Here is a 576,716-nt window from a genome sequence, read left to right as displayed (position 1 = left end):
TCCAATTGTACCTGCGTGAACACCTGGCGTAGCATGATTACCATATCGGCAATCAATAAAAAGGATCAATAAAACGCCTGTCAGGTCTTGTGGTCCGCTTTTATTGCGATCGTTGAACGGGCCTGATAACGGCTACAAGCACCAGATTATAAACTGCATGCCCGCAAATGAAGGTGCCCGACAACGCCGCATTCAATGTCTCGGCGTTTGGGTCATCGCATTGATCCGCTTTTGTTTGCTGCCTACACTAAGGACAAACAGATAGAGAGGGCACAAGGGATGTTGTTGTGCCCGCAGGAAAAAGCGTTAACGGGAAGAAACAAATCGAATTTGAGGGGCGATAATGTGCTCTTGCTTTTTGCCGCCTGAATACAAGAATAACTGAAATGATGATCAGACATGTAGGCTCTGCGTAAAAGAAAGAGCGTTGCGCGCCACCACGGCGGCAACTCAGTGGTTATGATGCACGAGTGCTGATCCGAAAGACGCGTGTTCGATCCAGGTCGCGGCAGTCACATTTCGATGGGGGCGAAATGCTAGAGGCTACTGTACTGTACAATATCAGTGCGCGTTAAAACCCCAGGTGGTGCAAGTTATCAGGAGCCTTCAACTACGGTGTCTCGCATAGCTCGAGTAGTTTTCGAACGTTAAGCCCCGTAAAACTAAACCTAAACCAGCGTTGCGGCAAAACTTCAAGATAGGATATAAACACCTAATGGCTAGACAGAGACATAAGAAGTCCCCTTGCCTATCAGGTACAAAGCTGATAGGAAAAATTAAGGGCAAAGAAAGGGAAAAGGAAAAGAAAAAAGAAGCAGAGAGTGAAACTCGACCTCTGTTCGAAAAGAAGTGCTTTTATTTTGTGACTAGACGATATTACTCGTTTCCAAGCATGTTTCAAACATTGCTGTGTATGTAAGTACGTCCCAAATAATTCTTTCACTCCGATTGTGGCAGTTGCCGAATAAATGAGAAATAAAACTGGAAAAACAGCTTTGTTTAAAGGCTAGCACTCGATCAATGCTTTCTATTTGAACACATTTTGGTTGGTTGGTTGGTTTATGGGGTTTAACGTCCCAAAGCGTCTAAGGCTATGAGAGACGCCGTAGTGGAGGGCTCCGGAAATTTCGACCACCTGGGGTTCTTTAACGTGCACTGACATCGCATAGTACACGGGCCTCTAGAATTTCTCCTCCAAAGAAATTCTAGCCGCCGCCGCCGGGATCGAACCCGCGTCTTTTAGGTCAGCAGCCGAGCACCATAACCGCTGAGCCACCGCGGCGGCAACACATTTTGTAAAATTTTCTCCATCAAGTTGGTCTGAAAACGGTTGCCAGCACACCGCTGAATAAACAAATAAAAGAAGGTGGAGCAGCAGAAACCGGAATAAATTACGAGCTCTAAAATGTAATGAATTTATTGATAGAGCAGACGCTTGTCTTATTTTGCTGATGAAACAAAATAGTTTACTTCATGAGGCGCGAGTAAACCTCAGAGTATCCAGCATTCTTGCAGCGGAAGATTAATTGACCACATGGTCTACATCGACTGTTGTCCTTTCATCGTACTGAGAGAACCTAACAGTAATCCGAAAATTCAATGGCTTCTATGTGGCCATGCAGGTAGCTATTTTTACTGATATGGGGAATTAAATTCGGCGCATGGGCTATGAGGGTCGTCGAATTGAAGTTGGTGGACAGGGTTATTTTAAACGACCTGCGGTTCTTTAACGTGCTCATCTCAAATATGTATAAGCAGCTCACGCATAAACGCATAAATGTAAAAACAGCTCATGCATGTTTGTTTACGCATTTCACTTACATCCTAAGATTTGCACTAAGCAAATGTGCCGAAGCCTCCCAATGTAGGAAGCGCAGGCGTTCGCTAAAGTTAAAGGAACTGAAGATTCTAGTGTAGCGAAGATTACGCAGAAAGGAAGATAGGGGAAGCTTGTAACTTTTTGCGCCAACTAACATGGACAAAAGTTGATTGAAGCTTCCAGCAAGAGTCGCTTCTTACTTGTCATTCATCGTTTACAGGTGAGGGGCATAAATACATTTACTGGTAGTAGGTAGGTGAGGCATAGAGAGAAACATGCTAGCCCTGATCTGTTTAACTGTGAGCTTCAACGAATGTCTCACTCATCTGTTCCGGTGTGGAAAATGAACGTGGTAATATGGAGGGTTCCGGTTAAATTTTGATTTAATTTTGGCGTGTGACTGCGGTTTCATTGTGACTAGTCGTTCTGGTCGGCTTCACTTCACACCTTAAAACCATGTGGGTCGCAAAACTTTCTTGCCTGGCAACAACGTATTGTGAAAACGGTGTACGCCCACCCGAATGCTTGGATAATGGCCGCCTCCTAGTAAATGAAAATTGTTTGTCGCTTTCGTTTTCAGCCGCTTGGTCCCGTGAAACCAGCGGGGAATTCATGTCGTCAAGCGCACCAAACTCACTGCCAGAGGGCTTTAACAAGGTGACCAAGCTGCAAAAATGAAAACTAAGCTGCGCCTGCAAAGAATGAAGCAGAGCGCGCACGCTGTGTGCCGTGTGCAGCGAGGAAGTTTGAAAACGAAGGAAATTAAGTTTTCCACATTTAATCGACGTGGTGCAGTTGCGCGCCGTAACAAGTTAACATATTATGTGCTAGTTGTCAGTTGGGTTCATTAGAGGTCCGTTATATCCCCCTGTAGGAAAATTTTACTTCGTGAAACGAAGATATCCACTACAGATTTCGACGGCAGCTTTCGAATGGAATGACACTTCCTTCGTTATATTCATTTTTTCGTTACCCGTTCCTTTACAAAGATGTTTGATTTTAGTCACGTTCTAGTGGCTTCACTGCATCCGTTCCAAGCTATGCGTGAATGTTTGTTATCGGAATTCTCAGCTGCATTTCTCAGCTGCAGAATGTCAGTTTATCTTAGAAACACTGAGAAACTCATGACGACCACCGGTGTGAAAAAGTATTTTTAAAAATTGGGTTGTTCTTTTGAGTACCTTCAGCATACATAGGTGTTTCTCCTTCAAAATTATTTAGATACCCTGTCAACCATGCAGCTTGCACTCACCAGTCGGCTCACCTTGTGTGACTATGTCGAGGTCCTAAAGCGAAAACAATCAATGAAATGTTCGCTATGCTCAATATTACTTGTCATTTTATTGCCACTTAAGTTGAGCTTCAAAAATGTGCCAAATTATTTATTTATCGAGAACACAATGCCATCAGCTTAAGTGAAAATCGACTAAATAGTCTCTGTCGGGCCACACTTAAGAAATCGGTGCTTCTGCTTCGTGAAATCAATAAACTGTCTCTGCCGTGCATCTCCGCTGCCACGCTTCCGTTCGCTACCTGAGAAGCGCACAACTCGAGGCTTGTCATGGCAGTGGCGCCATCTACTAATTGAAGATGAAGTTAGGTGGCTCGTTTATTCGTTGCTCTTTGCAACTTTGAGAGATGGGTCATTTGTTTAGCACTATTTGTAACTGAATTGCAGCGTGTGCGATAAAAAAGGCTGCTCATAACACGCGGTTTAAAAGGCGAGCTTGTAGAGCAGAAGATAGCTTTCTTTCTTGCTTTTGCGAAAAGATGTCTTCTCTCGTCCTGAGAAAGAAACGCCTCCGGTAGTTTGACGAGGTGTAAGTATGTCCTATAAAACACTTGTATAAAAATATAAACGCAGATCGACGAGGAAGAAGGCAGAATCAGTCAGAGACTGGTTTATCCACGCAATGACGAATCACGATTGGTCAGCCAATCAAGGCGACCGGTCCAAGTGATCCTCTGCGCGAGGACTTAAGAAGAGGCTTCCGGTCTTAAACATCTATGCTCATGAACACGTAACAAGGAGTCATTTGTTGGTGATTTTTTTTGTTTATGAAGTGAGAGAGACAATCAACTTTTACATCCGCTGATCGGATAAGGTAACGCAAGGGAACTCTTAACACGGCTTCTATGCTCACTGGGCTTTCTGAAATGTGAATGCTATCTCACAGTTCAGGAGCGCTCGTAGTAAAAGCAGCGACCGCATCTTTTGCTAAAATAACAAATGCAGTCACTTTTGTTGCGTCGTCTGGGCGGAAGTTGTCACAGCGACGGCGTTGCACACACAGGCGCTTTCTCCGCAATAGGAGCAGTTTGGTCGGGAACACCGTAGCTTTGACAACATTTCTTTCATTTTAAATCTGATGTTCAGGAACGTAGAACGCTTTCGTGTGTCACTTCACGGCTCTTTTTTTGTTCAAAACAACGGTAAGACGTGCGCCTAGTTTGGTATTGTGCGCTATGCTCCAGTCACCCCCCCAGATTTATTACTCCCCCTCCTCTCCCGTAGTTGTTGCTGACATCAAACACGCATCACGGCCGCCGGAAGCATGAGAATATGATATGGAAATGATGTGGCAATAACAGAACTGTCTGCAGAAACGTCCCTCAAATCACGTCACGGACCACGTGACATTATCGGCCCCATCTACGCTTCAGTGCTCACCGCTTCTCTCCAATTCGCTGCTCCAGAATCTTTTCCTTGAAACCTTGTCGTGCGCTGTAATGAGCGCCAGATTCAAGCCATTACCGACATCAAGGTAGCAATAATAATTAAAATCAGTTTTAGTAAACTTTTACGCTACTATGGGTCTGGCAAAGAGGAACAGCGAGCTGCCAGAAGGATGCGTAGAAGGTAGGAGGCAAGTCGAAACTACAATCCCAAAATGAGGGGCCACCAAACCGTGCTAGTGTTGAATAAAAGGCGTAATGGTTCTTATCTATAGCATTGCTGTAATGCCTTCCGATATTTATGTCCTGAAGTTCTGTCAAGAGAATACGTTGTCTTTTATAAACAATTTGTGAACAAAACGTAGTACGCTACTCTTCACGTGGAAAAAAGAGTACTAGTTTTTATAGAAACAGCACCTCGTGTCTGGCTGAGTGCTGTTGCTCATAATTCAGAGACAGGGAAATAGGTCAGCAGAGAAAACAAAAAGCTGAAAACATGACAACCAGAGCATATATAAAGAACCTCAGAAATAGACACTGTCATTTCTGATCAGCTATTTTATGAGCGGAAAAAAATTCTAGCCAATGAACGGGAATTAACCCGGTTCGTATCCCTCCTTTTATTCGAGACGTACTCGCAGTGAGGCAGCCATGATTTATCTCTTCGCTTTTCAGTGCCTCACGCATGGCACTCAAGTTTACTTTGACGAAATCACTGTACTTTTCTTTTGCAAGAAAAAATGACTTTCCGTGCAGCCCATTAGTGGTGCAGTTGCGGATACCATACAAATCAATGAGCGACACACAAAAAAATATTATTTATGGGTACTGCCCCTTTAAGCTCATCTGGCCGGCACGTGGCATAAAATTATCAGCTGCGCCTGCTTCTGTTTTCATTAGCGCCTGAGCAGAAACCGGAAGCATAGGTTGCGAGTAAAAGAAAATGTTGCGAAGCGAAACCAACAACCAATACAGTGACTGTTCGCGCTTTACATGCACAGTCTCTGTGGGTTCTACTAAAACTTACAGAAGGCAAATCAGCCAGACCTTATTAAAAGCACCATAAGAATGTTAAGTAATGACACTAAATGCTTAGTGCCTTTAGTTTGTTAGTGCCCTTATTTTGATTGTTTGCGCTCCAAGTCCAGATTTATTTTCGTTATGCGTAAATCACGATAATGATAACACCTACAAGCCAGCAATAAATTTTTCCTGAATATTGCTGCGAATGTTTATAGTGTTTGTTTGTTCATTCTTCAAAGATGCCGGCACACCGATTTATCGCTTCGTTTGTGATGCAAGACGCGCCTAAATTTATCTCGATTGATCGCATCCAGGCGGAGCCGATTCTACGTTGTTCCAGAGCGTTCTAATAACTTTCCAAGCTTTATCTCCAAAATTCGCTATCAGCTTTAAAAAGAGCACGCTTTTTTCTATCCCACCGCCGAGTGATTCAGTTCTTTGCGGGTGCAAGTCAGCCCAAATAAAGAGTTTCGTTTAGAAAACATTCTCACTGTTTTCCGGTTCGCCGGACTGCAGTCAACACTACGCGACAGTATAAACAGCGCGCAATGTGTCCAAAATTTCTGTATTGTAGCCTAAATGTGATATTTTACCTTGCAAATAGCGCCCTGTTGTTGGTTGACAAGGCGAGAAAGTAGCCATATTCTTCCGTGTGAGCAGCCAAGCAGATGTTGTTGATCAGAATTTGTAGTAAAATTGTCGCCTTTCTCCTCCCGAAAATGTAGTAACATTAAATGAATGATCAAAAGAAATGCAAACAGCGCAGTTCGCACGTGCTTCCCTTTTGTCTTTTTTTCGCGATTGCACCTAATTTTGAAGGAAAGCTATCGCAACAAAACATTTGCTATCTAATATCAGGTTGTTACGAACAAAGTTGAATGCCTTTCTGTGCAAGGAATGGGGACAAGAGTAGGCATTTTTTGGGTTAATCAGTTGTCGCGAACTCAATATGTGGCAAACGGTAATAAGGCTAATTTGCCTTTAAATGCGAACGTTCGGCGCTGCGCGAATGGCGTTAAAATTTTAGGCGTCTGACCCTCAATAGCCTTAACTTACTCCGTGTGGCACAGATTTGTAGCCCTTTTTAAAAGCACCCAAAAGTGGCTATTTTCGTGGGTAAATCAATATTCGCATTTAATGCCCTTCGCAAGTGTAGTCAATTGCTTACTGATTTTTTTAACCACGTTATAAACCACAGATAGGCATGAATTTGTGCGAATATTTTCTCATATTTTTCTCTTGTATACTTTTGTAGTGCTCCAACATGACCTTTTATTGAGCGGATCACGGAGCAGCGTATTCCTGCGACATTGGGTAGGGACGCGTACACATTGTTAGGTGGAATATTTATAGGTTGTAGGAGCATGGTTTCTTCATATATATTCAGATTACGATTGAACGACTGCATAGGTTTGTATTTGCCAACTTGTGTTTTTTTTAAACTAAAACAGAGCCATCTTTGCTAGAAGTGTGCAGTCTATTATTTTGAGATATTGAATTTGGCTTGGAATTGGCTACTTTCATGTCCTTTAATCTGACTTCTATTTTTTCAAGTTGGCGCTCTAAGGATACGTCCGCTGAAGGGAGAGAATCTTGGGTGACATTTACTACGAATATCAAAGCTATACCTGTAAGTCTGCCGAATTCCGCAGTGTAATCAGTCTTTTTTTCTTTGCTATAAGTTTGCGACCATGGTAGAGCTAAGATGACTGGAGACGAAATTTTGCCTGGGTTTTGCACGCTTTTAAGCAGCTTGCACACACTAATTACGGTAGTGTACAGCGCAAGCAAACAATGAATTATATTCTTTTTAACGAAAAGTTCAGGTAACTTGTCCTCGCTTTGTCCTGCCCATGTTTTCCACGCGTTTACTATTGCCTCAAGGCAGAAACGTTTTGTTTCGGAGTTTTCGCGCCTACTTTTACCTCAATCACACCGATATCACCACTTGTACAATGCATAAGTATAGTAATTTATGGTATGTTAGGTGCCTCAGCTCAGAAATTCACTTTCGGTGACTCAACTGGCTCATCATTGCTAACTACTCCCAAAACTAGGTTTGAATGGATCCGTGTCTCTATATTTACTTATTTATTTATTTCGCATACCCTCAATCGCCGAAGCATTGCAGAGGGGAGTGGGTTACAAAAAGCAAACAACAGAACATGATAGCGGCAGGTATATAGTACAAAATACAAAATAAATCATACAGCGTGAAAGGCTAAAAAAGCGAGAAAACGAACATAATTGCACTAGAAAAGTAAATCGAAAAGCAACACAAGACATGGATGACAATAACAACAACAACAAAAAAAACGGCAGAAAGGAAAAAAAAGGCACTAATAAACTCTTAGGTGACATCACAAAAATGATTGGACAATGCTTGCCTGAAAAGAGTGTGGTCTGATATGGATGCGATCTCAGCGGGAAGGTGGTTCCAGTCTTTAGATGTGTTTGGCAACAATGAATAATAAAAGGTGTTAGTGCGGCAATTAGGAAGAGAAACCTTGTTGCGATGGTCGACACGTGAGGAGCGGTAGCTAGGCGACATAATGAATTCACTATGTAGAGACTCATGGTAGAAAATTTTATGAAACAAGCAAATGCAAAAATTTTACGGCGCAAAGACAGACACGGCAAACCGACATTAGACCTCATTAACGTTATGCTGGCTGTTCGGTTATAGTTAGAAAGTACAAATCGAATAGCATTATTCTGCACCATTTCAACAGCATGAGATAAAGTGTTTTGGTTAGAATCCCAGATGGAGGCAGCATATTCGAGTTTGGGTCGGATAAGGGTTTTATAAAGAAGAAGCTTTAATGAAGTAGGGGCTTTACTGAAATTACGTCTTAAGTATCCTAAGGTGCGATTGGCGTTGCTAATAATATGGTCAGTGTGAGCTTTCCAGTTTAATATGGAAGAAATGGTTAGGCCAAGGTATTTATATGAAGGCACGGACTCAAGTGGAGTGTTGTAAAGTGTGTACACCGAGGTACATTCACCTTGTCGAGAGACACGCATTATTTTACATTTGTTAATGTTTAGTTCCATGCGCCATTTTCTGCACCAAAGAGCAATGTTACCTAAATCGGACTGAAGAATTAGTATGTCATCATCATTACGAACGTCGCGATAAATGACACAGCCGTCAGCGTATAAGTGCATGCAAGAAGAGACGCAGCTTGGCAAGTCGTTAATGTATATTAGAAATAAAAGTGGCCCTAAAACGGAGCCTTGGGGCACGCCTGATGTTACTTCGGTTAAGGAAGAATTACAATCGTTAATACAGACGTACTGGGAGCGATTAATCAAAAAATGTTCAAGCCAGTTTAGTACCGCAGGATCAAGATTCAGAGCAGACAGTTTGGTCATTAAGAGCTTATGATGCACTTTATCAAAGGCCTTGCAAAAGTCCAGAAATATGCAGTCTACTTGGGAATTCCGATCAAGTATGCTGTGTAATGAATGCGTGAAATGAAGAAGCTGAGTTTCGCATGAGAAGGAAGGGCGAAAGCCATGTTGAACAGATGTAAAAAAGGAATTGGAGTGCAAAAAAATGATAGATATGGGAATATAACATGTGCTCCAATAATTTACACGGAATACTGGTTAGTGTTATGGGTCGATAATTTAAAGGGGATGATTTGCTACCTAATTTATGAAGAGGAACCACCTTCCCGACTTTCGAGTCAATCGGCAAAATCCCTTGGTCGAGCGACTGCTGGAATAGTTTAGCAAGAAATACAGACGAGTACATTTTGGTTTGTTTCAAGAACTTAGAATTGATGCCATCACTGCCACACGAGGAGGAAACTTTTAATGAATCAATTAAATTTACAATTCCAGCAGGATCAACGACAATGGGAGGCATCGGAGGAAAATTATATTGTAAAGTAGTTTCAAGCCTACTTACAGTTGATAAGGAAAAGTTCTTGGAAAACACATTATTCAATGTACAGGCACACTCAGATGACAGGTGTTCACCGTCGTCATTGTTAAGCGAAATTGCACTATTGTAGCGGGAATTAACAATATTCCAAAATTTTCCCGGATTGTTTCTTAACATTGAAGGAAGAGTGTTATTAAAGAAAAAGTCTTTAGCGTCACGCACCGCTTTGAGGTAATGAACTTCAGCCATCCAGTACGCTTCCCAGCGATCGGCACTGTTCAGACGCTTTGCGGAACGGAAAAGTCGTTTTTTTTTGTTGGAAAGGTGTCTGAGTGTGTTCGTGTACCATGGAGCATTTGAGTTAGACCGGATATGTTTTAATGGTACATGTGCATTCGTGAGTTCCTTTATTTTATTGCAAAAGAGGTCCAAGTTTTCTTGGACACTTCGCTGGTCGAATTCTGCAAGATACGAGTCCAAATAAATGGCCAGCTTAAAGTTTATAGCATCATAATTTCCTTTTTTGTAATCACGAATTGGTTTCACCACTGAACTACCACGTTGGATGGAAATGGTGAGGTCGAAATGAAGCAGTGAGTGATTACTCAAGCCAGGTAAGTAGGTGATAGGAGATACAAAATCCGGGTGTGTACAAAGTATTAAATCCAGCGTATTACTTGACTGTGCATTGTATCTTGTGGGACACGTTACAACTTGTGTTAGATGAAAAGCTGAACAGAAATCTAGGAAATCTTGGCACTGTGAAGACGTTGATTTGAGACGGGGATAAGGACCAGACCAGATGATATTAGGAAAATTAAAATCCCCGAGAAGAACAATGGGGGCTGAGGGATAACGAGAAACCACTGAATTGATGGCGTCATAAAGATTATCAACAAAAGAAGCTGGAGCGTTCGGGGGACGGTAGCAGACACCAAGGATTATTCGCATGCTTTTGACGGTGATAGAGACCAAGACTATTTCCAAATCACAGATAGTAAAGATTGGAAAAGAGGGAATTTCATTTTATACGGCTGTCAGTGTGCCACCGCCGTGTCGAGAGTGTCGATCGCCGCGGCCACTGTATTTCTTTGGTCCCTGGAAAATTTCCGCGCTAGAAACCTTTGCGCTGAGCCACGTCTCAGTCAGAACAACGATGTCAGCGTCACTTGCGCATACAACAGAGTTTAGTTCATCGCGTTTGCTCATGACGCTACGAATGTTTGTGAAGATAACTGGGATGCATGAAATAGTAGAAAGCCCACAAGTACCGCTTATTAATTGTTAGGATTTATCAAGTTGCGTCCCAGTACTTGGTGATGATGCGCTAGAGTGTGAGCGAGTGTTGGCAGCGGGCCCATGGGCGCTCTGGTGGGCGTCAGTTGGATGTCTAGCTGTCTGTGCGTGCACGGTGTCACTTTCGCGGTCATAAACATAGAAAGTTTTGTTAACAAGCAGCCTGTCATGACGAAGTTGGAAAAAAGGGGATTCTGGAAGAGCCTTCGCAAACTCTGCAAGCTTTTTTCTTGCATACCTGGTAGTCGGGGAAAAATCTTCACTGACAGAAACGTCGGAGTCTTTTAATTTAGATCGCTCTTGAAAGACATTATCGCGAACCTTAAAATGACTGAATCTAACAATCACCGGTCTGTTCTTGCTTTCACAATACGGGCCGCCGAGTCTGTGGGCACGTTCAATTTTTTCCCCAGTGAGACCGGGGTCAATGTTTTCTGTTAATAAATTTACAATTTTTGTTTCAGTTTCATCTCATGATTCAGTGCTGTCTTGTACACCGTGAAAAATAAGATTATTACGACGAGACCTGTCCTCCAGGTCGGAAAGCCGAGACCGTATCTCATCAGTTTGCTGCAGGACGCCGTTAAACGTTTCCTTAGTATGCAGAAGACTTTGCTCAATTTTTTCGAAATTAGTGTATCTAGCCTCAACGTTTGACAAACGGGCGTCCATTTCAACAAATCTAGCTTCCATACACTGTTGTGCTCTACTTTAACATCATTTACAGCGGCAAGCAAGTCAGCTTGCCCTTGAGTAAGGATTGCAGTCTCAGGTTTTAGGTCTTTTAGATACTGTAGAATTTGTTGTTGACAACAGAACGCTTGCGCCTGTGCTGTCTCAGCGGGCACAGAATATAAAATTTTATTGACGTCATACAAATCAGTGATAATGGTAAGAGTATCCGCGTAAGCTCGCGACACACTGTTCAGAGGTCATTAACATTAGCTCAGTGAGACAGTGAAGTGAAACTGTTTATCACAGAAGGTTACCAGCATTCTGTTCTTATTTGTGGGTTGAAACTGCTGTCTATTTAAAGAGAAATCAAGGTTTTGCAAGAAAAACGAGTGCATGATATTTTATATGCCTTGGAAGAGGAGCAATGCAAAGTTACAGATAAACGGAGATTTTCATCTTGAACGCTACAAAGAGCAAAGTTTATATGGGCAAGGACGGAGAGGCCGATTAGTGGTAATGTGGCCCTCGCCTGCTACTCCACGCGGGAGAAAGGGGGTTGAATCTAGAGTTCACAGGAGGGATAGAAGGCCATAATACAACGATCTGCATAGAGTGACCATGGCAGCGAAGATGTCCACAAAAAATGTCCTCGCGAAAAGCGTGAACCACGATAATCGGCAAAGAAAGCGCACAAGTGTTGTTTATCAAGGCACACGTTATGGACCTTCCTCACCCTTTGGTTTCGTTCGCGCTTTGTGCGCGAACGAAAAATGAACATCCGGCAACTAGCTCAGCTTGCATTTCAATCAATCAATCAATCAATCATTTTGTTTCCTTAGAAAAGGAGGAGTACGGGACTAAAAGCTCGAACAGCTTGACGAAGTCCCCACCCCTTGTTAGTTGGCATGACAGCAGGATGACGGCCAGTCTTACACAAAAATGAAAAAAATATCACAAAGCAACGGGTAATACAGAATGAAACAAGACGGCAATCAATCGGAGAAGCAACAAAAGGTAATACAGATAAATGAACACACATAAGCAACATTAGTGAACAAAATTAGGCGAATAGGAAGGCATGGTTTAGTCTTGCGAATGAAGAAGTTGACAAAAACGTTTAATGCGACAGTTTCGGTTTCTGGAGGGATCAAAATTTTGTCGGTCTAGTAAGTTTAACAGCGAAGGTAATGTATAAGATAATCGTATAAGGAGATAATGTATAAGGAGTCTTGACTTCGTTGGAAAAGATCGCTAACGAAGTTTTGAATACCAGTAATCGATCCTCCTCCGCAAACCAAACTCCACGCCGGTGACAGCACCTATCATGGTCAAATGTTTAGGGGAATCCCCCAAGGTGGAGTAAATTTGTAATAAGTATTATTTGTAATAATAGCTCTCGCCCTACCATAACCTTGCCGTCCCGGTTAGCTCAGTTGGTAGAGCGACTGCTCCGGTGAAGCGGTGGTCCCGGGTTCAAACCCCGGACCAGGACGAATTTTTCTTTAACTACGAAGTTTCTGAGAAAGCTGTATAGCTTTCCTTTGTAGCCGTATGGCTGCGCTTGGGTGGATGCCATTGAGTAATTACTCCCGTATTACAAATTTACTCCACCTTGGGGGATTGCCCTAAACATTTGACCAACACTGTTCCCACTTCGAGTTATTGATCAATTCGCTCTCGCCCTACATAAGCTTGCCGTCCCGGTTAGCTCAGTTGGTAGAGCAACTGCTCCGGTGAAGCGGTGGTCCCGGGTTCGAACCCCGGACCAGGACGAATTTTTCTTTAACTACGAAGTTTCTGAGAAAGCTGTATAGCTTTCCTTTGTAGCTGTATGGCTGCGCTTGGGTGGATGCCAATGAGTAATTACTCCCTTATTAGCACCTATCATATAAGGCACATTCTAGATGAGCCTGATGCCCCTAGCGACGCGTTTTATTGCGCGACCTTCGAGTCTCTATACAGCATTAACTACCATATGTTCACTTCCACTCTGCAATCGTGGTGTTTAAAAGTTTTCCTACTAAGGAGACCTCGGGGCTACGTGACAGAATTTCTTTGAAGGCAACTGAACTCCCCGTTAGGTCTGGAAGGTCATTTTCATGTCCTACGACTACCTGAGAAGCAGTAAAGCACCATTTCTTTTATTTTTTTTTGCTACTCTGTTATCTTACAGCAAACAAAACTAAAACAAGGTTTGAGAGTACTCTAGGGAAGGCGCCTTTAGCCAGCAAGACAATGTAGCATGATAATATAGTTGAGAAGGTAGAAAGTATAAGCAGTCATGCCCAACAGACCTCGTATAAAGCATTCTTCAACAGGAACGAGTTATGAACGTAATTTTTTAATATATTGTAAGATGGCACAATAGCAATTTATATATCAACAGATCTCCCGTGAGCAGACTTGTATTTTTTGTTATTAACGTTTTGTTATCGTCAAAAATCTTCGAAATCGTGTTTCTATGGCAGTCAACTGCTCGATGCCAATTATGGAAAAACTTAACGCTACGCTTCGCAAGAATGGACCTTAAATATTTCCATAAGAGTAGCGAGCAATAATGCAATACTCAAAAATTTTTGCACTGGAATTCTGGACATGGAAGTCTCGTGACTATGTTCCGTTCTTCTAGAGATTATGCCCTAAAAAAATGAGAAATTATTTGCTTTTGATATAAACAGATGTTCTGTAACGTCATTTTGTCAATGAATAAGTTATTGCTCGAAAGAACACACATGCTTGCCTGATCATATTGCGCCCAGCACAAAGCACCTATGGTAGCGATTGACCTTCTCATTGGCCTTCAAAGATTGTTAATGAGAAATGTCAACACAGTCGTCACAATAAATGTATAAGACAGGAGCGCTGACTCGAACCCACCACAGTATATTCAACACGTGCGAATAATGCCACGCTGACCTCACTAGCTCAGTGTCTGCCTGTACTTCACCATTTGCTGCCCTTCTCTCTCCCATGCATCTTTCTGCATGTTCTGTTTTTTTTTCTTCCTTTTGGGCTAAAATAACGAATTGTTCATAGCCTTCGCGTTGCAATGAGGAAAGCGAGATCAAGAATTGAATCTACATTATTGTGTCCATGTGACCTAAACTGCATAAAGCAAACATTCCTTTGGGCAGTGAAATGCAAGTGGAACGTTCCAGTCCCCTCATGGCACGCGCGACCCCATAATGTGTTAATATTCGCCATGCGCCGAAAACTGAATGCACAGAAAGCTAACATTCCCAGGAATAGTCTAGTGCTTCTGAAGCTATCTTTAAAGACGTGCGCTTTTATATAGCAAACTTTTAGGGTTACAGATGAAAAAAGTGGTGTCCTACACAGTGCATAGGTTGGTTAATCTGACTCGTTTCGTACTACATCCCATAGATTTAACACAACAATGGCATGGTGGGCCAACACAAGTTGGATGCCACTCCTATTATTTTTCTCTTTCATGTCCACCGCTTCCTCTCCCATTCAAAGGCTTGACTATCCACTGCCTCTGAGATGCCTCCATATCGACTGTATGCTTTCTTACAACGTGGGAAGGCGGCGCGCGAGCATTAGGGCGCCTCCAAAGGCTTTCGGCGTGTTCTCGAGAGATGGCGCTGACGAGCCGTCTTCGTAGCTTCCCATTTCCCGTTCCGTCGCTCCCTATGTCCCTCCGCTTTCCGTGGTTCATTCCTACGGCGCGCTCGCTTCCCCATTCGCGTTTCGGACGTTCAGGCCGCTAGGGTACTTCAAGGCGGTGCGCGCGCTTGTGAACTCTGTCCATGTTATAACTCTAACTTTCCCTCCGTGCCCCACTGAGCGCTTGAAAAATTTTTTTCTAATCAAGTGTTTTAAGCTCGAGCACATCACTTTGCACCGCTCTTTGGATTGCTTCTGCAGCGAATTCCTTGTGGATTACAAAGAGATGGAGTTGAAAGTCACTCTGCTGGAGTCTTTTTCCGTGCGATGTTTGGTGATTTTCATGGGGATATTGCCTTCGAAGACAACTGGGAATAACTACAATGAGGTAGACCAACACAAAGGTACTGAAATGAAACGCGCAGTATTAAATAATTGTTCATTGTTTATAGCATATTTTATCTCAAGTATTTTTATTGCTTTTCAATGAAGAATTGTTAGGTATCAGAAATATTGAGGAAAAATATCGGTCATATTCCCTCGTTCAACTTTTCATTTGTCTGCCGCATCAAGTTAGGAATTACTCAAAAGTGTATATGCAGTGTAGATTCACGCTCGCCACAAGAAAACTACTAAATTCGCTTAGCATAGTTCCTTTAGCGTTCGCTGCTAGAAAGAGTTTTTAAATTGCACACACGACTTGCTTTTTTTGTTGTGGGAAATGAAGATACGCATGATGTTCACTTGTCTGTGTGTCCTATGAGACGACCGCTACTTTAAATGTTTCCTGTTAAGAAGCACTCTAATGAAAAGAAGTGTAGAGATAGCGGCTAACGTTACCTGGATACAAATTTTGCAGCAGGTGGATAGAGCTCACCAAGCAGATTAATGTATTCTTTTTTTTTCTGATCAAACAATCGCCTTTGGTTGGGTCCCACATTCATAGTGTTCTATATTAGTTTCTAAAAGAATCGGGCTTTTCTCTTCGGTGTTATGATCAAAATAATATTGTTCTCCTTTCCCTTGCAGTGATGTGAGGATCGTAGCGAAGTTCTCCAGATTTCTTGTCTCTAACTTAAGGGATTCTCCCACAAGAATGTAGTCCCACTTTCACTAAATTCGAAGTTAAGTTGAACAGATGTTGAGAATCTGGATGATATCTTTGTGCTACGCTCTGGGTTCCCTCAATGTGTAAAATAGGCGCAGAAAACTGCGCCTTATCCGCAAAAAACCTTATCAGCAGTTTCAGGAAGCTCTTGCACAACTTAAACATAGTCAAGGAACACCGTCACATGAAACAGAATAGGGGTGAGCAAGCAATACAATTCCGAAAACGAATAGAATGGGAAAGCACAGCTTTGCTAACAGAATAAATATGAAAACCGAAGTTAGAAAAAGAATTGAATACGAATCGAAGAGTGAAAAAACCAAATCGAATATAAGTGAAAAATTTTATTGTAATATGTTGTAAAATGTATAGTCATGCAAAACGCCGAAGCACCAGTGGGGACGTCCGGTAAGGTGCTGTCTTTTAGAATGTTGTTGCTAGAGCGCTCGGAAGAAGCCACACCTGTCTCCACTAAAAGGTACGCAAAATAATGTCAGTATTCGATCTGTGACTGCGATGACAAACGTACATGAAAATTATCTGTTTGTAATTGTATCAAAGTAATAAGTTGGTGCCACATCTAAGTAGGTGAAGGGGCATGTTCGATCAGCCATAGCCTTTGAGATCAGGTGTCACCGCAGGGTTTGCTAAACCAGCCAGGGCCCTTTAGCGGAGCCCAATCACGGAGGCTATGTTTAAGAATTATCAACACCACCACACGAATGGACTGTATCGGTCGCGGCCCCAGTTTTTGAAGCAGTTCTGGAAAAAAACTACGGCATGTCTCAATGGAACTTCGTGACAATTATTGAAAATTTACTTTAAAAGTTGAAAACATAATCGATTCATTTCGAAGAATTTATAACATGCACCATCCGATTCCTTTAGCGAATGGACACATTTAAAGTGCAAGCAAACAGCTGAACAATTAAAACAGCCCAAGAAAGGAGACTACTCAGGCGCTGTTTTAATGCTGTGCTGTCTCAGTTGCGCCCCTGTTTATGACCACGCACCATCTTGCCCAACAATCCGTCACACTTAAAGCTAATATTCATTGCATAACCCACGAAGAGCGTCACTGTTTCGCATTGCGACGCCTGAATCACGTGCTCTAAATCGCCAAGTCGCAGATGCTAAAATTTCAACCGAGTTTCCTTCTCGCCGTCCTTGGCCTTCGGCACCATCCACCGATCTTCATTAGTGGCCACCGGGTGATCACAAATGGTTTCAGCTACTTTTAGCCTATACTGTTTTAGACCTTAATGACAGCTATTACTAGCTCAAATCACCATGCTCTCGGTAAATTAATGCCCGAGTTCCCGCTGCACTTTTATGTTATCAGCTCATTCTACACGTATCAAAGAACAGTGTTTAGTTACGGGGTTGTTCTTTCCACAGTCATGTCTTCAGCTACGCTGTTGCGGCTCGACGTCCTGGAAGGCAAGCAGACATCGCTACCCTGTCCCATCGACATGGCGCCGCGGCGGGCTCTCTCGGCCGTCTGGTATCAATTCGCCACCACTCACCCCAGCAAACAAGAAGACCCCTCGTCTCGGAATTCCAGTGTCCACCGGGAAGCGAAGAAAGCTTACGCACTGGTTGTGCCATCTACGTCCTCCACCCCGGTGCTGGCTGGAAGCGCCGGACTAGTGGACGGCACCCACTGGAAGCAGCCGTCATGGTCGGGTAGGGCGTTCTTCTCGCTTCTCAGCGACCCACCAGCGTTGCTGCTGAACCAGCTGGAACATAATGACACCGAGAGTAAAGTCTGCAACGTCACGTACCGGGATGACGACGACAATGCCACTTTTCCCGTGACTGTCACCAAGGCTCACGTTGAGCTGTTCGTCGCAAGTGAGTATCTTTCTTTAATCAGAAGAACCAGCCTAACCATCGAAAAACCAGATCTGTTTTGTTCTATATTGTTTCGATCAATCCTTCAATTCTTCAATAAACTTGAGTCAATCCCTCATTTCAATTCAATCAATCCTTCAATCGCCCATGTACAGTGCGATGTCAGTGCACGCTAAAGAACCCCAGGTGCTAGAAATTTCCGGAGTCCTTCACTACGACTTCCGCATAGCGTGAGTCGCTTTGGAACGTAAAACCCCCCATAAACCAAACCAAGCCTTCATGCTCCGATTGCATTGAGTACGTAGCCTGGCGATATGCGCTGTCCCACTTAGAGATAACAACAGTTACGCTCTTTGAGAGGTCGTGTACAAAGGCGGTTATGGTGCAGAGAGCCAGCACAGCCAAAAAATTGTGAGTGAACAAATCTGGCCACTGGCCGCATTCAGCTCTGGGTCTCCCTTTATCAGAACAAACCGGCGCGATTTCTTCGCTGCTATGCCTTTCGGCTACGGATTGATTTAAAGGTCGCGTTTTCGAATCCTGTCCGATGCGACTGCGTTTCAATGCAGGTGGAATGCGAAACCGCCTACGTGCTGTGCGATATCAGTGCACGGTCAAGAACCCCAGATGGTCGAAATTAATCAGGACATCTCCACTGTGGCATCCGCCACAGCCTAAGCGCAGCTTTGCGATCACGTTTAACCCCAAGTACCATAGCATCTCTTCATTAGAAATTTAGTGCCAGTTGTCCTTCTTGGCGGCAAGTGTCATGGTTGTCGCAGCGCTCAAGACGGCATGTGTATATGACAAACGCGCACCTTTGGACAATGCGTTCATTACAGGAATGTAGCGGCAGTCAGTCGAAACAAGTTGCCCAAAATATAAGTCAAAATGATCAATTTGTTGTTCAAGCTTTGTGCGAGTCTTCCATGGAATCAAAAAGACATTAAACAGAGTCAGTTATTCACATTGTCTGTTTAGGAGTTGCGTGATGATCCTGACTTGGTAACTAATGCTAAAGAAACATGCACATAGAAAGAAGCGACAGGACACGGTTTCCTCACTTTTTGTGACTTTCTTTTTGCTTCTTTCTGTGTTCATGTCCTTTTAGCTTCAGTTACCCTGTCAGAATCCGTAAACCAACTAGCCCAACTAAGAGTATTAGCTGCGTGATTATCGGAAATTTCTTTCGTTGAAAGTAGCGGACTAACAGGGCAGTAAGAAGCCTTGAAGAAGTTTACTACGTGCTCGCTGTGAAATCCTGTACCCTTCTTACCCTTCGCGTTCAGCCCGAGATGACGCTGCACAATAAAAAGAGGACGTCAAAAGCATTCGCTGCATGTTAGTTTTGTTTGGGTTCTTTTATGCCCTCTAGTTCTGCAGAGAAGTCCCCAGATATCTGAAACAAAAACATAATAAATAGTTTATTTTTATTTTTACGATTTTTCCTTTTAGCCGCAATGGTGCAGCAGTCCAGGAACCTAAGGCTGAATCATCTGCTTACGGGAATCCTGCATTCTAAATGTCTCCTGTGCTGGTGTGCTTATCGCTGGAGCCCGCTACTTCCTTTTCGCATCCAATACTTGGGGCGTCCTATTCAAAAACTTTTTATTGCCCTAGGACTCAACAGTGAGCAATATGACAGCACCAATTTGTTCGGGGACTCTTGGAGGGACACCAGGGGAGGCCGCTCAAGGTTAGGGGTGAATTTATGGGCTAGTCTTAGGGAGGGGTAGGGATGAAGGCTGGATCGAGGTCCCTTAAACAGAATTCCTATCTTACAAAGTGCAGGCCTTTGCAACGCTTTTTCTCCTAACCCCAAGAAGAACAAGTTAAAAGCTCAACCATTACGAAGCCTCATACTTCTCTGATACAGTCTAATGGTAAAAAGGGATTTTGTTCGTTGCTGTGATTATTCAGTGACGTATTATAGGACATTTTTGACCGTCGCCCACTTCCGTTGTTCCTTCAAGTGGTAACGAACTTCAGCTTATCACTTCATTTTGATATGTGTTCTTACACAGCCACGGCAATAGGTTAATATACCATTGACGAAGGCTTGTGAAGCGCACATCATGTGCAGGAATCATAAAAGCAATCACATTTTCTATCTACTGCTGTGCTCGTGCTGAGCGGTCAAAGGCGAAATAAACCTGCGTATATTCCTTCTAAAGTGTAACCTCGAGAAAGAATACATTTAAATCAGTGCTGGCAAGCCTGTTACTCGTAATGAATACCCTAAGCAGTGCGATAAAATGAAGACGACGAACAAACACCGAGACTTCAGCACTGGCTTTGCAGCTGATTCTGTTGCGCCTATTTTCTATTGAATCCTCCTCGTTTTTCCGCGCTGCTTAAAATTTCCAGCGTAGAGAAGATTCGCGTTAAAACCCGTGACTAAGGCTGCGAATGTTTTCAGCATGCCTTGCTTCCCAAGTGGCTTCTTCTGGAGCACACCCGGTGGGAGGTTATTTTGGCTGAAATAAATATATTGTCACGTAGCAGTTGGTACAGGTAGCGCCGCGTCCAGACGGCAGAGGAACGACAACACCGAGATGATGCCAGCGCACACCGAGACGAGGGTAATGCCGCGTCTACAACAATAGCCGCTCGGCGGCTGTTCGGCACGCAGCTCGTGCGCCACGCTGTTCGCTGCTGAAGAAGACGAAGCTCGACGTTCCTTCCTGGCCGTCTCGGTGTGCGCTGGCATCATCTCGGTGTTGGCGTTCCTCTGCCATCTGGACGCGGCGCTACCTGTACCAACTGCTACGTGACAATATGACCGGTCCTTATGGAAAACATTTTTGAGCTTCAACATATTGACAATACACGTGCTTTGTAAAAGGTCACAAAACATTACTCCTCCGTGGTTCAATGTGTGCGGTGCTTGCATTCAGTATGGACTGTGAACATGAATTGTCACGAATAAAAGTATAAATGGTTGCTGCCCGCTTTTAAACTCGTTATTATGAAATACTGCGACCAGCAGTAAGAGGCGAAAATGAGGAAATCCTGTTTTTTTTTCTGCCGTCACGAAATCAAGGACTGTAATAGAGGCATTTCAAAATTTCAATACTTTTCCAAACACGAGTACGTCAGCTTGACCGTAATGCCTTAGTAAGAGTTTAATCGCTGACCCGACTTCGTTCGCTAGAAAATAAGCAATGGTTTCGTGTTTTAGACTTATATGTTGCCGATGTGCGACATTTTAGGCCGGCATCATAAAGGCACGCGGCCAAGTGCTATGACATTCTTGCGCTTTTGTGCGTCGTACACTGTGATTAAGCAATTTCTTACGTTCTTCGATTTCCTTCCTTTCCTGGCTATCTTAATGTTCCAAATTATTGTTATTCATGCATTTTGTTGTGCTCTTCGGCAATTTATATTTGGGGTTCTTGCTTACGTCTTTAGCAGATTCCATTCAGATTTTTTTTTTTTGCTTTCACAAAATGCCTTTTGGTAGAAAAGCCAACAGGTTGAGAGTGATGCATTGCAGACTAGTGCTTCGCGTTCTTTTAAGCTAGCCGCGGTAGACACGGGCAGACTACGGCCTCATGGCTCGGGCAGACTTGTCTGCATAGTTCTTAAAAAAGTACAGCATTCTTTGTTCCACCAGCGGATAAAAAGGGCTCAATATAGTTGAACGTGTGTTACTCTAGTTTGTTTGCCACACGAGTTATATATGGAGCCATGAAAGGAGTGCATTTATTTTGGAAACACATTTATTTATTGTTTGATGATTTTTGTTTTTTATGGCAAAATTTATGGGCTATTTTCAACCAATAAGAGCCGCACCACACGTCCCTTCCCATTACGAGAGTATATCAAGCCGTTTTGACGAAATCGATGGCCATGCTCCAAGTTTTTCGTTTCAAATGTTTCGGGATACGAACACGTGGCTTGCAAATAACTCTAGGCATTTTCTCTTCCACTGCGATGACACTTTGGCGCTTGCACATTTCTTATTTCCTTCTCTCTGAACGGCCCATGACGCATTTTCCAGGAATTCCAGACCGCTTTCACAGGATTCGCCTTGCCTCTCTTTCAATTCCCACATCACCCCACCGTTTATCCCGGCCGCGCCCTTTTTCTACGAAGAGTACTAGCCCAACCAGGCAAAGCGCTAGTTTTTTGTTGTGTTTTTTTTTGTACTTGCGTTCTTTGATCTGTTTTCCGTGGCGCTCAAATGTGGGCAATCCCGGCTCATGCACCCTCCCTCCATCTCCCTTTATCCACCTATCAGCTGCAAACTTTCTCTTGGGGCTACAAAAGCCCCTGCAAAAGTAACGACTCTGTATCACCCTCTCCTCCCCGCCGCCGTCTCTCCGGTCATTCCCCCCGTTACCCTCTCGTTCGGCGTATTTCGCTAAATCTCGAAAGCGGTGCTTTCTACCTGATACAGAGGACACATTAAAAGATTCTGACTTCACGCCCAGGTGGAGGAGATATGCTACATTATGTGGCTTAACCTTAGTTGAATAAAAAAAAAGAGCTCGCAATTGACTGATACGAACTATAGATATTACAAAAAACAGTGTCTTCATTTGGTTTAAACTCCAGATTCATTTGCTCTTGTCACAGTGATTCTGTTTATTACAGGGTGCGACAAGGCGCATAAAAATTAGATAAGAACCATTCAGTACAAGGAAAGTTTAGCAGATTCCGGTTTCACATTATTGTGGGAAATACGTTGCCATAGCCGAATGAAAATAAGGAACGGAACGGAGTTTCCCCATGAAAGGACCCCCTTCGAGCCAATGGCGAAGGTGAATTCTCATGATCCTGCTGGTGTGCGGAAATCCAGGGAGCCACGTGATAATTAGCGAGCATGGCGGGGGTGGGGGTGATTTTTCCCCTCCATCTGCCACTTCCTTGATTGTCTCACTACTAGGCTCACGAGAATAGGCCGCCGCCATTGGCTGGAAGGCGATGCTCTGACGGAGAAAAGCCGCTTTGTTCTCGACGTCTATTAGTGCTGTTGTCTTGTGTGTGCTATTTGTTGTCTCCGCTTTGTCGCGCTGCTGATGACAATCACTACGAGTAACCGACATGCCCACGCTGATTTAAATAAACTTGATTGGGCACCATTTCTTGAGATTCGGCTGCAGAGGGAATGTACGCAGAGTAATCTCTCCTTCGAACGATGAATTCGATTACTAGAGTAGATATTAGTTTCAGGATTGCTGCCCATAATGTTTTCTTTACAAGCAATACACAATGGTTTATTAATCTGTTGCCGTGTTAAAAACACCGCTCAAAACGCAGTTAAAAGCTAAATTTTGTTACGACTTGAAAGGACAAGACAAGGAGGCCATGGTATGCGGCGTCCCCTATTACGTCGCTCAGAACTCATAATTGAGAACCAAATCAGTTTGTACCATTTGAACGAATCACGGAAGCCAAAAGCTTCGTAACTGTTGTGCTTATAATTTATCTTGTGATTAGCTTCTCGTTCGGGTTGGAATAAAGCTTTTAACGAGGGTTTATTTAGTTAGGTTAGGTCAGGAAACTCACCCCCTGCCCTTCACCCCTCCCGCCACCAAGACTGGCCCATAAATTTACCCCTGGCCTTGCGCCGCCTCTCGGCTCCAGGAGTCACCCAATAATTAAAATCTGCCATAGTCCTGTGATTGTTGTGTACTGGGGCAATAGACAGTTTTTGAATAGGATGCCCGAAGTATTAAATGCTCCAAGGATTGAAATATCGGTGCCCCACGAATTTGTTTTTAGAATAGGTGTAGAATAGATATTTAGAATAGGTGTTTCCTATAGGCATAGTCGCCACTCGCAGACAACAGCTCCATTGTGGTCAAGAAGAGAAATCGTAAAAATAAAAAATAAAAATTTTTTTTTCGTATATCTCGTTATTTTGCTACAGCGCTTAATTTCCATATCACAACGGAAACAAACTTCACGTACAAAAGTTGTTTTTGGCTTTTTTTTTTGGTTGCCACGTGCCGCGTCATCACGGGTGGTACTTGCAAGGTTACTTTCGAAAATGTAACTGCCTGACCTAAAATTACTGCATAAATTAGGAAGCAGTGCGTTAATGCTATCTTTAACCTGTTTGAACCTCGCGCGCTTTTTCACATCGAACGACGCGTATTCACTAAGCGTAGCTGTTCTGCAAGGGCGGAAGTAATCGGAAAAAAAAATGGCTGAAGCTTAGCTAAGGTTAAGCCTAGTCAGATGCGAAGCATATTGATGGCTAGGCTTGGTAATACATGACTTTCCTTGGTTGACGTTCATCCCGCTCTTCATCGGTCTCTGTGGCACGCTGAAGCTTTCGCTTCTCGTTCAAATCAGCCCTGCTTCTAGGCGGCATCCCAACACCTGGCCGCCTCGTAAGTGCCCGGAGAGCGAGGCAAGCTCAGCTTTATACCGCTGCTGTAGCGTCACGTGGTCAGCTGCAGCGCCTCTGATGTTGAGCCTCCACCGCCGCGGCCGACCGCGCGAGCCAGCAGCCCATCTCTCCTCTGCTGTGACGTCATGTTGTCACATGGTGTCACGTGGTCACGCTAAAGATCAATGGTAGCTCCACCGCCGCGCTCGACGGGCTGTAGTGTAGCTCTAGCAATATGCTTCGCATAAAAATTGGCCTGCCTTAAATTTTGCGGTGCCGGCACCACGAAAAGCTGTATCCCGATGAATCAGCAGCCCATCCCTATCCTTCCCTTACTGCCCCTCCTCCGCAGCACTGCTAAGAAGAGTTTCCCGGAATATGGGAGTCGAAGAGCAGTTCTGGCTTCCACAGAGCATAGGCGTGAGTCAGCTGTGGACACTGTCACCTTGTTCTGCGAAATGGCATAGTTGGAAGAGCACCTACAGAGCACCCTTCCCCCTTTTTCAGCTGGCATCTATTGAAAAAAGGTGCACTGACAAAAAAAATCGTGTGTTTGCTTTCGAACTTGGAAATTTCGAGGAATGGGCAAAGGCCGTGACGCCTTTTGTACCATCAATTGCATGCGCGGGAAGAGGGAGGGGGGGTGACAAAGAAGGAGATCCCATCCGCTTTTTCTTTATCCTCTTCTTTTGTATCTCGTCTTTCGCTCCTCTTACCAGCTTCAACAATAGTGACGTGCCCAGACATTCCCCTTTCCCCTTCCTCTCTATCCATTCATTCTCTCTTTCATCCACACGTGAACTGGGCCGCCATGCCTATAGATATAGAGCCCGCAGTAGAGGCTACGCACTTTTCAAACAGCTGTTGCACTGCGCTGGTCACCAGTTGATTTTAAACGTGCAGTTGGCGTGAAGGCAGCCTTGAGACTCATCCTGCATTATGGCGAGCTACAACTCATCAGTTCTTCAGGTGAGTTAATTTTGCTGCATTCATTTGTCCGTATAGAAATTATCGTTTTATTACATGTATAGGTTTGTTGAAGCCTTGCCGTGCGGCCGTTCTAACATTAATGCGCTTGCTTGCATGCTGCTGTTGGAATCGCAGGTTTGTTCAGACTTTTCTGATATTCATCTCGATAAGCTTTCGTGATTTTAATCAGAGGGAACAGGGACTAGATAGATGGAGGAAATCTCGGTTCCCGCCTGATCGACTCCACGTGGAGAGCGCAATTGCCTGCAAATCGGAAAAAGAATGTTGGGGAAATTCCGTCTCGCGGACGAAAATTGACGGGTTTTGATGGAATGTACACTCTGCACAAGAGTAAATATCGTTGCGATACGAACACTATACGGATGCTTTTATCACAATTACCTGAGAGAATATGTCGGTGCGTTATGCTTGTACAATATATCCAATGGAGCAAATGCACCTCTTTCGTGATTGCCTTGTCCTATTAAATGCGCATTATACATAGGTCGTTCGTTTTCAGGTCTTATTATTCCGGAATTCGGTTTGGTTGGTTGGTTTGGTTTATGGGGTTTAACGTCCCAAAGCGACTAAGGCTATGAAAGACGCCGTAGTGGAGGGCTCCGGAAATTTCGACCACCTGGGGTTCTTTAACGTGCACTGACATCGCACAGTACACGGGCCTCTAGCATTTCTCCTCCAAAGAAATTCCAGCCGCCGCGGCCGGGATCGAACCCGCGTCTTTCAGGTCAGCAGCCGAGCACCATAACCGCTGAGCCACCGCGGCGGCTATTCCGGAATTCGGGGATATAGCTTCCGCAATATATTTCGGGCGCCAGTTCGGGTTGTTCAAAAAATAAATTCGGCAGTTCGGGCTTTTTAGTATCATTTTCAGTAGCACCAGACAGTTCTCTAAAATAGTTATTTGTCTTGCTTGACAAACGATGTGCTATTTGTTGCTCCTTCTGTCGTAAAACAAGAACACAGAAATCGAGGGCCTCAGGAAAAATTATACACAGTCTGTTCCAAAATATTTTTTTTGTGTTAATACCAAACCTCTCCCGAGCACACCCGCGTCTGAGCAAGGTTGTCGTTGTCCTGACTTTATCTATGGGAAAAGGTCCAGATAACCGCTGATAACTTTTGCTGCGCCCTCTCAGCTTTGTGAACAAATATTCCAACATCGTCTGGAAAGCTCATTTTCGAAGCGAAATCGGGTTGATCCCTGTTTTCCAGAATTTCGTTCAGGGATGCTAGGGAAGCAAAGGTACCATACGCTTAGAGGCTTGACCACACGATTATTAATAACCGCACAATCGAAGTGCGCATGGCGATCACCAGGCCGATTCAGCTGCCTTCAGTAAAACTGAACCGGTTAGGTCAAGGCACCTTGATTAAAAACAAGTGCAACAATTGTAATGGTCGCCATTTTACTGTATTGCTTTTTCGATTCCTGCCTCATCATACAGAGATGCACCCAAGATACGGATACAGTTCGCGGACCCGAGGGCAGTATTCCTCCGCGTGCTAAGCGAAAGACCATCGGCCACGAATCTTATCCGTCAACCAGAAACGAACTCCACCTCCCGAATGCCGGACAGTCATGGTAATGATGACATCTTCTCACAAGAGGTAAGTGCCTTGTATTGCTTTCAAACAGCCTTATTAACTGGTTACTCTGGTGAAACCACTAGTACGAAAGCTTCCCCTATGGCACGACGTTCTTATGGCCATTGGTACGGGACAGCGAAATGGTCCAGCACAGGAAATGGTCCAGCATGGCTGGAAATGGAGCGGCAGCTTGAAATGAAGCAGAAAGCTTTGCCGTTCGAGGAAAAGCGGAGGTCATGCAACAACTGTTGCCGCGAAACTCGATTACGCTGTGTATGGATGCATGTTGGCTCGTTTAAAGGTTATTTTACGGAGGTTCTCCAGAGGTTAATATAAAATATCCGTAGCGCTTTTAATTTGCACCCGCTCTGGATTTTTTATGTTTGTTTGCGTAAAGGGATCCCAGATAACTTTTGCATAGTCTGGAACTGGCTGTATCATTATGTTGTATGTTATTATGTTGTATGGAATTATTATTATTGTATGAGATTAAGAAAACTACTCCGTGAATACCTCAGAAAATTTTATTTTAGACGTGTTTCTGCCGGCAAAGCTTAAGCCTATTATGATGAGCCGGGGGTTCCTCCCTCAACTCGTATCGGGGTGTTTTAAAAATACACTGATCTAAAATTAACTTTTCTACTCGCATGTTTCGCTCTATGCCTTGCATGACTTCACCAAAGGAGAGCTTCAGGGATGCAATGTGAAGTAAGGAAACTCCTTTGAAAAAAATTCTTTACAAGCGTTCCCTCAGCCGGTGGCAGGAACGCCACCTCATCTTGCCTACGCCACACATCACTGTGAGTCCATAGCCTAAAAGTTACTAAAAGTGCTATTTCTTCATATTTCACTCGTGGTCGAACAAAGTGCTGTCTGCTGGAAATTCACTTGAGCACGCGCAGTAGTTGATATTCTAAGGGAGCATTTGCTTTTACGCAGTCGTCTGTCTCTTGCCCAAACTCAGTTTTTCGTGAAGCTACACAACGAATAGCCTTGGTACTACACCGTGAATTTCGCTTGTGCTATACATTTCCCTTTATTGTACACTCACAAGCGTCTGCCTGAAAGGAAGAGGCAATTATATGCGCTATGTACATATGATTTGTGCATGTTTGTCTTGAGTGAATTATGTCCCATTTGTCCTTGTGTCAGTGTGCTGCTTTATAAACTGGGCCAATTACATTTCGCATAACACGAAATTAGAACCTTGTTTGTAGCGGACATTGCGGGTATGAACATCTCTATGTAACACTTGGATAGCCATAGCCCTGTGGCTCAAAGACATTGTTAATTCTTCTTTATCGGTGGACCTCTTAATGCCTTGTAGTCGAGAAGAGATTGCTTTTGAAGGTTGAAGGTTTATTTCCGCAACTGGGTGTTGGGAGGACAGCCAGGGAAAAAGCTGTATAGACAGCTTAAGAGGTCCTGGCTTCCTCTTACAGTGCAACATTGACGGTGGCGGAGTACGACATCAAACAAAATGTAAGTAAAGTATCTTCGGTACAGAGAATGAGACATGTACGTTCAATACGGAGTACATTGTGCTTACAAAAGAAAGAAGAACTACATTAGATCAAAGAGCCTATAAAGGCAAACACAGGGAGGAGAAAACAAATGACAGCAAAATTGACAGGTGCACTCAAAGTGATAATAGGAAGAAAAAAAACTACATGAACATTTGGGGCAATTCTTTCAGAAAAATATTGGATAGATCAAGATTCTTGTGCCCGCATCCGGTTGGGGATATCGGACGGCCTCCCCTAAGGGAAACAAACTATGGACAGAAATCCAAAACTTAAGGCTCACGCTACTAAACAACCCGCAAGACCCCACGAGGATAGGCAATAGCGTCAGCGTAGACACGTCCCCAGACTTGACGCTAGGCAAAGACCCCGAGGGTGAAAGATGGTCAAACACAGGACACACCTTGGGTAGCGATCACTACATCATAGAGATTGAAACACAAACCAGGCCGATGAAGGGGAAGCTGCGCGAAACGAAGCTGACAGACTGGGACACCCTCCGAAAAGTCCGGGACAGAACCGCTCCGAGGGAGATATCGGATCTAAATCAATGGGTTGAGACACTCAAAAGAGACGTAAACAGTCACACTAGACAGACCCCAACCACCGAACATGACATCACAGACTCGAGGCTGGCCCACATGTGGGAAGCCCACGAGAGCCTCTTGAAGAGGTGGATAAAAACAGAAACACAATAGAAGGCTAAAGAAGAGAATATCGACACTCGAAAAACAGATAGAAGACTACACAAACGAGCTTCAGCGTCAACACTGGGGACAAATTTGCGATGAAATGAGTGGAAAGCTAGGGTGCAAGAACACGTGGCATCTTCTTCGCCACTTAATTACTAGACCCAGGACAAACAAAGTCGGCGGCACAAGGGCAGCTTAAACGATTGATTCACAAATACCAGGGAACAGCCGCGGACCTAATAGAGGAACTGAAAAGCAGGTACCTTAACACAGACAAAGGGGGTTCAGCTCCAGCTTACCAAGGAGCAGAGAACACACAGCTAGATGAGGACATCACGATAGCGGAGGTATGGAGAGCAATGAGTCAACTAAGAACCACGTCGGCAGCGGGGGCAGATGGGGTAACCAACAAAATGCTAAGGAACCTAGATCTAGTCTCGGTCACGGCAGTCACAGATTACCTAAATGAGATATGGAAACGAGGTAGTCTACCTTCACAATGGAAACATGCAAAAGTAATCTTTATTCCAAAACCCGGGAATAAACTTGAAGTGGGCAACCTCAGGCCGATATCGCTAACGTCCTGCCTGGGGAAGCTGATGGAACATGTCATATTAAACAGACTCCAGGAATACGCAGAGGAAAAGGAGGTATTTCCTGAAACGATGCTAGGCTTCAGGAGCAAGTTGTCCACGCAGGACGTCATGCTCCAGCTCAAAGCAGACATCATAGACCCGCCGAACAAAGGGGGCGCCAAAACTATACTGGGCCTAGACCTACATAAAGCCTTCGATAACGTCAAACACGAGGTCATACTAACTAATCTGGCGGAGATTGCCCCTGGAAAGCGGACCTACGATTACGTAAGGGACTTTCTAACCGGCAGAACCGCAGAAATAAATCTAGGAGACATCCAGTCAGAAACTATTAAGCTGGGAGACAAGGGAACTCCGCAGGGCTCAGTGCTCTCTCCTTTCTTATTCAACCTGGCGTTGAAGAACCTACCGCCGCTATTGAAGACTGTCGAAGGTAAAAACCATACGCTATATGCGGATGACATAACAATATGGACGCATACAGGAAACGATGGGGAAATAGAACAAAATCTCCAACTAGCGATCGATATTGTCCAGGATTACGCGGAATGGGCAGGACTAAAATGCTCGTCAAGCAAATCCGAAGTTCTGGTGATCCGGGGGGCTAGGAAACGCGATACCAACGCAGGAGACATTCACGTACTGGTAAATGAGACTCCGGTAGCCAGAGTTGACGAAATCAGGGTCCTAGGACTTATAATACAGGACAATAGAAAGAACACAGAGACAATAAACAGGCTTAAGTCCACAATTAACATGACAACCAGGCTCATAAGGCGAATAGCTAACAAAAGACGGGGAGTCAAAGAGAAAGATCTTTGCCGAATGGTTCAGGCTTTCGTGATAAGCAGAATAGTTTACGCCGTTCCCTACCTCAAGCTAGGGCTGGCTGAACAGAACAAAATAGATGGGATCATAAGGCAGGCATATAAAGCAGCATTGGGGCTGCCCCATTGCACTCCTACGGAAAGACTTCTTAAAGTGGGGATCTACAACACCACCACTGAACTATGCGAGGCACATATATTTGCGCAATTAAGGAGGCTTGCGACCTCACCCCCGGGGAGAAAGATCCTGAGCAACCTAGGATTACATGATAGAATTCCGGAAAGAAGCGCGCAGGCAAAATTACAGACCAAAGTTAGAAAATTACTCACTATTAAACCACTTCCAAAAAACATGCACCCTGCTTTTCACGAAGGCAGGAGGAGAGCCAGAGCAAAGGCCCTTGAAGCCAAGCTCGGAGGCTCGGAATACACAACCTATGTAGACGCGGCGGAATACGAAGGAGGCGACTCCTTTGTGGTCGTGGCCGTGAACGACTCGGATGAAACATTAACGGCCGGTTTGGTCAAAACAAAAACCTCAGGGACAGCGGTGGAGGCGGCTATCGCCATGGCAATGGCCAGCACCAAAGCAGTCACCATAATTAGCGACTCCAAGGTGGCTATCAACAATTTTGCGCGGGGTATGATCTCCCAGGAGGCAGAACGAATCCTAAGAGATAAAGACTGGGACCAAAGAGAGGTGGAACTAATATGGGTGCCGGCACACTCGGGGAACCGGGGAAACGAGTTGGCTCACAGTATAGCTCGAGGTTATGTCAGCCGAGCAGCGAGCCGGGTTGAGTCCCCAAATTTCACGAGAGATGCATTCATATCATTTCACGAATACACCAATCAGTTTAAACTGGAAAGGAGGATCTATCCGCCACCAGACAAAAAGCTCGACAAAAGCCAGGAGGTAACGTGGCGTCGGCTCCAGACGCGAGCCTTCTTTAGCCCGTCGAGACTAGCACACATGTATCCAACACAATACAACGCTACTTGCAAACAATGCGGCGAGATAGCCGGATACGACCACATTTTATGGAGCTGCAAAAAGGCGCCGCCACCGGCGGACCTACTACCAGTCCCTTCTCTAGAGCGGTGGGAGGCTATACTGGCCAGCTCAGACCCGTTGACGCAAGACCGGGCCACTGAGTGGGCTCACAAGGTCGCCAAGAGCCATGGGCTCGAAGCCACCTAGTATAATGCCCACTAGGGCTCAGTGCTGACAATAAACGTTTTCCAATCCAATGTGGCAGTACAACTGGTTCAGAAGTGTCGGTAAGGTATGCTGCAACATTTGCTTGCCATAGTTTGTGCGGAATTTCTTAACCTTCCAAGGTTCTGCTGCGCGGGTGTCATACACAGTTCTGCTTTGCTCTAGCCCAGCCAGTGTAAGCAAGGAGTCATCATTTTTCAATATGGCGAGTTTATATTTATAGCACAGCCTATAGTTATACATGGACTTCATTGGTATGACGTTGTGTCGATGGAAAAGGCTCGCAGTGTGGAAGAAATATGGCACTTTACATGCAATGCGTATAATTCGTTTTTGTAACACTGTGAGTTTGTTAATATTTTCAGCTGTTGTTGTTGCCCACACCATACATCCGTAGTTGGCTATAGAAGAGAACAAAGAGTGGTAAAGTAACATGTTGGCTGACATAGGAAAATTAAAGCAATTGCGGCGCATGATACCAACTGTTCTGGAAAGTTTCTGAACTACGTAATTGATATAGTCATTCTATGACATATCTGATGCAAAGTAAACGCCCAGAGTTTTCACAGACTGCACAAACTCTATTCTGGTATTGTTTAATTCAATTAGAGGTAGTTCAAAGTGTTTGTAACGTGGGTGAAACATGACTGCTGCCGTTTTTCTAACGTTAATTCTTAAGTGATTATCAACCGTCCAAGTATTTATTGCTTTTAAGGTTTTATTAGCTCGATTTGCAAGATCAGCAGTTGAAGTACCCGAAAAAAACAGACTAGTGTCATCTGCGTAAATTATATACTTAGCAGTGCTATCAATGCGGACAATATCATTAACGTAAAGAACAAAAAGAAACGGACCCAAAATGCTCCCTTGCGGAACGCCAGAAGCTACCGCTTTCAAATGGGAGCATTCACCGGCAATACTGACAAACTGAGACCTATGTCGTAAGTACGAGGACATCAGCATATGGGCTATGCCTCTAATACCGTAGTGATCTAATTTTTTAAGCAGCACAGAGTGATTAACAAGGTCAAACGCCTTTGAAAAATCTAAAAATAATCCAAGTATCATGTTTTTTGACTCAAAATGTTTTAGTATGAATTCTTTCTGATCAAGGAGAGCTAACTCAGTCGATCTGTTTTTACGAAAGCCATATTGAGCGTTAGTGATAATGTTAAATCTTGCAGTGAAGCAGGATAATCGTTTAAGAATAACTTTTTCGAGGCCTTTAGAAAATACAGGTAAGAAAGATTGATATCGGGCGATAGTTTGCCATTTCATTTTTGTTTCCTTTTTTATACACTACTGTCACTTTTGCCCTTTGCATAAGACGCGGAAAAGCTCCGGAAACCAAGGAGAGGTTGAAGATATGGGCGAGGCAAGGTGCAAGAATGTCGATGGTAAATTTTATGGGCTGTATCTGGAAACCTGACGCGTCTGTAGCTTTACTATTATTAAGCGATAAAAATTATGTAATTACTTCATTTACTGTAACCGGTGTTAGAAATATTGTTTTACCATTTCGGGCACTCATATAGGACAGATTTACGTCACCGCTTAATGTGTCAGCAAAGGAAAGAAAGTAGTCATTAAAGGCATCTGCTAGATCAGCACCTTTTAGTTCAATCCGTTCATGAATAATTTTTGTGGTCGGTTCGGAAGAATTAGCGAAGATAGATTTTAAAACCTTTCAAACTTTTTGAGATTGTCCAGCAGTTGAATTAAAGCGGTTATAAAGATTTGCTTTTTAGCGACGCGAAGTTGCTTTGTTACGAAGTTCCTAAATTTTTTGAACATTTTCAGCTCTTCAGGGCACCTACTTTGCAAAAACAGTCTATAAAGTTTATCTCGTTTTTTTATCAACTGCAACATGTCCTTGTCGACCCATGGTTTCTTACTTTTCTTTGATTGATAGAATTTCTTCAGTGGAAAGGAAGCATTATAAATGTCAGTAAATGTCTCAAAATTTTTCGTAAACTTCATCAGGGTCGCTTTTCTCAAGAACATGTTCCCAGTTAACAGTAGATAAGCGTTCCTTAAACTCGCATAACGTGTGCTCATTTATAACTCGATAAAAGGATGTTTGGTCTGGTTGTCGTTGAGAATTCAGAGTGAGATTGACAGATATGAATATTGGCATGTTATCACTTAGAGCATAAGCGATGGTGCCAGATTTCAAGCTTTCTGTTTTGAAGTTTCTTATGAACAGATCTAAAAGTGTTTCTGATTCTGTCGTAATCCGTGTAGGTGACATGATGACGTTTTCACAGGAGTGAACGTTAAGTAAAGTATTGAACACGATTGTTGTGTTATTGTTGGCCAGCATGTCAATGTTAAAATCGCCACCTAAAATTAACTGATATTGGTTGATGTCAACAAATTCTAGGAATGAATCAAGAAATAAAAAGAGCTCAGCAGAACTGCTACCCGGTGGACGATAGCAGACACAAAATATCCTTGTGCCAGACTTGACTGCCAGGACTTCGTAATGGGGTGTAATACAACAAAATTCAGGCAGCATTTCTGATTCCATAAGATTTGAAACTAACATTGAAACACCACCTCCCCTTCTTATGGATCGGTTCAAATAGAAACACGTGTACATCGGAATAACATAGACGTCACCTTCACAAGTAAACCACGTTTCTGAAAACATAACAACATTGAAACGAGCTTCCATTTCGCTGAAAAAACAATCAAGTTCTTCTTGCTTATTTTGACCAGATCTGAGATTAACATGAATACAAGAGCAACAATGAGAATTATCAGGCTTAATGGAACTACTGAGGTCAGAAAGCTCAACAAGATTAGTATAAAGAGACATCGAAAAAAGAGTGCCGCGTGTTACCGCAAATTACTGGCTTTATAGCTGGTCCAAATCTGCTGCACAATGGATGACAATCGCGGGATCATGTTGTTTCCTTCTAACGAACACTTTCCCATTCCGGTGCCAAGCGTACTACTGGTAATCATTTTCACCTGCCAAAGCCTTTGCATAGCGCAAGAGCTCACGGCTTTGACGCGTCATGTTTTCGCTGACTGAAACATCTGACTGAACATCTCTTAAAACTGTCCGCTTCTGAAACCACATGTCAGGAGTTGAGAGCTTTGAAAACCGTACAATGATCCCGGGCACCTTTCCTGGCTTTGAAGGAAGTCTGTGCACAACATCTACATCATTCAAAGTGAGCTCTGGCAAATTCACACATCTTGCTACGTCATTTACCTTTTCCATCAGATTCTATCATTTGTCACCGGTATGCCGTACACCTCAAGGTTCAGCTTTCTGTTTCGCCACTCAAGGTCGTTCACAGTCATTTTCAACGACACAACATCATCAGCGTCGACTCTGGTCTCAAGTGCACTAACACGTTTCTTTAAGGTACTGATCTCTTTCTCGTGTTTTACCTGTTGCTCAAGTATATCATCGTATTTTTTTTTACATTAGTTCAATAGACTTCTTCAGTTCATCGACTTGGTCAGGCAGGCCAGCAAGAGCATCAAGTTTTTGACATATGCCGGCTAAACAGCTAGCAAGGTCAGGTTGCGTGCTGGGTGTGTCAGAGCTTCCTGCGTTTGTTTTACGACAGTCTGGACATCGCCACGCTTTGCGACCTTTCTCGCCTTTTCCCTTATATGTTGACGCAGAAACACCAGAGCAATTCCCGAGATGGTAGGTGTACTCACATTCGGCGCACTTGAAGGCGAGTCCGTCACTTGGCAGACATTTGTCGCAGGAAGGACATGTCTCCAGCATGTTAGCCTTGGTATAGCTTGTGCAACATACAGGTTTAAAATCGAGAAATCTTTCTCCTAACACTATAACCGAGAGCACGGTAGGAAACAAGGCGGCAGCGAGCAACACGGCAGCAGCAGCGGTGGTGAAAGAAAAAAATGGCAAGTAGAAAAGTAGGTTTTTCACCAACCTGTAAGACGAAAACAAAGCAGATAAGGGGGCGTCCGATCACCACCGTCGCTGCTGCTCGTGTGACCCGTTTACAGCTTGGCCGGTAGAAGCGCGGTGGCGCAGAAGTCTGTGACGTCACACTTAGAGCTATCTTGAGGCCAGCGCAGCAGGGTTCGTCGCCGAAATCTGCAGATGCAAGTAATTCACGGGAGCTGAGCGTCGGTAGGCACACTGGAATGTCCGCCTTCAGGACAGAACAAGGCAGCGCACTGTAGCAGCAGGCAGTCAGGGGTAACCCACCTGTAAGACGAAAACAAAGCAGATAAGGGGGCGTCCGATCACCACCGTCGCTGCTGTTGGTGTGACCCGTTTACAGCTTGGCCGGTAGAAGCGCCACCTTGGCAGATGTCTGTGACGTCACACTTAGAGCTGTCTTGAGGCCAGTGCAGCAGGGTTCGTCGCCGAAATCTGTAAGACGAAAACAAAGCAGATAAGGGGGCGTGCGATCACCATCGTCGCTGCTGCTCATTATTCAAAACCGAGTTCTTGGAGCTCGTCTCTTAGAATGTCATTTTTCATTCCTCTCCATTGCAGACGAAATGGCCCATCGAACCGGTATTTTTGAGCGGCCAAAAGGTGGTGGATCGCTCAGTACGGGAGCCCAATGTTCACTGGCTCATCGGGACCCGCAACGTGCTGCAGTTCTCGCCGGAAAAGCTTTTCCTGGCTGTCTCCATCGCGGATCGCTACTTACAGGTGAGCAAAGCGCTTCTGTCAGTGCATTTGAATCGTGTTCACAAGCAGTGCCCAAAACGTAACTCCAGTATTAGAAAATTGAATGCCGATATATATACGAATGAATTCCGAGATGGATTAGTCGAATGACATCCTAGTGTTATGTTTCACATAAAACCTACCTGAGGCTTGCATCATACAGACTTCAAAGGCGTTTCCATGCGAATTCTACATTATTTGTCTAATTTGTAGTGCCTTTTCTCACGTAATTCTTTTCCTCAGGTATTGTAAGCACCTGTGTGTTACACTGCAGCTTTTATTGTTTGTACTCCATTATTCTTAAAGAACCGAGCTGTGATAGATTTTGCCATAATCATGGTGCTTGTTTACCGTGTGTGGCTGTGTGAAAGCACATCGCCACTGCTAGTTGGTTGTCGGAACTGTGGATGCTGCAGCTTCCGTTAGTGTCTCGCACTAAAGGCATTCACTGGCAGATAAGGTTGCAGTTGCCGAGGTGCTTTACGCTCTTATGCATTCGACAAATTGGACTATTCGATGCGTTTCGAGCTTGAATTCGAAATAGCTTACGTCCTACGTATGTACTTATATGGACGTAGTCAAGAGCGAATCGTTTATACAAACGCAAGCTGTCGCTATTAGCTCCATTTCATTTTTCATTCATAATTACAGCGCAACGACGGCACAGAACAAGAGGGGGACACAACAGCGCGGCTGTCAACTTGAGTTGACAGTCAGCGCTGTGTTGTGCCCCTCTTGTTCTGTGCCGTCGTTGCGCTGTAATTATGAATGTAGGTAACCAACTTGCTCAAAATGTTGTATTATGGAACTTCATTTTTCATATCGTCTACCCTTCGTTAGCGTGTTGTGCTTCTTGGCACGTAACTGAGGGCTTTTCACTCCATGGCACTACAGATTCAGACGCGAATTGCAGCTAGGCAAAGTGCATATGAATAAGCTTTTAGGCCTGTTTTTCTGCATTTTTGTTGACTTTAGAGTGCCGGAAGAATCTGTACATTTGTACAAGCTCTGCTGGGAGCCATGAAGGAGGACCGTCTCCTGACTGATCTGTGCTCCGGCCTCTGCTGCTTTTCTCTGTTCAGATGCGCCCCGTGAATAAGCGCCAGACGGAGCTGCTGTGGGCGGCAGCGATGTGTGTTGCGGTGCAGCGCAAGGAGCCCGAGTGCCACCTTGCCTACCGTTCCTACTTCGCGTCGATTAAAGCCATGGGAGAGACGACGAAGCGAGAGCTGTGCGCCATCGAAAAGACATTCTCCGGGCTGTCGATTGGTCCCTGGACCTGCCGTTGCCCCTGGACTTCCTGCGTCGCAACTGCAAGGCTGCTCAGGTGGGTGCCTGTCGCGCTCTCGGTTGCATTCTTGGCTTAGAGGGATCTGTGGAGGATGTTGCACATCAACTGATTGCTGCTCGCAATCTACGACGTGGCTCCACTGAGCTATAAGTTGGATAGGTGCTCGATACAGTTGAGCTGTTAGAACATACAATAATGTGTCGTACCGTCGGCACCATTATATGCACGCTGTTTTGAGACTCCGAGGGGAGGGGTGATGTTTCAGTGCTTCATGTAGAGCACACAAAGGAGCGCAGGTGATGTACAGAGGCTTAACTGCGGTCCAGTTCATGGTGATTTGCCTGCGAAAGATTAGAACCTAATTTGTTAGAGTATATTTTGGTTCAGTAAACTGATTCTAGAGGCCCGTGTATTGTGCGATATGAGAGCACGTTAAAGAACCCCAAATGGTCGAAATTTCTGAAGCCCTTAACTACGGCGTCCCTCATAGCCTGAGTCGCTTTAGGACGTTGAACTACAATTTGGTTCATTAAGGTGAAGTGATTAATATCGCGTGTCGGTATGTATTCCTCGGTTCCGCACGTCCAGTTCTCCACTCGTTATGACGCCTAAAACGGATGAAATTCATTTTAAAACTTTCCATGCAGTGGGTGAAGGTGCAGCCTTGTTTGCGGAATTGACGCAGAAAGCTTTTCACACCCTGCATTTTTATGGAAGGATTGGGCTTTGATGCCGAAGGATATCGTTTACTTGTAGTGTAGTGTGGTAATCTACCCACATTGGCCAACATTAATTTATCATCAATTTCAGTTTAAAACCTGAATTTCTACTGAATTTTTCGTGTACCAGACAAGCCGACAAGCAGCGCCGCGTTTTTGTTTTTATTTTCTTTTTGTTTTTTTCTGACCGGTTGCTTGGGAGACAAAAAGCCAAATATAAAGCTCTTGACTCTGCCACAGACATGTGCAAAGGAGTCGTTGCCTTTTTTAATCGAAGTAGAGATTGGGAATAGTAATCCCTGGCTACCACATGTTTCCTCTGCTGAACAGGCGAGCAAACAGGAGCACCTGACGGCGATGTACATCCTGGAGGTGTGCCTGGTCGACTACACCATGGCCTGGATGAAGCCCTCCAAGAAGGACGCATCTGCTCTCTACTGCGCCATGCACTTTCAAGGAAGGAAAAATCTATGGTATGCCACTGAGTCCTTACTATCTTTTAATTTTTTAGAGCCTATGAAAAGTAAAAACGCACTGTAATCAAAAGATTAAGTAATATCGTAAATAAAGACTACATTACTCTTCGTAATGCCTGAGGTACAAATTTAGGAGAGAGCTGTCGCTGGTCCAAATTAGCGAATTCTGTATGCTACCTTTCGTGAATAGAGATGCACCACTCCCCTCAATTATATTCTGTTTCGAAAAGGGAAGGGCTTGCTTGCTTTAAACAAGTTGATAGCTTGTGACTAAAACTTTTCCAAAGTTTTTTTAATATACTACTTTTTGAAGGTGTACTACTTTGACATTTCCTTCCTGTGACTAGAACATTGCTCGCGCTCCAATGAGTTTCGGTTTCGTGAAATTCCACTGTGATCATACGTTTTCTCTGTAGAAGTGGCGAGATGGGTGTGCGTTTAAGAAAGCTTCTAAACGAATAGGTGATTCATATACGTTTTGTAACTTGATTGGGCGAAAGTTGTCTTTTCTGCTTATCTGCTACATGTACGAACCAAATATACATGTGCATTCCTTGCAGGGCATCATTTGTTCCAGAATGAGAACAATCATATCGCATGTTTCTCACGAGAGAATCGCGATCGCCATCATGAGAGGGAATATGTATTCAGTGTTGCATTACAAAACAACAAATACGTATAATCCCCCGCTAATTACTAGACGGGAAGTTTTCCGCAACGTCAACACTGCAGTAGCCCTCAAATGCCCTCTTGAGGATGTATTTATTTTTCTTCGGGGGTGGGTATGACTACTAAACACAGTGCTATTTATTTCATTTCATTTCATTTATTTTCTCCTTAAGGGCCCGAGGGCATTACATAAGGGGGAGGCGAATTAACATTATGTAAAAAAATCTTGAGCGTGGAAAAATGTGAAGAGCAAAATACAAAATACAATGAAGGCAAGCAAAAACAAAAGCAAGAAGAAAAAAAATACGGTAAAAATGCAGACATACATCTAAGTCAAATAACAGCAAACAAGCAAGCGCAAGAGAAACAAAATTACGCTAAGGCGCAGAAATGCAACTAAACTAAGTAACAAAAGAGTACAAAGGGGACAGTATTCAGGATGGCTGAAGTTTTAGTTTATTACGGAATTGTTTTCTGTCTGTGCATTCGGCTATGTTTTCGGGTAAGGAATTCCATAAGACTATTGCATGAGGGAAAAATGAGCTACTCATTGCAAGGGTGCGGGTGGAAATTCGTGCTAGAGAATGGCTGTGGCTTAGACGGGACGATCTTCGTAGTGGTGTTGTTAGTAGCTCATGTCTGGACCGCGGGTGATAATAGAATGTGTGAAGAAGGCACAAACGAGATATGATGCGGCGTGATTCGAGGGACCACAAAATGCAGTTGACCAGTGGCCATGATATAGGTTCCCTGCAGCCTATAATGACCCGGATGCAAGAGTTGCTGCTGGCCGCCTGCGAGAGCGAAAAGTGGGTAGGTATCGTTTTCCATTTTTTCAGCGTAGAAGTCTAGATATACCTCGTCTATTGTCAAAGAGCGTACATGTAATCTGCGGCTCCTTTAAACGGAGTCCTCTTTCGTTGTCTGGCAAGTAGAATCCATAGCTGATAAACACAGTGAGCAGCAACTCTGGACGCAATAATTTTTCAACGGGGAAGAGTTTAAGAACGCAATTTTTTCATACACTGTAGCAATCAGTATATTCATAGTTCTCCCATTAGGAGGCTTGTATACTTTTGCTAAAAACGTTTTTGTTAGCGTCGAGAAATTTTCCTATTGGTTTTTTTATAGTAGCGACGGAAAATTTCAAAAAGGGGTAAAAAACGCAGCGGGAGAATCGACCACTGCCTAAAATATTTCCATAACAGTACCTTACAATATGCCAACTTTTCGTCCAAGAAATCTGTAGATGTTGGTAATCCAAATGTTCCATGGCATATGTTTTTTCCGTGCCCACTGATGTAAGTTTGTTATGTTGCGTGGGAGCTACTGTTCGCATTGTCGTTCTTGGAAACACATTGGAACACCGATCTTGCTGCATTTGTTTGACTCTTGTAGCAACACAGTGAACATTTCTTGTGCTCTGTTGCAGACTCCATACGAGGTCTACGAGAAGGACTGGTCTGGATCTCTCGGCTGATCATCGAACACCAAAGTCCAGCAGCTTCGCCAGATTTCAAAAGGGAGCGCTCTGAAGTTCAAGCTGCACATTCCAAGGGCTGACTTCCCCTGCATATTTTGAATGCTCTACATATTTTTGATGGCACTTTCTGTTCACCTAATATTTCACATGCATGTTTTTCGTAATAAATTATCTCACTCCATTTCCCGTGACCGCACTTTCCTGTGTCCCTGTGCAGCAGCTTCCTTCGTGAAATGGCGCTGACAGTGTAGTCGCGCAGCTGCATCTTGAATATGCCAGTCAACAGCGTTGCATACTATGATAGTTATATACGTGCTCTGCGCACAAGACCGTTTCAGGTTTGATAAGTACAAGAATATTTTGTAGCGCTGCTGCTGTCTACGCCGACCTGCCACGATTATGTGGAGCAATGTACCTCTGCTACTATATACGCTGCAGTAAGTGTAAGATACAGCTGTGCAGTGGTATGCGAAGGCTCCACGCCACGTCGAAGACGCGAATGTTAGAAAGAATGGCAGCGGATGAAGGTCGCAGAGAAATCACGAAATATGAATTTGATTGAAGGATTTGATGAAATATGGATTTGAAAAGATTTGATTCGCAACAGTTGACCTGTGTTGAACCTCAGATTTAAAGGTTGCTTAGCCTAGTGGGATTCCGTTGAACTGCCAGTACTGCGCCTCAGCACGAGCTGCTTCAAAAAGATTCGCTTCATATGACAGTCGAGTCGTCCTAGCGCCGTGGGGCTGTTCGTGTGTGCCTTCGCTCTTTTCGTCTTTGCGATGTCATTTTGAATATAAAATTACCGCTAAGCCAAACATTGCACTTCTACACTGAGCACAAAACTCACAATGACGCGGTAAGTTCTCGAACCCTTTCAAGTCGACATTTTGATGCTAGTACCTTCCTCCGTCGCTCTTTCTTCCAGTTGTCAGGCAGCTGCTATAGCTGTTGCCAGTGAGCCGCGTGAGCTCCGGCGAGTCAGGAAGCTCCGCCCCCGGGGGTGGGGCCGGCGGAGTAGCGCCAACCTTCAAGCGTGCAAGAGCGTTGAAATTAAATTACTTCTAGAAAGCGAAGAAAATGTTACTAATATCATCTCTTATTACCGAGGACCTAGAAGCTCGTCACCGTGTCTCGGCCCAGCGATATCATTGCACACTTTATTGGGCTTCGAAAGTGAGGCAGCCTAGTCGAAAGCCCGTGGAAGCTTGAGTGGACAATAGGTAACTGAAAAACATGTAATAAAATTGTCTGTTTGAAGGATAACCTTTGTACCCTTCTCCTGTGCATTCCGTGGTTTGTGTGGTTATTGAAAGCGGCCTTCGGCAGCGTGAGTCGTGTACACAGCCACTCTCCACGGTCGTCCGAAGAGATGGCGCCACCGGTGAAACCGCTGAGACAGCGGCCTGTTTCGGACTACTTCTTGTTGATTCAGCCAAGTACCCCATAAAATTATAATATAAAACAGATCTGCCGACCAAATGCCATCGCTGCGCGAAATTTCAGCTCGAACAATACACCGTTTTAGCTGTGAGGAGCATTCTACGACGCTCGTTTAATTACGGAACTGGCGGTATATAGGGGAGGACGCACATCGGACTGTTCACTGAGCGCACGCGCGGCCCGTATTCTCGCGTATTTCGCGCTGCGTATAAGTCGTTTCTGTGTATATCCTCAGCCTAAACCACTTCTCGCGTTGCCCTATTTTCGCTTGAGTCTGTAACAACACATATTAAATTAATTGATTTTCTGCGTTACCTTCAAGCGCCGTGGTGTGACAGATGGAAACGAGTATGAATTTTTCAAGGAGGGGGGGGGGGGCTCGTTGTTACGTGACTGACACAGTTGCTGGGCAAGGAATCTTCCTCTTTCATTATCAGCGTTGCTCTAATCCCGTGTCTCCTGGCGCGCAACAAGTTATGAAGAATGACTCCCTGCGACCACGGTCCTATGCGGCGGCCGCCGCCTCGAGGAAGGCACCGAGCAAGGACAACGTGGCCACAAAAACGCGGAGCACACCAGCTGTCCGGACTTGTGTTGCCGACGCGGACCCTACGAGCAGCCGCCCGAGGGAGCCCGAGCCCGCCCCCGCGACGGAGGTGCCCATGAAGGAGCAGCACGAGGGGACGCCTTCAAACGAGGTGGAGCCGTTCAGTGTACTTTTCGCGGAACGCTTGCCGCCGCCACCCGGCACAGATTCCTACAACACCGAGAGCAGCAGCGGCGACGAGTCTAGCGTGACGTCGGACGACTTGGAGGAGGTGGCGGACAAAGTCACGCCGCTTCGCCTGACAGGCGACTTGACGTGCGGGCAGGCGTCAGGGCCGACGACTCCTGACGGTGCGGACGACGCGCGTTTCCCATCACCAGCCAGCCACACCCTCCCATCAGCGACCCTGGCGTCGGCATCGGCTTCAACTGCGAGCGTCGCCAAGACCACGCAGCAACCGGTGAGCGAGGCCGCAAGCGCCGACGACCCCAAAACAATGACTTTTTCAGACCCGTCTACAAACGTGTCCACCCCCAATCATCGGAATCCGAAGGGACGGTTAACGAACGTTGTAGCAAAAAAGTGCCGCGCGCGTCAAGCGCCCCCCATGGCAGCGCTCTTTAGGTTGTATATTATGCCGTCGGTGCTCTTGGCAGTCATGGCGGTTGTGCATCTCCTCTCCCTGAATGTTCGGGGATTTCAATCCGTAGACAGACAGAGAGAGGTTATGCACTTTGCCAGGGCTAGGGGCGTCGACATCCTGTTTTTACAGGAGTGCAATTTTCGTACTTCGTTTGATGTGCTGAATTTCAACACTCGGTTTTCTGTTTTTGCTTATTTTTCCTTGACTGATTCTCATATGTGCGGTGTTGGTGTCGTTTTTGTAAACCCCTGCCTGCGCGCGGGTGCTCATTGCACTTTCGGGCTGGATGGCCGCACTCTTGCGGTCGATTTCACACTAAACCAGCGGCGGGTACGTGCGTTGGTTGTATACGCACCAGCACGGCAGTCTAGTAGTTCCAATTTTTTTGTGCGCCTCGACTCATTCCTCCTCGATCCTTACCCCACTTTTATAGTCGGTAACTTCAATTGTGTTCTTAACATTGACCGTGACGTCCGCGGACAGGGTCACGGTCGCCGTTATTCAGGTGCCACCGCGCTCCGCGATCTCGTGACTCTCAGTTCCGCTTGTCTGACGCGTGGGTACAGCTTCACTGGGATGCCTTTGGAGCGACGTGGGAGAGAGCACAGTCAGCCACTCGGATAGAGAAATTCTATTTTCCACAAGAGCTCGCTTCTTTTGTCGTCAGCTGCGAGGTTCTCGCGTTCCCTGCAGGCACGCCGGTGATTTCCGATCACCACCCCTTGTCAGTCAGGCTCGACTTTGGTGAGGACACCCCACGTACTGTTACGTGCGTATGGACACGAGCCTAGTGGCTGACCCGGACAGCGTGGCGTCGCTGCGTACGGCGTTGGCCGCATCGTGCAAGAGCTTCGTTGCAACTGATTCATGGGACACACTCAAGACTCGTTGGCAGGCAAATCTGCTGGCGGCCGGTCAAGACCGGAGACGCCGGGTAACTCATGCACTGAACTACACCCTCAAGCGCATCCATATAGTGCAGAGGGGGATCACCCTTAACCTTTGTCATGAGCGATTACCTCAGCCTACTTAAAGCACGTTACCACGTGTTGCTCTGCCAGTCATCACGGGCAGCTAGTCACGCACACCAGCTCGGGCGGCCTATATCAGACCCGGTTGTGCTACGACACGTACGCGCAGGCAAGGCAGAGGAATTCGCTCGCGCTACTGTGCCTTTCGTGACACTCCCAGACGGCACTCAAACCAAAACCACGTCCGATATCAGCACGATCTTCGCAAGCCACTTCTCGAACCTGTTCTCTACAGGCAGTTTGCTAAATCTTCAAGATGGTTATGACGGGCTTCTGCAAAGGTTTTTTGAAAACTTTCCACGAGTAGCTGAAGAGCTGCATGAAAACATTTGCGCACCAGCCACAAGCCAAGAGCTGCATGCCATCCTGCAGAGTATGAATGCAGCCTCTGCTCCCGGTCCAGACGGCATTCCAACAAGTTTTTATTCAACATTTTTTTACCAGATCCAAGGAGCGCTGCTGAAGATGGTCAACAGCTGCCTCGCGGATGGATTACGTCCGCAATCTTTCCGCGAATGCCGCATCATACTCATTCCGAAAGCGGGCGGTGACCCCTCCGACCTGCAATCATGGCGGCCCATAAGCCTCTTAAACGCAGACTACAAAATCGTCGCATCTTTACTCAACAGAAGAATGCGGACGGTTCTGCCTTACCTAATTCACCAGGCTCAAAATAGTAGCGTGCCTGACCGCTCTGTGTTTGCTGCATTGGCACTCACAAGAGACCTTCTCACATTTGCCAGCAGGACGGGCTCCACCGGGTGTTTTGTTTCGCTTGATCAGGCGAAAGCATTCGATCGGGTGGAACACTCGTATCTTTTCGGAGTCCTCGAAGCCTTCGAATTCCCGCCGCAAATTGTCAGCAGGCTGCGCTTACTTTACGCAGACCTGAACGCTCAACTCTCCGTAAACGGCCACCAGAGCGCTCCCTTCTCAGTCACCCGGGGCATAAGGCAAGGATGCCCTCTCTCCCCAACGTTCTTCGTGTTATGCCTGGATCCACTCATCCGGCGTATTAACGACAGCACGTCCATACGCGGCTTCCCTCTGCCTGGCCGGGGCCAAATCAAAGTTTCGGCCTACGCCGACGACGTGTCGCTTTTCCTCAAGGACGAGGATAGCTACGCCGCTTTTTCGCGGCTGTTTCTCCAGTATAGCGAGATATCGGGGGCCCTATTGAACAGGGTAAAAAGCAAGGCGCTAAGGTATGGCACCTTCACACCGAACCTTGCGGGTGAGGTGGAGTGGGTGCAGGGAGTGAAAGTCCTGGGAGTAGTATTCCTCGACAGCGAAAAAGTAGTCTGCGAAACCTGGACTAACCTCCGCACGAATGCTGAGAAACGCCTCTCGGTGGCGTCAACTTTCCGCCTTTCAATGGCAGAGCGCAGCTATATAGTTAAGTCCACAGTCCTAGCCGCATGTTTTTTTGTCGCCCGCGTCGCAAACCCACCGCGCACGTTTGCTCGCAGGTCAACCTCGGCCTGTGGCTCTTTCGTTTGGGCGAGCAAAACCGAACTTGTGTCACGGTTGTTCATGCGCCTTCCATCGTACATGGGTGGGTTTAGTATACCTTGCATCCGCAGCATGTGTAATGTGCTCGCCTTACGAGGAGTACGCGATCTTGTGCGCAACCCAGTCTATCCCGGGAGAACACTCCTCGCATACTTTCTGGGTACAGCGCGTAATGTGTTTTTTACACAGCACGTGGTTGGCCCTACAGCCGAGTAGCCGCCGGAATTTTTCGTTAACGTGCGTCGCACACTGGCGTCGTTGACTGCCAGCTTGCCCGACTGGATGTTGATGAACCCCGCCCTCCAGGATGTGTGAAGCACTAACGGTCGCTGAGCTGACCCGGGAACAACTCCAGAAAACTAGACGAGCGCGCTGGCGCCAACTGACCTCAGCTGCGCTTCCTGCAGACATCAGGGTCTTCATCTGGCTGAGAGGCTGGCGGGTCCTGCCCACAAGAGACCGCCTTGCGGCGTGGGGCGTGGCGCCCTCCGCCCGGTACCCGCAGTGCGGTCTCTTTGAAAAATTGTGGCACGCAATGTTAGAGTGTGTAGTGGCGCGAACCTTTTGGATACTAGTGTTACGCATGTTTTTAACCCGCCTGGAAGCGCGCACTAGTTCACCCGAAGTGTTTACAAAAAATTCAGGGGGCACTTTGACTGTCTAAAGTGGGTAGAGGCGGAAGCGTTTTCCGCACCACCTTCGCTGTTTCTGTGGCACCGGGTACTAATTACTAAGTGATGACAAATCATTAATTAATGATTAATTACTGATTAATGCCTCAATACTAATTAACTGCTAATTAATGACACTTAAGCTTCGCCTTTAGGAGTGGAACGCGACAGCGCGTTGTAGCGCTGCCAGGGAATCCACGGAACACCACCCGTTCAGCGCGATGCCTTGCCCTTTGAACGCAGAGTCGAAAGAAGACGAAAGATCACAACAGAGGTAGAAAGGGAACGCCGACTGCACTCGGAGCGAGCGGACGCATCTTATATGCGGTCTGCGATTTTCCGGCGATTTCACCAGTTTCCGGCTATTTACAGCCACCAATTTTTCACAGGACGGCCCGCCACCCATCCGGCGTCACCTGTGGGACTTTTAACCACTTTCAGGCGAGTTCCTTCAACTTTACGGCCTATTTGCGGCCACGCCCGACCGCGGGAGCTAGGCCTAACGGCTCAGCACGCCTAGTGCGTGCTCTGCTCCGACCTGCGGCGGCGACGCCCGCTTCGCCTCGACGGCGCTTCCCTGCATTTAAAGATGCAGTACACAGTCACCGGCACGGATGTTACCGCCGTGGAGCTGGCCGATGGCACTTGGACGGCGCTCGAAATGCAACGCCGCTACAGACGCCCGCCACCACCGGCAACGCCTCCGGCCACCACCCAAACGCCCGCAGCCACCACTGTCCTGTCAGACCAACGACCCCGCGGCCGTCCACCACCGCCGACTAAAAGACGACCACTTCCTCGCCTGCCAACAGAGGACTACAAAATCGTCTTCCGACCGCAAGGTACCGTCGACCTCAACGCAGTCGGCCCGGCCAAATTGGCGATGGCCATCTACAACGCCGCCAAGATCGACGGCCGCCTTGCAATCACCGCCGACCATGTCCGCGTCCACCCCACAAACAACACTGTCACCATCAGCACAGCGGACAAAGAACGGGCGTTCCTGTATGCTAAAATACAAATTTTAACCGTTGACTCCAACGCCATCCGGGTAGCCACGTACGCCCCAGCCCCCGATGACTTCGTTCGAGGAATCATATACAGAGCCTACAGTCACGAGACCGACGCTGAGATCCTCGCTGAGCTCCAAGCTCGAAACCCCGATCTCGCCGTAGTCGCCGCACGCCGCATGGGCCGCACACGACATTTCGTGGTGACTATCGCCAATGCCAAGTTACCCCGCTATGTGAGGTATCTCGGCTTCACTTTTGAGGTGTTCCCCTACAGAAGCCGTCCGGAGACTTGCTTCAACTGCCGGAAGCTAGGCCACAGGGCGGATGTGTGCCCCCACCCGCGACAACCAACCTGCCGACGCTGTGGCGCAGCCCATAACCCTCCTCCAGCTGGCCAACCGCCAACGTGCCAAGCCTCATGTATCGTCTGCAAAGGTGCCCACCCTACAGGCAGCAGAAGCTGCAAATACCGGTTCACGTCCTCCACTCGGCCCAAGTCTTCCCCGTCGGTCACTGACACCGATACCGGCTCCAACTCGGCAAACCCCGGACGCCAGTCCCGGTCCCGAGACCGCAAACGCGGCGACCACAACCTACTGCGGGACGGCTCCTTCCCTCCGCTTGGCAGCGACGGCAGCGACAGCCCTTCCAGCCGCACTCGCAGCCGTTCCACATCCGCCTCATGCAGCTCTGGGGCCAGCCCTCAAGCCCGGCCGGACACCAAAGCAGCCAAACAAGTTGCATGGAAGACTCCTGCACAAGTCACCGCTTCTCCACCAGATTCACAGGTAAGGGAGCTGGCAGACATGGTCGAGAAACTACAGCTACAATTGGCCAAAGCAAACGCTAAAATTCATAGCCTAGAATCAGCACAGGCCAACCCCAAATTGCAACCGCAGCAGGTGGCTCACGCTTCCACATCCGACCTTGTAGGTGATCCACGCATGGACACTGAGCAGTCTAAGCGCACGAAGCGTAAAGCACCTCCCCCCTCCTCACAAGCAGACATAGATGCCAAATTCGAGGCAGCTGATGCGCGAATGGCCCATTTCGAGGGCGCCCTCCTTCGACTCGCCCCCACCATTGACCGTCTAGTAGAAAGCTGCGCCACAATGGCAGCCAACATCCAAACCCTGCATGCCAGACTCGATACCCTTACGAATCTCCCGGCATCAGCAACCCCCTTGAAGTCGACAACCCCTCCTAACTACCCAGCACCCATTATTGTCGTCACATCGGAGAGTGCAACCGCGCGCTCACGTGCAGGCGGCATTCTTAAATCACCCGTCGCGCTATCACAGCGCCCCGAACCCTACGGGAAACGCGATGGCTAGCTCCCCCTTCACAGTTTGGCACTGGAACTGCAGGGGCTTCAAGGCGAAGCGGCGAGCCTTGGAGCACACCCTGCAGGCCCAGCCGCACACCCCCCACATCATCGCACTCCAGGAAACATACATGGACACGAAACTTACCAGCTACGCCGCATATAACCAACAAACGACACCAGACCACCGGCCCAACACCGCCATCCTGGTCCACCGAAATTTAGCAGCTAATCATATAGACCTTAGTTACCCCGAGGTTCCGCACACTTTCGTACAGGTCCTACCGAACAGTCGCTCACAAGCCCCGCTCCACATCCTCAACGTCTACAGCCCCCCTAGCGACAAAAGCACACGAGTGGCAACCCTTGTTCGTAAGGCCTGCGCGACTGCACAAACAGGGATGCTACTCATCTTAGGTGACTTCAACGCGCCGCATACCGAGTGGGGCTACCCCCGCAAAGCATGCGGCCGTAAGGGAGCCAAAGTGTGGGAGACAGCCCAAACACTGGGCCTGACACTACTCCTAGACCCCGACAGGCCTACTCGCATTGGAAACAGTGTCACACAGGACAGCTGCCCCGATCTCACTTTCGCCCGCAACATCCCAGACGCACGCTGGGAAAACCTCGGCATGAACATAGGTAGCGACCACTATGTTCTCAGCACAACCTTCACGGCTACACACAGCAAAGCCCCCAACCGAACAATCAGGCACACTAACTGGGACGCCTTCCGATACGTGCGCGCCAAACGCACTTCGGTCCCCATAGACGACCTGGACACATGGACAAACTCGCTGCTCGAAGACACCGCCAATGCCACCTCCACGACTACCCAGGACGAGGATGGCCCCTCTCCCGACGCCAAACTCATACACATGTGGGAGGCCCAGCGCAGTCTTAGCGCTCGCTGGCTCCGACAAAAACACAATCGACCCCTCAAGCTCCGTCTCGTTCGCCTCGAGCGAGAGATCGAAGCTTACTCCGTCAAACTGAGTAAGGAGCAATGGCATCAAACCTGCGACCGTCTTAACGGCCAGTTAGGGTGCAAAAACTCGTGGTTCTTGCTCAGACATCTACTGGACCCAAATCACACCAAATCCACATCTCACAAGAACCTCACCCGTGTAATACACGCTTTTCAGGGAACAAATGAGGAACTCCTCGCTACCCTGAAAGACAAATACATCAATACTTCCACTGAAATTCCCATCCCTTCAGGATACACGGGGCTCAGAACGCCAACATGGACGCCGACATCACGGCAGGAGAAGTCCGCGCCGCCCTCAACCAGATTAAAACCACCGCGGCCGCTAGCCACGACCACATAACCAACAAGATGCTTCGTAACCTCGAAGATCAGTCCGTCGAGGCACTCACGGACCTCTTCAACCAACACTGGCATGACGGTCGTTCCAGACACCTGGAAGCATGCCAAAGTGATTTTCATACCTAAGCCAGGCAAACGACTCGAGCTGGGCAACCTTCGGCCCATCTCGCTCACGTCCTGCCTGGGAAAGGTCATGGAACACGTCATACTCAATAGACTCCACACTCACGTAGACCAAGAGGACCTTTTCCCCCCCACTATGATCGGCTTCAGAACCGGCCTCTCCACTCAAGACATTATGTGGCAAATCCAACACGACATCCTCGATCCGAGACCCATCCGAGCTACACGAACCATCCTAAGCCTAGATGTCAGCAAGGCTTTCGACAACGTGTCACATGCTTCCATCCTGGCAAACCTCTCACAAATGAATGTAGGCACTCGCACTTACAAACTTACAACTACATCGCCGACTTTCTTCATAACCGTACAGCAGAACTTCACATTGTACACCTTCACAGCGAGAAGATCACACTAGGCACCCGAGGAACACAACAAGGAGCAGTCCTATCTCCGTTCCTTTTCAACACTACAATGAGAGGCCTCCCTCCGCTCCTGGAAGAGATACCTCACATTAAACACTCAATATATGCCGATGACATCACCCTGTGGACGAACTCTGGCTCTGACGGGGAAATCCAGAACTCCCTCCAAACCGCAATCGATAAAGTACACTCCTTTGTACAGGCGAACGGGCTCACATGCTCCTCCACGAAGTCCGAATTACTAGTCATCAGGGACAGACGAGCTCGCCTGCCCGTCCCCGACCCGCAAGAACCTATTGTGCTTCAAGTCGACACACATCCCATACCTCCGGTCCGCACCATCCGCGTTCTGGGTATGTTAATACAGAACAACACGCAAAACTCGGAGGCCATTCAGCGCCTCCGCACCACAGCCAATCAGATCAACGGCCTTATCCGCCGCATCAGCACCCGCCGCAGAGGTATGAAGGAGGATGACCTCTGTCGGCTCACTCAAGCTTTCCTCATTAGCAGGATAGTCTACTCCTACCCCTACTATCACCTCCGCCGGAAGGACGAGGAAGCTGTGAACAGCATTATACGTCCAGCGTACAAAGCGGCACTGGGGCTACCTCAGTACGCCAGCACACAGCACCTCCTCCAACTCGGCATCTACAACACGCTCACAGAACTCATAGAGGCACACAAGACCGCCCAAATCCACCGCCTCTCCCGCACTAAACACGGGCGGCTCATACTTGACCGTCTCAACATCAACCCCATAGGCGACGTCCACCCCACGACGCCCATTCTGATAGGGGTCTATAGCCGCCTAGTTATAAAACCAATCCCCAAAAACATGCTACCTGGCCGCCATGACACGCGCCGTCAGCTGAAAGCCCAAGCACTAGATGCCACATACCTTGCCGACGAACACCCAATATACGTAGATGCTGCACGGCAAAGTGCAAACACATACGTGGCTTGTGCAACCACGCCACAGTGTACTCTCGTCACCGCCGCCACAGTAGTAGCTCACTCTCCGACAGCGGCAGAAGAAACCGCCATCGCGCTGGCCATCGCTGACCCACGTACGCGCACAGTCCTCAGCGACTCCAAAAGAGCAATACAAAATTACTCGGCTGGTTTTATCTGCCACCCCGCTGCACGCATCCTTCGCGGCTGCACTCCCGACCATAAGATCAACCTGGTCTGGGTACCCGCCCACGCGGGAAACTCTGGAAACGAAGGGGTCGACCGACTAGCCCGAGGACTAACCAACCGGGCGGCCGGCCCCACGGACCCAGACGCTCTTGCCGAGGCTCCCCAGACCTTTGCCGAAATTACAAACCTCTACAGAGAGATGAGACGCCAGTTCCCGCCTCCACACCCCGACTTGAATCGAGCGCAAGCCACCTTGCTACGCAGGTTGCAGACACACTCTATCCTTAGCCATTCTAGACTTCCACTCATCACAGACGGGGAATACGACCCCGTCTGCCAAAATTGTTACCAGGGAGAAATCGCCACCCAGGCTCACATCCTCTGGGGTTGCGCGGGAAATCCGCCCCCTCGAACCTTACTGCCAGCTCCCTCCGAAGACGGATGGAACCAACTCCTCAGAAGGCCAGACAAGAGCATCCAGCTGACACTCATTTCGTGGGCCCAGGAAGTCTCCCCCACCTGGGGGCCACACCAAGCCCACCTGCCCTAAATCCCGCCAATCTATGGCAATAAAGTTGTTTCTCTCTCTCTCTCCCTTTGAACGCAACGCTTTTTGAGGAAAGGAAATGGCGCAGTAATTCTCTGTCATCTCGGTGGACACCTGAACCGCACCGTAGAGGAAGGGAGGAAGTGGGAGTGAAAGAAGATAGATAAAGAGGAGCCGTAATGAAGAAAATGAAAATTGTATTTGAGGAAAGGAAATTACGCAGTAACTTTTTTTTGACCTAAAGTGCGGTCACTGATGCCCCTAAGAGTGGAACGCGACAGCGTCTTGCAACGCTGCCAAGGAGTCCATCGAACGCCATCGCCCATTCGGTTCTACGCCTCGCTCGTCAGTAAATTGGTTTTTGAGGAAAGGAAATGTATCTGTCTCTCATTTGTCGGTGGACACCTAAACCTCGCGGGAAGGGAATGGAGGAGGATGAGAGTGAGTGAAGACACCGTATTCACTAGACGCGCCTTTGTTCATTCCAAACCATCGAGCTGGCATGGCGGAGTGGATAGCATGCTCGTCTCTCACGCCGAGGACCGGGGTTCGATTCCTGAGCTGGACCAATTTCTTAATCGGTTTTATTTATTTATATGGCCTGACTAGTAAATCTAATTAGGCTAATTGGGTTATTAAGCAATTAACTAAGCTCAGTCCCACTTAATTGGAGCATCACTATACGATCCCTTCAATTGGTTGCATGGTTACTAGCCAAAGTACAATTGGCCCCGTTTGAAATTCGCGCACTGTGACGTCACGACCGTTTCCGCCAATTGAAAAGCGTGACATTTTCTGTCGACAACTGCTGCTTACAACGATGAGACATTAAAGGCTTCCGCCTTAATATGCTATTGTGTGTTGGCATGTTCGTTTTGTGGCGGCAGCGTGGAGTGGCTTCGTTAAATGGGTGTCCGCAAAGCACCATGTTTCCAATGTTGCAGCGCCTCCGCACGCGCCTCTTTGAGCAAGAATGCGTGGACGCACTGCCCATGAGCGAGGCTGAGTTTTTGCGCAAATGGTCGACATATTCTATCGTCTTGCGCGGCGGTCGAGTGTCGGCCTCATTACTGCCCTACTGACGTGCTCAGTGCAGGGGCACTGCGCATCTGCTTGAATGATCAGGCCTTTGAGTTCAACCGCTTTGTTTTGTATTTTTGTTGCTTTCGGAAAAAATAAACATCTCTTTCCACGCCGCCGCCGAGTTATTAAGTTCTTTGCGGGCGCAAGTCAGCCCGGATAAAGAGTTTCGTTTCGAAGACGTTCTCGCTGTTTTCCTGTTCGCCGTACTGCAGTCACCACTACGTGACATCTGGTGGAGGTGCTGACCTGCTATCCAGCTATGCCCCTCACGATGGAACCTGGTGCACAGCCAACGCCCGTCGTGCTTCGCCAGCCCCGTGATCCTCCGTCTTTCCGTGAAGAACCACACGAGGATGTAGAAGACTGGCTGGACTTATACGACCGTGTGGCAGCGCTGAACACTTGGGACGACAGCGCTAAGCTTCGGAACGTTTATTTTGCATTGGACGGCCCTTCCAGAACATGGTTTGAAAACCACGAATCTTCCCTCACGACTTGGGTGACCTTCAAGAAGCAGCTACTGGCTACCTTCACTAGCATCGTACGTAAGGAAAAAGCGGAGATCTTGCTGCAGTCAAGAATTCAACGCCCAAACGAGACCGTGACTGCGTATGTGGAAGACGTGAAACGCATTTTCAGGCGCGACAACCCCGACATGACTGAAGAAAAGAAACTGTTCTTCCTGATGCGTTGCATGAAGAGCAACGTTTCGCCGGCCTGATCCACAATCCTCCACAAACCGTCGCCGAATTTGTAGCTGAAGCTTCAACCATCGAAAAGTCCCTGGAAGCCCAGACCCGTCAATACAACCAACCGTTGCTGTCGTGCTTTCGGCAAGCCTGCCAGAAGATACCCCTACCAGCGGGGATAACCTTCGAGATATAATACGCGAAATTGTTCGCGAAGAACTTCGCCGACTGCTGCCATCCCCAACACAGCCGACGCAGGAGACACTGGTGGCGTCGCTCAAGGACGTCATCCGTGAAGAAGTACATCATGCAATTGGCTCCCCGTCACCAACGACACCAACGGCAGCTGAAGCCATCACCTATGCCGCCGCACTACGCAGTCCTGCGCCCCGACGAGACCTCTCTTGCCCTCTTCGACAGCACCACTCCCACAAGAACGACGACCCCTAGCTCCCGCCCGCCCACATTACGAGCGACGCAACAATTTGAGGAAATCCGACGAGTGGAGGAGGCCCGACAACCGCCCACTATGTTTCCATTGTGGCCACGCCGGGCACATATTTCGCCACTGCCCTTACAGGCGCATCGGCCTGCGAGGTTTTGCCATCAACGCCCCACGACCGCTCCCCGGCCAGCGACCACGGAAAATTGACAACTACGTGCGTAGAGGGGATTACGTGTCTTCAAGCCGTCTTTCCCGCTCCCCGTCGCCTTTCCGCTCCCCGTCGCCGTTCACCGCACGATTTGCATCACCAAGCCGCAACTACGCCGCCGCTGTCCGAGGCAGGTCCCCTAGCCCCCCGTAGGGGAAACTAAACAAAGCAACCTGTGGAGGTCAGGTTCCTTGCCGAGGAAACGACGAAGATCCTCCAGCGACCACGCCGTATGAAGACGCCGTACCTACTACACCGACGACGCATACAACCTCGACCACGACGCAAACGGCCTTCAAAACTACGCCGCCATCAAGAAAAACTCCGCCCACACACCCCAGCCACGATTCACATACCCGACGAAGCCGTAACCCGACGCCGAGGACGACGAGTAACTCCAGAGCCAGGACATCCGACTTAGAAGTGGTTATCGACAGCCACAAAGTCACCGCTCTTGTCGACACAGGAGCCGATTATTCGGTGATGAGCGGATCATTCGCTGCGCAACTGAGGAAAGTAACGACCGCTTGGGACGGCCCAAAAATTCGCACCGCAGGGGGCCACCTCATTACGCCATGAAGTTGAAGTTGTTGAAGTTGAAGTTTATTTCTCGCTCTCAGTGGTACAAGTATTACTTACAGTACTACAGTATTACAAGTGTTACAGTGGTACAAGTACAAGTATTACTGGGAGAGAGAGGACGCAGGGAAAAAAGCTGCTCGAATGCAGCTTGAGAGGCACCCTGCGCCCACACTGCTGAGGCAACGTATTGCCTCAGTTGTTAGTTTACAAGACAGCTACAGGTGAGGCACTAGAAAACAATAAATAAAGTATCAACATGAATATAATATCTACAGTGGCACTTAAACATTAGTATCACAATCACAACAAAAAGCGTCATAAATACTCAAAAAACCAAAAGCATCACATCAACCACATGTGTACAACAGCAGAATTCACACGTGTTACAGCTTTAATCACAGTTCGGAACAAGTTGTAATTAAACGTCTTCAAAAAGATACAAAATGGTTTTTAGGCTCTTTACCGTGATGCATTTTAGCGATATGCTGTTATTTTCTAAAATGTTTAGGTATTTCGACAGAATAAAAGATAAAGATTGCATACCGTATTTGGTCCGACAAAGAGGCAGTGACCAAGGAAAATGAGAGCGGGTATCGTAGACGGTTGAATAGCGAGACATTTTTAGAAGTGAGAGAGTGGTTTCATTGTTAGTAAAAACCGCAGTTTTGTACATTGATAGCAATCTGAAAGGAAACAAAGAAGTGAACTTTAGAATGCCAAATTTAATGAGGTATGGATGTGTGTGGGTCTGCCTCGATACGTTTGCTATGAGTCTAATTGCCCGCTTTTGTACTGTTATTAGTTTGGATATGTTGTGCTGGGTAGTCGTTCCCCAAACTGTGAGACAGTAACAGTGCATCAGAACGATGCACAGCGCGAGTGGCTCTCAAGGGACATAGCTATCCCGCGACCTTCGTAGTGCTACGGCAATGTTATCGCGAAGTGATCTTGGGCATGGATTTCCTTAATGAGCATCAAGCGATCATCGACCTGCGATCCAAGATGATCACGCTTTCCAAGGACGAGGCCATCCCGTCGACGAGAACTCCGGAACATAACGTTGCGCTTAGTGTCCTGGAGGAACAAGTGAGCGTCCCACCCCGCTCAAGCGTCATTGTCACCGTAGGCGTCACGGAAGCGAGTGACACTGAAGCCATTATCGAAGGGAACATGGAGTTGCTTCTCGACCGAGGAATCGGCATCGCAAGAGGCATCGCACATTTCCACAAAGGACAAGCCGAAGTACTGCTGACTAACTTCAGCGAAGAATACCGGCACGTTAACAGAGGAACGACGATTGCATTCCTCGACGAAATATCCGACGTACGAGACTTCTTCGCGCTCTCCGACCCACCCGTAGAAGATTCGCCTGACCAAGAGAATTCGCCCACTTCCGACATAAGCCCAGCCCTGCCCCGGAACAGACACGACCAGATCCGCAATCTCCTTCGAAGCTACAGCGAGCGCTTCTCGTCATCGCCGAAGGTCCGACAAACGACGATCACCAAGCATCGCATTATAACCGACCATCACGCCCGACCTCTCCGCCAGAATCCCTACCGAGTGTAGCCGCGAGAACGACAAGCCATCAGGGACCAAGTGGAAGAAATGCTGCGCGACGACGTTATTCATCCTTCCAAGAGCCCCTGGGCTGCGCCTGTTGTTCTAGTGAGAAAGAAAGACGGTGCACTTCGATTCTGCGTTGATTACCGGCACTTGAACAACATTACAAAGAAGGACGTCTACCCTCTCTCTCAGCATCGACGACACACTGGACCGGCTCTGCAACGCCAAGTATTTCTCATCGATGGACCTCAAAAGCGGCTACTGGCAAATTGAGGTCGATCAAAGAGATCGCGAGAAGACCGCATTCATCACTCCAGATGGCCTCTTCGAGTTCAAGGTGATGCCATTTGGTCTCTGTTCCGCACCAGCCACATTTCATCGAGTAATGGATACAGTGCTCGCAGGCCTGAAGTGGCAGATTTGTCTGGTATATTTAGGTGACGTCATTGTCTTCGCTTCGAACTTTGAGGAACACCTAAAAAGGCTTCGAACAGTACTAGGCGCATTTAAATCGTCCGGGCTAGCCTTGAAAGAGAAGTGCCACTTTGCCTATGAAGAGCTGCTGTTTCTGGGCCACATTGTTAGCCCAGACCCGCAGAAAACAGCTGCTATTGCAATGTTTCCCCCACCGGCCGATAAGAGAGCTGTGCGAAGATTCCTCTGACTGTGCGCGAATTACCGACGTTTCGTCAAGAACTCTTCGCGCTTTGCCGAGCCACTGACCCACCTGACAAATACAGATGTGCCATTCAAATGGGAAGCGCCGCCTTCAAGGAACTTCAGCGCCGTTTACAGTCCCCACCGATCCTCGCGCACTTTGATGAAAACGCCGAGACTGAAATTCATACCAACGCAAGTAGTGTGGGCCTAGGCGCTGTCCTCGTTCAGAAAATTGACGGAGTGGAGAAGGTCATCGCGTACGCTAGCCGTTCACTGTCCAAAGCCGAAGGTAATTATTCGACAACTGAGAAGGAGTGCCTTGCCATGATCTGGGATACGTCGAAATTCCGCCCCTACCTGTACGGACGACCGTTCCAGGTGGTCAGCGATCACCACGCACAGTGTTGGCTCGCCAGTTTGAAGGACCTCTCCGGCCGCCTCGCTCGATGGAGCCTGCGGCTCCAAGAGTTTGATGTAACCGTCGTTTACAAGTCCGGACGCAAGCACTCTGACGCCGACTGCCTGTCATGAGCCCCTGTAGATGAACCGCCACCGGACGACGATGAGGACGCCTTCCTGGGACCAAACAGCTCCAGCTCTTTTGCACAACAGCAACGCTCGGAAGCCGACCTAAAATGCCTCATCGAATACTTGGAAGGCAAGGTTTCTTCACCTCCCGCCTTTTTCAAGCGAGGATTGTCTTCGTTCTGTTTAAAGAACGTTGTCCTCGTGAAGCAGAACTTTGCAGCGAACAAGACAACCTACCTCCTTGTTGTACCTTTAAGTCAGCGTGGAGAAGTTCTTCAGGCCTCACACGACGAACCGACAGCTGGACATCTCGGGTTTTCTCGCACCCTTCGCCACATTCAAGACAAGTATTACTGGCCCTGACTGTCTGCCGATGTCGCACATTATGTAAAAACCTGCCGAGATTGTCAGCAACGAAAGACCCCTCCAACCCCACCAGCAGGATTTCTGAACCCCATTGAACCCATCTCAAGGCCCTTTCAGCAGATCGGCATGGACTTGCTTGGCCCTTTCCCGAAATCAACATCTGGAAATAAGTGGATCTTTATAGCGACCGACTACCTGACCTGCTACGCCGTGGCAAAAGCCCTACCGAACGGAACAGCAGCAGAAGTCGCCAAAGTTTTCGTGGAGAACATTCTTCTGCGACATGGCGCCCCGATGTGCTCATCACTGACAGAGGAACAGCATTCACGGCGGAACTGACGCAAGCCATTCTCGATTACTGCCAAACCAGCCACCGGAGAACAACTGCATACCACCCGCAGACCAACGGACTTACCGAGCGCCTCAACAAAACCATCGCCGGTATGCTCGCCATGTATGTCGATGCCGAACACAAGACCTGGGACGTCATCTTGCCTTACGTAGTCTTCGCCTACAACACCGCAGTGCAGGGGACCACCCAGATGACTCCTTTTAGACTAGTCCATGACAGGAAGGCCACGACCACGCTGGACGCCATGCTGCTGAACGTTACCGAGGAAGATAACGTCGACGTCGCCGCCTACCTTCAACGTGCAGAAGCCCGAAGACTTGCCCGATTAAGGATCGAAGGCAAGCAGCGGACCGACGCCAGACGCTACAACCTACGAAAACGCAACGCGGAGTTCAAGCCAGGAGACCGAGTGTGGATTTGGACGCCCATTCGCCGCCGAGGATTGAGTGAAAAGCTTTTGCGCCGCTATTTCGGCCCGTACAAGGTTCTTCGTCGGCTGGGTGAATTGGACTACGAAGTCGTTCCTGACCAAATGACTGCATCCCAGCGACGCCGCTTACGAGCAGAAGTAGTTTATGTTGTACGCCTAAAGCCCTATGATGCACGCTAGAGGGCGCCGTGTTTCCACATTCGGTGTTTATTTTTGCACAATCCGTTTTTGATTGTTTATAGCCGTTTTTGTTCTAAATCATCGAGTCGATGCTTCTTTGAGAGGGGAGTAATGCCGAGAATCTTTGTAACGTTCGTTTGTAGTATTTGTTTGTACATGCTTCAAGGCTACCGACGCGCCGCTTTATCGCTTCGTTTGTGACGCAAGACGCGCCTAGATTTATCTCGATTGATCGCATCCGGACGGAGCCGATTGTAGTTTGCGCCAGAAGGTTCTAGTAACTTCCTAAGCTTTATCTCGAATATTCGCTATAAGCTTTAAAAAGAGCCCGGCCGACAGCGGCGGTCATTCTGTTCGACGACCGCCGAGCACGCTTGTTGCTACGCCGCCGCCGAGTGATTCAGTTCTTTGCGGGCGCAAGTCAGCCCGAATAAAGAGTTTCGTTTCGAAGACGTTCTGGCTGTTTTCCTGTTCGCCGTACAGCAATCACCACTACGGGACAATATATTTTCCTCACCTCATCAAGAGTCTCCCCGACGTTGCCAGAAGTGGCACCTTCCATTGCTATACGGTCACGTTGAGAATGCCATTTTAGTCGAATGACACCTTCAAATGGCATTCATACTAAATGGAGTTCCGCGGAGCTCTCTTTATCGGCGCCTGTTTTTCGGATATAGTGCTTTGCGTGCATACAAAGCACTTGTTTGTTATGTATGGAATAAATTTCTATAAACCTACTTTCAGAGATGCATCGCCGATAAACGGTCTTTCAGTTTCCCTTCAGAACAGCTACTGTGCATTAGGGCTCCTGAATTGACGAGGGAAATTACAAAAAAAAAATAAGATGGAGTTTGCCCGCAGCTATAGTAGCTGCTAACTTCTGAAAATATCTCACCAATGACCAACTGTCAACTGGTATACGCAGGTGCGTGCGACAGCGGAGGATGCAAGCATGAAAAAGGCGACGGAACGGTTCGCGAACTTCCGCTCGTGATTGTGGCCTCTGTGCCTCGTGTAGCAGTCCATTATTTGGCTGAGGTGCTCATGACAACACAAAGCAGTCATTCGCCAAGTTGACATGTGCCCACCTTGGAAGGTATTTCAGAGAACCTGCAATGTTACACGTGACCACTAACACACCCGGCTAAGTAGCATTTAATTCTCATGTGTAACAGAGATCTAGTGTGGCCGCTCGAAAATTCAGCAGCCATAATTTCAAGATTTCTCTGTATGTTGAGACGTACTGTTTTTTCCTTACAAATAAGTTTTCGAACGGCCTAGCGGCGCTAAGGCGGTTCGAATGCAATACGAACCCGCATGTTTCTGAAGCACCTCGTGCAGATGAAAAGCACTGGCAGTTCTGTGGAGACCACTCAACTACGCATCATTTAAATCATGGGTGTAGCACAGGTAAACTGTTCCCGCTTAAATCTTGCAGTACCCCATAATTCATGCTTTTTCTATTACCTTGCCTTCTGACATTCATGTTTCCTACGTGGCGTGGAGCCGTCAGATATCCACTGCAGAGATGTATCCTACGCTAACTAAAGGTATATAATAGCAGAGGAGCATTGCTCCTCAGATTTGCGACAGATCGGCGGAAACAAGAACAGAGTTCAAGAAAATTGCGCGTACTTATCAAACCTGGAATGGTCTCGTGTGTACAGCACGAATATCATCAACACAGCATGCACAACCTTCCACATTCACAATAGAGCTGCCTGACCTTAATGTCAGCACTACTTCACGAAGGAAGCTGCTTCACACGTACACAAGACGGTGTGGTCACTTTAATAAAAGATTTATTACGAATGATGCATGCGAAGTATGAAGAAAACAGAGAATGGCAACAATTGCAGAAATATGTAGTCTCCCATGATGTGCAGTGGTATGTGTAGCTTCAACTTCAGAAGGCCTTATTTGGAATCTGAAGAAGCTGGTCGGGTTTGGTGTTCGATATCAGCCGAGAGTGTGATACCAGTCCTTCTCGTAGATCTCGTATGGAGTCTGCAAAAGCAAACAGAAATGTTCAGTCTGTTGCCGCAGGAGACAAACAAATGCTGCAAGATCGTTGGGCCAATATTTTTCCAAGGTCGACAATAGGAACAGTAGCTAGAGGAAAAGAAAGAATATCAGTAGACGAGGCGAAAATACACGATAGTGCAACATTTGCATTACCAACCTTTCCGGCTTTCTTGGTGAAAATGTTTTTAATTTGGAAGATTGTAAGTCATTGTTGTCGAAGTATAGGCAATGGCCGATTCTTCCGTCGCTCGCCTAGAGCATTTAAAATTGCCATAGAAAACCATTGGGGGAACCATTTTCGCAACAGCGAAAACGTTACGAGCACAAAACAAAAGAATGAAAGCCTGCCGAAGGAAGCACTGCGGATGTACTGACTGTTAAAGTGAAATCTTAAAATATATGCAGTGATTGTGTTCATAAAATCTTTTGAATTGAAATGTGATTTCGGCCGCAATTGCTGGGTATGAGACTCCTTTAGTCATCGCTATCGCTCACTGTGCTTACCTGCTATGTGTCACACTTCCCAGAGAATGAAAAAGGCCGCACGTTTAAACTAGCCGCAAGTGAGATGCAGAATATGTGGCAACAGAAGAGGTATCACTAGAATTGGGCACAGAAAAGGCGGAAAACGATACCCACCCACTTTTCGCTTTCGCATGCGGCCAGCAGGAACTCTTGCATCCACGTCACTATAGGCCGCAGGGAGCCTATATCGTGGCCACTGGAGGAGTGCATCTTGTAGTCCCAACTGGAAATTAACAGCAGTGCGCTCATTAGTCACATATGATAGAATTGATTTTATTTCAGGAACAAATTATGGCTTTCCAGAAACGCCTATGTGCCTTACAATAGTACCTGTGGCAGAATTGGAGAGAAGATAACATTGCACACATAAGATATAATGCCACTTTGATTTACGTATTTGATAAGAAGCTGTAATATTACCGCGCACTTGTGCCGCAAATTCATTGTGCGATAACCTTAGAATATAAACAGAACGAATCTTATTAGAGCGCTAAAAATGCCCTGGTCACTGCACGGCAACATGAAAGTAACACAACTCTTGAATAGTATATAAAAAAACAGTTTGAAAAAGTTGTACTTAAAAACTATAAATGCGCTTAAAGAAGGTAAGATCTCACATTTTTTAAACCAATTAGCATAGCGGGGACACGGGCATTTCTCATCGTGCTAACACCTGTTGTGGCTAATGGTTTGGTGAACGAGATTTGTCTTTGTTCGAGAAAACCTTCTTGCGAATAACTAACAGATAGAATTTTGCATGTTGTGAACTCGGACCAACGATGATTCTGGTCTAAAGTTTAACTAAGACATTGTCGGCCTTAATGTAGATGCAACTTAATATACTGTTCTGGAATTTGATTACTGCACGCTTTTCCTGTTGTACCCTCTACAGAAGGAAAGACAGTAAGGTCTCAGTGGCATACCAGAGGTTTTTCCTGCCTTGAAAGTGCATGGCGCAGTACAGAGCCGATGCGGCCTTCTTGGAGGGCTTTATCCAGGCCATGGTGTAGTCGTCCAGGCACACCTCCAGGATGTACAGGGCCGTCAGATGTTCCGCTTTGCTTGCCAGTGAAGGGCAGGAAACGTGGGGCAGCCAGTCAGTTAAAAAGGCAGCAACTTCACTACACGGGTCTGTGGAGCAGACAGGACCTTATCAATGGCTATTTCTCGTCCCCTGAAACTAGTGAGAAATAAATCAACAAATATTCAATCAGGAAACCGCTCAGGCGCAGCACTCAACAGCATTAGATTATTCAGAAAAAAAATTGTTGCTTGTATGGTGCATGGACAATAAATCTTTGCCAGCAACTTTTTCTTTAAAAAAAATTTACCACCTCTACACGTAGGTTGATCTAACAAAACTATTACCCCTAGTAGTTGTTATTTTGGCAATGCCTCAAAATATACCAATCCTTTCCCAGCCTTTCGCACTTGCAGAGTTGTTCAGGTGCCTTTCTCAAGGAAGAGAAAGAACCGTGCCTTTTAGTATGCAGTCATATTTAAGAAAAAAGAATTTCAATTTTGACACATGGCTGCCGATTGCTCACATGGCACTCCAAGAGGAATTACCGAGAGTACCTGGAATTTTAAACCATGCTCGAGCATACTTCGACGTCGTGAAGGTTAATTATTATAGGAGAAAATTGCTGTTGGCCAGTATGGTTAGCTTACCACAGCCTAGCAGGTAAACGACATCGTTCGCCACCGCAGCCCCATTAGTTTTCTACACCGAAAATCGTTTCAAACTGATCAGAAGTGAAGTGAGTGGCGCGAAAAGTCTTACACTGTTTTAAGCAGCCAACAACATGCTCAGAAATAAATGTGTAGTTGGTTTTACTGAGAACAAAATCTGCATAGTTGTCCCTTTAAATGAAAGCGTGCATCTAATAAGTAATGGCTTGCTCTCGGACGAAGGCAAACCGCGATGTTAAGGACTTCACTTTACTGAACCATAATATAGTTTAATAAATTAAGTTTCGATATTTCGTCAGCTAATCGCCATAAAACGTGCCGCATGCATGCGTCTGTGGGTCATCTGCGCATCGGTCTGTGCTCTATAGGAAACATTACAACCTCACCGCTCCGCTTAGAATCTCCAAACAGCTATAGTACAATGGTGACAATGTTGTGGCACCTTAGAGTCTGTTCTGAAAGCTCGCCTGTATCCAGCACCTATCTAACTTATTGCGCGGCGAAGGCACGTCCTTGATGGCGAGCAACATGACAGGCTTATTGCCATCCACAAATTAATGAGCACACCACTCCAATACTCTGAAAGCTTCCATATTTTCTGCTATGAAAAGCAGTCATTGTGGAACACCCTCCGCAGACCACAATAAGCCAGGAATATAACCGAAAGCACGAAGTGCACATGCCTTGGCAGCCTTGCAGTTGAGACTCAGGAAGTCCAGGGGCAACGGCAAGTACAGGGACCAATCGATGGTCTGAAGAATGTCCTCTTCCATGTTGCACAGTTCCCTCTCCGTGGTTTCTCCCGTGCCTAGAGTCGATGCGAGGTAGGAACGGTAGGGAAGGTGGCACTCGGGCTCCTTGTGCTGCACCGCAACACACAGTGCTGCAGCCCACAGCAGCTCCATCTGGCGCTTATCCACGGAGCGCATCTGAATAGGGAAAAGCAGCAGAGAGCGGAGCACGGAACAGTCAAGAGACAGTCTTCACTCATAGCTCCCAGCAGAGCTTTGTACACACATACACATTCTTCCGGCACTCTTAGTCAAATAAAACTGCAGCAAAACAAGCCTAAGAACTGATTGATATGCTCTTGGCTTAGTTACAAAGCGCATCAGGATAATTAGTGCCATGGCGTCAGAAGCCCTTTGTTATCCGTCATTCACCACAACACATCACGCTAACGAAGGGTAGACGATATGGAGTTAACGAGAGCTTGTGTTCGAATAAAGTGTTCCCTTTTGAGTGTACCTTTACAAGTACAGCCTTTGTCAAAAGTTTGGAGCCCAGGGGCTTTTGTTTTGAACCACACTGCGTCGTTCTTAATGGATCTCTAGCGCTCCAAATTTCCTGGACATAAGAACATTTCTGGTACTGCCTCTTGCAATAGATAGGACTTCCATGAATGCTCCTGGAGTCCCAATATAAAGCTTGGAAGTGAACCCCCTGGGCTCCAAACTTTTGACAAAGACTGTACATATTTAAGACGACACACCTACCAGAGCATGTCTTCAGTACGATCCACGGTCTGAAGCTGCAGCATGAATAGTTCCAGCAACCAACTAGCAATGGCGACATGATATCACACAGCCACAAACGATGAACCAACTTATATCACGACTTGGTGCTTTGCGAATGAAAAAGGAAAAACAATAAAAGCTGCAGATGCCTTGTTATAAGACACACGAACTTGCAATACTTGAGAGATCGAGTTACATGGGAAATTTGACGTATAATACTTTACTTCGGTAATTCAGAAAATCAAAAAAGAATTGTGCTGCCTTAACGAATGGAAGGATAAAGAATCCACAGTGAAGTTTCAAGCTTTTCCTAGCATAATAGTTAGTAAAGATGGTTCCTATATGTCGCAAGTTTCGCGTCGATTTAAGCTGAAACGTAACTCTAGGCCATCTTTCACTTGCATCAAATACGAATTTGTTCGTACATGTACCAGACTAAGTAAAGCTGAAAGTCAGCGCTCTATTTTCTAATGCTCCACTCTTCTTTCGGGAGCTTCTTGTGAACACTATTCAAATGTAATGATAGAAGCTTTGCTTACCTGCAAGTAGCGATCCGCGAGGGAGACAGCCAGAAAAAGCGTCTCCGGCGAGAACTGCAGCATGGTGCGGGTCCCGATGAGCCAGTGAACATTGCGCTCCCGTACTGAGCGACCAACCACTTTTGGGCCGCTCAAAAATTCCCGTTTAAATTGGTCGCGTCAGCCCCCCCCCCCCCCCACTCCCCCCTTCCGGGAGCTAAATGAGCCACGGCGTTGGCCATTCCTTGAAACTTCAGTGTTCGAAAGCCCCCGTACAACTTCTTGCCAACGGGCTTTTTTCCACTTAATGCCGGATGAAAATGGGGAACGCCTTCGCTGTAGGTGTTATTCCTACTATGCCGTTTCACAAAATAAACTGGCCAAGTGCACAGCGGATTATGTGTCCACAGCTGACTCATATGCCTATGCTCTGTTTAAGCCGGAACTGCTTTAGCTACTATACTCCGGGAAAACTCCTCTTCAAAGTGCTGCAGAGGGGAGGGAAGAAAGAAAAGAAGCCAAGCTTTTGTCCCTCTGGTGTCGGGCATGGGCTGCTCATTGTTCAGGAGAGGGGTGGGTAGGGTGAAAAGGGGTAAGCGTTTTTGTGGTTTCGGCACAGCAAAATTCAAAAGGAGCAATTGTTACAGATTACTTGGGTGCTTACAGAGCTGGTACGCTTAGTGAGTTCGGGTCGTTCCCTGTCAGAACGCGCACGAGGTTCAAACAGGTCCGCGGTTTTTTTGTGTGAAATGTGAGAAAAATCAGCATTCCGTTAACACACTGCTTTCTTATTTATGCAGTTAAGTTTCTTCATGCGTGCGGAAACAAAAGTGAAAATAATTACAATTGCGAGAGTTACCCTACGCGTTGCGCCCGAGATGACGCTGTCCAAGAAAGAGACTACGTCAAAAGCATCCACTGCATGTTACGTTTCTTTCGGTTGTTTTATGCGTATCTAGTTCTGCAGAGAAGTCCCCAGAGGTATGAAACAAAAACATAATAAATTGTTCATTTTAGTTTTACGATTTTTCTTTTTAGCCGCAATGGTGCCGCAGTCCAGGAACTCAAGCCTGATGCATCTGCTTACGGGAATCCTGCATTCTAAATGTCTCCTGTGCTGGTGTCTTTATCACTGGAGCCGGCTACTTCCTTGTCGCCCCAAGAATTAGGGCTGCCTATTCAAAAACTCTCTATTGCTCTAGCACTCAACAGTGAAGGCACTATGGCAAAACCGATTTGTTCGTTGACTCTTGGAGGGACACCAGGGGAGGCAGCTCAAGGTTAGGGGTTATTTAATGGGTCAGTCTTAGGGATGGGCTGGATTGAGGTTCCTTAAACACAATTCCTGTTTTACAAAATGCAGACCCTGGCCACGTTTTTTGTCCAAACTCCAACAAGAACAAGTTAAAAGCTCAACAATTTCAAAGCCTCTTACTTCTCTGATACAATCTAACGGTAAAAAGGGGTTTTGTTCGTTGCTGTGATTATTCAGTGACGTTATACAGGATGTTTAGGACCATCGCCCACTTCCGTTGTTCCTTCAAGTTGTAACGAAGTTCAGGTTCACCGAATTTTCTGATGTTTTTACACAGTCGCGGCAATAGGCTAATATACAATTGATGAACGCTTGTGAAGCGCACATGATGCGCAGGAATCGTAAAAGCAATCACATTTTTTATCTACTCCTGTGCTCGAGCTGAACGGTCAAAGGTGAGATAAACCTGCGTTATGTTCCCTCTAGACTGTAAGCTCGAGAAAGAATCCATAGTAAAGTTCCTTTAGATCAGTACTGGCAAGTCTATTACTCGTAATGAATAGCCTCAGCAGCGCGATAAAATGAAGACGACGAACACACACTGAGACTACAGCATTGGCTCTGCAGCTGATTCTCTTGTGCCTATTTTCTTTTGAATCCTCCTCGTTTTTCCGCGCTGCTTAAAATTTCCAGCGTAGAGAAGATTCGCGTTAAAAGCTCGGGACTACTGCTACGAATGTTTTCAGCAGGCTTTGCTTCCCAAGTGGTTTTTTTTGGAGCACACCCGATGAGCGGTTATTTTGGGTGAAATAAATATATGAACCGTCCTTACGGAAAACATTTTTGATCTGCAACATCTTGACAATACACGTGCTTTGCCAAAAATCACAAAATATTATTCCTGCGTGGTTCAATGTGTGCGATGATTGCATTCAGTGTAGACTGTGAATATGAATTGTTCCGATTAAAAGTATAAATGGCTGCTGCCCGCATTTAAACGCCTTATCATGAAATACTGCGACCAGCAGTAAGAGGCGCAAATGAGGAAATCCTGTTTTTTTTTTCTGCCGTCACGAAATCAAGGACTGTAATAGAATCTTTCTGCCAAATACCTGCAGGGATAAAGACTCTCAACTGACGTTTGTGACGAGGAGTTTTTCTAACTGGAAGCAAGCTATTATAAGATTTTAGAGACATGAGGCCTCGAAGCTGCATCGTGCGGCCATTAGCGTAACCGCAGCTACCAAAGCGTGTTTGTACGTAGCATCTGCTGATGTAATTGGGAAGCAAAAGAAAATGAAAGACTGACTGAAAGCACTGATAGTGTTATTATCTTCATTACAGTACTTAGAGTGCCAAGGACTGGCAGTGCGTGGTCATGATGACGCAGAAAGTCATCTAAGGCAGCTTCTGGAACTTCGAGCCAACGACATTCCAGACCTGCAACCATGGTTATCTCGAACAAAGTACAGGTGGCCTCTCATGACATTTTACATGAAATTTTGGAAATAATGGCTAATGATGACCTTTCAACAGCTTTAGATTCTACTCAACCGCCACAGCCACATTTCAACTTTTGCCGGAGAAACTAAGGATGTGTCAACATCGTATCACCCCACCTGGTTTTTCTTTAGTATTGTATGGTGAACATAACTAATAACTGCCACTGTTATTTTTTTGTGTTTGCGTTTCATAGCTATCCACCTTCCAGTATTTACTGACTTCACAAGCCTTTCACAAATAAGGTAAGATGCTGTATCAGTGAAACCCGATACGTGCAACCTGTCAACCTCCACATGAAAGCTCTGCTCCAATGCTTAAAATCAATCAAGTAACAAAGCACTCTTCAATGCTGAAAAAGAGTCCAGAATTTTGCACTGTGTGCATAATGTGCGCTGTTAAAATTCAGTACCATTTTTTGCTCTAGGAGAAATCTACCAAGTGAAATAACATAATTTATTTCAGTATCGACAGACAAATACAGTGCCCATAACTCTACAGGGTGCTATCAAAAATGCAGTAACAGCTTCACAGCGGCCATGATACGATAAAAAGCTAAACCTCAAATGCATAAATACGAAAACTATTTGCTTTCGTCGCTCGAAGGTGAAAGCTAACTCATGCGTGCTCTTTTCGAACACCTACATAATGTCTACCACAAGTGGATTTAAGCCACAATGGTTAGCAATTACTAAGGAATCATCAGCATAACAAAACGTCCTGCTGAAGTTGCATTCCATGACCCATTGCCAAACTCGGGTAAATTCACAAAGCGCTCGTGGTCCTCTTGAGTAAATACAGGCGTCAGTGTTGAGCATAAAGACTGATGGCCGACACCTTAATTGTGAATTGCAAGTAAAACGACAAAAGTTTAGGAAAGCTTAAACTTATATTTCACATTTCTTGCATGATATTCCTGTACATTTTTTTACTGCAATCACGTGCAGTAAATATGACTTTATTCTTAATCGAATTATGAATTTTAAGCAAAAATCAATTCTATAAACATGAGAAGATATGTGGGCAGCACCGGTCTCTTGCGTTTATATTTTCGAAATAAATCGCTCCAGCAGTGCGTTAGCCAAGTATGAAACCAGTTATATGGATTACATACTACACAGGGCTGCTGCATTTTCTCGTGGTCATTAAAAACCTCGGCGAAACGGGCTTAAATTAGCATTGCAAAAAATGAAAGCTGCGCAAAGGAAACTGCGAGATGATTAATTTCTACCATACGTTTTCTATATTTAAACTCGCTAAAAATTGCGACTTATAGTACGCATGGTGCCGTGAAATGGTGAGCAAGAACACATCGGCAAATAACGACTCGTTGCCGAGATCAGTAAGTGCAAAAGAACTAATTCACATGTGTGCTCTCCAGGGCGGATAGGGGCGATACTGACTTCCTATCTGAACGCCTCATCCAGGCGTGTATTTGGTTTTGCTTGTGTATTTACTTTTGGGTGAGGTGGTCGGGGTCGGACAGATGGGTGTCTACTCGAAAGCGAGCCACACGTTTAGAGACGAATGAGAGGATATAGGAGTACATGCGGGGGCCACAGTTCAAGGAGGCGAGCTGAGAAAGGACGTGTTCGTGGCAAACAACGTCGAAGGCCTTGTGAACATCGACGGTCAAAAGTGCATGAATTTGAGTGGGTATAGGTGACAGGGAGGTTTGCTGGAGAATCAGAAACATGTCCTGTGCACAGACGCGGCGTCTGAAGGCAATCAGAGAATAAGGGAAGAACTCCCTCGCCTCGAGAAAATTAGAGAGTCGAGTCAGGGCCATTCGCTCAACGGTGTTACCAACGCAGGACGTCAGGGAGATTGGGCGGGAGGTAATAGAGAGAGGGAGGTTCGCCCGGCTTTGGAATCATAGAAATGAGGGAGGAGGTCCAGGAGCTCGGCAGGCAGCCGCTGTCCCAGGCCTCATTGTAGGTCTGAAGGTGGAATTCTTTGGCGCAATCAGGAAGGTTATGAAGTGTGGTGTATGTAATGGCATCCTCACCGGGAGCCGAGTGTGCAGCATTGGCCGCCAGAGTCGATTCGAGCTCCCGGGGAGTGAAGGAGTGGTCACTATCGGGGTTAGGTTCGTCAGAGTATACCGGGTAGGAAGATGTCAGTTTGGGCGGGAGGTAGAGAGAGGCGAGCTGATCGAAAACATCGGAGGGAGTCCCCTGGGAGGGCTTTAGCTAGAGTGGGACGAAGGGCAGGATTAGCGTACAGGAGGGATTTAAAAAGAGACCATGCGGATCGCGAGTGCAATGCAGAGTGAAGGCCATCACAAAAAGCATTCCAATGAGAGTGCTGGATGGAGGCGCGTTGGGCGACGATCTCGGCCCGCAGAGCAGTGATGCGGGAGGGAAGTTGGGCATTGTGGGGTAGAGAGCGAAAGGAGCGTTGAAGAATTTTACGACGACGCCATAAACGGAGAAAGTGAGAATCTGGGTCTGGCATGGGGTGACGAGAGCGAACGCGACGGCTACTGGACGTGAGCGCTGCAGAGATGGGCAACATCCAGTCGTCCTAGGATTGAAAGGATTCGGAAGCGAGATTAGTGCGTTAGCCGTGCCAGCCAATGTGAATAACCGGATGACATCGAGGGATGTGCTAAAGTGAGGTGGTAATATGGATGAGAAAGTGGTCACTGAGCAGAGTTTCGTCTGTCACCTGGCAGTGAAACGAAAGTGAACACCGAGAAAAAGTGAGGTCGGGTGTCCTGGGACGCTATGAGGCAGTGCTCGCTCGAGTAGGGGAACCAGGAGTATTAAGAAAGGTGAAGTGGCGTTCCTGGGCCAGCAAATGGAGGAGGAGGTCGGATTTGAGGGTTTGGGGGTATCCCCAGAATGTGCGCGGGGCATTAAAGTCACCACCAAAGACCAGATGGGAGGTAGAAGGAAGAGAGTGAAGAAACTTGCATAGGACTGAGAACTAAGAGGAAGTGGCAGGGGGGTTGTAGAAAGACAAAAGGGCGAGTCAGATGCGGGGAGAAGGATGGTAATAGACCGCAACAACAAAATATTTAAGAAGGGTGGAAGAGATGTAAAATGGCTCGACGAGCACTTCGCTGCGTTCATAAATAGACACAAGCGGTGTGACCGTAGTGGCAAATTAGGCACGGTAGCCTCGCACAGTTCGGGCCGTCCGAGTCTCCTGGAGAAGAAGAAAATGGAGCAGGGGCAGTAGATACTGATAAAGGGGGGTCTTATTATGGCACTGATGTCGGCAGTTCTCCTGCACAGTCTCGAGGTCCTTGGCAAACACCATTATGATAGTGCAGAGGTAGAAGCTCGTGAGGGTACGCGTTCCTTCTTTTTGGCCGAATGTGGTGACTCATGCACTTATTACTAAAACTCCTCCTTCTGGATTCAGCCAATGAAGCAACCAATAACTGACGTCATCCTCCCTGGAGCGCAAACGTGGGCTCCCCGTGTTAGGAAGACTCCGCCAGGTGTCTGAAGAAGTGGTTTCGCTTTTTGGACTGTTTGAGCGGAGTTCTGACTGTAAGAGGTCTTAGAACTAAAAGTAAAACAAACTCACGGCGCTCCGAGAGCTTTCTCTTCTTGGCAATGAGAAAAAGAGTCCTAGGAGCTGCGGTATTTCGCAGACTGTTATGGTGCGCAAAATGCCTTAATAGTGAAACTTACCCAGATGCAGGGGTAGTGACGTGTCGAATTATTTTGTCCCCCCAATAAGCTACCTCCCCTAAGTCTTCTATCTGAAAGTTATGGAAAGGGAAACAGTCGGCACGCCCTTATCGCCTCTATTCCCCTGAATTGCTCTACTTTAATAAATTCCCGCTGTCCGAACCGGTAGCTTCTCCACTTCCAAGAAATGATATGGAATACCACAACAACAAAAACTCAAAGCGCTTTTCAATCAAAGTTTCACAATAAAAATTCTCCCACGGTAAAGGATGAACTGTAGCGACGAAGATGTTTTGACGCGGTACCGGCAGTGCTATCGATGAGGGCGCGCTGCTGGTTAGCTCTGGAACGAACACCGGCGGGTATAGAAACGCTGTAAAGTGCCTGTTGCTTTTAAGGCCAATAAATCTCTTTGCAAGGAGAAGAAATAGGGAGTAGAAAGCTCGGAAACATTTATGGCCTACCACTCAGTTAAAAGTGGCGTCAAGACCGAAAGGTGTTTTGCATTTCTGCTCGACCAGTTTGCGTTTTTGGAATGGTTACACAGGGCATAGCGAGGTTAGTAAGTGCTGGAGCGGCAGATCATTCTGCTATGCTGCGTAGATATATATCACATGTTTTTTTAAAGAATTCCCCGCATGAATAACGCGCGGTGGGCCGTCGTGTTACAGCAGCAATATAGCAGCAGTTATTCGCGGAACAGGAGAAATGGTTTGGTTTTGGTTTTATGGGGTTTAACGTCCCAAAGCGACTGAGGCTATGAGAGACGCCGTAGTGGAGGGCTCCGGAAATTTCAACCACCTGGGGTTCTTTAACGTGCACTGACATCGCATAGTACACGGGCCTCTAGAATTTCTCCTCCAAAGAAATTCCAGCCGCCGCGGCCGGGATCGAACCCGCGTCTTTCGGGTCAGCAGCCGAGCACCATAACCGCTAAGCCACCGCGGCGGCTACAGGAGAAATTAAAAAATATGGCCATGCATGGTTTGTCCCCGGTTGCAAAACTGCCTTCCCAGGCAGTCGCATTTTTGCTATCACTACTTTTCGCTTAGCATGCCTTAGTGTCCTCGAGGGCTTGCTAGCCGTGCATATCTATGGTAGTTCTCAGTGCAACGCGGATGTTGGGTGCAGCGAAGTCTTAGTATCTTGTACGGACGAAGAATTCTCCAGGAAGCTATCCACTCTACAATAAGTTCGCCTTGAGAATGCTGACAAAATAATGTAACTTCTTGGAGAAAACTGAAGTTTCCAGCAGAACTTTTCATCCCTCGAGCTTTAAAAAAACTGCCACGGAACAGAGCAGAAAAGAACATGATGACAAGAGCGCTGTTTGCCTGATGCTTGTTACCAGATACTGATAAGGATAATAAACCACTTCTAACGTCACAGAACACAGAAACCGGCGAGAACCACAGCATTCGGCACTTCACCAGCGCAAAGTGTTATGATGGAAATACTGGAAATGTGGTTCTGGAAATGAAGATTACACCTCCTTGAGTTCTGTGCCTCGAAAGGCGCTTTCAACCAAACTCCGTGACGCGAGTATCATAGAAGCGACCTGTTGGTGTAATAATTGCAGTGAAGTCCTAGTTCCGAAACAGCCATCAAGAGGGCGGCTTTCCGTCATGGTTCGCGGTTTTTGAAGACAGCGAGTGGAAACTATTCATTAGGGTGAACTGTCGAACTTGAAAAACGGCCAGGCCTCATCTTGCCTGTTCGTTAGTGGCTCGTGAAATATACACGGCATTTATTGTTCACCTATCCACACTCTTACGAACAATGCACGTGACCAGCAAAATGTGGCGATTGACCGTAATTAAAATATTCGCACTCCTGTGCGGATATTTGGTCAAGGAAGTGGAAACGCAGGACATCATGCTGGACATAACGGCTGCTTCAAAAGCATTTCCTGCTCGAACAGTATTTATGTATTCATCGTTCGACAAGAGTCTCCTTCCCAAAAGCGTCAAGCAGTTTCCCATTGCACTGAAATTTGTCAGTGCCTCAGATTATCAAATAAGGCGTGAATTCTTAGGCTACGCACAAGGAAAGAGCTGCGGGGTTGTCCGCACAAAAGTATGGGCATTCTGGCTCGAAAAAAGAGTAGTATTTTTATCCCTTTCATGGGACAAGTTTTTAGGTCCCGCGAGATCTCTTGAAAGCGCAGTGGCAACCCGGGCGGGCAATCTATTGTTCGCTCTTGCGGAGTCACACGAAGTTGCTCTGCGTGAGTTTCCAAGTGGATTCTCCCAAGTGATAAGTGTCAGCGCCGATGACATCAACGCTCCTCAGGACCGCTTTCGGCGATGCGCGATTCGCAGAACGACTGCTGCTTCAGAATTGTTCGTCCACCAAACGTCCGAGGAAAAATTCCCCAGTGGGCACAAGTACACTGCAGTGGTGTGCACAGCCGATGCCTACAAAGTAGACATTAAGACAAAGCTAGAAGCTTTGGCGCTGATAGACGCTTACAAGACACTCAACAACACAATTGATACAATTGAAGGCGGTCGTTGGGAGGATGTAAGCAGCAAGCGCGTGGATTTCCTGGTTGTTCCCGTCGTAGCCGCTATCCTGCACACAGGAGACTGTTATGCATGCACTCTATGCTACTGCTCCGCGTTGCTTTTACACGGCAATTCACAATGCTGACGAGCTCGCCTTCATCGACCCCCTGGAATTCGCTGCTCTGTTTCCCAGTTTCCTTAATTGCTTCCGGGTTAATGCTTGCATTGTATTTTTATGTCCGGTGCGCCTTCTATCGAGCAAACTGCAGCGCCCCGACAGTACTCGCATTTTCCTATTTTTCGCCTCCACTTTTCTTGGGAAGGGCCTACCCACGTCGCTGGCAGAGTGACCACGTTTTCGCGGTCTGGCCACGGCGGCGTGGGTCCTTAACATGATGGCGCTGGCAAATTATATTCAGTCTAGTGTAATCGCTGTCCACAGCACCACAAGAACCCTCAAAAACATTAATTCTTTCTCCGAAGTGAATCAGCAGGTTAGTAAGGGTAGAGTATGTCCGTGCGTTAGCAAGGAGTGGCGCAGCATACTTACGAATCTTTTCCTGCGTGGCGTTTTAAGCTAGTTTGTCATGATACATGTTAGGGAGAATCACTGTAGCAAGGCGGCCCTATTTAAGATTGACTTGCTCCAGTGTTACCAGGGAACAAGCGATGGAACGCACGTGGCCCTCTCAATCTGCATTGACGACGAAGTGGCCGTCGCTGCGCAGTGGGGCCTCGTCCTGTGTGAAAATCCCTTGACGATTGTGCAAGCTTCTGCAGTACATGCTCTAAACCCTCACAGGTAAGAAAAGTGTTTTCCTGAGTGACGTTCGCCATTTTAACATCGCATTACATCACCCTCCTTCTTTTAGGCAATGGCGAGGTTTTCAAAGAGTTTCTAAGAATAGATATCGATAGGAAGAGGGTTATCTCCTCAGATATTTTTGCTGCGCGAGAAATGCAAGCGTTTTTACCTCATAACGTGAGTTAGTTGCATTGAAACCTAGAAATAAATTTATTGTTGGTATTTCTAGCCACTCCCACCCGCCCTCCCGCAAAAGTTGTAACGTTTTTTTTAATCGTGTAAAATTTAATGACTTTACAAGTAATCAGAGCAGACGATCAAGGCAACCGCTTCTTTGTCAACAAGAGGTGCTCCGGAGCCTGTTTACAATTTGTTTGAATTGTTGATGTTGTGATGCTCTTCCTGGTAGCCTGCTGGGATACTGAACAAGAGTCAGCGCGCTGCCTTGCAGAGAAGGCGAATGACATCTTGAAGTGCCGAACAAACATGCACGAAAGACTAGAGGCGATTGAAACAAAGCTTCAAGAAGTCTTAGGATTTGAAACCAAATGCTTATAACTCGAAACTAAGATTAGCAGCACAGAGACACAGTTATAATATAAATTTAGAAAGAGTGTTTGTGAACCTCCAAGACGTTTGGCTGGAGAACAGCCCACAGCTTCGATCCCCTCTGTTCGTATTCAAAGGTGCTCCTCGTTGATATCGTGCTCACTGCTTCGCTAATTTGATGCAGAATGTACCTTACAGGGAGCGCTGCAACAAATACTAATCTTCTGAAATAGTCAATGCTGAAATGAGAGATGGATTGCTGAGCGAAACATGCAAAAAGCGGGCCAAACATAGTGGCACGTTACGGGAGTCAGGAGCGGTTGGCCGCAAGGGGAGTTCATTGCGTTAAAATCTTCATTAACTGATCAAGGAGTCTACAGAAACATCATTTGTAAAGTGTGAGGAGTGCCTTAATTACGATCCCAAGAGAAACGTATGCTCTTTCCTGAAGAGGGAGCTGCACAACTGAACATCTCTCGATTTGAAGTGCACTAAATCTTATTGGCAGCTGTACGAGCTTGTCTGAGAAGAGCAGCTAGTTTTAAAAGCTGGAGAACGAAATAAAATTTTAGAGGCCAAGTTTGGATGGAACAACAAAATTCTACCTTTCACTAGCCGAAATTTTTCCTTGTTTCGATAAGAAAGAGTTGCACGCTGTTGTTGTTGCTGCTGCGACTAAGAGAAGATGAGAAGGAAAGTGCACGGTCCTGCCGACTGCCTCAAGCCGAGGCCCCACCACTGCCGCGTACAGATAGAGTTCAAAGATAAGAGGAAAGAGAAAAGAAAAATTCAGAGGGCACTTTGGCTGTCTAAACTATTGCAAGGAGAGAGCCTTTCCTCTGGCAGTATTCTTTTCCATTTTTTTATTTTTTTACTGATTTTTCCATTTTTGCTGCTTTTCTTTTTTTATTTCTTTTATTTGTTATGAAACTCATGCATTCACTAGATGAGCCTTTATGCATGCAGAAACCTTGTTGTTTCGCGGCAAGGTGATAGCGTCTGCACTTCAAATGCTGAAGGCCTTGGTTCGGTCGACAGCTTCGACACAGGTTTTCTTTTTAAGTGAGGCATTAAAATCTTTCGCCTCAAAAAAACCTGCGTCGCAGCAACCGCGTCCGGCGAAGCGTACGCTGGCTGAAAAAAGAGATAAGCGGCCGTAGCCGCGCTCGCTTCTGAATTCAATATACCTCACCCTTTCAATCGACCGCCCAAAGAGAGCGTGCAACGAAATTATGTACGCTGCCGCAAATATCCCACAGACGGCACCCGACGTGAAATAAAAACATTAAAGAGAAACGCCACTACTGAAGCTGCCACGAAGAGGCCGACGTTTTGTCCCACAGTTGCGGAAAGCGGTGAGTGGAAAGCAGCTTAAGCTTATTAGGTCGAACTCAAAAGCTACTGAGCCTCAAATTAATGGTCTGCAATCCTTCCATTAGTATGGTCTGCTGTTCATCGAAATTCTGTCACAAGGTTTGCCAGAAATGAATCTGAAAAGCAAAAACTGTCTGGTTGTCCTAATATTTCAAACATATATCCTCTTGCGTGCCTTTATTGTGAAGGGGATGAAAACGCAGGACCCATTGTTAACCGTAATGGCGGCGTCAAAATCGTATACTGCACGACCAGTAATGCTGCACTCATTGCTAGACACGAGTATGGTTCGCCACATCGCTAAGCAGTCTCCCATTGCACTGAAGTTTGTCAGTACTTCTGATTATCAGATACAGTGTGAATTTCAAGGCTTCGCCCGCGGAAGGGAATGCGCTGTCGATCGCAGCAACTCAATGGAATTCGGGCGTGAGAAAAGAATAGTATTTCTGCCCCCTTCATGGCGTAAGCTGCCACTGACCACCAAATCTCTGTTTGAAAGCTTGGTAGTAAACGAAGCACGCAACTTGGTGATCGTTTCGGCAGAGTCGCATAGAGAAGCGCTGCGCGAATTTCCCCGTGGACTCTGCCAAGTGGTCAGTGTGGGTGACGAGGACGTCAACGTTCCTGAGGACCGCTTTCGGCTATGTGAGATTCGAAAAACGGTCCTCCCGTCACAAGTCTTTGTCCGCAAGAAATCGGAGGGAACATTCTCCAAAGGGCAGAAATACAGAGTAATCGCGTCTATTACTGGTGGTGCGCAGGGAGACATTAAGACAAAGCCAGAAGCTTTGGCATTGGTAGACGCTTACAGGACGCTGAACAACACCATTGATGCGACTGAAGGCGCAGACTGGCGTGAAGTAAGCAACAAGCTCGTTGACTTCACTGTTGTTTCTGTCGGAGCCGATGCCCTGCAGATAGGGGAATTATTCTTATATGCACACTATGCTCCTGCTCCGCTTTGTTTTTACACGTCTCTTCGTAGGGCTGACAGGTTCACCTTCATGGACTCTTGGACTGCACTCCTTTATTTCGCTGTTTCCCTGATATCAGTGGGGTTCTGCCTTGCGTTGTATTTGAACATTCGCTGGCGCCTTCTATTAAGCAATCTGCAAAACCCCAGCAATCTGGGCTTGTTTCTGTTTTTCACCTGTACGTTTCTTAAAAGCGGCCTACCTACGTCATTGAATTGCAGTCCCTCTTTTCGCGGTCTAGCTCCTGCTGCCTGGGTCCTTGGCATGATGGTGCTGGGAAATTATGTCCAGTCTAGTATCACCTCTGTACGCAGCACAACATCAACGCTTAAAAGCATTAACTCTTTTTCAGAAATGAAGCAGCAGATTAAAAGTGGCATAGTATGTCCGTGTCTTAGCAACGAATGGCGTAACTTCTTTTCAAACTATATGCGGCTAGATTTTCTAAGGGTTCTGTCCATGATGCGAAAGTGGGAAAAATTGTGCGGAGAGGGTCCCATTCTCCAGATTGACATCTCCCAGTGCTACCAGAAAACAAGTGAAGGAACGCATGTGGCCCTCTCAGTCTGCACTGACGACGAAGTGGCAGTCGCTTCACAGTGGGGCCTCGTCCCGGGTTAACACCACTTGACGATGTTGCAAGCAACTGCAATGCACACACTCAACCCACATAGGTAAGCAAAGTTTTCTTGGCGGTGAAATTCATTGTTTTCCATTAAGAATATATTTTCTGTAGCTTTTAACAATTAGCAGATATTTGTATAGCTGCAGTAAGAACAAATAATAACCGAAACAAGAAACTACGTTGGGAAGATATTCGCCAAATATGCGCACTTTGTTTTTTTGTAACTTTCAGATTCTCGTCTCGCCGTGGGCCTCACTCCAGGCTCAACGCATGGGATGTCGCATCTTGTTAATTACATATTAATTTCTCACTTTCATCGTCAAATCAGGAATAATGAATAAAAAAACAGTTGACTCGCCTTTAAGAACTTTTCACAATTGCACGACAGTTGATTTTGACAATATATATATATATATATATATATATATATATGCATTTCGTGCGACATTAGGCTTCCCGCACAGAAGTCGAGCTATGTCAAACTATGCTAAGGATTTAGGAACGGTAAAGTGGGCTCCCAAAAACGGTTCGCACTATAGCATGAAGTCGTTTTGCGCTCTAATCGCAGGCAGTAGATTTTTTTGCGAGAACCTTTGGAAGCTACTCTGCTAAAAGAATGATTTCTCCAGCCGACTCCTTTCTGTGAAGTCCTCCCTATCGGTGTCCAGTCTCACAGTTATGAAGGCTTATGATTGACTTCATACTTTCATAGATTGAGCTGATGAAGTTGCTGTGCACGACAGCTTGTCTCAGGTCATGTTTCACACCACACGAAGGCAGCGACGCTTCCTATTCACGTATCTCAAGACCACCCGCAGTGTTACAGAGGCCTGTATCCGCACCTTTTGCAAACTGCATGGTTCGTTTCAGAAGAAACAGTAGTGCGCGTTAAAATGAAAAAGCAATAGCGACGGTGAAGAATTCACTTGATGGGATGCAGTTACAGGGGTGAGTGATAGAAGCCGCTGCATGAATTTGTTTGTGTAATTTCTGAGGTGACTGAGCGTTGTTACAGGTAAAGGCGGCTAACTTGAGATCCCGGCACAGTTGTATTGGCTTAGCATTCACTTTCAGTGTCCTGTTAGCGATACGCATATTTTTGTGAAGTCCTTCTTCCCTCCTTTAAATTCGTGTCTCAAAGCGATGCGGCGCCAGTAAAACTAAGAAACCTAATCTGAGACATCGTGTTCCGTCTACTATACGAAATTTACAGAGCCCAAATTAAAAAAAAAAAACTTTTTTCAGGCTTTAGCACCCTTCTTCACCATTCCCATTTCGAAACACACTTCTTGGAATGATTCGGTATCATACGGACAACAGATATGAACATTTCTGTAGCACATTATTGGCGAGCTTACATAAATAGTGTTCAGCGACTGGGGTAGGGTTAGGTATATCTCTTTAGAGAGTGCGGCCCTGCTTAAGGTTGAAGAATTCTAAACAGCAGTGTGCGCTTACGGAGAAAAGTGTGGTGATTTAGCTCATCAGGAGCATCCGATGAGCCAAATGTTGTTTTCAGGAAAATTGATGAGTAAAATATATCCGCGAAGCATTTTCTTTCAAGGATTTTCTTTGTTTTTGCTCAAAGCCGCCGGCATGGGTCTGTTCAATTTGCGGTATGAGAGGGCACCAGACTTAACTCGAAGGATCACAGCCATGCGCAAGCGCTCTCCATTGTTCGAGACTGTCGTAATTTTTTAGTGTTACCTCGAAGGTTATTTTCTTGCTTCATATTCAGCGCGACAGACAGCAGTGGAGATCTCGCTCTTCGACGACCGCCCAGAATGTTTGATTCTATTCCCGTCGCCTAGTTTTTCGGCTATTTTGGGCTGGAATCAGACAAATAAAGGCTTCCCTTTTAGAACCTTTCATTGTGTGCAAAACATTTGACCACCTTTACCAATACGTGGCATCTGCTAGAGCTAGTGCACCGCGAACCTGCAATTCTCAGAAAAGGGGGGGTGACGTTGCGTCATCAGCGATGGTTCTTCAAAAGCCACGTAATTATCTTGGGTTCTCTGGGCTGGCCTAGGCAGGCGCCAAGAATGGAAGGGCCAGTAAGAGCGTGTGACGGACTTCGACCGATATGAGGACCAAGGAAAACTACGCTAAGCATTCTTTGTTCGAAGTGGCCAAATTAGAACCTGATACGAGTATCACGATGCTTCCCTGCAGTCTTGGAACTCATTTAAAAACGAGGTCTTGAAATTACTCACGAAGATCGTCTGCCGAGAAAAAATTAATTCGTTGTTCCAGACGCGCATTTAACAGGCAAATGAGAGCATCGTTTCAAACGGTGATGAGCTGTGGCCTGTATATTCTGTCCCGAAGACTCTAACATGACCGAGGAGAAGTAACTGCGCTCCTAATGCGGGACATCAAGGAAAAACTTTTAGACGAGGTGGTCCGAAACCCGCCAAAGACCGCAGCCACAGATAATGTGACTACAATAAAGGAGATCCTCGAGGCCCGTGCTCTCCAATACGACTAGACGCTAGCAGCCTTCTCTACGATGCATGCGGATACTTCAACGACCAGCAATGGCAGCTTATGTGGTAACATCCACGCGGTTGTTCGGTAGGAGTTTGCACACTCGTGCCATCTTATTTGCTGTCTCACCTTGCGTCGCTCAGGGTCGCGGTTCGGAAGAAGTTCACCACGCCTCATGTGTCGCCGAAACGAGCAGCACAAAATAAGAGCTCCAGGCATGACCTGAAGCACAGTTTCGCAAAGCTTCCTCGCGCAAAGTTTCGTTAAACCTGTGTTGGGTTACTGAGTACAACGAGTCCTCCATGTCCTCGGAAATGGCAGAAATGGCACAGGTGCCAGTTCTAGGTAAGAAGTCGACAACGCACATCGAGGTTTGGATGCCCGAGGTGTCGTCGGGCGCCAGGAGGTCCAGTGAACGTTTTAAGAACTCGTCTACCGCTTTTTGCCACGAGCCGTTCTCGACGGAAATGTCCTTAAGGGATGAAGGCCTCGCCTTCCAGTGTACGCGGTTCGCTAGCCAGGGCCTCTCCCGACCAGTGACAAAACTACACTCAGCATAAAAGACACCGGTTTATTCCAGAACATGCCAAAGCGTTTACAGAGGGTCAACATGGAATGCAAACGCGGCGCAGAGCATGCGGTTAAGGCTCTCGTGGGCGCAATGCAGTTACAACAAACCTGCGCTAACACTTGAGCTTGATGAAACAAAGACACACTGAGACACAGTGAGAACGAAGCGGCAGAGATAAGGGCGTGAAGCAGCACAAAAAACCAGGCTGCTGGAAGAGCAACCACTCACGCCAAGCAGCTATGCATTCTGCGGGGACGCCGCTTCCATCATCTGTCTGCATCCCGGTAAGGTACCGACCTGTACTCCGTGTTTATACCGACAGCTCGCGCTAACCGGCCATAGCGTGACCGTGCCCCAGCAGCGATCCCCGGCCGGAATCCCCTCGCACGTTATTCTCGCCGCCCTAATTAATTAGTCGCCCCAGTGAATACATGCCACATCTCGCTAGCAACTGTTGGGTCATGCGCAGTTGCGCTGCACCTGTAGACACCAGATGACTGGAAGACAGCGCGCGGTTCAAATGTAGAAAGCGAGCCTCTGGAGCCCCGCCGGAGATATCCAGTTCTGTGTGCCGTTGTAGGAAAGTGTATGTCGCTCTCTTTCTGTTCACATCTTCAAGAAAACTGCCGAGATTTATGTTCTTAAAATGCTCAAGAGCGCGACATTTTATCGTTGACGATTTAGACTTCACAGGCTTGAAATTGTTAATAGCCTCTTGGGCTTTCGTGGATAACAGGCTTTTGGGCATTAAAACAAAGCCGCCCTCTTTACCGTATTTTATATGTTTCCAGCATCGTCCTATTTACTTCTTCTTCTGATCGCGTAGTTTTTTGCTGGGTTCTGCCGGCAACATATTTCGATCTTTGTCACAGGGTTCTGTTTTTAGAGACCTTTCAAAGGAAACAAAATGCTGAAATGATCGAACAAAACAAAGCAAAAGTAATGTCAAATGCTTGCTGATTTGGGAAATTAAAAATAAAGAAATAATGCCTGTCTCTTTCTACAGGCATTGAGTTTTACGCAGATATTTTTTTTTTGGAGCTTCGGCCTTTGCGAGGAGCAAACTTCACTGACAATCAATACTTTTATCTTTTTAGAGTCTCCGGCAATACGCCTGCAGTCGTAAACGCTGTTCCATTCTGTCTACCAAATGAGTGAGCAAGGATTTTCGGTTGTCATCGAGCAGGTCGTGCGTGGGCAGTGACTCAAGGGCATGCTGCATATCTTCGGGGCTCCAACCTAAAGGTTACACGTTACAGGTTACAACGAAACGCCGAAGGTCCCCCAACGACGCTCCCGTATTTAGTACGTCTGCGGCGCAGACAAAGACGAGCTCTACCACGAACTGACATGAGTTCATAATGAGGCCACCTTGCAGCGTAATCACAACGACCTACCTCAGGCGCGATCACATCCCCCGAAGAAGACGAGACCGAAGTCCAAGATGAGCCTTGTGGGCGATTCCTCATCGCCGGGACGCACAGGCAGTGACTCGAGGCAGGTCTTCGTAACAAAAGGTTTATTCCCACATTGCAGGGGGGTCGGGCGTCGTTGCGCAGTGGGGGTCAGATGGTCCTCGGGCAGGGCAGGTGTCGGGAGAGCCGGTGTCCAAAAAGAGAGAGGCTTGGCGGTCGCGCCTTAAGAAGGCTCCCTCGCGTAGCTTGGTTCCCCCCGCACCACCACTAGGGAGGAAAGGTTCGAGGCTACCCGCGGTGAGCGGCGCGGGATTTGAGTTGGCCCGCGAGCGGACCCTACATCTCGCCCCCCCCCCCCCCCCCCCCCCCCTCAAACGTCCCTCTCGGCTTCCGCCAGTAGGCGCTCGACGACCTCTGGGTCCGGCTCGGCGTCCATGGTTTTGTCGAAGGGGGGAGGGGAGCTAGCTGGGGGGCCGCTCACCGCTGGATGGATGGGCTCCTCACCAGCCGCCTGTGGGAGCGAGGAGCCTGGCTCCACTGGGGGCGCTGCCGGCAGCGCCCTGCAAAGCTCCTCGGCCGCCGGGGACAGCAGGTCTGGCCGGCTGGACTGGAGGATTCGGAGGGCCGCCTCCTCCGGGCTGCCCCTCAGCAGTGGCGCAGCGGGGGAAGCTGCTGCAGCCGCCAAGCACTTCTCCGCCGCCTCCTTTCGCGCTCTATGCAGCGCACCGGCCTCGTGGTGGAGCTGGTGCACAACAAGTGTGCCGCAGAGGGAACACAGGCCGGCCCGCTCCTCGTCGTTGTACACGGCCGGTGGCTCCTGGTCCCTTTCCTGCAGGGTCAGGCTGCGGAAAGACAGCGGCACTTCCTGGAGGTCGCCGTGCGAAGGTGGTGCGCCTGGTCCCGCCACCTGAACCGCGCGCAGTAAGAGACGGCCGCTCGTTTGGCGACCGTGGTCCAGGTGACCACGTGCCGCAGGACCCGGGGCCGCTTGGCTTGCCCTGCGCTTGATCGTCCCTGGCCCTCTTGCGTTGGCCTGCACCACTGGGAGGTGCTCTCCAGTAGTTGGCGGCGCGGCTAGGCTGGCGGTGGGGGCCACCGCAGCCATGTAACCGGCGCCACTCGCGCGGCTCCTACCTCCGGCTGGGTGGCGCGCCTTGATGGCGGCCACCGTTGGACGTGGTCTGCCTTCCCTTCTGGAGTCCGAGCCACGGGTGTCGGTCCGCTGGAGCTTCTTAGAAGGCATACTTGAAGGGCGAGAGCATTGCGAGTGATTATTAATTGAGAGACACGGGTGCTACCTGGCCCTCAGGTTGTAGCGTCGGTTACGAACCGTACCGCTACCTGCTCCTCCTCCCGGGGGCGAGATCGCCGCATTGCGCTGATTTCCACCGCTTCGCAGTCATCGTACTTGCGAAGGTGGAAAGCCTTGAAATCAGCGACATGCACCGGACCGGCGGTTTCGCCGTTTGTCAACAACCGCAGCTGGTAGGTGAGCTGCGTAGTCTGTGCCGTAACTTCGTACGGCCCAGTCCACTTGTGAGCTAGCGACGCGGCGAAACCGCGTGCTGTGTTACTAAGCGGGTGCGTTCTCTTGAGTACTAAGTCGCCCGTGTTGAAAACGACGAGACGGCGGCCTTTGTTGTACTGATCCGCCTACTCCATGCGAGCGACATTGAGGTTTTCGCGAGCCACGCGCTGCGCTGACTCCAGGCGCTCCCGGAGCCTTGCCGCGTACTGCGAAAGCGGAGGGGGCGCGGGCCCCACCGCGTCCAGTAGGGCATTCTCTAGCGGAAAAGCGATCTCTCTCCCAAAATTCAGGTAAGCTGGTGTAATACCCAATGACCTGTTCACGGTTGTCCTTGTAGCGAACGCCAGTTCGGACAGCCGCGCGTCCCAGTCTCTGTGCTGCTCGGTCATCGCGACCAGCATGCTCTTCAGATTTCGATTCATCCGCTCGGTTATGTTGCTCTGAGCGTGGTAGGGACTCGTTCTCCTGTGACGAATTTGAATCGCCCAACAACAGTCTACAAAAACTTTGCTTGTGAAATAAGAAGCATTGTCCGTAATCAGGTCGGAAGGGAAACCGAAACGAGTGAAAGTCTCCAACAGTTTTTCCCAAATTCGTTCCGACACAAGCTTCCTAAGTGGGAAAACCTCGACCCACTTGGAATAGTGGTCCGTTATTACAAGGATGAATTGGTTTCCGCGCGCGGACCGAGGGAGGGATCCCATGATATCGCACGCGACCACTTGCCACTGGTAGTTGCTAACTACCGCCTTCATCATGCCAGCGGGCTTGCGCGCCCGAGGCTTGGCTACCTGGCATACCGGGCATACCGGGCAGGTACGGGCGCATCCCAGCACATCCTTTCTCATGCCTGGCCAGGTCGCGACACGGCATAACTTGTGTAAGTCTTACTGCCGCTGCCATGGCCTGCCAGCGCTGAGTCGAAGTACTGAAGGAACCGTTTCCGCAACCTTCTCGGGACCAAGACTCGGAAAGGGGATGCTATCGCCTCTTCCTCGTCAAGTTGGGGTATGTAGCGGAGCAGCAACCTATCATCGCCCACCAGTTTCGCGTCGTACTTGCCCTCAGCGTTCCCGGTGCAAGCTGTGCTGCTCGCAAGCTCCTTCAGCACCCGCTGGCAAAGACCGTCTGCTTTCTGGCCCTCTATCAGCTCTCCTCTACTGACCGCTACTCCCCAAGACAGATTTCTTTCTGCCTCGCTCCTTGGCAGGCCAACCGTCGCCGCCACGAGCTGCTGTGCTTCCTTTCTCGCACAGCACCGTGCGGGACCTTTGTCCGTCTCTTCTTTCGCCAAACCGGGCGCGACACTCCCGTCCGCCCTGTCCTCCTCTCTAAAAGCGGTGACGCCACTTTCTTCAAAGCTGGGCTGCGCCTCCGAAGCGCTTCCGCCAGCCTTCCATGGTGCGCGCGATAAAGCATCGGCCACCTTGTTCAAGCTGCCCCGGCGGTGCTCAATGGCGTACGCGTAACGTTGCAACGTCAGCGCCCATCTCGCGACTCTACCTGCGGGGTTCTTGAGCCTCTTTAACCAAGACAATGCCTGGTGATCTGTCTGCACGGTGAAGACCACTCCGTTTAGGTACATGTCGAAGTTCGACAATGCGAACGTGATCGCCAGGCATTCCTTTTCGGTCACGGAGTAATTCCGCTCCGCTGATGTTAGCGTGCGACTAGCAAACGCGACAGGGCGCAGTTTTCCCTCGTGTTCCTTTTATTGGTCCTCTAAAAAAAAACAGGTAAAAAACATAAAAGAAAGAGAGAGGATGCCTGGACCAGCAATGCTTTGCCAGGCTTAACGCCAATTCAAAATAAATGAACAATAACTAAATGTTCCAAAGAAGAAAAAAAAATTAAGCGAAAAACAGAGCATTAAAAAAAACTCATAAGAAAAGAAAACAAAAGTATCGTCATAATAAGTTAGACGCAGGCAGATAGCCAAAGCACAGCGTGCAGTCCGCGGAATAAATAATAGTAATAAAAAAAAGAGAAAACCCAAGTCACTGCAATGTCATTATCACCGTAATAGTCAAAGAAAGCACTGAGCGCCGGCCACAAAATAAAAATCAGAAAAATAAAAACATAATCAAGACAAAAGAAAGAAACCGAAGCCACAGTCGCTCATTCTAGGACACAGCTCCAACAAAACAGCTCCAACACCGTAGTCACTAGCGTCTGTCTGCAAGACTAACTGCTTGTTCAGGTCGGGGAGGTGCAACTACCGGCATTTGCTCTCGCGCGAGCCAAGGCAACAAATGCGTCACTCTGTTCCTTTTCCCAGACCCACTTCGAGCCTTTGCGCAACAGCAGGTTCAGCGGCCTTGCAAGCTTCGAACAGCGCGAGATGAATTGCCTGTAGAAGGCAACCATCCCCAAAAACCTCTGCAAACTTTTCACAAGCATGGGTGAATATGTCGCTGCACCAACTGGCCCAACATTCTGCTCGACTGGGCAGAGGTAGTTCAGAATTGCCTGCAATTTGTCATCATTCAGTCTCAGTGTGCCGTCATCCACGACAAAGCCCAAGAGGTTCAGTCTCTTCGATACCAACTGCACTTTCTTTGGATTGATGGTTAGACCGGCACGTCTCATTCTATCAAGAATGGAATTCAGGTGAATGAGGTGCTCCTCGAAGAACTGTGAGAATATCACAACGTCGTCGAGGTACCCCATGGCTTAGTTGAACCTTGCATCGCCCAGCACGATGTCCATCAGTCGCATGAACATGCTCGGGGCGTTAGACATTCCAAACGGGAGTATAGTAAATTCGAAGAGCCCGCGGTGGCAGGTGAATGCGGTTTTCTCAATATCACCTCCGCCCACCTCAATCTGCAGGTATCCTCTGCTTGCATCTAGGACTTTGAAGAACCTCGCGTTCCCTAACGCGTACATCACAGCCTCGATTGACTGAAAAGGGTACGCTACCGTAGGCGTCAGTGAGTTGAGCTTACGATAATCAACACACAGCCTGACCGATCCATCATTCTTCGGTGCTAGAACCACTGGTGACGCCCAGGGACTTTCTAAGGGTCTCGCCGCACCGGTAGCAATCATCTGGTCAAGGGCACAGTCGAGAAGCTGCCGCTTATGTGCACTTAACGGCCTCGGGTTACACCTGAAAGGGCGCGCATCATCTGTTTGAATCTCGTGGTGAAGCAGGTCGGTTCTGCCGAGTTTCTCCGTGAAGCAATCCGAAAATGGAAGTAAAGTTGCCGCGAACCTTCGCTGCTGACTACTGGGTCCTGAGAAAGACGCAATATCTGCTTCTAACGGGCCACCGTCTTTCTGCATCTCGAGGGAGCTCCCCTGCCTTTCTGTCGCACAGGCGTGGACGCCCGCCTTTTGTGCACGACAGCCGGGCAAGGGTGCGCTTTCGAAGGGAATGAGGGGGGCGAGCGGGCTTTAACGATAGCCATTCTCCCCCATGTCGAGCACAATGCCTTCGCTCGTGAGAAAATCTCTCCCCAGAATTACTGGTATCAACAAGCCAGGCAGATAGACGAAGCGATGTCTCCGCTTTCTGCCATCAAAGCGCATCGTGAGACGTACTGCTCCCTTTGCTTTTTCTGCCCAGCTGCTAAACTAAACGGGGTTTCGCCCGGTCTGACACGAATGTTAGCTATCCGGCAGGCCTCGTACACCTCGTCACCGACCAGTGACAGCGTTGAGCCCGTGTCTACGAGTGCGGAGCAGCATCAACCCGCTAACTGCCCTAGCAAAAATGGGCTTGAACGTAGAACAACTCCCTGAGCTCTACAGGCGAGCGGGACAAAGGCGTCTCCGTCGCCGGCGCGCGAGTTCTTTTCCTGACTAGCGCCTTGACAACCATGACATTCTCCCGCTGACGGTGAAAGGCCGGTGCCACCAGACATCACCGCCAGCGTCTGGCGTTTCCCTGCATACGCCTAGCTTGGCAATCGCGTGCCAGGTGGCCTAGCTGGTTGCAATTCCAGCAAAGCCGGTCGTTCGCCCGCCGCGTGGACTGGGGACCCCTCGTACCACGAAGCGGTTGGGGATGACTCTCCCCTTTCTCCGCGCATTCCTGACGCTCGCTCGGCGCGCGGCCTGTGAGGCCGGCACGATGCCGCTGCTCGAACGCGTGCGGGTCAAGCGCCCGAGGGACAACAGGGGGTTCCGCCTGCCTTTCCACGGCCATTAGCTCGGCGCGCCGAGCCCTCGTCGCGTATTCTCGGCCTCCATACCATGCGCATCCCGGTTCTAGCGCTGCGGCTGGCCGGGGGGGGGGGGGGGGGGGTGGCTGATAGAGCAGTTCGGCAAGTAAATCCGCCTGCACGGTCTTGGCCTCCTGTGCTAAGGCCTCGAGGTTTGTAAAACTGCGGCCCCGCAGATACGGCTTGAAGCTTGAATGGCACTGCCTGATCACACGCGCAACATGATCTCGGTCGGTTGCCGTCGAATATGCCCTCTTGTACAGCTCCTGCTTTGCGCGTACGTACTCGAAGAGGCTTTCCTCTGGGTGTTGGGTACGCAACGCGAGCTCCTCCAGCATCCGGCGCTCATAGTCAGGCGGCAAGAACATGGCTCGGAAACGGTCTTTGAAGTCCGCCATCTACTGGAAGGTCGGCTGCCAGCGCCTCCACCGCGCCGCGCTCTCGACGAGTGCTACAGGCAGGACCTGCCCTAGCATCACGTCATTCGGGGCGCCCAGAGCCGTCTGGTAGTCTTCGAGTTGTTGTAAAAACTCGTGGAGTGATTTCGCGTCCGTGTACTCGCAAAAGGAGGGGACCTCCATATTTATCCACGGGCGCGATGCTGTAGCCGATGCTACCGATGCTGCGGCCTGGTTGGCGCCAGCCACCGAACCGAGCTGGCGGGCTAATGCGGCAAACATCTCAGTCACCTGCCCTATTACGGCTGCCGCGTCGGGAATCTCTGCCGCGTTCCTCGCCTCACTACCGGTTGCCCCGCCATCCAAAGCCGTGGCTGAAACGTGCCTTTTGGGAGGCATAGTTCGCGCAAATTGACGGGGAAAAGCCGAGGCTCTACCCTGCGCGCTACTTTTGCCAGGAAAGCCCGCGTCAACTGTCCGGGCGCACCGGCTAACGGCTCATGGCAACCGAGCGGACAAAAACATTCATATACACAACAATCTATCTACAAACGCATGAAATATACAACAGAAAACGCCAGAAAAAACTACATAAACAACTCAAAACTCCTAACAAATTTACAACACTGTACAAGTCGCTACCCTGCGAACATTCCGCCTGGCCTGCTCCTTAACCCCAGCGGTCCGGCGTGGCTCCAAACAAAGAGGGCCTGCCACGAGTCTGGCTGCACGTCCCAAAATCGGCAGAGAAATAGTCCACACAGGTGTTAATTAAAGCCGTACGCTGGGCGCCATTGTTTGTGGGCGATTCCTCTGCGCGGGGACGCACAGGCAGTGTCTCGAGGCAGGTCTTCGTAACAAAAGGTTTATTCTCATATTGCAGGGGGATCGGGCGTCGTTTGGCAGCGGGGATCAGGTGGTCCTCGGGCAGGGCAGGTGTCGGGAGAGCCGGTGTCCAAAAAGAGAGAGAGCCTTGGAGGTCGCGCCTTAAGAAGGCTCCCTCGCGTAGCCTGGTTCCCCCCACCCCACCACTCGGATGGAAAGGTTCGAGGTTACCCGCGGTGAGCGGCGCGGGATTTGAGTTGGCCCGCGAGCGGACCCTACAGCCTGCAATGCGAGTATGCGAACCGCCTTCATTGAAGTGGCTGTCAGTGGTAACACGTTAACGGCGTGAGCGGTCTCAGGAGCGGACTACTCTTTGATCATTTTAGAGTTTTCGGCACAGCTCGAGATATTTACCGCCACTTCCCACGGCCCTGAAATTTAGCGGCTGCTGGAGGCCATCTTGTTTCACCGTCAGGACAATACACAGACGGAGAATATATGTACCCTGCGAGCTTCATATTATTAGCAGCAAACGGGACAGGCCACAGTAAGAAGGCACGCCGAGCTAAATCACTCCAGCCCAAATTGCCACGTCCTCGTCGTCGTCCACTGCCGAACGTCCAAAACAACGTCGTCTTCGCGTAGCAACTATGCACCGTAACACTATCCCCCCCGCCCCTCCTCCGCCGGGCGGAAGGAAGCACAGTCCCTGGGCGTCCTAAGGTAGTGGGTTTGAATGGTAGGGCTTAAGACGGGCGACGTGTACGAGCTGTGTGGAGGGAGCCGCACGAGGAGTGTGGGGTTGCAGGGCCGCGATCTCGTAGGTCACATTGCTCAGTTGCCGCAAGACGCGGTAAGGACCCACGTAACGAGGCAGCAACTTCTCACACAGGCCCACACGGCGCGCAGGGAGCCAGACGAGTACGAGGGAGTCAGTAGGGTAATGGGCGTCACGGTGATGAAGGTCGTACCGTCGTTTTTGAGCGAGTTGTGAAGCGTCGAGGCGATCTCGAGCGATTTGTCGGGTGGCGTCAGCTCGGGCAATGGCGTCACAAGCGTAACTGCTGGTAGAAGGGTCGTGAGGCAGGAGGCTGTCGAAGGGTAGCAACGGGTCGCGGCCAAAGAGCAGGTAGAAGGGGGAGTAGCCGGTGGTATCATGGCGTGTGGAATTGTAGGCGAACGTCACGAAAGGTAAACTGACATCCCAGTCACAATGGTGGTCTGAGACATACATGGACAGCATGTCCGTCAGGGTGCGGTTAAGACGCTCAGTAAGGCCGTTGGTCTGAGGATGGTAGGCTGTCGTGTACTTGTGGCGGGTAGAGCATGAGCGCAGAAGGTCGTGGACCACTTTAGAAAGAAAGCAGGGGCCGCGATCCGTAAGCAGTTGACGAGGAGCGCCATGAATGAGGACGACGTCATGGAGAAGAAAGTCAGCGACATCGGAGGCACAGCTGGTAGGGATAGCGCGCGTGATAGCATACCGGGTAGAGTAATCGGTCGCAACGGCAATCCACTTGTTCCCGGAAGTTGATGGGGGAAAAGGACCAAGCAGGTCGAGACCAACACGGAAAAATGGGTCAGTCGCGATGTCGATGGGCTGAAGCTGGCCACTGGGTGGAAGTGGGGGCGTTTTCCGGCGCTGGCATTGATCGCAAGCAGCAATATAACCGCGGACAGAGCGGTAAAGACCAGGCCAGAAGAACCACCTGCGCACGCTGTCGTATGTGCGTGACACGCCTAGGTGCCCTGCAGTAGGAGCATCATGAAGTTGGTCAAGTACTGTGGAGCGGAGATGGGTCGGGACGACAAGCAAGAGGTGGGCGCCATCTGGGTGCATATTGCGTCGGTAGAAAGTATCATGATGCAGCACGAACATTCGTAGAGCAGGATCAGAAGGGTAGCTGCGGAGGCGGTCGACTATGAGGCGCAGAGATGGATCACGGCGCTGCTCGTCGCCAATGTTTAGAAAGTCTGATACGGACAGTACACAGTCGTCGGTATCACGGGTGTGGGAGTCAGGAGTATCGAGAGGATGGCGGGACAGACAGTCAGCGTCTTGGTGCATCTGGCCGGACTTGGAGACAACATTAAATGTGTATTCTTGCAAACGCAAGGCCCAGCGACCCAGACGGACTGTAGGGTCTTTAAGAGAAGACAGCCAACACAAAGCATGGTGATCCGTAACTATGCAGAAGGGCCTTCCAAACAAATAAGGGCGGAATTTCGTTAACGCCCAAACAAGAGCAAGGCACTCCCGCTCACTAATGGAGTAGTTACGTTCGGAAGGAGAGAGCAGGCGGCTGGCGTAAGCAATCACACGGAAGTGCTCGTATTGGCGCTGCGCAAGAATTCGTGCCAATACCATGGCCACTGGCGTCTGTGCGAAGTTCCGTAGGCGCAGATGGGTCGAAATGGGCCAGCACAGGTGGAGCCGTGAGGGCCGCAACATGTGCCGTGAAGGAGCGAGCTTGGTCAAGGCCCCAGGAGAAAGGGACATCCTTCTTCAGGAGGGTGGTAAGGGGACGGGCCGTGTCGGCGAAGTTGGGGATAAACCGGCGAAAATACGAGCAGAGCCCGAGGAAACTGCGCACATCGCTCGAGGAACGGGGACTGGGGAACTCACGAACGGCACGAACTTTGTCAGGGTCGGGCTTTACACCACACGCATCAACCAAGTGGCCGAGGACCTTAATTTGGCGCTGGCCAAAGGTGCACTTCTTGGAGTTCAATTGGAGACCAGCGCGACAGAAGACCGCAAGGACAGTAGCAAGACGGCGTATGTGGCTTTCGAACGTTGAGGAGAAAACGACAACGTCATCTTGGTAGCACAAGCACGTTGTCCATTTGATGCCACGCAGAAGTGAGTCCATCATGCGCTCGAATGCCGCAGGAGCGTTGCAGAGGCCGAAAAGCATAGCTTTGAATTGGTACAGGCGATCCGGGGTGATAAAGGCAGTCTTCTCACGATTCCTTTTGTCAACAGCGATTTGCCAGTATCCTGAACGGAGATCAATAGAAGAAAAGTAGCTGGCACCATGTAGACAGTCGAGGGCGTCATCAATTCTCGGAAGAGGATAGACGTCTTTCTTCGTTACTTCATTAAGATGACGATAGTCGGCAGAGAAGCGCCAGCTGCCATCTTTCTTTTTGACCAACACCACAGGGGATGCCCAAGGGCTGCTAGAAGGCTCGATATTGTCGTTTGCCAGCATCTTGTCCACCTCTGCTTGGATGACATGGCGCTCAGGAAGAGAGACACGATAGGGCCTTCTGTGGATAGGGCTGGCATCGCCCGTATTGATGCGATGGGTCACGACAGAAGTTTGGCCAAGAGGATGATTCCCGAAGTCGAAGACATCACTGTAGGAAGCTGAAAGGCGCAGAGAGCGTTGGCGTGGTCAGGTGGCAAATCCGCCGCGATCATTGCAAAAGTAGGGTCCGGGCGTGAAGCGGCCGATCGGGAAAGGGCATGGAGACCAACGTTAGGCTCAGCTGTTAGAGCAGAAACTGTACATTCGGCCAATGGAACCAGTTCAGCGAGTGCGATGCCACAGGGTAAAACTTGGGGAGAGAGACTGAAGTTCAAAATCGGAAGGTAGGTGCGGTTGCCGGTGATGGTCAGGACTGTCTGTGGAAGGATGACGTTACGCTGGAGGACAACGTCCTTGATTGGGTACGTGACGTAGACACCATCAGGAACGGCACGAAACGGGGACATAGGGACATAGACTGCAGCGTCACGCGGCAAGCGAGTAAATTGAGCGGCACGTAAGCGAGGCGGCTTTGTGTCGGCGCCTTCGGAGCAGAGCGGCAAGTCCAAACGAAGAAGGCCAGTGGCGAAATCAATTAGAGCCGCGTGCGTCGTTAAAAAGTCGATACCGAGGATCACATCGTGGGGGAAATGTTCGGGCTCGGTGGGCTCGGTAGCTGTGTGTCAACGCAGACTACTAATCCTCTGCTTTTCGCAATGCAGGTGCTTACCCTCGCCCTGAAACTGCTTTTCGCCGCTCTACCGTCTGCCTCCTGTTCATCAGTGTCTACGGCCGCCGTGAAGTATCATGAAGAAGACTATTTTCATCCGCCTGCCCCATCACCATTGCTACCCCATCAACTGCCCTCATCGCCGCCAGAGTACGTCATCCCGGACCAACAGTGGCCAGCCCCGTCGCCAGGAACATCAACATCTGATAATTTTATCAGGCATATAAAGCCCATGCTGTCATCGCCGCCGCTCTGTGGGCTCGGCAGCTGTGTGTCAACGCAGACTACTAATTCAGTTCAGTTCAGTTCAGTTTATTTACCTTAAAGGCCCCCTTGTATCGGGGGTATTACATAAGGGGTGGGATTTTAATGAACTGAGCAAACAAAACAGCGAATATTATTCAGCACTGAAGGTGATCGGTTACATGTTCTTGAAAAGTAGAGGATGAAGCGATGTTGACGATGTCAGGGGGTAGGCCGTTCCGGTCCTTTGCTGCTCGAAAGAAAAATGAAGCGGAAAAGGTGGCAGTATGCGATGGCGGCCGGGCAACTTGTAGGGGATGACTGGTGCGGTGAGATATGCGTGCGGCTGCTGTGATATACGGTGACCGATTGAGGGAAGAATGAAATAATATGTGATAAAGGGTGAGACTTGAAATGCGACGACGGAACGAAAGGGGCGGTAGTCCTGATAATGCTTTCAATGAAGAAATGCTGACGTCATATGAGTATGCAGAGTGGATGAATCGAGTGGCACGGTTTTGGACAGCTTCTAATGCATTAATTAAATAAGTTTGATGCGGGCTCCATATGGCAGAGGCATATTCTAATTTTGGTCTGATGAGCGATTTATATGCGAGTAATTTTACGTGTTGAGGGGCAAAGCGGAGATGGCGCTTGAGAAAACCAAGCGTTTTATTCGATGCTGAAATGATGTTGCCAATATGGGTGCGCCAAGATAAATCACAAGACAAGGTGACTCCAAGATATAAGATGATACTGAATTAATCGAGGTGTTAGAAATGGAATATTGGAAGCGATGCGGGCTATGGCGACGAGAGAAGGATAAGAGTTTGCATTTATTAGGATTTAGGGACATGAGCCAGTTGTTACACCAATTAAGTACGCTGTTAAGATCGGTTTGAAGACTAAGTTGATCACTAGAGTTATTAATAGTGCGGTAAATAACACAGTCGTCAGCAAACATTCGAATACTGCAGGAAACGTAGTCAGGTAAATCATTAATATATATTAAAAAGAGTAATGGACCGAGTACAGATCCTTGCGGAACGCCTGATGTAACCGGGAGGCTGTTAGACAGGTGGCCGTTAGCAAACACTGATTGAGAACGATTAGTGAGAAACTGCTCAATCCACTGTAGTATGTTAGGATGTAAGTTCAGCTGTGCAAGTTTCACTAATAAACGACGGTGGGGAATTTTATCAAAAGCTTTCGCAAAATCTAGAAATATGGCATCAGTCTGTTTGTTACGGTCAAGATTAGTGTGCAAGTCGTGAAGGAACAACGCTAATTGGGTTTCACAAGAGAGGCCCTTACGAAACCCATGTTGTGAAGAATGGAAGAAATCATTTGAGTCTAAGAAATTTATAATTTGAGAGTAGATGACATGTTCCATGATTTTGCAGGGTACGCTAGTTAATGAAATGGGGCGATAATTCATGGGGGAGTCTGTTACCTGATTTGTGGACTGGAACGACCTTCCCCGTTTTCCAGTCATCTGGAATGATCCCTGAAGAGAGCGATTGCGAAAAAATCAAAGATAAGTAGGCTGCACATGTTGATTTCACATTTTTAAGCAGTTTTGTATTAATCATGTCCATACCAGCTGATGATGAGAGTTTCATGTTATCAATTATGGAAGCGATACCATCTGCGAAGAATGTGATAGCTGGCATGATGGCTTCTGTGTTGAGCGATGGTAACTGTGAAGGCATGTCAAATTCACTCGTGAAAACAGATGCAAATGCGTTATTAAATATTTCTGCGCATTCATGGTCAGTAACCGCTTCGTGCAAGTCGTTAGTGAGTGTAATATCATGAGTGTGCTTAGGATTTAAAACCTGCCAGAATTGTCTAGGATTGCTGATTAGTAGCTTCGGTAAGTCAGTGTGATAAAATAAGCGCCTGGCGCTACGAACTGCAAGCAAGTATGATTTCTCAGATGCAAGGTATTTTTCCCAAGTGGCTTGATTATCAGTGTGTTTGGCTGTACGAAACAGGCGTTTCTTCTTGTTTTGTAGACGTTTTAGATGCTTAGTAAACCATGGCTTATTGCGGTTATTTTGGAAAGATACGCTGGGGATAAACATATTAGAGACCATATTTAACTTATTTTTGAATATCAACCAATTTTCGTGAACAGAGTGAGTGTCGAATGTGGATTGGTACTCTGAAAAAAACATGTTAAGGTCTTCAGTTATTGCATCGTAATTCCCTTTATCGTAAAGATTTATTGTTTTTCTGGATGGGTGCTTCTGAGCTGGGGTAAATGAAAATAGAGCATGTAAAATTTTATGGTCGCTGATTTCAGGAAGATAACTAATGGATGATAGGTACTCAGGGCTATTAATTAGTATTAGGTCAAGGGTATTTGCGGTTGCATGCGTGACGCGAGTAGGTTCCGAGACTAACTGTGTGAGGTTAAAATTTAAACAGACATCAATGAAGTTCTTGTTCTCCGTATTGCATGTTAATGAGGAAGTGCCTAAACTCTGCCAATCAATGTCCGGATAATTGAAGTCCCCGAAAAGGAGAATGCGCGCATTTGGGTATTTAACAACAAGATGATTTATAGTATCATTCAGATGTCGACAGAAGTTTGGATTTGACTGCGGGGGCCTATAACAAACGCCAAGAAGTACTGTTACAGGGGGAGTGCGAATAAGTAGCCATAATTATTCCATATCAGATGTGACGTGTGTAATAGAGCATGATATACCTCGGTGAATTGCAACAAGAACACCGCCCCCCCGTGAGTCTTTTCGATTGTTTCGGTAGACGTTGAATTTGGGTAAGTCAGTTAAAACTTCAGCGTCGGACACGTTACTGTTTAACCAAGTTTCAGTTAGTATGAGTATATTGCTCCTGGATGACGAAATTACGTTGGATATGAGTTCACGCTTTGGGAGGAAGCTGCGGATGTTAGTGAATATCACGGAAAACGAGAGAACATTTGAGGGAACATTTGAGGGTGTCGCGCGCTGGCGTTTTATTGGTGTAGGGTGAAGGGACGATTGCTACGCGAGTTGCTTTACGGTGTTAGATGAAGTGTCAAAAATATAACGGTTCGAGCCGATGTGAAGTGTTTTAAATCGCAAGGAAAATTTGGCAGACCTGGCTTTAGCAAATGCAACAAGTTGTTTTCGCGCGTGACGAGCGGCATGCGAGAAGTCCTCTCCAACACTATAAACCGTGTCTTTCAGATTTCGCCCATTTGATAGGAGGGATTCTTTAGTTTTGCTACTTGTGAATTTGACGATTATGGGACGATTTGTATCTTGTGAGTGACGACAGAGGCGATGAGCTCTTTCTATTTCGTGAGGTTCCACAGTTATTTCAAGGTTATTACGGCAAACATCAATGATTAGTTTTTCAGATTCTGCCCACGTTTCGCTATCAGTAGTGTCAGGGATACCATAGAAGATGAGATTGTTACGGCGTGATCTGTTTTCAGCGTCATCTATGCGGGTTTCTAGTTCCTGGATTATACGCGCCATGTTGCTTGTGTCTGCCTGCATCTTTTCAATGTCGTTTCGGAGGGGAAGTAGTGCTTGGTAGTGTGTTTCCAGGTCGGCCATACGATTGCTTAAATCGGTTATGGTTTTATCCGTAGTAGTGAGCTGGGATTTCAGTCCTTGTACTTCGGCTATTAGTTGGGTTTGGCCTGCGGTTAGTTTCTGGAGTTCCGCGAGTACTGCACTGTTGTCGTTAGGACCAGGGTTAGTTTCGATATCTCCTGATAACAATAGCAAAGAATGAATAACAGTGGCACACTCGGCGGCAATGGCAACACAGCACTGTGGGCTCGGGAACTGTACCAGAACATAATTGCTTGATCTTTTGGCAAATAAGGCATATGATTTACTAACCTGCATCGCAAAGATTAGCGGATTAGATGGCTGCGCTGAGGTGCAGTCACCGAGCCCACAGAACGGTGCCGGTGGCGGGGGTGCTTTTATATGGGGCGAAGCTGTTGATGTCCGTGATGATGCGGCCGTCCAAGATTCCTTTGGCGCCGGCAGCCACTGTTCCTCTGTTGTAGCAGCAGTCATCCGGGGCGGGCAGCTGACGAGCGGCAAGCGGTAGCGTTCCGGCTCGTCACTGGAGCATGGTGGTGCGCAGTCAAACGACGCACCCGAAAGAATGCTTGCCAAGGTCGGCAACAGTAGGCTGACGAACAGCTGGTTGATCGTCTGCATCGCAAAGATTAGCGGATTAGATGGCTACGCTGAGGTGCAGTCACCGAGCCCACTAATCCTCTGCTTTTCGCAATGCAGGTGCTTACCCTCGCCCTGAAACTGCTTTTCGCCGCTCTACCGTCTGCCTCCTGTTCATCAGTGTCTACGGCCGCCGTGAAGTATCATGAAGAAGACTATTTTCATCCGCCTGCCCCATCACCATTGCTACCCCATCAACTGCCTCATCGCCGCCAGAGTACGTCATCCCGGACCAACAGTGGCCAGCCCCGTCGCCAGGAACATCAACATCTGATAATTTTATCAGGCATATAAAGCCCATGCTGTCATCGCCGCCGCTCTGTGGGCTCGGTAGCTGTGTGTCAACGCAGACTACTAATCCTCTGCTTTTCGCTATGCAGGTGCTTACCCTCGCCCTGAAACTGCTTTTCGCCGCTCTACCGTCTGCCTCCTGTTCATCAGTGTCTACGGCCGCCGTGAAGTATCATGAAGAAGACTATTTTCATCCGCCTGCCCCATCACCATTGCTACCCCATCAACTGCCTCATCGCCGCCAGAGTACGTCATCCCGGACCAACAGTGGCCAGCCCCGTCGCCAGGAACATCAACATCTGATAATTTTATCAGGCATATAAAGCCCATGCTGTCATCGCCGCCGCTCTGTGGGCTCGGTAGCTGTGTGTCAACGCAGACTACTAATCCTCTGCTTTTCGCAATGCAGGTGTTTACCCTCGCCCTGAAACTGCTTTTCGCCGCTCTACCGTCTGCCTCCTGTTCATCAGTGTCTACGGCCGCCGTGAAGTATCATGAAGAAGACTATTTTCATCCGCCTGCCCCATCACCATTGCTACCCCAACAACTGCCTCATCGCCGCCAGAGTACGTCATCCCGGACCAACAGTGGCCAGCCCCGTCGCCAGGAACATCAACATCTGATAATTTTATCAGGCATATAAAGCCCATGCTGTCATCGCCGCCGCTCTGTGGGCTCGGCAGCTGTGTGTCAACGCAGACTACTGATCCTCTGCTTTTCGCTATGCAGGTGCTTACCCTCGCCCTGAAACTGCTTTTCGCCGCTCTACCGTCTGCCTCCTGTTCATCAGTGTCTACGGCCGCCGTGAAGTATCATGAAGAAGACTATTTTCATCCGCCTGCCCCATCACCATTGCTACCCCATCAACTGCCTCATCGCCGCCAGAGTACGTCATCCCGGACCAACAGTGGCCAGCCCCGTCGCCAGGAACATCAACATCTGATAATTTTATCAGGCATATAAAGCCCATGCTGTCATCGCCGCCGCTCTGTGGGCTCGGTAGCTGTGTGTCAACGCAGACTACTAATCCTCTGCTTTTCGCTATGCAGGTGCTTACCCTCGCCCTGAAACTGCTTTTCGCCGCTCTACCGTCTGCCTCCTGTTCATCAGTGTCTACGGCCGCCGTGAAGTATCATGAAGAAGACTATTTTCATCCGCCTGCCCCATCACCATTGCTACCCCATCAACTGCCTCATCGCCGCCAGAGTACGTCATCCCGGACCAACAGTGGCCAGCCCCGTCGCCAGGAACATCAACATCTGATAATTTTATCAGGCATATAAAGCCCATGCTGTCATCGCCTCCGCTCTGTGGGCTCGGTAGCTGTGTGTCAACGCAGACTACTAATCCTCTGCTTTTCGCAATGCAGGTTAGTAACAAGTTTTCCCTATTTGCTAAAAAAACCAGTAACTACTTTTTAATGCAGCTGCCGAGCCCTCAGTGCTGCTGTAGTATTGTTGCCGAGTGTTCACGTGTTCTCCGTTTTCTTTTACTATTGTCAGGCGATGTCGAATCTAACCCAGGCCCCGACCGTTACGATTGCATACTTTCCGAGCTCCAGAAACTAACTACCGGGCAAGCTAAATTAATTTCCGATCTACAGGACATTTAAGATCAACTAAAAACTACCCAAACAACCTTGACCGACTTAAACAAGCGCATGGACACCCTGGAATCACACTACGCGACACTTTCCACTATTCATTCTGAGATAGACGCCCTGAAAACTTTAAACACCAAACTTACCTGCAAGATCGACAAACTTGAAGCACGTATGGACGATGCAGAAAATCGCTCTCGCCGTAACAATCTCATATTTTACAATATTCCTGACACTAACCCCACTGAAACGTATGCAGACTCGGAAGAAACAGTCATTCGTCATTGCCCCACTCAACTAGATTTTGCCATCGAACCCAATCTAATCGAGCGTGCTCACCGCCTCGGGCGCCACTCAACTGATCGCACCAGGCCAATCATCGTTAAATTCACCTCATCGAAAACTAAAGAAAGCATCCTTTCTTTAGGAATAAACTTAAAGGCACCAACTACAGTATTGGCGAAGACTTCTCCCTTCCCGTTCGTAACGCCCGCAAACATCTTGTAGCCTTTGCCAGATCAGTATCCGATAAGTTCTCTTTGCGCTTGAAAACATTACATATTGGTCCCAAACGCTACATATTCGATGAATCATCACAAACAGTAAAAGAAGTGAAATAGCAACCATCTCAGCACCTATCGACAGATCGTTCGAAGCATGCACAGCAGGAAGCACTTTCATTGTCAGCAATCTTTACTAACGTGCGGAGTTTCATTTCAAAGCGCGACATTATTTCCCATATTGTCACTTCATCTGCTAGCAACATACTAGTCTTGACGGAAACGTGGCTAAACAGTGACATTCCTGATAGTGAAGTCCTTGCTGACTTGCCTAATTTCAGTGTTTTTCGCAAAGATCGCCCAGACCGAAGGGGAGGGGGGTACTGATTGCAACTGCTCGGGATCTATCATGCTCAGCTGTCCACCTTTCATCAGATATAGAAATATTATGGGTTTTATGCCATGCTTCACCTAAATCAGTTGTGATTGGCATTTGCTACAGGCCTCCTAGCTACCCAGACTTCCCTCGAAAACTTAATAACGCATTAAATGAAATTAAAGCTAAGCACCCTAACACCTGCACTCTCCTATTCGGAGATTTCAATTTTCCGAGCATTGACTGGCATAATCTAACCGCTACAGGTAATAAGGATGCTAATGAATTTCTAGACGTCTGCCTTAATTTTAACCTCGTTCAAACTATATCCGAACCAACCCGTGTAACTGAAGACTTCGCTAATATCCTGGACCTAATATTAACGGATAATCCTGAATGCGTTCATTCCGTCACGTATGTACCAGGCGTCAGCGATCACCACGTCATACATGCCGGCTTCACGATTAAACCGTCCTTACGCGTAACTTTTAAACGAACTATCCGACTGTACGATAAAGGAAACTACACAGCAATAAATGATGAACTTCGCGCATTTTTACCAGTATTTCAATCCAGCTTTATCAAAGATCCATCCATGATGATAACTGGTCCTTGTTTAAGAGAAAAATCGAAGATTTGGTCGACAGGTTTATTCCAAACATAAATATACGAAATAACCCTCAAAACCCATGGTTCACAAACACACTCAAACGTCTTGAAAATAAAAAGAAGCGTCTTTTCCGATCAGCCAAGTTGCTTCCTAGTCAGAACGCTTGGAACAAATATTATGCAGCCGAAAAAACTTATTGATCAACTATTCGAGAAGCCAAACGCACTTTTTTTAACTCCGATCTGCCTAAAATGTTGTCAACTAACCCCCGTAGGTTCTGGCAAATCATTAACCCCCAGCGCACACGCACTGTTTCCCTCACTGATGCTTAGGGTGCAAATGTCTCTGAAACTGAATGCGCCAACATGTTCAACACAGCCTTTTCATCCGTGTTTACTGATGAATCAGAGCCGACATTTCCTCCAAACCCCCCAATTATTCAAGATACTATGCCTCCTCTTATATTTTCTTCTGCAGGAATTTTGTCACTAATAGAAAATATTAAAATATCATCCTCTGCTGGAATTTACAATATCAACGCTAAAATACTGATTAATACCAAAGATATATGTTCATCTCTGTTGTGCTTGTTATTCGCTCAGTCACTCTTCACAGGTCAACTGCCCATAGACTTGAAAAATGGGAAGGTCGTTCCAGTCTACAAATCAGGTAACAAGAACTCTCCGCTTAATTACCGCCCCATCTCTCTAACTAGTATTCCCTGCAAAATCATGGAACACGTCATCTATACCCACATCATGGCATTCCTTGATTCGAATAAATTCTTCCATTCTGCTCAGCACGGATTTCGCCGGGGTTACTCCTGAGAGACCAAACTTGCCACATTCATTCATGACCTGCATGCTAACCTTGATTCTAATCTACAGACTGATATCATTTTTCTAGATTTTGCCAAAGCATTTGATAAAGTACCCCATAAACGCCTACTGATAAAACTTTCTCGATTAAATTTGCACCCCCATATTTTGAAGTGGATCGAAGAATTTTTGACTAATCTTTCGCAGTTTGTCTCCGTTAACAATAAGAACTCTAACTCACTCTCAGTAACGTCGGGCGTCCCACAGGGATCTGTGCTTGGCCCACTACTGTTTCTTATATACATTAATGATCTGCCTTTAAATGTAACATCTAACATACGCATGTTCGCTGACGACTGTGTACTTTATCGTGCTATTCTTACCACCGCTGACCAATCTTCTCTTCAAAATGATCTTAATGCCGTTCAGGAGTGGTGTAATAAATGGCTAATGGAACTTAACCCACGTAAGTGTAATCTTTTGTCCATTAGCCGTCGCAGTAATCCTTTAACCTTCTCTTACGTAATATCTGAAGTTCCCGTACAACTAGTTCAATCATACAAGTATCTAGGCATAACTATTTCTAGCGATCTTTCTTGGAGCCTGCATGTTACTAATATAATATCGTCAGCAAACAAGACATTAGGTTTCCTAAAGCGCCATCTTCATCATGCTCCCCATCATGTCAAGTTATTAGCTTACAAGTCATTAGTCAGGTCCAAATTAGAGTTTGCGTCGCCCATCTGGAATCCTCATCAAGCATATCTCATCAATGCCCTCGAATCTGTTCAGAATCGCGCTGCTCGTTTCATTCATTCATCCTACTCTTATGACATCAGTGTTTCGTCCTTAAAAACAGCATCCGGACTATCACCCTTATCGCTCCGCCGTCGCATTGCCAGCATGTCTTTATTTCACAAATTCTTCCACAGCCCTATGCACATCGCACCTTATATTCTTCCACCCGCACGCATATCTCATCGCACCAGCCATCGCCTACAAGTTGCCCGTCCACGATCACGCATCGTCACTTTTTTCTAATTCCTTCTTTCCTCGTGCAGCCGCAGACTGGAACGGCCTTCCGAACAACGTTGCCATCATCACTTGCCCAAGTCTTTTCACTGATAACGTAGAAACTTTCCTGTCATTGTGAATTTGTGCTTTTACTCTTGCCACCCCTTATGTAACACCCCTTTTAAGGGGCCTTTAAGGTAATAAAATGAATTGAAATGAAATGAAATGAAAACAATGAACGCGACAGGGGTTGTACGACCAGCAATGGAAACACGCTCAGTGCACAGTCGAACAACGGCAGCAGCACTTCCGTCGGCGACGCGAACGGCTGAGGAAACAACAGGTGTCACAACCTTTTTCAGACGACGGCGAAACGAGGAGCTCAGGAGAGAAATTTGGGCGCCAATGTCAATAAGAGCGTTAACTGGTGCACCGTCCACGCAGATATCGAGAAGGCTGCGGCGAGGAGCGGGGGTCAAGAGAAGATTTTCGGGCCGGGTCATCAATGCAGCATCACCTCTGGGAGCTGCATTGGTTAGTTTTCCGAGTGAGAGCCAGGTAAGGGTGGAGTGGACGGGCGTCGAAATTGAGGAGAACGAGAGCGGCGGTTCTGAGGGGAAGGCGAGCGGCTGGACCTTCGCGGGGTCGAAGTGTTGAAAGCGTGTGGAGACTAAGCACGGGAAGACGTCTGGCGTGGTGCGAAGCCGGCACGGCGATCATAATTGGAACTAGGTCGTAAGTGGAACGATGGTAAGTGGAACGATGGTGAGGTGGTAAAAACCAACGGCTGCGGCAGTGACGGGAAATGTGGCCGACACGCGAACAGGTGAACCAAATTGGGCGGTCGTCCGGTGTGCGCCAATCCGCAGGATTCCGGTAGCGGTAACGTGGGAGTATGGTCGGAGTCGGTGAAGCAGCAGCAACCAGTGGAGCGGTGTTTGGCAAACAGGGCGACGCAGACGGCAGGCCAGAATTGAGGCCCACGTTCGCAAAATCCTGGCGAACGACTGCCTGGATCAGCGCAATCGTAGAGTCGACCGGTTGAGGGGCGAAGGTGACGGGAGTCATAGCTTCCAGTTCTCTGCGTACAATTCTAGTTAAACTGGCAGGATGAGACGGTTGTCGCAGTGTTGGCAGGTCTTCGCAGGAGGATGTCGCCGCCGTGTTCGGAAGGTGATCAAAACGAGAAGCAATACGGCGTTGTTTTGCCTGCTCGAATTTCCGGCATACCTGGAGGACGGAGTCGACCGTTTCACAATCTTTACACAGAAGAAGGTTGAATCCATCATCAGCAATCCCCTTCAGGATGTGGCCCACCTTTTCGGTCTCTGGCATGGCGCTGTCTACTTTTCGGCACAGAGCGAGGACGTCCTGGATGTACGAGAGGTATGACTCCATAGACGACTGTGCTCGAGAAGCAAGGTCTTTTTTAGCACCCGGCTTGCGTCCAATTGGTTTGCCAAATAAGCCTCGGAGCTTTTCTCTGCAGTTGTCCCAAGAGGTGAGGTCTTCCTCATGCGTCTCAAACCAGACGCGCGGCGTGCCCGCCAGGTAGAAAATAACGTTAGCAAGCATGAGCGTCGCGTCCCAGCGGTTGTGCTTGTTGACTCGCTCATACATGGCGAGCCAATCCTCGACATCGACGTCATCGGTGCCACAAAAGGCGCCCGGGTCGCGAGGCTGAGCCTCGACAATGGTCGGCGCTGGTGGTGATGCTGCGGCCGGAGGTGGGTTGGACAGCATAGTGATGGCTCGAAGCTGACGACCGCTGCGGAGGCCCAGGGCAGGGTCCCGGTGTGATACCCAGCACGACCTCCATCAAATATTACGGGGGGTTAGCCCAGCAGCAAACGGGACAGGCCACAGTCAGAAGGCACGCCGAGCTAAATCACTCCAGCCCAAATTGCCACGTCCTCGTCGTCGTCCACTGCCGAACGTCCAAATCAACGTCGTCTTCGCCTAGCAACTATGCAATGTAACAATATATTCCTCTAGCACTGTTCCCGAGACGGTGTCTTTGGCATATAGCTTTGGACTGAGCACCAAGAAGCCATCGGCATTCAATCAAAGTCTGTCACGTTTTCGACGAATGAATCCCTTACTTCGAAGAGAAGAACAAAGCATTGGGTCATATTGAGTGTGCTTAATAAGAAGTGAATGTTCCAGGCTGGTGAAATATCACTTTTCTGGCAGGTACCGTGATTGCAGAGAAAACGGAGGCATTCTTTGATGGAAATACGCAATTGGTCTTAGATCAGACTGGCCATCGCTAGAGACATCGCCTGTTTGTGAAATGTACAATCTGAGGCGGTGTTGACAAAAAGGTGGAGAATACCAACACGTCCTCAGGCACGAATATCGGTTTATTAGAGCACCTATCTGACTTACAAGATGCCTTCGCCATGTCCGGGGAATCTGCCGGAGATTCGCCCAACCAAGAGAACTGGCCCGCCTTTGGCACCATCCCGGCCCTGCACCGTAACAGACAACACCAAGAACGAAGTGTTAATCAAAGTTACAGCGAAAGTTTTCCGTCTTGAACAATGGTCCCACCAGCGCCAATTAACAAACATCGCAATGTAGCAGACGAACACTGTCGAACTCTGCGCCGTAGCCCCTACCGCGTGTCGCCGCCAGAAAGCCAAGCCGTCGGAGATCAAGCGGAAGAATTGCACCATCTACAACATGATCCAGGTGTCGGAGAGCCTCTGGGAGCAATCGCTTGCTTTATTGAGAAGGAAAGGGCACGACAACGCAATGTTGCCATGCAATGTTGCCGGTCGTCGCCGACGAGGACAACCTGGAGGTAACCACCTGCCTCAGCACAGCACACCAATGCCCGAAGCTACAGTCTGCGTCGATTCCACGGAGAATGCAAACCAGGGGACTGGCTAGGTTTGTTTTCGATACCTGTTCACCGCTGTTGTCTGAGCGTGAAACTATTAAGCCGCCAATTCGGCCTATATAACATCATTCGCAGGCTATCGACTAGACTACGAAGTTATTTTAATGAAGTGAAAGCATCCCTGTGACGCTGGCCACAAGAAGTGCTAGATGTCGTGCATCAAAAGCCATTTTAGGGGCGTTTAACGTTTGTTTTGCTCTCGTATTTACAAAGTTTATTTGTGTCCACATTCCTTTCATTGCAAAGCTTCGTGTCGATGCTTGTTAGAGAGGGGAGTATGGCCACGAAGGGTTTTATTGTTTGTTTTGCTAAAATCCGACGGGCAGGCTGCTTTTACACTTTGTTTTTTATGCGAGAAGCGACCAGATTTGACTATGATCAAAGCCACGCGCAAGGGCTTTTACTTTGTTCGGGATTGTCCTTGTGACTTTTGCGACTTATTTCGAAGCATCTTTCAGAAATCAGCGTGGCCGAGAGCCGTGGAGATTGTTTTTCGACAACTGTCAAGAATTTTTGATGCTATCACCGTAGCTGAGTTTTTCGTAACTTTGCGGGCGCAATTGAAACGACTGAACAGTTGTTTTTCGAAGCCTTTAAAAGGTCGCCCAAACTGGTGGATTGTTGTCTCAACTAGGCGATCATTTTTCCTTCTTGGCTTACGCCAGAGGGATAGATTTTGTGCATCGTAAAGAAACAAGGCTTGCCTGCAGCTCAAAGAAAACATATTGTGTTTCTAGATTGCGTGATTGCTGTAGACGTTATTCATTCTTAGCAAACAGGGGCGAAAATTTGTAGAAGAAAAAAGCCGGTGTATTCGTGCAAAACATTGCAGTTTGATATGAAAGCCTGTCAAACTACCTCGTTCTGCTGCCGCCATATCAATGTGGATTCGCGGACGCATTTTTCCGCAGGTACCAGCATCGTCGCCTCGTTCTGGCCGTTGCGGAAGCAGGGCTGGCCGTCCGTCACCGACGACCAGCGGGAAACGCGCGTGCGAGCCACGACGGGAATCAGAAGGAGCCCCTTGTCTTGTACTGTGCAGTGTACCTCCTGGGCTGCGCGCTGTCATGTGGCGCTTTCGTTGGCGAGCTCTTCATGCAGTCACGTCTCAAGCGGCGCCTAGTAGTGCTGCATCGGAGGTTGCTTAACAAAGCCTAAAATATGATCTGTGCGCGTGCTAAGTGGAATAGGAATGACAGCGACGGGGAAGTGTTTTTTTTTTGTAACCTCCAACTGTCCAAGATGCCGCTACTTATGTGATGACAGCTATAGTGACATAGGACCCAGGCTTGATGTGGTCATGTTGATAGTGTTGAGAGAAGCGCGGAGAATTGTTGCTTTTTTGATTGCATGCTGTGCTGTTGTAACTGAATACCAAAAGGTTATGCTACTGTGTATATTGATTGTGGAATATGGATTGGCTTGTTGGATTGGATTATAGATTTGCTTGTTGGATTACTATAGATTGGATTGTGGATTGGCCATGGGTTAATGAAAGTGTGACACATCCTGTCCATGCCACTCATGAGCCATAAAAGGCTTTCACCTTAATATTGTTGTGCAGCGGCAAGCCGAAAAATGAGACTTGATGAACGATGGAAAAGAGATTAATGGCCGCTGGCCTAGTGCAAGCGCCGCGATCGTAAAAGGAAGACAATGATCAAAATGCGCGTGAAATGATGAGCTTGAGTTCACGGTGACGGAGAATAGTGGCCTGGCCGCGTTGTTTGTCCTGCTGCGGGGTAGTGGCTAAGTACCTGGCGGTGTTGTGTTAGCTTGCCCACTTTTTTCTGTGTGCCTGCTCCAGTTAAAGAGTTATTGGGCGCAGGACGAAGGCTTAATGTCTACTTTTTCTCCCGGCCAGAGGTTTTCCTCTTGGTCGGCCTCTCTTCCTCAGGACCAGCTCCTAATATATGTCCTTTTTTCGCAGTGGAGTAACCAGCATTCCTGTGGCTTTAGTTCCTTCTGATGGGGGCGCGACCCTTTTGAACAACCCGGAAGTGGTACAGGTGGCCCTTCAGACTACATCGCCTCACTACATGCGGATCTCAGATGTGCGGCAGTTCTGCAGGGGTAGGATATTGTGCAGGTCTCCGGTCAAGGATTGAGTCGCCAAACGTTTTGAAGTGTACAGCTTTTGTCAAAAGTTTGGAGCCCAGGGGGTTTGCTTCTGAAGCACACTGTGTGGTTCGTAATGCATCTCCAGCGCTCCAAATTTGCTGAAGGTAATAATATTTCTGGTCCTGCCTCCTCCAATGAGTAGGACTACCACCAATGTTACAGGAGTCCCATTGCGAGGCTTAGAAGCAAACCCCCTGGGCTCTAAACTTTTGACAAAGACTGTACTTCTTTCGAAAAGCACCCGGTGAGCGCATTCATTAAACCTCATCTCTCGTGCTCCAAGTGCTTAGATCGAGGTTTCGACTCTCGATTGAGCTCTTGAGAAACGCTTGAGAACCTCTCGTCTGCACGCGTCCTTGCTGTCCATCGTTGCAGCATACTGGTAGTGGGGGTAAACACATTCCTACAGAGTCCGTCACAGCCACATTTGCAGGTATAGTGTGCACGTCAGAGATCAAAGTGTGGCCACTGGTGTTTAGAGTAGATGCATTTAACTCTCGTGCCCTTCAGTATGAGAACTGCTGGGGGTTTGGCCACAGCAGCAAAGCCTGCAAATCAGGCTTACGTTGCTGTGCATGCGGCGAAAGTCATGCTAGAGAGAAATGTCCTGAACAGAAAGGAAAACGTCTGTGTGGTGGTTCCCACTCAGCTAACTTGACTGTCCTGCACGAACTCAAAATGTTGAAGTTCTAGAGGTAATAGATAAACGCCGATGCACGCGACGAGAAGCCTTTGCGGCAGTCAAACAGGCAGCTTCATGTTATTCTAGTGTGTCTTCCAAATGTCCACCCGTAATGGACGCCTCTTGGCCACAGGCAATCACAGCGGGAGTTCAAAAAGCAATGTCAAATGCAATAGAACGCATTATGGAAGTCGTATCCACGTGCAATTCCCAGGTCATAGCTACCCAGACTACCAATCTGCCGCAGCTACCCACCGCTCCGCTGTTGCCCTGTGTGGTTTGGGATGCTCCTCCACTATCTGTGGTCATCAACAGCACTCCGCAGGGCCAAAGTCAGCACGAGCGACAAACGGCTTTTGAAATATCCCTAGCTAACAGCGTTATGGATCCATCCTCTGATGAATGTGTTGAGATAGGATTTGATATCCGCGCCCGAAAACGAAGTCGGTCTTCTTTGAGTATTGAGTCCATGTGAAGGAAAAATCACGCTAGTCAAAATTCCAGGACGAATATTTTAGAAGCGGCAGTTCTGTTGCGGCACTCCCGCTAAGATAGGGTCGATAAGTGTTCTCCAATGGAATTGCCGATCTATATTCTCAGCTTCAACACAATTGAAATGTCTATGCAACCAACCTCTACCGGATTTGATTGCATTACAGGAAACATGGCTTACTACAGATTTTTACTATCGTGTCAAACATTACCGCTCGTTCCAACTTGACCACTCCTCACGAGGAGGGGAGCGGTTGTTAGTGCTGATTTCTTCAACGTTTTGTCGCAGGGCCTCCTTTTCTTTTCAGTATTCGGAGAATCAATGTTGCGGTTGATCTTAATATCCTAGGTCAACAGCCATTTACTGTACCTAATGCATATTTCCCTTCAGGTGTGCATGACACTCGGCCTCTTGACTCACTCATGTCTAGTAGCCGATCTCAGGATTTATTAGTTGGGGATTTCAATTTTCACCACGTGACGTGGGTTTTCAAACAGATTGCTTCGGCTCTAAACTATTTTATTCGGTTTTTTGAGAACAGAGTCTGCAACAATTGAGGGATCTCTACACTTGTACGTGGTCAATGCGCTCTGCGTTAGATTTAACTTTTTCCTCCCCAGGAGTCTCTGTCACATCTTGGGCGCCTGTGGACTGCGCCGCAAACAGTGATCATCTACCGATTAGTTTGAAGCTTGCGGGTAAATTAACTCTTTCCGTACGACAATAGCGCTCCTTCATAAACTACAGTCGTTTTAAAGACACCCTCAATTCAGCTCACAATTAATTTAGACCGAAACCCCGCGACATGTTCCGAATAAAAAACCTACACATCTAAGCTCAGTTTTGGAACGCGCAAGCCAAAAGTCTGAATTCATTGTCACAGGAACCAAGGATGCAGTCACCAATAATTTTTGGAATGCTTAGTGCACGCGTGCCTATAGACGGCGGAAAGCAGCCTGGAAGAAATTTGTTATAAATCAATGCTCAAAATTGGTTGGGTTATAAGTACGTCCCAGCAATATTTAAGCGCAGAGTCTTCCGCGCGAAGTTGGAGTATATTACGTCATTATGGTTTTCTTTCTCATTAAGGAAACAACGGGCTTTGTTTAATTTTTTGAGGAGAACGAAAGGGATTGCACCGGCTGTCACCATTAAATCCCTCGTTCAGTCCTCTGCTGATATCGCTAAGGCCTTAGAGGGAATTACGTGCGGCCTAGAACGATGATTTACATCTGCACTTTGTTCTCTAGCTACATTCACATGCATCTCAAGTGATTTCATTGTGGTCACTATGTCTGAGCTTCCGAAAATTGTTCTGCGCCTAACCCCAGCGGCTCCTAGAGCCAATAGGTCTTCAGGAGTTCATACTGAAATCTGCGCAAAAAAAAAAAAGACACAGAACGAGAAGGCACGCCACGGGCGCAGACCATAAACTGAATTTTTATTCACATGAAGAGGCCTATATAATTATCTTCTGCCCACAGTGAGACAAGTACAAAAATACAGCAACCGCTAAAATCTACCCAAAACACAATCACCCACTATCCCTTCGCGTGCACCGTGATGCAACCGTCAATTACTCTTCCAAAAAACTGCGCACAAACAAAACCACGACAACCTTAACGGTCGCGCTGATATCACGCCAAAGACCCATATCGCCTGCTCGCCTTAAGAAAACTGGCCAAAAAGGCTATCTCGCTATCAAGCAAGACCACAGATGGTGATGCCACACAGGAATCTGAGTCTTTCTTGATTAGGTAAGCCTCCACCATCTCCCTGCATACCTGATCGCTATGTTTGAACAAGACGCTGGTCCTGTTCAAATGAGGGAAGCATTTTTCGCAACCCTTGCAATGCACGGCGAGATTGTAGGAAGCCGCGCCCTTCAACGACCTGCGATGCTCCGCCATCCGGTCGTTCACACAACGACCCGTCTGGCCGATGTACTTTTTTCCGCACGAAAGCGGCACTTCGTAAACAACTCCAGTGTTACACTCTGTGAACCTAGTTTTCTTCCTGTGCGCTACCGAACAACGGGTTCCAGCACGACTGCCCTCAGACTCTAGGTGCACAGAGTGTAACACTGGTGTTCTTTACGAAGTGCCGTTCTCGTGCGGAAAAAAGTACATCGGCCAGACGGGTCGTTGTGTGAACGAGCGGATGGCGGAGCATCGCAGGTCGTTGAAGGGCGCGGCTTCCTCCAATCTCGCCGTGCATTGCAAGGGTTGCGAAAAATCCTACATTCATTTGAACAGGACCAGCGTCTTGTTCAAACATAGTGATCAGGTATGCAGGGAGATGGTGGAGGCTTACCTAACCAAGAAAGACTCAGATTCCTGTGTGGCATCACCATCTGTGGCCTTGCTTGATAGGGAGATAGCCTTTTTGGCCAGTTTTCTTAAGGCGAGCAGGCGATATGGGTCTTTGGCGTGATATCAGCGCGACCGTTAAGGTTGTCGTGCTCTTGTTTGTGCGCAGTTTTTTGGAAGAGTAATTGACGGTTGCATCACGGTGCACGCGAAGGGATAGTGAGTGATTGTGTTTTGGGTTGATTTTCGCGGTTGTTGTATTTTTGTGCTTGTCTCACTGTGGGCAGAAGATACTTATATAGGCCTCTTCATGTGAATAAAAATTCAGTTGATGGTCTGCGCCCGTGTCGTACCTTCTCGTTCTGTGTCTTCGTTTTTTGCGCAGATTTCAGTATGAACTCCTGAAGACCTATTGGCTCTGGTTAACCATTCCGTTAAGGGTCCTTGGATACCCCATGAGTGGCGTCTTCTGGAAATAGTTCCACTACTTAAAAAACAAGAGGAGGGTTTCACTTCAGTCAACATACGCCCGATTTCATTAACATTTAATTCAATGAAATTGGTGGAACGGGTCCTGCTTCGTTGTATTTTATTTCTGCAAATGATCTCTTCAATCCTTGTCAAATTGTTTTCAGGCCGGGCTGTTCGATTTGGTGTGCTCATACTGACCTTGAGAGCCGTATTAAATTAGCTCGGAGCACTAAACAGTTTGCCGCACTGGTCACTCTGGATATGAGTAAAGCCTACGACAGCGCCGAGTACTCGACGCTGTTACACACATTACAGGACCTTAATTTGCCAAACTATTTCGTAGCCTGGACCTATGCTTTCTTGTTAAACAGAGAATTTTATTGCTCCCGAAATGGTGTTTCTTGTAGGGAATTTCGACAGACAAGAGGTGTACCGCAAGGCTCAGTTCTTTCTCGTGTTCTGTTTAACATCTTTCTAAGCTCAATTCCATGCATCAATAATGTGACAACTTACGTGTACACTGATGGCATCGCATTTTTTGCTTCTGCAAGTGATGTTCACTCTCTTTATGAAACCTTTCGGAATTACCTCAATGTTCTTGGCAACTGGCTAGGAAGTATTCATCTCTCCCTCAATGTGATCAAATGATCCTTGTTTCTCATCCCGTAAATATCTGCGTTGCTTATAAAAACCATATAGTTCCTCAAATTCAAACTGTAAAGTATCTTGGAGTGATATACGACTCTACTCTCTCCTGGTGGGCACACATTGAGCAAGCTTCTGCAAAAGGAGTTCGGGCCATTAACATCCTGCGTAGGCTTTGCAGCGCTAGGTCAGGCATGAGGAGGCACACACTCCTGCTGATCTGTAAATTGTATGTCCGCCCAATTTAGGGGTTCGGCTGTGTTTCATTCTCAGGAGCTCCTGCCTATGAACTTCGCCCTCTTGTGCTCTTGGAGCGTCAGGCGTTGCGCCTCTGTTTGGCACTTCCAAAATATGTAGCTAATGTTGTCCTGCATCTAGAGGCGCGAATTCCATCTTTAGTAACTAGGTTTTGCCTTTTAACAGTCCAAACCTTTTTAAACTTGTGTGACTCTCCTTTTCACACCTCAAGCGCAATATTTCTTTGTCTACCTGCAGTCTTTTTAAATGCCACGTGGTCTCGTTTGCATACTCCGCAGATGTGTTTCGTGCAGTCTCTCCTTTATCCCTTAAACATTCATTCAACAGGTATTCATCCAATGTATAACATCTCTCCTTCAGTCAAGATTGCACTTTATGAAATTTTCCCATCGAATGCAAAGCTGCAGCAATTTCCTCCCCTTCATGGTTTGTTGCAGGACCACCTAAGGACCTTTCAGTTCCATATTCTTTTTGCTACCGATGCCTCGCCCTGCTGAAAAAAAGTTCTATGATGCAATAACCTCATAGATCATTCATCATAGAATATCATACAATCTGTATGATATATCATACAATTTGTATATCATACATATATCATACATATATCATACATATAATTTGTATATATCATACAATTTGTATGATATATCATACAGATTGTATGATATGTCATACAGATTGTATGATATTCTATGATGAATGATCTATGAGGTTATTGCATCATAGAACTTTTTTTCAGCAGGGAGGATCATGATAAGACTGGTGTGGGCATTTTTCCCCCTACATTTTGATGGTCCTTTTCTCTCCGTCTTCCTGACTTCACTCGAATTTATCTGGCCGAAATATTGGAAGTAATTCTAGCCTTACGTAAAGTAGATCTTACCGTTTCCCAAGTCATGGTTATGACGGACTCTCTATCTATTTGCTCTACATTATGATCACCCACTGAGTTTCGGGTATTACGCCAATTTTAGCAGCTGATCGCACTCCATCTAAATTCAGTACGGTTGTTCTGGGTACCGGGGCATATGGGCATCCAGTTAAATGAAGTTGCCGATTCCCTAACAAGGGCTTCTCGGTGCATACCAGTAATTGCTGTCCTGCCAACCTGCGCATATACAGCTGCGGTGAGGTTTCGCAGTTACAAACTATTTCTGGAATTTTCAGCCATGGCGCTCGCATCATCTCCCGAATATCAGCATCTTCTGCATTCTTGAAGTAGGCAATATTGGCGCTCGCGCAGACTGGAGGTCATTTTCACGAATTTGTGATGCCGAGTTCCTCTGCTAAATTTCTACCTTCACAGATCTGGTCTGACGGTTTCTCTACTGTGCCTTGTGCCTAGCCTCAGACAGTGGATCACTACCTGCTGTTATGCCGCTGCTTTTCTTCTTTGAGGAGGCGCCTATTAGAAATTCCGTTTCACCAACTGGGTCTGGCTGTGTCCACTGCGGCTGTTTTTCCGTTTGGCGCTTGTTCGCTTGGACGAAGCAACAAGAGTGCGCGCTGTGCTGTTCAAAATTTTCTTCCAGAAACACAGCGACTCCACTGCTGATTTTAGTTTTATTGATTTTATTTTTACAATTTATTTTATTTTTTTTATTTTCAAACATTTATTTTCTTATTTTATTTTTTCTCTCTCTCAGTCAGTGAAAAATTGAACCATTCCATGTGTTGTAATGGAATCTGAACATAAAGCCATCGTCCCGTCTTCGATCTCCCAGCTAACAGGACCCCTATCATTGCGTCGTCCAATTTGGCAGCCTATACCCTATTACTACTCCTTTTCCTCTAAAAATGCTCCTCTTTCCAGCAGTTCACCGCCTGTGTCTTGGCCACTCCTCCGTATGGGTATGTGCCATTTTATTTAAGGCCAACCAATCAATGACGGTGAAACAGAGATCACAAGGTGGTGTTGGGCTGTCCACCGCGATGAATGTTGAGCAATTGTGTCTTGGTCCACATAGCTTCCTAGCCACTGTTAGCCACGAGCTGACGACCTAGGCCCTTGAACGCGCCAAACGGCATGCGCAGTGGGACGGTGTTTTGACATATGAGCAGCATTTCACATCGGGAGGCTCGGTATGTCGGGTCGGTCACGGCATCACTTCGAGCTCGTCCTGTCGGGTGGTCGAAGGAGGGGACGTGATGGGGGGAAACAGCGAGGTCGGTTTGGGTCTGACAGGCTAAAGCACAGCTGGAAAACGCGCACCAGGAACCCGCAGCTGAACCCGCACCAGGAACCCGCACCAAATGTTACTTGGCAGCCATCCGAACAATTAGGTGCGTTGAACGATTGACAGGAGATTATTTAATGACCACGAGCCCGTCACGCGGAGGTAGTAACCGCGTGTCTGGGCAAGAGAGGACCACATCTCCGATTTCATTGAAGGTGTTAGTCACTAACCGAGATGTTAACGCGCACATGGGGAATCCAAGAGCGGTTTTGAAAAAGAGTACGAATTAAGACTTCAGCCTTGTATTGCTTAGTCCTAGTGAGGTGGAGGTCGGGAAGGATGCACTCAATGCGGCTGATAGCCAGACCTCTGACGAGTCGGATTGTGCCCTTTTCGTGCGTGCCCTTCTGTGCCCCGCTTTGCCGCGGATCAAGCGGGTGATGTTAACAGCCGAGGTGTGGAGGGTCTGAAGAATGTGGATGGGTTTGCCGTCGCGTTGAACACAGGGGCCGAGGACTCGGATAAGCGGGCGTTCCACTGCAATCCGGTCATGGATTCGAAGGTAGATAATGCCAGGCGAGTTGCTGCGGGTTCCATGTATTCCTTTCATTTCATTTTATTACCTTAAAGACCCACGAGGGGTATTACATAAGGGGTGGGTACATATATTTTGGTGAGCAAGTGTTAACACAAAGAAACATGACTGGTAACATTATTTGCAAAGTTGGATGAGCACATGATGGCAGCGATTTCGTTGGGTAGGTCGTTCCAGTCTGCTGCAGTACGGGAAAAAAATGATGCGGCAAAGGTGGTAGTACGGGCACGAGGTCTGGAAACTTGAAAAGGATGACGAGTGCGATGAGATATGCGGGCTGGAGGGACGATGTAGGGTGCGTGGCCAAGTGAATTATGGAAAAATTTATGGAACAAGCAAAGGCTGGCAATGCGGCGACGAAGCGATAAGGGCAGTAAGTCGGATTCAGCTTTCAACGCTGATACACTGATGTTGTAAGAATACGATGAATGGATTCAAATGACTTCGGTTTTTTTCTCCGGGGCCCGCTTCAGTGACGAAATCCTCGACGGTTAAAATGGCTTATTGAAGAGCATTTCCTTAACCGCGAGGGAGCCACGAGTAGACCTTAAGGTAATATCACCTGCATACAAGGTATAGCCGATGTCCTCTTCAGCAGCTAGTCCGTGCGCCAATGGGGCCATAGCGATATTCAAAAGGAGCGTGGAGAAGACAGATCTTTTCGCAGTGTCCATATTAGGAATGTAGAAGGGCTGTGATCGCATGGTGCCCATGCCGATTGTGGCGGTGCGATTGAAGAGGAAGGAGATGGTGTGCTTATAGATGCTGGTGCACAATTGATAGGAATAAGGCCGTTAAGGATGGTTGTGTGGACGATATTTTCAAATGCCCTCTTGATGTCGTTGTGAGGAGAAGGCTTTACGTGAGATGCATTGATTACTGTTTGGGGACATTACCGGCGTTTTTTCTGCTTGGAAATCTGTCTGGGTTGTTGCGAAAACTGCCACTGGGAATGCAGAAACCCTTTCGCATTCAAACCTCCCAGAGAACATAAGCACAGGTTCGTTATTTACTTGACGAATATACGATGGACCTGTGCGAAAAATCGGACGTGCCACTTCCAAAGAGCAGAAGTATATCCGGACTGCCGATTCTGCAATCACGGCGTAATGGCTGAGTGCCCCCGCCAACACACTTCGCCGCCAAACGCTTTGAAGCTCTTTCAGCGGGGTTTGGCCAAGGCTAGGAACCATCCTCCCATAAAGGCCGGAGGGAAGCGAACTAGGCCGTCGTATCGTCGTCATGACAGCGGTATCCAGCAGAAACAAACTTATCCGTATCCCGGTCACACAGACAATTCGACCACAGCCGGAGCCTTACCACGCTTTGAGCTTTGGTTGGAATCATTCAATTTTAAGCATTTGTTCACGTCCAGTCGCCAGGTGTGCTGAAGTATTTAAAACTGGACCTAACCAGACTTTCTTGCCCCTCTTTGTTTTTAGAAAAAGCGCCACAGGAAAACCGCAGCATGGCCGCCTAGATAGGGCGCGTGGCGGGCTCCGCGTCCAATCCAGGCGCCTGTTAAGCGTAGCCGCATTACAGTGTCGCTGTCTCGAGGAGGCGCGTGATGGTGCAAAACCTCTATAATGTGCCGCGTGCATTAAACTATCGGTGCTTGCGCCAAAGCTGCGGTTTCTTTCCCTATAGCCCCTCATAAAGGCGCACGTTACAACAGCGGAAAGAAAATCAAAATATACACCAACGGTCGCGCCGAGAACAAGCGTGGGCTTTAAGTCGGCGTGAAGAAACCACTAGGTCGCCGTTTGTTACATCTGAGTCTTTGGTACTGGAGTGACCAGACGAGTGTATAAAGGTTTGTTTAGCTCTACTGACTATGCACACATGACAACAGAACGAGACAAATTACGCATGCGACCCTGCAGCGGTGTAATCTATGTGTAGGACGTATTAGAGGGCAATAGCTTTTTTAGTTTGCCAATATATGAGCAGGAAGGTCGGTTTCATTCTGCCATGGTCGTTGCAAAAATTTAGAGCATATTTAAGCACGCAGAAACATTTCTTGCAAGGTGTGCCAAATGTAACCAGGCTGCATTGTTTGCTTCTAGTTCGTACAGCGGAGCCCTTACACCTTCTCTCAAGCTGAAATGGTCGTTAAAGGTAAGGACATGGGGTCTTTTTACCTTCCAACACCTTTTCATCTTTAGGAAAGTCACAGGGGCTCCATTATACAAGCTAGAAGGAAACCATGCAGCCTGGTTACCTTTGACAGAGACGGTACCTCATGGGTTAAGTGCATATTTATATTTATCACATATGAACGAGTGTAATGTTTAGAGAATAATCTGTTCTACAGTAAAAAGCCTAATTATTATTGTCAACATATCACAAAAGCTTGCCTACGAATATTATGTCACCTTGAATTCTAGGTAGGAGGTTTTGCATGGAAACCGGGAAGGTTTCGTCGTGGTTGATGACGACGAAAGCGTAGCTGGCAGGAAACTAGGCAGCAGATACAGCCGCCCGCGGGCTCTCTTACAGAGCTGTTTTCTCACCCGACCCGATCAGGAACCCGATTTTAATACGGTCTATACCTTCAATGATGCCACAGTCAAGATAGTCATAGCCTTTACCTTCGCCGATGTAAAGGCCTCAAGAAGGCGGATGAGCGGCTCCTTCTCCGCCTTCGCACCAATGCATTGCTGTGCCCGGCAGCACTACAAAATTTTGACCCCTGCTTTAACGGCAGCTGCCCGCACTGTAGAGCAGTTTCTTCGGACACGTATCACTTGCCGTGGACCTGCCCCTCCAACCGCGCTATTCCCTCCAATCCCCAACCCAACCCGGGGACTGGTAGGTGAACCTGCTCGGCTGCGACGACTTACAGGCCCAACAAGCCTTAGTCGGGCGTGCCCGGGTGGCGGCCACCGCCACTGGGTCCCAAACTATGGTTCTCCACCTGGTGCTTGTACGGATCGGTCTTTTAAGCTAGAGGCCTACGGCGTCGGTCGCTCTTTTCCATCTTTGGCCGGTAGCTGCCGCGTCCATGGGAAGTCTAGAGGGGTTAGTTATGATGGCAGCGCGCGCGCGCTTGGACCCTGTCCAAGGCTATGGGAAATGGGGAGTGGGACCGCGTACGACCTTGGCACTGTCGCAAAAGGCCGTCTCCCTTTTTCTGTTGAGGAAGGAGGAGCTCTCAAGTGGGGGAGTTATTAGCGTTGGCGACTTCTCAAACCACCCGACTGTCCAGCTAGCAGTGGGTTTCTGTTTATTAGTAGGAGTGGCAGTAAATCCGATGCCAGCGCGCCTCGACGGGTTGCAGGTGTAGCGAGATGCATGCGAAAAACCGCGCACCATGCATGTTCCAGGAAGTGCCGGGTCCGCTGAGTCGGGCTCTGCCGAGCCCTGGGCTCATCCGACTTTTATGTATTGTGCCATTCCGCTGTTATCGGTCGAAATTAGGCGAGAGCAGATTTAGCAAAATTCCGCCCAATTAATGAAATGTTTAAAACCAGCTGCAAAAAAAAGAGCTGAGAGGAGCACGCCGTGTCTCAATCTCGTCGGCTTTTAAATGGCCTTTCTTTTAAACCGTCTCTTTCTCTTACTGCTTTATTTTGGTCCCGTCTTTAATAAATCAGTTTTGTTTGCGAAGATGTAGGGGTTGCTGCCCCAACCGGCAACGTGTCGCCGGACGAGTGGAAGAAGACTCGAAGTGCTCTTCGGACTGCTAACTGCCGTGTATCCAACGTGCCGTCGTTATTCGTAACTCGGGACGAGCATCCGACCAGCCCAAACTGGCCATCCGACGTTTAAGAAAAACTTAACTGGTGACGTGACCAGGACCATCTGAGCAGCTTTCTGCAAAGCGGTTGGAGGCAGTACTTCCCGAAGATTGACGGGGTAGCATTCTGGTGAGAAGCCCCGGTGTCCAAGGTCCAACTGAGGCGATATCTTTGTCAGAGGCCCCGGAGCCAAGAATCCAGGACAGCGGCGAGGAGTGATCGGAACTAGACCGGCGATCCGAAACGCTGCGACTTCGGCGGCACCTGTGGTTGGCGACTTCGTCTGCGCAATGGGCCTGCGGTGAGGCCTGGATGCCGACCAGACATCTGCGTCTATGGACGCAATCTACCGCTGCTGCACAGCAGGTGCCATGATGTGCGGAAAGGTTAGAAAAAACAAGGCAAGTGGCTACATTCAGTTGGCGGAGTGGATATGGCTATGGGTATCGGCATAGCCAGTAGCGAGCGCAATGGCGGAGGCCAAGCGGGCCAGACAAAATGAGAGAAGTGACGCGTATATCCGAGACTTGAATCCCCAGATATCGATAGCCGAACCTGCGGCAGGAGAGGAAGAGAACTGAGGTGGAGTAACACTCAAGGAGAGCTGCGTGTGTACTGCCGGAGCCGGCACAGACAAAGCCATACGTTAATAGCGCGAAAGACGCTGGTCAAATGCTGATCGAGGTGGCAAATAAAGAGGATAAAAGCTGCGGAATTCATTCGGTTCCTATTGAGAACTGACAAGAGGCATCACAGGTTCCTGCAAACAGTCCAGCTATCGTTAGCGTCGAGGAGCCGCAAGTTGTGCAGTCAGCCAATAATGTTCAAACATACCAGCAGTCTTTAATTCCCATGGTGGAGGAGAGCTCCACGGATTTGAGTGCTAAAAATTCGACCTATAATCAGACTGTGCAGGTCCACTGCTGCGAGGCATGCCACCATGTTATTAGAGATTCTAATTTCATTGATCAGTGCAACGACATGAAATTCTCGTCTGGCCGAGATGCCCAGTGCGATCTTTTGTTGCAAAGTGATGCGTCGGATTGCCAGGTAGAGTTTGGTGAAAGCGGCGCGTACTTTAATGCAGCATGCTCAGCACTCACAGCGGAATTACAGAAGCCAGCATCACAGCATGGTAAGCAAGGGTGTTTTGAGCTGGAAACTCCAGACTCGTGCAACGCCGCGATAAGCTTAGTGGTAAATGAGCATAACCTGAGCAGTGGCGATGGCGAATTCGCCCGGTGCGCTCAGAGAGGGTAAGTTACACTGGCGCTGATAGGGGCGAACCACGATCTCCTTACGGGTACGCCCAGCTGGTGGACCGCGATCCTAGATGTCGCTGATCAGGGACCGTTCAGCTGGCCATGTCACATTCCAAGGGGCCCTCTGGGAACGAGAGCTGAGAGCCTTTGGCGGAGGCTTGCGACCCATATGCGCACACGTTCGGCGCCTTCACCGAGGCAGAAGAGGGGCGACACAACCGGAAAGCAGGACGAATGAGAGAACTGTGCTCGCCGCAACACGGAGAGTTCAAATTTACGCGACCAGACGGCGTGTTCGATCCTGGTTGATAGCGACAAACGCCTAATGGCCACCGCCTTAACCCACTCTGCCACTGCCAGATCGCGATAAGCGTAAAAATACAGTGAGGCTAGAGCACGCGATGGGGCGGTGGGTGAGAGTGGGGGAACGAGAACAGTTTACAGCTAAGAGTCTGAAAATGAATGGACAGAGCCATGCTGATGTGCTGATTTTGTCTTGTGTGATCTGTTTTCTATTGTGATGACATATCATTCGCGTCTGACGAAAAGCACCGTGTTATAATGTCGGTCTTGCCCTCGTCGGGATCATGTTGCTATGTATATGCAACTTCATGAAAACTGTGCCATCGTATGTTTTCTTCATTCCGTATTTATTGCAGTGTTGTTGCATGCACCTGTGGTCTTTATAATGAGCTTACCAGAGGATTCCATTTGCTTGTGTGCCTCTGACTGAAATGTGCAAGCTAAGGATTGCGCTTGTATCTGCATACCTGAAGGTTTCTTCCTGGGAATTTTTTTTGCAATTGCTGCTTGGACCCAGAAGCGCTCCTTTTTCAGTAATTGGTGCCGCTCCCAGTCATGGTCCGGGTTCCTTGTGTTGTTGCGCTTTCTTTATGTTGTTGAGGGCCGGGTCCCTTGTGCTTTTGCGCGCTTTGGCATGTTGCGTGTACGACAGGCGTGTCCCTCCCACATTCTCGTCGGCGAGGCGTTAAGCTAGACGCCTACGGCACCGGCGGCTCCTTTGCCCCTTTCGCCGCTAACTGCCATGTCCCTGGGAAGTCTAGAGGGGTCAAGAATAATGACAGCGCATCGCGCGCCTCGTAGGGTGTCCAAGGCCGTGGGAAATGGGGAGTGACACTGCGAACGACCTTGTTAGGGTCGCAAAGGGCCGGCGACCTTTTTCCGTTGAGGAGAAATGAATTCTCAGGTAGGGAGGGGGGGGGTGATTAGGGTCGGCGACCTCTCAAACCACCCGACTGTCCACTAAGCTATGAGATTTTGTTGACTTGCAGCAGGGACAGTAAAGCCGATGCGGGGATGCCTATACAGGTTGCAGGTGTAGCGAGATGTATATGCGGAACTGCGCACCCTGCATGTTGCCGGAAGTGCCGGGTCCTCTGAGTCGGACTCTGGCGAGCCCTGGGCTTCGCCTACTTGTATGTATAGTGCCATTGCGCAGAGCAGATTTAGTGAATCTCCACCCAATTATCGAAGAATTTAAAACCAACCGCAAACAAAGAGTTGGGAGGAGCGCACCGATTCTTAATCACTGGCGGTTTTAAACAGCCTTTCTTTTAAACCGCCTTTTTCTCTTACTGCTTGTATTTTGGTCCTGACTTTAATAAATCAGTGTTTATTGTCAAGAAGTTGGAGTTGCTGCCCCAACCGGCAACGTGTCTCCGGAGGAGTGCACGAAGATGCGAAACTTTTTTCGTACTGCTAACCGCCGTGTATAGGACCATCGACCAACATACCATCCTTATCCTCGCTTGCGACGAGCATCCGACCAACCCAAACTGGCCATCATCCGACGTTTACGAAAACCTTAACTCGGTCCCGTACGGGCTGATCAAAACATACCTCCTGTCCCTTCCTAAAAAGTGTTTTCACCACCACCATCAGCGGATCCTTATCGTAACGAGCCTGAAACCACGATAGATAACGTGGAGACTGAAAAGGTAAATTGCCTTTTTTAAAACTCTCAACTTTATAATCCCCAATCAGTTTCTGAAATGAAAGAAAAAAAACTGGGCTTGCAATCTTTTTGAGCACGTGTATACCTTGATAGAATTAATTTTTTTTTTCTGGTGTGTTTTGCAGCATGCAGTGGTGGTTTCTATGATGACGACTAACTCGCGCGAACAGATTTTCATCTGTGGGGGAAGGAACCGTCGTCAACCCAGATAGGTACCTTGCATAGCTCGATGCGCATGGCCCGCAGCCTCTACTCAAAGCCATGTGCGGCTCTCTGTTACTCGTTGTAGCTTGAAATCAATGCTGCTCCATTTCATTTCATTTCATTTCCTTAAAAGCACATGCTTGGGGTATAACATATGGGGTGGTGACTAATAAAGAAAACGTTCTTTAAACTGTACATAATTTGTTACATTTTCATTGAAGTTGGATGAGCAGGTGACTGTGGCAATGTCGCTTGGAAGGCCGTTCCAGTCTGCGGCTGTTCGGGGAAAAAAGTAATTGGCGATGGTTCCAGTGCGCGAGAGTGGTTGGTCCACATAAAAATGATGACTGGTGCGGATTGATATGCGTGCTGGGGGAGGAAGAATTTAAGGAGCGGGGAGCATGGGGCTTTTGAAGATTTGATGAAATAAAGATAAGCTGGAAGTACGACAAAGGAGTGATAAGGACGGTAAACGGATGACGTTTTTAAGGCAGAAACGCTAATGTTAAAAGCTTAGGATGCATGAATAAACTTGGCCACGCGATTTTGGACGGACTCAAGAGAATTAATGAGATAAGGTTGATCAGGATTCACATTGCTGATAAGAATTCCAACTTTGACCTAACGAAAGATTTATAGGCTAGTAACTTATCATGTTGACAAGCGTGATGAAGATGACGTTTTAGGAATCCTCGCGTTCTATTGGCAAATGATATTGTGTTATTGACATGCAAACTCCAGGCAAGATCAGTGAAAAACGTTATGCCTAAATACTTGTAGGACTGAACTGGTTCTATGGACACATCAGAGATTACGTAGGAACGAAAAAGAGGATTACGGCGGTGGTGGACACATAAAAGCTTGAACTTATGAGGGTTAAGTTCCATTACCCTATTGAACATATTGAGCGTGGATTCTGCGTAGCTATCTTTGCGTGTTTATTGCCACGCAAAATGCGACGATTGAGCGAGGTCTCAGAAAGCAAGGCAACCTCAGATAATTTGCGCAAGCCGAGCAAGGCTCGCAAACGCGACACATCCTCACATAAAGTGCGCAAGCCACCCAAGGCTCGCACAACACGAGACCTCCTCGTGTAATATGCGCATGACGGGTGAGGCTTCCAGAATGTCCGAGAGCCAAGGGTGAGTCCCAGAATGTGCAAGAGCCGAATCTGGCTCACAGAGCACAGGACAGTGTCAAATGGAGTTACCATCATGATACCGATAATACCTTGCATGGCTGCAAGGTTCCTACATCACTGCTCAACACGTTACGCTAATGCCTGCCTTAAGGCCTCCTCATCTGTCTGTCATTGCCTCATTCAGCATGCCTGTTGTGAGATAACAAGCTTTGCAGAAATGGTGCTTCGTGGGGTGGCTCTCATGTGTGTAGCATGCTTGCAAAAGGGCATAGATAAGGTCACCTTAACTGGCTTTATTAATGCCACATCCCTCATGATGGGTGCCACACAGTGGCTAAACAATTTCTTCAGTTTCTCCAAGTCCAGCAGGTTGGCGTCTTGATACAGGTTCTCACTATGCAGCACCTGCAAAAAGGTAGCAGTATATGCAAAAAAATTCAGTTAATCTGCTTTCTGGAAATTCCAGAAAAGGGCACAAGTAATTCTTCCATGAATGAGGTAATGATGATTTCGAAAAGTGTGAGGTTTGAAATACAGACACTGGAAAACCCGACTCAAACACGCAGGCTGCTCAGCATCAAACCTGCACAAAATCTAATAACCATGTCACACAGGCATTTTGAAGGCTTTCAAATGGCTATCAACTCAGTGGCACTTGAATGCAGCTAAATGGGCATGTTCAATAGCCACAGAGTCCCTAGAAGAGTGTGGACATCTATCAAGATTTTGAAGGCTTTTCAGTAGTAGAAATTTGCACTGAGACATGGAGCACTCGCAACTGTACACTACGGAATAAAATCAAAGCAATTTAATCGCTGAAAGAATGCTCAACATGAAATGTACAACTTATTTCACTGAAAAAAAAGGAGGCTGGCTACAAAACACTGCAGCAAGCATATTATCGCTGTTGCCAATAGCACAAAAGCAACGAATACCACCTTTTCAAAACATCGTGAGTGCTACAACAGCTTCCCAGCAAAATTATCAACTGTGACATTGGCGCCACAGCAGCTTGGTGCGAGAAGATGAAATATCTCTACGGCGATGAAGTATTCTGTGTAGCAGCGGCATAACTCCCGAGCTGAAGTGCAAATCTCAAAGCTCAATCTCCCACCTTAACTGTTATCTTTAAATACATATTTAAATTAATTGCAGCGTGCTGCAGAGGTAGGTGGTCAGATCATTCGAGAGGATACCAGCAAGCTATCTCAGGAGACGAAAGATCTGATGAAGAAACGCCAAAGCATGAGGACATCTAACTTCAGAGATAGAATAGGACTAGGAGAGCTATCGAAGTTATTTATAAGTGCAAGGTAGCCAACATAAGAAAGTTTAACATGGAGAAAACCTAGCATGCTCTAAAGCATGGAGGTAGCCTAAAATCAGTGAAGAGAAAAATAATCACAGGTAAAAACCAGATGTATGCGCTAAAAGACAAAAAGTGCAATGTCATAAGCAATATGAATAAGATAGTTAAAATAGCCGAAGAGTTCTACACAAATCACTACAGTAGTGAATGTAATCAGAACGTTACAAGAGAGGCAGTAGGGCACAGCAATGGGACATCCCGCCACTAACGAAGGAGGAAGTAAAGAAAGCCTCAGGAGCAATGCAAAGGGGCAAAGCAGCTGGTGAGGATGTATACGCTTGCCTCGTGACCACGAGCGTATCAAGAGGTTGGAAGAATGCGAACATTATTTTAATTCATAAGAAAGAAGACGTCAAGGACTTGAAGATTTACAGACCGATCAGCTTATTATCCATTGCCTACAAGGTATTTACTAAGGTAATCACTAATAAACTCAGGACAACCTTTGAATTCAATCAACCAAATGATCAGGCAGGCTTTCGTAAAGGATACTAACAAGAGACCACATTCATGCAATCAATCAGGTGATAGAGAAATGGGCAGAATATAACCAACCCCAATATATAGCCTTCATTGACTAGCAGACAGCATTTGACTCGATGGAACCACAGCTGTCATGCCGGCATTGTGGAATCAGGGTGGGGTGTAGAAGAGTGCTATGTGAAAATATTGGAAGATATTTATAACGACGGTACAGCTACCATCGTTCCCCATAAGGTAAGCAATAAAATTCCAATAAGGCAAGGTGTCAGGCAGGGAGACACGATCTCACCAATGCTATTCACCGCATGTTTACACGACGTGTTCCGGGGCCTTAAATGGGAACAGTTGGGGATAAGAGTTACTGGAGAATACCTAAGTAATTTGCGATTCCCTGATGACATTGCCTGGCTAAGCCACTCAGGATATGAACTGCAAAGTATGATGAATGAGTTAGGTAGGCAGAGCAGAATTGTGGGGCTAGAAATGAACATGCAGAAAGCCAAAGTAATGTTCAACAGTCTAGCAAGGGAACAGCAGTTCGCAATTTGTAGCGAGATGCTAGAAGTAGTAAGAGGATATGTATACTTAGGGCAGGTAGTGACCGCTGATCCGGATCATGAGAGGGAAAATATTAGAGGCTTATCAAGGTTAAGCCCAGTGGATGCGAAGCATGTCCTTAGCGTTTGGAGGCGTCTTGACAGCATACAAGCCCGGCGCAAAGACGCTGGCGCGGTTGCGGGCACAGAGATTGACGCGACTGCGGGCGCGCGCCGCCTCATCCCTGGCGTGACGTCACATATCACGTGATGCAGCGATGGTGGCGCCGCAGCCGCGTCGCGCGCGACGGCGCGAACCGAAGCGTGGAGGCCTCCGCCGGGCGACGTCCGACGGCGCGATATGAGGCCCCATCTGCAGCCGGTGTGACGTCATCACGTGACGTCACATCATGTGATCTCACTTCAAGGTCAATGGTGGCCACCGCCGGGAGGCGACCGACGGCGCGATATGAGGCCCCATCTGCAGCCGGTGTGACGTCATCACGTGACGTCATGTCAAGTGACCTACTTGAAGGTCACTTGAAGGTCAATGGTGGCCACCGCCGGGCGTCGCGCGAAGGCCCGAAACCTACGTTAATATGCTTCGCATAATAACTAGAAAAATAAGAATGCGGTGGAGCGCATATGGCAGCTTCTCTCAGATCGTGAAAGGCAGTTTGCAATTATCCCCCAAGAGAAGTCTAACACAGCGGTATCTTACTGGTACTCACCTATGGGGCAGAAATGTGGAGGCTAACAATGAGGGTTCAGCTTAATTCAAGGACAACGCAGCGAGCTATGGAAAGAAAAATGATAGGTGTAACGTTAAGAGACCGGAAGCGGGCGGAGTGGGTGAGGGAAAAAACGCGGGTTAATGACATCCTATTTGAAATCAAGAGGAAGAAATGGGCTCGGGCAGGGAATGTAAGGCGAAGGCAAGATAACCGTTGGTCCTTAAGGGTAACAGAGTGGATTCCATGAGAAGATAAAAGTAGCAGGGGGCGGCAGAAAATTAGGTGGGCGGATGAGATTAAGAAGCTTGCGGGGATACGGTGGCCACCACTGGCAGAAGAGAGGGTTAATTGGAGAGACATGGGAGAGGCCTTTGCCCTGCAGTGGGTAAAGTCAGGCTGATGACGATGAATTTTAACTAATGTATACAGCACTCTGAGCATTACAGTTATATGTGTCTGGCCTGCTACAGCCTAGAAGTCTTCCATTACAAAATAGGGAAGTGGATAGCACAACTACAGCACAACAGTGGCTATGAAAACAGATATGGCACATCTGCAAGTAGAAGCCCTGGAAAGTGCATGTTTCTCAGTCAGAGCCAATAACACACTGAATTCACAGATGCCATCTCTCGTGCATGTCAACAGGCTATCACAGAAGTTCAGACCAGGAAGACTATCAAGAAGGAATAGCACCCAGAGATGAGGGGCAAATGAAGTATACAGCATGAGCAATGAATCACAACTGAATTTAATGCCAGAAACCTCATTGCAATCGTAATTGCAATTGTAATCATGTAGGAAGGTTGATGCTTGCATTGCGCATGAGACTGTTTTTAGCTGAGCGGTCGGGAGCTAGGCAGTTCCTTGCATCTGCCAGACGTGGTGCCGAAAAACAAAAGCAGCATTGGAAAAATTCCCCTGTCCAGATGAACAAGTTAGAATGACCCACAAGATTGTGGAGATGAGGCAGCTCGGTGTGCAAGTTCTACTCCCTTAATATTGGGTTGATGCAACAGCCGGCCTGGACAAAGTACACCTGCCTTTAAGTCGCAATGTGCGAGATTTATTGGTGCACTATATAATTTGCACAATCTAATTTAGGTTATGAAATCAAAAATATTCACTAATACTGCCTTCCATTTACTTTGATTTACTTTGATAGAACCTTTATCTTCAATCATGTAACAAAGGAATGAGAAAAAAACACCACGAGCAAAGTTTACATTTGTTAAGCTGTGCTTGACACTGTGCTTTTTTCACTTACTAATGCCTGTCTTCCATTAATCAATGAGTGGGCAAAGGTGCTCAAGCTTATTAGGGGCCAAAAGGCCCTCACAACCTTGCACCTGGTTCCAGCATTCTTCAAAGAATGAGACAACTGGTGTATGTACAGAATGATCGCAATCCTATGTCACTTTTCTTCCAATGGACGCATTTCTTGATAGCTATTTTTGGCAAGGCTTTTGCATACAGAGGTTAAAACAGATGCCAAAACACCGGCACCTTGAAGGCCGGCTTCAAGTCACAAAAACACTTCGTTCACAAAATATATGCACGAAGGCAACAGAGCTGCAGAGGCAAGACATGTTATCCTAGCAGTAGCTGCAGTACAAGCAGCACTACTGTCAAAGATCTAAAAAAGTTGTACTGCTGTTTTTTGCCCACCTGTCTCACTGTTGCATACGTGAGTATATTTGGCAGGTCAAAATTTCTGGCGGTTATCAGCCAGGCTTCATTTTTTTTTACATATGTTCTAACATTTGCGAGCAGAAACTTTGTAAAAAAATGTAAAGGACAAAGAAATGTGATCACGGTTAAAGAATGCAGCGCGAAAAGACAAAAACAAACGAAGAAATGGACACCCACCAATCCTGTGCACTTTTTCGTTTGTCTTTGCTTTTTCGCACTGCATTCTTTAACCATGATCACTGACCAACAAGTCCAAACAGCCACTTTAGTTGATAAGAAATGTCGCCTTTCAATTGTGGTCATTCCATACTTGCACAAGTTATATTATTCTGTAAGAAATCTACTGCTATATACGAGGTCGAAGTGCCTTTCTGATGCCTACTCTGCTTATTGAGCACTTTTGTACACTTTTTAACAAATGAAAGATAGGAGCATGTAAGCGAAACGAGTCCAATGTCGAGCACGCTGCGACTAGTATAGATAGTGCTATTGGTGCTCTGTATCTAACTTGCACTCGAGGGTGTATTACCAGAACAGCTGCTGCATCAGCCAGACATGAAAGGTGTACGAACTTAGTTCGAGGAACACTGGCCTCACGTCTCGCTGCTGATTGTAAGACATTCCTCTGTATTCCGAATTTTCTAACACCACCATCATTTTTTGGCACCATGACCATATCATACAATAATTTGAGACCTACTGCATACCTAAAGAAAATATGTATGTAAGCCAAGCATCAGCCGTTCTATGCAATAAGAAGTCTAAGTGAAAAAGATTCGATGTAAATTAGAGAAAGCATTGCCATTTTTGTACTTCTGCTTCTGTGACTGCTTGCTGGATTTTTTTCTTCAGTTGAAAGCATTCTTCCATCCCTTCTCTCTATACACTATTCCTCTGCCAAATTACTGAGTAACCCAAATAGCAATTCCTAAGTAGGGAGGGGGCCTTCTACAGTGACCACACAGGGGCCTTCAAGTTCTTGCGGCAATCAAAACATCCGTTTGTAACACTGGCCCTGAATACACCATTATACTGTTGTGGCAGGCCAAAAACTTATACAATTTATGTTTCAAAACCACACAGAAATCCACAACTGCCGTTATGAAAATAGCCTAGTAATGTAACCATAAGCGTACCTGGCCAGCATGATCAGCATGGAAAGGCGCACAGCTTGTGTGCAGCTCCTAAAATGAGAGCAAATTCACATGATTAATCGCAATTTCCACAAAGATATTCTTGAAAAATCATGTTTTTGCACCTCTCAGCCTCATGCCTGCCTTTTTGCTCCTGCAGCAATGAGGCAAATGTGAGCACAGCTTGGGGTGAGCTGGTGGTATCACATTACGCACCTGACACTACGTGCATCAATACATTTGTACGAGCTTGGTAATGATAATGGTGGGTGGATGAGATTAAGAAGTTTGCGGGGATACAGTGGCCGCAACTGGCAAAGGACAGGATTAATTGGGAGACATAGGAGAGGCTTTGCCCTGTAGAGGGTGTAGTCAGGCTGCTGCTGCTGCTGATCATGATGATTATGATGACAGCCTGAGCACACCTACAAAGTAAAACTGTGAGCTCGACCCAGCAGCATTTTGCTGTGTTGAAAGAGAACAGGTACAATTGAATTGCTGCATTACCTTGTTATTATCATTAAAAAGTAGAGGGCTCTAACGACTTTCTAATTTACATCGAAACGATGGGTTACAGTGAACTTTCACGGATTACACTAAGAGGCACTGAATATCCAACACAGCTGCCCAAGAGAATATTAGGCAGCCGCACTAGCCTTCTTTTGCGCTATGCTACCTGATACCAGATTAAAATTCCAGAGCAATTTACTAATGCTCTAGCACTGGGATACGTTATGTCCCAGACTGATGCAGCTGTCTTACTAAAGGCAGAGAAGCTTTCAGTGTGGGTCACGTGTGCTGTGGCGTGAACACATGCACAGGATCATCTGCTACCATTCAAGTCCTCTGTGTACACAAATGCAGGTGCAATAGAAAACCCACATCACAAATTTGGCTAGTCTGGTTGGCCAAGCATGGGCCAGCTGATAGCACGAAGCAGCAGGTGCGACCCGTACCATCATCATCAGCCTGACTACGTCCACTGCAGGGCAAAGGACTCACCCATGTCTCCACATTAACCCTGTCCTTTGCTAGGTGTGGCCACCATATCCCCGCAAACTTCTTAATCTCATCCGCCCATCTAACTTTCTGCCGCCCCCTGCTATGCTTGCATTCTTTTGTGATCCACTCCATTACCCTTAAGGACCAGCGGTTATCTTGCCTTCGCATTACAAGCCCTGCCCAAGCCCATTTCTTCCTCTTAGTTTCAAGTAGCATGTCATTAACCCGCGTTTGTTCCGTCACACACTCCGCCCCCTTTTGGTCTCCTAATGTTAGACATCATTTTTCTATCCATAGCTCACTTTGCTGTCCTTATCGTTTGGCACGTTTTTTTTTCTTTGTAATAAGGCATAAAGTAAACATGCGCTCATCGCTTTTCTCATCATAGTCACCCTAACGCCGTCTACCCTGAACGGGCCCGCACCGAAACATATAAAATGTCATTTTTTCTTCGAACAGCCAATGACTGGAATGACCTTCCATCCGAAGTGGCGACCATCATCAATCGTGTTCTATTCAAAACTGCCATTGAAGACCATCTGTGTTCGTATTAACTTTTTTGTTTCCCCACCCCTCATGTAATGTCCCCGTGGACCCTTGAGGAAACAATAAATAAATAAATAAGTATTATACATGGATTACCACCTGGCATCCTCCTATGACCGCTAAATAATTTATAATCAAATTTCTTTCTCCTGGTGTATTTGTTTCGGTTTCAACAGCTGAATGATGGCTGTGACGTCAAAGCGAGGTTATTGGTCGCGTGAGGCATGAAAAACTGCAATACAATTGGCACTTCTGGCTCTTAAGGAATGCTGGCGTCAACACTGTAGCGAATTAAGACGATGAAGCAGCGATTATAAGTGCAGTTTTTCCACGCCTCAAGTGACCTATAACCTCTCTTTGATGTCATAGCCATAGTCAAATTGTTCACCGAAAGAGGATGGCAGAAAAATTTGATTATAAATTATTTAGCGGTCGCACGCGAATACCAGATGGTGATTCATGCATAGTTGCGTCTTCCGCATCATTATAGAGAAGAAAACATGCCACCAAGATTAATTGTCTATTCTTTTAAGCTGAACTCTTTTCATTAGCCTCCACGTATCTGTCCCAAAGGTGAGAAAGATGCAGGCTAAAGAAAAGATTTCAGCTTAAGTACCAAAGTCGCTCTAATCACACGATGAAGCGGAAAAACTCTCCACACTTGAACAGAGAACAAATAGGAATTCCAACAAAATTTTAGATTCTTGTAAGGCTATCAAGCATTTCTGAATAGTGTAAACTGCACTTTCACACATACAGTACGCATGTATGCCAAGCTCACATTCAGTAGCCCCGTTTTCCGGCTGTAATTATCACGGTCTGAGCTCAGTTACAGATTTAAAACCAGCCAAAAGATGCAACACAGGAAAAGAGAAGACAACAGGTTGGACTATCAATTCAATTTTTTGTGAAGGAAAAGAAGGCTCGCATGAAGATGCGCACACACATGGCCCACACCAGCGAAAGGCAGGAGAACAAATAACTGTCACTGATATACAAGCACATCATCTAAAAGAAAAAATTCTTTCAGTTGAAGATTGACTAATGGCTTCGCTACTGATGCAGCCGTTGCCTTGGAGATATGCATAAAATACCTTACAGATTTGTTTACCACTTCTATACACCACTGAAGTGTCACAGAAATCAGGCGTGCACACTGATGGGTCATCTTATGATTTACACTACGACATTGGCACTGTAGTGCCAGATTAGAAGCTGCCTTCCCCCTAACGAGTTAGTGCTCACTCAGAAACACATTAAAGACACCTGCACATATCCCTGAAATAGTTTCTTGCACAAGCTAGCGGAATGTGATAAACCACTTCTTGCAAGTCCTGAACCTAGTTTTATGGGATACCATACTGCTATCCCGGTTTTTAACAGCAGCGCAAAGGCCACCAACACAATGCTTGGCGCAAAAATTACATTTAAAAATTTTCCCGCCACTCGATTTGAACTCATGAAGTCTACACAAAGGACTCCATGATAACCGTTCTGAGGTGAATGGCAGTTCAGCCTAGCCTCTGGAATCTGTGCCAAAAAAAAACGGAGTCAACGCATCGCAATTTACTTCCGAAATCAGCTGGTGCTGATGACAATTGTATTTTTTGCTTTCTCTGGCTTATAACGCTCCACTTTCAGAAAAAGTGACGTCTTTGTGGTTAGAACGCGGAACAGGTCAACTTCAGTTTTCCATCAGTGTCCCTTAATGCCTCAAAGTTGAACATTAGCTCCATCCATAGAGGAGGGCTGTGCGTAAATTTCGACCACCAAAGAATCTTTAACATGCACTGATATTGCATAACACACGAGCAAATATGCATTTCGCCTTGTCGAAACGAAGCCACCGCAATTCAATCCCGCATCTTTGGGCTCAGCAGCCGAACACCAATGCAGTAGGCCACAGCAGCAGGTGAAAAACAAAAGAGAGCCCTTAATAGGCAACCTAACTTGCCAAAATCAACATAACGAGGGGTCACACAAGCAGCAGTGGACTAGGAAAATAAAAGCTACTTGTGTCGGAAAATGTCTTCAGTGCTTACCTCAAAGCCTGCTTGCTTGCTGGGCATCCTAGCACCAAGTGAAAGGCTGGCACAGCCATACTGGAGAGCTTGGAAGAGGCATTGCTTGTAAAGCTATGTGGAGCTTGCTGCAAGGTAAAAAGACACATTTAACAGCAGCACAGCGCAAAAAATGGACTAGAATCAAGCATGTAAGGCAAAATGCAAGGCACAAAAAGGAGCCGGTCGCAGAATGGAACACGACTGTTTAACCACATTTCGAAGTGGTCCAGGCAACAAGAAATTCATAACCACGGCAGTCATTCACAAGCTATCCTCAGACGAGACATCACTTGCATATCGATATCCAGCATCGTTTCTACAATACATGCCACCATTCAAAAGAACAGACCACAACAGAATGATATTTTCAGTAGAAGGCTGGTTTGCTTCAAATTCTGCATGCGTCCCTCAATTTGAAATCTGGCATGATTAGCACTGATTTCACATTCTCACAGGTATGATGAATTATAAGTGCCAATTGCAGAAAAACCACACTTTTTCCTTTAACATCAAATAAGGTATTGGAGAGGTACCTCAGCATATTTAAGTCAAAGTCAGATTTTTTTGCGCCATTGGTTATAATCATGAAACAATCAAGTTTATTCTTCGTACATATTAAAGGCTCAATTACCCTTAAATTTCACTGCAACTTCGGGATTTAGGGCAAATGGAGCTAGTGCACCTGTGTGCATTTTGCATTTGTTTGTACCATTTCAGCTCCGAGCCAAAGTATGAAAAAGCGAATGCCAAATTAGAGGCGAAAAACTTCAGAGCAATTTATTTTTATCTCACCGTTCTGCTATCCAAGGCTCGACTACACTGGCTCGGTTATAAGTACGAACGCAGCTGGATCATACGGAGCTTCGTACCTTAAATACACAATTTATAAAAGTACAAGTGAAATACAAGTGAAAGAGGAGCAAGCTCAATCCTAACGCATACAGCTGAATCGCAGTCTACGTAGTTAAACTGCTCGAGCGCTGTTACTTCAATTACAGCGTAACATGCGGCGAGAATGTAAAGCCCGGGCCGAAGATATATTGGCGGGCACATATTCCGTTCTCGGCGAGAGATTAATGGCAGTACGGCGGCAGTACGGCGCCGATATCGTGCACCCCGTGATCGGATCAGCTGTGCATATTTGCATGGCATACTGACCATGACCGTGTGACCACTGACACTACACGCGCATTCATGCCCGTGCGCCGCCAGCAAACAACCTTTCAGCGCTGCGTGCTCCCGCGATAGGCACTGCGTCTTCGCGTCTCTGTACTAGCTGTGTTGACGTGGCCAGTTGTGCGCAAAGGCTTTGAAATAATGTACAGGTTCGAAGAAAATTAACTTACTCCCAAGATGCGAGATGTCACCCGGGTAGTGGTCTCCCACTAGCTGCTCCGCCGTGGAGGAAATGAGCCCCGCCGTCAGCATAGCGTTTCCAGCGTTTACTCAGCACCTTACCACGTTTTCGTACATCGCACCAGCGAATTTCACTGCTGTCGGCACATCACATATCGGAAGAGTGACAAATGCTCATGCCACCGATGGTTCATGCCATCGGCACCACAAAGGAGGACCACGACAAACGTAACGCTGACCGCCATGCACTGCCCAGACGCTGCGTTCGTTGGCTAGCGCTTCGGCCAGTTCCGGCTGCCTTCGGCCCGTTTAGAAAGGCATCGCCTCCAGGCATTCCTCCAGGTCGTCTCTTTCGGGCTCTATGCTTTTGGGCAGTGCGATAACAAAGGACTAAAACCAAATGAAACTTTCGTTACAAAAATAATTAAGTTCTTGTGCACATATTAGCATTAAAAACTTGAGAAATTATTGACGCATGGACGCATGAATATGCGTGTCGGTACATGCGTGCGTGCGTGCGTGCGTGAGTGGGCACGGTCTAGAGCGTCAAATCCAAAGCCTATCCGACATGCTGGATGGTTTCTGAGATCACCGCCGTGAGCTTCGCTTGTTTTCACGTGCTGCTGCTGGGCGCTCTTGCGCGTCGCTGTTACTGTGCTGTAATCGCAAAAGAAGGATTACCGGTGTGTGCTGCCGGTGAGCGCGCTCTCATCCAAGAGTGGTAGCAGCTCCCAATTAAGCGATCCGTCGGGGCATATGTGTTATGGATGTCTGGTCGACAACGATAATGAGGTTAGCAGTGCGGTGCCGTCGTTTGATGAGTCGAACCTTTCGGCCTATTGCACTGCTAACTTCGTTGCAAAAATGCCTGGCTCATGAGCAGCGACAGTGGCCATTGTTTCTGTGGTGTGTTTCGATTACAAGACGGCGCCCTTCTACAGTGTGGCTTCCTTGGAAGTCGGCGATGTGCTTATTGTGCCTGCAACGCCTGTCGCTGTCAGCTCAAACTGACCGCCTGCGAGCGCTGCCTTCTTTTGCGATGTGAACGGTGACTGGACACTTACTGCCTGTGGCGGGAGCTTATAGCAAAAGCGAAGAGTGTTTTGTGTGAAGGTTTGACGAAGTGCGTGTGTCAGTCTGGACCCTTAGCAAGTCATACGAGATGCGACATGCAAAAGTGGTCCACCTGTCGCTTCAGCAGAAAGGAGTGCGGAGGCTTTTTACGTTACTTCATTCGAGAACTGCCCATGCAAATATTTCAACTCGTCTCTTGCCTAAAGAGCATAGTAAAGAAGCTAAAGCAACAAAACTGCTGCTTCCATACTGTATATTGATTCCGCACTCGTGCTAGAGGTGGGAAATATGTAGCAGTTATTGGCGGGGTTACAGCCTATGAAGCAAGTTCAGCTTCATGCAATTGCAGGTTACGATATGCGCCTTACTTGGTATTGACTTTTTCACCAGACATAGACATTTGTCAACTAAAAGAAATTTCCTTGCTATAGGATTCTGCAGCATTATGTATGCTTCTGGACACTGAATACCGGGCGCGTCACCTCTCTTGAAAGCACTCAGATTTTTGTACTTATCAGTACTTTTGAGATGAGAAAATTTTATCAGCTTCTTTTCTTTATTTTATAATTACTATACGGCATGTTGCAAAAAAAATGTTTTAAGGAAAAGTATTTCAGTTTAGAGTAGAACAGTTCAACAAAGTTTTTTTGGGCATTCTGGTAACTTCAAGATGGTATCTGATGGTTGCATACAGATGCGCAAGTCAAACCTCAAAGGACATCAAACTTAAAAGTACCGCTGAGGTTATCCTTTCATGCTTTTTATGTGTGTATAGATCACCTGGGGAAGTTCAGTATTGGATGTTGGATTTCATAGTTCTGCTACAACTTTTATCTTCCTTTGTACACATGAAACATGACTGAACTCGGTTACATTCCCCAAGCAAATACCTGACGCCTTACAAGCGTTCCTTACTGTGCACAGTTGTCCCAGTGCATTATATCCACTCATGTGCAGCACACTATTGTGTTGCTCTTGGTCTCCGAATGTGACTCTCAGCAATATGATGGAATCATAGTCCATCCAGATGGTCTTTGTGGTAGTGCAAATTTCAAAACAGATTGAAGAAGAATGAAGAGTATGCTACTTCGTCATGCAATGCTGGTGCTAATCAGGCAACATGTGTGGTATATATACTTCACACATTTGAGATTCATTGGATTTGTTCTGGAGCCATACTGGGAAATAATAAATCGATCTGTGATTTGTAACTGAAATTGAGAGAGGGCACTAATTTCTGAACTTTTGACACCAACTGTGAATTCAAAACTGTCTATTCATGTAGGCTTACATGGCCTTTTTACGTGTATTAAATTTATGCTAATGACTAAGTTTTGGAAATTGCCTCGTAACATTCCTGTTACAGCTCACAATTCGCTTTCTGCACGTCATGTTTGGTTGAACCTGATTATATCCCCAAGCTTGTTTGTTGCACCTAACAAACACTGTTGCCCTTTCAGAGTTATTCCATTGATTGACTCCTTTCGAGTGCAAGCAACAAATGGTTGTGTTGCTTCTGATTTCGAAATATGGCTGTCTGCATGACGGGCAACAACATAAGTGCTCTGGATGGCTTTCATTATTCATCTATAAGATATCTGTAACTCTCAGAATTAGTTAAAGGAATAACTGAAGGATGCTGTAAGAGTCATTAGCAGCTTGTTTTTTACATTATTTTACAGTGAACTTGCAATGTTGACAAGTTCTTGCTCAGTGTGCATGTTGACCTGTACAGGTCCCTGCAGTATCGAAGGGAACAACCATTTTGTACTAAAATATAATTTTTTGGTTATTTGTTTGCTGAAGTTAAAAATGCTTAATGGGTACTTACGCCAAGACGAAAATTATAAAACAGCAAAACGTGAGCTTATTGCTCATTATTGAGAAGTAATCATTAACTGAATGCTCGAACTTTGTTTGCTTTCACACTAAATGGGCCTTTACAGTCTCGACAAGTTACTATTAAGCAAGCAAACGCACACATGGCCACACGTAGCCTCACTGAGCTTGCTCAGTATGCACATAAGCACGCACAGCTTCGGCAAGCCCCCTCTCAGCACGCAGATGTCCACGCACAGAGAGTTGTCCACGAGAGTCCACGATTTTTTCCACACAGAACGCCCAGAATGCGCACAGGTCAACGCAAAATTTCTGCGCATTCGTGTGCAAAATGAACGTGATCGTACAAAAATCACTGTTCTCGTGCAAACTCACGGAGAGTTTTTCAATAGGGAAGTCAAGACAAGTTTACTGAACAAAAATAATACAAGCGAAATTATTAATTGAAGTTAGCAGTTCCAAGTTTTACATAACTTTTGAGTGAATTAGTAAATGACGACCTCAACTCAGGACAATACGTAGCAACACCGCATTATAAGCGGTGCGTTACAGATCAACTCATTTGACTGTTCGTCATTTAGAAGAAATTCTTGCCGACTGATAGCTATAGTAGTATCACCCAAAAATATTTCTATGCTCTACCGCTGTCCTCAGTAATATTCTTTTAATGTTATTGCTGCTCGTATGTGCAGGGAACATCGGTTTGTCGAAATCAGCAAACAGCCCATTAAGATCTAAAGCTTGAACTTAACCGTTTCTTTATGTGATAAAAGAGGAAAGACTAACCAACGATGTTAAATGTACGTCAAAACGAGTCTGGCGTGCACGGTGCATTCCCTTAGGGCGTGTTGGTGTTGTCCTCTAAGAACTTCAACGGAAATAGTAATTCCATTGCAGGGGAAAATCTCGGCACTGAAAGCAATGAAAAAACACGAAAAAAGTTTTTCTTTGCGAGTGACATAGGTTCTCCTGCATAAATGGGGATGGCACCAGTGCAAAACTTACCCAGTAGTGGCGAAAAGACAAGTACCTCAAGTGTTAAACTTTTCCTCGTTGCTTACTCCATATTAATTTCGTTTCTCTATCTGAGCAAGTTCATTATGTAATGTAGTGCTCTTGTGATGGCAAGGCGCACACCTTACCTGTACCATGCTTTGCTAACTACAACACACTTAGGTTCAATACCTGTAACCTTTGCTTGAAAACGAAAAAACAAATGTGTACACATCAGTGTGGGTATTTCAAGCAGTATAATATGCGTTCGTGACAAAATTACAGGTTACTACACACACGTAATGAACTCCGGTGTACTTTTCAATGCAGGGTCACTAAAAGTGCAGGCTCGGCGTTTGCGGAAAAAAATTGAAAAGACGGTGCGCGCCTCGTGATACGGACACTATCTAAAGAGGAAATACGCTTCTGTAATAACGGAACGATAAATGATTTTATGCCAAATTGACAAACAATGGCCCGTAAATAAGGCGAGTGGTACCCGTGAAAAAAACATATTAAGTATGTAAAGGCATAATAAACTCATTATTCTTCACTTCTCTGTTTTGGTGAAGAGGCTATGCAATGATTCTCGGCATGAAGATTTTGATAGGAGCTCTCCAACCAGAGCTGCAGCCGATAATGCGCACCCGAGCAAATACAATACAAAGTAGAAGACAAACAGTTCATGCTCATCCTTGTTGCCTGCGTCCTGTGGCACGGACGTGATGCGATGAGGAACAGCTAGTCCTTGTTCAGTGATAGCAAGCAGTAGGTGGCGGTGTTGCTCGCTGTAAGGAAAATGGCGATAAATATTCATAGGAGAAAAGAACACAGAAACTATTTCAATTCTCAGTGATAGAAAGCATGGTAACAAATGATTCACACAGTTTATGGTTTTGAATTTCTATGCTGAGTTCAGAACGGCTTCTTTTGTTGCCTGTAAAGTAGGCAGAGCTTTACAATTTTATTTCCGGCTCTGTGCCCCCCTCGTCCCGCTAGGACTGGCTGCCGGTCACAGGGAGAAAACAGGTGTCTTCTAATGTATGGGCTGCGTCGGCCCCTTCATAGGGTGCTAAAATAATTTGGAAAAATAGATAGGTATGCGCCAATGACAGTAAGCCCTGCTGATAGATCGAACAGCAGATATGAGGGCACAACTAGAAAAGCAGAAGTACTTACCACAGTGGGTTCAAAACATGCATAGCTGGTACTTGATGCACTGCGGTGAAATGCTCGCCAGGAGCCAAGTTCCACTATGCAGCCGCATACACTTCCTCCTCGTTACTCGTAGAAAATGCAACATATGAACTCGCCCATACCTTCTTGTAACAGACGGGCATATCGGCTTCATAGTTGCAACTTCTAATGCACTGTTTCACAGCATTCCAAATGATTTGAAAAAAATCCTTCAGACGACTATCTTCTAATTCGCCTTCATTGAACCCAATCCAGTCCATGCTCAAGCAAGGCCAAGCGTGGCCTGCCTCAATTCGAGACTGAATTTCCCGGAAGGAATTCACACTGCCCGAAACAATCGGAACGCTTCGGGTGGCTGTAATGCTGGACTGTATTTAATTGTCGAGAACGATCATGCCTAGGGCACAGAAAGCAGTTGCCAGGTGTCGATGTATTAAAGAGCCAGCCGCACACGTCGGAGGACTCCGTCCCAGAAGTGCGCATGAAAGCAGCAAAAAATAGCTTCCCGCGTGGAACGTGCGCTGTGTTCCAAAAAGAAGGTGACAGCGGGTAAATGTAAAGACGCCTATTGTACACGACTCCAACCAAAGCGACGCATAAGTAGGCGCATGATGTCCAGCTATCCATAAAGGTGATTCTGTTGCTTACTCTACGTCGGCTGAAAAAGCACAGCGGAACAGGGGAATATTGCGCGTATGGGTAAACGTCTCCACTTGATAAAATGCTGCTACCAGTAGGAAGGAGGAATAAGTCAATAACCTTGTATTTGAAATCTCGCCAAAGCCCTCTTTTCTCTATGTGCAACGTGTTGCTCAGGCTTCGGTATCCATCAATCAACGCCAAAGCTTCAGATATTTTCTTAACGTCTGCATGCACCTTGCCATAAATGGCCAATATAGCGCGAATCGTCTCTCCTTTTGGGAACCTGGGTATGCTTGACGAATCGCGATAAAGACCTCAGACGCACTCACTCTCCGGTAAGCCTTACACCGTTGGTAGCGGTCTTCAGTAACGTTAATGTCGCTTGCACTAACACTGATAAGTTGGCAGAGGGGAGAATCAAAATATTCGTATAGCTCACTGTTAAGGTCAGTGTCGATCACCGACCGATGTCTCACCTCCGTGAATACTAGGCTATAAATGTCCATTTTAGTCATATCCGGTGCAGGGCGGAAAAACGGTATAAATATTATCCTTTCCTGAATTCTAAGAAGTGGACGCGTTTTTGATAAACGACCACACCTGCTACGAATCCCTTCGTACTGATCTTTAAATTCACAAGCGAGGTTGTAGCTTTCACAAACTTAACCACGACGGGAAGCTGCTTCGCAGTTTGGTAAAGCCTTTCGTATCTGACGAGAAATAAAGGAGGACCGGTCAAACCGGGAAACCACGCGAAGCTTCCATGATATCAATCATGGGAGGGCATAGCTCAGACGAGGTCCAGTCAAACAGGAGGGAGTGCAGAATAAATACATATATCCACAGAAATTTCCTCTCACAACAATTAGTCATGTCTTTCCGAACCTTCCGCAAGAATGGCTAGCATATACAGCAACCACTTTAAAGGAATTCTGCACCGAACTCACGTGCTAGGTGCACATCAATATATATTATAGAAGAGCTAAAAATATCGACGAAACTTAGATCAAATATTATAAAAAGTATCTCCGGTGGAGCAAATCATGATGTGACAACGTGGCGATCTGCGCGCGCGTCTGGGAGGCCGAATGTTTGTGGTTGCATTACGCACACTCGGGAGTGATGCAAATTGGGCTGAGCAATCAAGTGCAGATATGAACATTGCAAGTAGAACTTTCGGTGGTCATTAATTCACATCTTAAAAAGAGGTCAGTTCTGCTCTCGCAGCCAGTTCACGCCAACGTATAACTGATTTCATGAAGAGCAGAGCCGAGGCGCGCGTTATGTGTTCAATATCATGGGAAGCAGTATATGCGCGATAAACCGCAACAAAGGAGAGAGTTCAACCGAGAAGCCATTCGCCCAAGTCCTGCCCCGCAAGAACTTGTCGCTAGGCGACCAGTAAGGATCAAAACAAACCAGCTTTGTTGTTTCTGCAGTGGCATGGTACCGCCGTCGCTTAGAAAATGGTAATTTACTTGAATTATGCCATGATCGAAGGTGTGGTAATCGACTGACAAAAACAGCAGGTGCGCAAAAAAAAAACAATGCGAGTGTGGAATTGCATGCAGCGCACTTCCGCCGGTGCTGCGTCCTATTGCACCGCCTCCAGTTCTTGACGAATTTGTTTTTTAATTGAAAGAATGACTAAGGCGTTTCAGGAATGCCTTAGTAGCCTGCTCCTGATTGACTTCGACGCTATGGCGTACACAAAGAACCGCAAATATTCTAGCGCACGGCACTTTTCGCATCCATTCCGATCGAAATCCGGCCCTCATGTCGTAGGTCAAAAACAGGAAATCTTTTATGCATGTGTGCCTGCATACGCTATGTGCTCTAAAAATTTAAATGTATTCAAATTAGAATAAAGTGAGCTGTTTCTTTGCACACGAGACCCATCGAATTTTTGAACCTGAAAAAAAGGGCTGTTTCCCACCTTTTATTTATTCTTTTTTAGTCTTAGGGAGCAAACATCTCTCTTGTGTCAGGAGAATTGAGAGAACAATCGTTTTTTGAATGGTATTTGTAAAGAAATCTCTGTCAATGGTTTGCTCGCTCAAGCAGATCTGTTCATTAGTGATTGTTATATTCTGTTATACCAGCTTATTCATAATCGTATGTTCAAATTTATATTGGGGGTGGAGTCATAGCCCCGGAAACAATAGTTTATGAAAACAAACTTATGAGCCAGACCAAATGCGCAGATAATGGAGAAAGACAGAATTTTTTGGTGGAGCTATTGCGTACTGCGAAAGCATTATTCAACAGTGTAAACCTCGAGGAAGGTCTTTCGATGTACGACCTGGGAGGATTGGGAGACCCTACTGAGCTCGGAGGACCCGTCCGTGCAGACCATCGCCACCGGAAAGGCTGCCAGTGTTATGAACCTTAGGAACACAAACACTTGAGTGCAGCTCCGTCGTGCAGGGACTGGCGGGGGTACTCTGAATTCCTTCAGTTTCTCTCTCTCTCTCTCTCTCTCTCAGTTTTTCTCTGTGTGTGTGGGTTCGCGATGATTCTAGATTTTGTGCTAAGTCAAATAAGCATATATATACTAAATGGCGGGCGGTCTAGCATCGCCAGGCAAGAAAAATTCAGCGGAAGCACAGTTTTTGCAAGTGTACACTACCGCCACGTACTTGAAAGCTCAACTGAGTGGTCCACTGACCCAGAGAGACGGTATACGCGTTTTCGATATTTTTATCGTCAATTCCACCTGGCGTATATAATTTACGACGGCGGCCAATGCTCGAGTGCAGCGTTTCTCCAGCAGTGTTGTAAACGCCAACCCCTGCTGCTCTTCTTACATGTTTCTCAATAGAATCAAGACGGAAAGCTTGGCTATTGGTTTGTCATCATTAATTATAAGACTAGCGCATAAAACAACGACACAGACATAGAAGCAGACAGGACGAGCGCTAAAAATCAACTGAAGATTTACTGCGACAAACGGGTACATAAAAGCACTTCGGTGGCACATGTGCACACTAAATCAGAAGGAGCACAAACTAATAAATGTGGTAAACTGCTCTGAGATACATTTCTTCTTTGCCCACTTGCCCACCTCATCTTTGCCCACATCACTTGCCCTGTTCAAAAAGGAAGAAATGTATCTCAGGAGCAGTTTGCCACATTTTGATCAGCTTGTGCTCCTTCTGACTTGGTGTGCGCATGCGCCACCGAAGTGCTTTTATGCGCCTATTTGTTGCAGTAAATGCTCAGTTGATCTTTAGCGCTCGTCCTGTCTCCGCCTATATCTGTCCTAGTGTTATGCGCTAGTGTTTTAATTAATAATGACATGTTTGTGGCGCAACGTTGTCCATTGCGACGCATGCAGCACATACCTCACGGTCACCACCACCGCGTAGCTCAAAGCGTGCTTATTCGTTTAGTGCTATTGTTTGCTGACGAATAATAACATGCGCAATACACCGCGCGAGAGTCTCTTGTTGTTTAACAAGTCGCGTGTTCGGCTGATGCGATAGCCTAGTGCTATCAAGCGGTGGCCAGCGAAGCAGATGTGATCATGCCGTCGCGGGTTCGAATTTCGTTAACGGATGCTCGATTTATTTTTGCTTTTTCTTTCGATTGGCACGAACCCAAAACATCGCGAGGTCCTGCTCGGAATTACCCAATCGGAATATTTCATCGCCACTGACAGAAATCAAATAAATATCCACGACTGGGTTTAGAACCCGCGGTGGCGCGCACTGATAAGCTTCCCTGGCCGCTGTGCGAGGGCACCACGTTATCGTCGACGCCGAACTCGCCTGAGATTAAGCTGCAACACTCTCTCGCGCTGTGCATTGCATATACACTTCTTCATTAACTAATACTACTCTCAAACTAATTATCACGATTTGAGTTATGCGGTGGTAGCGGCAGACAGATGTGCGCTGCATGCATTGGCGTGAAGCGCTGTGACAGAAATACGGCACAAAAGCAATATGCGTTGGCGTTTACAACACTGCTGCAGAAACGCGGCAGTGGACCATAGTCGGGATGACAAAATGATCAGCACTGTGATGTGCTAAGGGAGCGGCACACGCCAACGCTCAGCGCTGCGAATAGGAACATGCCGATAACAAAAGTAGCAGGCGTGTTCGCGAAGCTCAGCGTTGTGCCAGCCGCACGGCGAGATATTCCTCACTACTGTGACGTCATTGTGCTAATCTTTATCGCCCCTGGACACTGGCACTGATGATGAAAAGTTGAAGACGCGCATAACTGACTTCCTCGTCCTGTGGTTTTCAATCGCAGGTGCGCGTAGGTGGTGTCCCCCTCCAAAAACCAGCGCTTCTGCACAATATTTCGTGATTATATACGCGCTAAATAGGCAGCCGCTTTTTTTTCGTGCACAATATTCGTCAGTACGACAGTCTGGCTTCGCCTCTTCCAATTTTGGCCGCCGCGGAGGCTCAGTGGTTAGTTGTGAACTCTAACTGAATTATTCTTCTTTGTCCTAACTTAATTTGAAGTACGTGTCATTTGCATCCATTTTCGCGTGTATATTTAAGGATACAACTTCTGTCACTGCAATTCCGAATTTAGTCTGGAAATAAGATAAATGAAGAAATTAAACTGCAGCTTCTGTCCTTGAAAAAATTGTACGCAAAGAAACTCAGTTTTCAATTCAATTCAATTTATTCATTTACCATGCACACATGTAGAGGGTCAATGGGAAAAAGCCAGAAATTTTGGCTTGACATGCCCCTCGGTTCCAACATTGCAGGGCAGCAAGTAACAAGCAAATTAGCAACACAAGTTGCATCGCAAAAATGCAAGCAATTGTGGTTAAAAACGGTTGGTGCATCATTAGACAAAAACAACAATGAATGAGGCGCACAGAAAAAATGATGACAAAGAAAGGAACACAAAAATACACTTCCTAGAAAAACAGGTCTTTGGTTATTCAAATCAGGTCGACACTTTATGGAACTACAGAGATAAAGAAGCAGTGAAAGCATAATGAAATCTGAAAAGTAGCACATACATCCTATATAACTTTGCGGCATGCTCGTGATACATCAGTTTTTGCAGCATGAAACTTACTTAAAAGACATGGCAACGTGTTTGCTAGGCTATATGCACCATATATTGTGCGGCATGTTGGAACATGCCACAGTTCGCTGTGTCTGCTAGGATAAACTTGCACATTTAGCGAAAGGTGTGCCGTGTCACGCATTGCAAATTCTGGTTCATGTCCTTCTTATATCTTTCAGCCAGCCTAACACTATATACTTCAGATACTTTTACGGCACTGAACTGACCGTATAAATCGCATGTGTTTATATTAGAACACACGTTTAGTATTGCACGTATAGCATTCTTTTGTAGAACGTAAATCTTATTATTATTGGTACCTGTAGCTGTTCCCCAAACTAAGTGCGTATAGTTTAGTTGGGACATGAATAGACAATTATACAGGAGGAGTTTAACTTTGCATGGAATTAAGTGACCATGCCGGCTGTTGAAATGTACCCCTAATATATTAGTATTGTCTACAAACTCTAGCGTTTCTAAACCTAGCTAAGTTCGCTTGGTAGAATAAGGTTTTTATTGTATGGTTTGAATACAATAGCCTTAGTTACATTAATTTTCAACTCGTTATTAAGGGACCATTGATGGAGTCTGATTAGGGACCTATTTGCCTCGTTTATCAACTTTTCGCATGCGCTTCAAGAGAAGAACAGTAAGACGTCATCTGCATACAAAACAACTTCGCATGCAGGCATTGACTAACGATATCATTTATATACAAGTTAGAAAGAAGTGGTCCTAGGATACTTCCCTGAGGTACACCAGCAGTTGCATTTTTTACTGAGGATCGACAGCTATTAATACTAACAAACTGAAAGCGGTACGCAAGATATGATGCAAGAAGCGTATGAACACGACCTCTGAAGCCTTAGTCGAACAGCTTTGCTAAAATATAATATGACTGATGTAGTCGAAAGCCTGCGAAAAGTCTAAAAAAACACCAAGGGCAGGTATCTTTTCCTCGAAACAGTGTAAGATATACTCTTTTTGGCATAGTAATGATGTCTCGGTAATACTCGATAAAACTAACTGCGAATCTGTTATTTGGTGTTTGTCACAAAAGCATGGTATTCGCGTGTGGATAATTTTTTCAGTCCTTTCGAAAAGAGTGGCAGCAAGGAAATTGGACTATAAATTGAAAAGCAAAGCTTATCATTTTTCTTATACAAAGCTGTTCACTTTAGCAATTTGCATGCATCGTGGGAACGCTCCGTAGCTAAAACGTAAATTAAATATATGTGCTAAAGTTGGGGCTAGAATATCTAACACATGCTTCACAGGCCTTATCTGCAAATGATCCGCATCGTGGAATCTGCTGTTCTTCATGTTCATGAATGCAGTGAGTACTTCAGAACACGTAGATGGACTTAGATACATGGAATCGCTACTTTGCCTGATGCGAGCATCGTATGATATCTTTGGTGAACTTTGGTATTCTCGAGCGACGAAATATTAGGCAGTTTTAGGTGAGCGTTTTTACGGCCAGCGGGGCGGAGCGGGTGAGCGGATACACCAGCGGAGACGCGCGCGAGAAAACAGTTTTAGCCGTGTGGATCGCCCGTCTTCTCGAGCGGACTAGAGTCGAATTGCTCTGCTGCTCTTCCTATAGGTCACAATTCGAGATAGAGTGAAAAGAATATAAGTTAAGCCAGCTAATAATGCGCTGAAACTATTTAGTAAAGGTAGATTCTGTGTTTTTAGTTATTTATTGGGTAAATGTTTCGTTTTAGATGTACAAAAGAGGTTACCCTCTTGAATACCCATACACGCCCGCGCGCCCTTACGCTAGCTCGCGCGCTGCCTATCGCTCCGCTGGAGAGGGCTTCCCAGCGGGCGTAAGCTTCGCTCCGTAAAAACGCTGGCCGGCCCAGCGACGTGAGCATGCGCAGTGGCGCCTGCGCTCGTCCGCTCCTCTCCGCTGGCCGTAAAAACGCTCAGCTAAAACTCTCTATTGATTAAACGCCTCTGCTACTTCCTGCCCATTTACACTTCGTCCTTGAATAAGTACTTCTCGAGGAGAGCTAGTCTGCGGTGTGCGTAAAAGAACGTTGTTAATCTGGTTCCATAACTTTCGGGAAGCACCGTTGCATGATTCGAATTTCCTTAGTACGCCTTAACTTTTTGTTTAGCTTATTTCTGAGGACTTGGTGTCTTGCTAATAGTTCGGGATTACGTGTACTAATGAAGTCTTGGTACATTTGTTCGTTAGATTGTATCTTCTTGAGCAATTGTGACGTCATCCATTTCTTGCGCCCTTTCTGAGGTGCTACGTGCGCTTTGTACGGAAAATGCTCGCTGTAAAGCGCTTTAAATTTATCACGACAGCTATCATAAGTCGCTTCCACGTCTGTCATAGACAGCAGTCCGACCAGGTAATATCAGAAACAGCTTCTCAGAAAGAAGCAAGGCTTTTCAGAGACATCGCTTGATAAAAGCAAGCACGTGCTGGTCTTTTCTTCATACCTTATTTCACCCCTAGCAGTTTTGGGAAATGGTCACTAAGGTCGTAATAAAAAACAGCGCACACAACGCACTTTTCATCAAAATTAATAATAAAAATGTCAATGAGTAATTCTGCATGCATAATGACTCTTGCAGGTGTTCCAATTTTGTTAATACAGCGATTCGCGGACAGCAGCAAAATAAAATATTTTGCTGTGCTGCTATCGGAGAGCAACTTTACAATAAAATCGGTGCCTATAATGACACTAAAGCTGTTAGAGTTCACAAAATTCAAAAATATCTCAACGAAAGGAAAGAATTCTGCATTGCGGCCATCAGGAGGGCGGTAACAAACCGCAGTAATTGTACAGTCAGAATTTTAGCAAAACATTTCGTGGTCAGAAGCGTCACAACAAATTAGTTTTACTAGGCCACAATTTCTACTTTTTTTTACTAAAGCACAAACACCGCCACCACGATTTAAAGATCTGTTCATGAAGAACGAGTTGTACCCGGGCATATTAATTACTTCTTCATCACAGGAGTACCAGGTTTCCGTAATCATAAACACCTCAAACTTATCTAATTTATTAAACAGGTACTCAAGATCACCAGTTATATTCACGGCAGACCGCGCATTCACATGGAGACAACGAAAATAAGTGTTTGTTAATATTTCGTTATATTTTACTTCATTCATGCTGACTTGACTGTAAGATTCTAGAACATCGTATTGGTTGATAAGGCTGCGCACGTCTAGATTGATCAACGTTTGCGGCACCTTGACCGAGTGACCCGTGATTCCATGCTGTGCTCTACTACGTTTTCTTCGCTTTTTGGTTCTAGTTCAACGATGTCGTTGCTATCATTGTCCCAGCCGAAAAGGAAAATATTAATTACGACTTTATCGTACATCAACCTTACTTTTTCTTTCCTGTCACAATTTTCTTTGGTTCGATTCCACAGGTTTCCTCTTACCTCTCCGACATTTTGAGAAAAATCTTCGCTAATTGAATAGGCAGATCCTTTAAGTTTAGAACACTTCTTGAAAATGTTCACCTTATCACGGTAGTGTAGTAAACTAGAGATCACAGCCTATCTTTGTCTCCATTGTCTGCCTTCCATCTACCGAGTCGATGTATTCTTTCAATTCCTGACACCTATTGTTACTATAGTCTGAAGTTGTTCGTGAGATCTTCTTTTTGCTCCTTTGTGCCAAAAACCGTCAGGTTTGATCGTCGGCTTCTATTTTCTAAATCATCAATTTTTTTACACCTGTTGCTCCAATTCAGTTACTTTTTCCACAGGTGGTCGAAATTTCCGGAGCCCTTCACTACGGCGTCCCTCACAGCCTGAGTTGCTTCGGGAAGGTAAACCCCAATAAACCAAACGAAACCAAACTTTTCCACACATTCCATGACGTTTTCCTGGAGGCTTCCTATCTCTTCCAGCTTCTTTTCAATAACAGTGAGCTTCTGGTTCATTACATTTTCTCCTTTCTCTATTTCCTGAATGTCTGCCGCAATTAACTTCAATCGCTCCGAAATCGAATTATCTAATCCGGGGTTCGTCTGGATGTCGCCTCCCAGAAGCAACAAGGATCGCAGTGAAACACTTAAACTACACATCTAATTAAGCATGAGCCGTGGGCATGGCAGCAAAAGAAGACAGAAATTGTTGCTACGCAGTCATTTCCCGTAGTGTTTGCTCACCTGGATGAAGAGGACAAATGGGTTTGCAGCCCTCATCTTGGCATTGCCGCCGCGCCCACTGCCGCATGCTGTTGTTGTTGTCGCTGTGACTGAGAGAAGAATGAAAAGGAAATTGCACGGGCCTGCCTACTGGCTCCAGCCGAACCACCACCACTGCCACGTGCAGATAGAGGAGAGTTAGAAGATCAGAGGAAAGAGAAAAGGGAAAGAAAAGACGCGCGTCGCATCAACAACGGCTTCGTGGCACGCCTCTTTTGTACAGTCCGGTGTTGCTGATGCCGATGCTCCTTCCGCTTCTGTCGACGAAGAAGTGGCGCCGCTCGGCAGGTTGTGCTGGAATTCTTGGAATACGGCCGCATGACATGACGTGATGACGGGATCGATGCAAGCAGCTACAATGTCTGGTAACAATGCATAGCAGTACGGCGGTGGCTGCCTTACCAGCAGAGGCAGCAATCCGGGAAAATCTGGATGAAGAAGACAAAAGGGTCTGCAGCCCTCATTTTGGCATTTCCGCAGCACCCCAGTGAGCCTCAAAGATTCTTGCAGCAGTTGATGAGCTGTAGGGAGAAGATAACCAATTCTGTAATATATCTAAGTCAATGAACGAATGCTCTTTGAGGCCAGCATCTTCTTTGCTTTTTTCGGATAATATTTATCGCACAGCCACTCTTGTAACACGAGAGATACTAGTGGTGAAGAACACAGAAATCATCAGACAGGATCTCAAAGTATCTTCCTATACCATGAACTAGTAATAGAACACATGATCATAATTCCAGACTATTCTGAATGTGCAATACCAGTCACCTAAAGTGTACCTTGATTGAATGACCAGCGCAAAAAAAAAAACCCTACTCAATACTAAGCAAGAAACTAGGAGGGATTTCTCGAAACCCGATAAGTTAGAGGAAACCAAATTAGTTCAAAGCATTTTGTCGTGTAACACATATTGAATACGTTACTTGTAAAAACTGCATCTTGTGGAGTTTAACTTCCTGAAACCACACCTAGGCGGCGGGAAGCCGAGAGGAGGCGTCTAGATTACTTTAGAATGGCTGACCTTTTTAAAATGTAGTAACATTGAAAGTTACGCTGCTGTTTTCATATTTAGCCTCCACCGAAATACGACCGCCGTAGCTTGTATCGAGCCCCGACTTGGTAACATGTTCCTTCTTACGGCGTTTTTAAGGGCATTATTGTAATCACTGTTTCCTAGTCTAACTATGCAGAGTGGCAATGAGCAATTATGTCTAACTGCTGGCATATAACGCCTGCACAACAATCGGACACTTCCCTGACGATAGCGTCCGTGCTAGAAGCTGGGACAACTGCCAAACTCTGAGAGAGGGAGTGTCGTTCGCCTTTGGGACGTTGCTAAGATGAGTGTGTTTTGGGGATACGGCGGCGAACCCATAAGGCGGTTTTCATGCGATCAAAATGCGGAGAAGTTGGGGCTGCATCCGAAGAAAGCATTTATGGTGTAGCATGCGACATTTTGTGTTATATGGGGCTTGAATCCCATAGCCGCGACAGGGAATGGGAAGTGGTGGGCTCATTGAACCTTTAAACACATTAAAGCCGCGGAGTGCTGCCGAAGCGAAGCGAGAAGGCAAAAGTTTTTTACGCACCGAAACACATTTCGACTAAACACTACATTGATTATAAGAACCTGTAGAATTTATTTCAGAAAAGTGCGAATCTCAGAGCAACCTCAAGAAGGGTTGGCATCAACTCCATGCCCACCAGTGGCTACAAAGAGAAGTTCATTTCTAATACAGGAGTGCACTATGACGATAATGCGGTTTTTGATAACGCAAGGATGGCACGAAGCCCCAACGAACAAACCGGCAGCCGGATGTGACAGGAAGACAGATGCAACAAAAGCACGCACCTCTGTGTGTGCTCCGCTAAGAGCCAGCTGCCATCACTTGGCTGCTGCGGAAAATAGGGTATAAAACAAGTTAACACGCACAGATTCAGAAATGGATATCACTACCTACCCCATCCTTGGAAACAAGCTCTGCAGTCCTAGAAGGAAAGCGATGATAACACGATATCAACCGCCCAATACTCCTTTGCACTTTATTAGTGGGTCCTGGCATCAACCGTATACTCCAGTGTAGAGTTTCAACAGCACCTGATACTGCAAGGGAGAAGGCACCTTCTTGTGAACGCCGCACACAGCTGTCAGCTGTCGCACAGCTGCTCAGCGAGCAGTAGCGCCTACCACTAGTTGGCCGCGCTTCTTCAATGTTACCGTATTACCGTATTTCCGTAATCAATGTTACCGTATTTTAAAAACCTCAGGCGTTCTAAAGTAATCTGAAGCCTTCCTCTATGCTTCCCTCAGCCTAGGTGTGGTTTCAGGAAGTTGAACACCACAAGTTGCAGTTTTTAGAAGTAACGTGTTCAATAAGGGTTACAGGAAAATATACTTTGAACTAATATGGTATCATCTAACTTATCGGGTTTCTAGAAATCCTTCTTGATTTCTTCCTTAGTATTGAGTAAGGTTCTATTTTTTTGCGCTGCTCACTCAATAAAAGTACACTTTAAGTCACAGGTGTTACACATTTCTAATGACCTGAGGTTTTTATCATGTGTACTATTCATGGTTCATGGTGTACGAAGATATTTTTACATTCTGTTTGATAATTTCTTTGTTTTTCACTACTAGTATGTCTGGTGTTACAAGAGTGGCTGAGCAATAAATGTTAACCAAAAGGAGCAAAGAAGATGCTGGCCTCAAAATGCATTCGTTTATTGACTTAAATCAATTGCAGCATGTGCTATCTTGTCCCTTGAGCTCATCAACACTTGCAAGGATCAACGAAGCTGCTTTGGGCACATTTTTTTCAGGGACAGAAGATGCGCTCTTATTTCTTTATCTTATTTCCAGACTAAAATCGGAATTGCATTGACAAAAGTTGTATCCGTAAAACTACAACCGAAATTGGATGGAAATGACAGGTACTGAAAATTAGGTTAGGACAAAGAAGAATAATTAATTCAGAGTGCACAACTAAAATGTGCGAAGAAAGAATTAACGTAAGTACTAAGCAAACTATATTTCACACAAGAGGAAAAGCTGGGAATAAGAAACTTTGTGGGAATAGCCAGCGATTATGCTATATCTGGCATTCTCAGCCTATTAGTAAAACAGCTTCTCATAAGAGAAATGTTACTATATTGCATCATTGGAAAAAAAGTTGCAAGAGGCGAAAGTCAGGCTGTCCTACCCTTAGCAAAAACTAATACGTATGGAATATACGATGGGCTATTTAAATTTTATTTTAAACATATTTGTGTATTCATAAATGCACTAAAATATGTAGAATATACGTTCCTGATATATCATGCTTGGTATTTGAAATATATAATTAAAATATGCCAGAAATACCTCACTTAAAGCATACTTCGAGCACTTCTCAAATATGTAAAAACATTTGTACGCAGTTTTAGCAACTTGTCAATGTATGAAAAGTGTACTTTCGTAAATATGAAATTGATTCATCCAAAGAATACTAACAACTCTAACAAAGGGGCAGTCCTTTTAAACGTATGCGCAGCACACTTCTAGCTGTAGTTGAACAGTCGAGTGGTCGAAATCGCGTTTCGGGAAATGGTATATAAGTGTTGTCAATTTGCTTGAAGTGTACTTCCGTAAATATGCAATGAATTCTTCCAATGAATACTTAAATTCTAGCTAACTGGCCGTCCGCGCCTTAGCATATTTGCAGCACACTTAAAGCTGCCGTTTAACAGCCTAATGCTCGAATTCAAGTTTCGGGAAACGGCATTTTCGTGTTGGCATTGTATTTAAAGCGTACTTTCGTAAATACGCAATTAATCCGTCCAAGTATACTTAAACTCTAACAAATGGGCAGTCCGCGTAGACATATTTGCATTACACATCAAGCTACCGTGGAACAATCTAGGGCTCGAAATGATGTTTCAGGGAACAGTGAAAACCCTCCCTTTCGTGTAACTTCTTTTATGGTAGCTTCTACCAGGAAGGTAATCACCACTTATTTACACTACGTGCGGAGAACGTGATGGCATTATACTGGTAAAGGCGCCTAAGGTACTTCGGGGCCCGAATATGCCAGCGAAAAGGACGACGACCGGCAAGACCGACCGGCTCCCTTAGACGACCGTGTATCTGTTGGTTGACAGTTCAACTCCTGACCTATTCCCGACGCAAGTTGCGACTAGCAATTCGATTCTATAGATCGCCCCTAGATTCGAACGCGACCAGTAGGGCACTTCTGGGATAATTTGGGGGCCCAGTCTCTGCGCAAGAAACGCCTCACCGGGAAAGATATTGCGTCGCTGTCGGTGGGTGTATATAAGGCAAGCCAAGCATGGCGCTTGTCGGAGCATTTCTTGTTCGCTGCGGCACTTTCGTGATGATTTGCTTTGTAGGTATTTTTGCCGTTCTCATTCCGTCACGTGACCTTATTTATTTATTTATTTATTTATTTATTTATTTATTTATTTATTTATTTATTTATTTATTTATTTATTTATTTATTTATTTATTTATTTATTTATTTATTTATTTATTTATTTATTTATTTATTTATTTATTTATTTATTTATTTATTTATTTATTTATTTTTATTATCAATACCTCCAATGCCCCAGGAATGGGGTATTACATGAGGGATGGGCTGAATGTTCCCGTAATGAGAGATTATATGGCAGCCTTGAAGTGCAGCTGATCGGAGTGGTGCATGGAGTCGATTGTCAGGCTGTTCTCGTCTCGAGCAGTTTGCACGAAGAATGAGCGAAGATGAGCTGTAGTCTGTGCGGGGGGGAGGGTAGACTGCTTTGGGATGGCTGGTACGGCTTGATAAGCGATGAGCTGGCGAGATAGCGCTGAAACATCAAGTTGGCTCTGATAAAATTTATGAAAGAGGCAGAGCCTAATGATGCAACGTCTGGACTCGAGATTAGTAAGATTAGCCTTAGATTTAAGTGCAGTGACGCTGGTGTGATACGAGTAGTCCGAAAAAATAAATCTAGCTGCGCGATTCTGAACTAATTCGAGGGTGTTCGAAAGGTTAGATTGATGAGGGTCCCAGACTGAGCATGCGTACTCCAACTTCGGCCGGACAAATGTGAGGTATGTTAATGTTTTAATTGAAGCAGAAGCGAGTCGCAAGTTCCTACGGAGGTAGCCAAGAGTGCGATTACCTACGTTTGTTATGTTTGTTATGTGTGCTGACCAATTAAGTGTGTTAGAAAATGTGATGCCGAGATATTTATACGATTGAACAGATGAAATTCCAGATGCACTTATTTCATTCTTGAAGGGCTGATAGTTTTGGCGCCGATGGAAAGGAAGAAATGACGTTTTATTAGTGTTTAAGGACATTAACCAAATGTTGCACCAGGCTTCAACACATTTAGGGTCGTCTTGAAGTAAGCGAGAGTCAGAGGTGTTATGGATGGGGCGGTAGATTACGCAGTCGTCTGCAAATATCCGGATATGAGAAGTTATATTATTAGGCAGGTCGTTAATATAGATTAGAAAAAGCAAAGGCCCAACCACAGTGCCTTGGGGGACACAGGAAAGGACCGGGGAGCAAGATTACGAATGTTTATTAGCATACACAAATTGTTTCCGGTGAGCGAGAAAATGGGTTATCCAATCTAATACAAGGCGGTTAATGTTAATTTCAGGCACCTTCTGATTGATAGCTACGCGTGTACAATTTGTTCTCCAGTTGAAGCATTAACCCGTCTCATTCCGTGACGCCGACCAGTAGACCTTTTATAAGCAGAAGGGAATATATTTTTAAGGTTATAAATGTATATTTTTAGTCTATTTGTAATGTTTTTAATGTATATTTTAAGTATATTTTTAATGCATAAATATGCTAAGGGGCAGAAATGTACTTTTCACAGTATTTTAAAGAGCGTTCAGAATATTATTCCTAGTATACTTAGAAAGCATTCGTATTGCTGTTTAAGCATAGGGGCAAAAAAATGCCAAATAAATATGACATAATACAATATGTTTGAAATGCATTTTAAGTACATCCTCTTTTTCGCTAAGGGAACTGACGAATACTGTGCACGAAAAAAAAAAGCGGCTGCCGATTTAGCACCTATAAGCACGAAATATTGTGCGGAAGCGCTGTTTTATTGGAGGGGGACACAACCTACGCGTGCCTGAAATTGAGATTGAAAACCATACAACGGAGAAGCCAATTTTGAGCGGCTTCAACTTTTCATCAGCAGTGCCATTGTCCAGGGGCGATAAAGATTAGCACAATGACGTCACAGTAGTAAGGAAAATCTCGCCGTGCGGCTGGCACCACGCTGAGCCTCGCGAACACGCCTACTACTTTTGTTATCGGCATGTTCCTATTCGCAGCGCCGAGCGTTGGGTTGTGCCGCTCCCTTGGCACGTCACAGTGCTGATCATTTTTTCGTCCCGACTATGGTCCAGTGCCGCGTTTCTGCAGCAATGTTGTCGACGCCAAGGCATATTGCTTAAGTGTCGCGTTTCTATCGCAGCGCTTACCGCCAACGGATGCACTCACATCTGTCTGTCGCTACCGTTACATAGCTAAAATCGTGATAATTAGTTTGAGAGTAGTATTAGTTAATGACGAAGTGTATGTGCAATGCACAGCGCGAGAGTGTGTTGCAGCATAACCTCAGGCGTGCCGGGTTGCGACGATATCCCGGCGCTCTCGCACAGTGATCAGCGAAGCTTATCTGTGCGCGCCGCCGCGGGTTCGGAACCCAGTCGTGGATATATATTTGATTTCTTTCAGTGCGGAAGCAATATTCCGATTGGTTCATCCCGAGAAGGACCTTGCGATGCATTGGGTTTGTGGCAATTGAAGGAAAGAGTAAAAACAAATCCAGTATCCGCAAATTGGATTCGAACCCGCGACGGCATGATCAGATCTGCTTTGCTGGCCACCGCTTGATAGCACTAGGCTATCGCAGCAGCCGAACACGCGACTTGTTAAACAACAAGAGACTCTCGCGCGGTGTATTGCACATGTTTTTATTCGTCAACAAACAATAGCACTAAACGAATAAGCACGCTTTGAGCTACGCGGTGGTGGTGACCGTGAGGTATGTGCTGCATGCGTCGCAATGGGCAACGTTGAAGTTCAACTTTATTCCCTTTTAACAAGAAAAGAAGGGGCCTGGGCTAAAAGCTGTGGAAACAGCTTGACTGGTCCTGGCCTCCTTACAGTGTTGGCACAGCAGCATATTGGAGATAAAAATCAATTTACATGTTCGTGGACTAAATCCGTCTATACATAGCTAAAATATAAAACAATAGTACCACTCATAAAAGCAATAATGAGTTGAATACAAAAGAAAACACTTTCAAGTTCAATAAACCTATTTCGTACACAAGAGGCTTCTTTCGCTGTTTGACACGCCAGCTGGATCAAATCCGACAGTATGCGACCTGTTCAACAATTTCGGTATTGTGTAGTGTGTCTATATGCATGAGAAGGTGCGAGGTACTGAAACGAGATATTTTTCTTTACATCGTGTTTGTCTATTTCCAACATTTTTTCTTAAGTCGGCAAGTAAGATGATAGCACTCTCATTGTATCTGATGTAAGATTTATAAGTTATTATCCGTCTATAATCTAATCAAATAAATAGAATACAGGAAGCACATCAAATTTGAAAAAAAGCTCTTGGGTGGGATGAAAATAGTTAACGCCATCGGTATACCGTGCGGCTCCTTTTTGCAATAAATGTAATCTAGATAAGTTTGTCACTCCTGTGGCACGCCAAACTAAGGAACAATATTGTAAAAGAGGTAAGGCAAGATCATTTTATAAGAGATGTTTGATTCTTGAAGGTAAAAGATATCTTGTTCGTGCAGGGGTGCCATAAACTGATGATACTTTAGATTCAGGATAATCTATGTGGTCATTCCATGTTATGTGCCGCAAAGAAACAACTCCGAGAACTTCCGCCGAGTGTACAAGTTCAGTTTGATCTGTTCCTAGCCTTATGTTTATATCTTCTGATAATTTTTTCCCTTTCGGTAAGTAACATACTCTTTTTTTTGCGTGTGTTAATGTTCAAGCAATTTGCATTTACCCAAACATTTAAATCATTTAACGCCGTATTTGCCCCTTCTTCAATGTCTCTTTTCGTGATCCCTGATATAGAAATAGTTGTGTCACCAGCATAGGAATTGAATACTAAACACTGTGTACAATGTCCCATATCGTTAATATATATAAGAAATAAAAGTGGTCTGAGTATACTTCCCTGTGGCACGCCGGTATGAATGGTTTGTAAAAGAGATTTAGCGTTATTCATTTCTACATATTGCTTTCTGTTAGTAAGGTACGATTTAGGTAGTGCATGCGGTGTTCCGCGATCGCCGTAACTATTTAACTTTGAAAGAAGGATGTTATGAATTACCAGGTCAAATGCCTTAGAAAAATCTATGTGGATTCCTAGCACTATATGTTTCTTACTAAATGCTTCTATTATGATTTCCTTTGTGCTAGAAGTGCTGTTTTTGTTGAACGACATTTCCTAAAACCATGCTGATAGTCGAGGAGAAAGTTCTGTCGAGAAACATATGACGTAATTCTGATGTGCAATATTTTTTTTATAGCTTCGGAGAATATTGGTACTACCGAGATAGGTCGATAGTTAGAAAACAAATTTCGATCTCCAGATTTATATATTAGAACAACTCATGCAATCTGTATTGCCTGTGGAAATACACCTGTAAACATAATTAAATTATATATAAAAGTGACGAGGGGGCAAATGATAGCAAGTACGTGCTTCACAGGGAGTAGCTGTATGCCACATATATCCTCTGCTTTAATATTTTTGATGGTACTGATACAAAATAACACCTCTGCACAATCAGTAGGAGAGAGAAAAGGAGACTGACTGCTTACAAACTGAGACATGCACACGTCCATATCGTATGCAGTATTGCCACGAGAACCGTCGCAGCGATCAGCCTGCTGTATGAAAAAAAAACTATTTAAGGCATCAGCTAATCGGATGCCTTTTGGTTCTTTTCCTTAATAAATAAATATGTCAGGTATACTTGCTCGAGTGCGAGAGCTCAAAAGAGGATTCTGGATTCGCCAAATTACATTACACAGTTTTGCGCTTTCATCAGAAAATATGTTTGTAAAATATTCATTTTTTGCTGCGCCTAATCTATACGTAAACCAATTACGGTACGCCTTAAATTCAGAAAATACTTGTATGTTCTTGACTTTAACAAAATTGGCATATAAGGCATTTTTGTGTTTAATCATGTTCAGTAGTTCTCTAGTTATCCAAAGTTTCCGAGCTTCTTTTAAGGGGACAGGGTAAGCAAACATATCTGAAAAAAAAATCAATTTTTAGTTTCTTTCTACATACGAAAGACAGTTCTTTTCTGCATCATTTGATGTATCGCACTTCATTCCGTGGAATTTATAACAACCTGAAAAAGTTATCTGAAAGCAAAGTGGTCAGCGACACACCCCCTTTACAAGTGGTGTGTTTTCTGGGCATATACTGAAAACTAAAAAAACACGAAATGTTCCTAACTTTAGCTGAAAGCGAATGCTCTCAGGCAACCATCCAAGCTCTCTGGTAATCATTCAGAACCCAAACGAGTCTTTAAACAATGTCGTATGGGAGCGTGCTCCAAGAAATGTCTTCGTGGGCCTACAGACATTGAAGATTGCTACATTCTGACCTTCATTCATGGTGCCATCGCAAGAACTAAGGGTCTCGAGGCATGAGGACTAAGCCCGGCAAGCCGTCCGTTGGCAGAAGCAAGTCGATCGGCTTCGAGTTTACTTCGCTCATCGAGCTACGCAGCAAGTTGTCTGCCGCAGCAGCGCCCCGCTGCGGCCTACAAGCAGTAAGAGGGCGGTGACGAGCGGCAGGTAGGCGGTGGACGGGTGATGAAACTTCTTGTGGCGATGGTCCAAGAAACAGCTGATTGAGCAGGTTCCTCGTTTGCGGCTAGGTGCAGCACCTCGTTGCTGCTTGTTGCGGCAGACACATGTCATTATGAATTCAAACACTAGGGCATAAAACTACGACAGACATAGACGGAGACAGGCCGAGCGCTAAACATCAACTGAGGATTTACTGCGACAAACGGGTACATAAAAGCACTTCGGTGGCACATGCGCACGTTGAGTCAGAACGCGCACAAAGTGATCGAAATGTGGCAAATTGCTCCTGAGATCTGAGATGCATTTCTTCATTTTTGAACAGGGCAAGTGATGTGGGCAAGGATGATGTAGGCAAGTGGGCAAGGAAGAAATGTATCTCAGAGCAGTATACCCCATTTATTATTTTGTGCTCCTTCTGACTCAGTGTGCGCATGTGCCATCAAAGTGATTTTATGTACCCGTTTGTCGCAGTGAATCCTCAGTTGATGTTTAGCGATCGTCCTGTCTCCTCCTATGTCTGTGTCCTTGTTTTATGCGCTAGTCTTATAATTAATGATGACACACCAACTAGCCCAGCTTTCGGCCTTGATTGCATTGAGAAAAATGTCACAAGAGCAAAACGCGTTGGCGTTGACAACATTGCTGGAGAAACGCGGCACTCGAGCATTGGCCACCGGCTTATATTGTAAATGCCAGGTGGAATTGCATTGGAGACGCGCATACTGTCTCTCTCGGTCATTGGACCACTCATTTGAGCTTGCAATTGCGTGGCGGTATGGCTTCAGAGGAACTGCTCAACAACTGATGCAGTCTTATCTGAAAGACCGATTCAAATTCACGGAAATAAATAATCATAGATCGCGCCTCAGATGTATAGAATCAGGAGTTCCGCAAGGAAGTATCCTTGGGCCTATTTTGTTTCTTTACTACATCAATGATATTGTAAAACTAGAAAATAACTGCCGGTTTTTTATCTACGCCGACGACTGTACTGTGTTTTTTTCTGGGAAGTAGATGGCGGAACTAGAATCAAAGGCAAGGGTTTTTTGTTATAAACCGCAAGATTGGTGTAAAAGCAATTCGTTGATTCTAAATGAATCGAAAACAAAATGCGTGATATTTCGTGCCCGCAGCTCATTAATTGATGTCCCAAAGACTGTTAATTTAGGTCCAGACATAGTATCTGTACACAAATGTGTCAAATCACTTGGGGTGATTTTTTCAGAACACATTTCTTTAAAAGCGGAATCCATTTAAGCGCCCCTTTCACTTCGTCGTCGTATTTCTAGCCTCTGCCTCTGCCCTACGAGGAAGTGAGCACAGATTGTTAAAAAATATGCGATTATGAGAAGTTATCGTCCTTGTGTGTGTGGGCGTTGTTGCCATGTGGGAAATGCGCATGCGTTCACCTTCTTCGGGCTATATATATGCTACATGTGGCTTTCAATAAACTTAGTTGGAGTCAGCGCCCGTCCTGTCCGTCTTTCTGTGTGGTTTGTGTAGAATTTAGCGCTGTTTTTTTCTTTTCTGAACACTCTGCCTATACCATAAATTTTTTCATAGTTCGCTGCGCTGCGCTCCCTACATTGCCCCACCAGCCGGCACATCCCACCACATTCGTCATCCTTTCCAAGTGTTTCGCCCCGTGCCCGTACTGTTACCTGTGCCGCTTCTTTTTTCACCGTGTTTCTGTAGACTGGAACGACCTCTCCAATGACATCGCTACCATCTCATGCCCATCCACATTCGCCGAAGCTGTTACCAACCATTTTTCAACATAACACTTGTTCATTTGACTGTTTGTACCCACCCCTTATGTAATACCCCCAGTGGGTCCTTAAGGTATTAAAATGAAATGAAATGAAACATGTCCTGGAATGATCACATCAACTACCTTTCGTCAAAATTAAGCAAGGCTGTAGGAATGATAAACCGATGCCGGCTATTCCTTCCAACTGCAGTGAAACGTGTTATTTATTATGCTCTTTTCCATTCCCACTTGTGTTATTGTGTTTTAATTTGGGGCAACACCACTACAATGAACATGCAGATAATTTTTGTTCTTCAGAAACGAGCCCTACGCGCTGTTGCAAATGTGCCATTCTTCGAACACACAGCACCACTTTTTATTGCACATAAGATCATCAAAACACAAGACATATATATGTATAAATTACTTTCCATTTACAAAAGGGCCCTTAAAGGCACCTTAGATTTGTTTTAGACTTAGCAAAAAGTTTTTAGACTTAGCATTTTCCAGATCGGTGTACCTACGGCAACGAGCGGCTACACGTGCGGGTACAAAAGCGATATCGTCGGCGTCAATCAACTTCATCCGGATTGCAATGTTGGACAGATGACAGCATATTTATTTCCTGGCAACCTGGCTCTGCTAGCGACACCACCTGGTAGTCGCAGTGTGACGTCACCTTGGAACACCACTATAAAAGCAGCACCTCACCAGTTCGTCTTCTGTGGGCACGGTGGACGCGGATTGGCAATGACGCTAACCAGGACCCTGTTCTGCGTTCCCACAGTAGTTCTTTACGGACTGATTGTCGTGGCATTATTGTCCTGCCGTGCCCACGGAAGTGTCTTGACCTTGCCTATGAATGTCTTCTTGTGTGCAAGTTGCTTCTCAGCGGGGACATTGAAACGAACCCAGGTCCCACGCAGAAGGAAATGTTTGAAGAGTTGCTTGAGGGTCAAGCTGTTATCCGTAACGATATTTCAGAAACGAAAGTCCAAATATCTAACATCGAAACATTGATAAACAGCCTTCAACAGACGTACACTCAACTTGACAAAAGGTTATCTCAATCTGCTGCGACAGAAGAGGATCAGGTTCAAACTACTCTAAGTTTATAGAAAACGTTATTGGCATCCAGTCAAAGAAACTAACAGATCTCGAAGACAGAAATAGGCGGTCAAACGTAATTATTCATGGCATTTCTGAATGCGACGATGAAACGGAAGCGGTCCTCGAGGAAAAAGTTCTCGCCGAGGTAATGAGGGATAAGCTGCAGGTACAGTGCGAATCAATCGGCCGCATTCATAGGCTCGGCCGACAAGGAAGCAAACGACCGGTAATCATCTATCTGCAAGATTTTAACGAAAAAAAAACTTATATTTCAAAACTGCAGCAAGCTTAAAGATTCAGGTATGTCTGTACAAAACGATTACTCGCTAGCAACGCTAAAGAAACGGAAGCTCCTGTGGGAAAGCGCGAAAGATGAAAAACTGCAGGGTAAAAAAGTACACCTACTTCATGATAAACTTAAGGTCGATAAAGATTTGTTCTTTTGGGATGAGACAAAAAACATGCGCGTCAAGATTAAGAATCAACGCTCTGAGCAGCCCGAGCCTTGACGCCTTTCCAAAGAATATGACAAGCACTTGCGTATAATCAACTTAAATGCTCGTAGCGTAGTAAACAAAACAGAACCTCTCGAGATTTCTTTACTTGAACATGACCCACACATTGCCGTCATAACCGAGACGTGGCTGCGGACTGGAATAGCCGACGAGGATGTCTTCCCTAGTTGTTACCGAGTTTTTCGTAGAGATCGGCCTTTCAGGGGAGGTGGCGTTGCAGTCCTAATTAAAGGCCACATACAGGCTGTTCTCTTGGAGGAAATTCCCGGCCTTGAATGTTTGTGCTTAAATATCTCATGCTGGGGCCATAACTTCATTCTGATTGCCATTTATAGACCTCCTGATGCCTCAGCTCATTATCTGTTCAAACTGGAAGAGCACATGTCTCGGTTCCAAAGCAAATTGCTACTTATTGGTGACCTAAACCTAGCAGGCGTTAATTGGGAGCGTTTTGAATCCCTTCCTCAAAACAGCAATAATTTAAACAGTGTACTTCACATGATGTTAACGCATGACCTAATTCAAATAGTCCAGGAACCGACACGTGTGCAAGGAACTAGCAAATCTGTGTTGGATTTGGTATTTTTGCCTAGAGTATTACCGGAATACACTGTTGAAGTTATGGAAGGCATCTCTGACCACCTGCTTGTCAGTGTTCGCTTGCTCATTGTCGCTTGTACTCAATCTCATAACCCTGTGAAACGTTCTTTCAAAGACTACTCACGTGCAGATGATGCATCCATTATAGAACATTTGGAAACATGTCTCATCGATTTTAATGATACTGATTTGAACGCACTTTGGCGCCGCTTCAAAATATATGTGCCACTACTGTATAGATAAGTTTGTGCCGAGCAAACGTAAACTTGTTCATAGAAAAACGCCGTGAATGACGCGTGAAATAATCCACTTAAAGCGAAAGATAAAAAGGTTAAAGAAACGGCGCTTGCATTTAGATCATTTAAAGGATTTAAAAGAAGGGCTTGCACGCGCAGTACACTCTTCGAAAGAACACTATTTTAATACAGTGCTTCCAAATTTCATTGTAGAGGAACCAAAAAGTTTTGGAATTTTATAAGCGAAAAAAAGAAACCAATGTCGCAAATTTTGGTTGATGGTTCTGTAGTTACCGATCACGGGGATATTGCGCACCACTTCAATGACTACTTTCACAGTGTGTTTTCAAATTCCGGTGCTTGTACATCCAGTGACGCAGTGTTTGACCTCTGTGTTGTAAATTTTATTTCATACCCTGGCGTAGTTTCAATGCTACTGAATTTAAAAACTAAATCATCATGTGGTCCCGACAACCTTCCTAACGTGTACCTGAAGCGATATGCTGAATCTGTTGCAAAGTTTCTCGTTATTATATTTCGTATTTCATTACTTCATGGACGCCTACCGAGCGACTGGAAGATAGCCAGGGTTGTGCCAATACACACGAAAGGTGACCGTGCATTATTACAAAATTACCGTCCAATATCACTTGCGTCATCATGTTGTAAACTAATCGAACATATTATTGCCAACCAGATTAATGAATTTTTAGATGCGCACGCAGTCCTCTCTAATTTCCAGCACGGGTTTAGAAAAGCATACTCAACAATTACACAACTAGTGACAGTTATACACTCACTCGCTTCATGTCTTGATAAGAACGGCCAGATTGATGCAATATTTCTTGACTTCAGCAAAGCTTTCGATAGAGTTCCCCATGACAAACTGATATTAAAGCTCAGACGCATTGGCCTCCCGGAAATTTTGATCATATGGATAAGAAATTATTTAACCAATCGCTACCAATTTGTCGCAGTTAATGAGCAACAATCAGGTTGCCTTCCAGTCGGCTCTGGCGTGCCCCAAGGAAGTGTGCTGGGGCCATTATTATTTTTATTGTATATTAATGACATTAACACTGAACTTGATCCGAATGTGCAAATCAGTTTGTTTGCGGGTGATTGTGTGCTCTTTCATGAAATAACTTCAATTGACGACCAAATCCATCTTAACTCCTCTCTTGCTAAGATTTTTGAATGATGTGAAACGTGGGACATGAAACTTAACACTGATAACACCGTCTTTTTTCGCTTCTCTCGCAAAAAAGCTCTGCTTTCTTTTAACTACAGGCTAGGTTCGTCGCCTTTGCTGGAAGAGACTAAATATAAGTATTTGGGTGTCACACTTACTAACACTTTATCATGGAATTTACATATAGATAACATCTGCTCTTCCGCACTCCGCAAACTATACTTCTTAAGACATAAGCTTAAAACTTCTCCCCCTAGCGTAAAATTACTTGCTTACAATTCACTAATTAGACCGAAACTCGAATACGCATGCGTTGTCTGGGACCTGTTTACCAAATACAATATCACTCGCCTAGAAAGGGTACAGAGAAAAGCTGTAAGGTTTATTTACTCTAAATTTTCCCCGTATGACTCGCCCTCTGAAATAATGCAGGTTAATGGTATTCAATGACTTGCACATAGAAGAAAAAATTTACGTTTGGAATTTCTTTACTTGCTTTGGAAACAAGAATTAGCTATTAACCCTGCCCCATATCTGTCGCTTTCAACATCTAGGTATACACACCACCATCATCCTAATTCTCTGACGCCGTATTTTGCACGAACAGATTTATTCAAGTTTTCATTTTTTCCTCGCACAGTAACGGACTGGAATGATTCTTTATTGCCTTTCGCCACACTTTGATGCTTACTAACTTTGTTATTGTTTTGTTTGCCCTTTTACCCACCCTGCTTGGACCTGTATAAGGTTTGCAGTATTCAATAAAGAAAGAAGAAGAAGAAGAAAACCTCCTTTGAGTAATTACTGTCTTCGTAATCAGTCACGTTGGTTGGTTCCAGCATCACCAACTAATTACGGCATAATGATGACTCAACACACGTTACCAACAATACCTAATCACTGATACACTACAAATTGATATTGCAGAACTACCTCATAAACGTATTACCGAATTATTCATACAAAAGTCGTTTGTTACCATCGTTACATAATGTATTAATGTCTTATCAAAGTTTGTTTTCCAGTTATGGTATTTCTGATGTGTGCATTTTTGTTTGTTTCTCCTGTATTTAGCATGTTTATTTTTCTCACCACTATGTGCCAAACCAGTTTTTGTTTCCGCATGCAAGTGCATCGTTCGTCGCTGCTAATGGGTGATGGGTGACTGGAGCTCAGGCAAGCCGCAACGAAGCGGCTTTTTCTCCAGTCACCTTTTTTTCGCTGTACAATGTATGCGAAAATAAAGACTGATTGATTGATTGATTGTATACGGGAAGCTTGGGCCAAAGTGGGGTGTTGCCTCCGCCAAGGGGCCTGTAAGGTCCAAACGCTCGCCATCGGCTGAACCACCAGGATCCTTTTTTCGCGTGTAATAACTTGGGAAGCGAATTTCCTTCAGCCTTTATCCACCTGACAACAGGCTTCAGTTCAATTATTTTAATACCAAGCTCCTAAAAGGGCGAGTCCGCTGCATGTCCTCCCCCGAAGAAATAAGAAGACTGCTTCTCTACTGCTCTGCGTATTCGAAGAGGAGAAAGAAGGCTGGCGCTTTATATTGCTTATAATGGACATTTCTGCCGTGCAGTGTTCACACGGCCGAGGCTATCTTATGTAATCAGTTTGAAAGGCTTGAAATTGGTTATTTTCTGAGCCTCGGCATGTTCCAACCTGCAAGCTACGAAACGAGCTTGTGAACATCAAAGATCTGATTCCAGATATCAACTTTTCTGGTGTTGACGACCGGATTCAGTTGGCTGCTGCAGACAGGGTTATAATGTGAAGCCGCCATGTGTTCACATGGCGACTGAAGGGCCGCCAAAGTGACGTCCCTAATTAAGGTATGCACGAGGTGCGCTTGCTAACCATGCGCGAAAATCAAGTTATCAAAATGGCTGGGACGACGCGGCAATTTTAGCGACGAAAACGAATCCAACAACGCCGCTTTTCAAATCTTTCAATATCGAATCGATGAAAGGGCCATGCACTGCATGGCTGGAAGCACGCCGCTAATCTACACCTAATCATTACGCCACAAACTTTGCCCACAGAGAAAGAAATTTATTAAGAGTGGATACTCGGGGAGATTTGGAAGCAGGGTCCGCGTAACGGATTTGTTTTTTCCCATCCGCTTAGTGGAGCCAAAAGCGTTGGCGCGCGCATGCGAACGCGCCAGCGACCGGCGACAGGGCTGACGAGGCAGAACAAAGCCAGGAGACAGTCATCTGCGCGGCAGTTCCTGTGAGCGTGCGCCATCCTTGCAGCACGCAGAGTCCGTGTTTTTGCGTTTCTCTTGGTCTTAGGCGCATGGCTCGTACGGTTTCTGACGATGGCAAGCTCAGAAATATTTGTTCTTTTTTTACGCATCTGCTTTGGATTTCAAGCAGTTTACGCTTACCACGCCGGCTCTTGCCTTGAATTGCGCAGTTAGCGAAGGGCGCGCTCACGCCTTGTACGCTTTGCCTAGTGGTTAGTTTCGCATGGTTGCCCGTTGACGCGGAGACGCGTAGACGCGAAGTTTTCTGTGGCATCGAGCAATAGAGAACTTTTTTCGAATGATATTTGTTGAGGGTCGGGTCGGAATTCGGTGAGAATTCAAATGTCACCAGAAAAAACAGTGTGTTTAATTTTTATTTCCAGTCTAGGGCAAGTATGTTTTCATCTCTATCAGAGCAGTTCGCGGAGATTTGCATGCAACTGAAATCAAGCTTTGCAGGAAACATGGCAAGTTAAAGGCACTGTATTGTGGCCGGAATTGTTTTCATATCCTAAATTATTGCTTCGAAAAGAAACTGCAAGAGCCTCGGCACGCCATCTGTAAGCAAGAGGTCGACAGACGTTAACGACAGTAGGCAATGCAAGATGTAAGCTCAGCTCTTCACACGCCACCTGCCACCGCTGGCAGATGGCATGTTATGCAGCTAGCCCCCCTCCAGAATCTTTTTTTTGGAAGCCACCTTCGATGGTGCGTTTCGCTCTGCTCTTTAGGCAACCGGTTGTGCCGACAGCGCCATGACAGCACGCAAAGCACAAACGCCTAAGAGCAGCGCTCCAAAAAAATAATGCTTGTAATTAATTGCTCATGCGTTATGCCCACTATTAAAATGTTTCTCCCTACTTGCAAAAAATGCACTAGTAGCGAGAAATCATTGATTCTCATTTATCAGTGGCGCAAGCAGTGATGATGAAGAGTTGGAGTGCCTGCTTCGCTTTCATGAAGGTTGAACGCGGCGGTACGACTTCGATCAAGCAGACAGAGTCGACTGCCCACTAAGTCACCACAGGACATAGTTGCGCACAATGTTCATGTCAGGATAAATAAAGATGACGGCGTTTTTGGCTCCATTTCAGTGGGTAGAAAAAATTTACTCCCTTGAATAAGGGACTAAATAAAATCGTCAATGTATATAGGGTAAATAAAAATTCCTTTTTGGTGTGCCTTAGAGGACAAGCCATTTACTCCCTTTTGGGTGTTTTGTTTTGTTATCAGTGTACTTGAGGTTTGTATAGAATTATCGGAATATGAAGTTCATATGATGTTGAAAAATGTGTGGACATCCAAACGTTTTTTTGTATGAAGTCCAGAAACTTTCCAATAAAACATCCGTAGAACTTCTACAAGGCAAACATGACATCATATAGAGGCTGCAAGCTTCCATACGTGCTTCCTATATTGCACGTGCCGATTACATACACTCCATCCTGACTTCACATAATCCATGTGGAAATATATGGAACTATGGGGCTCACCATATAGAATTTTTTGCGTAGAGATAGAGAAATATGTTCAGAATAAGCAATGAGGTGTTGGCTTACAGATGTGCCAGCTTTCTCAGCCTGATGCATGATGTAAGTGCAGTGTGGGATATTGTTAGAGGCGCATTATTGCAGGTCTTAGTGCACATCTGCATTATTGGTTCTCGCTTGCGTTTCCTTCCTACTGGCCACACGTGCCGCAAAGTCTCGGGCTCCAGTGTTCTAGCTAGTGCAGAAAGCAGTTCCAAATGATTGTCTTTCTGCTCTTGGGGGCAACGAATTTGATTTTAGTGCTGCTTCCATCCAGCTAGAGTAGTGTGTCTCATCTGCCATTAAGGGCTTTGATATCGCACACGCACTGGGAACCAAGTCCTTCTCCTTTCTTTTGTCATGCAGAACACATCCTCTGTGTACCAAGTTATTTTATCCAAGCTGAGAGCTGCGCTTAAAAGAATCATTAATTCATTCATGAATTCATTTCATCATTGCTACTTTCTTAAGTATTCAGAAAACTTTCACTCAAATTCTTTGGCTGTCATTGATTTGACGCTCTGTCAGACATCTATAATTAAACACACTGCAATTATTTCCAGCAAGCCCCTTTGAGTTTTAATAACTGAAAGACTACAACATAAAAGCGGCAATTCCGTTTAACGATTATTTTGAAAACAACTTGGTGTAAGCCACTATTGCGCTGGAGGACATGGGAGAGATTCTGCCTTCTGTTAACAATAATAGATTTTCTTTGAATTATCGCATATGCTTTTTTTTAAGTTGAAGTAAGAAAAAATTATGAAAAGGCACAAGTTCTACCTCTGTTTAAAAAATCCTTCAAAATAGTGTTTTACAGCGTAAATAATGTTTACAGTAATTTATTTATTACAAGGACAATAAGCTGTACCCGCACTCATACTAAAGTTCTTGATGCCGATCCTGGATGTCACGTTGTTTTAGGTAATAAATCTGCTTCTAGCACCATGGAAGTGAACACTAATGTTCAGGAGCACAACAGCAGCTCAATAATATTGCCACGTGTCTAACGCGCCGCGCGGCCTCCGCGCTTGGTCGAAGACGACGGCGAAGCGACGGTTGGCTCTGTTTCCTGGGACCCGGCTCTAATTAAAAAAAGGGCTCTTAGTCTTGGGTTCTCCCCGACGCCTACCTGCACGGCTCCTGAGGCTACCGTGAGCCTACCTTGACGTGAGGCTACCGTGAGGCTACCTTGTCTTCGTGTCCGGACTTCCGATGTCAGCTCCTGTCCACGTACGCCAACAGCGAGCGCTGGGAGAGCGCGGAGCGTGCCCTGACCTCTCGAATTTAACTTCCAATTGAGGGTGTTGCAATGCACTTACGTCGAGGATGTGACGCGTCTTTGACATCGCGCCGATCCGGCTTTGAGGGTAGAAAATAAGCTTCGGCACCAGATGCGCGCCGTAAGGTGCTCTTAACCGGCTTCGTACTGAACCCGGCCAACACTGGCGTGGAGGCTCTGGCCGACTCTGTGCACATAGAGCAAATGCTGCAGCACAGGTCTCCTCAGTACGCCTGAACTTGCGTCTAGTGCCGACGCTGTCCACGTTGGGCCCGTACGACCAGGATCCCGGGATGAATCCGGATTCCTTTCGCGAACTCAACCGTTTCGTTCTCCGTGAGCAGCTGCGGCATCTTCAAGCAATAGTTGCCCCTCTCATAGATTCCGCCACCAGCGCCATCCGCGAAGTCCGGCAGGTAATCAGGGCAGAAGCCGCTGCAGTCGTGCCGGCGCTGCAACGGGCCCCATCCGTTCCTGTGCCGTACCCGGCTCCTGTCCAGCCAGTCACGTACGCGGACGTCATGTGTCGCCCAGCCCCATCCTGGGCCTTCGCTTTCCACCGTTCTAGTGGCCGCTGTGCACACTGCTCAACCGCTTGCTTACTGGACGGATCGGCGCCAGACACCGCGGAAGACTAATCTCTGGCGTACTCCGCATGAACGACCGCTATGCTAGCATTGTGGTGAGGCAGGGATCTCTACCCTCAGCGCCCCTATCGCGAAATGAGACTTCAGGGATTTTTTCTCGACAGCCCCCGTCCACGACCTGGAGAGCACCCTCAGGACATCGCCGAGTATGTCACCTGTCAGCGTAGATCCTTGTGTCCTCCCCGCCCCGAGTCGCGATCGCCTTCTTCATGCTGTTTTTCGCCTTCTGTGCCCCCTTATGCCTCACCACAACTTGGTTCCTCGAGCCCTCGTCGCAAAAACTAGCTGCGGCTACATTTGGAGGTGAGCCGCTGAACGCGGATTCTCCGCAAAGCTTCTACCGCAGCACCAACGGAATCGCCCTGACGTCGAACGCCGCATCGCCTAATAGTTTTCCCTACACGCCACTCGAATCTCCCTGATGCCGCAAACCCAATCACCGGCCAGCTTCCGCCGCCGCAAGAACCCAATCGCACTTCAATCGCCCCGAAGCCCCAACCCCAGTCGCCGACCACCGTCTGCCGCCGCACCGAATGAGTCAATCCCTAGAGCCGTGGTGAAGGCAGAGTCTCCTTGGAAATCCCTGTTCTTGTCCACACGAAGGAGGCCAGCGCGTTCGTCGATCGGGGCGCAGATGTCTCCATCCTTAGCGGACGGCTTGCGACGGCCCTGAAAAAAAAAATGACGCCAACATGGGGAAGGCTCTCCGACATGGTCGGAGAACATATTGTCGCAACGCTCGGTACGTGTGCGGCCCGGGTTACGGTTCGAGGCTGCACATTCGTCGCTATTTTTCTCGTTCTTTGCGAATGTTCTCACGATGTTATCCTTGGCATGGACTTTCTTCGCAAGCACGGTGCTATAATCATTGTCATCATCAGCTTGACTACGCCCACTGCAGGGCAAAGGCCTCTCGCATGTCCCTCCCATTAACCCTGTCCTTCACTAGTTGCGGCCACCGTATCCCCGTAAGCTTCTTAATCTCATCCGCCCACCTAACTTTCTGCCTTCCTCAGCTACGTTTGCCTTCTCTTGGAATCCACTCCGTTACCCTTAAGGACCAGCGGCAATCTTGCCTTCGCATTACACGCCCTCCCTGAGACCATTTCTTTCTCTTGATTTCAGCTAGGATATAATTACCCCGCGTGTGTTTCCTCACTCAATCTGCCCGATTCCGATCTGTTAACAGTTGCAGTAAGCGCCTTGTTCGTGTTGTTTCTTCTTTCGTCTTGTCCCTTTTGCGCTTTATATCATCTAGTCATGTATCAACTCGCCCATCAATCGATTCGTCTGAACTGTTAACGTCACACTTATCATTTTTCTTTCTGTAGCTCGCGGCGTTTTCCTTTGAGGACCGTTTAGGTTAAGGTGCTACAATAGACCTCCCGAATTACTTTCTGACGCTTTTTGCCGCTATGGCCACAGAAAAGTAGGTGCACCAGGGTTCTAAATCCGGTCTGCGAGTCGCCGACGATATCGTAACGGTTCAACCACGTGCTAGCATTTTCGCTTTAGTTACCTGTGATGAGCCACATACGGGACTCCGGGTTGTCCAGCCTAATGTTTACCTCGTACTCACTAAGGGGACTGGGCTGTCATCAGGCTTTGGCCTGCCTTCATGACTTTTGGGCAGATGTCTTTGCTACCAACTTCTGCAATGAGCATCGACATCTGTTCCATGACACAGACATCACTTACGTCGACCATGTACAGGAAGTGGCCGAATGCTTTACTTGCGAGGAGGGCCCACCTGGAGCTGACGGAGAAGCTGTCAACGACGTCGACATAAAACAATGCCTTCCACCCGCTGAAAAGAGGCGATTTCATTGCCACTTGCGCGCTTCACGTCGTCATCTAAATTACGACAAACGTCGATTGTTAAACACCGCATTATCACGCATGAAGAAGCTCGACCCATCCATCAGCAGCCCTATCGTGTGCCCCCTCGGGAGCGAGATGCTATCCAAACACAGGTCAAAGAGATGCTAACTGACGGCGTCATCCAACCGTCAACCAGTCCATGGCCGTCTCCTGTCGTCATCGCGAAGAAGACGGAACACTGCGATTCTGGGACGAATACAGGCGGCTTAGCAGTGTGAGCAAGACGTGTATCCGCTGCCGCGTATCGAAGACTCCCTCGACCGACTTCGCAGAGCCAAGTACTTCGCTTCGGTCGACCTTAGGAGGAGTTATTGGCAGATAGAGGTTGATGACAGGTACCGTGAAAAAACTGCTTTCATCACACAGCACGGGCTCTACGAATTTCGCGTGCTCCCATTCGGGCTCTGCTGCGCTCCTGCCACGTTCCAAACAATGATGGACACTGTCCTCAAAAAGGTTTGAAGTGGCAGACATGTCGTGTTTATCTTGATGATGTCATAATTGTTTCCGCAATGCTCATGGAACATCTGCACTGCCTCAGAACTGTCCTCAGGGCCATTCGATTCATCAACCTCTCCCTCAAACCACAAAAATATCACTTTGGGTTCACCGAATTGAAATTTCCCGGGCATGTCATTAGTTCTGACGGAATCCGTGCTCCCCCAGACGAGCTTGCTGCCGTTGCTGCATTTCCGGTCCCCGCCCATAAAAATGCAGACAGACGCCTCTTGGGCCTGTGCTTCTGCAGTAGTCGCATTATTAGAAATTTCGGCCAGCTCGCCAGCCCTCTGACGGTCTTAACTCGGGATGACACATCATTTTCTGGTGGCAGAAAACAGCAGACTGCCTTTGAGGAGCTACGACGCTGCCTCCAATCGCCGCCAATCCTGGCACATTTTGACGAAGATCCCAACATGGAGGTACACACGGAAGCAAGCAACGTCAGTCTTGGCGCCGTTCTAGTTCAGCGGCAAGACGGTGTCGACAAAGTAATTGCCCATGCCAGCCGCGCACTGTCGCGCTGAGTTAAACTACCACCGAAAAATAATGTTTGGCAGTAGTACTGGCCGCCGCTAAGTTCCGCCCATGCCTGTATTGCCGCCCATTTTGTGTCGTCACCCACCGCCACTCCCTGTGCTTGAAGAAAAATTTAAAAGACACTTGCGGCCGCCTAGCACGTTGGGTACTACGCTTGCCAAAATTCAATTTCATCGCCACCTATAAGTCAGGCTGGTAACACACCCGACGCTGATAGCCTGTCACGCGTTCCCGTCGAACCACCTCCACAAGGCACCACCGACGGCAATAACTTCCTTAGAGCGGTCAGCACATTTCAGCTCGTTTCCAGACAGCGTGCCAACGCCAAGCTGCGTCTGCTCATTGAAAACCTCGAAGACGGGCACCCTGAAATCAGACGGTACCTAGCTCGTGGGCTATCATCGGTCTGCCTCCGGAGAGGGGTGCTTTATAAAAAGAACACTACTTCTAGTCCGACAGCTTACCTCTTCGTCGTACCGTCTGATCTGTGGGATGAAGTCCTCCTTGCCTGCCACGATGACCCCACTTCGGGCCACCTTGGTGTTACACGCACATTATCCCTAATCCGGCAGAACTACTACTGTCCCCAGCTCGCTTTAGGTGTCAAGCGTTATGTCCGGACATGCCGGCAATGCCAGCGGCGGAGAAAACCCGCGCTCAACCCTCCCGGACTGCTTCAGTGCATCGAGCATCCCCAGACTCATCGGTCCTCTCCAGACCTAACATGGTGGTGCTGTACCCTGGGGCCGAGAAATAGATTGTTGGGCAGTGATCACCATCCTTTGCTTATCGGTTTGGATCCTGATTCCCAGCGCCATCGTAACAGCTGTTCTCTTGTAAGAGAGGGGGATTGGTTCAGGGCGGCACTCAAGGACTACCTTCTATCAGCTACATCTGATCTGCAGAAAGCTTTGTGTGGAGCGCTCCAACTACCTATCATTCAAGCTGGGTGGACGAATGCCGACCGCCTCCGGATCAGCACCTTCTGCGGCTCTGGGCAGCCCGTCATCCTGCGGAACTGGCGGTCACTCGAGACCCATCTTCGTCGCAACTCCGACACACTTTACATCGGCCAACAGCTGCGCATCGCCGACATGAAAAGCGCCTTTTTTGCCAGTGATGGCAGGATTGGTGCGCGTCTCTTGACTCATCGTCAACTACTGCATTGATATCGCGCACTTTTTGTCGCATGCAAATTGACAACGTTCAAAGGACCCCGAAAGTTGAGCATATCTTGCTTCGGGGCCGACACCAAGGGATTTCGCTTCAGAGGTTCTCAGGACACTATTTAAAGCTTCACACCAATCACCTGCGCCGTTCATTTACCAAAATAGTCTTCTTTCAGATAGCCTTTTTTCCTCATCCAAGGAAAGAGGACATTAAAGGTATGCAGACGCAGTTCACAACGGATGAGCTTCTTGCATCGACAGATAAAACAAAACCGCGTAAAGCACCTCGGCCGGATGGGCTTACATATGAGGTTTTCAAAAATATTGAAGGCCTGGAGTTGGAGTGGTCACTTGAAGCTCTGAACACAATTTGGGCATCCTGAGACGTCCAAGCATCATGGAAACATGCTGAGGAGGTCCCAGTTCCGATGCCCGGAAAGGGTCCTAGTAGGTTAAGCAACGTTCGCCCGATAGCGCTTACGTCCACACTATGCAAGCTACTGAAATGGATGATATTTACGCGGCTCTCATGGTGGCTGGAACGGTATAAACCGGTACCACGCATCTCAGATTGGCTTTCGCCCATACTTGGGCACTGAGGACAGATTCGACCCCCTATCAAGCATGGTGCTGCACGGAGGCAGATCTCGGAAAATATGAACACTTCTAACCATGAACGTCTACAAGGCGTATGACAACGCCAGCCACTCAGCGATCTTGGTCCCTCTACGTTCCCTCCATCTCGCTAGCCGAGTACGCAACTTTCTGGCTTCGTTCTTGGAAGACCGTTCCATCCCCATACGCATAGGCAAGGAACGTGCTGGCTATTTCACCATAAAGAGGAGTGTACCTCACGGATTTGTGCTGGCCCCGGCATTATTCACATCGCTCTGTTGCCTTCGGCATGACAACTGGCTAATATTTCAGATGTCTTTCATTTGATGTAGGCGGACAAGGTAACCGTTTGTTCAGTACACACGGACCTTATTCACCAACAAGTAGGCCTTCAGACCGCTCTGGCAGAGACCTCTCAGTGGTGCACCTAGATTGGTCTGGCGCTGTCGGTTGAAAAGACAAATTTTATGTCTATCACAAATCCATGGGGTAGACGCCATCTTTTGCTCACACCTGCACAGCTGTCCTTGAACGGCTAGCTCCTTACTACAGCCTCGTAAATGCCGGTGCTCGGCGTCGACCTGGACAGCTATGGTTCTGAAGCACCCTGGGTTCGATCTGCTCGACATAAGACCGCCAGTACGCTGCACCTCGAATTGCCCAGAAAACAGGTGTCTCATGCTTTAATATTGTCACGGAAACAAGGCAGGAGACACCGTTCGCCAGCAGCGCTAACAGAATCAGCCCTCAGGGCGCGTGAGCCAACTCTCACCTCTTTTTCTTCTGATGCCACCAGGGGCCACCTGGTGGCATTACTCCCCCTCCCGGAAAAAACGAAAGTGAATACGGAAAACCACTACGACGCCACGAGCTAACTGAAGGAAGTAGGGGAACAACAATCGAAGGGGCAAAATGACAAGGGGAAAGCGGTCCTCTGCGAAAAAAACAAAAACCGAAACAACTGTGCAAGCGCTGTCAGCGCGTGAAAAAGGGCTTCATACGCAGTACGTGCACTACTTCTGGCTGGGGTCGACGGCGCCCACTGTGCACAGAACCGTCGGGCAGAACTTCATAAGTCACATCTGTTATGCGACGCAACACTGTATGGGCCGAAGTAGCGGCATAGGAGTTTTTCCGACATGCCTGCGCGACGGACAGGGGTCCACACCCACACTTGGTCGTCCGGTTGGTACTCGACGTGGCGGTGTCACTGGTTGTAGCGGCGTACATCTGAGCCCTGTTGCCTCCTGATGTGCATGCGGGCGAGTTGGCGGGCTTCCTCCGCGTTTTGGAGAAATTCTTCGGCGTGTAGCATGAGCGCCCGATCGTCAGTAGTGCATGGAAACATGGCATCCAACATGGTGTGCACATCGCGCCCATAAACAAGGCGAAATGGCGTAAAGTGAGTGGTTTCTTGTAGTGCCGTATTGTACGCGAAAGTCATGTATGGAAGGATATCGTCCCAAGCCTTGTGCTGGACGTCGACGTACATAGCGAGCATGTCTGCTATAGTTTTGTTGAGTCTCTCGGTGAGCCCATTGGACTGCGGGTGGTAGGCAGTAGTTTTGCGCCGCCGCGGTGGCGCAGCGGTTATGGTGCTCGGCTGCTGTCCCGAAAGACGCGGGTTCGATCCCGGCCGCGGCGGCTAGAATTTCTTTAGAGGAGAAATTCTAGAGGCCCGTGTACTGTGCGATGTCAGTGCACGTTAAAGAACCCCAGGTGGTCGAAATTTCCGGAGCCCTCCACTACGGCGTCTCTCATAGCCTTAGTCGCTTTGGGACGTTAAACCCCATAAACCAACCAACCAACCAGTAGTTTTGCGATGGCTGGTATGGCTCAACTTGAATACATCGTGCATGAGCTGCGCTGTGAAAGCCGTTCCCCGATCGGTGATTACGCTGGACGGGGCGCCGTGTCGCAGAACAATGCGATGCATGAAGAACTGCGCAATTTCAGACGATGTGCCACCCGGCACCGCTTTGGTTTCGGCATAGCGTGTGAGGTAGTCTGTGGCGACAATTATCCACTTATTGCCGGCCAACGATAGGAGGAATGGGCCGAGAAGATCCATGCCGACTTGGTCAAAGGGCGTACGAGGAGGTGCAACTGGTTGGAGTAAACCCGCGGGCTTGAGGGGAGGCGACTTGCGGCGCTGGCACTGACGGCAACCTCGGACGTAGCGGCGGATGGTGGCAGCAAGTTTAGGCCAATAATAGGCCTTGCGTACTCGAGCGAGAGTGCGTGTAAACCCCAAGTGACTAGAGGTGGGCTCGTCGTGAGAGGCAAAAAGGATGTCGGCACGGAGGTCTGCCGGCACGACGAGGAGATTGGCGCGGTCGCCGTGGCTCGAGTTTTTTTTGAACAGTATGCCATTGCGCATGCAAAAAGAGGAGAGGTTCCGGGAAAACTCCCGGGGTATGGTAGCAAGGCGGCCCTCCAAATGGTCAATGATGGGTCGTAAGGTGATGTCATCTCGCTGCCTCGCCATTACGTAGGAATCGCTGACCACTCCAAGGAAACGACTGTCGTCCTCTATGCTGTCATCAGCTAGGTCGACTGGTGCGCGGGAGAGCGTGTCGGCATCTTCGTGCTTGTGTCCAGATTTATAGACTATGGTGTAGTCAAATTCCTGGAGGCGGAGGCTCCACCTTGCTAAGCGGCCCGATGGGTCCCATAGATTGGCTAACCAGCACAACGAATGGTGGTCTGTGACGACTTTGAAATGGCGGCCGTAGAGGTAGGGTCGAAACTTCATCGTGGCCCACACAACCGCGAGGCACTCCTTCTGCGAGGTAGAGTAGTTAATTTCGGCGCGAGACAAAACGCGACTCGCATACGCAATCACGCGTTCTACGCCATCTTGGTGTTGGACTAAGCAGCCCCCAGGCCGATGTTGCTGGCGTCTGTGTGGATCTCGGTGGTAGCTTCCTCATAAAAGTGAGCAAGAACAGGGCTGCTGAGCAGGCGTCGGCGTAGCTCTATGAAAGCCTCCTGTCGTTCGGTAGTCCACACGAACGGGGTATCGTCCCGCGTCAAACGGGTCAGGGGTTCGGCAAGTTGGGAGAAGGCGGCGATAAAGCGACGGTAGTAGGCGCACAGACCAAGGAAGCGTTTCAGCGCTTTCTTCGTGGTAGGAACCGGAAATTCGGCCACGGCGGCAGTTTTGTCGGGATCGGGTTGGACACCGGCGGCGCTCACAACGTGGCCTAGAAACTTCAGTTGTTCGTAGCCGAAGTGGCATTTTTCTGGCTTGAGCGTGAAATTGGCCGACCGAAGGGCATCTAATACAGTCCGCAAGCGTTTAATATGTTCGTCAAAGGTTTCCGAGAATACGACCACGTCATCCAGGTAAACTAAACAAGTTTGCCATTTGAGACCAGCGAGAACTGTGGCCATCATTCTCTGAACCGTTGCCGGCGCTCAAAAGAGGCCGAAGGGCAACACCTTGAATTCATATAGACCGTCGGGAGTAATGAAAGCTGTTTTTTCCCGTTCCCGTTCATCAACTTCAATCTGCCAGTACCCGCTCTTTAAATCAATCGAGGAAAAATATTTGCCGCGGCGAAGGCGGTCGAGCGAGTCGTCTATGCGGGACAGTGGGTATACGTCCTTTTTAGTTATGGTGTTCAATTTCCTGTAATCGACGCAAAAGCGCAGCGTTCCATCCTTCTTAACTAAAACAACAGGCGATGACCACGGACTCTGAGATGGTTGAATAATACCGTCAGTGAGCATCTCCTTCACTTGTGTTTGGATGGCCTCGCGTTCTTTAGGTGAAATACGGTACGGCTGTTGGCGTATGGGACGGGCATCTTCACTCCTGATGATACGGTGTTTCGTAATGGCTGTCTGTTGAACTGTCGAAGAAGACGCAAAGCAGGCTCTGTATTGGTGTAGTAAGGTACGGAGAGCGCGGCGTTGAACCTGGGACAACCCTGAGCTGATGTCAATGTGATCGAGAGACATGTTCGGAGATTCCACGGCTGTGCACGCAAAACATTCCGAAACATCAGCTAATTGGTCGGAAAACGCGATCGCGGTGGCGCGGAAGAGGTGCCGAAGATCGTGGGTGAAATTAGTAACCAATAATTGGGTCCTACCATTGCGTATGTGGACGAGGTTTCGGGCCGTACAAATGCCGTGTGTCAGCAACATTGAAATATTGCCTTCGGCGACTGCTGTTCCGTCACGGACCCAACGCAGTCGACAGTGAAAAAAACACTGGAGCGTGGCGGGATGAAAACACTCTCGGAGGACATGCGAAGGTCGGAGCGACATGGGCGAGTGTGGGAAGTGTCATCGGCGTTGTCTGTCGAAAAAGTAACTGTGCGCTGACGGAGATCGATGATGGCCCCATTTTCACGGAGAAAGTCAACGCCCAGGATCAGGTCACGAGAACAACCACGCAGAACCAGGCAGCTGACAACGAACGTGGAGTTGCGGATCTGGACCCGACCTGTACACTGGCCAAGCGGAGTGACGATGTGGCCGCCAGCCGTGCGGATCTGCGTGCGAGACCATGGTGTCGTGACTTTTTTGAGGAGAGCTGCCAATTTTCCGCTTAAAATGGAAAAATCAGCTCCGGTGTCCAGCAGCGCGCTAATGTTGTGGCCGTCAATAAGTACAGGTATGTCGAGTGAGAACCGGTCCTCATGTTCTGAAGCTGTGGGCGTTGATGTCGTCACGTTCCTGCCAGCCGATGTTCGCGTTGTGGGGGGGACTGTAGAGCGTCGAGTTCCAGCGACCCCGCCCCCGAAGGTCGCTGCCGTCAGTTTTCCCGGCGAGGGCTCGGCGACCGGCCTTGCGCTGGTCGTGAGAAGTTATGGCTTGCCGATGATGGTGATGGTCGGCGAGGTGACGACGATCTTGACTGCCGTCGCTCGGAGGGTGGCAGAAGCTGCAGAGACAAGTATTCTTCAATATCGCGGGGTCGTTGACCAAATGGAGGTCTGGGCGCGTCGGCGGGGAAGCCCTGCAGGCCGAGCTCACGATATGGGCACTGGCGGAATAAATGACCGGGCTCTCCACAGTGGAAGCACAAACACCTCCGGTCGGGGCCACGCCAGACGTCCGCCTTGCGCAGAGGTGGCCGATCATTCGGGAAGTACTGCGCCGGTTGCACGGAAGGTAGCGGGACGTGATGGTCAGGAACAATTGACGCAGATTCTGGGGCAGGGCGTCGCAGGGCCTCAGCGTATGTCGGCCGGTGGTCAGGAACGCATGACGCAGATGCTGGGGCAGGGCGTCGCAGGGCCTCAGCGTATATCGGCCGGTGGTCAGGAACGCATGACGCAGATGCTGGGGCAGGACGTCGCAGGGCCTCAGCGTATGTCGGCCGGTGTACAGGAACGCATGACGCAGATTCTGGGGCAGGGCGTCGCAGGGCCTCAGCGTATGTCGGCCGGTGGTCAGGAACGCATGACGCAGATGCTGGGGCAGGACGTCGCAGGGCCTCAGCGTATGTCGAGTGGTGGAAGTCATTCCGGTAGGGCTGAGGTTTGTCACCTAGCAACGGGGGTCTGATCACTTGCTGCACCTCCTCGCGGATGACACTAGCAAGAGAGCCGACCGCTGGCTGCGACGCACCGCAAATTTTCTGGACCTCTTCACGTACAATAGAGCGAATCATGTCCCGTAGGAGATCAGGGTTTTGTCCGAATGCCGGGAAGGACTCTGTCACGGAAGCAGCAAGTACTGGCCTGTCGTATACGGTGGGCCGCCTCTGAAGGACCTGCTCCATTGTAACCACCTCCTTCAAAAACTCAGCGACAGTACCGGGGGGGTTGCGTACGAGGCCAGCGAAGAGTTGCTCTTTGACTCCACGCATTAAGTGGCGGAGCTTTTTGTCTTCCGACATAGCAGGGTCAGCTCTCCGGAACAGCCGCGTCATGTCTTCAACATACAAGCTGACAGTCTCATTGGGCATCTGTATACGGGACTGCAGAGCCCGCTGAGCTCGTTCCTGACGATCCACGCTGGTGTATGTCTCGAGCAGACGACGGCGGAGCTCATGCCATGATGTCAGAACTTCTTCACGATTCTCGTACCACGTACGAGCGCCGTCTTCCAGACTGAAGAAGACATTCCGAAGTTTTGCGGCGTCGTCCCACTGATTGAAAGTTGCGACGTGTTCAAACTGCATGAGCCAGTCTTCCACGTCCTCAAGCTGACTGCCGTGGAAGGGCTTCGGCACTCGTGGATTCTGAAGGGTGTAGTAATGAGTACCTTGCATGGCAGGTCGTGGGGCAGGCGCCGAAGTAGAATCCAGTGGCCTGTGCGCAGGGGGTGGTAGTCCTAGGTTGCGGCGACTGACTCGGTGCACTGGTGTGTCGACCGGCAGAGGCGCGAGGTCCGCAGTGCGAGGAGGTGTGTGTCACATAGGCCAGAAAAGTACCCAGCACCTCCACCAAAAATATGTCACGGAACCAAGGCAGGAGACACCGTTCGCCAGCAGCGCTAACAGAATCAGCCCTCAGGGCACGTGAGCCAACTCTCACCTCTTTTTCTTCTGATGCCACCAGGGGCCACCTGGTGGCAATATAGCTCGAACATCACTGCGCTCTGTGTACAGCCTCGGCTCTTTTGTGAAGCTCAGTTTTAACGCCTTACCCTAAGAGATTGCGGCCGACTCGAAACAGTCAATAGAGAGGTCATGCGTGTTATCACTGGCTTTCTCGCTTGACCCCTATTCCCACATCATAAGCGGAAGCTCAGCTGAATGTGACTGACGAGCTCGTGGACCAGTGCCGTAATGCGCACAGCCGGAAATTGCCAGCAATTCCCGCGGCATACCCCTCGCAAATTATTTTGACCCTACTTATCCACTTCTTTAAACAACGCCTTTGGAACGTCCTCCTTGGCAGCATCCCCAGGTTACCGGCAACTGACTTCTACGTGTCACGCGCACCGCTCATCGTTCAGTGAGAGAAACAGAGCCTCCTCTCCCAGCAGACTCCATAGGCGCCCTTAAAGCTTACGTGGACGCTACCTAAAACGATCACATATTGCAGACTAATCTGCTTTGTCCAGCTCTACCTAATGCACGCCAGACATGTTCCTGTATCACAGATGCGCCCTGCTTCCCACCGTGATAGCACAGCTCGTTGCCATTCATGACGGCTTGTCCACTTTAAAAGGCCTCCTAACTACTCTACCGAACTCTCTTCTCCTCTGTACCAACTCACCACAAGCAGTAGGGGCTCTACGGCGCGCAGCCTGTCACCTAGGCATTGTTGTCGATGTGTGCACCATCGTGCAATCCTATCCATTCCCAGTCCGTGTTTTGTGGGCTCGAAGCAACACGCACCCTCTTAGGGAAGCGGACAGTGCGTCCCACGCACTGCAAGTGCCTTACCCACTTCCTCTACTAAAACCATCGGCGGAAGACGGTGTCCTGCCTAACAAGGAATTTCTTCGCCGCTCCACGCGTCCATTAATGTCACCGTGTGGATCCAAACTTCCCAGCGACTTAACTCGCTGTGAGGAGGTAGCGCTGAGGAGAATCCAGGTGGACGCCGCGCTGCTGCCAGGGCCTGCTGGACATCGCAGACCCCGCTTCTGAACTGCCCCTTCTGCCACACTTCTGCTACAGACGCAACGTTACAGCACTTTGATTCAACTTGCCCCGGACTTCGGGAGGCATGCAAGCGACACCTCGGCATTCAGGGTTTCTACCCCAACCGACCATCAGACACACGAATCTGTAATCATGGACCCCAGAACCGGGCCGTGTTGGTTTTAAGGCGATAGCCTTTAATGCCTCTTACCGTCGTTAGCAGCCGTGTCGGCAGATTTGTCCGCGTTTTGGCGTCACTACTTAAAAAGAAATTGTGTCGAGGCTGGGAATCGAACCAGGGCCTTGGACATTTGAAGGGGAGACGCTACCACTCCGCCAGGAAGGCTGAAGGTTTGAGCATGAATATTGGGGCATCTACTGAGTGCATTGGTTTTATAAACAAAATAAAAGAAATAAAAATAAAAATAAGAAAAAGGAAAAGAGAAAATAAAGATAATAAAAGAAACAAAAATAAAAAACGCAACGAAAATCAAATATGAAAAATAAAAATGAATGTGTGGGTATCATAAATTAAAAGAATAAAAAAATTAACAAAAGAAAAATAAACTGAATATAAAAAATAAGAAATGAAACAATTCCCAAAAATAAAATGAGAAAATTAAATATGAGAAAAACCTAAAAACAAAAGAAACAGTGCGCCAGGAAACGCTTTCACCTTGCAGCACTTTAGAGAGCCAAAGTGCCCGCTTAATTGTGTAGCCGCCACCGGTTTGCATATGTATATCTAACTCTCTGAGGATGCAGGGCATATTTGCCCAATGAACAAAAAAATAACATTCGACGCATTCGACATGGACCTTCAGGGGCCATTTCCCCTCTCGTCGACCAGCCACAAGTTCATCGTAGTCGCCACAGACTACTTGACCCGCTATGCTGAAACCAAGGCCCTTGCCCGAGGTATTGCAGCCAAAGTTGCCCACTTCTTTATGCACGACATCGTGCTTAGACACGGCGCCCCATCGGCCATCATTATTGACTGAGGCAAGGCTTTTACAGCCTGGCTCTTACGTGACATAGCGCTCATCTATACAGCCCATCGACCAACAACAGCGTATCATCCACAAACCAATGGTCTTACGGAACGGCTCAAGAAAACATTGCCGTAGATGATCTCGATGTACGTCGACATTTGACATAAAACCTGGGATGAGATCTTGCCGTACGTCACCTTCGCATATAATACAGCGACGCAGGAAACCACTCAGTTTACACCATTCTGTCTCATCTATGGCAGGGAGGTCCGCATGATGTTGGACGCGATGCTTCCGTACGGCGATGCAGATGTCCCTCCTGAAGCAGGCCACTCGTGTAACAAGCAAAGCAAGCCCGTCAGCTGGCCCGCTTACACCTCAAGGACCAGCAATCAGCCGATGTCCGACTCTATAACCGGCTGTACAGGGGACGTGCAGTACGAGCCGGGTGAACAGGTGACCAAATGTGGGTGTGGACACCCGTGCGCTGCAAAGGGGCCTTGGGAAAAGCTTATCTATAGGAATTTCAGCTAGTCAGAAGTCCTGCGATGCCTCAACAGCGTCAACGACGAAGTTATTACTGATGGAAATGTGATCATCGGCCCTCAGTGTCAACGGCCTGAAATCGGCCATGTAATGCGCTTAAAGCCGTACTTTTCGCGTGACTGAGTGCTGTGTTCACGCTGTGTTTCGTAAATTTATCCCTTTACCCCATGTGCAGATTTAACTCTCCCCGCATCTCAACTAGCGCAGATTGTATAGTTCACCTCATCCTTTTTTGTTTGTTGTTCCGTCTTCTCTCCCTGTACGAGGCGCTGCCTGTACGTACCCCACCAGCGCCTCCTCTCCATTCCCATCGAGACGATGTTTGCTTTCGCGGGGGTGGGGGTGGTATACTGCCATGTGCCTAACGCGCTGCGCGGCCTCCGTGCTGAGCCGATAACAATGCGCCGCGGCGGGCCTGGCTCTGTAATTTAAAGAAAAAGGCTATCAGTCTTGGGTTCCCCTCGACACCAACCTGCACAGCTCCTCAGGTCGTGATAACATCTGATTAGCTTTCTCTGAAAGTATTACCAATGCGAAAAGAAAATCTCACCTTCGCATTAACCAGGACAGTTTCATGGGTAAATATGACCGGATATAAAAAATCCAGACATGACCAAACGGTGGCCGCATTGAGATCAGAAAAGAATTTTGACAGACTTTTTTAGCAGTGAACATAATTATTACCAATAAATGACAACAAATATGCCTGCAGCATTTGCCGTCCCACCAGAACCAAAAGAACCATATAGCATTGAGAGCCCAAACATTCGAAATCAGAGTCCAATCCCCAACCCTTCAGCATCCTGGCAAGCTGTTCTTGTGGGCATCAGGCCTCAAGAGCAGGAATGGCTCATCAAGCACGCCTGCGGGATCGCGGTGGCAAACTAGGTCCTGAACTTCGTGTTCAACTCGGGAAGGAATGCACCGAAGCTTCACTACCAATACGTTTGTCCCTTTCCTAAGCGGTATCGACGCTCAAGTAAAAATCACGGATTTATTTATTGTTTTGTAATCATTCATATGTAGGCGTTTATTGTTAATATAATTTTTTCTATTAAAACCAATGGATAGCACGAATTTTTCACCATAGATGGCCAACAATGCCGCTAAATGATAGTTTAGCCCTTTCTAGTAGTAATTCCTACTCATTAGTTAAAGGGAAGCTGGAACAGCTTTTTGAGACTTCGAGGCTACTAAAGAATTCGTATTTTTGTCGCTTCTATTTAGAACATGCACAATATTTCTGCACTAGCATTTCAAATTGATGATGATGATGGTTTGAAATTGTGATGTAGTCGTCGATTAGAACCACAGTGATGTAAGCCTTTTTCTTACCGCGCTATAGAACTGTGGGTAAACTCGCCGGGCCATCTGCCCGTTGCTGTGCACTGCAGAAGGGCCCGAACGCCGAGACCGCTTTATTCGGCGATTACGCACCATTTCAAATATAAATTAAAAATAATCGATTTAAAATAGCGCAAAAAGAAAAGGTTGCAGGTAAGAGACGACACACTAGGTTGTGTGTGCCGTCTCTTCCTTGTGTCCTTGTCGTTTTTGCGCCGTTTTAAAGTTGCTTTGAAATGCTACGACAAAACTATTTCGGAGACTTTACTTGTGTGTTCCACATATTCGACCATTTTAAACCCATTGGATTCTAAAACCTCTCCAGCTCTCTTAAAACACAGAAACAAGCCATGTTCGACATTTGGGGACAAAAAAAATGAAAATTTCAAAATTCTAAGATTCTGGCAAGTAAATATTGAAATGAATGATACATTCTGTTCGTAACCCGCCGCGGTGGCTCAGTGGTTACGGCGCTCGGGTGCTGACCCGAAAGACGCGGGTTCGATCCCGGCCGCGGCGGCCGAATTTCCGTGAAGAAAATCCAGAGGCCCGTGTACTGTGCGATATCAGTGCACGTTAAAGAACCCCAGGTGGTCGAAATTTCCGGAGCCCTTCACTACGGCGTCCCTCATAGCCTTAGTTGTTTCGGGACGTTAAACCCCAATAAACCAAACATTCTGTTCGCGAGTTGAAAATCTTTCTTTTAAAGCCTTTCCATCGGTCCCATACAACAGTTAAGATTGCAATAAAAAAAAAATCAATGCCTAACGCATTTGGCGAAAGCAAAAACGGTAATACAAAAAAATGCAAGAATGTCGCAGTGTTTTTATCAGGATAAGCAAATTGCGAACTCACGGCCAGGTGCCAGTGTTTGGGCACCGCCCCTTTGCCTCTCTGTATCTCGATATAAGCACATGGCGTGCTCGTTTTCACGGGCGTTGGTCGACCAGCGGGACGCACGATCGGATGGCCGGCTGATAATAAACACGAGTTCTTGTTACACCTCGGCTACAGTGTCGTTCCCGTCCTAAGACACGACAAATGTCGTAGGGTGATCTGCGAATATACCTGGCCTGGAATATTTGGGGGCTGGGTTTTAAAAAATTCCTATGCAAAATCTACTACCCCATTCGAGCTGAAATAACGTTCACAAAGTAGCAAAACATGGTCTACGTTATCTGATATGTTATTCCAGATCGGTACTTGCCTAGATTTTCCGGGATGGACAGAAAACTGCTCTCGTCAGCGTGCACAATTTTCGCAGAAGCAAGTCCAGAAGATGCGTTGACATGGTGCGCCATCTGTCGAGCTGCGAGGCAGCAAGTGCGCCAACAGCCTTGCCGGACACCGTGTATAAGGATCTACAGACGCTTTACAGCGGGGGAGCATCGGCGCCGCCATATTTGGTCACGTGACCATACCGCCATACCTGGCCTTCGGGCCTTCTCGTTTCGACGGCTGCCGGCGCGCTGGTGTCTGGCTGCAAGACGCTTCTCCGGCTCTCGCTGTGGACAACCAGCTGCCGGACGGCACAAAATCTTCGTGTGAGTCCGCACAGAACGTGTTGGTGCTGAAAAATGTTTGCTTCAACAAATCTCGTCTACCTGTCCGCTTCAGCCTGCCCGCATCGGCTCGAATGTGTCAACAGACCATGGTCAGCCACCTGAGCGTTCATATTTATTCAGTCAATTCACCGTCTAACGCTACTGGCGGACTGCATAACTTGTCGTTGAACTGCAGATTGAAAGCGGGCTAATGCCTGAAGGCTTGCTTTTTAGAGTTCGATATTTTTGCCGAATGGAGGAATATGTGTTCACAGCAATCAAGAACGTTCGCTGCTCAGCATTGTGCACGCGACTTGCAGCCGACCGTCCGCGTGCGTGTGATCACCAGCCGATTTTCCCGGTATTCGCTTTATTCACCGTTAACATTCTGGCTTCTAAAGAAAGATGATGTTATTCAAGGACCCCTTCAGAAACTCGGAGACCTTCGACCGTGCTCTCTTGCTATACAAAACTGAAAACTGTTCCGGAGTCCAGCCTCCGCAGATGTAGCCAGCCGGAATAAGCGGAAATATACAAAGTCCTCTCGTGATAAATTTCACCGCTGTCCCATGCATTAGCGCACTTCTGTACAGCTTTGCACTGGACGACAACACTGCATGTCGAAACGCCTCCTCTGAGTACTGTTGCAAACGCTCAGTTGCCGCTTCCCCCGTGTTAGCTTTAAGTACGCACAACAGCTTAGTGAGCACTGTGCTGACACCAAGGAAGCACTTATTGCAAAGGTCTAAAAAAGCACTGATCATTCCATACATTGGGTCAGTGTTTGTCAAAGGTGAGAAAGGTGACAGGCCATTCCCGCAGGCTCTGCCATTCCCGCAGCTACTGCTGGTGCTGAAATAAACTGGCGCGCGTCGTTCGTGATATGTTTATTTTTTCGTGGAGCCGCACATTAACGTTATTTCACTTGGAAGCAGCATGAACTCTCAAGGCAGCTCCTCCAAAAACGGCGGCAATTGTGTAGCGGTTTCCTTTATGTAACAAGCGCGTCTAGTTTTTCCGACACTACACCACAGGGATATTAGCTATAGATATTAATTCAACAGTACCCGTGACATCCATGTCACAGCGGGGTTGTTTAAGAGTCACTTGACGTGCGTATACAAGCTGCGCAGCAGCGTTTCGCACTGCGCGCCGATGCTGCTAACGCCGGCTTCGAAGGCCAGAAATGGTGCACCTTCTAGTGGCGCCATCTGTAGTGGACAGAGCAAACTGCCCTCTGTAAACGGTCTATAAACTATGTTGCCGGAGATGGCGGTTGCCTCGCCGCTCGACAGATGGCGCACCTTGTCAACGCAGCGTCTCGACTCGATTCTGCGAAAGTTGTGCACGCCGCCGAGAGCAGTTTTCCGTCCATTCCGGAAAATCTAGGCAAGTACCGATGTTTAATCACTTATCTGATAACGTAGACCACATTTTGCTACTTTGTGAACGTTATTTCAGCTCGAATGGGGTAATAGATTTTACATAGGGATTTTTTTTAAAACCCGGCCCCCAAATATTCAAGACCCTGTATTGATTGTTATAGTGAAATTTTATATTATATGAAATAATTACGTTCATAAGGTCTTCCCTGCTGAAAAATGTTTCTGTCCACAGGCGTTGGGTATGGGGTGACTTCGGTTCGGAAATGATAAGCTGGTGGAAATTGCTAACGAGAGCACATGTCTATGTGTCATGTGTTCGTGCTCATACGCTCTTTAATGTGATGCTTCATCATCATCACCATCATTAGCCTCACTACACCTACTGCAGGCCGAAGGCGTTTCCCATGTGTCACCAATTCACCTTGTCCTTTGCCAGTTGCGGCAACTATAACAACATTCTGGTGATAGAAATCACTGTCGCACAGCGCATCCGGCTATGGAGGACGCAGTTGTGGAGGACTCTGGATAAGTTCGGCCACTTTATTTTCTTTAACGTGCACTGATATCACACAGTAAACACGCTTATAGAATTTAGCCTACAGTGAAATGCGACATCCGCAATCGAGGTCGAACCCTGCCTTTGGTGTCAGAAGCCGAGCATCGCAGCCACTGAAAGAACGTGTCAGCTATTTAATGAACTTGTGTGAACGCGTGATATGAAATGTCCAGGAGATATAAGTACACGAATTAATGAGCTCCTAGGCATTGTTGCCTGGACCCTTAGCGGCCGGCCCCTCTGTATTTCATTCGCTACGGAGTGCACGAGAAAAGTTTAAAGGACTCGAAGATTAATGACAAAAAATAAGGAAAATGAAACAATTTTTGACGCAAAGACGACGTTACACACTTTTTGTGGTGATGATCACCATTGCGGCAGGTTTATTCGGATAAAGTTTAGAAATACATGGGAACCACAGGCATAAAATACACCTGCTATAATTACAAGGTACTACCTAATATACGGACAACAAACAGTCATTATACTTCTTTTCGATGGTCGTGCCGAGGCGTCGGTGGTAATCGTTGATATTCTTGACGAGCTTAACACGGCTGAAGGCACCACCAGTGAGGTTGAACTTAGAACAAGGGGCGGAGTCAGCGTCATATTCAACATCGTAGATGGCCATCCCGAACATTTTGCCTCCAGACACTAGCCAGGAGCTGCAAAGCTGCAGGCATGTGCAAGAAAGAAACAAAAACACGTATTAAGCAGTGCCGAAAGATGGTGCCAGTCCTGTGTATTTTTGCTCCTGCCCAATTCATTGGCACAAACTAAAACTTAGCTGTATGTTATATTCCTCCGCAGTATGATATTTTATCGAGTCTATAGGGAGAGCAGGTAATGTGCAGAATGGTGTTTTAAAAATAAATCACAGTCAGGAAAAATAGCCATCACGACACGCCATACATCGTACATACTATCTCATCTCATGAGCACGCCGACGCTAGACCCTCCTTGTACCACCTTTCATGGGTGTATTATCAAGACGATAGCTAGGCTCTGCCACACGCTAGGTATCCTTTATTTTTCACAGTTAGCTCTTTAAGAATTCGAAGGATGTATTCCCCCATCCCGGAAGTTAATGTTAATTTTTAATCATAGAAGAAATCTGCGAGCAGCTGATCTGCGCAGAAATCTGCGAGCACCCTTCGTGCAGCAGATTTCCTTTCCTCTCGCTTTTTCACGTCAATTTATCGTTCAAATCTTCTTTAGTCGCTCCATCAGCGTTTGTGGATGGCACTGAAGCGTTGTGAAATTTTTGTATAACAGGTGCTTTGATAGGATCATTGCAATAAAAATATGCTGACACAAAATTGCTGAAAGGCGAACCCAGAAAATGATAAAATTGACGCCTTCGTCTTCGAATCAAATCAGTGTAGTGACAATTTTTATATGTTATACAGCGATATTCTACAGAAATATATAATACTCGGAATTTTTCCACATGTTTCATATTACTTAAAAGGTATATCCACAGAGGCTTTGCAAACTATTTCCATAGTCTACAGCTCGTCTTTCGAAATGCGTGTTATATTCGAAATGAGTGTTTTATTACAATGCTTAGTTATGGTTTTAAATCTCGATTTCTTTCTTTAATGATGGACATTTTCTGATCCTTATTGGTACACCCATAGTGGCGACCACAATGTTATCTCCTTTCATGCATGCTTCGAGGCCCCCCAATACCGCAAACTGCATACATGTTGACAGTAAAGCAACCGGAAATTATTTCTAGCGCCAATATTCCCACTCTTTTTAATACGAGCAAAGGGCAGCAAGCAGGCGCAAAACAGACCACATCTGGCTACCGGGCTGAGCGCACGTAGTCCCTATAGGCCCCGTTTCACAACCTGCAGTAAACTTGGCTCCCTAGGGTACATTGGATCGTGGGTTACCTCAGACATCTTTGACAAGCGATATCAGAAATAAACCCATCACTCCAGCGCCTCTGCACGCGGCCGTTCAGCCATACCGCTAGCATGCCATTGCCCTACCACCGGATCAGCGCCACTCGCCTACGCTCGACAATCCAGCTAAGCGACACATGCTCCGTCCTGAGCAACCGGTACCGGTACACAAGCCGACGACATATATTTAGGGTTATTCGTTTTCAGGTTTTATATTTTATGCGAAGCATATTACTAGAGCTACACTAAAGCCCGTCGAGCGCGGCGGTGGAGCTACCATTGACCTTTAGCGTGACCACGTTACACCACGTGACAACATGACGTCACAGCAGAGGAGAGATGGGCTGCCGGCTCGCGCGGTCGGCCGCGGTGGTGGAGGCTCCACATCAGAGGCGCTGCAGCTGACCACGTGACGCTACAGCAGCGGTATAAAGCTCAGCTTGCCTCGCTCTCCGGGCACTTACGAGGCGGCCAGGTGTTGGGATGCCGCCTAGAAGCAGGGCTGATTTCAACGAGAAGCGAAAGCTTCACCGTGCCACAGAGACCGATGAAGAGCGGGATGAACGTCAAACAAGGAAAGCCATGTATTACCAAGCCTAGCCATCAATATGCTTCGCATCTGACTAGGCTTAACCTTAGCTAAGCCTCAGCCATTTTTTTTTCAAATTCGGGGGGTAAAAATCGGGCGTTATTTTTCGGCTCGATAATAGGGGAGAAATTGGGTTTTTTGTGGAAAATCTCCGAAATTCGGCTTTTATCGGGTTAAATTTCAAAACTAATAATTTATTCCATTTGCTCTAACCGGTGGATAACAGTTAGGGCTATATTTTGGGCTGCTTTCAAGAAATTATTGCAAAATTTGGCGTTTCTTTGGAAATTAATTATTACTCGCAGTGAGAGGCAACGGTCAGTTTTGAGAAAAGAAATATTTTCACGAGGGCTGGTCATCGACGTTCTACACGTCCTTGTTAACATACATAACCATCTGCATGCGCAACATCTCGGTTTCCACCCAAGGCCTGTCAGATCTCTGCAGGTGCCTTAGCTGAGAGAACGTTCGCTCAACGTCACAGCTGCCATTAGCTAGGCACAACAGTGACAACGCTGCATTTGCTAGCCTGGGGTAACGCACAGTTGCGTCGTTCCAATAGCCCATCACCTCAACACCTTCATTTGTGGGGCTTGCTTCCAGCAAGTAGTGGTTAAACTCCTCGCGAAGCGAGCCTACATCGTCCATCACGGAAACAAAGAGAGGTCGGTAGTCATCAAACGACTGACTCAGCAGCCGCTTCTTGAACGGATCGAGTACTGCTCCCAGTTTCCACAATGTCAACTGGTTTTACTTCTTTGTCTGAGACTAGAGGCACAGCAATTCCGTGGGCGCAATTGTTTCAGAAATCGGGAAAAATCGGGTTTTACCCGATATTTTAGGAACACGTTCGGGGTGCAAAAATCGGGTAAAATCGGGTTTTAGCCGAAAACAAACAACCCTACATATATTATGTCCACGGTGCCACCTACCACGTTTAGCTCCAGGCGCTAATGAAGTGGTTACTCAGCCCGAATTCCAGGGTTGGATCCCCGCCAAGGCGGCCGCGTTTGTTAGGGCACGAAACGCATCAGGCCGGCAGGTGCTTAAGAATATCACTGCAGGTTAAAGATAACCAGGCGGTCGAATTTATTCCAGCGCCCTACACAACGGCACCATTGCTTTCTTGACTCCCTCTTTTATCCCTTCCTTTATGGCGCTGTTCGCGTGTGCACCAAGATGGGCGAAAGTTAATCCACGATTTCATTTCCTTGAACCGCCAACCAGCTCCTCCACCGTGACCCCACTGTCGGCAGATGAGCGACTCTTTAGCAGGCTAAAGTATTCGTTTCTAGAGCACTTCAGCGTGTCAGGAGTAGAAGACCATGGTCACCTTAACGCATTCCGACTTTTCCTTTCACTAAATCACTTTCTCTCTCTGCACTTCAGACTGCTGTCAACTCATCTCTGTTGCGCAGAGCCCAATCCGTCACCACATCACAGCACCTCCACTAGTGACGCCGCTGCATCACCATCGGGCTCTTCCCAGGCAGAACGGCCGCAACTTAGAGCCAACGTTCAGAAGGCTACCAATGTGTTTTTCCAAGCATCCTATCGTCAGCAGTTTCGATACATTGGAATTTTTTGTATGGTCGCTGTCAGCGCCATCCGCGCTCTCCGCCTACGCCGTGTCCATAGTAGGCTCCAGCCAAGATGCACATAGCACATAGCATTGATGCACATAGCACGGACTCCTCAACCACATCGACCTGCTCCCAGTGAGGCATCAGGCCTTTGTTTGAAAGGCATGGTCCCTTTTTCTGACGAGTCGCGCATCACCAGAGCTCGTAAGAGTGCTAGCAAGTATCGAGCGCCCCCTACCTGCAAACGATGATGGCATCATGAATGGCAATGCCACCGCTAACAGCCACGGCAGGATAAAGGAAATCGCCGTGTCTTCTCTAAGAGCTTCAATTTCACAGCGAGGACATGCCCTCGCAGGTTGCTTCCTGCAGCTCAGGTTACTGCCTAAAGGTTTGCTCTCCCAAGACATCGATGCCTTCATCATGTGGTGCAGCAACTGTTAACACAAGACGAGATTCCATCACCTTCGAATCTGCACGCCAAAGGTGCGTCTGCTTCCTTGCCATTTCTACCAAAGTAGCGCCGGCTTCGTTGTTCCAGCATACTGTTCGCATTTGCTGAGGACGGCAGCGCTCAGTGCCCATTTCTCAGGCATCGATCCCGCAGTCAATTAATAGTGTTGCACAGGCGGTGCTTCCCGGATGGCACGAAGAATCAAGAACTCTGCATACGGCCTGCTTGCCACGCTGTTCTCCGAGGGCGACCTCCCCAGCAATCTCTCCACTGACCGTTAGCCCTAATGGTTTCTACCTGGGCTTGACACACACAGCATTGTGTATACTTCGCACAAAGTTTTTCACTGAACATTCCCGTGGATATGCGGAGTCTTCCGTACCACCCAAGGAAGCGATGTCATCACTCCGAAACCACTGTGGAGTTCGTCCTTGAGGGAACAGTGGGAGAGCAACACCGTGTACCCGGATTTTATTCTTTGATCGTGTGTACAATACGGAGTCGTGCAGATAGCCGATAAACATAGATGGCGAATCCTAAAACGGCTAATACTGTGTAAGAATTGCTTCTGACAATCCAGCTTGGCGCGGGGCATGCATTAGGCGGTGAGCGCTTGTCCGCGCCGTGACTAGTGGCTGAGGACAACGGGTCCTCACGTCAGCGCCACGTTCTTTGGTAAAAGCAGTCTCTAGGCGCCTGCCGTGGTAATAAGCGAGAGCTCGGGGCCAATGCGCCTCTCTTTGTTCCAAAAAATTGAAAACTCTGCAACAAGCTGCACTGAAATCCATGTGGCCTCTAGGTGCCACTAGCGCCGCTGATTTCGCTTGACCCATGCGGAAGCTAATGACCATTCTCCCAGACGCACATCCATACCCCAATCAACTGGCTAAACTATGGTCCGGCCAAGAATAGCGCGAGCCATCCACCGACCAAGATTCATTAGGCCGATTTCACCCGCTTAGGCAAGCGGGTGGAAGCCTGAATTTCAGGACTGACATTGGCGTTAGAAAGGGCAGGCATAAGCAGTTGGCATCGGGCCAACGTTGTGGTGCTAAGTATCTGCTGAGACTTTGTGCCGAAAAAATATTTCCTGTTTTGTCATCTTATAGTACTCCGTAATCCTTTCGCCCCTTGTCAAGTTTGAGGGGTTGTCAGGGGTGTGAGGGATTGGATGAGCGTCAGAAACTTGCTGGCGGAGAGGTCAAGCAGCTGCGTTGGCCGTCTCACTCCCCGTCGTTGATAGGTGCCCTGGTATGGAGAAGTTATGGATATTTAAAGGATTTCACATTTCAAAACGTTTTGAATACGGAGTACCCACACGACCCATACGCAATTGCGCTCCGCTGCATGTGAGTTTGAGAAAAATTGTTGCCTTGCTATTCGTGGATATCGCTGGTGACGTAGCTGCCTCTTCAGCCCAGGTGATATCCTCTGCTTGGCTAACGCTGCATGCGATTTTAAGGGGGAAGCCTTTAATGTCTCATCGTTGTAAGCAGCAGTTGTCGACAGAAATGTCGCGCTTTTCAATTGGTCGAAATGGTCGTAACGTCACAGAGCGCGAATTTCAAACGGGGCCAATTATACTTTGGCTAGTAACCATGCAACCAATTGAAGGGATCGTATATTGATGCTCCAAGTAAGTGGGACAGAGCTTAGTTAATGGCTTAATTACCCAATTAGCCTAATTAACTTTTCTAGTCAGGCCATATAAATAAATAAAACCGAGTAGAAAATTGGTCGAGCTCGGGAATCGAGCCCCAGTCTTCGGAGTGCGAGACGAGCATACTATCCACTCCGCCATGCCAGCTCGATGGTTTGGAATGAACAAAGGTGCGTCTAGTGAATACGGTGTCTTCGCTCACTCCCATCCTCCTCTCTTACCTTCAGGCGAGGTTTAGGTGTCCACCGAGATGTGAGAGACAGATACATTTCAATTCCTCAAAAACCAATTTACCGACGAGCGAAGCGTAGAACCGAATGGGTGATGGTGTTCTGTGGACTCCCTGGCAGCGTTGGGAGACGCTGTCGCGTTCCACTCTTAGAGGCGAAGCTTAACATCTTAACCACACATTAGTGCCCGCACTTTAGGTCAGAAAAGTAACCCCCCCCCCCCCCCCTGAACTTTGACGGGTGTCCACCAAGATATGTGACACAGTTACTGCGTAATTTCCTTTCCTCAAATACAATTTTCATTTTCTTCATTACGGGCCATCTTTGTCTTTCTTCTTTCACTCCCACTTACTTCCTTCCTCTACGGTGCGGTTCAGGTGTCCATGGAGATGACAGAGGATTACTGCGCCATTTCCTTTCCTCAAAAATCGTTGCGTTCAAGGGGTAAGGCATCGCGCCAAACGGGTGGAGGCGTTCCGTGGACTTCCTGGCAGCGCTACAACACGCTGTCGCGTTCCACTCCTAAAGGCGAAGCATAAGCGTTATTAATTAGCAGTTAATTAGTATTCAGGCATTAATAAGTAATTAACCATTAATTAGTGATTTGCCACCATATAGTAATTAGTACTCAATTACATTTGACGCCACCAGTGCCACAGAAGCAGTCAAAGTGGTGCGGAAAACGCTTTAGCCTCTACGCACTTTAGACAGCCAAAGCGCCCCCTGAATTTTAACCCCTTAGGTGCAACTTCACCTGCTGGATTTGCCGTGGCCCCTTTTACGGGTCCAGTCGTATCAACGTAGATCATATCCTTGCTTCAATCCCAGCGCATAGAGAGGCCTCTAATAGAGGGCAGGGAGTAGCCCGACTTCCAGGAAAGCCTAACCGTCAGGTAGTAGAGCGTATTCATCGTGCGGCAGGCATAAGTGCGGCTGCAGGCAGGTTTCGTAGATACGTAGGAGTAATTGTAGATCAGGTAGCCATGCAGGAAGAAGAAACGTGAGAAACCATGCACGAGGCCGCTCCCTGCCAATCGAATGGAAAACGGCTTTGGTCACTTTTATTCCTAAAGCTGGCAAACCAATTGACACAGATAACCTCCGCCCCATCTCTCTCACCTCATGTGTGGGCAAACTAATGGAGACGATGGTGCAAGATCGGTTATCTACATATCTTGAACACACACAGGTCTTTGCGAGCACCATGTTCGGATTCCGCCCACACAGATCCGCACAGGATGTCCTCCTGCAACTCAATCGGCAAGTCCTTGACCCCCTCGAATGCCCCCATAATGACCGGGTAGTACTCGCTTTGAATCTTAAAGGGGCATTTGACAATGTAACACATGAGATCATACTCACTAACCTAAGTCACACCGACTGTGGCCTCAACACATTCCAATACATAAGCCAATTTTTAATGGATCTTCAATCCTACATTCGAATTCAAGATAGAGACCATGGTCCTTACCTACTCGGCACGCGGGGAACCCCTCAAGACGCGGTACTTTCCCCGCTGCTCTTCAATCTAGCCATGATGCACCTGCCGGCCCAGCTGAGTGGTGTCGCCGGCGTGCAGCACGTCCTGTACGCCGATGACATCACTCTGTGGGCCACGCAGGGCGGCACAGGAGACATTGAAACCAGCCTGCAAACAGCGGCGACGATAGCAGACCGCTACGCCCGCCACTGTGGTCTTCAATGTTCCCCTCAAAAATCGGAATTTGTGCACCTCCGCCCCTCACAGAAGTGCACAACTAAAATATCTCTCTCTCTTGAGAGTGGTCACATACGCGAAAGTGATGAGATACGGGTACTCGGACTCTACATCCACAAACACAGGCGGCCAGACACTACACTGGCCAAACTCCGTAAGGTGGGGGACCAGGTGGGTCGCATGGTCCGCCGGGTTTCCAACAAACGCGGAGGGTTACGAAGTAAGGATGCCTTGCGGCTGGCAAACCCCTTCGTAACTAGTCGAATTCCGACAAAAGCATTTGTTGGGCGAGTTGGTGTTTTTGATGATCCATAACTACAGCGCAACCGACAGGACAGAGATGAAGAAGGGACACCACACAGCGCTGTGTGGTGTCCCTTCTTCATCTCTGTCCTGTCGTTTGCGCTGTAGTTATGGATAGTCGAATTCTCTATTCGACTCCATATCTCCACCTACGGAAACAAGAGGAGGACGCCCTTGAGGTCATCCTTCGCAAAATTGTTAAACGTGCCCTTGACCTCCCCATCACTACTTCAAACAGCCGGCTTATGGCTCTTGGGGTGGTGAATACTTTCCGGGAGCTCCGGGAGGCGCACCTTACAAACCAGTACATGCGCTTGTCGCTAACGGAGTCGGGTCGCCGCCTTCTTGCTCGACTCCATATCAAACACACCCCTCCAATGGAAGACAGGTTTCGCATCCCGGAACTGTGGAGACGTGCCCTCCACGTGCGGCCTCTTCCAGCAAACATGTCACATGAAGACCATAATGGTCGGCGCCTGGCACGAGCGGAAGCGCTAGCCCGATATTATGGCAACAAAACAGGTGTATACTACGTGGACGCCTCCAGCCCTCACCACGGGGGATGGTACACGGCCGCGGTAGTTCACAACAGCAACACAGTTAACGGCCTAACTTTCAGAGCCCGCAGTGCAACACAAGCAGAAGAGGTCGCGATTGCTCTCGCGGCCCCACATTCCAATTCAAAATACATAATCACCGACTCGCGAGGGGCCTGTCGGAACGTCGATGAAGGCTGCACTCCCTTCCTAGCCTATCGAATATACCAAAATTGCATACGGGATACGGACCCCGCACACCGTTACCTCATATGGGCCCCTGCTCATCAGCGGTTGGCAGGAAACGAGGCAGCAGACGCAGCCGCCCGCGCGCTCTCTCACCGGGCTGTTTTCTCCTCCCCATCCGATCAGGAACCAGATTTTAATCCGATCTATACATTCAAAGATATTACAACATATTATCAAAATTGTCATCGCCTTTACCCTAGCCCATGTAAAGGCCTGAAGAAGGCGGATGAGCGGCTCCTTCTCCGCCTTCTCACCAATACATTGCTGTGCCCGGCAGCGCTAAAACATTTTGACCCCTCCTTTAGCGGCAGCTGCCCACACTGTAGTGCGGTGTCTTCTGACACCTATCACATGGTGTGGGCCTGCCCTTCCAACCCCGCTATTCCCCCCCTCCCCAACCCAACCCGGGAGGACTGGGAGGCGACCCTGCTCGGCTGCCACGACTTACAGGCCCAACAAGCCTTAGTCGGGCGCGCCCGGGCGGCGGCAACCGCCACTGGAGTCCCATACTAGGGACCTCCACCTAGTGTTTGTAAGGATCGGTCCCTTACGGGCTGATCCAAACATACCTCCTGTTCATTCGTAATAAATGTTTGCACCACCACCACCCTCAAAGGAACATTTTTTGACAACCTCCACAAATATAGCCAGCACAAGACAGACTAATATCGACATTTTTACAGTGCAGCAGTGCAACTGCCAGGGCCAGAAGCTAAAGCATGGAGCGTTCGGACAGTGCAAGTACAACGGTCAGAGACCCCCTAAATTCATATTAGAAAAGAAAGGCACCACAACGACCTACACGGCTTACGACACCGACAAACCCATCCCGGACAGCAGAGTGGCAACACTCATCTCTAAAGGAGTACACTGCGAGGGGGCTAGGAAGCTGTAGTCCCATCGCCCCCCCCCCCTCCCCCCTCCCCGAGAATGAGCGTTGTGGCCGGGCAAATAGCGTAAAGTACAGTTGGCTAAAAGATGAAACATGACAGCCTTAGCAGTCCTAAACAGCTGCGCGTACGCCGACTTGTCTTCAGCCAACAAAAGGGAAGACAACACTAATATTTTCAGGTCCAGTTCACCGGATCTGACTGGCGACAGGAATTTTCTTTAAATGTCCTGTTCCAAGTCTTCATACGGAATCATATGAATGACTATTCGATAAGCGCACCATTTTGTTTGGTGCATAGTGTTTTCTAACACATCGAACCCTCCCCGAACACCCAAATCATGCCTTCACCCGAAAGGTCCTCTATGAACGTAAATATCGAAATAAGCTTTATGTAATCCTTTTTTGAGCGTTTGAGGCTTGCATTTCGAATGAAGAGCGCCTTTAAACGCCAGTTTTAATATATTTCCCTTTTCTCTTGAAGCTAAGCAAAGGCTTGCTCCCAAAAATATGATGCACACATACTGCGCGACGTGACTGTAAGAAATAGAGTAAACTCGCTAATTCAAACTTCTAGGGACCAGAGATGTTAGTTTGAATTATCCTGTTTTAAATTATCAGAAGTGCACCTCAATAGGACACAGCACAAAATGCGGTTTGGTTCAATCGATATGTGAGCACACAAACAATATTTTGGATCTATTTTTCTGTGCGAATCTGGGCAGGGCATGCACGGTTAAGGCAAACTACCTGCTGCCCCTTAAGAGTAACAGAGTGGAAACCAAGCGAAGGCAACTCTATCAGGAGGCGGCACAAAGTTAGGAGGGCGGATGATATTAAGGCGGAAGCCTTTAATGCCTCATCGTTGTAAGCAGGAGCTGTCGACAGAAATGTCACGCTTTTCAATTGGTCGAAACGGTCGTGACGTCACAGTGCGCGAATTTCAAACGGGGCCAATTGTACTTTGGCTACTAACCATGCAACCAATTAAAGGGATCGTATAGTGATGCTCCAAGTAAGTTTGACTGAGTTTAATTAATTCCCTACTTAACCAATTAGTCAAACCTTTCTAGTCAGACCAGATAAATAAATAAAACCCAGTAAGAAATTGGCCGAGCTTGGGAATCGAACCCCGGTCTCCGGAGTGCTAGTCGAGCCAATATTTTAGGAGGTATTGGTCGAGCACGCTACCACTCCGCCATGCCAGCTCGATGGTTTGGAATGAACAAAGGTGCGTCTAGTGAATACGGTGTCTTCGTTCCCTCCCATCTTCCTCCCTTCCCGTTACGGCGAGGTTCGGATGTCCGCCAGGATATGCGAGACACATACACTTCCTTTCCTCAAAAACCAATTTACCGACGAGCAAGGCGTATTTGTCCGCGTTTCAGATTGACCCAAGTTGTCGTGACTACACCGCGCGCGAAATTTGACGGGTGTCCACCGAAATATGTGAGACAGTTACTGTGCAAATTCCTGTCCTCAAATACAATTCTCGACTAGTGTCTACTGAGATATGTGAGACAGTTAATGAGTAATTTCCTTTCCACAAATACAATTTCCATTGTGTTCATTACGGCCCCTCTTTCTTCTTTCACTCACACTTCCTCCCTTCCTGTACGGTGCGCCTCAGGTGTCCACCGAGATAACAGAGAATTACAACCCCATTTCCTTTCCTCAAAAAGCGTTGCGTTGAAAGGGCAACGCACCGCGCCGAACAGGTGGTGGCGTTCCTTGGTCTCCGTGGCAGCCCTACAACACGCTGTCGCGTTCCACTCCTAAAGGCGAAGCTTAAGCGCCCTTAATTGGCAGTTAATTAATGCACCAACAAAATGTGCAGTGAACAATCGCGCAGCAGAATGCAGCACTCAGGCTTTCGCCTTTCACCAGTTTAGCCGCTAAAGTTCCTCGTAATTTTTTAAGCAGTTTGCAAGGATATTGTGGGCGCAGCTGTTAGAATACATGTATAATTAGAGCGACATGGGAGAGGCCGTTGCCTTGCAGTAGGCGCAAGTGAGGTTGATGATGGTGATTAAATGCAAGTGAAAGGCAGTGATATATTCGTTTACTCAAGTGTAACTATAAAAAATTCCGAGAAGGTCCCAGTAACCCCAAGGTAGAGAAATCGAATGGGTACAAAAAAGTTCTATAAAAAGTTGAGCACCTCGGAAATTTCATTGATTGAAAAAAATTGGTAACGGCCTTCTGTCTCTAAGGGCAAAACTGCACGGCAATGACGATTTTTTGGAACTCCGCAAAGGTGTACTGCATGCCACTGTCGGTGTTATCAAAGCAGAAGCGCTCCAGAATAGTATGGCCTTCGGCGGCCTCACCACAAGTGGGACGAAGTAGTACAGGAACCTCCTCTCACGCGACAGTGTCCATGTAAGGAGTCTTCACCGCTGAACTCTCAACTAGTAATGAGCGCTAGTTTTATCAGTTAACAGGACCATTTGGGTAGACGCGAGGGAAACACACATACCACTGGAACCCCGACATGCCTTGTAAAGAGAAAAACAAAAGTGTGTGGGATGCTTTGCCGCTTTTTTACTATATCTTTTTGGTTTGGTGCTAGAAAGGTACGCCGCCATAGCCAGCGCTCACTACTACCCAACCTGGTACTACCCAGCCAGCTTTTCCTTGCTGCCACCAGGCGCCGCCACGTTACCTCAAACTCCAGCGCAAGAGGCCTCATAGACCTCTTGCATTGCCCAGGGGGCGCTGCGAAAAAGGTGCTAAAGAGCGCCCTCTGCCCTCGGAGCGCCGGGCGCGCTGGATAGCTGCAGTTCGACGCACTGAGTAAGTGAACCTTCGCGTTTGCTGGCTGCTTCGCCTCCCTTGATGTTTGTTTGGTTATCCGCATTGCTGAAATTCATTCTTTTTGCACATGCAGTCCGGACGGCAAACCGTGGGATGCAGTGCCGAACACCAGAATATGCAAGCTGGTTAGGTTACAGGTTAGGTCCGAACGAAGGTTAAGACTGCGGTACTAGTACGAGGCTATAACCTCTACTGGTTTTATATAAAAGAATACTCTGTTTCAATTAGAGACATTAAGTTAGTAAGTTAGTTTCATGAGTAAGTTAGTTTCATGAGCGAGGTAGAGCACGGTGGCGGCAATTGGCGAAAGACAGGGTTAATTGTAGGGACATGGAAGAGGCATTTTGCCCTAGTAGTGGGCGTATTCATGCTCATGGTGATGATGATGATGAAGTTAGTAAAAGACAAATTTTGTTTTCGAAAGGTTAAGGTTCATGAGCGAGATAGAGCACGGTGGTGGCAATTGTCGAAGGACAGGGTTAATTGGAGGGACATGGAAGAGGCATTTGCCCTAGTAGTGGGCGTATTCAGGCTCATGGTGATGATGATGATGAAGGTAGTAAAAGACAAATTTTGTTTTCAAAAGGTTAAGTTTCATGAGTGAGGTAGAGCACGGTGGCGGCAATTGGCGAAGGACAGGGTTAATTGGAGGGACATGGAAGAGGCATTTGCCCTAGTAGTGGGCGTATTCAGGCTCATGGTAATGATGATGATGAAGTTAGTAAAAGACAAATTTTCTCTTCTAAAGTTTGTTTCATGAGCGAGGTAAATCACTATGCTGTCACTGAGTCGAGGCCAAACTGATGGGCTAGGGATCATCGTTAGAATAAATTTTCCGGTATATTACACATTTTTTGGTGAAAAGACGGCTTTGGCAAGAAATGGAGTTCAGTAAAGCGTTAATAATATGAAAGAAAAGCAAGGGGCCAAGCACGCTTTCTTGTGGGACGCCAGAATGTACGGGGATGAAAGAAGAAATATGGTTATTAACAGTGGTAAACTGGAACCTGGTAGACAGGAAATCTTTAATCCATACTATAACAAAAGGGTGAACATTGAGCAGTGTAAATTTGGTTAATAACCAGTTGTGAAGTACCATGTCGAATGCTTTAGAAAAAGCAAGAAATATGTAATAAGGGAGTAACTACTCATTGCATCCACCCAATGCCAATGGGTGGATGCCAATGAGTAATTACTCCCTTATTACAAATTTACTCCACCTTGGGGGATTCCCCTAAAACATTTTTGACCAAGAAATATGTGTTGTACTTGAGTACCTGCATAACAGCTGAATGTTGGTCAGGGATGAAAAAGCAAGATGCGTTTCGCGTCAGTAGCCTTTACGGAAGCAATGCTAGCACATAAAGATGATATTCTGCTGTTGTAAATAGTTAATTACGTCCGAATGAATTATGTGCTCAAGAAGTTTGCAGACTGCGCTGGTTAATGAAATGTGTCTAGAACTGAGTGGTGATGAACAATCGCCCGACTTGAAAATGGGCACAACCATAGCTACCCACCTGTAGCGTGGAATCAAACCGGATGAAAGAGACAGAAAAACAAAATAGCGGAGGAGATGCGATGAATACGTTCACATGAATTCGCGAGTGTTTTGTTCTGAAACACAAGGTGCTCAGACGATTATCCGGTGTTAAGCTTCCTCTGTAAAGATAAGTCCGAGCATCGCTGACAAATATTTCGCACATTGTGACGTTAGATTTTTACATAATATGAGCTGAACCGTGCTCTTCATCAGTAAAAGCTGATGTGAATGCGTTATGGAGAGTCTGTGCGCATTCAGCTACAGGAGCAGTGCCTCCTTGAGCATTGGTTAAAGTTTCGTGACGATGATTCGAGGGGTTTATTGCCTGCCAGAACTAGCCAGGGTTATTAGTTAACATTGATGGTAAATCGTGAGTGAAGAAGTGGCGGCGAGCAGGTATCAACACCGGCTGATAATCCAAATCGCACGCTTTAAGCGTTTCCCGCATTAGAGTTCTTGTTTTGGTCGGCCTGTCTGTAAAGGCGCTCTTCATTTTTTTAAGCGGCGTAGGTGCTGATTAAACCAATGGGCGGTGCTAACTAGTGCATGGTATATTGATGAAGGGTATGAATCTCTTAACAACCGCAGTATGTTTATCCCTGAACAGTCTGCAGTTCACCTCCACTGAACGTGTTGAAAAATGTAGAAGAAAGTACTGAGCAAAAACTGTCAACTCAGCGTTTATTTCACCGATGTTCGCTCGGTTGTAGAACATGACTTGTTCGTTACGAGTTGCTCCTTTTGTCGTGCACGAAATTTAAGCTCTCCCGTGAATATGTAATGACCATAAAAGCCTTCTAAAAGCGTAATGTTGCAACAATGATGAGGATTATTGGTTCGGATGCGGTCAACAACAATGGAAAAAGTAGTGGATCGACACGTAGGTTCAAAACTAGGTTATGGAGTTGAAAAATGAAGGCAAGACGGGAGGAAAGCCTGCGCTGCAGGACGATTAGCTGGACCACTTAATGAGGACCTATTAACTGCTCAAAAGTTAAGATCACCTATTGATAGCGGGAATAAATTAGGAAATTGAAGAGTGACTTCTCTTTGCAGTGTACGGAATTGACTTCAGAATAAAGTTTAAATAACAGCTGCTAAACAACTAGACGGCTGTAGATAACACGACTAGTGACATTTCAAACGAACCCACACTGACCCAAGTCCCGATGTGACCTCTATAAGCACAGCAGTAACCTCTTTTTTCTAATGGCAAAAAGTACACCATCACCAGCCCTTCGGCTTATGCGGTCACAACGAAATATCTTACACTCTGAGTCGCAGAGGAAAATGCATTCTAAATGACCAGCGCAAAAAAACAGATGGCTAGAAGAGAAGAAACACAGACGACAGGACAGGCGGTGTCCTGTCGCGCAATTTTGATTGAACGTATTTCTTCTACATAGGGCTTTTTGAAGCGAAAAGCTTCACTACGAGGATTGGAGCCGAGCTTCGCGTGAGCCGGTGCACAGATTTGCAGTTCTGCGCATGCGCGAAACAGAGTGACGTCACACGCGGCGCAGGTGGCTGCAGAAGTCGCCGCCGACTCCTTCGCCTGACCTTTCGTCGCAGCCGCGCGCTACAGCGCATCTGCACCGCCTCTACCACTGCGCGAGCTTCTCCTCCTCTCCACCGTTTCACCTTTCGATGCACCCAGACATGGCTGTAGAAAGTCTGCCCAACCAAAAGTGCTAGCTTGGGAGTTGCCCGAAAAACAGCGAAGAAATGAAAAGCTCAAAGCTAAACATATGGCTGAAACGCCAGAAAACCGGGCAGAACGCCTCTCAAACCAAGTGTAACTTAAGCTTTTTGCTTGTATATTCAGGCTTAACCAGAGCTTAGCCACTGACATTTTTTTTCCATGTCGTCCACCTAAGTACAATTCTGCCATCACGCCGGTCAACCCTGTGGCTGCGACCACCTGCCAGTCGAGGGTGCTTTCCTTCTGTTAAGGCGAAAGCCTTTAATGTCTCATCGTTGTAAGCAGCAGTTGTCGACAGAGAATGTCACGCTTTTCAGTTGGTCGAAACGGTCGCGACGTCACAGTGCGCCAATTTCAAACGGGGCCAATTGTACTTTGGCTAGTAACCATGCAACCAATAGAAGGGACCATATAGTGATGCTCCAAGTAAGTGGGACTGAGCTTAGTTAATTGCTTAATTACCCAATTAGCCTAATTACCTTCTCTATTCAGGCCATATAAATAAATAAAACCTAGTAAGAAATTGGTCGAGCTCTGGAATCGAACCCCGGTCTTCGGAGTGCGAGACGAACATGCTATCCACTCCGCCATGCCAGCTCGATGGTTTGGAATGAACAAAGGCACGTCTAGTGAATACGGTGTCTTCGCTCACTGCCATCCTCCTCCCTTTCCTTCCGGCGAGGTTTAGGTGTCCACCGAGATATGAGAGAGAAATAATTTCCTTTCCTCAAAAACCAATTTACCGACGAGCGAGGCGTAGAACCGAATGGGCGATGGCGTTCTATGGACTCCCTGACAGTGTTGCAAGACGCTCTCGCGTTCCACTCTTAGAGGCGAAGCTTAACATCTTAACCACACATCAGTGACCACACTTTAGGTCAAAAAAGTGCACCCCCCCCCCCCCCCCTGAATTTTGACGGGTGTCCACCGAGATATGTGAGACAGTTACTGCGTAATTTTCTTTCCTCAAATACAATTTTCATTTCCTTCATTACGGGCCATCTTCGTCTTTCTTCTTTGACTCGCACTTCCTCCGTTCCTCTACGGTGCGGTTCAGGTGTGCACCGAGATGACAGAGATTTACTGCGCCATTTCCTTTCCTCAAAAACCGTTGCGTTGAAACGGCAAGGCATCGCGCCGAACGGGTGGTGGCGTTCCGTGGACTCCCTGGCAGCGCTACAACACGCTGTCACGTTCCACTCCTAAAGGCGAAGCTTAAGCTTAAGCTTAATTAGCAGTTAATTAGTATTCAGGCATTAATCAGTAATTAACCATTAATTAGTGATTTGTCATCACTTAGTAATTAGTACTCAATTACATGTGACGCCACCAGTGGCACAGAAGCACTGAAAGTGGTGCGGAAAACGCTTTCGCCTCTACGCACTTTAGACAGTCAAAGTGCCCCCTGAATTTTTTGAAGAAGAGGGTAGTAAAAACAGCGCCCGTCCTGTGGTATGTGTTTCCTCTCGTCTCCGTCTGTTTTCGCGCTGGTGATTTCGAATCATATGCCACCAACTCGCCTAGTGAGCGATTTAGAAGGTAATTGCAGTTGTCAGCAATCGTGCCATTTAACCAAGGCTAGGGAAGTGCGAGGATAGACGAACTGCACGAATCGATTAGTGGAGAAAGAGCCACGTTTTTAGAAGGAACACTTCTAATGTTAGTGTAGAGCAAACCAGCATTCAAATCAGTGTGGTGCTGTGCGTGGGACCGCGAGTGTGGTTTGACTGCGAATTTATGAGGACTGGAAGATGTACCTCTCTCGCTTGACATCCGCTTTGCGTGGCTCGTTTCATCATCTCAAAATAAAGCTCACTATTGATATGCAGTTTATCAAAACCCAAAGGCACCTTGTAACCTTCTTTTTTACTCATTCCGCCTACTTGAGCAGTTGTCGGCGTTTCTCGAGAACAGTTTGGGAGTAATCACATGAAATGCTGAAGTGCGTATTTTTGAGCTTGTCGAAAAGGTGCACCAGTTGCAGGGTGTCCTGTGCCAGGGTTATCAAAGAACTTGGGCTATGAGCTGATCCCAGGCCAGCCAAGCATCCTCGTTGGGGGAGAGATGTATGGAAAGCAGCTGACTCAATAGTAAAAACACAGGGTAAAAGGGAATTCTCCAAATGAGACTGATGGACTTCTCGGCCTCGCTCGGCCATTGAAATGTGGACAGGAAGCTACCGAGAATTCTCAGTCTTATCTTTTTCCGTGTTGACTATGTCACTGCTCTTTTTTGTTTGATGTTTTGTTTCTTTAAATTTCACAAGTGGAAAAAAATGACAGTCGGTTTTGGCAATTAGGCAAAATGCGGACATGTGCGCTAGCAAGACATCAATTGTCGGTTGCAGCTACGAACTACTTGGTGATACTAGGCTTCCACGCATTTACCATCTCAAGTTCTGTTTATCTACTATCTATGCATCATTCTAATCACGTTCTCCTCCTAACTCCTGCTGGTCATTCCGCTTAGCTCAGTTCGCTTAAAGGCTGCGGCGCATTATTAACGTCCCAGGTTCTCTCAAGGGTTACCACAGGCTGCACTTGGCTCGTAAGCCACCCGGTGGGTGTGTGAGCAGTGGTGCAGTGGTAAAAGGCAGGCGTTATTTTAGGTGTTGTCATCAGTGGGACGTGGGGGCTCGGGCTAAGTTGCGACCCACGTTTCCCTTGCCGAGCAGCCTCTCGCGATTAAATGGGCTGCCGCCTGACACGGAGGGCCTACGAACCGGTAGGCAGGTGAGAACCCTGCCACAAAACCTGCTTCAGACAGAGGCAAACACGCAACGACCAAATGCGGGGAGTGGCGGCTATCAGCGCTAGAGCACTAAAAATTGGCTGCCAGTTGCGGCAGTCAGCAAAATGCACTTTTAGCCTTGTAGTTGAAGCATTTGAATCATACGCGAATGCAGGCTGAACACAGTGTGCAACAACCGTGTTGTTTGAAGTTTGAAGTTTATTTCAGTATTATGAGTACTGAGGACACGCAGACAAAAAGTCATACTTGGTTTGACGAGGTCCGCGATCCCTTACAGGGCATACAGCATAACAACTTAACAAATTACATTGCACCATGAGAATGCACAGACAATAAATGCAGATCATTCTAACTGACAAAACAACCAGCAATTATAGAGGCTAACACTAAGAATATAATGAGAAGCATTTGGAGGCACTTATACAATACGTAAAGCGCGGGAATTTAACTGGGTTGGTAGTTTGTGCGACAACATTTGGTGTCCATAATTAGTGCGGGCTCTTGGCACCTGCCAGGGCACGTTCACTCGCAAAGAATGCACATGTTCTTTTGCACTCAAACCTGAAACACATTGAAGGAATGTGTCATTGTATTTAGTTGATGTTTGGTATCGTTTTAACAGCGTATCTTCATATAGTGCAGTTACAGGTTTAAGATTTAATGACGTGAAAAGGGGTGCAGTATGGGCATCGTACGGTTGATTGGCAATAAGACGCACTCCTTGTTTTTATACTTTATACAATTTGTCTACATTTGTTTGTGTTGTGGTAACCCACACCAGGTAACAATAGCTTAGCTGGGACAAAAACAAAGATTTGTAAATTAACAGTTTAATGTTTTGAGGCAGAAAAAACGTAACTTACACAAAATTTCAACTTTTCTAGATAGCTTATTCAACACAGCTTCTACTTGCTCTCTCCATGACATGTGTTGCTCAAAAAGCACACCAAGGCTCTTAATTGTGCGAACAATTTTTATATCTGTGGAACCAAGTTTTAAATGTAGGTTGCTATCAATGACACGTTGTTTCGGCAGGAAGACTTTGTTGTCACTGCATTTATGGTTAGAGTGTTTGTATTGCTCCAGGCGTGCAATTTTGCTAGTAGCCGGTTTCCTCGACTCATTAGCTCGGCCAAGGTAGTTCCTTTCAGAAATAGGCTCATATCATCGGCATAAATTACAAATTTAGAGGTATTGTCAATTTTCACGACATCATTAATATACAAGTTGAATAACAAAGGACCTAATATGCTACCTTGGGGAACACCTGCTTGGATAGATTTTATTTCAGATACCACACCATTTACTGCTACCAATTGGCAGCAATGTTGAAAATATGACGACAGAAGGTCCATGAATGTTCCTCGAAAACCATAACAGTTCAATTAAGCTAATAGAGTGGGACGGTTAAGACAATCAAATGCCTTGGAATAATCGACAAATATGCCCAAGACATCCGTATGCAATTCGAACGAGTCTAAAATATATTTTTTTTTTAGTTAGAAGGGCCGTTTCAGCGGACCATCCCGTTCTGAAACCGAACTGAGAGGTTGTAATCAACTGGTGTATATTTGCAAAACTGGTCATGCGATTGTGAAGTAACTTTTCTACACAATTCGAAAAAATTGGCCAAATGGAGATAGAACAGTAATTCGAGAAGTTATTTCTGTCACTTCCTTTAATAAGAACGGTCATTTTTGCTGCCTGGAGCTGTCTAGGAAAGGTCGCTTGTAAAAACATTAGGTTTATGATATGTTCTAGTACGAAAGAAATAATATGTGCTGCATGCTTAATTGGCGATATTTGAAGATCATCATGTCGGCACTTTTGCTGTTGCTTAATGACATGATAGTGGCACTGATTTCATGGGCAGCGGTGGGCATTAAAAATGCACTGTTATAAAGCATTTGTAAGTCATCGGTGCACTTGGCATCATGAGTACTATTTGCCAAAGAAACAAAATACTCATTGAAAGCATTAGCTAATTCTATGCCATTTAATACTTCTCCATTTATGGAAATCGAGAATGGTGGAGCATTGGTGGAACCTCTGCCGAGGGCGCTGTTGCGCGTCAGGTCTGTGAAGTGTCTCTGCATTAAATAGATTATCTAAATATTTTCTTTTGGCGTCTCGAAGAGAATTATTTAGCTTGTTTCTATGAGACATAAAAGAGCGTAAGTCGTCTATGCTTTTGGTGTTAATGAAGCGGTGGGAAAGCCTGTTTTTCTCGCGTATTGCATTCAGGTGTTCTTTTGTTATCCACGGTTTTCGTGCTTTGCATGGCGATTTAATGGTCACGTACGGAAAACATCAGTCGTATACTCCCTTGAATATGTTTAGGAACGTATCATAGGCTTCTTCAGCATCAGTAGCTCTAAAAACACCCTCCCAATTTACGCGGCTTAGCTCGTCACTGAACAGCTGCAGTGTGGTGGTATCTATTTTTCTGAAGGCTACATTTTGAGATGGTTTCTTGTTAAATTGATTACCAGTGCTACGACTAGATAGGAGAAAAATGGGCAAGTGATCGCTAATATGCGCGTTGATGATGCCTGCTGTGAGCTGATCGGTGGAAATGTTCGTGATAAATACATCAATTAGAGTCACTGTAGAAACCTGAACGCGTGTAGGTAAATATATAGCGTTAATGCAAGAACTTGCCTCCAGAATTCTACAAAGTTCTGTTAGTGTTTCTGATGTTCGCACGAAATTAATGTTTAAATCGCCTCCTAGAATCAGTGTGTAATTTTTATCATTGATCCAGTTCAAAAATGTTTCAAGGAATGTGAAAAATTCATGGATAGAACTATTGGGTGGACGGTACATTACGGAGTATACGTTAGCGCCACATTTAACTGTTAGTATTCCGTAGTCTGCTGTTGATTCGATGTCGGCTGCGCCTAAGCGTAAGGCGAGAGGCATCTACAACTTGACGCTGCCACCGTTGAGCTTCTTCTTTGGTAGTGGCTTACGTCGCAGCCGCAGCACATGGTGCACTACTGCTATCCCGCCGACCTCCCTGAACCATTCTCGTTAGCTTTGTTCGCAGCGCTCAGTTCACAGTCGCCGTCTTCAATCCTGCGCCCAGGAGCCGCGTTATGAAATGCGGGAAAATCGATGACTGGCTCGAAGAAAATATGGACAGAAATAAGGCAGGCGAACAAATTGGGGAGCTCGAGACGATGACGAGGGAGTCGGGACGGCTGCACAAGGTGGTCGCGTTGGATCAGAGATCGAAGCCTAAGTGACCAGCTTTCACTGTCTACTTGGTTGATGCGGACCCCGGTCGTAACTTAATTATTGAGGGCATAATAGTGTGGCATAATTTTGCCAGCGGTACCGAGACGACCACTATTAATATTCTGCAATAAATGGATGCAATTATTAATAACAATAATGATAATTTTTATTTTCATCCGCGTACGTTGACGGAGGGGGTGGCAATAAAAACAATTAATGTGTAAAGAGGAAGAAGAGCAGCCGCGGCAGCCGCATTGCCAGCGCACAGCGCGAGATCGCTTGGTTGGTAACCGAAGACCGGACCGGCGTTTTGGCTAGCAATCCTTAGGCTATTTCCCCGGAGATCCTGCTACAATTTGTTGGAGCTGTGCTGGGTACTTTATTCTTTATTCAGAGGTTACCCCGCAGCGACCATAGGCGTTACAGCAGGGGGGTTACAGCATTGAAAAAAATTCATCCTCGTGAGTGCAGCACACCTGCATTTCACTGAGTCGATTCCATTCGCCAATTGTTTTAACAAAAAAGGAGTTTGCGTAAGTGCCAGTCGTTGAGTGATACTCACGAATTTTGAGACTATGGTCTGTGCGCCTGGACACATAGTGAGGCTCTTTCAGATAGGTTTCTCTATTAATACCGGTTTTATTATGAAATATTGTATATAAGAGTTTAAGTCTTAGTTTTCTTCGGCGAGAGGCAAGTAGTTCCAAGTTGAGCTCATTCTTCATGGCACTTAAGCTATCCCGCCGTCAGAATCGTCCTAAGACAAAACTGGCTGCCCGGTTTTGGATTCGTTCAATGTGCTCAGTGAGCGTCTTGTTCGAAGGGTCCCAAACCGCACAGCCATACTCCAAAATAGGTCTCACGCAACTCAGATAAGCTGTGTTTTTTAAACTCACATGACAACATCGCAAATTGCGTTGTATAAAATTCAGTGCTCCACTTGCCCTAAGCACCAAGTCATCAATGTGCGCGTTCCAGGAACAATCAGATGCCAGCGTTATGCCTAAATACTTATTCGCTGCCTCTTTACGTATTAGTTCGCTGTTAATCTTGTATCGCGACACAGTTGGTTTTTCTTTCTAGTAAAACAAACATGAATGCAATTTTTGACATTTAAATTCATTTTCCAAGTGGAACACCATGATTCAATTCTTGTTAGGTCTGTTTGTAAGCATGAAATATCGTTGTCATTAACAATGTTTTTGTATACAACGCAGTCATCTGCAAATAACCGCACAGAAGATGAAATTCCATCAGAAAGGTCGTTTACTTAAACCAAGAACAAGAGTGGTCCCAAAACCGAGCCTTGAGGAACGCCCGATGTAACTTTTACTTAGCCTGAACGTTTCCCATTTAAAACAACACATTGTCGCCGCTGAAACAAATAATTTTGAATCCATTTAACTACAGAAGAGTGAATATTTAATAAATTAAGCTTGCTAACAAGGAGTGAGTGTGACTGTGTATCAAAAGCCTTGTGAAAATCTAAAAAAGCACAGTCAATTTGTCCCCCCACGTCAGCACCTGATGCTAAGTCGTGATAAAACTCGACTAACTGGGTCGTGCAAGACATCCCCTTGCGAAACCCATGCTGCTCTTCAAATAAAAATTTGTTTTGAGCTATGTGTCTCATTACGTGGTGAAACACCCTCAGGCCCAATAGCTTTACCTTCGTCAACATTTTCTAACAGCCTCTGAATACCACCTACACTAATTTCTACTGGCTGCATTGGAGGGACATTGCTCACAGGCGGTACAGTGTTTGAGTCGTGTGTCAGTAAGTATACAGATTGAAAGTAGTCATTAAGACACGTTGCCTTGTCTTCATCGTCGGAGTGGACCTGACCATTATAAACTAATTGACTGATTTCTAGTGATTCAGACCCGCATTCCCTAATATACTTCCAAAATAATCTGGGGTTTTCTTTCATGTTTTCGCTTAGTCTGGAAAAGTAATCGTCCTTTGCCTCTTTTATACTCATTTTGTATTCACTGGCTAGTTCAGAAAGTTTTGCCGCCGCGGTGGCTCAGTGGCTATGGTGCTCGGCTGCTGGCCCGAAAGACGTGGGTTCGATCCCGGCCGCGGCGGCTGAATTTCTTCGGAGGAGAAATTCGAGGCCCGTGTACTGTGCGATGTCAGTGCACGTTAAAGAACCTCAGGTGGTATAAATTTCCGGAGCCCTCCATTACGGCGTCTCTCATAGCCTTAGTCGCTTTGGGACGTTAAACCCCATAAACCAAACCAACCAAACCAAACCAGAAAGTTTTGTAAAGTGAAGAACTGATTTAGTTTTTTTTCAATACGCGAAGTGCACGCTTTCTCCTCCTAATAAGCGACATGATTTGTCCTGTCACCCATTGTTTCCTTCCTTTCTTAAGCCTTGATGATTTGGTCTGTGGTACAAACATATCTGTGAGCTGGAGTAATATATTTTTAAACATTAACAACAACTCATAAACATCACATTCTTCCCCCAAACACTCAAATACAGGCAAGCGATCAAGAAGCTTTTCAGACATACTAGGATAGTCACCTTTTTCAAAAAAATATACTGTCCTTTCAGCACATGCCTTCCGGCGGTACACTTCTGAGTTTAAATTCGCCATGACAGCAAGGTGGTCACTTATACCCGGAATCACGTTCACCGAAGTCACAAGATTAGGTGAATTGCAAAACAGTAGATCTAAAGTATGTTTATCGCGAGTTTGCCTATCTACATGTTGTAGCAGCCCAAACGTATCAGCTATATTTTCATTTCCAAGTTAATACGACCGCTAGTTCCGCTTGCGCATGAGCCATTGTGCCAAAGCAAATCGGGAAGATTGAAGTCTCCCCCGAGCAGCAAAGTCTGAGCGGAAGCCTCGGAAATTATGTCACGCAAGTATTGTAATGATTTTAAATCAGAATTTGGTGGGCGATAAACTACTGCAACCTTTAGCGCAGTGGAATCAGGCATGTCTATCCGGCACCAAACAGTCTCGATGTCGTCGTGGCCAAGATTTAACGCTGATGACGACAGACCAGTGCGAACAAGCAAGAAAACAACTCCGCCCAGGCTTTGCCTATCTTTGCGATAAACGGCAAATTCCTTCGGGAATACTTCACTGTCAGCTATATCTGGCTTCAGCCAAGGTTCTGTCCCAAAAATAATTTCAGCCTTTGCGGAGTCGATAAGTGCAGCCAATTCGTCTGTCTTGTTCACTACGCTGCGGCAGTTAACAATTAGCGCAACAAGGCCCCGGCGAACACATCTGTGGTTTTCGTTACGGTGTCATGTTCTTTTGATCGACACAACCTCTTCCTTTTCTGCATCCCATACAAGAGCCCTGTCGTTAATTATAAGCTTGCCATGGTTGAGCTTGACCTTATTTTTGTCAGTCGCTTTTGCTTTACCATATTCCCATAGTTGCTTTCGCACTTTGCGGGTTTCCGGTGGATAGTCCTGGCCTACGCTATACGGAGTATTTTTGAACTTCTTAGCATTTTTGATGATGTTCTGCTTCTCTTTTTGAGAAGCAAATCTGGCAATAAGTGGTCTTTTTCCCGTATCATTGTACCGGCCAACACGATGTGCTCTTTCGATATATTTTGATTCGATCTGTAGCTTAGTCAAAGGTCTTTTATGAAGTTCTCTGATTCTTCCCACGTCTCAGAGGGGTTATTATCGTCTATACCGTAGAAGATCAGGTTTTGCCTATGGCTTCGATCTTCAAGGTTGACTGTCTTACTTTGCAAGGCTTTCACATGTTGAGTAAGGTGCTTAATTGTATCAGCCTGGTGAGTTACTACTTTGATAATATCCTCAATCCGTTGCTGAGCTAAGTTTGTCATTTGCTTCTTTAATCGCAGCCTATTGTGTGAAAAACCTTGTTTCTATAGCATTCAATTATTTATCAAGGTTTCCTGACCTTTCTGCAGCTCTTTCAGTAATTCTATTTCAGGGTTTATGGGAGGGCCAGGGTTGACCTCCACATCACCCGCAAGCAACAACAATAAAACTAAATACAGTACACGATTTGCAAACGAATGAAAACTTTTCGGTCGCGATCTGCCGCATGTTACTCTCTGATAGCAAGCAGAAGTACACGCCGTAATGGGAGGAGCCGGCAACTCTCATATCGGTTTGGAAATATCCTTTGGAAACATAAAGCCTTTGGCCTACGTCCTGGAGCTTCGCAACAGAACCATCGCGTCAACTATGTGCACCGACGCATGCCAGTCACCTTCCTCTTAGCCTACGCCGGTCGTTTGCCCTGGCGCTCTCCGACAGCGCGAGCCAAACATTTTTAGCGGGTCCGGTGATCCCGACGTGGAGGATTAGCTTGCCTCTTACGAGCCGGTAAGCCGCAAGAACCGGTGGGATGACGCCATAACCTTAAACAACGTGATGTTTTACCTCTCGGACGTGGCCAGCCTATGGCACAGGAACCATGAAGAAGACTTGACTACTTGGACCAACTTCAAACGCGCCTTTTCAGACATTTTTGGGCACCCTGTAGTACGCAAGCTGCGCGCCAAACAGCGCCTGCGAGTGAGAGGCCAGCTTCAGGGAGAATCATTCACCAGTTATATCGAGGATGTCATCAGCCTCTGTACAAAGGTAAACTCGTCTATGTCTGAGGTGGACAGGATTAAGCATGTCCTGAAAGGCATCGAGACTGATGCATTTGGCATGCTTATCGCCCGGAACCCTACCACGGTTGCCGACGTATTCACCCTGTGTTAGAGCTGCAGTGAGCTCCGCAAGCAGCGTATTCTGGTGCCGTCACCTTCCGTGCAGCCTGACTCACTTTTCAGCCTCGCTGCAACAACTTCTCACAGCTCGCTGCTTGACTAGACCAAAGACTGTGAGTCAGGAGGTGGCTCGATAGCTGTCACTTTTTGATGGCGTTCAGGGACCTCCTTTCATCCCGGCTCCGACCCTCCAAATTGTGATTCGCGAGCAAGTGCCCGAGGCGCTACCCCCTGTTCGTCCGCCGGCTCCTGCTGCGGCGTCGCTCACATACGCCGACGCCGTCCGAAGATCAAGGGCCGAGCCGTTTGTCCCGTGCTATCCTCCGACGCCGCCGTCTGCCTTTCCAAACCCACCACGTCCTGCTCGTGTCAACCCTTCGCGCACCCGTCACAACCTTGCCATTGCTATGCATGTGGTGTCCCTGGTCACGTTGCGCGCCTCTGCCGACGCCGTGTGCTGCCACCCGTGGATGACCCCAGAACTTATGTCTACGCGGCACAGCAGCCCCCGCCACGTCCGTCGTTCGCCGAACAGCTTGATGCCTTCTATCTCCGCCCGTATTCTAGCCGCGGTTCACGATCCCCGTGGCCCCGCTCTATTTCGCCACTGCGTCCTCATACCTTTATACGCCAGGAAAACTAGTTGCCGGAGTTCCTGAGGCAAGAACTGCGCACTCGGAGGCAAGTTTAAGGCCTCATTTGTCCCCAGCTAATGTGCTTGACGTTTCTGTGGAGCGAGGGCCACACCACGTTGGCGCTTGTCGATACTGGACCTGCTGTTTCTGTGATGAATAAGAAACTGTGCCGCAAACTTCGCAAAGAGTCGACGCCGCTATCCGGATTTTCGATTCATACGGCTAATGCGCAGCGAATTTCGCCTTTGTCCAGCGGCACAGCCAGGGTCATTATTCACGGTTCTTTATATACTGTCCAATTCGTCATTCTCTCATCGTGCTCGCATGACATTATATTAGGTTGGGACTTTCTCTCCCAACATGAGACCATCATCGACTGCGCTCGTGCCGAGCTCGAATTCCTCCGTGCAGTGCTACCTCGCCTGATACGTCATCTTCGTGGGGCAAGCTATCCGTGGCGGACGACATAGAGATTCCTCCATGCTCATCTGTTCCTCTCCCTGTCTCCTGCCTCACCGCATCCGACAACGCCGTCGTCTTTACACCATCCGACGTCTTCATCTCTCGACACGTTCTGCCTCTGCCATTCGCTGTGCTCACTGTTCAAGGCGGCTTCAGCCTCATCCCGATCTCGAACCCTTTTTTGAGCCCCTGCATATTTCTCCGTGGCGAATGCCTTAGTCTTATACAGCCCATTGACTCTTTGCTCGAACCCGAACGTTGCGCCCAATCATGTTCTCTTCCTACCAATTCTCTTACTTTGCCCGCATATGCCGGAGACGACGCCTTTGCTGATTCCGTCGACGCCAGTCTTGCCACACCGCAGAGCGTCGGACTTCTCCACCTTCTGAACCAGTTTCGCTCTTCTTTCGACGTAGCTCAAAACCGACTCGGCCGCAAGTCTACCGTGACCCAGGAGATAGACACCGGAGCCCACTTGCCGCTTCGTAAACGACCGTACCGAGTTTCGGCAGCCGAACGCCAGATTATCAGCACTCAGGTGGACGACATGCTTCAGCGAGGGGTCATTCAACCATCCAGTAGTCCGTGTGCCTCACCTGTCGTTCTAGTGAAGAAAAAAGGTGGCACAATACGGTTTTCCGTCGATTATCGGTGCCTTAACAAGGTCACCCGCAAAGACGTTTACCCTCTGCCGCGAATCGATGACGCCCTTCACTGCCTCCAGGGCGCGGAATTCTTTTCATCGTTAGACCTGCGTTCGGGGAATTGACAGGTCCCTGTGGCGGAGGCTTACCGTGCCAAGACTGCTTTTGTTACACCAGAGGGCCTGCACGAGTTTACGGTCTTGCCTTTCGCCTCTATAATGCCCCAGTGACTTTCGAGTGAATGATGGACACCATTTTACGTGGCCTGAAGTGGACAACACACCTGTGCTACTTAGATAACATTGTCGTCTACGTGCCTGATTTTGAGACGCACGTTCACCGCTTGGAGCACGTGTTGACATTTTTAACTGCCACGGGGCTCCAACTTAATCTCAAAAAGTGTCCCTTTGGCGCCCGCCAATTGATAATTTTAGGTCACGCCGTCTCTAAGGATGGCGTGCTTCACGACCCAGCCAAACTTCGTGCCGTCGCTGATGTTCCTCAAGCTGTCGACTCTGAAGGAACTTCGCAGCCTTCTTGGCCTGTGTTCTAACTTCTGACGTTTCATCCGAAATTTTGCCTCTGTCATCGCGCCACTTACGAAACTTCTTCGCGGCGCCATCGACCTGTGCGGTTGGTCACCTGACTGCGACGATGCCTTTATCCCCTTACACCGGCTGCTCACAGCACCTCCCATTTTACGACACTTCGACCCCACCGCTCCCACTGAAATTCACACCGATGGCAGTGGCGTTGGCCTCAGTGCTATCCTTGCACAACGTAAACCCGGATTTCCCGAGTATGTCGTTGCTTACGTGAGCCGTGCACTGAAAAACCGGAACCTAACTACTCAGTAACCGAGAAGCAATGCTTGGCCATCGTTTGGGCGATCGGAAAGTTTCGCCCTTAGGTTTATGGCCGCCGTTTCGACATCGTCACCTACCATCATTCCCTGTGCTGGCTAGCCTCCTTGAAAGACCCTACAGGCCGCCCCGCTCGCTGGGCCCTACGCCTCCAAGAATATGATATCCGCGTCATCTATCGCTCTGGCCGAAAACATAACGACGCCGACGCTTTGTCCCGCGCTCCACTGCCGCCAGACGTTGTCTGCCACCCGCTAGTCGGTTGCGCTTCCCCGTCGTTTCCAACATATCCCATGGGCAGCGAGCAACAAAAGGACCCCTGGATATCTTCGCTTGTGCGTTTTCTCTCAAATTCTTTCTTGGCACCCGTATCTCGGGCCCAACGCCGCCAGGATGCTCACTTCGCCATTCGTGATGGTCTCCTGTACCGCCGCAACTACGTCTCTACCGGCAGGAAGTGGTTGCTTATCGTCCCTGCCCCTTTACGGTCGACATTCTGCGCCCTGTTTCACAATGACCTGCAGTCTGCTCATCCCTGTGCCTTTAAAACGTACACGCGACTCCGTATCCACTATTATTGGCGCGGTTTGTTCACCTACGTGCGCAAAGACATCCGCTCGTGCCCTGACTATTAACGTCGCAAGCCTGCTCCTCACTTCTCAGTCGGCCTGATGAAACCTCTCTTGCCCTTCCCGTCCCTTTGACCGAGTTGGGATTGATTTCTACGGCCCCTTCCTTACACTGCTGCTGTCCACCGCTGGGTTAATGTAGCCCTCGACCACCTCACGTGTTACGCCGAGACCGCGGCTCTTCCTGCTGGTACGACACCACACGTTGGCGCTTTCATCTTGCATGACTTTATTATTCGCCATGAAGCGCCCCGGGAACTGCTGAGCGACGATTGGCGCGTCTTTCTGTCTGAGGTCGTGGAATTTCTTCTCAAACAGTGCAAGATCAGTCCCCATACCACCACGGCCTACCATCCTCAGTCTAACGGTTTGGCAGAATGGTTTAACCGCACCTTGGGCAATATGCTGTTAATTTACGGGTCTTCGGACCACTCCCACTGGGGCAGGATCCTGCATTGATCACCTACGCCTACAACACCACCACGCAGACCACCACTGGTTTTTCGCCGTTTTTTCTTCTCTGCGGGCGAGAACCTTCGTCACAGCTCGACACTGTACTTCCTTACCGGCCCAACGAGTCTGAGTGCACCACCATTTCCGAGGAGTGCGGTCAGCTCGCTCGGTTGTAAACATCCGGCGAGCAGGGGCGTGAAAAATTCCGCTTCGACACAAGCCACACTGCTGACAGTTTTCTACCCGGCTCTCCCGTCTGGCTTCTCGAGCCGTCTGCCACACCCGGCCTCTCCTCCAAACTTCTCCCCAAGTACCACGGACCTTACCGCACCGTGGAGCGCAATTCCCCGGTAAACTTCATTGTCGACCCCGTGACATCCATTGTGAAAAATCTAGGTGCAAACAAACAACACACAGAGGGGACAAGCGCTGTGTCCCCTCTGTGTCGTTGTTTGTTAGCGCCTGGATTTTTCCCAATGAATGTACACCAACAAGCTCAACTTTCTGTCCCGTGACACCCGCCACTGATCAATGCCGACGTAGCCGCGAGACTGTTCATGTGTCATGCCTGAAGCCGTACTGTGACCCGTGTGTATTGTTGTCTCCCTGACTCGCCAAGATGTCTTCGCCTTCAGCCGGGGGTGATTGTAAAGAGGTAGATGAGCAGCGGCGTCAGCCGCACCACCAGCGCACGGCCCGAGATCGCTAGCTTGATGACCGAAGCTCGAACCGGCATTTTGGCTTGCTGTCTTTAGGCTATTTCCCGGGAAATCCGGCTAGAAACGATTGAAAGAGTCCCCACCCCCTTTACAACAAATGAGCAGTGGGATGCTACGGCAGTTCTGTCACGACAGCAAGCAGCTAAGTGAAGAAGGAAAAGTGAAAAGACAAAGTTCACTTAAACGTGAGCACGAAACAGCAGTCAGCTTAGGAAAAGAAGATGCACATCAAAATAACAACAGTCATTAAAACTAAAATAACACCTGTAAGACACATTGCACAAGGGAACGTTTACACATGCGTAATGAATAGACACTAAGAAAGGAAAGATTCGCGGAGAAAGAAGTTGAGGAGGTTAGAGTAGCTAATACGGTTGACATTTATATTCCCATCGATTAGTTTATTGAGCAGTAGTGGAAACTTAAATGCAACCATTTGGTGGCCGTAGTTCGTTCTCATGCGTGGTAATACAAAGTCTTGATTGCAACGGGATGAATATGTAGTTTCAAATACCTGAATCGGAGCTAAGCCCGATATAATCCGCATTTTCGCTTTTCTATGACACAGGTGCGCAGGAGTCTATAAGCATGAAAACTGAAAATGTTTATAAGCTAATTCTTGGAAAACAGCTCTTTAGTGGAGTGTCAATTTGGCAGGGTATGTACAAATCTGAGGTCCTGTTTATCAAGAATAGCTAGTTTTTCAGACTGGTGTGCGTAGCAGTGTCCCGTACTAATGGACAGTAGTTTGAATATTGGTGAAACAATGCATGACAGACCAACAGTTTTTTTTTTCGAGAGACAACTTCTGCAACGTGCTATAAAACCGGTGGCTCTGGACAAATTTAAATCTACGTATGTTACGTGGTCATCCCACAACATATTTTGGGTGAATACTATTCCAAACAACCTTAAGGACCTTACTATTTCAGTCAGTTCATTATTATAGAATAGTAGTTCGAGTTCGAGTAGCTCGAGGTCTACTAGACCATATTTGTATTTTTCATAAGACAATGTTCGCATTGCTTACTAAATTGTTGCTGGTATCACCAAATACAAGCTAATTGGTATCGTCCACGTAAATTATGAACCGAGTCGTCGTATCCACACTTATATCATTGATGTACAGATTAATAGCAGTGGTCCCAGGATACTGACTTGGAGAACCCCGCCGGAGACTTCGCTGAGCTCACCTATGTTTATTTATTTGGACATAGTGTTTTATAAATGCTAAATGTGATTTAATTAAAAGTAATGCTTTCCTCTTATTCAATATCATTGAAATTTTCGAAACAAGATACTATCATATGTTGTCAAATGATTTTCTGGAATTTAAGGAGAATCCCAATGCAAGCTTCCTATTTTCAAAGTTCTGTAATATAGTATATACTTCTTAGGGTGTAAAAGAGCGAGTTCTGTTCAACTGTGTTTCCTGAAGCCATTTTGGTAATTTGAGATTATACTGTGTTTATTTACAAAAGCTCTCTTAATCGGCGCGTTTATATCGGATGATCAACAAGATATGCCGTTTGTAATGGCAGCCGCCGTCACATTTCTCAATAGGTAACAGTTCTAGGCTACCATTTCGGGTGAACGTTCCGTTTACTAACACTGTTCTTAATATAAACCAGTACTCAGGTGGTCACTGGCTGCGATAAATGCGTAAATATGCAAGTTGAAAATATTAAAATTTCACCTTTTTTGCTAAAGTATCGATGGATTCAAAGGTCAGTGTCAGCTTCACGGTAGGATTGTAGGAGTAGATGGAATACACTTCTTCTTTGTAGATGGCCGGAACAAATCCATCGTTGCAGAGCTGCAGAAAAACAGGGTTAAGAAAATTGGTTGCTACTCGGAAGAACAGCAAGTGACTAAGAACCATTGTAATAGTCTCAGAGACCCTGCGTTCTCATTTTTTTCTTCTCTGCTGCAGTTTGTTTAATAGTAATGCACGACGAACATTAACAATGCAGCTTATTAGCCTGATATAAATCCTCTGAATCGAATCTCCATAAAGAATGCAGTTTCTTCTGGTATGAAGATTTTTTTCTTCAAGAATTAATAGTCATAATTACAGGCACAAGAACTACACTTGTCTTGAACTCCTCAAGACCTCCGTGTCGCCCGGCTAAAGTCACCGAAGTGTTTATGGAATGCATGGCAGTTCTCGCTTTCGTCAGCGCGAGCGATGCAATATCCGTAATCAGTGAAACCGCCGCCGACTCCAAAAGACGACCCCGATTTTTTACATTTTGCTCCACCCCACCTTTCGTTCCTTAGCGCATTGGCCTCTCAGCCGTATGCAGGTACTGTGACCTCACCCAAGCCTGTTTCGTGCACCATACAGTTTCTAGTCTTGCCTCATTGATCACCGACGTACGAGAGATGGGACTTCCTGTCGACCCACAGTGCCGTAATTCACGGTACTCGCGGGAAAAGTGGCTTTTCACCGCTCTGCAGAGCCTCTTAGTTGGCGTATCTTAACCTTTGTCGACGTATCTAGGCTTCTTCTCGCGGCTGATACCGATATTGCTGCGGATTGTGCTGCTCTTTCTATACTTTGCTCTGACGGCTTCACTATTTAACTATATTCTTCCCACCTTCTGGCGCCGCTACTTTTTCCTCTCTTGATCCTTTTTTTCCTTTGCCTTTCCACTTATGTCTGAAAACCATTTTCTTGCTCACCAGTCGTGCTCCTGGACTATAGCCTCGTAGTATTGCAGAATTTGATTCCCCTCTTACCTACCCGGTTCTTAACACCGCCGCTTCCTCTGACGTGCATGTGCTCAGCACGCACGACGTTGCGATCAATCCGACACCTCACGACGTTTTCGAAAGTGTCATCGAACCTAATCTTCCGCCTTGACTATATATCACTGGTTATCACCCTTCTCCAGAGTTTCAGTTCATCCTTCGACATTCCTAAAAATGCCTTGGGCCTCACGTTTCTCCTTGCGCACACCATCGACATCGGTACACACGCCCCTTACAGCGTACGCTCTTATCACATGCCGATCTCTGGGCGCCGTGTCATTCATCACCATGTGGACGACATGATTGTCATACACAGTCTGTGAGCGCCTCCAGTAGTGTTGGTGAAAAATAATGATGGTTAAATCAGGTTCTGTATCGATTACCGCGCACTCAACAAGATCACACGCAAGGACGTGTATACTATATCATGCATCGACAAACTACTGAAATGTTTACAAAGAGCTGAGATTTAAGGCGACAGTTGCCCCGCCACGGTGGCTCAGCGGTTGTGGCGCTCGGCTGCTCACCCGAAATACGCTGGTTCGAACCCGGCCGTGGCGGCCGAATTTCGATGAAGGCGAAATTCTAGAGGCCCGTGTTGTAAGGGATCGGTAGCGTACGCGGGGTCATCGGAACGCGGCTGGGGGCGTTCAAAGCGAAGCGTCTCCTTTCTTGGAACGCGGCCGCTCGCGAACGTGCCGGGAAGTACGGGTGTCCCCCACGCCCCGCGTTATGGATTCGCGCACGTGCTGGCACGAATGTATATTTGTGTTTGTTTTTATTTTATTTTGTGGTGGAGAGAATGTTCTCTGCACGTGCTGGCACGACAGTGTGTTTGTGTTTGTGGAAAGGGCGTTTTGCGCTACGGAACCTGGAGGGCTGGCCAGGCTCTTGATAAACCAATCATGTGAACATTGTTACATGATTGGAAGCCATCAAATGTAGGCCAGGCCTTTAGGTCTTTAAAACCGAGTCCGGGAGCCAGAATGGAGGTTCTGCGCTAAGGTGAGATGCTATGCATCTTCGGCTACGCCTAGTAGGGGCCTCCCCTAGTGTTAGCCAGATCCACTTTTTTATTCTTTTGTATCTTTTTGCTGCTTAATACGTCTCGAGTGCCTAAAATTGTATATACAATGTAAATAGCTGTATATAAACTTCAAGTATTCGCCTTACCCCTGCATCTCAATTGATCACGAGAGCGTCTCTGATGGGGCACCCCTGGTGCAGACATCAAGCTTCAGTCTTCAAGTTAGATAAACCGTCTCTGGCGGGGCACCTCTGGTGCAAGGAAAGAAAACCTGTGAAATTTACTGGCGCAGTCGACTAGGATCCTGCGGCCATCGGAAGACGGCGCAGGAAGAAGACTGAAGGCAGGGAAGAAGGCACGACAAGGCAACAGGTCAGCGTTCGAGACAGGACCTGCGGAGAGACGGCGGCAAGGATGCAAGGACCACGGCGGTAGTCCAGCGACGCGGGACTGCATACGGTCCAGAAAAGCAGCGCGTCGATAACTTGACGGTCACCGGCGGCAGACCTTAACGGTCACCGGCGGCAGACCTTAGTGCCTTAACTTGTATCTTTTGTAAATATATCTGTACGTAAACTTCAATTATTCGCCTTACCCCTGCGTCTCAACTCATTACGAGAGCGTCTCTGACGGGGCACCCCTGGTGCAGAGATCAAGCTTCAGTCTTCCACTTAAACAAACCGTCTCTGGCGGGGCACCCGTGGTGCAAGGAAGATAAAGAACCAGTGAAACTTTACTGGCGCAGTCGATAGGATCCTGCGGCCATCGGAAGACGGCGCAGGAAGAAGTCTGAAGGCAGGGAGAAAGGCGACAATCAGGCAACAGCAGTGTTCGTGAAAGGACCTGCGGAGAGACGGTGGCAAGGACTCAAGGACCACGGCAGTAGTCCAGCGACGCGGGACTGCGTCCGGTGAAGGAAAGCAGCGCGTCGAGAACTCGACGGTCACCGGCGTCTCGAAGCAAGGCGACAGCAGCGGGCACAGGACCAGCGGCGTGCGACAGCTCATCGCAGCGTCCGGGGAAAGTGGCGGTGGACTCCGACGCCAAGGAGCTGGCAATGCGGATCGACGCATCGAAACCGTGAGTTTCCTTGGTCGCATTGTTCACGTCCCTGTGTTCGAGCCGGTAGGACAGCTGAGGGGTAGAGAAGGCGGTATGGAGAGTTATCCAAGCCGGCCCTCACTTGATGTGAAGTATCGAGTGGAATTGGCGAAGGCGCGCTTAGCTTATTATCAGGCTGAGCTTGCAAAAGTGAATGGAGGAAAGGCGCCGCAATGCGATGAAAAACCTCCGGATTTGCAGGCGTTAGAAGCAAGCCGCCAGCAGCTAGAGCTCGAGCTGGCTAAGCTCAAAGTGTCTAGGAGAGCTAGCCAACTAGCCAGGGAGAACTGCTCCGAGTCCCGAGCAGAGAGGTCGTCTGTGCTGTAAGACAAAGGATTATGCTTGTCATGCATAGGTCAGGGAAACAGCAGTGAGGACGCTGAAAGCAATCAGCTGGTATGCGGGAACGCATCTTTGTTAGGAAAGGCCGCAAAAGATTCAGGAAGTGAAAACAGGATTCCTGAAGGACGCGGAAATATCACAGCTTTTCCGCCACCGCGGGCGGCGAGAAAAGAACAGGAGCAGCCCAATTCTCATGATCTAAGGCCAATCGAGACCAAGGTGGTGGTGGTGGAAAAAATTTATTTACAGATAAACTTCGGGAGGTGAGGTATGAGCTGACCCAAAGGGGGCCAGCCCTCACAAGTACTAGGTGGAGGTCCCTAGTTCGGGACCCCAGTGGCGTCGGCCGCTGCCCGGGCTCGTGCGACCAGGGCCCGTTGGGCCTGCAGGTCAGAGCAGCCGAGCAGGGTCGCCTCCCAGTCCTCCCGGGTTGGGTTGGGGTGAGGGGGGATAGCAGGGTTGGAGGGGCAGGCCCACACCATGTGGTAGATGTCCGAAGACTTCTCCGCACAGTGCGGACAGCTGCCAGAGAAAGAAGGGTCAAAGTGTTTTAGAGCTGCCGGGCACAGCAAAGTATTTGTATATAGGCGAAGCAGAAGCCGCTCCTCCGCCTTTGAGAGACCTTTACACGGGCGGGGATAAAGACTGTGGCCAGATTGATAAAGTAAAGAAATGTCTTTAAACGAGTAAGCTGGAGAGAATTCGAGTTCCTGATCGTCGGGGTCGGAGGGGAATAACCGGTGAGAGAGCGCGCGGGCGGCGGCGTCAGCTGCCTCATTTCCCTCAAGGCCCATGTCAGCAGGAGCCCGAACGATAGGCCGGTGAGCGGGGTCCCCGGTATAGACGCTGTTTTGGAGAATGCGGTAGGCTAGATACGGTACCCAGCCCTGCTCGACGTTCCGACATGCCCCTCGCGAGTCGGAAATAATTGTTTTTGAATTGGAATGAGATGCAGCCAAAGCAATGGCGACCTCCTCCGCATGTGTTATGTCACGGGCTCGGAAAGTAAGGCCGTTCACTGTTTTGGATTCGTGGACGACTGCGGCCGTGAACCATCCCCCATGGTGGGGGCCGGAGGCATCCACGTAGAATACGCCGGGTTTCGATCCATAGTGGCGGGCCAGGGCTTCCGCCCGCGCCAGGCGCCGGCCATTATGGTCCTCACGGTTCATGTTCGCGGGAAATGGCGCACGTGGAGGGCGCATCTCCACTGGGATGGAATACGTACGCGCTCTTCCATGAGAGTGGTGTGTTGGATGTGTAGTCGGGCAAGAAGGCGGCGACCCGACGATGTCTTCGAGAGACGTGTGTATTGGTTGGTCAAGTGAGCTTCCCGGAGCTCCCGAAATGTGTTCACCATGCCCAGCCCCAGGAGGCGCTTGTTGGAGGTGGTCACGGGGAGGTCCAGAGCCCGCTTAATAATTTTGCGGAGGATGACTTCGAGTGAATCCTCGTCTTGCTTCCGCAGGTGGAGGTATGGAGTCGAATATAGAATTCGACTGGTTACAAATGCATGCGCCATCCGCAAGTCGTCCTTACATCGTAACCCCCCGCGCTTGTTAGCAACCCGGCGGACTAAGCGGCCCACCTGGTCCCCCACCTGACGGAGTTTGGCCAATGTTGTTTCTGACCGTCTGCCTTGATGTATAAAGAGGCCCAGTACCCGGACTTCGATTTTTTCAGGGATTGGACCTGTCTCAAGAGACAATGAAATTTTGGCTGTGCACTTTGGTGAGGGGCGTATGTGCACAAATTCAGACTTTTGGGTTGAGCATTGGAGGCGTCCGATAACAAACAGGACAGCGGTGGAATTCCTGCAGGCTCTATGACTAAGATTGTGACCACTAACACGGAGCTAGTAACAGGTGAAAATCTGGCGTTGCTGCAAACACACACTGTGTCGGCCATAGGGCATGAAGTGCCCCGTAGCGTTACTGGTGGCAAGAGCACTTCATTCGAGGCAGAGAGCGGAGGTGGGCCTGCTGGGCCGACCGGGCAGAGCGCCGCGCAGTCGTCGAACACACCCGGTGTGTGTCCGGCCAGGTCATTTGAGGACCCGTAAATGAGTGGCAACTTGCCGCAAGGCAAGCTCGGGTGAAGTGACTGCGAGGGAGCTCATGGAGCCTCGGAGTTAGACAATGCCACGAAGCCGGGAAATGCCTATCAAGCAGGGAACGGCAACGTCAGTGTTTGCCCGAGCAGGAACGGGGCACATGGCTCTAAGCGAGGCGAAGTGCCAGGAGGCAGGAGCGCGGCTTTCATGTTGAAAGCCGGTACGTGGAACATTACGCTCCGTGCTGCAGGTCGCCGATTCAAGCGTAGCGAGACCGGCCGCATTGGTATGGTTAGACGAGGCAAGGGCTATGCTCTTTACGCAGCACGCGGTTCGTACCGGCGCGCCAGAGAGAGCGGGCCCTCAGGTGCGTCATGTGGTCAGGGATTTGGACCCATCGAGGACCGGGACGTGTTTGATCCTGGAGGGCACCAGCTGTTGAGTTCTTGCCCCGCTGTGGCACCAGTCAAATGAGCGGAGCGGCCATTAGGCGTTAATCGTGTCGATCGAGACACGTGTTGGCTCGAACGCACACAGGGACGCTCGGTGCGACCAAGAAGGCTCACGTGGCCGCTTACGGACCCCATATAAGTGATAATGAACGCTCCGGTTGCGAGAGTCTGTGTGCATGTGTGCTCATTCGCGAGGACGAGTGTGTGCATGCAGGTGCAACTGGTCGCCGCGCGACAACTTGGGCTTCAGTCAAGGCGCTGTATTTGATTGTGTGAAACGCGTAATTGAATGTGTGAACTTCGCTTGTTTTGTTGGTGCGCATGTGCGTTTTGCGTCAGGTTTTGTTTGCCTGTTATGACACGATATGTGACTGCTCTAGGTACGTCACCCTCGCGGCGATTTCATGAGTTGGACCGATCCCTTGTTGCTGTAATTCTAAAGGTGGCATTTGAGCCCTTTGTAGAATTTTGGGAAGGGCGTGTAAGGGATCGGTAGTGTACGCGGGGTCATCGGAACGCGGCTGGGGGCGTTCAAAGCGAAGCGTCTCCTTTCTTGGAACGCGGCCGCTCGCGAACATGCCGTGAAGTACGGGTGTCCCCCCGCCCCGCGGTACTGATTCACGCGCGTGCTGGCACGAAAGTATATTTGTGTCTGTGTTTATTTTATCTTGTGGCGGAGAGAATGTTCGACTCCACACGTCATGGCACGACCGTGCGTTTGTGTTTGTGGAAAGGGCGTTTTGCCCTACGGAAGCTGGAGGGCTGGCCATGCTCTCGGTAAACCAATGATGTGAGCAGTGCAACTTGATTGGAAGCTACAAAATGTGGGCCGGGCCTTTAAGGCTTTAAAACCGGGCCCTGGAGCCGAAAGCGGGGTTCTGCGCTAAGGTGAGATGCTACGCATCTTCGGCTTCGCCGAGTAGGGGCCTCCCCTAGTGTTAGCCAGTAACACCGTTTTGTTGTTGTGTATCTCTTTGCCGTCTCTAGTGCCTAAACTTGTATATGCAATGTAAATAGCTGTACATAGACTTCAAGTGTTCGCCTTAACCCTGCGTCTCAACTCATCACGAGAGCGCCTCTGACGGGGCACCCCTGGTGCAGAGATCAAGCTTCAGTCTTCAAGTTAGATAAACCGTCTCTGGCGGGGCACCCCTGGTGCAAGGAAAGAGAACCCGGCCACGCTGATATTTATAAGGCGGGAGAGTTATGTACAGCGGTTTGTTGCAACTCGAAGACTGAAGCTTGATCTTCGCACCAGGGGTGCCCCGTCAGAGACGGGATAGGGGTTCTGCACTAAGGTCAGGTGCTATGCATCTTCGGCTATGCCGAGTAGGTGCCTCCCCTAGTGTTAGCCAGTTCCACCCCTTTTGTTGTTTTGTATCGTTTTGCTGCTTAATATGCCTCTAGTGCCTTAACTTGTATCTATTGTAAATATATCTCTACGTAAACTTCAATTATTCGCCTTACCCCTGCGTCTCAACTCATCACGAGAGCGTCTCTGACGGGGCACCCCTGGTGCAGAGATCAAGCTTCAGTCTTCCACTTAAACAAACCGTCTCTGGTGGGGCACCCCTGGTGCAAGGAAGATAAAGAACCAGTGAAACTTTACTGGCGCAGTCGACAGGATCCTGCGGTCATCGGAAGACGGCGCAGGAAGAAGTCGGAAGGCAGGGAGAAAGGCGACAATCAGGCAACAGCAGCGTTCGTGAAAGGACCTGCGGAGAGACGGTGGCAAGGACTCAAGGACCACGGCAGTAGTCCAGCGACGCGGGACTGCGTCCGGTGAAGGAAAGCAGCGCGTCGAGAACTCGACGGTCACCGGCGTCTCGAAGCAAGGCGACAGCAGCGGGCACAGGACCAGCGGCGTGCGACAGCTCATCGCAGCGTCCGATGAAAGTGACGGTGGACTCCGACGCCAAGGAGCTGGCAATGCGGTACACACAATCCTTCAATACACACAAGGAAGATAGCGAACCTGTGAACTTTACTGGCGCAGTCGACAGGATCCTGCGGCCATCGGAAGACGGCGCAGGAAGACTCAAGGCAGGGAGAAAGGCGACGGTCAGGCAACAGCAGCGTTCGAAAAAGGACCGGTGGAGAGACGGCGGCAAGGACGCAAGGACGACGGCAGTAGTTCAGCGAAGAAAGCAGCGCGTCGAGAACTCGACGGTCACCGGCGGGTCGCAGCAAGTGACGACAGCGGTACAATATTGGTACAATATTGGTGATTGGTACACACGCCCCTTACAGCGTACGCTCTTATCACATGCCGATTTCTGGGCGCCGTGTCATTCATCACCATGTGGGCGACATGATTGTCATGCACAGTCTGTGAGCGCCTCCAGTAGTGTTGGTGAAAAATAATGATGGTTCAATCAGGTTCTGTATCGATTACCGCGCACTCAACAAGATCACGCGCAAGGACGTGTATACTCTATCATGCATCGACAAACTACTGAAATGTTTACAAAGAGCTGAGATTTAAGGCGACAGTTGCCCCACCACGGTGGCTCAGCGGTTGTGGCGCTCGGCTGCTCACCCGAAAGACGCTGGTTCGAACCCGGCCGTGGCGGCCGAATTTCGAAAAAGGCGAAATTGTAGAGGCCCGTGTACTGTGCGATGTCAGTGCACGTTAAAGAACCCCAGGTGTGGTCCAAATTTCCGGAGCCCTTCACTACGGCGTCCCTCATAGCCTGAGTCACTTTGGGACGTTAAACCCCAAAAAACCAATAAACCAATTTAAGGCGATAGCCATATTAGACCCATTAGCAACGAAACCCGGTGTCTTTGCTGGCGGTCAGCAAAACGTGTCCATAAAACTCCCCATAATGGTGGAGCAACGAAAAAGTGATTTTAATGAACTAGGGCCATATACCAAGGACTCTCAGGTCGCGAGGCGGGCACGCAACACATAGGCCACAAAAGTGCATTGAATGTAGGCTAAGAAAAGGTAAATGTAGTGTTTTCGTTTTCTTATGAGTATATGCTAATTAGTAGTTATGTTAACTGAAGGGAATAAAAAATATAAACAAAAAAGCTTTCGTCTTCAAAATAGGTAAGTAGTCTTAAATGTCCTCCGTAATATTTCTTCTCTTTGTATTCGTGCTGATATCTGAAGCTGAACGCTAAACTGCCTTCACAACATCAGATGGCTGATCCAAGCTCAACGCATGTCTATCTTTGGTTACAGGCGCGAAAAAAGACACATTACAAGGCAGAAAGACGGGCGGAAGCGCCACTCACAATGATTTATTCGAAGGCAACATGCATAAATATATACCCTCTTACATGCAAGGAAAACTGCCATTTTCAAAGGTGATATGACAGCGAAAGGGTGAAAAAATTGCTCTCAGCCTTGTACAAAGATATGAATGTGTCGCGGACGCAGATGATTCATTTTTTTGCAATAAAAAAGCTTCGATTAGTTTTCTAGCTTTTGTATCGTTATTTTTGACAAAATTCGTACACCGGAAAAATATGGCTCACAAGAGCGTGACGAGCAGGACCGTATATGCTTAGGCATATTTGGGCCTTCTTTATCTTGCTGAACGTTTCTTTAGGGTTCCCAGAAGCTTCATCGCTATTGCAGGATGACAGCATGGGCGCAGTGCACAGAAGGTGACGACTTTCTGGGAAAGCCGGCCAGCCTACTGTACGCCACATACAGGGCTTTCAATCCCTATTTCACTGCAAAAGATTTCCTGTACGTTGGCCACACAAAGCTCACAAAGCTGGCCGTGCCTAGTGTTCTCCCAGTTGTACAGTGTGTTTGACAGGAAATCTGTTCTCTGCAATGGCTGAAGCCTATTTAAAATAAGTTTCGACAGTTTAATAAGATGGTGTTCAGCCCACCGACTAACGACACTATTCCCTAAAAAATTATCACTTTTATTCTCTGGGGCTTTTACTTTTCTTGCAGCAAGATATTTCCTTCATTATTTAAGAAATGGACCTAGGCACCTTTATTGTGAAACACTTTACAGGGCTATCGCCTTCACCTGAAGTCTGCCTCTAGCTCACACAAATCAATATTGCGCTATCCTTTTTTCAAAGGTCCGAAAATTGCTTGTTTGTGGACTGGTGCTTTTTATATTATTTTTATTATTATTTATATCAACTTTGAAGATGGCAGTATTCCTTGCATGTAAGAGGGTATATATTTATGTGAAATCAAATTTTATTTTTTTAAACTATGTGCTCTGTAATTTGCAGAAAAAAATATTTCCAGGTGCGTCTTACATGACGTCTGCACCTGACTGCCGTATGACTGCAGAACCTGCATCTCGAGGTGAGAATAAGCTTCAGTCTTTTGTTTTGTGACTGGCCTTGAATACTTTTTAATATTTACTTTCTGCAGAATTCCCGCAAGAGTCTTCGAGCAGAGGCTCCTCGGTATTGGAATGCCCTGACATCCACAGTGAGTGCAGAACTCAGTTTTTTTTTTCGTAACGAAGTGACAGATGCGCAAACCTCGGCAGGCGGCAGCTCCTCCGTGACTGGTGAGGGGCCTTCTGCAGGCTTGCTGCAGGAATATTTGGCCAGTAGCTCACTCGTCACATAAGAAGCTTCTTTGATAGGTGAATTCGTGGTGTTTACTTTTCGTTCAGAGATTTTACTGCTGTAGTAACTGCTTCAGTCCGCGTGGAAGATTCTTCTGGCAGCTGTATTCAAGTGACTGAACAGGCTACAGAGTACACATTTGAGGAACAGTTCAGCAGCAGCTCCCTGAGAGAATGTCCTACGGCACATGTGAAACATGGCTTTAATATAGCTGTTTCTTATGCAACATTTTCCATTCCCAGCATGTAAATTAGGCCATCTTTAAAATAACTCTGCGTGTTCAAGAATGCAAGGTCAGTATGGGCTCTGAAAGATGCTTTAATTTAATTTGTGCTATTCTGTCGTACAAGAGGAACGGTGTAGCATTTTTATGGTAACTATGTTTTCTAGCCTACATAAATAAGAAAATGTGTATACAGCTTCTTATTAGGAACCCTAATGTGCAAGGGCTTGGGAAATGCACAAAAACATTTCGTCAGACTACAGGCACATGTGTAAGCATGTACCCTCTTCCTGCTCAGCGTTAATTTTTGTGTTGCTTAGTCATTTTAGAACGCCCGCCGCTAGCTCATGGAGGACCATGTGCACCTGCAATCGCACTGTTATACTATCAAACATTGCTCTCCGATTGACTATGCGACACTCCTTAACACCATAGAGTGGCTATGCCCACATACACTTTCAAATAGAGAGATACAATGTAATGGCGCTTGCTATATTTAAAATGAGCAGCTTTCTCTAAGCACTGTCTACGGCGCAGCTATTAAAACTTCCTATATCCATTATACCGTTGATTTATATTGGTCATAAATGTGGGCAGTGGTCGTACGAGATGGCTTGCTCTTCGAACTTATATCATTTATTTTGTTTGTTGCCGCAGTTTCGAACATACCTAAGACCAGTTCTCCACCGAAGAAGTACAAACGGACCATTAAACATCTTCTAGCCAAGATACCAACCCAGCGGAAAACTATCAGAAGACTGCAGAAACAGCGGTGCAAGGCTCCGTCATCGATCTAAGAGGCTTTTGGCATTATCCAGCCGTATGTCACTGAAGAATTTTTTAAACTTCTCAGCACATGTTCGATTGAGGCCAAAAAGGAAAGGCAAGCGGTTTCCATTGTAGTTAAAGAAATTTCACCGGCACTTCAACTTTCGTGGCCCGCAAGCATTCCGATTTCTGGCTCCACATTTTTCTCTTCTCACCCAGCGTTCATTAAGATAGCTAGCCAATGTTAAGATGATACCAGGGATCATTCCTGGAATCACTCCTTCCGTAGATGCAAGTAAGCAATCTTGGAACGAACTGTGACCCAGTTTGTTCTCTACTTTTTGATGAAATAGCAATAAAAAATATATGCTATGATGTTACACAGTACGTTGTCCACGGTTTTACAGACGTTGGTATAGACCCCACTCCAACCATTGCTGACAGGGCTATGGTTGGTCTCCTTGCTGGTGTTTCTAGAAGGTGGTTTAAGCCGGTAGCCTTTTTCTATAGGCCACACATCAACGCCATCGTCTGTCGTACACAACCTGAAGCTGTCGTTCATTTCGGAGTTTAGAAGAGTCAACATTACAGTGAAAGCTCTAATTTGTGACCACGGCACTTCGAACATCAGTCTCACTAACGGGCTAGGCATTGACAGGCCTTTTTTTCAAGTTAACAGTAGGCCAGTGTATTTCATATTTGATGTACCACATTAGATTAAAACAACAGGCAACAATGTCCAAGCACACAAGCTGCGCATTAGGAACGACATTGTTGACTGGTAGCACATTGTCAGCGTTTACGAATCCAGGCAAGGGTTGCGGTTGCTTTCAGAGTTAACAGAACGCCGCATCTTTAACAGACCTTGCGCAAATATGAAGATCAGCAGAGCAGTGCAGGTCCTCAGTGCGCCGGTCTCCATCGCAATCATCGCGATGGTGTACAAAAATGAGCTCCCTGCTTCAGCCATGGCTACGACACAGTTTTGTGACCGCATGGACAAGCTTTTTGATTCCCTGAAGAGCTCGAGTACGAAAAAAAATCTGCAAATGCTCCCCCACGCAATTAAGAAGGGACATTCTGAGTTGACTGACTTCCTTCGAGGCCAGCTTCTTTGGACTGCATCATGGAAGTTCGACGGCATACGTCAGCCGCAAAGAATTGTTGGGTGGCAGATTACAACTGGGGATGTTTATCAGCTCTGCGATGACATCTCAGAAAACTACGGCCTTTAATGCCTGCTTACGCGTAGACTCCAGCAAGAGCCCCTTCAAAACATATTTGGTCATATCAGACAGAAACAAGGTTGTAACACAAACCCCACTGTGTCACAATTTATTTCTGGTCTCAAGCATATCTGCATCAGAAAGCTGTTCAAGCTATCCGAACATGGAAATGTGGAGGACGGTGCATGTGACCTTCTTCATGAGCTCTTGCCAATCTCCCTCAATAGTGAATCTCTAGTTAGCAATTAGGAGTGTGCGCAGTCTCATGACTTTCATTCGTTGGAGGACCCTTCTGAACTCGCAAGTGACGTTAATTATCACATCATTCATGACTCTGCAGCTTATTATATGGCTGGCTTTCTGATCAAGCTGTTTGTTGGGAACTCAGGCAGCGCTTGCAGTTGTCTGCAGTTACTGAAAGTCGACAGTGAGACCCTGAACAGTCCGCACCAGTATTGAAATGTTTTGAAAGCATAACACATGCCTAGAAAAATGTTTGGCAATCTGATTGTGCCTTTGAAAGAAGCTTTAGCTTCCGTCCAGCTGCTTGAATCGCACATTCTTGTATTAATTGAGGGTAATGCACATCCCCAAAAGTCTGTGATGTTTTGTATCTCCATTTGTCGCGAGTTGGCGGTTTTCATATGTGTTCTGCTGAGTGTCACAAGAGGTTTGTGAAAAGTTTTTGCGGACTTCGTCTGTGCAGGCGTGTGCGTTTCGTTAGCCAAAGCCTAGACAAGGTTCAGTTTCAATCTTCGGCTTCTCGTGTGCAACAGGCCAAGTTTAAAGGTTAGAAAGTGCTTTGCACAAACATGTACCTTCTCCGAAGAGCCAGAACACTGCAGTGCAGTTTCTTGAAGTGATTTCTATTACCTTGTAAACATGTTACAGTGCATAACTTGTGTGATTTTTTTTTTAATCTGAAGGATTTACTGGTGAACTGTGGGTATTTGGTGCAGGTAGACGATCGCTGTGTGCGCTTCACATCAAGTCACACTTTGATAGCAAGATCACTTCGGATGTTGGAATGTTTTCAGATGGATTATAAACACCGTTGTAAACATCATACTTTAATGTGGGCACGTTTCATATCCTTACTCTTCTCACGGTCGAGCTTAGCGTCTATCTCGTAACTAGTCGTCAAACGTTTTGTAATAATCCTCAAACTTGCAGCCTGTGGTGGTGCATTGCAGGTTTCTCCCTGTTAATACTTATTGCTTATTAAAGAGAACACAGTATGCACAGCGTTTTTGAGAAGTAAAGAGCCCAAAGAGTTGGCTTTTCAACCGTGAAATAGCGTTCTTGCAGCATTAATTACGGTCCTAACTTTGCGGAGGAGTGAGAACTACAGTTCATTTTACCTTCGTAATATTTGCATTGCTGATAATGACTGTCAAGCCACAGAATACCCGAAACTTGTGATAAGGTGGTACACAAAAGAGGCAACCGCCCTGCCTACGTTTTAGCTGCGTTTATTATTCACTTTGTGCGCTAGTTGCGAAACCCTACCATTTGATGACATCAAGCTTGTTTCTTTTTTCTTCAAGCACTAGCGATGTGTTGCCTACCTGTCTTCTTTTTCTCTCAGTGTGCTTACTACCTGTCTTTTGTCTTCTGTGTTAATACTTTCAGATTTGCCTAAATTAAGGAACGGGGTTATATTTCTAACTAGCGTTTCTGTACCATGCTGGCCTCGGTTTGTGTGCAGCCTTTATGTGCTCATTCTTTATATTGCGCTGCAAAAAAGTTTCCTCCACATTCCGTCTGTTTACTAAATACTGCATGTTGATTTACCACTTGCTCCGAATAGGAGACAAGCCCGACGGACAGAAAGAGCCCTTGTTGATTTATGAATCCATAACTGCTTGTTTCATAGTTCCGTTCTCTGTACAACTTGCAGTCAAATATTTTGGGACTACGAAATTCGCACAAGGGATTAAGCATGACATTTTGTCCGCCTCCGGCCACACCCAAACTTAGGTAACGCGCAAGCAATTCGGAATCTGCACCAGTGAAACCGAAACAAAGAGTGTGTGCCAGTTCCGAAAGCCAACCGCTTGGTGCGCAAGGATCGATTATGTGGCACGTAAACAATTTGAAATTCGCTGCACAGAAACTAAAGCAAGAACTGTGGGCCAGCTGCTTCATCCAGCACCTTTAGCTTCACCAGTGACTAGGTGCCTTGAAATCGTTTCGAGGGGCACGCCGGCAATTCGCAATTCGCGCCAGTGAAACCGAAACAGGCAGTCTGGGCCTGTTTCTCTCACCAACGGCTAGGTGTGCTACAATCGATTGGGCTGCTGGGGTCTATGGGAGTGCCCTCTCTTCTGCGTACTTTCTGTACGGCCAGAACAAGCGCGCATAATTATTGCGGGGCATCGCATTTATAGCATACGCAATAGCGCGGCTTACGTACTGCGCATGAGAGGTAGTACATTTTCATGGAGTTGTTATGCAAGCCGGATGCATCCTTCCAAGGTTAGCACGCGATATTTGTTCAAGTTCATGGTGGTTCATGGCTTCACGGTGCGAGTCGAAAGGCAGTTGAGCATCTCTCTGGAAAAGAAACTGAAGCCGAAGGCATGGTACCATGGGCAGGCATTTGCTGACGCAGCCCAGCGGCTGCTGGGGTGTTGTACTATCAGCGTCAAATGAAATGCGAACAAAAGACCTGAAACGCAAGCACAAAAAATCAAGCATATTATAGGCTGGAGGTGAAATACAGGGGTTGGCTATTAAAATTTCAGAAGAGCGTCTTTTCGGCTTCGATGGGAAAATCAACTGCTCACGTAATTTGCCTCCCTAGTATAATATCTGCGATTTGTGCTGTTCGCGTTTCATTTGGCTTGTTCGCGTTTCAATTGACGCTGACAGTACTTTCAGTGATAGAAGGCTCTGGTGTCGAACTATCTCGGTTGTTCGTCGGATTTGACTAAGCCGAAACAGCATATTCGCCGTCGGTGTCATCGTCACTTGTTTCAGTGCACTGCTCGCCGGAATGAAGCAGGTGTCGCCTATTGCGCCGAAAAACACGACGACATTATGTTATGGTGTGGTAGGACCTCGGGGCGGCTTTTCCAGCCACCTTCCCTTTCTGTGACCATGTTGTGTCTCGCAGCCTCGCGACGTCTCCTTTAGCAAGTGCAGGCAACGGCTGTCCTTCGACCGTCTGGCGGTGCTTCTTCACCTCAATAGTCTTGATACTCTCAAAATCAGGGAGGTTAGAGCGAAGGTGCCTGCCTTCAAGACGTTTGCAGAGGGATTGACATGTGGCATTGATCGGTAGGCCAGAAGTGCTGACGCGCACCTTGCGTTTACTTCATTATCTGCTTGACAACTTCCACACCTTCTTCTGCAAGACTGTTAGAATGCCGGTAGTGCGGACCAGACGTTACGTGTGCGAAGTCGTACTCTTTAGCGAATGCTGCGATCTCTTCGCTTGGAAACTAGGGCCCATCATCAGTGCAATGTTCAACAGGAATACCGTACGAAGCAAACATAACGCGGAGAGCCTCAACAACACTTCTTGCACTTTTGTCTGGCAGCCTCTCGACATCTGGGAAGTTAGAAAGACCGCCACATGTGACAACATAGGAATTTCCTTAAAAAGAAAAGATGTCCACTCCGCCTCTTACTATACAGAATGTGCCACCGAGCACATTAGATAGGGTTGTATGGCTTGACCGTGACTTGATGCAGCAGCGAAATACATGCTACATGGCAGGAGATATCAAACTGGACAGTGCTCTGAACAAAGGAGGCCTGAGCTCTTAAATACAGTCGTGAGCACAGATTCCCGCCCTTTTCGACCTATCAGGAAGGGCAGCCTTTTCGGTGCTATCTTTAGGAGCATCCCTGTGGATGACTGGTCAAAACTTGTAGCTGGAGAGAACTTGTCTTTTTCTCCTTTTCATGTTCTTGTGTCTCTGGCGAGCATAGGCGCGCAAGACAAGCCACGAGTGGGATGCTGCTAGTGTTGCCTCTTTAAATTCTCATTGATCCTTTTTGGGTCCATGCAAACCATAAGTCTCCCGTCCTTCCTTTTAAGGAAAACCCAGTTGGTAGATCCGTATTCTTTTTTGAAGCCGTCGCGCTGGCTGAACGACAGAGACAGCAGTTGGCTGTGGTACCACGCTGTGTGGTTGCTTTAGGCGTCCTAAACCCTTGAAGAGGTACCTAAAGAGCTTGATTGCTGTGTATTGTTGGGACTAGGCCTCCGAGCCTGGTCAGCATGGTTGGGACTGCAGCACCTCAGCTTGCTGCCTCTGTTCCGCAGAGGTTAGCAAAGAAACGGTCGAGGCGACGGTGAGTCAAAGGACTTTTATGTACAGTATTTACAAGGGCTTTACATGATAGGTACAAGGGCTGAGAGCACAACGGGCTAGCACAAGGAAGTAGGGCGGCCCCGGGAGGACGTAGCTCTGGCGTGATGGCTGCTCTGCTGCCCGTCTGCTGCTCGGGCTCAGCGCGGCTCTGTTTCTATAGCCGCCGGTGACCGTTGCGGCAGCCAGCCGTTCAAACCCTCCAATCAGGTCACGGCACTGGCCACCGTTAAAATTGGACGAATGGACGAGAGATCTCGGCCGTTGAAGGTTTGCAGACTGGAAAGGCGGCCGGCGAAGCGTCGTAGGAGTCTGGAGCCGACAGTGAGGCGGAGGAGGAAGGGTGGGCGCCGGCGAGCCAGGATGGTTCATGCTGCAAGCCGCGACATGTCCGATGAGAATCTGGGCTTGCTTTGCGCCACGGCGCTGGTTTCCAGAGAGGCCAGCGGAATGTGGGCAAGAGCACAACACCACCACCGCCGCCAGACAATGCGCCACGAAGACGAGCTGCTTCCGCGTTGCTCGGATGCGGGGCGTGCTCGTACACCAGGCTCCTCTAAGTTCTCGTCTGGTGTTAAGGCGCAGGTAGCTCCAGGCTCCTTTCCGTGAACAGGTCCCGCTCGTCCAGACAGGATCACTGCTCTGCCGCCTTGTCGCCCAGGGGTCTGGACCAGCTTCGCTCGGTCCTTCGGAAGAGCTTGCTTCTGAGCACCGGTGGTTGATTGTTCTGCATCTTGGCTAGAACCCACCGATAACAGGCAACACACAACACGAGCAGTGCCCTCTGTCACCTGTCAAAACACCAGATTTCAAGGTCACAAAATCGTGCTAGCTATATTTCTGATCTCGCCTCCTTTTTTTGTTCCCTCTTCAACAAGAGACATATGTGGGATACAAGAACTCTTAAAATCAGAACTCGAACACAGTGTCAAACGCATGCAACACATGGAATGAGATAAATGCAAATTAGATGACTAGAGATCAGTTGGGCAGGAAAACAATCGGCTGAGGCCGCAAATGAGGACATCAATTTGGCTCCTAATTACGAGGGAACTTGACTACTGTTCGCTAAGTGACAAAATGTAAGTCACGAGGCGGTCGAAAACAGCCTTGCTTGGAACGCACAGCTTAGTGCGTCTTAACTTGCTTGTAACGGACGTCCAAACGACACTCGCTACCGTGGAAGCTAATGTCCCTGCCTCTTTCAATGTGGCTGCGCTTTTCTCTCTCTCTCTCGCTCTGTGCTTGTGCTTCCAGTTTCTACAGGAGCAACAGTACGAGAACATTTTACTTTCCCTTACTGGGGACTTATCCCGTTTCTTACGCTTCACGCTAGTCGCGACGTTCCTGAGCGAGTGCGGAACGTTTCCGGTTGGACTGTACTTTCTTTTGCTTTGTTCGCGTGGTCAAGTGAGAACTTCCACAAGTCTTTAATTTCTCGCGCATCTATTTGCCTTTCGTATCTACCCGGCTTTTTGATTGTATGCCTAATAAATGGCGTCATGTCAACTCGCGTCTTTGCATTGCCATACCTACGCTTGGTCGAGCGCTTAGGCGGTTTCTTCTTGCAAGTTATCCTCTTGCCCCTGTCACTACGGCCCCGTACAATCTTGACCGTTTTGAGCCGTACACGTGGTTTCTGTGTGCGCGCGTGTCGCTTTTCTGTGGGATCGTGGATACTCCCGCGACTGCAGCGGGAAGCGAGAGCTTTTATGAGAGTACGCGCCTTTGCGCGTCTTGCTCTCTGTGCTGGCGGCAAGATTCACCCTTGTCCCGCTTCATAATTTTTCGCCTTCCCGGCAGCGTTGTTTTGTATCTCGGTCTCCCTTGATACTCTTTCCCGCGTGAGTGCTTGTATGCTTTCCTTTTGCAGTTTATCTTACTGCCGAGATCCATGTGCCTCAACACACTTATGCTCTGCACTTTGCGCGATAGTGATGCCTCGCACATTTCTTCAGCTCTGATTCTGAAGCTAGCTTCAGGGCTAACAAGGTTATTGCTGTTGCTGCTGTCCATGTGCCAGTGAAGCTGATGCTTCTGATGGCTGCTACTCCTTTTCATGCGCTTGCCCTTTCTTTCTTTATGGCGGCACCACTCCTTTTACCTGGCTCTCATATTTTGGTGACAGCTCTCTCGTGTGCTTGCCTTTCCCCTCCTTTCGGTGGCAGCACAGTTTTTCCTCTTTGTCTATCACTCTTTGGTGATAGTTCACTTTCCTGAACTGGTGACCTCCTTTCTTTCCGGTTGCAGCTTTCTTTCTTGAGCTTTCCTTTCGTTTTCTCCTGTGGAAGCGCATGCTGCTTCCGTCGCCTAAGTTGCTGCTCTCTGACAATATCACTCTGAATGTCAGCCGATTCACGTGCGCTACCTAGGTCACGTCTGTCTCCAGCGCCTTTACTAGACTCCTCCAAACTGCGCTCTTCCTCCTCAGAGTCTCTGAGCGCAAATTTGTCCTCATCGTTCTCGGACTGACTGACGACTACCGCCGCCATATCGTCTGGAACGTTCTGTTCTCCACAGTCGTCCAGCACCTTAGTTTCTTCAGGTGCGGGCTGACCAGTCTTTTCTCCTGACATTAGTGCTGCCGCGCAGCTCTCGTAATGCTCCTGATGCGTTTCAGTCAATTGCGGTGAGGGTCGACTCTGCACTCAGTCGCGATGTTCCCACTAGTGCAGCTGCTTTCTGAAATGCGACTAAGCTCAGAGCTGTGCGAAAGCACGAGACTCGTTTTGCACCGATCGCCACAAACGCTAACGCACAACTCATCGTCCGCAAACTCTATATGCGTCCGCACCCGTTCACCCAAAGTGTCAGGTTTCTGCGTTTCTGCTGAACGCGATGCACAACAGGCTGTGTCGACCTCTTCGCTTGCGTTGGCATTGGCTTTTTAATGTCTAGCCGAATATCCTCTCTTCCATGCCCTGCAACTACTCCTGCTTTTGTCACGCTAGGAGATCCACTTTCCGATAACTCCGCGACAATCTCAATGGGCGACACCTATGTAAGTGCATCGTCAGATGGTGCGGATACCTTATCCGAAAATCGAGACGTTTCAACAGTACGCAAATGCGGGGCATCTTCCACTGTTACAGCAGCAGTTACATCTGCCACGTAGGACTACCTACCTCCGTGCCGCACTGGCAGGGCTGCTCTACAGCTACGCGCTCTACCTCTTTGTCACGATCCTCCGAACCTTCCGCATTTTCGAGCCATTCTAAAACTTCGGCTTTAAACTGGTAGGGAAAATCGAAAAACGATATGGAGGTATTCTGCTCGCGCTGGTACCTTTGGCGAAGATCCGCCGGAGAAATATTATATCTCATCAGTCAAAAGAATTTGAGCTCATTAATCAGGCGCTTTACAACGTCATAGGCTTCGCTGGAAAGAAGGGCTACCAACTTCTGTGCCCAACCATTCCGCTCAACGCGCTTTCTCTCGCAGACAGGCTCGTACTCACCAAATATTTCGCCATATCTTCGACGATCACGAAGCGCCGCGGCCTGTCTCTCGGCAGCCCAGTGTCACAACGGATAATGTTTCATTTCTCCCGAAACTCATCCGATGCGCTTCAAGCTCCAGGTCCATCAGTTTCCTAACGCGAGCACGCCGTTTTCCCAAGCTGCTTCCGTTTTTCTGCCTCTTCGCGCCAACACCTTTCTTTGGCCTCACGCTCAAAGCGTACTTTGGGCTCGCGCTCAAAGCGTCCTTTGGCCTCGAGCTCAAGGCGTTCTTTGGCCTCTTCGCGCTAACGGCGCTCTTTTGTCTCATCCCAGGCATCATTGGCTTCCTCAGCCGTTACTTTCTCTGCCCGCATGATCTCAAGAATCGCATGCTTTCGTTTTGCCGGGCCCAAGTCATGCCCAACTCTTCACAAATTTCGATGAGTTCTTTAACTTTGAAGTTCTCCGTCACGCAAAATAGCGTGTTGCAGTTCGCCCCTTTTCGGTGAATTCTCTTTCCGTTCACTACTATAGCGCTACTAGCATGACACGCGCAAGCGATTCTTTACGACAACGCCTTGTTTACTCTCTCCGCACCAGCTTTAGTCTCGAAGCACTCCTACTAGGCTCGAAACAGCAAAGCTCTGCCCAGTGCTACACACAGCCCTACTCTTCACTACAATCAGGTGTGTCGGGACTGGGAGTCCGAGCCTGGTCACCCACCACGAATGAGACTGGAGCATTTCAGCCTGCTGCCTCTGTTGCGCAGAGCTGAGCCAAGAAACGATCGAGGGGATGGTGAGTCAAAGGGCGTGTATGTACACTATGTACAAGGGCTTTACATTATTGATACAAGGGCCGAGAGCACAACGGGCTAGCACAAAGAAGTAGGGCGGCCCGGGCAGGGCGTAGCTCCGGCGTGATGGCTCTTCTGCTGCCCGTCTGCTGCTCTGGCTCAGCGCGGCTCCGTTTTTATAACCGCCCGTCACCGTTGCGGCAGCCAGCCGTTCAAACCCTCCAATCAGGTCACGGCACTGGCCACCGTTCAAATTGGACGAATGGTCAAGAGGGCTGGGCCGTTGAAGGTTTGCAGACTGGATATGGCAGCCGGCGAAGCGTCTTAGGAGTCTCGAGCCGACAGTGAGGAGGAGGAGGACGCGTCTGCGCCGGCAAGCCAGGATGATTCATGCTGCAAGCCGCGACATGCCCGAGGAGAGTCCAGGCTTGCTTTGCGGCACGGCGGGCACACGGCGCTGGTTTCCAGAGAGGCCAGCGGAATGTGAGGTCGAGCACAACAGTATTCAGCATTAGTGTTGATGGCGTCCACTTTCCGCTGCACACGGCCTGAAGCTTCGCATGCGTGAAGCCCCAGTTTTGCTGGACAGATATTTTTCACCAGGTAGAATTTTACTGTAGTTGAGGCACTTCCAACGGTCAATTTTTGAACTGCTCTTCAGAAGTTGGTTATTACGCCTCTATTTTAATCTCGCAGCGGGGAGCTTGTAGGATTAATTTCCGCAGCTTTCAGCTTGCGGTATGCTGAACATGGTAAGAGGCCTGCTTGTGCTTTGGTATCCGCCTTGAATAATGCTTCACGACCCGCAAATTGGGCTTTGATAGTCCAGTCGCCAGTATTGCAACACTCGATGCCAACGTCGAGAACGTAAAATTCTTCATTGCAGTTAGGATCGCTGACTTCAGAAGACTTCGCTTACGACCGGCCTGGCTGGAGAACAAATCGGGAAGTGATTAAGCTTTCAGACGGCGTTGAATCTTTTTTTCATAGGCAAGGCCTTGGCTATGTTCGTTTCGTTAATTGCATTCCTTGGAGCGGTACGAAATACCGTAGACTGCACTGGTCTCTTGCTCCTCTACAAAGCGGAGTCAGCATTCCCTACTGTGAGTGACTGATTCAGTGCTGTCGTCTGGCCTGGTCAAGACTTGATTTCTTTGTGCTCCTGGTTACGCTACCCTGCACACTTCTTCGGCCTTTACTAAAGTTAAGCCCTTTTCTCGCAGCATTTCTTTCACGACGTCTGGCCTTAAGCATCCCAAAGACGATCTAATCTGTCATCGCTGCATTGCAGTCCATCGAATCTGCACTGCACGGCTTGCTTCTTGAGGTCTCGAAAAAATCTTTCGAACGGCTCCTCATCTTGTTTTCTCGAGAGAAAAACATACCACTCGAGCAATTTATTGTTTTTGTGAGTGCACTATGCCTCATACTTCCCGATTAGAGCGAAGTAATCCACGTCTTCCTGCTCATCAAACTTGAACGTGTTGAAGGCGTCAAGCGCTGCATCTCCGGCAGCGCTCAACAGGTGTGCTGCTTTTGCTGCTCCGCTTCGCTGGTGGGCCTTTGACTTGATTACCTGCTGCGTGGTTGGTACTTCTTTGATGGTCCTTTAAGATGGTCGCCTTGATGAAGACCTCTAGTTTTTTTCCTTAATATGGTTCCAGTTCTGCGACAAGTTACCCGAGAACTGCAAAAGTTCCGAAGGCTTCAGCAGCTCCATCGCGCTGCCCTACTGGACACTTCTGACACCATGTATTGGATGGCAGTGACAACACTCGACAGCATGAAGGCCAGAACAAGGAGAGCGCACTTTTATTGCGAGGCAGCGTGTTCATAGCATTCGCGATAGCGCGGCTTGCACACTGCACATGTGAAGCAATTATCCATCGAGCTGTCACGCAAGCCTGATGACACCTTGATTCGAATCATAAAAAGTGTGCCTTTGCCGCCTAAACATAAACAATTTTCGGTGACGTTGTTTCTAAGGACGGCATTCTTGTCCAATTCTTCCAAACTTCGTGCACTTGCCGAATTCCCTGAACGAACTTAAGTGAACCAGCTTGGCAGCTTAATAAACCACTGCTCTTGCTTTCGCTTATTCATCTTTAATTCTATCTCTATCGTCGCCCTTTTGGCTGAGATACTCGACAGCAGCTCCGACCCATCCGCTCGGACGTCCACTTGCGCTGACTCTTTCCATACCTCCCGCGGCCCTTTGGTTACGCCTCCCCTCTGCGCCACTTGACTGCGACAACTGAAACTTACGCTGGTGCTCAGCGTTATTGGCTTCGGCACCGTTCTTACGCAACGAAGACAGGGTTCCCGCCAATATATTGTTGCGCGCGCCCATGCGACCCTCACCAAAGCTGACATCAAGTTTTGTCTTTAAGAAACGGAGATGTTTAGCCGTTATATACCCATCGACAAATTTCACTCCCACATCTACATTTGACAGTTGTATGTGGCCCACCATGCGTTATGCTGGATGTCCTTTCTGAAGCATTCTTGGAGCGGCCTCACACGCTGTGGTCTTGGTCTACAGGAAATTGCTATCAGTGTCACTTATGCTCTGTTCTCGCACGTCCGAAATGGGAGTATAATATGGCAGTTAATTTAAAAGAATAAGCTCAAAGGTCACAGAGAGAAGGTTGAAACGCTGTCGTAAACAAACTGAGTCTCTTTATCTTAGAGTCATCACGGTCTTGATAACAAAATAACCGTGAGGTATTCTATGGGTGTAGCCTCCCAGATCTCCCGCTCCTGTCTTCTCTTCCCTCTCGCGATGACTGTGGCTCTCGTAAACTGCATAGTAAACGAGAATTACTCGAGAGGCGAGGTTAATGCTTTAAAACTACACATCGCCAGACGGGGACACCAGTTAGACGGATCACATGATACCGTAAACACCAATGTCAGACAACCTGCGAAATCAGACCGCGTTAAAGAAATCTGCAACCGTTCATCAACCGACCCTAATGGAACATTCATCAGGCATCCCGAAAGGTGTGGAAAAAAAAACGCCGTACGGACAGAGCCAGGTCGAATCACAGCTGGGGTTCATAAGAACGCGCCAATGAGAATTGTGTACTTTTCTTTTATCTCTTTCGCTTGCATCCCGTATGAAGCAGCAAGTGTCAGCTTCGGTGCCAATGCAGTCGACAGCAGACGGCGCCAAGGGTCACAAGAGGAGGAGAGAGCCGTGAGTGCGGTAAAAAAATATTTTTTTTTGGGGGGGGGGGAGGGGGGATGGAAACGGCGCACTATCTGTCTCAGATATCTCGGTGGAGATCTGAACCGCGCGGTAAGGGAAGAGCGGAAGGTGGTAGTGAAAGAAGAAAGAGAGAAAGAGGTGCCGTAGTTGAGGCCTACAGAATAATTTCGGCCACCTGGGCTTTTTGCGTTCCACCTCCATTTAAACGCGGCCGCCGTGGTCGGGTTTCCCGGGTGCTCTGGCTCGTTAGGCGAGCGCCTCAACCATTGAGCCACCGCGGCGGGTTTGAGTGCGGACGCTGCTAACGTAAGCGTTGTAGGCGCTAGGCCTAGCATTTCCAGAGGGGCCGTCCCGGGTTCCAACGCAGAATGGAGCACGGTCGGATGTCTGGAGCCACTCTTGAAACAGATATCGTGAGCGGCGACTGCGCGCTTGCCTCTGCTGCTTTTCGATGGGCGACGAAGAAAGGAAAGACGCCTACTAAACCGAGTTCACTGAAGCCGATATGGCAAACGACGGCTGGGCTTGCGCCTCGCTCTGGTTTGCGAATGGCGGTTTGGCGCCGTTGTGAGTGAATCCAGAGAAGTGCTGCTTTTCCGCGCCCATGACGAGCCGAAGAGAAGTTTCTAACGCGACCCGGTTGCCCTGAAGAATATTGTTGAAGCCCTGTCGTTCACAACCGTCTCGGTACCATGGTAAGTGATTTTGCATCTTAAATAGCGCCGAACTCCAAAAACGTTCGCAGGCTTGCCTGGAGCGGTGGCGAAAACTGTTCTGCGGAATAGAGCATAACAGGAATAGAGTTTTAGAGTTACTGCATATGCTACCAAAGGTACCTGGGCAGTGTATACAGTAACTCTAGCTCGTTTTATGTGAGTATGCGCCAGCGCTTCAGCGACTGCATTGTCAGTCAATACACTGCCTGCGCTGTAAGTTCGTCTTCCTTCAACAAAGCACCACACTAGCGCTTTTTACAAGTCTGCTTACGGCAGCGCTGAAGTTCACCATGCAAGTTTACTTTAGCGCTCTCTAAAGCATGTGTCTCACTTCAGTTCGGATATGCGCAACATTTTTGACCACCACTACTTTAATGCATCGCCTCGGAATGCGGCATGCAGCGTCGCTATTAACCTAAAAGAAAATGATCACGTCGCTGATCCTAAAATGCCATGGTTGCCAACAAAAAATCTAAATTTGCTTATCGTGCGTCTCACTGCAAATGAATGCGCCTAAGATTCTGAAGGGCGTTCTTGTATTCTGGCGTCACAGATATCGCCGCTATATTTAGAATTCCAATTTGAATAATCCTTGGATTAAGCACAGCGGTTGAATCACTTTGTCACCGGAAAACGAATGAGAGAGACAAAAAAACGGCTGCCAGTTCTTGCCTTGTCTTCTGCCGTTCGCTGCGGATTAAATATTACAGGTGTAGTACAAATTTGCTCTAGCTATCTGCAAAAATATACCGGCTGGTTTAATTCAAAGGATCATGCAGTTCATTGCCTTGTTCACCTATCAGTATTGGAATAAGTAATTCGAACAAGATAAATTTGCTCATAATGATTTGTGGTATCCAACATAAATGGACATCGTTCTATCCAGCTTTTAATTTACAATGACTCCAACGTTGCATCAATTTCATCTACGAGCAGTACCTAACAGTTAAGGGTTAAGTCCCAGAGAAAGGTACCCTTTGCAAGGGGTACAGGTATTTTTCTGCCAAACTGTTTGTGGCAATAGGCAGCTACTCGAATTTTTGTGCGAAAATATGGGAATCTGACGACTACGCTTTAGGAGCAGATTTTGATTAAAGCATTGATACCACGAGCTTTGGTAAGGTTTGCGGAATTTGTTACTGATTAATTATTTTGTAAGACGGGGGTTTAGAGAAGGCACTGGGGCCTCAGGAGCAGGGCGGCAACAGTCCGTGGTCAGCCAAGGCCAGCACGCAGCATGTGCAGCAATGGCAATGCCGCCGCTAAACAGAATGTTCGTCTTCGTCTTTACAATTACCACCAGAAAGAAAAGGAGCCAACCTGGCGACTTAAGTCGCGTGCAGGATGGCTGGGTCGTAGAACGGCTATAGACGCTGAACATGAACAGTCTCACGTCCACTGCGGCGTCGATGAGAAGATGGCATGAGAGTTTCGACTGTGTAATTAACTGGAGATGTACGCTCCAGGACACGGTAGAGGCCATGGTACTTGGAAAGAAATTTTGACGACAGGGCCAGAGTATTTGTCGCAATTCAGAGCCACACTAGGGAGCCATTGGGGAAGTGTGACGTTGTTTGACTGAGAGCGTGGCGGGATTTCTCTCTGCACTGGCCGTCAGTCGTGACAGCACGGGCGATGCGACGACAGTCTTCGGCGTGCCGGGCGGCTTCAGAAAGAGGTGTATACTCGGAAGCGTCGGGTTGATAAGACAGAATGGTGTCGATAGTGGCAGAAGGGTGACGGCCGTAAAGGAGAAAGGAGGACAGACAGTAGTAGACTGCGCTGCGGTATTGTACGCATAGGTTGCCTACGGAAGGACAAGATCCCTGTTAGATTGGTTTCAAGAGACATACATGAACATCATGTCACCGATGGTACGGTTGCAGCGCTCGGTGAGACCGACGGTTTGTGGATGATACGAAGAGGTGGTGCGAGGAATTACATTGCACTTGCTAAGGAGTGTTTTCACAACATCGGACAAGAAGACGCGACCTCTGTCGCTCAGCAATTTGCGAGGGACGCCGTGCCGAAGGATGAATCGGTTTAAGATAAACGAGGCAACTTCTGACGCTGTGGCAGCCGGAAGGCCGGTGGTTTCGGCATGCCTTTTCAAATGGTCAACCTCGACGATAGCCCACCGGTTGCCGGCTGAAGTGTACGGGAGGGTACCGTATAAATCAATGCCGACGCGGTCAAATGGGCGTAGCGGGCAAGGCAGCGGCTGCAATTCTCCAACACAGTGATGAGGAAGTGGCTTGCGACGTTGACAGTTATTTGAGGATGAACGTGAGCATGCCACGCCAATAATAATTTCGTAGTCAGATGCGATAATAGATCTTGAACACTCCGACCTGACCACACTCGCGGTCAGAGTGAAAATGGGCGCAGACTTCCGAGCGAAGGTAACGAGGTATAACTAGCAATTACTTGCGGCTATCTGAGCTATAGTTGCGGCTAAAAAGGAAGTAATCACGAATTAAGAAATGCGAAGCATGGCGGCGAAGAGCACGCGAAGGCGAAGCAGCCGTAGGGCTGTTCAGGAAGTCAATGAGAGAACAGATCCACGGGTCGGCACGCTGAGCCAAGGGCATGGCGCTGATGTGAAGCATCGATGAAGAAGGGTCGAAGGTGTAAAGGCTGGAAATATTGGATGAAATTGGACAGCGGGATAGAGCATCGGCGTCTTGACGTTTACGGCCGGCACCATACACGACGCGGATATCGTATTCCTGTAGACGAAGGGCCCACCTCGCTAGGCAACCGGATAGGTCTTTCACGGAGAAAAGCCAGCACACCGCATGGTGGTCGGTCACGACTTCAGACGAGCGGCCGTAGAGGTAAGGGCGGAACTTGGTAAGAGCCCAAACTATCACCAGACACTCTTTTTCACTTTTTCAGTGACCGAGTAGTTAGATTCAGCCTTTGTGATCGTGCGGCTGGCATAGGCAATGACGTATTCGACGAAGCCCGATTTGAGTTGGGCGAGTACGGCGCCAAGGCCTGTCCCACTGGCGTCAGTATGGACCTTGGTAGGTGGGATCAGGTTGAAATGGCGCATTATCGGCGGTGCGGCGAGGATACGGCGCAAGGAATCGAAGGCGCCGTCGTACACTTGGGAAAACTGCGAAAGATCGGAACTTCCGTACAGAAGTTGTGTCAAAGGTGCACCAGTTGAAAAAAAGTTGCCCATAAACCTACGGAAGTGCGATCACAGTCCTGGGAAGCTGCGCAGTTCTTTGATAGAAGTAGGTGGGCGAAACGCAGCCACAGCACGCAAATTAGCCGGGTCCGGACGGACACCGTCTTTGGAAATAACATGGCCTAAAATAGTAAGTTGGCGTGCTACAAAATGACACTTCTTTATGTTGAGCTGGAGGCCGGCGTCAGAGAGGCAGGTCAAAACGAGCTTGAAGGGGAGAGGTGAGTGTCAAAGTCAACCGAAAACACGACGACGTCGTCGAGCTAAGAGAGGCAGGTTTTTCACTTTAGCCCATGCAGAATGGTATCCATCATCCTCTCAAAGGTGGCAGGAGCATTACAAAGACCGAAAGGCATCACAGTAAATTAGTCAGTGGTTACAAAGGCTGTTTTGGGACGATCGGCTTCTTACATGGGTACCTACAAGTAACCGGAACGCAAATCTAAAGAAGAAAATATTTGGGCACCTTGCAAGCAGTCTAGCGCCTCCTCGATGCGGGGCAGGGGATAGACGTCCTTGCACGTGATCTTGTTAAGGCGGCAGTAGTCTACACAGAAACGGATGGAGCCGTCTTTCTTTTTGACAAGCGCAACTGGCGAAGCTGAATGACGCCGCTATTGATAAATAACTTGGCGCTCGGTTGCCGACGCATGATAAGAGCGATGCCGTAGAGGACCTTGTGCACCTACGTCAATGCGATGTGTGACAGCCGAAGTTTGGCCCAGTGAGCTGTGATGACAGTCGAAGGAGGCACGGAACTGGCGGAGCAAGTGGAGAGGGTGCGTGCGCTGCGGCGGAGGAAGGTCTGGGTAGATAAAGCGGAGAAACAGTTTTGTAGGGGAAGGAGTCGGTGTAGATGAAGGTGGGCTAAGCGCAGTGAGATTGATGTGCGATGCATTGTTCGTCTCCTCACGGGTTAGAATAGACGCGATGGGTTGGACACTGCAGACATATTCGCCACGGCGCAGAACACTAGGGCAGAAAACTGGGTTACATACCCACAATACGAAGAGGCCAGCAGAAATAGTCACTGCGACGTAAGACAGGGGAAGACACTTGCGGTGAAGAAAAGTATGGGCTGACGTGAAAAGGAGAGTGTCATAACAGAGAGGGCCACAAGAGAGGCGCACAAAGACGGAAGAAGATGGAGGCAGGTCGATTCTTCGGCGCCGAGGGCTTTAACACACGTGGTGAAGAAGCCGCGTCCGGCAGGAATTGCGGCGCAGCAGAGAATCCTACTTCAGCGCGCGCAATCGATGACAGCAGCATAACGAGACAGGAAATCTCAGGCCAAAATAACGGCGCGAGAACAATAGAGAAAGACGACGTAGTCGATCGTATATAGGACGTCCAGAATTAAAACTCGAGCGGTGCAAGTTGCTGACGGCTTGATGGGCTGAACGCTGGTCGTGTGCAGCGAGAGACAGGCAATTGGCGTCTTAACTTTCTTCAAGCGGCGAAAATGTTTTGCGTTATTACTGAAATCGCGCGCCAGTGTCGACATGGGTCGTGACAAAGTCCCTCGACGAAAACTACAATAATTTTTAGCAACATAGCAGAGTGGGCAAGTTGGTAATGCATCTTAAGGAACGAAACGCCGCAAGTAAAACGAGGAACCAGTAAAAGAGATACACAAATACGCGCTCACTTACAGCTGACATTTTCATCGGAAAACCACATATAAATAATCTCTCATCGGTGCCTCACAGCCTCACGTCATCGTCACAAACTTGTAACCGCAAATTCAGCAATTTTGTTTGCTTCTTTTTAAAGCAAACAAAATTGCTGAATCATAAGCCCCTAATGGCTCCCACGTTGCTCCAACAGACATATCTCGCGCTTAGATTACGTCATCGAAGTGCTGCTGACACATGAGTCAACTTCTGCGAATGTATGAGAAGCCTCTACAACTTCCAGTTCTAGTTGCTATTTATGACGATACAGCGCAACACTGTTCTCAATGTTCGGAGAACATAATCAGGATTTGCAATGTGAAACCAATTTTTCCAAACAGGAGCCTACAAAAGAATAAGCATGTTCCAACAGGCGTTCATTGGGTTTGTTCATAGGGTTCACCACTTTGCATTGGTTCAGAACCTATCAAAGTGCATAGTGCACGTGTAGCAAGGCACATGCCCTTTCTGTAGCAACGTCTGCTCTGTGCATATCCTTTTTTTCCCTGGAAACACGAGCAAGTTGCGAACCTCTTCCACCAAGCGGTTCCAACTCGCTAAGGAGTGGTAATGGTCCTCAAGCCATGTCATAGCTCTACTGCCCGAAAAGAAAACTGCACTGACATGCTTACGTGGCACCGGAAGTTTTTTTTAGAGCGAAGCTTTTTGGCACCCATTTCTGCATTTCGGGGCATCGCCGTCGCTGTTTCCCGTTGTAACCAGCAGTGGACACATTAGTCACACTTTAGCTGCGAAACCAATCTAGCGGGATCTTGGAAAGCAGAGGGTAAAATTTGCCGATGATCACGTAACTTCTTAATGCGATATTTCAAGGCAGCTCATCAGCTGTTCGCGCTTTTCGATAGATTGAAGCAAAACATTCGAGCAAGACAAGTATGCACAATTACAGACAACTTGTTATTTTTGACACATTTTACTTCTTCAAGAAACACACCACTAACAGCTCTTGAATGTCATGCAGGAAGCTTTTCGGTCAAAAAAATATTGATATCAATTCGTCTTGCAGCACCAATGCCTGGTTTTTGCAAGGTTTTTGGTTTTTGGTTTTTGCAACACTTTTGCAAGTGTTTTGCAAGGTTATCACAGCCGTAGGAGGCGTTATGAGCGAGAGGAATGGGATGTTCTCCTGTATAAGTGGTAAGAAATTCCTGTTTCTCCTTATAAGTACATTAATGTCCCCACCTACCTTGCCACCCTGGCAAGCGGCAATTAATGGTTGATCGTGCGAGAGTTCTCTCACCTTGACAGTGCTAACGCATGCCGCCCACATCTCTTTCTTATCACCTTACGTACCTATTAGCTCGATTCAGGCATCTGCTGACGTAGGGAGCCAGTTATGCTGACTTCCTTTGCTGAAAATTATCGGAGTGTTAAACGTTTGGCACGCCAACTGCAATTACCACAATGAACTCCGCGGCCTATGGCTTTAGGGGCGCATTTCTGGCACAATGTTTTCAAAGCCTGCAGCCCACATCTCTGTTTCATCACCCCACGTACCTATAAGCACAATTCAGACGTCCACTGACCTATGAAGCCAGTTATGCGCACTCCTTTCCTTAAAATGAGTGGAGTGTAAAACGTTGTGGTGGTGAAAAACTTTATTTGTGGAAGCCTAAAAAAAACGAAAATGCAGCAGCATTGCGGACGGCCTTCAGGCTACCAGTTGTGCCGTCCAGGCTGTGCCTATTCACAACGTCCTTTGCCCAGGTTACCAGCCGAATTTGGAGATTCGACTCGGTGCTAAACTAAGCAGCCTCCCACTGCTTTGGACTGTTTCGGTGCCAAGAGGCAGGGGGAAAGTGCGCTCGGCAAGAGAGTAGGATATGAGCGTAGTCAGCTATTGGGCTGTCACATAAATGTCAGGCCGGCGAATAGTTGTGGTGAAAAACTTTAAGATTCAAAGAGAGTTTGACGGTCAAAAAACCCTGCTGTATGGTCGGTATCCTCAGTCCGGGACAGCGCACGAGGAGGCCCTGTCTCGCGCCCGCTTTACTAGAGCCCTTTGAGACTCCAGTGTGGAGCAGTTGAGGAGGGCAGTCTCCCATGCCTCTGGGGTAGGGGTGGGGGAAGGGGGAAGGTGAGGATTCTGAGTACAAGCCCACACCATGTGAAAGATATCGCAGATCTCTCCACAGTGCGGGCAGCGCCCATCTGTGTTCGGATCGAAGTGTTTTGGTATGGCAGGACAGAGAAGAGTTCCTGTCTGCAGGCGCCGCAGAGTTCGCTCCTCCGCCTTACTCAGCCCCTTGGCAAGTACTGGGTAGAGACGGTGACTGTCGCAATAATGAATTAGGATTTGGCGGAACCGCAGAAGAGGTTTATGAGCTTCTGAGCCAGGAGAGCTAGGATGAGGAGCCTGGTGTGTGAGCGCTCAGGCGGCCGCATCAGCGGCCTCATTGCCTCGTAGACCCTGGTGTCCAGGAGCTCAGATCACGTTTGTGCGAGTTGTATCGGCCGGAGCACGTCTTAGAATTTGGGAGGCAAGAGGCGATATTTCGCCTGCAAGATAATGTTCACAGGCGCGGCGAGAGTATGTGATAACCGTTCTCGATTTTTGATCGGCGGCAGCGAGAGCTATTGCGATTTCCTCCGGTCGTGTTGAATGCCGGCGAGTACTCTCCGGGGTTGAGAAGAGCAAGGCGTGTGGGGGTGAGAAAGGAAAGGTGTTGGCCTGAAGGTGGCTCCACAAGGGTTTGTAGTGTTGTAGGCACGAATTGCGCACAAAAGACACACACAGGAAAAAGCACGTGGGAGATTGAAAGAGCGCAAAGAGAGGCAGTGCTGGGAAAGAGCTTTGTGCGGAGATGGCAAAGTGAGACGAGTGAGGCGGTAGTGCGAAGCAATATCTTGGTACGTGAGGAGCGCATCGCACGTATCCATTCCCGGCGGGTGCGGGCTTGCTCGCTCGGTCGAGTCGCGAGCGATATCATTAGCCGCCTCGTTTCCAGGACGGGCCGCGTGAGCAGGCGCCAAGATGACTTGGATGCGGTGAGGGGGCACGGTGTGTGAACGCAGGATGACGATGGCCGGGGGGTGCAACCCGTCCAACCGCGTAGTTGTAGACCGCAGGCTTGGAGTCACTGAAAATCTATTCCGGGGAAGTTCTGCGTGATGGCAAGGGCAACAGTTGCGTCTTCGGCGTCTACAGAGGTGTAAGTGTACACTGAGGCAGCAAGAGTGGGTTCATTCATACTGGTGAACAGCGCAAAAAAGGCAGGACAACAACAAGACTTGTTGTTGTCCCTCCTTTTTTGCGCTGTTCACCAGTATGAATGCATACCAACTCGCCCAGATCTCAGCCTTACTAAGAGTAGGTTGACTTCTCAGTGACTGCAAGGGTGTGGGCTGGGTATCGGCTGTACGGGGCCGCATCCACATAAGCACCGACGGGTTTCCCAAGGTATTCAAGCCAGAGTACGGAGGCTCGCGCTGCTCTGTGGGAGAGGTGGTGTTCAGGATGCATATTCATAGGGAGGCGATTAACGGTTAGGGCGAAGGAGACTTGGGGTGGGATGCGCAGTGAGGTGGGAAGGGGAATAAGAGGGGAGCGCTTAAGCGTGGAGAAAAGCGCGCGACCCGGGCGGGTGCAGGAGAGACGAAGGAGCTGGGACGCACGATGGGCCTCTGTCAGCTCCGGAAGGGAGTTGTGGACGTCCATGGATAATAGCCGAGCCGTCAACGTAGACGTGGGAAAGGATAGGGCCGACGTATACGCCTGGCGAATCAGGCTGTTCACTTGAAAGGAAGAGGTAAGGAAGTCAATCGATGAAGAAGCTTAGAACAAAGGCTGGACGAAGCGGCAGAGGTCGTGGACGCCAACGTCAATGAACGCCGATGGCGTATGGCTTCAGCTCCGCGTTTCCTTGCACAACGCTGTAAGTGCCTGATGCGGGCATCTCTCTGTCTCGGCACCCCACGAACCTATAAGCGCAAATCAGGCGCCCACTAGACCAGGGTGCCAGTTTTGCCGCTTCGTTTCCTTAAAATGGCACAACGTTGTCAATGCCAACGCATGCAGCACACATCGGTCACTACCGCCACGTAGCTTAAGCACTATTGAGGTGTGTACTGCTCCAAGAGAGCAGTTATGGGCCTTACCTTTGCTTTCCATGCTCCCGCTTCATCGATTTCCCAGATTAAAGCGCGACTAATGAGTCCACTACTGGTTACAAGGGTCAACGACTACGTCGCCGTCGCCGTCGTTGTTCTCTGTTGTAACACGTCGCCGTCGTCGTTGTCCGTTGTAACCAGCAGTGGACACATTAGTCGCAACTTAAAGAGCGACTAATGTGACCACTACTGGTTCCAACGGACAACTACGATGGCGACGGCGACGCCGCGAAACGCAGAATCGGCTGCCATAGGGCTTGGCTCTAAAAATGGTAAAATGGTTTTGGAGGAAACGAAATGACGCAGTATCTGTCTCACACTTCTCGGTGTACAGCTCAATCAGAGGGAAGGCGCATAACTGCCCTCTTTGAGCGGTGGACACCTGATGCTGCTTTACGCTCCGGGGCGCTCCGTGACAGATGGGAGCCGCATGCATTGGCATTGACAACGTTGTGCCAGAAACGCCGCGCTGATGCCGTAGGCCGTTGGCGTTCGTTGTTTTAAGGCGAAAGCCTTTAATGCCTCATTGTTGTAAGCAGCAGTTGTCGACAGAAAATGTCACGCTTTTCAATTGGTCGAAACGGCCGTGACGTCACAGTGTGCGAATTTCAAACGGGGCCAATTGTACTTTGCCTAGTAACCATGCAACCAATTGAAGGGATCGTATAGTGATGCTCCAAGTAAGTGGGACTGAGCTTAGTTAATTGCTTAATTACCCAATTAGCCTAATTACCTTTTCTAGCCAGCCCATATAAATAAATAAAACGGAGTAGGAAATTGGTCGAGCTCGGGACAATTTTCATTTCCTTCATTACGGGTCATCTTTGTCTTTCTTCTTCCACTCCCACTTCCTCCCTTCCTCTACGGTGCGGTTCAGGAGTCCACCGAGATGACAGAGAATTACTGCGCCATTTCCTTTCCTCAAAAAGCGTTGCGTTCAAAGGGCAAGGCATCGCGCCGAACGGGTGGTGGCTTTCGGTTTTTGGTTTTTATTGGGGTTTAACGTCCCAAAGCGACTGAGGCTATGAGAGACGCCGTAGTGAAGGGCTCCGGAAATTTCGACCACCTGGGGTTCTTTAACGTGCACTGACATCGCACAGCACACGGGCCTCTAGAATTTCACCTTCATCGAAATTCAGCCGTCGCGGCCGGGATCGAACCCCCGTCTTTCGGGTCAGCAGCCGAGCGCCGTAACCACTGAGCCACCGCGGCGGGGCAGGGTGGTGGCTTTCCGTGGACTCCCTGGCAGCGCTACAACACGCTGTCGCGTTCCACTCCTAAAGGCGAAGCTTAAGCGTCATTAATTAGCAGTTAATTAGTATCCAGGCATTAATCAGTGATTAACCATTAATTAGTGATTTGTCATCACTTAGTAATTAGTACTCAATTACATGTGACGCCACCAGTGCCACAGAAGCAGCGAAAGTGGTTCGGAAAACGCTTTCGCCTCTACGCACTTTAGACAAAGTGCCCACTGAATTTTTTCATTGGCTTTGGCGTTGACACTTTGTGCTCCGATCATTTTAAGGAAAGCAAGTTCACCAAACTTTCTCCCTGCCTCAGTGGACGCTTGAAAGGCGCTTATAGGCACGTGGGGTGATGAGAGAGAGAGATTTGGTTTGGTTTATGGGGTTTAACGTCCCAAAGCGACTCGGGCTATGAGAGGCGCCGTAGTGAAGGACTCCGGAAATTTGGACCACCTGGGGTTCTTTAACGTGCACTGACAACGTACAGTACACGGGCCTCTAGAATTTCGCCTCCAAATAAATTCTAGCCGCCGCGGCTGGGATCGAGCCCGCGTCTTTCGGGTCAGCAGCCGAGCACCATAACCACTGAGCCATCGCGGCGGCCCATGAGAGAGATATGTGGGATGTATGAGATAGTGCTGACAAAGGTGATCCTAATCGGCCGATAAACCATTAACTGCCAAGGTGCTGGTGAAAAACTTTTTTAATGATGAGAGAGAGCTTGGTGGTCAGAAGAGCCCGATACATGGTCAGTATCTTCAGTCCGGGACACACAGGACGAGGCCTCGTCTCGCGCCCGCTTTACTAGAGCCGTTTGGGGCACCAATGTGGAGCATAGGAGGAGGGGAGTCTTCCATGCCTCTCGTGTGGGGGTGGGGGAAGGTGAGGACTCTGAGTACATGCCCACATTATTTTAAAGATATCATAGATCTCTCCACAGTGCCGGCAGCGCACATCTATGTTCAGATCAAAGTGCTTGGTGATGGCAATACAAAGAAGAGTTCCTGCCTGCAGGCGCCGCAGAGTTAACTTCTCCGCCTTACACAGCCCAGATGCCGGCTAGAAGTGGTGGCAGTCGTAGTAATGAAATAAGATTTCGCGGAACCACAGAAACGGTTTATGAGCCTCTGAGCCAGGAGAGCTAGGATGAGGAGCCCGGTGTGAGCGCTCCTGCGGCTGCATCAGCGACATCATTGTCTCATAGACCCTGGTGACCAGGAGCCCAGATTACGTTTGTGCGAGTTGTGATCGGTGGAGTCCGCCTTAGAATTTGGAAGGCAAGAGGTGATATTTCCCTTGCAAGATAGTGCTCACATGCCCGGCTAGAGTCCGTGGTACCCGTTCTCCATTTGGGATCGGCGGCTGCGAGAGCTACTGCAACTTCCTCCACTCGAGTTGAGTTGTTTATTGTTTATTGTAATACCCACAGCTCCACAAGTGGCATTACAGTGGGGGGAATAACACATCATACAAACGAAAAAAACGGTAACAAAGTGCAGCACATACAATGCAACCATGATACAACAATACAGCCTAAAAACAGCATTCACAGAGATGAAGAGAATAAATTACCTGACTTAATTAATACCACCTCTTCAGAGAGCCGGTTGCAATCTCTTATAGACCTAGGGAAAACGCATATTTGTACATCTCTGATTTACAGTTAATTTCCCTAACTTTTAATCGATGGTCACGGCGTAGCGAAATATAGTTTTGTGAATGGATGTACAGGTCACGGTTTATGCCAGTATTGGAATTGTAAATACAATGAAAAAATTTTAACCTCAAACAATATCCATGCTTTTCAAGCGTCTTCCATCCCAGCGAGTTTTTTGCACGTTAAACGTTAATGCTCCTGGTATAGTTGTTAAAGACATATCGGATACCCAAGTTTTGTACCCTCTCAAGTTTATCTATATCCGTTTTATGCCAAGGGTCCCATACTGGGCAGGCATATCCGAGAACCGAGCGAACGTTTGTCATGAAAAGTAACTCTTTTGTTTCTAAAGGGAATTGCTTGGTGTTACGCCTTAAAAACCAAGAACGCGACACGACTTTCCTGTTACATAGTCGACATATCGTCTCCAGCTTAGGTTGGAGGTTATGAACTCGCCGATATATTTGTATTCTGATAATGTGGAAAGTTGTGTCCCATTAATTGTATAAGAGAATTCATGGGGCTTTTTCTTTTTTGTGACTCGCATATAGACAGACTTTTGCAAGTTAATAAACATTCCCCATTTCTTACACCAATCAGACACCCTGTTCAAACTCCACGCAGTCATTCGGACTATCAACGACCCTCTACAATGCGCAGTCATCTGCAAACAGACGAATATGAGAAGAGATATTAGAGCAAATGTCATTCAGAAAGATAAAAAATAACAAAGGTCCGAGCACTGATTCTTGAGGTACACCAGAAGATACAATGCAGTCGCTTGATAATTTTCCATTAATAACTGCTCTTTGTTTCCTTAAGTGCAAGTAATCTTGTATCCAGTCAATCATTCTCTCATAAATGTTATACCAAGACAATTTTTCAAGCAAAAAAGAATGAGGAACAACATCAAATGCCTTCTTGAAATCCAAGAAGACGCAATCTACAGACAACCCTTCATCAAGTGCACTTTTTGGCGGCATGTCCAGAGCCGGCCCTAAAGATTTGTTCTGTTACTGCAGGTGCGCAACTACGTCCCAACAGTTTCAAGTGGTCCATCGGACGTCGGATGCTCTTTTGCACGGATGATTCGTCGGTGTGACAGCTCTGCTGAAAAAAGTGGAACTTTTCCCGTTCTTCTGACTTCGGTTTGCGACGCAAGGTGGTGCACTGATCAACAAGCGCCGTCATCGTCCCCATAAAAGCGCATCGCTTGCAAGTAGCAAGCGCAGGTGGCGGCACGTCCAGAGCCGGCACTAAAGATTTGTTCTGTTTCTGCAGGTGAGCTGGTTTTTGCTGTAGCGATTCTTCTGTACATTCCATGCCGCCAACTGCAAAACTGCCATTTGCTTGGTCTACCGCGTGTGTTCTCTTGTACGCATGTGTGATGGAGGGAAAAAATGTGCTCAATGTGGGGATGATTTTGCTGACGAGGACCGGTGCATGGAATGCTCCAACTATGCATTGTTGCATCATTTCGGTCATAAGTGCTCAGGCGTGGCTGAAGGCACATTCTCGTCGATGGGCCCAAAAAGAGAGAAAAGTGGCGATGCAAAACATGCAGATCAGCGGATTCTTCACAAGGCAGTTCTAGGCAGTTAACAGCTATTACTGAAAAGCTATCGTTGCTGGATTCCATTCGCGAGAAAGTTGAGTCTCTTTCCCTGGTTCCGTCCAAAATAGATGAGCTATTGTGCCTGAAGTCCAAGATCGAAGCAGTGAAAACAAATATGCAGGAAATACACGACTCGGTTGACTTTCTTTCAAATGAGTATGATTCCTTACTGAAAGAATCAACAACGCGAGAGAAAGAGGTCACTGCATTGTCTTCTAGAGTGATGGTGCTTGAGGATCAGGTCGATTGTCAGGAAGCTGTCATTCAAGATCTTAGAGGCGAAATAAACGCCTCTGAACAGTATAGTAGGTCCTCAAACCTCGAAATTCACGGCCTACCCCAATTTCCTAGTGAAAACGTGACTACTACTGTTACTGAACTGGCCGCCCAACTGGGCATTGACTCATTCCTGCCAGGCCATGTAGTAGCTGCGCACCGGTTGCCCAGGAAGAGCAAACCAGCGCCAGTTCTAGTGCGCTTCCTTTCGGCAGCCATGCGTGACAGCTGGCTGGCAAAGCGAAAGAATCTGGAATCTCTGGCGAAGGAAAATGCGCCCTCGGTTTTCTTTGTCGAACACTTGACGAAAAACACTTGACGAAATACAACAGAGAATTGTTCTGGGAGACAAAGACTAAGGCCAAGGAGGCCGATTTCAAGTTCGTATGGGTGAAACATGGCAAAATTTATGCCCGAAAGAAGGAGGGTGACCGAGTTGTGCGCATAATGAGCCCTCGTGAGTTGTCTAGGCTAGTCTGACCTCTTCTATTCTCCGCTTTGTCTGTTGTAATCTTTTTCCTTGATTCATGGTTTTGTGCGAACAATTTCGAGACTTTCCTTCTCTTTCTGTTTTTTTTTAAACCAGGCGAAGGCCCTTTCAGTGTTTTTCATTTAAACTTGCGCAGTATTCGCAAGCACTGGAACGAATTTTGTGTCCACGCTGGTGCAGTACGTGATTTAGCTGATGTTTTCGTCTTAACTGAAATTAATATTGGGCAAGAACACACTGGTCTGTTTCAACTCCAAGGTTATCACAGTCATTTTTTGACCCGCAAAGACGGCCGTGGTGGTGGAATTGCCATTTTTATTAAAAATGGTTGGATTTCAAATTCTCTGAACATAATCTTCACAAGTGCTGAATTGCTAGCCCTTGGTATTCACACACAAACTTTTGCCATCACATTTCTCGCTATTTATAGGCCGCCAAATTAAACTGTCAGAAAGTTTGTAGATGAACTGCGTCTACTTGCTTTTCCATCTGGTCACGTGTGCATGATAGGTGATGTTAACATTGACGTGCTGAAGAAAGAGCGGCACATTGTAGCTGATTACTTGAACACGCTTGCTGACGTTGGAATAGAATCCATTATCAACACGTGTCGAAATTTTGGGTGCATCACTTGTGTCTTCATGCATAGATCACGTCAACGTTCGCATTGAGAACGACCAGGTATTTCCGTTTATTATTGAGCAAAAGCTATCCGATCACTTCTTTGTTGGGTGTAGCTTTTTATCGTCTCAGTATGCTGCGGCTAACAAACCGGTATCACAGATAGAGGTTGTTAATAAAAGAAAGCTGGACTTGTTGTTGCAACGCTATGATTGGAAATCTGTCCTTGCGAAAGTTCCTGCCAGTCACCTGTATGAATCTTTTATTACCGTTTATGCACAGACAGTGCACTCTTGCAAAAACTTGCAAAAAAAAAAGCCGGGATGCCCGTGGATAAATGGAAATGTTCTAACCACGATAGGTGAAAAAGAACTGACCTGGGCGCATTGTCGTCGCTCCCCTAATAATCAGGATCTTCGTGAAGCTTACAAGATGGCTCGCAATAAAGTCACTGCTGTGCTTAGAGGTGCCACGCGAAAGCACTTCCAAGGTAAATTTTCTGAGTTTAGAAAATAACCCGTCCATGGCATGGTCTGTGGTTAACAAATTAAGGGGTCGTCCCCGGAAAGGCGCATACCAAACTATTGCTAAGAATTTCGGTCCACCATCTATAACGTTAGCAGACCAATTTAATTCCTTTTTCTCGTCTACTGCAACAAGTTTATCCGGTAATACGGCTAGTTATTTCATGCCAAAATTGGTGGTTGAGTCTGCCTTCCTGCCTGAGTGTACTGAAGATGATATTCGTCATATCTTATTCAACTTTAAACAGCGCAAGTCGGTTGGATTAGATGTTGTGTCTGTGGACGTCCTTCGCAGAAATTTCGAAGCCCTGAAGAATGTTCTTTTAGCAATTATAAATAACATTATAGCCACACAAGTAATACCGCCTGGCCTCAAGGAAGCGCTTGTAGTTCCTCTTTTCAAAAGCGGACAGGTTAATGTTGTCACAAACTACATTTTGATACTTTCGTGCATTGCTCTGACACTTGAAAAACATATTTTTCACGTAATGCAGAGCTTCTTTGATGCGCACAGCATACTGTCGCCTAATCAATACGGATTTACTTGCGGGCGTGGCACTAGGTTAGCATTAGATGAATTAACCGATTTCCTTAATAGTACTCTCGAAAGTAGTGCATTCGCTTGTGCATTATTTCTAGACGCATCAAAAGCTTTTGACTCCGTAAACCATGAAATATTACTTCGTAAACTTTATAGCTATGGCTTCCGAGGACCCTTCCTAACTTTCCTTGAGAGTTATTTGCACGGTCGAATCCAAGTAGTAGTTTTCGGAAATATTAAAAGCAAACATAGACAGTTGACCTCTGGAGTTCCCCAGGAGTCGATTTTAGCTCCCCTTTTATTCAACATGTACGTTAATGATCTCAGTCAAGCAATTTTTCACTGTCAGGGGTTTCAATACGCAGATGACACGCTTTTAGTATCGCGTCATACTAATTACCATCAAGCCGTGGCTGAATTATAAACTGACACTGCAAATGTTATCAGTTGGTACCGTAACAACTTAATTTCTATTAACCGAAATAAAACTAAATTAGTCTGTTTTCACGATCCGCTGAAATCTGTTTGTCATTACTCCAGTGTTTCTTCATTCTCCTCTGTGTAACAATTGCTCTTGCTCTCCTATTCCATACCTCTCAAGAGTCAATTATCTGGGTGTCCATTTCGATTCTAACATGTCCTGGAACACTCATTTGGCTAACGTTTGTTAAAGGCTGCGCAAAATAGTCTGCCTGCTATATTCTATTAAAGCACTATGCCCAATTTACATAAGGAAAACAATAGCACATGCATTGGCGTTCAGTGTGGTGCGATATGGAATTTGTTCTTTTTATTTTTGTTGAGTGTTTTGGCGCAACAAAGTGAATTCTTTACTAAAATCTATAATTCGGGCTGTGATGTATGGTGTGCACATTACTAATAATTCCAATCTTTTTTCATGCTCGCACATGCCTTCGTTCAGGCTATTATTCAAAGAAACTGTGATCCTTATGTATATATGGAACAATGAGTTCTGCCTCTCGTATGTCCCCGCCAGAGCATTACGTCCACGCGACCGCTTTACCTTGCCCACAGTACGGACAAGATATGGTAAACGTGTCCGTGCCTTTTATGTACCTGATGTGTTGAACGACCTCCCAGATAATGTTTTATCTTTCAGCACTAGGAAAGAAGTGAAATCTGCTATCTTTGATTTGTATGTGTAATTTTGTTTCTTTTTTTCCTTCCCCCCCCCCCGTCCTATCTCACTGCCTTTCCTTAGTTTCATTCTAAATTTGTGCAGTATTGATTAACTGTGCCGTTCTCTGGCTTGCTCCATTCTGCCGAGCACTGCCCCACAAGCCCATTGTTTGCTTGGGCAGGCTCGTATTTGTACTGTGTAATTTTTCAAATAAATAATTTATTATTAATATTATTATTATTATCAGATCATGAATTAGTTCAGTCACCTGTGTTACACAAGAAAGGCCTTTAGGAAAACCATGCTGCTGATTGCTTAATAAGGAATGTGTATTCATATGATTAATAATGCTAGTGAAAAACACATGTTCTAAAACTTTACAAGCAATACTCGTCAAAGAGATGGGACGATAGTTAGAAACAACATTTCGAAGGCCAGATTTGTGCACTGGAACTACATTGGCTAACTTCCAGTCAGAAGGCAGTGCACCTTCCTCGAAAGATTTTGTGTGAATGACTCTCAGATTTGCAGACAAGTCACACGCACATGCATGGACAAGAGCAGTTGGTAGATCGTCAGGACCAGGAGCACTGCCAGCACTCAGCCCTTTGAGTATTGACTCAATTCCTCTTTGATTGAACTAGACACAACGCATGTGATCCGAATTAACTCGACCAAAATTGAGCTCGACGTGCGAGGTGTTGGAAGAAGCAGAGAATACAGAAGAAAAAAACTCATTGAAGCACTCAGCTTTATCGATACTCTCGTCGATAATGGAACCTTCATGTACAAGAGATGGAATCTATACTTGATCCATGCCGTTTCTTTTCATGAACTGCCAAAATTCTTTAGGGCGCTCTTTTATGCGCAATTGAAAAGAAGAAAAAAATAAGTCTTTTGCTTGTTTAACGGCTACCTTCGCTGCGTTTGTTGTATATTTTAATTTTTCATTGTTCAGCATAGAAGGATTCCTTCTATACGCCCTGCAAGCAGCCTGTCTTTTGTATATGAACTTGCGCACAGTTTTGTTAAACCAATGCTTTGTTAAACCAAGGGCCCGAAGAGATAACCCATCGACATTCATTCCCCGGTGCATTATGGCAGCTCTGTAGAATCCCGCGGTTGACGGTCCTGCGATGTCCACATAGTAGACACGCTGTTCAGATTCATATTGCGTCTCAAGCGTGGGAACCCGCGCTTGTCGTCTGCCTTCATGGAAAGTCGTGTCCATGTTACGCGGGAGCAGAGCGACCCACATCATATGGCGCCACAGCACCGTGATGTTCTCCATCCCTTCTGGTATGCATCTGTGTTGGATGTGAAAGCGGTTGACAGGCGGCGCCCTGTAGTCGCCTGCGAGAGCCGAGTATATTCTGTCACGAGGTGGGCTTCCCGCAACTCCTGATAGGAGTTTTCCACCCCCAATGCCTTCACTTTGGCATTGGAGGTAGCCACCAGGAGGTCCAGTGCTCGATTTGTTGCCTTCCTTATGATTGCGTCAATGCGCTCGTCATCTTGTTTGGTGGTGCGTAGGTACGGCACGGCGTAGAGTATCCGACCGGTCACGAAGGCGTGTGCGAGCCGTAGCACGTCCCTGTCCCGCAGACCACTCCGCTTGTTGTAAATGTGGTGGAAAATGCACCCCACCTGTTCGCCTACGCGCTTGAGTTTGGCTGAGTCATTGAAAAAATATTATAAACAATGAGTGAAGCCAGCGTTTTTTCTTTTCATGTATTTTTGTGTGTTTGAATGTATTTGTAAAAGAGGCTTGGTGTTCTGAATATTGTTGCTCTATGTACCAATTTATGTATTTCTAATTTCATGAGCTTTTATATGTATGTAATTAATTTTTGTTATGCCTGCAATTTTCTTTGAAACTGAATTGCATGGATCCCAACTAGCTTTTAGCTAGGGATCCAGATGTTCTCACAAGGATGCCTTGTATGAATGTTGACAAATAAAATTGAATCAATCAATCAATCAACCAATACTAGAATCCGGACTAACCCTGTTATTGATGAACAGACTCAGGATCCGGAGCACTGCCACTTCTCTAATGGGACCGCCTGACAGAGATATGTGTAGAGACGTGTTGTCCTTGTGGTTTGTCCTGATATGTAGACGCTCTGATTTGGCGAGATCACACTGGACCTCACAATCGGCAGCATATGCATCGACTATGGAGGCGGCCTGGTGAAGGCGGTCCTCCATCTCCAAGGGCTCCCCTCGGTGGTCCAGATTGTAATATCGTCTGCGTAGAGCGCTTCTTTTGTGCCCTCCAGCTTAGCCAGTAGGCCGGCAGGTGCATCATGGCGATGCTGAAATGGAGCGGTGATATCACCACCCCCTGTGGTGTACCCAGCGTACCCATAGCGTACGGGGCGCATTCCTCGTCCTCAATCTGGAGGAGTGCCTCACGCGCAGAGAGAAAGCCTCTGACATGAGCGAAGAGCTTCGCCCCGCAGTTAGTGGAGTTCAAGTTAGACAGTATGGTACCATGTTTAACACTCAAACGCCCCCTTGAGATCGATGGCGAGAATGGTCTCGTCGTTTTGTTGCATATCTGTGGGTCGTATTATGTCCCTGTGTAGTTGTAGAAAGAGATCGTATGCAGACATGTGCGGGCGTAACCTGAACAAAGTGTCTGCAAAGAGGTCCTTACTCTCAGTGTGTGGAGACAGGTGACACCATACCATAATCTAAATGAGCTTTCCCACGCACGAGGTCATTGAGATGGGTCTTAAGTTGTCTGTACTCACGGCTTTACCTGCTTTGGGGATGAAATTACAAGCGATGTTTTCCTTCCGGGTGGTAGTGGCCATCCATCCCAGATCTGATTTATGTATTGTATCAAACGGAGGTAGACCGAGTGCAAGAGGTTCGCCAACAGTTTCACTAGTATGCAATCCCGATCCGTTGCCCCACCTCGGAAAGGGGCGTCTAAATCCTGATTTTGCTTGCCGGAGTACGTGTACTCGGGCGCAAACGGGCTATTTGTGCGGCAGAGATACCCTCTGACACAAAGTGTCTGAAAGTTGCACCGTCGTACCTTGGTACCCGTGCAGAGCCCGCTGGAGCTGTTTTTGCGCCTCGTATTTCGTTTCAGAAGGGTCGGTGAGGCTGCGTAAGAGACGCTAAGTCCCCTTCGAGCTCATCTGAAGCGCTGCCGAGTTGCACCGTTCTATCAAATTGGAGTCTGTGAGCTGTGCGGCATATGCCGCAACCTGCTCTGTGAGTTTTGCAATGCGAGCTCTTAGCTTGCGATTTTTCTTTTGGCTCTTCCACCATTTTGGTAAGCTCCGGCACGCCTCCCAAAGATGCACGAGGTGATTGTCCACTGCGGGGATCTCGTCGGTAGTGTGAAGTGTTTGTGTGTGTTGTTTCTGTATGTTGGAAACCTGCGTTGCCTACTTTGCATAGCCCTCGCAGAGTAGTACGGGAGGAATGTCATGAGTTCGCAGTTGCTGTCAGTTGGTTATTTTGGCCTGTCCACAATTTTCTCGGGATGACAATTTGTGCACATACGTCCCTCCCCTCGGGACAGAACTCCGCTTCGCATCAGTCCCCCCTCGGGACGGATCCGGGAGTCCAAGGAGATCCGCGTCTTTGGTCTTATAGCGCCCGGCAACGCTATAAAGCGCAGGCGCTGAGATCGTCGGTACCAGCGCGCGCTAGAAGAAAATAAAGATGGACAGCGCGTGCTCGGAGCGCACGCCCGGCATGGGCTGTTCGGAAATAGAAGCCTGCTACGCTGGTCATCTTGCTCTGGTGCTCCGCTGCGACCCCGCAAATCTTCAAAAGTGGTGACTCCGGCCTAAGACATGACCGTCCTCAGCAACCTACCGCCCTCAGGCGACCTTCCGCCTGACGTTACCTTGCGCCCACGGGACGTCGCAGTTCTCCAGCTCCGCCTACCAACATTCTGGCCCAAGTGTCCGCAGATCTGGTTCGCCCAAGTGGAAGCCATCTTCCAGCACCATGTCACCTCGGAGGCATCTCGGTTTCGTCATTTGCTTTCCGACCTGCCTCCTGAGGTGGCTCAAGAGGTAGCCGACATCATCGCTGCACCCTTGTGTGATTCCCCGTACCAGCGACAAAAGCAGGGCATTCTGAACCGCACCACTGCGTCAGAGAGTGCGCGCCTCCAGCAGCTGCTCACCTACGAAGAGCTTGGAGACCGCCGCCCCTCCCAGCTACTCAATAGCATGCGGCAGCTCCTGGAAGAAAGCAATGCAGACCCGAAAGGCGCACTGTTGCGGCAGCTCTTCCTGCAACGCTTGCCGCAGTCCACTCGCCTCGTCTTGGCTGCTACGGGCGACTTGACCCTTGACCGCCTCCCTCAGCTCGCTGATCGAGTCCACGACACGACTTCTCCTTCCGTCGCCGCCCTCTCTTCTCCACCGGAGACCTCCGTCATTTCACGGTTAGAGGCCCGGATGGATCAGCTGGCGGCTTCTATCGATGCCCGTCGGACGTCATCTCATGCCCCGCACGGCTTATCCTCAACACTGCGCCGCCGTTCGTCTTCGCCGAGTGGTCCGCAACCGTCCAGTCCTCGCCGTCCGCGTCTCTGCTGGTATTACCGAACTTTCCAGCACAACGCTCGCCACTGCACTCCACCATGCAAATGGTCGGGAAACGCTCAGCGGGATCACTGACGGCCGCGTGTGACCTCGCTCTTCAACCTGGCCGCCTTTTCGTCGTCATGGATTGCATTTCTGGCCTGCGCTTCCTCGTCGACAGTGGTGCCGAAGCCAGCGTACAACCGTCCTCCAAGGCAGACCGTGCTTCCAAGTCACATGGACCTATTCTTGGTGCGGCCAACTCAACCTCCATCGCAACGTATGGTCTGCGATCCCTCACTCTGGACATTAACCTGCGGCGCACGTTTCGATGGGTCTTTATCGTCGCCGATGTACATCAACCCATCCTCGGTTCCGCCTTCCTGACACATTTTGATCTGGACGTCAGTATGCGTCACCATCGTCTCCTCGATAGCAAGACACGCCTTTCCATCACTGGCGTTATATCAGCGGTCGCTTCCACTGGCATCCGAACTCTGCTTCCGTGATGCCCGTATGCTCAAGTCCTCGCCGACTTTCGCGAGGTCACGAAGCCTTGTAATCTCCATCAGCCACCCAAGCACGGTATAACCCACCACATTGTCACGCGTGGTCCACCTGTCGCACCTCGCCCGCGCCGCCTCTTTGGTGAGCGTCTGGCTATTGCAAAACGGGAATTCCACCACATGCTGTAGTTGGCTCTTATTCGCCCTTGATCCAGTACTTGGGCCTCACCACTGCATCTGGTGCCCACGAAATATCCGGGTGTCTGGCGTCCGTGCGGCGACTAACGGTCCACGACAGCTATCCCCTTACACACACCCAATACTTCACTGGACATCTGGATGGCTGCAAGATCTTTAGTAAAGTGGACCTTGTCAAGGCGTACCACCAAATCCCTGTTGAGCCGGCCGATATTCCTAAGACGGCCATCACTACACCCTTTGGACTGTTTGAGTACGTGCGCATGCCTTTTGGGCTACGCAACGCAGCTCAAACTTTCCAAACATTCATTGCTGAAGTGACGCGTGGTCTCCCGGCGGTATTCGCCTACATCGATGACATTCTCGTCGCGAGTCGTACTTCACAGGACCACGAGCGTCACCTCCAGGAACTCTTTCAACGCCTCCAACAGTTTGGCTTGGTCGTCAATGCCCAGAAATGTGTTTTCGGCTCTTCTGAGCTCGAGGTCTTGGGCCACCACATCTCGGCGCTGGGAATTCGTCCACTGCCTTCTCACGTCCAGGCCGTTAAGGACTTCCCAGCACCAACTAACCTACGCAAGCTCTGTGAGTTCCTGGGCCTAGTGAATTTTTCACGGCGCTTTATCCCACATTGCGCCGAGATTCTTCACCCCTTGACTGACCTTCTCCGCACGACCAATTTTTCATCCTCCGCGATTTCCTGGTCTCCCGAAGCAAAGGCCGCTTTCACGGCTGCAAAACAAGCCCTCGCCGATTCAGTCCTCCTCATCCACCCTAGGACTTCCGCGCCCACTCGCATCATGGTGGGTGCTTCCAGCGTGGCCATTTGTGTGGTTCTCCAGCAGAAGATGGACTCCGAGTGGCACCCACTGGGTTTCTTCTCTCGGAGGCTCCAGCCTGCTGAGACTCGCTACAGCGTATTTGGCCGCGAGCTGCTTGCTATCTACTCCACCATCCAGCGCTAGCGCCACTTCTTGGAGGGCCCGCCTTTTTACGTTCTCACGGACCATAAGCCTCTGGTGTTTGTGTTCCGTACGAACTCTTTGAAGTACGTCGCTCGTGAACTTCGTCAGCTGGCCTACATATCGGAGCTCACAACCGATATTCGACATATCAAAGGCACCGACAACGAGGCAGCTGATGCACTTTCACGCATTTCCACCATCGGCGTGTCTCCACCTGCTGTGGACTGGCCGTCCCTGGCCCGGGCACGGCTTGAAGACCCTGAGCTGCACGCCCTGCGTGACCACTCCCGAGCACTCCGTCTGCAGATCGCGCCTCATTCGTTTGTGCCCGGATCACTCTGGAGCGGCATATCGTCGGCTTTACCGCGACCGTTCATCCCGGAGGCCTTTCGTCGTGCCATTTTCCATTCCATTCACGACATCTGCCATCCTAGCATTCGAGCCACGCGCCGCCGCGGTGGCTCAGTGGCTATGGTGCTCGGCTGCTGGCCCGAAAGACGCGGGTTCGATCCCGGCCGCGGCGGTTGAATTTCTTTGGAGGAGAAATTCGAGGCCCGTGTACTGTGCGATGTCAGTGCACGTTAAAGAACCCCAGGTGGTCGAAATTTCCGGCGCCCTCCACTACGGCGTCTCTCATAGCCTTAGTCGCTTTGGGACGTTAAACCCCATAAACCAACCAACCATTCGAGCCACGCAGCGGCTTGTTACCCAGCGGTACGTCTGGCCGAACATTAACACCGACGTTCGCCAGTGGGCCCGCTCGTGCTTTGCTTGCCAGTCCGCCAAAGTGACACGCCATACCAAGACTCCCCCTCAGTCTTTCCTGCCGCCTGCATCACGCTTTGACCATATTCATCTTGAGCTGATTGGACCGCTTCCCCCCTCTTACGGCTACAGTATATTCTGACGATGGTCGACCGCTTCACCCGTTGGCCCGAAGCTGTGCCCATTCCGGACATTATTGCGGAAACAGTTGCCAGAGCCTTCGTTTCGACGTGGGTTTCCCGCTTCGGCTGCCCCGACATTGTTACCACGGATCGCGGCCGCCAGTTCGAATGCGCCCTCTTCACCTCGCTCACCGGGCTACTCGGCACTAAACACTGCCGCACCACATCATACCATCCCTGTGCCAACGGCATGGTCGAGCGGCTCCATCACCAGCTCAAGGCTGCCCTTACTGCGCGCCTGGATCGCGAGCACTGGGTAGACAACCTCACTATGGTGCTCCTGGGCCTACGTGCCGTCCTGCTTCGTGACCTTGGCTGTTCGGCGGCCGAACTCGTCTTCGCTACCTCCCTGCGGCTTCCCAGAGACTTGTTCGTACCTTCGGCTCCCTCGTCCCAACCCCTGCAATACCTTCACCGCCTACAGGACTGTCTCCAGCATCTGCGCCCAGTGCCGCCTCGCTCAACTGCCCATCAAGTCTTTGTGCACCCAGACCTTGCTTCCTCGACGCATGTTTTTCTCAGGGGAGACGCTGTAAAGGCGCCTTTTACCCCCTCATATGACGGCCCGTACCGCGTCCTCAACAGGACGACAAAGTCAGCGACAATCCTGCTCCATGGTCTTCTCCCTCGATCGACTCAAACCCGCGTACCTCGAGACACCTACCCAGGAGCTCCCCTCAGATGTTGCCGGCCGACCTGCACACCTGCTTGCCGCCGTGGCTACTCCATCTCTGTCCCGTCGGCGCGTACATTTCGCCGTTCCGTATAGGCGGGGGGCCCTATAGCGCCCGGCGACGCTATAAAGCGCAGGCGCTGAGATCGGCGGTACCAGCGCGCGCTAGAGGAAAATGAAGATGGACAGCGCGTGCTCGGAGCGCACGCCCGGCACGGGCTCTTCGGAACTAGAAGCCTGCCACACTGGTCATCTTGCTCTGGTGATCCGCTGCGACCCCGCAAATCTTCAACAGTCTCTTCATACACCATCAACGCAGGGTCGACACTACCCTAGCCAAACTTCGGGCGGTGGGAGACCAGGTGGGCCACATCGTCCGCCGGGTCTCCAACAAGCGGGACGGATTACGAAGCAAGGATGCACTGCGGCTTTACCATGCTTTCGTAACGAGTAGAATCCTCTACTCAACCCCCTACTTGCACCTGCGCCAATATGATGATGACCAAGTAGAGGTCATCCACCGGAAAGTCATCAAGCGAGCTCTCGACCTCTCGGTCGCCACGTCCAACTAGCGACTTCTGGCCTTGGGCGTAGTAAACACATTCCGGGAGCTTCGAGAAGCCCACTTAGTCAACCAATACACGCGTCTTGCACAGACCACGTCCGGTCGCCGCCTCTTGGACCGGCTACACATCAAACATGGCTCCCATATTGAGGAAAGGGAGAGAGTGCCAGAACCCTGCAGACGCGCCCTCCGGGTCCGAACCCTTCCCCGCAACATGTGCAGAGAAGACCATAGCGGTCGTCGCCAGTTGCGCGCGGAAGCGTTGGTGCGATACTATGGTAACCAACAACATGTCTATTACGGGGACGTTGCCGGCCCACACCACGGGCCGGCAACTGTGTTTGTGTACAACACAAACACAGTCAACGGGCTCACTTTCAAAGCCTACAACGCAACACACGCGGAGGAGATTGCCATTGCTCTGGCTCTCACTAATCCCAAATCGAAACACATCATCACCGACTCGCGAGGGGCCTGTCGGAACTATGCGTTGGGCTCGGCTCCCCCGCTTGCCTGGCGCATACTGGAATATAGCTGACGATGCGAAGATGCAACTCCACGTAACCTTATTTGGACCCCCGGTCACCAGGGACTCCAAGAAAACGATCAGGCCGATCAGGCCGCCCGCGCACTCTCTCCCCGGGCTATCTCCCTGTCCTTAGAAGCCTACCCCCAATCAGACCACCTGGCGCTTACATTCAAACACATCGCCGATTATTACAAGGAGGAGCACCGCCGCTACCCGGCCCCTTGTAAGGGACTAAATCGCGCTGACGAGCGCCTCCTCATCAAAATTATCACTAACACTGTACTGTGCCCGGCGGTACTTAAACATTTCAACACATTCTTTGATGGCACGTGCCAGTTCTGTGGTGAGTTGGCAGACACCTTCCACGTGGTTTGGGCGTGTCAGTCAAACCCATCTATCCCCCCCAACCCCACCAGAGAGGACTGGGAGGCGGCCCTGCTCGGCTGTCAGGACCTAAAGACCCAAAAGGCCTTGGTTGACCGGACGCGGGCGGCGTTGCTTGCCAATGGGGCCCCGGAATAGGGGCTCCACCTAGTATTGTTAGCGGAAAGGGACAATAGGGCCTATGCCAATCATCTCTCTGCAAAAATTTAATGCACGACAAATGTGTTTCACCACCACCACCGCCAAATTCGTGATGCGGAGAAGGCAGTGGTCACTGCCCAGGGAATCTCCCAGGTTTTACCAGGAGGCGTTTCTAGTGTTCCTAACCAGAGGTAAGTCAGGACACGTGTCACGGGTCACCGAGTGGCCCACTCGTATGCGGCAAGCCGGTCCGTGAGCAACGTAGACGAAGGGTGGAGATGAGCTTCGCCAGATTGCATCTCCTAGCCTTCTCGAACTGACAGCCCCAGTGAGGGCGGGGGTATCACTAATGGGTTCCTTGTCAGGCAATGTGAGTGCACGATAGAAAACTTCGCTCAAAGTAACGCGCGGCCTATGCGGTGGGCAGTATACGTTGAGTACATGTATTTACGGGTCGCGGCGCTTAAAAGGTAGAACCCAGACCATTGTGTATTCCTGCTCAGTCTCCAGGTGAAGATCGACCTGAATCGCCGAGTGTGTTTTATGCACCAGGATGCAAATCGAGCCCCCCCCCCCCCCCCCCATCTCTCTCTGAAACGAGCTATACCCAGAGAATTTACCATCATTACCGGGCTCTTGCAGAGCAAGAAGCGCTGGCATGTCATCGAGGCACTGCAGGTAGAGCCGGAGGTGTGACAGTATTTTCCTGGCTCTGAAACCCCTGCAGTTCCAATGAATGATTTCGATTTGTTCTAATTTGTTAGCTTCCTGAAAAATATTGCTAGCTAGAGTGATGATTTTATTTTTACGGTGCTGGGTGGCCACTCGGACCGGGGGCCGGCGCAGACCCATCGAGCGGCTGCATCAACGTCGCGGCCATGGGACCAGAACCGCTTTATTCTGCTACCTGTCGTGAAGCTGTTTTAAGTTATAGCTGCGGGGGTTCGCAGCAGACAGTATTTTTGATTTGGGAGCTGACCTAGTGTTGCAGCGCCTTAAGGACAGAGTCAGACACCTGGGCCGCAATGTCAGGAAGCATTTCATCAAATGCGGACTTGAACATGTCCCGAAAAGGACTAGCGGACCGCAATCTTGATTTGGTTCGGGAGGGCCGCCACCAGCTCGTCCAGCTGCTCGGCTGTACGCTTGTTTGTATTTGGACCCCTCACTAGCCGTAAAGGCTATGGGTCCAACCAACAGTTTGTGTACTGCAAAAAAAAACAGAAAAAAAGGGGGCCAGCGTCAACAGGGGCCGAATCGGCCACCGTGTGTGCGGTTCTCCGCGAGACGTCAGTGAGGCAACATGATACTGAGGATACGGCATCGCTAACCTCTGGCTGTGTGTTCTGCATGGCTCAGCCTGCCCGGCCTGCTTGGCTTCTTATTTTTGAATTTCATGCGCGAGAATTTGGTTTTGGCGCCTGACCTCCTCTACCTGCCGCTTTTGGGCGGATTTGGCGCGGAAGGGGCGGGGGTGGACCTAGAGACTAGCCCACTCTAACTGCTCGCCTGAGCTTGACCTTGTACCAGGGGCGGGAAATCCCCGGCTTTGAAGACCGGCGCCTGCTTGGATCCGGCACCCAAGGCCGAACCCAAGAAGGTCCAGTACGGTTTGGTTTGGTTTATGTGGTTTAACGTCCCAAAGCGACTCAGGCTATGAGAGACGCCGCAGTGAAGGACTCCGGAAATTTCGACCACCCGGTGTTCTTTAACGTGCACTGACATCGCACAGTAAACGGGCCTATGGAATTTCTCCAAAGAAATTCAGCCGCCGCGGCCGGGATCGAACCCACGTCTTTCGGGTCAGCAGCCGAGCACCATAACCACTGAGCCACCGGGGCGGCGAAGGTCCAGTACGGGTTGCTGGAGACTGCTTGGATCCGGCCTTGGGCGTCGGGGCCTCTTTCGGTCCCGGCTTCTGCTTCTGCTTTGGGGTGGGTAGAGGTCCTTGCTTGATGACCTTGCGGTACTTGCCCGCGCAGGCAGCCGGCACGGTGAATTGGCTGCCTCCGCAGATGAGGCAGAACGAGGAGCACTGGTGTTCAGCTGGATCGCCGTCAGAGGCAACAGCAACCAGAGCCCCTCAACGTTCCAGCGCCCAGGCTGCGGCCGCGGGCAGGCGTCGGTCCGGTGCCCCACCGTGCCACAGCGGGGGCAAGCAGGGATCGCCTTCTTGTAGAAGCGGTCGGGCAGACGCTCCCAACCCTACAGCATGGTCCGTAGTATCTTTCCCCACAAAGCTGACCACCGCAATCTGGGTTTTTCCCAGTTTGCGCACAGATACCACGTTGGGGTCCTCGCTGAGTTTTGTCCTCACGATTTTGGACGCCTCGTCCGGGGACGGTTATGACACCCTTGCAGAAGTGCCCGCAGAGTTTAGGGCGGCCCCGGAATAGTAGCTTGCGGCCATCAACCGGCATCATGATGTCCCGTAGCAACTTCTCCGCAGCTTCGACAGATTTACGCGTGCAGAGTAGAACGTTTTGGACTCACACAGGCCACACTGCAAATCCCACACTTGCTGCGTCCCCGAGGTGGCTGCGAACGACAGCGCCGGCTGGACCAGCTTTCAGGTCGATGGTGCCACGTGGCTTGAGCACCACGATAATTTCTTCTTTCCGGATGCGGGGCGTGTGCTGCAGCCGCTACCGGGGTTGTTTGGTTTTTTGCACAGCTACACAGGGCGCATTCTCGCCCTGCGCATGCCCACAGCGTCCAGCCACCCTTCGCTGGCCGGCGTCTGCGTTAGCGCCCTTGAAGGCTTCGTCTTTTTCCGTCCGCGCTGAACGCGAACCATGTACTGAAGATATTCTTCCTCGCTGAGAAGAACCCCCTCAATTTCCAAAGTTTCCATGTTAATGCTCCTTAGGGAGGTGATATTCTAGCCGGTAACTTGACTTGGGACCGCCATAGCCGGGCAATCCCTGAACGCGGGCGGCGCAGGCCTTGTCACAGTTAGGCATAGCACCGCTGAGGCGTGGCGAAGTCTTCAATGCATTGAAAACTGAACAAAATTCAGCGCACCTTGACAAATGTGGTGTCCACGGATGCGACTTGTGTTGTCGGAGACAATGGTGCCAATCTTATATTGGAAAAGAGTTGAGGACCGCGAATAACAGGATCATTGGCAAAGCTTACGTGGCGTGCGACCGGTCCCGCTGCCGACCACCGCGTACCAGGGTTGGTGGGAATTTTAATGTAGATATAGAGACAAACAGGAATTTCTTACCACTAATGCGGCAGAACATTGCGTTCCTCTCACTCGTAAAGGCTCCCACAGCTGTGACAACCTCGCGAAATACTTGCATACACCTCGTCTGGGAGGCGACCCTGTCCGGTTGCTGCACCCTCGAGGCCCAAAGGGCCTTAACGCAGCGCGCCCGGGCTGCGGCAAACGCCAATGGGGTACCTGTCTAGGCATCCCACCTAGTGGTTGTAAGGGCGTGACCCTTCAGGTCACGACCCCCAACACCTCTCCCTATGATTTAATAAATGTTTTCACCACCACCACCACCACCCTCGTCTTTCAGAACCAGCATTGGTGCAGTAAGACAGGCATATATATCTATTTTTCCTACCATAACGCTTCTTTCATTACATTCAAGAACTGTTAGTTGAGTGTTTCTTGAAGAAGGACTAGAGTGAAAAATATCAAGTTGTCTTTAATTGCACATGCATGTCTTGCTCGAGTTAGTTGCCTCAGTCTATCAAATAGCTGAAACAGCTGATGAGCTGCGCTCAAATTTTGCATTAGGATGTAACGTAATTGTCGGCAATTTCTTTTAGATCATCCGCTGGAAATTGTTGAGCCACTTATCCACGTCTTCCCTAGACTTTCTAGCAATGACTGGCGGCTCGCAGTATTACTATCAAGTGGGCGGTGATGCTCATGGCTGCCGTGCGTGCTCTTCCTGGGTGATTCTCATATTCAGTAGGGATGGCCGGCTAGTCTTCAGCTCCAGTGTTGTCGAGAGGATTCCCCGGTAATCAACCCTGGACCTCCGTAAGACTTTTACTTGTTCTCTTTATCCAGGCAAGTCAAGCTGAACTTAAAGCCAGTGCAAATATTCCGAGGTTGTTCTTGCGTCTCGCAAATTTATTTTATCTGCTTTTTCTACATTGTGTGTGGGTAGCGCATGAGAGTATACTTTCGTATTTTTTGTTAACTTTGTTTTTCTCTTGCTACTCGTTCTTTTTTTGAGCTCGTAGCAGGCTTTTCATACACATTATATGTGCTCACCGGCTTATAGTGCTCTCAAAAGGCGCTCAAGGGTTTAATAAATGAAAATGAGGCACCTTTTTCTTAAAATGTGCGCGTGTATTTTTGTAAAGCACTCGCACAGCAAGCTTTGACAAGACATAGAACATAGCTCAGTATTCAAGGCTTACGTCTTGACAAAACAGTCGTTAAGACAAGTGTCTATTGGCACACAGTTTCCCACAGCCTCTACTCGTACAACTTGTGATTCGGCTTCCGCTCAAACTTACACAGTTTTATTGAATCTAATGCGAAACATATTTCTTTTAATATAACACACTGCCATCGGTCAAGGTGCTTCACCTTTTTTCCCTTGTGTTAACAAGGAGAGGCAGATAGGAAGTTTGCTGCTTCAAAGCACCGGATTACACGTCAGCAGCATAAACTGAGCTAGCAGCAACGAGGTGGCGAAAATGCTTGGCTCAAACTCACAGTGCTTACGTCTAACATGTTTGGAAAACCGCTGTAGGCATAGCTTCTTATTCCCTGCTGCTGCCGATTGCTATAGCGCGCACTTCACCCCCGGAAGGAGGAAAACAGCTTATTCGCAAAGACTCTGACCCTTTTTATTGGTTGTTCTTGTGCAGCCAGTCTTCGGCTCTTCTATTCCAAAAGCTTAAGGTTTAATTTTCGGATTACATGCCTTCAAAGTTGCTGACTTCGAGGGCAGCAGCCAGAACGGATAGTAATTCAAACAGAGGGTATATGCTAAATATTGTTACGCTGCGTAGCGGCTTACTGAGGACTTGGAGGAAGAGGAGGGAGGCGCGCGCAGACTGATCTGGGCTCTGAGCTGTTTGCGGCCAGCTGTGTTCCGTCCAGCCTTATCCTGTATAAAACCAATTTCATCCGCTACATTTGGTGGAGGTGCTGGGTAAACACGTCCTGGATTCAACAGTACCCCGCCCCAGCCGCCGTGTAGCAGGTTTCCCACCTTTATCGCCTGAGGAGTTCCTTTCAATGGCTACCACGCAAGCGACTCAGACCCAGGGACTGCGAGCTAAAGAGGAGACGACCTTGAGCCATCAGCGAGATCCGCGCACATTCCACGGCGAGACCGAAGAGAACATTGAACAATGGCTCCGTCATTACGAAAGGTGCAGCAAGTACAATCGTTGGGGCGCTACCACCCGCGTCTACAACGTTATTTTCTTCCCTGCTGGCACCGCTCAGACTTGGTTCGACAGCCACGAGGAAAATGTTACGACCTGGAGCCGGTTTGTCGACGAAATCAAGAAGACTTTCAGGGATACTCTTGCGAGGAAGGAACGCGCTGAACATCAACTTTCCCAAAGAGCTCAACTACCCGGTGAAACATGCACGAAATACATCGACGAAGTATTGAAACTTTGTCGCATGGTCAACCGGCAAATGCTAGAAGAAGACAAGGTAGGGCACCTTCTCAAGGGGATTGCTGAGGACGTGCACAACTTTTCTGATTTCCCGAGACACCCTTGCTAAAGTTGCGTATGTCATAAAGCAATGACTTGCATTTCAGGCGCTTAAAGCACGCCGGATAGCACCCAAATTCTGCCGCCTCTCCAATCTGACAACCGTCCCCAGCACCGACCCGAGCCAGAAGGCATCGCTTCTATACTCAGGAGGATTGTACGCGAAGAGTTGGCTGCTCAGCGGCGACGTACAAATTTTGATGAACTTTACCAACAGGCTTCGAGGCCCATGCCATCATGGGAGCAGCGTACGCCATTGCCTGCACCAAATAACGACCCATTTTACAACTCCGGTATTGAGCAGAGCCAACAATCGACGTCGCACCCGTACTTCCAGCAGCTTCCATCCCGTCATGATGAAGTACCTCGTGGTGCGTCTCGTCGTGCGTCGTGCGTCCGTCGCCTCTCCTCGGCCGTTAAGGGATCCTGCTGTGAGCTACCAAAGCCGCCAGCCACCGGTATGTTACGGCTGCGTGTTCAGCGGACACATCTCCCGCTTTTGCCCGCGTCGCCAATTTTCTCGGCCCCCTGTGCAACGCGCACCACGCTTCAGGAATGACGCCCAGTGGGAGCAGCCGCCCGCTACCTTCTATCGGCCTCCTTCTCCCCAACGCGGTGCACGCAATAACTCCCCTATCTCCGATCGCATCATCACTCCTTCGCCGCAGCGACAAGGCCGTTCACCGTCACCACGTCGCCCCTTCGTTTCTCCGCCGCTTGGAAACTAGGCGGTGCGACTGATGGAGGTAAGGTCGCCGGACAGTCAACATCGCCAATACCTCTGCCTATAATCATGCTCAATAACAAAGTGTCAGTGACTGTAGACTATGTTGAAACGTATGCTTTAGTTGACACTGGTGTGGCTCTGTCCGTTATGAGCCTTTTATTTAAGAACCGCCTTCGACAGAAAGTTATGTTTTTGATGGACAGAATCGGTACGTTTTGTGGAGTTGGGGGTGAAACTTTAGTTCCCGTTGGCCTGTGCTACGCTTCAGCTGTGCTTGGCGACGAGTGCTACCGAACAGAATTCGTTGTGCTCAGACGTGCCACGCATGACGTGATCTTGGGTGTTGACTTTTTGCTCGAGTGTGGTGCAACACTAGACTTCAGTGCCGGTGAAATTTCTTTGGAGCAAACATTATCCCCGTATTAGTGGATAACATGTCCCAGCCTCATGAAGGAGTTCTCTCCCTGCAGGAAGATGTGCTGCTGCCTGCGATGACGGCAAAATCTCTGCCTGTGAAATCATCCCAACATTTCGTGGGCACGAACTCATTAGTAAAACACGTTTCTGGGCAAGTTGGTAACATTCTTGATTCATATTGCAGCGAAGAAGCACACACACACAGAGAAGGAACACGCAAAAAACACGGACGAACGCTGCTATTTTCTTCATCTTATCATATTGCCGCAAAAAGGTTGAATTCCGAAGCGTACAAAAAAACGGATGCATCACTAATGCAGCAATCTGCTTTTTCCTTTATTTGAAAGGCCTCCAGGAGTTCACGTGCCGTTTTATACTTGCTTCTGCCTAGGATTCGAACGCTATCGAAACGTGGCGAACATGTCCCGCATGACTGGCAGTGCCTAACCAAGTGCACATTCTCTTTGTTCTTTAAATTCCTTTGGTGCTCCCCTAGCCGGTCGTTAATACATGGCCCCGTTTGACCGATGTACACTTTTCCACATGAAAGTGGCAGCTCGTATACCACCTCAGAAGCGCATTGCACATAGGGCGTAGTGTGCTTTTTACCACACCCGCTCCTCCTTGTTTCGCTTCCGGAAATACGAGGGCACAGCTTTGACAGCTTCACCGGAGCCGAAAAAACGAGCGGCACCCCATACCTGTTCGCAACCTTCATCATGTTATGCGACACCTTGTGTAGTTGGGGGGCAACTTCCGGTCGCAGGTTTACGTTCCCCTCTTTCTTCTTGGAGTTCGCTGTGCGTGCCTGCACTTTTTTCAGGCAAGCTTCTGCTGGCCTGAAAAAAAAGCAGCGTTCGTTCGTGTTTTTTGCGTGTTTCTTCTGTGTGTGTGTGTGTGCTTCTTCGCTGCAATATGAATCACGAACTCATTAGTCGTCGAGCCAAATGTCTCGAACGGGACGAAAAAAAATATTTTGGTGCCACGCTCCGCCGTCGAGGCAGTGAATGGCGGCGCACTCATCTGGACTGTGAATGTGTCAGAGGAGCCTGTTCGCCTTCCTTCTGGTTTTGCGCTCGCAAGATCTGAGAACCATGTGACCCGCGCCATTGAAACTATTTCTGATGCCAGCAGAGCAGCGCCCGGGAATTCTTACTTTTCTGCTGAGCTTGAGTGCATGGTCAACAAACCACTCCCGTCTAGTGAACGCCATACGCTGCAAGAAATCTTGGCGCGTCATGGTCAAGTGTTCGACTTTGCCTCTAAGGGATCGGGTAGTCATTTCCCAGCTCTCGAATACAGCATAAAATTAACAAAGGAAACGCACAGAAACCTTACAGAGTCTCCCCGGCAGAGCGCAAGATCATTCAAGAACAGGTGGACGAAATGCTGAAGAAAGGAGTCATCCGTGTATCTTCCAGTCCGTGGGCCGCCACTGTGATCCTCGTTCGAAAAAAAGAACTCTTGGCGATTCTGCGTTGACTACCGTCGTCTAAATGCGCTAAAAAGAAAGACGTATACCCGTTACCTCGCACTGACGAAGCAGTCGACTCTCTCTATTCGGCGTCATATGTCTCCTCTCTTGATTTGAGATCTGGTTATTGGCAAATTGCTCTGCATCAATCCGACCGTCAGAAGACAGCATTCGTAACCCCTGATGGTTTGTAGGAATTTAATGTAATGCCATTTGAATTATTCAACGCCCCGCCACGTTCGAGCGATTTATGGACACGATCCTTCGTGGCTTAAAATGGGAACTCGACATGTGTTACCTGGATGATGTCATCATTTTCGGAAAGACCTTCCAAGAGCACAATAAAAGACTCCATATTGTTCGCGAATGCATCGGATCAGCCGGACTCCTTTTGAACTCAAAGAAGTGCCATTTTGGGGACCGGCGAACTAAAGTTCTTGGCTTCCTCGTCAACCAGGATGGTATCAAGCCGGATCCGCAGAAGGTCGCTGCACTACGAGATTTAGAGCCTCCATGCACCCTGAAAAGCCTTCGGAGCTTCCTCGGACTCTCTTCATATTTTTCTCGCTTCATTGCTGGCTTTGCGCAGATTGCCCACCCCCTAACTTTTCTGCATAAGGATTCGCAGTCTGTGTGGACCTCCGAGTGCGACTCCTTTCATCAGCTGAAATCTTCTCTCACGTCAGCGCCCCTCCAGCGGCACTTCGACCCTTATGCTCAAACGGAGATCCACACTGACGCCAGTGGCGTCTTGGGGCGGTGCTTGGGGCTGAGTACGTGATAGCCTATGCCAGCCGCACGTTAACAAAATGTGAGCGCAACTACAGTGTCACCGCATTGGAGTGCCTCGCCGTTGTGTTCGCTGTGCACTAGTGCCGACCGTATCTGTATGGACGCCACTTCACCATTGTTACGGACCATCATTCTCTCTGCTGGCTCATCGGACTTCGCGATCCATCTGGTCGTCTGGCGCACTGGGCATTCGCCTACAAGAATATAACTTTGCTGTTTGCTACAAAAGTGGGCGCCGTCATAGTGATGCAGGCTGCTTTTCACGCCACCCGTTGCCAACCTTAGCCAAAGATTAAGGCGGTTTCGAGGAGTGTTTAGCCTCGTGCGAGCCGACGTTCCCCAGTATGGCGACCTTTAGCCGAGAGCAACGTGAGGACCTTTCACTGCAGCCCCTCATAGAAGGAGCAGAAGGAGGAATAGACTCAACCCCATTTATTATCAAAGATGGTATTTTGTGCAAGAAGACCTACTCTGTCGTTGGTGCTGCCCTGCTTTTGGTCTCCCCAAAAAGTCTCCGGTCGCAAGTCTTGCACGCTATTCGCGATGACATCACATCTGGTCATCTAGGCTTTTCTCGTACCCTCCATCGAATTCGGCAGCATTTTGATTGCCCGCAAGTTTATAAGATCACCAAGCAGTACGCTGCGACATGCGAACAATGCCAACGCCTTAAGGCACGAACCACCACCACGGCCGCTCCTTTGCAGCCCATCAAACCACCCACTTCCCCTTTTCAAAACATTGGAATTGACCTGCTTGGTCCTTTCCCAAAGTCTTTAGAGGGACGCCGTTGGGTGATTGTCTGCTTGGACTATCTTACCCGATACGCCGAAACCTCTCCTCTCGCTACCGCCAAGGCTGATGTTTCGTCGTTTCTTCTCCACTCTGTTATTCTTCGCCACGGCGCACCCCGTGTTATAATAAGTGATCGTGGACGGCAATTTACTGCTGATGTCGTGGAAGAAATGGTCCGGCTCTGTGGACCAGACTACCGGCACTCTACACCGTACCACCCGCAGACCAACGGACTTACCGAACGCACCAACCGCACCCTGACAACTATGTTGTCCCTGTATGTTTCGTCTGACCATCGCAACTGGGACGCCGTGATGCCATATGTTACGTGCGCTTATAACACGGCAAATCATGAGGACACCGAGTATTCTCCCTTCTATTTGCTATATGCGCGAATTCCCCGCGTTTTCCCCGATACCGTCTTCCCGTTTTCCCTCAACGACAACGCGTCCGTTGCCCAGATACTCTGCCGTGCCGAAGAAGCCCGTCGTATAGCCCGTTTACGTACCCTGGCCTCTCAACGCCGCTCAAAAGAATACTACGACTTACATCAACGTGCAGTCACTTACTCTCCTGGAGACTTTGTCTGGCTTTGGACGCCAACCCGCAGGCGTGGATTGTACCACAAGTTTCTGTATAAGTACGATGGCCCCTTCGTCGTGTTGGACCGATTGAATGACGTGAATTACGTCATCGCCAAGGTGACGACGGATGAACGCCGTTCCCGCAAGACACAAGTCGTTCATGTGGCCCGCTTGAAGCGCTGCCAGCGTCAATCTGCCTGACTTTCTCGAGGACGGGAATCGTCTGCCCCCGGGGAAATTGTTACGCCGCGTAGCGGCTTACTGAGGACTTGGAGGAAGAAGAGGGAGGCGCGCGCAGACTGATCTGGGCTCTGGGCTGTTTGCGGCCAGCTGTGTTCCGTTCAGCCTTCACCTGTATAAAACCCATTTCATCCGCTACAATATCATTTGTGCCAGCCCTTGCCCCTTTGCTATTGCAAGCTAAACATTTTTTCTCCGCCGCAGTGCGTGCTATGTTCAGCCGTCAGCATTTTCTCTCCGCAAACATCTCCACGAAGCAACTGCTTTCCGCAGTTCCTGAACGACGAAAACGGCAATGTAACGCACCGAACCGCGAACCTTCAGGCCGGCTATCAAAACAGTTTTGGCACACTCAACAATTTAGATTCCATCGTTTCCTGTCAAGCCCAGGCAAAACTCGATACGGTAATTCACCAGAAGCTACATGCAGGAGGATATGTATGAAGCCAGCTCATGAGCCAAACACAGAGGTCTCTTGAAGGGCATTGGTTGTGCGCCTAGCTTCTGTCTAACCGCAGGAGAAAATGCTTTGCGTTACAATCACATCTTGCACCTCGGAAATTGTTCCAGTACATTGAAAAGATGTTATGAAAAAGCAGGCTAAGTAAATGTACACGCGATGAAATCGACTACATTACTTCTAAGAATCACCCAGAAAATATACTACGGTAACAAAAAGAGTGTAGTTAGGAAGTTTTCAGACTGACGGGGTGAGAACAATTTGGAATAAGTAGCCTTGCGAGGGGTGTATGAGATCAATGCTCTGAATGCGCATTCGAGCTTTTTATCGATTCCACAACACAAGAGCCTTCCACCTGTGAGTCGGTAGTCCCGTAGCACGTTGTTAGACGCAGTGTTTGCGTGAATAAAACAAGCCGACGGATTAGGTTTCTCATTTTAAGACTCAGAGATACCAGGAATTGAGCGCAAGTATGAAAAGCCCAGTGGCCAGTCTAAATATTAGCACTACGTGCGCACAAAAACAAAGTTGCATGCATAGCGGCACAGGTTTCAGAAAATACCGAAGTCAAGGCTCAACTCCCTTCCATTTGGCAGTGCTATTCTGCAGCGCGTACTAGTCTATGTTCCCACGGCGTTACCGTGACCTTGCGTGACTAACTCTGAAGAACAAGATAGAACAGCGCTACCACGCAGGTTGCATGTTACAGTTATCACAGTCAGTGCAGACTACCCAAAGGATTCAGTTAAATTCTGCGAAAGCTATTGAACAAAGAAAAATTACAGTGGAAGATGGCACTGTGGTTCAGACAACAGACACAAGTAGGTGATACTATTTTTCACTTCTTATACCAAAGTTTTCAAACCACTATATATAGCGCCGCGACACCGGACACATACGCCCTGCTGCTGGTGCGCAGGCGATTGACAAAATTCATGCACAGATGCAGCGTTGAAATAAAAGGAAAAAGGAAACAAGTAGAAAATATTTTTTATCTGTGTTCAATTTATTGTAGCGCATATTTGCTTACCATAGCTGGTGGAACGTCGGATGTGCCGCTGTCTACTTCACAAGGCTGGTACAATGAATATTCCTCTTCGTTGGTTCCAGTTACATGTGTAGGTTTATAAATACGGGACCTCATTGTTAGGGATGCGGCGGAGCTTATGTTAAATTTACTTATTTGATATGTCAGTATCGATTCGGAGCGGTCCTTCACGGGAAGAGTGAAAAAGCGAAAAATTTTCTGAAGACAGGCTTTTATTATGGAACCGATTATCACATCAAATTAAAAAGAAAACCGCAGCGCATATGCTAGATACTCTTCAATGAAAATTTGAGCCTTTTCATTGTGTTCTAAACGCGAAATGGGTTTTGTACATGACTACTTGCAATATCACACTGAAGCGACTCGGGAAAGAAAAAAAATGCAGGCGGATGGTTATCACTGTGTAAGGCGAAATTCAGGGCCATCGGTTAGGGTTTTTATATTTCACGATATATTGCGGTACAGAATGTGACAGCCACTTCATATCTGTACAGTTCTATAGCGCATTTTTCCATTTTTCACACGTGGCTTTTCGGCCAGCTTTCCTTTCCAGTACACCAATCCAGGCTCGCGTTGCCACAGATAACCCACTCCTCGGGTGGCGAATTTCTCAGAAGGTGCAGCAGATGGAGCTGATGGATCGTGCTACATTCCTCCGTTATCGTCATACTATCCATCCTCACTCTACGTAAACCACGTTACGGCTGGCTCCGTGGTAACCACACACCGCTTCCGCTTTAAGTTCTCCTCATGTCATCCTCCTTCCAGGTAACTACCTTCCAGATTGCTACCGTGGCAACCACCAATGACTTGCGCCTTTTGAGCGTCCAATTCCCTCCTGATTCCACGGTAACCGGTTTTCGGCTGAGATTCCTTAGCTCTCGTTATGCCGTCCTCATTCCACGGAAACCACCCTCCTCCGGGTTGCAATGGTAACGGATTACTGCTGCTACTAATACTACTACTAATACTACTGCTACTAACTACTAGTACTAGAACTACTTCTACCACAGCTACCACTAATACTGCTAGGAATGCTACTAACACTACTACGACGACGGCGGCGATAAACCCAGGAACGGCCGCTTGGCAGCTGCCGATTGCAAGCATCAAGTGCGTGACAGCGTCCATGCCCAACTAAGGCGATTGGATAAGGCTGGGTATCCAGGAGAAATTGTGGCATCTTTGGTGGAAACCCAGATTCGCGAGGTGAATTCTGGTGGGCGGTGCAAGCCAAGCGAAAACGCACGTACCAAACAGCGACCTGTCGCTGTGCCCTACTGGCGCCAGGTCTCACACCGCCTCAAGAAGGTCGGCGACAAGTGTGGCGTGCTTGTAGTGTTTTCGGCCCCGGAAAAGCTGGGACGAATGTGCCGCCTGGTGAATGGTGCCAAAAAGAGGCCTATGTGCAAAATTAAGCACATCAAACCTCTTGTTGAATGTGAAGTTAGTGTGGTATACAGCATCCCCCTCGCCTGTGGCAGACGGTACACCGGACAACGGGACGCTGCCTCAACGAACGCTTGCTAGAGCATCGTCGGACAGCTCACTCCTTGTCTGGCGGAGGTCACCTAGCTGACCACATTCGCCGTTGCTCACACAAGCAGGCATGCAAGGCGTTTTTACGAAGAACAAGTGTGATGCGTAAGTTTAAGACTCAAAAGAACCGAGAAATTTTTGAAGCGTTCAGCATTATCAATAATAAATAAAACTGCGTCAGCAGCCCTTCTGTGACGCTACGCAAAAGAGAAATAGATGACCTAAAGGCAAATGGGTGGATTCAGCCAGGTAGGCGATAAATAGTAGGTGCGCCGATGTGGCAAACATGAGTGGCATGGCAAAGGCGCCTTCTGCATTTTTTTTAGATTATGGGTTTATCTTGTCACGGATTACATTTCCTTGCGCCCCCTTTTGTATATTATAGCTGTTTGTGAAATAAACCGCACTTAAGTCCGGCGTTCGCCCTGTCTCGTCCACCTTCGCCCCTGTCTTTTTAGCCGCTGGAATGTCTCCCAATAGTAGTGCCGATATAAACCTAGAGGGATCACTTGACCTCATCCCTAAGTGTTTGACGAGATAGCGTCAATGGCTTGATGCCCATATGTGCGGAATTGGTCACTCTCTACACGGCAATCATGGATCGCTAGGCGCCCTAATACACATTCCTGGAGCAGCGTAGGGCGGAGAATTGATGCGCCACTGCGGCGGCCCGTCGATATTTTAACCACAGCCGCATTCGCGACTGTAAGACCCAAGTTTGTCCTCCTGAGCCAATGCTCGTGACTAATCTTCGATTTAACCGCCAACAGCAACTGTGGGATGCTTGTTCCTAGTACGATAGGCAACTTGCCAGCGGCCACGTTGGGCTAGATTGCGAAGATTTTTTTTTCTTTATTGCCTTCAAAGGCGTGGGAATACATTGCATTACAACACATGTGACTATTTACATGGCTATTTACATGGCTACAGCACTCCTCGCTTCCAGTGACCATTTTAACTTCTTCAGTTGGGATAGATTCTGGAAAAGGGATACAATTTCTTCGTCAAAACCTCGGTCTTTTAACACATCGTAAATTTTCAGGACACTATCAACAAAATATTGATACACAGATCTGGCTCCAGGATCGCAATGGCGATATGCCATGGCACTACGCCACACGGCATGCAAGCCAAGCAGAAAAATGGTGTCATATGGAGCTCCATCGTCTTCGACAGGCAGAAACCTAATGCCGTGCGGAGTGAGCTGCAAATCTTTCTTTATGGTTTCCTGCAACACGTCCCAAAAGAAGATTGCATTATTACAGTCGACAAAAACATGGTCAATTGCTTCCTCCTTCCTACACAGAAGGCAATGGGTGCCCCACGGGACGTATATGTCTCTTTCATGTAACCAGCTTTTAACAGGTAAGGTACCTGTGTGCAGCTGAAAGAAGAAAGTTTTTGCTGAAGGCGTTACCCACATTCTTCTTACCCTCTTTAACACATTTTGTCCCGGTGAGGCCCCAAAGGCCGACCGATACAAGGGAGCGAGAAAAAGGACGTGTAATAAGTCTTTCTTAAGTTGCCTTTTCTTCACAGTTGCAAAGTATTCTCTTCAAAAACGGGTGACAAGGAATCGATAAGATGCGACAACCTCACGGAGATAACGGGACACACTGTAGCGACCACCTCCGGCAGAGGAGATTAAAAAGTCTGGGAGTGCATTTGGCAACATAAACTGAACAAAACACTGGAGGAAAGGGTTTCTTCTTTCGCGGAGAAACATGAAGCGCATGACCACTTGGCTTAAAAATAAGTGAGACAGGGACAGACACCCCTCGGCGACTCGCCGAAAAAGATTCGTTCGGGAGGTTCTCTCCCAACTGGACTGCCATATAAATGTCGCAAAGATGCGAAGGAGCTTCTGTATATTCACCGGTGTACAGTACGATGTCGCATGGTCAAGTGATCTAGGTGGCAGCTATCTCGCTAAAATGGCTCGTCCGAGGCGCCTGAAACTTATACATGAAATACGCCTAGTGTTCACCAAAATAATTATGGAGTCCTTACCAGGGACGCCATCAGCCTTTTGAAGCGCTGCAAGTGCGCAGGCCATATCGTGAGGACGGATCCCCGCGTACTAGATGTGAGCTTTCAATTTTTAAGGCGGAAGCCTTTAATGCCTCATCGTTGTAAGCAGCAGTTGTCGTCAGAAATGTCACGCTTTTCAATTGGTCAAAACGGTCGTGACGTCAGAGTGCGCGACTTTTGTACGGGGCCAATTGTACTTTGGCTACTAACCATGCAATTAATTAAAGAGATCATATAGTGATGCTCCAAGTGGGACTGAGTTCAGTTAATTGCTTACGTAACCAATTAGCCTAATTAACCTTTCTAGTCATACCAGATAAATAAATAAAACCGAATAGGAAATTGCCCGATCTTGGGAATCGAACCCCGGTCTCCGGAGTGCGAGACGAGCACGCTACCACTCTGCCATGCCAGCTCGATGGTTTCAAATGAACAAAGGTGCGTCTAGTGAATACGGTATGTTCGCTAACTGCCATCCTCCTCCCTTCCCGTTACGGCGAGGTTTAGGTGTCCACCGAGATATGAGAGACATATAATTTCCTTTCCTCAAAAACCAATTTACCGACGAGAAAGGCCTAGAACCGAACGGGCCATGGCGTTCTATGGACTCTCTGGCAGCGTTGCAAGACGCTGTCGCGTTCCTCTCTTAGAGGCGAAGCTTAACATCTTAACCACACATCAGTGACACAAGCAGCAACACTGCGCATAAGTCTATCGCCTCACCGCACTTTAGGTCAGCAAAGTTCCCCCCGGAATTTTGCATCTCAAAGGGATCCCTTAGCAAAAACTAATACGTTTGGAATATACGGAGGGCTATTTAAAATGTATTTTAAACATATTTTGTATTCATGAATGCACTAAAAATATGTAGGAAATATGTTTCTGAAATTTTATGCTTGGTATTCGAAATATATTTTTAAAATGTGCCAAAAATACCTCACTTAAAGCATACTTCGAGCACTTTTCAAATACATGAAAAAATATGCATGCAGTTTTAGCATCTTGTCAGTGTATTAAAAGTGTATTTTCGGAAATATGAAATTAATTCATCGAAAGTATACTTCAATTCTAGATAACGGGCAGCCCTTGTAAACGTATATGTATGCAGTTTTAGCATCTTGTCAATGTATTAAAAGTGAACTTTCGTAAATATGAAATTAATTCATCCGAAATATATTTCAATCCTAACAAACGGGCAGTCCTTTTAAACGTCTTTGCACACTTCTAGCTGCCATGAACAGTCGAGTGCTCGAAATCGCGTTTCGGGAAATGGCATTTGCGAGTCGTCAATGTATTTGAAGTGTACTTCCGTAAATACGCAATTAATTCGTCCAAAGAACACTGAAATTCTAGCAAATTGGCAGTCCCCATTAGCATGTTTGCAGCGCACTACAAGCTGTCGTTGAACAATCTAGTGCTCAAAATCGAGTTTCGGGACATCGCATTTTGGTGCTGGCCATCTATTTAAAGTGTACTTTCGTAAATACGCAATTAATCCGTCTGAAGTATATTTAAATTCTGACAAATGGGTTGTCCGCGTAAACATATTTGCATTACACTTCAAGCTACCGTGGAACAATCTAGGGCTCGAAATGACGTTTCAGCGAAGAGTGAAAACTTTCCCTTTCTTGTCATCCTTTCGTTTATGGTAACTTCTAGCAGGAAGGTGATCACCACTTATACCCCTGCTACACGGGCGCTTCGAATGCCTTCCAGCCGAATGTCATCTAACGATGCTACACGTGTTCTGTCTAAGGGAGTGCTTGAAGATAATATTACGCCAATGAATATTAACCGCGTCAGCATGAAATTTCCCCGGGAGTGCGCCGATGAGGACGACTGCACTCATACTGTTGTTTACATCGCTTGTTTACATAACATAAAACGCAATCTGCGCTTTGGTTCTATTAAACAATCTGTTTTCTTTTTTACTGGTTGTACTCGTGATTGTTTACGCAGTGCGACAATGTGTGGGCAGCGATGATGCGATCGCACGCCTGAGAAAGCCGGGTTGTTGGCATCGCAGAGGACTGGCGCTTCTCGCTTCTTGTCCCGGCTTTCTCCGACGTGACCAGTACTTTTTTTTAAACTACTTTATCCAGAAGTATGTCTGGCGACTGTTCGCTTTAACTGAAACGGCCTAACTTGTTATCCACAAGGTAGCGACGGCGACGACTGCTGCTGGCCGTAAAGCACGGCTCGGTAGTCTGGGTCACACCGGCGATTCCCGTTCATCGTACGCGTGCCCTGCTATGTAAGCAATAGTTGATTTCAGGTCACTGTTGCCAAAACTACACCTGGTGACCATTTGCATTCGCTAAAGCTTGTGATTCGCTCTTCACAACCGCCGAAATCACAGATCCAACCCTGCGAACTCGCTGGGCCTATAGTCGTCGCGGAAGGGAACAGAGCCGTCGTCGATTGAAACTGATTTGGCAAGCGCTCATCGCTGGTGAGTGTTCAGGTATGCACACGTGAAATATAGCCGTTCGTTTCGCTCATTTAGAAGCGCGAGCATATACACACCGCCGCCTCATCACCGTGCTCTCGCTCAGCCGCCAACAAGGCTGACCGTCCGCCGACCGGATTCGTCGGTGTCGTTGGCCTGATAAACGTGTCCCTCTAGAATCATATTATAGTAAACTAGATATTTCCCTATAATTACATGCTGTTGCTCGGCGTGATATATACTGTCGTTGTCGGACTAGTGCGACCGCCGTCGTCGTCGTCGCTGTACACTGAAAACGAGCTGAGGCTTTCGAATGCGTTTCGAAAGTGTCGTGCAGCACCGCGGCAGTCCGTCGAGTCCGAATGTCATTCCTATTCTCAAATGTCATTCCACTCAATGTCATTTGAACATTTCCGTGTGAGAACGTGATAGCATTATACCAGCAAAAGCGCCTTGGGTACTTCTGGGTCCGAATAAGCCAGCGGAAAGGACCCCGTGTGGCAGGGCAGACCGGCTCCCTTACACGCCCCTGTATCTGTTGGTTGACAGTTGGACTCCTGACCTGTGCCTGACGCAAGTTTCAACTAGCAATTCCGTTCTCAATTAATCCTAGATTCGAACGCGACCAGTAGGGTACTTCTGCGATAATTTGGCAGCCCACAGAATTTGCGCAAAAAAAGGCATCACCGTGCAAAATAGTGCGTCGCTTTCGCTGGGTACATATACGGCAAGCCAAGTATAGCGCTTGTCGTAGGATTTGTTGTTTGCTATGTCACTGTCGTCTTGGTATGCTGTGTGTAGGTATCTGCCGTTCCCATTCAATCACGTGACCCTATAATATCAGACTCCTGTTGATTAATGATAAATACCCGTGTACGATTTGTTCTCCAGTTGAAGAATTAACCCGTGTCATTCCATGGAGCCGCCAGGTAGACTTTTTTTAAGCCCGAGTAAACACATTTTTAATGTATTAAATGTATATTTTTAGTATATTTCTAATGTATATTTTTATTATATTTTTAATGCATTATAAATATGCTAAGTGGGCAAAAATGTACTTTTCACGTATTTTTAAGAACGTTTAAAATATTATTCCTAGTATACTTAGAAAGCATTCGTATTGCAGTTTAAGCATAGGGACAAAAAATGCGAAATAAATATGAAATTAATACAATACGTTTGAAATGCATTTTTAGCACATCCTCTTTTTCGCTAAGGGATGACACGCTTCAAGTAGCCATATTTTTTTTCTATTTTACATTGATATTCTCAGAATCAGTTTCGGCTTCATAGAATTTACTTCCACCATGTTAGGCTTCTTTTCTGTATAGATACAGTGAGTCTCATCTCATTTTCCTCACTTCGCGTCTCAAAAGAATGAACTTTTCCGTATGGCCTTGTATTTCTATGAGAGCCGGCTGTTTCTAGGTGGTTGCTCAGTCTCGTGGGGCAGTCGCAGACGCTGTTGCGGTGAAGTGCAACGTGCTTCGGGAGACGCGTGGGGTCAGTGCGGTTGCTGGAGAACGCAACAAAAATTCGTCAGTACTGACAGCCTTCGAAATAATAAAGCTAACTAAAGCGGGTGAAAGTTACACAAAAAATTCGATGGGCTTAGCTAAGGTTAAGCCTGGATATCTCGAAGCGTGAAGCTGCGGTGATCCGCGATAAACACGCGCTTCCGGGGAACGTGAAACGATGACGCATAGCGCGCGGCAGCGTGCGACTGCTCTATGGGCAAGCGCGCCTTATATAGACGCTTTACAGCGCCTTATCATGAGGGCTGCCATCTTCGATCACATGATCAAGCCGCGATCACACGCTTCCTGACTGCTCGGCGTGCTCCTCGTCGCGACGGCTGCTGCGTCTGATGTTTCGGATATGACAGGCAGTGTATCGGTTGATAGTGTTGTAAAGGAGTGGGAAGATGACACTCTGGTTAGTCCAAAGCTTCGAAGAACATGCTAGAATCCTCATTTGATTACTATAAGCGTGATAACGTGATTGGGCTTCATGTCGCGAAGACCCGCTGAGTTCTCCGTCTGTTCGAGGCAGCGGGTGGACCGCCCTAATGCTTGTCTTTGAATACGCTGAAGGCTTTGTCCAATGTTTTTTATTATTATCTAAAACGGCAAGGTTTAATGCTCCTGCAGCACCACAGGTCATTGTAGTACTTTGTGCATGCATGCAGACGTCTTTCTAAAACGCTTGCATGCACATCGTACACATTTGTATACAACCTAGTAAGGTGCTTAGGAAACCTAAATTATTTTCTACTGGTTTTTTAAACATGGGAGGGCGACAAACAAAGAAACTCACAAATATTACCTAATCATGTAAGTAGTACAATGCACCAAGAAGCCTTCGAAAGCTGGCATGCAAAAGAAAGAAAGAAAGAAGGAAAGAAAGAAAGAAAGATCACAGCCACAGCGAAAATCAGCGCTAGACGAGGACGAAAAGAGGCGCAAGGATTCCGCGATATAATTGTTATAACGTGGACATGGCAACGCGTTCATGCTACACGAAGTTCACAATTAAGTCAGCCTCACAGATTTGGTACGCTCGAAGCTTTGGTAAAAATTTTGGCAGGCTCGATGCTCGATATGCGCAGATGAAAATGCTCGAGGTCTCGTCGGTAGTAAGTAATCGGCCGGAGTCACTTTTAGTGAGTTTCTCGCATGGACCGCGAGGAAGTGACAACCACCGATCACAGCAGCCGTAACGCAAATGCTTTATTGCGATTGTGGTCCACCAAAACCTAGCTATACTTGGAGCGAAGTTCAACACGAGCACCAAAACGGCGTGCAATACACGGACTGACGGTAACCGTTGTCCGCTTGCACTGCTGTGCACTGAATAATATGCAGTAGCGGTATGCAGGAGCGTAACTCGTCTTTAGTTTTCATAATTCGGCCTCAGGCGTTCCTTTTATGAATGACCGCACAACTGAACTTACGAGCTATGGGGCATCAGCGTGCTGCAAAGTAAATTAAGGCCGAAGTGACGGTTTCGCTGGCGGAACAGCTTGCATGTGGCTATGCTGTGCACTTACCCTAGAAGAATTTACAAGATCGAAACCTTTCTTTCTATATCGGCTATCTACCACTGGCGACCATGTTTGTTGCGTTCGCCCGTTCGGAAAGTGTGCATGGCGAACGGGAGTGAACAGGGGCAGTACATCCTTGTGCAGTTGGGTTCCGTGAAGCTCGCACACGTTCGCATCCCGCACCTTTTTCTCTCTGTCGCAATTCTCGGAATCCACAATGCAGCTCGTATTTTTTCTGCCTTTTCACATATTTGTGGGAAGAACACATTCGGCAGCCACCCACGACATTTACACTGCTGCGTCGAGGCGTACACGCAGGCGACTTATGAGGCCCGTAATGGCGCCGTGTTCCGAGCGCAACTGTGGCGCCATCTGGCTTAAAACGGAAGAACTGCGTGCTGCAAACGATCTCTACCCCGCCTTACAAATGCGCACTGCGTGCGGCTTCGGTGAAAGGTCAGAGGTTGGCGAGGAGGAGAAGCGGCGGCGCACATGCGCAGTAGCGTGCGCCGTGCATGACGTCACTCGTGCTCCGACATATGCCGGCTCACGCAAGCACGGTGTTGACTAGCTTTTCGCTTCAAAATCAGACTCGCGACCTCCCGTGAAGTTTCGTGCAATACACCTTGCTTTCTCTTTGTAACGCTAAAGCTGGCAAAAATTCCTTGTCAATGTAGGTGTAATTCCTGCTTAGTGTTGAAGGACGCCTATTCGGCGCTCCATACATATTTAACATCGATATTTTTTTAACGAGTTTTGTGCAATGGTTTACTGAGAATTGCTGCTTCCCTTTCATTTGTTCCTCACCATTCTTCTTCTCCAGACTCTCAGCGCGAAGTAAGCTAGACGCTTTTCAGCCAGTCTCGAAAGTTAATAGTCGGCTTTGATTACGGGTGTCGTCGCTTGAATTCCGGTTTGAGTCCTTCAGTACGGCAGCTAAATTCAGTTCTAACGCTAGCTACAAGCCAGGCTACACGATTGCAAATCTCGCTCTCGTCACTTTAACATTGTTTTTGCAGTTTATTCAGCGAGATATCTTTTACGCCTTCACTACCTGAACGAAAGCCATGCAGAAACATATGCACGTGCACCCATTGCTAGAAAGGAAAATTAGTCTAAACGATTCCAAGAAAAAACAGGTCACCTCACATCCAGAACTCTTCATTCGTTGTTTACTAGTGAGGGTAATTTTTTAGGCTTCTTGTTCTTTTTCCAAATTCTGAGTGATCCACCTTTTACGCGACAGTGTAATAGTTCAGTTTTGGCGAAAAGCCGGACTCGGTGTAATCGTTGTTGTAACCGAAAATACGGATAATTTGAAAAAGAGGCAACGCGAAATGTGGAGCGTTGGGTTCGAAAATTGTATAAAGTGTTAAAAATATGAGATTTGAAGCACGTTACGTGACCAAAACTTCAAAATGTCGCTAGTATATGCAAGTATATAAAGTTGTGAACGCGTCAAAGATAAAATGGTGTAGACGGGAATAAAACCTGTAGCTCATTGGATGTCACTCAGACACGGTACCATCAGGGCACATACGCACGATCGTGCGCCTTTGTTAAAACAAATGAATGAATTCATTATGCTTTGTTAAAGCATAATGAATGTGGGCATGAAAGAGAAAACAGTGTCCATGTCTGCGTCGGCAGCAGGAACAGCTGCCGGCCGTACAGCCGGAGCTAAACCTTACCGCCAATTTTTTCTGTAACTGCGGCGGGTGACTGCGTGAAGCTGCTATCACTATCAAAGTGCCACAAGCTACGCGCGACATCACTTTGACAATATTGGTATGGACGCTGGGAGGACGACGAAGTGGTTGGTAACGAAGACGACGCTGAGGTGCGCGCTTGTGTGCTGAGAGACTACTCCAAGCCGTCGGTCCCTTGCGTAGCAGGCTACTTTTGCTGTTTCTACTGCTGCTTCTAGCCGCCCCGTATCATTTGGTGGAGGTTGCTAAATTCGACCCCCGACCTCAAGCTGCCTCTCCGCCGTGGCCGCCGTCTCGCCAACATGTCTACCGAGTCCGAGCCATCTCCCTCTCCATCAACACCGCCAGCGGTCGTCGTCGCCCACCACCGCGAACCGGGCACGTTCTGCGGTACAGACGACGTTGATGTGGACGACTGGCTGGCCCTTTACGAACGCGTCAGCACGCACAACAGGTGGGATCCAAAGCTGATGCTCGCTAACGTGATATTTTACCTGACCGGCACCGCGAGAGTGTGGTTCGAAACCCACGAAGATGACTTGACCTCATGGAACATCTGTAAGCAGAAGCTCCGCGACCTCTTCGGAAAACCCATTGGCCGCCAACTCGCCGCCGTATCGTGCGCCGCGAACTGGAGGCGATGACGCCCGCTGTTTCTTCCTTGCCACTGCCGGACAACACCTTGGCCCTCATCCAAGCCGTCGTTCGCCAGGAGGTTGCGAACATCGCCGTCCCTTCTCCTCGCGTCGTGGGCAACGCTCATGCCAACCCGGACCCTCCAGTGATCGCAGCTGCCACTTACAGTCGCAGCTTCTCGCCTCGGTACCAATATCGCAATCCTGCCGAATGGCGTACCTCTGATGACAGGCCGATCTGTTTTACCTGCTCTCGCGTCGGACACATCTCCCGTCACTGCTGCAGCCGTAGGTCCCCGCCACCTCGCCCCTACTCCTTCGTCGACCGCCGCAACGACTACGGCCCGCGCCGCTTCACACCACGTCCCGATCCGCTCCGTGACGAGCCCGCTCCGTACGCTCGTGGGTCCAGCCGCTCAACTTCCCCATTAGGCCGCCGCTCCCGTTATCCTACCACACGCCGCAGCCCTTCTCCTTCGACCTCCTGCCACTTCTCGGAAAACTAGCCGATGCAGCCACCGGAGGTGACGCTGCATCATTGACCCGGCCTGAAAATCCTCTCTTGACCCCCGCTGCCCAACGTAATCTCTTGAATGCTCTCGTGGATGTTGTCCCGGTCCTTGCCCTCATTGATACTGGCGCCCAAGTGTCTGTCCTGAGCTCTTCTGTGCGCCGCCGTCTGAAGAAAGTTTTAACGGCTGCAGCCATGTCCATGGTTCGCGTCGCCGATGGCAGCGCCGCTGCCGTGATTGGAATTTGCACTGCGATAGTAAGTATTGCCGGACGTCATATACCCGTTTGGTTCACCGTCCTGACCAGGTGCCCTCAGGATACAATCCTTGGCCTTGACTTTTTAACCGCCCATTCAGCTCTTATTGACTGTTCCTAAGGCCTTCTCCCATTGGATCTGCCCCTGTGCAATGACGAATCCACCAGCTCACCTCGCCTTCAATCCACCGAGTTTGCTCGTCTCCCGCCACAAGCTGCTGTCTACATCCCGATGTCGCCTTCTTCTCCCGTCCCTGATGGAGACTACGTCGCCTGCCCTATCACCGCTGTGATTCTGAATCGTAACGTCCTTTTTCCCCACACCATTGTCCACATCACCAACAACTGCACCTGCCTCCCTGTCATCAACTTCAGCCTGTCCCTTCAGGTACTTCCGACCGGCATTTCACTTGCTGATCTGTCCCCATTGACCGATTGCCCAGTTTCTGTCCTGGCTCCTGACCAAACGACTGCCGTCTCCAATGTCCCTACATCGCAGCCCTCCCGTGAGGATTCTATTTCCCGGATGATAGCTGCCGATCTGCCCTCGGCTGATTCTACAGCTCTTCACAGCCTCTTGTCCTCCTACAGTGAAATTTTTGACTTTGCGGACCGTCCCTTGGGACAAACCTCTGTTGTCGCCCACCACATTGACACCGGCGAGGCCCGCCCTATTCACATATGACCCTATAGGGTCTCCTTCGCAGAGCGCCGTGTTATTCAGGCAGAGCTGGACAAGATGCTGGCCCGCAACATCATCGAGCCTTCCAGTAGTCCTTGGACGTCCCCTGTCGTTCTTGTTAAAAAGAAAGATCAAACCTGGCGATTCTGCGTCGATTACCGCCATCTAAATGCCGTCACAAAGAAAGACGTCTACCCTTTGCCCCGAATTGACGACGCTCTCGACTGCTTGCACGGCGCCAGTTACTTTTCCTCCATCGATCTTCGCTCAGGGTGCTCGCAGATCGCTGTCTATGAACGGGATCGGGAGAAAACCGCATTTGTCACCCCGGACGGCCTGTACCAATTAAAGTCACGCCTTTCGGCCTGTGCAATGCCCCTGCGACCTTCGAGCTCATGATGGACTCCCTCCTGCGCGGTTTTAAGTGGACGACATGCCTCTGCTACTTAGATGACGTGATTGTTTTTTCGTCCACATGCCAAAGCTACCTGCATCGCCTTTCAGCCATCCTTGCCGTCTTCCGCCGCGGTGGTCTTCAGCTGAACTCGAAGAAATGTACATTCGGCCGCCGTCAGCTCAAGGTCCTTGGCCACTTGGTCGATTCTGCTGGGATCCAACCCGACCCCGACAAAGTCCGCGCCGTGCGTTCATTTCCTACTCCGCGCTCCTCCGGTGATGTGCGCAGCTTCCTCGGCCTATGTTCCTATTTCCGCCGGTTCATCAAGGAGTTTGCGGAAATAGCCCGACCTCTTACCACGCTCATCAAGAAGGACATCCCGTTCTCTTGGGGACCCCCCCCCCCCCCCCCAAGATGACGCCTTCAGAGCCCTTATCGGTGCCCTCACTGCTCCACCTGTGTTGGCGCACTTTGATCCTTCAGCCCCTACGGAACTTCTCACCGATGCGAGCGGCCATGGCATTGGTGCCCTACTTGCTCAGCGGCAACGCAACAAGCTTCGCGTTATTGCGTACGCCAGCCGTCTCCTTTCTGTGTCGGGAATGCGGGAATGCCTCGCCCTGGTTTGGGCTATTGCAAAATTCCGCCCTGACTTGTTTGGGCACCCTTTCTCTGTTATCATGGACCACCACGCCTTATGCTGGCTTTCTTCGCTCAAAGACCCTACTGGCCTGCTGGGGCGCTGGGCTCTTCGCCTTCAAGAGTACACATTTTGTGTCGTCCACAAATCTGGCCGCTTGCACCAGGACGCAGATTGCTTGTCCCGTTACCCTGTCGATGCGCCCTCCTCCAACGAATACGAGGCTGACGCCTGCGTCTTATCCATCTCGGCCTTCCGCAACATTGCACAACAACAGCGCTTGGATTCTTCGTTACGTTTCCTCATCGACCGCCTCACTGCCAACCGCTGTGATGCGTCCCTCGCCCCGTTTGTGCTCCATGAGAACGTCCTCTACCGGCGCAGTATGCGGCCTGACGGCGCTGACCTCTTGCTCGTGGTCCCTCAACATCTGCGCAGCAGCGTCCTTGAGCAGCTTCATGACGTTCCCACGGCCGGTCATCTTGGAGTCTCCCGCACCTACGACAGCGTGCGCCGCCGCTTCTTTTGGCCCGGTCTATACCGTTCTGTCCGCCGTTATGTGGCCGCTTGCGAGCTGTGCCAACGACGGAAGACGCCCTCGGTTCTCCCTCCCGGGCACCTTCAGCCGATTCCAATCCCGTAGACCCGTTTTCCCGTGTCGGCCTCGACCTGCTCGGCCCTTTTCCGGTGTCTGCTATGGGAAACAAATGGATCGCGGTCGCGACGGACTACTCCACGCGCTGCGCTATTACTCGAGCGATCCCAACCAGCTGCTCAACTGATGTCGCTGACTTTCTCCTGCACGACGTCATACTCCACCACGGTGCTCCCCGTCACCTACTCACCGATCGCGGCCGCTGCTTTCTTTCCAAAGTGGTCGCCGAACTCCTCCTCTCCTGCACCGTCCGTCATCAATTCGCCACGGCCTACCATCCGCAGACGAACGGCCTCACTGAACGTCTGAACCGTACCCTCACCAACATGATTTCCATGTACGTCTCCGACCATCACCGTGACTGGGATATTAGCCTGCCGTTTGTTACATTCGCCTACAATTCTACGCGTCACGATACAGCCGGTTTCTCCCCTTTTTACCTTCTTTTTGGCCGCGATCCTTTGCTGCCCTTCGACAGTGTACTGCCCGCCACCGCCTCCACGAGTCCTTACGCTCGGGACGCCATCGCTCGCGCCGACGCTGCCCGTCTTGTCGCCCGCCAGCGGCTGTCGGCCTCCCAAGTCAATCAGAAACGACGTCATGACTGTCGCCGTCGTGAAGTCACCCACTCTCCTGGCACCTTTGTGTTACTCTGGGTCCCTTCCTGCCGTGTGGGCCTTTGTGAAAAACTGCTCCCCCGATATAAAGGCCCTTATCGGGTCGTACGTCTGGTGACTGCGGTGACGTACGAGATCACCCCGCTACATCCGCCATCCCCAGCCGCTGCACCCCGCACCGACATCGTCCACGTGTCCCGCCTCAAACCTTACAACTCGCCGTCTAGCAGGCCTGTGTAGTGCGCACAGGGACGGTGCTTTCGCCGCAAGGGGGGGTCATGCTACGGACGCTGGGAGGACGACGAAGTGGTTTGTAACGAAGACGACGCTGAGGTGCGCGCTTGTGTGCTGAGAGAGAGAGAGAAAACTTTTATTTAAAAAGAAGAAGGTTGCTCGAGCAACTTGGGTGGCACCCCTAGGCCAAGGCGCCACTGGCTTTAGCTGACTGACGGACTTGCTGAACCAACTTAAGTTGCTGATCCAGGGTCTCGCTGGTCAGGGCCACCTCCCACTGCTCATATGTCGGGTTGGATACAGTTAAGTGTTTTGGTTTCGTTGTATATTCCCACGATATGTGGTAGAGCGTAGGGCAAGCTCCACACCAAGGGCATGCATTCTGATATTGAGTGGGGCTAATCTTGTGTAGGATGAACAAGTTAGGGAAAGTGTTGGTCTGAATTTTCCTCCAGTCTATGGCTGCGGAGGAGTCTAGTTTTATGTGAGGGGGTGGGCATTTTCTGCGCTCCAGCCGAATATGTTCTAATCTGTCACCATAGGTGCTAGGCATGGGCGTGGGGTAGGGATGAGGATCCGCCCGGTGGGTTAAATCTCGGGCTAGATCGTTGGCTACCTCATTTCCAGCTAGTCCTTCGTGACCAGGTGTCCATGTTAGTCTGTGTGTTAGGCTGAGATTGCCAAGTAGCTGTGTTGCTCTTGAGGGAAGCCTACTCCAAGCCGTCGGTCCCTTGCGTAGCAGGCTACCTCTGCTGTTTCTACTGCTTTCTACTGCCGCCACGTATCAATACAGAAGTAAAATTGTCTTAGTTTTTTACATTTCATTCGTGTTTGTTTTTCTTTTCTTCTATCATTTGTCGCTGCTCCTGCGTCCTGAAAGCCGTAGACCGCGGGGAAAACGTCACTCCAGTGTGGCTGAGTTATGCCCATGGTACCGCTTCCCTCTATAAATGGGCCCCTCAACCATGAAGTTCTGGTGGGCTTGCAAACGAATGTCACTGAGTGCGGAAAAGGACGTTTAGTTCTACACAACAGATAAGATTTTTCGCTGCTAATTGCCGAAAAAACTATCCTTTCGCTATGAGACCAATTGGTGGGGCACGGTTTCAGCGGCTCGGCCGGACTGAAAGCCCGGCTGAGGCGTGCCTGTCCGAGGCTACTCGGCCGGACTGGCCTTACATGCGTTCTGTTATCTGCTCCTCCACCTCACGTTGTTTTCATCACAACTGATGTCAGAACCATACAAAACGAAACAAACTGAATAAATTCATGAGGCGGCATTCCTTGAAGATGAGACCAAAACATGGCCTATGCCTGTAACAGCTGTTGCTTTGAAACAAACAGTGCTGAAAGCAAGTGCACTGCGTCCGTGTCGCAAACAACTGTATATACGCGGCCCCCTAATTGCTCCCGACAAGGGCAATGCTGCGGGAAATGTTCTAACAGCGTGATTTCCGTAAGATATAAGCAACCGTTCGGCCGTCCTTCTGCCGTTGATGTGTGGCTTCACCAGCCCACTTGGCTTCCTCGCTGCTACCTTGCTCGCGCAAAGTCACGACACCCGTTCTCGTGAGACCCCATTTACCCCTGCCCAGCTTCAGCGCATCAGTTCCTTGGAATGGTTTTCGCTGCGGACTGTCCTTTGTCGTGTCTCCACCGCGGCTTGGCTCAAAGCGGCTCATTCAGTGGCTCATCTCCCTACTACCGCGTTTCTACGCAACTCCGCGACGAGCGCCTCGCGCCCACTTTTCCTCCATCCCTTGTGCATAGTACCGGCGCTCACCTCTGTGTGCCCGCATCAACCAGCATCGCTCGGCCTGTCGTGCTAGTCGGCAGTGGAAAGGACATTTGGGTGTGTGCGCCCCCTTCAGTTTCACCAGCACCCCAAGGCGCTAGTTTTCATTCCCGGACTCCTACAAACAGCTCCGTGGCCACCGATGGTTGTCTCCGTTCTTGTCTGTGCATTTAAGGGTCGCCAGACTGTGGTTCATCTTCGGGATGCGAAGTTACCGTGGCGGGTTCCAGGGGTGGCAGTGTGTGCAACTGTGTCCAGCAGCCCGGTTTCGCGGATGCCCCACGCTGCTGTCGCTACCCCTACCTTCTACTGGATCATACGTTGCCCCGCGGCTTGTCGTTGCAGCGGCGCTGTCGGCGCTGTCGCCTGTAGTGTCCGCGCAACGAGCCTCCCGTTATGCCTCAGGTGACGTGTGCACCCTGTCTTTACTCTTCCTCATTCTGCATCCCGCTGAGCGAAGGTTATTGTACCATTTTACCGTAAAGTGTGTTTTAGATGCTGCAGTATGTGTCATTGAAATGACAAACTCTTGCATAGTACAACTTCGGTGCTTTCTTAAAGGCTTCCATTGCAACAGTTAAAAAAAAAAAAGAACTCCACGGAGAGTAGACGAACCTAGAAATATACCGTCCTAAGTGAAAGAAACTGCCATAATTTCTTCACTAGCTCTGAATTGGCTGTAATATAGTTCCAAAAAACATCTCTGAAGACCTGGAAAACATTCCCTCAACACGCCATACCATTTCTACGAACTATGCTCCTTGCGGCGACAAAAACCACCCTGGAAGCAAATAATTTTGTTATTCCGTCTGACGTAATTTAGTTAGGTCTTATGAGGGAACGTGCTGGAGAACGAGTGAACTTATTGAGCCTTTTGAGCTTTTCGGTATATTTGAGTTTAGTGTGTAATCTCAGCACGTCCCTTCTAATAGGTTAATGCAATTTAATTAGGACATTTCCACTGACAACCTGACAGTTAGCTACGTCATGCATGTTCTGATATTGTAAACGATGAAGCTTTAGCCTTCGCTTCCTCTGCATGAAAGCTAATGTGTCCTTAGTGTTTTGCTTGGGCTAAGCCTTCGAAAGAATAGCCCAATTACTTGAATAAGGTACAGATATTGCGATATTAGATGGCCCACCGGAATACCGAAAAATCGCTGCAATTATTATTTTGGCGTTGCTATGTTGCGGCGCCTAAAAAAACTGACAATGCAGTAACAACACAATATCGGCGAGAACACAGTTTTTGTTGGTATTTACCTTGGTATGTATTTATCAAACATTTCGATATTTTCTTTTGTAATTTGTTTTGTTTTGACCTGTGCGATCGATATTTGCGTTATCGACACCTGCTATCAAATCTATCTAAGACACTCTAGTTTGCTTCATGGTATACGAGATAAATAAATGAAATTGAACATAACATTTGCACTGTGAATCGACTGCGCTTAGCTATAAATCAGGTAGCCGTTCTGTTGGAGCACCCCATGAATCTAGTTATTTTTATTATATGATATTATTATTTATTTCTATACGTATTCACCGCCTATTTGTATTTGCGTGCGGGGATGCAAATAACCTTGATTCGCCAAAGTACAGCGTTATTTCAAAACACATTCAACATAGCCAAACAGCACTGTAGAAGGAAAAACTTCTCAATGCGTAATCCTAAACAAAGTGCGGTGATGACGAGATTTCCTAGAAACCTCGGCCAATATTATTCGCTTGAAGTTCAAAATGAGTCCGTCTAAGCAACTACGGATTAATCTCTCAGGCTACTGTTAATTTACGCAGTGTTGTGCTACATTATCACAGTTAAGTACAAGGAACACTAGTGCACACTTCGCAACACATCTCATTCGTACGTGCGGCTCTGGTGCAGAAAAAGCGCAATTCATGCCTATACAAAAACCGTTCTCTGAAATCTGTGTTTGCCAACCCTTTGGAGAAAGTTCTGCCAATGTTGCGTGCACACTCGAAGATCAACTCTCCATCTTGAATTGATTCCAGTGGTAAATTTGATCCGCTATGTTGGCTTTTTCAATAGCTGCGATATCTTTGATTTTGTAGATTTTTTGACACACATAAAAAATATACGCGCGAAAAGAGCTGCAATCAGCAAGCGGCATCACAGCGTCCGCTCAAAAAATGCTGAGGTACCGTAATGTTAATCAAAAAAATAGAAATTTGATTCAATAAGGCTTGACCGTTTTGGTACACTGAGACAGTAAATAAGACTGCTTAAACAAAAATAAAATGTAAATTGGCGCCGGTCTGCAAGCCAGAAATTCGCAGAAAACCGTACGGTTAATCACTGAGGTTTCTTTTCTTGGTACGGCGCATTTTCGTCAATTGAAACTTGAAAATTGCTCTAAGGGCTTAGATACTGCTTATAGGTCTGTACTCTAAAATCTAAAAACAAGAAAGAATTCGTCCTTACCAAATTTGGCGTAAGGCCCAGCTGTGCAAGCGTCTGATTTTGCGGAGTAGAACCTATCGTTAAGGGCCATATGTGCCTCGTCATGTTTTTTTGTCCCTCAATGGTCATGTGGGACATGGAGATGTAGAGAGAGGGCAAGAAGATTCTCCTGCAAGTGCAAAATATCCAAATAAATCCTACCTTTATGCGAAACTTTTACAATGCAATGCAGAGACTTGTGACCATTGGCACACTCAGTTCGAAGTGAACGCTAAGTTAGGCATAAAATATGTTGTCACTGAACAGTGCCACAGTGCAGGTTAGAGCGACATATTTGCATTTCTTGTTTCATACTACTCTATATTTTAATGACAAAAACATATATAGCCCCAAACGACAGCAAATGACTAAATGCTGTTAGATCCTGCGGTTAGAAATATCATTAGATGACAGTGAAATAAGTTCCCCCGACACTAATGCAGCCATGCGCCGCCATAATAACCATGTTCATTTCAAAACTTCTAAAGAGATCTCGAACAGTTCCGGTGTGACTTAGTACTGCACTAGAAGCAACAAAGAAACTAGGAACAGTAGCTTTCTTATAACGGTTAATCATTGATGAAAAGGAGCGCGAATAAATAAACCAATAAAGCGAGGATCAGCTAAAGACTGCCAGTATCACCTCGTACCTATTACAAGAAAAAAGATCTGCTATAAAATGCTTACCGTATCTCAATGCTGATCCTGTATAGTAAAACCACCCTTCTTTATAGCTTGTTGTGCGAGCAGCAAAACATCATCTGAGCCGAGAGACATATTTCTCCGGCGCTCAAAGAGCAGTCAAAGCATCAGAATTGCAAATAGCTGAGTACTGCTGCGGAAAAGCTGATAAGCCTCAGATAATGCTTAAAGAAAGTGTACATTTGCAACGTTCGAACAACACAGCGCAATTACGCCACATATATGCTGCCGGGATTCATTGGTGATAATTATGTGGCGAAAACAACTTATTTCTTGCATGAATCAAATTGCCGATAGCTAGTGATCTCTGAAAACAAAACAGCCTTTTTATTGCCCCTCTTTTCCACGAAGTGAAGATAGCTATATTGTGCACCATCCTACATCTTTCTTCCTACCTCACTGGAAAGTCAAACCTGAAGTGCACCTGATTTGTATCGATCCAGGAAGCAAGGTTTCGAAAGGGCACGGTTGTTCCCCAGGGAGTCTTTACCATCGGGCCCTTGCATTGTCATATGATCCCAGAGTATAGAATCTCGAAGAGTGTAGATGATTTATGCACTATGGACAATGCAGTCCCGGGCGTGCCGTCACCACTGCTATTGACGATGCCTCGCATACCTCTACACTGGCATATCATAGATCATAGAATCTCGAGGACTGCAGCTAATTTGTGCATTATTAGCAATGTAGCCCAGGGCGCTCGGTCACCGTTCTTATTGAAGATGCCTCGCATAACTCTGCACTGTCATGTGATCCGCATCATAGAATCTCAAGGACTGAATCTAATTTCTCATAACTCTGCACAGTTTAACAGTACCTTTTGCTGGGCTAGTTGGTGTGACATTTTGCTCGGGGAGGTAAAAATGGCGTTAAATTTTACACAAACCACACAGAAAGAGGAACAGCACAAGCGCTGACTCCAACTATGTTTACTGAAAGCCACATGTTGCATATATATAGCCCGAAGGAAAACGAATGCCCATTTCTTACCTGGGAAAAAAAAACGCACACACGGGCGGAAATTTCTTATACTCGAGAATTTTTTAGCAATCTATGCTCGCTTCCTCTTAGGAAGAAAGAAGTGGTGCTGACGCACTTGCCACCCCTCTCTATGATAAAAAGGCTTCTTGCAGTTTGCGAGCTAGACTATGTTTACTTATAGTTAGAATTTTATTCTCGTCAAGTCGTGGTACAACGTTCTTTTTATTTTCATCAATGCAAGAGCAGCAATGGGTGGGTGGGTTTTCGGACGAATCTGATGCCTTCCCTATCGATCTTCTATGTTCCACAGCGCGCTCGCTGACGCAGCGTCCAGACTGACCGACGAACAACTTGCCATGTGTAAGGGGGATCTCGTAGACCACTCCCGTGGCACACCTTACGTAGGTTGTCGAGTGCTTCTTCTGACACCCAGGTGTTGCTTCAGCACAGCTGCTAACCTTGGGGCACATCTTGACCAATTTGCAGGGGGCAGGGAAGACCATGGGGACTCCGTACTTGTTGCCAACTCGTTTTAAATTGTGGGACACCTTGTGAATATACGGTATCACCACTGGTTTGGCTTCATCGAAACTTTCTTTCCAGCGTTGCCCGTTTGGCTTGCCCTTAAGTTTCTGCAGCAATGCCTCGGTCACGGCAGCTAAGGCGCAGGTTAGGGAACCCTTGTTTACGTAGTCTACTCACCTTAATCTGGATGCTCGCGCGCATCAAGTGCGAGCACGACTTGAGGAGTGCAGATTCCATAGAAAGGGTGGCGATAGCCCTCTTGACAGTTTTTGACTGACCGGAATCATATGGTAAAAATCTTTCTTGGTCCTGGGAAAGTAGCGCCGGCAAACACTTCTGTCCCTCAGATTAATATTAAGGTCTAAAAATTGGAGGCAGTCATGATCAGGAAGCTCAAATGTGAAAGACAGCATCTAATGTTGTACGAACGTTACTAAAATTTTCATCGCAGTCTCCTCACAGCGGCCTGTGTCATGTCGCTTTAAAATCACTTAAAAATCATCAACGGGGAGCAGGAGAGCGGGCTCTCCCTCCTGCAGGCGGACAAAGAAGGGAACTGTGTGCTCATGCCTTTAGGCCTTTACAACGAGGAAGCTTGTCAAGCAATTTCGAAGAACTTTGTGGAAATCAAGCCATCTGCCACCAGTATCAAAGGCAAGGCAGTTGACCTCTGCAAATCCATGGAGCTGCAGAGCCTGGCAAGAGCTGTTTCGAACTCCTCTGTGAATAATTTACCAATCTTCTTTGCGGTTAAGACCCATAAACCAGATTCACCGTTTAGGGCCTTAGTTAGATAGGTACTTGGCAGCAACACATCAGCCGCTTTTTGCTTAAGGACCTGAAGATTTTGGATGTTTCTGACCGTTTTTCCATGAAATATTCTTTAGATGTAGGCGGCGTGCTGGAGAGGGAAAAGGAGGTTGGTTACTCCTTCTCTATAGATGCAGATTTTTTTTACTCTGTGCCCCATAGCGACCTGTTCATTGCTGTTCGACAATGTATTTAAGCTAGCGTCACTATTTCATTTCAAATTAAGGCAGTGGTGAGTGTTGACAGTTTTATCTCTATTTTAGAGCTTTGTATTAGGCCCACCTTCATCCAGCTTGACAAACAGCGGTTCCTACAACGCGAGGGCATTTGCATGGGTTCAAGTGTCCCGCCACTTTTATGAAACATTTTTCTCGCATCCATTGACAACATTTTGGCGTCACTAACTGACGACGGAAATGTCCTAAAGATGTTTAGATATTGTGATGATTTTTTTTGTAATTTTAAAGACATGACACAGGCTGCTATGAGGAGACTGCGAACAAACTTTTAGAAACGTTTGCACAACATGGGATGGAGCTGTCTTTCACATTGGAGCTTCCTGAACAGGAATGCCTCCCGTTTTTGGACCTTAATTTTAAGCTGGAGGACAGAAGTGTTTGCTGGCACTCTCATATGATCACAGATCACAGAAACTCGAAGTTGCTAGCTAATTTGCGCATAATGAACAATGTAGTCCACGGCGCTCCGTCAATATTCCTATTGACGATGCCTCGCTGCCTCGCATAACTATGCACTGCCATATGTTCCAAGATCAGAGAATCTAGAGGACTCTACGTAATTTGTTCAGTATTGAAAATCCAGCCCAGGGCGCTCCATTACAATTCCTATTGGCGATTTCTCGCATAACTCTGCACTCTCATATGATCTCAGACCATAGAATCTCTACTGAAGCTAATTTCTGCATTATGAAGAATGCAGCCGAGGGCTGTGCATGACCACAGCTATTGACTGTGCCTCGCACGATTGCGCACTGTCATATAATCGAAGATCATGCAATCTCTAGGACTGTAGCTAATTTGTTCAATATGAACAGTGCAGCCCAGGGCGCTGTGTCGCAATTCCTATTGACAGTGCCGCGCATAACTTCGCGCTCTCATAAGATCCCAGATCAGAGAATCTCTAGGACTCTAGCTAATTTCTGCCTTATGATCAATGCAGTCCAGGACGCTCCGTGACCATTGCTGTTGATGAAGCCTCGCATAACTATGAACTGTCATATAGTCCCAGATCATAGAATCTGTATGGCTGCAGTTAATTTGTTAACTATGAACAGTGCAGTCCAGGGTGCTCCATCACTACTCCTATTGACGATGCCTCGCATAACTCTGCACTTTCATATGATCTCAGATCACAGAATCTCGAGGACTGCAGCTAATTTATGCATTATGATCAATGCAGCCAAGGGTGCTCCGTGACCATTGCTACTCACGATGCCTCGTATATTTCTCTACTGTTATACCATTCCAGATCATGGAATCTCGAGGACTGTAGCAAATTTGTGCTTGATGAGCAATGCAGCCCAGGACGCTCCGTGACCATTGCTATTGACGATGCCACGCATAATTCTGCACTCTCATATGTTCCCAGATCATAGAATCTCGAGGACTGTAGATAATGTTTGCACTATGAATAATGCAGCCCAGGGCGCCCCGTCACCATTCCTATTCACGATGCTTCGCATAACGCTGCACTCCCATATATTCCCAGATCATAAAATCTCGAGGACTGTAGCTAATTTCTGCATTATGAACAATGCACCTCTGAACACTCCATGACGATTGCTATTCACGATACCTCGCATATCTCTGCACTCTGGCATGATCCCAGATCATAGAATCTCTAGGACTGCAGCTAATGTCTGCATTCTGATCAATGCAGTCCAGGGCGCTCCGTGACCATTGCTATTGACGAAGCATCGCATAACTCTGCAGTGTCATATGATCCCAGGTCACTGAATCTCGAGAATTGTAGCTAATTTGTGCTTTATGAACAATGGAGCCTAGGACGCTCCACGACCATTTCTAATGTCGATGCCTCTCATGATTCTGCACTCTTCTTCTGCTTCTGACCCACCGACAAGCCGGGATTTTGTTTCCACGGTAGACAGAACGGCTGCTGCATCGCGTCCTTCCGGCGACGGCAATTACAGTGCACATATTTCAGCGGGCTCAACGAAGTCGGTAACGCATGCGACGGCCGTTCCTTTCGCAGTGGGCTGGAACTCGGTTCCGAAGTTGGTGAGCAAGAGTGTCGCAGAGCGATCGCGTAAGCGAACAAGCCCTCTTGGCGTGCAGATTCCTTTCTCGAGTAGAAGGCTGACGTTTCTCTCTGCCATCACCGGGCGAGTCGCTTTGCACGGCGACCATCATGCTGCAGCGCGGAGGCACCGTCACGTCATCAGCAGCAATACGCAGGGCGGGCATCCTGGAGTCATCTGGGTCGGCTCTTTCAATTGCTTGCGTCGGCGAAACGTCACGCGCGGCTCTTTTAAATTAATAACGGCGCCGTTAGCTTGTAAAAAATCCAGGCCGAGAATGACATCGCGCGAACAGTGAGGTAAGCAACAAACTCACAAACGTAAACAAATCCGTCAATTGTAACTTTCCCCGTACACCGGCCAACAGGGGTGATTAGGTGCCCAACCAGCTGTGCGAATCTCAGGCCAAGTCCACGCGGTTAAACTTTCCAGAGTTCCTTTGCTAGCTCCTTGCTCATAACCGAATAGTCCACTCCCGTATCAACCCGTATGTACTTATTTTAAACCTGTTTTCTCCTTCTTTTGCACCAAGTTTTTCACCAGCAGCCCTTCAATATATTAATATCCTGTTCTGGAATTCACAACGTCTGGCTTAGTATAGACACTACTAAAAGTCCCGGTCCGGATAATATTCCTAACATGTTTTTGAAAAGGTATTCAGAATGGTGTGCACGTCATCTTACAATAATATTTCAGTGCTCACTCGACTCGAGCAAAGTACCGCGAATTTGGAAGGCCGCTAACATTGTTCCTATTCATAAATCAGGCAACAAACAGATAATTTCTAACTATAGACCGATTTCATTGATATCTACGTGCTGTAAACTGCTGGAACATATTATTCACAAGCACATTATTGAATACTTAGCTAATAATGACATCCTTTCAAAGCATCAGCATGGTTTTCGTGCAGGGTTTTCTACTATTACTCAGTTAATTGAATTCACGCATGATATTGCCACCTCTCTTAACAATCGTGAACAGGTCGACGCCATTTTCATTGACTATTCTAAAGCCTTCGATAAGGTATGCCACCAAAAACTTATCTCCAAACTTCGCACCTTTCTTACAGGATCTTACGGTGATAAATTACTCGAATGGATTATAGATTACTTAAACCTCAGGACTCAGTTTGTTACCTACAATCAAGAAAAGTCATTACCGGTTCTTATTACCCCGGGTATTCCACAGTGTTCCGTTCTTGGACCCCTTTTGTTCATAATATATATCAATGATGTCATTCAAGTTGTTTCTAACACTTCTGTTAAGCTTCGTTTGAACGCTGATGATTGTGTTTTGTATTCCAATGTTTATAATGTTAATGGTCAGGTTCTACTAACTAATGTTTTCTCTTCTTTTTACGACTGGAGTAAAACTTGGCAAATTGAGATTAATTTCCAAAAAACGGTGACAATGACCTTTACAAATAAAGAAACAACCCTTACATTTCAAGTACGGCAATGCAGAACACATACTCGAAAGTGTCCACGAAATCAGGTACCTTGGCGTAGTATTCTCCCCGAACCTAAAATGGCATAAGCATGTTGATAATATATGCGCGAAATCATTAAAAAATCTAGGCTACCTAAGAAGAACTCTAAAGGGCGCTAGTAAAGAAAGCAAACTAACAGCTTATAAATCCCTTGTCAGGCTGCTTCTTGAATACGCGTCAGTCGTGTGGTCCCCTCACCTTGTGCATGATAAAGATAAACTTGAGTCGATACAGAAAAAAGGGATTAGATTCATTTTTAACCGGTACGATCGCAAATTTTCCCCTTCACTACATTACCATGTTTTATCACTGAATTCCCTCGAGCATCAATGAAAATGTGACCGGCTTGTAATGCTACTCAAAATAGTGCACAAATCCGTTTCTTTAGCTGCCCCCATTTCATTCCCTGGTCGTACTGCACGTGTGACCCGCCGTACAGATCCCATGAACATCTCATCATTATTCAGATCTTTCCTTGATTGCCACAAATTTTCTTTTTTCCCGCACACAGTTGAGATGTGGAATTCCCTTGATGGTGCATTGCGACAGCTTCCACCGGCGCAATTCGTAAAACAAGTGCCTTTTCATGTATTATGATTTTCTTCTTTATGTAACCACTCCTGCTATGTCTCGAACCTGAGACAGCAGTATCTGTAAATAAATAAATAAACCAATGCCGTAACTGCTAAATCGTAGATATCGACCGGTGAGTCTGAAGCTGCACCTCCTTTGTGATCGCCACGTCTCCTCGTTTGATCAACGTCGTCTGGTCGTGAACGTGATGGAGGATGTTCGGCTGTTTGCTCGTCAGCGGCCTTACCTCCGCCAGCCGCTGGGTCTAGTTTCCCCGGCGAGGACTCGGTGAGCGGCTAAAACAGCTTCTCGAAGGACGGGGACTTGGCGAACAATAGCGGATAGAGGTTGGTGGGTGGTAGTCAGGGCGAGGGAAGTCAGTATGATTTCGGCGCGTTGACAGGTGTTCCTCAATTTCGCGGGAGCGTTCGCCATTGAGCGGACAGGGGACTCTCGGGTGAAATCCACGAATTCCAGCTCGGCGATAAGGGCACCGCCGCAAGATATGGCCAGCCTCACCAGTGGTAACAAAGGGGCCGTTGGTCAGGTGCCCGCCACACGTCCGTCTTCCGCAGGGACATGCGGTGGCCACGGCTGGAAAGCAGATGGGCTTGCCCTTGAAGGGGTGAGGTCGCAGTTCTGCCGGAGTACCGACGCGTACGTCTGGCGCAGGGGCGTGGGTGTAAGGGGAGCAGGGGCAACAGGTTCAGGGACCACCTGCTGCACTTTCTCTCGGATATTTTGGGCTCCTGGCCACCAGGGCATAAGAGGTAATGAGGCCGCTGACTCGGCTGCCGAGTGCTTACTCACCAGGCTCCTCATCCCAGCTCTTCTGGCTCGGATGCTAACCAGCCGCTGCTGCGGTTGAAGGAAATAATAACGCATTATAGCGACAATCACCGCCTTTTCCCGGCCCCTGCAAAGGGGCTGAGTAAGACGGAGGAGCCAACTTTAAGGCGCCTGCAGACAGGTACTCTACTCTGTCCTGCAATCATAAAACATTACGATCCTAACACGGATGGGCGATGCCCGCACTGTGTGGAGACATGTGATATCTTCCACATGGTGTAGTAAGGTACTCAAAATCCCCACCTTCCCCCTTCCCCTACCCCTTCCAGAGAGGCATGGGAGACTGCCCTCCTCAACTGCTCCACGCTTGGGTCCTAAAGGGCTCTGGTTAGAGACGGGCTAGAGACGGGACCTCGTCACGCGGTGTCCCGGACTAGGAACGCCGAACATATAGCGGGCCAATGTGTGGCTCCCATACTTTATTTTACCAAATAAAAGTTTTCACCACCACCACCGTCACCATTCCGATTGACGATACCTCGCGCAACTCGGCACTCTCATATGATCGCATATCATAGAATCTCGAGGAGTGTAGCTAATTTATTCATTATGAAAAATGAAGCCCAGGGCGCTGCGTCACAATTCTTATTGGCGATGCCTCGCATAATTCTGCGCTCTCATACGATGGAAGATTATAGAATCTCTAGGACTGTAGCTAAATTTTGCATTATGAAGAATGCAGCCCAGGGCGCTCCGTCACCAATCCTATTCACGATGCCTCGCATAATTCTGCACTGTCATGCGATCCCAGATCATGGAATCTCGAGGACCGTTGGTAATTTTTGCATTATAATCAAGGCAGCCCGGGATGCTCTGTCACCATTCCTATTGACGATACCTCGCATAACTAAGCACTGTCATATGGTCCAAGATTATAGAATCTCGAGGACTGTAGCTAATTTGTTTATTATGAACAATGTAGCCCAGGCCGCTCCGTGATCATTCCTATTGACGATGCCTAGCTCTCTACTTCCAGGTAGCCGGAGAGCCCCTCATACACTGGGCATACGACGAGCGTCCGCAAAGTTGCGGGGAATTCAAGAGCTATTATAGATTGAGATGTAGACTGGTACCCACGCTAGATCGTGGTCTAAATAACCAAGAAATAGTCACGTGGAGGCAGCTCCAAACTATTACCCTCTTGAAGCCTATGTCGATTTTCAAAGTGCAAACAGAGCGTAGCGACAATCTACGATCGAAGATGACATCGCTTACATGCGTACGTCCAGTGCAAGTATGGTGGAACCCTATCGTCCTTGTCTCAGTGAGAAATATCTCGCTCCGAAAGACGTGAGTCTGGGAACAATAACATTTACTGACATAGGAGCGGTGGAGACCACGGCGGTGGAGGCGGATTTTATGACGGCGACGTCGTGCTGCTAGAACGTAAGTACGGATTTGAAATCACTCTGTTGTTTAAGTACTGCCGCCGTCTCGTTTTTTTTTGAACCAGCCATTTTTAGATTTCACAGCGTAGAGGGACAAAATACCACAAAATGTTCTCTCAGTTCCCTGCCGAAATGTTTTGTCCTTCATGGTAACAAGACTAAAATTAGTTTTGTTGTGTGCATTCTTTCTTTACACAAGCATATGGTGCATACATGCGAGCGCAATCAGCGACGAGCGTCCTGAGGGGAAGCGGCTCAAGGCCCTGAAAAAAACATCACGCATCGCATAGATGCTGCGGAATATGCCGTAAATAAAAGAGGATGACCAAGCAAGCATTGGAATCGCCCGAGCTACCTGTTTACAACACACATTTGCAAAGCAATATTGATTCAAATACGAAAGGCGTGAGGTGCATTCACGATACTGAGCATTGCCAATGCTCAGGACCAGGTGTTATGAGACGCCTGTCTTCTTTTGCATGCATTATCTCCTTTTAAGTAATGTGACGTACAACTTCCGCTGTATGAGATTCTCGGTAGCTCCATTTCTTCTTTTTTTTTCTCTTTCTTATTTCTGAGCGATTACCAATCCACAATCACTTTACCGATAACGACCGTCGATTACAATCTCAATTATCGATTACCTATCATCAATCCTTATCTAGCTTACAGAGCACGAGCTACTACGCCACTTCCACACATACACACTATTTGTTTCAGTACAGTGAAGCACCATAACACCCCCTTTTCATTCAGTCCAGCCGCCGCGGTGGCTTAGCGGTTATGGTGCTCGGCTGCTGACCCGAAAGACGCGGGTTCGATCCCGGCCGCGGCGGCTGGAATTTCTTTGGAGGAGAAATTCTAGAGGCCCGTGTACTGTGCGATGTCAGTGCACGTTAAAGAACCCCAGGTGGTCGAAATTTCCGGAGCTCTCCACTACGGCGTCTCTCATAGCCTCAGTCGCTTTGGGACGTTAAACCCCATAAACCATAAACCAAACCATTCAGTCCAATCTCTGACGCGTAATTAGCATATTAGTGTTTGTTTGGCCCCGCCGCGGTGGGTGGCTCAATGGTTTCTGCGCCCGGCTGCTGACCCGAAAGACGCGGGTTCGATCCCGGCCGCGGCGGCCGAATTTCGATGAACGTGAAATTCTAGAGGCCAGTGTACTGCGCGATGTCAGTGCACATTAAAGAATTCCAGGCGGTCGAAATTTCCGAAGTCGTTGACTGCGGCGGCCCTCCTAGACTGAGTCGCTTTGGGACGTTAAGCCCCCATACACCACACTAATATTTGTTTTTTTTTCATTACTGTCAGTCCTGAACACATCCGAAGCACATGTTACTATGTCACACATCCGACCACGCGTTCCATGGGTGTCCCTCAAACACACCTGTAAAACTACTCTTCGTGGCCTACGGGCAATAAAGAACCAAAAAGAACCTTCGTGGCATACGCGTTACTTGCCCACCTGGCGCAGTGGGGCATGGTTCGAACCGAAACGCCCGCTATTTTCTTTTTCTATTTACAGGAATTGGTTTTTTTTTTCGACTGACGACGGGCGGAGCCGGGATTTCACCTGAACGAGCTCCTTACGCTGTCGCTTAATACCTGTGACTGTCCAATTGACCTTTTCCCGGAATGCATCACAGCTCGCGTTTCTGGTTCGATGGGCAAACAATAGCGCGCACCGAGGTGTCTCTAACAAGGAGAAGGAATGGGGCAGGGGAGCAATCGTCCGCAGGAAAACCGGTTGAGAAGCGAAAGTGGACTGTTTTTCCTGTGGAAGAAGTTCAGATTGGGCTAATTAGTGTAGATTCATAGTGGTGGTTCAAGAGCGCAAGCACACTGTTACGTTCTACCGGTCAAAGGCCGGCAGCAACGTGATGAAAACAGGCCGATTCGCAGAGCAGAAAAGACGCCCCTTTATTTCCAGCTCGGAAATATATATAGAAGAGAGAGAAAGAAGGAAAGAAGGACCATCGACGCAGGCGCCGAGAGGCGCATGTGGTCCCGATTGTGTTATCTGCAGCATTCCTTTCTCCTAGTAGCCGTAGCGCTCCACTGGCTTTTTGGTTCTTGTGGACCGACGTAGCTCAGGAACAGACCCTCGGGAAGGTCTTGAGCCTCGTAATTCGGTGTTCCTAAGGTCGTAGCAGGAGATTCTTCGGGATTCGAAGTTTCCTTGCTTCCGTCTGTGTCTGATGAGCGTTTTCGGATCTGGTCGACATGGCGTCGAACGACTCCGTCCTCAGTTGCTACAGTGACAAGACGGGCACCACTCGTAGATTTTACTTTTCGTGGTGTCCACTTTTCTCCGACGCCGTAGTTGCGCACATAAACGGCATCTCCCGGGACGAAGTACCAACTGGCGGAATCAACCGCTAGATTTTTGGGCATTTCGTGGCTTCTAGGAGGAAAACACATGTCTAGTCTTGTACGCAAACGGTACCCAAGAAGAAGTTCGGACGGTGCAAACCCTGAAGCCTGTGGCGAATTCCTGTAGTTACAAAGAATTCTCGCCAGAGCAGTTGCAAACTCCACACCAGGCATACTCTTCAAACCGTCCTTGTAGTTCTCACGGCCCGTTCTGCGAGACCATTGCTTTGAGGGTGGTAAAGTGGGGTCCGGATATGCTCGATTCCATTTTTCTCCAGAAATACAGCAAACTCGGACTCGGTAAAGGGGGTACCGTTATCCGTAACTATGGTGCGGGGCAATCAAAACCTGCTAAACAAGGTTCGCATGCCGTCGGCAGTGGCAGTAGCGGTTGCTCTAGATACTGGAATGGCTTCTATACAATTGTTGTGAGCGTCGACGATTACCAACAGCATCTTGTTACCAATAGGCCCTGCGCAGTCGGCATGCAGCCGTGACCACCTCTCGCGCAAAATCGGCCAGCTGACGGGGTTCCGTGCAGGTGGCATGGGCTGCGCCTGCACACAGCTTCGACACTTTGAGACCATCATACAAATGTCTTGATCTAGACCGGGCCACCAAAAACTAGCCCTCGCCTTTATCTTCATGGTAGACGCACCCTGATGAGACTCGTGTAGCATCTTAAACAGTTTCTCACGCGCCGCACTTGGTATCACTACACGATAGCCCCAGTGCAACAGCCCCTTCTACACAGACAACTCATGTCGCCTTTTGCGGAATTCCACCATTTCCCGGTTGCCACCTTCCACGACGGAGGGCCATCCTTCTGTCACGTACCTGCATATTGCTTGTAAAAACCCGTCAGCTGCTTCCAGTGCTTGTATCTCTTGGTGGAAAACGGCTGGCTGGTCCCATTCGTCCACGATAAGCACCATTTCCGACAGATCTTCGGTTTCCGCTTGCGGCTCCTGCAGCGATTGAGGCAAACGACTTAAAGCGTCAGAAATTAGCATCTGTTTGCCAGGTTTGCAGACGAGCTTGTACTTGTATGCCCCGAGCAAATACGCCAAGCGCTGAATTCGGGCGGCAGCCATGACCGAAGTTTGCCGATCCTGTCTGAGAAGACCCAACAAGGGGCGGTCGTCCGTTACAAGCGTGAACTCACGTCCCAACAGGTAATCGCGGAAGCGTGTCACGCCAAACACCAGGGCTGAAGCGTCTCGCTCAATTTGGGAGTATTTTCTCTCAGCTGAGGTAAGCGTCCGTGATCAGAAACCAATTGGCCTGTATTCTCCATTTACTCGGTGGAAAAGGGCAGCTCCGACACCGTAAGGCGAAGCGTCGCATTCCAACATCAACTCCAGCTGGGGATTAAAGTACGCTAGCACTGGGGCTGAACACAAAGCTTCCTTGGCCTTCTGAAATCCCCAGTCTTCTTTTTCTTGCCAAACCCATTTTGCACCTTTTTCAAGACGGCTGTACAACGGTGCAAGCGTAGTGGAAAGATTTGGCAAAAACTTGTAAAATGTAACCAGTCCCAAAAAGGACCGCAACTCGGCAACATTTCGCGGTAAAGGGGCTAGCCTGATTGCATCCACGTGCTTCTCGAGCGGGTGTAATCCTTCAGCATCAATAAGATTGCCAAGATACGTCACTGATTGTTGACCAAGCTTGCACTTGTCGCAAAGAAGTTTGATACCGTTTTCGCGGAAACGCTGTAGCACCGCTTGCAGGTTTACGTTTTCAGCCTCGATGCTCTCGGCTACCAGGACATCGTCTAGATAAGCCTAAGTCCCTTTTAGTCCTTGCAACACCGATTCAATTTTCCGTTGAAATATCGCTGGCGCTGATGCGATGCCAAACGGTAACCTGTTGTAGCAAAAGAGCCCCTTTTGTGTGCTTATCACCGCTAATTTCCGCGAGTCTTCATCTAGCTCGACATGATTGTAAGCATCGCGAAGATCTGCACACTAAATTTTTTCCTCCACATAGGTTTGCAAAAATGTCGTCGATGAAAGGCAAAGGGTACTGCTCAACATCGCACCAATGGTTTAGAGTTACGTTGAAGTCCCTACAAATGCGCACTGTTCCGTCCTTCTTCAAAACTGGCACGATGGGCGTTGCCTATTCAGAATGAGGGACTGGCGATATTATTCCTGCTGAGACTAATCTGTCAAGCTCCTTAGACACTTTATCACGCAGCGCAAAAGGAACTTTCCTTGCCTTGAAGAACTATGGGTTTGCTCCAGCCTTGATGTGCAGTCGGGCTGGCGGGCCTTTCATGAGACCAACGCCCTCAGTGAAGAGGTCGGAGTGTTGCTGGAGCAGCGTCGGCACGTCCTCCAAGGTTTGTCTTGCACAGGAGCCTTCGAATAGACGCTCAGCACTTGAATGCGTTCGTCTGTTAATTTTTTCAGCAGATCCCGACCGCAAAGACTGGGGCCATTGCAGTCTAAAACAGTCAGACTGCACTGCAGTGTTGTACCTTCATATGAAACTGGCATTGTCAATGCACCCAGGAGCGGAAACTTTCCCAGATAGCATGAAAGCTGTACTTCAGACTTCTGTAGCTGCGGCCATCGATGAGAGTACAATTTGTAAATGCTCTTGGGAATGACGCAAACAGGGGAGCCGGTATCGATGTCCATCATTATTTCGATGCCATTCCGCATAAACGGTTTCCTGATGGGGGGTATGACAGAACGCGGAGTGGTCAAGGACCAAATTTGTGACGCGCTGCTATCACACTCATCGGTTTCTGTCGTCTGTGCCGTTACTGCTAGCATTCTACTTCGCTCATTTGCCGGACACATTTTACCTAAATGCCCTGGCCGTGCACACTTGTAACATTTGCGCTTGATTAGACGAAAAGCCTTGGTCTTATGACCATGCTTACCGCAACATTTGCATTGTTGCACGCTCTGCGACTTCGCGCGCGACTCGTATTGACCAAAGAGCTTTAGCAATCTCGCTTGTTCTTGGTCTATAACAATACCTTGCGAATCGCGCTCAGCGTTCCCTGCGGCAAGGACTAGAGCCTCGGCTTCCTCAAGAGTCAGATTTTTCGTCGCTAGCAGCTGCTTCTGCACATTCTTGGGCCGGACGCCGCACACAATACAGTCCCTTATCATTCTGTCCAGCGCAGTTAAAAAATTGCAATTGTGTGCCAACTGCCGTACTGCCACTATGAATGCATGTACAGATTCTCCTTCTTGCTGACAGCGATGGAAGAACTTGAAACTTTCAGAAATTTCATTAGGTACCGGGTCGTAGTAGCTGTTTAGGGCCTGCACAACTTCTTTGTAGGTCAGGGCGCTAGGCTTTCGCGGTGCTACCTTCCCGTTCAAAATTTCTATCGTTCTTGTTGCAAGCGCAGCTACCAGCAAGGCTCTTTTCTTAGCATCTTCTTTCACATCATTCGCTTCGAAATAGGCTTCCACCTTGACTAGGTACGCCTGCCACTTATCTTTTTCGTCTTCAAATTCCGGTAGCCTGTGTGCCATGGCTGGTGGTGGGCTCCTTCTGCTTCGCTGTCGTGCTTGGGCGTATATGCTGGCTTTCTTGCTGCAGCAGAATCCTCGTCGCCACTGTTACGTTCTACCGGCCAAAGGCCGGCAGCAACGTGATGCAAACAGGCCGATTCGCAGAGCAGAATAGACGCCCCTTTATTTCCAGCTCGGAAATATATTGAGAAAAGAAAAGAGAGAAAGAAGGAAAGTAGGACCATCGACGCATGCGCGGAGAGGCGCATGTGGTCCCGATTGTGTTATATGCAGCACACACCAAGACTAAGAAAGAGAGAGGACACACACCAGCGCTGAATCCAGCGCTGGTGTGTGTCCTGTCTCTTCCTTGGTCTATGTGTATTTGCCTGAGGGCCGAACTTGGGCTAGGGCACGTGGGTCGGGCTCTGGCTAGCGACGTGGCCCGAACATGGGTTAGCCCACGTGGGTCCCCGCTACAGTGCCGCCTAAGCCCCCCTGATGGTCCTCTCTGAGAAGCCCATTACTGCCCCTATGGGTCCCACAAAGGACTAAGGAAAGCCCCCTTAAGCGTTTTTATGCATGCAGACCATAGCGGTCCCCTGCTGGGTCTATGTAGCAAGCCCACTGGGCTGCCCCTGTGGGTCTAGCGCGATTCCGAGTTGCAAATCCGCACATATCCCACATCAGGCCCCCATGGGCTGCCCGTGTCGGCCCCACGAAGGCCCGCAATACAGAGCCCCGTTTGTGCTACTGGGGAAAGAAAAAATTACGAATGAGACGCTTGGCTATGATGGCAAGGGGGTGGTCTGTGTGAATGAGCATCTAACGCCAGCCAACAAGCAGTTACTGGGAGCCGCAATCACGCGCAAGACACAAGTATGTAGGAAATTTGTTTGGACCAGTGGGGGAAAAGTTCTTGCTCGAAAGAGCAAACTTTCCGACGCCACCTGGTTAAAAGATGTCCTACCTGCAGAAGATGACACAGCAAGTAGATGCTTTCATATGGTTACTTGACTCTATTAGGATGTACAAACTTTCATCATGGCTTATCACCCCAACTGCGCTTACTAAAATAACGGAGGTTTCAACAGCAGTTTCACCGGAGCGTACAAAAAAAAATTTATCATTCATTTAAATTTACGTAGCGTAAAGAATAAGAACAAGCAACTTAAACACTTTTTCGCCGCCGCGGTGGCTCAGTGGCTATGGTGCTCGGCTGCTGACCCGAAAGACGCGGGTTCGATCCCGGCTGCGGCGGCTGGAATTTCTTTGGAGGAGAAATTCTAGAGGCCCGTGTACTGTGCGATGTCAGTGCACGTTAAAGAACCCCAGGTGGTCGAAATTTCCGGAGCCCTTCACTACGGCGTCTCTCATAGCCTCAGTCGCTTTTGGGACGTTAAACCCCATAAACCAAACCAAACCAAACACTTTTTCTCCGCTATGTATGTAAATCTCGATGCCGTCATTATCACTGAAACTTTGATAAGATCGCAGGAAGACCATTTTCATTTGGTTGATTATGAGTACAATGGGATTCTCAGACCAGATCGCAGAGGAGGCGATATGGCTGTGTATATTAAAGATTTTTATTCCCATTCTGTTATTGATGAACTTACTACATTTTCCCCCAGTGTCGAATGTCTCACCGTCGCCCTTTGACATGTCACCGTTGTAGGCATATACACGCTGCCTGCAGACAATAAGTTGCATTTGTTTGATTTTCTTGAGCGTTTCTTTTTTCATATCTGTTCCACTAAAGTCCGTTTATTCAAATGGGTGACATAAATATAAACTTACAGGCAGATGATGTACACTCTCGTGAATACTGCAGTTCAATTTCTTCACAAGCTTCTTATCCACAAGGATAAGACCTACAACTTCTACACTATTCGATATCTGCGTTACAAATGACACATCCAGTGACATTGTGTCTGGTGTACTGTCAGTAGTCATCAGTGACCAGTTACCTGTTTTCTTTTTCATCTCTACTGTACGTAGGAAAAGCGTCCGTAATAAATAATATGAACTCTGAGACTTTAATGAAAAATTGCTCAATAGATTTAGGACTAATGTGGCGTACACCACCTTCCTCAGTAAGCTCATGCAGTGCTACAATGAAGTTTTCCCCATTCGTGTTTCAACCCATAACTGGAAAAAGTACAGGAAACTCTGGATGAATAAAACATTGCAGAAAAAAACATCCAAAAGAGAAATTAGACGTATCACGATTTCATGCAAACACGTGACTTTTTGAAGAATTCAAGAATTTAGAAATAGCCTAAATACCTAGGTTAGACGTGCGAAAACGGAGTATTATATGAAGAGATTTTCCCACATAACAGTGATGGTACAAAAATTTGACAAGAGATCGACCACATTATGGACAGGAAAAAAATTGCTGAGGTCAATGAAATCTCAACTTCCAATCGTAAGCTTTCTGGCCTTGAAATGGCAAATGGCGTGAATAGTTTTTTTTAATGTTGGAAATCCATGCAACAATGTATCGGGGTCAAATGCTTTTCACTGTTATCTCGGTAGCCGCTTACCTAACTCCGTTGTATTAACATCTGTAACAGTACACGAAGTTGACAGCTTGATTAAGAACATAAAGAAGAACGCATCCGCAAGATAAGATGATATAAAAGCTATTCCATTAAAATAAGTGTTAAGCGCAGTGCGTGAAAGTTTAGCGCATATCATCAAAACAATGTTAGAAAGTGGTGTATTCCCAAATGACCTGAAGATAGCGCATCTACGCCCTATTTATAAAGGAGGAGATAGAAATGAAATTTCCGATTACCGCCCAATCTCTGTTTTGCCGGTATTATCTAAAGTATCTGAAAGTGTCATAAACTGTAGTCTAAAAGCATTTTTTTTTTGTCAGTGTCATGTCCTAACTCCCTCTCAGTATGGATTCATGAAAGGCAAATCTACAGAACAAGCATTATTAACCGTCAAAGACATAATCATTGAAAATATTGTTACGGGGAAATACTATTTACATTTATTTACAAGCGGTAGGTGAATAGTTCCCAGCGGCGAGCAGCAGGAAGCACCAACGCCAGCAGGAAGCCCCATCAACCTCTTCTTCTTCGTGCGACCCTTTCACGCGGGACGCCACTTCGACTTCCTCTTCGTCTTAGCATGACCCCCGGCGGCATGAGCGCCGTCCCGGCGTTAGGCCGCTGATAGAGGAGGGGCGTGGTAGGGCTTGAGGCGCATAACGTGAACAATGTCGGTGGGTGGTGTACATGAAGAGGATGCAGGTGTATGAGGAGCAACTTGATACGTGGCATCGGGGACCTGACGTACAACACAATAAGGACCATGGAAGGGAAACAAAAGTTTTTCAGAGAGACCGACGCGACGGGAAGGGGACCACAGAAGAACGAGTGACCCCGGTTCGTAGGTTACATGGCGATGGCGATTATCGTACAACGACGTCTGCGCTTGTTGGGACGCTTGGAACCCAGTTCGGGCGATTTGGGGAACGTCTTCAGCTTGAGCAATGGCGTCCCGGGCGAAGGCGGTGACAGGACGGTCAGCGGATGGCACGAGTGTGTCCAATGGCAGGACGGCGTGTCTGCCGTATAAGAGAAAGAACGGAGAGTAACCAGTTGTGTTATGCCTGGATGTGTTGTAAGCGAACGTCACATAGGGCAAGGCGAGATCCCAGTCTTTGTGGCCGGGGGAGACGTACATAGACAACATGTCTGTTAATGTTCGGTTCAAACTCTCGGTTAGCCCGTTGGTCTCTGGGTGGTATGCTGTGGCAATCTTATGCTTGGTAGAACACGAACGCAGGATGTCGACGACAACTCTGGACAAGAAATAGCGTCCGCGGTCTGTGAGTAATTGACGAGGGGCACCATGTTGTAGAATAAGACTGTGCAAAAGAAAGTCAGCGGCATCGGTCGCGCAGCTCGTAGGCAATGCACGGATGATTGCATACCGAGTGGCATAGTCTGTGGCTACTGCGATCCACCTATTTCCGGAATCCGAGGTCGGGAATGGTCCGAGGAGGTCGAGCCCTACACGGTGGAACGGCTCCGCAGACACGTCTATGGGATGCAGAAGACCAGGAGGTGGTGCCGAAGGCTTCTTTCTGCGCTGACAAAGGCCGCAAGCAGGAAGCACCATCAACCTCTTCTTCTTCATTTCGACCCTTTCACGCGGGAGGCCACTTCGACTTCCACTTCCTCGTCGTCGTAGCAATATTGAACACTGTAGATACACATTCGGGCTGTTTTTAGACTTTAGCAAAGCATTTGACTGTGTTCAACATGACATCCTTCTGCGAAAGCTCTCTGCTTATGGTGTGAGAGGAATAGCTTCTAATCTGCTGCTGAGTTATTTAAGTAATAGTTTACAGTATGTCGCGGTGAATAGTACCCGTTCTGACAAATTAGTTTTGATGCAGGGTGTTCTGCAGGGATCGATATTAGGACCTATCTTGTTTATTATATACATTAATGATATCTCTCTGTTACCAAAGTCCCCCGACCTCGTAATGTATCCAGATGACACCAATGCATACATGACAGACCGTTTGCTCCACACTTTAGAATAACTGGTAAATTGTTATCTTAGAAAGTTACATACTTGGCTACAGATTAATAAACTCACTTTAAATCTTTCTACAATGAATTACATCATACCTCGACCAATTAATACTCTTGAACAGTAGGTTTTAAATGTCAGATATGAAACTACACAACTAAAACAAGTGGGTGACCAAAAATTTCTTGCTGTTTGGTTTAATGCAACTGTTTCTTGGAACACTCATATTGGCCGTCTAGTTAAAGATCTAAGTAAAGTGGGCGGATGCCTGTACAAAATCGCTGGTTTAGTGCCTGTCTCTGTCAAGAGTCCATTAAACCATGCGCTGTTTTATTCGCGACTCACATACTGCATTCTTATTTGGGGTACAACAACGCATAAAAACCTAAACCGGCTCATTGGCATACAAAAAAAAGGCTCTAATAGCAATTGAAGGATACTACGGAAACCCACAATATCTGCATACTGCACCGCTGTTCCAGAAGCACAGTTCGCTTAACGCAAATCAGATTTATCACTTTCGTTTGTTACAGTATATCCATCAGCAGAAACTAGATGTATAAATTCCTGATAACATGTTGGTAGGTTTATGGGGTTTAAAGTCCCAAAGCGACTAAGGCTATGAGAGACGCCGTAGTGGAGGGCTCCGGAAATTTCGACCACCTGGGGTTCTTTAACGTTTCTTTAACGGTTCTTTAACTAAGACATCGCGCAGTACACGGGCCTCGAATTTCTTCTCCAAAGAAATTCAACCGCCGCAGCCGGGATCGAACCCGCGTCTTTCGGGACAGCAGCCGAGCACCATAGCCACTGTGCCAACAACTCAGTAGGATACGTCCTTCGAATAAACACAAAAAGTTTATCCCTAAAGTTCGAAGAAACTATGGCAAACAAACACTAATTTACCAAGTTCCCTGTGTTCTCAATAGTTTCAAGCAGGACATTTACTTTTCTGCCAGCAATGCTACATTTATAAGAAAACATAAGTAACACGTAATTGCCAACAATGTTGAATTTTGTTCATTCTAAAACTTTCATCAGATGACTTTGTTGGTGAGCGACAGTAGGGCCCCGATCCACCCGCGTCTGCAGTTTATTATTGCATGCATAACCATTGGTCTTGCGTGTATATATAATTGTGGCTATGTTGGTCATTTGACTCTCGGTGTATAGTATGTGTTGCGGCAGCTCTTGCGTGTGTACATTTCTACACATGTATGTACTGATTATGCTGTGATGTATGTTTTGCTTTTATTATTTCTCTCGCCTTCTCTGTCAAACTATAAGGGAGCCGAGGCCTCGTCAGGCTTTTCAGCCGTTTGACTCGGCTGCCTCTTTTTGCAAAAAGAAAAAATAAAGAACAACTATAAAGCATTTGCCGACAAATCGATTCGAAGACCTCGAAAAAACGCTTCTGCGGGGTGGAATAAACCGCCCTGGTGTCCTCGTGCGGTTTTATTCTATCAGACAAATTTTGGAACGAAAATCTCCACTTCTCGCATCCAACGCTGAAGTTCACATGACGCTTGCATTTGACTTCTAACTTGCGGCTTGCCGCCGGTGTGGCAGTGATGTGATATCACGTGACTTTCGTAGATCGGACTACTCGCTCTCACCAGTTGCGTCACGTGACTAACGATGTCATTTGCTCATGCCAGAGCCGGTCACCGGGTCGAGCTCTTGGAGCATTGGAGGCGCCGGGATGCTTCTTGTGATCCCTACAGCAGAGACCGCCACGAAGCCGTTTCCGCTAGAGAGAAATCGCGAAAGCGGCCTGATTAAGGTAATCAAAGCGATGAAGAACGGTAACTGGTTCTGAAGAAGCAGCGGCACAGCCAACAAGAGTATTTCGCTCGGAAAAATGCAGCGGATGCTTCCGACGTCTCCGCGTCAACATCGGCCCCTGATTCGGTTGCCTTTGGCACCGTGCAACCTAGATCAGCCGGGTTGAGCCACAGCCATTTTTCTTGGACGCTTATGGTGCTAATGGGTCCATCCTAAGCTTAACAGCTCTACAGACGAACGGCGGCCCCCCCTTCGGCCACAATCAGTGGCAGTTGTGATGTCATCGCTGGGTGTTTTAGCAAGATGCAGGAGTCTCGAAGAAAGTCCTGGGTTCTTGCTGAACATTGCCTATTTTTTTACCGTATAAAATGCCCAAAGCTGTCTAGTGACAGTTAGTGATGTTTATATCCGCAACTGAATGACGAGCTAGCGGCAGACAAAATCTGTGCCCACACAGAGCCGGCAGTTTTCAGCACGCCGTGGCGCGCTGAGACAGCGTTTGAGCCACGCCGCCAGCACCAGAAAGGTCTTTTCTTTGGCTAGCACCGTGGTGGGAGCATAGTTATTTGTTACACTCGCCGCTGCGGGCTTTTATCCCGGAGGAAGATTGCAAGCTAGGAAGCATTCTAGGGGTATGGTCTTGCACCGCAACAAAAGCTCAGCACTGGAAGTGTGCTTTGTTCCCAGTCAAAACCAACCTCGTCGGTGCTGCGCCCAGAATAATATCAATCGACAAAACCCGCGCAGCGTACGACACCTCCCCTGAGATGTGGGTAACACGAAGACGCCCTCCACTTCTCATTCATTTTTGCCCATTGGGGCGTTGAGTCCACCACTGCTACAGTTTCCTGAATCAATGTACTTCATGTAATTGCTCGTCCTTCAAGCGAGAAATGCCCACATCCAGCCATGGACAACGGAAGAAAGGCGTTGCTGTCGCCGCAGCGGACCAAGAGTGTTGAGTCGCTCGCGTTAACACCCCAGTCACGCCGCATAGTGTTTCTCCTGTGACAACAGGCCGTTGAACTCTCCATAATGCACACTTAGTAGATAACCGCTTATAGGGAGCGCCTCAACGACAACCATCTCGTTTTGCGTTTCATTTTGCTGTAAGCATGGCAGAAAGCAGCGCATAGAGACAAGAAAGTAAATGCAAAAGACAAAATATGCAAGGCGCTGACCGGCATATCAAATACGAGAGGCAGAGTTGGTGAAAAGGAAGCAAAATTACGAGGGGCACTTAAGTCTCCTTACATGCGGAAATGCGAAATCTGTATGCGCTCCACCGCCTGCGCCATTTGCTGGTCTAGCGCCGTACATTGCGAGGAAGATTTTCAGCAGGTGCCGCGTCATAGCTCTGCGACTGCACGCCAAGCACGGCGGAAATTTCGTACTCGCGTGATTACGACATCTGTAATTAACATGCTCATAATTATTCGTGTATACCTTAGTATATACCTCGAACATACGTTTTTATGAACTGTGCATTCACTAGACGCGCCTTTAATCCACTTCAAACGCAGAAGTGTAGTGGTGGAGGTGTTTACTCCTGGTGGCACCTGCATTTTCTTTACCCTCTTAGCAGTCAAAAATTGTTTTGAATGAAGGGGTTTCTTTTTACCGTGGGGAACGGACGGCTCAATTTTGAAACAGCCAGATACAATAGTCCATGTTCTTTTTTTCCGTTGCTGGAAAGGGGTTTATTCTAGGGATGTACTGCAAAGAACAATAAATGAAGAGCTACCACTTGGTGAGCAAATTTTTTTATTTAAACACTCACAATGAGGTTGGGGTACCATTTGATCTCATAATGCTCTTGGGCGTCCACTCTGTATAACACTCGATAATGGCCAGATATCACCATGGCAAGGACGCCAGATCGGCTAGGATTCATTTTCAAGGGTGTATGGATTTGTTTGTCGCTGTGCAACAGTAGACCGCGGAACCTCTTGAGTGGCTCTCAACGGTAGAGTCGCTAGCGGGGTTGCGTGAACTTTAGATCGAAAAAAGTAGCCTTTGGCGGGTTGATTGCAAGGCCTCAATGTATACATTGATTTCATTCAGTACATTGTATATTGTGTACAAAGTGTACATTGTATATTGTCTATTCAGTGTAATGTGGTTGTTGTTTTCGTGCATTTTTGACAAAGTCACGCGTAAGTAAAAAAAAAGTGTTTTGGTGGAGCGGCAGCACCGACGTCTGACACGACGGCGGCCCGGGTTTAATTCCCACTTAGACCCAGATTTTTGGTTTACTTTTATTCTATAATCAAATACCATTCGCGGTGGACACATTATGTGGACGTATGATCTTGAACTGAGCCATCTAACGCTTCGCATTGAAAAGGAAAAAAGTAAATAAAGAAGATAGCATGATTAAGGGGCCTGTCGAACCGAGGAGCGGCACAGTGGCGCCGAAGGAAAAAAGGTATAAAGAAGAGGCCGGGAGGCTACAGAAGAAGGGCTAAGTGGCTAAGAACCTTGATTTGAAAGCGAGGAAGCGAAAAGTATACGGAAAGAGAAAGCAGCAAAGACAGGAAAAGGACCGAGAAAGCGATGCCCACTACCGAGAATGGGAGCAAAGAAACCATTTAGCTATGTTACCTTTATGTGGAGATGGTTGCTACAAAGGGCGCTGACAGGGAGGTCCTGATTTTGGTTCCCAAGAATGCATCACGAATATACCTGGGTGCGCGGTTCTTGCAGCCCCTACAGATGGAGACGTTATGGAACAAAGGACTGCACCCACATGAGACATCTCAAGCCTGCTGATATAACCTCAGAACAGGTAGTACTTACGCAACCCTTGTGCTAGCCCACCTGTGTTATGAACGTTTGAATGGCCTTGATCACAATCAGGTTCAATCGTTGTCAGCTGACCTGATTCGACGGTTTTAGTTCAATCAAGGCCGCAGGTGGAAGCGCTGCTAGCGCTAGCATTGTCAGTAGCGAGCACGCAATGTTTTGACAATGACAGTAAATTGTGCGTTCAAATTTTCATTCATCGGTTGTTGCGGGTAAAGCGCCCCTTGGGAATGCATACAAACATTACGAGGTCGATAACTTTAAAATTTCGAGGGGATTGAGCTGTCGAACGTCGGTCGTTGAAACGATCTCTGTGAAGTCTTTCCAACGACAGGGCTGTGAGATTTGGAAAGAAATTTAAAGGAAGAGACTTCCAAATAATGGAACACACAGAAACATTTGCCCATTTAGCGGAGACATACCACTCTGTTTCACGCCCTGAGTTCTTTGGTTTTTGCTTTAAAGAACCACGTTTCTGTATCTGACTACTTCAGAATGAGGCTCTGACCTCTGGTTAAGGAACATTGGTGACCTTATTTGGAACAAGAGTATTGTAACAACCACCAAGCGTTCACCCGCGAATATCGGTCAAGTCTCAGGATTATTATCAGTACACTTAAGTGCTTGTGTTAGGAAAGAGGGGAGTGCATGACTTTATTTTTGGGGTGTGCCCCCCCTTGCTAAAAGCCTGGCGAAACCATTAAGCTGTGTGCAAAAAGTTCTGATAGTTTCCGCTCTCCCTAATTTCTTGGTGCTTTGTCGCATCGAAACCGGAGTTGAGAGGTAAAAAAGTTCGTTGTTAATGAAAAGCGTAAAAGCTAACTACGCCCTATTAGGCAATTAGGGGAGGCCGCGGGAAACGACGAGAGCGAAACAAAACGCAGACAGGACTGACGCCAAATATCGCGAGTCATATGTCCTTTTTCGTTCGCCCTCTTCGTCTCGCGCGGCCTTCAGCAATCCTCCAATCAGGCCAAGAAGCCCAAACAATACCTCCTGTGAAGTAGGCCAATATGCAGCTTTAACAGCGTGCCATTAGAGGGAACATTCGAAGAGTCGATTGCACACCAGCCGCAGACAGGAGAAATGCGCTCAGTAAGCGCCGCACAAATACAAGAGGGCTGTGAAGGCAGTGGGAGAAATCTTCATGTACGAGACCTGCTAGGCTGACTTTTGTGTGCGTGCAAAAACACGTCATCGTATTATCGCGTACTGCAAGACAGGCGCAGCCTTTGGATCTCGCTAATATGAGAGCTTGTGCTGGCTTTAAAAGGCCATGGTGAACTTAGCAAAGCGCAATTAAAAGACAGGGACATAGAAGAAGTCTTCTATGTCCCTGTCTTTTAATTGCGCTTTGCTAAGTTCAACAAGTATTACCAACTCGCCCAACTTTCTGCATTGCTTAAAAGGGCACTTCCAAGGGCCCACCGCGCTCAGTTTGCAATCTGCTTGCTTGTGCCAAGTAGCAGGAATAAAAGTTCCTTTGATGCTAAGTCTACGCCGCCCGCTTCTTGGAAGCCAAACATAACACTGACCATGCTATTTTAGATGATGATCACAAGAAGGCGATGAAGATATAAACTAGATAGACTTATTGTTATTAGCAGTGACTGCATCCGCGAAGGTATACCACGTCTTTCTTTCTAGAAGGCTTACCATTGAGACCCGTTAGCAGTACTGAACTTTTTCTTGCGGCACATGTAGCACTCTCCCCGACCGGCTAATCTTCAACAGGCAGCCCTGCTAGGTAGCTCAGGCAAATTATCTGACATGGAAAAAAATGTAGAGGACCTGAATTGCGTCGTTGAAATATCAGCACTCCAACTAGTAGGCAGTAGGCGCGGCTGTGCAAGTTGAGCAATGCGATCAACAAGACACCACCTTATTTTTCGTTTTCTCACGGCTACAATGGTGTCTACTCAACCACCTCTCTGTCAAATTCCGACCTCATGTGTCTATTGGGAACTACAAGGCGTAGTTAAGAGAAGATTTGGAAAGAGCTGTGAGTGCTCCTGCAGTCGATTTGTGCTCAGCGTGAATAATAATTCACTTACTTGGCATGTGGCGTAAAATATGGGCAGGACTGCCAATATGTGTGGCAAAACAATGCGAAGACAGTGTAACAGGGACGCTGTGCAGTCTTTCTGTAGAATATTCGGTGGTAGAGTTTCTGTAAAAAAAAACATAAGGCACAAACAACTTGAACGCATGGCTTGCAAAAAGCTAGCTGCCTCTTTGGCTTCCTAGCACAATTTATTTATTTTTCCTAAAAATAAAACAGGTTCGCAAAGAAGAGACTCCAGAATAAAAAAAGAAGAACCAGGAGCGAGACAAAGAGTGAAATTGATGAACGGGTCCAATAGAACCAGCCACGATCGACTGACAACAATCCCATAACCTCTAAATGTGAACGATTGCAAGGACGGTTTCTCGATAAACGATATGCTACAGCTATACGTCACTACTTCGCGACGCGAATTTCTCCCCTCCTCCAAAGCAATGAAAGGTGCACAGCCTCTGGTGAACTGCATGTACTCCTCCTTCAAAGCAACTAAAAAATAAATCGCTGTATAGCCAACAACTTCGCAGACGAATTTTCAGTCGGTATCCGGAAACACTAACGATTCAATACCGCTTAATATTTAACTTTTCGGTCCTTTCAATTGTCGCTATGGCCACATATTCTGCTTTTGAGTAATGTGGTTGCTGCAGTTTAAGCCTTGCAGTTCTTGAGCACTTATTCTGAATTTTAGCGATTCAAATCTACTGTAATCTATACCGTTCAGCCTGCTTCGAGCTTGTGCAACTGTTGCCATTTTCACAAACTTTACCAACCACTTACAAAACATTTACTATTTTGTTTAGATATTCTCTTATTAACACCATGTAATGAAGGAGGCAATGACCACGCACATAATGCAGGATTTTGTACATAGCCTCGTCATTTACGGCCGCCCATATCTCGCGTTGAAAACAGCCGAAAATAAAAAAATTACCATCTTGATCAGGAAACCGTACACCCAGGTACTGCTGGCACCATTACAAAGCTCTACAAAAAGCCTTCCCGAGCTAGGATTCAAAACAAACTAAAAACCAAACAGAAACACATATAAAAGGCTCAATGAAAAGGCCTATTAAGCACAATATACGGCCGAGGAGTCCAAGACAACCTCAGTGTGTACTGCAGTTGTTAGCGGGTTGAGAGACAGGGTGCTTCGCAAACTCTGATAGAAGGCATAATCGTCAGCCCTGTACCAAGAAATAAGCATCCGGGCTCTACCGGAAAACGATGGTGAGAAAGCTCGAACACCCACTAATTCTGGACAACTGCATTTTCTCACGCAAGAGTTGTTCTCAGGGCTATTTTATTTCGCATATCGTGAAATTGCACCATGCCAAAGCATAACCGGCAAATCTCTCCTCGGGACGCTGGTAGTTTTGTGTGATTCATTTTCAAGAAAATAACAAGTTCTCTATGGCAGTGATTCATGGTCAGTGTGAGCGTAGGATAAACTTTAAAAGTAAGACTCTGCTCCTCATTGGAAGGGTGACCATTCTTATCAATAGGCTCATCTCGCTATCATGCATCACTCCTGAGCATCAAAATAATTCTTCTCCAAAACACCCAACTGATTTTTATGGCACGCTTACCTACACAGTTCAATCGCGGGATCCTTAACATCAACATTGTGATTCGCATCATAACATAATTGTAGATTCCCATCCCTATCGTAAAAACAGAATATTACAGTGTTCTGAGCAGTCTCACAACTAAAAGTGATGTCCAAGAAAGCTGGACTCGAAACCGTTGCTGACAATCTCCAGGGTGGTTGTTGTTCACGCTGCTGAACATAACCCTTGCCAGCACATGACCGCGGTGGTCGCCGATCAGACGCGTACAGCTCTTATAGGTGCTTCCCTCCGTATTGAAAGTGTAAAGGAAGGTGTGGTCGAGTTGCCCATTGTTCAGAATTTGGCTTCTACTTGGGATGAAGAGTTCGTGGCATAGTTCCACCGCCGGCCACCACAGTACAAAAGCTCCGAGCCATAGTTCCACCGCCAATCGCAATGGAAAGGTTTCGAGCCATCGTTCATCCGCTGGTCACCGAGGAAAGAACGCTGCGTTGCATAGTTCCTACTCCGGCCTCCGTGGGACAGAGGCTTTAGCATACAGAAAGAAAATATAAAGAGAGGACTCTGGGCTAAAAGTGGCCTCAGGAAGTACGTCACGACTAAGCAAGCACCTAGTATTCTCACCAAACGCAGGAGCACGCAAGCGTCAAAAGAAATGTTCTTGTATTCAAGCACACAACCTTCTTGTTGTTAAATAATTATATTATGCTTCAACGGTTCGGTTTTAACATATAAATTAAGATAGGGTTATTGAAAAACGTTACGGAGCTTTTTTAGTCTGCACTGTCAGTAGTCTGCAATGTAAGCTCGCGATTGTGAGGGTTAGTTGCGTCGGTGTTGCTATCTTGTGGGAAACGACTTTTCGCGTATTGGACAAGACGTGACATATGTTTTGCAACAATGCAGATTGGAAACACTGACACAAAGAGCCAGCAAAGGCTATTGTTGTGTTTTTGCATCACAGTTTAGCTGTTTAAATACGGCGGAAGGCGCGTGGCGCCCATGTGGGTGATTTGTTAACAGAAAAAACTGCTGATGATTAAGTTACTTCCTAATGCGAAATTTGACCTCAGCTCATCAGCTGTTTAAGCTTTTCGATAGAATGATCGAGGCAAAGGATTCGAGCAAGACATGTATGTACAATTACAGACAACTTCTTTTTCTTCACAGATATTCCTTCTTCAAGAAACACTGCACTAAGAGTTCTTGATTGTCATGAAGGAAGCTTTGTGAACGTAGAAATAGATGGATATAAGCTAGACTTGCTGCACCAATGCCTGGTTCTCAAAGACGAGGTCTGCGCAAGTATTTCAAATTCAAATTCTTTATTTCTGCCTTGTAAAGATACAGACAGCGGAGGCGCAGAAAAAGCTGTGAGAGACAGCTTGACTAAGCCGCAGCCCCCTTTCGCTTGGCAGCAGCTTGACAGCCAGGCTTTTAATACAAAGGCAGTTGCAAAGCGTGATAACAAGTATACAATAATGAGCAGGTACAAGAGAAAACGAAAGAACATTATACAATACTGACACAATATTCACATTGGGTGGACACAGGTATGGACAGCAAAGAAAAAAAAGAGAAAGAAAAAAAAACACACAAAACAAAAATTCTACATGCTAGCATACAAAGCACGCAAAGACCTGTTTGACGAACCGAAAAGATCAAAATTATTACATATATACGCGTTTAGCAGGGACGGAAGAGTGAACTGCAGGCGTTCTCTACCCGAGTTTAACCGTGGGGTCGGGACTTAACCGTGGGGTTTAACCGTGGGGTCGCGAGGTTGTCACAGCTGTGTGCGTGTGCGTGTGTGTGTGTGGGGGGGGGTATCTGTTGTTTCAGCCAGCGTCTTCGCCTCTGGGGACACGGTTGTTGCCACGCGCATCTCATCTTTCAGTCTTCCCTCTTATCTTTTAACTCTCCTCTATCTGTACGTAGCAGCGGTGGTGGGTCGACTCGAGCCAGTCGGCGGACACGTGCCCTTTCCTTTTCATCCTTCTCTCAATCGCAAGAACTGTGGGAGCCGTTACGTGCGAGGGGAACGGGATGTTCTCCTGAATAAGTGGTAAGAAATTCCTGCTTGTATTCATATTGTGACGAAGACGAAGCTGGCAGTGGCGCGGGACGGAGCGCCCGCGCTAGGCCAGCGGCCATTAAATCATCTCATAGCCATGGTTCACCACGTCTCATTCTTCGGTTGGCCGCCGCGTAACATTTGGTGTGAGGTGCTGGGGTCCCTTCATCGCCATCCTGGTCACGGAGCTTCGGCGTCCTGGGCCTGCCGTGGACGTCGGCCGTGAGTACCTGGTCAGCGCCGCACGGCCGTGCCCCAGCCCGCCCGACCTGAACCGACCTCGACGCTCACGCCAGCCCCGTCCCCCGCCCGGACCACACTACACGACACCCAAGACCCGACGGACCCGAGACCCGACGGACCCAAGACCCCACCGACCCAAGACCCCACTGACCCAAACGTGAAGACACCGTCCCCCTGACTCTGCCGTTCGGTGCGTCCAGAGACCTCGGCCGTCAGCTCCTGGCACCCTACGGCCCGGGTGCTTCGTGGACCAGGACTCATTCTCTCATCTTTCTCATCGTGGCGGCCAGCACTGCACCATCTTCTACATATTGTTCGATCCTTCACTCAAGACCATCGCCAATTCGCCGTCTGTTCGTCACCGATCGGGACGATCGCTCGGAGGCCCCGGGTAGTGTGACGAAGACGAAGCTGGCAGTGGCGCGGGACGGAGCGCCCGCGCTAGGCCAGCGGCCAATAAATCATCTCATAGCCATGGTTCACCACGTCTCATTCTTCGGCTGGCCGCCGCGTAACAATATCTACATTTAAGACCCGACCCACCCTGCCACCCTGGCAAGTGGCAGCGTTTCTGGAACAATGTTGGCAATGCCAAAGCATGCAGCTCACATTCTGTCACTATCGCCAAGTAGCTTAAAGCACAATTTAGGTGTCAACTGTTCCAAGGGGGCAGTTATGCACCTTCCATCCGCTTCAGGTGTCCACCGAGATGTGGGAGACAGATACCGCGCATTTTCTTTCCTCAAAAACCAATTCACCAATTTGGAAGTTTTACCCTCTGATTTCCCCCACTCTATTGGTTTCGCAGCTTTGAGAGACAGGTAGTGCGCATTTCCTTTCCCTAAAACAAATACTGAAGACAGTTTGGAAGTTCTAAAGTGTGCTTCACGAAAGCCTTGTGGACAACGCAATGCCGCTTCCGCGAACCCCGTGGCGCGGAATCACTGGGCCGCTTCGGACCCATGCGTCTCACTCACTCGGCTGCAACGAGATGTTTGGCGAAGGAGCGGCGGTATAGCTGCCACCGCCGACGCGCGCGCGCTCGTTCTACCGCTACTGTGTGACGTCACGGTTGCTATGCACAACTGCGTCCCCCACTGGAGCGCCGGTTGCTAAGGAGGGGAGAAGGTTGCGCTTTTGCTTTCTTCTTTCCAAGCTCCCGCTCTACTGCTTTCGCAGCTTAAATGGTGTCCACAGCTGGTTACAGCGGACAACAGCGACGGCAACGGCGACGCCGCGAAACGGAGAAACGGGCGCCTAAGAGCAGCGCTCTAAAATGAGGGAATGGGATGGGGTGTCGCGAGCGACCGGCGCATGATTGAATACAGCATCACCCATTGCGTGGTGCATGCACAATATTCTAACTTCCAAACATGCACAATACTCTAAACTTGTGATATGGTGGTGCATAAGGGAGGCAAACTGCCTGCAGATATTGGAGCACCCTTAATTTTTCATTTTGTGCGCCAGCTGCAAAGCATCATAAATTCAGGAAGTCCACGTTGTATATTTTTCTGCAAGCACCAGCGATGTGTTGTATACCTGTATTTGGTTAATGCTCTCGGTTAATGCTTTCATAATCGCTGGTATTAAGGAACGCCGTTATCTTTATATCAAGCCTTTCAGTACTATGTTGATCTTGGTTTGTGCGAAGCTATTCTGTACTCATTCTTTATATTTGCCTCGAATCAACCGTTTCCTCGACACTCGATGTGCTCCTTGAATACACCACGCTGAATGACCACTTACTCAGAACAGGATTCATTCATTCCATGGCAACGAGTACTCTAGGTTCAACAAGGGGAAGCTTTGGGCCAGTTGGTCAGACATGTTGGGGAGGAGGAATAACCGCAAACTTGACAGGACTGAAGATCGAGAAGAGGACAGGACGAGCGCTCGTCCTGTCCTCTTCTCGATCTTCAGTCCTGTCAAGTTTGCGGTTATTCCTCCTCCCCAACTCTAGGTTCATTTTTTGTACAACTTCAACTGAATTAATTTTGGTCCGACAAAACACGCCAAAGGGATCAAAAGAATGATTATTCACCTCTGCCCAGAGGAAAACCTCGGTAACGCGCCAGCACTTCGAAATTCGCGATAGTGAAGCCGAAAGAGTTGTCTGCCACTTGCTTTCAGCAACACGTGGATGCTCTAAAGTTCATTGGACGGCGCTAAACAATCCAAAATTCGCTCCAGTGAAGCCGAAAAAGCAAGAGTGACTAACCAACCGGTAGGTGCGCTATAATTGATTGAGGCTGCTGTGGTCTTTGCGAGTGTCCTCTCTTATTCATTCTTTGTCTCCTGCGTCGAGGCACTGATGCACCGCCCGCCTCCATGCAAAGAAGGTTTGCAGGCATAATTCTTTTGTCGACCACCTTGGAGCGAAGGCAAAGAATTAGAGTTCCTCCGCAAGTCAGCGTGGAACGAATGCTTCGCCACATACTTCCTGTGCTTTTAACGTGGAACAAAGGCTTCAAGGTGTAGTTCCACTTCCGGCCACCGTGAAATAAAGGCTTCGAAACATAGTTCAACAGCCGGCCAGTGTAGAACAAAGGCCTCCAGACATAGTTCCTCAGCAGGCCACCATGGAACAAAGCGTTCGAGGCATAGGTCCTTCACAGGCCTCCGTGTAAAGGAGGTTTCAAGGCATACTCCCAACGCCGGCCAACATGGAAGAAAGGCTTCAAGGCATAGTTCCACCAACGGCCACCATAGAAGAAAGGCTTCAGGTCAGTTCCTCCACTGGCTACCATGAAACAAAGGCTCCAAAGCATGGTGCCTCCGACGGCCACCTTTAAACTAATGCCTCGAGGAAAATATCTTCCACCAGCCGCAGTGCAAGTAAGGCTTCGGGCCACCAGCCGCAGTTCAAGAAAGGCTTTGAGGCATAGTTCCACCGGCGACCACTGCAAACGAAGTCTTCAATCATATTTCCCCTCCGGGCCACCATGGAACGAAGGCTTCGATAAATAGTTCCTCTAGCGGCCCCTGTGGTAGAAAGGATTTGAAGCAAGTTTCTCCACAGGTCACCGCAGAAGAAAGACTTCAAGGAACACTTCCTTCGTCTGCTACCGTATAAGAAAGGCTAGGAGCATAGTTGCTCCGCTGGCCGCCAATAAACAAATGCGTCGAGGCGACTTCCTCCACTAGCCGCCGTGCAAGAAAGGCTTCGAGGCATATTTCCTCTAGAGGCAATCGTGAAGAAAGGTATCAAAACATAGCTCATCTGCCGGCCACCGTAGAACAAAGGCTTCGAGGCATAGTTTCACCAACGGCCACTCAAAAAAGGCTTCTTGGCATATGTCCTCCACCGGCCACAATGAAAAGAATGCTTTGAGGCATGGTTCCTGCTCCTGCCACCGTGGAAGGAGGGCTTCGAGGCATAGATTCACCGCCAGTTACTCAATACGAAGCCTTCGACTCATAGTTCCTCTGCCGGCCACCGTGGAACAAAGGTATCCAGGCGTTGTTCCCCGGCCGCACTCTGTGGATAGGTTTGGAGGCATAGTTCCTCCGCCGGCCACTCTTGAATAAAAACTTCAACCTATAGCTCCTCTGCCGACTGCCGTAGAACAAAAGCTTCGAGGCATAGTTCAACCGCAGGCCTCTGTGAAACTAAGCTTTCTTCCTCATTATTTGCTATCGCAAAGTCTCATTGCTGTGCGTTACGGTTTTTCTCACTAACGTTCTGATGACATTGGCTACAGCGTACATTTGCGTAGAATTCGTGTAGTACAACTACCTTATTCCGATTAGATACTGATAAACGCTCTTCTTTCGTACCTGAAGAAGCTTCAATACATTCTGCTGGATTTCCATAGAAGCGTGTTCACCTTGCAGGTCAAGTGCCCCGAAATGTGAGACTCCATGGGTCCATAATTTATCAATTGCATCGAGAAATTCGGATGTCTCGGCCTCGATGAACAGTGTGTCGTTTCTGTGCAAACAATGCAAATGCATTAAATTTGGTATTCAAATCACGTATAAAAAGAAACTGCAGAAATGTGTAGCATATGACTCCGATTATCATGACAGTACAAAGAAGCACGCAAAGAGAGTAAAAAGCTCCCTTTCTCAATTTTTCAGTCGTATTTTAGAGATAAAGGCGACATTTACCTAGATAGCAACACAAAATTCGTTTCTCCTCATCATGCAACCTGTCTTTAAAAACTTTATTGGCTTGTGGTTTGCTGGAGGTCCTTGCAATGCACATTAAAATAAAAGCTTCGGTCTTCATATCTCGTCCATAGGGCTATGGATGTCTTTTGTGTTCCCTTGTGTCCCGCAGAAGGCGTACAATTCGAATTGGCAAGGCTAGGGTCCAAAATGAATGAAATTGAGCTTTTGACTAATCGCACATCGAGTCACACATGAATTAATAGTATTCTTGAGGGAGGTCATTAATTTTTGCAATAGTGGTAAGTTATATATATTTTTTCTCGCCCACTAGTTGCAGCAACTCTTTTCGGCAGTTGGTCCATATCAACACAACCTCAGCAGGACAAGCTGGAATACCCTATAGCACACAAAAGCTCCGAATCTTTCTTCATTAGAGCTTTTTTAGAAAGTTGTTTTTTGAGAGTGTGTGAAGGTATCTTTATTTCGTTAAAAAACATAAGCCGGCACTAAAATCTTGGCAAAAGGTTCTGGCTCTTTAACAGGGTGTCCAGGATAAATTTAGCCAAGGGGTAAGAAATAACATATTTGAGGTAGGCCAGGGAAACCACTTACATACAGCTACCAGCCGGCATGCGCATGCAGGCAATTTTTATATTTGTATTAATTAAGGAGTAATTACGATAATTTTTCTAAATGCCTGAATATTCACTTTAGACGGCTGATGGGAATAGCGAAGTTGGGGAAACATTCAGAAACCTTCGTTCTATTTATTTGAGATAAAGAAAGCCTCCCATGTATCATTTTCCTAGTTCGAAAGAAAGTCCGCAAAGTACAAAAAATACGTGACAAGCGCACTCGCGCGCCACGAATGTGCTGCTCTTAATCCTGGCTTCAGTGAACGAAATGAGCTGCTGGTATGGTGCGAGGACCGCACTGCTCCGGCAGGCCGTATGTCGATGGTGGCTGCGACGCCCGTGGGAGCGATGCATGGATGGAAAAAACATTATTGTTGACAAATTTAAAGTGTTCTTGACCCTTACGGGTCACTGGATGCCGTGGTTGATCCTTTGTACAGGATGCCGCACTTGACTGCTGCCATCGTGGCTCGGCGCAAAAGAAATCGTTGCGCTTCCTCGTCCTCGCTGGCCAGCAAGTGCTCCCACTGCATCACACTCGGGTTGTTTATTGTTTGCTCTAAGTGTGCCTTAGGGCAGGTCCCTGTGATGTATTGTAGTGTAGGTTTACACTAACATCACGGACATTCGTCTGCATATTGTGTAGAGAAAATCTTGGGTAGTATGTGCAGGTGTGTGTAGGTACCGGTTTGTAGTCTTCGCAGTCTACCGCCTCTTCTTTGGTAAGTATTTTGTGTGGGGCTGGGTGGCGTTTGCGTTGACCCCTGTAATGATCGAGTATATCTGAGTACGTGGGGGTAACACCGTCAAAGGTCCCCGTGGTGCAAAGTTTTGAGCCTGCTCAGTAGACGTATCCTCGAGCTAACTCATCTGCTGCCACGTTGCCCCTCATCCCCTCATGTCCGGGAACCCACACCATATTATGTTTAGTGTTTTTGTGTCTTCTCGTCGTGTGTTGAATATGATTGGTGATGCTGTCGATCCTCCCTCTTGTGTAGTTTCTGCATGCTTGTTTTGAGTCCGTCACTGCAGTGAGGTTGTGTCCTGTTGCGTTGCCGTGCCATATAGCCAGAGCAATGGCGGCTTCTTCAGATGCTTCTATGTTTGGGTTATTTATCGTTGCGCTGGTTATTTCGTCCCCTCCTTCGTCTTTTACAACGGGGATCGTTTTGCGTTGGCATCGGTACTTTGCTGCGTCCGTGTAGACTACGTTGGGATTGTCGCTGAGTTCCCTGCTGAGTGCTCGGACTCTGGCTTGCGTCTTTCAGGATGTATATTGGGATCTATGTGTCAGGGTATGGGTCTTACCGGGATGTTGTTTCTGTCTTTATTATTAGTCTGTTCCTTGTCTCTTTGTGTGCCTAGACGTAGCCGTAGTTTCTCCAGTAGGTGTGTTCCCGTTCTGGTTAGAGTTAGTCGGCCTAATTGCGCACTACGTTGCGCTTCTCGTAGGTCGCCGAAGGTTTTCGATACTCCCAGGGCCATTAGTTTTTCGTTTGGTGTGGACATTGCAAGTTTGAGGGCCGTTTTGTACGTTTTGCGTAGTATGGTGTCTATTTGTAGAGCCTCTTGCTTGTTTAGTTCGTGGTAGGGGAGGCTGTACGTTACCCTGCTCGTGACGAGGCTGTCTATGAGTCTTAGGGTGCCCTCTTCTCATCCATATCTTTTTACTGCTGACACTTCGCGCGATTCAGGCGATTCTTAATAGAGCCGATGGTTTTGCTGCATCGTCCTGTGTTTTGCTGCCACATTCAAAGTACCCTGACTTCCGTTTTGTCAGGTACTGTCTCGTTTCTGTGTTTCAGGGTGATTTGGGAGTCGTATTTTCGTGTACCTTTTTTGATTCTTACATATTCTGATTTTTCTACTTAGCACGATAATTCAGAAGGGGACTGTTCACGCAAAACGTACTCCTAGGATTAAAGGAGGATGTCTTCACTGAAATACCAAGAAATACCCTGGCCTATTGTTCAGTATGGTCGATCGCTTTTTGTAGCCGCACTTCTTTAGCTGCTAGTGACCTTGTGGTTGTCCATATTGTTATGTCATCTGCATACATTGCGTAGCTGATGTTTTCTATTTTGTCGAGTACTTCCGTGAGTCCTATCATCGCTATGTTGAATAGCAGCGGCGATATTACTGAGCCTTGCGGGGTACCCTTGTTTGGCACCGTGAAGCCCTCCGATTTTGTATTTCCGATGCCTATCGTAGCCGTTCGTTCCGTCAAAAAGGCTTTAACAATACAAAAGGCTCCGTTTCCACTGTTTATGTTATTGAGACCTTCCATGATGGTCGCATGTCCCACGTTGTCGAAGGCTCCCTTTATGTCGAGCTCTAGCACTATGTGTTTGCCGCTTCTTGGTATTTCAGTGAAGACATCCTCCTTTAATTGTAGGAGTACGTTTTGCGTGAACAGTCCCCTTCTGAATCCAAACATGGCATCAGGGTAATATCCCTTGTCCTCCATGTAGTTTGTGATCATTTCATTAATCACTCTCTCGTGTATCTTCCCTAGACAGGATGTTAAGGAGTTTACAGTGTGCTCGTTTGCGATCTACCACCGTTGTACGCATGTGTTTATTTTATTATCTTGTAATGGCTCTTAGATGAGCCACAGGCATTTTCAAGCTATTTTCTTTAGCTTTTGGCCTGTGGCTCATCCTAAAGACTGTATGCACATTTGTAAAATAAAATAAAGTTTGGTTTGGTTTGGTTAAGGAGTTTAGTCTTAGCTTTTCTATTTGAAGCCTGTTACCCGGCTTGGGTTTCATAATTAACTCTGCATATTTTGCCTTCCGCCGGCAATATTCCTTTTTCTCAGATAGCGTTTAGATACTTGGTAAGCTCGGCGATCGCAGCGTCTCCCATGGTTCTAGCGTGCGAGCGAGTGTGGAAGCCTGACATCATGGAGAAAAAAAAAACTACGAGGAAGCGTGACGTCACGCACTCAGTCTCTGCAAGCCATCCTACAGCTACAACCATAGAGACTTGTGCTACGAATATAAGCAAATCGGAACTAATGGGTGGAGTATAGCATGAGACATAAACGATCATTTGCCGTGTTTTGTATTACTAGTCACTTTACACGCAGAAACCCTCCTGAGGTAACGAAGTATCGAATAATAGACGACAAATTACTCACGAAATTCTTTTCTTTAGTTGAGGGTATAAACTGGGCCAGTGTGTACGACTGTAATGACTCTAATGAAGCATATGAGAGTCTTTACAGCAAGTTAAAGGTGTGTTATGATGTTGTGTTTCCTGTGTTAAGCACGCGAAAAATAAGGAAGGAATAAAAAACCATGGATTATTGCTGCACATTACAGAAGAGTAAGGGAAAAAAAATAGAATGTACTATACTTTTATTGCTACACGGCACTTGAACCTTTTCAAGGATTCTAAAAGGGTCCGCCATAAACTTAAGGAAAGCTAAAGAAAATTGTTATCAAAGCTTCTTTTGCCGCCATCATAAAAACGCAAAAAAATATGAGAAATAGTGACCAAACTCACGAGCAGAAAGACTGTATGACACCTTAGAACAGGTGGAGATAAATGGATATTTGATAGCAGGGCACTGCTTGGCTAACACAATGAATGACTATTTGATACAATCAGGGAAAGCCGACAACTGTACCGCAGGCAGTAGACAACCGAGAAGACACTTAAGTGTCATGCCGAATTCGCTTGTTTTCCATCATGTTTTACCGGAAGACACTGAACATTTCCTTAGTAAAATAAAAAGTGATGTTTCCGCTGGGTATGATGAAATTAAGGCCGAACCGATTAGGTATGTGTGTCAATTGTTAAAAAATGTGCTCGCATATAATATTAACTTAATGTTTGATACAGGTGTTTTTGCTGACGAATTAAAAATAGCAAAGGTTGTACCGATATACAAGTCAGGAGGCAGAAATGGTCTTACAAACTTCCGGCCAAAATCAGTATTACTTGTTTTAACAAAACCTTTCGAGTGGGCTAGTAATGATTGTATAACAAAGTTCTTACAGAAATATAGTATTATATGTAACTCCCAATTCGGCTTTCAGAAATCGAAATCCGCTGAACAAGCGCAACTACACGTTAAGGAGGAAATTATACAGGGTATTGAAAATAAGGATTATATATTAGAGCTGTTCCTTGAATTGAGAAAAGCCTTTGACTTTGTTAGTCACAGCATACTACTTCATAAGCTGGAATGCTATGGAGTACTTGCAACTTCATTCAAATTATCTAAAGATTACCTTGAGAAACGCTTCCAATTTACGAAAGTGAATAATTATTCCACTACTTGGTTAAGCGTAACAAATGCAGTAGCGCAAGGATCAATATTAGGGCATATGCTCTTTTTATTATACATCAATGACACTACTGCAATTGCCAACACTCCGGATATGGTTATGCTTGCGGACGTTACCAACCTATTTTTTTCTGCACGGACTAAACTCAAAACCGAAGGAATGAATAATCGTTATCTACACACACTTTCTGAATGGTTAAATGAAAACTGTCTACAGTTAAACACCTGTAAAACAAAATATATCATATTTTCTCCTTCAAACAAACGCGACCACACGTGATGCAAATTATGTATGAAAGAACGAGCATTCAGCAAACAACCGCTCAGAAATTCCCAAGAGTTTGGTTCCAGGACACGCTGTCATGGACATGTCACGTAAACCACTTGGCCACCGATATAGCCCATCGATCGGATGCGTTAGAAAAATTTCCACAATGATACCTTTATGGTTAAAAAAATCTCTTTATTACACTTTAATTTATCCGAAGCTTTCCGACTGTTCATTAGTTTGGGGCACCACTACTCGGCATAACTACAATAAACTGGTGGCATTACAAAAGCGAGTGTTACGTATTTTTGAAAAAAAAAATATGCAGGAGATATCTGTGAATTGCGCACTGGGGAGGTATTTGTGAAGCATGACATGATCATTGCCAATCAAATACGCTTGTATAAAATAATTCACCATATACACGCGACACACATATACAAAGATATCGGCGTAGCAGTTGATCACCGGTACGGTTTCAGGCATCACACAAGGAGACTTCCGAAAGATAAAACAGTCTACGGTAACAGTCATTGACATACCAAGCAATCAGTATTCTAAATAAACACGAAGGCTTAATGAATTTGACAGACAGCCCTGCTAAATTAGAAAGAATGAACAGAACTTTCCTTGTGGAAACCGCATGCGTTATGTAGATTGCTCCATACCGTTTTTATTATACTATGAGCTTTTTTTCTGATTTATTGTTTTTCTGTTCTTGTTTTTACGAAGTGCGTACTGCTGCAACTATTCTCACTGAATACCTGTAATGCGCTAAAAATTCTTACGAAGTTTGTCTGGACATATGAGTTTTTTCGTTAACTGTGTATATGTGTAGCATTGCTTGCATTTATTTCTTTCTATGTGAAGTGCACCTTTTTGCAACGCTGTACGAACAAATTAGGGGCTGAGATATCGTCAGGCTATATTAGCCTTTTGTCTCTGCCTTCATAGAAAATGCCTTGAAATAAAATGTTTTTGATTGATTGATTGATTGATTGATTGATTGATTGATTGATTGATTGATTGATTGATTGATTGATTGATTGATTGATTGATTGATTGATTGATTGATTGATCAGTAGCCGTCTAACACGTCATCTCTCATAGCATGGGTCACTTTGGGACGTTAATCCCCATAAGTAGTAAAACAAGCCTAAAAAACATGAATCAGAAGACAGCGCACCTCTAAATATAACCTTTTTATGCACAATTTATTTTTTGCAAACGTTCACTAGGAACAGCCGGAAATATCTTAAGAGGATGATGAAGATGAAAGGCTGATGATGATGATTACCTTAAAAGGATATGCCTCAAAACATAGAGTGTATAATAACTGCCCTTCAGCGCGACTTCTCCGTCATGTTGTTTTCAATGTGTTTATATCTTTACCACCTAGCCCCAAGCACTTTTTGGCTAACGTACGAGGTTTCAGTCTGAGAAAAGGAATAAACTAAAACGACAATATGTTTACACTCATATGCATCAAAATTTATCGCCGAAACGACACAAAAACTTGTCTATATTTTACTGATGAGGCAATGTGATTATTCAAGTGAAAAAAAAAGATTAATCTTGAATATTTTTATTTAGAGTACCAAGGTGTTCGTTAAATTAAGAAACGCATTTAAAACATCATGATTTTGGCTGTTTTGTCGCTGCAGTGAAACCACGGTGCGTCGGTTGCTGCTAATAGGCGAGCGGCCGCGCACACAAAGTTATGTGCACAGGAAATTGCACGGGGTGAGGGGGGATGTTACCCCACAATGATCATTACACGAAGAGGCGGGAGTTTCGCATTACTCTTAGAAGCAGCGAAAATTTTGTAGTTCTAAGACATGTTTTTTTTTTGCCCACTGTTTACAGCAGCAGAAATGTAAATGTCTACAGATGTTTCGCGGTAAGTGAAGCTTCGGGGATGAGTCAAGGCAGCAGTTTCTTGACTGTTATGAGGCGTCACATTATCAGTTGTTTACTGTCACTCGCCTTAAATGCCCTTCGAGAACAAACAGACGTCGATTTAAATATCCTGCCACAAAGGGCGCCTTCACAGCTATAACCTGGATGAATTGTACCGTTAGGCGTGCTTTCAGTTTCCTGATTTTTTAGCGGCAATATATCCTTATCGGCACAATATATCCCAGTGAATCTTAAACCCATCACTATATATGCTTGCATGCAGCGGTATATTAATCACTCGTACTAATAGATGAATTCTTCACATCGATGAAGGCCATCAAATTCTGCAAACCTCGTGTCCTGCTTTTTGAATCTTCTAGAGAAAAGGAATAAACCGTTGAAATAGACAATAACAATTTAATGCAATTATTTAACAGTACAAATATTTTAAAGCGATAGCATCCAATATTTTCTAGATATTTTAAAGCTGCCATAAACCACAATTGAATAAACAACGGTTTTTAACAGGCGCTGAGCCGAACAAGCAATATTATGAACAATGTTTTATTGCTTATCAATTTCTATAAAGTCTACATTACTTAGGCAGAGGGTAAAAGTATCGATTTCTTTATTCGGCATCCAAGTTCTTCTCCTCGAAGGCTTTGCGAAGTTGGCGCAGTCATATTTTCTTATCCAAGAAAGGCGATAAAAATATATATTACTTTGCAGGTAATCGTTTCTGCAATCTATCATTAAACGTTTGCAATATTTGCTTATAGCGTTTGGAAAAGAGCGCGTAAATTTAGCATGAAAACTATTCTGCTGTCACTACAAAAATCTTCTAGAAAAGCTATCAAGTCGTCAAATGCACCTTATTGCAGCGAAGAAAATTGCTAACGAAATTCCAAACCAATTCCTTGAATTTATTTTTGGCCAGTCTCAACCAAAGTAGCCAAACATTCGGTGCACGTAATGCGGTAAATGCATCTTTATGATTATGAATTTTTTGCGTTTCGGGAGGTTTCTCCTCGACAAAAACACTTATTATTTCTTTGTTTCTTATCTATCAGGCAATTACCCTTAAATTACTACGCCAATATCGGATGGTAATCCGAAACAAATTGCGTTATCTAACCTCGAATCGCCCCGTTGCGGCATGTATGTCTAGAGAGCGCCGATCCGAGTTGAGTGCCTCTTACAGATGTGTACAATAAACGTCGGCACAGAAACGAAAGGAATGTGTGCCTGTTTGAAATTTGTGACGCTTTTTGCGAGTGTACCATGATCGAATAGAATTATTATTCTTTGTCAATATCAACACGAAAGTTTAGGAATTCTCTCCTTATTACGATTTTGGAACGGGTCAAAGATGCTGAGCTTTCCCTCCCAAAATACCTTCCTTGTCACATGCCGTAGATTTTCCAAAATTTCCATTTATTAGTCTTATCAGGGCGTCTAAAAATATAAATGGGTATACCAGTGCACCATTTTTCTTTCAGATATTCAAGCACTGAATGGCGTCTGCCTTCACTTCAAGTTATAATTAATTTCTATATTAAGCAGAACTTTTTGCTGGGTTAGTTGGTTCATTGTAATAAGAGTGAAAACAGCGCGAAAGAAGCCCGAAGGCGAAACGAAGAAGGGACAGGAAAGAGCGCTGAACTGGCAACTGAATTTTTATTGAGCGAAACTCGGACAATATATAGGAAGGCAGTGACAAAGATAATCAGGTGCAGTCAACGTCACATGGTGTAAAGAGCCATAAAAGCGAAAGAAACATAACAGGGTGATTAAGAAGAACTTCTTGTTGGGCGAGTTGGTGCATACTGTTGTAGGTACGAATTGCGCACAAAAGACACACACAGGAAAACACGAGGGAGACTGAAAGAGCGCAAACTATCAACTGGTGTTTATTTGATTCAGTGCCGCTTTATAGGCAGTGTGCACACGTGCCTACAAAGAGGGGAAGGAAAGGATAAGGAGGCAAATCAACCCTGCGCGACAATCCATCAAAAACGCTCCAAAAAATTCTTTTCCGCGTTGTACAATGAAACGGAGGTGTCACTCACACATTTATCACCTCTTGCCTTGATGTGGTATGCCTCTAGAAGTTCACGGGAAACTTTGTCATTACTCCTGCCCAGAATTCTGATATTATTCAGCAGTGGCTCACAACCGGTGCATGCAATGCAATGAGCAGGCAAATTTGCTCCTTCTCTATTCCTAATTGAACGCTGATGCTCCCCTGCGCGTTCATTCACGCAGCGTCCTGTCTTCAAGTTATGTTGGGGAGGAGGGATAACCGCAAACTTGACAGGACTGAAGATCGAGAAGAGGACAGGACGAGCGGTACCGCTCGTTCTGTCCTCTTCTCGATCTTCAGTTCTCGATCTTCAGTCCTGTCAAGTTTACGATTATCCCTCCTCCCCAACATGTCTGACCAACTGGCCCAAAGCTTCCCCTTGTTGAACCTTATTTCAAGTTATAGTTTCAGTCTCCCTCGTGTTTTTCCTGTGTGTGTCTTTTGTGCGCAATTCGTACCTGCAATAACAGGGTGAACAGGCTAAAAGTCAACTGAATCAAACAAGGGATGATAAAAAAAAGAGATACACTTGTTGACTATGAACAGTGAAAGTAACAAGGTGTAAAGAGCCACAAAAAATGAAAAAACATCAATAGCGGGTAACAAGGATAAAACCGATAAAAACTGACGAAATGAAATTGTGAAAGGAATAAAAACTGGCTGGATATGACATCGTAGGGCTAAAAAAAAATTGCACAGACCTTAACAATAAAACGATGAAACCGAAAATACTGAAAGATTGAAACACACATAGTCAGCAATAAAAACTTAGCAATGTAGTTCTAAAAAGGCAAGTTCACTCCCGTACAATGATTTTGACGCGTCACTGAAACATTCCAAGCCCTTTCTTTTTATAAAGGAGGCTTCCTTTAACTCCCGGGCTACGCTGTCTCTACTTCTATATAGAAAGACAGTTTCGCTTAAACGAGGCATGCATTTGCATTCTTTGCAATGAAGCGCAACATTAGAGCCAGTGCCTTTTTCAAGTGAACGCTCGTGTTCCCTTAAACGTTCGTTCAAGCACCTTCCGGTTTGTCCACTATAAACTTTGTCGCAAGTAAGTGGAATCCGGTAGATCACCCCTTCCCTACACGTGACGAACACGTTGGCGTGCTTTACGCCACAGGTTTGCTCACTTTGTTTCTCGTTATTAATCCGATTACACAACGTAGATAGCTTGCAAGGGGCAGAAAACACTATGGAAATCATATTTATTGGCGACTTTTTTCAAATTATGTGCTACACGGTGGGAATACGGGACTACGGCTGGTCTCACCCTCTTATCACACTGAACCAACTAGCCAAGCAAAAAGTTCTGCTTGACTACCTTTCTTATACAGTGGGCCCTTCATTATGTGTTTCTTCTCCTACGGCACAATTGGATGCCCTCGTCAACAACATCACATGGTGAACCTGCCGGGCCAGGTACATCATGTTCTGCATGAAGAAGGGATTGGTACCCTGTGACCTCAACGTCCTCTTCGGTGCAGTCCGGCCTTCTTTTGGCCACGTAAAGAGGATATGTAGAATTCTACGATCTGAGCTGTGGAGGCAAGTTCGACTCTTTTATGACGGTTTGCGTGTAGCATGTTACAGCCATCATCCCGATTGGGTAGCTGAGAAGAAGTTTCGCGAATATAAACGACGTGCAGCTCAGGCTATAGAGTTCCGGTGGTGCCACATCTTGAACCACACTCCTAAGGCATCTGGCAAGAAACAAAGAAGCGGAGTCGTGAAGGTGCTGGGGCATGATCAGATTACAGATGAAGTCAACAGGGTTCTTGAGAAGGGACCGAAGTTCAGCCTCGAACCTGCGGTTAGGGCACACGAGCACCTGTCACTGAATAGGTGTATTGCTGGGAAAGCGTCTCCAGAGAATCGGGAGCGCTGCTTGCTGGACGGAGTGGATGCTCTGTCAAGAACAGTATCGAAGAAGTCCCCAAGAGACCGGTCTCGAGTCAACGCCGTCGTCACTTTCTTCTAGGTAAGACATCTGCGGTTGCTACAATTTGACAAGGAAGGAGGGTTTGTGGTGGTGCCGCCCGGAATCTACAAAGAAAAGACCCGCTGTGCGGTGGATAAGAACTTCACTCTGACGAGCCTCAAGCCCAGTAAAGGGAAATCGCGAACTGTCGCCCTCTGCAAAAACTTGGAATTGGAACAGTTGGCAAATTCTATAAGTGCAAAGAAAAGACTCTTACCATGTTTTTCACTGCTAAGACTCGTAAAGAGGAGGTTCCGTTCCGGTGTATTGTTAGTGAGCGCTCCGCTTACCAAAGGCTTATTAGCCAATACCTGTTAAAGCATTTAAACTCGCTTGTCATTGAGGATCCCTTCGGAACAAAGAACTCGAAGGAAATTATAGCGTTCTTTCAATCCTGCAAAAGAATTGGTAGCGTGTTTTCGGTAGATGCCAAGGACCTTTTCTATTCTATTCCACACAAAGGTCTGTTCTCAGCTGTTCAGTCTTGTATTGAAAAGAAAGGTGTTTTATTTCAAAATTCAGCGGGTATTTCAATGGAGAGTTTTCTATCTTTGTTGGAATTCTTAGATGAAATTCTGGATGCGTTTAAAGAACTCAGTCATGGTTTGGGATACACTAGTGAATTGCCACAGAACAACAAGTTACAGTTTTTGGACTTGGAACTCTCCTTGGAACGAGACAGATTATGTTGGATGTACAAACCTCGAAGTCAAAAAGAGCTCTTGTCCTACGAGTCGGCTCACTCAAAAACAGTGAAACGAGGCATAGCCACTTCAGGATTAGGATCTGCTCTAATGAAATCATGTGAGCATTGCATGCAAGAAAGTTTCCAACTGCAGGCCGCACGGTTACTACAGGCAGGTTTTCCGCATTCAGTGATATCGGCAGTGACTGAAGCTTCGCTTCAGAAAGTTAAATGCACGAAGAAAAATGTTACTAAGGGAAGCGACAAGCCGTATTCCCACAGTGTAGCACATAATTTAAAAAAGTCGCCAATAAATATAAGATTCCCGTAGTGTTTTCTGCCCCTTGCAAGCTAGCTACGTTGTGTAATAGGATTAATAACGAGAAACCAAGTGAGCAAACCTGTGGCGTAAACCACGCCAACATGTTCGTCAGGTATAGGGAAGGGGTGATCTACCAGATTCCACTTACTTGCGACAAAGTTTATATTGAACAAACCGGAAGGTGCTTGAACGAACGCTTAAGGGAACACGAGCGTTCACTTGAAAAAGGCACTGGCTCTAATCTCGCGCTTAATTGCAAAGAATGCAAATGCATGCCTCGTTTACGCGAAACTGTCGTTCTAGATAGAAGTAGAGACAGCGTAGCCCGGGAGTTAAAGGAAGCCTTCTTTATAAAAAGAAAGGGCTTGGAATGTGTCAGTGACGCGTCAAAATCATTGTACGGGAGTGAACATGACTTTTTAGACCTACATTGCTAAGTTTGTATTGCTGACTATGTGTGTTTCAATCTTTCAGTATTCAGTGTTTTCGGTTTCATCGTTTTATTGTTAAGGTCTGTGCAATTTTTTTTAGCCCTACGATGTCATATTCAGCCAGTTTTTATTCCTTTCACAATTTCATTTCGTCAGTTTTCATCGGTTTTATCTTTGTTACCCGCTATTGATGTTTTATCCGTTTTTATGGCTCTTTACAGCTTGTTACTTTCACTGTTCATAGTCATCAAGTGTATCTCTTTTTGTTATCATCCCTTGTTTGATTCAGTTGACTTTTAGCCTGTTCACCCTGTTATGTTTCTTTCGCTTTTATGGCTCTTTACACCATGTGACGTTGACTGCACCTGATTATCTTTGCCACTGCCTTCCTATATATTGTCCGAGTTTCGCTCAATAAAATTCAGTTGCCAGTTCAGCGCTCTTTCCTGTCCCTTCTTCGTTTCGCCTTCGGGCTTCTTTCGCGCTGTTTTCACTCTTATCACAATTCTATATTAAAGCCGGGCATACATGACATTTAAATTACCCTGTTCATGGTTATTAAGTCATTTTAGTACAGAACTCATACAAATTACCCATTTCGCTTACAGGGGAGAGAATGAAACACCCAGGGTGGTTTTGTTCATCTTTGTTGCCTGCTGGAGGAAGTGCTGGAATCCGGCTCTGTAGGGTTCAGTGACGCCATTTTTTTCTTCGTCGTAGAGAGACTCGAAGAAAAGGAAGTCGCACAGTCCGTCCTCCGGAACCAGGCTGTGGGCAGTGAACCTGCTGCTCACGGTGCACAGCAGTGGAGCAGCGAGCATTGGGTCTGAGCCTGCGAGTAGAGCAGCACTTGGTTGCCCACTGGGATTATTCACCGCAGCCAAATCACGCAAGAATAATCACTCGTTTTTAATCTGCTGAAGTCATCGCCGCGGTGCTGCGATGAGTTTCAACAAAACAGGGAACCAAAACATCCTGTACTATGGCCTTCTGCGCAGTATGAAACTACGTTTCACTAACTGGAGTACTCATGAGGAGTTCCACACTTTTAATGTAGCATCCTACTCAGACCAAAGCTTCTAAAAACCGCTTGCACTACGCAGTGCAAGAGAGATTCGGAAGTGGAACTGAGGTCGAGGAATACTGCGGTCGGAGTAAGTAAGTTTAGGGGGGTTTAATGTTACAAAGTGACTGAGGCTATGAGGGACACCCTAGTGAAAGTCTCCGGAAATTGCGACCACCTGAGATTCTTTAACGTGTATTGACATCGCACAGCACACGGGCCTCTGGAATTTCACCTCCATCGAAATTCGGCCGTTGCGGTCGCCGTAAGAAAAGCATGAATGTTCTCTTCAAGGGCTGAGACGAAGGCAGTGACTTTGTCAGTCGCCGGGCTTTTTTGCCGAAACCAATTCTTTCTGTAATAATACACATATCTATTTTCAGCAAACGATTTTATTACAACGAAACAGCGCGAAAACATGGGACTACAAAAAGGAATAGCACAGACACAGCGCTGTTGCACATATTATTGTTGTCTATGTACTGTCGTATATATTGTCGCGTTGGTAATAATCGACTGCGGGTCAAGAGCGGCGTAGCTCAGGGCGTGCGCCTCTAGAACACTTCCAGACACAGACTTCCTGCTCTTCTTGATAGGCGCTTTCGTCTGCACGAGCGGTGGCGTCATCTCCCCCCTCCTCCGAAGGCATCGGCCCGATGCCGCCACGAACGCAGGAGTGGTTTCGAGAAGAGTTAGTGCGTCCTTTTGTAGTAGGGCTTCAGGCGAACCACGTGAACCACATCGGGGCGGGGTGGCGTCGAGATTTCTGACTCTCGTGAGAAACGACTTCTTAATTCAGAGCTCCAAGGCGTCGCACAATTCGGTAAGGACCGAAATAGCGGCACAACAGCTCTTCACTTAGGCGGCGTCGTCGGACTGGCGACCAAACCCAGACAAGATCAATCGAGAGGTATTCAGAAAGCCGCCTCTGTAGGTTGTAGCGCTGTGCGTCCTGGTCCTGTTGGTCCTGAATGCGAAGCCGTCCGAGTTGGCGGGCAGTTTCGCCGCGTTGTAAGAAGGATGCAACGTCGTCAAGGAGAGCATGGCACTGAGTGTTGTCGTCCACTGACGGCCATAAACGAGGCTAAACGGCGTCATGTTGGTGGTTTTTTTGTACGGCTGTAATATACGCGAACGTTAAATAGGGCAGGACGTCGTCCCAGGTCTTATGTTCCACGTCCACGTACATGGAAGGCGTGTCTGCGAGCGTCTTGTGTAGACGCTCCGTCAGTCCGTTAGTTTGGGGATGATAAGACGCCTTCCTAGGGTGACTGGTGTGACTGAAAGCTAGCATATGGTGCAAGAACTCGCAGAAAAAGGCAGCTCCTCTGTCCGTAATCAAAATTTGTGCAGCACCATGACCTAAGACGATTTGATACGCAAAGAACTGTACTTCGAGGGCGGTGGTAATCGGAAGCGATGCTGTCTCTGCATAACGCGTTAGATAATCAGTGGCTACGATTATCCACCCTTTTTCGGAGCCTGATGTAGGGAAGGGTCCGAGCAAGTCCATGTCAACTTGTTGAAACGCTTGGGAATAGTGGTGGTGGTGGTGAAATACCTTTATACTCAAAGAGAGTTTGAAGATCAGAAAACCCTGCTTCGAAGGGGGCTTAATGAGCATGAGGAATCCGCCTGGCTTCACGGGCGGAACTTTACGGCGCTGGCAAACCCGGCAAGTGCGGCCCTAATGTGCGACGTCATGACCCAAACGAGACTATATTACTTCTCTTTAATTCTGTTTCGTGTTCTAATACCCCCAAGGTGCCCGGAAGCTGGTTAGTGATGGCAGGCGCGAATAATTTCATTGCATAGGGTCACGGGGACGACCAGCAAGTATGGTCTAGTGTTGGCACCGAAGTTCTTCTCGAAGAGAACATCGTTACGTATACAGAGAGACGACAAAGCGCGCCTGAAGGCTTTAGGAACTCTGCTGCTGGTACCTTCAATATAATGAATGACGTAGCGAAGATCGGAGTCGGCGCGTTGATGCTCGGCGAAATCGTTGGTACGTATTGCACTCAGGAATACTTCATCGTCGTCAGCAGCGTCATCCGGAGCTGGATGCACAGGAGCACGAGATAAGCAGTCTGCGTCTGCGTGTGTGGGACTGTATTTGTAAAGGACGGTAATATCGAACACTTGAAGTCGAAGGCTCCATCTAGCTAGGCACCCTCAAGGATCCTTGAGATTGGTCAGCCAGCATAGTGCGTGATGATCGATCACTACTTTGAAGGAACGGCCATAAAGTTACGGTCTGAACTTGGAAACTGCCCGCACGATGGCGACGCATTCTTTTTCAGAGGCAGAGTAGTTGGCTTCTGTCGTGGAGAGTGCGCGGCTGGCATAGGCGATGACACGTTGTTGGTGCTGGTGAATTCAACGTTACTCGCATCTGTGTGGACCCTTGTGTCAGCAAGCTAATTAAAGTTCGCCAGCACGGGGGCTGACTGCAGGCGGCGTTGAAGCTCTTGAAATGCCTTCTCCTGCGGTGGTGCCACTTGAACGGTATATGCGCTTTTTTTCAGATCAGTAAGGGGTGAAGCAATTTTAGAGAAATTCTCCGCGAAACGTCGGTACTACGCGCATAGCCCGAGGAAGCGAAGAAATTCCTTTTGGCCAGGCGGCAGCTGAAAATGGGCAAAGCCGGATGTTTTTCCGGGATCTGGAAGAACCCCTTCTTGGTTCACGACATGGCCTAAAAACTTTAACTCTTCACACGCAAAATGACATTTTTCGGCTTTAGAGCAAGGCCTGATGACGTTACGGCCTGAAATACCTCCTCGAGGCAACGAAGGTGCTCCTCGAAAGACGGCGCAAAAAAGATGATGTCGTACAGGTAGGCCAGACAAGTTTGCTACTTCAAATCCGCAAGAACGGCGTCCATGAGTCTTTGGAGAGTGGCGGGTACCGAACAAAGACCAAATGGCATCACCCGAAACTCGTACCACTCGTCTGGAGTGATCAATGCCATCTTTTCGCGGTTTTTTTTCGTCTACCTCAATTTGCCAATATCCAGACTGCAAGTCCATGGAGGAGCAATATCTGGTGTTGCATAAGCGATCCAAGGTGTCGTGAGTTCTGGGCAGCGGATACAAATCCTTTTTAGCGATGTTGTTTAACCGACGGTAGTCAACGCAGAAACGTAAGGTGCCGGCCACGGGTTCCTAGAAGGGCGAATAACGTCGTTTGCGAGCATTTCTTTCACCTATGTGCTAATGGCCTCACGTTCTTTGGTAGGCACTCAATAAAGTGACTGTCGGACTGGCGGAACATTTTCGTGTGTAATGCGATGTTTCGCAAGATGCGTCCGCGCGACGCGTGGCGAGGACACGAAGGCACCACGGTAACGACTGAGCAGTTCTCGCACTGTGTCTCGCTGCTCGAGCGGCAGGTTTGGGTCAGTGCCATACTTAACACTAGCAAGCCCATCGGGTTCAGTTGTTGAAGCTGTTGTTAAACTGCGCAAACACCTAGTTTCACTAAGAGCGTCAGTTTACGCCACAGGCACCACCTTTCGAAGGTGTTGGCATTCGTTGAGGAAGTTGGCGAAAATAACGTTGACCTTACTATCTTCAAGAAAGACAATCACCCTGGCGACGGAAAATCCTCTGTCCAGTAGCAACAGCTGCTTGCTTTCGACAACACCCTCAATTCCGTATGTGCTTTGAGCCGATGGTTACCATTACACTGGACATGGAGGCACGGTGACGTGTTCGTACAGAATGTGCAGCGCCGCTGGGAGAACACTATCCACGGCTATTGCCTTCTTGGTCGAGAACTTCAGGGACTGCGACTGCAGATCAATAACTGCACCGTTTTCGGTCAGAATGTCCATACCAAATATAACATCCCGGGAGCACTAGACTAACAGTACGAACTTTGCCAAGAATCTTTGGCCTTGCACAGTTGCTCTCGACGAGCACGTTCCCATAGGTGTAATCAAATGTCCCCTTGCAGTACGACTCTGTGGGCTGTCCCAAGCGGTTTTGACCTCTTTTACTGCCGCGGCGAATTCTCCCCTAAGTACAGAATAATCTCCTCCAGTATCCACCAGCGCGGTTACATTGGCACCGCCAACTGAAGTCTCTAAGTCGGCATTTCGTGCTGTCTTACTTTGGGGATGTCGAGGAATTCGGTCTCGGCTGCGGTGCGTTGAAGGAGTTCGGCATCGAGTAAAGGCGTCGTGGCCACGGAGGGGTGCGTCAGGACATGGGCTAGTTTTGAGGTTTGTGGGCTCAGGAATCGTCTATACGGCTGCAGAATTCGGCGCTGATTGTGAACTGTCTTGTGGCTATGGAGGATCTTGTACACTTCGTCGCTGAGCATCCGCACCTCCAGAGGCTGCTGCATCTAGTTTCCCCTAGGGGGACTCCGAGACTGGCGTCGTCTTGGAAACTGTAGCGACACGGTGATGGAGATCGAGAGAAACGGCGCTATACGGAGTCCGCTTGCGAGATGTAGTCCGCGATCTCCTGCGGTCGTTCTCATACATCGGACGAGGACAACCGACGGGGAATCCTCGAAGGCCCATCTCCTTGTATGGGCAGCGGCGCCAAACATATCCAGCCTCACCGCAATGGTATCAAAGCGGCTGATTGTCTGGCGTTCTCCAGGCATCCGTTCTGCGGCGTCCTAGCCGCTTTGGAGTGTTCGGCTGGGGAGGTGGAGATCGTGTAGCGGCGGAGGCAGGTGTGTCGTTACATGGGTTCGGCTCGGAATAAATAAAACGGCGTGCGATGCCGGCGTAGCTGAGATTCAGAGGCTGAGGCTGCACAGGGCTGGGAACTGGTAGTGGTACAAGTACCTAGAGATTGCTGCACCTCCTCACGGACAACGTAAGAAAGGGCGCAAACCTGAGGCTGTTCCTTGACCGGAAAGAGCTTCGCCAGTTCTTCCCTAACGATGCATCGAATAATCGCACGTAGAGAGTCTGCCGAATTCGCCGTGGCGTCCTCAACAGTGGCCGTGAGCATCGATGCTCTTCTACGGTCGTACTAACGGGCCCTCATGTCAAGTGACTTTTCGATGATGCTCGCCTCCTTTACGAAGCCAGCTACAGCCACTGGAGGACTTCGAACCAGTCCGGCGAACAGCTGCACCTTGACTCCTTTTCTCAGGAAGAGCCGCCGCGGTGGCTCAGTGGCTATGGCGCTCGGCTGCTGACCCAAAAGACGCGGGTTCGATCCCGGCCGCGGCGGCTAGAATTTCTTTGGAGGAGAAATTCTAGAGGTCCGTGTACTGTGCGATGTCAGTGCACGTTAAAGAACCCCAGGTGGTCGAAATTTCCGGAGCCCTTCACTACGGCGTCTCTCATAGCCTGAGTCGCTTTAGGACGTTAAACCCCATAAACCAACCTTTCCTCAGGAAGCTCACCTTCCTCTCCTCCGACGTGCTTGGGTCTGCACGTCAGAAGCGTCTCTTCATTTCCTCTACATACACCGCCACATTCTCGTTAGGCAGTTGATTTCGGACTTTAAAAGCAGGTCAGCCTTCTCCTTGCGCAAAGTGCTGTCATTGAAGACTTGGAGGAACTCTGCTTTGAATGTATCCCACGTTCGAAGGCATGATTCATTGTTTGGAATCTAGTCCCTCGCGTAGTGTTCAAGGACGAAATAAACATGCCGCATCTTGCAGTCAGCGCCCCAAGTATTGTAGATGGCCTCCCGGTCATATTGGTCCAACCAGTCTTTGGCGTCTTCGTGTGGTTGGCCGTGGAAACGGGGTGGCTCTCGCTCGTGGTGGAGGAGGACCGGTGAGGCTGTAGCTGGAGGATTCATTGTTGCAGCCCTCCGTGAAGAATGAGAAACAGGGAGCAGTCCAAATTCGTGAGGTAAGCCCTGCAACCGGCGAGTGCCCTGGTGGACTGGCGTGCCTTCGGTATTTGCCTGGGGCTTGAATTGCGACTTGAAGGGGGCGTGCGGTGCAATAACGATGTCACGTTGGTAATAAGCGGCCGAGGGTAAACAGCGGCGTAGCCAAGGGCGCGCGCTTCTAGAACACGTTCTGTTCTTCTTCTCCACATGAAAAAGGCACATGCCCACGCGGAGGGATTGGCCAAGATACGGGGCTGAATGCCAAGGAGGTATATGTGCGGGTGAAAAAGGAACCAAGTAGATTAGTAGAATGATTGAAATTACATAATATAAATCAATTGTTAAAATTTTTCAGTAAATGAAGAAATTAGATATACCAAATTAGTTAGCAGGGTAAGCGACCAGTTGCAATTATGTAATCATGAAGGTAGCCGCAAATAGTGCTTAACGAGAATCCCATGGCGCTCGCACCAAACCAGACCAGAACTAGTAGAGACAAAGGGAGTCCTAACTTCGAAAGAGGGACCTCCCAATACTGTTTTCCTTGATATGGGAACCGCCGGCAAGAGAGGCGAAAATGGTCAATTGTTTCAACTACTCCGTATGTCTTGCAAAGTTTTGTCTAGCGAAGTAAAAGTTGAAGAGGGGGATTCTGCATCCCAAAAGCGTCATGGAAACTTCACACTGCATAAGTAAAAGTTGAGGAGGGGGATTCTGCCTCCCAAAAGCGTCATGGACACTTCACACTGTCTTGACTTACATGATCGGACATTCCATGGGAACTTCAAACGTTGAAAATCTACGGTATTCACACACACGCACACACACACACGCACGCACGCACGCACACACACACACACACACACACACACACACACACACACACACACACACACGCACGCACGCACACACGCACGCACGCACGCACACACACACGCGCGCCCACGCACACGCACACACACACACACATGCACACACACGCGCACACACGCACACGCACGCACGCACGCGCACACACACGCACACACACACACACACACACACCCACGCACACACGCGCAAACACACGCACACACACACACACACACGCACACGCGCGCACACACACACACACATGCACACACACGCACACGCACGCACGCACGCGCACACACACGCACACACACACACACACGCACACACGCACACACACGCACACACACGCGCGCACACACACACACACACGCACACGCACACGCACACACACACGCACACACACACGCGCACACGCACACACACACGCACACACACACACGCACTTGCTCCTCTTTCTGACCGGCGGTTTCGTCTGCACGAGCGTTGGCGTCAATATTATGTTGCATATATTACATATATTACATTATCGTTCTGTAACTCCTGCATTTCATTAGTTTGCCTACACAGCTTGTTGCATACCTAGCTTGTTCTTTGCATTCAATGATTAGAAAACAATGATCGCTAGCTTCCATTCCTGGCGACTTCATAAGACGTGCAGGAAGTACCGAATTCAGGGAGGCGACAGCAGGTGTTGCGTGTTATCGAGCGACATCCTCGTAGCCCATCTCGTCCTATCCTAGTGGCGTGCACTTGCCCGAGGCAGGCATATCTAACGCTGGTATGCGCCACGTTAAATCTCACTTTTGCTATTTTAGAGGGTAATAGCAGAGTCCGAAGCTTCGGGCGGGCTCCTGTAGTATCCTTCAATTTCTTTTAGTGCCCTAAACCCTGCATGCAAATCACAGCAAAGTGGTGCGCTGTGGGGCTGCTTGCGGGCTATTCTAATAATCATCGGGCCTTAGTTAGCGGTTAACGCACTTCCAGGGAAGCACATAACTTCCATTTTATTTGTTGACTAAACGCAGAGGCCTTTGACTTTTTTCATCGCGCAAAGCTTTTCTTCTGCTAGCTTCCCAGCAGTACCAGTACCAATCCTTTGAAACGTCTCGCCGTGCATGCTAGCTTCCTCTTTTACGCTGCAACGTGGGCTTTGTTCTCAGGAAGTTAGCTTTTGCGCAGACAAGCTCATCACTTAAGAATTCACGATCATTTTCTGCTTGTATTGTCTCTTTAAGCAGTCCAGGTCACAGATTTTAAAGATTTTATGTCGCTAGAATTGTGCCCCGTTATCCCATATTGCCACGTATCATTGTAGTGTCCGTTCGTTCGCGCAAGGTTGCAGGAAAGGGGTGTTATCATTTGTGTTCGTGGCGCGAGAAGCGACCGGACTAATCTCGATTGATCACAGCCATGCCGAGCTGCATCTACGTGTTTCCAGATTACTCTAGATGATCTCGACCTGTTATCTCGATGTTTCCTTGCCGGCTTTAAATTGAACGATGCCGCGAGCAGCGGGGATTCGTAGTTCGACGACCGACGAGCACGTTTGTTGCTGCCCGAGCTCGTCCAGACCCAGCGAAGTATTTTCGGCGCTGGCTTGCTGAGAAGTTTTGACAAGTGCAGGCGGGCCTCGGATCCACTGCGACCCCGAGGTTGCGCAACCAGCCTCCCAGCCCAGGCGCCGTGCCTTTGCCGGTGCTCGGGCAACTACGAGACCTTCAAGCAGCAGCCCAGTCGGCCACCCGTGACGTCATGGGAGGCCCGGGACCTGCTGCCCCCCCGGTGTTCCGTGCGCCGCCCCCAAAGGCGCACTGTTTCCAGTTCGAAGTTACTTCCGACGCGACGGCTGACGACATCGTCGACGGCATCGAGTCGGTTGTCGGCCCGAAAGGGCTAGAGAGCCTCCAACACCATGGAGGCATGAAGTTCTGTGTCGCCATGGCCTCGGCTGCGGCGGCAGAGAAGATGCTAGTGGAAGGCGCCTTCAACGTGAATGGCACTTCCGTCCCAGTAGCCTGCGTGGGTCCTGCCGTGTTCCACGTGACGGCTTTTCGTGTGCCGCTGTTCGTGGGAGACGCGGCGCTGGCGGCGGCACTGAGCTCCTACGGCAAGGTGCTTGACATCACCCACCCCGTCCTCAAGGGCCGTCGTCACGTCGGCAACGGGACGCGCGTGGTCCGGATCGAGATGAAGCAGGCGGTGCCGACCTTCTTGACCGTCCAGGGCCACCGCGTCATGTTTGACTACCGAGGCGTCCGGAAGGTGTGTTCCCGCTGCGGGCAGGACGGCCACATCGGCGCGGCGTGTCGAACGCCGCGGTGCGCTCGCTGCGAGGTGTTCGGCCACGACACGGCAGGATGCGGAGCGGCTTGCAGGCGCTGCGGTGGAAGCCACGCCACAGCGGACTGCCTGCGGCCACGGTCGTATGCGGCGGCCGCCGCCTCGAGGAAGGCCCCGAGCAAAGACAGCGTGGCCGCGGAAACACGGAGCACACCAACCCTCCGGACGCCTGTTGCCGACGTGGTCCCTACGACCAGCAGCCCGAGGTAGCCCGAGCCCACCCCCGCGATGGAGGTGCCCGTGAAGGAGCAGCTCGAGGGGACGCCTTCAAACGAGGTGGAGCCGTTCGGTGCTGGTTTCGCGGAACCCTTGCCGCCGCTACCCCGCACAGCTTCCTTCAACACCGAGAGCAGCAGCGGCGATGAGTCGAGCGTGGCGTCGTGCGACCTGGTGGACGTACCGGACAAAGACACGCCGCTTCGCCTGACAGGCGACTTGACGTGCGGCCAGGTGTCAGGACCGACGACTCCTGGAGGTGCGGACGATGCGCGCTTCTCGTCACCAGCCAGCCACACCCTCCCATCGGCGACCCTGGCGTCGGCATCGGCTTCAGCTGCGAGCGTCGCCAAGACCACGCAGCAACCGGTGAGCAAGGCCACAAGCGCCGACGGCCCCGAAAACATGGACTTTTCCCGACCAGACTTCAAACGTGCCCACCCCCAATCATCGGAATCCGAAGGGACTGTTAACGAACGTTCTAGCAAAAAAGTGCCGCGCGCGCCAAGCGCCGCCCATGGCAGCGCTCTTTAGGTTGTATGCTATGCCGTCGGTGCTCTTGGCAGTCATGGCGGTTGTGCATCTCCTCTCCCTGAATGTTCGGGGATTTCAATCCGTAGACAGACAGAGAGAGGTGATGCACTTTGCCAGGGCTAGGGGCGTCGACATCCTGTTTTTACAGGAATGCAACTTCCGTACTTCACTTGATGTGCTGAATTTCACCACCCGGTATTCTGTTTTTGCTTATTTTTCATTGACTGATTTTCATATGTGCGGCGTTGGTGTCGTTTTCGTAAACCCCTGCCTGCGCGCGGGTGCTCATTGCACTTTCGGGCTGGACGGCCGCACTCTTGCGGTCGACTTCACACTAAACCAGCGGCGGGTACGTGCTTTGGTTGTATATGCGCCAGCACGGCGGACTAGTAGTTCTGATTTTTTTGAGCGCCTCGACTCATTCCTCCTTGATCCCTACCCCACTTTCATCGTCGGTGACTTTAATTGTGTACTTAACATCGACCGTGACGTCCGCGGACAGGGTCACGGTCGCCGTTATTGCGGTGCCCCCGCGCTCCGCGATCTCGTGACTCAGTTCCGCTTGTCTGACGCGTGGGTGCAGCTTCACGGGGATGCCTTTGGAGCGACGTTTGAGAGAGCACAGTCAGCGAGTCGGATAGACAAATTCTATTTTCCACCAGAGCTCGCTTCGTTTGTCGTTAGCTGCGAAGTTCTCGCGTTCCCTGCAGGCACGCCGGTGATTTCCGATCACCACCCCTTGTCAGTCAGGCTCGACTTTGGTGAGGACACCCCACGTACTGTTACGTGGCGCATGGACACGAGCCTACTGGCGGACCCGGAAAGCGTGGCGTCGCTGCGTACGGCGTTGGCAGCATCGTGCAAGAGCTTCGTTGCGACTGATTCATGGGACACGCTCAAGGCTCGTTGGCAGGCAACTCTGGTGGCGGCCGGTCAAGACCGCAGACGCCGGGTAACTCATGCACTGAATGACACCCTCAAGCGCATCCGTATAGTGCTAAGGGGAGCACCCTTAACCTTTGCCATGAGCGATTACCTGAGTCTACTTAAAGCACGTTACCTCGTGTTGCTCTGCCAGTCATCACGGGCAGCTAGTCGTGCACACCAGCTCGGGCGGCCGATATCAGACCCGGCTGTGCTACGACACGTACGCGCAGGCACGGCAGAGGAATTCGCTCCCGCTACTGTGCCTTTCGTGACACTCCCAGACGGCACCCAAAGCAAAACCACGGCCGATATCTGCACGATCTTCGCAAGCCACTTTTCGAACCTGTTCTCTACGGACAGTTGGCTACATCTTCAGGATGGTTATGACGGGCTTCTACAAAGTTTTTTTGGAAACTTGCCACGAGTAGCTGAAGAGTTGCATGAAAACCTTTGCGCACCAGCCACAAGCCAAGAGCTGCACGCCATCCTGCAGAGTATGAATGCAGCCTCTGCCCCCGGTCCAGACGGCATTCCAACAAGTTTTTATTCAAACTTTTTTTACGAGATCCAAGGAGCGCTCCTGAAGATGGTCAACGGCTTCCTCGCGGATGGGTTACGTCCAAACTCTTTCCGCGAATGTCGCATCATACTCATTCCGAAAGCGGGCGGTGACCCCTCCGACCCGCAAGCATGGCGGCCCATAAGCCTCTTAAACGCAGATTACAAAATAGTCACATCTTTACTGAACACAAGAATGCGGACGATCCTACCTCACCTAATCCACCGGGCTCAAACCAGCAGCGTCCCTGACCGCTCTGTGTTTGATGCATTGGCACTCACTAGAGACCTGTTCACATTTGCCAGCAGGACGGGCTTCAGCGGGTGCTTTGTTTCACTAGACCAGGCGAAAGCATTCGATCGGGTGGAACACTCGTATCTGTTCGGAGTCCTTGAAGCCTTCGGATTCCCTCCGCAAATTGTCAGCAGGCTGCGCTTACTTTACGCAGACCTGAATGCTCGTCTCTCTGTAAACGGCCACCAGAGCGCTCCCTTCTCAGTCACCAGGGGCATAAGGCAAGGATGCCCTCTCTCCCCAACATTCTTCGTGTTATGCCTGGATCCACTCATCCGGCGCATTAACGACAGCCCATCCATACGCGGCTTCCCTCTGCCTGGCCAGGGCCAAATCAAGGTATCGGCCTAAGCCGATGACGTGTCGCTTTTCCTCAAGGACGAGGATAGCTACGCCGCTTTTTCGCGGCTGTTTCTCGAGTACAGCGAGATATCAGGGGCCCTATTGAACAGGGGAAAAAGCAAGGCACTAAGGTTTGGCACCTTCACACCGAACCTTTCGGGCGAGGTGGAGTGGGTGCATGGAGTGAAAGTCCTGGGAGTAGTATTCCTCGCCAGCGGAGAAGTAGCCCGCGAAACCTGGACTAACCTCCGCACGAACGCTGAGAAACGCCTCTCGGTGGCGTCAACTTTCCGCCTTTCAATGGCAGAGCGCTGCTATATAGTTAAGTCCACAATCCTAGCCGCATGTTTTTTGTCGCCCGCGTCGCAAACCCACCGCGCACGTTTGCGCGCAGGCTAACCTCGGCCTGTGGCTCTTTCGTTTGGGCGGGCAAAACCGAACTTGTGTCACGAATGTTCATGCGCCTTCCATCGTACATGGGTGGGTTTGGTATACCTTGTATCCGCACCATGTGCAATGTGCTCGCCTTGCGAGGAGTACGAGATCTTGTACGCAACCCAGACTATCCCGGGAGAACACTCCTCACATACTTTCTGGGTACAGCGCGTAACGTGTTTTTTTCACAACACGTGGTTGGCCCTACAGCCGAGCAGCCCCCGGTATTTTTCGTTAATGTGCGCCGCACACTGACGTCGTTGACTGCCAGCGTGCCCGATCTGGATGTTGATGAAGCCCCGCCCTCCAGGATGTGTGAAGCACTAACGGTCGCTGCGCTGACCCGCGAACAACTCCAGAAAACGAGACGGGCACGCTGGCGCCAACTGACCTCAGCTACGCTTCCTGCAGATGTCAGGGACTTCGGCTGGCTGCGAGGCTGGCGGGTCCTGCCCACAAGAGACCGCCTTGCGGCGTGGGGCGTGGCGCCCTCCGCCCGATGCCCGCAGTGCGGTCTGCTTGAAACTTTGCAGCACGCAATGTTTGAGTGTGTAGTTGCGCGCACCTTTTGGACATTAGTGTCACGCATGTTTTTAACCCGCCTCGAAGCGCGCACTAGTTCACGCGAACTGTTCACAAATATGCTCTTGTGTGTCGGCATGTTCGTTTTGTGGCGGCAGCGTGGAGTGGCTTCCTTAAATGGGCGTCCGCAAAGAACAATGTTCCCAATGTTGCAGCGCCTGCGCACGCGCCTCTTTGAACAAGCATGCATGGACGCTCTGTCAATGAGCGAGGCTGAGTTCTTGCGCAAATGGTCGACATACTTTATCGTCCTGCGCGGCGGTCGAGTATCGACATTTTTACTGCATTACTGACGTGCTCAGTGCTGCGTCACTGAGCATGTGCTTGACTGATCAGGGCATTAAGTTCATCTGTTTTGTTTTGTATTTTCTATGTTAAAACAGAAAAAATAAACTTCTCTTTCTACGCCGCCGCCGAGTGATTCAGTTCTTTTGCGGGCGCAAGTAAGCCCAAATAAAGAGCTTCGTTTCCAAGACTGTTTGGTGTCTTCCTGACCGCTGGACTGCCGTCACTACAGCGTGACATCTGGTGGAGGTCCTGTCTTTCCTTCTATGTTCCGGACACCTCTTACAAGTCGTGACGCCAGCCCTCTGCGTCATCTGCCGCAGGACCTGAGTCCAGTCCACCGCGCAAGCCGACGCCTGCAACGGTACGCACCTGAGTTCGGGATTCTGCCGGACCCTACCCGGAAGCGAAAGCCAGCAGCAACGTCTACCATGAGCTTGCCCCAGACGATGACTCCAATCATTCTGCAGCAGCCCCGGGTACCACCAACCTTCGACGCTTCGCCTGGCGCCGATCCCGAAGAATGGCTGGAGCAGTTTGGCTGTGTGGCTGTCTTTAACAACTGGGACGATGCCATGAAATTTAGGTGTGTCTTCTTCGCCCTGGACGGACCAGCGAGAGTCTAGTTCGAGTATGAAGAAGCCAGCCTTGCGAACTGGGAAACCTTCAAGGAGCGGATTCTTAAAAACTTTCACAAACGTCGTGTGAAAGGAGAGAGCCCAGCAGCTGCTACAGACTCGCATACAACACCCAAACGAGACCGTTGCAGTGCACACTGAAGAAATGAAGCGTCTCTTCCGGAGTGCCGATGCGAGCATGAAGGAAGAAGAGAAGGTGAAGTTGCTTATGCAAGGAGTTAAAGAGAAACTCTTTGCCGGCCTCGTCCGCAACCCACCCAAAACCGTCGCGGAATTCGTAGAAGAGGCATCCACAAAGGAGACGCCCGAGCCCGCCAATATGACCGCCAGCAGCGCGTCTTCTCAGCAAGCTGCCTGGACACTGTTAACAACGATAACCTGCGAGACGTTATCCGTCAAGTTGTGCGAGAAGAGCTCCGGCGGTTGCTGCCAACGGGAACACAGCCGCAATTTCATCGCTGACTGACGTCATCCGGGACGAGGTTCAGCAGGCCTTGGGTGTGACGCCGACACCCACGCAGCCTCTGCAGCCCCCAGCCATGACTTACGCCACAGCTGTGCGCCGTCCTGCCCCTCGACGAAGGGACCCAAGCCCATATCGCCCTCAGCAAGCTGCGTTCGACCGCCGCCCACTCGCCCCAACCTGCCCGTCCTACGAGCGACGCGCGCAGCCGAGGAAATGCGACGAGTGGAGAACTCCCGACCAGCGCCGCCCACTATGCTTCCACTGCGGCGAAGCCGGTCACATTCTCCGGTACTGCCCATACAGGAGAATGGGCATCCGTGTGTTTTCTTACAACGCCCCATGACCCCTACCCGGCCAGCGACCAGCCGAAATCGAGGAGTTTTTGCGTCGGGAAGAATGCTCACCGGCCAGCTACCTATCACGTTCCCCTTCGGCATCGTCACCGCGCTTTTTATCTCCTAGCCGAGGCCACGCAGTGCGAGGACGCTCCCCCAGCCCCCGAAGGTTAAAGTGAATAAAGAAGCCTCTGGAGGTGAGGTACGTTGCTTCCGAGCGCAAGCATAAAGATCCTCCATCGACGAAAACCGAAGTCCACGCCTCAACTACGACTCGACGACAACACCGACGTCAACATCGACAACGACGACGACGACGACGCGGCCAGACTTGAAACTTCTACCGCTGCCCAGTGAAGTAACGTCGGAGTACGCCCACCGCAGCCTCACTACTCGACGAAGCCGAGATCGGACACCGAAGACAACGTACAATACGAGAAGGCGAACAAGTGACCATGAGGTTACGGTCGACGCTCACGCGGTTACTGCCTTGGTGGACACGGGAGCTGACTACTCTGTCATGAGTGGCCCACTCGCTGTCCGACTAAGGAAGGTAACAACAACCTGGGATGGCCCGCTGATCCGCACCGCAGGAGGCAACCTGATTACGCCGTCATGACGCTGCAGCGCGAGAGTTACTGTAAATGGGAGAACCTACGCGACAACCTTCCTGATCCTACAGCAATGCTCGCGAGACGTGATTTTGGTGATTGGACTTCCAGAACGAACATCGGGCAATCATCGATCTTCGATCTAAGTCGATCAAACTTTCCACGGACAAAGCCTACCTGGTGCGACGAGCGTGACTAATCATGTTGCCTTAAACGTCATCGACGAAGCATTGAGCGTGCCACCCCGATCAAGTGTTCTCGTTTGCTTAGGTACTGGAGACATCGAAAATGCCGAAGGCGTCATCGAGGGAAACACCCAGTGTCGTGTCCGGTCGCTGTGTTGAATGCAGCGAAAGACGCACACGGTACTTTAAGACTTCGTTTATTTAAAGCCGATGAGGGTGCGACCAGCGTCGACCGAGGCAGGAGCCGAACTGGCCGCCCGAAGAAAGGAGGGAGTGGAGAAGCGTCCACGGGAGGGAGTGGCTTCCCAGAACAGGAGGAGGGTGCGGGGGCGCACCGTGGGGGGGCATCCGGCGACAGCGTGCGACGAGGGGCAAGCGGTCGTTAGGAGGAGGATGCGAGTGGTCGTTAGGAGGAGGATTGAGTGGTCGTTAGGAGGAGGATGCGAACTGTCGTTAGGAGGAGGACGCGGGGGCGCACACACACAAAAGCAATAAGGGGACACAACACTTCCTTCCCCCTTAGAAAGTTGCCTGGTATCGTGCAGGGGGTCGGCGCTCACGCGTGGAGGCGCGCTGGCTTTGTGCGCTCGGGGGAGAAACACTTGTAGGCTGGCTGTTGTTCGCTGTGTCTCCTAGGTCTGTCCTGGGCGAAGTCTCTTCTTCCGGGAAGAGGTGCCAGGCTATGTGGGAAAATGGTGCACGTGTTCTCTCCGCTGGCGGACAGCTCTCAGACGGCGTCGTAAATCTACGCAGCTGGTTGAGATGTCGGCGTGCTACTGTGCCATGTATGTTGACGAGCCAAGAGCGCAGGCCTATGCGTCTGACAATTGTAGCTTCCTCCCAGCGTGGCTTTTTCAGAAACTGTCGGGCGAGGACGCGCTGCCCCTCATTAAGCGTGCCGCAGCGCGGAATTGCTTTTTCTTCCCGGAACGTCTCTGCCTTTGGCTCGGGGAGGATGGCTGTGAGCTGGGTTCGCATTTCACGCCCGAACATCATTTTCGAGGGGGTCTCGCCTGTTGTGCTCTGAACCGTCGTGTGCTGCTTGAAGAGAAAGCGCGCAAGGCGGCGCTGCAGCGAGCCTGTCTGATCTCTTTCAAGGGCGCGTTTTAGCTCGGCTACGTAGCGCTCGGCTTGTCCGTTTGTCGCTGGGTGGTAGGGGGCCGATGTAACTGATGAGATCCCGTTGTCGCGATAAAACTTGAGGATCTGCGCAGACACAAACGGTGTTCCGTTGTCCGACACTACCTTGCGCGGCAGGCCGAACGTTGCAAATAGTGATCGGAGGTTGTCAATGACTGCTGCCGAAGTCGTCTGTCCCATTTGCCTTATCTCAAGCCACTTTGTGTAGGCATCTACGACCACAAGGAAAGTGCAGCCCTCAATTGGTCCTGCAAAATCAATGTGCAATGTGTGCCATGGTGTGTCTGGCTTTTCCCATTCTGGGACAGGAGCTTTCGGCGGGGCGCTCCGGCTGCTCTGGCAAGGCTTGCATTCTCGCACCACTGTTTCGATGTCGTTGTCAATGCCAGGCCACCACATGTAGCTTCTGGCACACTTTTTCATTGCAACGATGCCCCGATGTCCGGCGTGGATGAGAGACATAGCTTGTGCGCGTAGTTCTCTCGGCATCACAACTCGGGACCCAAATATGATGCAGCCGCGATGGGTGCTCAACTCTGTAGCTCGCCTGCGGTAAGCGTCGAAGTTGTCCCCTTTGAGTTTATGCACGTTGCCTTGTTGAACAGCTGTGTAAACTAGCCGGAGAGCTGCGCACTTCTGCGTAGATGCTGCAACTGTGCCTGCTGTAAGCGGAGGTTCTGGCAGTGCTTCGAACATCAGAACGTCTCCTGGTGGAAATGGTTCGTCAACAGTTGCGTCTAGTGGCAGACGGCTTAGCGCATCGGCGTTTTGATGTTTACTGCATATCATCACGCCTAGTGGAGAAAACCAATTTCTCCCTAGAAGGCTTGATCCTGTGCCCTTCACAACAAGCAGAGGTAGCGTATGGGTCTGGCCGTTGTAGTTAACCTGCACGTTGGCAGAGCCCAATAGTGGCAGATTCTGTCCTGACCACGTTCGCAGGTGCGTGTCGTCTTGTTGCAGGGCGGGTGCGTCAGATGGCCATGAAGTTCGGAACGTGTCCTCACTGATCAGAGTACAGGCTGCGCCGGAGTCCACCTCGAACTTAATCAGCTGGTGATGTACGCTTACTTCTGTAAAAATCTTCGGTCGCGTGCCGAGATTCATGGTGTTCAGGTCGTACAACACAGATGGTGTTGCTGATGTTGTTCCATGGAGATCAGATAGCGGCGTATTCTCTGAGGCGTTGACGCTGTGATTAGGCTGGGAAGGTGACTTTATCTTGGCATGTCTCCGTTTCGTAATGCATGCTCTTTCGATATGCCCTCGCTTGTGGCAAAAATTACACGTGGCTGACTGGAATCGACATCCCTGAGGGTTGTGTTGGTCGTCACACCGCCAGCAGCGTTGTGCCTTTTTGACCGATTTTACAACAACAGAAGGCTTGCGCACCTGGTTGCTTGTCTGGTGTACCGGCTCGGTGTTCCGGCGAATCCCTCTCTGCTGGTGACCGGCGCTCTCCGCTCGAACGGCGATGTCGTAAGCTTTGCTGAATGTGAGGTCCTTCTCAGCGAACAGGCGCTGCTGCAGTGACTCGTCACTCAGTCCGCACACAAATCGGTCGCGTAACATCACGTCCAAGGGAAGCATGGTGGTGTTAGCAGAAGAAGCTGCGTCTCCCTCCTGCCCGGTAGCTGTTGTCGACAGCGTTCCAAAATTGCAGTCGGCAGCGAGCTTCTTGAGCGCGGCTACGTAGGCGCTCACAGTTTCTCCTCCCAGTTGATCTCGTCGTTGGAAGCGAGCCCGGCTGTAGACCTCGGATGGCCTTGGGTCGTAGTGCTTTTGCAGCGCTTTTACGATGTCGTCGTAAGACACTGCCGCTGGTGTGCTTGGCTGAATAAGGGCGCAGACAGTATCGTAGGTCTGCTCCCCGCACAGCGTCAGCAGGTTGGCCCTCTTCAAGGCTGGGTCTGTGATGTTGTTAGCTTCAAAGTAGAACTGAAGGCGCCCAACCCACGATGACCACGATGAGCCGTTGAATTCTGGTATCTGATTGGGAAACCCTCGCGTAGCCATGGCTTGTCAATAGCGTTGCGTAGCGCGGGTCGAATCCACTTTCTCGTCGCCACTGTCGTGTCCGGTCGCTGTGTTGAATGCAGCGAAAGACGCACACGGTACTTTAAGACTTCGTTTATTTAAAGCCGATGAGGGTGCGACCAGCGTCGACCGAGGCAGGAGCCGAACTGGCCGCCCGAAGAAAGGAGGGAGTGGAGAAGCGTCCACGGGAGGGAGTGGCTTCCCAGAACAGGAGGACGGTGCGGGGGCGCACCGTGGGGGGCATCCGGCGACAGCGTGCGACGAGGGGCAAGCGGTCGTTAGGAGGAGGATGCGAGTGGTCGTTAGGAGGAGGATTGAGTGGTCGTTAGGAGGAGGATGCGAACTGTCGTTAGGAGGAGGACGCGGGGGCGCACACACACAAAAGCAATAAGGGGACACAACACCCAGTTACTCCTGGATCGAGGATTGGGCGTCGCAAGGGGAGTCGCCGAAATCCGGAATGGCCAAGCCCAGGTGCTGCTAACCAACTTCACCGAAGAATACCGGCATCTAAACCAAGGTACGACGATCGCTTTCCTCGACGAGCTGGCAGACATCGGAGACATATTTGCGCTACCTAACAACCCGTAGAACCAACTGACCAAGGCCATCAACCCACGCTCGACATCAACCCGGCATTACCCCAGAGCAGACAAGACCAAATACGCAGTCTTCTTCAAAGGTACAGCGATTGCTTCTCATCAGCATCGAATGTGCGATGCACCCAGCTTGCCAAGCACCGCATTGTCACAGACGAACACGCCCGACCATTGTGGCAGAGCCCCTACCGCGTATCGCCGGTAGAACGCCAAGCTATCCGCAAGCAAGTTGAGGAAATGCTTCGTGACGACGTCATCCAGCCATCGAGGAGCCCCTGGGCTGCACCAGTCGTCCTAGTGAAAAAGAAAGACGGCACCCTTCGCTTTTGCGTCGATTACCGCCGCCTGAACAGCATTACGAATAAGGACGTCTACCCCCTCCCCCGCATCGACGATACACTGGACCGGCTATGCAACGCTAAGTACTTCTCATCGATGGACCTGAAGAGCGGATACTGGCAAATTGAAGTCGACGAAAGAGATCGCGAGAAGACTGCGTTCATCACGCCAGAGGGACTCTTCGAGTTCAAGGTGGTGCCATTCGGCCTCTGCTCTGCCCCAGCGACGTTCCAGCGAGTAATGGATACGGTGCTCGCAGGCTTGAAGTGGCAGATTTGCCTAGTCTACATAGATGACGTTATTTTCTTCTCCTCAAGCTTTGAAGACCACCTCAGAAGGCTTCGGATAGTGCTGGAAACGATCAAGTCTTCAGGCCTGAAACTGAAACCAGAGAAGTGCCACTTCGCCCACGAGGAGCTGTTCCTTTGTCACGCCGTAAGCAAGGATGGAGTTTGACCAGACCCCCAGAAGACGGCTGCGATCGGAGAGTTACCACAGCCTAATGACAAGAAGGCTATACGCAGATTCCTTGGATTGCGCGCTCATTACCGGCGATTCGTCAAGAACTTTTCGCCCATCGCTGAACCTTTGACCCAACTTACCAAGGCTGACGTGCCTTTCAAATGGCAGACAGGAGAAAGTTATTGCGTACGCTAGCCGTTCACTGTCGAAAGCCGAAGCCAACTATTCGACGACAGAGAAAGAATGTCTCGCCATTATTTGGGCCACGTCCAAATTTCGCCCCTACCTATACGGATGACCATTCAAGGTTGTGAGCGATCACCATGCTCTGTGCTGGCTGGCCAATTTGAAATATCCCTCCGGCCGCCTTGCTCGTTGGAGCCTGCGCCTTCAAGAATTCGACATCACCGTAGTCTACAAACCTCGCCGCAAGCATTCCGATGCAGACTGCCTATCGCGAGCCCCCGTAGACGCAGCACCGGAAGAGGAAGACGACGACGCTTTCCTAGGACCGGTAAGCGCCAGCAGTTTCGCGCAGCAGGAGCGCTCGGATCCTGAGTTGCAGAGCATAGTTGATTATTTGAAATTCAAGACCGCATGGCCTCCCCGGGGGTTCAAGCGCCAAGTGTCGTCCTTCGTCCTTCACAATAATGTCCTCCTGAAGAATAACTTCGCGCCCAACAGGACAGTGCATCTTCTTGTCGTGCCCAAAAATCTCAGGCAAGAAATTATGCAGGCATGTCATGATGAGCCGACTGCAGGGCATATCGGGATTGCTCGCACGTTGCACCGCATTCAGGAGAAATACTATTGGCCGCGGCTAGCTACCGACGTTTCCCAATACGTGAAAACGTGCTGTGAGTGTCAGCGACGCAAAACGCCTCCCAGTAGACCAGCCGGACTCCTGAAGCCCATACCACCACCAACTAAGCCCTTTCAGGAAATGGGGATTGACCTCCTCGGCCCCTTTCCGACTTAATCACCAGGTAACAAATGGATTATCGTGGCCACCGACTACATGACCCGCTACGCCGAAGAAAAAGCGTTGCCTAGTGGTACCGCAACAGAAGTTGCAAAATTTTTTGTCGAACAAATTCTCCTGCGACACGGCGCCTCCGAAGTGCTCATCACAGACAGGGGAACGGCATTTACAGCGGAGCTGACGCAAGCCATTTTTAACTACAGCCAGAGAAGCCATCGGAGGACAACTGCCTATCATCCACAAACCAACGGACTCAGAGCGTCTGAACAAGACCATCGCAGACATGCTATCCATGTACATCGACGCCGAACACAAGACGTGAGACTCCATTCTGCCCTACGGGATCTACACTTATAATACTGCCGTCCAGGAGACAACCAGGTTTACCCCATTCCAGCTGGTATACGGCCGGAAGCCCAGGACAACCCTCGACGCAAACCTCCCGCACGTTTCTGATGAAGACAACCTCGACGTCACCGCGTACCTGCATTGCGCCGAGGAAGCGTGCTTTGTATGCTAGCATGTAGGATTTTTGCTTTGTGTTTTTTTTTTCTTTCTCTTTTTTTTTCTTTGCTGCCATTACCTGTGTCTACCCAATGTGAATATTGTGTCAATATTGTATAATGTTCTTTCGTTTTCTCTTGTACCTGCTCATTATTGTATACTTGTTATCACGCTTTGCAACTGCCTTTTGTATTAAAAGCCTTGCTGTCAAGCTGCTGCCAAGCGAAAGGGGGCTGCGGCTTAGTCAAGCTGTTTCTCAGCTTTTTCTGCGCCTCCGCTGTCTGTATCTTTACAAGGCAGAAATAAAGAATTTGAATTTGAAGCCGGAAGACTTGCGCGGCTTCGCATTGAAGACTAGCAGCACATCGACGCCCGACGCTACAATCTGCACCGACGAGACACGCATTACAAGCCAGGTGATCGTGTTCGGATATGGACGCCAGTTCGCCGCGCAGATTGAGTGAAAAGTTGCTGCGACGCTACTTTGGCCCGTAAAGGGTTCTGCGTCGCATCGGTGACCTCGGCTATGAAGTCATCCCCGACGGCACGACGGCATCTTAGCGACGCCACACACGCTCGGAAGTCGTACATGTCGTACGCCTGAAGCCATATTATGAACGCTAAAGGACTCAAAGTTTTCATTCTCCGTGTTTCTTTTCATTTTAAAGCATCGAGACGATGCTTTTTTGGGAAGGGGTAATGCCACGTATTATTGTAGTGTCCGTTCGTTCGCGCAAGGTCGCAGGAAAGGGGTGTTATCTTTTGTGTTCGTGACGCGAGAAGCGATCGGACTAATCTCGATTGATCACAGCCATGCCGAGCTTCATCTACGAGTTTCCAGATTACTCTAGATGATCTCGACCTGTTATCTCGAAGTTTCCTTGCCGGCTTTAAATTGAACGATGCCGCGAGCAGCGGGGATTCGTAGTTCGACGACCGACGATCACGTTTGTTGCTTACGCCACCGCCGAGTGATTCAGTTCTTTTGCGGGCGCAAGTCAGCCTAAATAAAGAGCTTCGTTTCCATGACTGGTTGATGTCTTCCTGACCGCTGGACTGCCCTCACTACAACGTGACAGTATGAGCATCGTGCAATGATCACTTACACGTGTTTCATAAGCAGATAAACTGTTGCTCTTCAGAAAGACTTGTAACAAAATTCACTTCGATATAGCCACTAGTGGTTGCGCTTCGCAAGTCGGTTCCACTGCCATCATTCAGCGGATCTATTGAGTACTTGAAAGGGAGCTATGCGAGTTTGGATGCTTTCGCGCGTATATATGAGCTTCACAAAGTCTCATCACTCTCACTGATGTCCCAGCATATATATTAGGTGAAGGCCTCGAGAAGCTTAAGCTTGCCGTGCTTGAAGAATCAAGCATTAAATTCTACTATAGTAAACTATTGCCTAACACTGAATCCAGCACTCCGTGTTCTTCATCGTCGTAAAGCTGAACATAAGCGCAAAAAGTGACAGGTTTTAATAGTTAGTTATATTTAATTTAATAGCAAAAAAGCAAAGGATGTGATGCTTCAAAAACAGAGTTAGTGTGTTTTCTGTAAAAGGTGAAGCTTTTTATTCCTATAGTTTATTTATAACACGGACTTCCCTGAGAAACTTTAAAATACATGAGGGATCAACAGTTGCTTGCTTGATCACGTAAAAAACAGGGGTTGCTAAGGGATGCACTCCCCGTAAAAAGCACAATATTTTTTTTTTTCTTGAAGTTTTGTAAACGAAATAAAATAAGCCTTACTGTGAGTTCACCCTCACACATTTCACAGAGAAGTTTCTTTTCCTTTGTCACTGAGAAGTTGTGTGTTAGGACTGCGTGCACAAAACGTGGTCCACATAAAATACCTTTGAGAGAGCGCTCTTTGTCTACATTGCTTTCATTCTGCTGAGGTGTACTTTACAGAATGCAGTTTGTTTTTCATCCGATTTCTCTATGCAGCCTGCATAGTATTTGTGAGTTTGGTGTATAACAAGTTAAAACGATCCATGTGCGTTCTATCCATGTGTTTTTTCTCACAAATTCTTGCCTGTGCTGCGAATGCATCTGCTTTTGAAGCGAAAAGCTTCACTACGAGGGTCGGAGACGAGCTTCGCATATGCCGTGAAACCGAATGGCGAATTTTGCCCATGCGCAAAACCGAGTGACGTCACGCGCGACGCAGGTGGCCGCAGACGTCGCCGCTGGGACTCCGCCCCCTGACCTTTCGACCAAGCCGCGCGCTGCTGCTCATGCGCGCCGCCTCCTAACCGCCGCTACTACTGCGCGCTCGCCTCCTCGCCACATTTTGGCCCTTCGTTGCAGCCGCGTGTTTACCACAGTTACTACGCATGCGAAAGGAGGGCTATATAACGCGCTTGCTTACACCGTTATCGTGGTGCTCCCAGTTGATTGTGCGCGAACTGCAACAGCCAAGACGTCAAACAACGCATAAGTGCAGCTTTTCGCTTGTATATCCAGGCTTAACCAGAGCTAAGCCACTGCCAATTTTTCATAACATAAAATACCGACATGGCTAGGGACCGAGCAGAATTTAATGTTCCGGATTTTTTGTGACTTTAACTGTAATGTCTATTATTGCTATTATGGGTTCAGCAGTATTTCTAGACTGCGGTGCTTTGACTATACTCTGGAAGTTAGTGTAGATTAGTTTTTTATGTGCTCTTTTGCTATTTTTTCTACAGCTATGAAGAAGGCAATACATCTAATAGTAAAAACCAACGCGCGCTGTTACAGTCTGATCATTTTTTCACTTTTGCCTTGAACTACTGCAATTCCAACATGCGTTTCTGTTTGTGATTAATTTGTGCAAAATGCAGTGTATGTGTCGTGTTTTTCTCTCAGTGTAAATAATTCTTGTTTCATATGCTCTTGTGGCGTTTACGTTTTCTGTAAATGTGCCACTCGATCTCACATACTGCGGGGAGGCTGCACCATAGCGTCGAATGGTGTCTGTATGCAATGTTAGGCCATCTATTACAACTAACCCTTCGCATTGATCTTCAAAGCGCAGTTCTAATGACCCGATAAAAGTGGTTTATTGTAAAATAAACTTTTATGAGGGCATTTGGTGAGAATGGAATAACAAGGACATTTCGGAAGAGAACGAATTTTCAGGACATATGTGCACGTCAGTGAGATTCTTCCATCCTCTAGAGCGGGTTCCTTTCCAGCGACATCAAGGCTGGTTACCGGGAATGTTCTGCATGCTGCAAATCATAGGCATAGACAAAGATTATGAACAGGGTCTAATCGTTTCAAGTAGGATTCTCTAACTGAAATGTATACTACGCACCCGTAATCTTGCTTAGAGCGCACCAAAGAGCGATAGATTTTCAGAAGGCATGCTCTATCGGACCTGCGCCGCTTCGTAAAAGCACATTTAGGGCATTAAGGATGATAGAAGCTTTCTTTTAAGGTTGTTTATGTATGCAAAAATGTGAATTTAATTTCAAAAGTGATAGGAAAAAATTTACATTCTTATTTAATGCAGTGCAGTTTGGTTCAGGTATAAATTAAGATCCACCTGTAGGCCCCGTCCTAATGAGAACCGAACAGCTACTGCTTTTTGTGGAGCAAACTTAAAGTTTTGTCGACCCAATGACCCAGTTTATTTATTATCATTTGTAACTGCCTCTTAAATGTAGATATGCCTTAGGGACTGCATGCTAATTGAATCTCATCTACATAAACTGAATACGGGGTGGCATAGGAAAACATCGTAGCTAAAGAATTCATTTTTACAATAAAGCGTGTCGTGCTTAGAGTACACCCGGCGGTACGCTATTCTCTGTGATAAAATTCATGAACACAGTGGATCCGAGTCGGACTCAGCATGTGCCGGTAGCCAGGAAGTTGTTCAAGGAGGCCAGCATCTTACCGCGGAGACATAGGTCTGCTTGGTCACGGAGGATATCGCACGCTCACGTGATATCATAGGCTTTCTGCAGGTCCAAGAAGATCCAGATATAGTGTTGCTTGCGGATGAACATCTCCAGGATGTTGTTTTCTAGGCGAACAAGGTGATCAGTCGTTGAACATGCTTTTCTAAATCTTGATTGATACATCTCTAAAAGTAGCCGGGCTTCAAGTTCGAAAGTAAGCCAAATGTTGACGAGACTCGAAAAATTTTGCGACACACCTGGAAAGGGCTATCTGTCTGTAACTGCTAAAACTTGGTGGTTTTGCGTGTTTCAGAAAAGGTACTATAATTGTTTTTTTCTACTCCGCAGGAATTTTCCCATTAACACATATTTTATTTTAAATATTCAATAGTGCCCCGGCGGCAGCCTCAGAGAGATGGGTCACCATTGCGTAATGCAGCTTGTCTGGGCCTGGTGCGGTCTTTTCACCACGGGATATTACTGTACTTAATACCTTAATTTCAAATATCTCGTTGTAGTCCTCAAAGGGAGGGTTTTGGCTACAGAGGGAGGGTTTTGTCTTTATGCTTTGAGCTCCTCGAATGTGGTTGTGTAGTGGATGAACTTCAGACTTTATTCAAATGTTTTCACAATATACTGGCCTGTTCCTCTAATGATGTTTGTTGGCCGGAAGCTGTCAACAACAGCAACATTCATAGGGTTGGTCACCAGTGAATTTGCGGAATTGTTCCCACCTTTCCCTTGTGGTATGGAACTGTTTCTAGAGGACGCATGTTTCTGCCAGGAGGTTCTCTCTGCATTTTTGTGGATGTATCGCGCCCTAGCTTTAGCCATCTTAAAAACAAGTAAGTTGTCTGCAATAGTATACCGACGGAGAGCGCCCTAGGGCTTCTTTTTCTCTCTTTCGTCAATGTGCATTCTTGGATTTTACCATATATTGTGTTTCTTCCGTGTATGTTCTGTTGTTTTTTTTTTAATAGTATTGCGGGACAATTTTTTTCATGTAGTAGACCTTTCAATATTTTGTCTCTGCTGAGATCTTCACAAAATTCATTTCCAGAGTGGCATTTGTTCTAAAAAGTGATCAGTCCGCGAGGTGAATTTTTCAACGCCATGGTTTTCTGGGGATGGTAAAAGTAGACGATGAAAGCGTGATGGCATCACGTACGTGATCACTTCGCAGGGGGTCATTTAAACGCCCCCTTTCTGACCACTAAAAACAGATGGTGATGCGAAGCCAAGATTGAGGATGCCCATATTTCATGTGTTTGGGCAACAATATGTGGCTCGTTAAACGTTTAGTACATTATTTTGGGGGGCAAAATCTACAGTTGGGCCCAAGTGCCGCAGTGTTCACTTCTGCATCAGAGGAAGTGGGCATTAAAATCCTCCACCAGCCGGTATGGCTCCAGCAGTTTACCGATCTGGTCTTCGAGATCTTGTTTCATTTTTTGAGGTATTTGGCAAGGTATACAGAACATGTTGTTCTTGTTTTGTAGCTGATTATGCTGACCGCAATCGCCTCAAATATTGTCTTTTGTTTAATTTCTTCAGCAGCGACGCCGCTTTACGTGAAAACAGGGATGCGAGAGTCGACTTCCTGCTAGCGATCGCATTTGAAGTTTTGCAAAGCCTCAGGGTATTCGTTCCTATGTTGTGTACAAAGACTAGCATCCTGAAGACAAAGATACAAGTAGAATTGACACTAGTAGATGGGTTACGTCACTGCAATTCAGCAGTAATCCTCTACAGTTCCAGTGTACCAAAAATCTTTATCTTTTTGGATAGAAATAGAAAAGGTTTCTTTTGTTTAACGGCACATAATGAGGGGTCTGTCTTTATTTCGCTCAAGAGAGCCGCTCTTCCGCTGCAAGGAAGGCGGACTGAAGTCACTGGAGGCACTGAAGTTTCACGCAGAGGCCTCGGGCTGAGAATGGGGCACTCCCGATGGGGGAAGCCTGGCGGGCTGCCGACTTGGTGGCCGGCTCATCATTTTATTAGGGCGCCATAGCAACCTTTGCTGTGTCTGCGAGAGACGCGACAGGCCCTGCATCTGGCTTTTTGCTCGAGCGGGGCAGATGCCGCAGGTTTGGTGTGCCCTGCCCACTAACCACATCGGCGAAGTTCATTGCAGCGCTGAAGGAGAATGGGCCCTGTGTTAGTGCGTATCGTCTTCGTGCTTCTCGGAAGCTGATGTTTTTCTTGGTTTTTAGAGGTATGATTTTTTTTCTTTTTTTCCAGAATGGGCACCACCTTCAGTAGGCACGTGCTGTCCCTCACAGTTTGCATAGCGGCGCGCTGTGCCGTCACTGTTCTATGAAGCGTGGTGCTTTCAAGCCCATTTCAAGCGCGTTTTACAGCCACAGCCGCTGTGAGCCGTGGCCAAACCTACCCACAATAACTTTATGCATCCAACTTCAATGCTTTGAAGCAGTGTGCTGGTGTTGATTGTGAGGCCCAGGTGTTTTGTGTATATTTCTTCGTTGTTCTTACAATCTTGATTTCGTACACATCGGTAACATTTTAGTCGACGAGCCCCCGCAGCATTTCTTTTGCTGTGATATGGATGAAATGATTTTTCGAAATAACGCCTGAGACCCAATTGAGACATTGGTGAGCTATAACGGACACTGGCATGTCTCCAATAGATACAATGTTTGTGAGTTGCGAGTTCCGGATACTGTCACAATGATCCGGCAATAAGTCACCACTCGCAGTTTTGTATTCCTTGCATGTCTCCAAAAGATACAATGTTTGTGAGCTGCGAGTTCCGGATACTGTCACAATGATCCGGCTATACGTCACCACTCGCAGTTTTGCATTCCTTGTAGCCAGAGTATAACTCATCTGTGAAGCAGTTTGATGCAAGGAAGGAGGAAAATATGGAAGCTTCTTTTTCAGAATATTGCTTTCATTAAATGAAAAAGTCGGTTGCTTTCTTCGGATCATTTTCAGAGAGTGATCATGTGTGCAAACGGGGCAGCCATGGATTGTATATGTTATTCAGTAACGGTGCCAGCTGCCCACCATGCAGCCCAAAAACGGGCAGACCAGGAACTGTAGCGTAACCCCTGCCCATGAAAGCTGTACACCCCAACTACAACAAAATATGGCGTAAGTCAACCCTGACTTACGCCATATTTGTTGTCGCCACACAAGATTAACCCTAGCTGCCCAAGAAATCTGAAAAAGTAACCAGAACGGGGGGAGAAAGGAATGCTGAGAGAAACATGACAGAAAAATGAAAGGCTGAGGGAAGGATAGGAAAAGGCAACTGCCAATTTCCCTTTGTTGAGAGAAATCGGAGGTGCCGTGTACAGAAAGCTAGGGCCAAAGTGGTTTGTTTCCTCCGCCGGGGGGCCTAAAGGGTCAACACTCTCAACAACGGCTCAACGACTAGGATTCCCTTTTCCCCGGATGCGGCGCTGCCACGCACGGCTAAACGTGGGTTTTCGGGACCGTGGTGGTTCAATGCTCATCAATATTCCCCGGCGGAAATGTCGGATAGGACGCTCGTGAAACCGTAGTGTCGCAACTCATCATCTGTATGTTTTAGCCGCCTGTACGCAGTTGTAGTGTTTTGACGTAGTTGAAGTGAGTGGACGTTCGAAAGAATGCATTTAGCCTGATTGGCTGATGCTTTTGTTTTGCGCGCTGAAAGGCACGTCTGGCCAGGATATTACTTTGAAGGCATTATTAGTTGACGAAGATGACGAGGTGTAATGCACAGCGGGAGAGTGTATTGTAGTTTAAGAAGACACGTTATCGGCTGCGGCGATAACATAGTGTTCTCGTTCAGAGGCCAGCGAAGCTGATCTGTTCGCGCCGCCACCGGTTCGAAGATCATCGCGCCAATGCTTATTTTATCTATTTCTTAAGGCCCAGAAGATAAATTCAAGGTTACGCTTCAGCGATGTAGCGGCTTTGCAGCTTATTTCATGAGGTAGAGCTTTCCATCTAAAAAGCTGTAATACTTTCCCGAAAACATGTCAGTAAGTGCTTAACGCCACTAGGTTGATCAGAAGGGTGAAAACGGGAACCGTTCAAGTTGAAACTCCCCATCGAAGCTTTATTCTGCGAAGGCTATGAACGGAAAGTAGTGCACTTGAAAAACCTGGTGGCAGACTCCTAGTCTGTAGCGAGATCCGCTACCCTTCCACTGAATTAATGTGCACGTGCGGATGCATGTGTGTATGGACAGATAGTATGACAGCGACAGCTGAAGTTTTCAAGATAATTGCTCACGAAGAATTCCGCACGCTGTGCAATCTAAGAGGCTAATATTAAAGGGTAAAGATGGGCCGTCGCGGTGGCTCAGTGGATATGGTGCTCGGCTGCTGACCCGTAAGACTCGAGTTCGATCCTGGCCGCGGCGGTCGAATTCGGATGGAGGCGAAATTCTAGAGGCCCATGTACTGTGCGATGTAAGCGCACGTGAAAGATTGCCATGTGCCCTAATTTCCGGAGCCCTTCACTGCGGCGTCTCTCTTAGCCTGAGTTGCTTTGAGGCGTTAAAACCCCATAAACCATAAAGAGTACTGTGCCCGAATAGGACCCCCTTAAAGAGGGGTTAGAACACGCTTGAGCCTCTAGGGTTGCAAACAGCTTAGCAGTCGTCATGAATCAAATGGCTTGGTAACTGCTTCCATGGCGCTGAGTTTCGCGAATACTCTTGCAGTTTTGTGGCCTCTGAAATCCTTTTTGCAGGGAATGGGCTTTTACAAAGGCTTGTGCAGGTACATGTGGTGACATTGAAGATATTCTGAAGAACGCAAGGGCTTATTGCAACGCACTAAGATGCGGCTGCATATGTTTTTCTTTTTTTTAGGGGAACACATTTTTTTTTCAGTTACGCATCTTGGTGCTGCTCTGGTGTAGACGCACAAAAAAAAATGTATTTAGGCGGAGCCTTGTGTCGCTTAGGTGTTTTAGTCATCATCATCATCAGCCTGACTAAGCTTTCTCCAGGGCGAATGCATATGCCACGCACCTGCAGTTAACCTTGCCGTTCACCAACGGCGTCCACCGTATCCCCACGAACTTCTTAATGACCACCGCCCTGGCTCGGTGGTTTTGGCGCTCGGTTGCGGAGCCGAAATAACCAGGTTCGATACCGGCCGCGGCGGTCAAATGTGGATGGAGGCGAAATTCTAGAGGCCCGTGTACTGTGCGATGTCAGTGCAAGTTAAAGACTCCCAGGAGGCCGAAATTTCCGGAGCCCTTCACTGCGGCGTCTCTCCCAGCCTGAGTTGCTTTGGGGCGTTAAACTCCCATGCGTGCCTTCAAAGGAAGGGTGGCGCCCTTCCTGGCTCGCATCAGTTTGTAATATTGTTGCATAAATTTTTGCGAGAGCCATAACAGGTATCAGTGGAGGTGCACTTAATAATGTAAAGAGTTTTCTCGTTGGTTGTGGCTCTATAAACTCGTGGTATAAAGGTATGAATAGTCATCGTAAAGGCGGCATAGCATAGCATCATGTTTTCACTACTTGTTTACTAAGGAAGGGAAGAATTCCAACATAAAGGGCAAACGCCTGCGCCGACTGAAGTTGTCTGACGAAACTAGGGGTATCGAACGTGTCAGTAGAATTCACATAATCCCGAAAACATAATTCCGATCGGTAGCTTTTGCACCTGATCGCTTCTCTTTTATGCCTTTTATGCACTTGCTTTCTAGGTTTTTATTGTGGCACCCTTCTGATAATTCTCCTTCAACAAAATTGAAGTTGTCTACCTTATACTAGAGGTATTTCTATCGCTATGTGCTTGCTTTAAAGAGTATTCACCCCTATTGTTTCATGCCGTCTGGTAATTTGCCGTGCTTCTTTGATAATACCTCATCTTCGTCTGGGTAACCCAGTCTACGAAGCAAACGTGATGATAATGGCAATGATCATTCCCCACTGGTTCCGGCTCGTGTCTGTTTTGCGCTCTAACGCTAAACCCATGCGGCTTACGTTTCGGAAGTACTGTAGTCGTCGTTGTTGTCGCCTTCGTCACCGTCCTTGTCTTCAGCGTGGTGGAAGTTTGCGCCACCGTGGTGCTCGTTGTGGACGCTGTGGTCGCTCCCTGGGTTGTACCCCGAGAGGTCTCTGTCGTCGTCGCTGGAATGATCGTTTCCAGTGGAGTAGTGCCAACCGTTTCCAGCTGTGTTTCAGATGAGCTAGGAGAGGCAACGCTTCCAGTAGTCGGTTGAACGGGGTCAGCAGGATGTCCCTTCTCAATAGCGTTATCTGTCATAATGATACTTGTGCTTCCATCGTCACCATCAGGCCTCCCTGCGAGAAGAGAAATCAAATATTTCTCGCACTTCAGCAAAAACAGCAAGGCACAAAATAGAAATGTAGAGCTCGAACTCGTACAGCTAATCGCTCGAATAATGCAAATCCCAATTAAATAACTTTCGCACGAATGGTAGACTGTTTTCTAATCAGGTCAGGCCTTGAGTTCAGATAATGACTTGATTCATATTGCAGCGAAGAAGCACAAACACACGTAGAAGCAACACGCAAAAAACACGAACGAACGCTGCACTCACAACTTGTTTACTGCGAAAAGATTTCGAGCTTAAATCTGTTTAAGCTCGAGATCTTTTCGCAGTAAACCAGTTGTGAGTGCAGCGTTCGTCCGTGTTTTTTGCGTGTTCCTTCTACGTGTGTTTGTGCTTCTTCGCTGCAATATGAATCAAGAATGTTACCAACTTGCCCAAAAACGTGTTTTACTCAGATAATGACGACCATATTTTTGGAACGACAACATATATGGTGCCAGGACAACAAAATAGGTGTAAAATGACTAGTATAAACATAAATAGACATGATACAAATAAAGTTCTGTTTTATTCTAAAACGAAACATGTGACTCTATTTCACTATTTAAATTTATATCCGCCGTGGTGGCTCAGTGGTTACGGCGCTGGGCTCCTGGCTCGAAAGACGCGGGTTCGATCCCGGCCGCGGCGGCCGAATTTCGATACAGGCCAAATTCTAGAGGCCCGTATACTGTGCGATGTAAGTGCATGTTAAAGAACCCCAGGTGGTCGAAATTTCCGGAGTCCTTCACTACGGCGTCCCTCAGAGCCCGAGTCGCTTTGGGACGTTAAACCCCCAAAACCAACCAACCTAAATTTATGTCTTCAGTGCCTCAAGATTCCAAAGGAGCGCAAAACAGTACATTTTACAATCTCAAGCAAAGCGACATGGTATAGATGTATTGAAGCAATACCTCAAGGATTATTTTCTGCTTTGTATGCACTAGTTTTACCAGCGACGTCTACCTACATTAGGTTGTAAATCTGTACTGCCCTTTCTCGATCGCATCTGTATTACTGGGCCTTAGTCTAGGAGACAACAACACGCTTGCTACAGCACGCTTGCTACTGATAATAAAAACGAATGACAGTTTAGGACAGAAGACAGAAATTTTACATTGATAAATTTGAATGCACGCAGTCTCCTGAATAAAACTACTGAGCTAGAACCCATTATCAAGCTTCACCAGCCAGACGTCATTGCAGTAACTGAAACATGGTTGCATCCTGAAATAACTGATAGTGAGATAATGCCACCTACGTATCGAATGATACTTAAGGATCGTGACACGCTCGGTGGTGGTGTGGCGGTTATTTTTAAAGAAGGAATCGAGTTTGTTCTTATGAAGGATTGCCCTAACACGGAGAGCATCTGGTGCTGGATAAAATTTGGTGTTTCTTCTTGTGTTATTGCCGCAGTATATCGACCGCCCAGTGCCCCTATTACATTTCTTGAATCGTTACAAGAATACGTTTTAAAGTACCTGGAAACGTAAGTGTAATCATTGCCGATGATTTCATTTTGCCGAGTATATCTTGGGAGTGACTTGATGCAGGCACAACTGATGCTAAACACTGTGAGGTCATGTTAGACATTCCCTTTAATAATCATCTCACACAAATTGTCAAAAGCGCAACAAGGATTGGAGCAAGTACGGAATCAATATTGGACTTAGTTTTTGTAAGCAGCAAAATAACTGAATATGATGTGTTCATTAAGGAAGGGCTTTCTGACCATAACCTTGTCTTAGTTTCTTTCAAACGGCTTAGACCACCGAAAAAACGAAATGGCGAACTATTTCTGTTGGAGTGTGCCAACTGTGACAGGTTCCGCTACCGCCATGCGCCGACACTGCGCTGCGCCTGACGACGACGAAGTTATGCGCCGACACTACGCTGCGCCTGACGACGACGAAGTTGCCCCGCTCTCTTGGTGCTGGCTACGCCCGTCTACGCTGCCAGATCCTGCACGGCGGTTCGGTCTCTTGAGGACGCCTAATAAACGCACCCCTACAAGTGGTGGAGGTGCTGGGTTGGTCCGCCTCATGGTTTCGAAACCAGAGGTTCGCCACGTCCGTGAGATAAAAGATGACGTTACTCAGCTTGATAGTGTCATCCCACTTGTTATAGCTGCTCACTCGCTCATACGATGACAACCAGTCGTCAACATCTTGGTCGGCAGTCCCACCGAAGAGGGCAGGGTCACGCTGCCGGATGGCGCCAGAACAAATGACGGTGGTTGAACTGGCCGCCGGTGTTGGGGCAGTCTCATCTGTCATGGTTGACACAGGCGGCAGCGTACGGCTCCGGAGTTCCAGGTTGGTAGGGGACGTACCACCCTGGAACTCCGGAGCCGTACGCTGCCGCCGGTGTCAGCAGCGCCCGTCAGCAGTGCTCCGAGGTGAATGCCTCGGGCGTGTTGAAGAACTTGATTCCTGCCTTCCCTACCCTATTCTTGATACCACCGCTTCCTTCGATGTCGATGTGCTCAGCTCTTGTGATGTTAAGAATGATCCACCGCCCTCCGACGTCTTCCACCGTGCCATTGACGCCGACCTTCCACCCGCGCTACGTGATCAACTCGTCGCCCTCCTCCAGCGCTTCAGTTCTTCTTTCGATCTTCCTCGGACTGCCTTGGGCCGTACGTCTGTCGTTGCGCACACCATCGACACCGGTACACACACCCCTCTTCGCCAGCGCCCCTATCGTGTCTCGGCTTCTGAGCGCCGCGTCATTTCTGATCACGTGGACGACATGCTCCGTCGGGGTGTCATACAGCCCTCCCACAGTCCCTGGGCGTCTGCTGTTGTGTTGGTAAAAAAGAAAGATGGTTCCATCAGGTTCTGTGTTGATTACCGCCGGCTCAACAACATCACACGCAAGGACGTCTATCCCCTGCCACGAATCGATGACGCCCTGGACTGCTTGCAGGGAGCTGAGTATTTCTCCTCGCTGGATTTGAGGTCAGGCTACTGGCAGGTGCCCATGGCTGCCGCTGATCGCTCAAAAACTGCCTTCATAACACCTGACGGCTTATATGAGTTCAACGTCATGCCGTTTGGCCTTTGCAACGCCCCGGCAACTTTCGAACGCCTGATGGACACTATCCTTAGTGGACTCAAGTGGGAGAGTTGTCTTTGCTATCTCGATGACATCGTCGTCTTTTCTGCGGACTTTTCTTCTCATCTCATCCGCCTCGAGCGCGTTCTGACTTGTCTTACTGACGCTGGGCTCCAGATGAATTTGAAAAAGTGGCGCTTTGCTGCCCGACAACTCACCATTGTAGGACATGTAGTCTCTAAAGACGGCATTCTTCCGGACCCCACCAAACTTCGTGCAGTTGCCGAATTTCCGAAGCCCACCTCACTGAAGCAGCTCCGTAGCTTCGTTGGCCTTTGCTCTTACTTCCGTCGCTTCATCTTGAATTTCGCCACGATCATCGCTCCTCTGACCCAGCTACTCGCAGGCAGCTCCAACCTCTCCGCTTGGACGCCTGCTTGCGATGACGCCTTCGACACCTTGCGCCGCCTTTTGGTTTCGCCTCCTATCCTGCGCCACTTTGACCCGACTGCGCCTACTGAGATCCACACTGACGCCAGCGGTATTGGACTGGGTGCCGTTCTCACTCAACGCAAACCTGGCTTCCGTGAATATGTGGTCGCCTACGCCAGTCGGACCTTGAGCAAAGCGGAGGCCAACTATTCTGTTACCGAACGAGAATGTTTGGCCATCATTTGGGCCATTGGAAAATTTCGTCCCTATGTCTACGGTCGCCCGTTCTGTATAGTAACCGACCACCATGCCCTGTGCTGGCTGGCCTCTCTCAAAGACCCGTCAGGCCGCCTAGCTCGCTGGGCTCTGCGATTGCAGGAGTATGACATTCATGTCATTTACCGCTCTGGCCTCAAGCATAATGACGCGGACGCTCTTTCCCGCTCGCCGCTACCTAGTGATTCATCACCTGCTCCTGTGTCTGCTTACGACTTGTCCTCGCTTGCCACTGCCGACATGGCCACCGAGAAGCGGAAAGACCCTTGGATCGCCACTTTTATTAACTTCCTTTCGAGTCCTACGACTGATAATTCGTCCCGTTCCCTCTTACGTCAAGCCCGTCACTTTTCTAATCGGGACGGTCTCCTCTATCGTCGCAATTACCTGTTCGACGGACGCAAATGGCTCCTAGTGATCCCCCGCCATCTACGCACCGACATTTGCGCCGCTTTCCATGCGGACCCCCAGTGTGCCCACGGCGGCGTGTTGAAAACATATATGCGTCTGCGTCTCTGATTCTACTGGCGTGGCATGTACCGCTTTGTTCGCCACTTTGTGCGATCTTGCCCATCCTGTCAACGGCGTAAATGTCCGCCTCACACCTCGCCTGCTCCACTGCAGCCGTTACCCTGCCCTGCCCGCCCGTTTGACCGCGTTGGCATAGACCTCTACGGCCCCCTCCCTCCCACTCCCGCTGGTCACCGCTGGATTATTGTGGCCGTGGATCATCTCACACGTTATGCTGAAACGTCTCCATTACCATCTGCCTCCGCCCGCGACGTGGCTTCCTTTCTTCTAAAGAACCTGATTCTTCGCCATGGTGCTCCTCAAGAACTGCTCAGCGACCGTGGACGCGTATTCCTGTCTGACGCTCTTGAGGCCCTCCTCAAGGAATGCCGCATTATCCATCGAACCGCTTCGTCTTACCACCCTCAGACCAACGGCCTGACCGAGCGTTTCAACCGAACCCTCAGTGACATGCTGTCCATGTACGTCGACGCCAACCACTCCAACTGGGACCAAGTTCTTCCCTTCGTCACCTACGCATATAACACTGCGACACAAACCACCACTGGATTCTCTCCCTTCTTTCTTCTGTACGGCCGCGAGCCCCCCTGCACGATGGATACTCTTCTTCGCTACCGATGGATACTCTTCCACGCCACTGCCCGACGCTGCCAGGTACGCCGAAGAATGCCGCCAGCTTGCTCGCTCGTTTACCACGCAGACCCAGTGGCAGCAAAAACATGACCGCGACACTTCCGCGGCCTCTACCTCCTACCCTGCCGACTCCCTTGTGTGGCTCTGGGTGCCTCCCACAACTCCCGGCCTTTCGCGAAACCTGCTGCATCGGTATCATGGTCCCTACCGGGTTCTCGAGCAAACATCTCCGGTCAATTATATTGTTGAGCCTGTTGCACCCGCTGCGGACTTGCGTCGCCGTGGCCGCGAAACCGTCCACGTCGACCGACTGAAGCCGTACTACGACCCCTCTGTTCTTCCTTCCCCTTAAGACGCCAGGATGGCTCCTTTTCACCGGGGGGAAACTGTAGTGTGCACACTGTGACAGGTTCCGCTACCGCCATGCGCCGACACTGCGCTGCGCCTGACGACGACGAAGTTATGCGCCGACACTACGCTGCGCCTGACGACGACGAAGTTGCCCCGCTCTCTTGGTGCTGGCTACGCCCGTCTACGCTGCCAGATCCTGCACGGCGGTTCGGTCTCTTGAGGACGCCTAATAAACGCACCCCTACACTGTTAACGATTTTTCTAATGCTGATGATGTCAGCATCATAGACTACTTGGAAATGGCCTCAGATTCTTACCACGGGGAAGATGACGTCAACAGTTAGTGATAGACGTTTAAAAATATAATCAGGTACTGCCTACAAAAGTTTGTTCCGCAACGTAAAAAAAATGATAAAGAAACGTAACCCTTGGATAAATCGTGAAATAATCCAGCTAAACCGAAGGATAAAGTGGAGAAAACGCAGCAGAATAAAGAATCAAAATGAAATTTCGCACCTATCTGCGATACTTAAAGACAAGTTATTGACAGCGAAAGATAGGTATTTTTCGGAAAAGTTCACCCAATTTATGAAAACTTCCCCACAGCGTTTCTTGCGTCACCTTTCACCCTCCAAAGAAAAAATGGAGTTTATTACAGTGTATGGTTGTGTTGTTACTAATGAATCAGGTATCGCTAACAGGTGTAATGCCTATTTTTATTCTGCATTTAACCCTTCTAACACTATGCCCCAGAATTCTAGAAGTGGATTATGCTCCCCGCCGTCTGACACACACCCGCTATTAGCTTGTCCCATGAAGGAATATTTTCCCTCCTCCTTAATTTAGATACAAAAAAGTCTTCCGGTCCTGAATCTATTCCTAATGAGTTCCTAAGAAGATACGCGGAATGAATCGCAAAATATTTAATTATCATATTCAATGCATCACTGAACCAACATTCCTTGCCAAATGACTGGCTGCAGGCTAGGATAGTTCCAGTACACAAATCTGGAAGCAAGCACGTTCCCGAAAATTGCAGACCTATTTCTATCACCTGCGCCTTTTGCAAGATGATTGAGCACGTCGTGGCAAACTGCTTATCCAAATACCTTGAGGACACGAACAAACTAAATCCCAATCAACATGTTTTCAGGCGGAAGCTCTCTACTGTTACTCAACTTGTAGAAACACTGCATGATTTTTCAAAAGCTTTAAACAACAGCAATCAAGTGGATGCAGTTTGCCTAGACATGTCTAAAGCATTCGACCGTGTACCCCATTATGAACTTCTTAATAGGCTCATTGACTTAGGCATAAACAGAGATATTGTATGCTGGATTAAAGCTTACCGTACTAATAGAACGCAGTATGTGGAGGTAGACGGTGCGAAATCTGACGTCCTGGGTGTACCCTCAGGTGTCCCTCAGGGGTCTGTGCTGGGGCCCATATTATTTTTATGCTATATTAATAACATAGCAGTCTCACTTCCTCCTCAAATTACAGTCTGGCTATTTGCGGATGATTGTTTAATATACTAAATGATATCAAAACCAGAAGACCAGCTCACATTAAATTTGGCGTTGAACTCCATTAATCAATGGTGTACAGCTTCCAGAGTGAAAATTAATTACAAAAAACATCATATATCACACCTACAAACAAAACAAAAATATTTTTTCTTTTGATTATGACATAGATGGGCGAAATATAACACGTGTCCACTCCTTTAAGTATTTAGGTGTGATTATATCATCTAATCTAAGTTGGAATTTACATATTGACAACATATGTTCAAAAGCCGAAACTAAATTGTGGTACATTAGAAGAAAACTGAAACTTGCATCCACAAAAGCAAAACTAACTGCCTATCTCGTGCTGGTACGTCCGACACTGGAATATGCAAGCGTCATATGGGATCCGTATCAGTCAAATCAAACGGATAAGATTGAAAAAGTTCAAAGAAGGCCACCATGTTCATCCTATACTGATTCTATACTATATACACTGTTCTATACTGATATACTGATTCCGTGACTGACATGCTACATGAATTACAACTTTTTTCACTGTCGAAACGAAGGAAGATCGCCAGGCTAAAATTTCTTTATCTTTTGCGCAATAATCGCTTCAACTTAAACACAAGCCTCTATTTGCAACAGCGTTCGCGTCATCCTGTAAGAAGCTCTCACAGTTACCGGGTTACACCCATAATGACCCGTATTAACTGTTTTAAATATTACTTTTTCCCCAGAACAATAACTGAATGGAATTCCCTGCCTCAGGCCTTTCGGCAAATAGACAATTGCCCCAAATTTGAAAGTTGCTTGTACCGTCATTTACATGAATAGACATCCCTGTAATTTTGTTTTCTTTTCTTACGTTTTGTTTCCCTACTGCTATTTTATGGTTGTAAATATTTACCCACTAGCGTTTGTACTTAATGCCTGTATATGCAGTGCAGGACGGCTGTGTTTCGACGATTGTTGTTTTCAATTTGACTCTTTGAATTGTGTACTGTTTATACTTGTAGCTGTGTGACTTTTGTTACATATGCGTCTGTTTCCACCCTGTAACAGCTTGACGGCTGACAGTATCAATAAATAAATAAATAAAATAAATAAATAAATAAATAAATAAGGCAGTGCTGCTATTCTTGGTCTGAAGAGGAAACATAATACATTGATAAACAAGGCACCAGTGTTTATTATTCGAGAGGACTGCTTGATTGGCAACAAATATTATATATTTTTTGTCTTTTCACCTACCGCCGAATTGAAATTTCAAATAGTGCTTATGAAAATATCAACAAATTTTAATTTTACTTTTTGAGCCCACATCATAACACGTGCCTCATTAAAGGAAATGATTCCATGCTAACAAACTACTTGCTTTTTGCAGTCTTCAATTTACGGTGTAAATGTTCTAATAAATACGGGCCACCATTCTAACCTTATCAACCCTACACCCCTCTGGAAATTTTTTTCTTCATTTTTCTCTTCTGGCTTTTCTTTTAGTGCATATTTCCTGATGCGGTAACTATAATATCAGTGTAAGATGCTCGGTCTGAAAGCAGAAGAACAACCACGTGCCGCCGCTGGGATCAGAACCCACGACCTCCAAATTTTTGTGCACTGCACTACCAACTGTCCAATTCTCTGCATTCGGGGGTATTTGAGTCCACGTGTAACCTAACCTTAGGAGTGTTCATCGGCCCCACTCTCGTGTGCTTCCTGTACTGCTATGAATTAAGCATTGACCAAATCTAAATTTAAAAAAAAAGAAGCATTGTCTTCCTCTGCTTGCTTTTAGTGAATGTTGGCTTCATTCATATGTCACAAGGAGCCTCCTAATTCCCTTCCTTTCATTCGCAGTGGCACAGTCTGGCTGTATTCTCGCAGTCTTGATGCCATTGGTAGTGTAAGAGGGTTCTCACGCAGCTTCTGCCCTCTCAGATCGATCAGATCCCACGTGACACTCGCTGTAATGCAGGGCGTACTATGTGCGCCGATAATACACTAGTGTGCCGGGGGTCTACCCTCTCAAGGTTACTTTTGACGCAAAAATAAATACCACTGAGAACAGAATTTGCACAGCATCCTCCATAGCTCAATTGGAGCTCTGGAAATTAGCTTCGATTAGAGGTCGTCGGTTTGGGCCCCACCGCCTGCCTGTGATTTGAAACGAAATCTGTGCTTCATGGCCACAGCTGGAAAAGTAGAATGCTGAACCCTTCTCCTTGACCTTTAATAAATAAACAAGATAATCACTGCCGCAGCAGGGAATCGATCCCGCAGGAGCCCGAACAGACCAGCTTCGCTGGCCACTGCACGAGAGAAGTGCGCGATTACCGCAGCCGATCAAGAAGTGGATTGCGCACATTCGTCTTCCCCAACTTCCATGCGCGCCGCGAGCAGGCCTAATCAGCGTAGTCTCGATCAGAGCTTAAGCTTAGTTTAATATCGGCCACATAAATGCCGACGACCCTGCAAAGAAAAGCCATTAGCCAATCAGGCTAAACACATGCTTCCGTACGTCTTGGTTTATCTACGTTAAAGCCTCACCATTTTTATTACGCTCTGTAATCAACTACATTTCAGCGATAATGCAGTTAGACTGTTAATTTACAGTTTATCAACACCACAATTAAAAACAACACATCAACTTCATTATGCCCTTTTGTTCCAGTGATTATTGCCATTCTGGGTTTGAATATCATATCAGGCACCTAATTTCTCTTCCTTGCATAATGAATGTACCCTCAGCTTTCCCCCGCCGCGGTGGCTCAGTAGTTATGGCGCTCGGCTACTGTTCCGAGAGACGCGGGTCGATGCAGGGCAGGGCAACCTAATCCCGATGGAGGCGAAATTATAGAGGCCCGTATACTGTGCGATGTCAGTGCACATTAAAGAACTCCAGGTGGTCGAAATTTCCGGAGCCCTTCACTACGGCATCCCTCATAGCCTGAGTCGCTTCAGAACTTTAAGCACCAATAAACCAAACCAAACCAAGCGTAGCTTTGGGTTTAAAATGTATCTTAATGCGATATACTATTCATTTTCTTCGTTTTCCAGTGCGAAGAACTTTACAGTCTTTTTTTAGCAGCATGCAGTCGTGTAAAATTACGATATGCATGTACCTACTGACTTTCATCGGTATTTCTGTCCTTGTAAACCTGCCATTATATCGTTTTCTTAGGGAGTCCTTGAAACTTATGCAAGTAAAATAAAGAAACTGAAGAAAAATCAAGCGTGCATGGCAGCAGCCTGTGCTTAACATTCTTTACATTCCCCACTTGTGTAATTTAGCAGAGAGTGCAATTAACTTAGGAGGATAATTAAGAGAGAATGTAATGATTGTTGCTATTTTACTAGATCCAACTCCGGTGAGTTGTGGTAGGTTCCATAAGCGTGGACATTATAATTACAGATATGTAGCTGAGAAGTGGACGAAGCAGAAGGAGCGCGCCCCGGTATTCGAATTCGCTCCGGCTCCCACAAGGGCGGCGCAGCCTTGGCCACCAGGTGCTGAGAACAAGCTCCCAGTTCAAATACTCTGCCATAAGCTGCTAGCACCACCGTGGTATCGTAGCAAAGTGTTCGATGACGCCGATGAATGGGTGAAGACCTTCTAGCGTGTTACTCGTAGAAACGACTGGAGAGATTATGGTAAGCTGTTAGGTGATAATGCAGTTGTTAACATATCTAGTCTATTTAGTTTTTGAAAAGAAGCAGAGTTCTTGGAAAACTGGAAATTTCGATCAATTGCTCAAGACAAACGGCGAGGGCGAGCAAACACCGGAGGTCCCGAAGTCACAATTTGGGGGGTGATCGAGTGCTTCACTGGTGACTCCCCGGTGTGCGGCTTTGTCAGGTTGGGAAAATCAGCGAGAACTTTCGCATACGGCGAAACAGGGACGAGAGCACGAAGTCCGGTCGCCGCAGCGGTGGAGAGTACGCCGTCGACGAAGAGGTGCGTGCTGAGATCTACGAGGCGGTGAGCTTGCATGTCGACTGCTAGGTTGAAGAAACTGAGAAGGCCTGCGCCAAGAGTAGCTTGTCAGACGTCATCGATAATGAACATCCAGCCACGTGCGGCGCAATACCAGATTAAGCGTAAGGGATCGTTGGCCGTACGTGCGAATGGGGGAGTCATTGATCCCAGAAGAGGGCAAATGCGGGCTGGTTGGTACATGTTTTACGAATTGGAAAAACAGCGCAATCAAAGACGAGACACAAGAGAAGGTCTCGTGTTTGATTGCGCTGTTTTTCCAATTCGTAAAAGAGTCACTGATCCCTTCAAGCGGGGAGGTCTGGCCGTTGCGACAGCGATCTGCCCAATAGGCTGCTATGATGTTGACTGTGCTCCCGTGTCGACCAGGAAGCGAGCGCCAGTGTTTTGTCTGATACATAAAATAGGCGGCATGCCCGTCCATCAGCACCAATTGCCGCCATCAGTGGCCGGTCGCAGCGTTTCCCGACGAGGAGCACGGGTGGGTGCACATGCGAGCAGAGCTGCCGAAGGTACGGTGGTACCAGCATACAGCCGAGGGCAAAGTGTGGGGCCGCGCGTCAGATGGTTGGGGCTCTGAAGAACGCGAAGGTGGTGGGGAACAGAGGCGAGACAGGAAATTCAGCGACACACGGCGCGGTAAGGGCGCGAGGACACCGAGCCTCCTGGCAAGGGCATCAAGTCGACATTCGATACTGGCAAGCTGGGAGGCTGCGGTAGTAGTTGGAGGCGGACTGGTCACAGAGCTGACGTTGGGGGCCGTGAGCAGTCTGTAACACGGTCAGCGAGTTCAGCGAGCTTGTCTAATAAAACATCACCCGCAACGGTGAGGATGGGGACCATGTGTTAGGGAAGACGCTGAAGGAACAACTCCCGCATAAGGGGGCGGTGCTGAGCAGGAGCCTCCCGGAAGCCGGAGCATGCGGCGGAGGAGCTGCGAAGGGCGGCTGTCACCAAGTTCTGCAGCGCTGAGGACGTTCTGGAGTTTGCTTCGCTCGGACGCTGACTTGCGGTCGATGGTAGCCGCCTTCAACGTGTCGAAGGGTCGAGCCGAGTCCGGCGAGCTGATGACGTGTAGTGACATCAGGAGGTAGGGACGACACGAGGTGGAGGCAGTTGGTCTCCTGGGTGGTGATACGTCGCAGCTGGAAATTCCCCTCAACCTGCAGGAGCCAGGTGTGGGGGCTATTGGGTCAAACCGGCGGAAGGCTGACTGGCTGGAATGCGGCCACCGAAACACCGAGAGGCTGTGCGTTCGAGGGCGGGCCACCGCCGGTAGGAAGGGTGGAAGAGTCGGTGGAATCCATGTAGGAGGATGGGGTTGCGTGTTCGAAGCCGGGTCCCCAAATATGCTGGAGCTAAGGCGAGGAAGAACCAGCTCTGACAGCGTTGAGGTTCGAACTGCTTTTTGAATTGCGCTGCTCGCGCTGCGGCGGTCTAGCCCAACTTCCTCCTTCTTGTCCGGCGCCGCGTGTCATGGCTTGCGAGCCCAGCACGGCGTGAGGGGTGCTACAGTTCTCTTCATTATATGATACACCTCAGCCACCTTCTCATTCCTGAAGAGAAAGCTGAGGCTCTTTATTTGCTTCGTTGGGAGCCTCGAGATTATTGCCCAGCCAAGACTAGCTGCTGAGGATAACCAAACCTCTTAAAGCTTTTACTAGCAGCCATTTCTAAAATTTCTTTGGTATGTGATCACTAGGCAGAACTAACGTTTTAAGCCCTCTACACCCCTGATGATTTTACACATCTGTATAAAATTCAGCAACAAAATTTTCTTATATACCTTGTGCTTAAACGCATAATCGCCTTACTTACCTCTCTGCCATGGAACACAGCACATACACACACATGCGTAAGCTCCACAACGTCTATTGCGCGATTGGAGAGTTGATGCGGATATTGCTGGAAAACCATGACGCTTGGTTTGCATCTTGGGAGGTCTTCTGTCGCAACCTACTGGCCACTTTCTCGAACGCGGACAGCCGGGAGCAAGCAGTAAAAGAACTTGCTTTGGGGCTAGTTGGTTCATGATTGTAGTTCAGAATGGCGCAAAAGACACACACACAGGAAAAAAGGGGATGACACAAAGAGCGCCTACTACCAACTGAATTTATTTCAGAAACACCCTCTTTTATAAGGCAAGACATATCAACCACGAACCGGAAGCAGAAAAAACACATATTCATGGTTTGAATTCATATTTCGAAACACCATCGGCAGAAAAGAAAACCACAAGAACAAAAGACAGAAACTAGAACTACACGTGCCCGTCCAAGAAACCCAGCTCCTGGCGGCATAGTTTAATCGATGAAGTGCTAATGCACGTGGACCCAGCTTTTTGTATATGGTATGCTTCTATAATCTCTCTTTCAAATCGCTCCTTGCCTCTGCCGATAAACGTTGCCTGTTCCAGCATCGGTCCGCAATCTCTGCACTCCCTACAGTGATCCGGCAGGTTGCCCCTGTCATTGTTTTTAATTGTTCTTCTGTGCTCGCTAGCTCTCTCGTTGAAACACCGGCCAGTCTGGCCAATGTAGGCGGATCCACAGCTGAGCGGTATGCGATACACGACTTCGGACTTGCATTCGGTGAACCGTATCTGATGTTTGATAGCGCATCTTCGGGGTCGTCTGTTCATCATGGAGCAAACTTTTGCAAGCTTGCATGGTGCTGAAAACAACACATTTACACCATATCGACCCCCTACCTTCTTGATATTGTGCGCTATCTTATGCATGTACGGAATTACCACCACAGGCCTCTTGTCTTCCTGCTTGCTTTGCGTATCACCGCTAGAAGTGACCTTGATTTTTTGTAGCAGAGATTCACATATCGCTGTTATCATCATACACGGGTAGCCAGCGCTACCCAGTCTCACTAGCTGCTTGTCAAAGCCGGCCTGCACACAATGATCGCAGGATTTCGAGAGAGCTGCGTGTAGGCACGTGATGGCAATGCTGCGTTTGACCAGTTTGGAGTGGGCACTGCTGAACGGCATGAGGCTTTTCTTAGAACGGGGGTTGTACACCCAACACACATGGTCTTTTTTAGAGAAATCAAACAGAATGTCCAGGAACTGGATTTTGCCCTCTTGAGGCAGTTCCCAAGTAAACGTAAGGCCTTGAGAACTGTCTCTAAAAATGTTAAGAACATCAGCAACAGCATCGTCAAAGATAAAAGGAGAGGTCCCGTCAAAAAGAATAAAATAGTCATCAACAAAGCGGAAAACCCGTCTAACAGGTGTCCCATTCAACTGCGCACTAATGCGCTTGTCAATAAATGATAAAAAGATGTCGGTTAAAATAGGGGCAATAGACGAGCCAATGCATATTCCATCTCTTTGCAAATAAAACTTCTGGTTAAAATCAATGACAGTAGAGTGAAGATAAAATTCTAGCAATGACATAAAGTGGTCACTGGTTATGCCACAGGCGTTTTGAAATTCTACTTCATCAGACTCGTTTAACTTCTCACGAATAGCTGTAAAGAGGCCATCGTGAGGAACAGAGTAATAAAGGTTTTCTACATCTATTGAAAAGGCACACGATGCCTTGTCCAACCCTGCTTTCATTTCAGTCAAAACGGAGTCAGAATTCCGGATAAGGAAAGGGTCATCCACACAAAGATGCTTCAAAGAGCGTTGTAGGAAATGGGAGATATGGGATTGCCACGTTCCTCTTTCCGATACAATCACTCGCAAGGGACATTCAGGTTTATGGGTTTTCCCAGTGAAGAACACTTCTAAAACACCTTTTTTTGCTGAGTTTACGAGCCTATGCAATGATTCTAGGTGCATATCATTTAGTAATTTTAAAGCAGCTGTCTTCTGCTTATTAGAACGAAACTTGATAGCTTCGAAATTCTTTGCAATGGCTTGTTCCGATTTCTTTCGCATTATGTCGTTATGGATAACTACAAATCCTCCTTCCTTATCTGCTTCAATAACAGAAAGACTGGCCTCTTGCAACGATTGTACAATATGTTTCAACGGCGGTTGTCTACAATGGTCTGCACTCACGGATCGGATGACAGCGTCCACTCCATCGCCTATAACTCTCTCACGTTGTTGGAGGCTTGCACGTCCGGCGACTTGCCGAACCAAACCAAGGAGATGCGGTCTGGAAGCAGATGGCTGGAAAGAATATTTAGGGCCTAGCTGCAGAGTGTCCATAACATCACGGGGAAGCCTAGCATTGCCGAGCACGGTGACTTGGCAGGGAGCACTAGGTGTTTTTGGTTTCTTAGGAAGGTGAAGTCTAGCCTGTTGCCAGATGAACTCCGTTATGTTGGATGCCTGCTTCTTGAAAGCCTGTAGCTTGCGCTCAGTGCCTTGAGGGTTCCGGGCATCATGCACCAGGATTAACATCCAGTCCTGTAGCAGACGGATCTGTCTCCACTTCTCTGACTTAAAGATCTTGTAGATCCGTCTCGTGTGACCCCATGATGGTTCCACTCCACCAAAAATGGCTTGTACTTCTGGTAGAACGATGCGATGCTTGAGGCAGTAGGAAAAGATCCTGGCATGACATGTGGAAACAGCGATGAGGTTCGTGCAGGATATGACAGGCGAATGTCCGAGTGGTGAACACAGAAAAGAGCCCAGAGTAGAAGAAATGCGTTGCAAAAGAACTTGCTTTGGGGCTAGTTGGTTCATGATTGTAGTTCAGAATGGCGCAAAAGACACACACACAGGAAAAAAGGGGATGACACAAAGAGCGCCTACTACCAACTGAATTTATTTCAGAAACACCCTCTTTTATAAGGCAAGACATATCAACCACGAACCGGAAGCAGAAAAAACACATATTCGTGGTTCGTGGTTGATATGTCTTGCCTTATAAAAGAGGGTGTTTCTGAAATAAATTCAGTTGGTAGTAGGCGCTCTTTGTGTCATCCCCTTTTTTCCTGTGTGTGTGTCTTTTGCGCCATTCTGAACTACAAGCAAGCAGTAACTGCGTTACAAACACGCAACCATTGTGAAAACAAATATGTGGGCATGCATCTCGAGGGTGCGATCCGTCTGTTCAAGCGCGCGGACACCAATATTACGGAAGACAAGAAGGTTCATCACCTCGAGCGTGCTGTCAAGCACGAGAATTTTGCAGGACTTCTGCGCAGCACACCGTGGACTTTGGCAGTTCTGCTGGAGGTGGCCACACTGGATAAGCGGCTGGAACGAAGAGCCCCTCAGTACAATCGCGAAGTCAACATCTTTAGATCTGACGCCTTCTCTCTGCGCCCCGAGATAAACGCGACGGTTTTATGGGAGCTGATCCGTTCTGTCGCAGGGAGGAACAGCAGGCTAACCGGATGCATTCCGACTCGCCATCTTTTTCGCCGCTGAGTGAGGCCGTAGTAAAACTTTTAGGCGGGTTAGTGGGTTCATCAATTTAAAAAAAAAACTCGTGCGGTGAAAAGGCGAACTAAGAAAAAATCTCTGCCTCTCCCGGAACCGAGAGTAGAGTATGCATGAAATTTTTACGGGCATAAAACATTGGTTGTAGATGGTACTAGTCAAAATCTTGAAATGGGTCTAGTGTTCAACACACCACACCACACTCTTCTTGTTGCGTCGAAGGGATCGCCTGCAATAGTGCGGGCTTAGGTAGGCAGCCGCGAACCATGGTGGCCTTGTAGCTTTCGGGAGCGGCCGCATAATCATGGCGTTGTCGGCAGGGGCGAGCAGTCTTCTGCAGTGGCGTATCACTCGCAAAGCGATCGCTTTCCGCAAGACGCTTCCTATCTCTCCTTTCATCAGGCTCCATTGCTCGGCTTAAGCAGCTGTGACGGTGGCGGCCATGAAATGCAGGACGATGCAGAAGCGTACGCGGACACGACGAGACGCAGGCCTGACAAGAATGTATCTGCAGCGCGTTCGAATACTCCGCGAGCGTGTATACATCTGCCTGCCAAAGGGGGAACCTTCAGGAGCTGAAGGCCCAGCGGCCGGCCTTTTACATGCGTGAGTGTGGAACCGCAGCGCCATCCTTGGGGACGGCGCAGAAGCGCGGCCCTCTCTCTTAGAGAGTGTCGTTAAATCTCGGGCAATTTCCTCGCTGGCGTCCCAGAACCCTCCTCGCAGCGCCGCCCCTCCTCCTCCTGTTTTTCTCCATTCTCCTCTTTTTTTCTTTCACGGCTGTTGCGCTCTTCGGTCTATTCCTCCGGCGAGTCTGCCTCCGCGCACCGCCGCCGCGAATCTGCGCGTCTTCTGGACCGTGGCCTGGTCAGCGCGCCTCTCAATGTGCTGACGCATGAACACGTAGGTGGTGGCGGAAACGTTTATTGCCAATGATGTAAATCGTAGGGGCGCCTGGTTTGCCGCAAAAGTTTGCATGATGACGAAAATTGGTCTGGGTATCGGGCATGCAGCAGTATTGGGTATTAGAGCAGTCCGGGTTTGTAGTTGTCGCCAATGTGCAGCCTGCGCTATGGTGAGGGACGGAGCGGGGGGTGCGTATTCCCTTCGTTTGTCTCGGTAATACGAGAGAATATCACGGAAGAAGACCAGGTAGTGCGCGAGCCGGCCGCCCTAGAAGCTCGCCAGGAGCAGAACAGCTGTGAAAGAAAATACGAGCAGAATCGCTCTATTAAGGCGAAATCCTTTAATGCCTCATACTGTCGTGAGCAGGGAATGCTATCAAGTGCGTTCGAGTTCCGGCGAAGAAAAAAAAAACACTTTATTGAGACTGGGAATCCAACCAGGGCGTTTGGCACTTCAAAGGTAGTCGCTGCCATTGCTTGCGCAACGAACACGGTTTGAGCAAGAGTTCTAGTGAGCGCGCGGGTTTCGTGAGTGAAATAAAACAAATGAAAAAATTGCGAGTATGAAAAGAAACAAAAATATAAGAAATTAGATCATAAAACACGAAACATATTAGAGAAAAGGCACATCTAGTGAACGCACGGGTTTCGTGAGTGAAAGAAAACAAATAAAAAAATGCAAATATGAAAAGAAACAAAATAATAAAGAAATTAAACTATAAAACATGAAAAATATTAAAGAACACAGACCGCGTGGTCCAGAAAACGCGCAGATTCGCGGCGGCGGTGCGCGGAGGCAGACTCGCCGGAGGAATAGACCGAAGAGCGCAACAGCCGTGAAAGAAAAAAAGAGGAGAAGGGAGAAAAACAGGAGGAGGAGGGGCGGCGCTGCGAGGAGGGTTCTGGGACGCCAGTGAGGAAATTGCCAAATCTCGTACGGTGCCCGGATGAGTGGAATTGAGTGCCCAGATGTTGGCTCTCGGTGCCGGCGTGGCGTCACCACACTCCCGACAACGGGAGCTAAAAGCATTTCATGCTTAAGAACACGCAATGCTACATGGGAACGTGGCCCTAAAGAACAAGGTGGGAAGGAGCCTAGCTATGTATAGCAGCCTATTGAAAGATCGCCGTCCCAAGTTTCATGAGACCAGGTTTCCTGCCTGTGCACAGGGCAAAATCGAGAAATGTGGTTGAGGCTTTTTACATATATCAAAGACAGACAAGTGAGTTAGCAAGCCTTCTGTCGTGCTCTCTAGACAAGAACTACCATTTTTGATGGGATTAGTCTAGTTTTTTTTCACGTTGTTTTTCCCGCGTGTGTTACTTCTTTTAATTTTCATGTGCACTATTGTTTAATATTGCTAGTGAATTTTACCAAACGTTCTCATTCGCATAGGGTTATAGTTTTTTAAACTGTTACTGCTATTCCATGTCTTTTTTTGTTTTCAGCCGATGCCTTTTTTTCACCCTTGAAAGTGTTATCTAATTCTGGTGTCTGTTGTTGTGGCCTGCCTCATACATGTTGCTCTGCCCAGATGGCCGAGAGAGCATTATCACCTTCTCGCACACTCGTGCAGCCCAGTGGCTATAAAAGAGCGGCTGGATTCCAAGCCTGTCATTAAAGATGGAAGTTGCGCTTTTGTCCTGTCGTGTTTTTTTCTTTAAAAGTTATTTTAGGGGACGGCATTTTTTTTTCAAAGTGAGTGAGGCCGCCCATGACAATGTGCGCCTGGCAGGCCATCAACACCAAGTCTCTGAGGTTCCTCACTAGGTTGCTGTAAGGCCCGCGAACGCGTCTGTCCTAATTCATGACTCGGTGTACGACGCCACTGCCACACCAGCAGTGCGCTCGCCATATCCCTTGCGAGCCCGCTCCGCCAGCCCACCAGTGACCTTGAAAGAGTGAAGTGTGGCATGCCCCGGATCGCCGGCCCCTCTGCTATCGCTGTGTCAAGGCGGGTCATTTCTACAGGGTGTGCCCACACCCCCGCGTGAGTCTGCGTGGTTTCACACCGGATGACCCGTGCCCTCTGAACAGTAAACGACCACTTGAGACAGCATCTGATCTGTTGGCACGCCAGAATCATATCGCACCCGTTCATAGGGAGGCTCCAACTGTGTCGTGAAGCCACAACCTACAATAGACACCGTTCTCCCAGCCCACGCCGAGAAACTAATTCCAGATGCCTCTGGACGCAAGGACGCTGACGTCTGGGCATGTTAAGGTACTCCAGTGCCATCATGACGATACAACATGTCTCTGGGAGCAATTAGCGACAGCGTCAGACGCGCACCACCGATTTTTTTGTAGGTGTTGGTGGAGTGGACGTGACCAGCTTACTTGATATTGTTGTCGATTATTCAATAAACAGCCTTTCTTTCACCCTAGAATTGAAGAAACTTTTGACACGGCGCTCACGGCCCAGAATTCACACTGCCAGTGGCCACCTTATTACTTCGGACGGCAGGCGCACCGCCCGGTTCGACATCCATGATTTTCTGTACGCCAGTCAGCTCATAATCCTCCGTTAATATCCGAGGGAGTGACCTAGGCTTCGAATTTCTGCACACGAACGGTGCTGCCACTGGTCTCCATTAACCACGGGTAACGTTCTCGACAAAACGGGACGGTCATGGCATGCACTGACAAAGACGATCCGCTCATGAACGCTATGCGTCTTGTTGGTGACCACCGCTGAGCCACCCCAGTTCAGTGTGCAGCTCTGCTGAGGAATGATTTATTTCATAACTACGAGGGAATCGCAGATGGCCATCTATTTCTCCTGCTCTAGAAGTGAGTAGCCGTCGCTCGCCGGCTCGTCTAACTGTAAGTTGGTTGTGCTAGTGTTCTCCTTAGAAATTCTGTCAATGAGTTGCAGCTGCTCGCCAAGGGAAGGACTGTCGCCTTTTGTGCACGGCTTTCCTGTGTTGCGCAATGTGCGTAACTTGGACACAAGCCCTGAAGACCAGGTTGCACCATGCCTTGCCCTTCCAACCATGAAAATAAACCCAGACCTCACAGTTGTGGAGAAGAGATCCTCTTGGCGCCTCCAAACGATTTCACAGAATGCTTCGCCCCAAAATTTAAGGTCGCTCCCACTCCAGGCGCGAAGCAGCACATCATCACAGACCAGACCACATCGCCTATTAATATGGTAGTTCCCATACCGCGTTTCCGGGGCGGAACGCGATACTCTTAAATGCGAGTTGACGAAATGCTCCCCGAGGCTGGCATCCAGCCGTCAACAAGCCTCTGGCTGTCAGTAGTGTTCCTCGCAAAAAAAAGGAAGAGAACACCTCGCTGTTGAGTATAGATTACCGAAACCCTAACACAGTGACAAAAAATGGCATTCACCCACTTCCCAGGGATGATGACGCTCGCGACGGATTACGTGACGCAAGGCGCTTCCCCGTAGATCTAAAATTCGACTACTGGTAGATAGTGGTGCGCGACAGATACACTCGTAAAGGTACTTTTTATGCCCAACGGTCTAAACGAATTTGAAGTACTCCAGCTTGGTCTTTGCTCAGCGACGGCCCCGTTCTAACGCTAGATGGACACCTTTTAGTCTGGTCTATAATGGCAGTCATGGCTCGTGCACCTGGACGATGTCGGCCTTTTCTTCACTACCTTCGACCAATACTAAGAGCGGTTGCGCACGGTCCTTCGAGCGCTCAAATGCGCACAACATACGATCAAGCCTGAGCAATTCCATTTCGTCCTTCACGAATTTGGCTCCTTCGGACATCTTGTCAGCGGCAGTGGCGTTCTCTGAGTTCGCGACAAAACCAATGCCGTCTCCGGTTTCCCAAGAACAACAGACAAGAAGGCCATTCGAGAGTGGTTGCGCATCTGCTCTTAATAGCGACATCTTATCCAAGATTTCTCCAGCGCTGACTATAGACGTCCTCCCATTTTGTGGGGAAGCTACCAAGAGGTTGTTTTTAAGGAGCTCCTCCGTACCCTACAAGGTCGACCGATAGCCATAGACTTCGATGAAGCCACTGCGACGGAAATACACACCGGTGCCAGCAACGTCCACCTTGGCGCACTCCTTATGCAGTGGCAGGAAGGTACCGAATGAGTGATCGCTTAACGCGAGCCAAACTTCAAGATGTGAATACAAATGTCCAGAACTGCGAAATAATGTTTTGCGGTGCTGTGGGTCACCAGCAAGTTTCGACCATACCTATACGGACGACCCTTTCGCGCTGTCGGTGACCTCCACTGGTTATGCTGGATGGTCATTAAAGACGCGTCTGGGCAGTAGGTGACGTGGAGCCTCCGTTTACAGGATTACGATGTAACGGTCGGGTACAAACAGCGATGGAAGCACAAAGATGCGGATTGCTTGTCACGCGCGCCCGAGGTCCTGCTTTCCCCGGAAATTGCCGTAGATTCCCTGTCATTGCTGCTGTTAGCGCAACCGCGTAGGCGCAGCTTCAAGGAGCAAACGAGGAGTTAGCTCCGCTCATCGCGTACTCGAAAGACTGCAATGGTCATATTCCAGGTCACATTCTCAGGATGCGATCCTTCATTCTGCGAAGTAGACTCCTCTCTGAGCGGAAATTTCACAGCGCTAAGGAAACGCTCATTCCGACCCGATATCCTGAGCGCTTCCCATTACGAGCCATCTCTCGACCCTGCGGTAGTCAGTCGTACCTTACAAAAGATTCGGCAGGCGACCTATTAGCCCAGATTGCTTCCGTCATTAAAAATTATGTTAAAACCTGTCGCGACTGCTAACAACGTCACCCGCAATTAAAACGCAGCGAATATCAACCCCTCATAGTGCCTCTGAAGATGCTTGTCCAACAAATGGGAATGGACCTACGTGGCCCTTCCCTGAAGTCGTCTACTTCAAAACGTCAGACTGCTGTCGCGACGGATTATTTGAAGCGGCACACTGAGACAACGTCCTTTGCCAACGGAGCTGCTCTCGCATTAGCGTCGCTTTTTTCCCTCAAGATTGCCCGGCGTCATGACCCCCCTGTACTTATCATTACCGACACCATGGAGCTGATTTCACGGCCCGCTTAATACAGGCTGTGCTGAATATGACGCACACTAACCGTAGACATACGAAGGCTTACCACCCATAGAGAAGTTACTTGGTGGAACGACTTACCAGAAACTTGGCCGACATGCTTTCCGTGTGAGTTGGAGCTATATAAAACCCGAGGCCAGATTCTTCCATAAGTATACCCTACGCTACAATACGGCCCTGCAGGAGAGGACGCGGTACACACCCTTTCAGCTAATCTTCAGTCGTATAGCTAATTCTTCACTAGATGGAATGTTGCCCGTGGACCCTAAGCGTTAGTTTCTAACAAAATTAGCGCAACACAAACAAAATCACGAGAAAGAAAGACAGGACGACGCGCTACTGACGACGCGGAGTCAGTGCCAGAAGCGCGTCGTCTTGTCTTTGTTTCTCGTGATTGTTTTTTGTGTTGCGCTAACTTTTTTCAGAAACTATGCACCAACTCGCCCAGCAACAAGGTTTACTCAGTGTTGCAGTTAGCCGAACCTCAACGTCGCCGCTTTTCTTGAGCGTGCTGAAGGCGCACCTTAACTGGAGAGGCAGTTAATACACCGTCGACAAATGTAGATGCAGACCGCTAAAAAACTCGGACGGCGATATGCTACCTACGAGCCAGGGCACTATGTGTGGTATTGGACAAAATCTCGTAGCCGCGGTCCGTCTGAAAAGTTACTGCGCCGATTCTTCAGCTCTTACCGTGCTCTCCCCCGTATTAGCGACATGACTTACGAAGTTTCATCAGCAACATCAACCCCCTCAACATACAGGCCACCGCACTGAGCTCGTCTTTTGGATTAACCCTTAACACGACCACCCATAAGAATATACCTGAGGTTGGATACCGCCTGGGCCGTGTTGTGATACTCGTGTCTAACCCCCGCACGAGCTTTCTTTGCGCGCCTGGCGGAAGCACACCGCATCGAGGCGATGCTGCATAGGACGGTGCAATGACACATTGCTCATAAGTGGAGGAATCAGAAATGGTTCACCATGTAGGACACGCCCGCTCCTTCTCTCCTCTGCCCCCGATTGGCTGCTACGAATTATTCCTGACAGTATCATCTACATTTATTCAGCGTTAAAACCCTTTAGGTTAGGGCATGCATTAGGTGGGTTGGGGAAGATACAAAACATATTTGGATTCGCGAATAGTATGTGATGCTTTACAGAACCAGCAAGCAGAAAGAAAATAAATGAGTGCACGATGTTGCAATTCAAGCAATAGAAACAGATTACCATCGTAATGTGCACTTGGTATAGAATGCAACGACCGCAACAGCGAGAAAAATACAACGAAGCAATAATAAAAGCGCATTGCCGAGTACGCGCACGCATAAAAAGAGAGAACGCTCAGAAGGGCTGAAAAATAACTTTATGCACTCTCAAAAGTCAAGTAATTTGATGAAATCCGCTGTTAATGCGTTTTTGAATTTATCTGGGTCTCTTTCAGTAACTATGCCACTTCGTAGCTGCTACAGTTGCTACCGTAGCTGCAAGCTTTAGCAGTTACCATCAGTAACCAAGCGACTGGGCATCAGGCTTATACAAATACGTCAGTGAGCAAGATGTCTCTTAGAATCCGCAGAAGAACAGCTGTTATGCATAAAGTCACATCTGTTTCTACACTACGGTTTATATAGCAAAGCGACAGTGGGAGAATAACAGCACATGGCTTCTCAGTCGATTCAATTCCTAATATAAAACTTCAGTCTTCACTGCGCACATAGCGCAGACATAGCATTGTAGCTGGAACCTTCTGAAGGAACCAGCGCACAAAACACAACGGACAAGAAAAAGGTGGTACACGACGGACAGGAGCGCTGCCACCTGAAATCCTACGTCTATTTGGTGGCATCGCCCCTGCTCCCAACTATGGTATTCGGCTTTGTAAGTTGCTCAGGTCTGAGTGGCAGCACCAAGCACGTATTCACAAGGACTTTCTGCGTCTTCTTCTTATCCCGTCTTCGTCTTCACAAGGCCCAGGTGACCGTTGGCGTCACTTCTCTTGCATCATCAACAGAACTAGAGAATTCTTGTGGCAGCAGGTTTTGCCCCATCTTCGAGCACAAGTACCTAAGAAGAAATCAGCCTCAAGGAATCCGGTGCATCTTGCTGAAGGTGTTTCTCTACCAGAGGATGTTCGCCGCTTACTGAGCAAAGGGCCGAAGTTCGCCATCGAACCAAGGTTATCCGCCCCCGATTTGCTTGCCGCCGTCAGGAGTGTTTCTCGGCTTGCGCCAGGAGCGGACGCCCAGCGGTGCATTTCTGAAGGCGTTGACATGCTGGCAAGGTGTGAAGGTAAAGGCACTATGCTTCCTCTGCAAAGAACTATAGCTGTTTTGAAAGAAAAGCGCCTAGTGTTACTGGCTGCTGACAAGGAGGGCGGTTTCTGTGACCTTTTTCTTGTCCGTTGTGTTTTGTGCGCTGGTTCCTTCAGAAGTATGTATTACCAACTAGCCCAACAACAAGTGTAGCTGGAACCTGGCATAAGCAGGGTACTGCAAAAGAACCAGCGGTATATAACCTCACCCATGGCAAGCCATCTTCAAGTTTTCACAATAATTAGTTTGAATAAAACATCTGTTAAACTTTCAGGGATTTCAACCTGCGACCTCTAATGATACTTCGTGAGGCCGAGAGAAGGAATGTTTCTTCTGGAAACCCTTGCGATTTCGCGGGATAAGTAATGAGTGGTAATTTTGAAATGTCTGGATGCTAAAGGCAGCTTAAAATGACGGCAGAAGCCTTCAAACAGGTTTATAGCGAGACTTGAATATGTGCTAGTCGACATGTTCAAAATAAAATGAGAAGTATCTCCGCCCCACCTTCTGTCAGCAGGGCGATTGCGACGATTGCAGAGATGAGGAATCCGACAGCGAGGACACAACAAGAGATGATGGCGCAGAACTCCTGCTGTCGAGTATCACTGCACGTGGAAGATGAGCAAACTGCTAAATATCGAGAACAAATACATACTTGGTCCGGCCTGCCTTGCAATTTCGTACAAAGACCTCAATGCAATTATCATCACAAGTGCTCCAGTCAAGAAGAGCAAATTTTTTCTACACAATTGAGTTGCTTATAGGTGGACCCTTTATATCTTTGAAAATCACACTTTTAAAATTAGGCGGCTCTCCATGAAGCTAATTTCCACTAGGGCGACGCATAAACACGGCAACAAGCGCAGCTAAAGAGTTGAGTTGTCTTGGGTTTTATGGCACAAAGGCAGCTAAGGCCATCATGCCATCATGCGACAAACTCGAGGCTAAACAAGACCAGTACAACGGCGAAGACACAGATAAAGGTAGTTCTGCGCACTGGCCGCCTTCGACCCTCACAGCGAAGAGTAATCTTCGGAGTTTCCTCGCATTACTTCAGTCAAGATGCTCTGGCATGAGATGTTCCCGACAATTTCTCAAGCAGCTCTAGCGTGGCCAATTTCTCAGTGCAAAGCCCTTATCTCTGAATGTGCTCGAGAACAGTTTCCAGGGTCTTCCATGCAGTGCTCGAGGAGAAGCATTAGTATATTTTTTCATGCAGCGGAGGAATTTCAAGCAGTAATATGAATCGTCTTCACTGCAACAAATGCCTTACTATAGTGAAAATCGATTATTTCTCTGAACACTATGAATGAACAGCCGCAACAATACATCGCTGCCATCCTTAGTAAAAAAATATACACCGATTGCTAAACTTCCCTGTTAGCGCACAAATTCCCCGCGGTCGCAGTTTTACTGCGTGTTGTGCTGCTTTGTTTTTGTGCGTATCCCACCGCTCCAGTATAGCTTAGAGAAGCTAAACAAAGATGTGGTACGTTATGCAAACTACGAGGAGAGAAGCCATGTTTTGAAATTTTTTGGTTTTTCTTAACTGAAGTAAAAAATGATGTTGGCTAGTCGGTTCACGGTGAATGCCAGCAAACAGACAAGAGGCACAACCGCATGGTGCAGTAACCGCATGGTGCGCGGCTTGGCTTATGCCACTTAATACTTCCAAAACTAAGTTTTTGTCTTTCACTCGCAGCGCTCGCATTCCCACAACTTATTTTCTAAATAACAACTCTGTCGAAGTTCCTAGTACCTACAAGTACCTTGGAGTTCATCTGCAATCTGACTTAACATGGCATAACAACAGTAATATAACTTTAGCATCCGCCAACCGCTCACTCGGCCTACTAAAGCACAACCTCAGACAGGCTCCCCCCCACTGAAGAAACTTGCGTTCCTCACACTCATTCGTCCGAAGATTGAATATGCATCAGCCATCTGGGATCCTGAACAGCCTATCTCATAGCAAACATTGAGTCCTTGGAAAACCGCGCTGTGCGTTATATTTTTTCAGACTACTCACATACTACCAGTGTCACTGCCCTATAAAATCGTGCCGAATTAGAAGACGTCTTTCCGCCGCAAATTATCATGACTAGCTGTTTTTCATAAACTGTATCACCATCCATCGCTCCACCACGATTTTTTCCTATCACCATCAGCCTTCTTTCCACGGCTCGACCATCCGCACAAAGTTAATCGCATCGCGTGTCGTTCATCTGCATTTGCGAAGTCATTCATTCATACCACGCACTATCATAGAGTAGAACGATCTACCAGCTCACATAGCCACTGAATCTAACGCCTCCACATTTCTCGATCTCATCCGCAGCGACGTTGGCATCTGAAATATACGGTTGATTGAAATGTATGTGATTGCGTTCTGTTATGCCTTATTTTTTTCCTAAACCTATTATTATATTGCTTTCTATTAGCCTGTTTCTTTATTCTCTGGTGCTTAATTATTTTCAAATGTTATATTTCGCCTAATTATAGTTCATTTGATTTTTAACAGTGCTCCTGTTACATGTGATCCCCCCCATGTAATACCCTCGAATGAGGGCCTTTAGGAGTGTGTTGAATAAATAAATAAATAAAGTGGGACACACAAAGCGCTCTTTGTTTGCCTTTACAATACAATACAGTCTTTATTCAACATCTCAAGGATGTTTAGAGTACAGACAAAGAGCCTGATAAAGGCATGACTAGGCCCACACCCCAATACATGGTAAACAGAGGCAGCGCATGGTAAAAATAAAAACAGAAAAAAAAAGAAAAGAAAACGCAGCATTTGGATTTTCGCAACGCAATCTGCAGCTACTGCTGCAATGATAATATATATATATATATATATATAAGTGCATAAAGCAGACTAATAAGTGACAGTGAAGCATACGCCAGTCCAAGTTCTGCACACATCAATAAGACATACAGGTAATGAAATTATTACATAACATATAGAAGCGTGCACGAATCTAGACTCCCGTATAAGATAGTTGGAATATATCTGGTAAAAAATAGAGATACAGAAGTAAATGCAAAAAACAAAGGGTTCCAAAGAATAAGAAAAGCATGTTAACATTCTAATTCCATACAAATTTCTTTCGTAGGTTTTTCAATGAAGTAGATTGTATATCTGTGTTCTCGTCCTTCGAGGAATGGTTTGGTTTGGTTTGGTTTATGGGGTTTAACGTCCCAAAGCGACTAAGGCTATGAGAGACGCCGTAGTGGAGGGCTCCGGAAATTCATTTAACACTGTCGGCAGTTGGAATTTCAACATTCGATTTCCATAACCCGTACGGCATTTACTCACATTCCATTGTTCGGGCTTGCGTGTTGGGTTGGTAGGAGTGTGTTTTTCCAGTCCGGCCAGCAATTTTAATGCATTTATATTTTTATATTCTTCTAATTTATATTGTTTAGACATTCTATAGGTGTACATAGATTCTACACTAACAATGTTCAGCTGCCTGTACATGTCCTTCGTATGGCTTAAATAGGGTGCTTTACAAATTATGCGGACGGCACGTTTCTGTAGCAGCTGAAGATCATTAATATTATTTTTGCTTGTGGTTCCCCACACAAGTGCGCCGTAGTTGAGCGTGGATGAGAATAAAGATTTGTAAAGCAGAATATTAACTGCTCTTGGAAAAGTAAAACAATGACGCCGCATGAGACCAACAGTTTTCGAAAGTTTTTTGATGAGGTCATTTATGGGCTGATCCCAGGACAAATTTGCAGGAAAAATAACACCGAGCGACTTGAAACTCTGCACAACCTCTATCTCTATACCCTCAATTAGAATGGGCGGTAGTACATAAAGTTTATTTTTTGGATGAAGCATAACAGCCTTGGTTTTTCCAATATTTAACTTCAACTCATTTTTTGCTGCTCAGGTACTAACTATACGAAGTGCACGATTAGCACGACGGGACAAATCTGCACCGGAAGAGCCGGAAAGGATAACCTTGTATCGTCTGCATAAATTATGTACTTGGCCGTTGGGTGAGTGTTCAGTATGTCATTTATATATAAAACAAATAGAAAAGGACCTAGAATGCTTCCTTGCGGAACGCCTAGTTTAACCGGTTTTACGGTGGAAGAATGCCCTGTTATCACAACACACTGTGATCAGTGTTCAAGGTAGGATGAAATTAACTTAAGGGGTACAGCGCGAATACCATAACACTCCAACTTTTCAATCAGTATACGGTGACAAATATAGTCAAAGGCTTTTGTAAAGTCAAGGAAGACACCAAGGACCATGTTTTTGTTTTCAAAACTTTCCAGGATAATTTCTTTTTGCGTAAGTAGCGCTAATTCGGTGGACCTATTTTTTCTGAAGCCATATTGCGCAGGAGCTAAGATGTTACAGTGATCGGTGAAAGAAGTTAGTCGTTTGAGAATAACTTTCTCAAGTCCTTTCGAGAAAACTGGAAGTATTGAAATGGGACGGTAATCAGAAAGGTTCTTTCGGTTACCCTTTGTATATATTACGGTTACTTTGGCACACTGCATACTCCGGGGGAACACCCCTGATGAAAGGCAGATGTTGAATATATGCACCAATGTATGGGCATCTAAGTTAATTACATGTTTTACAGGCTTCACTTGAAGGCCCATTATGTCAGTGGATGTAGTAGTCATTATTTCAGTTTCCGAGACCGGCTCCAAAAACATAGCTTGTGGGCAAGAAGGTTTCATGAAAGTTGAGTAGTCTCCGCCGGACGACACTGAGACCAGAGAAAGGAAGTGGTCATTGAAAATATTTCCTAATCTCTCCCCTGATATTTCTACGCCATTATTATCTAGCTTTGTGATCGTCTCCGGAGGTGTGCCGAAAATTTGGTGCAATCTACGCCAAACCTGACCTGATTGCTGATTGGAGGAAGTTAAAATATTATAGTGGTAACGATTCTTAGCAGTACGAAGTTCATTGGTGACTTGATTTCTATACCTCTTAAAGGCTTCGAGCGCGTCCCGGCACTTGCTTTTCATAAATTTCTGGAAAAGCCGGTCACGCTTTTTAATGCGGTTTAGCAATTGTGACGTTACCCACGGTCTCCGGATTTTCTTTGACCTATGAAAACTTTTTTTCGGAAAGCAGGAATTATACAAAGATAAGAATTTGTTTAAAAAACTTGTCATAAGCTACGTCCGGGTGGTATTCAGAGAGGACGTCATTCCAGTTTACTTCTGCAATGCATTCACGAAAGCTAGATAACGTGCGCGGATTGATTTGCCAGCGGAGCGAAGGTAGCTCAGATTTCGCACTGATTTTAAAACCGTGATACACTGAGAGAAATATCGGAAGGTGATCACTCAAAGAGTAATTAATGATACCAGATTTAATACGACAAGTTTCGAAGTTAACTATAAAAAGATCAAGAAATGTTTGGGAGCCGGCTGCTAGCCGTGTGCGTGACGTTATCACATTTTGGCATGAGTGAATATTCAAAAGGGATTCAAATTTCATCTTTGTGCTATTCTCAGCCAGAAAATTAATATTGAAACCTCTACCCAATATAATGTAGAGGTTTTGAGCATTGACAAACTCTAGCAAAGAATCCATGAAAGTGAAAAATGAAGAGACGTCACCGCATGGTGGACGATAACAACTACACAATAAGTATTTGCGCGATTTTAGTACAAGCACTTCGAAGTTTAGCAGAAGTACAACAGAACTGATTAAGAACTTCGCATTCAATTTCGTTAGATATTAGCATCGATACACCGCCACCACGTTTACCTACACGATTAACCAAGTAAGATTTGTAGCCAGATAGCTTAATCACGTCCACTTCACAGTCAAACCAGGTTTCTGAAAACATAACTACATTAAATATAATATTGGCTTGGCTAAAGAAAACCTCAAGAGCGTCATCCTTATTGCTGCCAGATCGCAGATTAAAATGAATGCAGTTCAAACACTGTCGAGAATCACCCAATGCACAGCCGTCCAGCTCCGTCGTGTCAACTAAGCCGCTCATACATGAAGACATCGTGAGAGAATTAGGACAGATTTATATCTCGGCCACACGTTATCAAACGGCCAGCGCTTGAAATATGCGGAAAGACAACTTCGCGCTCTTGTGCACCATTCATACTGGAGGCGGTGCATTGGGATGGCATTCAGATTGTTCGATATCAAATGTACGCAGAAACCTGCGTTAACATATGACGACTCATTGAGAATGTTTGTGCAAGCAACATCGGCAGTGCTTTAACTTTTGAAGGTCTGCGTATAAAAAGGGGGACTTGAAACGCACGGGGGCACAAAAAAAAAGAGACGTACATTGTCAAAATAAACTGCAAACCTAGTGTACATGTTACAAAAGGGCAATAAAGGCGGGTTTTGGTTTCCGCTCGAAGCGTAATCGTTGGTGTTACGTTAGCTTCGTTGCAATCTGAAGTGAGGAGGTCTGAAAACTTCCACCCTATGCCGTTCCATTTTTTGTGAATTATTGGTACCATCACGCGTTCAACGTCCTGACAGGAAACGTTTTTAGACCTAACACCACCGCTCCAACGAACGTTAGTTTCCATGTTCTGCACCATTGGTTGCTTGTTTTGTCCTTTTTCGCAAGTCCAAGCTGATACAGGGACACTTTCACTGCATCTTTTCAAGATCGCTTTCCTGCTTGATGACCAATGCGTCAGAGTCATATGACTTTCTAGCGAAAATTTTTCCGTTACGGCACCAGACATACTTCCAGCCACAAGAACGCTTTTTGGCAGCAGCCATTCCCAAAAGAAGCTCGAGTTTAGGGCACAGGTGTTCATTACCAAACACAGGGGATTCTGAAGTGTTGCCAAGGTCGAAATTCTTAAGGCACAGCTTTCTATTTTTCGAGTAAGGAATCCCTCTTTTGGCGCTGACTGAACTGAATAACAATGCAGCTGGGCTTATTCTTGGACGGGACGCGATGACAAGCCTCAGGGCCAATGGCCACACCAGCAAGCGCACCAATATCACAAACAATGCTGGTGACGTCCTCCTCGGGTTGTCAGGCGGAAGCCTTTAATGTCCAATCGTTGTAAGCACCAGTTGTCGACAGAAATGTCATGCTTTTCAATTGTTCGAAATGGTCGTGACGTCACAGTGCGCGAATTTCAACCAATTTCAACCATGCAACCAATTGAAGGGATCGTATAGTGATGCTCCAAGTAAGTGGGACTGAGCTTAGTTAATTGCTTAATTACCCAATTAGCCTAATTAACGTTTTATGCGAAGCATACTACTTTAGCTACCACTTCAGCCCTTCACCGTGGTTATGCGCCTCCAAATCACGTGATACATGACGTCACACCATGTGACCTAATGACGTCACGACAGTAGAGAAACGGGGCCCACCTCGCGCCGTCGCTGTGGTTGTGCGCCTCCAAATTACGCGACACGATGATGCTTCGCATTCTCCAGGCTTAACCAAGTTAAGCCTCAGCCATTTTTTTTAGTCAGGCCATATGAATAAATAAAACCGAGTAGGAAATTTGTCGAGCTCGGGAATTGAATCCCGGTCTTCGGAGTGCGAGACGAGCATGCTATCCACTCCGCCATGCCAGCTTTTTTTTTGTCTTTATTGCCTGTTTTGACAGATTACAACAGATCATAAACAGATGTTCTGCGCTGCACTCTCAAACATCAAGAGGGGACATGTGTTTCACTCGCGTGAGAAAATCAAAACTGTTTCAGAGAACACAACTCTCCCATCAACTCGATAACTTCATCTCCAAAACATGGCTCCTTGTACACTTCACGTAGCTTAGATATGTTTTCTTTCAAGTAATCGCGGACAGAACGCGCATCTTCATCACAGTGTCGTACAGCCATCCTGCTTCGCCAAATACTGTGCAGGCCAAGTAGGAAAATTACATCTGGAATGAAGAAGATGATCCCGCACCGCCACCAACGACGACGAAGCGCTAGCGCCGCCCGTAGCAGGCTGGTGCTGGAGAACTGCCGCTTGTGTGCCGCTCCCTCGCCTCGCTCGTTCCTAGACTTCTTCAGCCAGGGTCTTCGTCACCGGCGCTTGAAGGGGCCAATAAACCGCTCTACATTTGGTGGAGGTTGCTGCGGTCACCTTTCCCCGTCACCGTGGAACTTCGCAATCGCACCATCCCGATGTCCAAGGCCGGTCAGCAGCCCCCCAGTCAACAGCCAGCCCCTCCGCCGGAGCCAGTCATCTGCTCCGGTGCCGTCCGGCAGCGGAACCCCGCTGTTTTCAGCGGCCACAGCGATCAAGATGTGGAAGATTGGCTGGAGTCGTATGAACGGGTGAGCCGCCATAACAACTGGGACGACCGCGTCAAACTCACAAATGTGATATTCTACCTGAGCGACGTCGCAAACCTGTGGTTCCGGAACCACGAGGCCGACATTCCCACCTGGGCCGTTCTAAAGACCACACTCGCGGAGGTTTTCGGTCGTCCCGCCGTACGGAAACTACGCGCTGAGCAAAGCCTGCGTGTCCGAGCTCAGCATACCAATCAGATTTTCACGCGCTACATTGAGGATGTAGTTGACCTTTGCAAGCGTGTTGACCCGGCTATGACCGAGGCTGACAAGATCAAGCACATCCTGAAAGGCATCGATGACGACGCCTTTCAGATGTTGTTGGCGAAGAGCCCCACCACTGTTGCCTCCGTGTACACCCTGTGCCAAGGTTTCGACGAGTTGCGGAAACAACGCCTTTGCGCTCGTCGCTCTCCCCCACCTGCCGACTCCATCTGCGGTCTGGGCATCAACAATGAATTACTCGCTACCATCAAAGACTTCGTGCGGGACGAGGTCGCCAGGCAACTCTCGCTCCTATCTCACCAATACCCGTCACCGCCCGTCCTCAGCCTGAGATCCGGCACGCCATTACGCAGGAGGTCGCCGATGCACTTCCTTGTCTTCGGCAACCGGCACCCTTGGCTCCCCAGGCCGGTCTTTTCCCAATCCAGCACACTCCTGTTGCCGCTCCATTGAGCTACGATCCTGCAGTAACCGTGCCGCCTGCGCCCGCACCCGCGCCTCTCACATATGCCGACGTTGTCCGAAGACCACCGCCGCCGCAGGCCTATGCATACGCTCCTCCTGCGGTGTCTGCGCGTGCTGCTCCTCGGCACCGTTTCGCTCCCGTTGCCTACAATCCTTGGCGCACAGCTGACAACAAAACTATCTGCTACGCCTGCGGTCGTCCCGGCCACGTCGCGCGCCTCTGTCGACGTACTGTGCCTGCGCCTTTACACCCCATGCCGGATTACCCCGCTACGGATCGCACCTTTCGCCGACCTTTCGAACCACCCTATCGGGGCACCTCACCTGATCGCGCGCCTGGTCGCCAGCCCTACGTTTCCCACCGATCGCCATCCCCTCGCCGCCGCTCCTTGTCGTCCATGAGGCGTCGCACCGTCACTGCCGATTCGGAAAACTAGCAGCCGCAGTTCCTGGGGCACGAACTGCGCTCTCATCGCCCTGTTCAAGTCCTCGCCTTTCACCGCCCAATCTTCTTGACGTGTTTGTGGACGGCGTCCCGACACTTGCGCTTGTGGACACTGGGGCCACCGTTTCTGTGATTAACGAAAACTTCTGCCGTTCGCTTCGAAAAGTTACGACCCCATCTTCTGGACTCTCCCTCCGTACAGCTAGCGCCGAGCCCGTTCATCCTTCTGCAGCTTGCACAGCCCGCGTCGTCATCACCGATGTTTTATACGTTGTCGAATTTTTAGTCCTCCGTGCAAGCTCCCATGACGTAATCCTTGGCTGGGACTTTCTATCCCGCCATAGCGCCGTCATTGACTGTGCCCGTGCGCATGTCGTCTTTTCTCCGCTCTGTGATGCACTCTTCGACGAACGTCCGATTCGCTGTGATGATAAACTTGTTGTTGCCGAGGACACCGATATTCCCCCTGAGAGTGCTGTGCTCGTCCCTGTGTGCGCCGCCTCTGTTTCTGACGCCACCGTTCTCTTCACGCCTTCCCCCCTCCTTGCCTCTCGCCGACGTCTCTCTCTTCCCTTCGCCGTCATCGACATTCACCACGGTGCTGCCGCAATCCTAGTCTCCAACACCTCATTCTCTGCGTTTCCCCTGCTTCGTGGCGAGTGCCTTGGTCATATTGAAACCGCTGACTTCATCTCTTCCGTGGACACCGATGCGCCCTCCTCCAGTCCCAACCTCGCTGCCCTCACCCCTCGTGCCGCTCCTCCCGATCACCCACTGTCTTCGGAGATTTTCGACCACTCTATTGATCCCGCCCTCGACACAGCTCAACACGCGCAGCTTCTTGTCCTGCTCAATCAGTTTCGCTCATCGTTTGACCACCACTCCTCTTCTTTGGGCCGTGCGACCACTGTCGAGCACCACATTGAAACCGGTACACATCCTCCTCTCCGCCAGCGCCCCTACCGTGTCTCACTTCCCGAGCGCCGCCTCATCGCTGAGCAAGTGGACGACATGCTACAACGCGGCGTTATTCAGCCATCTGCCAGTCCTTGGTCATCCCCAGTTGTCCTGGTGAAAAAGAAGGACGGCTCGATACGATTTTGCGTGGACTATCGCCGGCTCGACAAAATTACGCGCAAAGACGTCTACCCGCTACCCCGTATTGACGACGCCCTTGACTGCTTGCAAGGCGCCGAGTTCTTCTCATCTCTCGACCTTCGTTCCGGCTATTGGCAAGTCCCGATGTCTGCGTCCGACAGTCCTAAGACGGCATTCGTTACGCCTGACGGCCTATATGAATTCACCGTAATGCCATTCGGTCCGTGTAACGCTCCCACCACGTTCTAACGAATGATGGACAACATCTTGCGCGGCCTCAAGTGGAACATTTGTCTTTGCTATTTAGATTATGTTGTTGTGTTTTCGCCAGACTTTCCGACGCATCTCCAGCGCTTGCGTCAGATATTGAGCTGCCTCACCCGTGCTGGCCTTCAACTAAACCTCAAGAAATGTCACTTTGGCGCCCGGCAACTAACAATACTCGGCCACCTCGTATCCAAAGATGGCGTCCTACCTGATCCTGGCAAACTCCGTGCTGTTGCTGACTTTCCTAAACCGACCTCTACGAAACAGGTGCGCCGATTTTGTGGGCCTCTGCTCCGATTTTCGACGCATTGTAATTTAGCCTGTAATCGTCGCGCCCATTACGAAACTCCTCAATGGTTCCGCGGGCCTGTCTACGTGGGACTGTGCTTGCGATGGAGCTTTTGCTGCGCTCCGTCGCCTTCTTACTTCGCCCCCTATTCTTCGGCACTATGACCCCAGTGCTCCTACTGAGGTGCACACCGACGCAAGCGGAGTCGGCCTCGGTGCTGTTCTTGCCCAGCGCAAGCCCGAATTTTCTGAATACGTTGTTGAGTACGCCAGCCGTGCTCTCACCAAAGCAGAGTCGAACTACACCGTGACTGAAAAGGAGTGTCTGGCCGTAGTGTGGGCTCTCACGAAATTCCGCCCATACTTATATGGCCGCCCGTTCACCGTCGTTACTGATCACCACGCCTTGTGCTGGTTGGCCTCCCTCAAAGATCCCTCAGGACGCCTTGGCCGCTGGGCACTCCGTCTTCAGGAATTCGATATTACCGTAGTCTACCGGTCGGGCCGCAAGCACTCCGACGCCGACGCCTCGTCACGCTCGCCACTGCCCTCTCCTGCGCCCTCTTCCCCCTTATCTGATCCCCTACTCGCAGCGCTCACTACAATGGACATGCCCAATCAACAACGCCAGTATCCATGGATTTCGTCCTTGCTCGATGTCCTTCGTGCACACTCTACGTCCCCCTTCCCTCGAGCTCTTCGTAGCCAAGCTTCCCATTTTGCCATCCGCGACGATCTCCTGTACCGCCGCAACTGTCGTCCGGACGGCCGAAAGTGGCTCCTCGTGATTCCCCGACACCTTCGGTCTGAGATCTGTGCACACTACCATGCCGACCCTCAGAGCGCTCACGCTGGATCACTAAAAACCTACGAGCGACTACGGCAGCGGTACTACTGGCGAGGCATGTACAACTTTGTTCGTCGCTACGTTCGCTCCTGCACAGCCTGTTAGCAGCGGAAGTCCCCACCTCCACCCTCGACTGCCCCGTTACAGCCATTACCGTGCCCGGCTCGCCCTTTCGATCGTGTGGGCATCGACCTATATGGGCCGCTCCCCTTCACGACTGCCGGGAATCGATGGATTATAGTTGCCGTGGACCACCTCACTCGGTATGCTGAGACCGCTGCCCTACCTGCGGCTACTGCTCGCGACGTCGCCCTCTTCCTTCATCACTTCGTCCTGCGTCACGGCTCTCCGCGAGAACTTCTCAGTGACCGCGGCCGTGTTTTCTTGTGTGAAGTTGTACGCGAGCTTCTCGATGCGTGCCACTCAGTCCACCGTACCACTACTGCTTACCACCCTCAAACTAACGGCCTCACCGAACGATTCAACCGGACTCTTGGGGACATGATCGTCATGTACATTAGCTCCGACCGCTCTAATTGGGATCAAGTCCTTCCGTTCGTGACCTATGCATATAACACCGCATCCCAGGCAACCACCGGTTTTTCCCCTTTCTTTCATTTATTCGGGCGCGAGCCTTCCTGCCTCCTGGACACCATCCTTCCCTACAACCCGGACAGCTCAGAATATGCTTCCCTTTCTGACATTACCCACCATGCTGAGCAGTGCCGCCAGTTGGCTCGCTCCTTCACCGCCGAACGTCAAGGACTCCGCAAGCATGAGTCCGATCAACACACGCCCGCTGCACACTTCTCCACTGGATCATTGGTCTGGCTCTCTGTTCCGGCTGCGTCCAAATTTTCGGCAAAGCACATTGGTCCCTACCGTATCTTGGAGCGTACGTCACCTGTCAACTATATCATCGAACCGGTGACACCTTCCTTCGACCATCGCCGCCGTGGTCGTGACGTCGTTCATGTCCTTATTACAGCCCTCTCGTCGTCTCCTCGCCTTGAGTCGCCAGGATGGCTCGCTCTTTCCGCCGGGGCAGTTGGAATGAAGAAGATGATCCCGCACCGCCACCAACGACGACGAAGCGCTAGCGCCGCCCGTAGCAGGCTCGTGCTGGAGAACTGCCGCTTGTGTGCCGGTCCCTCGCCTCGCTCGTTCCTAGACTTCTTGCGCCAGGGTCTTCGTCGCCGGCGCTTGAAGTTGGCAATAAACCGCTCTACACATCATATTTATAAAGATCTGGCTCAACGTCCAGGAATCGTATCCCATACGGCGTCAAGGATAAATCTTTCTTTATTGTACGCTGGAGCACGTCCCAAAAGAGCAGCGCATCCCAGCAATCAATAAAGACGTGTTCTATTGACTCTGGTTTGCGACACAACAAGCAGTCAGCACCCCATGGTAGAAACAATCTCTTCTCCTCCATCCATGTTTTAACCGGCAACGTCCCAGTGCGTAACTTGGAGAAAAACGTCTTCACACCCGCTGGCACCACCATTTTTCGTACTCTTTTTTAAAACATTTCCTGCTTGGCCTCCACTATACAGAGATCGATAGATTGGCTCCGGGAAGACAGAGTCCAGAAAATCTTTTAACAATTTGTTACGCGCGACATTAGAATGATATTCCAAACTGAAGCGCGCATTAAGAAACCGGAAAGCAAAGACCACTTCTTTCTAAAACCTACTTGCACTGTATCTCATCCCGTCCACACTGGAAATAACATAGTTTGGCAAAGCCGAAGAAAGCCTCACTTGAATAAACGTCCGCAGAAACGGGTCGCGTTGATCTCGAGGAAACAGAAATCTTGACACCACCTGTCTCAGGTACAAGTGTGGCAAGGAAAGACCCCCTTTTCTCAAACGCAGAAAAAAAATTATCACGTTTAGTCCTCTCCCATGAGGACTGCCAAACAAAAACTGCGAAGAGACAATGAAACGTTTGAATGCTAAGTCTAGAGCATGAAAGGACCTGCAACAAATAGCACACTTTTGAAACCAGATATACATTGCATATGTTTGCGCGCGTGAATACAGACAGTTCCTTTCCCGACCATTTCTGTGCACGCGTGGAGAGTTCTTGAATTTTCTGCTTCCAAAAGTCATCGTTATCTCGATACTTGTCAAGAGGTACACCTAGGTATTTGGAAGGAACATGTGACCATTTTACACTTGCATGAAACAAAGGCGCTGATGCCCAATTCCCATGCCAAAGGCCCGCACACGTTTCCAGGTTAACAACGCTATTGGTTACATCACAAAACCTACGAACAACCGACATCGCATGTTCTATGCTGCTGTGGTCACTACAGAAAACTGCCACATCATCGGCATAAGCCAATACTTTAATTTCACATGCTTCCAGTTCGAAACCGCGAATAAAGCTGTTATTTATTACATTTCGGCAAAGTGGCTCCAGGTACAGAGCGAAAAGTAGCGGTGACATTGGGCAGCCTTGCCGCACGGATGCTCTAACGTCTGTCAGTGAGCTCTCGGTTAACAACCAGATTTGTGGTACAGTTACTATAGGCCATTTTAACCCCTTTTAAAATGAGCTCTCCAACACAGACATGTTCGAGGATTTTAAAAAGAATGTCGTGACATACACGGTCAAAGGCCTTCTCTAAATCAATTTGCAACATTGCGACTCGCCTAAAGTCAGCGTCATAGCATTCCAGTATACTCCGAGTGACATGAACATTCGTGAAGATGGCCCGCCCTTGAATTCCACATGTCTGGTGGGGGCCAACCAAGATGTCAATAACTGATTGTAAACGTTAGGCTAATACTTTCACAAAAATTTTATAATCAACATTAGTAAGCGTTATCGGCCGATAACCAGTAACTTGCTTAAGCTGAGCAGGATTGTCAGTTTTCGGTATAAGTACTGTATGTGCACGGGAAAACGACGGTGGTATAATACCAATTCTAAATGACTCTTCATAAACGCGTTGTAAAATGAGAGCAGTTTCACATTTGAACGCCTTATAAAATTCTGCTGTTATCCCGTCAGGACCTGGCGATTTGCCCAAGTGAAGCTCATCAATAGCGTATTCCAGTTCCGCTGTTGATAAGTCGGCAGACAGGATGTCAGTGTCTTCACTGGTCAGTCGGGGTAATAGACTTAAAAATTCATCCTGTAAGGCCTGGACATCCGCCGATTTGGAAGCGAACAAATCACGGTAATGCTCACTGAAAGCCTCCCTTATCGCCTTGGGATTGTCTGTCAGAATGTCTTTGTTTTCAATTTCTACGATATCTTTTCTTCTAGCGTATCTTTTTTCTGTGGTCAAATTTCGCCTACTGGGCATATCATCTGCCAGCAAGCGATCTGTTCGTGCACGAATTGCAGCTCCCCGAAACAATGTCAGATCGATAACCTTAAGCTTTGCTTTAACTTCGCTGATAAGGTCAGTGTATAGTCCCGGAGCTCTATTTTACTCTATAATTAATTCTTTCAACATCTGTTTTAGGTTCTTCTGTCCCGCTTTTTCAGCGTGCTTGATTACTACGGACCTTTCAATAGCCTTCATTTTGACATCAACTTTGAATTCCTCCCACTTTTCTGCCCAACTTTTTCCATAATTCAACCGAACTTCTTCTAAAACGTTCTTTGTTTCTAAAAGAAACGTATCGTCATTTAGTAATTTTGCATTGAGCTTCCACAAGTCCCAGCTGAATTTCGCTTGAGGTGTCACGTTCCTTCCAATGGTGAATATGACACAACAGTGATCGCTAAACGTGAACGGTTCGACTATGTAGTTATCGCAAATTGCCGCCAGCTCAAGGGAAACGTAAGCTCTATCTAGCCTAGCATGACTATGCCCTTGAAAATGTGTATAATGACGCCTTATTCCGCCCTTTGCAAACTGGGCTACGTCTTGAAGTGAATACTTTTCAATGATTTCTTTCAAGAAAACAGCACTTTCGCTTTCGGTGACTGTTGAGCCTGATCGGTCATCTGCACTGAGAACACAATTGAAATCCCCCAAAAGAATGACAAGTCTATTGCATTCGAGGTACGCACATAGTTCCTGGAAAAACAAAAGACGTTCACGGGGTTTTGTGGGTGCATACACACAGATTACTCTCAAATATTCCTCCCCGTACAACAGATCAAGGAGCACAAACCTTCCCCTCGTGCAACACACCACTGCTTGTTCCTCGATACCAAGACTGTTCTTAATTAACAGCACACAGCCCGCTGATGTACCGGGGGGACGCGCCTCAGCAGTCGGGAAGAGCGGACGTGTCTCACGTCGGCTCCGCCGAATTTTATGATCCTTTCCCGAAGCATTTGCCGAAGCGCTGCGACACCATCTGGCTACACTTCCAGAACAACGAGGAGACCACCCACCCTTGTTCAGGTGGGACCGTTTTCTCAAATCCTTCGAGAATTTGAAGACCAAGCGGATCGCGCGAGTTGCTAAACCTAAAAGTTAGGCCACGACTCAGCTGCCCGCCGCGGCTCCGCGGGCAAATTCTGCCACAAACCATGACGACCCTGATGGGATACGACCCGGAGGGGATGCAGATTGTCACCATGCCGCAGGCGAAAACCCCAGTTTTCGACAAGGTTACGGAGGGGATTATCCAACGCAAAATAGAAGAGTGGGAACGCGCATCAGCCCGTGACAACCACTCGGCACGGCAAAAAGGTCGAACGCCAGATGGACGCGTCACCGCGGCAGGGGATACGCCGCTGCAGCAGACGCCCCACACGCAAGTCAAGCGTTGGAAGCCTCCTCCGCAGCCGCGTCTGGACAAGCAAGATGCAGTGATCATAATCAAACCTAAAGGAACGCTGGATCTCAGCAAATTCAGGGGAAGCAACGCGGTCGGAAACGCCTTGCACATTGCTGCTGGTGTCGACAAGGGCTCAGCCGAGCTCAGCGTTTGGCCCATATGGGAACAGAACATCATCGTCGTCGGGGTGCGAGACGCCCAAATAATCAGAAAGATCCTGGCAATTCACGAAATTCAGCTTGGGGACAAGGCACAGGCAGTGTACTCCTACCTCCGCCCCTCCGACGACACCTGCAAAGGAGTAATACAAGTGGACCCGAGGGTTTCCAACGAAGACATCACGAACGCGCTTCGCTCCCCGGACGCACCAGTGGTGAGCGTGAGAAAATTAGGTTCCTCCAACGTGGCGGCCATCACGTTTGAAGGAAGAAATGTTCCGTTTCACGTCTTCTACTACGGTGAAGCGGTTCCAGTACGCCTATACAAGAAAACAACGCCAGCCTGCGCACTGTGCGGGAAACTTGGACACCGGGCGGATGTTTGCCCTTGCCCTTCGAAGTCTAGATGTCCGCAGTGCGGTCAGCAAGATGTTCCAAAATCCCACGACTGCCAACCCAAGTGCACGGTCTGCGAAGGTCCACATCCCATGGGGTCGAATCAGTGCAAGTACAAGTACCGAACATCACAAAAAACCAAGCCCAAGACAGGAGAAGTCAACCACCGGTCAAGATCCAGGCTTCGGAACCGGTCCGGCAGCAGAGGTCGATCGAGCAGCGGGGACCGACTGACCCACCAGGACCAGTCCAGCAACAACTCAACACCACCCGGCTCACGCTCTTCAAGCAATGGACCTGGGACTACCGATAATGTGTCGCACAACAACGGCAGTCGTCCTGCCGAGAAGACAACAGGACCCCATAACAAGGAGCAGCGCAACGGCAGCAAGGTGAGCTGGGCAGATGTAGCTGCCTCTTCCCCCGAAGCGTTGGCTTACAAACGACTTAAAGCAGAGATTGAACAACTAAAATCAGAAAATAGCACATTGAAACAGCAGTTAGTCATCGCAGTCAATCCAAACAACACATTACCTCCATCGACGCAACAGGCATGTCCGATGGAAGAAGATAAGGCAGAGCTACACCCTCCGTCTCCACACCAGTTAGATGCTAGCACCCCCGAGAGGCAAGCAACTACACCAGACGCACCCCACCAGGCACCAACTCCGCAGGCACCACCATCGCAGGCACTAAAGCAGCAATGTACAGAGCACCCCCAAACCCAGAAACGCATCACTCGCTTGGAAAAAACAATTCAAGACCTCATTGAAAATAAATTACAAATTATGATCGAGACGACAATCAAAAGTATGTTCGAATCAGTTATTAAACCCATGATGGAAAACCTCGAACCAGTTTTATTAAGGATGCAATCGCAGGAGATCAGAATTGACCGCAAACTTCAGGAATTATCAGATGTCTCTCACAACAGGGGCACAAAGCTGCAGGGTAAAATGGGAACTCGTCGTCTGCCAAGCACTCAGCCAGATCTGCAGCCTGAGGGCGCACCACATGATGAGGCACAAGTTTCTAGTGTTCAGCATGGCTCCACAACGTAGACATAAACTTACTATCCTACAGTGGAACTGCAGGGGACTAAAACGGAAGAGGGAAACATTACAGCAATACATAGACTCTCATCCCGATACGCCGCAAATAATAGCCCTGCAAGAAGTGAATATGGAGGCTAAGATCAGAGGATACTCAACGCATCAAACAAATCCCTCTACATGCATCTTGGTCCACAAATCATGCACGGCAATCACTGTAGACCTTAATCTAGACAGCGACATTGAATATACCTTCATAAAAATACTGCCACAGCACAGAAACAGCAAGAGCACCTATATACTCAATATATATAGTCGCCCCAAACAGCACCGCGTAGCCTTCAACGTGATCTTTCTTAAAGCCCTAAGAGAAGCCCAAAAAGCTCCCCTAGCTATAGTTGGCGACTTTAATGCTTCTAGCCCCCTATGGGGATACCCCAGGGAAGACACAAAAGGCAGAAAACTAGCATCCGCCATCGCTGACATGGCCCTGACCCTACTCACGGACCCGCAGCACCCGACGCGAGTCGGCACCAGCGTAACGCGGGATACTTCTCCCGACCTCACGCTCGTCCGCAATGCCCGCAACTATGAGTGGCTCAATACAGGAGAGACCCTAGGCAGCGATCACTACGTGCTGCCGACCACCTTCGAAAGCAACAAGCACAGCAAACCACGAGGGCAAGCCAGAATTACAGACTGGGAGACATTCAGAAAGGACACCAAACTAACCACATCCGAACAAATAACCAGCTACGAAGATTGGGCGGCTTCCATTCTCGACCTTAAAGAAAAGCTCGCAAAGTCTCTTGCCACCACGGAGGACCACCCAGCTGTTGACAACCACCTCCTACACCTTTGGGAAGCAAGACGTAGTCTTATAAAACGGTGGAAAAAACAAAGACACAATCGGAAACTAAGACTTCGAATAGCCAAGCTTACTATTCAAGCAGACCAATACGCATGGGACCTCGCTCGCACCAATTGGCTAACGAAGTGCGAATCCCTCAAAGGCCGCCTAGACACCAAGGCTACATGGAACCTTCTGCGATGCCTGATTGACCCTCCGAAAGCGAAGAGTGAACAACACAGAAATTTGCATCGAGCCCTACACAGCTTTCAAGGCACAGATCAGGAACTCGTGGATGAACTGACGCGTCGCTATATCTGCACCGCGCGAGACCCACAACCCTACAATAAGGAGTACCGTGGGGAACCGAACGAAGACCTAGACAGAGATTTCACTTCAGAGGAAATCATTGCAGCACTAGCAGATATGCGCCGAGGCACAGCCCCGGGACAAGATAAAATTACTGTCGGACTTCTGGCCAACCTTGGCACGGAGGCTCTGCAGCAACTCACGGATTACATAAACGAATGTTGGCGTACCGGCACCATTCCACAAGCATGGAAAACAGCCAATGTACACTTTATTCCCAAACCCGGCAAGAAAATCAGCATCGAAAACCTGCGCCCCATATCCCTCACGTCGTGCGCAGGCAAACTCATGGAAAAGGCAGTATACACCCGTCTCTCCAATTATCTTGAGGACAATGAGCTACTGCCACACACGATGTTTAGATTCCGGGCACACTTGTCCACCCATGATGTGCTTCTGCAAATCAAACGTGAAGTCATTGATCCCGCACGCACAAACAGTAACCGAGCGCTTCTAACACTTGACCTCAAGGGAGCGTTTGACAATGTCAAACACTCCACAATCCTCAACAACCTCCACAGCATGAACTGCGGACAGCGAGCCTACTCGTACATCTGCGATTTCCTTACGGACAGAACCGTCAACATCAGCACCGGCTCAAAACACACAACGCAAGTGAAGATGGGCACGAGAGGCACTCCGCAAGGGGCAGTACTATCCCCACTTCTCTTCAACATTGCACTCCTAAATCTCCCACCTCTTCTCAATCAGGTACAGGGCATACGCCACGCCCTGTACGCTGATGATATAACCATCTGGACAACCACGGGAAGTATGGGAATGATTGAAGAACAACTACAAACCGCGGCGACAACAGTTCAAAATTATGCCCGGGCGTGTGGACTAACGTGCTCACCCGAAAAATCCGAACTGATAGTCTTCCGTCAACGCAAGAATCAAGACACCATCAATATCCACGTAGACAACTCACCCATCAAGGAAGTTCAGACCATGAAGATACTGGGTCTGTACATAAATAACAACGGCAACAACCTTCTTGCCCTCCAGAAACTACGGCTCGTGAGCGAGCAAGTCGCCAGGATGATCGCCAGGATAACGACGCGCAAATCGGGGATGCGAGAAGACGATACTCTGCGACTGGTGCAGGCTTTCGTTGTAAGCCGCGTCGTCTACGTAGCGCCCTACCTCCGCCTTAAGAAGCGTGACATCAAAAACCTCGACATCATAATCAGAACTGCCCACAAGAAGTCCCTGGGACTCCCTCTTGCGACATCGACGGACCGGCTCTTGCGACTGGGTGTGCACAACACGATCGATCAGCTGATAGAGGCACACCTTACGGCGCAGGTGGTACGGCTCTCCACAACTCGAACTGGCCGACAAGTCCTGAGTGATTTAAACATCAATTGCCCCCGACATCTAGACACCAAAACCGACATCCCAGCCTCATGGAGAGGACAACTCAAGGCAGCTCCACTACCCAGGAATATGCACCCTGATTTTCACCAGTTAAGACGACAAGCACGAGCCGAAGCCATGCAAAGACACTACGGCGGGCGCGAGGGCGTGTTCTATGTCGATGCTGCGGGTCCCGAGCAGGGAATGACGGCCGTCGCGGTAGTGCACCAAAATACAACAGTCGACGGACTAGTACTGGCTAGCCAGGACATACTGGCTGCGGAAGAAGTGGCGATTGCTCTAGCTGCAACACACACTAGCTCAATATACATTCTCATAGATTCACAGACAGCGTATCGCAATTACCTCAGGGGCAGGGTCGCACCGCTAGCAGCTAAAATCGTGCAAGATAGCTACATCCGTGGCTACCAACCCACACGCAAACACTTAATATGGGTACCAGGTCACCAGGGCATCCCAGGGAACGAGAGCGCACATGCCTCAGCCCGAGCATTTCTCCCCTGGGCACCCAGTGCGGATGCCGTGGAACCTCCTACCCCACTACTAACTTACAATGACATACTTCAGCACTTAAGATTATCCCGTCGGGTCTACCCTCCGCCGGCTAAGACACTAGATAAAGGGGAGGAACAACACCTCCCAAAGCTACAGACCAACACTTACAACAACCCACGAAGACTACATGCCATAGACCCGGAGTCATTTGACTCACAATGCAAATCCTGCGGGGAGAAGGCGGACCTGTACCATATGGTATGGGCCTGCCAACGAAATCAGGCGATCACTGTTAATAACCAGCCAACGCAGGAGGGGTGGGAGGCAGGTCTGTCCAGCTCGGACGAAAAGAGTCAAAAGCAACTCATCGAAAGAGCCCGGACAGCAGCCTACGCCAATGGGGTTCCGGACTGAGAGCTCCAACCACGGCTACAACCTCCTAAACCATTTCATTAAAATATTTTCACCACCACCACCGCTGATGTACCCACTGCATGACTAGCACGCACGTTATATCGCGGCTTGAACTGCGCAACCATAGCGTCTGTCGCGCTCACACTCTCTACCTTCGTTTCTTGTACTGCAAGAATGTCCAGGTCTTTCTCATAGAGCAGACGCTTTAGTTGACATTGCTTACGTCTAGCTGCTAGTCCACGCACGTTTAAAGTGCCGCATTTTAAATTTGACGGAAGACAAGCCATGCTGAAAATCCTGAGCACAAAAAAGGTACAGGTCCCTTACCAGGCGTACGCCTTACCCTCCGAGAAGGGGCGATTAATCAGCGCTCCTTGCGCCGCGCACGGGAGACGCGGACGAAGAACGATACTCAGGCACATACTTCCCCTTGGTCCCGGTGGCTCTGAGCCACTGGCGCTCAAGGCGTTGCAACCTGACCTCGGTGGAAGGTTGTGAAGGGGATGGCAACACCGTCTTGGCACGCTTAGCCGGACCGAAGATGTCATTTTGTGATGCTCTTGCGTCCTCGACTGGCTCCGCTTCGGCGTTCATGGCAGACGCCTGGTCACTCATCGGCGGGTTCCAGCCGCGTTGCTCAAAGCTCGTTGCTCGTTCAGCGTCTTGCTTGAAGTTTCCATGTTTGCATCGAGGACGCTTCCCTGTTCCCCAGACGCACTCTTCTTTCGACAGTCATCAGGGGCCGTCGTTTCAGCTTCCTCGATGTCCATGATATCCTCTTTATCGTCACAGTCCTCTGAGGCCGCTTCTATCACATGGGCGTACGTACGTATGCAGTCGTCACGGACATGACCAAAGGCTCGACACTTAGTGCAGCGCGGCGTCTGGCAGTCGCGGCGGATATGCCCGCGTCTGCGACACCGGAGACAAACAGGCGCCCTACCGGGCACAACCACAAGGACGGAGCCCCCGTAGAATTTGAAAAGATGCGGTAGCTCCTCCGCCGTGACTCCCTCTTTAAGCACCATTCGTGCGATACGTGTTGTCGATTCCGCCGATTCAAATCCTGGAACACTCCATTCCTCATGCCGAATTTCCATCACTTCCCCAAACTCGCTCAGAGCCTTCCGAATGGTCTCACTGGGTATGTGAAATGGCACCCAGTGAATCTTCACCTTGATCTCCTTTCGACAGGGGTCAATAATGGCACAGTAACCGCCTTTCACCCTCAGGCCCCCGGCCGCAAGTACAGTGTCCTTCGCCTCCTGGGTGCGGAACCTCACTAGCCAGAGATGGCTCATCTGGTAAGCGCCAATGCCGCTCACATCCTTAAGAACGCCGGCATCTTCTAATGGTTGACGAAAGTCCTCTATTCGATACGGACGCTTCGAGGTATCACTGTGCAAGAAAACACACAAACGCATACCTTCGTCAGCCGGCAGTGACGGTAGCAGAAAGCGATAACCAGGAGGTGGTCCAGACACGGATTCATCCCGACCAACAAAGGCCGTTGCGACACCTCGCCCGGAGCGAGCCATTTCTGCGTCCGTCTAGCAGGGCAGCCAGAAGCAGACTTCCCGCCATGCCAGCTCGATGGTTTGGAATGAACAAAGGTGCGTCTAGTGAATACTGTGTCTTCGCTCACTCCCATCCTACTCCCATCCTCCTCCCTTCCCTTCTGGCGAGGTTTAGGTGTCCACCGAGATATGAGAGACAGATACATTTCCTTTCCTCAAAAACCAATTTACCGACGAGCGAGGCGTAGAACCGAAAAGGTTATGGTGTTCTGTGGACTCCCTGGCAGCGTTGCAAGACGCTGTCGCGTTCCACTCTCAGAGGCGAAGCTTAACATCTTAACCACACATCAGTGACCGCACTTTAGGTCAAAAAAGTGTCCCCCTGAATTTTGAGGGGTGTCCACCGAGATATGTGACACAGTTACTGCGTAATTTCCTTTCCTCAAATACAATTTTCATTTTCTTCATTACGGGCCATCTTTGTCTTTCTTCTTTCACTCCCACTTCCTCCCTTCCTCTACGGTGCGGTTCAGGTGTCCACCTAGATCACATAGGATTACTGCGCCATTTCCTTTCCTCAAAAAAGCGTTGCGTTCAAGGGGCAAGGCATCGCGCTGAACGGGTGGAGGCGTTCTCTGGACTTCCTGGCAGCGCTACAACACGCATCATCATCATCTGTCGAATTCCACTCCTAAAGGCGAAGCTTAAGCGTCATTAATTAGCAGTTAATTAGTATTCAGACATTAATCACTAATTAACCAATAATTAGTGATTTGTCATCACTTAGTAATTAGTACTCAATTACATGTGACGCCACCACTGCCACAGAAGTAGTCAAAGTCGTGCGGAAAACGCTTTCGCCTCTACGCACTTTAGACAGTCAAAGTGCCCCCTGAATTTTTTTCATCTAAGCCTTTAATTTCAACGTTTTTGTTTGTGCTTTTGCTTTTGTGCACAAACTTTTTGCTTTGTGCTTCTTTTCCCGCGTTGCCGCGGTTTTTTTTTTGGCCATTCCTTTAATTCTTTCGCGCTAGGCAAAGGCTCCTCTGTGCTGACGACGATTGTAGCCGTCCTGAACCAGGTAGCGTGGGGCAGCTTCTTCGTCCGCCATAGCCCCAGCATAAGTACAGCACTTTTTTATCTCTGATGCCGTGCGAACGTTATGCCGCCATGCGAACTGTTACTCCCGTCAAGCTGAAAGCCTCGTGACCGCTATAGTGTAGAGATCAGCGAACGTTCTGACCGTGTGCCATGTTTGCCTCTAACCATCTGCTGCTCCTGGTTCATGTTTATCTTAACCACCTCCTACTCCTGCGTAAGGGAACAGCAGTTCGGAATTGGTAGCGAGGTGCTAGAAGTAGTAAGAGAATATGTCTACTTAGGGCAGGTAGTCACCGCAGATCCGGATCATGAGAGGGAAGTAACTAGAAGAATAAGAATGGGGTGGAGCGCGTATGGCAGGTTCTCTCAGGTCATGAATGGTAGCTTACCAATATCCATGAAGAGAAAAGTATATAACAGCTGTATCTTACCGGTACTCACCTATGGGGCAGAAACGTGGAGGCTAACAAAGAGGGTTCAGCTTAAGTTAAGAACAACGCAGCGAGCTATGCAAAGGAAAATGATAGGTGTAACGTTAAGAGATCGGGAGAGGGCGGAGTGGGTGAGGGAACAAATGCGGGTTAATGACATCCTAGTTGAAATCAAGAGGAAGAAGTGGGCTTGGGCAAGGCATGTAATGCGAAGGCAAGATAACCGCTGGTCCTTAAGGGTAACGGAGTGGATTCCAAGAGAAAGCAAACGTAGCAGGGGACGGCGGAAAGTTAGGTGGGCGGATGAGATTAAGAAGTTTGCGGGGATACAGTGGCGGCAACTAGCAAAGGACAATGTTAATTGGAGAGACATGGGAGAGGCTTTTGGCCTGCAGTGGGTGTAGTCAGGCTGATGATGATGATGATGATGACTCCTGCGTACTACCAGTACGACTTCACGAACGCAGGGGTGTAGCACCTGCTTTGTCGTAGAATGAAAGTGTAGCTGGACTCCGAGTGGGCTTTGTAAAACTGCTGTCGGCGAAGAATGCCTGCTTCCATCACTGCTCCCATATGCAACGTGAACGGCTGCATGAACTTCAATTTCAGTATTTAATGAAATGTATCAATGATAAAAGTTTAGTTCTTGGGAGCTGGCTCAAACACAGTTCAACTGAACCTGTATTTGTGAAAAAATCTACTGCAGAGCTTACCTTGACGCAAAAAAGAAAAGAGCTGAGAACTCGATCGAAACGAAATTGGAATATTTTTGAAGTAGCTAAAAATGCCAGACGAAAATATTTACATTTGAAATGCATAGTTGTACAGCAGCTATCTTGCTGGTTGTTTAAGAATGGCATCTGTAATATACTTGAACCTTTTGCTATCAACAGAGCAGTTTGAAAAAATTATTCACCATTAACGTAACTATATCCATTGCAGAACTAAGCCATATGCCGTATCCCGGCCTTTTTTCCTCTCCTTTCCCAGACGCGCCATATCATTCCTACAAACTCCCTAAGCATGCTACGCTTCTTACCTGTCGGGATCCGCTCGTTACAATTATGAACCATCGCTTAGATTTCTTTCGCGTTATATGCCCAACCCATGAGAATTTATTCCTTGTTTTTATTAGGCCAACAGCATGCGTTTTATATAGACCCACTCCGATCTCTTTCTGTATTCTGACATTGCACCTAGCATTTACTTTTTGAAAGCTCGCTGCATTGTCGTCTACCAAGTTTCGAGTTTTTTGCTTAGCTTACGCATTTCTGTACATTGGGTAAGTAATGGAAAGATTGAGCAGTTCTATGCTTTCTCCTACGAACTTGGTAAGTTGCCTTACAACATAAACAGAATTTCAAGAATGCACACTACGCCAATCTTATTCAACTGTCAGTCCACTCTGACAAGGTATACCGCGTATTTCAGCGACCACCTTAAAAAATTTCAAAAACAGTCTTTTTCGAGCCAAAATATGGCTTTTTCGGCATAGTATAACCATTGCTGATAGACACCAGAAAACCGATGAATCGTCTTAACAAGCAAGCTCGTTAAATAATATCTAGTAATAATATTTTTAACTAACACAGTTAGGTGCCTAGTTGCAATTACACATTTGTAGCCGCTCGTTAGGAATAGCCATATCAGTTTTTATAATTTCGAAAACGCGATTGCGCTTGGCTGTGTGGCTCGACAAAATTTAGATTTTTTTACTAGTTACGAGCACTGAAGGGGTTGCTACTGCTTCCTTTCAAAAGCGCATGTACTTTCGCAAGATGCAACCAAATTTTCTTGAGCCACAGCGGCTAGGGTAATCGCGTTTTCGAAACTCTAAAGACCGATATGGCTATTAATAACGACCAACTAAAAAAGTCTGATTGCAGCCAGTTGCTTATCTGTGATAGTTATGCGTTATCAGAAAACAGTTAACTAGCTAACTACTAAAGACAATTCAACGGCATTCCGGAGTCCGCCAACACTGCAAATACTATGCCACAAAAGCCACATTTTTGCGCCAAAAAGTGTACTTTGCAAGTGAAACACCTGGTGTTTCCTTGTCACTTGCAAGCCGTCGCGGTGGCTCAGTGGTTATGGTGCCCCGCTGCTCACCCAAAAGACGCGGGCTCGATCCCGGCCGCGGCGGCTAGAATTTGTTTGGAGGAGAAATTCTAGAGGCCCGTGTACTGTGCGATGTCAGTGCACGTTAAAGAACCCCAGGTGGTCGAATTTTCCGGAGCCCTTCACTACGGCGTCTCTCATAGCCTGAGTCGCTTTGGGACGTTAAACCCCATAAACCAAACCAAACCTTATCACTTGCAATGCATTACTGCATACCATAAGTTGCTACGATGTTGTGTTGCGATTTAACTTTACTTTTATATTTTTTGCACAAATTTGAGGATATATTGTTCTACTTTCATTACCTAGGTTATCGATAGGGCTTTGAAGTTAGTATTGCCTTTTCTATCACCTTGTCTATGAAAAACATGGTGGCTGTGCAGCCAGTATACATTTATCTTTTTTTCTGCCTAAAAAATCACCATATATATACATACAAGAAATATGCACATCTGGGACATAATCAGTCTGTTTTCTTTCAATACCGTTATGAGAACAATTATGAATAAAATGGCATAACTACGAATGCAATGCAATTGTGAGGAAATGATTCCGGCTTTTAGACTTTACAGAGAAGTTTCTACCTTGGTTCTATATTAAACGAAAGCACAACCTCCCTTGGCATTTATGAGATTAGAGGGCAGTGACGGCGGTAAAGCGATCGTCGCCGGAAGCTTGGCTTTTTCATTATCCGGTTGGAAAACAGCATTTGGCTAAATATCTGCAGAATGTCCTTTTACAGTGAAAACATTTTCAGGCCCTATTATTAGCAGTTGAAGGGGAGCTATAGCTAATACCTGTGCCACCTTTTCAGTGTCAAGTGATGGCTGCTGCAGCGAGTAACTCATCCTTACCATCTGAAGGTCTGCTACCAAAGGCGATATCGCAGACCCCTTGCCTGTTTTCGGTCCTTGCTCCTCTATAATTTATTAAATTTCATGAAATAGTACTGGGCAGTGAGTGGTTACACTGTCCTTTGATTTCATTTACCAGCTTAAGTAATCTAAATATCTGCCCTGCCGGCAATCATCCGTCGAAAGTGTAGGAGGAATCTCGTCGCTTTATCAAATAAGAAAAACAAGTAATGTTTTATTTAAGGTACAAGGTCCGATAGCAGAGTAAGACGCAAAATGCTTCGCTATCAGGAACTCCTTACAGATATTTGAGCGGTGCTGTGGGGGTTGTCGAATGAGTCTCACGCGAGAAATTTTATCAAGCTAAACGGATCACTGCTTAAAACTATCATTGATATTGTTACGAGGACAGGACCAGCACAAACCACAGTTTCAGCGAAGTTCAGCTCACAGCAGAGAACTCACAAGATGGCTGTCCGAACCACCACACACGCTTCGTCTTCGTCCACCAACACACGCACACTTCGTCTTCATCGTCGGCGCGCTCCCATGAGCACGCGTCATTACCCCCTGCATCAAAGCGGCGGCCCGACGCCGGAAACGAACACGGACGGCAAAGGTAATGTTCGGTATAGATGGTGGAGGGCAGAGAACACAGAGAGCTGTTAAGCTGGTAAAGCGGCGGGTTGCAGCCTGCCATGGTAGGGCTTCATGCGCACCACGTGGACAGTCTCGGTCGGATGGCGCCGACGTGGTAAGGTGGTTGTGTCCCGCGGAACAACTTCGTATGTGACTTCACTTACACGACGAACCACCTCGTACGGACCGAAGTAGCGTCGGAGGAGCTTTTCGGAGAGTCCGCGGCGGCGCACAGGTGTCCATACCCACAGAGAATCGCCGGGTTCGTACCAAACGTATCGGTGTCGGAGGTTGTAGCGACCAGCGTCGAGTTGTTGCTGATGTCGAATCCGGCACCTTGCGAGTTGGCGGGCTTCTTCAACCCGCTGGACGAATGTGTCAACGTCAGCGTAGGGGCCGATGTCTCCTTCGTTGTGAGCAGCGGGTAGCATAGCATCCAGCATGGTAGTGACACACCGTCCGTAGACCAGCTGGAATGGTGTAAGACGGGTAGTCTCCTGTTCTGCCGTATTGTAGGCGAAGGTTCCATAAGGAAGAACTTCGTCCCACGTGCGATGCTCGACGTCGACATACATAGCAAGCATATCTGCAAGCGTCCGGTTGAGGCGTTCAGTCAATCCGTTTGTTTGGGGATGATAGGCAGTTGTCTTCCGTTGACTGGTGTGGGTAAGTTCGAAGAGAGATTGCATTAATGCCGCCGTAAAATCGGTTCCACGGTCCGTGATGACTGATGGCGCACCGTGACGCAAGACGATGGATGTCATAAAAAACTGAGCCACTTCTGCAGCACTAGCGTGGGGGAGCGCCTGTGTCTCGGCGTACCGCGTTAAGAAGTCCGTCACCACAACAATCCATTTGTTCCCAGAGGAAGACAATGGGAATGGGCCCAGCAAGTCCATGCCCACTTGTTGGAAAGGTGTTGTAGGCGATGGGATGGGCTGGAGAAGCCCTGCGGGTTTAACTGGTGGTGTCTTTCGTCGCTGGCAGTCACGGCAGGTCCTCACATATTGCTGGACTGATGAGAGCATCTTTGGCCAGTAATACTTCGCACGAATGCGGGCAAACGTCCGCGTAACACCCAAATGACCAGCCGATGGCTCGTCGTAGCAGGCGTGCAAGATTTCTGGACGGAGTTCGGATGGCACAACCAGAAGAAAGGTTTCAGTGTTATGCGTGAAGTTCCTTTTGTAAAGGACGCCATCTCGGAGACTGTAGGAACCCAAACCTTGAACGAAAAGCCGCGGAACAGCGACGTTAAGGCCCACCAGATGCTCGATGAGCGGACGCAACTCTGAGTCAGCCCGTTGACGCCGGGCCATATCGGACGACCTGACCAGAGCAAGAAACGGGAAGTCGTCCTCCGTTTCGGCCGGAGCATCGTCGGCAGGTACACGTGACAAACAATCGGCGTCATTGTGCTTACGGCCGGACTTGTACACTACCGTGATGTCGTATTCCTGGAGCCGAAGGCTCCATCTCGCAAGCCGTCCAGAAGGGTATTTGGGGTTGGCTAGCCAGCATAACGAATGATGGTCACTTACAGCTCGAAACGGGCGACCATAGAGATATGGTCGGAACTTGCTAATCGCCCACACTACCGCAAGGCATTCCTTCTCTGTGGTAGAGTAGTTTGCCTCTGCTTTCGAGAGAGAGCGGCTGGCGTACGCTATGACTTTCTCGTTGCCGTCCTGCCACTGAACGAGAATAGCGCCGAGGCCAACATTGCTGGCGTCAGTATGAATTTCAGTGGCAGCTCGTTCATCAAAATGGGCGAGTATTGGGACAGTTTGTAGGCGGCTTCGTAGCTCGTTGAAGGCAGCTTCTTGATCATCATGCCACACAAAAGATACATTGTCTCTAGTAAGCATTGTAAGGGGCTCGGCAATTGTGGAAAAGTTTTCAACGAAACGTCTGTAATAGGCACAGAGGCCCAGAAACCTACGAACGGACTTTTTGTGGGTTGGGCGCGGGAACTGTGCCACAGCGGCAGTCTTCTCCGGGTCAGGACGGACTCCGTCAGCGCTTATCACGTGATCAAGAAAACTGAGTTCTTCGCAACCGAAGTGACACTTTTGTAGCTTTATCGTCAAATCTGCCGAACGGAGCGCCTGTAACACCATTCGCAGCCGGTTGAGATGTTCCTCGAAGCTAGGAGCAAAAATGACAACATCATCAAGGTACACTAGGCATGTCTGCCATTTCAGCCCAGAACGAACGGAGTCCATCATGCGTTGGAAGCTTGCTGGCGCAGAACAGAGTCCAAAGGGTAGCACTTTGAATTCATAAAGGCCGTCAGGTGTCACGAACGCTGTCTTCTCTCTGTCCCTTTCGTCCACTTCGATCTGCCAGTAGCCATTCTTAAGGTCGAGTGAAGAAAAATATTTAGCGTCACGCAGTCGATCCAAGGCGTCGTCGATACGTGGAAGGGGGTAAACGTCACGTTTCGTGACACGATTCAACTTCCGATAATCGACGCAGAATCGCAAGGTGTTATCTTTTTTCTTCACCAATACCACAGGCGAAGCCCAGGGGCTCGTGGACGGCTGGACTACGTCGTCTGCAAGCATTTCTTGCACTTGGGATCGTATAGCCTCCCGTTCCATCGGCGACACTCTGTACGGGTGTTGGGATATGGGGCTAGTCTCCTCGTTGACGATGATGCGGTGTTTGGCTACCGGGGCGCGCCCTACCTTTGATGTCGTGGCGAAGCACTCTGCGAAATCGTGAAGGAGCTCTAACAGGCGCTGCTTCAGACCCACCGACAAGCCGGGATTAATGTCCACGGTAGACAGAACGGCTGCTGCATCGCGTCCGTCCGGCGACGGTAACTCCAGAGCACATATTTCTGCCTGCTCAACGAAGTCGGTAACGTATTCGACGGCCGTTCCTTTCGCAATGGGCTGGAACTCGGTTCCGAAGTTGGTGATCAAGAGTGTCGCAGAGCGATCCCGTAAGCGAACAAGCCCTCTTGCAGCGCAGATTCCTTTCTCGAGTAGAAGGCTGCCGTTTCTCTCTGCCATAACGTCTCGATCACCGGGCGAGTCACTGTGCACGGGGACCATCATGCTGCACCGCGGAGGCACCGTCACGTCATCAGCAGCAATACACAGGGCGGGCATCCTGGAGTCGTCTGGGTCAGCTCTTTCTATTGCTTGCGTCGGCGAAAACGTCACGCGCGGCACTTTTAAATTGATAACGGCGCCGTCAGCCTGTAAAAAGTCCAGGCGGAGAATGACATCGCGCGAACAGTGAGGTAGAACAACAAAGTCATAAACGTAAACAAATCCGTCGATTGTAACTCTCCCCGTACACCGGCCAACAGGGGTGATTAGGTGCCCACCAGCTGTGCGAATCTGAGGCCCAGTCCACGCGGTTAAAACTTTCCTCAGTTCCTTTGCTAGCTCGTTGCTCATGACCGAATAGTCCGCTCCCGTATCAACCAACGCCGTAACTGCTAAATCGTCGATATCGACCGGTAAGTCCGAAGCTGCACATCCTTTGTGATCGTCACGTGTCCTCGTTTGATAGTCGTCGTCTGGTCGGCAACGCGATGGAGGATGATCGGCTGTTCGCTCGTCAGCTGCCTTACCTCCGCAGGCCGCTGGGTCTAGTTTCCCCGGCGAGGACTCGGTGAGCGGCTGAAACGGCTTGTCGAACGACGGGGACTCGGCGAACGATAGCGGGTAGAGGTTGGTAGGCGGTAGTCAGGGCGAGGGAAATCAGTGTGATCCCGGCGCGTTGAGAGGTGCTCCTCAATTTCTCGGGGCCGTTCGCCATTGAGCGGAGAGGGGACTCGCGGATGAAATCCACGAATTCCAGCTCGGCGATAAGGGCACCACCGCAAGATCTGGCCAGCCTCCCCGCAGTGGTAACAAAGGGGCCGCTGGTCAGGTGCCCGCCACACGTCCGTCTTCCGCAGCCTCGCTTCGGCCAACACAGGGACAGGCGGGGATCGCAGCTGGAAAGCAGGTGGGCTTACGCTCCAACGGGTGAGGTCGCAGTTCTGCCGGAGTACCGACGCGTACGTCTGGCGCGGGGGCGTCGGTGTAAGGACAGCAGGGGCAACAGGTTCAGGGACCGCCTGCTGCACTTCCTCTCGGATAATTTGTGCTAACGACGGACATTGCGGCTGCGACTGGGCAGAGAGGTGCATTTTGTGCAGCTCTTCTTTGGCGATAGATCGAACCAGCTCCCGCAGGGTGTCAGCAGAGTCGCTGGCGGCTGGCGCAAAGTCGGCAGTACATACGGTGTTCACGGCGCGATTGTAGTAGCGGGCGCGTTGTTGCAGGGTCTTTTCGACGGTAGTGGCCTCTGATAGAAACTCCGAAGTGGTGTTAGGTGGGTTTCGCACAAGCCAAGCGAACAGTTCTTCTTTTATGCCGCGCATCAGGTGGCGCACTTTCTTGTCCTCGGCCATGTTTGGATCCGCCCTTCTGAACAATCGTGTCATGTCCTCATAATACATGGCGACGCTCTCATTGGGTCGCTGGTTCCTTGACTGCAGTGCCGACTCAGCTCGTTCCCGACGGTCGGCGTTCACGTAGGTCGCCAGCAACTGGCTACGGAACCGTTCCCAAGAAGGAAACGTTGTCTCGTGGTTCTCGTACCACGTCCGCACCGAGTCGTTAAGAGCGAAGCAAACATTGTGCAGCTTCCGCTCCGCATCCCAGCCGTTGTACCTGACAACGCGCTCGAACTGGTCAAGCCAGTCCTCCGCGTCCTCAAACACTTCGCCATGGAATGTCGGCGGCGTTCGCGGCTGGAGGACCAGGAAATGAGCAGCTGAGTTTCCGTTGTCAGCCATAGCTGCCGCGTCTCCGTTGTTAGCCATAGGTGCCGCTTCAGTCCTGCGCGTCGCGGCTGGAGCCCTGGTCTTAGGGGATAACGGGCCGAACTCTGGTGACTGACCTTGGAGTCGGCGGCTTGCACTGCGATGAACCGGAGTCAAATCCGTGTTCATAGACAGCCTTCGGGGCACGTAGATGTTGGAAAGTACCCCGCACCTCCATCAAAAAATGTAACGAGGACAGGACCGGCACAGACCACAGTTTCAGCGAAGTTCAGCTCAAAGCAGAGAACTCACAAGATGGCTGTCCGAACCACACACACACGCTTTTTCTTTGTCCACCGACACACGCACACTTCGTCTTCATCGTCGGCGCGCTCCCATGAGCACGCGCCAATATCACTGTGGGCTTGAAATTACCACACTAGCCTTGAAATCACGAGGCGTAGACAAAAATATTGAACTAGGTAACGTGACATGCTTGAAATATTTGCATACTGACGTATGGTTATGCATACGGACAAAACATTGTGACTAGTCGACGACAAAATGACCATCAGTTCTCTCAAAAACGACGACATTAACAGTAGGTGTACATGTGTGCTTTTCAGGCATCACGATGTGGAGTGCGTCCGGCTGTTCGCAGGTTTTCGTAAAGACATCCCTGAGATATTTGGTGAAGGTGTGGGGTGCCCTCGTCACCTGCCCCGCTACCTCAAGCACCGACTGCCGTCATGACCCGCACCCACGGCCCGGGCACGTTCTGGGGTGAGGACGACACGGATATCTAGGAATTCCAGAAGAGGGCAAATACGGGCAGGTTGGTACATGTTTTACGAATTGGAAAAACAGCGCAATCAAAGACGAGACACAAGAGAAGGACAACAGCCATCCTGGTCATTTGGCAGCGGAGGCAGTGGACCGGCAACAACGCTTATTCTTTCATCTTGAATCGCAGGTTTGAGCTGTCATTTTTGTATCTTTTATTTTGCACTGCCCTCTGCCCTGCCTCTGCTGCCGGTGACGTTTTTGATACGTGTAGTGCTTTGCGTGCTGTTTGCGACATGACAGAAATTGCTGACCTAAAGCGTGAATTCCGAAAGGAACTGAGGGAGCTAAAAAGTAGCCTAGAGTACATCAACAAAGACTACGAAGAAATGAAGCAAGAGTGTGCCGAAATAAAAAAGGAAAATGCTGCACTAAAAGCATCTCATGAATAATTGCTACAGGAGCTTGAAAATCTGAGAAAACAGGTGCACGACAACTCTGTTAGAATAACTGAACAAGATCAGTATTCTAGGATCAAGAACATTGAAATAAAGGGTGTACCGTGTGAGGATAATGAAAACCTAGAAGAGCTGCTTGCTAAAGTGGGCGACGCAGTGGGTGAGCCTATAGATAGGCAGGATATCGAGGTGTGTCATCGTGTTCCTGTTTGGAACGACGCCGAAAGCAAGAACATTGTTGCCGTTTTCAACAGCCGTGCGAAACGAAACCAAGTGATTGACAAGGCACGCAGCAAGAAACTAAATACCGAAGACCTAGGATTTTCAACCAAGGCATCGGTGTTTGTGAACGAACACCTTTGCCCTCAGCTTAAGTTTCTGCTAGGAAAGACTATCGCAAAAAAGAAGGCAATGAGCTGGCGTTTTGCATGGGCGAAAGGCGGCAAAGTTTTCGCGCGGAAAACGGAGACATCTCGTGTCATCCGGATTTCATGCGAAGCTGATTTGGAAAAGATTGTGTAAGCACATCTTGCGCTACTCAGTGCATCTTCTTTTCCCGTGCTGATGAACACACCGAAAAATATCGCTTGCCCGAAAAACAGTGCGCACCTTGCCTTTCTACATTTTAATGCGCAGTCTGCAAGGAACAAATACGATGAAGTAACAACATTTTTTGATGAATTTAGATTCAAGTTTCATATCATAATGATAACCGAAACATGGTATAAAACGCAAGAAGTGCTTTGTCTACCAGGCTACAGGAGTTTCTACCTAAACAGACCCTGCAGGCGTGGTGGGGGAGTAATGCAGTTGATATCAGAACAATTGCCATGCGTAGTGCTCCCCGACTTCACAGCTATTACTCCCGATTACGAGACTCTGACGCTCCAATGCAAGCAATCTATATTTGTCGTTACTTATAGGCCACCAGATGGGAATACTGATCAATTTCTTGCCTACTTAGAAAGGCTCCTGAATTACGCGTGTTTGAATAAACTGCACATTACCATCGGTGGTGACTGCAACATTAACATGCTTCAGCCTACTCTAAACTCGCAACGTATGTGTCTGCTTCTGGACACTTTTCATTGTTCAACCGTAATAACAGAGCCTACACGCATCACTTGTCACTCTGAAAGTCTTCTTGACATATTCATCACAAATAACCCGGAAGGCTGTATCAAAGCCGGCGTTATAACGGCAGCTCTGGGTGATCATTTGCCTATCTTTATGTTTTGTAAGCCCGGTGAGCTATGTAAAAACTTCGAAAAGCCTTGTGAATCATTTTTAGTTCAAGAAATTAATGAAACAACGCTTGAACGTTTCCGAACTGCAGTTGAGGAAATTGACTTTACATCTGCGCTTGAGTGTACTACTGCTGATGATGCCTACGACATTTTCTTGGGTTTGCTTAAACGTGCTTACACAGATTGTTTTAAGTACAAATCTGTAAAAAAGCGCAAAAAATGTCGGAAACCATGGCTCACTGACGAATGTATTAGAATGATTAGTGAAAAAAATGCGATGTATTTTCAGTTCTTGAAAACAAAAGACCCCAATGACTTCATATCATTTAAGAAATACAGAAACAGTGTAACAAAAGTGTTACGCAACTCTAAACACGCTTATTTTGAAAATCTTTTTGGTCGCGTTGCAACTCGGGGAGACGCTCTTTGGCGTGAATTACATAAACTTTTAAATCGTAATACGCACGAAAGTGGAGACCTCGAAATTAGTGTCAATAATCAAAGTTTTAAAGGAAGAGAACTAGCAAATAAGTTTAATGAATACTTTACGACTTTAGCGAACAGTAACCATGATGATAAAGCATCGTCCTACTTGGGTCTACCGAATGCCCACACTGCTTTTTTTGATCCAGTTACTCCAGATGAAGTGTATTCCATTTTTATGTCTTTGAAGAATAGCAAAGCGCGTGATATTGATGGCCTTCTTATCCGCCCCATAAAGTTTGTGCTCGAGCTCCTGGTACCTGCTCTCACACATATTTTCAATACCTGTTTGACTACTGGTGTTTTCCCACAAAAAATGCAGCTAGCCAGAGTCACTGTTCTGTTTAAGTCGGGAGACAAAAATGAGTTTTCGAATTATAGGCCTATTTCTGTGCTGCCTGTCATATCAAAAGGATTGGAAAAAGTCATCTGCAAAAGAGTTGTATCGTTCTGTGATAAGCATTCTATAATATCCATCCAGCAGTTTGGTTTCCGGCAGGGTATGTCAACAGAACTGGCCCTTCTCACACAAAAGGAATTTATTATTAAAGGTTTCGAACAACGAAAATTAACACTAGGCGGCTTTGTAGATTTCTCCAAGGCATTTGACAGAATTAACCACACAACCCTATATTCTAAGCTTGAACATTACGGATTCCGTGGACTACCTCTTGCCCTTTTACAATCATATCTGTCCGCGAGACAACAAAGCGTTTCACTAAAAGAGGAGTCGTCAGCTCTACGCAATATATCTTGTGGAGTGCCCCAAGGTAGTATATTAGGACCCATTCTTTTTACTATCTATATAAATGACATAGTAACAATAAGCAACCAGGCATTCTTTGTAGTCTATGCCGATGACACAAGTTTCTTTATTCAGTCAGAGGACATTAGTGAATTATCGTCTTTAGGTAATATTACATTTAGTAAACTGTTAGAATGGGGTAAAGTAAATTCATTAGAAATAAATACGAAAAAAACCAAGGCTGTCCTATTTCGACCTGTGCAAAAAATTCTTGATTACAGTATTTGTTTAACGATAGGCCAAGAAAAAATAGATACTGTACATGAGGTGAAAACCTTAGGTGTAGTATTTAATGAACATCTAAATTGGGATGCACATGTAACAAATGTGCTTCGCAACTTGGCCAAGGCCTGTGGTGTTCTGTGCAGACTTCGTTACATTGTCCCACCTAAGATAAAGCTAATGTTATATAATGCCTTATTTACCCCACACATCAATTACTGTAGCCTTGTTTGGGCAACGACATCAAAGGCGAACATACACCGGCTATTTTTAATGCAGAAGAAAGCAATCCGTCACATTGCAGGCTTACCGTATGATGGCCATACAACAGAGCTTTTCTCAACATATAATATAGTCCCTGCTGTACATCTGTACAATTTAAACTTAAGTATGAAGTATAAAATCTCGTTGGCAAAATCCAATACATGCTTTCTCTCGCTGTGCAATCTTAGACAATCTTTGGATGTTCCTTACAACATAAGACACAGAAACATTTGGCTAGTCCCCTTTTCGCGCACAAATAACGGTTTTAATAGATTGGAACATCGCTTGCCAGTATTATTAAACACACTTCAAGACACAGACATGGACATAAGAACATCGTCAAGACCCGCACTCGTTAAATATTTTAGGAATTTAACTGTATGAAGCAATAGATTAAGGACTGGCATTTCCATGTTGTAATTAGAGAAACATTTCTGCATAAATACATTTGTCTGTGTTTCAGATTTCATTTTTGAAGTATGTACATGTATAAATTTTTGTGTATAGAGTTATATATATATGTGTGTGTGTGTTGACTCGGTATAATGCTTTCTGGTGCACGCGCGTAAAATATTATTTGATCGTATTTTGTGCTGTGGTGCAAGAATTTCTGCAGAAACTAATCTAATCATTGTGTGTAATTTTTTGTGTGATTTTAAACCCCTGTACGCTGCCATCAAAGGGGGCAAGGGCCTTAGTCAAGCTGCTTAACTAGCAGCTTTTAGTCCTTGCCCTCACATTTTTTCTGTACCAGGATAAATGTGGAATAAATGAATGTGAATGTGAAAACACCAGCGCTGACTAACAACCAAATGGTTTATTGCTACAGGTGAGGCAGCATATAAATGAAATGGCACGAGTGAAAACACAAAATAAGCATGAGAGAAAGATACCGCACAACCACAAAACTTGACTAAAAAAAAAAAGCACGTCACTGATTAAGATACGCAAGTTCCTTTGATAGTAGATTTATCGATGGGCTGCTTATACAGGTGTTACCAAGCATTTTGATATGGCAAGCCTCCGAAATGGTTTGGTTTTATGGGGTTTAACGTCCCAAAGCGACTGAGGCTATGAGAGACGCCGTAGTGAAGGGCTCCGGAAATTTCGACCACCTGGGATTCTTTAACGTGCACTGACATCGCACAGTGCACGGGCCTCTAGAATTTCTCCTCCAAAGAAATTCCAGCCGCCGCGGCCGGGATCGAACCCGCGTCTTTCGGGTCAGCAGCCGAGCACCATAGCTACTGAGCCACCGCGGCGGCGCCTCCGAAATGAGCCTTGCGATCTCATCTTTATAACGGGCGATGATAGTGGTCCGATTGAGGTGCGCTTCGCAATCTTCACACTCAGCACAGTGCACAGCAAGATGGTTTCTGCGAGACTTGTTCTTGATATCTTTTGCATGTTCACGCAGTCTATCGTTGATGCATCGTCCCGTCTCACCGATGTAGAAACTGCCACAAGAGGTCGGGATCTTGTAAACGACACCAACACGACACTGAACAAACTTCCGCTTATGCTTCTTCTGGCAGCCTTTTTTGCTTCCATCCTCGTTAACACGCTTGCACAATCAGCTAAGTTTATTCCTGGCTGAAAAAACCAGCCTAATGCCTCCTTTGCTCACTATCTTCTTTAGATTGTGCGAAACTTTGTGCACATACGGGATGCACACTGTTCTTTTTCTTTCTGCCAGACCCGCATCGGTGCCCTTGATCTTTCCCAGACTACATTCTGCAAGCGGAGTCTCAGCAACATTTGACACCATCTTCGTGGGGTATCCTGCTACAGATAGCCTGTTCACCTGTGCGTAGAAACTGCCTTTTGTCTGATGCAGACATGATCTTTGCAGTGCGGCTCTTAGGCATGCCTTGGCGATACCGCGCTTAACAATCTTCAAGTGAGCTGACCGGAAAGGGAGAAGGCTCTTCATGGACCGCGGCGAGTATGCCCAACAAATATGGTTGTTAGAAATTGTCAGTTTCATGTCTAAAAACCTGAGCCTAGTATTAGAGGGGAGCTCTGAAGTCAATTGGAGGTCATCAAGTTCATAACAGAACACGTCAAATATCTCTGCAGCCGTTTGCTGTGCGTCATTAGTGCGATATAAAATTAGAAAGTCATCAACATATCGCATTATCTTAACAATGGGTGCGTCATCGAGCTTAGTTCGAAGACGCCTGTCATAACCTGCTAGAAGTAAATCGCTTAGTACAGGAGCGATGCTCGAGCCAATGCAGACTCCTTGTTTTTGGATAAAAAATTTACTATCGATAGCGACAAAGGTTGATTTCATTTAAAATCTTAGTAATTCTAAAAACCTGCAACGTCCATTCCACATGCGTTTTGGAATTGTGTTACGCCAAAGCGGTCGATGCAAAGGCTGACTTTCGCGGTCAGAGAGCTGTTTTTTTCACACAGCGGTCACAGAGCTGTTTTTTAGGCTGGTTTTTTCAACCAGGAATAAACTTAGCGGATTGTGCAAGCGTGTTAACGAGGATGGAAGCAAAAAAGACTGCCAGAAGAAGCATAAGCGGAAGTTTGTTCAGTGTCGTGTTGGTGTCGTTTACAAGATCCCGACCTCTTGTGGCTGTTTCTACATTGGTGAGACGGGACGATGCATCAACGATAGACTGCGTGAACATGGAAAAGATATCGAGAACAAGTCTCGCAGAAAGCATCTTGCTGTGCACTGTGCTGACTCTGAAGATTGCGAAGCGCACCTCAATCGGACCACTATCATCGCCCGTTATAAAGATGAGACCGCAAGGCTCATTTCGGAGGCTTGCCATATCAAAATGCTAGGTAACACCTGTATAAGCAGCCCATTGATAAATCTACTACCAAAGGAACTTGCGTATCTCAATCAGTGACGTGCCTTTTTTTAGTCAAGTTGTGTGGTTGTGCGGTATCTTTCTCTCATACTTATTTTCTGTTTTTACTCGTGCCATTTCATTTATATGCAGCCTCACCTGTAGCAATAAACCATTTTGTTGTTAGTCAGCGCTGGTTTTTTGTCCTTCTTGTGTCTCGTCTTTGATTGCGCTGTTTTTCCATTTCGTAAAATATCTAGGAACATCCTCAACTGGCCGGAACCGCGCGAATATTATTTGAAATCCGCTCAGAGAGTCGCACACCATGACGTGCGTGGAAACAGAACCCCGAGACGTGTTTACGAATCCTGTTAGACGGCAGCTCGCTGCTAAGGAACAACTTGCAGCTCGCGCCCAAATATGTATGGATTACTATATGGTCGATATTTAGGCGTCTGGGCCCTGTAGAGGTGAATTTAATAAGAAATAGGACGCAGATAGGTTGGGCAGATATTAAAGCATTTGTGATGGCGTTTTTAACGTTCCTGTATGTAACCACTTCTACACAGTTGATAACGTTCTACCGCTGCGCCGACTCTTCGAACGGGTCAAACAATAGATAATTGAACGGGTACGTACTTGAGCGAAGAAACGGGACACAACAAAGGAACACACACGACATATACTGAGCGCAACTTCCAACTACTTTATTTTCGTCGATGGCAGATACATTTATACCCACGCAGGGCTAACACAAGGTTAACAGGCAGATACACGCACTGTTTATGTCAGCATCCCGCTGCCAAGTGTGCTACCAGATAGGAATACGTGTAAAATTGATATTCTTCAATGCCATAATCATATAAATGGTGAACGATGAACATAAAAACCCCTTAGCAAAAGCAGTGTCAAAGTAAATAAAAACAATAAAGCGGTCAATGCGTAAAATATGCTCATCGTAGCAAAAGCAGTGTCAGTACAGTAAGCAACAACAAGAAACCGATAGGCCAGTAACAAGGTAAAATCGGTGGAGAAAGAATGAATTAAAGAAACACGAATCGAAGACTGGGCCAACAGAAAGCTACCAAGAAAACCAACGTAAGGCAAAAAAGAAAAGGAATTCACACGTGTCCACCTAAGAAAGTTTTCTCTTTGTGCAGCAGTACGACAGAAGCAGTGCTAATGCATTTGTCACCAGTGTTAGTAATATGAAGAAGGGCTTCTATTAATTGTCTCCCAACTTTAGTTGTTTCATTTGCCAGGATAGAGGTACTGCTAAACAAAAAGATGCTCGTCGCCTCACAGAGTCGAAGAAGTTAGCTTGCCAGTCAACAGAGTTTCACTGGCGCCACAGTTTCCAATCTGCAACCCAGACGGAAAACTTGGCGAGAGACAGCAGGCATGGTCAGCGTTCTAGGGGATGTGTCACTACCCGAGAACGTCAGGAAACCCTGCAAAATGATTTCAAGTTCGGCTATGAAGCAAGCACCAACAGGCCTCAACTTTTAGAACTTGTGAGGAACATGGGTGCTCGCGCTTCTGAAACAAACAAGGTGAGAGTCGTTGGTGATGGCGTCCACTGCTTCGTGCGGGTAGAAGACTCCCATTGTGAAGACGGCCAATGCGATTCAGCGCTGCGGTGTCACCGTAATCGAAGCTGACAAGGAAGGGGGAATTTGTTGTGATGCCGGAATCGCTTTGAAAACAAAGCGCAGTCAGCATTGAAGAACAATTTTAAGGCTGTGAAGTTTTGATAGAAGAAACAGAAATCGACTGCAGTGCAGATGCTACGAGAGCTTTCCCTCGAATGAGTAAAATGTGACATAGAAGAATTAAAGAAAGAGATCCTGAAGGTTTCTTTTCGGGTAAAATCCATAAACCAGAATGCCCGCTAAGGACGATATTCTCGGAAAAAGGCACTTGACGGGCTAAAGTCAGCAAGATTTTACACCTAGAACTCAAGAGCTTGCCACTAGAGGATTCCTCTCTGGTAAAAAATTCAATAGAGGCCATCGCTGTTTTTCAGAAGCTTGACTCTGCCAATGCAGCATTTTCTGTAGACGCCGAGGACCTGTATGTAATATTCTGTCCCGCATGGAGGCCTTCAAGAAGCAGATCGGGAGAAGACAGTTTGCACAAATGAAATAAGCTTTGAAAATTCCTCCGGAATCAGCGCAGACAATTTCATCACTCTCCTTCAATTATACCTGCAGTCGACAGTGATATCCTTCGATGGAATATCTTACGTGCAGAAAGATGGAATCAGCATTGGTTCTGCAGTCGCGCCAACACTCTGTGACGTATACCATTCTTCTATGGACAACCGGATCAAGGATAACCTGGCACGAATGGCAGGTCTGAAAATTCTGAGGTACGCTGACGACTTCCTTGTTATTCTAGATGCTCTGCAAGGATGGAATGTTGAAGATTTGGTGTCTGAGATTGCCAATTTGTTCACCAAAAGGCCTTAAGTTTATCTGGAAATTCCCTCAAAGCAAGTGCATCCAGTTTCAGGATATACAAATCTTCTTTGGTGATTCCGGGTGCCATCTTTGCAACAAATACAACCCGCGCACAAAGAAGAGTCCCCTTTCGTATGAGAGTGCTCATTCCAAATTGATAAAACGTGACATAGTCACGGCTCTTTTTCGAGCAGCGTTCTTCAAAAGTTCTCCACACATCATGAAAAACAGCTTCGGAAATCAGGTCGCCCACCTCGAGAAAGAAGGTTACCCCTGCGACATCAACAGCAGTATTACTGTGAGTCTTCTACAGAAGACAAAAGAAGGAGACAAGAAGCCTTCGAGCCCCGCAGTCCCCAGACAACGCATGAAGGTTGTTCCGTGATTCCATAAAATCTCCCACAACTCAAAGAATATAGGCGAGAGACATGACGTGAAGGTTCTTTTCCAAGCTACCAAATGGCTGTCTAGTATTTGCCCTGTCCTGCCCAGGAAGCATAAGTCATGCAAAAAAAAGCATGAAAAAGGTGTCTCGGTGGCGCTACCAAGGTTGTGTGGTCTAACTTAGGGTCTTGTATACATTGGACAAACGGGAAAATGCATCAACGAAAGACTGCGGGAAATTGAGAGGGCAGTACAAAACAATGAAAGACGCCGCCTGCCATAGCATGTCGCGACTCATAAATGCAAGCCTTTGTCAGCAGTACCTCGTTCCTGGCACATGCAAAAACTAAACTTAGGAGAGAATTATTAGAAGCCCCTCATACTACTAACACTGGTGACAAATGCTCTAGCACTTCTTCTGTTATACTGCTGGACAAAGAGATAACATTCTTAGATATACACGTGTGAATTCCTTTTCTTGTTTGCCTTACCTTGGTTTTCTTAGTAGTTTTCTGTTGGCCCAGCCTTCAATTCGCGTTTCTTTAAACGAGCCTTTCTCCACTGTTTCTACCTTGTTACTGGTCTTTCGGTTTCTAGTTGTTTCTTACTTAATTGACATTGCTTTTGCTACGATGAGCATATTTTAGGCATTGAAGGCTTTATTGTTTTGATTGACTTTGACACTGCTTTTGCTAAGAGATGTTTTTAAGCTATGTTCGTCGTTCACCTTTTATATGATTATGGTATTGAAGAATATCAATTTTTGCACGTATTGCTATCTGGTGGTACACTTGGCGAGGGATGCTGCCATGAACAGTGCATGTATTTACCTGTTCATCTTGTGTTTGCCCTGAGCGGCTATAAATGTATCTGCCTTCTGCGAAAATAAATTAGTTCGAAGTTGCGCTCCGTACATGTCCTGCGTGTTCCTTAGTTGTGTCCCGTCTTCTTGGTGCAAGCAAGTACCCGTTGAAAGATTAACGAACTCGCCCAAACAAGACTTTTACTTGAATAGATGATTACGCCTTTTTCACAGTCAAAATATCATTGCTGCCAGCTTCTCGTGCGAGAATATGAAAACCCTGAAATTTTAGCTGAGATTGTGCATCGTGAACTAGTGTCCCTGAGCCTATTGTCTCAACCCCGTTATTGCCGGACAATACACTTGATACTATCTCTCATTCAAGTTGATTTTCTGCCGGAGGTTGCAAACAGTGAAATGCTCTCGAACAGCTCACTATGAAACTTAAGTTCCAGACCCTACCTTCTGTGATTGCTACCGCTACGCCCTACTAACACCTCCACGACACGTTACTGATACTGCGATCCTGTAGAGGGGATCACCCTGACGATCGGCCAATGTGTTTCCGCGTACTTGCATGCCTGTCACATCTCTCGTCCTGCCGCTGTCGTTGAGATTCTCTCCTGCCTTTCAAAGTGAAAGCTCTATTACTGCATGTCTCCCAAGGCAAATCTTAACACGCGTTTGACACTGAGTCCGTAGAGAACAGGCAAACCACGTGACTCGCCAAGGAGAGGCGCACCTGTGCGCGCTTGCCGGCTCCCTAGCTGTGATACCACGTGATTGGGAGAGGGAAAGATGAGAGAGGCACTGCTGCGCGCGTTAGCCGGCTTTGCCATGCTGATACCGCGTGACTAGGTGAGGGTGTAGTAGTCACTAGAACGGCGGTTTCTCCTTCAGTTTCGCCATGGATGAGGCGTACGCGATACCGAGGGTGTCATCTCTTCGGCGTCGCCGCCAAGCCGCGTCCGATCCTCCAGACGATATAGTTCGCCGAGAAGGTGTACTGCAAAGGACGGCTAAACGAGCCGCTGAAACCCAGGAGCAACAAGAAGGTATACTTGCGAAGCAACGGAAGTATGTATAGGAGAGAAAGGCTAGACGATTAGCCGCGGAGCCTGCCGCTCCTGTGTCTTCGACGACGACTTCGTCCGTAGGACTCAAGCATTGGGATCTGAGACTGGTCTGTGTTTGTCTAAGCCCACCATCCGGCTGGTGAGAAGTCAAACTGTTCCAAACAGCTTTCGCTCTGTGTAAATACGTTAAGACAAAAATCTCATCGCTTTTTTTTCTAATGTGCTGAAACTAGTTCTAGCCCTGGACCGGGCCGTTTTTCGCTCGATGAGAGCTTTGCTGTCCCGAGAACGCTCCGTCTGATGCTCGGTCCAGCCGCTCACTTTGGCTTCAATATCGCTGCTCTCGTTCCCTCTTCCGCGTAGTAGCTTCTCATCGGCCTCCGCCAGTTGCTTCTCGGAAAGCTATCTGATGCAGCGCCCGTAGGTAACGCTACATCGATGCATCAGACTACAGATCCTCTGGTTTCCATTGCTTCCCCTCATATATTCTCTTGCATGTCGTTGTGGAGTGGTGTCACCTACCTTCCGCATTGACACTTGCGCCCATGTATATGTCTTCGGGTCATATTTTCTCTGATCCCGGAAGAAACTGATGATCCCTGTAAAGAGCTAAGTGGGTACCAACTCGCAGTTGTACATATCTGAAATTATTTTATTTTTTGCTGTACTCAACCCACTGTCTCTTGTGTAAAATTGCATGACACTAAATTCTCGATTTATCGCGTTCTCTTAAAGAGACAGTGGCAAGAGCTCTATTAATATTTTTTTATGGCAAAATCCGATAGTTCGGCATTTCATGTCTTTGTTGCCACTTAGCCGGCAGCGAAAGATGGATTTATTTCTAAGAAATTTAGATTCGAAGTTGAAACTGTTTTTTCCGCCACTCTGATTCAAACTTGGGACTTTTTTATGACGACACAGGAGTAAGTGACGTGAACCATGTTGTAAAACATGACGTGCACACGATGTAACGCAGACTCCGTGATTTCTGGCATCAGCAGCAGCCGAAATGAAAGCTACCGCCGGCCACACGTTGAGGGCATCTACCGGCTATTGCGGCCGTCGCTACCGTCGCTTCGTTTACGTTTGCACCGGCGTTTTGCCAGCGTTACGAAGGATCCCGTTCTCGAAGTCGTCAACCAAGTTCTCGCAAATAGGCACCTTTAGCATACCGTGTACCTTGTTACCGTTAGCGCAGTTCGCGAGCCAGCCTACCGCCGGTGAACAGGCGCCGATTGGTCCCGATGCTGCAGGCGTGCGCGTAGCTGCCGGGTATGTGGCGCCATCTGGCGACGTCAAGGAGATTTGCTCATGCATTGGTTGCGCGTGGGCTACCGGAACTCGGGTACCGGTAACCGGAACACGGTGCGCGGTATGCTAAAAGTGTCTAATAACTCCGGCCTGCACTTCAGCGACCTGAGCCCCAAAGAGCGTCAAGTAGTTGGAAGTTGACTGGGACAACCGGGGCGTTCTGCCGGGCGAGCGTACGAAGACTCAAGGTGCTCTTTACACTGCAAACTGCCTTGTACGATCACCAAAAATCGTGCCATCATAGTTTTTCATCGACTATGGCGATCATCTGACCAACCTTAAAAGGCTCCTTCAAAAGTTAACTAGCATTTGGAGCGGCACTTGTAGTTCCTCTGCTGTTGCGCGCTTGTTAATCGAGGCGCGTCATAAATGAAACAACGCTGGCATGCAGAGCGCATAGACGCGAGGAGTCATGATATACCGAAACTCATCTGGCCGCCTGCGGCGCCGCTAAGTATTAATTTTGTTCGCTTACAACATTCAGGTTGCCTTCTGTCGGTCTTCCTTGTGTGATAAAAGCGCACTATTGGTTTCAAAACAAAACTTACTTCAGTATTCAACCACGCAACCTTCGTTTTTCAGCCTCAGCGATTCGTGGCTCCTCATGTCCGAGTGTTGCTAGAACCATTGGTTCTAGCAACACTGTCTTGTCCTATGACGTCATCACGCTTGTACTTGCGAGTTTGGCCTGTGGCGGCTCTACCTGTACTTTCGTTCTTGCTCGTTTCTACGTTGAAAGAGCTTTGTTGTCAGTATGAGCGGCGTTTTTGTAATCAGGAGCTGGTAATTTATCGATACAAGCCAACTTTAATTTTTCCTCAGTGTTTCTTTAACAATGTGTGCTTTGTCTGATGCGCTGCGCATGCAGTCTAGAGAACAAAAAAACTTATAAAACATGCGTAAAAGGATTGCATCAACCACGCCTTTTCACGCCTTTCAAGTAACCCTTATTGAATGTTGTAGAATTTTCACATAAGCGCTAGACCGCCCCAACCTCTGTATCACTCCTCGCTACAACGATATGAATTTTATGTAGCTAAACAATCAACTGCAAAGTAACAGTTGGCGCTAAATGGTGCTGTAAATTCTTCAGTCACCAAAGAAATATTTTCATAAGTCTAAATCCTTACATTAAAGTGCGTTCAGCTGTAAAAAAAACCATGGATATCGGTGATAGGAAACACATGCGCTTGTGAATGAGATCATATGCAAATGTCTTACGAGCAGTGGCCGTGCCGTATTCGGTCTCCACTGTAAGGCAATTATTGTCATGAGTCAAACCTCAGTTAAAAGTATATCGACAATCAATGAGAGCAGCAGAAAATAATTTCTCGCTCTTAACACCACCACTGATGTAGTACTATATGAACCAGAAAAGGAGTACCAGGAGACACTACCTCGAATAAGACACAAAGTCACCTGATTTCGATTTAAGTATTCGTGCATACCTTTGTACATAGCTGGCGACCATATACTGGTGCTTACGGTCCTCTTCAACAGCACAGGCAGTGGCCGTGCTGGATAAACTCTACAAATGAACCCATCTGAACCGGTGCAACTCCCCATCAGTCGCTCATCTCCCGAAACGAGCGGCATAATTTTCCATGTAGCAGTTAAAGGGGTGAGTACGTTTAGACTGTTGCCCACTCATCGTGCACTCCCAGAAAACCTTAGAGTGTGTAGGGGTATCAGTATTGGTCGCAAAGCAGATGCCCTTGACTCGAAATGGCAAGCTCAGCCATAGACCGGCTACGAAGTGACAAGGGGTGTGGTCGTTTGGTGCCCAGCTTTCACCAGTTGCAAGTCAGAGAAGAGGTCGGAGCCAAATGTTCACAAATAAAACAAGATTACATACCAAGGGTGCGATACGGTTAATTTCTAATCACTGGTACGAGTACATGCAATGTTATTTACAATACCATGCAACTCGTGCAAAGTAATACTCGAGAGACGTCACAGAACAGAAATATTGAACCGAAAGTGAACTAACACAGGAGAGCTACAAACAAACAAAACGCAATTTGTTCACCGGGCACTGCCACAGGATCACTACGGAGCAGTCCGGCAGCCTGGTTCATGCTGCCTCGCTGGTTGGTGCATGGGGGATTGATATCGAGATGGGAGGCGTGCGATGCGCTTCTCCGAACCTTAAACAGCGGCACGGGTTGACGGATGGCACTCAACGCCCTTCATATTTAGGTGCGCGCTGCGTCAGTTCGTTCTTGGCGCCAAGCAATCATTAACTGTACAATTGCCTTCTAAATCTTGCGCCGGGTGCGCGTTGCCATTTGTCAAGCGTCAAGACTATTTATAGAAAGTTCGAGTTCTTCCTTCCAATTCGCAGCCGTCTGCTCGGGAGCGAAGAGGAGCGGGTGTCACTCAGCAAGCTGAAGGCTGTGCCCTCTCCCAGTAATGGGCAGCATTTACTCCAAACTTCTGAATTGTCTGACAGCACGCGCCCACATGCTTCCTTTGACGCCGCCCTGGCCAATGAACTGGAGAGGGCGGCAACACATAGCAGGTTAGGCGTCCTCCAGGGTGTCGTTCTCCGCTGTTGTACAACCGCTACTACGCGCGCTAGCGAGATTAATTATATTACCGAATGTGCCAAAATGCTGTGATACTGCAGTGCCTGTCCTTAAGAATATTGTGCCACAATGTTCACGAAATGCAAAAATCGCGCGCATACTCATGCGCACACAGGGCCAAATGACAACTGCCAAGATACATAAATCAGTACAATGTCTACATGTACATGACACAAGGTAATTGTCAAAATGCACTTCAATGCACGACACAACTCTGAACACTGTGACACGGTGATCCAAAGAGGGAGCATACAAATACAAGGCATGCTTGAACTTATATTGCCACATTCGGCTTACACAGCGGGCTCGGGACAGTTTCCCACAAACATTTTGTCGCGCTTTTGATCCCCTCTTGCAAGCGACTCTCGCCTTTCATCCTGTTGTGAGCTCTGCTATTCTTCTGCCTTCTGCTGGGACTTTTTTTTTTTGGTAGGCGATTCTGGCTCCCCTTTCAACTCGGACTCCTCTCTGTTTCCTTTCTTTCTTTCCTTTATTGGTGTCCATTTTTACAAAACGGAGGAGGCCGGGGTAAAAGCTTCGACAGTGCAGCTTGAGAGGCCCTTCACCCCCTTTACATGTGGAAGCGCGGAGAAGCACAACATACAAAACATAACATACACAGGTCACCTGTCCCGGAAAAACAATCATAGAAAATAAGGTGAAAAAGAACTCTTACAACACACTACATATACGGTCAAAAACACACGAAATCAAGAAAGTCTTGAAATTTGAGGGGCTCATTTTTTCAATACTGATGCCATTTTCATTAAGATAATTTAATAGGTGCGGTAAATTGTTGTCGAACATTTGTTTACTATAAGTTGTCCGGTGTGTTTTAATCTCCCACTTTTCAGAGTGACGCGTACTGTTACCGGACACGTTTAAACGCAAATCAGCGATGTCAGGTACTATATAATCACGTTTCTTTATACCAAAATAGAATTCACGCAGGAGTTGATATGTGTAAATATCTCGAATTTTTTTTACGTCATATCTCTGGAAGAGTGGGATGCATTGCATCCCACTGCATATCCAGTGTGGGATGCATTGGCAATGATGCGTAAAGCCTTTTTCTGCATGATGGAAATATTCTTAAGATTTGATGGAGCCGTTCTACCCTATACCCAAAAGTCATAATTAATGTGCGAGGCAAACAGCGCATTATAGAGTAGTAGTTTAACAGAAGAAGGAAATATATATCTATTGTGATTTAACATACCAACTGTAGTGCTGAGCTTCTTCAAGACTAACTCTGTGTGGTCGTCACATTGTAAGTGGTTAGAGAAGGTTACACCGAGAATTTTAAATGTATTCACGACCTCAGTATGCACAGACTCGTACATTATACTATGGTTCTCTGGGATTTCTGTACCCTGGGTACGGAAAGTTATTCCTTTCGTTTTGTTCCAGTTTAAGTGCAGACAGTTGTTTTGAGACCAAACAGAAAGACTTTCAAGAAGGTAATTTGCGCTTCTAATTAAATCTATGTAACTGGAAGACGATAGAAAAATACTAGTGTCCTCAGCATACATTACAAATTTTGCTTCTTTGTAAATGTATGCCAAGTCATTAATATTCAGATTGAAAAGTAACGGCTCGAGAATCCTTCCCTGTGGTACACCTGAAATTATTTCCCTGGTTTGCGACCTGACTTCATTTATTCAGACAAACTGGTGCCTGCCTTGTAGATAAGAGGATAGTAACGCAAGAGGTGTGCCCCTGATACCAAACCATTCTAGTTTACTGATCAGGATACTATGAATGATGTTTTTAAAAGCCTGCGTGTAATCAACAAATACACCAACAATAAGCAATTTATTTTCGAAGTTTCTTAATAAGTACTCTTTCTGAGCTGCAAGTGCCAGTTCTGTTGACTTATTGTTTTGATAGCCATATTTTAAGAGCTGATGTTTGCTACCAAATGATAACAGCCGAGTGAGGATGATTTTCTCTAGTCCCTTTGAAAAACCTGGGAGGGTCGATACTGGGTGGTAGTTTTTTATGTTCTGCCTGTAACCTTTCTTAAAAATGGCTGTTACTCTTGCAGTTTTCTTTTTGTTGGGTAAAACACCACAAGGGTAAAACACCACAAGATATGCACAAGTTGTAAATGTACACCAAAATGGGAGCGATTTCACGCGCTGCATACTTAATAGGGCATATTTGCAGGACATGCACGTCGCCGCTACGCGAATTTTTAAAGCTTAAGTAAACGGAACACACCTGAGGGAGATCACTTGGCGCGAAAAAAACTGAAGCGCTATTTCTCGGCACTAGGATATCATTGGCGAAGCTTGGATTTGAGACTGAGTCTTTCACTGTAAAGTAATGGTTAAACGCATCAGCTAATTCCTGGTATTTCACTAGGCGTCCATTTAATAAAATTCCTCTCGGTGGGTCTTCCTTTCGTTTCCGTCCCGTAAGGGCATTTATCTCTTTCCAGAGTTTATCACTTTGCCCACTGCAAGACATGAACTCCCGAACGTAATAAGCGTTTCTTGCTTATCTTAATTCTTTAGTTAATTTGTTTCTGAAGGACTTAAACGATTTAAGATGTTGTGGGTCTGGAGTTTTTAAGAATTTCCCATACATGCAGTCTCGTTTTCTGATTTTTCCTAAAAGCCGTTTGGTTAGCCATGGTTTTCGGATATTTTTATTCATTTTCCTCTCTTTATACATGAAGCACTTCTTATATACGCCTATAAACTTAGTAATGAAAATATCATAGGCGCTCTATGGTGTAGTCTGCGGATAAACTGAATCCCAACTCATTCATCGTATCTGCGTTTGAAATGCTTTTGACAGTTTTCAGTTATGGTTTGCCAGGTTATGCGTGTTTTCTCCACATTCCATGTACTTTCTTGCACTCAGGCAGACTTTCTACTCAGACTTCGACCCCTTCCTCTTTACCCGTGGCTAGCGTGTCTTTTGCGAACAATGTAACGCCAGTTCGCTCATGAGGGTTCCACTTCGTGTCTTCTTTCTTCTCGAGGAGTGCTGGTCTTTGCACTTGCACTGCCACACTGAGTCCGCACTGAAAGCCGTCCTGTTCCTCTCCGCTTCTTCACTTTGCTGCGATGCCGTTGTACCTCACTCAGTTGTCTTCAGCTTCGTTCTCTTTCTGTCCAGTTCCTTCTTTAATTCTCTCCTGGGTCTCACCTGTTCGGCTTCACCTGCTTTGGTGATGTTGGATTCGCTTCTCCTTTCGTTTGCTCCTCTCCACATTCTTCTTTTTGAGCGTGCTCTCCTGGGGTACGGCTATGGCGATGAATTCACAATCTGTGCCATTTGACTGCTCCTTCTCACGGTCACCGTTGCAAATGTAAGATGTGGGCGACTAAATTGTCGTTCGAACAACTTCGTCTGTCTTTGTCAGACGACTTCTTAAGGCACACTGACTGAAACAGGATAACCCCCTCAGTGCTTACTACCTCTGTTGCAGCTAGACTTTCACTTTTCTAAATAAGCTACAGTATCGTCTGATCTTCACTCTCTGTAATCCCAGATGCAGGCACTGGCTGTTCCACAACCAAACTCTGGCCTGTGGGGCAAGCTCCAACCTCTTCTGTGGTTACCAAAAAACAAGACTCGTTATTCTTTCACACTGTCTCTTCTTGGGTACCTTTACTGTATCTTAGAACCTGAGGCATAATTTCAAAGAAGAAAACGTCCAGCTAAAATTAGTTGTCTATAGTCCACCAAATGTGTAAGCGGCAGCACAACATAGCTAACAAAAAATTTTACAGCATAAAATATTTCACACATGACCGAGAGATTTTTTATGCAAATAAAACGCATTGCGCTTCCTTACAAGGCCAGTTTAAGCATCCATCTTTTGTCGCCGCGGTGACTGTGTGGTTATGGAACTCGCCTGCTGACCCAAAAGACGAGGGTTTGATCCCGGCCGCGGCGGTCTAATTTCGATGGAGGCGAAATTCTATAGGCCCCTGTATTGTGCGTTGCCATTGCACGTTAAAGAACTCCAGGTGGTCGAAATTTCCGGAGCCCTTCACTACGTCGTCTCTCATGGCCTTGAGCCGCTTTGGGACAAACCCTAATGAAACAATCAATAAGCTTTTGTATATTTCTTTAAACATAATTTAGGAAAGATGAACCAACTTCGCCAAAAGCAAATTGAGGCAGTGTTCGTTTGTCAACCTCATAGCGAACCCTTACTGCATCACTAATAACCAGAAGGTCTCTAGAGATGAGGAAAAAGTTTTCCTTGTTACGTGACAGCCGATAGCTCTCGTTCAGACGAAGAGCCGTCGGTGTAGTGGTAGCCGGCACCACGTGCCGGAAATAATCGGGGCCTGAGTAAAAAATATTTTATGATGGTAATTTGTGGCTCTAGTGATAATTGATTGATTGGTGTGTGATACATTTTGACTAGTTAATGATATCATGGTAATTAGTTGAATAATTGCAGAAGTGAAATACAAAAATTAGAAAAATGAGTGCAAAAGTTTTAGAATGCTCACAAAGAAAAGTCAGTATTTTATAATTGTAATTAAGAAACTTTACAGCGCATAATTGGTTATATAAGTCATTGAAACAAATAAAAAATGAAAAATGCGGCCATTTACAGCAACACCACCTGCAACAAGCTGTCGTGTTACACTTTTAAAGGCGAAGGTTAAGCGCCTTTCAATTTTTAAATCACATATAGGCCTTAAGTGTGCGAAAATGAATGGCCAATAATCATACCATCTTGCTTGGTTGTTTTGGGGAACGTCGGTACAAAACGCAGGGATTGGAAATTCTTAACTAAATTTCTTATCTCAAAGTAGTCATTCCAAATGTTTTACTACGTTGTGCAGAGGCAAACAAGCCGATGAACATGTTACAGAGATCAGAAAAATGAAAGTAGCGTCCAAAAAACTCTTAATTTTTGACAAGTTCCTTTTTTGCGACAGTTTGAGTCTTCAATTGCAAAGCGAGGTTGTCCAAGTAAATATATGAAAGTAATATGTCACTCATAAGCAAAGAATGGAATTTATTTCAGGAAGTCTGAGTCTGGAGAATTTTTACATTACGCACGAAAAAGCGTTTTTAGGAGGCTTCGCTGGAAAACCGCTGGAATACTACTGTATTTAATAGCCCGAAGTGAAGATATTTTTTCTTATTACTAATTCTACATGTTCTTACGCCATTAATACACGAAAATGATTGAAAAGATATGGGATGCCTTTCCAGACTCCTCAATCTTTGAGAATCTAAAAAAGAATTTCGCATGCAAGTGGCTCAAAATGTCAGAATGTCTCACTTTTCCTGCCATCAAGTTTTTAAGGGTTTCGGGAACTTACTACGCCGAAATTATTAATTACATCCGGGCCTGTTCTTGATCTTATTTCTGTTATTTTTTTTCGCCATAGGCTCTGGAATAACTTAGCTGCGGACCACCAAGTACAAAAGCAAGCTGAAAAATGTACCGTGGAGACGCGAGCCAAACAGCAATGCTTCACAAAGTTTCTAAATACCCACCTATCTACCATACGACAGTCATTCAAAGGTACGGATCACGCCATTTGGTAATCTCTGACTGTTCATCACTCAAGTGGTTGAGCATGAATTTTAGAAGTTCCACTTTACTTAGACAAGTACCAATAAGTATAGCTTTAATGAAAAACTTCGCTAAGATTCACATAAAGCGTCTGAGGCCAGAGTACCTGGTAGCTTCGGTGCTAGATGCGGCTAAACTCGCTTAGCACTGAAAAACCGAGAATAAAGTTTTGCTCTGCAGCAAACGTCGCTAGCTTAACCCTCAACTCATTTTCTCTAAATGCAGGATGTAATTGTAAGCATTTAGTCAGTCAAGAAAACTTTCACATTTCCACAATATTACCCGAGGAGAGAGCATCGGTAGCTCGGAACATATCTGTCTCCGCGGACAACTGAGACGAAAAGAAAATAAACAGGCCAAATGTCGCTAGTGCTCTCGCTCACCGGTGCTCATAACTGATGACTCGAGACCTGTAACAGAGATGTTACATATATTAGGCAGCGCTGACGGTAATTGTCTTTGTTCAAACTGGTTGGTTTTTATGGTAATGATATGGTGCAGTAATTCTCTCACATCTCGGCCAAGCCCCAAACCCCACCGCAAAGGGAAGGAAGGAAAGCGGAAGTCATTCAAGAAAGAGAGAAAGAGGGACCGTAATGTAGGGCTCCGGAATAATTTCAACACATTGGGGTTCTTTAACCTGCATATACATCGTGTAGCATACGGGCGCGCTTTGCGTATTCTTTCTGCATATATACTAGATATTTTTTAATACTTTATATGGTTGGACAGTCTGCAGGTATATGCAGAGAAGTAGTTAGAAAAGACAGCACGAATTCTTCAGCATGAGACACGCTTGTAAGGCAGTTTGAAATTAAATTTTAGTGAGCAGTATTTGCTGTGTAAGCCCGGTAAGCTATCAGGGCCTCATCTTGAGAACTTGTTTACAATGCTTTGAAAATAATTGTGCTACTGCACGACAGAAAATAAAAACTCACTGTTCTAAAGCGATATTGGTTAAAGACGATGAAAAAGAGTTATTGGTAACATAATCAGGATAAATAAGTGTTGTGAACCGAATGCGCGACTGACACGTGCCGTGCTTATCTTATGAGGCCCACCGACCAAGCCATCTGTTATCGGCAGTGGTCCCGGTGACGTCACTAGCCAAGAGGCAATAAAACTACTAACCGCTAATAAAGCTCGTTCCTTCTTCTTCGCCAACCACTTGTCGATTCACTACAGTGGCGACGAGCGGCCCACCGCCGGGCACTGAATGCTCCATGGCAGCCAACGTTGGACCGCCGGGTTTCGACGAAGTGGAAGACAGTTGGGAAGCATACCAAGTACGTCTAGAGTCCTATTTTGAAGCCTACGGAATCGATGATTCGAAGAAGCGACGGGCGCTTCTAACGGCAGCTTTAAGTACAGCAACAGTCGGCAGAATAACGGGGCGTTGCGCGCCGGCCAAGATTCAAGAGCTTACCTACGAGAAGCTGGTCGAGCTACTGACTGAGCAGTTTGCGCCGCAGGGCAATGAAATAGCGGAGTCTTACAAGTTCTTCACCAGGTATCAGCGTCCTGACGAAACAACGAAGGACTTCATTGTCGCAATTCGGAAGATGGCCTGCGGTTGCAACTTCGGTGAGTCAAGGGACAGGATGCTACGAGACAGACTAGTTTGCGGCCTGCGTGACGCTGGAGTTCAGCGAGCACTCCTGTCAAAATCGTCGCTGACACTCAAAGAAGCAGAGGAGGCAGCTTTAGCGGCAGAGATGGCAGCCCTCAACGTGGATCACATGGATAAGACAAAGGGTTAAGGCAACGTTCACGCTGTGAAGAGCAAGCTGCAGGGTCCACCGCATTACCAGAAGACTCGCCTGCATACTTAACCTAGACCGAGCGATGGTGCTGTTTGTTCGTGCTGCGGTAGCACTGGGCACAGAGCAGCGAAATGCAAGTTTCGCCGGGCGGAGTGTTTTCGCTGCCGGCGAAAAGGGCATCTAGCGAAGATGTGTGTACTGCAACAACCAGGAGTGGCACATTGCGAAGAGCATCCTTCAGACAGTGACAGCGAGCTTTGTCTGCTAAATGTGTACACTGCGTCTGTTAACCTGGTCAAGCCCGTGGTTCGCACCTTCGACTGGAGTGGAATTCCGCTGAAGATGCAAGTAGACACCGGTTCACCGGTCTCCATAATTACGTGGGGGACATACTGCAAGCATCGGCACGCCTGGCCTGCGCTCCGCGAGACGTCTTTGCAGTTGTCCTGCTTTCTTGGCAAGCTTCCCGTGAAGGGGGAGCTCCGGCTTCCTGTCTTGTACTCGGGTAAAACTCTGGAAGCGAAGCTAACCGTGCTGCAGTGTGACGGTCCGAACTTGTGCGGACGCGACGTTATCAGCGCATTTGAACGCAACGGAAGGGCTGTCCTGAGCATTGTCGGCGAGGCAAGTACGGGTGAGAGGAATTTTCCACATCAAGCTTCGGTTAGCGCGCTGTTAGAAGAGTTTAGTGAGCTGTTTACACCAGGCCTAGGACGCATTGGTGGTCCCGCAGTTCATTTGCGGTTGCATGAAAATGCGCAGCCGCGATTCTGCAAAGCTCGTTCTGTGCCATATGCAATGCGAGAGCAAGTGTCTAAGGAAATAGACCGGCTTGTTAAAGAAGGCATTCTATCACCTATCGACAGTGCGGACTGGGCCACGCCTCTCGTTCCCGTTATCAAGAAGAATGGCTCCATTCTATTGTGTGGCGATTTCAAAGTGACCGCGAATGCTGCATGTGTCACAGAGCAGTACCCATTGCCAAAAACACGGGATATTTTTGCTAACCTAAACGGGGGTGAAGTGTTCAGCACCATCGACTTGAAAGATGCGTACAATCAGTTGCCACTCGACGAGGAAACCAGGAAGCTCTTGGTCGTAAACACTCAGAAAGGCCTGTTTTGCTTTAATCGACTTCCTTTTGGTGTGGCCTCCGCCCCTGCTATTTTTCAGAGACGTATGGAAGGCATCCTGCAAGGCATTCCGGGCGTTCAAGTTTACCTGGGCGATGTGGTAATCGCGGAGAACCGAGGGAACTCGGAGACGCTGCGTCAAGTTTTCGAACGTTTCCTGCAGCACGGTGTCAAGTTGCATCCGCAGAAATGTAAGTTCAGGCAACCAGAAGTTGAATTTCTGGGACATCGTATAAGTGCGGACGGATTGTTACCTAAGACAGACAACATGGCCGCGATAACAAAGATGCCGAAGCCAAACTGGGTTGCGGAACTGCGAGCATTCTTGGGCTTCGTAACCTATTACCACGCATTTCTGGGAAACTTGGCTACTGTTTTGGAGCCGCTTTATGTACTGCTAAGAAAGAACGCACGCTGGCAGTGGGGAGTGAGACAAGATAACGCTTTCCGATTAACCCAGCGGCTGCTACAAGAGGCAAAGTTTTTGGTGCATTACGATCCAAATAAGCCCCTTATCTTGGAAACCGATGCATCCTCGTGTGGCGTTGGCGCAGTGCTATATCACAGAGTAAATGGGCAAGATCTACCAATCGGGTTCCGATCACGAACTCTGTCACCGGCTGAGCGGAATTACGCGCAAATCGAAAGAGAGGCATTGGCTGTGGTCTTCGGTGTTACAAAGGTCCGGGAATATCTACTCGGGAATCAGTTCACGCTCGTCACAGATCACAGGCCCCTCCTCGGCCTTTTCAGCCCTGTTAAGCCCGTTCCAGCCATGGCCGCTGCACGGATTCAGCGTTGGTCACTCCTACTAAGCGCCTACAACTAAAAGATAGAGTTTAAGCCAGGGAAGGCGTTAATTCCGGCGGACACCCTCAGCCGTTTGCCTGTACGGCAGGCGCATGACGCTAAGGCTGCAGAAGAGGCCGCTAGTGAGTACGTCCTTCTAACCGATCACTTGGACTCCGGTCCGCTGTCGGCGAGCGATCTGGCTACGATGACTGCGGACGATAGTCAACTCGCACAAGTCCGCGATTACATTAAGAACGGCTGGCCACGATACTTGCAACCTGCTCAGGAGCCTTTACGCGCATACATGCACAGGAAGGACGAACTGACGTCCAGTCATGGAATTGTGTACTGGGGCCATCGAGCGGTAATTCCGAGGAGTGCGCGGCTACCAATGCTGCGTATGTTGCATGATGCTCATCAAGGAGTAGCGGCTATGAAGAGATTGGCCCGTTCTGTATTCTGGTATCCAGGACTCGATCAAGACATTGAGAAGCTGGCTAGCGCATGTCCAACGTGTATAGAATGGGGCAGCATGCCCCCTGCACGACAACCCGTGCCTTGGCCAGAAACAGCGGAGCCGTGGTCTAGAATTCATGTTGATTTTGCAGGTCCTGTGGAAGGTCACATGCTGATGATTGTGGTAGATTCTCATACCAAATGGATCGAGGTCACTCTAAGAAGACAGCCAGCTCGGGAAAAACAATTGAAGCACTGCAGACTATGTTCAGCCGATTCGGCTTGCCGAGGACCCTTGTGACGGACAACGGGCCGCAGTTTACTAGCGAGGAGTTCAGGGCATATATGAAGCGCAATGGCATCAGTCATATGCGGACCGCTCCCTACAAACCACAGTCTAACGGTCTGGCGGAAAGGGCAGTACGGACTGTGAAGCACGGGTTAAACAAAAACACGCGAGGTAGTTTGCAATCTCGCCTGGACCACATTCTTTCTCATTATCGGCGCACTCCCCTTCCCAACGGGAAGACTCCGGCTTCCATGCTTCTCGGATATCAGCCACGCTGTTTATTACACAATGTGGTATCACGACCCTTTCCTTCTGCAGATGAATACTACACCGGAAAACCGCTGCACAAGGAAATCTGGTTCAAGAACTACGGAATGGGCGACAAATGGCAACCAGGCGTGGTAGAGTCCACCGAGGGCTCACGCATGACAACCGTAAGGACAGCAGATGGGGAGCAACATCGCCGCCACCTCGACCAACTAAAGACCAGGAGGACCAGTGTGGAAGGGGCTGACGTGAAGCCCCAGGCACCCACGGAAGCATCAATGGCTGAGGACAGCGCAAGAGCATCGGTGGACTCGCAGCCTCAAGGTCACGGCAGTGGGGATAGTGGGTCCCAACCAGAACCGGACAGTCAAACGACGCCAGACGCGCAAGCCGAAGACTGTACAAACGAAGCACAGGGAACAGACGGCGCTGACGCACCGCGTAGGTCAAAACGGCAGCGTCGGCCCCCGGACCGCTTCGCTCCTTAAGGGGGAAGAATTGTTGTGAACCGAATGCGCGACTGACACGTGCCTTGCTTATCTTATGAGGCCCACTGACCAAGCCATCTGTTATCGGCAGTGGTTCCGGTGACGTCACTAGCCAAGAGGCTATAAAACTACTAACCGCTAATAAAGCTCGTTCCTTCTTCGCCAACCACTTGTCGATTCACTACAATAAGTTGCAGAAAAAGTCTGCTATAGAGAGACGAAATCAGCATAATAAACGTCGGGGTACTTGGTGCACAGCAGATCTGTGTTTCTCTGAGAGGGACAGGAAGAAACATTATGGTGTCACCCAATCAACGTTATGAGATGACAGTGCGTTAGGATTATCGTTCCTTTGTTTCTGTATCCTCTCTTTTGCTGCAGCTATGCACACAGCCTCCATAGTAGAAGGTCATCGATCAATGTGTCCCGAACTACCACATCACATAAGGCAAAGCAGTAGTGCAACCACATGCGAACCACTCAGGACACCTGCAGAATTACAGACGCAAATCTGGGCATCCACCACGGTTTTGTGGCGCCCTATGTACACAGCTATGCAAGTGCGGTGTGAGCATAGCGCGACAGCCTGGCTGTTTATCACGGGCAATGAGAGATTCCGGCTACGGCTGACTAAACAGAAAAACGGCTGGCAGTGTAGCTTTACTAAGCAGGAAATATTGTAAGCAAGACCGGTTTTTTGTTGGTCGACACCTACTGCTCACACCTCAAAGCGCGACTGGGGTGACTACTCAAATAGGCAAGCCAGTTATGAGCCATTCTTTTCCACAAAATCAACCGGGTTTACAAAGTTAGAACGCCAACGCCGATGAACCCAGTGAACGCCAGCAGCCAATTGTAGAGTGCCACGGTTCTACCACAACGTCATCAACGCCAAGGCATGTAGCGCGCATCTCTGTGTCATCACCACCATGTACCTCAAAGTGCGATTGAGGCTTCCACTGACCGAGGGAGCGAATTGGGATACTTTCCTTTGCTCTGTTGATGCGACTATCAAAGCACGTGAACGTCGCATAGGATTGCTTTTCTTGACGCGAAATCGCGCTAAAGTCAGTTTAAGAGCGGACTGAATCATATTTGGCCGTGCGTCACGCAAGGCAACGCACCATTAAATGTTCGTCGAATTCAGCGAAGTTCACTTCAAGTTCATATTACGGTAGGTCGACGCGATATTTGGGCATGCCAAAACAACAGCTCCAACTTCAGGGCAACCGCCATATTTTTGAACAGCTGTTGCTCCAGCCGCTGCAAATTGAGTCCCGTGACCGGCCAGTAGGTAGGCTTCACTCATCCCACGCCTTCCGCCGAGAAATATACAAGTGCTTCCCTTCTAAAAAGCGGCGACAGGGGAGTGGTGCAAAGCAGCGGCCAGCTAAGCTGTTCTCTTCGCGCAGGTGCAGGATTTACTCCCACTCGTGTATATTAACGTGGGAGGCTTTTATTTAATTATTCAAAAGGGGTCTCACCAATGAAGACATCAACATATGCGACGAACTCCCGGTTTTCTTCGCGATGGGGCCTCCAATGCCCGCCTATTAAAACAAGCTAAGAAGACGAGCAGTAATGGACGTCCGCAAATTTATGAGATGGTGGCGAAATGAAAAACAAAGCGCCCGTGTGCTGTGCGTTGTCAATACACGCTAAATATCCCCAAGTGGTCGAAGTTATTCCGGAGACCGCCGGTACAGCACTTCTTTCTTCTATTCCTTTTCACTAGCTCCTTTATCCCTCCTCTTACGGCGCGGTTCGGGTGTCTATCAATATATGTGAGACAGGTATTTTGCCATTGTCTTTCTTCAGAAGCAATCTTCAATATTCAACCCAAAATATGCAAGGGGTCAGCTAATATATTAGGTTGCTGTGAAATTGCAGAGCGGCGTATATCTTGCAAACCCTGTATTACAATGAATGCTCCTTGTAACTCGGGAGACAAAGGCTATTCATTCTAAAAAGTGTCCGCAATAAATGCCGATCAGTCCCTCCTGTCTATGCTACAAGGCAATGATTTTTCACATGATACCATCAAGAGAACATGCCACAATAAATATTTTAGATGTCCACAGGTAGTTTTTTGTCACAGGCAGGAATATTCTTTTAATCTCCTGCAGCTAATGTTACTGCACTAGGTTTAACATGAAAACTTTTCCTTATTCCGCAGAAGGTATGGTTATCATGCAGAGATGTGCGACTGCTTGCTAAAACAATTCATGTGAAGCTACAACCATATTCATTCATAATTTGAAAAAAAGATCCTATTATGGCAAAAATCGTTTGCACAGACGGGCTGGCATAATATTCGAAGTGCATCCGATGTCGTCTATTCTTGACAATCGACATTTTAAATGTACACTGTTTCCGGTGGCACTGCAAGGATTTTAAAAGCCTGCTAATACATTTTAGGTTCCAGTGCATAGCTGATTACACGTGATCGCCTAGTATGCACTGCTAGTCTCAGGAAACGTTTTTGTCTGATCGTCTGCACAAATGGCTACTGTCTGCGTCAAAAGTTAGTGGGATCAGCAATGCCTTGTGAAGTGAAGCAAAATTGCATGCAAAATCGCATTGCTGCGCCCTCTGCCGCCACAGAGGGTGGTGACCAGGCTCATGGCACGCCTGGTGTGGTGTTACCGTCATTGAGCCTCGACACCACGCCCTGGGACGGCAGATGACGCAGCAACGCAGTTTTGCTTCGCTTGGCCACGCATCGCAGAACCCGCTACCGTTTGCGGCTGAGAGTACGCTAAGCCAGATGATCATTCAAGCAAAGAGTATTTAGGGCGGTTTATATCGGTATGTGGTTTATGGGGGATTAACGCCCCAAAGTAACTCAGGCTACGAGAAACGCTGTAGTGAAGGTCTGTAGAAATTTCGTCCACCTGGGGTTCTTTAACGTGCACTAACATCGCACAGAACACCGGCCTCTAGAATTTCGCCTCCATCGAAATTCGACTGACGCGGCCGAAATCGAACCCGCGTCTTTCGGGATCAATCCCGCCGTGGCGGTAGGCCGCCATAAGCAGAAGTCCTTGTAAGTCGACCGCCATATTCTCTGAGTCACCGCGGTGGTTGGAGAATTTGAGTTTGACACCTTGAACATGTTTTTTCAGCTCTAGCGCTTTGCGCCAATGCACAGAATTACTTCAGAAAGTGCAAGACAGATTGCAATATGTCGACCGTAATGAGCCCTCTACCAGAAGTGAGCGGCGTTAAAGTCCAGCACAAACTGACCTCGAAGCAACATGAAGCCCCCCATCCTCCAGCGCGACAGAAAACCTACACGAACACTGGGGTGCAGGAAGTCATGAATTACCTCTTGAGGAAAAAGCGAGGAATGGCCGTAGAGAGATTACCTTTTCAGTAATTAAACGCTCCATAACGAGTGAGCCTTAGGATGTGAAATGCCCATACACACATGATTACATATGATGCTGCGAAAATACATCGTAGCAAGTGCACGCTACAGATTAGCCACATCACTCCGATTCTAATATGAAACACTCTCTTCAACTCCATTTCTAGACGGCAGCTAACCGCGGCCGTCCTCTGCACTTGAATGCCTAGAGTCCGTTTTTTTCGCTACTTCCCACTGTCACTAGCTCGACTGGAAATATAAATCCAGTTTGTGCCAAACCACTTAAGAGCCAGAGAAACTCGAAGCCGCCCCGCTAACCAGAAAAAAGCGTACACCTAACCCTGCACTCACAGCACTGTCGCAGTAGGTTGGAATGATTGAGCAGGGGCCAACCCACCGGTGTGTTGCAGCATTAGATAAGTACTTCGTTCGCCCGACTATCACGGCCTTCTTCTTCTTCGTCTTCACCTCTTATAATGGCACATACCCACGTGGGGGGATTGGCCAGTACTCACTCCTTCTTCTTCTTCTTCTTACTCACTGCTTCAGACCACTGCTCTTCTTCTTCGTTATGATATTAAGCAAACATAGAGCGGTCATAGATGACAGCCCAGAGAGCATCTGCACAAGACTGCAGCGTTTGATACTAAAATGCGGTTTCTCCTCTCTTGCACTGCAGCGCGGCGACTTCGTTGCATAAAGGGTGTTAAAGTGGGTGTTGTCAAACCGATAGGGATTCTTAAAATGAGCCCAGTCTTCTCAAAAAGGCAAAATTTCTACCATAGTTTACAGACCTGATATCTAAACATCAAGTTTGAGCGCGCGCGTTTTAAGCGACTATATTCACAGGCTTCTGAAGGCGGTGTGCTGACATGCGTCTGCGTTCGAGTCACGTGAGAACCGTGACGTCATTGCCTGTATATATTTGGCTGCAATAAACAGACGGGCGTCTTTCGCTCTGGGCTTTGACACGGACCTCGCTTCTTCTCTGTGCGTCTCCGCTCGGTTGGAACGCTCACCCCGATAGCGGCCGGACGCCGCTACGACATGGTGTCAGAAGTATAAGCTGGAACCTGAGAGATAAGCAAAAAAAAACATAGAGTGATGGACAGAGCCAAAATTATCACAGCTCCGGGCCTTCAACAGCCACCACCGCTGGACTTCGACAATACATCGGAGTGGCCGGCATGGATTCAGCATTTCGATGACTATCGTGTTGCATCGGGCCTCGACGAACGCTCATAAGAAGCACAGGTACGAACGGTTCTCTACTCTATGGGACGGCAAGCTCGGGATAACGCTCAGAAGAAGCACAGGTACGAACGCTTCTCCACTCTATGGGACGGCAAGCTCGGGATATTTTTGCCACGTTCGGTCTCTCAGACGAGGACTCGAAGAAGTTCGACGTCGTCAAGAAGAAGTTCGACACATATTCCATAAAAGAGGTCAACGTCGTGTACGAGAGCGCTTGCTTTCACAAGCGACATCAAATGCCCGGTGAGTCAGTAGACCAGTTCATGACGGCGTTGCATGTCTTAGCAGACCGCTGCGATTTTGGCGAAGCAACAACTCATCAGAGACCGGTTCGTCGCCGGACTGACAGACGAAAAACTCTCGGAGTCGCTACAGATGGACTCTAGGCTGTCTCTTGCGTCCCCCCTTGCAAAAGCACGCCTTAAGGAGACGGTTCTGCAGCAGCAGGAACTCCTTCGCAACTCCACGGCAGACCAAGTCTCTAGGGTACCTCTTCCCTGTGAAATGTGGCAGTTGTCTCCGCAGCAACAGTCGACGCTGTGAGATGCTACAAAAAGCCTCAACGCAGGAACGCCAGCTCTTCAGTGCGTCATGACGGACGCTGCCTCTACTGCGGTAACTCCCTGCATCCACGAACTTTTTGCCCAGCGAGGACAGTGAAGTGCAATTACTGTGCAGTAAATGGTCACTTTGCTAAAGCGTGCATCAAAAAGACTTCCACGGGCAAGGAACGCAAGGTACGAGTTTCTTCTGTGCAAGCGGACACGGGACAAATTTTTGTGGAAGAGATTGGAATGCCAGGTGTAAAAGCGCGATTCATTCAAGTATGCGTTAACTCTGTTCCAGTGTTTGCAAAAGTTGATACTGGGGCCGAAGTTACCGTGCTTCCGTCATCTTTACCTGATCTCCCTGTTAAATTAACGAGAGCAAACGAGGTTTTGTCAGGCGGGAGTGGTTCACGCCTCAATGTTTTGGGCAAATTCGAGGCAGAAATCGCTTGGAAGGGGAAACGTTCTCTCCAAACATGTTATGTCGTCAACCCGCTACGACATGTTGTTCTCGGTTTGCCCGCTCTGGAAGCACTAGGAGCCGTGACGTTTCTCGCTTCAGTAGCGCAGAAGAGTTCTACCGGTAGCGTTCCAGGCCCCGAAATTTGCAGTAACCTGGGCGCAATGCCAGGGGAGTATCAGATTCGGCTTCGCCCAGACGCGGTTCCGTATGCTATAACTGCTCCACGCAGAATTCCAATTCCGCTCAGGGAACGCGTCCGCCTTGAACTCGAAAAAATGGAGCAAATTGGCGTTATTCGTAAGGTTGACGGGCCTACGGAGTGGTGTGCCGGCATTGTACCAGTGGTAAAGCCGAGTGGGGATGTCAGGATCTGTGTAGACTTTACACAACTGAATAAGTGCGTTCTGCGAGAGAAGTTCGCCCTCCCCACAGTGGATCAAGCTCTAGGTTGTATACCCGGTGCAAAATTTTTTTTTAAACTGGAAGCAAATTCTGGTTTCTATCAAGTACGCCTAAGCAAGGCTTCGGAGGAATTTACTACCTTCATTACTCCGTTCGGGCGGTATTGTTTCACCAGATTGCCTTTCGGAATTACTTCAGCACCTGAGTATTTCCAGAAAAGAATGTCCGAAATCCTGGCAGGCATGCCTGGAGTCGTTAACGTAATGGGCGATATTTTACTCTTTGGAAACAATAAGCTACAACATGATTCTATACTTGCAAAGGTCATGACCAGGTTGGCAGAATCGAACGTTACTTTAAACAAATCGAAGTGTGTCTTCGGTGTTAAAAGGCTCACTTTTTAGGTCATGTTCTAAGTGAGGAAGGCGTACAACCCGATCCAGCTAAGGTAAATGCTGTGAAAGAAATGAAGCCACCGAGCAATGTAGCGGAATTGCGCAGCGTTCTGGGCATGGCAAACCATTTGGGGCGCTTCTTGCCGCACCTTGCTCACACTACAGCTCCTTTGCGCGAACTTTTGCGTAAAGATAGGGCCTGCATATGGGGCCCAGCGCAGAACGCTGCGTTCGAAAGTGTGAAATCTTCATCTGCTCCTCGAAATGCATGGCTTTGTACGACCCTCGCCTTCCCACGATTCTGACGGCAGACGCTTCGTCTTTCGGCCTGGGCGCAGTCCTTTCTCAAACGCAACGGAACGGTGAGCGACGCCCAGTAGCGTTCGCCTCGCGTTCCCTCACGAAAACTGAGGAACGCTATGCGCAGATAGAAAAGGAGGTGTTAGCCTTGACTTGGGCTGCCGAAAGATTCGATGAATACCTCAGAGGTCTATACATACTCTTCGAAACGGACCATAAGCCTCTTGTTTCCTTACTAGGAAAAATGTCCGTTTATATGGTCCCGCCAAGAATTCAACGGTTCAGATTGCGGCTCATGCGCTATCGTTTTGAGGTAGTCTATGTTCCGGGAAAACACTTAGTCAATGCCGACGCTCTTTCGCGAGTGCCAATCACTGGAGAGAAGCGAATAGCCGGAGAATTGACTGTGTCTGAAATTTCTTCCTATGCAAAATTGTGCATCGAGGGACTGGAAACCGCAGATAATTTCCTGAAAAGAGTGAGAAAGGCTCAAGAAACCGATGCAGTTTGCAAAGCCCTCCGATTGTTGTGTCGCGAAGGCTGGCAAGAAAAATCGAGGCTTCCTTCTCACCTCGCCCCTTATTGGCAAGAGCGCGCCTTTATAGTTGAAGGCAACGGGTTGCTTTTAAAAGGGACCAGACTCATAGTTCCTCAGTCCCTGAGAAAAGAAGTGCTAGAAAAGTTGCACGACGGGCATCAAGGCATTTCTAGAAGCCGAGCATTGGCTAAAGAGTTGGTTTGGTGGCCAGGCCTTAGCGAACCACTTGCGCAGCAGGTGAAAGATTGTGAAACTTGCGCGCGATGTGCTACTCAGAATGCAGAGCCGTTGATGCCCACGGCTGCTATGAATTTTGCATGGGAAAGAGTTGGTGTTGACTTGTGCATTATCAATAATCGCCACTATTTAGTGCTGGTCGATTATCTGTCTGGCTACCCGGTAATTGCGCTTCTGCCTTCAACTACAGCTCTAACAGTTATAGAAAGTATGAAGAGCATTTTTGCTCGTTATGGCATTCCGGAAACGGTAGTGACAGATAATGGACCGCAATTTTCATGCTCTGAGTTTGAAACTTTTGCTGTTGAGTATGGTTTCAGTCACGTGACTGTAAGCCCAAGGCACCCGCAAGCTAATGTTGAAGTGGAAAGAATGGTACAAACAATCAAGCGTCTTGTACTTAAATCGAAAGACCCCTACCTCGCACTTCTCGCATACAGGGCGACACCAGGAGTGCTGGGGTACAGTCCTGCAGAAATCCTTATGGGTCGACGCCTAAAGACTCGCGTTCCGATGGCACCTCAGCTGCGGGGCCCATCACAGACTAGAATGACTGATGTTACAGCTAAGGATCATTCAAATCGAAAATTGCAAGCGCGTTACTACAACAAACGTCATCGTGCTAGGGATCTCATTCCGTTTAAGGTCGGTATTCCAGCGTGGGTTCAAGACTTGAAAACCAGGGCCACTGTACTTTGTGCTGCAGCTACCCCGCGGTCCTTCGCAGTACGCACAGAACAAGGCGCTGTGTTGCGCCGTAATCGACGAATGTTAAACCGCTTGCCAATTGTTGGGAAAGCAAAAGGAAGTTAAGAGTTCCCCAATGAACATGGTCAGGAGGAGCCAGGTGTGTCAGTCAGGGACGCGCCTGCCAGTGTAAACAGCTGTCCGGACGAGGCAAAAGCCGAACGCCAGGTGCCTTCGGCTCCAGTCACGGTGACCAGGTCGGGAAGAGAAGTTCGCCCTCCCGTTCGCTGGGGATATGATGAGTAACCTTTTGTGTGTGTGCGCGTTGTCGGGCTGGGCCATGCGGAGTGTTTCTTTTTGTTGAACAGAAGAAAGGTGTTGTTATCTGGTTGTAAAGTTCAAACATTTGCCTGTGATGTAGTGAATGTCTCAAATGTGATAACGGGATTTCTGATGTTGTCAAAAAAGGGGGATGTGCTGACATGCGTCTGCGTTCGAGTCACGTGAGAACCGTGACGTCATTGCCTGTATATATTTGGCTGCAATAAACAGACGGGCGTCTTTCGCTCTGGGCTTTGACACGGACCTCGCTTCTTCTCTGTGCGTCTCCGCTCGGTTGGAACGCTCACCCCGATAGCGGCCGGACGCCGCTACGACAGCGGCAACTTCGTTTTTTTTTAATGCAAACGAGACCCATGAAACGAGAATATTTTATGACATAATATCTGGCCTCGCCAGGGGATAAAAATGTCATCGACTGCTCGTGAAAACCTAAAGAAAGCGGCGGGGTTGGTGATATCAACACTTATTTCGAGTACATCGCTTGCAGCAGAGATGTCGACGCCTAGGAGAGCTACCCGTACCCTAATAGGTAAGCTTGTGGCACGCATATCAGGTGAAAGCATAAGCTAAGCACAAATGTATGTCTTAAAGCCTTTCTGTGATGCGCTTAAGGGTGAACAGTTAATTGTTGCAGATCTCAAATAGGCGCCGCTCGAAGCAAAAAAGCTGTGCCCAGAAGAAGGAGTGCATGTAAATGTAAATAATGAGGATGCAAACTGTGCGTACTTTCTATTGTGAGCCACCGCTTCGGTAAACGTCTTTATTCTGGGATAGCCGGGCCCTAAATGTGCTATCCTAAAAAGAAATGCGAGTGATGGCGATGGCGATGCCCTTCTTGGGGTAGGCTCCCTCGGTGTTCCTCTCCAGTGTGCTTTTCTTTTGCCTTTACTATGTACAGGTGAATACCAACCTTTACCTCCAGATTCTTGGCCGATCCCCCAGTGTGGGTATGTGCCATTCTGTCAAAGGCTACAACAACAACGACAACGAATTCGACCGGCAGGAAAGCGTCCACCTTAGCCGCGGATCACGTGGTAAACGGGCGACGGGCGCATGGTATGGCTCCATGCGTGACAGGTGAACGACCTTTTCTGATCGTAGGCGATGATCGGCACTGGCGCGCGAAGGGGAAACACGGTAGTTGACGGAAGATGTTGGTTGCAGTAGCGTGTAAGTCCCAAAGAAACGTTGAAGAAACTTGTCGCACCAGCCAGGGGTGTGGCTAGGCGCCCAAAGGAGAATTTCACCACCGGGTTGAAAGGAGACAGTACGCTGGTGCTCGTCGTAACAGCGTTCTCGTTCTTGCTGGGCAACATCAGCGTTGATACGTGCAAGGTGACGACAGTGGGCCATACGAGAAGCAAACTGGTCGCCCAGTGACGTGGACGGATGGACTGTGGCGGAGAAGGAGGTGTCGAATACAAAGGAAGGCTGACGGCCGTAAACCACGAAGAAAGGGCTGTAGCCAATGGTACGTTGATTGGCGATATTATACGCAAAGGTAACGAAGGATGGTCGTGGTGTGGACGCGGTTGTCGGAGTGTGTTGTGTTGTTGACTTGCTGCGGTCGGTGATGTAGTGTGCCGCTTTTTCTCCTACATGGAATAAACGGTAGTTGTGCTGCAGAAAAAGAATCTTTGTGGTGGCGAGCGATTAATAACGCCGTTCGGTTCAATCCGTTACTACACTAATTTCCAGCGCCGAAACCCGGTAACGATCCTGCAACATCAATAGACCACCAAGGTCGACTCTTCGAAAGACATGGAGATTTCGATGAGGAAGAGGCAGGCCCTGCGAACTCAAACAACGCGTGTGGTTGGCGAGGCAGAAGCCTTGCTGAAGTCTGCAGCACCGAACACCAAGGATATGGAGGTTATTATCGAGCGTCTGCATTTGCCTCAACAGCGCTTGTTTGTATGCGTGTTTCTTCCCCTGTCTTAGTTTTTCGCGCTGTACATAATGTTGAATCTACTGAACGATGTTGACGCCCCGATCGACCCTCTCATCACCAAACAGGAAGATGACGCAGAATTTGTAACCATCATTGATTTTGGCGGCAAGATCGTGACTTCTCCAACCAAGGTGAAGTCTCCAACGACACGCAGCACAGAAGAGACCAACGTGGGCAGCAATAACTCGAACAAAGATCGGAGCACAACGACCAGAAGGACTGCCAAGACAAGACTCCCCAAACTCGAACATATGAAGTTCAACTGCGTAAGAAGGAAATGGCAGCCCTTTTTAGAAGCTATTTGAAACAACGATCTACAAGAATTCGGACCTATAAGCAGCAGAGAAATTCCAGTATTTGCGATCTGCACTGACAGGAGAAGGAGCATCTGCCATTGAGGGGTTGCAACTGACGGCGGACTGCTTTAACCACGCCACTGAGATCATAAAGCAGCGTTCGTTATTCAAGCCATTCTCATCCAGGACCATATGAAGGGCCTTATGGCTACCGCACAGGTGTCATCGAGAGGTAGTGCCTACTTTGCACGGCGCTGGTATGGCAGCCGTCAGGCTCACATGCGAGACCTTAAGGCATTATGTGTGGGTGCAATGCTCTACCTTCGTGTTCTCGGGGTGCTCCCGACCGTCCGGAGCTTGCTGCACAACAGGATGATGGCTTCGAAGGACGCAGAGGGTTCCAGCAATGGCAGCACATCAATCAGTGAGACTAGCGCCGAGACAGAAACAGACTCGGTAGCTAAGAAAGAGCTTCGCGCACTTCTGGAACTCTTTCAGATTGAAGTTGAAAGCCGAGAGAGGGCGGGCAGGGAGCAACCAAACGACGCAACTGGTAAGACCATGTCCCGTAATCAGGCGCATCAACTGGTGAAGAGTGCATAATATCCTGGCAAGCCGTCGGCGGCGGTAGCCTTACCTGGCGGAATAAAGGACGTGGAATGCTTCCTCCATGTGCAAGTCAAAACAGCATGCAATCGCTGCAAGGCACCTGTCGGTGAACAAAGGCATGTTACAGGAGCATGGCTGATATTTCCGATGTACGAGGCCGAAACATACGACAAGGATGTGAAAGAGCATGCTGTCTTGCAGCAAGTGTCGGGGCAGGCATGCCTCAACGATATGTCACCCGAGCTTCATTGCCGACCGGCGAGACGCTCGATCGCATAATACACACCGGAGCATAAACGAAAGCGCTGGTCCAGTCGGCCTGCAAGCAACGCAGTGTGGCGCGACACCGGTGGTTCTGCTCCGAACTGTGACAGCATTGGCTGAGAGTCAGAAGAAGAGAAAGCTGGATAGAATTTTGTTTGACACTGGTAGCCAGCGTCTCTTTATTACCAAACAGCTTTCAAAGTAGCTGAACTGCAAGCTGCTCGGTGCAGAAATCCTACCAGTCGGCGTGTTTGGCGGCGGTAAATTAGAACGCACCTTTAGAAAGGTTCAACTGACTTTGCGAAGGAGGCGACATAACAGAAGGTACGAGATTGACGCACTCGAAACCCCGACTATCTGTGAAAAGGGTCTCCCAAACCCAGACGAATGTATCTTGGAAGAGTTAAACAATCTGGGCTGCAGTTTAGGCGACGACCTGAACAAGATAGAACAACTCTCAATTAATAGTTTGATTAGATCGGACCATTACTGGAGATCAGTGATGGGCCAAAATTGACGGCAGCCTGACCACGTTAGAGACGATGCTCGTGCAGTTCGTGCTCCCCGATACTGTGTTGCACCCAGGCGATTGTTCTGCGAGGCACAGTAGAGGAAAATAACAGAGAGGGTCTCAGACAGTTCTGGGAGCTGGAGAGCTCAGGAATTACCGACATACCGGCAGAAAGCCCAAGCGAGAACGAAGTAGTACGAAGGTTTGAGACCAGCATAATTACATGCAATGATAGGTATGAAGTTGGTCTACCATGAAAACTAAGCGTGAAGCTAGCTGCAAACGAAGATGTCACACGACGAAGGTTAGATAACCTACGAAAGAAACTACTCAGAAACCCAGAGCTCATGCGAAAATACGATCAAGCAATTCGGCTGTAACAGGACAGTGGAATGGCTGAGAAGGTCGACGATGAAACAGGAACGGAAGCACCACTGAGGAGGTAATGTATTGCCGCCAGGTGTCCCAGGGCGGCATTATTCCCCCTCCCCCCAAAAACGCCTTCGGACCTTGCTGGATGCCCTGCGATCCGCCGACTTGACCCTTAAACCCGAGAAGTGCCATTTTGGCTATAAAGAGCTCAAGTTTCTCGGCCATGTTGTGTGCGCCGACGGTGTAAGACCCGATCCCGAGAAAACTGCCGCTGTAGCCGACTTTCACCGTCCTACTACAAAGAAAGCGCTCAAGCGCTTCTTGGGTTTGTGCGCCTACTACCGCCGTTTCATCGCAGACTTCTCCAACATCGCTGAACCACTGACACGTTTACGCGTGACGATACACTGTTCGTCTGGACTGCCGCGCAACAGGCTGCTTTCACAGAGCTGCGGCGACGGCTGCACACTACCCCTGTGCTTGCTCACTTTGATGAGGAGGCTGCTACCGAGATACACACCTACTCTAGCGATATTGGGCTTCGTGCCGTCCTCGTTCAACATCAAGAAGGCGTGGAACGTGTGATTGCGTATGCGAGTCGCACACTCTCGCGCAACGAAATCAACTACTCCACCTCAGAAAAGGAGTGCCTCGCTGTCATCAGGGCCACGATGAAATTTCGGCCTTATATCTACGGTCGCCATTTCAAAGTTCTCACAGACCACCATTCCTTGTGCTGGCTGACCAGTCTCCGAGACCCATCAGGACGCCTAGCACGTGGGAGCCTTCGCTTTCAGGAATTTGATTATACAATTGTCTATAAGTCCGGACGTAAACACGAAGATGCAGATACACTCTCGCGCGCACCCGTCGAGCAAGCTGATGACAGCACAGAGGATGACAATCATTTCCTAGGCGTGATCAGCCGTTCGGACTTGGTGGCAAGGCAGCGTGCTGACGCTGACCTGCGGTCTGTCATGGATCACCACGAGGGCCATGCTTCCAGCGTACCTCGAACCTTTTCCCGCCAATTGTCCTCTTTTTGTATTTGCAAACGCGTACTCTACAAGAAAAACTCAAGCAACGGTGACCGGACCTATCTCCAAGTCGTGCCATCAGACCTCCGCGCCGACATCCTTTTCGCGTGCATCACCTATGGCCACTTGGGATTTGCACGCACGCTCACTAGAGTTCGTCAGGCCTATTATTGGCCTAAACTTGCAGCGACCATCCACCGCCACGGCATAGGTTGCCGTGAGTTCCAGCGTCGTAAGTCGCCACCGCTAAAGCCTGCAGGTTTGCACCATCCAATTGATCCACCTCGTGCACCTTTTGACCAAGTCGGCATTGATCTCCTGGGCCCGTTCCCTGTATCATCTTCTGGCAATAAGTGGATCATAGTGGCGACTGATTATTTGACGCGCTATGCGGAAACCAAGTTGGTGCCGTGCAGTACATCCTCTGAAATCGCGCATTTCTTCATGCACCACATCGTTTTACGACACGGCGTCCCGTCCTTCGTCATCACCGATAGGGGCACTGCGTTTACAGCGCAGCTCCTGCACGAGGTGTTCCAGCTGAGTCACACGACCCACCGCAAGACTACTGCATACCACCCGCAGTCAAACGGGCTCACAGAGCGCCTCAATAAAACCTTAGCGGACATGCTCGCAATGTACGTCGACGTAAAGCACAGGGCCTGGGACGAGATCCTCCCATACGTGACGTTTGCCTATAACACGGCGATTCAGGAAACGACTCGGTTTACGCCGTTTCGCCTCCTCTACGGGCGTGACGTGCAAACAATGCTCGACGCCATGCTTCCGTGCACCCCTGCCCACCAAGCACTCACGTCTGACACCGACGAGTTTACCCAGCACACAGAGGAAGCCCGGCCACTGGCCCGTATGCACATCCGACGGCTGCAGGCCACGGATGCACAACGCTACAACCAACGACATCGAAACGTAGAGTACATCCCCGACCACAAAGTGTGGGTATGGACCTCAGTACGTCGCCCAGGACTGTCGGAGAAGCTCTTGAGCCGCTACTTTGGACCGTACCCAGTGCTGCGCCGCATCACGGATGTGACGTATGACGTCCTCCCCGTTGGTGCTTTGCCAAGCTCGCGCCGTCGACCTCAGCCCGAGGTCGTGCACGTACTGCGCATGAAGCCTTACTTTACGCAGTAACGGGCATCGCCTCTTCCGCGTTTTCTTTTTATTTGTGCTGCAGCCGTTGAGCGGCACGTGACCGTTTGTTCACTTGCTTATTTCCTCCCGTTCGCACAAAGTGCGCCCATGTTTTTGCTTTCTTTTTGGGGGGGAGGGGGAATAATGCCGCCAGGTGTCCCCGGGCAGCGCCTAGAGGACGAAGAAGTGAGGGACTCGCGCGCTCTCGGAGTTGGGACTCTGCTTCTCTGTTTGCGGCCTGTTCCTAGCCTTTTTGATTAAGGACCCATCTGTGACAATATGCTCCATCAAGTTGTTATTAGAGAGTATAGCGTAACCACCAAACTCCGAGTCGTGTTCGACGCTTCCTCTCAAGGAGGTAACTCTAAGTCACTGAACGATAACCAAGAAAGCGGCCTAACCTGAATCCAGGTCTCGTCCCGTCCTCCTGAACTTCAGAGCACACCCAATAGCGTTGGTGGCGGATGTAGTGAAGGCCTTTCTCTAGGACGGAGTCAGTGAAGAGGATCGCGACGCGCTGCAGTTTTTCTGGTATAAAGGGGTCCACAGCCTAATAATCCCGTGCCAGAGGTGGGAACATGGCGCATGACAAGGCTGACATTTGGAATGGCTACAAGCTCATTTCTACTGGCGGCTACCTTGCAGCACCCTCACAGAACAATGGAAAGAGCACTCCCAGTAGCAGCCAAGATGCTGAAGAATTCGGTATATGTTGACGACTTGCTGGTCAGAGCAGCCAGCGAAGATGAATCGAAAAGGCAGTACAAAGAAGCCAACTTGACAAATAATAAGGCTAGCACGAAGCCTCACACATGGTCCTCACATAGCCAGGCACTGTGAGAAATGTTTAAAGAAAATGGAAACGGTGAAACATCCCTCGAAAATGTTGCTCGGATGTTCAAGGTGCTTGGCATAATGTGGACACGCAAAGGCGTTAACCTGTATTTCTCGCCAGACCATGTTCGGTTCGTCGAGCATACAAAAGGACACGAAGCGTTTTGTTCTGGAAAAGACAGCCCGCCTTTGTGACCCCCCCCCCCCCCCCGGCTATTTATCGCCATTCGCGTGAGAGCCAAGATAACATTTCAGGAGATCTGGAAACTCAACCTTCATTGCGACGAGGTCCTCCCGCGTGGATTTCTGCCGAAATGGACCGAATGGTGTCACAAGCTGACTGAGCTAGAAAAAATTCAAGTCCCAAGGTTCAACGGCAACCGATTGCGCGGAGGTGTTACTCAACGAGAATTGCATATTTTAGCCCATGTAAGCACTGCAGGCTACTGAACCATGGTATACCTGTGCATGGCCGATGACCATGGAGTGACGACTACCACATTGTTGCTCGCCAAAAATTGCATTGCACGTCTGAAGACGGTCACTCTGCCATGAGTAGAACTGATGGCATGCCCGATCGCCTCACGACTGTGCAAGTATGTACGAACTTCCGTCGAGATCGAGCTTTGCGAAGTTCATTTTTGAACCGATTCCATGATCGCTTTGTTCCGGTTCTGAGGTAAACCATGCGGATGGAAGACATTCGTCAAGAATTGAGGGACAGAAATCCAAGGCAATTGCCAAGGCGCGACATGCCATCACTGCCCAAGGAGAGAAAATCCAACCGACCTCATGACGCGAGGCATTCCCAGTCTCGCCTGGTCTCCGTGCGGCCTTGGTGACCGGGACCGAAATGGTTGGTGCTAGGACTGACAGAATGACCCCAGGAAACGCGTAGCAATGTCCACATGACGATCTTGAGAAGAGATAACTGAGATGAGAGGTTTTGAGCATCAGCACAATGCCGGCTCCGCAGCTACTCGACGTGTCAAGGGTCAGCTCAGTAGCAAGGTTGAATCGAACAACAGCCTGGATATCCGATTCGTCCATAACGTGCGTTCTATGGAAAAGTGATCGTACACCTTTTACAGCAGACGATAGAAAGAATGCAAGAGAGCATTGGTTGAAAGAAGTGCAGCGCTCCGCGTTTCTTGCTGAGGTTCGTTGCTGATTGGCTGGAACTAAGGTTCCACCTAGCTCTCCTGTGCGGGAATTTACAATTTTTATCAACTCAAACGGAGTGCTGAGAATCAAAGGGCGCCTTCACTCTGCGAACACGGCACCTGACGAAACGAACTCCATCGTCCTGCCGAAAGACCATCGTTATTCCATTCTCCAGTCGATCGACGCACACCGACAAATGCTGCACGCCGTAGCAAGGGACACACTCGCGCAACTGCGCGAGAGGTACTTAGTCTTACGCGGCAGAGAGCTCATGACAAAGATAGTGCGTGCTAGTGTTACTTGCCAACGGTGAAGTGCTCCGCCGCCAGGTACTCCGACGGGACTGCGACATGTAGACCGGTCAACACGAGCAGACACTTTCAAAGTGGTCGGCACAGACTTTGCGGGACCGTTATATGTAAAGGAGTACAATCCCATGTGCAAAGCTTATATAGTGCTGTTTACTTGAGCTGTCATGCGAGCTGTCACCGGGAGCATTTAAGAGAAATGTCGACAGGCAGCTCTCTGATCGCGTTCCGAAGGTTTGCGTCGCGAAGGGGTCTGTGCCGTACCATTTATTCGGACAACGCGCAGACCTTCATGCGAGCAGCAAAGGAACTGACCGAACTGTGGAATACGCTTCGCCACCCAGATATCGCTGGCTATTTTGCATGTGCCGAAGTTGAGTGGCACTTTTTTGCTGAGCGGGCGCCATGGTCGGGTGGTTTCTAAGAAAGGATGGTGCGGTCAGTAAAGATGACAGTAAGAAAAATGACCGGAAAGAAATGCCTGGAAGCTGAACACTAAGCTACCATCCTTTGCGAAGTTTAAGCCATTTTAAATTCTCGGCCATTGAATTAGGTGCACAACGAGGTGGAGAGGGTGACCCCTAACCCCATCTAGCTTTCTCCTCGGGAGAATGCTAACGACTTTGCCGACGGCGGATGGGGAGCCGCCCGCTTCGACCCCTGAGATGCTTCGTTTGTTTTGGCGGAAGTGAAAAAGGTTCCAGAACCCATTCTGGGAGGCCTGGAGAGCGGATTACCTCCGTGAGTTAAGAGTAGCGCACGAGACACACTAAGCGCAGTCTCCCTAGCCTAAAGTCGGTCAGTTGGCGCTAGTTAGAGAACCCCTTCCCTGCGTACTATGGAAGCTCGGGAGAGTGCAAAAGGTGTGTTCAACGGCAGATAAGAGTGTCGCGTGCTGTGGAATTAACGATCAAGATGTGCAGCATATGGCAGATCACGGACAAAAGCACCAAGGTCACGGCCACACCATTGATACCAGTCCCGTTACCAGAACAACCGTGGTTGAAGCTGGGAATGGATATTGTCGGCCCATTTGAGAGAGCGCCGCACGATGGCAGATATTAAGTCACGCTAGTCGATTACTGTTCAAAGTGCCCTGAAGTACACTTCTGCAGTGAAACCACAAGCCGCGCAGTGACAATCTTCTTAGTGTCGGTGTTCGCGAGCGAAGGCTACCCGGAAGAAATTGTTTGAGACAACGGGCTACAGTTTTCTTCTCTGGAGTTCGAAATTTTTCTAAATAATCGAAGTATCCGCTTGAGGCATTCGTCCGTGTACTACCCGCAAGCAAACGGCTATGTAGAACGCTTAAACCGATTTTTCAAAAGCTTCGTTCAAATCGCTACACTGCAGCAACGTCCCGTGCGCCAGGCGGTAACAGAATACCTGGGCGTCTACCGCAGCACGCCGCACGGCACAACTGCAAATGCCCCAGCCTTTCTCCTGCACGGATGGTTGCCAAGAACTCGGCTGAATGTGGTCGGGCCACCGTCAGCCACATTCTTTTCTGACCGTGGTTCGGAGCTCTGCCACCTACGCGAGCGGGTGAAGTAAAGGCAACAGTATAGTGAAAGATACACAGACGCTCGGAGGACCGCAGGAGAAACCAGGGGAGATGTGGGTGACCACGTCCGAGTCAAAAAACCAACAATTTCCTTCAAAGGTGACCTGGAATTCAATTATACAAGAAAAATTATCAGTAAGAAGCGATCGTCATCTTTCCGCTTTGATGACAGCAAAACGCGGAATGCGTCAAAGTTGTGAAAGATGTCATGAGCGTCTGCTGCAGTTTATACGTGGGGTCAAAGGCACTGTACAGCTAGTGAAGACAGCTCTCCGCCAACAAGTCAGGGCCCTACTCCGGAAGCGACCGCAAGGACTTCGGCTATTGGTGCAAAACAGTCGACCATTGCGCTGGTCACTGGCAGTGAGCCCGAGCTCATTGCAATCGACGGTGGTTCCCCTAAAACTCTAGAGCCGCAATGCAGGGTACAGCCACCAAGAAGTAGGCGACTCCCATATCGCTTCGGCTACCAAGTGTAGGTTGCGATGTTGCACTGGTGTGAATAAGAGCCGGTGAGATTCCTCGCGAGTGTTATGCGCATTGTAGCTGGGACTCCGAAGGATAGAAACACCCAGATGGCTTTGCTTTTGTATTGTTGTTTTCCTGTGGTTTTGTTGCAACGTACAGTACACGTACGCTGATCTTACTGTAAATAGAATTTTGTATACAAGCACTAACCTACGACTGTACTAATACATGTTCCTTTGTTTTTGTAACAAAGGTAATATGTTGTATATTTGGTTTTGGTTTTGATTTGACGATCCCCGCCGAAAGAAGGACTAGTGTCGCGTGTGTATAAAAACATGCGTATCCTTGAATAAAGAGGGTTGATGTAGTGGTTGCTCGGCAGGTGCGGCCGCTTCACATTCATCGACGGCACACGCCGATACAACAGTTCAGTTCTCCGAAGGGCGGTGCAGCTCCTTTACCCGCTGGAGTTGAAGGAATTTTAGAATGCGCTCCCACGCATTCTGGGGACGAGTATTGAAACGGCCGTTGGTAGCCGCACAGGGCATTACCCCTTTCCCTGGGGACCAGTGGGCGCCGGACGCAGCGTACCTCCCCCCAACGACGACCTCAGAGGGGAATGCATTCCCTATCTGAGGGAAAGTCGGAACGGTCGTGGTGGGGACGGGGATGAATGGATGGAAACAACGTTATTACACACACAAAAAAAAAAATCTTCCAGGGTGGTCCCCTACTGGTCCAGGAGTCCACGGGCTAGTGCTTCACGTAAAGCTCGATCCTCTAGCCATTTCTGGCCGGCGGGCTGAGCGGTCCGTAAAGCAGCCTCCCAGGAAGAATGAGTGGGATTGGGGATGGGGGATACTGCCTTTGGGGAAGGACATTCCCAAAGGTAATGGAAAAGTGTGGATTTGGGCACGCCACAGGTGTTACAATCAGGAGGAAAGGTTTGTCAGTGTTGTGTGGTTGACTTGCCGTGTTCGGTGAAGTAGTGTGCCGCCTTTCGTCCTCCCAGCAATAAATGGTGGTTCTTGTGCTGCAGAAAAAGAATGTCTTTAGGGGCGAGTGAAAAACATTGCCTATCGGATCCCTCCTTTAATGTAGTAGCGGGGTTCTGGGCCAACGAGGTTTGAAAGCACATGGGGCCTTGCGCTGCCGACTGTGGCGAACGCACTCCGATTCTGGCATACCAGCATTCACCCGACGCCAAAGAGCGATGACGTCCTCAATAGGAGACATAACAATAGGAGGTTGTTTCATACTAGTATGTTTTGGTTCCTGTAAGTTTAATCTCTCAAAGAGACGCAGGGTAGGAGGGACGCCGTACTGAAAGGCTCCTGAAATCTCGACCACCTGGGGTTCTTTACCGTGCACGTACAATGCACAGTACCAGGGCCCATAGAATTTCGCACCATCGAAATTTGACCGTCGCACACGGGATCGAACCCGCGACTTTCGGGTCATCAGCCGAGCACCATAACCACTAAACCACCACGGTGCGTTTGCATACTAGTAGGAAGCTTTTTAGCTCGCTCATGCCGACCAGGAAGCGTGCCGAACATCTTGCGCTGTTCCTCTGTGAAAGTGCGCCAATCGGACATGATATCCTCGTGATTCAAGAACCATGTTTTTAAGGGCAAAGCCATTTGTGGCTCATAATCGCGGCCAAGGTCACTTCCAGTGTAGCGCTGTCCTCCAGAAATAACGCGGCAACTAACCAATATAGAAAGAAACGAAACGATTAGTGGCATCAAATAGAGGGGGCAAAGTGTAACTTCGACGCCAAGTTTGATGACTGTAGAGTGTTAAGTTAATTAATTATAGCCAATTATGGCGAAAAAAACAAATAAAACAACGATGTGACATCAGATCTACCGGAAGTCGTCACAGCATAGTGAAAGTTATAACAAAATGGGCGGGAAAACGTCGGATTCCTGTAAAATTACATTTCAAAATGTGTAATTGAGCGTAATGAGTTATTAAGATCGCCGAAAGATCTATAATTTGGGTAAAAATTGCTCAAAAACGAGGAAAAGTAGATGATGACGTCACATCACACGAAACGACGTCGAAGCAGTGTGATCCGCCGCCAAGCAACAACTGCCGACGCGCTGCGCATGCGCAGCGCGACGTCACCGCTTCTTCTCGCCACGCTCTTCTCTGTCCTGAAATGAATTCAAGCGCGCCAAATTCAAATCAGTGCAATGAGTCGCGAACGGCTTTCGCCTTTCCGCAGTTAAGAGATATCTAAATGCCTCCCACGGATTTTTGCGACATCAGGCAAGTAGAACATGACGTTTAGCAACTTCTGGGAGTCTTTGAAGGGGTTAAAGGCACTGAGGTTGTAATAATTAGCACTGTAGCAGGTGGCTCTCTGGATATTGTACTCGACTGCTGATTCGAAAGACACCGGTTCGATCCCTGCCTCGACGCTCGCAAGTTGGTGGATGCGAAATGCTAGAGTCACATGTATTCTGCAATCTCAGTGCGCATTAAACAACCCCAGCTGGTCGAAATATCCGGAGCCCTTCACTACGGCGTGCATCATAGCCGCAGTCGCTTCTGGGCGTAAGCCCCATCAGGCGAAACCAAACCTTAGCCACTAAGCCGCAGCTTCGGGTACATATCGGCATTAAGATAAGCCATCGCAAATTTATTGTTGGTTCTGGTCTGTGATGTTTCTCGCTCAGTTGTCGTTTCAGTCCGTTTTTTTCGCGCAAATGTTAACATTAGACAAACAAAAAAACACAACAAAAACTAGTGGGTTGACTACATATGGAAAGACTCGGAAACGGAGGAACAAATACTACAACCTTCAGTAGTTCAGCTCACGACAATTTTAGGGGCATACATGGGCTACATATAGCTTGCAGATGCCTAAAGCAGATGCCTTACCAGCAACTAGGCCTCCAACGGATATGAACGCAAGAGAAATAGGGATTGGCGTAGCCTCAGTAATTCGTGGCGGCTGGGGGACACAGGAAGTTCCACCCCCTTGGTTGCAATGCCTTACATAACACCCCCATGATTTCCCTTTTCTTGTCTGCTTACACACAAGAAGCAAGCTTCACAAAAATTCCTAACAAGCAGGTGCATTGGGGCCAAGGCACAAGAGCAATTTGAGGTGCCGAAGTTGCAACGTACTCCTTCCCGTGCCTTCTGATGTCACGACAACTAACTTGCGGGATTGCACAAGGTATGGTTTAGTTTCCTATTTGCACAAAGAAAAATATACGCTTCGCCGTTGCCTAATGCCATTTACATTTACTTGCTCTCAGAGCACACGGCTGATATACTGGACTAGTGCCTGTATCGCAAGGCATAAAAATTTACTACACTCTCAAGAATTTTTAAGAAGGCAAATAACTGCTTGAGGATATTCGAGAAGGCTGAGACGAACGTAAATTCTAATCGTCCACCCAATGTCGATTCTTGAAGAAATAACACTGATATCAGGCCTCCCCATTAAGGAACCCGAGCAGGAATTTGATTGCGGCTAGAAACACTGATAGCTGTGCCACGGCCGGTCCACATTCCTTCGGTTAGCATTGTGGGGCTCCGATCGGGCACGATGACGCCGCGGCGCTATGACAGACCATGTTCGTTCGCTGCACGTAGTTTCTATGTTCGCATGCTGCTGGCGCATCTTGCATCCGTCTCTTAGCGGGCGAGAGATTGCGTGAAGATACGGCTGCACGAAGAGCCAATGATTTTCACTGGCTCTGGTGAGGGCGCCACGGCTCCCTAAAGATGAGGAAGCGACTGACTTCTTGGGCGATCAACAAATGACACTCGCGTTTAGTTTATCTGTGTTATCACCTGAATCTACGCAGGTGGCCACAGTCATTTACTGCAGGTGAAGTGTCAGTGAAGTAATGCAGAGCGCTGCGGTATTGAATAAAGATTAATAGGAGCGGTTCACAACCTGCCACAACAGGAGAAAGCACACCGCACAGCCTTCAATATGTGTGCGCTTACTAAGCTTACGACGTGTAAATTGCGAGCACGCACAACTGCGAATCGGTTTAGTTCAAGGTAAGCGTAGCAGGGGCGGAAGAAAAGTAGGAGATTGGTTAAGATTAAGAATTTTGCGGAGGCATGGCACCGGGCTGTTTTAATTAGAGAGATATGGGAGAAGTCTTTGCCCTGCAATCTGCGTAGTCAGGCGGATGATGAAGATGATGACAACCGTAAAGTGTCTAGGGCTGACGTCATTGTACGTATGAACGAGCCTTCTGTCGTGCTCACGCAGTTGCAGTCAATCAGCACATTACAGACCATGGACTTTCTAGAGTGGAGCACGGCTGCGCAAAGGCGGTACGTGCCCCACTGAAGCGCAACGAAGCTCCGGAGTGGAACGGTTTTGCGTGTTTAGCACCCCCAGGCTGCACGTAGGGTGTGGAAAGTACGGTATTGAAGGGCTCTCGGTTAAGCGTGATTAAATATCTTGGCTGTAATAAATACGATATCAGCGTTAACTACGACTGTACGGTGGTAGCGCCTCAGTAAGCACGGTAATGAAAGGCCGTGTTATCGTATTGAACGCACCAGCCCTACGCCCATGCTAACCCATATTTTTTATCCACCTGAGATCCATTAGCGCACACCGACATTGCGAAATGTGTTTTTGTAATTTGTCTCGATCGAAATGGGCAACATTCAACCCGCGACCATGAAATCAGAACCTCGACCCTAAATCCACTGAAAAGCTGCGGAAAGAGAAAAGATCAAGGGACCAGAGCAAGCTGAGAAAATAGAATAAAATGAGACGAAAAACCTGAAGCGCATTTGTTCCGCAGTTTCGTTTCAAGACAGCTTTTAATTTCAGTTTTTATTTCCGCCACCACGTGGTTATTTCCTCTCGACAAAAAAAAAATGGGCTTGGCAACAATAGCGCGCTTTTGCGCTGTGTTATGGAAGCCTCGAACACAAGCTACACTTTCTCTCAAGAAATAGCGCGCGCAAAGCAAGATTTTCACGACTAGCGTGAAAGTTATTCGTCCTTCCTGATAAAATGCGTACAGTCGCTCAGATAAGGCACTGTTCAATGCCGTCCGTAGCGTCCACTATCCTGGTTCTCTGCCGTCTGCATTTCCTGAAGTGGGCAAGGCCTAGAAGACAACCACATGACGTTACTCGTTAAGCGCAGCGCCAAATTTATCGGGGTAGTGTGATGGTTCGTTGCGAATCTTACTGATATGCCATGTAGGCCTGCGCCACCGCCACATCCGTATAGATACGACGTCCTAGATATCAAAGGAAATTAATTGGTTCGGGCAGCATGCTGTCGGCTACCTTCAATACAGTCTGATACACAAGCTATCATGAGTACTACGGGGAAACGTTAAGACATGGATAGCTGTGGGTTCATTGATGGCTGTTATTAGGAAACTATAGATATGAGCCAAAAATATATAGTCGTCAGCATTGCGGCCGAGTAAATTCTATGGGATCAACCTGTGGAAAGAAATTCAGGAACAGCTGAAAACTGTGTCGCTTTCCGATGCATTGCAGATGCAGACGAATCCAGCCTGGCCCAACTGAAATACAGGATTATTGTCCAATCGGGGAAGTCGCGCTGCCGTTTGCCTTGAAAAAAATGTCTCGTAGGTGCTATATGCAGCTAGACACGAGCACGAGACTGAAGCGGAATAACATTATCCTGAATTACCAGAAGATGCAGCCAGCATGGAGTCAAATCGATGATATGCAATAGTTAATATTCATTCGGCCAAATATTTCGCGCTGTTACACAAAGCAGTGCTTAACGGCTATATTGTAACGGAAAACAGGGCGACAGGTCGCTAACCAGCAGAATGCTGCAGCCAGCCAGCCAGCGCGAGACACTTCAACGTCTTCGAAGACACTTCAGCGCCACCTGAGAACACCAGGTGGCAAAATCATTATGAACTACTGCGTGACAGAACTAAGCCTGAGTCGAAAAGTTGTTTTAAAATAAAAGTGTTTATACATGCAGAAAACTCATTTATCATCCACCAGTAATCCAGATTCGTCGAAGGCACTCCATTTGCTTCAGGTCCAGTATCTGCCTGTGGCTTCCATTATGGTGACAGGATAGCATTGATCTCATATGTAATGAGTGGGATCTCGCTCACATCCAGTTGCGCATCGATGACCGCCAGAAGGCATAAATTCTTCAGTGTCGGTTCCATGTCCAACACGTGAAGATCGGCCAGAGTCTCGTCCTCCTCAACAATCTCCCCTTCCTGAATGTTCGCTACCGGGCCATAGCCGCCGAACACGAACACTTTTTAGCCAGTAATGCAGCACCCTGGAAACCACCTGGCAGACGGTCGTGAGCCCCATGGCTTCACCTCCGTCCAGCTCGATGTCTGAGGGTCGTACTTGTGCATGTCTGCACAGAAAGTGTACTGAAGTAGTTTGAACCCCCCAAAGATGTACAGCTCGCCCCTGTTTATACAAAGGCTGAATGCCCATGCCGGCCCACGGGGGCAAAGCCTTGTACCTGTGGGCGCACCCAGGTCGAGGTGGTCGTTTCAAGGTAGAATAGAGAGGTGACGTTTTCAAAGCGACCAGCGAGAAAAGTGGCAGCTAAGCCGCCACCCCACACGTACTTACATGTGGGTCCCGATTACAGAGGCCATGTGGAAGGTTCGCGGAGCAAGGACTTCTCCACTGGTGGGGACGCGATGCCACTCCATGGTATCCAGGTCTAGCGCGCTGACGTCTTGGGAAAAATCCGCGTCACCAAAGATATACATGCGCTGACCTACCATGCAAGCTGAGGTGCCGTAATGCGGTGTCGGCGCATCACCATTCACTTGAGGGCAACTCCAAGTCGTGGTGTTGGTGTCGAAACGATAAAGGACGCTTTCCGACTGCGAGCCGTTCCGTAAGCCCCAAAGGTACGCGCAGTGACCGTAGGCGACAACGGTGCGACGGAAAATGTTATTCGGCCGGCCATTGAGCTCTGAATGTGTTTGCACGACATCCCACAGCGACGTTGCAGGGTCGAAGATGGACACGTCGACGAGGTTCCTTAAGGGGTGAGGCCCGTCCTTGTGAAAGGAGCAGAACAAGTATACCTTGCCGTTGATGGAAACGGGACCGTGGTTGACTTGCTCTGGAACACCACTCAGTCGCGCCGTCCACATCTTGACGGGGCACCTAGTGCACTGAGAAACGCGGCGCGATCGTTCCAGCGATTCTGCCGACTTCACGTGGCCTATTCTTGAAGCAGCGATATGGTGATCACTTTCCGCGGCGCATGCGCCAGCGATGATTTGAAGGGCGGCTATGGTTATGTTTCTCATATATTAGAATTTTTTCGTCATTTCATGATGCGCAGGTGGATGAACGTTCCAGGAAGAAATTTTAAAGTTGCTGTCGGCGAGAAAAAAAATCTAAAATCGCCTTAACAATTATAGGAGCGGTGAGGCAGGCGCTTCAGTGATTTTGCGAGCCTGTTTCTAAGCGAACTGTCTTGACGCTGCGAGTCACGCCTTTAATGCTTCCCACTTGACTTTATTAGACACATTAAGCTAAGCGGTTTTGTGGTCCGCTACAGAGCTGAGCGGGGCGGATTCTCAAGTGTGCATGTGCAGCACGCTTACCCGCTAGCGGGTCAGCGGAGCGGCGCCTCCGTTGTGCAGGCGCGCCGGTTTAGTGCAGCGTGGCATCGTACGGAAATGCCTCCGGTTTTCTAGTTAGTTCAAGATGTCTGCCTCTGGCTCGACGGTCATGTTTGAGAGCGCTTACAAGTTTCACTGTCACAAGGGCTCATTTTCTAGAATAAAGTCGTCGAAAGCGCTTAAAAATGTACAAAGTTCGCAGTTTGCACTGCGGCGTAGTCGTGGTGAATCCTCTAGCGCGACTGTGAGCTGATGTGGAAGCGAGTGTCTGAAGATGTCGCTGTCGAAACAAAGCACGATTGGACGTTGCGAGTTGCGAAAACCGCGTTAACCTCCTTACGGGCTACATCCAGCGAAATACAGAGCACATTGGAGAAAGTCGCCGCCTTCACGCCTGTCTCAATTGATTTTGCTAATCAGCAGACGTTTGTGCAGTCGTATGCAGAAGTGTTCACCTCGACAAACTGCAAACGTTTCCAAATGAAGTTATCATCTAGTTATCTCCAGTTTAATAGCGCGAAAGGGAACATACACTGCCGCAGTTGGAATTCTTGTTGTGCGCAGCGTAGAGAGCAGGAAAAAAACTAAAATAGCGGTTGAAAGCGACGACACCCACGAACAGTGCGGCATTGGTCAGTGTGGATCAAACTGCCAATGCAAGTCGCGTTTTCTTTCACTGAGCTGCCCAATCAGGTGCCCTTTAAGCAAGCTTGTTCACTTAAAACCAGTAAAGTTCCAAGCAAACAAAAACAGAGAGATGTGAATTGATAATCATCATCAGTCCGGCTACTACCATTGCAGGGCAAAGGCCTCTCCCATGTCTCTCCAATTAACCCTGTCCATTGCCAGTTGCGTCCATCGTATCCCCGTAAACATCTTAATCTCATCCGCCCACCTAACCTTCTGCCGCCCCCCGGTACGTTTGCATTCTTTTGGAATCCACTCCCTGGAATCCGCACAGTGGATATGAACAAAAATGTTTAATTTATTATTTTATTGGTGTTTAACGTCCCAAAGCGACTGAGGCTAAGAGGGACGCCGTAGTGAAGGTCTACGGAAATTTGGACCACCTGTGGTTCTTTGACGTGCACTGACAACGCACAGTACACGGGTGTCTAGAATTTTGCCTCTATTGAAATTCAGCCGCCGCGGCCGGGATTGAACCCCCCTTTTCCGGTCAGCAGCCGAGCGGCGTAACCAATGAGCCACCGTGGCGGGTTGTACTAGAAGCACTCATCATTCGGTTCTATTTTTCACCGCTAGATGGCGTCACAGGTCAAAACCACTCTTCTTAAGCTTACCAGCAGAACAATTTGTTTTATAAAACTTGCTCGCCGCACTCCCGCTATGCTTATGTTGAGCGGGCCAGCATAAGCGGAGGGGACCGTAAAACCGGCCAGCTAAAACTGTCTTATCGCATCCTTCATAGCCAACCGCATTGATAGGGGCTAGAATTTGTCGCGACCTTATAAAATTATATGAACGATATATTGGTGATATTCTGATGCCCATGTTTTAAGAGAGAACGTTTTATTCTTTTAGTTTCGCATCCTAATCATGGCGCGACTTTACCGTGTATCAGTCCTGATTACAGTTGTCATGAAGCGCTTGCTCAATCGGATTCTCAGCAATAAACTACATGTCCGGCTTTTCCAGAATAAAAAAAAAAAACGTGAGTAGCGGGTAACTAAAAATTGCGTTTCCGCTTCTTGTATGGATAGCCCGAATGGCTGAATAACTGCGTATGTTGTGTGACTTCAACAGCTACGGTGCTGACAGTAATTCGTATGTCAACATCGCAAAAGTTTTTCGAGATGTGCGTGCGAGGGCTTTTACGTACATCGATTCTCAAGCACGCGGTAACTTCCAGCCTTACTAAGGAATCCACCAGAGCGTCATGAAGCCGCTTTCTTTTCAAAGATGTGTGCTTTATAGAGTCGGCGTTATCACCCCCTTCCTCCTGCACAACACACTGCTGCAGCACCACGTGTAGAACAGGGAAGGACCGAACAACGTGCAATGCTGGGACGATAAGCACCGGGTTTGCCTGCACTCCGCGCATGCAGCACCTGTTTCAGGAGGTATGCTTGAAAAACTTTCCATGACATGAGAAGAAATGCTAGTTGTTCGATTAATTAGGATCAGTCGCACTATAGTGCGGTAGCACCTATAGTGTGGATTCCCCGTTTTTATCCGATGTGTTTTTGTTTGCCTGTTTCGTCAGAGTATGGAAAGCAGTGGACCACGATCCCGTGAGAGAAAAGTTTATGACAGCTGTTTTTTTTTTGAAAACACAAATGAATACAAGCAAACTATGTACAATGGTACTGGACCCATAGCCAAGGATAGTGTCGGGTGCAACACAATGATAAACTGCAAAATGCAGCAGGTGGAGAGAACACTTCTCACATAAATTATTTCAAAATATTAAAATCACAACATGCATAGCTAATATATACACTTGTTATCATGCATACATTCTTAGTACGCAGTAACCTTAAATATTAACAATTTTACAGTCATTTGGGTACAGAATTTACAGCTCAACAGGCGGAAACTTACAGATTCAGCAAGAATATTTTAAGAGATTGTGAAAAATTAACTTTTATTTTAACATCATTAGGGATGCCATTCCATATTTGTGCACCATTGAATTCAATCAACCTTTTCCTGTAAGTATTGTGCAATATTGGTAGGTTAAAATGATTTGAACTTGCAGCTCGGTGTCCCTTTTAGGAGTTATAAAGATACTGTGATCAAACGGGTCATTTAATTGCAGCATTTTATGAATTGTCTCTGCTGTTTTTGACGTGTAGATAGAGTGTAAAGATAAAATATGTGCCAACTGAAATAGTGGCCTGCTGGGGCAAGTGTATTTTGAGTATGTGATAAGTCTTAGAGCTATCTTTTGTAATCTGACTATGGGTTCAAGATATGTGGGGTACGTATTGCCCCAAGATTCTATGCAGTAACTTAACTGACTGTGTATAAAAGCAAAATATAGTATACGGAGAACAGGGAATTCAAAACATTCTCACGCTTTCTGGAGAATATGGCATCCATACGCAAGTTTTGAACAAACTTGTTTTGAGTGATTTCTCCAGTGCATATCAGAATTAAAATGCACACCTAGGAATTTAAAACTTGTTGCATGTTATTGAAGAAGCGTAGCTTGTTGGGCCAGTTGGTGCATGGTATGCCATTTGGTGCATGGTATGGTTCCAGCGTTGTCCTGTGTACTTCTCCTCCTTGTGAATGCGTCCTTTTCGCTGGTTTTCTACGTATTGTTACATGTTGTAAGGGCTCATTATTTACATGCAAGGTGATAGCATTGTAGTTTAAACTTTTTCCCTTGGACCTAAACACTGTGTATTTTGTTTTCTGAATAATAACAGTGAGCTGGTTGGTAGTAAAGCACTTTGGGACCCTGACAAGTTCTTCGTTTATCTTGCTGTTTAGTTCTTCTATTGATTCTCCTATAAATACCGGCATTAACAAACGAGGCAAAAGCGTGCTGGGTACCAATCAGGATTCAAATTTAATTGAGGACAAGAGAGCTAGCTAGCGGAAGAGGGCAGAGTGGGTCATAAAACAAACCGGAGTGAATGACATTCTAGCCGAAATGAAGAAGAAGAAATGGGCTTGGTCAGGGCATGCAATGGGACGGCGAGATAACCCGTGGTCATAAGGGAACGGCGTGGATAGCAAGAGAAGGCAGGCGTAGCAGGGGACGCCAGAAAGTTACGAAGGCGAGTGAAATAAAGAAGTTTGAAGGGGTACGGCGGCACAAGCTGCCAAAGGACAGGGTTAATTGTACAGGTATGAGAGAGGGCTTTGTCCTGCAGTGAACGTAGTTTGGTTGATAATGATGATTTGTTTGTTTGATTGTCTGTTTTTTAGGAGTCTGTCTTGTGTCAGGTTGCCAACCGTCCCTCCGAGTTGTGGACCACCTGCCAGGCGTGTATATGGCGGGTATTTCAGCGCACACTTTAAAATATTCAAATATAGGCTTTTTGGTGTAAAAACATGGCTTTTGCGGCATAGCATTATCAGAGTTGGTGGACGCTACAAAACCGATGAATATTCTCACGTAGTAAGCTGATTAACTAAGTATTAATAATTAACTTATTAACTAGTAAAATTGGGTACCTAGTCGCAACTGTAGCCGGTTGTTTTGCAGACGGTCGTTGGTAATAGCCCTATCACAAATTAGAATTTCGAAAACGCGCTCACCCTTGGCGCTGTCGCCCGCGAAAATTTGGCCTTTTTACCTGCACTCGAGGGGTTGCTTTGAATACATGCTTTCGAAAGCGCGTTTATTCTCGCACTGTGCAGCGAAATTGGCTCTCTTTCTCATTCAAAAACACCAGTCGAGTGCTGACACAATTGTCCACTCTCTCAGCAATTTCAGAAGCTTCCGCCATCTCCCTCGCCACTTTGTTCACGTATTTGAGAACTATTGTGGTTCTTCCGAAGAAGAGCGGCAATTTTTTAGGAATGTAACCTGCACTGAGTTACGAATTTGGGGATTTAACCCTGGGTCTCTTGGGTTCATGCCTGATAGTTTTTTAGCCTGCGTTTTGCTAGCCTGTTCGTGGGAGAGTTGGTCCTGGTGCAACGTGATGCCGGTGCCAGATAAAGCGTAACATCTCCCTTTTCCTTTCATTGCTGCACATTCATTGCTGCACATAGGGTATTTGTTTACGCTACGCGCAGCATTAAAGTTTTGGTGAAGTGAGCTCTTTGTGGTGTTTCCATATTTGTCAGGGTTTGTCTTTGCGTTGTGAAGCTGTAAGCATAATTTTCCAACACGCCCAGTAAGTGGTGTTAAACTCGTTATAGTATTCTGCAAAATACTTATCTTTACCCTAAAAACCTTTCTAGAAAATTTTAATTAGTCCCTGAAACACCTGGTATCTATTGTAAAACAATTAGCTGAAGCTTAGCTCTAGTTAAGCGGGCATGTTTCGTAAGCAGCGTCGAGAGCGCGCGACTAGGCGCGCGGCAGCGGCGGCGGCGCAGCGACGATCCTGCCGCCTGGTGGAGCGCGGCAGAAACGGTTGCTGTGGCTACGGCGCTCCTTCTCTTTGACCTCACTGCGGTTAATGGTCTACCGTGACCACCGCCGGGAGCTACGCGACGGCTCGAAACCTGGCGCGGTATTGCTTACGCAATAACAGAAGACGCAGATTTGAGCGAAAGACGAAGATGAACCTGCGCTTGAGCGGCATTCACATCGCCACGTGTTGCTGTGCTTGGCCTGGCTTTATTCCTTCTTCTTTACGACTTTTATCTGCCTGCTACAGTAGATACCACTCTCCATTACCAACCGGCGTCTGCGAAACATACTCCTGTTTGTAAACTCGCGCAAAGTGCTAACGCTGCCGCCAGATCTCCCGTTGAACCATGACTGACAGACAGCATCGCCAGAAATGCTTCTCTACTGGCCCGCTTGTGTGACTTTGGATGCTATCAAGCACCCTTGGACGGTCCTACACGCAGTGCCCACCATGGCGGGTGGCAGCTCAGTTAATTAATGCTCTTGAGCGGTGTTCGGGAAGAGCAGCCTAAGTGTCTCAGTTTCCAACGTTCAAACACCTGACACCGAAGGGCAGTGCCGCATCGCTTAACCAGTGCACCAGTGGAACCAGTGCAATCAATCCAGTGTCATTTCCACGAAACATACACTTATTCTGCCTGACCTTTCTATGTGTCTAACGACCTTGCGCCCATGACGTTTTCATAAAATGTACCACTTTAATCCATTCCTGAAAGAAAATCTTTTCACCGCACCCATCTGCACCTCATCTCGCATGGATCATCAACACAAGGTTGGAGTGCCAACTTGCCGTACTAATTCGCACCATTCTTTCTTTTGGTCAAGAACAGCTACTGAATGGAACCGCATTCTCGCCTACACAGTCTCCATTTGTGATGCCATTCACTTCAAGATCGCGGTTGAAGGTGCCTTAAAGTTTTTTTTGCTGTTATTGTTCTGCAACTAATGTTACAAACTCAACACTCTTTTCTGTAGCGCCTACGGGTCTTGAAAGTTTACGTAATAAATAAATTAATTAATTAATAAACTGGTCTGTTTAGTCGTCGCCTTTGAACTGACCGCAGCAATGTCTCTCGATAGCCCTTTAGCGGTCGCCTAGTATTGCCCACGAAGCGTTTGCGATTTGCATAGTGTAGCCACCTGTCTCAGGGATGCATCGAGAATAAGGCGATTGAAATAGAAAAGAAATTCGGCCACTTTCTCCAAATGCTTGCCAATGACGTGACAAGAATATCGGCCTGCCCGCAAACACATAGCTTAAGCAGATTTCCCAATATTTGGAAGAGTTCATTTTTCCGGAGCTCCTCCCCGATGTCTACCAGATATGGCATCACCATATTGTGATCAATGCAGGATATATATAAAGAAAATCATTTCCGTTCTGCTCTGGAAACGACTTGAATGTTCACCACACACTGCAGAGACGGCCACGAAAGTCTGGGATATTCCGTGAATACGCAATCATGCGCGGGGCTGAAACAGCTCAAGCAGCTTGTCCTTAACGACACCATTGAAGAATTGCGGGGATGGACAGGCCAAGACTTCACCCGCATTTTCCGGCGGCCAGAGGCACGCGCAATGCGGAACGCTGACGCGAAGAACACGCTTCACGTAATTATTCGCCATCCATCACCAGCATGGAATACGGAATAATTTAGCGGTCACAGCTATCGCTCGCTGCCGCTTCATGAACCGTGAGGTTTCATGCCCTGACGGGCGAGGATCTGAAACCTAATATCAACACTTGATCCACACCGATATAGTATTACTTGTGCTAATCGCTGGCTAATTCTGACAACCTTATCCTCTCGTGGATTTTGATTACAGCTCCCAGAGTTTCTACGATGGCAGCGGCTTTTGCAGTTGGCTTGCGAATGTCTGTGGTTTACCCCGGCAGATCAGGGCTGTTGGTCCGTCCGAACTTCTCCAAAGTTACCTCGTGTACAGAACTCAACCTATAAAGTTTGCTACAGCTTGGGCGTCTCCTGGCGACAGCCATCAGCTGAAACTGGTTCATATAGTGCCACATACCATCCTTGCCTATAAACATAATGATGCCTGTCAGTGCAACTAGTTCAAATGATAAATTTAACGGAACATCAAAAGAGACTGTCCAAGCCATCGTCTCGGACGTGGCTCGTGTGACATCCAAGGAAAAATCCATGTCAGCACGCTCTCTCACGGAATTCCTCTGCATTCACATGACCCAACATACGATCAACCAACACGACACAATCTTCCAGGGATACACATGTTCCAGAAAATTTGTCACAACTTAAGGCAGGCGCCCATTTTCTCATTATAGTATGATCAAGGAACCGATAGGGGTGCTTAAGCGTCAATAGTTTTTTTTTCTTTTTTCTTCAACCTTTGGCGAGTGTATGTCTTTCGCCAATCGCGATGTTTTTTTTTCACGTGTAGGATTCCAGGGAACCCTGCGTTTCACCGTGTCTTCTGTCTTCGTCCACGTGTCGCGTACGGCGCTGAAGGATGAAACGTTCGTGCATTTCTTTTTTGCGAACACGACGATGTATGTTATATCATAGCGTACGCTTTAAGAAACATGTACACTATCCCGTTAGCCTTTCTTCATTTGATGGCCTGGCTTGCTCTGCCATTCACATCTGAGATTGCGCTGGTGTGTGCCCACAAGATGCGATGTTTTCAACCTATGGCCGTCTGTGAAATACACGCTACCACTGTATATCTATCCTGTTCGGGCTGGTGTACACTTTTCATTTTTCTAGACTTAACATAATTTATGTAACCAATCCTTTGGCGCAGGCTGGGACTCTTTGTTCTTACATCTTTTTCTTCGTCCAAAAATAATTTTTATATCGATGTTTTGGTGTTCTTCACCGAAAGCAGTTGCCCAAATGTTGCGTCACGGCATGCTGATGAAAACACAACGACCTCACGGATAGCGATGGCATGAACTAATGTCCGCGGGTATAGCACGTCCATCAGTTGTCACAAACAAGGAGGAGACCATCCCCACATAATTGGGCTTACAGAAAGCCTGAACACGACGCGCGCGGATATAATTTCTATTTAGTTGTATGCTGAACACAAAACGTTGGATTAGATACTCCCGTACATTACCTACGTGTTTAACAGCGCAATTCAGAAAATGACCTGCTTTACCGCGGTCCGTATTGTCTACGGGAGAGAAGTGCGGATGATGCTGGACGAGGAGCTCTCGAGCGCCGATGAGGACGCCGCAAAAGACGCGGGCACAATCGTCGCCCAAGCCGAACAAGTGCGTCAGTTGGCTCGCTTACTCATGAAAAAGCAGCAAAAGACGGACTCCCGACATTACAACCTCTGCCAGAGAGGAGTTTCTATATCCCATGTGACCGTATATGAGTGTCGACGCCTGTCCGCCAAAAAGGGTGAAAAAAATTCAGGGGGCACTTTGTCTAAAGTGCGTAGAGGCGAAAGCGTTTTCCGCACCACTTTCGCTGCTTCTGTGGCACTGGTGGCGTCACATATAATCGAGTACTAATTACTAAGTGATGACAAATCACTAATCAATGCCTAATTACTGATTAATGCCTGAATACTAATTCACTGCTAATTAATGACGCTTAAGTTTCGCCTTTACGAGTGGAACGCGACAGAGTGTTGTAGCGCTTCCAGGGAGTCCACGGAACGCCACCACCCGTTCGGCGCGATGCCTTGCCCTTTGAACGCAACGCTTTTTGAGGAAAGGAAATGACCCAGTAATTCTCTGTCATCTCGGTGGACACCTGAATCGCACCGTAGAGAAAGGGAGGAAGTGGGAGTGAAAGAAGTCAAAGAGGGCCCGTAATGAAGAAAATGAAAGTTGTATTTGAGGAAAGGAAATTACGCAGTAACTGTCTCGCATATCTCGATGGACAGCCGTCAAAATTCAGGGGGTCACTTTTTTTACCTAAAGTGCGGTCACTGATGTGTGGTTAAGATGTTAAGCTTCGCCTCTAAGAGTGGAACGCGACAGCGTCTTGCAAGGCTGCCAGGGAGTCCATTGAACGCCATCGCCCATTCGGTTGTACGCCTCGCTCGTCGCTAAATTGGATGTTGAAGAAAGGAAATGTATCTGTCTTTCATACCTCGGTGAACACCTAAACCTCGCCAGGAGGAAAGGGAGGAGGATGTGAGTGAACGAAGACACCGTATTCACTAGACGCGCCTTTGTTCATTCCAAACCATCGCGCTGGAATGGCGGAGTGGATAGCATGCTCGTCTCGCACGCCGAAGACCGGGGTTCGATTCCCGAGCTCAACCAATTTCCTACTCGGTTTTATTTATTTATACGGCCTGACTAGAAAAGTTAATTAGGCTAATTGGGTAATTAAGCAATTAACTAAGCTCAGTCCCACTTGGAGCATCACTATACGATCCCTTCAATTGGTTGCATGGTCACTAGCCAAAGTACAATTGGCCCCGTTTGAAATTCGCGCACTATGACGTCACGACCATTTCGACCTACTGAAAAGCGTGACATTTCTGTCGACAACTGCTGCTTACAACGATGAGACATTAAAGGCTTTCGCCTTAAAATTCCTGCACTACTAATTCACTCTATATCAAGTTTTCGGCCACGTCGACATCATGAATTATGAATTCGTTCCTTACGGAACTGTGGCCGTTGGAGAGCATCAATAAATGCTGTGCATGTGTTCCACTTGATCCCGCAACTCTCACGTGACTGCAGAGCTCCTAAGGCTGTACATTAAACACCTTGTGCTACTTGTTCCGCTACTATCCGTTTAGCAGAGAAACAAGGGCTAGAGGCCTCGATTACTTTCTCTTTGTGCCCGGCCGAGAAGTGTAATTGCGTAACACGGCGGGTGCTTCGCTTGGCAGCCAGAAAGCATTTAGGGATATGCGTACAAGCAGCAAGAAACTTTTTTTCTGTAGGTGGTGGTGAAAACTTTTAATTACTGAAACAGAGTTTGGGAGCCTCAGAGTGGCCCCGCTACATGGTCGGCGTCCCTAGTCCGGGACACCGCATGACAATGCCCCGTCTCTCGCCCGTTTCACCAGAGCCCTTTGGGACTCAAGCGAGCAGCAGTTGAGCAGGGCAGTCTCCCATGCCTCTCTGGAAGGGGTAGGGGAAGGGGGGAGGTGTGGATTTTGAGTACATGCCCACACCATGTGGAAGATATCACAGGTCTCCCCACAGTGTGGGCATCGCCCATCCGTGTTAGGATCGTAACGCTTTAAGATTGCAAGACAGAGTAGAGTACCTGTCTGCAGGCGCCTTAAAGTACACTCCTCCGTCTTACTCAGCCCCTTTGCAGGGGCCGGGAAAAGGCGGTGGATGTCGCTATAATGCGTTATAATTTTCCTGAATCGCAGCAGCGGCTGGTTAGTCTCCGAGCCAGAAGAGCTGGGATGAGGAGCCCGGTGAGTAAGCGCTCGGGCAGCCGCATTGCTTCTAAATACTGCGTCGCTCGTATTAATCATACTTGATAACATTGCTGAACGCATTTTTTTTTTATTTCGGGAGTGCTTGGAAATGTTTCTTATGAGATGAATATTTTCGTACCTTCCAGAAAATTAGCGAAGAATCGCAAGATATAGAATGATAAAACATCTTAGCGCTAGGTCTTCAGGACATAGAGCCAGGCCAAGGGTTTGAAGTCAGTCATCAGATCAAACCATTCCAGCATGCGACACAAATGAATAAGATTTATCAGCAGTATGACTAAAGAGCGCGCTCGTTGCTCTCCTCCATTAGAAGCACGTGAAGCCACGCACTAATACGTATGTAATAAAAACAAATACTGTCAGTGAACTGATTGTGTTTCTTACCTAATCGAGGAGAGTGCGCACTTTCAAACATCCAGGGATGCTGGCTAAGGATCAGCGCATAAGCACCAGAACAGGGCTCTTCAATGGCGGCTATACACATGTCAAATATGCAAGTTATGCTGCGTAGTTTCAATCCTGCGCACCTCTGCCTTCTGGACGAAGAGAACATGTGGTGGGTGCCGCCGCGGTGGCTCAGTGGCTATGGTGCTCGGCTGCTGACCCGAAAGACGCGGGTTCGATCCCGGCCGCGGCGGCTAGAATTTCTTTGGGGGAGAAATTCTAGAGGCCCGTGTACTGTGCGATGTCAGTGCACGTTAAAGAACCCCAGGTGGACGAAATTTCCGGAGCCCTCCACTACGGCGTCTCTCATAGCCTTAGTTGCTTTGGGACGTTAAACCCCATAAACCAAACCAAACCAGAACATGTGGTGGCTGCCGCGCGGCTCCGGGAACTGCCGCCGTCCCACATTCACCGTGCAGTATGAGAAGGGCCCCGCCGCGGTGGCTCAGTGGTTACGCCGCTCGGCTGCTTACTCGAAAGACGCGGGTTCGATCCCGGCTGCGGCGGCTGAATTTCGATGAAGGCGAAATTCTAGAGGCCCGTATACCTTGCGATGTCAGTGCACGTTAAAGAACCCCAGGTAGTCGAAATTTCCGGAACCCTTCACTACGGCGTCCCTCATAGCCTGAGTCGCTTTGGGACTTTAAACCCCAATAAATGGTATGCGAAGGCGTCCAAGCTGCTGAGTGCGACGAATACCGTCTGCGGCGGATAGCATGGCTGCGCGGCTGGATGGCGCATCGCCAGTGCATAGATGTGTGGCGGGTCCACTGCCTTGGGATTTCACCTGCTTATGATTTGTGTCCCGCACTGCTGATGCGCATTGCTGCTGCCTTGGGAATTGGTCATCGCGAAGCAACACTTGGCTGGACAGTGCAGAGGACTGTGGTCACCGCCAGCTTGCTGACCGAAGAGCCGGAGAACCCGACCCAGACACACAGTGCCGTGTATATAGCTCTGTGGCCGGGGTAGCCCTTACTGGCCGTCGACTACTCTGGCAACACTATTCAGCAACGAGTGATGGCAGCTCTGCGCATGGCAATAGGTTACTGTCCTTGAATGTTGCTCTGCGTGCATCAGAACAACATCGAGGACGTATACGGCGTCGCCTACCATGCCCTGCGCGATTGCCTATCTCAACCATGCATCGGCCTGCCACTTCAAGAACCACGTAATTCTATGGTGGATTCCCGCACTGGTAATTCTGCAGCCTCTTCGGTTGATGAAGGCAAGCATACGCTACCATTCAGGAATTTTTTCTTCTCGGTAACATATATAGCTTTAAAATATATTGCCACCTGGTGTTCTCATGTGGCGCTTGACGAGGAAGACGTTGAAGGGTCTCGCGCTGGCTGGCTGCCGTGTTCTGCTGGTTAGCGACGTGTCGCCCTATCTTCCGTGACATATTTTGGTGGAGGTGCTGGGTACAGATCCCTGTATATGTCTTATACTCCTCCGGATACGCTGGGCTCCAGTCCTTCGCTTGTGGACACCCCTGCGCACCATGCAAGCCGGAGAAACCAAGGCCTACTTCCCGAACACGGGCCATTGGAGTCTGCCAGAGCACCCTCCCATCGACCTGTCATGCAATCTGCAGCCTACTATACCTTGCCGAATCCACGACTGCCCAAACCATTCCTTGGCAGTCAGCTCGAAGACGTCGAAGACTGGCTGGTCGAGTTTGAACACGTCGCCTCGTTCAACCAGTGGGACGACGCCGCCAAGCTTCGAACCGTCTTGTTCAGTCTGGAGGATGGTGCACGTACCTGGTACGAGAACCGAGAAGACGCCTTAATATCATGGCACGAGTTGCGCCGACACCTCCCGGAGACCTACATCAGCACAGATTCTCGAAAACGGGCTGAACGGGCTTTGCAGTCTCGTATTCAGATGCCGAACGAGAGTGTCACCATGTACGTGGAGGACATGATCCGGCTTTTCCGGCAAGCTGACCCGGCCATGGCCGAGGAGAAAAGGTGCGCCACCTCATGCGCGGCGTTAAAGAACAACTGTTCGCTGACCTCGTGCGCAGTCCACTGAGTTTCTCACGGAAGCGGTCACGATGGAGAAGATGCTCCTGCGGCGGGCTACCACCTGCGACCGGCCGGTACTCGCCGCTTCACTTACAGAGCCGCTTCCTGCCTTCGGGGCTAACCCTGATCTTCTCCGTGACCTGATACGCTCCGTTGTGCGCGAAGAGCTTAAGACGCGTTTCGGTGCTCCCCTGCCGACGGCCGGCTCTCTCACTAGCCTCGTCCGCGAAGAAGTTCAAGCCTTGAGACTTTCGTTCCCGTCTGTTGACCCGTCGCCTGTTCCCACGGAGTACCGTCGGCCAACCTATGCTGAAGCCCTGCTACGTCCTGCGCCCTCTTCGGCGCAGTTTCCTCCGTCCAATCAGGGCTCACTGTTTTCCGCAAACCCCGACGCATACATCGACAACCGACGACCGCCCCAGCGAAAGACGGACCTGTGGCGTGCACCAGATCGGCGCCGCCTGTGCTTTCACTGCAGGGAACCCTGTCATCTGTATCTCCAGTTCCCGTATCGACAGCTTGGGCTGCAGGGGATCCCTGTCGACATGATCCGCCCACCAATGGGTCAAGGACCTCGGGAGATCGAGGACTACGTGGCCCAGCAGCGTAGGGCGACAATTCCCCAGCGGTAGTCTCGGCCTCCATCACCACGCCGACCTTCGCCACAGCCCCAAAGCTCCTACTGGATGGCGCAGAGACGGTTCGCCAAGTCCCCGCCGGGAAAACTAAAGAGAGTGACCTCCGGGGGCGAGGCCGCTGGCAATCGATGCGAACAAGACCCCCCGACAGCGCGAACAGCGATCGACCGCGATTTAAAGTCAACGACTGCAGTACCTGAACTCGGAGATCGATTCTCGTTCGATATACCCGTGCTTCTCGACGGCTGTAAGGTTAGTGCTTTGGTGGACACTGGCGCTGATTTCTCGATTTTAAGCGGAAAGCTAGCGGCGCTTCTTAAAAAGGTAATAACGCCATGGACCGGCACGCAGATTTGCACGGCTGCCGGACATGTCGTAACTCCGCTTGGCCTGTGCACGGCAAGAGTCCAAATTCGCAGCACCACATTTGTTGTCAGCTGCCTAGTTCAACCTGACTGCTTCCGTGACTTTATCCTTGGCGTTGATTTTCTCCGGGAGTATGGAGCTATTATTGACCTCCGAAAGCGCACTCTCACATTTTCTACCGAGAAAGCTGAAGTTTACTCCGAGGACTGTCAACGCCGCACTGCCCTTCGAATATCCGCCGAGAGCTTTTGGATTCCGCCACGCGCCAGTGTTTTTGTGAGTGTTCACTGCGACGGACTACGTGAAGGGACAGCGGTCGCAGAAGGCAACCTGTCCCTTTTGCTCACCCACGGCATCAGCGCACCGCGAAGTCTCATCCATCTCCGCGACGGCTGGTCTGAACTCCTGGTGACTAACTTCACTAACGAGCCCCAGCATCTTTTTCGTGCTACTGCCATCGCATCCGCCGACCCCTTAGCGGAGATTTCTGAATGTTTAGCGTTCGAAGCTGTTAAACCTGTGCGCCCATCCCTTGATGCTCTTGACATCAGTCCGGACCTTTCGGTGACTGAACAGCGAGAACTACGTGCCCTCCTACTCGAATACTCTACCTGTTTCGCTTCTTCGTCGAAAGTCCGGCAAACGGCTCTTCTGAAGCACCGCATCATTACGCCCCACGATGCTCGTCCTATCCGTCAGCAGCCGTACCGTATCTCACCGAAGGAGCGTGAGGCGATCCAAACGCAGGTGAAGGCGATGCTTTCAGATGGAATCATTCAACTTTCCAGCAGCCCCTGGTCATCACCTGTCGTGCTGGTGAAGAAAAAGGATGGGACACTCCGCTTCTGCGTCGATTATCGAAAACTGAACAACATCACTAAAAAGACGTCTACCCGCTGCCTCGTATCGACGACTCGCTCGACTGACTTCGTCGCGCCCAGTTCTTCTCCTCAATTGATTTAAAGAGTGGGTACTGGCAGATAGAGGTCGACGAGCGGGACAGCGAAAAAACGGCTTTCGTGAGCCCCGACGGTCTGTACGAATTTAAAGTGCTGCCTTTTGGGCTATGTTCAGCGCCGCCAAGTTTCCAGCGGATGCTGGATACCATTCTCGCTGGACTCAAATGGCAAACTTGTTAGGTTTATCTCGATGATGTCTTCGTGTTTTCCGAAACCTTTGCCGAACACCTTGAACGCCTGAGGACAGCATTAGATGCCCTCCGATCGGCCGACTTGACGCTCAAGCCCGAGAAGTGCCACTTTGGGTATAAAGAGCTGAAGTTTCTCGATCACCTTGTGAGTGCCGATGACGTTAAGCCCGACCCCGAGAAAACTGCTGCTGTCGCCTACTTTCCTGTTCCTACAACAAAGAAAAGTGTGCAACGCTTTTTGGGTCTCTGCGCACATTACCGCCGCTTCATCGATGACTTTTCACCCCGCACCCCTGTACCACCTCACGCGCGATGATACACAGTTCGTATGGGCCGCCGAGCAACAGGAGGCTTTTGTCGAGCTGCGCAGACGACTGCTAACAACCCCTGTTCTAGCGCACTTTGATGAAGAGGCTGAAACCGAAGTCCACAGTGACGCGAGCAACGTCGGCCTCGGGGCTGTACTCGTCCAACGCCAAGGTGGCGTGGAACGTGCCATCGCGTTTTCAAGCCGCACGCTTGCTCGCGCTGAAACAAACTATTCGACCACAGAAAAGCAATGCCTCGCGGTTGTGTGGGCAACCATGAAATTTCGTCCTTACCTCTACGGCCGCCCGTTCAAAGTAGTTACCGATCACCATTATTTGTGCTGGCTGGCCAATCTTCGCGACCCATCGGGGCGCCTAGCCCGATGGAGCCTCCGCCTCCAAGAATTCGTCTACACTATTCGCACAAATCTGGCCAGACGCACGAAGATGATGACGCACTCTCTCGCGCACGCGTCGGGTTAGCCGGTGATAGGATAGAGGACGAGGGTGGTTTTCATGAATTTGTCAGCGACTTAGACTTAATGACCAGACAGCGAGCTGACCCAGACCTGCGACCTATCATTGATTATCTGGAGGGCCGAGCTTCTGTCGTACCTCGACAATTTTCTAGGAACCTGCCGGCCTTCTGCCTCCGGAACGGCATTTTGTTTGAGGAAAACTCCAGCACTGCTGACAGAGCGTAGCTCCTCGTCATTCCGGCAGACCGCCGCGCCGATATCCTTCTTGCTTGTCACGATCAGCCCACCTCCGGCCACTTGGGCTTTGCCCGCACACTTGCACGCGTGCGCCAGGCGTATTATTGGCCCAAACTTTCCCACGCCGTTCAGAGTTACGTCAGAGGCTGCCGCGAGTGCCAACGTCGTAAGGGGCCCCCTCTTAAGCCCGCGGGTTAGCTCCAACCTATTGAACCGCCTCGGACGCCGTTTGATCAAGTCGGCATCGATCTTCTGGGCCCATTCCCTGTGTCATCGGCCGGTCATAAATGGATCATAGTCGCGACCAACTATTTAACAAGGTATGCGGAAACTAAAGCGGTGCAGCGTGGCACGTCATCTGAGATCGCCCAGTTTTTTATGCAACAAATCGTGCTGCGTCATGGCTCACCGTCCCCCGTAATCACTGATCGAGGTACGGCGTTTACGGCACAGCTCATGCGCGACGTGTTCGAGGTCAGTCACACGAGTCATCGCAAAACTACTGCCTATCACGCACAGACGAAGGGGTCACAGAGAGACTGAACAGAACGATTGCCGACATGATCGCAATGTACATAAACTCGCAGCACAAAACCTGGGACGAGATTCTCCCGTACGTTACGCACGCCAACAACACGGCCACCCAGGAGACGACCCGCTTTACACCATTTCGTCTGGTCTACGGACGTGACGTTCAGACGATACTGGATGCCATGCTTCCATGCTGCACTGATGACCACCCACTCACGCCACACGCCGAGAAGTTCGCTCAGCGCGCCGAGGAAGCACGTCAACTTGCCCGTCTTCACATTCAGCGGCAGCAGAGCATGGATGCGCGCCGCTACAACCTCCGTCATCGGCACGTCGAATGCCGTCCCGGTGACCAAGTTTGGGTGTGGACCCCGGTACACCGCCCAGGCTTGTCTGAAAAACTGATGTGCCGTTGCTTTGGATCTTACCGAGTTTTGCGCCTTGTAACAGAAGTGACCTACGAAGTTCTTCCTGACGGGACAGTGCAGCCTCAGCGTCGCCCACCCCGCTCTTAGGTTGTGCACGTAGTCCGCATGAAGCCGTACTTCACGCGGTCATCGGCAGTACGCTCAGTGTTCCGCTAGTTGTCGCGTGGGACACCTTCGACCACCTCCCTTGTACATTTTTTTGTGTGCTTGTGCTGTTGTTTCTTTTCCCCTTTCATTGCTCTTGCTCCAGCCTCGCTTTTATATTTTTTCATTTTTTGGGAGGGGGAGTAATGCCACCTGGTGTTCTCAGGTGGCGCTTGACGAGGAAGACGTTGAAGGGTCTCGCGCTGGCTGGCTGCCGTGTTCTGCTGGTTAGCGACGTGTCGCCCTATCTTCCGTGACAAAATTTGTAAAACTGGCTTTGCGCTTGATATGTCTGTATCAGCGTGACATTTATAATAGAATGTCCATATACAAATTATCAGCTGCTTAGCCACTGTTCGCAGTAAATTATCCCGGAATATAAAACAAAATGGAACAGACACCAAAGCTACACCTTAAGGGTATGAAAAGATAGCGCAATGGGTTAACTGCCCTATATGCAGGTCATTCACTAGTTTGCATTCATTAATCCCTGGGAGTCCTCATTCCCCTCCTGGCGAAGTGGTGCAGCGTTTAAGCGATGCGCCACGGCCCTGCAATGGCGGTGCTCCAAACGATGGTCAATGTGCGACTGAGGTTTGTGTTCTGCTGCTTCAGTTTGCTGCTTCAGACCAAACCAAATGCAGTGACGTGCTTGTCCGGAACATCAGGCGCTGCTCGCAATAGAGGTGGCACGGAGTCATGTTCAAGCTGGAAGTGAACAGTGTACATTGACGATCCGCCCCAAGGACAAACGGCTGCCAGCAGATTTGTCTTAAAAAATTACACCTAACCTTACATTTCCCACGGCTCTTAAACGCTTCCAATCACTGCCACTATTTTTTATATGCAATGGCCTGAACATCGATCTTAATACTTTGCCCCCTTTTCAAAAATAGCAATGCCTGTAGGAACTGCAGCCCTCCCGACTTATCCTAACTGAACCCACCGCGGTGGCTCACTTAGGGCGCTTGGCTACTGATCCGGCGTTGCCGGTTTCGAACCCGACCGCGGCGGCGGCGTTTTGATACAGGCGAAACGCTAGAAGGCGCCCATGTGCTATGCGATGTCAGTCGACGCCGAAGATCCCCAGATGGTCGAAATTCTTCAGGCACCTTCTACAACGGCACCGCTTTCATCCTTTTTTTTCTTTCACCCTTTTCCTTTTCTCTTCCTTCCGGTGCCGTTCGCGTCTCGAAGGATATACGTGGAATTCATTTCACTATTTCCTTTCCTCAAAACAAAACTTTTTATCAGTTCCGCAAACGCACGGAATCCGTGGCTGGCTCTGCCGATTCAAGCTTTTCGTCAGGGGCGGAAAGAAAGAATAGTGCGCACTAGAGAACAAATTCTGGTACTCTTCGCAAACATATCCTTACGGAACGGCCAATTGATCACCCATCGATGCTCTATGCGAAGTACAGGTGTGATCTTGTTTGAATGTGTTGTGTGCTTGGATATGGTACACACATTTTTTCATTTTATGTTTAACCTGCATGTCTAACTATGCGCCTTGTATGCAGACTCCTCAGTGTTTTCCACAACATCACTTAGGTACCGACTGTTCGCTTCATTAGCGCCCTACGACGGAGTGAATATACGAACGCGGCGAGAGTTGTTGCCTTGATGCTCATAACACACAAGCAAGGTTGGAAATCACCTGCTAGATCGTCCCTAGCGCCGCGCGCATCCCGAATTCCTTCGATTGTCTATCGCACTGTTTCGCATACATGGCACCGAAACCCCAATATTACCGGAAGCATTTCCTTCCGTTCATTTAGAGGTTAAATTTTTATTTCCGTTTATATTCCCGGTGAGCACAAATGCAGGTCTGCCTAATCCACTGCCGTAACCGTCGGAAAACGTGAACATGCACTGGATTTCCATGGACACAAAAGCGAAGTGACAGAGGTGTGTCGTCAAAAAGGCAGAGACCGACACCACAGAATGTAGCTATATTAGTCCTTTTCCATACGTTTCCTTTTCCATTAGTCCTTTTTTATTGACGTTGTAGTGCGGGTGATCTCTGCGGCTGCACACTGCGAAAAAACGCTAGATGACTGTGGCGGATGCATTTTAATTCATTTCATTGAAGGCTGTCCAGAACTCGAGTTGAACACGAAGAAACTGTCACAGCCACTTCGGCACCCGCCAATAGCGACCGCTGCGTCGTATCGCTTGTGGGCTGGTACTGAGCCGATTGGTTGCAACTTCCCGAGTTACCGAGGGTGCACAACCGCTACGAGAGGAAAGTAGCAACACATTGAGGCGCTCTAGCAGAAGCGAGCGCTCTAAAAAAACCAGCCGAATGTTGTAGCGCCCGATTTGGACCAGCATGAGGCGCTAGCTGGCGCATCTCATAGAGCACGAAGCCCTTTGTTATTTATTTATTTATTTATTTATTTATTTATTTATTTATTTATTTATTTATTTATTTATTTATTTATTTATTTATTTATTTATTTATTTATTTATTTATTTATTTATTTATTTATTTATTTATTTATTTATTTACCGAATACTGCAGACCCAAAGATGGGTCCAAGCAGGAGGGGCAAAAACACAAAAAAAGAGGCGCGGCAGATTACATAGCACATTACATAGCACAAAACAGTAATAGAACATAGTAAAGAACAAGGGAAAAAACAAAACAAAAACAAAACAACTTAGCAATTATTAATAAGCAATTTTGTTAATGGCATCGATGCTGTTTACAACTTCAGGCGGGAGTTCATTCCATTGAGTTATTGTGTGAGGAAAAAATGAGTATTTAAAAGCATTGGTTCTAGCGCTGTAAGGTGTAAGTGATTCCGTGTGACGATGCCGGGTTAGTCGCGTTGTGATCGGTTTAAGAACTAAATCTGGGTTCATGGAGAGTTTGTTATTTTTGAGTAGGAAAAGAAATTTCAATCGTTGAATTTTTCTTCGTGTTTGCAATGTCTGTATGTTGTTTGTGCCATAAGAGTGGTTGGAGAGTCAGTAGAACGATATTTATTAAAGATGAATCTAACACACTTTCGCTGGATCATTTCCAGTGCCTCAATGTTATGTTTTGTGTAAGGGTCCCAGACGGTGCATGCGTACTCAAGTTTCGGTCTGATGATGGATGTGTAGGCTAGAAGCTTAGCACTAGAAGGGGCACCTTTTAATCTATGCCTAAGAAAGCAAAGTTTCCGAAAGGATGACGTACATATGTTGGTTATGTGTTTGTTCCAGCTAAGATTATTGGTTATAGTAACACCTAAGTATTTGTATTCGTTAACTTCCTGAAGCGGATGATTTGGAAGGGCATACGGAAATGATAGGCTACTTTGTTTAATGGTCACTTTCATAAAGACTGTTTTGTCATTGTTAAGCTCCATCTCCCATCGACTGCACCATGAGTGAATGTTGTGAAGGTTAGAATTAAGGATGACTTGGTCTTCGTAGGATCTGACTTCATGAAATAAAACACAATCATCGGCAAAAAGCCTGATTTGCACTGGTTCACTAATTACATCCACAATGTCATTGATGTAGACCAAAAACAGTAGTGGTCCAAGCACACTTCCTTGCGGCACGCCAGAAGTGACCGGAAGGTAATTGGAACAATGGGCATCAATACTGACGAACTGGGCGCGGTTGGAAATGTAAGCAGAAACCCAAGAAATTATAAAAGAAGGAAGAGCGATATTTTCAAGCTTATGTATTAGTTTGGCATGAGAAACAAGGTCAAACGCTTTCTTAAAATCTAGAAAAATGACGTCCATCTGCCCTGCTTTGTTTAGAATGTCAGCAAAACTATGTACAACTGAAGTTAATTGAGTGACGGTCAAAAAGCCCTCTCTAAATCCATGCGTTATGTAAGTGGCTACAATGTAAGTGGCTACAATGTGTTCGATTAGTTTACAAGAAGAAGATGTAAGTGATATCGGACGAAAATTAGTAACAGATGAGGTGTACCTTTTTTGAATATTGGCACAATCCGCGCAACTCTCCAATCCGTGGGAACAGTGCCGGTTGAAAGGCTGGCATGAAAATTTATGGCTGGAAATTGGGATAAAAGTTCACTATAACGGCGCAAGAACATATTTGCAATTCCGTCTAGACCAGGAGACACTTTTCTTTTCAGATTCAACAACACTGAAAACACACCTGCAGAAGATACAATGCTTGGCTCGGGATGGCATGACACAGCAGGGTGACATAAGAGGGAATTTGATTTCGTGAAAACACTGTGGAAATATCTGTTAAAATGCCCAGCAATGCTTGTTTTATCAGTGATAAGAACACCATTGTGCAGAATTTGGTCGACAGGTTTGTTTTTCTTGCACAAGTGTCTCCAAAACTTCTGCGGAGCATTCTGAATGAAGCTTGGTAGCGTGTGCTCAAAATAATGCCGTTTTGATTGCCCCACAGCCTGTCGTAGAGCACCTTGCGCAGCTTCAACAGCGTTTCGGCAGGCACGTGTTCGTTTTAATCGCTTTAGTTTTCGTTTTAGGTGCAAGACTTTACGCGTAATCCAGGGATTATTTTTGTGTTTATGTGTTTATTTTTTTGTGTTGTGAACAGCCTAAGATAGAAAAAGCTTCTGCAAATATAATAATAAGCCCAAAGCTCACTACGAGATTCGCCAGATACGGTGGTCATGCTGCAAGTAGTAAACGCCACTTGACTCAGCCTGAACATGCCAGACAAAGTGATTATTCAGTAATGGAATCGCGAGCTGCGCGCAGCTTAAGGAAGATGCTATGAACCGACGGGCGCCCAGCCGTGTGCTTCGTTCGCATGCAGCCACTCCTGCTTAGTCTTGCGATTCGCTACATCATAGAGCCCTGATGGAGCGAACAGTCGAAGCTCGAGTGATATTACTAAAGAACAGGAATCACGTACAGCTTCTTGCTTCATGCAAACCAATGAAACCAGATAGGTTTTCATTTCACCGTCTAAAGTTAGGTTCGTGAGCACTGTCGGAAAGAAAAAAATCACCGAGGCGCCCTATGGAAAAGTATTCAGTGGTCCGACTGCACATTTGTGCTTGGCCAATGAGCAACACGTGCAGCGCAACAGCTTATAGTTTAAGCACTGTGGCATAACTTGTGCTATGGTAACTGGAATAGAATGACACTTTGGTCACCTGTCTTCCGGCGCGACGAGAGCGCCTTGTGTCATCCCGTTCACCTCCTACCAGAGGTTCTGCTGGTCTACTTTCTTTTGGCTAGCACTGCACTTCGCGCAACACAAGAATAGCTTGACCAATCCTATGCCACAACTGGAACCGCTCGCCTGGAATGGTGTGCGTTACGTAAAAATAAACGGCGCGTTAGCTTTTTTTAAATGGAGTGAGAAGCGGTTGCTTCACGATGGTTTAGAGTGGCAGCGTCTTGTTGTGCGGTTTGTTGAGCGTTTCTTTGGCATTTTTCAGGCTAAACAATCGTGAAGCTACCGCTTCTCACACCCTTTAATTTTTTATGCTGGCTTGAACGCGCGACGTTACTGCCTAACACGTAAAAACCACATGTGCACTTCGTGAAAGGCGCGACAGTGCTACTCCCATTATGTACTTCTGTACTCTCGCACTCCCGTTATGTACATCTGGCGAGCAACCGTTCGGTCGTGCGTAGTTGTGCAGCCTTGTGCGCGCACTTAGATGACTGGAAGAAAGCGAGCGAAGTTTAAATGAATAAAAATTGGCCGTATAGAGCCCTAGAAGGTGTAAAGATGATTCTGGCGTGTTAGCATTCATGTGTAATGTAAAACTGAAAGCAAGCTAATAATAAAAATAATAATAATAAACACCTTTATTTTCAGAGAACAGAATACAATCTTTAAGACAAGTCTGCCCAAGCCATAAAGGCTTGTAGGGCAGTACTCGGCAATCGATGAAAGACAGATATATTAAACAATAGGTGTAACAAAGCAAGCAAACAATGATAAACCGCAATACCTAAGGCAAACAAGAACAAAGAAACAGTTTAGGTTACAGACATATGTGTTTTTTAAGAAGTTCTTTAATAGAGGTTTAGTAGAACGTTAAGTTGGGCGAGTTGGTATAGGTTCATGGTTGAAAAACAGCGCACAAAAGACTAGACACAAGAGTAAAGGCGACGACAGGACAAGCACTGAACTCACAACTAAGGCTTTATTGCGAAAACCTGGGTATATAAGGAAGGCATAATCATGAAAACAAAATTGAACAAACAAAACTATGACAATGCTAAAACTAGAGACAACGAAGAAACTGAAAAGATTGAATCAGGCAGAGAATTAAACATTTTTGGTATGTAATAATTACGAGTGAAGTGGCCATAGTGAGTGTAGCAGCGAGGTACCGTAAAACGGGGATGACGTCAAAAAGGACGAACAGGAATGAAAGGCACCAAAAATGTACTCTCCCAAAAGTGAGCACGAATGACTACATGATGGAAGAGGGCCTCAAAATAGGGCACCTGTAAAAGCGAAAACAAGTTGCAATCAGGTGAAGCATTTGTGTTGTATGCCACGGATCGAAGGATGTTCTTTAGTATTGCATTTAATTTCATTCGCCAAGTCTTTGAGCAATGATAATAAAGAGTGACTCCATATCTGAGAATCCCATAAATGAGAGCATGTGCAATAAGCTTGCGAGTCTGAAAAGGTAATAAATAACGAACATTGTATAGTACACATGATAAACCACGAAGCTTGTTGCATACTAGGGTAAAATGACTGTTCCAAGACATATCACTGTCAAAAAGTATACCAAGGTACTTGACACTATTTGAGAAATTAATTGGAATGCAAGAACAATTAAGACAATGCGAAGAATGTAAAAACAATGGTTTGGTTTGGTTTATGGGGTTTAACGTCCCAAAGCGACTAAGGCTATGAGAGACGCCGTAGTGAAGGGCTCCGGAAATTTCGACCACCTGGGGTTCTTTAACGTGCACTGACATCGCACAGTACACGGGCCTCGAATTTCTCCTCCAAAGAAATTCAGCCGTCGCAGCCGGGATCGAACCCGCGTCTTTCGGGTCAGCAGCCGAGCACCATAACCACTGAGCCACCACGGCGGCTTGTAAAAACAATGGTTCAACAAAAGAAAGCTTTTTATGAGGATTACGAAAACAAATGAGTTTAGTTTTCTGTTGATTAATTGCAATAGAATTATTTAAGAACCAGCTCATAACATGCACCACATCTGTTCTAAGAGCATCCATGGCCAGAGGCAACGAAGTATTTGTTGACAACAATAACGTGTCATCGGCGTATTGAAAGATGTAACATTTTGCGACAGCATTCGATAAATCATTTACAAATAAATTGAAAAGCAAAGGCGATAAAACAGAGCCCTGTGGAACACCTGCCGACAAAAATGATTCAGAACTTCGATGCCCGCTTATTTCAACAACTTGAGCCCGATTAGAAAAATATTCTTTCAGCAAATCTTTAAAAGGACCCCTAAAGCTCATGACATCAAGTTTTTCTAGCAGTAGGTCATGCCGAACACAGTCAAAAGCTTTGCTAGCGTCCAAAAAACAGACCACATGCGAATTTGTTATTATCAAAGCATGAGTAAATGATATCAGTAAAGGTTTCTAATAACAGAACTGTTCTGTGAATATCGGCCACTGGTCTTTGAAATAATCCAGGCTTCCGTGTTTGTTGGGACAGCGCGCAGCATTATTTTTTTCGACTTCTGCGACATTGGAGCGGCACGCTGGGCTAGTTCATGCGTGTTTGTCTTGAAAATGCCACCGCCGTCTGGAAGACGTTGAAGTAACGAGAGTTAGCCGTTCGGTAGCGCCATCTATCGTCCATGTGATGTGCTGCCGCGTGAATAGGCTACTTTTCCATACCTTGCAGCGAGCGGGCACCAACAGCCTTGAGGTAGGTATATTTGAGCAATTATGGCCGAAAAAGTTTTTCCACTGTTTGGAGGCCCATTTTTCCTTACCTCAAGGCGGTAGGTCGCCATGAGTTATGAAATTGGGAGCGGCCGAGTGCTGACCACACGGCCGCTTGTTAAGCCTAACCATAAGTAAATATTAGCCTAATTAGCCAATATTGGTGTCTGACATGTCCTAGTCATGAAGCCTGTTACTAATATCCATTATAGATGATGGTTTACCGGTTAGCTAATAATAAGCAATTAAGTATAAGCATAACCATAACTAGATAATGACTTCATTAGTTAATTTTGGTGTCTAACGTGTAGTACCCATACAGAGGATTCCAAATATCTAGTTCGTTTTATGATGCCTAATTAATTACTGAGTTAAAAGCTATCAAACATAGTCACGTGACTATTTAATTACGACTTCACAAAATCAGTGACGTCACCAATCGCCAATTCGATATACTAATGACGTCAACAATCAATAACCGACTGGGTTGCTATGTCGATTTACTACAGGGGCCGCCATCTTGAATTCCTCGGACTTAGAAAATTTCACGCCAAAGGGAGCTGGAAGCAGACGCCAAGAAATCGAGAAACGTGAAGAATAAGAGCTAACGCTCTTAAAAACCACCTGCTCAGCGCTATACTTTCGCTGTTGTCACAAACTCTCGTCCAGAAACAACTCGCGATCAGCAAGTACATTTAAGGATCCTATACATATACACTTTTTTAATTTGTTTTTTTTGCAAGTTGTTTCTTTTTTGAGGAAACGAAATGTAGCAGTATCTATCTAACATACCTCGTTGGACCTATGAACTGCGCCGTAAGTGAAGAGAGGAAGGAGGGAGTGAAACAAGAAAGGAAGGAAGAGGTGCCGTAGTGGCGGTCTCCGGAATAATTTAGACCACCTGGGGATCTTCACTGGCATCGCAAAGCACGCGGGTGCCTTTGAGTTCCGCCTCCATTGAAACGTGGCCGCCGCGGTTGGGTTCGAGCCCGGGTACTCCGGCTTGGTAGACGAGCATCTTAACGACTCAGCCACCACGGCGGGTAATTTTTTTCTTTATATTGTCACGGCTAGACTGTCAGGACAGGCAGGACACGTTTTACTGTGAAGTTCCATGCAGCAGCGAACTCGAGCGGAACACGAAGAAACGACGATGAAGAAGAAGCACTGCCCGCCACCCTGGCTAAGGCTAGCCAGAATAGCAGTTAAGGCAGTTCGGCTGGGAGGCGGCGCCACGAGAATGCCCAGGAGTGTGGCATTGTTCCCCCCTCTGGAAAGCGCCGCCCTCATCGTGGGAGGTCTTATGGACCGACAGCCGCTTCCCCGGGCACGGGATTTTAGGGCACGAACACCTGTTGTTCATGGAGTGTCCGTGCAGAGGCGCAGTAGTCCTGGTGCATATGGCAGTTATCGGCGAAGGGCGCGGAATCCACTGTCTCCACCGTCTTGATCACGTACGCGAGGAGGGAGAGTCACTGAAACACAATCATCGTATCTGCGGATAGCTGGAACATATGGGTGGTCAGGATGCAGAATGCCATGACCTTTACGGTCTCAGCCGTCTAGAGATTAGCGACTTCCACTTCGAGCAGCAGGCGGTCGGTGAGCGTTCCCGACACTGAGGTGTGGGTACTCTCTGCGACGAAATGTTCAAGCTCCAGCGTGTTGTGGTTGAAGAGCACGGCGAGTGTGGGATGAGCGTTGACGTTGCCGAATACTGTGAGGCGGTTCTGGCTGACCACCATCTCGACGGGTGCGCACGCTGAATACCTTATTGGAGTGAGAGAAGGTAGAGACGAGTGAGCTGCTAGCGGGCGTGGTAAGGCTTCATTCGTGCGACATGCACAACTTCGGACGTTGGTCGTCTACAGAAATCAACATTTCCTTGAGGGAGAACTTCATAGTTTACCTCGCCGAGTTCGGATATCACATTATAGGGGCCAAAGTACCGCCGAAACATCTTTTCAGAGCGCCCTTGTTGACAGATTGGGCTCGACACCCAAACTTTTGCTCTGGGTTGGTAATTGACATCCCTGTGGCGATGGTTGCAACGGTGAGCGTCTTTTTCTTGTTGATGGCGGATATGCTGCCGAGCAAGTTGGCGGGTGGCCTCGGCTTCGTGAACAAAGCGATCGGCCCCCACGACAGTGGAGTTTACACTACCAGGAAGCAGCATTACGTCGAGCATAGTCATGGCTTGTCGACCGTGGACTAAGCGAAACGGTGTGAAGTGAGTCATCTTTTGCAGCGCAGTGATATATGGGAATATAACGTAACGGAGTACTGTATCCCAGTTGCGGTGGTCGTCGTCGACATACATGGAAATCATGTCGGCAACCGTCTTATTTAGGCGCTCAGTGAGTCTATTAGTTTGCAGGAGATAAGGTGTTCTTCTTCAGGGACTGGTGCCGCTTAGTCGCATAACTTCCTGTGTCAGCGCCGAAGTAAAGGCCGTTCCTCTGTAAGTTATAACGACCGCCGGTGCGCCATGACGAAGCACGATGTTGTGCATGAAGAAGGTGGCAATTTCCGCAGCTCTCCTATGGGGAAGCGCTTTCGTCCAAAGTATTGATTTAGGTAGTCGGTGGCGACCATAATGTACTGGTTACCCAGCGAAGACACCGGAAAGTGGCCGAGTAAATCCATTCCAACTTGGTAGAAAGGAACTTGTGGTAGATCAATAGGCTGCAATAGTCCGTCCGGTGTAGTCGACGACGTCTTGCGAAGTTAACACTCGCGGCAAGTTCGGACGTAGCGTTTCACAACCAGCGCGACCTTGGGCCAGTAATACTTGTTTCGTGTGCGTGCCAACGTTCGGGAGAAACCAAGGTGACCAGAAGAAGGGTGATCGTGGCACGCCTTCAAGGCTTCATCGCGAAAGGTATTATGTATAACGAACAGACAGACAACCTCCGTCGACCCATAGTTCTTTTTGTACAGAATGCCGTCCCGTAAACAGAATGATGACAGGCCGCTTGAAAGGATGCGGGGCGGAGTCTGAGCACTTCCTTCGAAATAGTCAATCAGAGACCGTAATTCAATGTCGTCTCGTTGGCGTTGAGCCAGGACGGACGCGGAGATGACCCAAAGTAAAAGGGAATCGTGATCGAGGTCCGCGCCAAGGCCAACGTTACTCGCGTCTGTGTGCAGTTCTGTGTTAGCTGACTCATCGAAGTGCCCAAGTATGGGTGTACTTTGAAGACGCGTGCGCAGCTTTTCGAAGGCATGTTGTTGCTCCCGACCCCAGAAGAACGGCTCGTTATCTTTGGTGAGGCGGGTAAGGGGCTCAGCTATTCGAGAGAAGTTCTTCTCAAACGACTGTTAATAGGCGCAGAGACCCAAAAAACTGCTTACATTTCGCTTGCCAGCAGGAATGGGAAAAGCAGCAACGGCGGCAGTCTTGTCGGTGTCTGGGTTAACGCCCTTGGCTCTCACAGTGTGGCCCAAAAACTTCAGCTCCTGGAAAGCGAAGGGACATTTTTCGGGCTTAAGGGAGAGACCGGCTGAACGGATAGCTTCGAAAACAGCGCGTAAGCAGCTGAGGTGTTCTTCGAAAGTGTCGGACAAGATGACATCATCCAGGTACACGAGCCAGGACTGCCATTTCAGGTCAGAAAGCACAGTGTCCATCATTCGTTGGAAAGTTGCCGGAGCTGAGCATAGACCGATGGGGAGCACCCGGAATTCGTACAAATCGTCCAGGGTAATAAATGCGGTCTTCTCCCGGTCACGTTTATCCACCTGTATTTGCCAATAGCCACTGCGTAAATCGAGAGATGAAAGGTATTTGGCGTGGCGCAGCCGGTCTAGGGAGAGTCGTCAGTGCGCGGCAGAGGATAAACCTCTTTCTTAGTTACTTTGTTCAGACGTCGGTAATCAATACAAAACTGTAGGGTCCCATCTTTCTTTTCAACTAGGACCACAGGCGACGCCCACGGAAACTTCGATGGCTGTATCACGTCGTCCTGGAGAATTTCTCTAACTTGCCTTTGAATTGCATCCCGTTCCTTTGAAGATACCCGATACGCCGACTGGCGTAATGGTCTTAGGATTTCGCCAACTATAATTGGATGTTTTTTTCATCGGCGTTTGTCTAACTCGGGAGGTTGACGTAAAACAGTCCCGGAAAGAGTCAATGACACTGTCCAGGTTGCGTTTTTGACTAGGCAGGAGATTCGGGTTCACGTCGAGTTTAACCGGAGCATTCGTTGATTCTACTGATTTCGTAGTCCCCATGAACGCTTACTCTCTGGCGCATTCCCCGAGTTCTTCAAAATAAGCAATCGTTGTGTTGGCCGCTTAACGTTGGGGTTCACAACCGAAATTTTTTATCAAAAGCTCGGCTCACTTATTAAGGCGGAAGCCTTTAATGCCTAATCGTTGTAAGCAGGAGCTGTCGACAGAAATGTCACGCTTTTCAGTTGGTCGAAACGGTCGTGACGTCCCAGTGCGCGAATTTCAAACGGCGTTAATTGTACTTTGGCTACTAACCATGCAACCAAATAAAGGGATCGTATCGTGATGTTCCAAGTTTGACTGCGTTTAGTTAATTGCTTACTTAACCAATTAGTCTAATTAACCTTTCTAGTCAGAGCAGATAAACAAATAAAACCGAGTAAGAAATTGGCCGAGCTTGGGATTCGAACCCCGGTCTCTGGAGTGCGAGTCGAGCACGCTACCACTCCGCCATGCCAGCTCGATAGTTTGCAATGAACAAAGGTGCGACCAGTCAATACGGTGTCTTCGTTCACTCCCATCTTCTTCCCTTCCAGTTACGGCGAGGTTTAGGTGTCCACCGAGATATGAGAGACAGATACATTTCCTTTCCTCAAAAAGCAATTTACCGACGAGCAAGGCGTATTTGTCCGCGTTTCCGATTGGTCCAAGTTGTCGTGACGTAACCGCGCGCGAATTTTGACGGGTGTACACCGAAATATGTGAGACAGTTACTGCACAACTTCCTTTCCGCAAATACAATTTTCGACTAGTGTCTACTGAGATATGTGAGACAGTAATGCGTAATTTCCTTTCCTCAAATGCAATTTTCATTTTCTTCATTACGGCCCCTCTTTCTTCTTTCACTCACAGTTCATCCCTTCCTGTACGGTGCGGCTCAGGTGTCCACCGAAATGACAGAGAATTACAGCCCCATTTCCATTCCTCAAAAAGCGCTGCGTTCAAAGGGCAACGCATCGCGCCGAACGGGTGGTGGCGTTCCTTGGACTCCGTTGCAGCGCTACAACACGCTGTCGCGTTCCACTCCTCAAGGCGAAGATTAAGCGTCATTAATTGGCAGTTAATTAATGCACCAACAAATTGTGCAGTGAACAATCGCGTAGCAGAATGCAGCACTCAGGCTTTCGCCTTTCACCACTTTAGCCGCTAAAGTTCGTCGTAATTTTTGTTCAATTCCATAAGCACGCGAGCGGCACAGCTGGACATGGGTACTGCAGAGCCGACACAGGTGAAAAATCTTGTGCCACTGCCGCATGCCGTCGAAGTGCCTCACTTTAGGTCATGATGTAGGGCTGCGGCTCCGGAACAACTGGTGCTGGCTGCACCACTCACCGGATTTCATTCCGCACCACGTCCGACAGTGCATTGACGCTGGCCTGTGGTGCTTCGAAGCGGAGTTTCGCGAGTTCTTCGCGAGCGATGCTCGTGAGGAGATCTCGAAGATCCTCAGCGGGCAGCGTCGTAGGCGTGCAGATTTCGGCGGCTGCCATACTAGCCTGCCGGCCGTACTGCGCAGGGTCGGCTTGATTGAAGTGGCGCATCATGTCCTCAACGAGCATGGTGACGCTCTCATTTGGCTGCTGCGACCTCGAGTGCAGAGCGACTTTCGCCTTCTCTTTTCTTTCACTGGTGCCGAATGTCGCCAGCACCTCGCGACGATAAACCTCCCAGGTGGCAAAAGATTGAACTAAATCTTTGCCGAGTCCTTCATTGCAAATTAGACGTTCCTCAACTTGCGCTCACCATCCCACGCCTCTTTAAGCAGCTGATCCCGCTCCATCTAAATTCGGTGCGGTTGCTTTGGGTACCGGATCACGTGGGCACTCAGTTAAATGAGGTTGCTGATTCCTTAGCAAGGGCCTCTCTCTGTGGCCTAATAATTGCTGTCCTGCCAACCTGCGTATATACAACTGGGGTGAGGTTTCGCAGATACACATTGTTTCAGGAATTTTCAGCTTCGGCGTTTACTCCATCTCCCATTATCAGCACCTTCTGCACGCTTGGAGTAGCAAAGACTGGCGCTCGCGCAGGCTGGAGGCCTCTTTCACACGTTTGCGATGCCGATGTTCCGCTGCTGAATTATTACCTTCACAAATCGGGTCTGGCGGTTTCTCCACTGTGCCCATTTTGTGCCGAGCCTGAGACAGTGGATCACTACCTGCTGTTCTGCCGCCGATTCTCTTCTTTAGGAAGGCGCCTATTAGAAATTCCATTTCACCAGCTGGGTCTGCCTGTGTCCACTGCGGTTGTTCTTTCCTTTGGTGCTACTTCGCTTGGGCGAAACAATAGGAGTGCGCGCTGTGCTGTTCAAAAGCTTCTTCTAGAAACAGAGCGACTCCCATGCTAATAATAATTTTATTTATTTATTTTTGTATTTGTTTTCATTTTTCTGATTGTAAAAGAGTTCATTTAAAATTCATTTTTTTTTATTTTTCTCTTTCAGTCAATACAAAATTGAACCACTCCATGTGTTGCATTCGAATTTGCACATAAAGCCATCTTCCCATCTTCGATCTGCCAGCTAACAGGACCCCTGTCGTTGCGTCCTCCAGTCTGTCAGCCTATACCCTATTACGACTCCTTATTGTCTAAAACTGCTAATCTTTTCAATAGTTCACCACCTGTGCCTTGGCCACTCCCCCGTAGTGGGTATGTGCCATTTTACTTGAGGCCAACCAACCAACCAACCGTCCCACTGGTAGAAGGCTGCCACACGATCGAAACTGGCCAACCAATCTTCAATGTCCTGGAACCTGTACCGTGCAACGTCGGCGGTGGCCGGGCGCATAGAGTACGAACGCAGCGTCAGCTCCAAAACGTTGAGTGGTCTGGTTACCAGTGGCTTATATAATCTCCCTCGACGGTTTTGACAGGCCGCTGAACTCTGGATTTAGGCCTCGCAGGTGGCGGCTCGCTTTGTGGACGGGGGTTGTGTCCACCCACTGAAAACTGGCTTCAAAGGCGTCTTCGGGGTCAGTGCACACGGGACGTTACCCAGCCGGCTCCACCAAATATATCACGGCTAGACTGTCCCGACAGCCAGGACACGTTTTACCGGGAAGCGCCAGGCAGCAGCGAATTCCCGAGCGGAACACGAAGCAACAACAGTGAAGAGGAGGCACTGCCCGCCACCATGGCTAAGGCTCGCCAGAATGTGCCCGTACTGCGGAGAACCCGAAACGATAGATCATTTCTTGTTGACCTACCGCCGTTTCTCCTCTTTACGGAGCCGCCTGCTGGAGCATCCGTTACAACAGCTAGGTCTAAGTCTGTCAGCTGGGGTTGCTCTGTCCCTTGGGGCTTCCTCCCTTGGGCACAGCAACTGGAATGTGCTCTCTGCCATGCAAAACTTCCTTACAGACACTAAACGGCTGCCGTCTTAAGCTCTGCTCTTTCTCATGATCAATATTTCTCTGGAACGAAGGCTTTCCGAAACATGGAATATTTAGCCCCGTTCTCTATTTCAGCCACCCATCTCACAGTATTTGTTTAGCTTATTTCGATTACACATCTGAGTTTCTTTCATTTATTTACTAATTGCTATTATTATCATTATTATTTTATTTTTCCCAATCATTATTTTCTTGTTTAACATTTTGTGCACCTATCAGTTGCCGCCTGTGTCTTTGCCAATCCCCCGCAGTGGGTACGCGCCATTATCTAGAGGACAACAACAACAACCGCAACAGAATAGCGGTTAAGGCGGTTCGGCAGGGAGACGGCGCCACGAGAATGCACAGGCATGTGGCAATATTATGCGCCTCGAACAAGTCTGTTGTGTTGAAGAGGAGGAATACCCGCGAACTTGGACGAGACTAAAGAACGAGAAGAAGACAGGACGAGCGGTAACTAGCAACTAGTTACCGCACGTCCGGTCTTCTGCTCGTTCTTAACTATCTTGTGCTACGGTCCTTATGCCTGCATCAAATTGTAGTCTTGTCTAGAAGCGGAAAGCGCACCTTTTTTTTTTCACAGGCACTGCAAATGTGTTCTAACTTGGGATACTCATCGGAAGAGAGATTATTGAACTGTTCTATTATCATCTTTCATCGAAAATAATTCAGCTGTCAGTCCGCGCGCATCCTTTTGTCTCTCTTTTCGTTTTCTGTGTTCTTTAGCATTTTTGTTTTCAAGATGAACGTCTCCTACTTTGTTGTCTCAATGAAAGACCACTTTAGATTAACCATTTTAAGAACTGCAGCATGACAATAACTTCTTCCACTACGCCAGATGCGCGTTTCTTTGATTGCATGGTGCGTCATTAGCTGTATTTGGCGCTCTCTTTTTTGAACACAATGCAGGAGAATGCTGATAGCTTGCGCAGTGCAGAAGACAGCATTTGTGCGTTGTGCCCCCCGCCAACTTTCTTACATCATGCGAAAGCTTGTGACGGTGCAGGTTCCTTCATAGACGCTGGCATTTTAGTCTGCAGGAACTGTTTATTTTCGTTTTTTTTTTGTTTTTGAGTACTACCTCCAAAACAGTGGATATCACATTTGGTAGAAAGCCGGCTCTTAAGAACACCTCGCTTGTGCCTTAGAGCTGAACTCCATGCACTGATGACAGGTTTCTTTCGAGCAGCTTCAAGACAGCTTCATCGTATGCCACGTAGCAAAAGTTCTCAACTCACGTAGACAACAATAATATAAAGATTTGTTCTGACGTCCAATAGTTTTAAAAATAACAACGTAGATGCATGAGCAAGCTAAAATATTTCAGAAAGGGTAAAGTGTGTAGTGTCAAAGCGTTTGTAATGTCACGTGCTTATACTGTGTTTCGTGCATAATTCTCTACACACGTTCTTTATTACATGTTGCGCAGCGTACTGCAACAATATCCAAATAGAAACGTGCGGTGATGTTTTCATAACTTCCGCTTCCTGGATCAGGTGGTTGAATTAGTCTACAGCCTACAATTAAAGCACCTGTTCATCACTGTGTTTAACTCCCTCTTCATTATTTACGTAAAACCGGAGCTGAGGTATCCACCCACAGTGAGGCAACTACTTCACTTCATGTTATTAGAGAGTTTTAGCTGAGCGGATTTACGTTCCGCTCCGCTGTGAGGCCTTCAGTGGAGCGCCAGCGGAACGCGCCGCAAGTAAGACTTTTAGCGCAGCGTCTAGAACGCCGGAATGAGCGTAGTAGAGCGGGGCGCTGTGCTGCTCCATCTATTGGTAAAAAGCAGAGTTACGCTGAAGCGATTATGCATCACGCTTGCTTTTATTTCACTAAAACTGAAAAATAAGAACATTATTTGTGTTTCTAGTATATGTTAACATTAGTGGTCTTCTTATTTTAATAGTAAGGATTTCGTGTTAGAGAAAAAAAAAAACGTTTGAGGCTGTCGCGGTGAAGTCAAGCCGAAGCCCCATGCCGCAAGCAGTGTTTATGGAGCGCTGTGTGGAAACTGTAGCGTGAGTTCGCGTGCCGCGACCGCAAATTTCCTTTACCGCAGCAGTGTTGCAAGTTATAGAGATGCCGAAGAGCATACTCGAAGACCCGCTACTCCTGTCACAACTAAAGTGGGAAGAAATAGAAGATTTGCTATGCCTGGAGGTTTTCGGTGAAACTCAACGTGACCCACTCTCTGTGCGCGGGCTTCTGAACATTGACGCCATCGACAGTGGTGTGTTCAGGACACACTTTCGATTTGAGAAAGATGATGTACATAGGCTGCAGAGGGCCTTACTGCTACTCGAAACGGTGGTGACTCCACAGAGGGTGACAGTTCCCGGGGACGAAGCCCTCTGCATAACCCTGCGACGGCTCGCATATCCAAATCGGCTTTGTGATCTGGAAGATCTTTTCGGGCGGCACAGCTCTGCCTTGTCGTCTGTGACGAAGGCAGTTCTCGGACACATCAAAGAGCGGTTCTTTCACCTATTAGATGACATCAACAACCATGCTTGGCTCAACCTGAACTCGCTGGAAACGTTCTCTCAGGTAAGCCGTGAATAGGACAAGAATTTTGTGAGTCAAGATTTCCCACATTTTTATTCTCTTTTCAGGCCATTCACAAGAAAGGAGCCCCTCTTAAAAACTGCTGGTCGTTCATAGATGGCCCGGCGCGGCCGATATGCCGACCATCTAGAAACCAAAAAGTTTATTTTAGTGGCCACAAACGCGTGTACGCTCTGAAATATCAGTCCATAATGTGCCCGAGTGCGATTACCTGTCAGTTAGATGGATCGTATCCCGGAAGCAAACATGACGCTGGTGAGTAACTAGCAAGCTCAGCCGCCTGAACAAAGCGTTGTTGCTTATTTATTTTTTTATTTACCAGTGAATCCACAGTGCCTGTACGGCATTAAGAGCGTAAATGCAGGAATTACATCGGAAGTCAGATATATGCTACAATGGTATGACAGTTGCAAGAGCACTATCGATTCCATTCCCTGATACCTCGGGGGAAAAAATGACATTTTAAAGAGGTGGGTTCTACAGTAAATATCTTTCAACTTGTTCTTGTGATCTTCACGCTACGAAATTCAATTGGGACTCGGCGTGTGCTGACTGGGTTCTTCACCTGTTTTGTAATGGAAGATATTATGAAAGAATTTCAGACGACGGATTTTTCTTTATTTTCAAGCGTGTCCCAGCCAAGACTGTCTTTTGCAGTTGCTGCACTGCAGTTGTTTGAGTAGTTGTTAAAAACAAAGCAGAGTGCCATGTTCTGTAGTCTTTGTAATTTTCGAATATTACTCACTGTACAGGGATGCCACACTGTGCCCCCATATTCAAGTAGACACCGGGCAGACTTCTCGTATATAAGTGCTTTTATTTCAGCGGGCAGCTGTTTCGTGCTTCTGCAGATGAACCCCAAAACTCTGCTGGACTCTATAACTCTGCAGGCTTTAGCTGCAGTAAAATCAATATGTCGATTCCATGTGAGATTGGCTGTTATGTAAACGCCTAGATATTGGTGCTCAGCCAGTGACTGTAAATTTGCTCCATTAATATTACAGGCATATTTATGGCCTTTTTTCTAGTGAAGCATATGTGTACTGCTTTGTTTAAGTTAATTTGCATGTCCCATGTATCGCACTATATGGCAACCTTATTTAAGCCTTCCTGTAATTAGATGGTCATTTGAATTAGTAATTTGTGCGTACATCATGCAATCGTCCGCGAATGGTTGTGCACAAGAGGATATACAGTCACAAATATCATTCACACGAATTAAAAACAATAGTAAGCCCAGAACGGACCCTTGCTCTACACCAGAAGACACACCTACACCATTCGACTGCTCTTCATTTGTAATCACCTCTTGGTTTCGTAAATTAAGATACTCTTTCCATCTATTTAAGAACTGATTCATTTATATCAGGACAGCTTTATCTCATCCTACGCTAGGTGCTTGGAAACAGGCAAGATTGAATGTCATCTTATTATACAGTTTGTTTTGTCTCTTTCAGGTAACTTTGGAAACAGCAAAGCATATGCAAAGTTGGAAAAGCTTGTTCAGGGGCATAACTATGTCATCTACGGGGACCCTGCCTACCCCTTGAGGCCCCTTCTGCTGAAGCCCTATGGCGGTGTGTCCTTGACCCCTGAGCAGCAAGCATTCAACAAATCTATGAGTAGTGTGAGGCAGGCTCTGGAATAGGGCTTTGGGAAAATTACGAGACTTTTTGCCTTCGTGGACTTCAAAAAAAATCAGAAGCTTTACCTACAGAACCTGCCACGTATACACAAAGCCAGTGGGCTTCTTGCAAATTGCCATACCTGTCTCTACAGCGCCCAGGTGTCGCAGTATTTTGACCTTGATCCACCACCTTTAGAGGTTTACCTTGCCCCTCAGTAGTGCTTATTACACCACACAGCTGCTAAACTGAACACTTTTTTTATTCACAACACTACAGATGTGTCTTAATTGAAATGATACACAATTATTTGGTTATCAATATTATATATGGTGTGCACTCAGAAGATCAAACAATTTTTTGTTTTGTTGGTCAAACATTTCCTGTACATGTTGAAGCATTTTCTGCTGAGCTGCTTCCCGGGAGGATGCTTCTAATTGGAATCTCTTCTCTTCGAGCTCCACCTTTCGTTCCTCTATAGCAAGGCGGCGCTCCTCATTTTCCACTTTCCTCCTCTCAATTTCCAGCTCCCTATTCCGTACCTCCAATTCATTCCTCTCCCTCATTGTGAGTAACTGGAGACCCAGGCTTTGCAATCCTCGAATCCCTGCAAAGGTAGACAAGCAACATTATTTTGGCCGTCAATTGAAGTATGTGCGTTGCGTTCTCTGTACAGTTGCTGTGTAGCATGATAATGCCGTAGGACAAGCACAGATCCTGTGATAAAGCATAACTACTCTAAAACCAGCTTGTCATGCAGTTCATCCTCAAGGGATTGAGTACTGTATGCTCTGCAAGCATGTATTTATGTGGCACCTAGCTTTTAGGTGTAGTGCTTTTGTGGCTATTGTACCCTGATAAGCAAATTTTGTCCCTGTGCATTTATTCAGCAAAAGAGATGGGAATGTTTCCAATTATGTTAAGCATTCATGTGATAAAGAAGCATTCCAGTCAAGAACTGCTGTGCCATGGCGAAATGTATTTTGATTTGTGCATTCTGTCTCCTACTCGCACGAGGTTTTCAATGTACATATTCGTGATTTGTATGCATGTATGCATGCACATCATCCTGCTATGTACGTGTGGTAAATAATCATTTCCAAAGGATTGCCTCTTGGCCCGGCCGGCACAATTTGTTGCCTAGTTGCAGGGCGGCGCTGCTCTTGGTCCACAGAAGGAGGTGCTGAGGGAGGACGCTGTTGCTGAAGTTGCCCTGATGCGACGTGGTTCTGGCACTGCTGGCCGCCATCCATTTGGTCGGCATGGTCCTGGTCAACATCGCTGGTTGCTAGAGACGGCTCCAATACATGCTCCTGATCGTGCATACTCATAAGCAGCTGGGCAGCCGGAGATTCTGTTTATAATGGATGAGAACAGTAGAAGGCAGAATTGTACAAGCGGGGTTGGTTGCCAAATTGCGCTGCTGTTTGTCCGAGTTGGCGTTCATATTTTGCTTTTGGCTATGTGGCTGTTTTTGGGTTCAGTCTTTTGTTGCGCCCATGTAAAAAAGATATTTTGCATTTGGCTGTGTTACTGTTTTTTGGTTCAGTCTCTTGTCGTGCCTATGTAAAAAAATACAAAAATCAATATAACTTGTGGTGTAATAAATGCTTTGAATGATTGCTTTACATCCTTTGTCTGCTTTATGCCAGTCTTCGATGCTTCTGCGGAGAGGCTGTTTTCTTTGTTGAAGCGCAGTTAGCTGCCTTGCATGTGACATAAATCCTCTGAACAGCCTGCGCCTTTCTGAACCAAAAAACGCAAGTTACTCAGCGAGTTTCGTCTCACTCATTCGGTGCTTTTATAGCAACAAATTCAATTTATGCAATAGCATCTTAGTATTGCTTGCTATAAATGAAATTCAACGATCTGGCATACAACACAAGTTCAAAATGAATTCTAGGTAAGCGTGACTAATGTAAAGCACATTGCTGGCAAGCCGACGTTCCCACTGACGTCTCAACTCGCACCCTTGTCACTCATCAAACGCTGCCGTAGAAGGAGTGTTCAGCTAGGTCTCGCTCACTAAAATGGGCCTGAGAAATTGTGTAAGTAGAGTTACAAGCACTCCTTCAAGTGAAGTTTGGCCTGGCAGGAATGGTGGCAGTTACAAGAATATTATACCGGCGAAGAATTTTTGTCCCGTTTCAGCCCTTCACATTTTGTACGGGCCAAGCAGTTCCACTTCAAAATCAGCTCATGATGTCTGAGATCCTTCTCTAGCCTGCTTTTTTCTGTCTCTTGTGCTGGATTTTGTCAACTCTAGGTACAAGTCACGTAAACAGATTCACCTGTGACCAGGCGCGGCAAAAAAAAAAATCTCAGCACACTTGTATGCAACTCTCATCTCCGCTGCCACTTAATTCAGTCTGGCAAGCGCGCACACGCAGCAGTCTCGTATACAGCTCTGTGCACAGTCATGCGAACTCCCTCTCCCCACTACGAGAGGCTCAGAGAAAAATGAAACAAGCTAGAACACAGACAACATCGAAAATCGAGTGTTTCATCTGTGCACACACGTGCAACTAGTAGAAAGCCTAGTACACAAGCTTACTGGCCGTGCATGCGGCTTTACAGCTATCCAATCGAAATGGAAACACGAGAATGTGAACCTAGGCGCAGGCATGACAAAAACTTACCATCTCTCTCAACGGTTATCCCAATCTGCGAAGCTGACGCTGCCGCGGAGCAGTCGCCAGCAGCTTCTTCCTCCAAGTGACCCTCTCGTAGCTCCTGTGCTCTCGTAGCCATTCCTGGCCTTTTCCTGCGCACTGCGCAGTCTGCACTCCTTGGTGTAATCCTTGGCTCATATTGAACAGCCCGCGCGTAGTCAGAGAGATCTTGAAGTATTTGCTCCTTCTCTGTATATTGTTCTTCCGTCCCCGATCTGCATAGGCAAAAAAAAAATGCACGTCACATAAACATGCGCGCAAGAGCGCAATATGTGCAGAGCGAACAAACAAACACACTCACTTTTTCAGGTTTTTCGCGTCTTGCCGCCTCTAGTAGCCGATGAGAAGATCCACACGGTCTTTTATGCCGCGAAGCGTCAGCTCCCGGCCCACCGCACGGTTAACGTTGGCGAGAACATGCATCCACTTCAGCTCGTCCCCGAATGGCCTAGTAGCTGCTACTTCCCGCAGAAGGCAGAGATCTTCTTGTGTGCTAAAACATCTGCGCGGCTTTTTCGATGATTGGAGGCGTGCTTGAGCCGCATCCGTGCACGGTGAAGCCGACCCGCCAACATTCGCACTAGTGGGGGGCGCCATGTTAGTCTTTGACGACGCTCGCTCGCTGGGCGCTTTCCGCTGGAATCACCAGGCGAGCGGGCGAGCGCGCAGCGCCGCAAACCCGCTGGCCGCGTCAGCGTTCTGCGCATGCGCAGTGGCGCCCCCCTTCGTTCGCTCCGCTCCGCTGGCCCGCTCTGCTAAAAGTCTCTGATGTTACGCGCGCTCCTCCAGAATCGCGGACCTCGACCGGTTTGTCATGAAGGGAGCTTTGCGCGGCGGCGACTCCTTGCCGCCGAGTGTGGCCGTTGTTACGACCCATCTTGAGACCCGCGATGAAACGGAGGTGGATTCAACAGTAGCGGCCATTTCGACGGGACATTTGACTCCAAGATGACCCCACCGGTAGCGTGTTTTTGAAATCTCCAACTTCGAATCTTCAGACTTTCCTCAGCCCGACGACTCAACACGCTACCAAATGGAGCCCGGGTTCGAGCTTTCTTGTGCGCCACAACACCGTCCCTTTCGCGGCGGGGGTGGCGCCGCCAGCGGCATGCCGCGCGTTTTGCCGCTGGTGTGTTCGTACCTTTAGAATTTGCGTTCCGCAGCTGTGCGGCTCGGCCACACTTGGGCATTCGGCGGCGATAGCGAGCGAAATCCGCCGAAATGTAGCCTCGTTCACACCTCCCGGCCACCACGTCGCCGCTCTTGACGATCGTATGCATGCTAACGTACGCTAAAAGCAGGTATTTCGCGGGAGGTTGCGCCATGCCTTACATTCCCTGTTTTAGTTACCCGAATGCAAACGCGACGAAATGGCATGACGATCATGTACGTTACGTATGCCCTTTCTTGCACCTGGTGACCCATGTTTTCCGCCCAGCTCTGCCTAGTGGCGCCATCTTGTTGTTAGGACGAGAACCATGTCTGTCAACAAATCTGCGGTCCTCTTAAGCCTAAAAGCGGCAGAATCGTCAATCTAAATTTAAAAAATAGACAAATTTATTAAGTATACGTTTTCTTGAAGGCGAGATCAGACGAAGCGAAAGATTCATGCCCCATTTATGGCCAGCGAACGCAATGAAAAAGGCAGTAACAACGAAGTATTCAGACCGAATCGATGGAGGCGGAACGTAAGGAGCCCGCGAGCTGTGCGATGTCAGTGCACGTTAAAGGTCCCCGTGTGGTCGAGTGAGTGAGTGAAAAACATTTATTTCTCCAAAAATCAGGTTTTAGCGGTGGGCCGATGTCTTCACATCGTCGGTCTCTTCACAAGGTCGGCGCCCCTATTCCAGGGCACCGCTGAGTCTTGCTGCTTCGCAGGCGTGCTGCACCAGTGACCTTTGGGCCGTGAGCTCGCTGCTGGTCAGCAGGCCCTCCCATTGTTCCGCATTCGGGTCATTTAGCTTGTGAAATGCTCTGTTACGTTCGCATTCCCATGTGATGTGATATAGCGTGGGGGTTGCTCCGCACCACGGACATGTGTCCCTGTATTGTGTACGGAACATCTTATGTAGTATGTATAAATTGTGGAAAGTCCCTGCTTGCAGTCTCCGCCAGCAGACCGCCTCGTGCTGTGTTAATGATGTGTGGGGTGGTGGGTATTTGAATCTCCGCCCTCTGTGGTAGTTTAATATTTCTGCATACGTTGGTTCCACCGTCATGGCGTCCTCCAGGGTTTGTGACTGTCCTGCTCGGCTCGTGATCTCGCGAACTAGGCTGTCTACTCTCGAGTTACCCTCTATCCCGGTGTGTGCCGGTATCCAGAAAATCCTGTGTCTTAAGGTCTTATTTGGAAGCTTTGCTTCGAGGAGGATGCTCAGCGCTTCCTTGCTTATTTTGCCCTGTATGTAGTTCCTGCATGCTGCTTTGGAGTCTGTTAGAATTATGAAAGACTTGTTCCTACGGTAACCTTCGGCCGCCGCTAGAGCTACGGCAGCTTCCTCCCCCTCCGTTACCGTACAGTTTCTTAATGTCGCTCTGCTAACTGGTTCCCCCATGTGGTCTACCACTGCTGCCGCGACTCGGAACTTTCTGGTCCTGTGGTCCCATGGATAGAGGGCCGCGTCTGTGTATACTGTGTTTTCCATTGTGGCTAGGTTCCGCTTCACATAGTTTGCCCTGGCCTGCCTTTTAGTGGCATGGAGGTTGGGATCCATGTTTCTTGGCAGAGGGCTGATGTCCAGTGTCTGGCGGACCTCGTCTGGAATGCTAGCTGTTCTATCTACGATCCCCTCTACGTTGTGCCCTAATCTCTTAGGAGCTTGCGGCCGGTGGCTGTCTGCTGGAGCCTGGCTATTTGCGCACTTAGCAGGGCTTCCGTTAGTTCTTCGAATGTGTTGTTTAGGCCCATTTGTAGCAGCTTTTCATTTGATGTGTTTCTTGGCAGGTGGAGTGCCGTCTTGTACGCCATTCTTAGCAGCGCCTCCGTCTGTTCTTTGTCTTTCTTGGTCATGCGGTGGTATGGCAACGAGTACGTGACTCTGCTGACTATCAGGCTTCTGACGAGCTTGATCGTGTCGCTTTCTTTCATCCCGCTTCTGTTCTGTGATACCCTCTTTATCATGCGGCTTATTTGTTCTGTTGACTTCTTGAGTAGGCTAATTGTGTAGGTACATCTCCTGCTTCCTTGGATCCACATGCCCAGGATGCGTATTATATCCCTTTCTGGTATATTTTGGCCTTCTAACTTTACTGTCAGTTCCTCCTTGGTAGGGTTGGACCCTACCCTAAGAAGTTCCGACTTTTCCGTGGAGCAGGCTAGGCCCCTTTCCCTCACGCACTCTTCTACACACGTTGCTGCTTCTTGCAGTCTCTCTAGCTTTTGTCCTAGCGAGCCTCGATTCACCCAGACCGTAATGTCGTCGGCGTACATAGCGTGCTGGATGCCATCGATCTTGCTGAGTCTTCTGGCCAGTCCGATCATTGCAAGGTTGAAAAGCACTGGTGAGATTACGGATCCTTGCGGCGTCCCTTACGTGGGGTGGTAAAGGTGTCGCTTCGCAGGTCTCCCAATCCCACTGTCGCAGTGCGTTCTGACAGGAAGGATCTTACGCAGTCGTGGGTTCTTCTTCCGCAGTTGGCATTGTTTAGGCCTTCCATAATGGCCTCGTGGCTAACATTGTCGAAGGCCCCTTTGATGTCCAGGGCCATGATAATGTTTTCGCCAGTTCTAGGTGCCGTGTCTATGATCTCTTCCTTGATCTGCAGCAGGACGTCTTGCGTCGACAGGTTCGCCCGGAAGCCGAACATGCTGTGCGGGTACTGTTCTTCGTCCTCCAGGTATTGTTGAATTCGCCTGGTGACGATTCTTTCGTACAATTTGCCACGGCACGACGTGAGGGAAATGGGTCTCAGGTTCTCAATCTGAAGCTTCTTGCCGGGTTTGGGTATCATAACCACGACAGCGTGCTTCCACTCCTTCGGCACCACTCCCTCTGCCCACAGCATATTGAGGTGCGCCGTGAGCTGGTCGATGGCCTCGTCGCTGAGGTTGCGGATCAAGGCGTTCTTGATTTTGTCTGCGCTGGCTGCTGTATTTCTTGTTGTCGCGCTTATCGCCGCCTGGACTTCCTTTCTTGTGATCGGCCTGTCCATTGCGGGATTTTCTGCTCCTTGGTACTCCCCGTTGTAGCCCTGGGGGTTGTCCTTGCCGTAGCATTTGATGCGGACTGCTTCTAGCAGTTCTTCGTCCGATCCTTCGTACTAGTAGGCCAATTTCTGAATTGCCTTGCCACTTTCTGCTTTTGTCTTGGTTGGGTCCATGAGGGCCTTATGTATGCGCCACGTCTTGGCCGTGCTGAGCGTGCCGTTCAGTGAGCTGCTGAACTGCTGATATCCCTGCCTGGCCAGTTGCGTCGCATACTCCTCTGCCTTCATCGTGATTTCCGCAATCTTCTTTTTGAGTTTTCTGTTTAGCTTTTGTTTTTTCCAGCGTTTGGTGAGCCCGCGTCTTGCCTCCCATAGCCCGAGTAGCCGCCTGTCCACCTCCGGTGCTTGTTCTGTTCTATCTATTTCCTTTGTACAGAGTTCTTGTATTTGTTTCAGCTGTTGGCTCCACTCCTCTATGGAAGTGATTTCCCCTTTTAGCCGTTCCCTGTGCTTGCGGAAGGCGTCCCAGTTTGTAAGGTGGGCCGTTCCGATCTTCTTCTTTACGTTGTCTGCTTCGATTGCCGTTCTTAGAATGTAGTGGTCACTGCCAAGGTCTTCCAGCAGATTTTCCCACTCGGCCTGTTTTGCTCCCTTAATAAAGGTGAGGTCAGGGCAAGTATCTGGACTCACACTGTTACCTCGCCTAGTTGGTTGGTTTTCATCCGTTAGGAGGTCGCAGTCTATGTTTTCCGCCGCTACGCATATCTGCTGCCCCTTTTTCTCAGTTATTTGGTATCCCCAGATCGAGCTCCTTGCGTTAAAGTCACCCGCGATTATTAAGGTGTTCGTCTTGGCTAGCTTATTCGCCTCCGAAAAAAGCTTGCTAAAATCGCCATCCCTTTGTCTGGGGGGGCTGTAAAGGTTAACTATGAAAGTGCTTTTGGCCTTGTGTTTCTTTTTAGGTATAATCTCTGTTATTACATGTTCTATCTGTGTGCCCTCAATCTCCTTGTGTGCTATGGTGACCAGCTTGTTGCTGATGAGGGTGGCGGTGCGTCCGCTTTCCTGGCATGTATAACCCCTCAGGGTGGGTGTTATGTTAGTCTCCTGTAACATGATGATGTCTGGTGTTGCGTGTCTAGTGTTAATGAACTGCTGGAGGAGTCCCTGCTTGCGCCGGTATCCCCTGCAGTTCCACTGCCATATGTCTAGTTGGTTCTGTCCTGCCATATTGCGTCACTACTTTTTCCACTTTGGTTTTCTGCTCCGAATCTTCTTTCATTAAGAAGCCTGTCTCTGGCGTCATTTGTGGTTTTTTGTGTGTTTTGGCTTTTGGCGTATGTTCGGAAGTTCTGATCTTGCAGCGCTACTTTCTGCTGTATGCGTGTCATTTGGTTTTGCATCTGCGTTTGCAGTTGCGTCATTTGATTTTGCATCATACTCATAAAGCTCTTTAATTTGCTTTCTAAGCTCTGTGGTTGTTGCGTATGCTGCTCCAAGGGCGGGCCCGGCGTTCGCGGAGGCGGACTCATTATCCGCGGAGGCGAACCCTGCCTCTGGAGCTGCATCTCCCTTATGAGATCATCTATTCTTTTTTTAAGTTGCCGCGTTTCCTCGCGACAAAGTTCGAGCTCTTTTTTTAGTGCCCTGTTCTCCTCAGCTAGTTTCTTGTCATTATTTGTCTGATTTTGCTGACCCGAGTGCGGAAAGACTGATTTTGGAGGGCCTGCTCCCCAGCTCACCTTCACTCCACTCTTCTGTTGTTGTTTTTGTTGTCCCGGGCCTCCGCTTTGCTTTACCAGGGGTGGGTAGGAGTCGTCTCTGGTCCAGCTCTGCCCCCGGCCCTGGCTCCGCGACTGGCTCCTGGACTGGCTCGCCTCGTCCCAGCCCTGGCTCCCGGTCCGCTCCGAGCTGAACCACCTTGGTCCACGTCCTCCCTTTCGGTTCCGGCTCCGGCTTTGTCGCTGTGAGGGCCCTCCTCGTGGGGGTCCTCCTCGCAGCTCTTCGGCCGTCTTGAGCCGGTGCTTGCACTCTCTCGTGCCGGCTGCGTGATCACCTCCGCAGACCAGGCACTTGGTTGTGCACGAATGTCCTTCCATTGGGTTCTGCGTCCCGCAGAGCCTGCAGGCCTTGCTCTCCGGGTTGGGGCAGACGTCCGATCTATGTCCTTGTTGGCAGCAGATATAGCAAATCTGCCGCGTTGGGCGGTATGGGTAGCACCACATCTCCCCTCCGTAGTATAGTACTTGTCTTGGGGTGGTGGGTCCGTCGAACGTGATGACGGCTGAGCTTGACTTTCCAAGCATTCGGGCGCTGTGTTTCTTGACTCCCTGGGTCCGCACCCTTAAGTTGGCTTTGAGCTCGGCGGATGATGTCCCCGGTTCTATGCCGTGGATCACGCCTCGCTGAGTGCCTTCGGGGGCTGCCACGTAGGCGTTGACTTCGTAAACTTTGTCACCGAACGCTAGATGGTTAATGCGTCTCACGTTCTGGGCTGCATCTTCATTGTCCGTGCTGACTATGATGATGTTCGAATCGTTTCGTAGTCTTATGATTAAGTCTTCACTTTTGCACTTTGCACTGGTCGCCGCGACTACGGCTCGGGCGACTTGGTGAGTTTGTAGCGATCGTACCACGAGGCCCCTCGGCCTCAGGATTATCTTGAAATCGTCTTTCGGGAGCGGCGGCAATCTCGGGCCCGGCCGACGCGCCGCTTCCTTCTTGTCTTGCTTCGGCGCAGCTGGCGCGCTAGCTGCCGTCGAGGCGCTCCCCGGCGTTTTCGCGCCAAAATTCACCTGGGCGGAAGGCGGGAAGTCTCCGGGGTTTTTCCGTTCCTTGCGGGGTTTCTTCTTGCGTTTCGACGTGGCTAATTCCCAGTTTTGGTCGTCGTCCTGCTCGATTCCACCCTGCGTTCCCTGCGGGCCCAGCATGGCGGCCTCTTGAGGCGCGAAAACCGCCTCGCTTCTCGGCTCGACCGTTGGCCGAGTGCTGACGTGGCAGTCTTCTTCCATCTCCTGGGTTTCCATGAAATCTTTTGACGAATTTTCTAGTGCCTTCTCGATGTTGGGTTGGTTGTCGGGGTAGGGGACCGTTGCCATCGTCGTCGTCGCTCGTGAAGAGGCCGGAGAGTCCTGGAACGCCCGTAGTCGTGCTAGGCCAACGAGGCTTAGCTCACACCCCGCCGCTCAGCAAATTCTAAGTCCGGCAGAAAACCCAAAAATGGGCCCACCTCTTCGAATTTGGTGTCCAAGTGGTCCGCTTCTGATCCTCTTCAAGCTCCAACAAAAATTTTGGAGGTCCGTTGAGATGATCGGGCCTGGCTGGTCAAAATTTGCGGAGCCCATGCGGAGCACGTCGCTCGCGGTGGACACCCGAAGCCTCTTTTTTCAAGAGATGGCAAACGTACCAGGGGGCGGCAGAAAGTTAGGTGGGCGGATGAGATAAAGAGGTTTGCGGGGATACGGTGGCCGCAGCTGGCAAAGGACAGGGTTAATTGGAGAGACATGGGGGAGGCCTTTGCTCTCCGTTGGGAGTAGACAGGGTGATGATGATGATCAGTTCATATCTCTTTGTTTTTGTTTGCCTGGAACTTAACAAGTGTTAAGTGAACAAGCGTATTTAAATGAGGGCACCTGATCGGGCAGCTTAGTGAAAGAAAACGCGCCTTGCATTGGTAGTTTGATCCACACCAAGCAATGCCACACTGTTTGTGCGAGGCGCCGCTGTCAACCACTATATTTGTGTTTTTCCTTTTTTTCTACGCTGCGCACAACAAGAATTCAGACTGCATCAGTGCATGTTCCCGTTGGCGCTACTAAACTGGAGATAAAAAGACGATCACTTCATCTGGAAACACCTGCAGTTTGTCGGGGTGAACACTTCTGGATATGATGGCACAAACGTCTGCTCATTCGCAAAATAAATTGAGACATGCGTGAAGGCGGCGACTTTCCGAAATTTGCTCTGCATTTTGCTGGTGTAGCCCGTACGGAGGTCCACGCGGTTTTTCGCAGCTCGCAACGTCCAATCGCGATTGGTTCCGACTGCCGCATTTTCAGACACCCGCTTACACATGCGCTCACAGTCGCTCGAAAGGATTCACCCTGACTACGCCGCAGTAGAAACAGCGATCTTGGTCAATTTTGAAGCGCTTTAAACGAGTGTAGTGTAGAAAATGAGCCCTTGAAGCAGTGAAACTGGGAAGCGCTTTCAGACGCGACCGTCGAGCCAAAGGCAGACATCTTGAACTAACCGGAAAACTAGAAGCATTCTCATACGATACGATGCTGCACTAAACCGGCACGCCTGCAGAACGGAGGCGCCGCTACGCTGGCGGCTGAGTACTGCGCATGCGCAATTCAGCGTCCGCTCAGCCATGTAGCATACCTCAAAACCGGCTAGCTAAAAGTGTCTTATAAAGAGTAAACTGGGAAGCATTGACCACGTGGCTCGCAGCGTCATGACAGTTGGCTCAGAAAGAGGCTCGTAAAATCACTGAAGCGCCTTCCTCAGCTCCCATAAATGATCAGACGGTTTTAGGACGTTTTTTTCGGCGACAGCAACTTCATAATTTCTTCCTGGAACGTTCATCCACTTGTGCATCATCAAATGACAAAAATATTCCAATACATGACAAACATAGTCGCCCTTGAAGTCATCCCTGCCGCACGCGTTGCCGAAACCGGTCACCGTATCGCAGCGTCAGGAATAGGCCACGTGAGGCCGGCAGCATCGCTGGAACGATGGCGCCGCGTTTCTCAGAGCACTAGCTTCCCCGTCAAGATGTGGACGGTGCGATTGAGTGGTGTTCCAGAGCAAGTCAACCACGGTGCCGTTTTCATCAATGGCAAGGTCTACTCGTTCGGCTCCTTTGAAGTGGACAGGCCTCACCCCTTAAGGAACGTCGTCGACGTGTCCCTCTTTGACCCTGCAACGTCGAGGTGGGATATTGTGCAAACATATTCACAACTGCATGGCCAGCCGTATAACATTTTCCGTCGCACCGTTCTCATCTACGCTCACTGCGCGTACCTTTGGGGCTTACGGAACGGCTGGCAGTGGGAAATCGTCCTTTATCGTTTCGACACCAACACCATGACATGGTGCTGGCCTCAAGTGAATGGTGAGGCAGCGACACCGCATTACGGCGCCTCAGCTTGCATAATCGGTCAGCGCATGTATGTCTTTGGTGACCCACATGCTTCCCAAGATGTCAGAGCGCTCGACCTTGATACCATGGAGTGGCATCGCGTCGCCATCAATGGAGAGGGCCTTCCTCCGCGATCCTTCCACACGGCCTCTGCAATCGGGACCCGCATGTACGTGTGGGGAGGTTGCTTAGCTGCCACTTTTCTCGCTGGTCGCTTTGCAAATGTCAACTCTTTATACTACCTGGAAACAACCACCTCGACCTGGGTGCGCCCACACGTACAGGGCGTTCCCCCCGTGACTCGGTACAGGCATTCAGCCTTTGTCTACAGAGGCGAGCTGTGATATCTTTGGAGGGTACAACGCACTTATGGACACTTTCTGTGCAGACATGCACAAGTATGACTCTGAGACATCGTGCTTGACTCAGGTGAAGCCGTAGGGCTCAGGACCGTCTGCCAGGGGATTTCAAGGCTGCTGAATTACTGGCGAAATAGTGTTTCTCTTCGCCGGCTATGGCCCAGTAGCGAACATGCAGGAAGGGAAGGTTGTCGAGGAGGAAGCGACGCGGACCGATCTTCACGTGTTGCACTTGGAACCGACACTAAAGAATTTATGCCTGCTTGCAGTCATCGATGCACGACTGGATGTAAGCGAGATCGCACTCATTATAAATCAGGTCGACGCTATCCTCGCACCCTAATCGAAGTCCCTCGGCACATGTTGCACTTAAAGCAAATGGAGCGCCTTCAGCAAATCTATATTTCTCGTCGACGATAAATCAGTTTTCGACCTAGATACCTCTCTCGTGAATAAACACTTTTACCGTAAAAACTTTTCCTCTCACCATCAGTATTCTGGCGCAACAGTGTCAAGCAGAACTTTTTGCTGGGCTAGTTGCTCCATTGTGACATGAGTGAAAACAGCCCGAAAGAAGCCCGAAGGCGAAACGAAGAAGGGACAGGAAAGCGCGCTGAAGTGACAACTGAAATTTTATTGATCGAAACTCGTACAGTATATAGGCAGGCAGTAGCAAAAATAATCAGATGCAGTCTACGTCACATGGTGGAAACAGCCATAAAAGCGATAAAAACATAACGGGGTGAAAAGCTAAAGGTCAACTGAATCTTAAAGCGATGATAACAAAATGAGAAAAAAAGTACCCTTGATGACTATGAATAGCAAAAGTAACAAGCCATAAAAACGGATAAAACATCAATAGCAGGTAACAAGGATAAAACCGATAAAAACTGACGAAATGAAATTGTGGAAGGAATAAAAACTGACTGCATGTGACAACGGGGGGCTAAAAAAGTGCACAGACCTTAACAATAAAACGATGAAACAGAAAATACTCAATGATTGAAAAACGTATAGTCAGAAATAAAAATTTAGCAATGTAGTTCTAAAAAGGCAAGTTCACTCCCGTACAATGATTCTGACGCGTCACTGACCCATTCCAATCCCTTTCTTTTTATAAAGAAGGCTTCCTTTAACTCCAGGGCTACGCTATCTCTGCTTCTATCTAGAACAACAGTTTCACGTAAACGAGGCATGCATTTGCATTCTTTGCAATGAAGCGCAAGATTAGAGCCAGTGCCTTTTTCAAGTGAGCGCTCGTGTTCCCTTAAACATTTGTTCAATCACCTTCCGGTTTGTCCAATATAAACTTTGTCGCATGTAAGCGGAATCTGGTAGATCACCCCTTCCCTACACCTGACGAACATGTTGGCATGCTTTACGCCACAGGTTTGCTCTCTTGGTTTTTCATTGTTAATTCTATGACACAATGTAGCTAGCTTGCAAGGGGCAGAAAACACTACGGGAATCTTATATTTATTGGCGACTTTTTTCAAATTATGTGCTACACGGTGGGAATACGGGACAACGGCTGGTCTCACCGTCTCGTTGCTTTCCTGAGTAGCATTTTTCTTCCTGCCTTTAACGTTCTGAAGCAAAGCTTCAGCCACTGCCGATACCACTGTATGAGGAAAACCTGCCTGTAGGAACCGTGCGGTCTGCAGTTGGAAGCTTTCTTGCATGCAATGCTCACATGATTTCACGAGCGCAGATCCTAATCCTGATGTGGCTATGGCTCGTTTCACTGTTTTTAAGTGAGCCGACTCCTAGGACAACAGCTCTTTTTGATTTCAAGGTTTGTACATCCAACAGAATCTGTCTCGTTCCAAGGAGAGTTCCAAGTCCAAAAACTGTAACTCGTTGTTCTGTGGCAATTCACGAGTGTATTCCAAACGACGGCTGTGTTCTTTAAACGCATCCAGAATTTCATTTGTAGTGGCTCTGTAAGTTGGTGTGTCTTGCTTGCTTAACACAACTAAAAAATGGTCAACATACCCGAAAACCTTCAAGACTTTGCTCTTGTCAAACCTATCGTCCGGATTTCTGTCAACTGCTGCGAGAAAAATATTACTTAACACTGGCGCAACGCAGGATCCTATGCAAATTCCTTTCTTCTGTATGTACACCCGATTATCAAACTCGCCCACAGTATAACTAAGGTAGAATTCTAACAATGACAGAAAACTCTCCATTGAAATACCCGCTGATTTTTGAAACAAAACACCTTTCTTTTCAATGCAAGACTGAACCGCTGAGAACAGATCTTTGTGTGGAATAGAATAGAACAGTTTGGAATAGTGTGGAATAGAATAGAATAGTTTTTATTCCTTCCCTAATTTCATTTCGTCAGTTTTTATCGGTTTTATCCTTGTTACCTGCTATTGATGTTTTATCCGTTTTCATGGCTCTTTACACCTTGTTACCTCTACTGTTCATAGTCATCAAGTGTACTTTTATTCTCATTTTGTTATCATCGCTTTGAGATTCAGTTGACTTTTAGCTTTTCACCCTGTTATGTTTTTATCGCTTTTATGGCTCTTTACACCATGTGAAGTTGACTGCATCTGATTATCTTTGCTACCGCCTTCCTATATATTGTACGAGTTTCGCTCAATAAAATTTCAGTGGTCAGTTCAGCGCTCTTTCCTGTCCCTTCTTCTTTTCACCTTCGGGCTTCTTTCGCGCTGTTTTCACTCATGTCGCAGCAGTGTCGGTAGCGTGCACATTACAATGATAGAGGAGTTTATTAATTTTTTATCAACACGAAAAATTTCTCCGAAGGTATATTTAGAAAGGTCGTGACGTCACCGTGCGCGAACTTCAATCGGGGTTAATCCTACTTTGGCTAGTAACCATGGAACCAATCAAAGGGATACCGTATTTTCCGGTATATAAGACGCGGCTTTTTTTCAAAAATCTTGCTGGTGCGTCCTATAGCAGGGGCGTCTTATATGCGAATTTTTCGGTTTTTTTTTTCGAGTTCAAAGATTACTCGGGTTCATGCTGAAGCTTTTTTCCCCAAAAAATATCACTACCAGTAACGCGGTTGTAACACGGTTAATGCTTCAATACCGGAACCGCCGTGCGCAACTTTTTTAGATGAACATTATCATGAAACGGCAGAGATGACGTCTTCGGGAGCACAAACGTGCGGCCGTTTCGGAGGCCCCAAGCAAAAGTAATGAGAAATGCCAAAAGATGGTGACAATCGCGCTTCTCGCCATTGTCAACACAAGCCAAGACAAGATGTACTCATGGGGAGCTCATTCGTTGTTTCTTTCTTTTTTGCTAAAACGTAGGCGGGCATGGCGTGAGTGTTGCCTTTTTCAATCACTTAGCGTTGCTTAAGAATTTCTCACAGGTACGGTGCATATCGCGATGGCCGCGAAAGCGGGTTTATTAAGCCTCACTAGCCTAACTGGGTAAACTGGGGTGCGTCTTATACACTGGTGCGTCTTATATACGAACTTTTTCAATGACAGCTTGCATATATGGCGGGTGCGTCTTATACACCAGAAAATACGGTAGTATAGTGATGCTCCAAGTAAAAAATAAATAAAACAGAGCAGGAAATTGGTTGAGTTGGGGAATCGAACCAGGGTCTCTGGAGTGCGAGACGAGCACGCTAACCACTCCGCCATACCACCTCGGTGGTTTGGAATGAACAAACGCGAGTGCAGTAATAACTGTCTTTTCGTTCTCACAAATCTTCCTCCCTTGCTTTACGGCGAGGTTGAGGTGTCCACCAAGATATGCGAGACAGATACATTTTCTTTCCTCAAAAACCAATTGACCGACGAGAAAGGTCTTACAGCCTAACGGGCGATGGCGTTCTGAGGACTCCCTGGCAGCGTTGCAAGACGCTGTCGCGTTCCACTCTTAGTGGCGGAGCTCGACATCTTAACCACACAGCAGTGACACAAGCAACACCACTACACTTCAGGCTTTCGCCTCATCGCACTTTAGTTCAACAAAGCACCCCCTTGAATTTTGCACTTGGAACCGACACTAGGGAATTTATGCCTGCTTGCGGTCATCGATGCACCTTGAGAAAAAACAGCGCTTGCAGACAAAGGACCAGAACAAGAAGTAGACACAACTGCGCTGACTAACAACTTTTATTTCGGAAGGGGGCCGATCCGTGCCTTTTATACAAACTAGAGGGAATGATGCGCACGCGCACAGATCAGCAAAGTGGGAGCATGGAAAGAGCCAATACATAGACCAACTATTCTTATCGTCACTGATAACCAACAACGCAGCCAAAACAAGCGAGAAAAGAAAAAAGAGATAGAAACAACGGGGGAAACAAAGGCAGCGAGCGTAAAGAAACAATTCCAAAAAGTTCTAAAAAGATCCCGAAGAAGCCAACAACCAACACGGCTAAACGAATGACGATGAAAGGTGACAAAGATGAACAGACAAGCATAAAAAGTGCAGGAAAAGCCTGCGGAAGGTGTAAAAAAGCGGCACAGCTAAAAGATGACGGAATTAAAAGCGTTAAAACAGATACAAGCAAAAACCTGAGAAGCCGATGAGAATAAAAAACAAGCAGGAAAGGTGGTCACTAAAACATGCAGTCCTTCCCGACGCATCTCCCCCACTTTCAAGGAAACAGATATTCTGGCAAAAAACTTAAATCAACTGACCCGAGAAATCATTGAAGCAGCCACTATTAGCAAGCTAAAAGATGAGTGTGTTAGCACACCATCAGTTGCGCTGTTAGACAAATAGTGTTCATTCCTCTCTGCTTCGATTTGATTCAGTGCATTCTTTTGGTTTCATTCTGTGGTGTTTTGTTGGCGCCCACTTTTTGCGATGTTTTCCATCTTAAACTTTTCTGTGAAAACTTCTCTGTTATTTCACCTTAGGTTTTATCGCCCACACGTTTTTTACGATTCATTGCTTGTTTTTAGAGATCTGTTGTCTGTTCAATTTCATCTTTTAGTGACCACCTTTCCTGCTTGTTTTTATTCTCATCGGCTTCTCAGGTTTTTGCTTGTATCTGTTTTAACGCTTTTAATTCCGTCATCTTTTAGCTGTGCCGCTTTTTTACATCTTCCGCAGGCTTTTCCTGCACTTTTTATGCTTGTCTGTTCATCTTTGTCACCTTTCATCGTCATTCGTTTAGCCGTGTTGGTTGTTGGCTTCTTCGGGATCTTTTTAGAACTTTTTGGAATTGTTTCTTTACGCTCCCTGCCTTTGTTTCCCCCGTTGTTTCTATCTCTTTTTCTTTTCTCGCTTGTTTTGGCTGCGTTGTTGGTTATCAGTGACAATAAGAATAGTTGGTCTATGTATTGGCTCTTTCCATGCTCCCACTTTGATGATCTGTGCGCGTGCGCATCATTCCCTCTAGTTTGTATAAAAGGCGCGGATCGGCCCCCTTCCGAAATAAAAGTTGTTAGTCAGCGCAGTTGTGTGTCCTTCTTGTTCTGGTCCTTTGTCTGCAAGCGCTGTTTTTTCTCAAGATGAATCCCAACCAACTCGCCCAGCAACACACCATCGATGCACGACTGGATATAAGCGAGATCCCACCCATTAGAAATCAGATCACCGCTATCCTCTCACCCTAATCGAATTCCCTATACAGATGTTGTACTTGAAGCAAATGGAGCGCCTTCGGCGAATCTATATTTCCCGTCGACGATAAATCAGTTTTCGACCTAGATACCTATCTCGTGAATAAACACTTTTACTGCAAAACCTTTTCGTCTCACCATCAGTATTCTGACGCAGCAATGTCGGTAGTGTTCACTTTATAATGATGTAGCAGTTTATTAATTTTCTATCAAGATAAAAAATTTGTCCGAAGGCATATTTACTCCTACATATCGATTTCACTCCATCCTGGCTGCTGCTTCAAGCAATTCAGGATAATATTATTTCGCTCCAGTCTCGAGCTCGTGCCTAACTGCATATAGAACATACGAGACATCTTTTTCAAGGCAGACGGCAACGCGACTTCCTGTATTAGACAGTATTACTGCATTTGTGGTGGGCACCAGGATGGATTCTTGTACATCTGCATTGCTTCGGAAAGGGACACGGTTTTCACCTGTTCCTGCGTGTATATCGATAGGTTCAGAACAACATCGGTCGGAATGCTGACGACTTTATGTTGTCGGGTCATATCTGTAGTTTCCTAATAACATCTCTAAACGAACCTACTGCGATCCATGTCTTAACCTTGCATGGTAGTACTATTGATAGCTTGTGTATCAGATCGTATAGAAGGTAGTCGGCAGCATGCTGGCCGGAACAAAAAAATTCCTTTCATATCTGCATGTCTTATCTATACGGATGTGGTGGTGGCGCATGCGCACATGGCATATCACTTGTATTCATGACGATGCATCACCCTGCCCAAACAAAATTGACTGCGCTTCACGACTAACGTCATGTGGCTGTACCTTGCCCACTTCAAGAAATGTGAACAGCAGAGAACCTGGCAGGAAGCCGCTGCTGATGACATTGAACAACGCCTTGTCTTAGCGACTCTACACATTTTATCGGGAAGAACGGGTAGCTTTCGTGCTAGTCGAAAAATTCTTTCTTTGCGCGTGCTTTTTCTGTAGAGAAAGCGCAGCTCGTGTTCGAGGCTTTAATAAAATTGCGCAAAAGCGCTGTTTTTGCCAAACCCATTTTTTTTTGGCTTAGACTGAATAACCACGGGGTGTCTGATATAAAAACTGACATTCAAGGCTATCTTCAAACGAAACTGCGGTACAACTGCGCTTCAGGTTTTCTTCGTATCTACGTATTGCATTTTCTCAGCTCCATCTGACACTTTTTTCTTTCAGTGTGTCTTTCAGTGGCCACGGTCTTTCAGTGGCTTTCGCGCCAGGGTTTTGACTCCACTGTCGCGGGTTGAATGTTAACCGATTTCGTTTGAGGCAAATTATGAAAACACGTTTCGCAATGTCGGTGCGCGCTAATGAATCCCAGGTGCTTAAAAAATATGATGTTACCTCTGGCGTAGTTCTGGTGCGTTCATTACAATAACACAGACCTCCATTACCGTGCTTACCCAGGCGGTACCCCGTACAGTCGTAGTTAACGCTTATAGTGTATTTATTATGACTCAGATTTTCTTTAAAATCCCGCTTAACCCAGAGCCCTCAAATACGGAACTGCTCAAACCCTGCGTACAGGCTCGTTGTTCTAAACATGGAAAACCCTACCACTCCAAAGCTTTTCGCGCTTCAATGGGGCACGTACCGCTCCTGAGTCTGTGAGAAATCAGAGACACGCTAATCGCATGCGTCATTTCCTGATTGTCCAAGAAATCAGCCGCTTCCTCGTCTTTAGGTAGCCGCGCACTGCGTCAGTCATCACTAAACTGACCACCGCTGAGCATCACTGGCTCTTGGTGCAGCAGCTGGGCATCTGCACGTATTCTCGCACCCGCGAAGAGAATGACGCAAGAGGCGCCAGCTGCACGCGAACATAGAAAGTGCCCGCAGCAAGTGAACGCGGTCACTCAAGCGCCGCGGCGTCGCCGTGCCCCAGTCAAAGTCTCATAATGCTAGTAGAAGGAATGCGGGCCGGTAGTGGCGCAGCTACCAGTGTTTATAGGCGAAGCGAAATTTCTGCTCTAGTCCCTAGTGCGGTTTCCTGGTATTGGTGCTATTTCTTCAAATATAAACGTTGAGTGAACGATCAGAGTTTACTTTCTCCTTAACCGTCTCTGATATCCTCAAGCAAGTATTTCCTTTTTAAAAATTCTTGAGATTATTCTAAAGCTTTTTTCCTTCCGAATACAGGCGCGAGTCTAATATAAGAGTTGTGTGCTCTGAGAGGAAGTAAATACGTATGGTCGCCATTGGGCAACGTAGGGTATATATATTTTTTTTGAGCACACAGCAAAATAAAGCAACCCTTGTGCAACTACGGAAGGTTCTCACCATGCCATCGTAAGGCGCGGGAAGGAATCCTTTGTAACTTCCGCCCTTAAATCTGGTCTTCTGCCTTAGTCCCGATGCATCTGCTTGTTAGGAATTTCTGTGAAGCTTGCGTTTTGCGTATAAGCAGACATGACTAGGCAAATGAGGGGCATGTTATGAGAGGCATTTAACCAAGGGAGTTAAAATTCCTATATCCCCAAGAGGCCACGAACAAGCGACGCTAGCGCCAATGCCTCCATCTGTTGCGTTGAAAGTAGTTGGAGGCCGAATAATTCGTATTAATCTCCTTGGCAACGGACGACCAATATACGCAGGCGCGGGGGGTGTTCGCAAGGCATCTGCTTCAGGCGTGGACTGGTAAAAATCGGGCCACCTAATCAATGGTGGGCGGATGTAGTGTTGTCCGCCAGTTCTGCGGGTGGCCGTGCGCCGCGCTTTACACGGGTTTTAATACAGCATTTATTTCTTGCTGTGGTATGGTAAAATTAGCTGCTCTGCTAGTGAAGTGTAGTAACCGAGGCTCGGGCCTAATGCAGCCGGAGTAGAGAACACATTTCTGCATGGTGTTATTGACATATATGTCCTTGTCGTTACTTTCAGTCGAAAAGAGATATTTCTCAAAATAAACTTTGTCTCCATTACAGAATTCCACATGACTCAGATAATCTTTGTCGACATACCAGAGATGTTAAGTTTATCGCAAACAGCGCACCTAACAATCGAAGTCCATCAGATTGGGCATCGTTCACGCAATAAGTGTGCAATCATTTGGCGCATGCTGTTCGCGCAATAGAGAAGGATGCTTCTGTGCACAGTGAGTTCACGCAATTTAATGCCTGCACGATTTTTATCTTGCAATCGTAGATAATTTATCGTAGATAACCGTAGATTAATAATGATGTATGAAACGGAGAATAGCTGTAGAGGACCTTTTTTACACTATCCCGCAAGCTGAGCTGCTGGCGCGAGTTCGAACATATATTCAGGAAAATGGCGAAGTGTTCCTTCAGAACTAAGCAGAGATGACGGCAGACAGTTTTATCACTATGCTGGAATTTGACCTGAACAGCGCCTTTATAACATACGTCAACAGGGTTTACTTGCGACGGCTTGGTATATGTATCGGCTCATTTGTGGAACCTGTGTTGTGCAACATTTTTTTGTCATTGACCAATCCTTGAAGACGGCTTTAGGTTGCTGGCAAATTTTAAAATTATTCAGGTTTGTAGATGACTTTTCAATCCTTTTAGCAAAGAAAAATGATGTACAGTGTGAGGACTTGAAGATTGGTTTGGTTTGTCGGGGTTTAATGTCCCAAATCGACTCAGGCTTTGAGGGATGCCGTAGTGAAGGGCTCGGAAAATTTCGACCACCGGAGGTTCATTAACGTGTACTGACATCGCACAGTACACGGGCATCTAAAATTTCGCCATCATCGAAATTCAGCCGCCGCAGCTGGGATTAACTTGAAGACTGATATTTTAGACCAATTCAGAAGACTAGATGAGGGTTCGACCTTCACGCATGAAGTCCCTACTGCGAATACTTTGCAGTATTTATACATGCAACTGATCCGGCCCTATTTTCACCTATGTTTAATATTCCACGCCAGGGTAGAGAAGGAATTACTGCCATTTGATTCAGCTCACTCGAAAACTGCCAAGATAAGCATTGCAGCCCTTAGTCTGGAGTCAGCGCTCATTAGGTCGTGCATGCATAGAATGAGTGTGAGCTTGGGAAACCTAAGTTAAGGATTCGAAGCTGTAGGCAGTGAATCCCTTCACCCGTCTATATGAATCCGTTCTCCAGAAGTTCCCGATGTTCAAAGGAAAAGCGCGCAGATGGGCTACAAACATTGCTACGAAACCTGTTGTGATGCCTTACGTACTCAGCATCGCGCACAAACTGAAGAAAGTGGCCAGCAGGCAGAAAGTAAAAAAGGCAGCAATGTGGGCTAGTTGGTTGTACATTTGGGGGTCCGTCGTTTCAGTTGCTGTTTTTTTCCGTGTGCACCGCATTATTCCCCTCAAAGATGCCAAGTACCGATGGAATTCTCAGCGCCAAAAAAGGCTCGGAGAGCTGTGCTCACGCACTGCGAAGCATAAAGAGAGGAAAAGAGGTTGTGGAAAAAGGCACCTGAAGCAATTTTGTAGAATTTGCGACGGGAGTGGTTTACAAATATTGGCAGTGGCTTAGCTCGGCTATGCCAGGATTTATATGTAGCGAAATCTAGGCCGCCTCAACTGTGGTTGCGGCGCACGCAAGCTCTCCTTTCCAATGCTCCTTCTGTGTTATGAGGCATGCAACACAGCTGGCGAAGCCAAGGTGCATGTAGAATGGCGGCGAAGGCTGGGCCCAAAAACGGTTTAGCGCGACTGCCGCACAGCCACTTTGGGGGACCGAAACACTTATATAATGAAATTTAAAAGCACAGATAACAATGCTATAAAACAACAAAAAGAAATGAATATTTTAATGCCACGTTTTATAAAAAAGGTTAACTATTTCAGCAAACATTACGCCGAATTTTGTAATTTTTTGCAACGCTCTTGTTGCGCCCTCTGTTGATGAGTGTGCGGTACGTTTGCAGCGCGTCTTTGCAGGCCTTCTTTCGGTACCCGGTCACAGTGGCTGCTGGAGCATACGAAGGGATCTCTTATCTCCAGGTGCCTGCTATGGCGCGCCTTCAAAAGCGTGCAAATTAAGCTCGCCGGTCTCGAAATGGCCCCTTTAAGAAGTTTTGTCGTCCTTGCCCGTCGCTTCTCTGTCGCCGTTTGGCAAGATCTGCACGCCGCTGCACCGCTGCAGCGTTTCCTTCGGTGTACGGCCAGTGCGAAACCTTTTCCCCGAGGCTTCGCGCTCATCGTTTCAAGCGCTCAGCTCTGCATTTTAAGCTGAGGTTGTGGCATGTGAAGAAACCTTGCTCCGTGGCACATTGTGACAGCGTGGGTTGTACCGTGGGTGTCTTACTAAGACTGCACCGCTTCCTCTGGACTTTCGCAGGTGAGCTCTTGCCGTTGTCGTCTGCTCTAGATATGCTTTTGTCGGGTTTTAAGCGCCTATTCGTAGCTATAACCATTTCATACGCGTTTGGCTTCATGTTATCGGGATATTTAAGTAAATTGCAGGGCACGCGCTTGCAGTCATAAGGTGTGCAAGAGACACCCATCATTTGTCTTATTTATAGCTAGTTTCGTACAGCTGACTGTCACCAACGTGAACTTGGTACCGGTCTCTCATGAGCAACCACGTGCCCTCTGCTTGCCGCATGGTGAATTTAAAACCAACTGCGCTGCCTAACAGCTCTGAGCATGACATTAGTGGCTTTCGCAGCACCGTGAAGCCAATTTCAGGATTCCCTCGCAACTGACAGTATCGAAACTCAACCATGTGTATGTGCGCCGCATTGATTGTGCCTTAACTGAATTGGGCCAGCAGTAGTTATTGCCGTTCTACGTATAAATGACCGTCAATGTAGTTTTAAACTTATTTCGCTGCATCGCTCTCGCCACTCTTTGAGCACAGAAAAATAGCTAGCCGCGTGGTATCAGGCGAGCGTAACCGCGCTCTGAGGCGCACAGGCTTGGCGCGAGCATTTTCTGCCATAGTTATAACGTGCTGTATTTAGGTGAAAAGAATCTTGGCTTATTGACGTTTGGGGTATATGGTATTCATTTGGGCGCAGTTGTGTAACGTGGACGCTGCATCATGTGCACGTGCAAAACGTGGGTGCAGTTCTACCGCAACCTCAGCCTGGAGAAGACGCCGTGCCAGCTGCGAAACCTGCGGGTTTCTTCCAAGCACTTCGAACTGTTTGCGTATCTGCGGCCAGGATGGCTGCGTCTCGATGCTGTGCCTACTCGAGGAAGGAGTGGCTGTATTGAATGTCCTTGCACTTCAATGTAAACTGCACTCCATGTATGTTTTAGTTTGATTAGAATTGCTTCAAATTACTTCGGTTAGCGACAGGAGGTCTTGAGGTTGTGCCCAGGCCCTATGTATGGTATAACGCTCTAGCGTTGAGCACGTTTGTTGATGCTAAAACTTTTTAATATTGTCAGGCAGTTGTAAACATAGCTGCTATATCCTTTCAGTTGAAAAAATGAAATGTGAAGAGTAATCCCTGTGTGCTCCATGGTGAATGTGTTGATGCGCCTACTTTTGTCATGTCATGTTTGCCTCAATGGAAGCTGTCGTGGCATTGTTTTCTATATTTTTCAATTTCTTACCTGGCAACGTTCGTGGAACGTCAGGCCTTTTTCCTATCCGCACTGTGACCATTGAGATGAATAGCCAGCTTAAAAAAAACTACTGCTTGAGCTGCCTGTGAAGCGCATTTTTTGTTGGTGTGCCTTATCACTGTATTTGTTTGGTTGCTGTAATAAACCATGAATATGAATACCATACTTGCCGTGCACTGTATTGCAAACTGTGCACTTAAGCCTGTGCTTTGTGCATCATACCTTGTTGTACCCTAAAGTACAAGCACCAGTATTTCCACCAAGGTATCCACTACGAGTCATGCATGCTTAGCCATCGTCTGAAAGTGTAGCAGCCTTTCTATGCTGCCCTCTTTACCAGTGGCTTTCATTGGGTTTTCAATTGCACATTAACAAGGCCATAACTAGCAGGAACTCGAGCACATTTGACGAGCAAAAGTTGGTGCGCACTGAAAGACAACGTTCAAGTGATACCGGCTAAAAAATGCGGGTTCTATAAAAAGACAACTTTATAATTCGCGCCAAAAGCATACGTATGCGTGACGTCAATCAACGTCACTCATACGTAGGTTGCCCCCCAAAATAGGGGCTCTGGGGTGCTCCCATGAGCCGCCATTTTTTGGACCAATGGGCGTCTATGGAGCCTTCGCTACCATAGTATATCGACCATGGCGAAGCGAGCGGAACGACGAGGCAAACGGAGTGACGTCATACCAAACGGCGGCGGCGGCTCCGTGGTGAGGCGCGCATTGCGAGTTCATGCCAGATGGTGGGGCGAGCGCGCGGCGTCCGCCAGCGGCTGGCGGTTGCTAGGCAACGGCTCAAGGTCGGTCTCTGTGCCTCCTCAAAGCACCACCATAGCGCAATCGCAGGTTCGTGCCCAATGTAGCTTTCGCTACAAAATACCACTGATATGTGAAAAGACCTATATAAGCTAGAGAGTTCGCTGCGTAAATTATCGTACAGGTGAGCATGGGCGTTCGTTACGAGATAACGGTAGCAGGACAAATTTCTCAACATCGCATAGATTGCAAAAATCAACCGTGTCCTCATGAGACAAAGATTCTTGTCAGAGGCAGTGGTGTCATTGCACGCGATAATCTGGAAACGTTTCTGATAAGGAACGATAGCAATTGTGTAAGTGGTATGTCAGTAGGCTTGTACAACAAGGAGCTCGCATTTTTGAGCTCTATGTTTTAGGGTTCGATGAGTGCACACGTGTATCAGGGCTTGTAATGAAGGTACAGCCTTTGTCAAAAGTTTGGAGCCCAAGGGCTTTGCTTCAGAGCCACACCGTTTGGTCCGTAATAGATCTCCAGCGTTCGAACTTTTCTGAAAGTAAGATGATTTCTGGCTCTGCCTCCTCCACTGGATAAGACTTCCACAGATCCTACAGGAGTCCCACTACAAGACTTAGAAGCAAACCCCATGGGCTCAAAACATTTGACAAAGACTGTACCTTGCGCACATGCGCGGGTTTTTTCTATATTTAGGGGCTCTGCCCCTCAATAAAGCAGTTGATGGTTTGCGCTCGTCCTGTGCTTGTGTTCTGCTATTATGTGTCGCATTTTTAGCGCAATAGAACACGGCTTATGTAGCTTAAGCGAATGTTCCTCCAATAAGCCGCGAAGGAAGTTTGTCGCTCTTTCCTCCCACTGTATGAATCCTTTCAGGGTTAGGGTACGCGCAACATAAACACCTCTGAAAGCAAAAGATATAAAAAAAATTCGCTGTGGCTTAGCTTGGTTAAGCATGGTAATTGCGAAAGCAATATCCGTACTTACGCCATGGTTCAGCTGTTAGTGTCTAACCACAAGCACCACCACCAGCTAGGTGGTGGTGCTTGTGGTTAGACTTGTGGTGATGCATCTGTTATACAATCCAATGCAATTCAATCCAATCCAGTGCAATGCAATCCACTCCAATCTAATCCAATCCATTCCAATGTAATCTAATCTAATTTAATTTAATCCAATCCAGTACAGTCCAGTCTCAGTCCAATCCAGTCCAATCCAATCTAATCTAATCCAATCTAATGCAATCAAGGTCAAATGAAGGTCAATGGTGGTCACCGCCGCGGCACGGCAAAGGCGTGAAAGTGCAAGTATTATCGCTTTCGTAATAAGAGAAAAACCGAAGGTCATGGCTTCCCACCCCACCGGTAGCATGTCGTTTTTGTCTTCTGCATTTCAGACAAGTATCTTTTGGCGATAAAATAACTGCACTATTAATTTTACTTTCATAAACACCACAGAATAAAAAAATGAGAGGTCCTCTATGTCCCCTCGTTTTCGGTAACTGTTGGCTTCTTTCAAGTATGTCATAGCGAGCCCCTCTTTTCCCTTCCCTTGTGGGCTCACTTGCTTAACGAAGGCCTCGTTCTGGCAGTGTTGATGCCGTAGGTGCTACAAGAGCATCTGTAGACATCATAGGTAGCGCCTGTCGTGCGACATATTCTTTAAAACCGTTTGCGTTCAACGTCACCTCTGGCGGTTAGTGCGAGGGCTAGTGCTGCAGAGGCGCACATGTAGTACGCGACGAAGTCAAGTCACGGCAGGATTTTTTCATGACAACCGTTTTAACCGTTTCAAAAAAAAAACTATTGACGTTTAAGCACCCCCACCGGTACCTTGATCACACTATAATGAGAAAATGGGCCACTGCCTTAAGTTGCGAAAAATGTTTCTGGAAGATAGCATGTGTATCTCTGGAAGATTGTGTTGTGTTGGTTGCTTGTATGCTCTGCCATGTGAATGGAGAGCAATTCCGTGAGCAGGCGCGCTGATATAGATTTTCCCCAGGCAGCCACACGCGCCACATCCAAGACGATGGCATGGACAGTGCCTTTTGATGTTCCCTTAAAGCATTACAACTATTATTGCATTGACATGCATGATTGTGTTTATAGGCAAGGACGGTATATGGCACTATTTGAACCAGGATCAGCCGATGGTTGTCGCCGGGAGAGGCCCAAGATGTAGCAAACTTTATAACTTGAGTTCTGTACACGAGGTAACTTCGGACAAGCTCGGAAAGACCAACAGCCCTGATCTGCCGGGATGAACCACAGACATTCGCAAGCCGACTGCAAAAGGCGCTGCTATCGTAGAAACTCCGGGAGCTGTAATCAAAATCCATGAGGACATAAGGTTGTCAGGAATAGGCAGCGATTAGCACAACCAATCATCTATCGGAGTGGATGAAGTGGTCATATTAGGTTTCAGATCCTCGCGTTTCAGAGCACGAACGCTCACTTTTCGTGAAGCGGCAGTGAACCCTAAAGTGCTTCGTATTCCTCGCTGGTGACTGATGGCAAATAACTGCGTGAGGCTTGTTCTTCAAATCAGTGTGCCGCCTTGAGGGTGCCTCTGGCCTCCGGAAAATGCGGGTGAAATTGCCTGTCCTGACCGTCCTCGCTTTTCTTGAATTGTGTTGTTAATAAAGGACTAGCTTCTTCAGATCTTTCAGCATCGTGCATGATTGCGAATGGACGGAATATTCTAGACTTGCTTGGCCGTCCCTGCAGTGCGTGGTTAACATCGAAATCGTTTTCAAAGCAGAACGGAGATAATTTTTTTTTAGATATCTCGCATTGATCACAATATGGTGATGTCTAAGCTGGTGGACATCAGGGAGGAGCTCTGGAAAAAAACACCAAAAAAACTTCAAGGCACCTTCAACCGCGACCTTGAAGTGAATGGCATCACAAATGGAGACTCTGGAGGCGAGAAGGCGCTTCCACTCACCAGCTGTTCTTGGCCGAAAAGCAGAATGGTTCGAATTAGCACGGCAAGTTGGCTCTCAAACTTTGTGTTGATGATCGATGCGAGATGAGTTGTAGCTGGGTGCGGTGAAAAGATTATCTTTCAGGTATGGTACAATGTGGCACATTTTATAAAAAAAGACAGGCGCAAGTTCTTGAGACACAGAGAAAGGTCAGGCAGAATAAGTGTATGTTTCGTGGAAGTGACACTGGAATGATTGCACTGGTTCTACTGGTTAAGCGATGCGGCACTGCCCTTCGGTGGCAGGTGTGGCAGCGGTGGGATTTGAGATACTTAGGCTGCTCTTCCCGAGCACCCCTCAGGAGCATTCATTAACTGAGCTGCCACCCGCCATGGTGGGCACTGCGTATAGGACAGTCCAAGGGTGCTTGACAGCATACAAAGTCCCACAAGGGGGCCAGTGGAGAACCATTTTTGGCGATGCTGAGTGTCGGTCATAGTTCAGCGGGAGATCTGGCGGCAGTGTTCGGCATCTTGCGCGAGTTCAGAAACATGAGTATATTTCGGAGACACCGGGTTGGTAAGGGAGAATGGTCGCCACTCTAGCAGGCAGATAAATGTCGTAAAGAATAAAGCAAGCAACGAAGCGAGGTCAAGCACAGAAACATGCTGCGATGGCAGTGCCGCTCAAGCGCAGGTTCACCTTCTTCTATACCGCAAATCTGCGTCTTCTTTTTACAATATACACCAGGTGCTTGGGGACTACTTAAAATAATTCTAAAAAAAATCTTTTTGGTGTAAACATACACCTTTTGTGGCATACTATTGCCAGTTTAACACCACTTGCTGGGTGTGCTGGAAAATCATGCTTACAACTACACGACGCAAAGTCAGACACGGACATGTACGGAAACACCCCAAAGCGCTCACTTCACCAAAACTTTATTGCGGCGAGCAACGTATACGCATACCTTATCGCGCGCATGCGCAGAAACGAAAGGAAAAAAGGGAAGATGTCACGCTTTATCTGGCACCGGCATCGCATTGCACCAGGACCCACTCTCCAATGAACAGGCAAGCAAAATGCGGGCTAAAAACTATCACGCACGAACCCAGGAGGGCCAGAATTATATCCCCACATTCGTGACTCACGGCAGGTTACATTTCTAACACAATTGGCGCTGTTCTTCGAAAGAACGACGATAATTCACAAATACGTGAACAAAGTGACGAGTGAGATAGTGGGAGCTTCTGAAATTGCTGAGAGAGTGGACGATTGTGCCCGCACTCCGCCGGTGTTTTTGTATGAGAAAGAGCGCCAATTTCGCTGCACAGTGCAAAAATACATGCTCTTTCGAAAGCATGCATGAAAAGCAACACCTCCAGTGAAGGTAAAAAAGCCAAATTTTCTCGAGCTGTAGCGCCAAGGGTAACCGCGTTTTGGAAATTCTAAACTATGATAGGGCTACTACCAACGACCGTCTAGAAAACGACCGGCTACAGTTTCGACCCGGTGCCCAATTTTACTACTTGAAAAGTTTATTATTATTAATTAGTTAACTACCTCACTACTTCAGAATATTCACCTGTTTTCTGAAGTCCGCCAACTCTCATAATACTATGCCTCAAAAGCCATATTTTCACCAAAAAGAGTTGTTTTGAAAATTTTTTAAAGTGTTCCCTGAAAAACCCTCTATATACACGCCTGGCGGGTGGCCCACAACTCGGAGGGACAGTTAGCAGCTAGAGAAAAACAAGGCAGGTTCCCCGGCGCGGCTGTTCAGTGGTTACGGCGCTCGGCTGCTGACCCGAAAGGCGTAGGTTCGATCCCGGCCGCGGCGGCCGAATTTGGGTGAAGGCGAAATTCAAGAGGCGCGTGTGCTGTGCGATGTCTGTGCACGTTAAGAACCCCAGGTGGTCGAAATTTCCGGAGCCCTTCAGTACGGCGTCCCGTATAAGCTGAGTTGCTTTGGGACGTTCATCCCCCATAAATCAATAAAACACAAGGCAGGCTCCTGACAAACAGACAACCAAACAAACGAATCATAATTATCAACCTGACTACGTTCACTGCAGGACAAAGGCCTCGCCCATACCTGTACAATTAACACGGTCCTTTGGCCGCTGGTGCCGCCTTATCCCCTCAAACTTCTTTATTTCACTCGCCCTCGTAATTTTCTGCCGTCCCCTGCTACGCCTGCCTTCTCTTGCTATCCACGCCGTTGACTGATGACCACGGGTTATCTCGCCGTCGCATTGCCCGTCCTGACCAAGGCCATTTCTTCTTCTTCACTTCGTATAGAATACCATTCACCCCGGTTTCTTTTATGACCCACTCTGCTTTCTTCCACTAGCTAGCTCTATTGTCCTCAATTAAATTTGAATCGTGATCGGTACCCAGCACGTTCCGGCCTCATGGGTGAGTACCGGTAAGAAAAAGCTGTTATATACTTTTCTCTCGCAGGATCGTGGTGAACTGCGTTTCATAATCTGAGGGAACAGCCGAACAAAAACACATCGGCTACAGACGGGGAATCCACACTATAGGTGTTACAACACTATAGTGGGCATGATCAAAATAAATGGAACGACTAGCAGATCTTATCATATCTTTGCAAGTTTTTCAACTCTACCTCCTGAAAAAGGTGTTATATGGCGGAGTGCAGGGAAAATCGTTGCACATTGTTCGGTCCTTCCCAGTTCTACACGTGGTGCTGCAGCAGCAGGGAATGCACGAGGAGGTGGTGGTAACGCCGGCTCTAATGCGCATGTCGTTGAAAAGAAAAATCGGCTTTTTGACGCTCTGGTGGATTCCTTAGTAAGGCTGGAAGTTACCGCGTGCTTGAGATTCGATGTACGTAAAAGCTCTCGCCCTCACATCTCGAAAAACTTGCGATGTTTACATACCAATTACTATCAGCACCGTAGCTTTTGAAGGCACACGAAACCTAGCCTTCTTTTAGTATTTATTTTCAGGGTGCTCTCCATGCGTGAATGAATTTAATTTCCAGCGCACGGCTGTTATACCAAGCATAGCTGATAGCTTATCTCCAGCCTACGTTTGCCAGGTGAGCTGTATTAGAAAAGGAAATATGTCTTACTGTTCGAAGCAGCTGCTAAAGAACTGCACTCCAGCTGCACGGCAAAGCAAAAGTTTGCTGTGATAATGTTTTTTTTTTTTCAATAGCAGTACTATGAAAAGCACAGCGATCGAGAGACACGACGCCAGTTTTCAAGAAACATGCCCGGTTATTCAGCCATTCGGGCTCTGCATGCAAGAAGCAGCAACGCAATTCTTTATTAGCCGCCATTCACGTCCATTCTTTTATTGTGGCAGAGCCGGACAGGTAGGTTATTGATCACAATGTGATTGGGCTGGCGCTTTATGTGAACTGTAATCGGGACTGGTACATAGTAAGGTTGCTTCATGGTTAAGATGCGAAACTAAAAAGGGAAGCGTTATTTCTGAAAACATTGGCAGCACAATGTCACCAATATATCGTTCACATAATTTTATGAGGTCGCCTAAAATTTAGCCCCTATCACTCTCGCTCGCGATGAAGGATGCCATAAGGCAGTTTTAGCTGACCGGTTTTACGGTCCCCTCCGATTACGCTGGCCCGCCCAACATAAGCATAGCGGACGTTCGGCGAGCAAGTTTATAAAAGCAAATTGTCCCGCTGGTAAGGCTAAGCAGAGTGGTTTGGCTTGTGACGCCATCTAGCGGTGATAAATACACCCGATTTGATGAACAAAATTGAAACTTGTGCTTCTAGTTCATATCCACTCCGTGGATTCCAAGAGAAGGCAAACGTATCAGGGGGTGGCAGAAAGTTAGGTGGGCGGATGAGATAAAGAGGCTTGCGGGGATACGGTGGCCGCAACTGGCAAAGGACAGGGTTAATTGGAGAGACATGGGAGAGGCCTTTGCCCTGCAATGGGAGTAGTCAGAGTGGTGATGATGATCAGTTCATATCTCTTTATTTTTGTTTATCTGAAACTTAAAAGTGTTAGGTGAACAAGCGTACTTAAAGAGCACCTGATCGGGCAGGTCAGTGAAAGAAAACGCGACTTGCATTGGTAGTTTGATCCACACCGACCAATGCCACACTGTTCATGCGAGGCGCCGCTGTGAACCGCTATATTAGTGTTTTTCCTTTTTTCTACGCTGCGCAAAACAAGAATTCAGACTGCTGCAGTGCATGTTCCCTTTGGCGCTACTAAACTGGAGGTAAATAGACGATCACTTCATTTGGAAACGTTTGCAGTTTGTCGGGGTGAACACTTCTGGATATGATTGCACGAACGTCTACTCATTAGCAAAATAAATTGAGACGTGCATGAAGGGGGCGACTTTCCCAAATTTGCTCTGCATTTTGCTGGTGTAGCCCGTACGGAGGTCCACGCCGTTTTTCGCAGCTCGCAACGTCCAATCGCGCTGGGCTCCGACTGCGGCATTTTCAGAAACCCGCTAACACATCCGCTCGCAGTCGATAGAAAGGATTGACCCTGACTACGCCGCAGTGCAAACAGCGATCTTCGTCAGTTTTGAAGCGCTTTAAACGAGTGTAGTGCAGAAAATGAGCTTTTGAGAAAGTGAAACTGGAAAGCGCTCTCCGACGCGACCGTCGAGCCAAAAGCAAACATCTTGAACTAAGCGGAAAACTGGAGGCATTTCCATACAATACGATGCTGCACTAAACCGGCGCGCTTGCAGAACGGAGGCGCCACACCGCTGACCCGCTAGCGTGTGAGCGTACTGCGTATAGGCACTTGAGCGTCCGCCCCGCTCAGCTGGGTAGCGGGCCTCAAAACCGGTCAGCTCCGCTAAAAGTGTCTAATAAAGATTCAACTGGGAAGCATTAACGACGTGTGTCGTAGCGTCCAGAAAGTTTTCGGTCAGGAACAGGCTGGAAAAATCGCTGAAGGCGCCTTTGTGATAGCTTTGACGGTTTTCGTTCTTTTTTCTCGGCGACAGCAACTTTACAGTATGCAGTTTCTTCGTGCAACGTTAATACATTTGCGCATCATGAAATAACCAAAATATTCTAATATATGACAAACATAGTCACCCTTCAAATCATCGCTGCCGCACGCGCTGCGGAAACCGGCCACCATATCGCTGTTTCAGGAAAGGCCACGTGAGGTCGGCAGAATCGCTGGAACGATCTCGCCGTGTTTCTCAGAGCACTAGCTGCCCCGTCAAGATATGGACGGTGCGACTTAGTGGTGTTCCAGAGGAAGTGAACCACAGTGCCGTTTCCATCAACGGCAAGGTATACTCGTTCGGCTCCTTTCACGAGGACGGGCCTCACCCCTTAAGGAACCTCGTCGACGTGTCCATCTTCGACCCTGCAACGTCGCGGTGGGATGTCGTGGAAACACATTCACCGTTCAATGGCCAGCCGAATAACATTTTCCGTCGCACCGTTGTCGCCTACGGTCAGTGCGCGTACCTTTGGGGCTTACGGAACGGCTGGCAGTTGGACAGCGTCCTTTATCGTTTCGACACCAACACCATGTCATGGAGCTGCCCTCAAGTGAACGGTGAGGCGCCGACACCGCATTACGGCACCTCAGCTTGCATGGTCGGTCATCGCATGTATATTTTTGGTGACCTTCATGGTTCCCAATATGTCAGCGCGCTTGACCTGGGTACCATGGAGTGGCATCGTGTCCCCACCAATGGAGAGGTCCCTCCTCCGCGATCCTTCCAAACGGCCTCTGCAATCGGGACCCGCATGTACGTGTGGGGTGGCGGCTTAGCTGCCACTTTTCTTGCAGGTCGCTTTGAAAACGTGAACTCATTATTCTACCTGGAAACAACCACCTCGACCTGGGTGCGCCCACACGTACAGGGCGTTCCCCCCGTGGCTCGGTACGGGCATTCAGCCTTTGTCTACAGAGGCGAGCTGTACATCTTTGGAGGGTACAACCAACTTCGGGACACTTACTGTGCAGACATGCACAAGTACGACCCTGAGACATCGTGCTGGAGTGAGGTGAGGCCACGGGGCATAGGCGCGCCTGCCAGCTGGTTTACAGGCTGCTGCACTACTGGCGAAAGAGTGTTTGTGTTTGGCGGTTATGGCCCGGTACAGGACCCGGAGGAAGGAGAGGAGGAGGAGGAGGAAGCGGCTGTGACCGATCTTCACGTGTTGCACTTGGATCCGACACTAAAGAACTTGTGCCTGCTTGCGGTCATCGATGCACGACTGGATGTAAGCGAGATCCCACTCATTAGAAATCAGATCAACGCTATGCTGTCACCATGACGGAAGTAACAGGCAGATGATGCACCTGAAGCAAATGGAGTGCCTGCGACGAAACTCTATTTCTAGTGGACGATAAATGAGTTTTGTGCATGTATAAACAGCTCTATTTCAAAAGTACTTCTGGACTCAGCCTCTGTTCTGTCACACACTGTAGTTTATAATGATATAGCAGTTAAGCAGTACTTTTTGTAACAGGGCGAAATATTTGTCCGAAGGAATATTTACTACTGTATATCGATTTCACTCCATCCTGGCTGGTTCTTCTACTGATTCAGGATAATATTATTTCGCTTCAGTCTCGTGCTCGTCTCTAGCTGCATATAGGACATACGAGACATCTTTTTCAAGCCAGACAACAGAGCGACTTCCCCGATTAGACAGTAATCCGGCATATGAGCTGGGCGCCAGGATAGATTCGTCTACATCTTCAATGCATCTAAAAGCTACACAGTTTTCGCCTGTTCCTACATTGCTGTCCACAAGTTGACCCCATAGAATATAATGGGTCGCAATGCTGACGACTATATATTTTTGGCTCGTATCTATAGATTCCTGATAACATCTCTGAAAGCACCAACGGCTATCCATGTATTAACTTTTCCCCGTGTTACTCCTGATAGCTTGTGCATCAGATCGTACTGGAGGTAGCCAACAGCATCTTGGCCGGACCAAGAAATTTCCTTTGATATCTAGGGCGTCGTATCTATACGGATGTGGCGGTGGCACAGGCGCACATGGGAATATCAGTTAGATTCGGAACGAACCATCACACTACCCCGATAAACTTGGCGCTACACTTAACGAGTAACGTCATGTGGTTGTCTTCTAGGCCTTGCCCACTTCAGGAAATATAGGCGGCAGAGAACCACGCTAGAGGACGCTGCGGACGGCATTGAACAGCGCCTTCTCTGAGCGACTCTACACATTTTATCGCGAAGGACGACTAATTTTCGTGCTAGTCGTAAATGTCTTGCTTTGTGCGCGTTATTTCGTTAGAGAAAGTGCAGCTCGTGTTCGCTGCTTCCATAAAAGAGTGCAAAAGCGCGCTATTTTTGCTAAGCCCATTTTTTTTTATCGAGATGAAATAACCCCGCGGTGTCTCAAATAAAAACTCAAATGAAAAGCTGTCTTCAAACGCAGCTGCGGCACAAATGCGCTTCAGGTTTGCTTCGTCTCACCGTACTGTACATTCTCAGCTCGTTCTCACACTTTTTTCTTTTCTCTTTCCGCGGCTTTTCAGCGTATTTAGGGCCACGGTTCTGACTCCATGGTCGCGGGTCGAATCTTCACCCATTTCGATTGAGGCAAATTATGAAAACCCGTTTCGCATTGTATTTGTTCCCTAATGGATCCCAGGTGCATAAAAAATATGGGTTAGCATGGGCGTAGGGCTGGTGCGTTCAATACGATAACACGGCCTTGCACTGTCGTGCTTAACCAGGCGCTACGCCTGTACAGTCGTAGTTAACGCTGATATCGTATTTATTATGGCAAAGACATTTAATCACGCTTAACCGAGAACCCTTCAATACAGTAGAGTCCACACCTTACGTACAGCCTCGGTGTTCTAAACACGCAAAAACCTACCACTCCAGAGCTTCGATGCGCTTCAGTGGGGCACGTACCGCTATTGTGCAGCCGTGCCCGAGTCTAGAAAGTCCGTGGTATATGATGCGGTGATTGACTGAAGTGCGTGAGTACGACCACAAGGCACGTTCTTACGTAGAAATGCGTCAGCCGTAGTCGACTTCACAGTTGTCATCATGATCATCATCAGCCTGGCTACGCACATTGCAGGGCAAAAACCTCTCCCATGTCTCTCCAATCAAGACAGCCCAGAACGATGTCTCCGCAAACTTCTTAATCTTATCCGCCCATCAACTTTTCTGGCGCCCCCCGCTACGCTTACCATGAATTCAACCGATTCGCAGTTGTGCGTGCTCGCAATTTACACGTCGTAAGCTTAGTGAGCGCACACATATTGGAGGCTCTCCGGCGTGCTCCCTCCTGTTGTGGCAGGTTGTGAACCACTCCTATTAATTTTTATTCGATACCGCAGCGCTCTGCATTACTGCACTGACACTTCACCTGCTGTAAATGACTGTGGCCACCTTCGTAGATTTAGGTGATAAAACAGATAAACTAAACGCGAGTGTCATTTGTTGATCGCCCAAGAAGTCAGTCGCTTCCTCGTCTTTAGGGAGCCGTGACGCCGGGTCATTCATCACTAAACTGACCACCGCTGAAAATCACTGGCGCTTCGTGCAGCCGTATCTTCACGCATTCTCGCGCCCGTGAAGAGACGGACGCAAGATGCACCAGCAGCATGCGAACATAGAAAGTGCGTGCAGCGAACGAACATGGTCAGTTATAGCGCCGCGGCGTCATCGTGCCCGACCGAAGCCTCAGAATGCTAGTCGAAGGAATGGGGACCGGCCGTGGCACAGCTATCAGTGTTTCTAGGTGCACTGAAATTCCTGCTCGAGTTCCTTATGAGGAGGCCTGATATTGGTGTTATTTCTTGAAGAATCAACATTGGGTGGACGATTAGAATTTACTTTCTTCTGAACCTTCTCGAATATCCTCAAGCAGTTATTTGCCTTCTTAAAAATTACTGTGAATATTCTAATGTTTTCTTCCTTGCGAGTACAGGCACGAGTCTCATATAACACCCGTGTACTCTGAGAGCAAGTAAATGTAAATGGCTTTAGTCAATGGCGAAGCGTATATTTTTCTTTGCGCGCATAGGAATCTAAACCATACCTTGTGCAACCCCGCAAGTTAGTCGTCGTGACATCAGAAGGCCCGGGAAGGAATGCATTTCAACTTCGGCACATCAAACTGCTCTTTTGCCTTGGTACGGATGCACGTGTTTGTTAGGAATTTCTGTGAAGCTTGCGTCTTATGTGTAAGCAGACAAGAAAAGGGAAATCAGGGGTGTGTTATGTAAGGCATTGCAACCAAGGAGGTGAAACTTCCTATATCACCCAGCAGCCACGAATTACTGACGCTACGCCAATCCTCTTTCAGTTGCGTTCATAGCCGTTGGAGGCCGAAATCTGGCAACGGATGCCCGAAACACGTGGGCGGGGGTAGTTGCTGGCAAGGCATCTGCTTTTGGCACGGAGATGTAAAAATCGGGCCTGCTAAGGGAGGTCGCCGGATGTATAGTTTCCGCCTGCTCTGCGCGTGGCCGTGCGCCGCGCTTTACATGGGTTTTTCTACGCCGTTTTTTTTCGCTCCTGTGGCATGGTAAAATTGGATGCGCTGCTAGTCGACCATAGTAACGGGGCCTCTCGCCTAATGTACGAAGAGCAGATAACATATTCCTGTATGGTTTCATTGACACATATATCCATGTCGGTCCATTCAGTATGAAAGAGATATTTCTGAAAATACACTATGCCTCGGTTACAGCATTCCACACAATACAGATATTGCGTGTCGACAGACCGGAGCTGTTAAGTTTATCGCAAACGGCGCACCTGACACTCTAAGTTCATAAGTTTGGGCATCATCCATGCGGTAAATCTGCAGACATTTCGCGCATACTGTTCACACAATTGAGAAGGATCATTATGTGCACAGTGAGTTCACGCAATTTAATGCGTGCACGATGTACCTTGCAATCGTATATTATTGCAAAAAATTGTTAGTAGTTACGTAAACACGTGAAATGAAACCACTATTCCGCTAAGGCCTTCAGTGTTCATGCTAATATATGTGATAATGTCAAAAAATGCGGCGCATTTATGAAAAAAAAAACAGCGCCGTGGGAAAACGATCTCGACAGCGCGCGCAGCTAGAACAGGGGAGAATGCTGTAAGGGATCGGTAGCGCGTGCGGGGTCATTAGTACCGCTAATTCTTTGTCAGCGGCCCGCCGCTGCCGTCTTCAATGCCCTCCTCCCGGCGGGAGGGCGCAGCTCGGTGCGCTTGACCTTTGTGTCACCTTTCTCGGAACGATGCGACTGCGCGCGAAGGCACTGGGCCGGGCGGGTGTCCATCGCTTTTTGGGGTCGATTCGCACCGGCTATTCAGGGAGCGGTGAGAGACGCCGCACGCTGATCGCACCCTTGTCTTGGCTGACACCAGGTATGCGATACAAACTCGCGACGAAAGTCTTGTTCGAAACGTTGCAGGCCTTCTGTAGTTTAAGCACTGCCGGACGGAACGGTGTCAGGCCGCTGTTGACGAGGGGGGGGGGGGGGGGCAATAAAAATGACGAACAGCTGGCGACAGCGCGGCTAGCCGGGAACAGCGAAGGCCTGAGTTTGGTGACCCGACTGACCGGGTGTTGGTGAGGCGCCGGATAGCTAACAGCCTTGGGAAAGCTAAGTAGCCTTGGATAGCGCTTCCAAGCTGGCAGTGGCAGTTACAGCGGTAACTGCCCGTTTAAGCTCCCGGACGACGCCAAAGTCGAGGGTCATCGGAGGAAACCGATCGCACGTGGTGGCACGACTGTGTGTGTGCATTTGGTTTTTCTCGTATCTTTGCCAGGCAAAGGTTGTTTCGCCTGGCACGTGCTGGCACGACTTTGTGTTTGTGTTTGTTTTTACTTTTATTTTCCGCTTCAGAGGGTGATCTGACCTCCGGAAGCTGGAGGGACGGACATGCCCTTGATGAGCCAATCATGTTAGTACCGCAACATGATTGGATGCTACCGAATGTGGGCCGGGCCTTTAGGTCCTTAAAACCGGGCTACGGAGCCGGAAAAAGGGTTCTGAGCTAAGGTCAGGTGCTATGCATCTTCAGCTATGCCGAGTAGGGGCCTCCCCTAGTGTTAAAGGGTTCCGCCTTTTGTTGTTTTCTCTTTCTGCCATATAATTTGTCTTCAGTGCCTAAACTTGTATGGGATGTAAATTTCTGTACATAAACTTCAAGTACTCCCTTTGTCCGTGTATGATAACTCATCGACTCATCGACTCATAACGCAAAAATGACGAACAGCTGGCGACAGCGCGGCTAGCCGGGAACAGCGAAGGCCTGAGTTTGGTGACCCGACTGACCGGGTGTTGGTGAGGCGCCGGATAGCTAACAGCCTTGGGAAAGCTAAGTAGTCTTGGATAGCGCTTCCAAGCTGGCACTGGCAGTTACAGCGGTATCTGCCCGTTTGAGCTCCGGGACGACGCCAAAGTCGAGGGTCATCAGAGGAAACCGATCGCACGTGGTGGCACGACTGTGTGTTTGCATTTGGTTTTTCTCGTATCTTTGCGAGGCAAAGGTTGTTTCGCCTGGCACGTGCTGGCACGACTTTGTGTTTGTGTTTGTTTTTACTTTTATTTTCCGCTTCAGAGGGTGATCTGACCTACGGAAGCTGGAGGGACGGACATGCCCTTGATGAGCCAATCATGTTAGTACCGCAACATGATTGGATGCTACCGAATGTGGGCCGGGCCTTTAGGTCCTTAAAACCGGGCTACGGAGCCGGAAAAAGGGTTCTGAGCTAAGGTCAGGTGCTATGCATCTTCAGCTATGCCGAGTAGGGGCCTCCCCTAGTGTTAACCGGTTCCGCCTTTTGTTGTTTTCTCTTTCTGCCATATAATTTGTCTCCAGTGCCTAAACTTGTATGGGATGTAAATTTCTGTACATAAACTTCAAGTACTCCCTTTGTCCGTGTATCATAACTCATCGCAACACCATCTCTGACGGGGCACACCTGGTGCGCGGAAAACCTTCAGTCTTCCAGTTAAACAAACCGTCTCTGGCGGGGCACCCCTGGTACAAGGAAAAAGAAGAACCTGAAATTTACTGGCGCAGTCGACAGGATCCTGCGGCCATCGGAAGACGGCGCAGTTAGAAGACTGAAGGCAAGGAAAAAGGCGACGACCAGGAAACATATCAGCGTTCGAGAAAGGACTTGCGGAGGGACGGCGACAAGGGCCACGGCAGTAGTCGAGCAACGCGTGAGTGCATTCAGCCAAGGGAAGCAACGCGTCGAGACGGAAACTGGACGGTCACCTGCGGGTCGAAGCAAGCGACTTCAACGTGCACAGGACCAGCGGCGTGCTACAGCTCATCGCAACGTGCGGTGAAAGTGACGGTGGACTCAGACACGAAAGAGCTGGCAATGCGGATAGACGCATCGAAACTGTGAGTTTCCTTCTTCGCATTGTTCACGTCCCTGTTCTTGTGTTCAGCCGGTAGGACAGCTGACAGGTACAGAAGGCGCTATGGAGGGTATCTGTGGTGACCCACACTCGATGTGAGGTACCAAGTGGAATTAGCGAAGGCGCGCTTAGCGTACCTTCAGGTCAAACGCAAACGTAAATGGTGCAAAGGCGTCGCTATGCGAGGAAAAACCTCCGGATTTGAAGGTGTCAGAAGCAAAGCGCCAGCAGCTAGAGCTCAAGCTGGCTAAGCTCAAGGAGGCTAGGAGAGCTAGTGAACTAGCCAGGGAGAACTGCTCCGAGTCCCGAGAGGAGAAGCCACCTGTGCTGGAAGGCAAAAGCTAGTACTCGTCAAGCTCAGGTCAAGGATACCGCAGCTAGGTGGCTGTAAACAACCAGCTGGCATGCGCGGACGCCTCTTCGTTAGGAAAGGCCACAAAAGGTTCAGGAAGTGAAAACGATATTCCTGAAGGGCGCGAAGGTATCACAGTTTTTCCGCCACCACGGGCGGCTAGCAACGAAAAAGAGCAGGCAAATTCTGATGATCCGGGGGCAGTCGAGACCAAGTTGTCGGATAACAAGCAGGACAGCGATATAATTCCTGCAGGCTCTATGAATGAGATTGTGACCTCCGACACGGAGCTAGTGTCAGGAGGAAATCTAACG

General features: G+C 48.0%; 6 protein-coding genes and 7 pseudogenes across 6 annotated transcripts; 6 read left to right on the top strand and 7 right to left on the bottom strand.

Moving 5' to 3' along the window:
• Window positions 1-17,516: 17,516 nt before the first annotated feature.
• On the top strand, window positions 17,517-41,060 carry LOC149326937 (uncharacterized; annotated as a pseudogene).
• A 13,106-nt stretch (window positions 41,061-54,166) lies between these two features.
• On the top strand, window positions 54,167-55,034 carry LOC149326936 (uncharacterized; annotated as a pseudogene).
• Window positions 55,035-61,860: 6,826 nt separating this feature from the next.
• Window positions 61,861-85,133, bottom strand: LOC149326935 (G2/mitotic-specific cyclin-B2-like). Its single transcript, XM_089564728.1, has 6 exons — window positions 84,671-85,133; window positions 66,200-66,336; window positions 64,823-65,072; window positions 63,375-63,507; window positions 62,566-62,674; window positions 61,861-61,908 (listed from the first exon to the last, which is right to left on the bottom strand). Exons 1-6 carry the CDS (start codon window positions 85,131-85,133, stop codon window positions 61,861-61,863), a joined length of 1,140 nt encoding a protein of 379 aa, XP_089420854.1.
• Window positions 85,134-97,840: 12,707 nt separating this feature from the next.
• LOC149326934 (uncharacterized) lies at window positions 97,841-99,248 on the bottom strand. The gene has a single exon (XM_089563875.1). The coding sequence runs from the start codon at window positions 99,231-99,233 to the stop codon at window positions 98,052-98,054; it is 1,182 nt and encodes a 393-aa protein (XP_089420001.1). The 5' UTR covers window positions 99,234-99,248; the 3' UTR covers window positions 97,841-98,051.
• Window positions 99,249-100,866: 1,618 nt separating this feature from the next.
• On the top strand, window positions 100,867-101,762 carry LOC149326933 (uncharacterized; annotated as a pseudogene).
• A 1,683-nt stretch (window positions 101,763-103,445) lies between these two features.
• On the bottom strand, window positions 103,446-106,203 carry LOC149326932 (uncharacterized). The gene is made up of 2 exons (XM_089564727.1): window positions 105,445-106,203; window positions 103,446-103,451 (listed from the first exon to the last, which is right to left on the bottom strand). Exons 1-2 carry the CDS (start codon window positions 106,201-106,203, stop codon window positions 103,446-103,448), a joined length of 765 nt encoding a protein of 254 aa, XP_089420853.1.
• An 85,141-nt stretch (window positions 106,204-191,344) lies between these two features.
• LOC149326930 (uncharacterized) lies at window positions 191,345-435,596 on the bottom strand. The gene is made up of 3 exons (XM_089563514.1): window positions 435,438-435,596; window positions 223,973-224,092; window positions 191,345-191,633 (listed from the first exon to the last, which is right to left on the bottom strand). The coding sequence occupies exons 1-3, from the start codon at window positions 435,501-435,503 to the stop codon at window positions 191,418-191,420; spliced, it is 402 nt and encodes a 133-aa protein (XP_089419640.1). The 5' UTR covers window positions 435,504-435,596; the 3' UTR covers window positions 191,345-191,417.
• LOC149326929 (uncharacterized) lies at window positions 355,635-435,596 on the bottom strand. The gene is made up of 3 exons (XM_089563513.1): window positions 434,339-435,596; window positions 387,436-387,756; window positions 355,635-355,867 (listed from the first exon to the last, which is right to left on the bottom strand). Exons 2-3 carry the CDS (start codon window positions 387,716-387,718, stop codon window positions 355,638-355,640), a joined length of 513 nt encoding a protein of 170 aa, XP_089419639.1. The 5' UTR covers window positions 387,719-387,756; window positions 434,339-435,596; the 3' UTR covers window positions 355,635-355,637.
• On the bottom strand, window positions 399,394-400,057 carry LOC149326931 (uncharacterized; annotated as a pseudogene).
• Window positions 435,597-467,929: 32,333 nt separating the features above from the next.
• LOC149326928 (uncharacterized) lies at window positions 467,930-468,466 on the top strand. The gene has a single exon (XM_089564725.1). The coding sequence runs from the start codon at window positions 467,930-467,932 to the stop codon at window positions 468,464-468,466; it is 537 nt and encodes a 178-aa protein (XP_089420851.1).
• A 42,465-nt stretch (window positions 468,467-510,931) lies between these two features.
• On the top strand, window positions 510,932-521,211 carry LOC149326927 (uncharacterized; annotated as a pseudogene).
• A 12,111-nt stretch (window positions 521,212-533,322) lies between these two features.
• Window positions 533,323-535,712, top strand: LOC149326926 (uncharacterized; annotated as a pseudogene).
• Window positions 535,713-536,053: 341 nt separating this feature from the next.
• LOC149326925 (uncharacterized) lies at window positions 536,054-538,788 on the bottom strand (annotated as a pseudogene).
• Window positions 538,789-576,716: the final 37,928 nt, after the last annotated feature.

Source organism: Amblyomma mixtum, chromosome 10, assembly GCF_055824585.1.
Source record: "Amblyomma mixtum isolate Tamu chromosome 10, ASM5582458v1, whole genome shotgun sequence".
Taxonomy (NCBI): domain Eukaryota; kingdom Metazoa; phylum Arthropoda; class Arachnida; order Ixodida; family Ixodidae; genus Amblyomma; species Amblyomma mixtum.
Note: the sequence above shows the minus strand (reverse complement) of the source record. Positions and strands in the feature narration are given on the sequence as shown.

What these genes read in the sequence shown, in the direction of transcription:
- LOC149326935 (XM_089564728.1), bottom strand. Translation starts at nt 85,133, where the DNA reads ATGCCTTCTAAGAAGCTCCAGCGGACCGACACCCGTGGCTCGGACTCC. An exon ending in CAACGACGAGGAGCGGGCCG is followed by an intron (nt 66,337 to 84,670) that starts GCCTGTGTTCCC and finishes TTAAACGGGAAT; the next exon opens with TTTTGAGCGGCCCAAAAGTG. An exon ending in TCGCGGATCGCTACTTGCAG is followed by an intron (nt 65,073 to 66,199) that starts GTAAGCAAAGCT and finishes TTCCCTATTCAG; the next exon opens with ATGCGCTCCGTGGATAAGCG.
- LOC149326934 (XM_089563875.1), bottom strand. Translation starts at nt 99,233, where the DNA reads ATGCAGACGATCAACCAGCTGTTCGTCAGCCTACTGTTGCCGACCTTG.
- LOC149326932 (XM_089564727.1), bottom strand. Translation starts at nt 106,203, where the DNA reads ATGCTGTCCAACCCACCTCCGGCCGCAGCATCACCACCAGCGCCGACC.
- LOC149326929 (XM_089563513.1), bottom strand. Translation starts at nt 387,718, where the DNA reads ATGACAGATAACGCTATTGAGAAGGGACATCCTGCTGACCCCGTTCAA. An exon ending in GACTACAGTACTTCCGAAAC is followed by an intron (nt 355,868 to 387,435) that starts GTAAGCCGCATG and finishes CTCTACTCGCAG; the next exon opens with GCTCAGACCCAATGCTCGCT.
- LOC149326930 (XM_089563514.1), bottom strand. Translation starts at nt 435,503, where the DNA reads ATGAATCCGTGTCTGGACCACCTCCTGGTTATCGCTTTCTGCTACCGT. An exon ending in GTCACTGCCGGCTGACGAAG is followed by an intron (nt 224,093 to 435,437) that starts GTATGCGTTTGT and finishes GTTTTTCTGCAG; the next exon opens with CTCTGCAACGATGGATTTGT. An exon ending in TCGATACTTTAGCAAAAAAG is followed by an intron (nt 191,634 to 223,972) that starts GTGAAATTTTAA and finishes ACATGCCTGCAG; the next exon opens with CTTTGCAGCTCCTGGCTAGT.
- LOC149326928 (XM_089564725.1), top strand. Translation starts at nt 467,930, where the DNA reads ATGGCAGCCAACGTTGGACCGCCGGGTTTCGACGAAGTGGAAGACAGT.